We start from the raw sequence: 576,716 nt of genomic DNA, 5'->3' as shown, positions 1-576,716 counted from the left end.
ATTTCTATATCTATTTCACTTTATTTATATTTTTTATTTCACTTTATTTCTTTTTCTATATTTTCATTTTAGTCTTTTATTTTTAAATGATGTATTAGTGCTTTTCATTTTTCATTATAATGTTCAATAAAATTATTATTAAAAAAAAAGGATATCCAGTTAGGTTAAGACAGGTGCCCTGATCTGAAGTCCAAAAAGGAAAGTTAAAGGGAGGTCTAACTCTGTACCTGACAAGATTTATTTTACAGGGATCAAGGCTTCAATCTCAAAGGGGAATTAATGAGGAAGAAAAATCAGGTACACGGTGCAAAAGAAGTCATTACCACTTTGAAACTGACCAGAATTTAAACATAAAATAAAACAAAATCCATTGATGGAGTGATCACTTAAGAAAAGTTCTCATATTGTTATGTATTCATTAAGGAAGGGGGGGAAAAAAGAAGAAGGCAACAATTTTAAATCCACAGTAAAATTCTGCTTTGAACATTTGCACCTTTCAAAGCGAAGTCCTTTGATGTTGATGAAATATAGACTCAAAGCCGCAGTGCTTGAACACTGGGTTCTGCGTTGTGTGTTTTAATCTTTTAAAAAGAGATGCTTGTTAGCCTTTGCTGGGGCATGTGAAGTTCTATGAATTCATTACCAGGAGCAGTTTTATTAATCCTCTGACATGCAGGCTTGGGACTTATCAGCTTTCTTGCTTTTGTACATTCAGCAAACAGAGCTCCCCTTGAGAAATGGGCAAGGCAGAAGCAGCCTTTATACTAATAATTGTCTTCCCTTAAGAATCTTCCCACCATTTGGTCTTACAAAGTCAGCTGCTTTGTAACTGCGAAGGTGGACGCTCTCCGAAGGATGCTTCGTTATTTTCAAGGATGCTTTGCTTCCTAGGAAAAGTACTTATGGATTCCACTCATCTCATGCTGCTTCTTATTTAACTCTCGCCTTTTCCAATCTCATCCACTTAACAACCCTACAAGGTAGGCTAGGCTGAAAGACAAACTGCTCAACGTCAGATGACCAGTTTGTTCAGTGAATGAGGCTTTGGAACAAGAATGCACAAACACACACACACACAGAGAGAGATAGGGGGTTCTATAGAACTGGTAGTAAAACTGGTGGGAGGCTCCGCCCATCTACCCCGACGTCATCAGAACGCTTCTGCGCATGTGTGCGGCCCTGTTGCAAACCAGTAGTAAACGTAACTATATATATCTATCAGCTCCAATCCGGGAGCCCTCAAGCAGTCGCATTCACGACAAACCATTTTATACCATTATATAGCAAATATAAATTTTATATATATATGCATATTCTTTCTAGCCAGGTTTTACCTACGTAAACTAAGTTGTTCTACAGCCCTGGTTCTGTGAAATCTCATTCACAAGTTTCTGGGCCTTTTTTCTGCTGACAAACTGCAACTCTGTGTCAGCAGAAAAAACGCCCAGAAACATATATATATATATGTATGTAGGTCTTTGGTTATTCGGGTCTTCTCCCACGTAAAATTGGAAGTGTCTTGGCGACGTTTCGACGAAGTCTCATTCGTCATCTTCAGGCTGGTGTTCTCGGCTTCGTGCTTCCAGGAGCAATGTGAGATCGCAGCTGTCTCTTCCTTTTAACTGCTAGTGGGGGTGTGAGCTGATTGGGTGGGAACTTGGCTGTGTTCTGATTGGGTGGAGGTGTGTTCTGATTGGTTAGGGGCTTGGCTGTGCTCTGATTGGATGGGGGGTTGGTTGTGCTCTGATTGGTTGGGGGGGTGTTCTGTTTGGGTGGGGGCTTGGTTGTGCTCAGCTTAGTCTGAGTTGCAGGGGGATTTGAGCTGGTGAGCTGCGTTGTTGTTGTTTGGCTTCGTGTTTGTGGCCGTGTGAGCTCTTCATAGTGGGTGTCAGTCTGCTTCATGTATGGATTGGAGGGGTTTAAAGTGGCTAATGATGCAGCTGCGGTTTGGCTTCTGGTCCTTGGTCGTGGCTCATTAAGCTGAGCACAACCAAGCCCCCACCCAAACAGAACATATATGTAATTTGTAAAGCTTAGCTAACAACACTAATTTGTTTTGATATAAGCTTTTATTCATTTCGATCAAATTAAAAATACAATTGACATGATTGTCCCCTCTTACTTAATCATTTCCCTATTCTTTTACATTTTAAAACAATACAGTTTGGTGTACTGTACAGTCTGTAGAGATTCTCAATCATCCAGGCCATGGTTGTCCCAAAGGTGCTTTTTTCAGGGGGCAACTGGACTTGTTTTTTCTTTGAAGACATTTCGCTTCTCATCCAAGAGGCTTCTTCAGCTCTGACTGGATGGTGGGGAATGGAAGGATTTATATTCCTTGCAGACAGCTGGTCATTTGCATCCTTTTTGGGAGGAACGCCCTTTGAATGGTGTGGGAGTATGAACGGATTTCCAGAGGGATTCCAGACCACAGGAACCATTAGCACTACTCAGGTGACCCTGAGGACACAGATAAACCTCCAAGTGCTTCAACAACCCTCAAAAAGGATGCAAATGACTAGTTGTCTGCAAGGAATATAAATCCTTCCATTCGCCACCATACAGTGAGAGCTGAAGAAGCTTCTTGGATGATAAACGAAATGTCTTCAAAGAAAAAACAAGAAAGTCCAGTTGCCTCCTGGAAAAGCACCTTTGGGTAAGTTTAGTGGCAGGTTTGGGGGGAATTTTAAGGACCACAGTGTTAAGTTGGGCGATTGAGGAGGCAGAAGCAAGGTAGTGACAACAGCTCTTTAATGTATAGTGAGACTTCAGCAAAAGTTACAGGCAAACAGCCCTCCTTATATACCCGGTCACCCAGGCAGCTGACCAATCACAAGTGACCTATTGTTGTTTAAATCTCCTGCCAAAACTATATACATAACACACAGCTCCATCGCTAGAGGTTTCCAAGAAGAGATTGGGCAGCCATTAGTCTGAAATGGTACAGGACAGTGGTGGGTTGCCCCCGGTTCGCACCAGTAGTAAAACCAGCAGGAGGCTCCGCCCACCGACCCCGACATCATCAAAATGCTTCTGCGCTTGTGCAGAAGAGTGCTGTCAGCACTTCAAGCTGCATTTACTCTAGTGCTGACATAAGAAGGAGGAGCAGAGGCGTCTGGAAAGGGACGTTTGACTTTTCACCTACTTATTTTCCCTGGAGATAATATCCCCTAGGAGATGGGATGGGAGGGGGGGAAATTCCTTTGAGTTGGAGCAGTAGATAGGGGTAGAGTGACTTGGAAGATGGCCAATGAGTGCAGGGGAGTGGGGAACGGAAAGGGAGGGTTTTGGGTCTGGAAGTCAGTGTTGGCTACGATGAGTCGGGCTTTGGATGTCGTGCTTAATAAATGGGAATTTTCTTCAAAGACTTTGTTTGAAATGCAATTTATTTGAGACGACCTCGAAACTTGACAAGTGCGCATGCACGTGGGCCCATTGCGAACCGGTAGTAAAGGTAAGTAGAACCCACCCCTGGTACAAGGGCTTGGACTAGAAGATCTCCAAGGTCCCTTCCAACTCTCCTATCCTGTTATTCAAGCTATAGGTTCTACTTTTGACATGATTCGCAAGAGGGATAGAAGAACATTGGAAGTTTTGAAAAGTTGGCTCGCAAGCAGTAAATGCATAATGTTTGGTAGACCTTGGTGGCTGTAGATTTTGCACTAGGTTTGTGGGGGGAAAAAACCCCCAACCATTATCTACAGCAAAACACAAGTGGAAGGCTCTGATGGACTGAGTAAAATATCTTCTGTCGCTTTGTTCCCACAAAATATCAAAGATAGACATGGATATTAGTCGAATGGTCTCATCAAGAGACTTATTTAGAGCAGGTTCAACTGCACACTTTTGAGACCTTATGAGGGCATTTCCATCAGAAAAACAATTCCCCTTTGAAGAACCATAACCCCTCAAAGATTAGAGAAGGTACAGAAAATGGGAAAAGATTACATAACAATATATTTATGAACAAAAAGTGAAGTATTGGCCCTCTTCACTAAAGGGACAAGAAGGTGAATATTTTGGCTGATTTCATCTGCGCTGATTTTTTGGCTGGAATATAAAAGTGGTTGCCACTGTTTTTGTCAGGGATATTTGTTAACTTTTGATTCTAGTCTACAGTTCTGGGTATTTTCTAGGGCAGTGTTTCTCAACCTTGACAACTTTACATTATATGGACTTCATCTCCCAGAATTCTTCAGCCAGTGGACTGAAGAACCTTGGGAGTTGAAGTTCACATGTCTTAAAGTCTTGAAGAAATACTGCTGTAGTGGTTTCCAATTCACCTACTAAGGAGGTGTTTGAATTCTGAATCCAGATGTGTCAGCAAATGGGACATCTATGCCACACTCCAGTTCGGAGACGAGCAACTTAAACAATTCACCATGTTTAGATACAGCTATTCAGATGCTATGGTTTGCTCAAGCATTATTTTGCTCGCATCGTAGCTGTCCCAAAGGTGCTTTTTCAGGAGGCAACTGGACTTTCTTGTTTTTCTTTTGAAGATGTTTTGCTCCTCATCAAAGAAGCTTCTTCAGCTCTTACCGGATGGTGGGGGATGGAAGGATTTAGATTTCTTGCAGACAGCTGGTCATTTGCACCAGTGGTGAAATTTAAAATTTATTACTATGGGTTCTGTGCACGTGGCTTGGTGGTGGTGGGGTAATATGGCTGAGTGGGTGTGGCCAACTTTTCTTTTTCTTTTAAAACCATTTTTTCTACAACCTCTTCGGCTGAAGAGGTTGTAAAAAAAATGCTTTTAAAGCCTCTGACGATCCCAGCTGACTTGCCTGACCGGCAGAGGCTTTTTTTCCTTTTAAAAACATTTTTTCTATAACCTCTTCGGCTGAAGAGGTTGTAGAAAAAATGCTTTTAAAAGCCTCTGAAGATCCCAGATGAGCCATGCAATCATCGGAGGCTTTTTTTTAACTTTTAAAAGCATTTTTTTGACCAAAGAGGTTGTAGAAAAAAGGCTTTTAAAAATAATAAAAAAAGCCTCTGATGATTGCACGGCTCAGCTGGGCAATGGGGTGGGGGCAGGGATTTTTGCTACCGGTTCTCTGAACCACCCGCCTCCATCGCTACCGGATCGGGTGATCCGGTCCGAACCGGGAGCATTTCACCCCTGATTTGCACCCTTTTAGAGGGTCATTGAAGCACTAGAAGGTTTATCTGTGTCCTCAGGATCCCCTGAGTAGAGCTCCTGGTTCCTGTAGTCTCCAATGTTTCCTCTGGAAATCCGTTCCTACTCCAACACCATTCAAAGGGCATTCATCCCAAACTGTATAGCTAAATGTCTGTAGAGATTCTCAGTCATCCAGGGTCATGGTTGTCCCAAAGGTGCTTTTTCAAGAGCTGAAGAAGCTTCTTGGATGAAAAGCGAAACGTCTTCAAAAGAAAAACAAGAAAGTCCAGTTGCCCCCTGAAAAAAGCACCTTTGGGACAACCATGACTTGGATGACTGAGAATAGATAGAAAAAGTAAATAAGTCACTGTTTGTAGATTTGTATATATGTGTTTATATAATCATATGTACTTAGTTTGTTAGTGTAATTATGGATTGAAAAGGTAAATTTTAAGAGAGAGAAAATTTGTATATTATCTCTTTTCGTTTTTGTTTGTTAATATTTTTAAATTCAATAAAGTTTGTTTTTAAACTTAAAAAAAAAATCTCTACAGACTTTTCGCATGGTGGCTGTTGACCATCAGGTGGCAATTCTATCCTGCCCATTCAGGTGAGAGCAGAAGGGAAAGTGTTTAGAAAATTTAAATGCCAATAACAAAAGATCGACTGGTGGCCCCCAGGGGGAGAGCCTTCTCTATGGGGGCACCTACTATCTGGAATGAGCTCCCCCCGGAGATACGGAGGATCCCGGATCTACACACCTTCCGCCGTGCTCTCAAGACCTTTTTATTCCACCAGGCAGGCCTGGCCTAATCTTTTTCCCCTTTTTCTCTTTTAATATGTAAATTTTAATCTGTTTTTAAATGATTGGGGTGTTTTAAATCTGTCTGGGCCAAATTTGTTTAATTCGGTTTTATTCTGTTTTTTAAATTTTGAATTTATGTATTTTATTGTTTGGCTGTTCACCGCCCTGAGTCCTTTGGGAGTAGGGCGGTATATAAATCAAATAAAGACTAAAGACTAAGGCTAAAGATTTATAAAAAAAATTTGCACCTTGGTAATGGCATTTTATAAAATCAGTACACAAATTTCTCTGTGGCAATAAGGCACCTTAAACCTTGAATGTTTGGAAGATGGCTGTTCATGGACCTGGCTACGTGGCTACAGCAGGGCTGCATATTTTCCAAAAATGTTCATCTGCATTTAGGTTTGAATTGCTGTCTCCTGCTAACCATATGCATATTCGCTTATGGATTTATATACAAAAGACGGAGGCTGAAAATGGTGCTGGGGAGATTTAGAGATTTAGTTTATCCAACCTCCCACTGATTATTTGTCTTAAACCCTAATCCTTTCCATTCAACTTCCCAAATCTCTTCGTTTTTTTTTTTATAGAGCAATTATCACAGACGGTAGGATAATTGCGCAAAAATTAATCTCTAGGGAATGAGATCAATTTGGGCAGGAGAGGAGCTATAAGACAAAGGATTTGGCCTGCTCAGAGCCATGCTGTTATTCAAGCCTTCGTGGCCTTGTCCTGCTGCTGGAACGGACTGCTTCTGCTTAAGCACAATGTCCAAAATTTTGCTTTTTTTGGCTGGATCGGGTGTGTGTGTGTGTGTGTGTGTGTGGTGTGTAGAAGGGGGAACAGAGAGAAACAGAAAAACCATCCTTTCCATATGATTCCAAAGCAAGAGCCCACACTGCATATTGAACAGTGGTGAAATCCATTTTTTTTTACTACTGGTTCTGTGGGCGTGGCTTGGTGGGTGTGGCTTGGTGGGCATGGCAGGGGAAGGATACTGCAAAATCCCCATTCCCTCCCCACCCCTTGGGGAAGGATACTGCAAAATCTACATTCCCACCTCACTCTGGGGCCAGCCAGAGGTGGTGTTTGCCGGTTCTCCGAACAGCTCAAAATTTCTGCTACTGGTTCTCCAGAACCTGTCAGAACCTGCTGGATTTCACCCCTGATATTGGACATTAATACAATTGAATGAGTCCAGAGATATTTCATGAGAAGAGTCCTCCACTCCTCTGCTCGCAACAGAATACCTTATGCCACCAGGCTTGAAATTTTGGGTTTAGACAACTTAGAACTTCGCTGCCTTCAGTCCGACCTAAGCGTAGTACATAAAATTATCTGCTACAATGTCCTTCCCGTCAATGACTACTTCCGTTTCAGCCGCAATAATATACAAGCAAACAATAGATACAAACTTAAGGTAAACTGCTCCAAACTCGATTGCAGAAAATACGACTTCAGCAACAGAGTGGTCAATGCCTGGAATGCACTACCTGACTCTGTGGCTTCAAAACCCCCAAAACTTTAACCTTAGACTGTCTACTGTCAACCTCACCCCATTCCTAAGAGGCCTGTAAGGGGCGTGCATAAGCGCACCAACGTGCCTACTGTCCCTGTCCTAATGTTCCCTTTTATTCGTATTAATTTCATGTATTCATAATCATGTTTATACTTATATCTATTATCTAATACATGCTTGATGAAAATAAATTAAACAAACAAACAAACAAATAATAAATAAATTGGGAGATGTTGGAAGAAGTAGCATCTTGTGACAATCTACAAAGGGATGAAGAAAGTAGATCTAAGTCAGTCATTGTTATGACTTCAGTTTACCACATACATACAGCACAGGTTAGTCCTTGACTTACGACCGCAATTGAGCCCAAAATTTATGTTGCTAAGTGAGACAGTTGTTAAGTGAATTTTGTCCCATTATTTGACTTTTCTTGCCACGGTTGTTAAGTGAATCACTGCGGCTGTTAAGTTAGTAACATAGTTGTTAAGTAAATCTGGCTTCAGGTCGCAAAAAGTGATCACATCATCCCAGGACAATGCAACCGTCATAAATATGAACCAGTTGCCAAGCATCCAAATTTTGATCACATGACCATGGGGATACTGCAATGGTCATAAACGTGAAAGATCACTTTTGTCAGTGATGCTGTAACATCAAACAGTCATTAAATGGACTGTTGTAAGTTGAAGACTACATGTACATAATTTCTTATGTCTTCCCCATTGCACTCTAGGCACAACAAAGGGAATTTACAGCCAGGAACCTCTTATTCAAGTATTGACCAATTGCATAATGTTTAACTTCAGCCAGGCCCTGAAATGCTTTAGATGTTTATATAGAAGAACCTCTCATTTATTTTAAGAAGCTTAATCTCAAAAAGCTGTGTCTGTCTTGTACTGCAGATGGACCTATTGTAAGCTTTGCAGGCACAATTCTTATTCAGTCCCAGATACCCATCTGCAAGTTGGCTCTCTTTTTCCTGCTTCTTTTTGGTCTCCTAAAACTCTGGAAAACTGCCCACTAGTGGTGCAGTGGAAAGATGGCGGACTAGAACTGAGAAACTCAGATTTAAGTCCAGCCAGGAAAGTTCCCTGCAATGGTGTCTCCAAGATATGGTCAAAAAGATGTGATGTGGTTGCAAATGGTGTGATGGAAGATCTGCTCGTTTATAGTTGGGTCAACATTAAAAAAAAAATTGGTTCTTCACTGTTATGGCTGCCAATCTGATTTTTGGAGTCTGTCCAACATTCCTGGCCCTCAGGGTGACGTTATTTGGCCCACATAGGGTGATTGGTTGTGTGGAAAATTACAAGGCAAGTGTACATCACCTTGAACTCCTAGAGCAAAAGTGGGATGAAATTGAACGTATAAGTCTTTGAAAATATGGCTAAAGGCAAAGAAAGTGGGTGCCAAGCACAATTCCCAAAGGACAAGACTCCAGATATTGGATGGAAGAGAGGAATAATTGCTTTTCTACATGCCTGAGAAATGGATCTCTAATAGCAAAGGGGATATTTTTAGAACAGCATCTCTTGCGTGATTTAATATGCAAAGAAATTCTTCTACAAATCTCAAAATCCAAGCATGTTCTCCTACAGCTTTTAACTTCTAAAGAGGTTCTCCTCAGTGGTGAGCTTTAAATTTTTTTACTACCGGTTCTGTGGGTGTGACTTGGCGGGCATGGCATGGCATGGCTTGGTGGGCATGGCTTGGCTTGGCGGGCTTGGCAGGGGAAGACTACTGCAAAATCTCCATTCCCACCCCACTCCTGGGGAAAGGATATTTCAAAATCCCCATTCCTTCCCCACTCCAGGGGAAGGTTACTGCAAAATCCCCATTTCCTCCCAATCAGCTGGGACTTGGAAGGCAGAGAATAGACGGGGGTGGGGTCAGTCAGAGTTTTTACTACCTGTTCTCCCAACTACTCAAAATTTCAGCTACCGGTTCTCCAGAACTGGTCAGAACCTGCTGAAACCCACCTCTGGTTCTCCTGCAGGGTTTAGTATCTGCGCAGATTCTTCAGCAGATATTTATGTCTGGATTGATTAATTATGATTTCCGTACTCATGGTTCCTATACCAGGTGAGGTTCTTATGTACAAATTCAGAACCAGCATCAGACCTGCACAATAATACATTGTTGGCTAGTTTTGAGACATATATTTTTAAAGTTCTGCCAGTGATTATTTAAAATCAAAGGAAAGGTGGCATTTTCTTTGCTACTGCATAGCTCTTTTGTGCTTGTGGGCAGTTCATTTCATAGGAATTCCTGTTTTGCCCTGGGTTCTGGCTTCAGTGATCCTAACTGGGTCTTTCAAGGGGAAAGGTGACTTGACAGCTTAGCAGCTCCCTGTCAGAGGAATTTATGTGTGGTGGGAGAAAGAGAACGTAGGTTCAAATAATCAGACAAATATGTATTCTATGAAATAAGGAAATGGGTTGGGAGGGAGATGCAATGTCTTGTTAACTTCCTAATAATATGGAGCAGGAATATGGAAATATGTGTTCAACAAATTAGGAAGACATAATAGACACAACAGCCAGAATCCTCCAACCCCTAGGAATAATAATAATAATAATAATAATAATAATAATAATAATAATAATAATAATAATAATAATAATAATAATAATTTTATTTCTATACCGCCCTTCTCCCGAAGGACTCAGGGCGGTGTACAGCCTATTTAAAAACAGAATAGACATCAATTTAAAATAATTTAAAAGTATTAAATAAATTTGGCTTAATTTAAAACCCCAAAAATTTAAAACATCCAATTTAAAATTATGTTGCTAACCCAGCCTGGCGGAACAATAGGGTCTTATAACAATAGCCCACAAACCTACAGCCACACTCTGCCAGGATTTATCCAGAACCAAAGTCAAAATACAGACAGATGAAAGAAACAATGTCATCTAAAAAATCAACTGTAACCAGTGCAACCAATTCAACGTGGGACAAGCATCATGTCAATTAAAAACCAGGATCCATAAACACTGGCTGGCAGTCAAATGCCACGATCCCAAATCCTTAATCTCTACCCACACCAACACCAAACAGCACCAGTTTGATTGTGGCAACACAAAAACCATTGGCCACCCTACCACCCGCCAGTTCATCGAAGCCTGGCACTCCACAAGCAATTCCATCAACGGACCCATTTGCCTACAACCAGCCTGTCAACCCCTCAGAATCCAAATCAACCATAAAGCCAACCAGAGACAGACTGACCCTCAACCAACTCAATTCCCCCAACGCCAGCAGTTCACCTCCCAATGACCCGTTCTGGATGCAGGTAAATGCAGGGCACATGCAGAGGCTCAAGGAGGGTGAAAAACGGGCCTACTGGAAGTTTGGGAAGGCTGGAAACGGGCCTGTTTCCAGCCTCCAGAGGGCCTCCGGAGCCTGGGGAGGCTGTTTTTGCCCTCCTGGAGGCTCAAGGAAAGCCTCCGGAGCCCGGGGAGGGCAAAAATGTCCCCCCTGCCGTGGTGCAGGAGGCTGACTAGGCCACACCCACCATGGCCACGCTACCCAGCAACCGGGCAGAGTACCCCTTGCTAAAATTTTTGAAGTCCATCCCTGCCCTCATCCTATACCTGAGTTACAGATATTAACCACTATTGCAAAGACAAAATAGTGTTTGGACTCTGAGTACAGGTAGACATGACTTACACCCATTCACTTAGCAGCCATTTGAAATTACAACAAAACTGAAAGAGTGACTTATGACAGGTCCTCACCCTTATGACCATCACAGCATCCCTACAGTCACATGATCAAAAATGTTGGCACTTGGCAACTGGTGTGTATCTATAATAATTGTTGTAGCATCTTTGATTGCTCTTTCCAACCTTCCCAAAATCAATGAGGGAAGCTGGATTCAATTAATGACCATGTGATTTATTTAACAACCTTAGTGATTTGCTTAACAACCCTGGCCAAAAAAAAAAAAAGATCATAGGAACTAGATGCATCTCATTTAACAACGCCTTGCTTAGCAACGGAAATCCTGGTCTCAATTGTGGTTGTAAATCGAGGACTACTTTCTAAGGTAGGTTAAATGAGGACCCAGTTTGTGGGGGCAATAAGCTGACTTTGTATAAATATACAAAAGTATGAAGGCTACTGCTTAACGCATTGTAAGCCGCCCTGAGTCTCCGGAGAAGGGCGGCATATAAATCAAATAAAAATTAAAATAAATATATATATATATATATATATATATATTGTAATAAACTACACTGAAGGAAGAGATTGCAATTCTATGTTGTTTGTTCTCATTGTTGTGGAGTGGATGGCAGTGGAGACAAATGCAGATCGTTTTCAGATTGCTTCTTGGGGTTTGGGGAGTGACAACACATACAAAGTGGAAGCATGTTCACAATCGTTGGGAACGGTGTTTCCTTGGCATGTGGTTTGCTTTTTGAGAGGACCCCAAAGTGCCCACGTTCCCTCGTTATGAAGCATTTAATGGCCCAGTGCGTGGCATCAGGAAATAAATTCAATGTCTTCCACCAGCTACAGCTCAGTCAATTTCAACCACCAGGCCTCTAATTGGGCTAGGAGCGATTTCACCTCCATTCGCTTTGCCAATAAAATCATGTTCTTTATGGCAGGGAGTAGATAAACTGGGAAGATACAGGGCTACCTCTGTGGTTGCATATTATCAGCAGGGCCTCTTTTGCAAGGAGAAATTATTCCCATTCTCCCTACTCAGATAATTATCATGGGGCCCAACACAAAACTTTCGGAGGGCATCACGAATTCGGAAGCCAAACTTGAACAGCTTGTTAGGGAAGGAGATGGGGGGTGGGGGAAAGATATGAAATGAGGGGTTTAGAACAAAGCCAAGTGTCGTTCTTGCATTGCGCTAAACGCTGGGTATAATAATGCCATATTAAAAGTGCTCCTTCTGAGATTTCATTCTTTTTTCCACACAAAAGAGCTCCATCGTGGGAGGAAAGAAAGAGGAGGAAGGAGAGAGAGAGGTACAAAAGAGAAGCCCAAACGATGTAAACCGTCAGTCACTCCACCGAGGAGTCATTCTCACATTCATGCTGAGGATATTTGCCGGATGATTCCGGTAGATATTTAGGGAAGGAGGGAGGGAAGGAAGGAGAAATCAGCAGCTAGAAAGATAGCAGGGCCCTATGGCAGGAGAGGACAACTCAGGCAGTTGCTTAGCAACAAGTCAGCTGGAGAGTTATCTTTACTCCCTTTTTATTTCTGTTGTTTTCACCCTGCTCTAATGGATGATCAATCCTCTTCTGCCCCTCCTCCTGTCTTTACCCCCAAATGTTTGCTTCGCTCCGATAACAAAATGAAAAGCGGGGTTGGTTGGCTTGGCAACTTTCAGCTGCCTCTGCAGCCCACTTGCTACCGGAACTTCTAACATGCGTGGGAATCCTAAAGAACTCAGCAAAAATATTCCTAGTATCGCAAAGATATTAATGTCGATGGTGTTTGCAAGGACCTTTTTTTTTTCCCCAGAAGGAAAAGCAACAACAGCCCTGGCAAGAAAATAAAATGGTTTCGGATTTGCAGGAAAAAGGGGCAGTGGAAAGGCCAAAGAGAGCATGGGTGTCTGTGGATGCGGGGAAGTGATGTCACTTGCATCAAAATGACATAATTTATATCCTTAGCATGATGATGTCATGACAACAGATGCCTCTGAATGAATCTTTAAAAGATAAGTCCATTCTTACTGTCTTTTGTTCTATTTCATGTACAATATTCAGGGGTGGGCTGCTGGGAGTTTGCAGGGGTTTCGGAGAACCTCTAGCTAAGATTCTGTGCAGTTCAGAGAACCCCCAAATCCCACTCTTGGCTGGCCCCGCCCCGCCCCGCCCACCCCTAACCCTAACCCTCCCAGAGGTTCCCACGCAGCCTGTTTTGGATGCAGGTAAGTGCAGGGGGTGCGTGGAGGCTCACAGTGGGCGAAAAATGGGCCTACCAGAAGTTCGGGAAGGACCGTTTCCGGCCTCCAGACGGCCTACGGAGCCTGGGGAGGCTGTTTTCACCCTCCTGGAGGCTCGAGGAATGTCACCGGAGCCCGGGGAGGGCAAAAACAACTCCCCCTCCGTGGGGCAGGAGGCTGACTAGGCCACACCCACCATGGCCACGCCCACCCAGCAGCCGGGCAGAGAACCCCTTGCTAAAAATTTTGAAGCCCACCCCTGACAATATTACATACATTTATAGGAGAGCGTTACTGGATGCCAAAAGCAAATATTACGTCTGGATGAAAAGAAAACAGGCAGCCTTGCTGTTTAAAGGTACATGCATTTTTCTTTACATTTTTCTTCTTTCCTGCTTGGCATCTTCCAAACATGCCGGAAGATCCCATTCCATAAGGTACAGGTAGTCCTCAACGTATACCAGTTTGTTTAGTGACTGTTCCAAAATGAAATTCAGTGAAGTTACAAAGGCACGGAAGAAGGTGAGTTATGACCATTTTTCACCTGACCACCGCAGCATCCCCAATGGTCATCTCATCAAAATTCAGATGCTTAGCAATTGATTCATATTTAGGAGGGTTGCAATCAGGGGTGGGCTGCTGGGGGTTTGCAGGGGTTCGGGACACTGGTGGGTTGCCTCCGGTTTGCACCGGTTCTATTGAACTGGTAGTAAAACTGGCGGAAGGCTTCGCCCACCGACCCTGACATCATCAAAATGCTTCTGCGCTTGCGCAGAAGAGCACATGCACAGCCCCGTTGCAAACCGGTAGTAACTAGAACCCACCCCTGGTTCAAGAGAACCTCTAGCTAAGATTCTGTGCAGTTTGGAAAACCCCCAAATCCCACTCCTGGCTGGCCCCGCCTACCCCGCTCCTCCCAGGAGTCCCCACACGGCCTGTTTTGGATGCAGGTAAGTGCAGGGGGCATGGAGGCTCAGGGAGGATGAAAAACTGGCCTACCGGAAGTTTGGGGAGACCAGAAACAGGCCTGTTTCCGGTCTCCAGAGGGCCTCCGGAGCCTGGGGAGGGCAAAAACACCCCCCCCAGCATGGTGCAGAGGCCGACTAAGCTATGCCCATCATGGCCACGCCCACCCAGCAACCAGGCAGAGAACCCCTTGCTAAAATTTTTGAAGCCCACTCCTGGTTACAATCCCCTTTTGTGCCCTTCTGACAAGCAAAGTCAACGGGGAAGCCACATTTATGTATGTATGTATGTATGTATGTATGTATGTATGTATGTATGTATGTATTTATTTATTTATTTATTTATTTATTTTATTTGGTGTGTATACCACCCTTCTCCCGCAAGACTCAGGGCGGTGAACAGCTGAGATAAAAACAGAGCATACAAAATTAAAAAAAAACAATTTAAAAGGTAATTAAATAATTTCGGCCCACAATTTAAAACAACCCAATTAAAACCAATTTCAAATTAAAACCGAAATGGATGGGATCAAGCCAGCCCGGCTAGGTGAAATAAATGAGTTTTCAGGGCCTGGCGAAAAGTCCAGAGATCTGGTATCGTGCGTATCTCTAGGGGGAGGTCGTTCCAGAGGGCGGGTGCTGCCACAGAGAAGGCTCTCCCCCTGGGGGTCGCCAGCCGACATTGTCTGGTGGACGGCACCCTGAGGAGGCCTTCTCTGTACGAGCGTACTGGCCGGTGGGAGGCTATTTGTGGCAGAAGGCGGTCTCGTAGATACCCTAGCCCTAAGCCAAGAAGCGCTTTAAAGGTGGTCACCAACACCTTGAAGTACACCTGGAAGACATTCACTTAACAATCATGTTACTACCTTAACAGCTGCAATGATTCAGTTAACATCTGTGGCAAGAAAGGTCATAAAATGGAGCAAAACTCACTTAACTGTTTCACTTAGCAACAGACCTTTAGGGCTCAATTGTGGTTGTAAGTCAAGGAACACCTCTACTCCAACATCTCTGGAAGATGCTAGTTTAGGAAGACCTGTTTATGGGCAATTTAGCTGATAAGCAGGAGGGAGAACTGAAAAAAATCAGGCAGCTGGAGGAGGCATAAATAAGGCTGGTTGTGAATGAGATTGAATGATTAAGGCAGGAGCCCTCAAACTGTGGGGTCAAAATCCTCTGGGGGAGTTGCAAGAAAATTAGAGGAATCTCATTTTTAGAAATATCTGGCCAGGCTTGTGAAAATTCATCCTGGGCTTTTCTTCTTGCTTTGCCTGCTCATATCTGCAGTGGACTGCTGTGGTACTGCAAAGTTTGAGAACTCCTTGACAGATAATTTTTAAAATGTAATGATTAAAAGCAAGCAATATACTGTATTTCTTGTTCAGTGTTAGCCCAGTGAAACCATTTTATTCAGGGGACAGATTCATTTATCAGATATCTCATACTTTGAAAACCTGAACAGAGGCATAAGAAACCCAGATTCAAGGCAGGGGTAAAATGCTCCAGAATCGGACCGGATCGCCTGATCCGGTAGCGATGGCGGTGGATGGTTCGGAGAACCGGTAGCAAAAATCCCTGTCCCTCCCCCCCATGCTCAGCTGAGCCACACGATCATCAGAGGCTTTTTTTTTATTTTTAAAAGCCTTTTTTCTATAACCTCTTGGCTGAAAAAATGCTTTCAAAAGTAAAAAAAAAAGCCTCTGATGATCGCGCGGCTCAGCTGGGATCGTCAGAGGCTTTTAAAAGCATTTTTTCTACAACCTCTTCGGACGAAGAGGTTGTAGAAAAAAATGCTTTTAAAAGTAAAAAAAAAAAAGTTGGCCACGCCCACTCAATCACATTACCTCCCACCAAGCCACGCCCACAGAACCAGTAGTAACAAATTTTACGTTTCACCCCTGATTCAAGGCCATGTTCAACCACTGGGTGACTTTGAGCCAGTCATTGGTCAACCAAATTCATAGAATTGTTTTTAGGATGGAATGATGGGGAAAGCCTATAGCCTTTGCCTTGAACTCTTTAGTGGCAAAGGAGAATAGAATATAATTTTATTGGCCAAGTGTGATTGGACACACAAGGAATTTGTCTTGGTGCATATGCCCTCAGTGTACATAAAAAAAAAGATACCTTCATCAAGAATCATAAAGTACAACACTTAATGATCGTCATAGGATACAAATAAGCAATCAAATCATACTAGGAAACAGTCAATATAAACCATAAGGATATAGTAACAAGGTTACAGCCATACAGTCATAAATGGGAGGAGATAGGAACGATGACAAAATTAATAGTAGTGCAGATTTAGTGAATAGTTTGACAGTGTTGAGGGAATTAGTTGTTAAGCAGAGTGATGGCGTTCGGGAAAAAACTGTTCTTGTGTCTAGTTGTTCTGGTGTGCAGTGCTCTATAGCGTCGTTTTGAGGGTAGAAGTTGAAACAATTTATGTCCAGGATGTGAGGGGTCTGTAAATATTTTCACAGCCCTCTTTTTGACTTGTGCAGTATACAGGTCCTCAATGGAAGGCAGGTTGGTAGTAATTGTTTTTTCTGTTGGTAGGACCAGAATGTAAACATTAAAAACAAAACAAAACGCCAGTGCCAATTGCTAAAAGAATACAATAAAACCTTAGCTGGCAACATTTGAGGATATGTAGTCCTCGCAAAGTAGATTTGTTAATTGAATCTGGCAATCCAAAGTTTATTTTGAGCTATAAATGTAGTTCCTCCCAAATTACATTTTGAAACTTGAGTCTGAGAAATCATGTCCTAAAAACAGATTATGCAAAGTAATCTTTCTATCTGAAGAATGTGTTGTTTCTGAAAGAGAACGAAGTGTTGTTTTTGCACGATAAAAGGGAAATCGAGGAATTTGTCAAAAATAGGGGGGGAAAAACCCCCATTGCCTTAATAGCCAGGACATGTATGTCTACAATCAAAATAGAGTTAATGCTACTATCATAAAAATTACAGCAGCCTATTTCAAATTAGTATTACAACTAGGGTTTTTATTGTACCAGTTAGCGCTGTGATGGGATTAAAGCATTAATGGCAACAAGTCAAAGCAAACATTACTGTTCAAGGAACTTTGGAACTAAATCTCCTTATTGTTTCAACTGTCATTTGTTTTGGAGTAATTATTATAAATGTCTTTTATATGTAATCTATTATGGGCACAGCCTGGATATTTGCAAAGCCCACACGAAAAGAAAGCTACTTTTCTCCCCCAAGTCTTGATAATATTCAAGATTCCTATCCAAGATTAGAGATAAAGCAGTTATCACTTTACAAGTCTGATAAAAATTTACAACCTTATTAATGTGTCTTCGGGTTGGTTAGTAACATGAATATTTTCACCCAGTGTAATTGGGGAATACACCCAACTTTCTAGCTTTCACATTAAAAGTGGGGGGGGAGGGGAGTAAGTAAGTAAGTCCTGTTCATGTTGTAAAATGTAAGATGCCCATTCTACTAAGAGGCCTACTCTCATAACATCATGGTGTTGGAAGGGGTCACTTTTGTCCCTGAATCCAAATATCTACTTAGTTAAGGAATCCATATTCAAATATCAGATGGTGAATTTTGCTTCAGTAGATCCAGCAGGGTGGATTTGATTTAAATCACAATTTAAATCCTGATTTAAATCACTAGTAAAAAGGCTTGATTTAAATCAACTCGATTTAAATCATAATTTTTAAAGAGCAACTGTCATCTCTGCTACTCCTTTGACCCACTGTTGACTCACCGATAGTCCCAGTGTTGCAGAATATACAGCCTCATGCTACATAACTAAGCTCCATTTCATGCTGAATAAACTAAATCATTTATATATCTTAAATAGAAAACTATCTTACGATAGATTTTTACCCCAAAAGTTTTTTATTAAAATAAATTTGATAAAAATCAAAAAAATCCGATTTAAATAAAAAAAATCTGATTTTTTTGATTTTTTTGAAAAAATCATTGATTTTTATCCACCCTGAGATCCAGTCAAGGAGGTCCCATCATCTTCCTAGAGAATTTATTTATCGAATTATTCTTAGCGTTACAAAGGATTTTGCTTTTCAGTAATTCAGGGCCATTATTTCATATCATTCATCTGGGAGCAATGCTTATGGTTTTCTCTAAGGCAGGAGTCTCCTACCTTGGCAACTTTAAGCCTGGTGGACTTCAATTTCTAGAATTCCCCAGCCATTCTGGGAGTTGAAGTCTGCCAGGCTTAAAATTGCCAAGATTGGAGACCCCTGCTCTAAGGTACTCCTTTAGATACTTGAAGGATGATATCATATCCCCTCTTCTCTTTAGGGGAATGTCCAGTATATCCGGTTTAAAGAAATAAAACCATGAGAAAGAAAAAGATGTGAATATCTAAATCAGAGAAAGACTGTTTTTGGGCATGGTTTTTCCTTCATGGTGAAATATGACACATGTTTATCTTTTAGTGATGGATCCCAAATCTGCATTCATGCATATAAATTAGTGCATGCAAATTTTATGCAGATCTATGCCCTATTGTGCTGGCCACCTGTATGTAGTTAAATGTTATGTTTTCCATTTTCTGGGTACTACTATCTCCTCCCCCACACTTGCACAGGGGCATGGCTGAGAATGCTCTTTTTTCTTCCATGTTCTAGGATGCAGAATAACAGAGTTGGAAGGGACCTTGGAAGTCTTCTAGTCCAACCTCCTGCTCAAGCAGGAGACCCTATACCCGTGTTGGCGAACCTATGGCATGCGTGCTGGAAGTGGCACGCAGAGCCATGTCACCTGGCACGCATCGCATCACCCATTCCTCTTCCGGGTTTCCAGGGCACGCATGCGCACCAGCCAGCTAGTCTGTGGGTTACTGGTGCACATGCGTGCATGACAATCAGCTGGCTGGGTGGAAGGGGGTGGGGGTGGGAAGGATCCGCTGTCTGGGGCTTCCTTGTTTTCCCACCCGAGCAGGCTGTCCAGGGAAAGAGATTGAATCCCCCGGCCATTGGTTCTGGTAGTGCAAGAACTGCCGCTGCCGGGTGGAAGGGGGGGGGGAAAGGATCCGTTGTCTGGGGCTTCTCTGTCCGCACCAGAGCAGGCTGTCCAGAGTAAGAGATTGAAGCCCCCGGCCATTGCTTCTGGCAGCGCAAGAACAACCTCCTTCCACCCGGCAGCGGCAGTTCTTGCACTGCCAGAACCAATGGCTGGGGGATTCAATCTCTTTCCCTGGAGACGGGAAGCCCCAGACAACGGATCCTTCCCACCCCCACCCCCTTCCACCTGGCAGCGGCAGTTCTTGCGCTGCCAGAAGCAATGGCCGGGGGATTCAATATCTTTCCCTGGACAGCCTGCTCCGGTGCGGAGACAGGGAAGCCCCAGTCAGCAGATCCTTTCCACCACCCCCTTCCACCCAACAGCGGCAGTTCTTGCCGCTGCCAGAAGCAGCGGGCCAGGACTTCAATCCCTTCCCCCGAAAGCCCAGACTTCTCAGGCCCAAAACAGGCCACGGTGGGGGGGGGCACAAAGCGCATGTGGGGGACTGCATGCGCAATGCAGAACACATGCATGGGGGAGTGTGCGCAATAGGAGGCACATGTGTGGGGGTGTCATGTGTGCATGCGCATGGGTGGGGGGTCGCATTGCATTATGGATGCCGGCACACGCACGTGTTATCACGCACATACACACACACTTCCGGCACGCAATCGGAAAAAGGTTCACCATCACTGCCCTATACCATTTCAGATAAATGGCTGTCTAATCTCTTCTTAAAAAATGAAGAAGCATCAACAACTTACGGAGGCAAGCTGTTCCACTGATTAATTTCTCCTTTATCTCCTTTATCTCATCTTCAACTCATGCCTGGGGCAGCTTAAGTTAGTTCTTTAAGATGTTCCACTCACATCTCAATACCTTTGTGCAACTAAATGTATCTCCAACCTTCTGGTTATGACATGATCAGGATCAGCTCAGCTTCCACCGGCCAACTTAGACTACCTTTCCCATCAGATCTAATAGAAAGGATATGTTACAGATTCTGTTGTCTAGGGAGATACTATAGTGGTGTCTAATGGAGCAAAAATATGCAGAAAAATTATCCCCTACCACTTCTGATGGAGTTTGGTAGAGGAATCTGTTTTCAAAATTTCTTGCAAAGGAGAAGAGAATTTCAGTGAGGTTGTTGTTGTTAGTTGTGAAGTTGTGTTCAACCCATCGCGACCCCATGGACAAAGTTCCTCGAGGCCTTCCTGTCTTCTACCATCCTCTGGAGTCCATTTAAGCTCATGTTGACTGCTTCAGTGATTCCATCCAGCCACCTCATTCTCTGTCGTCCCCTTCTTCTTTTGCCCTCAATCTTTCCCAGCATTGAGCTCCTCTCCAGTGAGTCCTTCCTTCTCATTAAGTGGCCAAAGTATTTCAGTTTCATCTTCAGGATCTGGCCTTCTAAAGAGCAGTCAGGGTTGATCTCCCTAAGACTGACTTGTTTGTTTGCCTTGCAGTCCAAGGGACTCGCAGGAGTCTTCTCCAGCACCATAGTTCAAAGGCCTCAATTCTTTGGTGCTCAGCCTTCCTTATGGTCCAACTTTCACAACCTTACATTGCAACTGGGAAAACCATAGCCTTGATTATACGCACTTTAGAAAGCCAGATCCAGGAAAGTATTTGAGTATTTCCTGCCTTTCAGTGTACAGTCAACTTCTCAGTGATCTGTAGCTTCCTGGCCTCCTAAAGTTCATTAAATCGTCCCCAAAGATATCATCTGAAATGTGATTTTTGTAGAGGTATAGGCAACCAGAAAGGCTTCAGAGAGGGGAAAAGATACAGAACAGAAAACAGCTTTGACACTTTCCATTGCCTGCAAAAATGAAGTAAGTTCAAAACACCAGTATGAGAAATTGAAAAGAAATTCTTAAGTCTACTGAGAATAAAGCTGAAAAAGAGAACTTTATTGCATAGGTGAAATTCATATGTACAAACACACACACACACACACACAAACACACACACACACACACACACATATATACAAAAAGCACAAATAATTGTGAATGGGGAATCGATCAAGCCCAGTGAAATACAGAAAGGAACAAGGCCAGAGATATCCATTTTCTCTGTTGTTATTCATCCAGGTTCTTGACATATTAAATAGAACTATTTGGATAACATTTTAAATAACATGAATTTTATATCATGTTAAAAATAACTATGCTAAAATATGGAACGAAATTATAAGGATTTATCAAGATGGGGAAAACTACCATTGTCATTGTTGGCAAAAATTTCTGTTCTGTGAAAATGAACATGCTACCTAGAATGTTCATATTTCAGACAATACTTGTTTTGAGAACTGATGCACCATTTAAATAATGGCCAAAAGACATATTTAGATTTATATGGCAGAGGAAATAACCAAGGGGTAAATATAAGATCTTCCAAGGTGCAAAAAAATACATATTTTAAATTGTATTTTGCTGTCTGGAATACATGATCTTCTAAATCTAAAATTATCTTATTTCTAAATAACAGAAATAAGATAATTTTAGATTTAGAAGATCATGGTCTGAGGTGGCATGGTGGCTTATGGTATGAACACACTGAAGTAAATCTAGATTTAAAAAATCATTACACTGCTTTACTATGAATATGGAATAAATACAATCCCAGGCTATGCCTAATAGTACTTGGTTGGCATCAGCTGAAGAAGTGTTTTATAGAAAAGAAACGTCAGAAAAAGATAAATGGTTAACATATAAAAGACTTGCTCGGGAAATGGGGAGCTGAAAATGAAATCAAGAGAACAATTGACTAGAGCAGGATTTAGTTTTCAATGGTTTACATATACAAAATTAGGAGAAAGATTTAATATATATATAAAAAAAAGTACCAGGAATAGAATGTGATAAAATGGAATTTGAAAACAAATTATAAACAGAACAATGTTAGCATGTGATTGTGAGAATGTATAAACTTTTTGTTGAGATTTGAAATAGAGGAAGAGCAAGTTAAAGAATGCATAGTAAAATGGGCTAAGAAATTTGGGTACAATATTCAAAAGGATGCAATGGGATTAAAAGGCCTGACATTCACATTGTGGTAGAGTTTGAAAGGAAACAATTTTTAAATGAAGTACTATTTGGTATATGACACCAGAATAATTGTCTAAGATGTATAAGGGTACTCCTGATCACTGTTAGAAATGCGAAAAACGTTTTCATTTCATTTCATTCCATTTTATTTTGTAATGTTATTTTATATATGCAGATATTTTATCATGCATGATGGACTTGTGATAAAAGTGAGAAGATACTGGGTAGAAATACCTATCATGCTGACAATAGGAAAATGCTTCTTCAGTGATCTTTCTTTTTTTCTTTTTCCTTTTGCTAGTCTTCACTTTTTTCACCCTGTTATAATCTTTTCCCTTTTCTATTTCTTCTCCTAGGTTTTGTAGTTTTCAAAAAAAAAAAAGTTTGTAAAATTTTCATTTAATAAAAATTAATTAAAAAATAAAGCAGAAAAATAAGCTCATTTCCACATGAGTAATTCCCTTCGTCTCCCTCCCTCTCTCTCTGTCTCCCTCCCCCACTCTCTCTGTCTCTGTCTCTGTCTCTCTGTCTCTGTCTCTCTGTCTGTCTGAAATTATCTCCTCTGGTAGAAAACCCAAGACTGGAAAAAAGTGAGGAAAAGATTGTGGCATATAAATTTAATAAGCAAATAAATAAACAAATAAATAAAAGATACATACGATCCATAGAAGTGAGAAGGGAATGTTTTTTTATGTATATGCAATTACAAGACAGAGTTGCAGAACAAATAATATCAATTATTTCCTGGACTTTGTGGGTGATTGATAGGTATATCCAACACCATCAATACAGATCTCCATGTATGTTAGTTGAGTTCAACATTTTAAAGAAGCCTTTAATTGATGGAGAAGAAGGGATGTGTTGCTGTAACTATTGTTCAGCCATTGAGAGAGAGAATGCTTTATTAAACTACTGCTAACTGTCTAGCAGTACATCCTTATCTATACCCTTGCTAACTCTATTTTTGGTATCCCAAATGGATGCACTTTTAGATATTTGGCTGTCTTTATTTCTGTCCTCATTATCTGGATGGCAACTGAGGAACAATAAGGATGCTGGCAAAAATAACATGCCTTAATGACTGAGCATCTCTCCATCCTGCTGTGAAATAGGAGCCTGGACAATTGGAGGAATACAGAAGCAGTCTTCCTGTAATTGCAAATTGAATTGGGAGCCTCCCAAATACTGGTCTGGAAAGGAAGAAGAAGAAGAAGAAGAAGAAGAAGAAGAAGAAGAAGAAGAAGAAGAAGAAGAAGAAGAAGAAGAAGAAGAAGAAGAAGAAGAAGAAGAAGAAGAAGAAGAAGAAGAAGAAGAAGAAGAAGAAGAAGAAGAAGAAGAAGAAGAAGAAGAAGAAGAAGAAGAAGAAGAAGAAGAAGAAGAAGAAGAAGAAGAAGAAGAAGAAGAAGAAAAGAAACAACATGGGAAACAGATCTACTGTCTCAAAGGTGCTTTTTCAAAGCACCTATCAGAACTAATCATTGCAATAATTAATTAATTAGAACTAAAAATTACAGAAAAGATGGTGAGACTTTGGGAAAAGTGCAGAGAAGAACAACTAAGATGATTAAAGGCTTGGAGACTAAAACATACGAAAAACGGTTGCAGGAACTGGGTATGACTAGTCTAGAGAAAAGAAGGATTAGGAGTGACATGATAGCAGTATTCCAGTATTTGAGGGACTGCCACAAAGAAGAGGTGGTCAACTTGTTTTCCAAAGCACCAGAAGGCAGGACAAGAAACAATGGATGGAAACTAATCCAGGAGAGAAGCAACCTGGAATTAAGGAGAAACTTCCTAATAGTGAGGACAATTAACCAGTGGAAAAGCTTGCCTTTAGAAGTTGTGGGTGCTTCATCACTGGAAGCTTTTAAGAAGAGACTGGATAGTCACTTGTATAGGGTCTCCTGCTTGAGCAGGGGGTTGGACTAGAAGACCTCCAAGGTCCCTTTCAGCTCTATTCTTATTGGAAAAAATTGATTAATCCTTACATTCCCCTCCACCATCTGGTGAAGAACTGACAAAGCTTCTTGGATGAGAAGCAAAATGTCTTCTTCTTCCTCAAGGGGAAAAAGCATCCAGTTGCCTTTAGAAAAAGCACCTTTGAGACAACCATGGCCTGGATGACTGAGAATCTCTTTAGATATTGAAATCAGCTCCTTGTCTTTTAGGATCTGGTCGCTTCCATTAGACACTGTGTACACATAGTTCTCGACATACGACTGTAATGTAGCCGGTTCATGTCATGCATGATGACATTCATAAAATGGGTAAAATAAAATCTCCCCAAATTGTTGGAAGTATGGGGAGATAGGTACTTACTATCACGTATGGTGGACCTGCCCTAAGGTAATAGAATTTTGGAGATTTATACAGAGGTGGATATTAGAAATCACGGGATATAAATTACAATTGAAACCAGAATATTATCTATTAAATATTAGGCCAGATAAGATAGGCACGAATATATGGTGTCTGATTACATATATCACAACCGCAGCAAGAATATGTTTTGCTCAACATTGGAAGGGGAAAGACCTACCGGCTGAAGATTTGATTTTGGGAAAAATTATCGAATATGCGGAAGCTGACAGGTTAACAAAAATTTTGAGAGATCAAAAGGATTCCATATATTTTCAATGTTGGGAGCAATGGTATATCTGGTTGAATAATAGAATAAAAAAAGGATAAGGTTAGTGTAGATTTTGTTTTTTATTTGTATATCTTGACTGAAGTTAATATACTGTGTAAAGCTCCCGTCATGATCTGTGTGTGAATAAATATTTTGTTGTAAAGAAATAAATAAAAAATTTAAAAAAAAATGGGTTGGCCTTTTTGTGATGGTTAAGTGAACCAATAGTTTGCTATGATTGAGGTTTTTCCAAAAACCAGAAATAAGGGACAATTTTTAGCAAAAGCATTGTAAAACAGTCATGTCACTCTGGAGAGGGCCAGTCCAACTCTCCCCTTTTTCAGATCAGTCCTAACTTTGAAGGTTTGCTAAATGACCAGTCATAAATCAAGGACTAACTGTATTTCTATAGTTGTACAATTACAGATGTACCACTAGAACCAGCCTGGTGCAGTGATTAAGGCACCAAGCTAAAAACGGGACTGTGAGTTCCAGTCCCACCACAAGCAGAAAGCTACCTGGATGATTTTGGGCCAGTTGTTTTCTCTAAGCCCTTGAAAAGAGGTAATGGCAAGCCATTTCTGAAAACTTGCTCAGAGAACTGCAGGGATTAGTTCAGACAAAGTCAATGAGGAAACCAGATTCACTTAACAACCATGTTACTAACTTAACAGCTGCATTGATTCACTTAACAACTGTGGCAAGAAAGGTCATAAAGTGGGGCAAAACTCACTTAACAACCATCTCGCTTAGCGGTGGAAATTTGAGGCTCAATTTTGGTGATAAGTTGAGGACTACTTGTATTTTAGACTATTGTTTCAAGGTCTGCCTTCTGCTTGATGAAGCACCTCAAACATTAACAATATGTTAAAAAGGTAAAGCTTTCCCTGTCCAGTCGTAGTGCTCATATCCATTTCTTGGCCAAGGCAGCCAACATTGTCCAAGAAAATTTTCCGTGGTCATGTCACGAGCATGGCTAGATGCCAAAGGTACACAGATTTACCCTGTCCAGTTGTGGAGGCAGCGCTCACGTCCATTTCTTAGCTGAGAGCCAGTGTTATCCGAAGAATTTCCATGGTCATGTGTCCATTATAACTATATGCCAAGGCACACAGGATACTGTTGCCTTACCATCAAAGTGGCACCGGTTTCTCTACTCATATTTGCATGATTTTGAACTGCTAGATGGGCAGGAGCGGCAGCAAGTAACGGTGGCTCACCCTATTGTGTGGTGCTCGGGTCTCGAACCCAGGCTGTCGTCATGCCAAGGGAATAAATGCCTGAATTATCACAGGATCACTTCGCAGTGGAGTCCTAACAAGGAGTTAAAATCAAATACAATTAACTGAAGACGTATTACGCCTCCATACTTCTCTTAAAAGATTGAATGCATTTATTAAACCTTTGCCTTAATTCCATTGTGTTGCAGAATGCAAGACTCCAAGGTTGTAATCACTTTAATGTACTGCTGCTCCACAAGTTTGCGGAGGAGCTTCAGTGACTTAAAGATGTGTCGTTTGCCATTCCGTTTCAGTCTTGTCTTGTGGGACAATTGAATTCTCCGATGCAGTCCGTGTCACATCCTTTTTCCTCTCTCTGCTCCCTTTTCCTCATTTCTCTTCCTGATGGCGTGCTCATTTTTAAAGGCTCCATACTTTGCCAAGATTTAGCTTCTGTCGAAAAGAGAGAACCCACTGGAGAGCGAGGGGTTTGCCGTGCAGTATTTCTCTTATTTCAAAAAATATATGAGCAATGTATTAAGGGAAGCAAGCAGGTTTCCAGAGGCTAGGAGAAAAATCTATTAGCCTGCCATTAAGTATGCAGCACAATGATGCTTTCTGGGTTTTTTTTCCCAAGCCGTGGGACCAGTAAGGTGGCTTTGCCAGACTCTGCAGCATAGACATTTACCTAAAAGTAAGCACTTGAGCATGCCAGCTAAAGCTGTGTAGGTTGTGCTGTGTGCAGGAGGGTGGTGGTGGTGGAGTACGGAGAGCCACGTATGTTATTTTGAATCCCGAGATGATTTCAGATAGATGCTTCCAAATGCACTTGCATAAGATTAATGGTAGACTTCCAAGGACTTTTTGCTCTCCTTCAAATAGGGCAAAAATAAGCAAACAATAGCATCCATTGAACTCTATGGGGAATTCGCCGTGTCTAGGCAGCCCTTCATTGTCACTTTTTCACGAGAGGCTTGGCCATATCAGTTCGATGAATAAAGAAATAAAGAAATACATACACGCAAATTAAAAGGTTATATATGATTATTGGGGTAGAGAACACTCACACAACATCATTTAAGAACATCACCAAACTAATCCTATTATTTAGCTTCCGTCCCCCCCACCTAATTCAGTTTAGGAAAAAACATTTTTAATAGAACTTCTAGGGCAGTGATGGCGAACCTGTTTGGCACCGAGTGCCGAAAAGGGAGTGCATGCATGCGCGCGGGGCACTGAGTGCTGAAAAGGGAGCTCTTCACGCCCACGCAAAGGCCAGCTGATCATTGGGTGCGCATGCGTGTCAGAAACCTGGAAGAGGAACAGGCGACACTGCGCATGCCAGGCAACATGGCTCCCCGTGCCACTTCGGGCACACGTGCCATAGGGGTTTCTAGGGGTTTATATAAATGTGGGCATGTTGAAATATTTTTTTCTCCTACTTCCCATCTTTCAAAATAAATGTGATGGATATATGCATGCATTTGTGCAATAAAATCAGATTTTATATCCTGCTATAATCATGCTATAATATATGCACTGTATTCCCTCATTCTCTCTCTTCCTCCCTCTCTCTCTCACTCTCCCCCTCCCTCCATCTCCCTTTCCCTTCTCTCTCGCTTCTCTCTCCCTCTCCCTCCCTCTCCCTCCCTCTCCCTTCTCTCTCTCCCTCCCTCCCCCTCCCTCCCTTCTCTCCCTTCTCTCCCTCCCCCTCTCTCCCTTCTCTCTCCCTCCCTCCCTTCTCTCCCTCCCTCCCCCTCTCTCCCTTCTCTCTCCCTCCCCTCCCTCCCTCTCCCTTCTCTCCCTCCCTCCCTTCTCTCCCTCCCTCCCCCTCTCTCCCTTCTCTCTCCCTCCCCTCCCTCCCTCTCCCTTCTCTCCCTCCCTCCCTTCTCTCCCTCCCTCCCCCTCTCTCCCTTCTCTCTCCCTCCCCTCCCTCCCTCTCCCTTCTCTCTCCCTCCCTCCCTTCTCTCCCTCCCTCCCCCTCTCTCCCTTCTCTCTCCCTCCCCTCCCTCCCTCTCCCTTCTCTCTCCCTCCCTCCCTTCTCTCCCTCCCTCCCCCTCTCTCCCTTCTCTCTCCCTCCCCTCCCTCCCTCTCCCTTCTCTCCCTCCCTCCCACCCTCCCCCTCCCTCCCTCTCCCTTCTCTTTCTCTCCCTCCCCCTCTCCCTCCCTCCCCTCCCTCTCCCTCCCTCCTTTCTCCCTCTCCCTCCCTCTTCCTCTCTTCTCTCTCTTCCTCCCTTCTCTCTCCCTCCCTCCCTCCCCTACCTCCATCTCCCTTTCCCTTCTCTCTCGCTTCTCTTTCTCCCTCTCCCTCCCTCTCCCTTCTCTCTCTCTCCCACCCTCCCCCTCCCTCCCCCTCCCTCCCTTCTCTCTCCCTCCCCTCCCTCCCTCTCCCTTCTCTCCCTCCCTCCCCCTCCCTCCCCCTCCCTCCCTTCTCTCTCCCTCCCCTCCCTCTCCCTTCTCTCTCTCTCCCTCCCCCTCTCCCTCCCTCCCTCCCCTCCCTCTCTCTCTCCCTCCCTCCCTCCTTTCTCCCTCCTCCTCCCTCCCTCCCTTTTCTCCCTCCCTCACTCTCTCTCCCTCTTCTCTCTCTTCCTCCCTTCTCTCTCTTTCCCTCCTCTACCTCCATCTCCCTTTCCTTTCTCTCTCTCTCACTCCCACTCCCACTCCTTCCCTCCTTCTCTTTCTCTCCTCCCTCTCCCTTCTCTCTCTCTCTCTCTTTTACACACAGAAACATACACAAATTAACCAACCTCACCTTATAGCAGACACTAACAATAATAGCATTCAAAACTCACTGGATGACTTAGTTAACATAGTCGCAGTCTACTTCACAGGAGAAAGGACCATTATGCTTACTAACTTGAGCCCTTTGAAGAAAAGCAGGATATGCTTTTGCACCTAACGAATGATCAAATAAATACGTTCCAATCTCACAGCAAGTCTGCAAAGAAGGCTAAGAGCAATCCGATTTCATTTTCCTTTCTCGGAATGTTGGGATGCTCTAGCAAGGCATTCAGACCTAGTCAACCAAACTTAACTTTGCATAGTTTATCTTATGTCTTTAAGCAAAAATCAAAACCCATTTGGTTGCTCAACAACAACAAAAACTATGCCTTTTTAATGACATTTGTTAGCTGGAGAAGGTGTCTGGCCAACACAGCTCTTCTACAACGTCTCCTTCGTTTAGGGAAATCTTAGGTGAAGTGTTCACAAAGGGAACCAAAGGGTGATTTAAAAACAGCGTGGAATTACAGCTCCCCTGTCTCCCTTCTTTCCTCCAGCCCATCCAAAAAGGGCTGAAATTCCTTGGCTCAGTTTTTTATTTTCCTTTTTTTCTCATCAGGGGAAAAACAAAATTAAAGTCTCCGAGTGTTGTCTATATTCGTTGGAAGGGTAAGCTGAAGGTCAAAGTGTAAACTCTACTAGCTGGACCATGATTTTGTGAGAGGAATCGATACTTCCATGACAAGCAATATTCACGCTCCCTTCACAGCAGAAGAACTCGCTTGAGTGACAGAAGGCACCAGAGAAAGAGAGATAGAGAGAGAGAGAGAGAGATGAAAAGGAATGTGCAAGTAGCAATAGAAATGCATTTCCTGCAAATCCAGAGCAACCTTTTTTTCCCGGGGCTCAAAATGGGAAAACGTAATTGATCAAAATCTTCACCTGGTTGAAGTATTTTGCTTCCTGGTCCTGAAATGAGCAGGCTGAACCCCCAAACCTGGCAAATAGGCTGCATTGGATGAGAGAAAAGGTGCTTTACAAAAAAACAAAAAAGCTAAATTGAGCAATGATATCTGTGCTATCAGGACTGTGTCTATTAGATAGCAGATGCTTTCTTGAAAGGTGTCCTGTACCGGGCAAGATAAAGGGGATGTGGGAAGGACGGCATGGAAAAAGGGTAAAATGGTGTGAGTTATTATTATGCTTGAGATTCCTACCTTGAGAAGAAACTTGGTATTTCTAATTAGGTGAATTTTGTTGTTATTGTTTAATTGCTACCTCATTGGGCGCTATCTAACAAAATGAAACTCAATGGTGAAAAAAGGAAAGGTCTACATTTAGGCAAGAAAAACAAAATGCACAGGTACAGGATAGGTGGTACCTTGCTCAATAGTAGTAACTGTGAGAGGGATCTTGGAGTCCTAGTGGACAACCATTTAAATATGAGCCAGCAGTTTGCAGCAGCTGCCCAAAAAGCCAACACAGTTCTAGGCTGCAGAAACAGAGGGATAGAATCAGTGGTGAAATCCAATTTTTTTTTACTACAGGTTCTGTGGGCGTGGCTTGATGGGTGTGGCAGGGAAAGGATACTGCAAAATCCCCATTCCCACCCCACTCCAGGGGAAGGATAATGCAAAATCCCCATTCCCACCCCACTCCAGGGGAAGGATACTGCAAAATTCCCATTCCCTCCCCACTCCTGGGGGAAGGAATATTGCAAAATCTCCATTCTCACCCCACTCTGGGACCAGCCAGAGGTGGTATTTGCTGGTTCTCTGAACTATTCAAAATTTCCGCTACCGGTTCTCCAGAACCTGTCAGAAGCTGCTGGATTTCACCCTTGGATAGAATCAATATCACGTGAAGTGTTAATACCACTCTGTAATGCCTTGGTAAGGCCACACTTGGAATACTGCGTTCAGTTTTGGTCGCCAAGATGTCAAAAAGATGTTGAGACTCTAAGAAAGAGTGCAGAGAAGAGTAACAAAGATGATTAGGGGACTGGAGGCTAAAACATATGAAAAATGGTTGCAGGAACTGGGTGTGTCTAGTTTAATGAAAAAAGTGTCAGATTATTCATGAACTGGCAGAGACATGGTAACAAGGTCAGCCAATGAATAGGCATAGCAACTAAGTCAGCCAGTTGGGATCTGAGACAGACTGGAGCCAGGGTGTGTCTTAGTCTGCAGCTTCTGAGTCTGTGCAGAGAAACAAAACTGAAACCAGTCTGGACTTGTATCTCTGCTGTACTGCTGCCTGTGTGTTTTGCTTGTAACTGATCTCTCTACTTGCTACCACGTTGAAATGAAACTGTTCTCCGCTGTTGGTATTGTATATATATTCTTGTATATAAAGAAACTTCTTATTTAAATGAATCCTGCTGAATCAGTTATCTTTGTGTGCTTCTGGATTTGATTTTGCAAGAAACTCTGACAAGAAGGACTAGGGGAGACATGATAGCAGTGTTCCAATATCTCAGGGGCTGCCACAAAGAAGAGGGAGTCAAGTATGTCTGACTCTTCCCGACCATTGCATGCCAAGCCACCCTGTCCTCCACCATCTCTCTGAGTTTATCCAAATGCACGTTCATTGCGTCAATGACGCCATATAACCATCTCATCCTCTGCCATCTCTTTCTCCTTTTGCCTTCAGTCCTGCCCAACATCAGGATCTTTTCTTTTCCAGCGGCCCCTTGGGACATACATGCACACAGAATGATTTGCTGGTTGGAAATACTTCTGCCATCAATGTAGCCTGGCATTGGGCAAGAACTAAAGGAATTTTTGAATACGAAGAGTGTCATATTTTTATATAAAATATAAAATTTTATAAAAAATATATTTTTATTAAAGTTCTTAAGTTTTTAAAAATTTAAATTAATAAGTTTCCCCTTTCTAGTTCCTGTATTTCTGACATGAGACAAGACAAGGGTCTTTTCCAATGAGCCTTCTTAGGTGTATTTGCCCAATGGCATATAAGGAAGTTTATATGTCTGTTAGGATATGGTTTGAGCCTAACTAATTGTCCAGGCAATATATGTGTACTGTAACTTTAATCTGTAAATGTATTATGTTACTTTAAAGGTATTCATTGTAATGCTGAGTCATGCTGTAATTAGGTAATGACTGGTTGTGAGAGTATTTAAGCAAGGTACTGTAACGTATTCAGTTTGATGATGAAGCTGCTATGATATGCTGCCATTGTGTATGGAGCTGATATGATAAGCTGCCATAGTGTGAGGAGTTGCTAACCATTGTGCTATCATCGTTGGATGGATTTGCTACCATCGTGGTTTGTGAACCAGAGTGAGTTTGTTATTCTAACCAACTAATGTTTATTTGGTAATAAGATATCTTTAACTACTGGACTGATTTTACTGGCAAAGATTTGGAATTTGTTTAAAGACTATGAGATTGTTTTTCTACTATAAAGTAAGCTTTTGATAAACCAGTTTGCATATCTCTTATTTATTGCTCTCAGCAACGTTTCCTTGTGCATACACTCTGCTGGTTGGTAACACAACAACAATATCCTTAACAATGTCTATGGAGATTCTTAGTCATCCAGGTCAGTAGTGGGTTTCAAATTCCGTCGCTACCAGTTCGCTCATGGGCACCTGTGTGCTCACGCACGTGCGTGACACTTCTGCCTCCTGCTGCCACTGCTACCAGTTCGCCCAATCCGGAGCGAACCGGTAGCAACCCATCACTGATCCAGGTCATGGTTGTCCCAAAGATGTTTTTTTCAACTGGACTTTCTGGTTTTTCTTTGAAGATGTTTCACTTCTCATCCAAGAAGCTTCTTCAGCTCAGAGCCCAGAAAGTCCAGTTGCCTCTTGAAAAAGCACCTAAGGAAGTTTATAGTACTTCTGGTTACCTATGCAGAAGATTGGACATCAAAGGCCCGCAATGAACATTTTTTCAATCATGATTTCCAAGTTCCCCAAATAGACTGCCAACCCTAGTTTCTGTCCCATTGTTCCTGCGGTTCTTTGAATTCAATGCCCTGTTGTCTGAAGGTTTATCTTGCTCTGCAGATTACTTGATCTTTCTTAAACCATCAAGATCCTCCCTTTAGTCATGTTTCCTAGGGATGCTGGCAATTATTAAAAAATTGGCACGTCACAGGTTGCCTAACCCTGGTTTATAAATTCCTGTTCATTAGGGAGTAATCGATCAAAATTAGTGAAACAGAAGTTGGGAAGGTCCAATGATTATGACTCATTGCCCCTGAAATGCCCTTCTGTACTCAGTCAATATGATTTCCTTGACTCTTGAGATCGGGGATGGAAGCTGAGATCTTATACATTAGAAAGTGTGTCTTCTAGAAATGAGCTATGGCAGGGGTGTCAAACTCGATTTCATTGAGGGCTGCATCATGGTTGTGTTTGACCTCTGGGGCACTGGGGTGTGCATGGCCAGCTTGACGCCTGTGGCCGGAGTGCTCTGCTAGCGAAAACGGGCTCCCGAGCTCCATTTTCAGTTGGGACAGCCTCCTGCAACCCTCTGTCAGCAAAAACAGAGCTTGGGGGCAGTACGCGCGGCCCTCATGAACTCCGTTTTTGGCCAGGATGGCCTCCTGCAAACCTCTGCCAGTGGAAACGGAACTCAGGGGGTGCACGCAGCCCTCGTGAGCTCTGTTTTCGGCCAGGATAGCCTCCTGCAACCCACTGCCAGTGAAAACGGAGCTTGGGGGGGCTATGCGCAGCCCTCACAAGCTCCACTTTTGCTGGCAGAGGCTGGACCTTCACTGTTTGCAGGGTGGTCCTGTGGGCCAGATCTAAGCACCCCACAGGCCAAATCTGCCCCACAGGCCTTGAGTTTGCATCCCTGAGCCAAGGATGGGTTCTACTTACCTTTACTACCGGTTTGCAATGGGGCCGTGCGCGGTCGCTCGCTTGTGCGCATGCGCAGAAGCATTTTCATGACGTCAGGGTCAATGGGCAGGGCCTCCTGCCGGTTTTACTACTGGTTCTATAGTGCCCTGAGCTATGACACCTTATATTAAATTACTATTCCCATAATCAGATCACTTTAACAATCCTGTTCTAAGCCAGTATTCTCTGAGTTATGCCCTGCAATTTAGGGAGACTAACTGGTCTACATTTCAGAGTTGTACTAACATGTGTAACAAATCTAGTAGGAGATGAGATGAACAAGTCCAAAGTGCAATAAAACATTCAGGATGATTGACTGATCATGTGCAATGAAGTCAGTGTTGACTCTTAGTGACCACATAGATTTACTCCATGGTGATTTGTCCCTAATCTAGTCTTTGAAGAAGTACACTCACAACCACTCCCACTGAGTCTGTCCACTTTGTCTCTTCTCTTCATCCTCTTCTCTTCTCTTCTTTTCTTTCCTTTCACCTTTCCTAGCATTATAGTCTTTGCCAAGAAGGCAGGTCTTTGCATATTGTGCCTGAAATAAAATAATTTGAACCTGGTCATTTGTACTTCAAGTGACAACAATTGGTTGGTGTTATGTCCTTATAAGGACATCCGCCGGAGATTGGCTGATCCACTGGCGGGAAATTTGAAATGCTGTCTCTGGGTGGTGCGACTTGCCAGAGTGCATAAAAGGAGAGCTCCGGCAGCGCAGCCGCTAGTCTTGTTTTGTACTAAATAAAGTGCTGAATGGACCAAGCTGGTCACGTCTTCTTTCCCTGCGCCTGATCTAACACTGGTGACGAAGGACACAAAGAACCACAGCGACGAACCTCGTGGCACATCGCCAAGTGATCATCTGAGCTGAAGTCACTGAACAGAAGCCACCGAGAAGCATGGCAACGCCGCAAGCCCCGTTTGTGTCGCTTGCTGCCTTCAACCCCGGAAAGGAGAAATGGAGATCATATATGATCCGGTTTCAACAGTTCCTGAGGGGTAACAACTTTCAAGATCTCACAGATGACCGCAAATGAGCCCTCTTCCTGGCCCACTGCGGCGTTTGATGATCCATTTATTTTTTTCTTGTCTAGTGTTTAAGGTTTTAAGTGATAGATCCATAACAAGCAAAACTCCAACGCAGGTAATTCCTCAAAAAATAGCTTTATTGGAAATATCATATTGGCACAGATCTGCTGAAAACTGACTCAAGTCTCCCGCGATTTTCACCTAATTAAAAATAAAAGTTTTTCTGCTTTCTCAAAACAATCAGTCACATGGTCCAATCACAGTGTGGGCTGGCAACCGGGTAGCATCACTCCGCCTTCCTTCAACCAGGTGTAAGAATATCCTTGGTTCCCAAGAGAAGATATTTTGTTTTGGCTACTGAATCCCCTCTATCTCAAACCCCTCCTCCCTATCCCTCAGCTCCAGTGTGGCAACACTGAAGCGATTCAAAATGGCTTTGGTCAGATCAGCTTCAGGGTTGACATATAGTATTCTCGGAAGTCTTCTCCAACACCAAAGTTCAAAGATGTCAATACCCTTCCTATCTTGCTTTTTCAAAGTGCAAAGTTCAGTTCCAAAAAGTATCATAGGGACTATGCGCAATTCTGATCTTTTGTACGTATAGACACATCACAGCTTTGGGGCAATTTTTCCATGGCCTTCATGGCTGCTCTACTAACAACAGCTCTTCAGAATATATCTTGATCAGGATGATTAGATGAAGATTTCTTTTCATAGACCTTGGAGATGTGGTGGCTCAGTGGTTAGGATGATGGGTCTTATGCCATTAAAGGTCTACTGTTTGGCAGTTCAAGATCTGAGTGTTATGAGACAGCGTGAGCTCCTGTCACTTGTCCCAGCTCCTGCCAATCTAGCAGCTTGAAAGCATGCAAATATAAATAGATGAATAGGTACCATATAAAAGCATGTGGGAAGGTAGCAGTGTTCAGTGTTTCACCGTACACGCTGTGCTGTACTCTGATGTTGTGCTGGCCACATGACTGTGGAAACATCTTCCAACAGGCTTAAAAAATTGAGATGAGCGCCACCCTCTAAAGTCAGTCACAACTAGTGGTGTAAAACCTGTGAGGACACCTTTACTTTTTTACCTTTTTTACATAGACTTCCACTTTAAGATTCCAGCAGGGGTGAGCTGCTAGGGGTTCACAGGGGTCCAGGAGAACCTCTAGATAAGATTCTGTGCAGTTCAGAGAACCCCCAAATCCCACTCCTGCTGGCCCCACCCACCCCACCCTGTCCCTCCCAGGAGTCCCCACATGGCCTGTTTTGGATGCAGGTAAGTACAGGGCATGTGCGGAGGAAATTCATGAAGGCCAGAAACGGGCCTGTTTCCGGCCTCCGGAGCCTGGGGAGGCTGTTTTCGGCCTCCTGGAGGCTTGAGGAAAGACTCCAGAACCCAGGGAGGACAAAAACGCCTCCCCCTCACTGTGGTGCAGGAGGCCGACTAGGCCATACCCACCATGGCCATGCCCACCCAGCAACCGGGCAGAGAGCCCCTTGCTAAAATTTTTGAAGCCCACCCCTGGATTCCAGGTAGTGTGGCACACACAATTGTCACATTTCTCCACATTGCTAAGTCTTGAAATAATGAACGACTCTTCTGCTTGGAAGGATCCATGTGCTCTGTTCAAGGTCACTTTAGGTGGAAAGCAGGAAATTCTTTATTCCTCGCCTCCATTAATCTTGCTTTCATATTTTTTTGTTGTTGTTGTTGTTATTGATGTAGAGATTTTGCAAGGGGCTTGTTACCTGCACTTCAAATTTACACATTTGCTAAGTGTTTCCATTGGTGTTGCCTCTTTCAACCTAGGAAGGGGAATTGTTCCAAATATGGAATGGTTGCATCTGAAAACTCCCTTACACTGACCTCTAACCTTTATCCAGGAAGCTGCCCTCTCAAGGCCAGCCGTGTAATTCATTTCTTCTCTCCCTTGCTTTGATTTGAGTCTTTCCAGCTCATGCTGACAAGACCTGAAACAAGAGGCAACCTTTTTCCTCTGCAGCGCTGTTATAAATTCACAGCTTAGCAGATTTCAAGCTGATTGCCTTTGCTCCCGTTGTCTCTCTGTAAATGAGGGTTTTCACAGATGACAGATAGGGCCGCTCTCTCAAAACATAAATCTTCAACTAACTTCCACCGGTACCTGCCGCAAACTATTTAACAATTTTGCTTCCCAGCCAAGCAAAAGTTCAACTCCTTTGGATGACATTGTCCCCTCATGGATCATTTTTAATGAATTAGGATTGCTGCTAGGCCTGAAATCTTCCAGGATCATATTTTGCAATTCAAGCTATGAGCGAGAGCGTTGGGCCAATTCGTATCACCTTCCTTCTCTCACTTCTCCATTTATTTTTTTTAACACAATAGCTTATGACTTTTCTGATTTTCCTTGGAGCATTTTTAGCATCCTTTTTTGGGAAGTTTTTGTTGAGTTCCACAGAGATAATCAAGAACTTTCTTATCGTCTGTTATTTTTTAAAGGCAATGTTAACCTACATTATAACGTACTACAATCGTGTTGTGCGATCAGCTACACATTGTAATGAACTACAGTCATATTGTGGGCTACACATAAAGTTGATCAAGTAGAAAATCACCAGCTTTGAATGATTTTTTACTTCATAAACCATGGCTTTGGAAATGAAGAAGTTATAATTGTCACAGAATTAAACCAATGGTAAAGTTCAAATTTTTTTTATTACCGGTTCTGTGGGTGTGGCTTGGTGGGCATGGCTTGGTGGGCGTGACTTGGTGGGCGTGGCAGGGGAAGGACCCTGCAAAATCTCCATTTCCACCCCACTCCAGGGAAAGGATACTGCAAAATCTCCATTCCATCCCCATTCCTGGGGGAAGGATATTGCAAAAGCTCCATTCTCACCCCACTCTGGGACCAGCCAAAGGTGGTATTTGCCGGTTCTCCGAACTACTCAAAATTTCTGTTACCGGTTCTCCAGAACCTGTCAGAACCTGCTGGATTTTGCCCTTGAATTAAACCCCAGTTCTTCTGAGGGAAAAATATCTTAGGAACTGTTGATAATAAATAAATACCAGATTGCCTAAATGATAGCTATCAACTAATGGGTAGGCGAGTGTTTTAGGTTGCTTAGTTCATTAATTGGGTATATTTAATTTTATCAAATTCTGGAATGAGATATTCTCTTGGAACCTAATATTTTTTAAGTTCCATCCTGGAAAAAAGACAAGGCATGAAAACAGTAGATAAATTAAAGAGGCACGTGGAAATACGGTATCATCAAGAAAACATCTTTGAGACTGTACAGTTGAGTTTCCGAGTCTTGTTTCCCTGCAGAACACCCAGTGAGAATAATCTAATGCTACTTCAAATATGTACAATTTACAGTTTAGATTACAGACGCAAAGAGAACCCTGAGCCACACAAGTTTTCCTGAAAATATCAGATGTGGATTTCCAAATTTCACTAAAATGTTTCTTCTACCCAGCTGCATTTTTTAACATGACATAAAATAAAATAATTAAAGACAGGGAGAATAAAATGAACTCTATGTATTATATTATTTTTTGGTGTAAATTTAAATTACATTCATATAGCTTGGTTTCCCCTGACTCTTCCCACTTCTAACCATGGCTCCCAAACACCCCAAGTGTGTGGCATTTTGCCTAAAAAAGATCACAAATCTTGTTTCTGACTATTCCTGACATTTTTTTGCCTAATGATAGGCCTACCCAACCATTCATTTTCCCAATTCTTTACTACTAGATCCCCCTTAAATCGTGCCTGCAGCCAGGAAAAAAATAGTTGATTATAAGACAGTGATGATTTATTTATTTTACTTCCTCCCTCCCTCCCTCCCTCCCTCCCTCCCTCCCTCTCTCTCTCTCTCTCTCTTTCTCTCTCTCTCTCTCTCTTTCTTTCTTTCTTTCTTTCTTTCTTTCTTTCTTTCTTTCTTTCTTTCTTTCTTTCTTTCTTTCTTTCCTCCCCCCTCCCCCCCTCCCTCCCTTCCTTCCTTCCTTCTCTGGCTTTTATTGATTTTTTAGCAATAGCAATAGCACTTAGACTTGTATACTGCTTCACAGTGGTTTACAGCCCTCTCTAAGCAGTTTACAGAGTCAACATATTGCCCCAAACAATCTGGGTCCTCATTTTACTTGAAAGGATGGAAGGCTGAGTCATCTTTGAGCTGATCAGGATCGAACTGCTGGCAGTCGGCAGAGTTAGGCTGCAATACTGCATTCTAACCACTGTGCCACTTTTATGAATAACTGAAGGTGGCAATCATGCTTTATACTCCTTCCTTCTCCTATTTTCCCCACAACAACCATCCTGTGAGGGGAGCTGGGCTGAGAGAGAGTGACTGGTCCAAAGTTACCCAACCAGGTTTTCTGTCTGAAGCAGGATTAGAATTCACAATCTCCTGGTTTTTAGCCTGGAACCTTAACCACTAGACCAAACTGTGTGTCATACATTTTCAAGTATGGCACAATTTTGATTGTTGTGGATGAAATAAAATCAGAAGACCAATTTTCCTCACCCATCTGCTTGCCGACTTCCCATTCCTAACCCATCCCGTGTTTTTGTTCTCCCTAATTTGAACTATTTCCCCTCTCATGAAGACCTGTCAAATTTTTCATGAGAGCAGGGAGATTTTTCATCTTCCTTTATTTGGCTCCAAGGTTATCGTAAGTATAATTTATTCATATTTCTGACCTTTGGGGACACAGTATCCTCAGGGTCACATAGGTTTATTGGATGTCAGGAGGACTTGAAGCCTTCTCCTCAGAATTCCTTTTGTGATATGACATTTTATCAGGTCTCTATGCAGTGGTAGTTGAGACTGCTATAATTAATCCTGGAGGGTCACATCGCCCTATTAGTAATTACTCAACGCTTGTCCCCCTCTTAAACCCTTGTAAATGGGAAAAGAGCTTTAGCCTTAAGTCCACGCTGTGCTCCACTGGAGGACAGGCTGATCTCCCTGCCTCTCTTCCCCCTGCAAAAGGACCAGTTCCCCTGTGGTCTCTTAACATGGTTTCCCCGCCAGTTGAAAGCTCCATGTGAGAAGAGGACTGTGAAAACTGTCAGTCAAAGCTGAGAGATGTGACACTAGCTGCTGGTTCGCATTGCAAGTATCCCAAGGGAACAGCTAATTTTTTTTTCCAAAGAAAAAGGACAATAGCTTTCTTCTTTTCTACTAGGAGATGCTCCTAGATCTTGAATTGAGAGGGCTTTGGGGGGAAAAAAAACGTTTTTAAAAGATGGAGAATAAACAATAAAAACGGTGGGGTAAACATCATAATGTCCCTGCCAAAGTTTTGTCCTACATCTTCCATCAATTCTAGCTAACTGGTGCGAAGGGATTGTGATACATGTAAAAAGGGCAGGTCTTCAACCACATTCTTATGGCTACTGTTCTGATTTTATCTAAAAAGCACTAGATTCAGTGGTGGTATTGAGCCGGTAGTGGCAGGTCTCTCAGCCCCGGCGCTATGCCGTCCTATTTAGCCACGTTTTCTAAGCTGCGTGCGCGAGCAAAGCACATGCATGGAAGGCCGGGCGCATGTGTGGAAGGCGTGTGCGTGAGCGGAGCAAGCATACGCATGCACGCCAGGGGTGGGTTCTACTTACCTTTACTTCCGGTTCGCAATGGGATCGCGCATGCGCAGATCGCTGATGACGACATCCAGGGTGGTGGGCGGGGCCTCCCGCCTGTTTTACTACCAGTTCTTGTGAACTGGTCCGAATCGGGGGCAACCCACCACTGATGTGCGCGCTCACATTTTCAGGGCGTGGCGATCCGGTGGTAAAATTATGTGAAGCCCACCTCTGACTAGATTGCTTCTCTTGATGTAAAGAATATGACTTGCCAAGACATTAATTTTGCTGAGTCCTGAGCCCTTGCTTAGCTTTGAACCTGGGGAAGTGGATTTTGTATGCCTTTCTCTACTTGCGCATGCTTATTTTTCTAGAGGATTGGCACTTGAACGTGTGACCTGACTGGAATGCAAACCATATAAGGAACTTTTTTTCTTCTTCTCATGCTTATTTCCTTTGCAAGACTTTCTCCAGAATGATCATTTTTATCAATGCAATATCTTTGTGCCAAAGGTTTGCTTAGGTGTTATCAGTCCTTGCAGATAGTCCAGGGAGGAAACCAAAACCATGAATACGAATGCTACTTTTATTGTAAGGTTCTAGTAACGGAATCTTGCAAGCCTGAAAGCACTTCTCCCCTCCCTTGCTTTTATCTTCAAAAAAAGTAGGGAGGGTCTCTCCTAAGATGCTTTTTTCCTCTCCTTCTTCTTTCTCTGGGCTGAGATGTCTCTTACCTGGCATGGCCCTGTCTCCACCTGTAACTCTCTTAGTATTCAAAGAAAGGAGATTTAGGAAGAAAGCTCTCTCTCTCTCTCTCTCTCTCTCTCTCTCTCTCTCTCTCTCTCTCTCTCTCTCTCTCTCTCTCTCTCTCTCTCCCTACCTAACACCTATTGTCTGTCTGTCTGTCTGTCTGTCTGTCTGTCTCTATCATCTAGCTAGCTAGCTTTGTTTATCTAGCTCTATCTTTCTATCTCTATCTATCTATCTATCTATCTATCTATCTATCTATCTATCTATCTATCTATCTCTATCTTTCTTTCTTTCTTTCTTTCTTTCCAGCTCTCTCTCTCTCTATCATCTAGCTAGCTAGCTCTATTTATCTAGCTCTATTTTTCTATTTTTCTATCTTTCTATCTTTCTATCTATCTATCATCTATCTATCTAGCTCTATCTATCTATCTATCTATCTATATCTATCATCTCTCTCTCTCTCTCTCTCTATCATCTATCTATCATCTATCAATCATGTCTGCCTGTGTGTCCGTCCACCCACCCACCCACCCACCCACCCACCCACCCACCTATCTATCTATCTATCTATCTATCTATCTATCTATCTATCTATCATCTATCTATCTATCTATCTATCTATCTATCTATCTATCTATCTATCTACCATCTATCTATCATGTCTGTCTGTCTGTCTGTCTGTCTGTCTGTCTGTCTATCTTTCTATCTATCTATCTATCTATCTATCTATCTATCTATCTATCTATCTATCTATCTATCTATCTATCTATCTATCTATCATCCATCTATCTATCATCATTCTCTAATAACCCAAATAGTGTAAGTGGTATGGTGGAATGCAGACAGAAATAAATGAAGGAAAGAAAAGTCCTTGGAATTTATTTATTTTTTTAATAGTAGCAATGTTGTTTCAAGGCCAAAGGAATAGAATCAGGAGAGGAGATGCAGGCAAGGCTGTTCTTAAAAGGACTTCCATTAATTCAGTATATAGAAATTACTTCCTTTTGATGCACACTTAAAAAACTGAAATTGCTGCGTAGGAAAATTAAAAAAAAAACAACTCCCCCCCCCCCCATTAACGACTATTATCTTTCTGCAAGCAATGGATTGATTGCCTTGGAATATGCCGAAAAAGTTAAGCCTGGTCCATATCAATGTCATAATATTTTATACATTATTCTCAGTCCATCCAAAGCATTTTTGTCTTCAAAATACTGAAAATATGTGTTTGTTGTTGTATATAACTTTGCCTAATATTCACAATTTGGATCATGCATTTCTCTGAAATACATCATTTTTTGCAAAGCTTTCTTTAGGGCACAGTCCAAAAAAAGATGGATTCCCCCATACTTTCATGAAAAAGAAATTGCCAGTAACATGCACACACAACCAGTTACCCATAATGCCTACTTTTTGTTTTCTATACTACTTTCCCAAACATGGGCTATTTTGTGAGAATTAGACCTGTCCAATTCTCTACCTTGGACCTGTCTCTTGGTACATGTTTCTGGTGGAACTTTCCCAGTGCTAGGGAATTGCTCTTCTAATTCAGGGGCGTAAAACTCACAGCGTCACGTCATCAAGTGACATATCACAACTTTTCTCCCCTTCGCTAAACCGGGAGTGGGGGTGGCCAGCGCATGACACATCCATCCTAAAGACCGCGAGTTTGACACCCCTGTTCTAATCTGTCCTACTCCCATCTGTTCCGATATCTCAGGGGCTGCCACAAAAAAGAGGGAGTCAAGCTATTCTCCAAAGCACTGAAGGTAGGACAAGAAGCAATGGGTGGAAACCAATCAAGGAGAGAAGCAACCTAGAACTAAGGAGAAATTTCCTGACAGTTAAACAATTAATCAGTGGAATGTCTTGCCTTCAAAAGTTGTGGGTGCTCCAACATTGGAAGTTTTTAAGAAGAGATTGGACAACCATTTGTCTGAAATGGTATAGGGTTTCCTGCCTGAGCTGGGGATTGGATTAGAAGACCTTCAAGATCTCTTCCAATTATTCACCCTACTCTACTCTACTCTACTCTACTCTACTCTACTCTACTCTACTCTACTCTACTCTACTCTACCCTACCCTACCCTACCCTACCCTACCCTACCCTACCCTACCCTACTCTATTCTATTCCTCTGGAGGTTATGCCTGGTCTCTCGAGTCCAAGTTAAGTAAAGGCCAACGAGAACCTTATTAGGACTGGCAGAATTTCTATATGACTTGAGGCAGGAGTGAAATCTACTTACCTTCCTTACCAGTTTGGAGGCACATGCGCCACGCGTGTGCTTGCTTTGCTCGCGTGTGTCACATGCACGTGCACACCTGCGCATGCACAAAACCTAATGCGCATGCACAGAAGTTAAAAAACCATTACTTCCTGGTTAAAACCAGGAAGTAATGTCACCTGGCCAGCGATCGCTACCGGATCGCCGAACCACAGGGAAAAATCGCTACCGGAGCAGGCAATCCGGTCTGATCCGGGAGCATTTCACCCCTGGCTTGAGGATATCTTCAGGGCAGATAACTGCATTTTCAGTTTCATGTTTGCATCTCCATCAGGATGTCCTTTGTTATATGGCTCACCTGATTGCTTTCCTTCCATTTTAGAAAATAGCAAGAGTGATTTTAAAAAGCGTAATGGGTTTTCTTCCCAAAATAGACACCATTTCTCTGTTTAGATGCTGACTCTAGCATGTTGGGCTGTGACCTTCCTTTCAGACTGAGAGGACTGTTCCTTTAACAGAGGGTCAAAAAACCAACTTCTTTTTGTAGCCACCAGCATCACTTTTATTCAAGGGAGTCATTGCAGGGATGGGATTATATCATCAGAAGCAGGTGGGTCTAGCCTTTTAAAAAAAACCCTTTACCCTTATTTTAGGAGATTTAGAAAGTTTCAAATGTTAGTAGTTACATTCAGCTTAGCACACTGATTTTATTTGCTCTCTTGCTGGATATCCGCAGAAAATCATGGTGATGTAGGTATTTGCTGAATTCAGCCATGGAATTTAAGTGGCAGAAACTGCGCAAGGATATGTATGTCTATCCAGCAATAGCACGCAGCTATTTTTTTTTTTTTTTTGAGGGGAAGGATGCCTTTGAATCAGTTTTGACTCCCAGCAACTGCCTGGGACAAGTCCTTGCTGTTTTTTCTTGTCAATGGTTTTTTTTTTTTAAAAGCAGTTATCATCAGGGGTAAGCTGCTGGGGGTTCGCAGGGGTTCGGGAGAACCTCTAGCTAAGATTCTGTGCAGTTTGGAGAACCCCCAAATCCCACTCCTGGCTGGCCCCACCTACCCCACCCCGCCCCTCCCAGGAGTCCTCACACGGCCCATTTTGGATCCAGGTAAGTGCAGGGCGCACACGGAGGCTCAGGGAGGTAAAAAATAGGCCTACTGGAAGTTGGGGAAGGCCAGAAATGGACCCGTTTCTGGTCTCCAGATAGCCTCCAGAGCCTGGGGAGACCGTTTTTGCCTTCCCGGAGGCTCGAGGAAAGACTCTGGAGCCCGGGGAAGGCAAAACCACCACCCCCCGCCATGGTGGAGGATGCCAACTAGGCCACACCCACCATGGCCATGCCCACACAGCAATTGGGCAGAGAACCCCTTGCTAAAATTTTTGAAGCCCACCCCTTTTTATCATTGCTTCCCTAGGACTGAGAGACAGTAACTGGCCCAATGTCACCCAGCTAGCTTCATGCCTAAAGTGACATCATCCACCATTTCCTCGACCCAGTTCTGAATGGGCTGTGGCCCGGCACCAGACGGAGGCCCCGGAGATTGGGAGCAGACACAGAGTCACTCCTTGCTACCCATCACTTAAGAGAAAATGAACAAGCAAGTTCTTAATTATCAACATTTAAAAGATCCATATTTTTTCCTTGAAAGAAATAGCTTCCAATCAATCAGTTCCTGCCATTCTTTATATTTCCAGGTGATTCCTATCACAGGCAAATAGAAGTGTCCCATGTTACAACATGTAATTTTAAAATGGTCACGTTAGAATGAGTCCTCGTGACGCTTTCTTTCCCTCTGATTCATACATGTTTACAACACATGCACACAGAAAGAGATAGAGAAAGAGGGGGAGAGGGAGAGAAAGGAGGAGGGGGAGAGAGAGGGGGGAGAAGGAAAGGGAGAGGGAGGGAGGGGGAGGGAGGGGGAGAGGAGGAGTGGGAGAGATGGAGAGGGGGAGGGAAAGAGAGGGAAGAGAGGGATGGGGAGGGAGGGAGAGAGGGGGGAGAAGGAAAGGGAGAGAGAGAGGAAGAGAGAGGGACAGGGGGAGGGAGGCAGGGAGGGAGGGAGAGAGGGAGAGGAGGGGGAGGGAAAGAGAGGGAAGAGAGGGATGGGGAAGGAGGGAGAGAGGGGGGAGAAGGAAAGGGAGAGAGAGAGGAAGAGAGAGGGACAGGGGGAGGGAGGCAGGGAGGGAGGGAGAGAGGGAGAGGAGAGGGGGAGGGAGAGAGGGAGAGAGAAGGGGAGGGAGAGGTAGAAAGGGACAGGGGTGGGACAGGGAGAGGAGAGAGGGAGGGGAGGGGAGGGAAAGAGGGAGAGAGGGGGAGGGAGAGAGGGGGAGGGACATGGGGAGAGGGAGAGGGAAAGACTGAGACTTTTCAGGATTTTGCACAGGCATAAAAAGCATAATACCTTCATTTCCAGAGCATCTTCACAAAAAAAAGTTATGAGAAAAAGCCTTTTTTTCTTTTCTCTTTCTGAACAAAAGAGATTTCATGGTGGGAGTTTAAGAGACTGCAAATTTGATAAACTCTCTCATATTTTTAAGTGAAAAAACTATATTTCATCTCCCCTAAGGACAGAAAGCTTGAGGATTGTTTAGAGTAATATATGCCTTTTTAAACACACAACCTGAAATCCCAGCCCAGCAGCTATATGAAGAATAGAGTAGCCAGCAAAAGGTTAATAGAGTGTTGGTCCTGTTTAATTGAAAAAATGACGGAGGAATCACGTAGCAAGCTGAGCGGTATTATTATTACAGCTTGTAAGTGTTGCTCCAGAGATGTAATGTACAGTTGGGATGCAGTAATGTTGGTATCTCAGTTCCGACAAGAAAGTAAGCTATTCTTTTGAAATCAGCAACCACCTGCTTTTATTTGGTTTATTTTTAACTCCCCAGTAACTTACACCAACCTCTATAAATAACATCTCTCTTTTCATTTTTATTTTCATTTTCGCCAGCCAAACTTTCTAATCAGAGCTTCTGGGAACGTTAAAAAAAAGACATTTGTTTGTTTCTAACAAAAAAATATATATTTGTAGCTCAGGATTGAATTGTGTACTCCTTAGTGCTGTGAGCATAGTTGTTTGTTTGCAGACATTTCATTACCCTACTAGGTAGGGTATCAAGTGAGGTATTAATACCACTCTATAAAGCCTTAGTAAGACCACCTCTTGAGCTTAAATGATCTCCAGGGGATGGTAGATGACAAGAAGGCCTGAAGGAAAGTTGTCCATGGGGTCGCGATGGGTCAGACACGACTTCACAACTAACAACAAAGACCACACCTAGAATACTGCATCCAGTTTTGGTCACCACACTATAAAAAAAGATGTTGAGACTCTAGAAAAAGTGCAGAGAAGAGCAATCAGGATGATTAGGGGACTGGAGGCTAAAACATATGAAGAACGAACTGGGCATGGCTAGTCTAGTGAAGAGAAGGACCAGGGGAGACATGATAGCAGTCTTCCAATATTTGAGGGGCTGTCACAGAGAGGAGGGGGTCAAGCTATTTTCCAAAACACCCAAAGGCTGGACAAGGAATAATGGATGGAAACTGATCAAGGAGAGATTCAACCTAGAAATAAGGAGAAATTTTCTGACGAGAGCAAGCAATGGAACAGAAGTTGCCGTCAGAAGTTGTGGGAGCTTCATCACTGGAAGCTTTCAAGAAGAAACTGGACTGCCATCTGTCAGAAATGGTGTAGGCCGGGTCTCCTGCTTGGGTGGGTGGGGTGGGGGTTGGACTAGATGACCTACAAGGTCCCTTCCAAACCTGTTATTCTGTTAACTCACAGTTTCCTGGTTTCCATTACGCCAAACTAGCAATTTTGTTATTATGTGGACACAAACATGGTTGATTGACTCTGGCAAGTTCTGTAAGGGATGACTGAGGATAGTCTCTAAGTTTTCAGTAGCCCCTGCATGTATATGTCATATGACTTAAAGAACTGCCATGCAAAGCTTTGTCAATGAAACGAAAGGGCTTTGCGGATCAGGTTCTCTTCATTCTCAAGAGCTTCACATGGCAGGACAAAAAGCAATAGATGGAAACTAATCAAGGAGAGAAGCAACCTAGAAATAAGGAGAAATTTCCTGACAGTTAGAACAATGAATCAGTGGAACCACTTGCCTCCAGAAGTTGTGAATTCTCCAACACTTGAAGTTTTTAAGAAGATGTTGGATAGCCATTTGTCTGAAATGGTATAGGGTTTCCTGCCTGAGCAGGGGGTTGGACTAGAAGACCTCCAAGGTCCCTTCTGTTCTGTTCTGTTCTGTTCTGTTCTGTTCTGTTCTGTTCTGTTCCCTTCCCCTTCCCCTTCCCTTCCCTTCCCTTCCCTTCCCTCCCCTTCCCTTCTATTCTATGTCATGAGACAAAGCCAGTAGGACATAACATAGATGAATATAGTGGAGGAATGGAGAAACAACTAAAATTTTCCATCCTTCCATTTCCTGCCCCCCAGTGCAAAATGAACAGTTTAGAGACCAGGATGTTAATCTATTTTTCAATCGTAACAAAGCGAGATGTAATTGACTCCAAACAAGGAGAGAAAATCAACAGAAGAAAACACATTAATGTTTATGAAAAAGATTCTCCCACTCATATTGGGCTTTGAAGAAAGAGGGAACATATTTTACCGCTTGCTTTATAGGGCAGACTTCTACTCCTGTAGATTTATTTCTAGTTTTTAATAAAATACCTGGACATAAATTCCCTGATCCATTTAGGGGCAGAGAGGAATGGTATTTACTTCTGAAAATGTATGAGATGGATGTTGGGGCTTTTTTTCTTTCTTTTTACATTAGAAAGATCTGGTGGGCTTACTGTCAGGCTCCCTGCAAAGATTTTGACTTTTTTGCAGCACTTCCCGGACTGACCATAGAATCACAGAGTTGGAAGGGACTTGGAGGTCATCCATCCAGGAATCCTCATACAGGTAGTCTTTGACTTATGACCACAACTGAGTCCAAAATTTCTGTTGCTAAGCGCGACAGTTAACTAAGTTTGGCCCCATTTTACGATCTTCCTTGCCACAGCTGTTAAGTAAAGCACTGCAGTTATTAAGTTAGTAATACCAATAGCACTTAGCAATAGCAATAGCACTTAGACTTATATACCGTTTCGCAGTGCTTTACAGCTCCTCTCTAAGTGGTTTACAGAGTCAGCATATTGCCCCCAACAATTTGGGTCCTCATTTAAACCCACCTCGGAAGGATGGAATATTGAGTCATCTTTGAGCCTGGTGAGATTCGAACTGCCAAATTGCAGGCAGCCGGCAGTCAGCAGAAATAGCTTGCAATACTGCACTCTAACCACTGTGCCACCATGGCACTTAGACTTATATATGCTTTACAGCCCTCTCTAAGCGGTTTACAGAGTCAGCCTATTGCCCCCAACAATCTGGGTCCTCATTTTACCCACCTCGGAAGGACGGAAGTCTGATGAGACTCGAACCGCCGAACTGCAGGCAGCCAGCAGTCAGCAGAAGTAGCCTGCAGTGCTGCATTCTAACCACTGCGCCACCACGGCAGTTGTTCAGTGAATCTGCCTTCCCCATTGGCTTTGCTAGTCATAATATCGCAAGAGGTGGTCACATGACCCTGGGCACTGCAACTATCATAAATGTGAGTCAGTTGCCAAGCATCCAGATTTTGATCACTGACCATGGGCAATATTCCAAATGTTGTAAAATGGTGAAAAAAATGGTTGTAAGTCGCTTTTTTCAGTGCTGTTGTAACTTCAAATGGTCACTAAATGAATGGTTGTAAGTCAAGGACTACCTGTACCATCCCAGACAAAAGGCCTGTCCAATCTTTTCTAGAAAAAAAATAAACGATGGAGTACCTGTGACTTTGAGAGGCAGGCTGGTCCCTTGCTCTTAAGAGTCTTCACAACCAGTAATTTTCTCTTTTTGTAGCTTGTAAAGCCATTGGCTCTTATCCTTGGATGCTAAGGGTAAGAGCCAATGGCTTAAGATCATGTCCCTTCAAGTATTGGATGACTGCTATCATGTCTCAACTTAATCTTCTCCTTTTTTAGCTAAACATGTTGGTTCTAATATTTTATACAGCTTTTAAAAACTGTAATTGTTTTTATATTTATCATTTTACTGGTTTGTAAGATGCTCGGGGTCATCTTATTGATGAGATGGGTGACACATACATTTAATAAATGAATAAATATCCAGTTCTTTTAACTGTTCTTTGTAAGATTTAGTCTTGACATTCCACATTATCTTTTTTTCTTAAGTTTTTTGCTTTTCCCTGCATTCAGAAAAATTCTTCTTTTTGAGAATCTTTTTGTATTCTGGTGACCAGAACTGGACACAGTAATCCAGTTGTGGTGGACACTGTAGAGTGTCCACTGCAGATATTGATGTTATTTCTCTACTGGTACAGCTCAAAATCATATTGGTGTTCTGTCCCCGTACCACGCACACACCCAACCAGCCAGCCGAGGGTTAAATAAACTCTTCAAACACTCAACGTCAGTGATAAGGAACTTGGCAGCAACTCCATGGCTGCCTGCCAAGAACTTTTACTCCGATAACACAGACAAAAATACACACAGTTTGAATAGTCCAGTTTGTAATTAAATCCACAGCAAATAGGTGTTGTGTCCAAAGGTGCAAAGTGACTCGCCAGAGATTAGCTTTGTCCGTCACAGAGTGCGAATGGCCACCACACTCCCTTTTATAGCCTGTGGGGTGTGGTCCAGTGACTCAGCTTAATCTCTGGCATGCCTCCTTTTCTGCTGCGCACGCTTGTCTCTCCGACGCTGGCGTGGGTCCAACCACAATGTTTCTTCGTCACTATCCGACGGCTCGGAAACACTTGGCTCCTGGCCAATCTCTTCTCCTTCGGAAGACACCTGAGGCATTGCCAGAGAGGAGGGTCCTGGAGAGGGAGGCCTGGCCATCTCCTCTCCTTCATGTTCGGAGCCTTCTTCCTCCGATAAGATAGGCTCGGAGGACGGAGCCACAACAATTGGTTCTTTTTGTGACTGTGATACACATTTCCGACACATTGATAATCTGACACATTGATAATTTACCAAGATACCCAGATTCTTGTCACAAGTACTACTGCTAGGCCAGCTTGCTGCCTATCTTTTTTATTATTAAACTGCTCTGCCGCCCATTTTGCCGAGGTGACTCTGGTATCCTGTAGCTGTGCATCTGTTTTTTCCTGTCTAAATGCAGAACCTTACATTTCTGACCACTGATACAATCTAACATTGTATTAACAATAGCAATAGCATATAGATTTATATACCGCTTCACAGTGCTTTACAGCCCTCTCTAAGCGGTTTACAGAGTCAGCCTATTGCCCCCAACAATCTGGCTCCTCATTTTACCCACCTCAGAAAGATGGAAGGCTGAATCAAGCTTGAGCCTGGTGAGATTTGAACTGCCAAATTGCAGTCAGCTGGCAGTCAACAGAAGTAGCCTGGAGTACTGCATTCTAACCAATGCACCACTGTGGCTTGTAGATAAAATCCAGTGTTCAAGTCTACCAAGATTTTTGGGAACCTTGAGCCTGTCTTCTAGGTTCTTAGCAATCCTTCCCAAGATCATGTCATTTGCAAAAAACTTATTTATGGTGTTGTTAAAGAGTATTGGGCTCCTGAAGGACCCCATTATGCACTTACTTCCATACGGACATAAGACCTATTTTAAGAACCATGTGGTGGCCGCCTGTGAATTCATGTGATAGTGGGACCATCCATCTCACATTGTTCCTTGGGACTTCATGTGGTGTGGTCAAACTAGATAATGTTGGGAAGAAATGGGGAGGGGGGAAAGCCTACATAGTTGCTATGAATGTGTGAATATTTTTTTCCTGTATGAAGTGAGGGAGGGGAACCCTGCAAAATTTACCACTTTTTATATTTTCAAAACAATTGGTTTTTGTCTAGATAAAATGGATGCTACCTGGACTTAATTCCTGCTAGTGTCTATCTCACCCTTGAGAACTAAAATCTCAATTCTTTCATAGCAGAAACCAACATTTGTTTAAAATCCTAGCTGGAAAATTTCTGGATAAATCTTAGCTTTGCTTTGGATTCAGAGGATAGCTTCTCAGGTGGACCTTCTTTTACTAACATGGTCCCTATAGATGTTTTGGGGTTCTAGAATTTTGACCCAACATTATTTCCTAGCTGGGAATCCTGAAAAGAGACATTCCTGTACATCTCAAAGATACCAGACTGAGAAATACTAGGTTAGAATCAGCTCCCTTCCATTTAGCCTTGTTATTTTTAAAATATTTCTTCATATTTCTTATTTTCCTCCTTTTCGGGCAACCCTCTTTGCTAATATAGAAGGGAAGGAGCAGTGGTAAAATTCAATTTTTTTTAGTACCGCTTCTGTGGGCATGGCTTGGTGGGCGTGGCAGGGGAAGGATACTGCAAAAATCTCCATTCCCACCCACTCCAGGGGAAGGATATTGCAAAATATCCATTCCCACTCCATTCTGGGACCAGCCAGAGGTGGTATTTGCCAGTTCTCCAAACTACTCAAAATTTCCACTGCCGGTTCTCCAGAACCTGCTGGATTTCACCCCTGGGAAGGAGGGTCATTTTCTATGAGAACCAGATATCCTTTACCATCTGGAAATAAATTGGTATAGAATAGCTCTGAATCATGAAATCTTTGGTGGGGGAAAATATTTCAAATTGGCTTGGGCTCCAGAACTATCATGACACAAAGAAAGCAGTTGGACCTGCTGTAAACAGTCAATAATTATTATTAGCAACATATCAAGTTGTGGGGAGCTATCTGGTTTGATGCCATGGGGAATTCGGGCTGGATTCAGTGTTAATGATCAAGAAGCGAATGTGAACTGTAATACTGAATGGTCTGACAAGTTTCTATCACTGATTTCTCTCATTTAAGAAGTTTTATTGGCCATAGGAAAGGAAATTACACCTACAAAACATTGTTCAGGGACAATGTGAGATAGAGTTTCTCTTCCAGTATTTTTGAATGGATAGAAAACAAAAACATATGGAGAATTCTCTGGAAACATAGCAAAATGTAGCTGGTCTAGCATTTTGTTCCTTTAGCAGCCAACCAAATATCAATGGAAAACTCACAAACAGTACATGAATGGCTCTGCACCTTTCCATTTGTGTTCATAGAATCATAAAATTGCAAAATTGGAAGAAACTGATCGAGCCATTAAATCCAATTCTCTCTTTGTCCTTAGTAGTAACTCTACGTTGCAACCTCCAACTTGGTCTGAGATGAGAGAAATGCAATAATTCCTTTTTAAACTCACGAGTTCTTGCTAGTGAAGGACCCAATTATGGTTGAGATTGAAGGAGATTTTTCAATATTATATACATTTATTTTACTAAAGGTAACAGGTAACTTTAAAAGTTATTAGTATAAATTAAGGAAGCAGACATGGGATATGAATTTGAAGACCTGTTTTGGAACTCTTTATGGCATAACGTTCTCTCTCTGTTCTGGCGAGTCTTGAGGTCCACTGGGTGATTTTGAGTTATTTTCTCTTTGTCTCACATCAGAGGCATTTTGGGATTCCTTGCAGAAAGTTGGGAATCTCATTAAAACGTTGTTCAAAGGTTCAAGCCATTCAGAATTGGATTTAGTACGCTCCAAACTTCAGCCTATTTTCCAAACCTATCCTTAGAGATAATCCAGAAAAGGATCACCAACCATGAGTATTAACATTACCTTTTTGTAAGAGTACAGTAAGAGTAACTTGCAAGGCAAAAATATAAATCTCCCCCCTCACCTTTACTGTCCAAGAAACTAGGGAGGGTCCTTTAAAAAAAGATATTGAAGAGCAATACATAAAAGTATGTATTTTTATAGGCCTCTGTACTCTGGATTCCCTAAGTACAGGTTACATCTTATTATTACTAATTCTAAAATAGAGAGTAGAGTAGAGTAGAGTAGAGTTGAGTTAAAGGTAAAGGTTTCCCTAGCACATATGTGCTAGTCGTTCCCAATTCTAGGGGGCAGTGCTCATCTCCGTTTCAAAGCCAAAAAGCCAGCGCTGTCCAAAGACATCTCCATGGTCATGTGGCCAGCATGACTAAATACCAGGGGTGCACAGAACACTGTTACCTTCCCACCAAAGGTGATCCCTATTTTCCTACTTGCATGTCAACTGACATTGCATTTATTTCGTGCTTTCGAACTGCTAGATTGGCCGAAGCTGGGACAAGTAATGGGAGTTTACCCCATTATGTGGCACTAGGGATTAAAACCGCTGAACTGCTGACCTTTTGATCGACAAGCTTAGCGTCTTAGCCACTGAGCCACTGTGTCCCTTAGAGTAGAGTACAATAGAGTAAATTCACATGTGTGGTGGGTGTTAGCCTAGCCAATGATTTTTGTTCCTTCCCAATCAAATTGGTGTTGTTTATTATCAATGTGGTTTGAGATCAGGGATTTTTGGTTGTGTTGTTTACTGACAGGTAGATATCTATTCCAGCCTATAAAACAGGGAGGTAGCTACCTCTGCAACAGCCTCCTATCTTTATTTGTGGGAAAAAAACTCCTGAGGACTAGCATCAGCTGGCTCTTGAGAGCTGGGAGGGATTGATTGATTAATTACTTCAATTTATATGGCCACCTATCTCAAGTTCATGATTCTGGGCTAACAGTCTTAAAAATTTAAAGCATAAAAACAGAAAATGGCACACGTAGAACAGCAGCCAGGGTAAAAAACCAGACCCATCACTCACAATTAATATAATGAATACATGGCCTCAGGCCTATCTCCTGATTCTTAGGCCTAGTGATACACCAAGTCATTAAACCCTTAGGAAAGTCTTTAAATTGATACTAGATTGCTCTTTCAGATTGCTCATTGAAGGACTTCCTTGCTTTTACTTTGATTGTTGACAGGAAAGTGGGGCACCTGGAGTGGGCCCTGAGAGAGCTGGCAGCATCGTTTTTAAAATTCTTCTGCAGAAAATAGCTGGTTGATCAGAGGAATTAGGGATGGGATGACAGCTCAGCTAGGGTTATGGATACATCCTACTGATAAATGCATGCTAATCTCAAGCAGGGTAGTGAGATAGTTATGGGCTAGGGTTTTAATGTCTGTGATTAGTGAATTAGATCTGAGAACTTTTTTCTTTTACTTATAGATTGGTGTGTTGCCTAAATTGCCTTTGGGTTTTGTTCCTGCTCCCTAATTTGTACTACTCTATTGTAGCTTCAATAGGTTAAAGACGCTGAGCTTGTCAAGCTGGAGAGCTGACAGCCCAGGTTCGAGAACTGAGCTCCAAACAACGGGATGAGTTCCTCTTCTTGTCTCAGCTCCTGCCTACTTAGCAGTTTGAAAGCATGCAAATGTGAGTAGATAAATAGGTACCACTTTAGTACGAAGGTAACAGTGTTCCATGTGCCTTTGGTGTATGGCCATGTTGGCCACATCACCATGGAAATGTCTTCGGACCATGCTAGCTCCCTCGGCCATGAGCACTGTGCCCTAGGGTCGAACACAACTAGACAGGGAAATTTTTACCTTTTTGTTGTGACTTCAGAGATGGGCAATGTTTTGTATTCCCCCATTGATTTTGGTGCCTCTGCTTCAGCAATACAAAGCTTTTGATATCTCTGAGCCGTAAAAGGAGCACTGAATAAAGGAGAACAACCTTTAATTAAATGTGGACAAGAGTTCCACTAGGCTACAAATGAAGATAGTGGGCTTGAGTTGTTCTTGGAAGGTGCATTTCTGAATTCAAGAAGCACACTTATTCTGGAGAAAGCTGCACTTACCTTTAAGGTTAATTGCAATTTGGGGGGCCATACTAGATACAGTTTTGATGATGGATGACTGCAAGATCCTTTTACAGTTATATCTCTACCTGGACTGGTTTTGCTAACTCATTTATTGATAATCACAACATTGATTATTGTAATATAATCCTCATGGATTGGTCACTGAAGACAGTCTGAACGTTGAAATTAGTTCAGAAGGGGAAGGAATGCCAGTGAAATTTCAGTCAAACTGTTGATCAAGCATGTTAAAATAGCCTCACTAGTTGCCTCCTGAGCTTTATTCTAGGTAAGGACTACATGGTTTAGGCCAGGGGTATCAAACTCAAGGCCCGGGGCTGGATCTGGCCCACAGGGTGCTTAGATCTGGCCCGTGGGGCCTCCCTGGAAACAGGGAAGGACCGGCCCATGGTGCCTCTGCCAGTGAAAATTCTGTTTTCGCTGGCAGAGGGTTGCAGGAGGCCGTCACAGCTGAAAACGGAGCTCGGGAGCCGTTTTTGCTGGCAGAGCACTTGGGCCACCACAGGCGCCCCTAACACAAGTGACATTAAGCTGGCCACACTCACCCTGGCCACACCCACCACAGCTCCCCAAGGTCAAACACAACCCTAATGCGGCCCTCAATGAAATCGAGTTTGACACTCCTGGTTTAGGTCAAACTCCTAAGCCAAGCCTAAAAAATGCTAAACAGGGATGTCAAATTGGCGTCCCGCAGGCCAGATGTGTCATGTGCTGGCCACACCCACACCCAGATTAGCAAAGGGGGAAAACTCACGATACATCATGTGACGCCGCCATGACAACGCGAGTTTGACCCCCCTGCTATAAAGAGTTGGATGTGATTAAAATGTTGATAGCAGATGACCAGGAAAGCAGAGCTGTAGGCTAGACTGAGATGCAGAAAAACACCTCAGAAGTCAATGTCAAGCCACTTTTCTCTTTCTTTGCTCCCAAGAAAACTACAGGTAGTCCTCGAGTTACAACAGTTCATTTAGTAACCATTCGAAGTTAAAACATCACTGAGAAAAGTGATTTATGATCATTTTTCACACAACCGTTACAGCATCTCCATGGTCATGTGATCAAAATTCAGATTGTTAAGTCCAGACATGAACAGAGAGGCAGGACGATCGTAGTGAAGTAAAACAACCGTTTATTTCAGGCAACAGGAACAACAACAAAAATAACTATGAACTGAGAGCTGCCCAAGGCTGCAGCTCCTTTTACCGGGAGCTGTCCAGCCTGTCAGCCACTGATGCTTGTTCATTTTCCTGCTGGGGAAAATGAACCGATGAGTGAAGGTTGATGTAAGACTCACTCCTACTTGCATATTCAACACCCCTCCCAATGAGTGATGGCTGATGTAAGACTCACTCCTACTTGTATATTCAACGCAGATGCTTGGCAACTGACTCATATTTATGACAGTTACATCATCCTCAGGTCATGTAATCAGCTTTTGCAAACTTCTGACGAGCAAAGTCAGTGGGGAATCCAGATTCACTTTATGACAGTGTTACTCACTTAACAACTGCAGTGAGCCACTTAACAACTGTAGCAAGTAAAGTCATAAAATCGGGCAAAACTCACTTAACAAATGTCTCCCTTAGCAACAGATATTTTGGGCTCAATTATGGTCATAAGTCGAGGACTACCTGTACATGGCTGCTTCTGTACAACACTATAATTCTATGTAGTTAACAGAAGTTGAACTCAACTCAAGGGAGTAATTTCTTTTACTTACAGGACCACAAATTTGTTAGAATCCACCAAACACTCTTAAATCATCAGTGGGGCATCTCTTCCAGGATTTGATTCATTTAGCATTACATTTTTTTATTCACTCAGATTATTTCATGTTTAGTGTTTAATGTTTAGTTGCCAGTGTTTTATGCTTCTTGTTTTGATGTTTTTATTGTACTTTCTAAGTCGATCACAGCCATTAGGGAACTGAACAGCATACAAAAACTCACCTGGGAAGTATGAAAATTACAGTGCATATTTCCTTTGACCCAAAATACATTCTTAGGTGTATAATTTGGTTAAAGTGCTAGACTAGAAACTAGGAAATTGCGAGTTTTAGTCCTTGTTTAGGTAGGAATATTGGCTGGGTGACTTTGGGCTATTAACTCTCTCTTAGCCCAAACACCTCCTAAGGTTGTGGGGAAAACAGGAGGCAGGAACATTAGGTGTAGTATCTTGAGTTGTACAAATAAAGATGGGATATAATTGCAATAATACAGGCTGTCCTTGACTTATGACAAACATTGAGCCTGTAATCTTAATCATTGGGCCATGCAGTCATTAAGCAAGATTGCCCATGTGATTGTTTCAGTCAATGATCACAATCCTGGCACTTCTGGCTGTGGTTGTTAAACAATTGCACAAGTTGTTAAGTAGATGGAGTCCAGGTAAGGAGACCAGTGTGCCTTATTGGGAGGTGGGAAAAACCTGGGAGACGCCATTCAGGAGCTGAAAAACCTTGCTGCTGAAATCCAACCCAACTTTTCAACCTCTGGTGCAGAGATACTTAATCATGGCATGTGCCAGGCCTCAGAAGGCCTCCCCACCTGTCTGAGGCACCCCATATTCCTTTCTTTATCACATTCTCTGTTCGGATTTCTACTCACTGTCACTTCTAGGAGTTGGCTGAAAGCTGCTCACCCTCCATGCGTGGAAGAGAACCAGGGGTGGGCTGCTGGGGGTTTGCAGGGATTCGGGAGAACCTCTAGCTAAGATTCTGTGCAGTTTGGAGAACCCCCAAATCCCACTCCTGGCTGGCCTCGCCCACCCCACCCCGCCCCTCCCAGGAGTCCCCATGCAGCCCGTTTTGGATGCAGCTAAGTGCAGGGTGCACATGGAGGCTTGGGGAGGGGGAAAAATGGGCCTACCGGAGGTTCGGGAAGGCTGCAAATAGGCCCGTTTCCAGCCTCCAGAGGGCCTCCAGAGCCTGGGGAGGCTGTTTTCGCCCTCTTGGAGGCTCAAGGCAAGCCTCTGGAGCCCAAGGGGGGCAAAAACGCACCCCCCTGCCATGGTGCAGGAGGCCAACTAGGCCATGACCATCATGGCCACACCCACCCATCAACCAGGCAGAGAACCCCTTGCTAAAATTTTTGAAGCCCACCCCTGAAGAGAACTCCTTCCATGGGGATACAGAAATGGAGGACAAATCATCAGGACCGGCCCTCTGTTTCTCCACTCCACAGATGAATTCATCTCCCCTAAGCAGGCCATTGAGCCACTGACTTTCTGGGGAAGCTGGCTGAGAAGATTTCAAATGGTGATCACATGACTGCAGGACAACTAGCAAGCAGTGCTAAGTGTGAACAGGTTGACCCCCACTTCTTTGTGGCAGCCCCTCAAATACTGGAATACTGCTAATATGTTGTAGGAATTTAGCACCCACCCCTCTCCTAGGAAAATGAGATATTTTAGGGAATATTAAAAGGGCAGAATATTTCCCCTAAAAAGGAGGCAGAAACTCAGTCCCCCCCACACCTTTGTCAATGGGCCATTAAGGTCTGGGCCAGTCCATTCTACATAACAAAGATCTACCACCTTCAGGCAGAGCCATAGTAGGAATTGCCCAAAGCCCTTTCATTACATCATCACCCAGCAAGGCTCAACCAAGCCTTGGACTCAGGACAGCCTACAGAGTTGCCCCTGCCTGGCCCCATGGGAGTCTGACAACCAATCAGAATACAAGCTCAAATTCAAAAGCCCAACCGAGGGCATAAAAATTAGGCACTCTCAGCATCTCTCCCCTTTTCCCCCAGGACCTCAAACCATGTGGTCCTGTCCACCATTAAAAACCATCTTTCCAAGCAGTCTCCATGTTTCCAGTCTTTCTTCCCACTTGGAACTGAACCCAGATGGACATTTCTTCCAACAATGTTACCCTTAGTCCTTCTTTTCTCTAAACTGGCCATACCCAAATCCTGCAACTCTTCTTCATATGTTTTAATCTCCAGGACTTTAATCATCTTAGTTGCTCTTCTCTGCACCTTTTTCCAAAGTCTCAACATCTTTTTTTGTAATGTGGTGACCGAAACTGGATGTCGTATATATCCCAGCTGTGGCTTTACTAAAGCGGTACTAATACTTCATGTGATTTTGATTCTATGCCTCTGTTTATACAACTAAGGATTGTATGAGCTTTTTTAAAAAAAAAATGATTTATATGCCGCCCTTCTCCGAAGACTCAGGGCGTCTTACAATGCGCTAAGCAATAGCCTTCATACTTTTGTATATTTTATACAAAGTCAGCTTATGGCCCCCACAATCTGGGTCCTCATTTTACCTACCTTAGAAAGGATGGAAGGCTGAGTCAACCTTGAGCCTGGTGAGATTTGAACTTGCAGTAATTGCAGGCAGCTGATGTTAATAACGGTGCTTTAGTCTGCTGTTGAGTGCTTTTTTGGCTGCTGAGGCACGCGAGCGCACACACAAAAATATTGAAAAATCTGAATTTGGTCAAGGAAGCTACTCCTGCTTTTGAATTTTCCCCGTGATCTCCCTGGCAAAAAAATGATGCTGACTTGGGGCCTCAGCTTCCCCCGAGCACATTGTGAGTGAGGGGTGGGATGCTGCCACTTCAAATAATTTATATCCAAACCTTCATTGCAGCAGTGACCTACCTCATTTCAACGCTGCCTTGAAGCCAGGGCTGACGTCCATCCAATTAGCCAGACAACGGAGAAGCTGGAGGACAGAAGGCAATTTGCCAATTAGCCTAACCAAGGCAGGTCAAATTCTTCTTCTATTCCTCCCAGCCCTTCCTTTAACCCTGAAGAAATTTGCTAGGTAACCTAAAGGGGAAATCCATAAAAAGCTCATTTTTGTTGAAAACCTTTCAAGCAAATTAGATTTTTGATGTGTAAGTATTGTACACAGAAACCCAAAGATTTTTAAAATGGCACACACTGGCAATTTCCCCTATTTTCATTTAAAATTAAGCAGGGGAAGAAAGGTTGCAAAATAAGATAATATTTCTTTGAATGTTCATTAAAAGAACCCATCTATTCTGTAAATATTCACTGCACTGTTCAGATTTTAGTGTGGGATTTGGAGAAAGATTCTTACATGTTATGTTTTGGCCTATCCAGGATGCTTCTGTTATTTAAGTTTATTGTCAGGATGCTTAAAATGGTTTTTCCTAACTTCTTCTGGCAGTATTTTACTTTGTTGTTAAGAGATAGGGCCGGTGATGTTTTGTGTGACTTATCTTTTTATTCTGCTGGAGCGGTGTGTTTTTCAACTTTGGCAACTTGAAGATATGTAGACTTCAATTCCCACAATTTCCTAGCCAGCATGAGAAATGAAGTCCCCATGTTGAGTATACACATCTTCAGGTCCTCAAGTTTAAGAAACACTGCTCCAGAGTTTCTTGTTTCTCCAAAAAGCCCTCCCAATGCCTTCCCCTAGGATTTGTGGAAGCCTACTCTGGGTGGCTTACAACAGTAAAAATGGGGGAAAAAAGTAGCAGACCAAAAACTGATTTAGAGGGTACAACCCTTTTCCAAGATTAAGATGGTATTTCTCTAGAATCATCAGGCCCACAAACTTTCTCATAAAACATATATAAATGTACAATCTCTTTAACCGTTCTTATCACACATATTATCTTTTGGTTTCCATATTGGTTCATTCTTCATCCTAAAACTTTAAAATACATTCAGAGTTGCTCTTCTACCATCCCATATCTCCCTTCTTCCACAACAACCATTCCTCTCCTTCTCCCCACAAACTTAAAAGACATTTCATATTCAGTCTGAATCTGTTTCTTTCGACTAGACTCTGTTTGTCTCCAGATGCTGGATCAGACTTCTACCACATTTCTTATTCTGCTTGGGGCTGAGATGTTTAGCTTGCTATCTTTAATATGTTGATGATACTAGACTCTCTGCTAATGAATGATGTCACTCAGAAGTTTGTGTAGATGTTGAAAAGAAGTGGGACGGGATGATCATGAGGCACACCACGAAGTAGCCGTTTTCAGGAAGGAGGTTATTCAGTGTAAAATACTACTCCCACTCCTCTCTTGAAGACAGTCCAGAACAATTTCATAGTCAATGTTGTTGAGGTCAAGGAGAAGCAAAACAGTCTCTTTAAAGGTCATCCACAAGTACAACCAATATGATTTCCATGCTGTACCCTGACTTCATAACTGAGTGCTTCCTCTAGAGCAGTGCTTCTCAACTTTAGCAATTTTAAGATGGACTTAAACTTCCAGAATTCCCCAGCCTACATGGGGAAGTGCTCTAGACCAGGGGTCTCCAACTTTGGCAATTTTAAGACTTGTGGACTGCAATTCACAGAATTCCCCAGCGCTGGGGAATTCTGGGAATTGCAGTCCACAAGTCTCCAAGTTGCCAAGGTTGGAGACCCCTACTCTAGACCTCTCTGTATCTATAGAGGCACTATTTCCTCCACAAGTTGGTATGGTTGAAGATAGATCTCAAATTATCAAAAACTGTCAAAGTGGATAAAAGTTTCTTGAGCAAAAAATAAATAAATGTTGAGTTGTTTGAGCTCAACTTCTGTCTCATTTCAGAAGATCTTGTCCAGCTGTGAGGGACAGGGATCCAATTGAGAAGTGGCAGAACAAACACTGCAGTTTGTTTTGAGTCAGGGGACATTCCCATTTCTTCTGAGAGGGAGCTACTTCTCAAAAAATCTTGTGCTATTGATGCGGCAGTCTCGCTTCCTGAAAATCTTCAAATTCTGGTTGCATACATCTGAGGACACAGAAAGGTTCTTGGTATACACTGTTTTGCAAACTAAAAAGCCTTGCATGAGTGTGAAACATTTTCCTTAGTGTAAGGGACGCGGTGGCTAAGACGCTGAGCTTGTCGATCGAAAGATTGGCAGTACAGCGGTTCAAATCCCTAATGCCGCGTAACAGGGTGAGCTCCCATTACTTGTCCCAGCTTCTGTCAACCTAGCAGTTCGAAAGCATGTAAAAAATGCAAGTAGAAAAATAGGGACCACCTTTAGTGGGAAGGTAACAACGTTCCGTGCACCTTTGGCATTTAGTCATGCCGGCCACATGACCACGGAGACGTCTTCAGACATCGCTGGCTCTTCGGCTTTGAAACGGAGATGAGTACTGCCCCCTAGAGTCGGGAATGACTAGCACATATGTGCGAGGGAAATCTTTACCTTTACCTTTTAAGGGTTCCTTAGTTTTCCTCAGGTGTCAGAACAAATCCTGGTGAAGCTGTTGGTTTAACTAGCAAAAGGTCCTGAGCATGTTCAGGTCAATATCATATGCAGTTTTACAACACATCATTTCAGCATGGTAGTAATTTTTGATCATTTTTGGTCTTGCCCTCGTTTTCCACCCCCTGTCATTGCTATATAGTCCTCATAAAGCAGGAAGGCAATTGCTATCCTACTCTCTCCCAGCTTGTAGGGTCATAAATATTAGACAATCCACTCGACACACGCTGCATGTTCTGTAATAACCTTGATTATTGCTGGCTGATCAAGGTTCTGTGAGTCTCTCTCTGGTTTCCTTCTGGCCTCCAAGCTTTATGGCTCCCAGCTAGACCTCCATGTTTCTTTTCCAAATGTTGCTTGAACATTTTAGGCCAGTTCTGTGGTTTATAGAATCACAAGCAAACACATCGTTTTCTGGAGGATAGCATCCGAAATGGAGAACTGCCTATTCAAATGTTTTCCTTTTCTTATTTCTCTTTCTTCAACCTGTGAGAGGGGGGAAGACTTCAGCGAACGAATCCACTACCCCAGGGATGAAATATAAAATTTGTTACTACCGGTTCTGTGGGTGTGGCTTGGTGGTGGTGGGTAATGTGACTGGGTGGGTGTGGCCAACTTTTTTTTTAACTTTTCAAAGCATTTTTTCTAATGCTTTGAAAAGCCTCTGCTGATCAGGCAACTCAGCTGGGATGGTCAGAGAGGCTTTTTAAAAAATGCCACTCTGACAATCCCAGCTGAGTTGCCTGATCGGCAGAGAGGCATTTTTTTTACCACCTCTTCAGCATTTTTTTGTTGGAAGAGATTGTAGAATAAATGCTTTTAAAAGTAAAAAAAAAAGCCTCTGATGATCGTGCGGCTCAGCTGGGCATGGTGGGGGGGGGCATTTCACCCCTGCACTACTCTCGAAATGGAAAAGAGGGGTTCCTATTCTACATATTTCCAGTGTCATTCCGGCTGAATATTTGGAGATTTTAACTGCATGCTTTTTATTTCTATTGTTTTAAAAGAAAGCATATGGATATATTTTTTCTAGCCAACAACCATGGTTACCTGAAAAAAAAATCTATAGTTCTTAGTAATTGGATAGATATCAAATCATGGGAAGATAGCCAAGGAAACCTTATGCATCTTCAATAGATAGCCATTGATCTGTGGTCAAATTAACAATTCTGTTGATATAAACCTAGGAAGATAGGAAGTTGCCATCTACTGAAGTTGTCACCTATGCTAGAAATGTTCATGCTGACCAGCATCAAATCTTCAAGATTTCAAGCTGATCCCCCCTCCCTCCCCAGAAATCTCAGGAACGCTCCTTTTGAGCTCATCCTGATCCAACAAAATCATCTGATTTCTTTATATTCTTAATGTTGACTCTGGCTTGTGTCTGTTGTTATTAGTTGCGAAGTTGTGTCTGACCCATTGCGACCCTATGAACAACGTTCCTCCAGGCCTTCCTGTCCTCTACCATCCTCTGGAGTCCATTTAAGCTTACGCCTACTGCTTCAGTGACTCCATCCTGCCACCTCGTTCTCTGTCATCCCATTCTTCTTTTAACCTCAATCTTTCCCAGCATTAGGCTCTTCTCTAGTGAATCCTCCCTTCTCATTAGGTGGCCAAAGTATTTGAGTTTCATCTTCCAGGATCTGGCCTTCTAAAGAGCAGTCAGGGTTGATCTCCTCTAGGACTGACTGGTTTGATTGCCTTGCAGTCCAAGGGACTCGCAGGAGTCTTCTCCAGCACCACAGTTCAAAGGCCTCAATTCTTTGGCCCTCAGCCTTTCTTTTGGTCCAACTTTCACAGCCATACAGCTTGTGTCTAACTTCCCTAAATGCACAAAATAGTTTATGGAATTCTTTATGAAATTCTTTATGAAAAAGAATTCTTCCCAAGATACACTCAAAGCACAAAGTGAGCAATTTTGGTTTCTTCTACTTTAAGTCAACTCATGATAATGGCTTCAGAACTTGTAGGAGAGCCAGTGCAATCGCGTCCTTAAAGGATGGCATTTTTTTTTCCTTGAAGTGCTTCTGACCTATTTTCAGATATGAAAAATAAAAAATGGAAAATAGGTGCATCTTTCAAGTGTTTATTTCAGACTGCAATATTAAAAAAGATGGGAGGAGAGCTAGATGCTTACTGCTTTGGGCATTGGTTAAGAGCATCCTTCTCCAGCATGGTGCAAAGATGGTCTCAGGTGACATGATGGGTTGAGAATTCACTGAGTTGCAATCTCAACACATCTTGTGGCTTCCTTGGCTCTAGGAGATACATTTATTCAATTTTTTTTTTTACTTGAAAGAGCATTTCTGTGCTGTAGAAATATTTTAAGTATAAAATACTGCATAACAGTATATTATCCCCGTCTTGGATCTCTCCATCTCTTGAAATTTTATAATAATGTTTTACATTTTTAAATTTTTAATCTTAAATTGTTTTCTCTCTCTCTCTCCCTCTCCCTCCCTCTCTCTCTCCATAGATATACACACACATACTTACACACACATATACACACATATATACACACACACCAGGGGTGGGTTCTACTTACGTTTACTACCGGTTCGCAACAGGATCACGCTTCTGTATGAGCAGATCGCTGATGACGACATCCGGGGTGGTGGACGGGGCCTCCCACTGGTTTTACTACCGGTTCTTGCAAACCGGTCTGAACCGGGGGCAACCCACCACTGACACACACATACATGTATTGTACATATACATATACAACAGTGGTGGGATTCCAAATCTTTTCCTACCGGTTCTATGAGAGTGCACTTTGCACGTGCATGTGTGCTTCGTTCTCGAGCACAGCACTCAAAGACTGCCCTTGGTGTCAGCACTGGCGAGCTGAGCTGTTGTTTAGCTCAGCTGAGGTGGGGCAATCCGCTCTGCCGCATGAATCAGCTGAGCTAAAAAACAAGGGAATATAGCACAGGGAACGGTGGGGGAGGGAGGGTGGGGCCAGCCAGAGGTGGTTTTTGCTAGTTCTCCGATATACTCAAAATTTCCACTAACAGTTCGCTCTACTGGCTGAACACCATCTCTGATATACAACATTTGTCGTTACATTTTCATACAAAATGGCAGCAATTTGGAACAATTAATTATGGAGACAGGATCATCAGCTAAAATAATTTTTAAGAAACAGGTAAAATGGTTTTAAATAAAAGGCAGAAAACAGTGTGTTCATTGCTGCTACGTATAACTTAGTCTATCCATTTTGCTGATAGTTATTTTCTTCTTCTTTTTCCTTCCATTTTTTCCAGCATATTAGCATCTTCTCCAGAATGCTGGATCTTTGTATAAAGCGTACAAAGTAGGATAATTTGAGCCTGGTCATATGTACCTTGAATGAGAACCTTGGGTTCATTTGTTTGAAGATAGCAATAGCAACAGCACTTTTATACACCGCTTCACAGTGCTTTTACAGCCCTCTCTAAGCAGTTTACAGAGTCAGCATATTACCCCCAAGAATCTGGCTTCTCATTTTACCAACCATGTAAGGATAGAAGGCTGAGTCAACCTTGATCCATCAAGATCCATCAATACTCTCAGGAGTCTTCTCCAAAACTAAAGTTTTGTCGGAAGAGGTTGTAGAAAAAATGCTTGTATCCTTATGATTTATATTGATATTGTTCCTGATTGCTTATTTGTATCCTATGACTATCATTAAGTGTTGTACCTTATGATTCTTGATGAACATATCTTTTCTTTTATGTACACTGAGAGCGTATGCACCAAGACAAATGCCTTGTATGTCCAATCACACTTGGCCAATAAAGAATTCTATTCTATTCTATAACTTTCTAGTTCCTTATTTTCCCTTTTTACTATGCAAAAGCGAAAGCTATAATGAAACATTATTTTAGAAGCAATACTTCATATTTCGCAGCCATCCATCTCTTGAGCCTGGACACCCAGGACTAACGTTCTGCCCTAGCAAAGAGCTACACAAGAACAGGGCTGCTATTTCAGAGAAGCTTTCTTACAGGGATACACAGCCTATGAGGTAAAGGAAACCTCATATCTTTTCAATGTGCAGTGAAAAGCAAAAGTTTGTAGAGATTCTCAGTCATCCAGGTCATGGTTGTCGCAAAGGTGTTTTTTCAGGAGCAACTGGACTTTCTTGTTTTTTCTTTTGAAGATGTTCGCTTCTCATCCAAGAAGCTTCTTCAGCTCTGACTGGATAATGGGAAATGGAAGGATTTATATTCCTTGCAGACAGCTGGTAATTTGCATCCTTTTAGAGGGTTGCTAGGCCACTTGGAGGTTTATCTATGTCCTCAGGGTCACCTGAGTGGTGCTCCTGGTTCCTGTAGTCTGAAATTCTTTTTCTATTGAATTCCATTCCTACTCCTGCACCATTCAAAGGGTGTTACAAAATTGTATAGAAAAAAACAAGGAAGTCCAGTTGCCTCCTAAAAAAGCATCTCTGGAGCAGTGAAAAGCAATAGCACTTAGCACTTATTATACCCCGCTTCATAGTGCTTTTACAGCCCTCTCTAAGCAGTTTAAAGAATCAGCATATTGCCTCCAACAATCTGGATCCTCATTTTACTGACCTCGGAAGGATGGAAGGCTGAGTCCACCTTGAGCCTGGTGAGATTCGACCTGCCAAACTGCTGGCAGCCGATGATCAGCAGAAGTAGCCTGCAGTACTGCACTCTAACCACTGCGCCACTGCAGCTCATATGAAAAACAAATGACATGGATAAGAACCACGGTGGTGCAGTGGTTAGAATGCAGCACTGCAGGCTACTTCTGATGACTGCCGACTTCCAGCAGTTCAGCAGTTCGATTCTCACCAGCTCAAGGTTGACTCAGCCTTCCATCCTTTCTAAGGTAGGTAAATTGAGGACCTAGTTTGTGGGGGGCAATAAGCTGACTTTGTATAAAATATACAAAAGTATGAAGGCTATTGCTTAACGCACTGTAAGCCGCCCTGAGTCTCCGGAGAAGGGCGACATATAAATCAAATTAAAAAAAAAAAAATATGAGGACCCAAATTGTTGGGGGCAATAGGCTGACTCTGTAAACCATTTAGAGAGGGCTGTAAAAGCACTGTGAAGCGGTATATAAAGCTAAGTGCTATTGCTATAAGAGCTGTCTGGTTTCTAAATAAGCCCGGGTGTTTTCATTCAGTCTTTATAATTCGCAAATAAAAATGTATGATGTATTATTAGTTAGAAATAACGGTGGCCCAGTTTTTGGTTGTTGTTTTTTTTTTTTTTGAATGATCCCTTGGGTTTGGCAGCAGACAGCTCCTCTTCTTGGCACAGTCCCAGTTTATGCACGGGGTATTATTTTACTGGTTTTTGCATGTTCCAGTTGTGTCAATACATTCAAACTTCAAGCCTCATTGCGGTCCCTGGAATCTGATTCTCAACATCATCACCCCTTTTCCACTGTAGGGGCCTAAATACTTTTGCTTGCAAGGATACATGGCCCCACGCTACAGACAAAGAGATTTGCAATCACGAACCACTTCAGACTGATAACATATTATTCTTTTCAGCACAACACCCACATAGACAAGCTTGTTCACACCCCTTCCTCAGTTACTGGGCATTATTCCTGAACATAAAGACAGAGGCGTATGCATGGGGGAGGATTTGATAGGCTTATATGATTACGGTGGAATTTAGCGGCTGTTAAGCTTGCGGGACAAAAACACACAAAAGAAAAGAAACGCCGGTAATATCTACCCATTCAGGTTTTTTTGGGGGGGGGGAGTTCTGAACTCCTCAGTCTTGAAATGCTTGGGAAGGTGCCATATATTAGGCCTAATGCAAATGCAGCTGGCAAATGAGGTAGAAGGATTTACCTTTAGGGAGAAGATTTTACTTTGGCAGGTGTATAGACACCAGCAGTATCTCTACGTGCAGAAAGAAGAGAAGTCACAACATCTACCTGCTGTGCTATTTTCCGTTTTGTTGAGGATTTAATTGGCGAGGAACATGCAAAATTAGGGTATCTCAATTTGCATTCCAGCCTGGCAAGTATTCTTCTTCTCCCTCACTTTGTTCTGCTCCATTATGCAGGTAAATCAGCTGGCTTACCTACTTAAAAAGAGAGAGGAGGGCTGGGAAAGAAGCCTGTTAAAGATTTTCAACATCTGGATAGACACAGGCTAAGCCCATAAACACTTCTGGAATTGTGAAAATAGCCTTCCAGTGGGTTCTCTTGCTAAGGTTTCCTGCCTCTTGAAATTAGTTGATTTGCAAGACAGTTGTTCTGATGAACATAGGGGTGGGCTGCAGGGGTTTGAGAGAAACTCTAGCTAAGATTTTGTGCAGTTCGGAGAACCCCAAAATCCCACTCCTGGCTGGCCCCTCCCACCCTGCTCCGCTCCTCCCAGGAGTCCCCACACAGCCCGTTTTGGATGCAGGTAAGTGCAGTGTCAGGGTAGCAATTAATCCCATTCTGCTTTTGGGTAATTGCACCTTGATTTAGAGAAGTGGATCGAGACTTTTCCCTTGGAGTATACTTTAATAAAATAAACCCGAAGATATATTTTCTAAGAAAACTCATTTATTTGTTATAAAGAAAATAAAACATCTCACCAGCCTAATTAGTTACATCTTGGCAACGTTCCTGCCGGCCACCTCTCCTGGCCGGACCTCTCTCGGCAGGAGAACAAAGAAAGTTAGAAGAAAGTGAAAGAATGTAGACATGCGCAGTTAGCTTACTGATAAGAACTTGGCAAGCTACGGTAAGTCTGAAAGTTCAAAAATAAGAGCTCATCTGGTAAATACAAAAACGCAGTGACATGCAGGGCGCTTGCGGAGGCTAAGGGAGGGCAAAAAATAGGCCTACCGGAAGTTCAGGAAGGTCGGAAATGGGCCTGTTTCTGGCCTCCAGAGATCATCCGGAGCCTGGGGAGGCCGCTTTCGCCCTCCAGGAGGCTCGAGGAAAGCCTCTGGAGCCCAGGGAGGTCAAAAACACTCTCCCTCCACCATGGTGCAGGAGACCAACTAGGCCACGCCCACCATGTCCATGCCCACCCAGCAACTGGGCAGAGAACCCCTTGCTAAAATTTTTGAAGACCACCCCTGGATGAATATGAGCAATGGCTAAGCACTCATATACCCCAAAGGCAGTGATGAATGCTAGGAACATTCTAGAGTATTATATCTGATTGTGCAATCCAAAATGATACACTCCAATCCACTTTGTCATTTCAGGATTCTGTTGCATCAGTCTATCTTATCATGTTGAGGACCTTTGGGCCAGTAGTTTGATTCACGCTAAAAAAAAAAAAAAGCTTGACTCCTTATAACACTGTTTACACAGAATTAGGTACAAATGGCTTTTCAAGCCACTCTACCAAAATTGTGGGAAGGGAAATTGGACAGAAGATAGCTCTAAATTTCCCAGAGATAAGACAACAAATTGCCAGGTGTTATACTTTCCCTCTTACATTTGATGGTAATATTGCTACTGAAAATGGTCAATGTTTTCTCCTAGTGGGATTCAGCCGAAACATGGACACCAGGGAAGATTAAGAGTTGACCAATTTGGGACTAAATTAAATGTAAAATCACCCATAGAATTTCTTCAATATTCTTATGCTTGGGAAAAATGATGGATGAAGCAGTGTCTTTCATTAAACTGCATGAGGACTAGAAGGAAACAAATATATATATATATCAGTGGTGGGATTCAAACTTTTTTTACTACCAGTCCTGTGGGCGTGGCTTGGTGGGCGTGGCAGGGGAAGGATACTGTAAAATCTCCATTTCCTCCCCACTCCAGGGGAAGCAAAATCCCCATTTCCTCCCGATCAGCTGGAACATGGGAGGGAGAGAAAACAGATGAGGGCGGGGCCTGTCAGAGGTGGTATTTACCGGTTCTCCAAATTACTCAAAATTTCTGCTACTGGTTCTCCAGAACTGGTCAGAACCTGCTGAATACCACCTCTGATATATATGAACATTGGCTTGCATACTAAACTTCTGGCTTTCGAAGCAGCTGGAGGAAAATGCACCATTGCAACATCTTGCTCTAACCTGATCTTCTGAAGGACAAATGCAATTCAGAAAGTGCAGCCTTGCAAATGCACATGATTGGAGAAAGAATCTCTGTTCCCAGCTTAGACTAGCCTATCTTAGAATAGAATAGAATAACAGAGTTGGAAGGGACCTTGGAGGTCTTCTAGTCCAACCCCCTGCTTAGGCAGGAAACCCTACACCACTTCAGACAAATGGTTATCCAACATCTTTAAAACTTCTGGTGTTGGAGCATCCACAACTTCTGGAGGCAAGTTGTTCCACTGATTCATTGTTCTAACTGTCAGGAAATTTCTCCTTGGTTCTAAGTTGCTTCTCTCCTTGATTAGTTTCCATCCATTGCTTCTTGTCCTACCCTCAGGTGCTTTGGAGAAGCTTAGTCTAGCCTAGTTTGAAAGCATTGGGGATGCAGAGGGAAAGTAGGAGGGAAGGAAGGAGTTCATTCATCAAAGCCATCTGAAATTGCTGCAAAATTAAGAGCTCTGGTGGCTCAGCAGACTAAAGCACTGTTATTAACATCCACTTACATCTGCTGCCTGCAATTACTCACCAGGTTCAAGGTTGACTCAGCCTTCCATCCTTTCTAAGGTAGGTAAAATGAGGACCCAGATTATGGGGGCAATAAGATGACTTTGTATAAATATACAAAAGTATGAAGGCTATTTCTTAACACATTGTAAGCCGCCCTGAGTCTCTGGAGAAGGGCGGCATATAAATCAAATAATAATAATAATAATAATAATAATAATAATAATAATAATAATAATAATAATAATAATAATAATAATAATAATAATAATAATAATAATAATAATAATATACAAGGATGTCTGAATCACAAAACACACACACACACACACACACACACACAAACACACGCAATGGTTGGTCAGAAACATCAGGTGGCCAAAAGAAGGAAAAGGTTGTGATGCTTGGAAAGGATCTTACAGTACTATCTGAGCTCAAATTGACAACCAGACACCATTTTTACTGTACGGACCATTAAAACTGCATTCTGGCAGATAATCAATGTGAGCTTCTGGAAGAAAAAACCAAGTTAGCTTCAACAGCTGATTGACAAGGGTTGGGTTTCTATTATTCCTATTGTTTCTCCTGCCCACATTCCACTGCTGAGATACTTTTGATTTGTTTCCCCAGAACTGAACTCTGACAGTTGTGCCTCTATATACCAGTATACTGAGAATTAAAAACTATGACAGTGCTAACTTAAATGGCATTCAGATCCAGCGAACTAACTCTGAACAGAGCCCCTAGAGCCGTGATGGTGAACCTTTTCCAGACCGAGTGCTCAAAGCGCACCCAAAACCCCAAAATGCAATGTGTGCATGCCCCCCGTGCATGCGCTCCACCCCCTGTGCATGCGAGCATGCCCCCCACATACCCCCAGCCAGTGGTGGAATTCAGGTAATTTAACAACCGGTTATCTGCCCTAATGATTTCTTCCAACAACCAGTTTGCTAAACTGCTCAGAAAGTTAACAACCAGTTCTCCCGAAGTGGTGAGAACTAGCTGAATCCCACCACTGCCCCCACCCCCTGCACATGCGCACACACCCCTGAATGCGCTCTGCCCCTCCGCGCATGTGCTTGCGCTCTTCCACGTGCCACCCACCACACATGCATGTGTGCCCCACACACACCCCCTGCCCCCGCACATGTGCGGCATAGACCTGATGACCAGCTGGCTGGCGGGAGGTATGCGCGCATGTGTGGCGGAGCTGAACTGGGCGATGGCTCGCATGCCCACAGAGAGGGCGCTGCGTGCCACCTGTGGCATATGTGCCATAGGTTCGCCATCACGGCCCTAGAGACAATGAAGTGGTCTTCTCCTCACTTGTCCCTTGGTTTGGGGAGACCTGTTCACTTATTTATTTATTTATTTATTTTATTTAACCATCCTGCCAGGTACTGAACTGTTCAGTTACCGATCTGAATCCAATATCAAAGTTCTATGGCGACTACAGATCAGGGGTGAAATCCAGCAGGTTCTGGAGAACCGGTAGCGGAAATTATGAGTAGTTCGGAGAACCGGTAAATACTACCTATGGCTGGCCCCAGAGTGGGGTGGACATGGAGATTTTGCAATATCCTTCCCCCAGGAGTAGGGAGGAAATGGAGATTTTGCAGTATCCTTCCCCTGCCACACCCACCAAGCCACGCCCACCAAGCCACACCACGCCCACCAAGCCACACTCACAGAACCAGTAGTAAAAAAAAATGTGGATTTCACCACTTCTACATATCCTTGTGACAAATGGCAGGTGGGGAAGATAGTTGTGAGTTATCAGAAGATAGAAATTTAAACTTTATCGAATGGCTTCTAGAGCTATAAAAAAAAGTTTCCCCAAAGACTGGCAAACTAGAAGATTGGTTGGCATTAGCTAATATCCCTTTCAATTTTCTCCTGGAAGAAGTGGACAGATTTGTTGAAGTGATATCATCACAGAAAGATTAAACCAGATGACCTCCTAGAGTGCATAAATGGAAGCCTTAGATCAGTGGTCACCAACTGGTGGTCCGTGGACCACTGGTGGTCCACGAGAAAATTTTGGTGGTCCGTAGAAAAATTATTTGCATTTTTTATATTGCACTAAATCAGGAGTCCTCAAACAACGGCCCCTGGGCTGGATATGTGCTATGAAGGCTTGTGCTGCTTCAGAGAGTCTCCCCCTTTGGGGTCTTTTTGTGTGGGTTGGAGCGGGGCAGAAATTCCTACTTGGTGTCTACTTCAACCTCCTGGTGCAGGGCTTTGGGCGAAGGCTGGGGAGAAGCACCGCTGGTGGCGAAGAGCCGGAGGGCCTTGTTCTAGTGGGACTGCATTATGGCCTGGAACTGGCTGTCCATCTCAGCCTGCTGAGGCTTCAGGCACCAGTACCTGGCCTTGCACTCCCGCAGGTCTTCCCTCTGCTTGGAAAGCCTATGTGCATAGTCCTCAGTGAGGTGCTTCCTACTGAGCCTCCTTCTCGGTCAGATCCAATTTGAACTGAGCCAGCTGTTTTGCAGTGGTGGCTGCTTAGCTCCAACAACTGCTTCCTGTTGGGGCCCTAAGGAGCCCGGGCATGGAGGTGAGGAGTGGCTGGCAGGGGAGGGGTGAGTAGAGGCCGGTGAGGCATCCCTCGACATGAGTAACATCGAGTTGATCATCGAGTTGGCCACGCCCAACCAGTCACATGACCACCTAGCCACACCCACCCAGCTGGTCAGTAGGCAGATCATATTAGTGGTCCGTGGGTTTTAAAATTATGAATTTAGTGGTCCCTGAGGTCCAAAAGGTTGGGGACCCCTGCCTTAGATGGATATATGAAATAATTTCCCCCCTTCTTTCAGGGAGAAAAGAAAAAAGTCTGGTGGCTCAGCAGACTAAAAGCATTGTGATTAACACCAGCTGTCTGCAATTGCTGTAAGTTCAAATCTCACCAGGCTCAAGGTTGACTCAGCCTTCCATCCTTTCTAAGGTAGGTAAATTGAGGATCCAGTTTGTGGGGGCAATAAGCTGACTTTGTATAAATATACAAAAGTATGAAGGCTATTGCTTAACGCATTGTAAGCCGCCCTGAGTCTCCGGAGAAGGGCGGCCTATAAATCAAATTAAAAAAAAAAAAGTCACAGAAATGATCCCACCTACTCTATGAAGCTTTTAGCTCTAGCCTATTTTTTTGAATGTCAAAACATTAGGCCAAGGAGAATGGAACAACTGCACTTGTTGGTTAATATTTGGTCTGCCAATTAGTGATGAGCAGAAGAAACCTTAGAATCCAGGTCAATAGCCCCTGAAGGGACACTATGCTCATCCTCTTCCCTCCTGTCAGGAAGGAGGGGGGGTGGAATCTGATTATCTTTGTAACAGACTCTTGAGTTAACCCCTGGGTAGATAGAACCCCTTGTGTGTCTTGGCATTTGTTGGATGATTGAGGTATGTCTCTGTGTGTGAGAAAGAGTTTTCTCCATTTGGCATTAACTTGTGTGTAGCCAATTTTAACTGAAACATGTGGTTTTCTTTCCAGGAAAAAAATTCTACTTCCCCACCCCAAACCTGAACAAAGAGAGCTTCAACTTGATGTGCTAGCTAGCGAAAGCTGTTGTTGGTCCCAATTAGTGCAGCCAGCTTGCATCCCCTTAATAAGGATACTCTGGGCAAGTAATAAATGTTTAATACAGTCTCTCTTCATGCAACTGTTGGTTGCCTCCCCGTCATATCTTTATTCAGTTTTTCCCAGTGAACTTGAGACAGATTATCAAAACGTAATAGTGGATTCTGTGTGCTGCATGCCTTATCTTTCTTTCCAGAGATAAAGAATCCTTCCCTAGAATTGAGTTAAATAGTTATGAAGCTCTTTTTCCTGCAGGATTTGTTTCCCTCTAGATCTCTCTCTCTTAACTATCAGATGGCTTGCAGTGAAAATCAATGTGCCTCAAGGAAATTTTATTTATTCTTCCCGTGGTCTCCCCTCCCTTCCACCCTGAAATACAAAGGGACACTGTAGCCAATATCTTTTGCAATAAATTTGATTCAGCTTTTTTTTTTCCCCTCCAAGGGGCTGACAGCAAGCTGGAAGACAGGAGATGCCTGCGTGAGACCCAGAAGTCTTTTCTTCTCCTTTGGTCTGAGTTACAGCAGATTACACAGAGGTGAGTTATTTTACATCACAGCATGTTGGAAATTGGCGTGAAGCATGCCGGTGGGACCAAAGAGAACACAGGGAGATGTAGAACATACACCCCAATAAAAGAAAGCTTTGCTGGAACCACCATCTGTTCCACATTCTCTGGCATTTTGACTTTTTTTTTTAAAAAAAAAAATTCTGACCATCCCATCTGTGTAGAAGTACCACCTGGCTTTATTTATTTTTTTCTTCTTCAAAAGCAATGACCGCTGAAGAAATCCAGCCAAGTGGGGAGCCAAATTATTTCAATCCAAAGTACCAGGTGGATGTGTGTTTTTTGCTGGGCCATATAATTATTCTTGAAAAGTGGGCAGCAGAATGAATATGCGTGCGTAAATAAGAGAGCAAGCCATGCTTGCGTTTCAACAGTAAGCTGCAGACATGGTCTAAAAGTCAAAATTCTACTTGACCTTCTTTGCCACTGTTTTTTAAAAGTGGTTTTGAAAGTGATGGTGTCCTTTCCTCCCTGCTGCAAATTTTTATCAGTATATCATATTAAAGACAACCCTCTCTTCCAAGTTCACTTGGCAGTTATGTTAAGGACAAAAGAGCATGAAACACAAATGTTATACCTAGATAAATGCATAATGACTTCAGCTTAGTGGTATTAGTGTGAAAAAAAAAATCCTTCCACAAGGATCTTTGCTACTCACTGTTTCTATTAGCCTTTAAACAGTAAGAGAAGTCAGGTTGCTCTGATTAGCTTTTGTGGGATAAATAGACATTTCTTAAGTCCTTAATGAATGGTTATTTTATAATGTTCTTCTATAGTGTTCAATTATCAAGCTGTGTTATGAATGAGACTACTGGCTTATAAGATCTTTTCATGTCTCTGAACAGCATAAACTTTCTTAAATGTGAATCTAGTGTTAAGTTTTGAATATGGCACAGATGGTTTAGTCCATGAAACTAACAAATTAACTAACTGATCCACATAACAGCAGTAGGCTGACAGAATAATAGAGTTGGAAGGATCCTCGGAGGTCCTCTGGTCCAACCCCATGCTCAAGCAGAAGACCTTAATACTGACAAATGGTTGACCAATCTCTTCTTGGAAACCTCCAGTGATAAAGAACCCAGCAATTACTTGATTGGCAATCTGAGGACCCCAGTGATGGAGAAGTCAAGTACCGAAGAAGTACAGTGCAAGTATCAAATTTTACATAGCAAAAGAATTCCTAAATAATTTTAGTTCAGTCTATATATGAGTTAAGACTTTATTTAAAACATTTATATAGCCACTCATTTTATAGCAAACTCTGGGTGCGTCCCACTCAAAAATTAAACTTTGCCCATGCTTCAACAGCACCATGTTGTTTATTATGGTCAGGGCCGGATTTAGATGAAAAGAGGCCCTAGGTATTCCACTTATGAGGCCCTTTCACCTATAGTGAAAGTGTAATTTTAATTTTGCTAACAATTTGAATGTAGGCCCCTCTTGATCTTGAGGCCCCTCTTGATCTTGAGGCCCTAGGCTGAAGCCTAGTTAGCCTATAGGAAAATCCGGCCCTGATTATGACATTGGCTCCCCCAAAATGCACCATACATCAGCCCCCGGAGTTGCTTCATCCATGCTAAGCCAGGAGTTCTCTGTTTTGCCCTAGCACGATCCATCAAATTGACAAATAACCCTGAGTAACTCCATCCTGAATTAATAATTTCATTAGAATTAGGGTTAGCAAGAAACAGATATACCACAACGACAAACAACCAAAAAACTCCAAAGCAGTCAAATGAGTGCTGTAAATGTTAATTTATGTATCAGATAAAACAACGAGAGAACCCTGCAGCTTTATAAAATCAAACCTTTTCGTGGTAATGAATGATAATGATCTATACAACTATTGTTGTATGTACACTGAGAGCTTATGCACCCGAGACAAATTCTTTGTGTGCCTAATCACACTTGGCCAATAAAGGATTCTAAACAAACAATAAAACAATCATACCTAAAGCCATATGGTTAATGATAAGGATGAGCTGCTTTAGTTTTGCAAAACCCTGATATCTGGGTTTTAGTTCTGAAATACCCGCTCTCATTTCTTGCTCCATATTCATTTTGGTTCAATATTTGCTCTTTGCATATATTGTATACAAATATATGTTGAGTGGCCCTTGGTGCTCTCTGAGTGTGGTTTTTTCCTGGCAGACGTTTCATTACCCAAACTAGCTAACATCATCAGTGCTGGTTTGGGTTATGAAACCTCTGCAAGAAAACAGCTAAGTTCAGGAGCACCAAGGGCAGTGGTGAAATTCAGCCGGTTCTATCCGGATCGTGCGATCCGGTAACACCGGTGGCAGGAAGCTCCACCCATCTGCCCGGATGTCATCACATCCCATTTTTTTTATTTAAAAAGTTTTACAAATACATTTTCTCCCCAATTTCCCCCCCCAAAACCCCCCATACCCTCCCTAACCCTCCCCTTTCCCCCCAAGACTTCCACAGTATAAAATCCTAATTGAAAAATACATTTTATAAAACTTATAAAACTTAAACCCCTCCACCCCCTGTATACTGTGAATACCTTCATAAAACTCAATTAATTTAACCCTACATAATACATTCGTTCAACTAAAAGCTATCTGATATTTCTTAGTTTGGTATTTATTCTGCACATAATTTATCCACTTTTTCCATTCCCATGCATAAGTCTCTTGAGTTCGGTCTTTTAAGTACGCTGAAATCTTCACCATCCCATTTTTGACCCTCTGCTCATGCGTAGAAGGCTCTGTGCATGTGTCGAGGAGGCGCATGCACTCACATTTGCGAACCGTTAGCGAAGGTAAGTGAATACCACCCCTGACCAAGGGCCACTCATTTCAACCCTGAGCTACAAATATTCTCTTTAAATATATGTTGTATACTGTATATAGTAACAGCTATAGAAAACCTGGATTTTCTTACCCACTTTTTCAGACTAAGCAGGAGTGAGTTCTGACAGCAATATAGCTTTTGGTATGTGCATGCACACCAGTAGTGGGTTGCCCCCGGTTCGGACCGGTTCGCAAGAACCGGTAGTAAAACCGTCAGGAGGCCCTGCCCACTGCCCCGGATGTCATCATCAGTGATCTGCGCACGCGCAGAAGCTTCTGTGCGATCCCATTGCAAACTGGTAGTAAAGGTTAGTAGAACCCCTGATGCACACACACAAACACACTTACAACCTGAGGGTGTAAGCCCAAGTAACAGTTTCAAAGAGGTGGGTTGCAAAGGGCTAGCCAAATTAAATCCCCTTCCTTCAGTTTTCCTTTTCTCTAAGATCAAAAGATGATGCCCTTCACTGAGTTCATCCTAAAATTCAGATATGGCTAGAAGGATGAGATACACGATTTCTCAATAAATGATCTCTGTAACATTCAAATAATCTTATGGAAATCTTCTATTTCCGTAAAATAAATAGTTGGTGAAGATACTGGCATCTGGGCAGTGATTCAGGAGATAGTGAACAATTATTTCATCTATAACTCCTGCCTTTTTTCTGTTATGTTTGCATTGTATTTTTTTTTAATGCATGGTTTTGTATTGTGTTTTTAAGTTGCTGGGAGCTTCTGTTTACTCTACAAGGTGACTAGAATGACAGGATTTAATTTTCTCGTCGTACAAATAAATATGTCTTACTTCACCATCACTTCTTTCTGTTAACTCTCGTGTAAATACTGGGCTCCATTTTCCTTCTCTGATTTAGAGGTTCCATTCAGATTTTTTTCTGTTTCCTAGAACATTAGTTAGATTGATGGCAGCTTCCCTATTAACTACGTCCTTTTAATTACATCACCCGTTGAATCATTTCTGTAAATTAAAACACCTCTCTGTGCAGCTTGACTTTATGCCTGTAAGAAATGATAGCATTCAAGGTATTTTATAATGGTGTCACTCAAAAGAGTAATTAGAATATCTACTTAGATACAGACGGACCATTGGAAACGAGGCAAATATTTTTGAACTGGTTTGGCAACAGTCCTGCAGCATTTCCCCCCCCTCTCGAATCCTAGTGCAAAACCTCAAGTGATTCCTGCAATTTATAATTTGTATGTGTTCCTCCCTCTCTGGTCCATCCTGGTCATTGTTCTCCAGCTATTCTACATTACTTGATATTTCTCCTTAGGATTCTTTGGGCTTAGATTTATTATTCTACCGCAATTCTGTCGAATTACACTTGAAATCAATTAGCACAGGTGCGCAAAGATGAATGTTCAGCCTTGGCAAAAAGGTGATGAAAACATACCATTTAAATAGAAATCAATTTTTGTTTCATGTATTTCTTCCTAGCAGCTGCCCGCAAATCAGTAGTCTTAAGATATTTGTGTGTAAAAAGAAACTTCTTAAAGCATTTTTATGCTGCCTCGTCAGACGTATTTATTTGTATTTTTCTGTTTCTGTTCCATCTTTCAATCTGTAGCATACAGTATGTAAAATAATTTATATCTCATATTTCAATCTTTAGGATAAGTAAAATTATTTATATCCCACCTTTCAAACCATAGGATATGTAAAATAATTAGAAACAGACTTCCTTCTTTTCATCATGAAAACCTGAATGAGATTGCCCTCCCTGACCCAGGGAGTTAACTCCCATTCCCCTCCAACCAGATTTGTTATCAGAATAAAAACAATGTAAGAAATTTTTAAAAAAGAATTCTAATAGTTAACCTGCACTAGAAAAATACATTTTTGGACACAAATAAGATGTATAGATATTTAAAAATGTAGTAATTCTCTTTAGATTGTAAAGAAGGCTCTAAATTGAAAGATATCATAAAGAAATTATTTCTTTTCAATGCCTTCAGACGTTGTGGATGCTTAAGAAGAGACAGGACAACCATTTGTCTGAAAAGGTGGAGCAGAGAGTTGGACTAGAAGATCTCCGAGATCTCTTCAAACTCTGTTGGAAGGTCATCTATATTTTTGATTTATGTAGCAAAAGGGCCAGTCCAAAGTCTATGATGAGACTTTGCATCTAGAGATATTTTGCAGCTGACATTCAATAGTAGTGGTTTTCTTTTCTTTTTTTGTGAGTTGAAGGGAAAATTTATTTATTTATTTATTGGTTCGATTTATATGCCGCCCTTCTCCGGAGACTCAGGGCAGTTTACAATGCGTTAAGCAATAGCCTTCATACTTTTTGTATATACCTGCTTAGTAGGGCTTTCAGCCCCCCCAAGCGGTGTTCTTTTTTATACAAAGTCAGCTTATTGCCCCCACAATCCGGGTCCTCATTTTATCTACCTCGGAAGGATGGAAGGCTGAGTCAACCTTGAGCCTGGTGAGATTTGAACTCACAGTAATTGCAGGCAACTGGTGTTACTTAATAGCACTTTAGTCTGCTGCGCCACCAAGGCTCTTTTAAATGGTGATGTCATGCCTGCATTAAACGTTCACTTGATTTGCATTTTTCCTTGTCTGGGCTATATTATATCATCAACAATGAAACAGTGGATCCCCTTTATTCCATGGCTTCCGAACAATTTCATATTTGTAATCATAGTCTTTTTTCTGCTTCTTTCTTTCTCGTTGCCAGGGTGATAAAAAAAAAAAATCCAATAAGCAGCTGGAATACTTGCCATTCTTCTGTTGAGCAAAGATTCCTAACCCAGCCGCTCAGCTGGTCTTTGTCTCAAGTCTTCCCTTCCCTTTTGGGTTGTATTGTGGGTCTTCATCCTGTTGTTGTTGTCTAATCATTTCCTCCCTTTGTCATCTGATGAAATCCACCATTAGAACAACCACCTTAATAGACCCCAATGCCAGGTATGGGCATTGAATCAGTAAGTGCTAATAGCAGAGCAGACTGTAGGTTGACCTCTCTGTAACTGTTCAAACCCAGTAAATGTGAGTGTGGAAGATTGACGTTCTTAAGAACAGCGTGCAGCACTTTCCAAAGTGAAACACACGCAGAGAGATGTTCAACCATAGACACTCTTTCTTCTTTCAGCATAGCTTTATGCTGCTTTTTATTCCAGGATACACGTTGACGCTGACATTTTACATATGTGCATAAGGAGGACTGCTGAAAGCTTGCAACTCATATGACACCATGGGTTTGTGCCCTGAACTCCTCTTGCGGATGATTATATATGGCATTTACTTATTCCTATACTCCTTTGGTATCATATGATATGTATGTATGCCTACAGGTAGCAGAATGATGAAATAAGGGATCACCTAAAACAGATCCCCAATTTATCCAGGTTAGGGTTAGGGTTAGGGTTAGGGTTAGGGTTAGGGTTAGGGTTAGGGTTAGGGTTAGGGTTAAGGATGATGCGAGCATGAGTTGGGCTGCAAGGTTAGGGTTAGGGTTAGGATTAGGGTTACATTAGGATTAGGGCTAGGGCTAGGGCTAGGGCTAGGGCTAGGGCTAGGGCTAGGGCTGGGGTTGGGGTTGGGGTTGGGGTTGGGGTTGGGGTTGGGGCTAGGGCTAGGGCTGGGGCTAGGGCTAGGGCTAGGGCTGGGGTTGGGGTTGGGGTTGGGGTTGGGGTTGGGGTTGGGGTTGGGGTTGGGGTTGGGGTTAGGGTTAGGGTTAGGGTTAGGGTTGGGGTTAGGGTTAGGGTTAGGGTTACATTAGGATTAGGTCTAGGTCTAGGTCTAGGGCTAGGGCTAGGGCTAGGGCTAGGGCTAGGGCTGGGGCTGGGGCTGGGGTTGGGGTTGGGGTTGGGGTTGGGGTTGGGGTTGGGGTTAGGGTTAGGGTTAGGGTTAGGGTTAGGGTTAGGGTTAGGGTTAGGGTTAAGGATGATGCGAGCATGAGTGGGGCTGCAAGGTTAGGGTTAGGGTTAGGATTAGGGTTACATTAGGATTAGGGCTAGGGCTAGGGCTAGGGCTAGGGCTAGGGCTAGGGCTGGGGCTGGGGCTGGGGCTGGGGCTGGGGTTGGGCTGGGGTTGGGTTGGGGTTGGGGTTGGGGTTATGGTTACATTAGGATTAGGGCTAGGGCTAGGGCTAGGGCTAGGGCTAGGGCTAGGGCTAGGGCTAGGGCTAGGGCTAGGGCTAGGGCTAGGGCTAGGGCTAGGGCTAGGGCTAGGGCTAGGGCTGGGGCTAGGGTTAGGGTTAGGGTTAGGGTTAGGGTTAGGGTTAGGGTTAGGGTTAGGGATGAGGCGAGCATGAGTGGGGCTGCAAGCACCTGTGACGACCAAAGCATGCCCACTGCAGTGATGGGATTCAAAAACCTTTACTACCAGTTCTGTTTGCGTGGCTTGGTAGGCGTGGCATGGCATGGTTTGGTGCGCATGACAGGGGAATGATGCTGTAAAATTTCCATTCCCTCCCCACTCCAGCGGAGGGTTATTGCAAAATCCCCATTTCCTCCCAATCAGCTGGGATTTGGGAGACAGAGATTAGATGGGGCGGGGCCAGTCAGAGGTGGTATTTATCGGTTCGCTGAATAATCAAAATTTCCGCTACCCAGAAATGGACAGAACCTGTTGAATACCACCTCTGGCCCACTGGCCAGCCACTCATGCAGCCCAGTGATGATTAGCTCGCAGCCCAGTAGTGGACCACAGCCCACAGGTTGGGAACCCCTGACCTAAAAAACAGAACAAAGGAACAAGAGAAATGATGGAAAGAGATATGAAGGAATTCAGTTATACCTGCTCAAGGCTTAACTTTCATTTGGGATTAAAACTCCTTAAAGGTAAAGGTAAATGTTTCCCCTGTCCAATCATGTCTAATTCTAGGGGGCATTACTCATGTCCGTTTCTCAGCTGAGGGACCCAATGTTGTCCAAGGACACTTTCATTTCATTTTCATTTTCATTTTATTAGATTTCTATACCGCCCTACTCCCGAAAGACTCAGGGCGGTGCACAGCCAAACAATAAAAACACATACAATACAAAATTTAAAAAATAGAATAAAATCAAATTAAATAATTTTGGCCCCGACAAATTTAAAACCCCAAACTTCCCCAACCCCACTTCCGTGGTCATGTGGCTAGCATGATGCTGAGGCACATGGAACGCTATCACTTTCCCACCGAAGTGTACCTATTTAGCTACTTGCATTTGCATGCTTTCGAACTGCTAGTTTGGCAGGAGCTGGGGAAAGTAATGGGAGCTCACCCCATCGTGCAGAGTTTGGATCTCAAACCTGAGCTGTCTGCTTTCCAGATGACAAGCTCAAGCTCTTTAATCACTGAGCTATCGCCCCCTCCTCCCCCAAGAGTCCTTAATCCACAGTATTTATGACTGGTCCAAAATCAATCAAGATGGCCAAGGATGGGTTGGAACTTATATCTCCCTAACTGTAGTCCTTACCAGGGATGGTATTCACTTACTTTCCCTACTGGTTCGTTTCGCTCCCACGTGCCCCATCCACACATGTGCCTGGCCTTCCGTGCATGCGCTTTGCTGGTGCACACACCTTCCACACATACGCCCGGCCTCAAAAACGTGCCTAAACTAGATGTTGTAGCGCCGGGGCGGGTGGGCGGAGTCACCCATGATTTCCACTACCGGTTCAGATGAACTGGTCCGAACCGGCTGAATACCAACTCTGCTCCTTACCTACCACACACTACATTGGTGCTCTCCCATACTTTATCAAAACAGATTTGTGTGTCAGGGGGATTTGAAATAAAGGGAGAATAAGTGGGAACAGCCATCTTTTGTTCTCAAGGCTCTTCCAAGAACTGATGCTAAGTAGCATCTTTCCCATAAAACATTCTATCCCAAATCCCAAATTATTTATGATTTGAATGTTTATTGAATGTGTTTCAACCTGAAGGGACTGAATGATGCACAGGATAAAATAGTGTCATTTGTTCCCTAATTCAAGAACAATGTTTAATAGTAAAAAATAATATTAGCATGAATTTAGCATGAATAAATCATGCTAAATAGAAATAAAATATTTCTAATAATAATAAATAAATATCTCATCAAAATAAAGAACCCTTTTCCTTTATCTCCAGAATTCGCTGTTTTTTCTTTACTCCTTTGCTCTCTCTTAAATTTGTACTGCTTTTATTATTGTGTACAATTCTTCAATTAAAAATTAATAATAAAAAAAGGAGTACAGCAAGCAGCAGAGAAATCGGTAAAAATTCTAATCAAATCCTGTCAGCAAATCGGGAAATCAACACAGTGGCTAATAGATTAAAAAAAGGTCAGCCTGTACACCGACCCCAATGAAAAGTGAATGTATAACTGACTGGGCAAATATTCTATAATATCCTTAATTTCACATGCTAGTAAAATAATGTTTGGGATCATCCACATAGATTACTATTACATAGAAAGGGAGATGCCAGATGTTCAAACTGGCCTTAGAAAAGATCAAGGAATTACGAGGCATTCATTGCTGATTCACATTGGATAGTTGAGAAAGTCAAAGAATTGTCCCTGGCTGGGGGGGGGGGGGCAGAGGGGTTGGGGTAGGGGAAGGGCCAATATATGTACACTTTATTGATTATAGAGAGGCTTTCCACTATGTTGACCATGTCAGGCTGTGGAATGTTCTTAAGAAAACAGGAATCCCAAAACATTTCATTGTCCTCATGTGAAACCTATATACCAGTCAGGAATGCAGTCCAGACATAATATGGTGAAACAATCTGGCTACGGGTTGGCAAAACAGTGAGTCAAGACTATGTATTCTCTCTCTTGGTATTCAACATATCTACTAAATCTATAGGGACGTGGTGGCTCAGTGGCTAAGACACTGAGCTTGTTGATCGAAAGGTCGGCAGTTCAGCAGTTCAAATCCCTGGTGCCGCATAACAGGGTGAGCTCCCATTACTTGTCCCAGCTTCTGCCAACCTAGCAGTTCGAAAGCACGTAAAAAATGCAAGTAGAAAAGTAGGGACCACCTTTGGTGGGAAGGTAACAGCGTTCCGTGCGCCTTTGGCATTTAGTCATGCTGGCCACATGACCACAGAGACGTCTTTGGACAGTGCTGGCTCTTTGGCTTTGAAACGGAGATGAGCACTGCCCCCTAGAGTCAGGAACAACTAGCACATATGTGCGAGGGGAGCCTTTCCTTTTCCCTTTTACCAAATATATATTGAGGGAAACTAAATTAAAAAAACAATGATTGGAGGAGTGGGGAGGGGGAAAATGTCAATAGCCTAGGCTATGGTGATGACATTGATTGCTTGAAATGGAAATGATATACAAATTTTAGTAACGAAAGTCAAGGAACACAATGAAAAATGGGACTAAGATTAAATATAAGGGAGACCAACTTAATGACAAAAGGCACAGTACTGAGCCATAGAATGGATAATAAGAAATAGATGGACTTTTAGGATCAACTATCAGGGAATCTACAAGCAATGTGCCATAGATTAGCACTTGGTAAGTAGCAGTGAAGATCTTGGAAAAGATACTGTGCCATCTATAAAGATCAAAATTGTGCAGTTTATGGTTTTTCTATGGAAGCAAAAGTTGGGTTTCGAATTAGCAGGAAAGAAAGAGCGGAAACTTCTTAGAATATCCTGGACAATGAAGAAAAAAATGAATGGATTGGTGAACAAATCAACCCATAGTTCTCTCTCAAAGCACAAAGAACCAGACTCAAATTATCCAACTTTAAAGACGTTCTTTGAAGGCCTAACTCTTTGGAGATGTCTCTGATGCTAGGGAAAGTGAAAAGAAAGAGAAGAGAATGACTAGTGACAAGGTGGATGGACTCAATTCCAGGAGCAATGGACTGATGGAAGACCTGAAGGCCCAAGACCCATCTCATCCCACTTATGACTGCATGACTTTGTTGCTTGTATCCTTACGATTTATATTGATCTTGACTGTTTCCTAGTATGATTTGATTGCTTATTTGTACCCTATGACTATCATTAAGTGTTGTACCTTATGATTCTTGACGAATGTATCTTATCTTTCATGTACACTGAGAGCAAGCATATGCACCAAAGACACTTGGCCAATAAAGAATTCTTTCTTTCTTTCTTTCTTTCTTTCTTTCTTTCTTTCTTTCTTTCTTTCTTTCTTTCTTTCTATCTATCTATCTATCTATCTATCTATCTATCTATCTATCTATCTATCTATCTATGGAAAATCATCCTGGAGAATATTTATCTACAAAGTAACTAAGAGGTACATTGACTTCATGGCATGTAATCAATGAAATGTTTTGTATTTCAAATGAAACAATAGTAGAAATAGGTCTTAAGTCACTAGAGTAGTTACTTATACAAATGAAGGTTTCTTAAAGTGAGAGAGTAGGGAGTAGAAAACATTATTATTATTTAGATTTAGTTGATATGCTAATCAAACAAGAAGTCTTATTATTTTTTTGGTTAACACATCTACCCCATGAGGCAAATCACAATAAAAATGAATTCCTTACTTGCAATCTAATTTGCCTTATAAGTACCATAAATATGGACTCATAAGATACCCTAATACCGTGATGGCGAACCTATGGCACTTGCGCCACAGGTGGCACGTGGAGCCATATCTGTGGGCACGCGAGCATCGCCCTAGCTCAGCCAGCTGATTTTCGGGCCTTCCAGGCCCACTGGAAGTTGGGAAACAGGCCATTTCCGGCCTCCGGAGAACCTCTGGGGTGTGGGGAAGGCTGTTTTTGCCCTCCCCAGGCTCCAAGAAAGCCTCTGGAGCCTGGGGAGGGTGAAAAACGGCCCTACCAGGCCCACTGTGCCATCGTGTACCAAATGTGGGGGGAGCACGGGGGGGGGGAAGTCATGTGCGTATTGTGCAGGGGGTGGGGCGCATTGAATTATGGGTGTGGGCGCAGGCACGCGTGACCCCCTCCGCACGACCCCCACTTTTGGTACGTGACGGCAAAAAGGTTAGCCATCACTGCCCTAATACCTCCCCTAGGTTCTTTCAGCAATTTTAATCTCTTTCTTTCTTTTATTTATTTATTTATTGGTTCGATTTATATGCCGCCCTTTTCCAGAGATTCAGCGCGGCTTACAATGCGTTAAGCAATAGCCTTCATACTTTTTGTATATACCTGCTTAGTAGGGCTTTTGGGCCCCCCTAAGCGGTGTTCTTTTTTTATACAAAGTCATCTTATTGCCCCCACAAACCGGGTCCTCATTTTATCTACCTCGAAAGGATGGAAGGCTGAGTCAACCTTGAGCCTGGTGAACTTGCAGTAATTGCAGGCAGCTGGTGTTACTTAACAGTGCTTTAGTCTGCTGCGCCACCAAGGTTCTTGGTTGAAACTTGGTTTCCAAAGAATTGAAGGAGAGATGTAGAATGTAGAATGGAAATAAGGCAACAGGCATTCGCTCTGGGTAGAAAAATTCAAGGACAAGGCAGATCAAAAGCATACCAAATCATTGTGAGATTTCTTTCCTTCTGAAATATGCAAAGCAGGCCTGCCTATGTTTTTAGTCATTGTGTCTTGGAAAGAGCAGCACTTATTCATCTTCAAGCAGACAATGCATAGATTTGTAAAGCCCTGCAGTATTGCCATTCTTCTCTATTGTCTAACATGCCTTTAGAAGACGTCTGCAGAGCAGTTTAGCTTGGGTTTTTTTGGTTTCTGCTTTTGCTGAAGATTCCACATATCTGTAACATCAGCAGAAAACCAAAGGAGATTGGGATGATGATACTAAAGATGTTCAAAAGGCCCCAGCTGAATAAAAAATGAAACAGTGGCTGGCTATGCTGAGTAATTGTGGGCGCTAAATTAAAAATGGGCTGGGAGGCATTTCTTTTTTTCTTTTTCTTTTGTTGCTTTTTATTTATTTATTTTATTTAAAATATTTATGGCCAGGCCACTATCCTGAAACTCTCATGGCAAACTACAGTCCATAAAAAGCAAGATCAAGCTATAAGGGCTACGTTAACAGAAATAATAACTTACCTTAAACAAAGAATAGCAATAGCAGAAGACAGAGGCAGGCGCTTAAGGAGGAATGAGACGGGTGGGCCTGTGAATGCTAAAAGCAAGAGTAAAAAGTGAGGCTTTCACCTACAGCACCAAAAAATAGTTCATATTTATCCAGCCTGGCCTACAGAAGAAGGCATTCCCAGAGACACAGTGCCCCCCAATATTATTTATTTATTTATTTATTTATTTATTTATTTATTTATTTATTTATTTATTTATTTATTTATTTATTTATTTATTTATTGGTTCGATTTATATGCCGCCCTTCTCCGGAGACTCAGGGAAGCTTATAATGCGTTAAGCAATAGCCCTCATACTTTTGTATATACCTGCTTAGTAGGGCTTCCCCCCCCTCCCAAAGCGGTGTTCTTTTTTATACAAAGTCAGCTTATTGCCCCCACAATCTGGGTCCTCATTTTATCTACCTCGAAAGGATGGAAGGCTGAGTCAACCTTGAGCCTGGTGAGATTTGAACTTGCAGTAATTGCAGGCAGCTGGTGGATCCCACTACTGGATCCACTCTATAACATGATCAGGACCTTAACTGGATAACCTCCTAGCTGAAAAATCCAAAGCAGTCAGAAATACCCTTGGATTCCACCAAGCTCAGCAGTGCTGGGGAACCATCCCAAGGGAACATTTACCCCAAAACAGAGTGTCTTGGAGAAGCCTTGCCAATGTTTTGCAGTGCAAAACCCCATCCTTGTTCTCCCACTGTTGGTATTCCACTGAAGAAGGAGATTATTGTGGTCCACCAGCAGCCTGCGGAGCTGGCAGTGGAGTCGGGCAGTGAGGAGGCTGGGGAGGACCATGGGCCAGTCCTGGAGTCTGGGGAAGGCCCGGACGAGGGCTCTGCGTCAGAGGCAGAGATGGGGCCACGGCCATCTGGGAGTGATGCACAAATTCCTGAGCCTCCAGAGTCAGACAGCAGAGAGGCAGAGGAACAGGAGGAGCCTGTTCCTAGTGCACGCATGCGCAGAGCTGCCAGAAGGCAAGAGCAACTAAAGCAAAAGGGACGACTCGGGAGTAAGGCCAGGAGATGATTGGCCCCTCCCATAAGGCTTAAAAGAGCAGCAAAGGCTCGGGGGCTCTTTGTAGGAAAGCAACATTGCTAAATCTGTTTCCAGTCGGCGTCTCTTGTTTCTGAACTCCGTGGGGCTTTGCCAAGAAAGGCCTTTGGCAGGGTGCCAAAGAAGATAAAGGGTTGTGATAAGCCCGAAGGACTTTTTCTCAAGGACTTGTTTTGGAATTAATTTGGACTAAGCTGGGAATGAAGTAATTCTCAGCTGTTATAATAAAATAGGTTTGTTTGGGACTAATTGTGTCTTGTAATGACTAAGTGAGCCTAGGTCACAACAGAGACCAGCTTGGTTGCCATTTGCATACATATTTTCTTCCACTCCAATATGATTCTATTCTGACTGCTATCGACCACATCAAAGTAAGAACCAACTGGGGGTCCAGCTGTTTTTTTTTTAAAAAAAAACATTGACCAGAAGAGTCTGCCATCTTGTTCCTTGCCTCAACCAGAAAAGGATCCTGCATTTCCATTATCATTTACAAAAAGTGGTTCCCCAGCCCCCACCCCCACCCAGCCATCCGCACTCATTTTTTTTTTTCTTTGTCAGAAATTGACTGTGAGTACATTTCTGCAATTTCTCCTGGCCATGAAAGGTGAGCAATGAATTCTATTTGCAGCACCAAACTTTTAATGAGCGGTAAATTAATTTTATACTAGCTACTAACAAAACACGGTCTTTTCCTCCTGCTATGACCTACATTTTCTTTAGGTTGAAAACATCTTTGTGCTTCGCTCGTCTTGTAGCAGAAACTGCATGGATCAGGAGCAAAAATTGCCCTGTTGTCTTTCTTCAAATATTGATCATTCGCAGCCAACCCTCCCCATCTATTCTAGCCTCTATTTTCTCCTTCAGTCTGGTTTATTTTTGGCAAGACTTTACTTACAAACAGCTTTCCTTAAAACATGTTTTCAGTTGTCTATTAAAACCTCACCACAGTGAATGTAATAACTCTCTTAAAACAGCCTTTGTTTGTAGAAACCTCCCTGCCTTGTTCAGCCTTCCTGTTTCTCGCCATTTTGACCTATTCCCTAAAACTCTGCCAATTACCCTCAAACAATACAATTGCAGGCTGACCAACAATCCTCTTGACAATTGCCCAAGTCAATTCTCCCTATCTCAGCAAAGCAGAAAAACCTTTCTATGCACTATGTAGGTGTGTATTATAGAGAGAGAGACAGGGGAACAAAGAAAGAGAAAGAAAAAGAGAAAGAAGAAGAGAAGAGAGAAATAGAGTATTCTCTCTCTCTCTCTCTCTCTCTCTCTCTCTCTCTCTCTCTCTCTCTCTCTCTCTCTCTCTCTCTCATCTATCATCTGTTTAGTAGTATGTACATAGCACCAGTGGTGGGTTGCTCCCAGTTCTGTCCGGTTCTATAGAACCAGTAATAGAACTGGCGGGAGGCTCCGCCCACCTGCCACGACATCATCAGGGGTGATCTGCGCATGCGCAGAAGCTTCTATGCATGTGCAGAAGTGCGCGAGCGAACCGAGAGTAAAGGTAAGTAGAACCCACCCCTGCATAGCACACTTGTGCTTTCAAATATGTTTTCTCTTTGAAATGTCTTTTTTATAAAGGCATGAGTCATCTATCTTTTTTGCAAAGTTAAAAACTTGCACTGAATTGTTATTTCTCATCTTTCTGATACTATATGTGAGGAGGAAGAGGAGGAGGAAGAGGAAGAGGAGGAGTTACCCTTAGCTACCCTCGGCAGCAAAAATATATACATTGGCTTTTAGTGAGATGGATTTTATACAGTGGTGGGATCCTTCCGGCTTAACAACCGGTTCGGTGATCGTGTGTTTCGTGCGCACATGCATGCTTAGCGCACACCCGCACCAAATACATGCTGTGCGCACATGCGCACGTGCATAGTTTGAACAAATCTTCACTTCCAGGTGTCTTCGGAGGAGTAACACAGCTGATTCGCGTGGCAATCAGCTCTGCCGCACGAATCAGCTGAGGAGATGAAGGTAGGAAAATAGCTTGGGCGGGCGGGTGGCCCCATCTGATTGTCGGGGAGAACCGGTTCGCTCCCAGCTGATCGTTGGAGTTACCAGTTCTCCCGAACCGGTCTGAACCGGTAGAATCCCACCACTGATTTCATATGATAAAGAATCTGCAGAGTATCCATAAGAATTGGCCAAGAAGTCAAACTGCAACAGTGACAGCGCAACTGAAGCTCTGCTTGTCTTTTATGTGCATTATGGAGCTTCTATTGCACACTTGCACTCTTTTTAACCATTCTTGTGAATCCCTCTGCTGTAGAAAATTTGGCAGGTGGCGTTAAGATCACACGGTCTTGACTTTTCGATGATTCCTGTGCATACCCTTGCATCTAGGATAGGAGATTCAATATGCAGTAGAACCATACAGGAAATCTGAGTAGTCTGATTTAAAGTGGGCTGGAATTGGGAAGAGTCAGGACAAGGAAGTCAAAGTTTCCAAAGACAAGGAGTGAAGCAGTTGCACCTATAAAGTGTCAGTATATAAGGGTTCATGAATTGGAATAGACATGATAACAGGTCAGCCAATGAGGACTGTTTGGTGGCTCAGAGCCTGGGCGTGGCTTAGGTTCATTGATCTGTATATATATGAGTGCTTCTGTGATTCTATAGCTTCTGTGAGTATTGATTCTATGCTTCTGGATTCTGAGTTCTGGTTCTGGTTTCTGCTGTATGGTATTGTATATAAAGAAGTTTCTTATATAAATGAATCCTGCTGAATTATTTACTTGTGTGCTGGTTGGATTGCTGCAAACTCTCACATAAAGAAATGGTCGGTTATTGAATTAGGCTTTCCAGCACGATTTGGTCAGAAAGCTGTCATCAGGTTGGGCTCTTGAAAGGGCCTTTCATGTAGAGAAATCCATGAAAGGGTCTTTCATGTACAACAACTCACTGTAGAACCACTACACGGCAACAAAGAGCTAGAGCTGTGTACATTTCTCCTGCCATCTACCAGTTTTCTGAGATTTTGGAGCCCAGAGATAGTAACCCTACACCATTCTGGAAACAGCTGGATCGGGAAGACTTCTCTTACATTCTCTCTAGTTTAAATTCCAGTGGTGGCTTGTTAGAGATTCAATTATATTGTAAACAGAAAAGGACAGTATTTGGAGAGCAGCAGTGGGTTTCCAATATTCTTACCATTGGTTCACTCCCTGCACGTATGCTCATTTTGCGCGCACGAGCGCCATCCACACTTGCACCCGGCCTCGAAAACGTGGCTAAATAGGGCAACATTACATCCGGGTGGGTGGGCAAGCACACCGCAGTTGCCGCTACCGATTCACCTGAATCGGTACGAACCGGCTGAATACCATCTCTGTTGCAGAGGCTTCTCAACTCCTTCAGAAACCTGCAGTTATGAACTGTGGTCAAAGCAGGTATGGTCGATCATGGAGCCTTGGTGGCACAGCAGACTAAAGTGCTGTTAAGTAACACCAGCTGCCTGCAATTACTGCAAGTTCAAATCTCACCAGGCTCAAGGTTGACTCAACCTTCCATCCTTTCGAGGTAGGTAAAATGAGGACCTGGTTTGTGGGGGCAATAAGCTGACTTTGTATAAAAAAGAACACCGCTTGGGGGGGGGCGAAAGCCCTACTAAGCAGGTATATACAAAAGTATGAAGGCTATTGCTTAATGCATTGTAAGCCGCCCTGAGTTTCCGGAGAAGGGCAGCATATAAATTGAACAGATAGATAGATAGATAGATAGATAGATAGATAGATAGATAGATAGATAGATAGATAGATAGATAGATAGGTAGATCCTAGTGAGCAATATCTTCATCATGCCTGCTCAGGTCAGAAAGAAGAGCTACAAAATCTGGGTAGCAAATGGCATGTGACTAAAGAGTTAGAGACTATTTTAGCAGCTAACTACCACCTTGTGATTTCCAGAATTTTACATCTCAGCTCTGTAAGACAGGAATCTATTATCTTCTTTGGAAAACATTAGAGCCATGCTGGAACTCTGGAGATCAATGTTTGGTAGTCTGTGGTACAAAAGATTTAATAAAAAGTGCTTCTTTTATTGTTCCCTAGGCTGAGTTACGGTGGTTTACTGCATGATGGATCAATGCATAAGCCAAAAGGATTCCCAGTGATGTCCCAGTTGTTGCTAACCAGAGTGCCAATAAGTGATTGAGACTTCCAAGTTAAATATTACAACGGATTCACATGTGCATCTTTGTGTAAAACACGTCGATGCACCCTCCACATTAAGGACGTCAAAAATCACCATTGCTTCTTTGCTTCTCATTGCCCTGCATCTCCACAGTTAAAATATTGTGTTCGCATTGAGTGTGTTTGTGTAGGAGTGCGATTCAAGAACTATCTCTTGCTGCCAACATGGAAAGGCACCGTGCCTTCTATACAATTTTTAAAATCCCGTTTTCATCTGTGATCAATAGCGCTCTCTGTTAGGGTAGGGAGGTGGAAATGAACGGCAACATGTAACTTGAAAGACTGCATGCACACTATGTTGTGTCTCTGTTGTGTTCCTTTATGCATGACTTTTAATCATATTTCCAGCACGTGAATCATGCACATGCTTTCAGATATGGCGTCCACAAAGACACGAAAACTAAGGACGTCTCTAGCTGACATGCAAGAAAGCAAGAGCATGAAAGTTACAATTATTGCATACAAACAACTATTGCGCACCAACAATGAGATATAGATTTACACTCCTTAAAAGAAGTTTGCCTAGAAGGGGAGTACTGATTAGGGCTTGCTACGTCAATTACACTGTGTATGCCCATAGCCATCCTCACTTTTGCCCTATTAATGACTTCCTTTTTTTATGCATTTCCAACCACCCCTTCAAATGTTGGTGTTGCCTTGTGGCTCTGTTATTTGTTGTTATTTTGGGGTTATCGATGTGTTCCGGCTGGAATGGAGTATTCCACTTATATTCCCCTAAGAACACCCCTCGTCTGGAATTGCCACTTCCCCAACACGGTGTATGACAACACATAAATCACCCTGACTCCTTTTTCCTCTTTCTTTTTCTGTCAGTGTTCCATATTTCAAGCACATAACCCTGCTCCTGTTCACGCTCATCCCTGGGTTTCTTAGCATGTTGTTGCACTCTCCTTTACAACTCCCTGTGATTTATATCCCCAGGAACTGACACCGACGTACTTTTCTAATCCTCTCTCCTGTAATTTCTCTTTGATGCATTTTGTTAATTACCCTTGTTCTGACCTTCTCTTGGGCCTTCGTCTCCTCCCCCTTGCCTCCCTTTTGGGTTTTCTGTCCACTACTGCTACATTTAAATATATATATATATTTAGGGTGTTGCATATTAGAACATAGAACATAAAACATATAATAGGGTTGGAAGGGACCTGGAAGGTCTTCTATTCCAACCCTCTGCTCAAGGAAAAGATCCTATACCATTCTGGGCAAATGACTATCCAGACACTTCTTGAAAGTTCCAGTGATGGAGCCCCCACAACTTCCATTTCACTGATTAATTAACTACTGTAACGCTCTCTACATGGGGCTGCCCTTGAGGACCACTCGGAGGCTTCAGCTGGTACAAAATGCAGCCACGCGGGTTGTGATGGGAGAATCCCGATACTCCCATGTAACACCTCTCCTGCGCGACTTGCATTGGTTGCCGGTTGCCCTCCAGGTGAGATTCAAGGTGCTGGTGATGACCTATAAAGCCCTACATGGCTTAGGCCCAGGATATTTGGCGGACCACCTGCAGCCAGCAACAACTTCCCATTGCCCGGTTCGCGCCCATAGGGAGGGCCTGCTCAGGGTGCTGTCGGCTAGACAATGTCGGCTGGCGGCCCCCAGGGGTAGAGCCTTCTCTGTGGCCTGCCCACCCTCTGGAATCAACTCCCCTTGGGGCTCCGGCTGGCCCCTGACCTTCGCACTTTCCACCGCGAATTAAAAACTTGGTTATTCAAGTCCCCCAGCCTGGACTGATGGAGTTTTATATGGGTTTTTAACTTTTATCTGGTTTAATTAGGTATTTTAACTTTGTACTGTGGTTATTGTGGGTTTTATTGTTGTGAGCCGCCCTGAATCTGTTGGAGATAGGGCGGCATATAAGTTAAATAAAATAAATAAATAAATAAAATAAATAATTGTTCTCACTCTTAGGAAATTTCTCCTTAGTTCTAGGTTGGATTAATTTCCATCTGTTACTTGTCTTGCATTCAGGTAGTTTGGAGAACAGGTTGACCTCCTCCCCTCACTCGGGGAGGCGCACAACTTGCTCTCCGCCCCGAGACACTGGCCTGGCCCAGCTGCAGCTGACACTGCTGCTGTTGCCACTTCCATGGCCTGCCCGCTGCTCTTGCACCACCTTGTGCAGCACATTTAAATTTAATGCGCTTCACAATGGGGGAGACGGTGTCCTCTACTCCTCCTGGAGCCCGACACGGAGCATCGGCTGCAGCTAGGCCGGGCCAGTGTCTCAGGGTGGAGAGCAAGTCACACATCTCCCTGAGTGACTGAGGTGCGTACAGCACCAACAGGGGCCGGAAGGAGTGCCCGCGAGATGAGGCAAGTATTGGGGCGCCTCGCTCCCGCTTTGGAATATAGAGCAAGTGCCCATCCCCTGCCATTTCCCTTACCTTCTCAGGCTAGGCGAGGAGTGGCTGGGAGGGGAGGGTGAGGGACGAGGCCAGCCAGTGGTGGGTTCAGCCAACAGGGAGCCACAGCAGGGGGATGAAAGAGCTGCATGTGGCTCCGGAGCCACGGGTTGCCGACACCCAGGCTAGATATACCTAGTTCCCTCAATCATTCAACGTATGTTTTAGCCTCCAGATCCCTTATCATCTTTGTTGCTCTTCTCTGCATATTCTTTCTTCTTCTAGCCACCTCCACCCCTCCCTTTTCAGGCTTTGATTCAACAAGACACTTAAGTGTAAGTGCTAAACCAGATTCAGGTCCAAATGGCTCCATTTGCCGTCTCAGAAATGGACAGCTAAGTGGGAATTATCAAATATATATATAGATATAGACAGAGAGATACTCTTTATGAATAGCAAGCTCATTCTTCAAGTGTGGATCCTTATGTAACCAAAACAGCAATCATACATGCAGAAGAGAAGTACTCAGAAGGCTTGGTGGAACTCCAAGTACAAGATGGAGAAAGCAAAATATTAAGGAAGAGACGAGGGGGGGAGGGAATAACTCAAGTTAGACATTTAAGGGCAAGGACAAAGGGATGAAGGATCCTGACAGAAGATCCATCTCCTTGACTATGCCTATTTTCACACTGCAACATTTCATACCAAATCCCACCTGCATTCATCCAACATCAGACCTTACTGCTTTCTAGTACATGAAATCTGCCATTCCTACATGTCCTCCATATTTATTATTTATTTATTTATTTATTTATTGGTTCGATTTATATGCCGCCCTTCTCTGGAGACTCAGGGCGGCTTACAATGCATTAAGCAATAGCCTTCATACTTTTGTATATACCTGTTTAGTAGGGCTTTCGCCCCCCCCCCAAAGCGGTGTTCTTTTTTATACAAAGTCAGCTTATTGCCCCCACAATCCGGGTCCTCATTTTACCTACCTCGGAAGGATGGAAGGCTGAGTCAACCTTGAGCCTGGTGAGATTTGAACTTGCAATAATTGCAGGCAGCTGGTGCTACTTTAACAGCACTTAGTCAGCTGTGCCACCAAAGGCTCTTGATATATATATTTAATCTAACAGAATAACAATTACGAGAGTTGGCAAGGACCTTGGAAGTCTTCTAGTCCAACCCCCGGCACAAGCAGAAGATCTTATACTGTGCCAGACAAGGGGCTGTCCAATCTCTTTTTGGAAACCTCCTGTGATGGAGCACCCACAACTTCTGGAGGCAAGTTGTTCCACTGATTAATTGTTCTAACTGTCAGGAAATTTCTCCTTAGTTCCAGGTTGCTTCTCTCCTTGATTAGTTTCCATTCATTGCTTCTTGTCCTGCCTTCAAGTGCTTTGGAGAATAGGTTGACCCTCTCTTCTTTGTGGCAAATATTTTGTGACCCCCCCTCAAATTTTGGAACACCGCTATGATGTCTCTTCTAGTCCTTCTTGTCACTAGGCTAGAAAAACCCAATTCAGCAACTGTTCTTTATATGCCTCCATCCCTCTAATTATCTTTGTTGCTTTTTTCTGTACTCTTTCCAGAGTCTCTTAAAAAGAGACAGGGGACCCATAAAGCATAAAGCAACAAATAAAAGAATAAGAGCGCAAAAAATTAAAAACCATCAGACCACCCAGGTCCCTACAGTCCCATTAAAGGTAAAGGTTCCCCTCGCACATACGTGCTAGTCGTTCCCGACTCTAGGGGGAGGTGCTCATCTCCGTCTCTAAGCCGAAGAGCCAGCGCTGTCTGATGACAATTCCGTGGTGTCGTGTGGCCGGCATGACTAAACACCAAAGGCGTACGGAACGCTGTTACCTTCCCACCAAAGGTGGTCCCTATTTTCCTACTTGCATTTTTACGTGCTTTCAAACTGCTAGGTTGACAGAAGCTGGGGCAAGTAACGGGAGCTCACTTCGTTATGCGGCGCTAGGGATTCGAACCGCCGAACTGCCGACCTTTCTGATCAACAAGCTCAGCGTCTTAGCCACTGAGCCACCGCGTCCCCTAAAGAGCTACAAATGCTGGACTCTTCTCTGTTCCTGATCCAGCACCCTGGGGGGGGGGGGGAAAGCTTTTGGCCTTTTGAAAGGCAAATGGGTAAGGATCTTCCACACCTTAAGGTTGGTTCCACAAGGTAGGTGTAGCTGCAGACAATCCTGATAGATTTGGAAGACATCAGATAAGAATGAGAAAAGTTGAGGGACTTCAAGACTTAGAATACAAAGCATGGATCCATTCTCACATACTACAAGTTGCCATGTGGCAGGCTGAACTCTCCCGCCCCACTTGTCAGTTCCCCTTGAGAGATGCTTGTGCTCTCTCCCACTCCCTTGAAATGAATGTCTGACTTGAGTTTAATCTGAAGGAAACCTGAAATCCTCTATCCCTGATCCAAGATCATTAGGATTCCGTATCACTGCAGTGCTCTGAGAAAGATATCTGCAATATACTTTTCTCTCTATACAACCCTTTATGCAGCCCAAGGAGCAGCAAGAGACATTTTGCTAGGCAACCATAAATTATTTTATTTATTTTTATGATTTTTTTTATTCTGCCTTTCTGCCCATAGGGCACTCAGCCTAATCACATTCTTGTGTAACGTGACATGGACAGAGGAATCAATAAGTTATTTTCCACCAAATCTACTGCTCTAGATTTGACTAGTCACTCTGATGGAAGGGACTGCTTGACATTTGCAGTATTTTTTAACATTTGGAGTAATTCCTCCATTGAAATGGATGGAGACACCTGGTTGTGCAGGAACATAGGAATGCATTCACCGGCTTGAGGTATTTGTAAAAAAAAATTAAAATAAAGGCAGGATATAAATAAATAAATAAAAAAAATTGGGCAAAGACATTTGTTGTTTGTGGATGATGTTCTCGAGTCTCACATTTCTAACTGTATGAAAGACAGTGTTCCAACGGATATAGTATGCTATTTATTTATTTATTTATTTGCACAAATCAAACATACTATATGTGCTTCTCCCAGCACTAGACACATGTAGATTTTTAACTGCTAGATTGTGGCCATTCTAATTTGCTCCCTGTTTAATGCAGGTAAATATTTGCTTATAAAAATGGTAATATTTTTCCGCTGAACTGAGGCTGCATTGGCTAGCACGCAGGTAGACAGGCAGATTGGAGGGAAGGAGCTGCTCAAACTGCCTGGATGATTGCTCTGATTTGACCTTATGAAGTCCTCGTCAAATGAACATTTGATTGCTTCTGGGGTATATTTCCTACACTTACCCCCCTCCTAAATAGGATGGGGTTACCAGGAGGAGGAGGAGGAGGAGGAGGAGGAGGAGGAGGAGGAGGAGGAGGAGGAGGAGGACGAGAAGAAGAAGAAGAAGAAGAAGAAGAAGAAGAAGAAGAAGAAGAAGAAGAAGAAGAAGAAGAAGAAGAAGAAGAAGAAGAAGAAGAAGAAGAAGAAGAACTGATTTAGAAAAGGCAGAGACCCTACAAAGTGGAAAAATAATAATTGCAAACATAGGAAGGAAGGGGGGATTTTAATAATGCTGTTTTCATACGTAATTACCATAATCTACCACCCATTTTCCATGTTTGAAACTTTAGCTTTCGTACTTATCAATGAAGGTTTCTATAAAAAAAACAGACTGATCCGGCCACCAAGACTTGTTCAGATCTTTTCTACCTAGCTTTCCTGTTCTTCTGTAAGGCCATTACTATAGATTTGGTTTTCCGAGGTATTTGGTGGTATTTTGATAGAGAAGTAGACTTGTGTTTAGAAATAGATTGAGTGACAGTTTACCTAGAACAGAGCCTTGCTGCCCTTACTTAGATGGTCCTGCAGTAAATTTTTAAGAATTAGAGCATTCTGAAACTTCCTGAGGCATATTAAAATTGTCAGGTTCACTGTCAGGGAGATGCAAATTAGGCCAGCTGACTTTTCTATCAACTCAAAGAGTGGAGAAATGCACATTAATGCCCCAGTGAGGAAAAGCTAGAACAAATGTCTAGAAGTCTAGACAAAAGCTAGAGCAAAGGTCTAGAGCAAATATGCTAGGCCTCTCCACTTGCCTTTGATTAGCTGTATTTTCTTTCCTGATTTGGAGATGTCTGCCAGGCAAAATGGAGGCTTCTAAAGAACATGGGCAAAGCCTGGGTTGCAAAGCAACTGGGAACAATGTTGGGTGACTTTAATGAACAGCTGGCCAAGATACAGAGAAAAAAATACATTCCTAAGCACAGGCACTGCCTGATCAGCCACAAAAAGTGAATATCATTTGACATGGCAGAGAAGAGAAGTCAATTTTCCATTGCCTTAGGAAAATGGAAACAATGCTAAAGTCATGGAGAGTGCGTCATACAGATTTGCCTTACTCTGACCTAGGCAGAATTTATCTAGTCCAACTTCAGTTCTCTAAGGTCTCATGAGAACTTTCCAAGCCCTCAGACTTGAATTTCACAACTGGACATACTAATGATTAAACATGGGGTCTTACATATGTTTCCTTGCTTCCTCTTAGGCTTTATGTCCCATTCTCTTCTCAAAATATGCACTCTAATTGACACATGAAGCAGATTCTACTGTGGCATCTGCCCTTTGGAGTGAGATTACCCTGAGATAGCAATAGCACTTATATACTGCTTCACAGTGCTTTACAACCCTCTCTAAGCAGTTTACAGAGTCAGCATATTGCCCCCAATAATCTGGGTCCTCATTTTACCAACCTCGGAAGGATGGAAGGCTGAGTCAACTTTAAGCCAGTCAGGATTGAACTGCCAAACTTCAGGCAGCCAGCAATCAGCAGAAGTAGCCTGCAGTACTGCAATCTAACCACTGTGCCACCACAGGGTGAAAATCTGTATGAGTTTGCCCTAATGGTGTTTCCAAAGGCCTTAAAGACCTGGGTCTTCTCCCAAGTCTTGGAATAAGGTAGATGGAGTCACTTGCAGATTTTTTGTGTGTTGAGTAACCAGATTTTCATTTTGTTTATTCATTTTGTATTGAGTAATTTACTGTTTCTTTATTTGTTTTGTTATATTTTGAGCTGCCTAGAGTTGTTTTGGAATTGGGAGGTACCTCAATCAATCAGATAAATCAATACTGCATCCTCAGTAGCCATATTCTCTTGTTATCAAACAACCCTAAGATCTCTTTGCAATCTTAGGAGATGTAGTGTTTTGGAGCAGGGAGCAACTGGGGGCAAAGATTTGGATATTTATGCCTTTGAATGCATCTATAATATTATATAAACATTTTGTGTATTCACTCAGTAAATATCTAAGCTGCAAAACACAAGTTAACAAAGGCTTCTACTTTACCTTGACTGATTGGGAACTCCCGTACAACATCAAGACCACTGCAGAACCAGTGTGAAGTCTTTCATGGCAGGTGTTACAGAGAAAATATCTAATCTGCTTTTTTCAATTTTCATTTCTGGCTCAAAAGAATATCTTCATCTCCATTTGAAAGCTAACATTTCAGTACCTTGAACAGCTATGTTAAACACACCAGATCATCCAAGAATTTTCTCCAGAGAGAAAAAGACTGTTACTGCAATGTTTCTCATCTGAACTGAAAAAAGAGAAAACAAGTCATGCATATTTCCTAACTTTTCCAAATGAAGAAGTTTAGATACGGTTATTCTGGAGTTGGTGGGACTATGTGGGAAGAGTATATAGAAGCACAGAATCTTTTATGTACACTGAGAGCTTATGCACCAAAGACAAATTCCTCGTGTGTCCAATCACCCTTGGCCAATAAAGAATTCTGTTCTGTTCTGTTCTGTTCTACTCTACTCTACTCTACTCTACTCTACTCTACTCTACTCTACTCTACTCTACTCTACTCTACTCTATTCTATTATCTTGGGTTGAAGACGTCTGAGCCATGCTCCATGCAAGAATCCAAATTAACGCATTCCAAGTAGATGACACCTATTTGGACACAGTGAAGAAACCTACCAGATCTTTGGGTAATTGATTCCACTCTCGATCTACTCTTACTGTTAGAAAGATTTTCTAACATTCAGCCAGAATCTGCTTTCTCAGATCTTAAATCCACGATTCCATTTCCTGTCTGGAACAAGGAGGGATTGGTCTGACTTTCTGGATTACCTTCTTTCAGGGATTAAGGTAAAGGTAAAGGTTCCCTCGCACATGTGTCCTAGTCGTTTCCGGCTCTAGGAGCGGTGCTCATCTCCGTTTCTAAGCCAAGGAACCAGCGCTGTCTGAAGATGTCTCCGTGGTCATGTAGCCGGCATGACTAAAAGCCAAAGGCGCACGGAACACTGTTACCTTCCCACCAAAATGGTCCCTATGTTTCTACTTGCATTTTTATGTGCTTTTGAACTGCTAGATTGGCAGAAGCTTGGGACAAGTAACGGGAGCTCACTCTGTTACACGGCACTAGGGATTCGAACCGCTGAACTGCCGACCTTCTGATCGACAAACTCAGCATCTTTAGCCACTGAGCCACCATGTCCCCATTTTCAGGGATTAGAAGAATGCTATAATATTTCCAGTCTTCTCAAGCCAAAACATTCACATACATCCCTTCAAATACTCTCACGGGATTTACGTTTTAGTCCTCTGATCTTCCTTATTACGCATTTGACTCTGCTCCTTCATCTCCCAATCTTTCTCTGAGTGTGCTGCCCAGATTAAGCACAATATTTGAAGTTAGTGGCCTGACCACTACGGAATGAAGTAGAATTATAATTTCCTGTCATCCTCTCTATACAAAGGCCATTTCTGTAGCCACGTCGCGCTGCTAATTCATTTTCTGTTGGTAATGAGCAACATTGTTCGTGATCCTTTTCATAGATCTTGTTTCCAAGCCAAGAATCCTCCACCCTATATCTGTACTTCTGATTTCAGTTTCCTAAGTGAAGAACTTTGCATTTGTCTCTATTAAAATTGATTCAGCTATTTTTAATGTTCTATTAAGGACATTTTACTTCTACTTTATACAGTATTCCCAAAATCTATTAAGGAAGGTACTTCATCTAAAAATGAGATAAAGTTATCTGGTAGCAGTGGTGGGATTCAAAATCTTTTACTACTGGTTCTTTGGGTGTGGCTTGGTGGGTGTGGCTTGGTGGGTGTGGCTTGGTGGGTGTGGCAGGGGAAGGATACTGTAAAATCTCCATTCCTATCACACTCCAGGGGAAGGATAGTGCAAAATCCCCATTTCCTCCCTATCAGCTGGGACTCAGGAGGCAGAGAATAGATGGGGGCGGGACCAGACAGAGGTGGTATTTACCAGTTCTTCAAACTACTCAAAATTTCCGCTACCGGTTCTCCAGAACTGGTCAGAACCTGCTGAATACCACCTCTGTCTGGTAGGATGTTTTTTCCATGGTTCTTAAGATGTCAAACTGGTTGCTTCCTCAGATCTTTCATACTTTCCCCCGCTTTGGAAACGGAAACAAGAGTAATTTCTTGATCTTATCTCTATCCAGGAAGAATGAGCCAAAATAGGAATTAAGTTCTTTCATCACCTGCTAATTTTTTTTACAGTTTTCATTGAACAGCAGGTGCACTAATTCTTTTCATTTTATTTTGCATATCTTCAGACTCCTACTTTGGTATTGTGAACACTCCTTGCTTACCTCATTAGCCATCACAACTTGTAGCCACTGATAGTCTAATTATCTATGGAGGTGCCCTATACCCTTTTTTAAGGGTGCACTCCACTTTATTCCAAATGTGCTTTTTTCAAGGGGCAACTGGACTTTCTGGTTTTTCTTTTAAGACGTTTCGCTTCTCATCCAAGAAGCTTCATGACCTGGATGACTGAGAATCTCCATAGACACTCCACTTTAATTTTCTTATCCAAGAACTTCAGCATTTCTGGTGACTTTCTCCAAAGTTTCCACTATTACATCAAAGTCTTCCATAGTGATTAGTATCAGCTAATCTTTCTGTCCCTTCTCCACAAAGTGAAGCAGAATATGTGGCCTTCCAGATGTTAGGAATTACAACTACCTGCATCCTACATGATTGGCTACATATTGCTAGGACTCCAGTGTTGTCATCCGGCAACATCTGGGAGGCCACATGTTTCACTTTTAATTTTTGTCTCATTTTTTTACCTTCCCCTTAAGGCAGGGGTGTCAAACTGGATTTCATTGAGGGCCACATCAGGGTTGTGTTTGACCTCGAGGGGGAGGGGAGCTGGATGTATGTGGCCAGAGTGGGCATGGCCAGCTTGTCACTCATGTGTCACTCATGCCAGCTTGACATGACATCACTCATATCATGTCAAGTTGGCCATGTTGGCAGCGCCTATGGCAGCCCGAGCACTCTGCCAGTGAAAACGGGCTCCCAAGCTTCATTTTCAGCTGCGCTGAACTCCTGCAACCGTCTGCCAGCGAAAATGGAGCTCAGGAGGGCTGCCTTCCTGAGCTCTGTTTTTGCTGGCAGAGGCACTGCGGGCCGGCCCCTCACCATTTCCAGGGTGGCCCCATGGGCCAGATCTAAGCACCCAGTGAGCCAGATCTGGCCTGCGGGACTTGAGTTTGGTACCCCTGCCTGAAGGGGAATGCATTGAGAGAGTCTAATAAGGACTAATCCATGTATTACTTGAATTTTGGTAACATCATTAGTGCAAGCTTGTCCAGTGTCAGGAGTGTGTCTAGATGAGACCATCCTAAGGCTATAATTATACCGCCTTTTAAAAGTTGGTTTTCACTGATCTCGGAGGGTATATAGAGAACTGATGATCAGGATCCTAGCATGGACTGCTCAGAGTTCACAACAGCAGCCTGAGAAAGCACAGCCACACACCCAAAGGATGAAAAATGAAGGGGAAAGAATGAAATAAGGGGGAAAAAACATTTCAAAGCAACATCAATAGAGAGTAGGGGTCTTCCACTGAGATTTGATTGCCTTCAAATGGAATTGGCTACGAACAGTCCGAGAGAAAAACCTCAATATGCTGTAATAAATTTTTGAGGAGATGGATGACTCCAGTGCAAGTTATTGCAGAGAGAAGGGACTTGCTAATGATTTCCTGAGATTGCTGCAGCCGGCGCAGTCACACTGGAGAACGGAGAGATCGCCGAGAGCAGCTGAGCAGCAGGAAATCGCAACGCAACAATAACAACATGGAGATTTCGGTTCTACCCAGCTGAAATGTTGAGCTTCAAATGAGCTTCAGAAATTTGGGAGGGAAATAAATCAGGGTTAATTCAACCCAGTAATATAGGAAGGAAATATATTTGCCAGAACAGAGTGGAGAGGTGGTGGTGGGGGAGAGGAAGATCTTTCCTGCAGCAGATTTTTTTTTCTCTACCTCTGGAAAAAAAAAATCAATTTTCCTCATTCCCTTTTGTCCTGATCCTGCTAAGGGCTAGACGTGCACAGAATCAGGCTTCGGTGTGAGTACCCCTAACTGCTGGGGGTTGTATGTTCACACAAATTGCATCCCGTACTTAGGATCCCTCAGCCTATTTCAACAACAGGGCTTATCAACATCTACAATCTGCATGCATAGATGTTTAATTGAAGCTTATTTATTTATTGGTTCGATTTATATGCCGCCCTTCTCCGGAGACTCAGGGCGGCTTACAATACGTTAAGCAATAGCCTTCATACTTTTGTATATACCTGCTTAGTAGGGCTTTCGCCCCCTCCCCCAAAGCGGTGTTCTTTTTTTATATATACAAAGTCAGCTTATTGCCCCCACAATCCGGGTCCTCATTTTACCTACCTCGGAAGGATGGAAGGCTGAGTCAACCTTGAGCCTGGTGAGATTCGAACTTACAGTAATTGCAGGCAGCTGGCAGCTAAGTGCTACTTAACAGCACTTTAATCTGCTGCGCCACCAAGGCTCTTACGGATATTAATTGACTGTGTGGGATTTGTCCCTGCAACATGGACATGTGTCTAAGAATATATTTATAATGCCGAGGATGGCCAGGAAGTTCTGGCTGGTCCCAAGGCCTTAATGCATGCCCCCAAAGGTTTTGACTGCCTTGTAGCACTTAGTCTCTGTGCCAAGAGATGTGCAAATGGGAGTATGAAGTCTGGATGCTAGGGGGACTACAATTCCCAGAAATCTATCTCTTCCTTTTAGCCATGCTAGCTTGGAATTCTGGGAATTGTTGTCCCTATGAGTTCATCACTGAAGAAGATCCCATTACATTATGTAACAAGATTTCACCCATTTTTGCAACATAGAAAAGGGAAATATTGGATTTCCTCCGTCCCTTCTTCCTTCCTTCCCTTCCTTCCTTTTCCTTTTCTGGTTGGGTAGCTGCCTCCTAGTAATTCTTGGATAGAATAATCAGATGTCACATCCAAACCAACGGAGCTATCCAGTTTTCTTCCTGCTAATTTTCCACTTCATTGTATTTTTGGCTATTCTGCCACCTTTACTGTAAGAATTCAAGGCATCTTACATGAATGCTATCTTTACAACAACAACATTGGGAGTTACATTGTTCTGACTGAGACTGGCTGAAAGTCAAACAGTCAGTTTCTGTGCTGAAGATGGACTTTATCCTAGATCTTTTCGGTGCTAGTTCAACATCTTAATCACCTTTCCTATTAAAAAGTAGTTTCCGCATACTTTTGAGCCAATTCTTTTGTAGACTTTCCATGTTAGAACTGCCATCCTGCATTTCAGCCTTGCTTTGCTAGATGCCAGCCTGCCATGAACTGTGGGAGGAGGGAACTGTTGGGAAGAGGGAACAGAAACCATTCATTGTGATTTCCTGAGACATTGGCTCACCATCCCAAGGCCAGGGGTCTGGGAATGGAATGTAACAGCCCAACATCTAGCTCCCATCCCATTGCAAAGACTGTTACCAAAACAACTCATTCGAAAGTGACCGGAGAATGGGGAGATAATAGGGGGGAGGAATGAGCCTCCCTTGGTGGTGCAGCAGACTAATGCACTGTTAAGTAACACCAGCTGCCTGCAATTACTGCAAGTTCAAATCTCAGCAGGCTCAAGGTTGACTCAGCCTTCCATCCTTTCGAGGTAGGTAAAATGAGGACCTGGATTGTGGGGACAATAAACTGACTTTGTATAAAAAAGAACACTGCTTGGGGGGGGGCAAAAGCCCTACTAAGCAGGTATATACAAAAGTATGAAGTCTATTGCTTAACGCATTGTAAGCCGCCCTGAGTCTCCAGAGAAAGGGCGGCATATAAATCAAACCAATAAATAAATAAAGGAAAAAAGGAAAGTTAACTAGGGAAACTTCATGTGCAAACCTTTAGTTCTGGCTTTGCTATACTGTAACCACTTGGCTTTTAGTAAATGTATACCTTTCACACAAATGGAGTCGAGGGTCTTTCTTTTCTAAGAACCCGAGTTGGGACAGGTGTGACAGTCCAAATTCTGCATCAACCTTTTCTTTTAAACTCTTATCAATCCACTTTCCAAGACACCTCAAGATATTACATACCATATTAGATTTGTAGCATTTCCACATTGGCACAATTGAATCTAATTGGGGAGCTGCAATGTTTTCTGGATCTAAAGATCTTGTTGTGGTCCACCAGCAGCCTGCAAAGCTGGCAGCAGAGTCGGACAGTGAGAAGGCTGGGGAGGAACATAGGCCACTCCTGGAGTCTGGGGAAGGCTCGGACGAGGCCTCTGCATCGGAGGCAGAGAAAGGACCATCTGGGAAGTACATGCTGCTTCTGGAGCCTCTAGAGTCAGACCTCAGCGAGGCAGAGGAACAGGGGGAGCCTGTTCCCAGTGCGCGCATGCACAGAGCTGCCAAAAGGCAAGAACAGTTAAAACAAAAGGGATGACTCGGGAGTAGAGCTTGGAGATGATTGGCCCCTCCCATAAGACTTAAAAGAGGAGCAAAGGCACGTGGCCTTTGCAGGAAGCAACATTGTTAATTTTGTGCAGTTTAAAGTCTGAAGATCTATTTGATTCTGGACTCCATGTGCTTTGGCTTTGCCAATTAGGTCTTTGGCAGGGTGTCAAGGGAGATAAAGGTGGGTGATGATCAGCCTTATCCCGAAGGACTCTTTACAACTATCTGGGACTCATCTGTGAATGAACAGAATTCACAGCTCTTAAAATAAAACAGGTTTTTGGGACTACTCGTGTGTTTTATTTATTTATTTAATTTGTATACTGCCCTTCTCCCAGAAGCGACTCAGGGCGGTGAACAGCCAAAATTAAAAAACATACAAATACAAAAGTTAAGATAATTAAAAAGAATTAAATCACTGGCTTCCCCAATTTAAAACCCCCAAATCCATAAAATTTAAAATCCCAATTAAAAACCATTTAGGCTAGGCCGGCTTGATGGAATAAAAATGTCTTCAGGGCTTTACGGAAGGTCCGGAGGTCCGGGATCAATCGTATTCCAGGAGGCAGCTCGATCCAGAAAGGGGCGCAACTGGCGTATCAGGCGAACCTGATAAAAAGCCCCCCTGGCCATGGCCGTCATATGCTCTTCTAAAGACAGCCGTGTGTCCAGGAGGACGCCCAAGTTGCGAGCCCCCTCTGTGGGGGTCAGTGACTCGCCCCCAATAGCCAGCGATGGCACCAGCTGGCTATACCGGGACACCGGCATCCACAGCCTCTCGGTCTTGGAAGGGTTGAGCCGAAGCCTGTTCCTCCCCATCCAGACCCGCACGGCCTCCAGACACTGGGACATCACTTCGAGGGCATCATTGGGATGGTCTGGGGTGGAGATGGACAGCTGAGTGTCATCAGCATACAGATGGCATCGCACCCCAAAACCACGGATGATCCCACCCAGCGGCTTCACATAAATGTTGAACAGGAGCGGCGAGAGGACTGACCCTTGCGGTACCCCACAAGCAAGGTGCCTTGAGGTCGACCTCTGCCCCCCTGCCAACACAGACTGTGACCGGTCAGAGAGATAGGAGGAGAACCACCGCAACACGGTGCCTCCCACCCCCAATCCCTCCAGCCGGCGCAGCATGATACCATGGTCGATGGTATCAAAAGCCACTGAGAGGTCTAACAGGACCAGAACAGAGGAACAACCCCTGTCCCGAGCCCTCCAGAGATCATCCACCAATGCGACCAATGCCGTCTCCGTGCTGTACCCAGGCCTGAAGCCGGACTGGCACGGATCTAGATAGACGGTTTCATCCAGGTACTGTGGGAGCTGTCACGCAACCACACTCTCCACAACCTTTGCAACAAAGCGAAGGTTGGAGACCGGATGGTAGTTTGCCAAAACAGCCGGGTCCAGTGAAGGCTTCTTGAGGAGGGGCCTCACCACCACCTCTTTCAAGGCAGGAGGCAAGAAACCCTTTTACTGACTCAGGAAGCCTAGGTCATAAAAGATCTCATAAAATGGGATTAAAATGGGTGGAGCATTGGTGACTTTAGGGCTGTGTATGACTCTTCATTGAAATACGAAAGTCCACTGCAAACCATCATTTCAGATCACTAACAAGAGCGATTTGATTTGGTTAGGCAAATATAAAAATAAGAGAGGAAAAAATGTACGAGAAAATGAAGAGTGGGCCGAAGAGAGAAAAAGGGAGAAATAGGACTTTGGCCATAGCTACCCTCAAGAGAATGAGGAAACCTTGGTAGAAAAAAAGATAATTAAAATGTTACAAAGTATGTCTATTTCAGATAGGGAGATTAATCTTGGTGTCAGGAAAAGGGATTAGTTGTACAATTTCTAATCCGCATTACTCTGGGATAAAGCACAAGATACACAGTAAATATGCATAGGGTGGTGGCATTCTAGGATGCCCCAGAAAACCGTAACGATGTAATTCTTGTCTTTCAGGATCAGTATAATGACCGTTTAGTTCAGCATGCTGTGTCCAACAATGGCCAGCTCCAGTAATTGCATTGAGGAGCTCACAAACCTGGGTGTGGTACAGAAGAAAGAAATGAAACAAATGGATTTCTTTGATCAATCAAAGCAACTCCCCATTCATTACACTGTCACTGGGAGATATTGAAGCTTTGAGAGATATTTTCCCCATTATAGAATTCCCTGGCTTGCTACTTTTGAGTGATGGGCTTGCTATTTAGCACTGAAACCAGGGGATGAGCAAATTAGAAAGCTTTCTCCACGTATTCCCCCATTTATTCTTTTTTTATTTTCATAATCCCTCCAATCGTGTTCCAGAAAGTCAGTGAACAGTTTGGAAATTCAGCTGAGCTGCAACCTCCACCCAAAAGGAGATATTTCAGCAGATATGTTCACACGCAGTATGGATTTATTCCAAGCGAAGATACTCCTGAGCCAAAAAATATGTCTTGTTGCCAGCCTGTGCATTAATTGTGAACATGTTTTGCCACTCCCTGGATAACTAAAATGGTGTGATTCAGGTAGACAATAAGGAGTTTCTACGAAGCCCAGGAAGTACAAGCTGAATGATAACATTCAAGAGATACCATTTTAATGTTTTGTTTTGTTTTTAGAACAGAGACTCCTTGCTTTGTAAAACTCACATTCCACGAGGCAGATTTCACTTTCGATTTGTAACGGAAATGTTTCTCTCCCACCACTGAATTTTCTGAAAAATATCAAAGAATCAAGGGAAATGCAGAGGTGGTATTCAGCCGGTTCAGACCGGTTTACCCGAATCTGTAGCGGAAATTGTGGGTGTACTATCCTATTTAGGCACGTTTTTGAGGCCAGGCGCATGAGCGGAAGGCATGTGAGTGAGCAAAGTGCCTGCGCGGAAGGCCAGGTGCATGCACAGAAGGCAGGCATGTGCGTGAACCAGTAGTAACATAATGTGAAGCTCAGTGATGAAATCTGAACCGGTTTACTACCGAAATCTGAACCGGTTTACTACCGGTTTACTACATGCTGGCTGTGCATGTGCATGGGGCAAATAGAACAGCGCATGGGGGGGGGTGATCAGCTGTGGCACACAATTTTTAAAAATTTTTAAATGCATTTTTTACAAACTATTCAGCTGAATAGGTTGTTTAAAAAATGGTTTTAAAAGTAAAAAAAAAGGCTCTGACGATCGCGCGGCTTAGCTGGGATCATCAGAGCTTTTTTTTTTTTTAGCATTTTTTAAAAGAAGCAGCAAGCAGGCGACCGGGCGATTGGGTGGGCATGGGTGGGGGTGGCGGCAGAGATTTTTGCTACCGGTTCTCCGAACCACCTGCCGCCATCGCTACTGGATCGGCTGATCCCATCCGAACCGGGAGCCTTTCACCCCTGGTGAAACGCACCTCTGGGGAAATGATCTCTTGTGTTAGGCATTTGCTTGACTCTGCAAATTATAGTAGTATTTTGTAAAGTTAAGGAATGGATCTTGGCTGCAAAAAACTAGGTGACTACGAGATGGCATTAAAGAGATACAGAAAACCACCTACTTGTTACCAACTGCTGTCATGGTCATCAGATCTGGTAGTTGGAACAATGCTTTTGGAACAGTACCAGACAATTAACTTATCTCAGAGGTTATGCACATGCTTAACATGGTGAAAGATCCAGATGTAGTTCCGGACATCTCCTGGAATAGCTTCCTTGGGCCACAAGATCACTGGTGGCTCCTGATCCCTTTGTTGGTCCCTTGACTGTACAGCCAGATTGCTAATCAAATCCCCAAAAATCCCACTGGAATCTTTTAGACCCATAGGACACTTTGGGTCACAATTCTAAGAGTTCTTTTCATTGAAGGCTCTGGGTAATGACATCAGTCATCTGGATCAGGAACTGACTGACCACACATAGGACTTGGCCTATATATCCTCCATATTTGAATCATACACTAGGTGTCTGAGGCAAGAATAAGGCTCAACCAGAGGTGGGTTTCAACAGGTTCTGACCAGTTCTGGAGAACCGGTAGTGGAAATTTTGAGTAGTTCGGAGATCCGATAGTAAAAATTCTGACTTGGGGATTTTGCAGTATCCTTTCCCTGGAGTAGGGTGGGAATGGAGATTTTATAGTATCCTTCCCCTGCCATGCCCACCAAGCCACACCCACCAACCCATGCCACGCACACCAAGCCACACCCACAGAACCAGTAGTAAAAAATGTTGGAACTCACCACTGGGCTCACCTGTGCCCATCTGTTTGGGTCAGGCCAGAAATTACCTGAGACAATTCCTGGAGGCCATGAACTCTTGAACCTCCTCAAACCACTTCCATTCTTACAAGTTCTTACAAGTTCACCAGCGCCATCAAAAACAATACCACACCAAAAACTTTCTTCAAAATCCATAGGCTTCTATCTTGCACCACTTCTGTATCTCAGCCATCTCAAGTCTTTTTTGACTGCGGGCATGTGAGCCGTTGCCCAGCTTAGCTCCACCGCACAAATGCGTACACCTCCCGCTGGCCAGCTGATTTTGGGATGCTCCGGGGAGGCAGGGCACATGCGGGAGATGTGTGCGCATGTGGGGGGGTCGTGTGTGCATGCGTAGGGGGAGCAGGAGTCACGTGCACATGCTCAGGGGGTTGAGGAGCACGGGGAGTGTGGCGCGTCCCCCCCCCCGCAGCCCACTTTTGGGCCTAGGAGGCTGCAGGGAGGCCTACTAGGCCCAAAATGGGGGGCGGTGGGCAGGAGGAGCGTGGGGGTCACATGCACATTCACGGGGGAATGAGGGGAGCATGGGGGCGTTGTGCGCACATGCGCAGGGTCCCCTGCATTGCATTATGGGTGCCGGCACCCGCGTGCTTTCGGCACACGAAGAGAAAAAGGTTAGCCAAAGGTTGGTCTAAGTGGTATTGCTATGATTTGAAAAACTAAATTTATCTGATGTCAGCTGATTGGATGAGGATTTGTTGTGATGAAGATTTGACTTGTTGACACCATAAGGACTTTGGAATTGAAGGCCTTTCAATTCCGTTCAAACTTTTTGAAAAGTCCATCTGCATTCTTTCCTTCCAGATTCATCTGTGCCATAACAGAAATCTCTGGAGATGGAAAATCCATGCCAGTTACCCTGATTACCTTCCTCCACTAAAAATACAATTAATTCAAAAGTCATGCTGAATTCCCATTTGCAATTCTGAGCCTTCCATGAATCATTTTATCTTGTATCTTTCAGTTGGGGGGTCTCAGATAGCTTCGCTGTTACTATCCCTCTTGCAAATATCAGGCATCTTGTTTTGTTTGCATAATGCCAAACACTATATTTATCTTGGTGATCTGCAAAGGTGCCATCCCACTCCTGATGTACTTTTCCTCTGCTCTGAAATGTATTCATCAATATATAGCCTGCTTTTAAAATGCCATCCTCAAGGTGGCATTGTTCTTGATTAACCTGTCATTTTAATCTCAGCCAGGAAGGGAGAATGTCTGCCCATTGGCTTTAGATAAAGAAATAATAGCAATTGCTTTTGCATGAACTGTTATGAATATAATATTTAGCACTCATTAATGGTACCCATGGAGTAATGCAACTTGAAACCAATTCTGCATTACAGCATTTCTATTTGTAGCAGATCTCCCTTTTGACTCACTAGTTAACTATCAGGAGGGAGAAAAAGCTATCCGGATCCTTTCTTCCCAGGGGTCAGAAACATTGGATGTTGGGAAGCATCTATGAGGAACATACAGTAGAAGCAGATCTGAGAAGTTCTTAAGAGTGGGTCCCTTACAAGGTGACTAGGATGAAAAGGATTTCTGACTACCAGCCATAACTAAATGAGCTACAATACTAGGAGCCATTGTGAGTTCGGGGAGTTGGTAGGTTATAAATCAGAATTTTCTTTCTTTCTTTCTTTCTTTCTTTCTTTCTTTCTTTCTTTCTTTCTTTCTTTCTTTCTTTCTTTCTTTCTTTCTTTCTTTCTTCCTTCCTTCCTTCCTTCCTTCCTTTCTTCCTCCCTCCCTCCCTCTCTTTCTATTTCTTTCTTTCTTTCTTTCTTTCTTTCTTTTTCTTTTTCTTTTTCTTTCAAAAAATCCATTTTGATTTCAGCTTGCTTTCCTCATTAAAGCAATTATTGTGTTTGGGCTGTCAAAATATAGTCATTTACTGTTAGACTTCCAATCAAACAATGCTAAATCTTGGCTCTCTACAGCCGTGTTTTTCAAACTTGGCAACTTTAACATGTGTGGACTTCAATTCCTGGAATTCCTCAGCCAGCATGCTGTTCATCATCCACAGATGGATGGAAATATACAGTGGCTAAATGCCATCTGAAAACTGTGACTTTGTTGATATGTAAACTACAGGACAGTAGTTTTCTTCCAAACATGTAGCAGTTCCTCCACCATGTAGCAGTTCCTCCAACACCATCTTCTGAACATGGCACAATAGGAAGAACTAGAGCAGGGGTGGGCAACTGTGGCCCTTTCACAACCTGTGGACTTCAACTCCCAGAATTCCTGAGATAGCCATCTCAGGAATTCTGGGAGTTGAAGTCCACAGGTTGTAAAAGGGCCACAGTTGCCCACCCCTGAACTAGAGTAATTACTAAACCATGTTTCCAAATTCCACTTGATGCTGAGAAAGATAATGTTGGCCTTGTGTGGTGGACCAGATAGGAATCACAATCAGATGAGCTAATTCTACATGGTGGCGCAGTAGTTAGAATGCAGTATTGCAGGCTAACTCTGCCCACTGCCAGGAGTTCAGTTCTGACCGGCTCAAGGTTGTCTCAGCCTTCCATCCTTCAGTAAAATGAGGACCCAGATTGTTGGGGGCAATATGCTAACATTGTAAACCACTTAGAGTGTGTTGTAAAGCACTATGAAGCAGTATATAAGTCTAAGCGCTATTGATATTCTAATGCTAATCGACAGAGAGTTTTCTAGTAGCATCAGAACAGGCTTCCAGCTTCTTAATTTATATTTACAATTGTCACTCTCTCTCTCTTTCTGAACCCACATCCCTGAAATATTTTAAGATTGAAATGGGAATTGTTGTTGATTTTTAAAGCTACCCGGCAAAATAACTCAACGTCTAAATAAGTCAAATCAAGACGAATCATATCAAATGCCCATCCTGTTTCACACAGCAGCAAATTCAGAGATTTGGGAACAAGTTCTCCTGGCTTTTGCCTCCCAGCAGCTGGTATTTAGTGACAGATAGCCGCTACAAGCGGAGACTGCCCAGAGATATTATGATTAGCAGTCACTGATGGTTTCTACATAAATTCAGTCAGCAGCTACTTAGAATGATAGGAATATTTACCACATTAAGCTGCAAACACGCTGCCAATAAATATATTTTGTCCCAGGCTCTTGCCAAAGTAGGACACTAATAGCCTTTTGAAATTCTCCATCAAATGTGTGGGCAGAGAATTTGGGTAGATGATTTAGCCTCTTTTTCTTTTTTGAGGGGAAGAAGAACTTCTTAATTTCTCAAGGGAAGGACTTCTCTTTAGCAGTGACAGTAATTCCACTGCTAAAAAAAGCACAAAGGGAAAAGTTCTCATCTAATGCCTTCCTTCGAGATTTCATATGTTTCCATGATTGTTCAATAAAAATGGGACATTTGCCAGCATCTCTTGGAAATAAATACTTGCAGGAACATCATGGTGCGCTCATGAACATTACATTAAAATTCTCCGTGGAACAAATTATCAAACACAAATTATCTACTCCGGCTAATGATTATTGTCCCACCAGTCCTCTCAGCTGCCAGTTAGCAATAGCAATAACATTTAGGCTTATGTACTGCCACATTGCACTTTACAGCACTCTCTGGGCAGTTGACACTGTCAGCATTATTTGCATATCTTGTTCTGCCCCAGCTACGGACCCCAAAGAATGCAGCACACATAAAGTCTGTACAAACCTTAGTTTACTAAAATAAAATCAGTATTTTTTTTCAAACAAAGACTGTTAATTAATTTTCTTAACAGCCTGCAAGAATCCAAAGAATAAATAATCTTAATCTTACTATGGTTGGCAGAAAGCCCAGAAGCAATTTGCAAAGAACGAAGATCAAGGCACGAAGAAGAGTGAACGGTTGTTCCCTGCAAATTGCTTCAGTTGGCATTCCTCCTTAAATAGGCTAATGGAGTGGCCAATTAGCCCCAAGCCTTACTCTTGAAGAGACCTCCTCCTGAGGAGCCACTCCTGCCTTTTGGTAGCTCTGTGCGCCCATGCATTGAGAAGAGGCTCTTCCTCTTCGTCCTCTTCACTTAAGGGAGCTTCTGGAGGTTCTGAAGGCCCAGGCTGAATCCCCGCCTCTGGCACATCTTCTCCAGCCTCATTGTCCGACTCGAGTGCCAGGCTGCTGGCACAGCACCACACCAGCCTCCTCGCTGTCCAAATCAGCCACCAGCTGCACAGGCCGTGTATGGGCCACAACATATCTCCCCCCCAACACTCTGGATCCTCCTCGGAAGAATGGAAGGCTGAGTCCACCTTAAGCCGCATCAGGATTGAACTTCAGACTGTGGGCAGAGTTTGCCTGCAATACTGCACTTTAACCGCTGTGCCACCAGGGCTCCTTCTAAATTGGCGGCTGTTCAGCTTCCATTCAAAAAACACTCAAAATATATGGGGCGGGGAGGGGGTGGGAAGAAGGTACAATATAAAACCCAGAGTGATTTAAATGGTTATCAATAGAGTAAATGGCTTTCAACATGCATTTCACGATTCAATATCCATGAGCCACGGTGGCGCAATGGTTAGAGTGCAGTACTGCAGGCTACTTCTGCTGATTACCGGCTGCCTGCAATTTGGAAGTTCAAATCTCACCAGTCTCAAGGTTGATTCAGCCTTCCATCCTTCTGAAGTGGGTAAAATGAGGACCCAGATTGTTGGGGGGCAATATGGTAACTCTGTAAACTGCTTAGAGAGAGTTGTAAAATACTGTAAAGCGGTATATAAGTCTAAGTGCTGTTGCTATTTCCATCCTTCTCCAAACTGGTCCTAGGATAAGTGTTCCTGATTCAAATATAAGAAGTCCTATCAATGTAATGGTTCATCTAATTTAACACTATGAAGAGAGACTGGCAACCGCAATCCAGGATTTCATGCAAGAGTCTTTTCTACTTTGTGAGGCTCAAAGGACCTTTGGCATACAAAGCAGGTGGCACCAAAGCAAGTGGCACCAATGGGATTCAGAAGGAGGCATAGAGGCCTTGTGCACATAGACCTTTTCCTACACATCTACATAAGGTAAAGGTAAAGGTTTCCCCTCTCCAGTTGTGTCCAACTCTAGGGTGTGGTGCTTATCTCTATTTCCTAGCAGAGCATTGTCTGAAGATGCTTCCATGGTTATGTGGCCGGCATTACTATACACCGAGGCTCCCAAAATGTTGTTACCTTCCCACTGAAATGGTACCTATTTATCTACTTGCATTTGCATGCTTTTGAACTACTAGGTAGGCAAGAGCTGGGGCAAGTAAAGGGAGCTCGGGGTGAGCTATCTTCAACTGCTTTTGGTCAACAAGCTCAGCATCTTAACTGCTAGGCCTCCCCATACATATACACCTGTGTTTTCTAATTCAGGTTCCTCAGCTTGGTGGCCTCCAAATTCTGGGTTCCCAATTTTGCAGATTATTTAATTATTCTTTTTTATAAATGAAGGGGAAGTTTATTTTCTGCAAGATCCTTAGCTTCTTATATCTCTATTTTTAAAATCACAGGCATTCTTCCCAAATGAAATGCCTGAGCTCTATGGTCCAAGGTTTTCTTTGGCACACCAATCCAAAGAGATTGGCCATTCTTTCTGCAGTAGGATCTACTAGTGAATAGAATAGAACAGAACAGAACAGAATAACAGAGATGGAAGGGACCTTGGAGGTCTTCTAGTCCAACCCCCTGCTCAGGCAGGAAACCGTATACCATTTCAGACAACAGTTGTCCAATCTCTTTTTAAAAACTTCAAGTGTTGGAGAATTCACAACTTCTGGAGGCAAGCAGTTCCACCGGTTAATTGCTCTTACTGTCGGAAAATTTCTCCTTAGTTCTAGGTTGCTTCTCTCCTTGATTAGTTTCCATCCATTGGTACTTGTTCTGCCTTCAGGTGCTTTGGAGAACAGATTGACCCCCTCTTCTTCATGGCAGTCACTTAGATATCAGAACACTGCTATCATGTCACCCCTAGTCCTTCTTTTCATCAAATTAGACATACCCAATTCCAGCAGCCGTTCTTTATGTTTTAGCTTCCAGTCCCTTAATCATCTTTGTTGCTCTTTTCTGTACTCTTTCTAGAATCTCAACATCTTTTTTACATTGTGGTGACCAAAACTGAATGCAGTATTCCAAGCGTGGCCTTACCAATACATTATAAAGTGGTATTAACACTTCTCGTGATCTTGATTCCATCCCTCTGTTTATGCAGCCTAGAACTGTGTTGGCTTTTTTGGCAGCTGTAGCACACATGTCCATGATCGTCTTAATTCTTCATTTCCATTTTATGAGAGATAACTTTGAGCTCCTCCACCTGCAGCAAATCCCTACAAGAGTCTGAAATGTGGCTACACGCTCCAGTTTATTCAAAATGTTTTTATTTTGATTTCTATGGCCTTTTTGACACGGAAGCAGCCAAGGACCTGCTGTGAGCATGAAATTAGATATTTCGAGGGCTATTATAAACTGTGGAGTTTCTTGGTGACTCCGTTCAAAGTTGTGTAGCACAGGTGTTCCTGTAATTGTAATATACTTTGAAAATTAATCCCATTTTAAACCCAGGATCTCATACTGCTTCCTTCATGGCATGCTGGTTTAACATTAAACCATCCTAGCAAAACTCATCAAAATACTGGCTGCTTTCATGCAGGCTGTGAGATGTTTTTTCTCTAATGTTTTCTTGATGCTTCTTTGATTTCCATTTTAATTCAGTGAGTTTGTGGCACTCTGTCCTTCCACTTCTTCAAGCCACAGGCAGGTAACTGGTTTTGCAAAATTGAGGAAATAGGAAAAAGAAGGAAAAACTGAACAATCTATTTGGTTGTTGTTGTTTTTTTTAATCCATTAAGGTTGGGTCTTTTAAGATCTTCACTTTGGGAATAGGCAGCCAAAACCTGACATCAATAAAATTGTCTGTATAAGTTGTATGCGGGAAACATCCCATTTATTTGTAGGAGTGGAAGAATGAATAAAATCTTGTTTTTCTATTCAGCTTGAAAACAAAACAAGAGTCTAAAGCTTCAGGTCTTTTTTCACTTAATGTAACTCAGCGCTCAAAACCAGGCAAATAATAAAATGTTCTTTCCAGTTTAGAAGCCAGGAACATCCTACAAGGTCTGCCATTGCTCTCTTGACATGATTTAGATTTATATATCATGAAAGAAACTTGAGAAGCATATAATCAGGCTGAGAGGTAAGTCAAATTTCACCATCAACTTTAAAGAAAGAAGAGAGAGAGAGGCCACATATTCATGGCCCCAGAGAAAGTGAAATCGGTGAAGGACATTTGTATTTTACAGAATATAGAATACAAAAATACAGAGTTGGTAGGGGAGCAGGGGTGGGCTTCAAAAATTTTAGCAAGGGGTTCTCTGCCCGGTTGCTGGGTGGATGTGGCCATGGTGGGTGTGGCCTAGTCGGCTTCCTGCACCACAGTGAGGGGGAGGCCTCCTGCACCATGGGGGGTGGTGTTTTTGCCCTCTGGGGGCTCTGGAGGCTTTTCTTGAGCCTCTGGGATGGCAAAAACGGCCTCCCCAGGCTCCAGAGGCCCTCTGGAGGCTGGAAACGGGCCTGTTTTCAGCCTTTCTGAACTTATGGTAGGCCTTCCCCGAACCTCCGCATGCACCCTGCACTTATCTGCATCCAAAACGGGCCACGTGGGGACTCCTGGGAGGGGCAGGGTGGGGTGGGCAGGGCTGGCCAGGAGTGGGATTTGGGGGTTCTCCAAACTGCACAGAATTTTAGCTAGAGGTTCTCCTGAACCCCTACGAACCCCAGCACCCCACCCCTGCCTTGGAGGTCTTCTAATCCAACTTCCTGCTCAACAAAATGTCCTATATGATTCCAGACAAATGGCTATCCAATCTCTTCCTAAAACTCTCCATGATAGAGCACCCACAGCTTCTGAAGGCAACCGTTCCACTAATTAATTGTTCTCACTGTCAGGAAATTTCTCCTTAATTCTAGGTTCAATTTCTCTTTGATAAGCTTCCATCCATTACTTCTTGTTCTGCCCTCAGGTGCTTCGAAGATTATGTTGACTCCCTCTTCTCTGTAACAGCCCCTCAAATATTGTGAAACTGATATCATTGTCACCCCTATTCCTCATCTTCATTAATTAGATTTACCCAGTTTCTACAATTGTTCATCATATGATTTAGCCTCCAGTCCCTTAATCATCTTTGTTGCTCTTCTTTGCACTATTTCTGTAGTCTCAACTTCATTTCTGTATCACGGTGACCAGATTTGCTTGTTTTGTTCACTTGCTTCCGTAAGGCACATAAAGTGCAAATAAACTTGCATTACTATTTGCTCTTCCAAATAACTAAATTAGTATTTACCGTTTCCCCCCCAAAATAAGACATCCCCTGATAATAAGCCCAATCGGGCTTTTGAGCGCATGGCAATAAGGCCAAGCGCTTATTTCAGAGTTCAAAAAAATATAAGATAGGGTCTTATTTTTGGGGAAACACGGTAAGAGTAGATTGCCATAGATCAGGAGGTTCAATTTAGGAAGCTAGTTTAACAGGAACATAGATGTTCCCCAGCGCCATGCTCCTGGCTTTCAGCATTTGATGTCCAAAGCAGATAACTTTCTAGCCAACCTTTGGTACCCTACCAAAATCATACAAAAGGATATTTTTTATTTCTGAATCTATTTCAATCCATCATCTCCGCTACTTGGGACTACTAGGTCTTGATTTCAGAGGAAAAAAGGGAAAAAAAGCAAATCAACAGAAATAATTCTGGGTTCTGCTATCATGCAAAGCTTAAACACACCTATATACACCCATCCGTTCCCATAAGATCTTTCAGAAAGAAGATAGCAATAGCAGTTAGACTTATATACCGCTTCATAGTGTTTTTACAGCCCTCTCTAAGCGGTTTACAGAGTCAGCATATTGCCCCTCAAAATACAGATCCTCATTTTACCAACTTCGGAAGGATGGGAGGCTGAGTCAACCTTGAGCTTGGTGAGATTTGAACTGCAGCCAGCAGTCAGTTGAAGTAGCCTGCAGTGCTGCACTGTAACCACTACGCAACCAGATGCCACAGCCCTGGTTCTGTTTCTACTTCTGGTTCTTCCAGAGTGGTCAAATATTATTCCTAGAGTTTGCTACTATTAATATAGGGCAATAAACTATGTATTTTTTTTCCTACCAAGTTTCATTTAATTGGATGAAAGAATTTGTTTTGGAGGTTTTTTTCCAGTGGAGAAGAAGAAAAGGAGGCAATTCAGTGAAATTCTCATGGGATGAAGGCTTCAACATGATGGAAACAGAATGGAACACCAACAAATACACAACTATTTACCACCTCCAGCAATAAAGTTTACCCAAAAGAACCAAAAAGAAACGGAACATGAATACTTTAGCACTTTAACTGGAAGACAAAGAAATCACATAATAATATTCAGCCATTTAAATAAAACTCTTAAGGTCTTCCCTACATGTGTGTAGGAAAAGACATACTCTTAGTTTGAGTACGAGCAGTGGTGGGATTCAGCCGGTTCGGGCCGGTTTGGGTGAACCGGTAGTTAAATTGCTGACGGGCTCCACCCCTTCCTGCCCTGCCCCTTTCAGGAGTCCCCACGCGCCCCATTTTGGCTCCCAGGTAAGTGCAGGGAGGCTTCCTAGGCCCAAAACGGGGCACAGGGAGATGCAGCCCGCCCCCCGGTCTGTTTCTGATCCCAGGAGGCTGCAGGGAAGCTTCCTAGGCCCAAAACAGGGCACAGGGGGTGTGGTGTGCCTCCCCGTGGCCCATTTTTGCTCCCAGGAGGCTGCAGGGAGGCCTACTAGGCCCAAAACCGGGCACGGGGGGTGGAGGCGTGTCCCCCCCGCGCCCCGTTTTTGCTCCCAGGGGGGTGCAGGAGGCCAAGTGCTACCTGTCACACCTCTGGCCATGCCCTCCTGGCCACACCCACCCAGCAGGTCATTAGGGCAGAGAACTGATTGTTAAATTATTTGAATCCCACCACTGACCGAGGATTGAGAAGATGGGGCCTTGTAGGATCTGACCATGTTCAACTTATCCTGTCTTATGTACCTAACTATGCTCAGACAGGTGTCTCAAGCAACCAATAAGCAGCATAAGAAAGGAAGTTTTGTTTCCTTCCAGACAGGAACACTGGACACTAGAGATTCCAGATTGTTATCTGCAGAGAGTGAGGTGAAGTGAAAAGCAATCATCCACAGGCTAAAACAGAACCATTTTGTAAACATACATTTTTTTGCAAACCATCCAAGGTCAAAGTCACTGCTATTTCTTGAGAATCACATGTTCCTCGTCACGTCTTAATCCCATACAGTGCAAATCAATGATTTTCATAGTCCCAATCCTTATTGCGCTAAACAAACTAGATGAAGAGAACTCTATTTCTTCTATATAGTATCTGTTGTGGACTATTCTGACATGGTGAATAACTGACCTTCAAATAAAATTTGATATAATTTGCATATCAAAATTCTCAAGCAGGTTTTTGAGGGGGGAGGGAGGGAGAGAGGGAGGAAGGAAGGAGAGAGGGAGGGAAAAGAAGTTAAATGAAGAAAAGAGATAAGGAGAGAAGAAAATAGAAAGAAAAAAGAAAGAAAGAAAGAAAGAAAGAAAGAAATAATAATAATAATAATAATAATAATAATAATAATAATAATAATAATAATAGTAGTAGTAGTAGTAGTCGTCGTAGTAACTTAATTGTCATTGTACGTGTATACACAGTATACACATACAACGAAATTCACTTAACACCCAAAGACCAGGTCCAACAGACATAACAATCCTCAAACACCCCCCACCCACCACAAATTCCCCACCCAGAAAGAAAGAAAGAAAGAAAGAAAGAAAGAAAGAAAGAAAGAAAGAAAGAAAGAAAGAAAGAAAGAAAGAAAGAAAGAAAGAAAGAAAGAATCCACTTAAAAATCAATTAAAGTAGCATCACAATGAAATCACTTGCAGAAATAGCAGTGCCAGTTTTCCCTACAGGCACATGCGCAAGTCCCTCAGGAGGCCAGATCAGACTCTCTGAGAAGGGTATTTCACCCCTGGGATGAGTTTCCCACCTTAGTAGTCCCCTGCCTCACTTCATTTAGTAAAATCAAGTTTGGGGCCATTAGTGGGTACTCCCTCCTCAAACAGAGGGGCATCAGGAAGCCTCCTGTGCAGTTAGTCTCCCCTTATGACCAGGTTAGATTAAAAGGTCTCATTTCATATCCACACTGTATATTGGACATTAATACAATTGAGCGGGTCCAGAGGTGTTTCATGAGAAGAGTACTCCACTCCTCTGCTCACAATAGAATCCCTTATGCCACCAGGCTCGAAATTTTGGGCTTGGACAATCTGGAACTGCGCTGCCTGCGGTCTAATCTAAGCATAGTACTCAAAATTGTCTGCTACAACGTCTTACCTGTCAACGACTACTTCAGCTTCAACCGCAATAATACACGGGCAAACAATTGATACAAACTCAAGGTAAACTGCTCCAACCTTGATTGCAGAAAATACGACTTCAGCAACAGAGTGGTCAATGCCTGGAATGCTCTACCCGATTCCGTTGTTCCATCCTCAAACCCTCACAGCTTCAACCTTAAACTGTCTAACATGGACCTCATCCAATGGTGAAATCCAATTTTTTTTACTACCGGTTCTGTGGGTGTGGCTTGGTGGGCGTGGTGTGGCTTGGTGGGTGTGGCTTGGTGGGTGTGGCAGGGGAAGGATACTGCAAAATCTCCATTCCCACCCCACTCCTGGGGGAAGGATATTGCAAAATCTCCATTTCCACCCCACTCTGGGGCCAGCCATTTGTCGGTTCTCTGAACTACTCAAAATTTCCACTACCGGTTCTCCGAACTACTCAAAATTTCCGCTCCAGTTCTCCAGAACCTGTCAGAACCTGCTGGATTTCACCCCTGACCTCACCCCATTCCTAAGAGGTCCGTAAAAGGGGTGTGCATAAGCGCACCAGCGTGCCTACCGTCTCTGTCCTATGTCCACATTTATTTGCATTCATTTCCTTCATTCGTGTCCATGTTCATATTTATACCTGCTATCTTGTACATGTTTGACAAACTAATAAATAAATAAAAAAAATGTTCTTCTATTTGGAGCAGAATCCCTAGCTGCCAGCAGGCTTTGATTGAAAAGAGGCAACCCAGTAACTTTCGTAGGGACAACAGGCAGCTTCCTGTGTTGATGAATGCTTGCAGTTAACTGACCAATTAACTAATTAGCAAACTAATCAATGCAATATAGCATACTCTGGCAGGCATAATGAATTCATCCATTCTGAGAACATGGGGCGTTATTTCCATATGCAAATAATTGAGAATATTGGGTAGCAGAAGGATATACCCGCTGTACATTTTCCCTAGTAGTCAATTGGATTGCTTTTTTAAAAAAAAAAGGTTTCTATGCAGAACTCAAATTTAAAACAGCATATTTTTAATAGACCTCTTATAAATTACATACCGCCGCTTGCTTTAGCCTCGGAATGGAAGACACCAGCGGTTCCCCCAAACAAGGCCGAAGCCTTGAGGATTCTCAGAATAGTTAACTTACGGAAGGTCCGTGGAACGTCTTCTTCATAATTAATAAATGAAAAAACATTGCTGCAGCTAATCAATAAAGTTGTTAGAGAGAATTGATCGGATGAGGAAACTCTTTTTGTGGGTACAATTTTTCACCTCTTTAGAACAAAAGACTCCCACGGGTGCTATCAAAGAGATAGATACTTAGGCATCTGACCCAAACCAGGATAAAAATAGAAGTTCAATTCATTAACAGGCAGTGGGGGGAAAAAGAATAGCCCAGCTTGGACTTCTGGGTGAAGAGCTGACAGGCACGGAGAGGGTTAAAACCGCTCTGCGGTGAGTAGGCAGCATAAATGGGAAGTCTGGGAAAGAGACTCTACCATAACTATGTCAGAGAGGGACTTCCAACTGTGGCTTTTCCTTTCACTGAATTCTGCCTTTCAGAAGACAAAAGCCACAAGCTGGTGGCAATTTCCTAGGGTCCCAACGGGTGACACCGCAATCACTTTTCATGAAAGGTTTCGTGAAAAAAAAGGGAGCCCTCCTTTTCCACCACAGCACACTTTTTTTTACAGGAAACCGTTCATCTAAACTTAACTTCTCCTTCTTGCAAGTTGTGAGGTTCTAATTTGGGATCTTGCAGATTGCAGATCTCCAAGGTTGGGGAAACCTAGAGATCTCTTGCTACATTCAAATGACTCGAATTTTATCCAAGCTCTACCAGCCCGTTTTAAGTGACAGGAGGGGATTTCCTTGGTTGAATGCCTGCTCACACGCATAGAGAACAAGAACCAAAACAACAACAACAACAACAACAACAACTGTGTTGTCTCTATAAAGTCTCAAGTCCAAGAAAAGCTACTCAGTTTAACCATTCCTGCTTTATCTTCCTTGCTATGGAAATAGTATATATTTCTATTTGCACCTTTTAGTCTTTGTGAGCTGTTACCATTTCTATTTCCCTCAAAGTACTAAACCATTTCCAACCTTCCCAAGCAAAGTCAGTGTGTGGGAAGCCAGGTCCACTTAATCATTGCGTGATTCACTTACACAACCACGGAAAAAGTCATAAAACTGGACAGAACTCATTAATGACCAAGCTGTTTAGCGATGGAAATTCTGGCCCCAATTGTGGTTATAAATGGAGGATTACCTGTAATCCAAAATATCTAGAAGGTCCAGAAAATTATGGAATGTGCTGAAATGAGTAAATTGACATTTGAAATCAGAGAACAGGAAGATAAACAATATTATATGATATGGGATTTATTTTGTCAATGGCTAGATAATAAAGCATGGAAATGAAATATGAAATAAATGTAATAATATAATATATGAAAAGGTTTTTTTTATGGGATGAAAATGCCATTGTTAAATAAATAATAAATGAGAATAATAACATAAAAAAACATAAAATAAATTGATAAATATGATTAACTTGTAAAGTATGAATATGGGATTAAGCACAAAAGATTTGTAACTGATCGACACCGTTTCTGTAATTGTAATGGGTGATGGCTGTTTTATGTTTTGTTTAAAAATAATTTTTTCTTTAAAAATATCTAGAAGGTCCATTCAAGAAGGAATCTTGAAGACAACGCATGCAAATGATCAGGCCTTTAAATGCAAAGGAATGTTTTCTCTGCGTAGTTTACTACTAATAAAGTTAGGCTTGTGCAAAACTTCAGATTCCAACATAAAAAAATATTTTTGAGTGCGTGAAGGGCACATACGTAGACCTTCTCTGCAACTCCTTGTAATTGTAAGTCCAAATCCAAGCAGCTTCTCATGATCCCACTGGTCACAAGATATAGTTCATGTTGCAATATTGTCAGGATCAGACTCAATAATATTAGTAAGATTTAAAGGTTTAAATATATTTCCTTTTATTTACAATAGGCATTCTATATTCACTGAATATTCACAGATAGAAGCGAGGAAAAGGGTGTAGGTGGCTCCTTATATATACAATGGGTGGAGCTATAAGTGGGAGTGGTGAATTATGAATACATTAAGAAGTGAAGAATAAGTTAACCCCTGATACCCCGTTCATATATTATTTACACATTAGAGAATAAGGCATTTACATCTGACAAATCCCCCTCTAAATGCCGATTCGTTATACAACACCAATTACACTCAGATTCAGGACAATACAATACATACAACTTAGAAGTTAAATATTTGTGTTGCTTAGAAGGTAAAGGCTTTGTCAATATGTCAGCTAATTGTTCTGAGGTATCACAATGCACTGCTTTAATAAATCCATCCTGAGATAATTGTCTCACATGTTTAAATTTTATATCTATATGTCTGGACCTTTGTCCAATGGCATCAGATCTAGATATTTCAATGGCTGCTTTATTATCTTCATGCATAACAAAAGGCAAAACAGGTTTTTTCCAAACATCTGAAATTAAATCATTAAACCATACAAGGTTATTTGCAGCTTTGGATAAACAAACATATTCCGCTTCTGTCGTTGAAGTGGCCACTAGTTCTTGTTTACCAGTGTACCAGTAAACTGGACAGTCATTTAAGAGAAATATATAACCAGATGTACTTTTTCTACATGAGGTGTCTCCAGCCCAATCTGCATCTGCATAACATGTAAGCTTTGGTTCTTTATTGTCTTTAGGTTCTAATATTAAGCAAAAGTCTAGTGTACTTTTCAGATATCTTAAAATTCTTTTAACAGCTTCCCAGTGATACATTGTTGGTTTGCTGACATGTCTGGATAATAGATTGAGTGGTAAGGCGATATCTGGTCTAGTCCAATTAGATATATAAAGAAGTGAACCTATGATTGATCTATAAAATGTGTTATCCTTGAATTCGGGGGAAGATTCATCAGTATTTCTTAGAAAATCAGTTTGCATAGGAGTATCACAAGGTTTGGCATTGTTTAAATTGCATTTATTTAAAAGTTCTACAATCTTATCTCTCTGAGTAAGTTTGAATCCCCTTCTAGTCTTATTAATTTGGACACCAAGATATTTGTTTACTTTACCTAGAGATTTTAACGAGAAATGTTCATTTAGTTTGGTTACAAAGGTTTCTCTTCTCTCTTTATGTTTTCCTATGTATAAAATGTCATCCACATAAATCAATACAAATTCAATGTAATCATCATCCTTTTTGACAAAAAAGCAGTTATCAGCAGTAGTAGCGTTGAAGTCCATGGTTCTAAGTACTTTCACTAAACAATCATACCATCGTTTACCAGATTGTTTTAACCCGTATAAACTCTTGTTTAACAACCAAATTTCATTTTTGTTTGTGTATTGGCTGTGAGGTGCTCTTACGTATATTTCCTTATCTAGTTTAGCGTGTAGATAAGCAGTCTGTATGTCGTATTGAAATACATCAAGGTTGAGTGCTGATGCTACCACTAGAGCTGTTTTGACACTCTCTGTTCTTACTGTGGGGGAATACGTGTCAGTATAGTCCTCCGGATATTTCTGTGCATAACCTTGTGCAACTAGTCTAGCTTTGTATAGAGTATTGCCTCCCTCTAAGTTCTTAATTTTATATATCCACCTGGTACCAATAATTGTTTTATCCTTAGGTGCAATTGCAGGTGTAAATACATTTAATCCTTGTAAACTTTCCATCTCTTTTTTCATCGCTAATTCCCATTTTTCCTTTTCTTCACGAGGGAGTTTTAACACTTCCTCATATGTATTGGGTGTTGTTGGCTCACCATCCATATGCATTATGTAATCCTTGTATTTATTTGGCATTTGATTTCTGGTGTTTCTAATGGTTTTTTCAGGTTTACTATCATTATCATGCAAATATCTTGCTTCCTTTTTTGTTAATGTGTCTGTCTTAATTTTGTGTTGGCTATTTGTCCAAATTTTGGTTTTGTTCTTATTTTTGTTGATATTTTGCTTTTCTATGTTCCCTTCTTCATGAGATTTTGTACCTTTAAATTTATTTGGAAATATTTCATTAAGATGTAATTTAGACCAGTTAGCCTGTTCATGGAACACAGCTGTTCTGGAGACTATAAATTTGTTATTGTTATCAATGAATCTGTACCCTTTAGTACCGGTTTCATATCCCATAAATCTGAGTCTTCTGGATACGTTTTCTCCCTTTCTTCTTAATTGTTTAGGTATGTGTACGTCTGCAGTGACTCCAAATATATGCATGTGTGCTAATTTTGGTTTTCTATTATACATCACTTCATATGGTGTCTTATTTACAATGCTGGACCATGTTCTATTTTGTGTGTAATTTGAATAATGTAAGGCTTCTGACCAGAATTGTTTGCTTAAGCCAGCATCTTCCAATGTGCATCTAATCATGGTTTGTAATGTGGAATTTTTCCTCTCTACAATCCCGTTCTGGAACGCAGAAAATGGACTAGATGTGTAATGTAACATTCCTTTGTCTTTTAACCATTGGGAGAATTCTTTAGACATGAATTCGCATCCCCTATCTGTCATAATTTGTTTTATTTTGATGTTGTGTTGTGTTTCTATGCGTTTGTAAAATTCTTTAAATTTTTGAAATGTTTCATCTTTGTGTTTTAATGTATAAACAAACCCATAGCGGCTATAATCGTCCACTATTGTTAGGAAGTAACGTTTTCTATAAGTGATTGATGGAGTTAATGGACCAACTAAGTCCATGTGTACTAAATCAAAAATTTTGTTAGTTGATCTAGTAGATTTTCTTGGCCTGGGGCTAGTTTTTAGTTTTGTAGATTTACATACTGAGCATTCCAAATAGTTTTCACAATTTTTTATTTTAACACCTTCTGCGTGTTCAGTCATTTTTTGTACTACAGGAAAACTGGCATGTCCTAACTTCCTATGTAAGATGTGAGCACACTCATCATGAATTGGCTTACCTATTTTTGGTTTTTTTTCATTGTGTGCATCTTTGTGATCATGAGATGTTTTACACTCATCATTGTCACTATTGCTAATATTTTCATCATCTACTTCAATACAATCTTCCATATTTGAGTCAATGTTATGCAACCATTTTTCCTTAGTTATCAGATAAGGTAGGCCTCCTTTAATCATCACTGTGCCTATATTTATTTTATTCTTCTCCAAAATCGCTTTTCCTTTTGAAAAAACAATGTTAATGTCAGAATCTCTACTTAGTTTTATAGCACTTAGTATGTTATGAGGTATCTCAGGTATTAGCAATACCCCCTCTATTTTTCCTAGACCAGGCAAGGTTACATTCCCTCTACCTAATACTTGCACCTTTTCTTGGTTAGCTACCTTTATTACAAATTTATCTTCTGCAAATGAAGACAATATATTTTTGTTATTAGTGGTGTGATTAGTTGCTCCAGAATCAATAAGCCAATTATTGTTCTCATTTTGCTGTATGTTAGTGTTGTCTTGTTTATTTAGCCCGTTCAGTGAGCCAGATTTTCTATCCTTTGAATTATCTCTGCCCCCTCTATTCTCTTTGTAATTTGGTGGGCTCCTATATCTATGTCTATCTATGGAAGACTGTCTATAATTGTATTTGTTTCTATATTCTGACCTATGCCTTTCTCTTGAAATTTTGGGACAGTCTCTTCTATTGTGTTCCCTGGATCCACAATTGTGGCATTTAAATGTTTCATTATATTTTTCTTGGAAAGCTACTTTCCTATATGGTTTGTGTTCTGTGTGATTGCTAGAACGATTCCTTCTTGAATTGTCTTCTGCTATCAATTTATTGGATAGACTTTCTATGGATAAATATCCTAGATTGATAGTGTCTAAATGTGACATAAAATTGTCCCATGATGAATCAAGTGAGTTGATAATAACACTTTTCATTGTTTGGTCTGAAATCACCTCCCCCCTCAAATGCAGTTCAGCTCTTATTTTGTTTAAATATATTAAATGCTCACTTATGGAAACCCCTGGTTTTACCCTAGATGAAAAGAAATCTTTAGACATCCTTGTGGTGGTAGCTACACTGTCACTGTGAAACAAATTAAACATGCATTGAATGATTTCTGAAACAGTCAGATTTGGCTTAATGCTATGATACATTGCAGGAGACACACTAGATATTATTAAGAAAAATGCTCTATGGTGTAAACAATCTATTTTTAGAGTCCAAGGTCTTTTTGGGGGACTAGTGATAAAAAATAATAAGTTTTCCTTCATAAAGACAACCTGGAGCTGTTGATACCATTCTTGCAAATTAACGCCATCAACCCTTAGCTTTGGGAAGTCACTGGGTAAATTTCCGACATTATTGTGTCCATTACTTACAACCTGAGGTAGTCCGTGGTCTCGCAAGTGTAGAAAATTGCAAAACGGCATGGGGATGCTCGCAACGAGTCTGCATGGTCTCCTCGCCAGTTCATGTCTTCCCGGACCGTCTGCGTAGTTTTGCGCATGCGCGTTGTCCATTTCTTCTTTGGAGTCGTCGTGGAAGGTTCTCTCCATTGTGGCTCGCTCGTTCTGCTCCTCTTCAGATGAATCGGTCTCTGGTTCGATTTTGGGAGTCTTGACGACGGCGGCTGCTCTTCCTCTTCCCCTGAGGGCTTTGGTGCTTGCTTCGTTCTGTGGCGTAGGGCGGTACCGGCAGGGCTCTCTGGGTTCGGGCGTCGGCGTTCTCGTAGTCAGGATGGGAGCGGGCAGGTCTTGAGGCATCGGCTTGCTTGCTCGCTTCTTTGGTAGCTGTTTGTTAATTTTTAGTTTTGGCCCAAATGCAGCAAAAAGCGTTTTCATTGCTGATTTTATTTGGGAGTTTGTGGATTCGTTGATTATTTCTTGTTCTGTTTCCATTTCTTTGCTGTAGGCCCTGGTGTTGGGCCTATCTTTCTTAGACATTTTTAAGTTTTTTATTGAGTCAATTAACCATCCTCTGCTACCAGCTTGTTGCAATATTGTCAGGATCAGACTCAATAATATTAGTAAGATTTAAAGGTTTAAATATATTTCCTTTTATTTACAATAGGCATTCTATATTCACTGAATATTCACAGATAGAAGCGAGGAAAAGGGTGTAGGTGGCTCCTTATATATACAATGGGTGGAGCTATAAGTGGGAGTGGTGAATTATGAATACATTAAGAAGTGAAGAATAAGTTAACCCCTGATACCCCGTTCATATATTATTTACACATTAGAGAATAAGGCATTTACATCTGACAGTTCAGGAATCTCCAAACTGAACAACTTTAACACTTGTTGGCTTTAACTCCCAGAATTCTTCAGCCATCCGATGCTGGCTGGGGAATTCTGGGAGTTGAAGTCCACAACTGTTAAGGTTGCCAAATTTGGAGAACTCTGGTATAGGTTAAGAGCAGTGGTGGGTTGCTACCGGTTTGCCCCGGGCGAATCAGTAGCAGTGGCGGTGGGAAGCTCCGCCCACCCGCCCAGACATCATCAAATATGCTCTGCACATACGCAGAAGCGGTGTGCGCGTGAGCGAACCGGTAAGTGAAACCCACCACTGGTTAAGAGTTAAGGATTTAGTAGCTCTTTATGTATTTTCTCTTTGTATAAGAGACTGCTAATCTAAGATTCTTGCCTTTTGTCCCAGGCACATACTTAGATTTTAAACCTGAACTGTTTTTATTAGGGATGAGATCAGAAAAAAAATGATAAGAAAAATATGTATTTAGCATTACATGTTTTAGCAGCAGCGAGGATTGTCTTCGCACAATATTGGAAAGATGAAGAAACACCGCAAGATGAAGAGATAATTAAGAAGATACTAGACTGTGCAGAAATGGATAGATTTACATTGAAAATCAAGCAGAAAGAAGACACAGAATATTATCAAACATGGAACTTATTCTACCAGTGGTTGGAAAAAAGGGGTGGAGAGTAAGAATGGAATCTGTATTGTTAAGCAAATTAAATACCCAGACAACACAATGTTTATTAAGCACTAAGAAGGGTAATTAATAGAAAAATAATAAAAAAGACCCCTTACTCTTTGACGCTCCTCCTTCTTCTCCTCCTGCTGCTTCTTTCTTTGTGCTAGGATACATAGCACTTAGCTAGACACTGGGAATTGCTCACCCTACAAGATGATTCTTGTAAATAAATATTTATTTCCGAAACAGAATCTTACAGAAGAATGAAGCATTTTCTGGGTGTAGATGAGAGTTTCTACAGGAGGGTCTCTAACTTTTGCAAGGATAAGGTAAGGACTCTTAATCACTGTATTAAGGCCCCTTACCCAATCCTGGCAAGGGTTAGATACCTTAGGAATCCTCATCTACAGTATACCCAGAGAATGCGTCATCTTCCAGAACTTAAAGCAGCAGATCATGTCCTGCCATCGTGCTGCTGCCGGTACCAGGAAAATATGCTTCCAGGGGCTGCAGAGAGATGCTACATGCATGGGCACTCATGCACAGTCCAAAGCATCTTTTAGACTTCAGCTCTGATCAGTCCTAATTCCTGATATCTATCCTCATACCCTAAAACCCTAATGCTGATTCTAGGAGAAGTGGGAAATATATATTTGCATTTATATGCGTATTTGCATTGGAGAGAGAGAGAGAGAGAAAGAGAAGGAGGGAGGGAGGGAGGGAGGGAGGGAAGGAGGAAGGAAGGGAGAGGGAGGGAGGGAGAGAGAAGGAGGGAGAAAGGGAGGGAGGGAGAGGCTGGAAGAGAGGGGGAGGGAGGGAAAGAGGGAGGGAGGGAGGAAAAGAGAGAGGGCGGGAGAAAGAGGGAGGGAGAGAGAGGGGGAGGGAGGGGAGAGAGGGAGGGAGAGAGAAGGAGGGAGGGAGAAAGGGAGGGAGATAGAGAGGAGGGAGGGAGGGGAGAGAGATGGAGCGAGGGAGAAAAGGAAGGAGATAGGGAGGGGGAGGGAGAGGCAGGGAGAGAGGTTGGGAGAGAGCGGGAGGGAGGGAAAGAGAGGGAGGAAGGGAGGGAGGAAAAGTGAGAGGGCGGGAAAAAGAGGGAGGGAGAGAGGGGGAGGGAGGGGAGAGAGAGGGAGGAAGGGAGGGAGGAAAAGTGAGAGGGCGGGAAAAAGAGGGAGGGAGAGAGGGGGAGGGAGGGGAGAGAGAGGGAGGGAGAAAGAGGGAGGGAGGGAGAAAGGGAGGGAGATAGAGAGGGAGGGGAGAGACAGGGAGGGAGAGAAAGAGGGAGGGAGAGAGAGAGAGAAGGAGGGAGAAAGGGAGGGAGGGAGAGGCAGGGAGAGAGGCTAGGAGAGAGGGGGAGGGAGGGAAAGAGAGGGAGGGAGGGAGGGAAAGAGAGGGAGAGAGAAAAGGGAGGGAGGAGAAAGGGAGGGAGATAGAGGGGGAGGGAGGGAGGGGGAGAGGGAGAGGGAGGGAGGGAAAGTTTACTGGATTCAGCACAAACGTTAATTCAAGCTGTACAGGTAGTCCTCAATTTACACTACAATTAGGATCAGAAATATCTGTTGCTAAGCGAGGTGGTTGTTAAGAGAGTCATGCCCAATTTTGTGATTTTTTTTGGTGCAGTCCTTAAGCGAATCACATCTTTGTTAAGCAGATCTGGCTTAGCCATAGACTTTGTGTATCAGAAGCTGGCTGGGTCCTGGAATTGCTGATCATGTGGCCCTGTACAGGGACACTGTAGCCGTCATAAATACACGCCAGTGGCGAAGTGTCTGAGTTTTGATCAGGTAACCCTGGGGATGCCGCAATGGTCATAAGTGTGAGGACTGCTTGTAAGCCCCTTTTTCAGTGCTGTTGAATTTCAAACGGTCGCTAAATGAATGGTCCTAAAGTCAAGGAGTACCTGTAATGAATTATTTGAATAGCTGCTACTTCAGACATCACAATGAGATGTTATTTTCATATCAAAGCTTTTTTTTTTTAAAAAAAAAAAACACACCAGCCAATATTTTTCCAGATGGTTAACTAATCAGGCTATTTTTACAGCACACAGTACAAAATGAGGACTTTTAGTTCCTGAACTTAAAGCTGAGACAGGGTAATAGGCTGAGCCTATCAATCATTAATACTACAGCTGCTTTCATGGAAAATTAGCTCGCTCTAATCAGACGAGAAAAGTCATTTTAAATTATGAGAATTTTGCAAAGACAAGAGAGATGAAAACCGGTAATGCTTTTTACAGATCGACACCCTGACTTGGCTGTTTCTTTCTCCTTCTCTGATAGCACAAAGGTGGAGAGGGGCAAGCTGAGAAGCTAAAGCTGTGATAATGACAATCCTTCAACTTCTGAACTTACAAAGAACATCTTTCTTTGTAAGTAGCAAAAGAGTGTGGGAGGCTTCTGCTGGCTGAGACTATAAGGAGTTCTTCTCAGTTATGCTTAGCTCATATGAGGCTCAGAGATCGGGGGTGGGGGATTCAAATAATTTAACAACCGGGTCTCTGCCCTAATGACCGGCTGGGTGGGCGTGGCCATGGTGGGCGTGGCGAGGGGGTGTGACAGGCAGCACTCAGCCTCCTGCAACCCCCTGGAAGCAAAAACAGGCCATGGAGGGGCGCTCCCCATGTACCGTTTTGGGCCTAGTAGGCCTCCCTAAAGCCTCCTGGGAGCAAAAACGGGCTCCGGGGGGGGCATGCCGCACCCCCATGCCCCATTTTGAGCCTAATAAGAGCCACCCTGCACTTACTTGTGAGCCAAAATGGGGCACGTGGGGACTTCTGGAAGGGGAGGGGCCAGCCAGCAATTTAACAACCGTTTCGGCCAAAGTGGTGCAAACCGGTTGAATCTCATCAATCCCATCCTAGAGACTTTCCAATTGCTTCTGGGCATTTATTTATTTATTTGTATTCCTCCTTTATTATTTTTAAAAAGAATTCAAGGTAGAAAACATATAAGAATAGAATTCTTTATTGGCCAAGTGTGATCAGACACACTTGAATTTTGAGAGAGTCAAGCTATTCTTCAAAGCACCTGAGGGCAGGAAAGAAGCAATGGGTGGAAACTAATCAAGGAGAGAAGCAACTTAGAACTAAGGAGAAATTTCCTAACAGTTACAAGAATTAATCAGAGGAACAACTTGGTTGTTAAGTGAATCTGATTTCCCCATTGACTTTGCTTCTCAGAATGTGACAAAAGGTGATCACATGGCTCCAGGAGGACACAGCAAGGTCATAAATATGAGTCAGTTGCCAAGCGTCCAGATATTAATCACATGACCATGGGATGCCGCAATGGTTGTAAATCTGAAAAACGGTCGTAAGTCACTTTTTTCAGTGCTGTTGTAACTTTGAACAGTCATTAAATGAACTGTTGTAAGTCAAGGACTACCTGTAGTAATATGTGTCAATGCTTTCTAATGCCCAGATCATATAACTGTCTGGTTTGGTTCTGCAACCAAGCAAAACAGACACAGACTTCAGAGGATAATTAGAATTGCAGAAAAAACAATTGCTATCAACCTGCCTTCCATTGAGGACCTGTATACTGCACAAGTCAAAAAGAGGGCTGTGAAAATATTTACAGACCCCTCGCATCCTGGACCTAAACTGTTTCAACTCCTACCCTCAAAATGATGCTATAGAGCACTGCACACCAGAACAACTAGACACAAGGACAGTTTTTTCCTGAATGCCATCACTCTGCTAAACAAATAATTCCCTCAACATTGTCAAACTAGTTATTAAGTCTGCATTACTATTAATCTTCTCATCGTTCCTATCACCCATCTCCTCCCACTTATGACTGTATGATTGTAACCTTGATGCTGGTATCCTTAAGATTTATATTAACTGTTTTCTAATAGGATTTGATTCCTTATTTGTTCCCTATGACTATCATTAAGTGTTGTACCTTATGATTCTTGACGAATGTATCTTTTCTTTCATGTACACCAGGAGCGTATGCACCAAGACAAATTCCTTGTGTGTCCAATCACACATGGCCAATAAATTTCTATTCTATTCTATTCTATTCTATTCTATTCTATTCTATTCTGTTCTGTTCTGTTCTGTTCTGTTCTGTTCTGTTCTGTTCTATTCTATTCTATTCTATTCTATTCTATTCTATTCTATATAAGGGCATATTCAGCACTGGGACTTCAAGGCCAAATTGCTTTGTTTCATTCACTTATTGTGAGACTGGACTTTCCTATAAGTAAAGAGAAAGTTGTTTGCTCTACCTGGTCCTCTGTGCCTTATCACGGAGTGCTGATGTTTCTCAAAACTAACCATCGCAACATGAACTTATCTGAAGAGAGTCCAATTCTGCAAAATATCTAGGTAGCTGGATATCACTTGAGTGCCAGAGGATTTAAAGCTAACAAATAACAGATCACCCCATGAATGAACTAGCATAATTGATTGGATGAACGTGTTGGTGTGCTGACACAATGGTAAGACTTTTCTAGAGCTCATGTCAGGTACAAAGAACTAGGACCATGCATTAAGAGTTAATGGAATTCAAGAGGGGCAGGATTTGGACCATTTGTGAGAATATAAGAATTCCAGGCTGATTGCTCTCTTTAGTTTTAGTTTAGTTTAGTTTTATTTGATTTATATACCGCCCTACTCCCGAAGGACTCAGGGCGGTGAACAGCCACAAGATAAAACACATAAATACAAAATTTAAAAGCAAAATAAAACCGAATTAAACAATTTGGCCGAAGACAGATTTAAAACACCCCACTAATTAAAAACAAATTAAAATTTGCATTTTAAAAAGGGGGAAAAAAGGGAAAAGGGGAAAAATTAGGCCAGGCCCGCCTGATGGAATAAAAAGGTCTTGAGAACGCGGCGGAAGGTGCGTAGATCCGGGATCCTCCGTATCTCCGGTGGGAGCTCATTCCAGATAGTAGGTGCCCCCACAGAGAAGGCTCTCCCCCTGGGGGCCGCCAGTCGACATTGTTTGGCCGACAGCACCCAGAGGAGCCCCTCTCTATGAGAGCGTACCGGCCAGTGGGAGGCTACTGGTGGCAGCAGGCAGTCCCGTAGATAACCAGGTCCTAAACCATGGAGCGCTCTAAAGGTGGTAACCAAAACCTTGAAGCGCACACGGAAGACCACCGGGAGCCATTGCAGCTCGCGTAGGAGAGGTGTTACATGGGAACGCCATGTCGCTCCCATAACCACCCTCGCGGCCGCACTCTGTGCCAGTTGGAGCCTCTGGGTGCTCCTCAAGGGGAGCCCCATGTAGAGAGCATTGCAGTAGTCCAGGCGGGAAGTGACGAGGGCATGAGTGACCGTGCGTAAGGAGTTCCAATCCAGAAAGGGATGCAACTTGACTCCACCCTCCCCTCAGGCTCTGCCTCTCCTTCTCCTACAGCTATTCATAATCATAATCATAAGTTTATTTGTCAAGCATATATAAGATAACAGGTAAAAATATAAACATAATTTGAATACATGAAAAGAGTAAGTAAAAAGGAATATTAGGACAGGGACGGTAGGCACACTGGTGCACTTATACACGCCCCTTATAGACCTCTTAGGAATGGGGTGAGGTCAACAGTAGTCAGTTTAAGGTTAAAGTTATGGGGGTTTGGGGAAGAAACTACAGAGTCAGGTAGTGCATTCCAGGCATTGACCACTCTGTTACTGAAGTCATAGTTTCTGCAATCGAGTTTGGAATGGTTTACCTTGAGTTTGTATCTATTATTTGCTTGTGTATTGTTGTGGTTGAAGCTGAAGTAGTTATTGACAGGAAGGACATTGTGGCAGATAATTTTATGTACTATGCTTAGGTCAGACTGAAGTTGGCGTAGTTCTAAGTTGTCTAAGCCCAAAATTTGGAGTCTGGTGGCATCAGGTATTTTATTGCAGCTAGAAGAATGGAGGACTCTTCTCGTAAAATATCTCTGGATTCTCTCCATTGTATTTATGTCCGATATGCAGTGTGGGTTCCAGACAGATGAGCTGTATTCAAGAATTGGTCTAGCAAATGTTTTGTATGCTCTAGTTAGTAGTACAACATTACCAGAGAAGAAGCTATGCAAGATTATTCAATACAGATGAGTTTATATTCAATACAGATGAGTTTACTACATAGAGCATGATCTTTTCCACCAGCCATTTTCAGCCATCTTTGCATTTCATCAATCCTTCCTGGCTCAGATGTGTTACCATACAAACCACAAACACAGACAAATTCAAGCACCTGTCAAAATGCAAATGTTTGACCAGCATGCCTTATGTGTTAATGCATAGACTATGTTTCTCTGACAACACTTCAGAGTTGATGGCTAAAAGAGCTTTGGAGGACACAGGAGCATGTGTCCTTAGACCAAGGGCTGTTTTTCATGGGATTATGCTACAGTTGCAAAGGGCACATGCAACATACCCAGGACAAGGAACATCAGCATCTCCCAGGGCTGTAAACCACTTTTTGGCCTTCAAGTCTGCCAAAGCTTGAAAAAAAAAATATTAGTGCTGCACAACCTAATAACTGGCCACTTGTTTATTTATTACAATTGATCTTGAAATTCTAACCAGGGCTGTTAGATATTTGGGTGGCAGGCAGAGCTAAAGACTTGTTCTGCCCCAGCTCTGGATCCCAAGGAGTGCGACACACACCAAGCTCCAAAAACTCTGTTTATTACAAACAGACCCCTTTCAAAATGCAGGCTTTCAGTGTAAATGTCCTTATCAGCCTGCTATAAAGTACAAAGAATAAACAAAGTCCAACAAAGGTTGGCAACCAGCCCAGAAACCAAGATGTGATAAGAAACTCACTCTCCAAAATGCGCTGCATAATAATTAAACGTTGTTTCCAGCAACAATTGCTAACTGTGTGCGACTTAAATAGGCTAAGGGAGTGGCCAATTAGCCCCAAGCCTTACTCTCAAGGAGATCTCCTCCTCCTGAGTAGCCACTCCTGCCTTTTGCCAGCCCTGTGTGCTCAAGCATTGAGGAAAGGCTCCTCCACTTCACTCTCTGCACTTGAAGGAGCCTCTGGAGGTTCTGAAGGCCCTGGCTGAGTCTCTGCCTCTGACACCACATCCTCTTCAGCCTCCTCGCTGTCCGACGCGAGCGCCGGCTGCACAGGCTGCTGCCGCGACACCACACCAGCCTCCTCCTCATCGGGATCAGCCACAAGCCGCGTAGGCCGCTGGCGGGCCACAACAAGACTAGACTGAAAAACCTCTCCCCCAAAAACAGAAATTTTGGAAGAAAGCAACAGCTACAATGTCATTGTCAAGACAAATACACCAGCGTTTCCATTCAGTCACCAGGAGGTTGAGCTCAATTCAAAGGAAGCTTTGCCGACTTTATAGCACACTATGATTAAGCTGTACAAATGTTTAATATCAAAGACAGGGAATCTCTTAGCTCACAGGAAGACTTGAGTTTAGGAAACCTCCTCATTCAGCTCCCCCACACCAGGATGCCAAGCTGCTCCCCTCCTTTGAATTCCCAGCTGAAGAAAAGGAGAAGGTACCTACCAGGGTCTACACAACTTGACAATGGAGGAAGGAGATCCCACTCTGTCCTTCAGAGTTAGGTTGCTATTTTTCAAGAGGGTAGAGATCTGGAGAGCTGGGAGGAGATTTTACTTGGGGGATGATGTCATGTGGTTTGAACGAAATTCCTGGGAGAATATCTTGCCCTCTGGCAGGAATCAGCCATCAGAAATAGTTACCTCTGTTTAGAAATGCACATTTTCAAAGCCCTGGTGGAGTTAGTTTGCAGTCGACACACAGATTTTAAGACCCTGATTCCCAGATTCCTGTGTTATAACAGTAACTTTTCTCTAAGCAATCAATAAATTCCAGTCTCTATTGGGGAATGTTTTTGGTTTTTGCTTGAGGTTGGTTTTGGTTTGGTTTGGTTTTTTTTTTTTTTTTTTTGCTTTGGTGCTTTCTTTTCTGCAAAAGGAGGCTCTGAAGCACTGAAATCATGCTTTAATTGCAGAAGTGCAATAGCCAGCTGCAATTTTAACCAATTCAAAATACTGGATGTTTGGTTCATTGACTCTTTGGGGACTGATTTCTCTACAGTTGCAAACATAACTGAAGACAGAATTTATAATTGCATTTTCAGTTCGGATATTTGAAGCCTCCAAGAAACCATGCAAAGGCAAAAGGAAATGAGTGAATTTTTATTTGCTGCTCATTATCAGTTTTGCCCTTCCTTCCTTCCTTCCTTCCTTCCTTCCTTCCTTCCTTCCTTCCTTCCTTCCTTCCTTCCTTCCTTCCTTCCTTCCTTTCTTTCTTTCTTTCTGTCTTCCTTCCTTCCTTCCTTCCTTCCTTCCTTCCTTCCTTCCTTCCTTCCTTCCTTTCTTCCTTCCTTTCTTTCTTTCTTTCTTTCTTTCTTTCTTTAAAAAATCTTGCAATGTTAACTTTTTCTGGCTTTTGCCAAAGGACACCAACGCGTAGTCTTCCAAGTTTGCACATTATTAGGTTTACTTTTAAAAGTTCCAGCTTGTGCATTCAGGTCACAGCACAACTCTTTGTCAAACGTGACCTACATCCCACCACACTAAAAATTTTATCCACTGAACAAGAAAAGTCCATCAGAGATAAAGGCTACATAATGGATCCAAAAAAAGAAGTGGAAAACCCTCAGAGAGACCATTTTAAATTACAAAAAGATTTCCCCCTGCCATTGCAAACTCGTAGGTTTCTTCCTCCCTTCCTTTAAAAAAAAATAATAATAATACTGAAATGCTTTTAGCCACCAGGGAATGGCTGCAATATGGTTTCCTTGAACTCACTGGGCTACATCATTGGAGATTCATCTTTCTCTGGACTGATTCAGAGAAAAGAGCCTTCCTTCCACTGCGGTACAGATAGACTTGACCTATGACCGTCATTGGTGATTGAATTTTTTTACAATGGTTGTTAAGCAAACATGCTGGCCGTAAAATGAATGCACTGAAATAAGCGCTTGGCCTTATTTTCGAGGAGGTTTTATTATTTTGGGGAGCTCCTCTTGCCATCTTACCTGATTTTCAGCTCTGTCTCCCTAACCCTAACCAGAGGAAATGGGGACCAGCTGCACATGTGGTTAAATATTTTTGGGGAGGTCTTATTTTCAGGGGAGGGCTTATTTTCAGGAAAGGGGTTTTTTGGGGGGGAGGGCTTATTATCCGGGAAGGTCTTGTTTTTGGGGAAACCCGGTAATTCCCAGTTTTTGCCAAAACCATTGTAAATTTCAGTTATGCGGGACACTACAAATGGCCACGAGGGAGGGAATGTCAGAACTTTGGAACCAGGTCACAATTTCCTGTTTCCTTCTAGGTCTCAACTTTGCATGGTCACTAAGCAGCTAAATCATAAATCCAGGACTACCTGTATACCCCAGTTTCTAACAACAACATTTAAATGGAAAACTGTGCAGAACACTGGGTCCTACCATTAATTAGGCTAACGGGATTCAGATGGAACAATCCAGTGTGTCTCCTAATGTTGCCTGCTACTGCCCATATGAATATTGTCTTTCTGCTGGTACTGGACAAGGCTCAGATCAGTTTTTTCATCTTACTTGTCCTTCATCTTAATAGAAAGTATTTGAAGTGCATAGGATCCTTAAATGTCAATTTAGTCCTCACAGGAGGTGAAATATCTCAATGGGGCTGGTTTGGATGAAGTCCATACCACTGTTATTTGAATAAACTTGCATTGATTAAAAGGATCAGAGTTTGACACCCCTGGTACACATATTCATTTTATATATTAATTGGACTCAGGAAATTTTCCTTCTCTTTCTCCCTTAACCTCTACATGTGATAGTTTTCATTGCCAGCATCTGCACTTAGGCAACTACCTGGATCAGATTAATCATTGTGTACTTCAATAGTTTTACACAACAAAGAATCGTGTGTTTTATAAAAGTTGCTTGTTATGCACTTTGTCAGAAGCACATGACAAAAGTTGGGAAACCAGAAGGAGTATGGATTTGCTATGATTTTCTTGTCAGCTCCCACCTTTAAAGATGTTTAGTTTTCTGTACATTCCCAAACATTTCAGCAATTGCCCCTGCCTCTAACCTCCTTGACTGCCAAGCAGAAAGAAAATGACATCAGGATTGCTGAAAGTACAGCAATCACAGAAAATGGTTTAAGACTTCTTTTTTCGTGACTCCTATAACAATGCGCTCTGGCTACAACCTGGGTTTACATAGGCAGCACAACTCTTGTCTTTCAGCATTTCTTAGACGGGACCTAATTTAATTGCCCGTGCAGACCTAAAAGCAAGGTATAAAATTAATGTCGTGGGAAAGGACGCAGAATTTTAAGTCTCTCTCCCCCCCCCCTACACACACACAGTTATATTGGAATCCTCATCAACTCTTAATTTGATTCTGCTTTCTGCTGGTATCTTGGATTTAAGAGGCCAACTTGCAGTGGGGGAAAGAGAAGAAGGAAAGCAGAGTGGATGGTGGATGGGGAGGAAGGAGGTACTCATTTCCTATGACAAAGAAATGAAATCGGTAACTCTGACACTATCCCCACACCCGGTTCCACCTGATCTGGTAAAATACAATATTGCCTTAAGCAAATCTTGATGAAAAACTGAAATGACACCAAGATATTCTTGTGGGTAGTATCTCGGTGCATCAGCCTCCTTCTCTAACCTTCTTTGGAAACCGAAAGCAAAAGTTATAGCAAAAATTAAATGAAAGGATGGAACTGCGTTCATTCTAGCTTCGAACTACGAATTCCCATTGACACAAAACAGCAGTCTTTGGAAGGGACCCGAAGGCTACTGGTCAACCTCTCGATCCCCAAATGTCAGGAATGGCCACTGTCTATGGGACCTTGCAGTACAGTAGCTAGAATACTGCCTATAGATAAGGAAACCTCACAGGTACCCTGTTTCCCCGAAAATAAGACATCCCCTGATAATAAGCCCAATCGGGCTTTTGAGTGCATGCGCTAAAATAAGCCTCCCCCGAAAATAAGCCCTCCCCCTGAAAATAAGCCCTCCCCAAAAATATTTAAAAGCAGAGCTGGAAATCAGGTAAGACATCTTGCTCCACGTGCCCCAAAATAATCAGAGCCCCATCTTGCTCCACGTGCCCCAAAATAATAAGACCTCCCTGAAAATAAGGCCAAGCGCTTATTTCGGGGTTTAAAAAAATGTAAGACAGGGTCTTATTTTCGGGAAAACATGGTAGGTCACTCCTGAAATAGAGCTGCAGTGGAAGTCTTCTCCTTTCGTACTTAGATAAACCGATTTCTATAATTTCCACAATAGGGACAATAGTTGGAAGAAATGCCCATCAGGGTTCAGTTCCAAGTGGGGAAGAAAGACACTGGAAACATGGAGACTGCTTAGAAAGATGGTTTTTAATGGTGGACAGGACCACATGGTTTGAGGTCCTGGGGGAAAAAGCACATGGGTGAGAGAGATTTATACCCTCTGTTGGGCTTTGAATTTGAGGTCATGAAGGGGTAACTTTGTAGGTTGTCTTTTGAGTCCCGGACTTGGTTGACTCTTGCTGGGTGATGATATAATGAAAGGGCTTTGGGCAATTCCTACTATGGCTCCGCCTGAAGGAGATAGATCTTTGTTATGTAGAATAGACTGGCCCAGGCCTTAATGGCCCATTGACAAAGGTGGAGGGGCTGAGTTTCTGTTCCCTTTTAGGGGAAATATTCTGCCCTTTTAATATTTCCTAAAATATCTCATTTTCCTGGGCGAGGGGTGGGTGCTAACTTCCTACAGGACAAAAGATTATAATTTCCACAATAGGGACAAAAGACTATCCTCATCTTCAGAGATAATTTGGTTGCCCCAACAGTGGTGAGATCTAATCAGTTGGGCAAGCAAAGCAAAAACTTCCATGGTGGCTCTGTCTTTCCTATCCAAGAGAGGATGGTTTCATTCCCTCACTGATAATTTCTGGGAACATATGACAAGTTTCCTAATAGCAATAGCACTTAGACTTACATACTGCTTCACAGTGCTTGTCTGAGCGGTTTACAGAGACAGCCTATTGCCCCCAAAAATCTGGGTCCTCATTTTATAGACCTCAGAAAGATGGAACCTTGAGCTGGACAGGGTCGAACTCTGGTTATGCGCAGAGTTAGCCTGCAATACTTCATTCTAACCACTGTGCCACCATGGCTCCTTCCTAAGGAAGTTCAGAGCTGAGATGAACTTGGCTGATCTCAGAAGCTAAAAGGGTTTGGGCCTGGTTAGTATTTGGATGGGGGACCTACAAGGAAATACTAGGCCTGTAAGCAAACTGAGAAGTTGAAAAAAACGATCTGGAGGAAGGCAGAAGCAAATCCATTCTGCAATGCTGCCAAGAAAAATTCATGGAAGCCATCAGGAGGATTCAAGTTTCACTTGAGAGGGGTTTTTATCTTCATTAACTTTTTCCCAACAATGAATCATTCTTCTGCTTTTCCTCCTTGGAAAAACTTTGCTTTGCAAAAGTGCGATGCTCCATCATGTTGCAGTGAAGTACATTGCAAAAGAGGGATGATTCACCACCACCACGATAGAGGTGAGACCCCTTAAGACACATTGCTTTGATGAGAGGGTTTTCTCCACACGTCTGTATGTCACCCATGGGCATTCAGCAGGAGGTGTGAAAGATTGTGCTGAGGCCAAGAAAGAAAAAATATCTCTAAACACAATTGGAAGATCTCATTACAGGTGTATCAAACAAACCTCTAGTTTCTCATTGCAAACATTTTGGAGAAAAAAAAAGAGACTCAGAAAAGTTTCAAAGAGACCTTTGTTTAATGATCTCATGATTAAAGAATTGGATAATTAGTTTTTCAAGAAACTCAGAATTACCCAAATCAGCACAAGATTCTGTACCATAATTCCTAATTCTTGGCATTAAAACCCAGGTCTAAAAGTCCATGAGAGTCTTGCTTCCTTGATTATGGAAGAGCCATGGTGGCGCAGTGGTTAGAATGCAGTACTGCAGGCTACTTCTGCTGACTGCTGGCTGCCTGCAATTTGGCAGATCAAATCTCACCAGGCTCAAGGTTGACTCAGCCTCCCATCCTTCCTAACATGAGGTCCTGGTCTAGGACAACTCATTGTGACCATCTTGCCCTGGCTGATTCACCATGGTCCCTCTCTTGAGTTAGCCTGTTTTGAGTGAGTTGTCCCCTTTGGATCTGTAGATGGAGCTCCATTTTCAGCTGCTCCATAAAAAGCATCTGAACAGGGTATCAAAAAGTTGGTGTCTATGACTATGCCATCAAATCCTTAGTACTGAATGTTAAAAAAAGACAAAGAGATTGATCATATGGTTGAGGCCAGCACCTTGACATTTGATCCCTCTACAGACATGCCTGAAACTGAACATATTCTGGGGAAGAATGCTACATCAGCATGGACAAGAGGAGAATTCACATTTACAAGATCTAGAAGTTGTAAATGTATAGATCACAGTGAAGATTTCTGAATAACTAATGATAAGTCCTTTCAAATATGTCTACCTCGGCACTCTTACCTCCTGCAATAGCTAGGCAGATGTTTTACAAGAAATGTTATAAAAATTGTATAGGATGTTCTTTAAATAAGTTATCCAGTTATATTTGGGAGGCTCAGATACATGGACATGTGTCTTTGTATGCATCCTATTTGATGAATAGGATGTTTGAAAAATCTCACCCATCATGACATTTGGTTGTTAATAGCAACAAAACCAACTGAGTAGAATACCCACTAAGAAATATCATGTCTAGCTACAGTAATTGCTACCAGCTAAATAATTCAGCCCTGAAAAGCAGTTGAAGCAGAAAGGAGTATTTCCAGAATATGTTCAGGCATGAACTTTAATGCATCCTTCCATGCTCCTATGATGTTGCAATTCTCAGAACTATGGAAGACATCAGCTTAATTAATGCTAATTAATTCAATATTAATGTTAATGTTCATTCTGTCCTTCCTTCATCAGTGCCCTGATGTTTTGTTTGTTTAATACAGGGGTGTCAAACTCGATTGCGTTGAAGGCTGCATTAGGGTTGTGTTTGACCTCGGGGGGGAGGGAGGAGTGGGCGTGGCCAAAGTGGGCATGGCCAACTCAATGTCACTCGTGTCGGGGACGCCTGTAGTGGCCCGAGTACTCTTCCAGCGAAAACAGGCTCCCGGGCTTTGTTTCCAGCTGCAATGGCCTCCTGCAACCCTCTGCCAGCAAGAACGGAGCATGTGGCCCTCCCGAGCTCCGTTTTTGCTGGCAGAGGCACCATGGGCCAGTCTTTTGCTGTTTCCAGGACAGCCCCCCCCAGGTCATATCTAAGCACCCCGCAGGCCAGATCCAGTCCCCAGGCCTTGAGTTTCACACCCTTGGTTCAATACAAAAATAAATAAGAAAGAGGAGAGGGACAAATTAAAACCTATGAATTTTCCCAGCTTATTTTATTATCCAATCTTTGCAAGTGAGTGATCTAGACAAAGACCCTAACACAGGGGTCCCCAACCTGTGGGCTGAGGCCTATTCACAACTGGGCTGCATGAGTGGCAGGGCGGTGTGTGCATGCGGGTTCGCAGCAGGGGTGAAATCTACTTACCTTCCCAACCGGTTCAGAAGTGCACACGCCGCAGAATGGGTAAAAAACAGGTTACTTTTAATGGCGACTGGGCGGGTGGGCAGAGCCTCGCACCGCCATCGCTACCGGTTCTCTGAACCACCAGCCGCCATCGCTACCGGTTTAGTCGAACCGGTCCAAACTAGGAGCATTTCATCCCTGGTTCGCAGCCCCACTCACATGAGTGTCGCCCCAAAGGCTTCTGTCTTGTGTGAGTGGAGCTATGTGTGCAGCGCATGTGCACTGGCCCATTGCTCAGGCGGCCCAATTTCCCCTCTTCCCCCCCCCCCCCAGTGGGCCACCAAGCTGCCTGCTCCCGATGGTCCAAAATTGAAGTGGTGAATGCAGAGGCTGTGTGGGACGAGCGCACCCTGATCAGCTTCGTTGACTCATCGAGGCTGCCTATGCAAGACACCCAATCTGCTTTTGGAGCGCTGGTCAGCTTCCATGAGTCTGAAGGAACATGAGACTGTGCCCCCAAAGGCGTCTCTTCTTCACACCAAAAGCGTTTGCAAACGGACGAAAGGCTCCAGGGCACCAATCTTGCACTGCTTCAGGCTTTCTGTCACTTTGCAAAAGCTTTTGGCATGGAGAAGCCTGAAGGAGCCGAGATTGCACCCCAAAGATTTCTCTTCTCTCTTGCATGAATGGAGCTGCACATGTGCGTGCACTTGTGCACACAGCAGCCCGTCGCTTGTGGGGCCCGGTCCCCCTCTCCTACCCCAGATGGGCCATCAAACCACAAATGTTGGGGACTGCTGCCCTAACAGATGCTAGCATCTCAATTTGCTGGACTGCCTTCCTGTCTGTATTTTCATGATGATCTGTCTCCTTTTACATTTATTCTAAAATGCTGTTTCTCAAATCTCTTCTCCTCCCCCCCCTCACTTTGTCATTTATTTGAATAGTCGAATCGCACATGTCTAGTGCCATTTTAATTAATACTGCAGACCATTTTGGGAACGCTGTCAAAAAGTAGGTAGTCAATCTAAAAATACAAGAAAGAAAAGATTTTGTGCTCTACACTAATTACCAATGCCCTGTGTTTCCACTGTACAATTTTGAAGATGGCATGCAGCTCAACGTGTAACTATGTCAAGGTAAATCATAAAACTCAGTTTAAAAGGGAAGAGAAAGAGAGAGGAGAGTAATATAATTAGCAGCTTTTTGTTGATCAGTAGATCAGTAGATATAATAGATGATAGATGATGGTAGGTAGGTAGGTAGGTAGGGAGAGAGAGAGAGAGAGAGAGAGAGAGAGAGAGAGAGAGAGAGAGAGAGAGAGAGAGATGACAAATAGACAGAGATAGAAAGAGATAGAAAGAGATAAATGATTGATAGATGATAGATGACAGATGGATGGATGGATGGATGGATGGATGGATGGATGGATGGATGGATAGATAGATAGATAGATAGATAGATAGATAGGTAGGTAGGTAGGTAGGTAGGTAGACAGACAGACAAGAAAGAGAGACAAAAAGATAAAGAGAGAGAAAGAGAGAGAGAGAGAGAGAGAGACAGAAGGAGACAGAGACAGACAGAGAGAGAAGAGATAAAAATATAGATAGATAGAGATAGATGACAGATAGATAGATAGATAGATATAGATAGATAGATAGATAGATAGATAGATGATAGAAAGATACAGACAGACAAGAAAGAGAGACAGAAAGATAGAAAGAGACAGACAGACAGATATATACAGTACATATACATATACATATACATATACATATACATATACATATACATATACACATACACATACACATACACATATACATATACATATACATATATGATAGACTATTCATTATGTTGTTATTTGTTTATCAGTGTTTTAAAACAATTGTACTCCCAAATTTAATCTCACTGTAATAACCAGAGTTTGCTCTTCCAAATATCTGAAGCAAAGCCTGGAATAATGAAAAGAACTGCACTGCCAAAGTGGAAGGAGATTGTTTGTCACATGGTCCCTGACAATGCATTGTTCTCTCCGAGGGTCTCTTTTGATAGAAAGTACTCCAGGGACTGCCGCAGAATAGCAGAAGCAAAGGTTGTGCCCTTCGCTTTCAAGTTTGCTTAATGAACTGGAACATCCTGAAGAGACCAGGAGAATGAGGTCCATATTGGTGGCTTCAGCCAACTTTCTTTCTTATTATCCTTTTCTCTTCCATTTCAGCTGACATTTCAGCAGCCAGATAGGGTAGCGAGCTGAGCTAGTTGCTCTGTGAATGCCTGCTTGAAAATACTTGAGTCAAGAATACATGTCAAGTATTTAAGAGAAGAGACCATTATCAGGCAGCTCCACATGCTTTGTGTTATGACTCTGAAGCTGCCTGGTGGCCAATTCATGTGATCTTGGGCCTGAACAGCGACAATACAACCTTTGTCTGGGAGTCGCCCTTTCTGAGCATAGGTCCCCATATCTACAATCACATTTGTGATGTGAGTCTGATCTTACTTCAAAATGTCATGAAATAAAACCTTTAATTTTAAGCCTCCACTCTGTTTACTGCTACCCAACAAATGGTTTCCTACAGGAAAGGACTGGGAGGCCATTTGGTATACAGGTTCTGGTGGTTTCCATTAGCTTAAAAATCATGAGAATTGATCCTGGTTCTACTAATGTTAATATTCATGGCCAACTGAGTTAAAAAATCTCCAGATGTCCCACCAGAAGAAGCTCTACATTAACTCTTTAGTATTTTGAGTCTGATGATTTTCATTACAATTCTACTTGCATCCCAGATTGCTTGGTTTTACTATTAGCTTGTTTGGTACTAATACCACTCTATAAAGTCCTAGTAAGACCACATCAGTGGTGGGTTCCTCCCGGTTCGGCCCGGTTCAGCCGAGCCAGTAGCGGTGACAATATGATGTCACCGAACCGGTTCTCCCTCCCCGCCCTCCCCCCCCACGTTATTCTTACCTTTTATTTGGTCCCATCCCCAATCTATTGCTGCCTCCTGAGTCCCAGCTGATGACTAGAGGGAAAAAAACTGTTTAAACTCTTGCCACAGAGCTTCAAAGGGCCGTCCTACAGCTGATCAGTGTTAAAAGCAAACAAATGAGTCAGGTCGTAAGTGGGAGGACTGGTCGTAAGTGCGAGGACCTTCCAGAAATGACTCTGACCAGCTGGCCACGCCCACCTAGTCACATGACCTCCAAGCCACACCCACAAAATAAGCCACGCCCACAGAACCGATAGTAAAAAAAATTAGAACCCACCCCTGGACCACATCTAAAGTATAGCATCCAGTTTTGGTCACCACACTATAAAAATGATGTTGAGACTCTAGAAAAAGTGCAGAGGAAAGCAACCAGGATGATTAGGGGACTGGGGTCTAAAACATATGAAGAACGGTTACAGGAACTGGGCATGGCTAGTCTAGTGAAGAGAAGGACCAGGGGAGACATGATAGCCGTCTTCCAATACTTGAGGGGCTGCCACAGAGAGGAGGGGGTCAAGCTGTTTTCCAAAGCACCTGAAGGCCAGACAAGGAATAATGGATGGAAACTGACCAAGGAGAGATTCAACCTAGAAATGAGGAGGAACTTTCCGACAGTGAGAACAATCAACCAATGGAACAGAAGTTGCCTTTGGAAGTTGAGACTTTCAAGAAAAGATTGGACTGCCATTTGTCAGAAATGGTGTAGGGTCTCCTGCTTGGGTGGGGGGTTGGACTAGATGACCTATAGAGTCTCTTCCAACTTTCTCAAAGAAGCTAACAGTAAATATCCCAACCAAACAATCACCAAGACCACTTCCACCAACAGTGACAGGGCAAGCCACTAGAAGATAAAATGAGAGCAAACCTCACTTCTTACTAGCACTGATGATGCTATCTAGTTCAATCAATCAGAATAGATCTGGGAGGGACCTTGCAGGTCTTCTAGTCCAGAGTTACTCAACCTTTCCAGGAGTGGGGGGAGGGGAGGAAAGAAGAGATGATTTTGTGGGAGGAGCAGCTGCATGTGTGCGTGCATGTACGTGAGCACCCCCAACATTCACAGCATTGCTTGCACAAGTGGGGTCGCGACCGACCCTGACAAAGCTCATGCAATGGAGCCAAGAGTGTCCACATCGATGCTCGTGTGACCATGTGCATCAACCAGCCACTCACATGGCCCGATGGAGATTAGGCTGTGGGCTGGTAGTGGGCCACGGGCCACAGGCTAGGGACCCCTGCTCTAGTCCAGTCCCCTGCTCAAGCAGGAGACTCTATACCAGAGATGGTTAACCTTTTCGGCACCAAGTGCCACCTGTGGTACGCATGCCATAGGTTCGCCATCACGGCCCTATACCATTTCAGACAAGTGACTGTCCAGTCTCTTTTTAGAAACCTCTAATGATGAATCACCCACAACTTCTGACAGCAAGTCATTCTACTGATTAATTGTTCTCACTATTAGGAAGTTTCTCCTTAGTTCCAGGTTGCTTCTCTCCTTGATTAGTTTCCATCCATTGTTTCTTGTCCTGCCCTCTGGTGCTTTGGAAAATAAGTTGACCCCCCTTCTCTTTATGGCAGCCTCCCAAATACTGGAATACTGCTATCATGTTAGGTAATAAAACATCTGCAAGAAAACAACCAAGTTTAGAGAGTACCGAGGAACCCACAGTTCAACCCTGAGCTACAAATACTCCTCAACCCATTATCTATTTGTGGGCTACGTTGACTCTTATCTGACCATCCCAAAGGTACTTTTTCCAGAGGCAGCTGGACTTTCTTGCTTTTTCTTCGAAGACATTTCGCTCCTCATCCAAGAAACTTGGACTTCAGCTCTGACTGGATGGTTTTTTTCTTCAAAAAAAAAAAAACAACAACAAAGGAGCCTGAGTGGCGTAGGAGGCTAATGCCTCCTACTAAGGCAGCATTTAACATCCAGCTGCCTGCAATTACTGTGAGTTCAATTCTCACCAGGCTCAAGGTCGACTCAGCCTTCCATCCTTTCAAAGGTGGGTAAAATGAGGACCCGGTTTGTGGGGGCAATAAGCTGACTTTGTATAAAATATACAAAAGTATGAAGGCTATTGCTTAAAGCATTGTAAGCCACCCTGAGTCTCCGGAGAAGGGCGGCATATAAAAATATTTTTTTTTTTTTTAAAAAAAAGCACCTTTGTGTCAACCACAATCTGGGATGACTGAGACTCCCTATAGACCAGTGATGGCTAACCTTTTTGCTGTCGTGTACCAAAAGTGGGGGGAGAGTGGGGGGATCATGCGTGTGTGTGCCCACACCCATAATTCAATGCCCACCCGTGCCCCGCCCTCCTGCGCACGTGCGCGTGCTCCCCACATGCTCCCCCCACTTTTGGCATGTGATGGCACAGTGGGCCCATTTTTCATTCTCCCCAGACTCCAGAGGCTTTCTAAGAGCCTGGGGAGGGCAAAAGCGGCCTTCCTCAACCCCCCTGGAGGCCATCTGGAGGCCGGAAACAGTCCATTTCCCGACTTCCGGTGGACCCGGAAGGCCCGAAATTCAGCTGGCCGGTGATCTGTCCCCGTACCCACACACACACACACAGCCAGTCGAGGGTTAAGGAAACACTTTGGAACGCACCCAGTTCTTATCTCCGACTTGGCAGCGATAGACACACCGTCTGCCAAGGGACTTTATTTGCACAAACAGACAGATAAAATACGAACGTTCAAGAAAGTCCAAACAGAAATAATATTCCTCCCAGCAGTTCCGGACGAGGCTTTAGTGACTCCAAGGTTTTGCTTTGTTCGTCACAAAAGATCCTTGACCACCACTCTCTATTATATAGTCTCTGGGGTGTGGTCTCTGGGGTGTGGTCCAGTGACTCAGTGCTAATCCCTAGCACGCCTCCTAAACTGCTGCAAACGTTTATCACGCCTTCGGAGGCGTGCGTCCAGGAATGATGTCTCATTATCACTTTGACTGGAATCAGCTGTCTCCTCTCCCTCGACCGGCACTTGAGACAATGCCAGAGGGGAGGGGCCTGGAGAGGGAGGCCTGGCTGACTCCTCTTCCTCATGCTCGGAGCTTTCTTCCTCCGATGGGACAGGCTCAGAGGGCGGGGCCACAACACTATCCCCCACCGCAGGGCCCTTCCCCCGGGTCTGACGGTCGGGATGGGGTCGGGACGGGAACTGTTCGTGGAAAGCCCGCACCAGGTCAGGGGCCTGAACGGCAGACGCGTCCACCCAGGTGAAATCCTCGGGCCCGTACCCCTTCCAGGCGATGAGGTATTGGAAGCGCCCCTTCAGCCAACGGGAGTCCCGGATACTGTCCACCTCGTACGTCGAGGCGTCGTCCTCGTCGGCTGCGGCTGGGGGGGCAGGCGTCGGCGGGCGGCGGAGATGGCTCGCGGGGGCCTCAGGGACCAGGAGGGACCGATGAAAAACAGGGTGGAGCCGCATGGAGCGGGGTAGAGTCAACCGGTAGGCCACCGGATTGATGACCGCCTCGATAGGGAAGGGACCGATAAAGCGTTGGGCTAGTTTCCGTACCGGCCGGTCCGTGGGGAGGTGTTTCGTGGACAACCACACCCGATCTCCTACTTCCAGCGGTGGTGTCGCCCGGCGGGCGCGATCGGCGAACCGTTTATAATCCTCTTTCGCCCGGATCAGCTGCCGCCGCACCAGTTGCTGCACCGCCTGCAGCTCTGAGAGGAAGTCCCGGGTCTCGGGAACAGGGGAATCCATGATGGTCAACGGGAAAAGCCGTGGATGGTATCCGACATTGGCATGGAACGGGGTCATCTGGGTGGAGGTGTGTTGGGAGTTATTAAAAGCGAACTCCGCCAGGGGAAGGTACTCGGCCCAGTTGTCCTGCTGCTGGTTGACAAAACAGCGGAGGTACTGCTCCAGTATGCCGATGACCTTCTCCGTGCCCCCGTCAGTCTCCGGATGATGTGACGACGACAGGCACACCTGCACCTCCAGCGCAGCCATCAGGCTTTTCCAGAAGCGGGCCGTGAACTGGGCCCCGCGGTCCGAAACCACCCGGTCCGGCAGGCCGTGGAGGCGGAAGATATGTTGCAGGAACAAGCGAGCCGTGGTGCGGGCCGAGGGCAGGCCGCGGCACGGGATGAAATGTGCCATCTTCGTGAGCGCATCCACCACCACGAGGACGGTCGTGTACGTAGCGGACAGGGGCAGGTCTGTCAGGAAGTCCATGGAGATGGCTCCCCACGGTCTCTCCGGTGTCGGCAGCGGCTGGAGGAGTCCGGGAGGGGGACCGGACGCGGCTTTGGCCTGTCGGCACGTCACACAGGACGTCACGTAGGCGTGCACGTCGTGCCGTACCCGAGGCCACCAAAAAGTCCGCGTCACCAAGTTCAAAGTCTTAAAGAAGCCGAAGTGCCCCGCCGCGGGGTTGTCATGGCACTGGTTCATGACGAGGGCTCGGAGCGGACTCGTGGGCACGTACAGCCGACCCCGGTGTCTGAGCAAGCCCTCCTCCACGGTCCATGGGGACGCGGGACCGACGTCCGCTCTCCGCTGCTGCGACCAGTCATCCTGTCGCTGCGCTTCCAGCACCTGAGCCCGCAGGTCCACCGGTTCCTGGACCGCGGCCAAGGAGTCTGCTGGCAGCACCGTCCGGGGGGGAAGGGAGTCCTTGGGGCAAAAGTATTCCGGCTTACGGGATAGCGCGTCCGCCCTCTGGTTGAGGTTGCTCGGAATGTATGTGACGTGGAAGTTGAACCGGGCGAAAAACAACGACCACCGGATCTGCCGCTGGTTCAACTTCCTGGCCGTGGTGAGGTGCTCCAGGTTCCGATGGTCCGTCCGCACCTCCACCTGGTGTCGGGCCCCCTCGAGGTGATGTCGCCAACCATCGAACGCGGCCTTGATGGCCAGCAACTCCTTTTCCCAGATGGTGTAGTTGCGCTCGGAAGGGTTGAGTTTCCGGGAGTAGTATGCGCAGGGAAAAAGAGTGCCGCCATCCACCGGAGCCTGTAGTAGCACCGCCCCAATCGCCACGTTGGACGCGTCCGTCTCCACCACGAACGGACGGTGTGGATTGGGGTGCCTCAGGACTGGCTCCGTGAGGAAGGCCTGCTTGAGGACCTCGAAGGCCTGCTGCTGTGGGGGCCCCCACTGGAACGGGACCTTCTTCCGAAGGAGCTGGGTCAACGGCAAGGTCAGGGTGGCGAAGCCCGGGATGAAGGTCCGATAGTAGTTGGCGAATCCCAACAGACGCTGGACGTCCTTCACCCGACGCGGGGGTTCCCAACTGCGCAAGGCCTCCACCTTGCGCGGGTCCATCGCGATGCCCTCGGGGGTGATGATGTGCCCGAGGAACTCTATGGAAGTCTGGAAGAAGTAGCATTTCTCCAACTTCGCATAGAGCTGGTGCTCCCGCAGGCGTTGCAGGACCTGGCGGACATGCTGGAGGTGACTTTCCGGGGTCCGGGAATAGATCAAAATGTCATCCAAGTAGATCACCACGAACCGATCCAGCATGTCCCGGAACACATCGTTCATCAAGTGCTGGAAGACCGCGGGGGCGTTGGTCAATCCGAACGGCATGACGGTATACTCGAAGTGTCCGTACCGAGTGCCGAACGCCGTCTTCCACTCGTCCCCCTCTCTCACGCGCACCAGGTTGTAGGCCCCTCGGAGATCAAGCTTAGTGAAGATCGAGGCCTCCCGCAACCTCTCCATAAGCTCTGGGATCAGCGGTAGGGGGTAGCGATTTCGCACTGTGATGGCGTTCAAGCGCCGGTAGTCGCAACACAGGCGCAAGTCCCCCGTCTTCTTTTTAACGAAGAGGACCGGGGCCGAGAGCGGGGAGGTCGAAGGCCGGATGAACCCACGGGCCAGGTTCTTTTCCAGAAAGTCCCGTAAGGCGGCCAGCTCGGGCTCCGACATGGAGTACAGGCGTCCCGAGGGCAGGGGTGCATTGGGCATTAGGTCCACCGCACAGTCGTAGGGTCGGTGCGGGGGCAAGCGATCCGCCTCCTTCTCGCTGAACACGTCGGCGAAGGGCGTCAGCTCCGGAGGCAAGGAGGCGTTTGGGGCAGAGACGTCCTGGCCGGCGCAGGTGTGGCGAAGGTGGTCGACACACTGCAGGCTCGGGAACGAGATGGCGTTTCTTGACCACGCCACCTGAGGGTCGTGCGCCCGAAGCCAGGCCATCCCAGGACCAAGGGAAAGTGCAGATCCGCCGTTACGTAAAACTGGATCGCCTCCTCGTGGTTTCCAATGGCGAGGCGCAAGGGCTGGGTAGCGGTTTTGATGGGTCCCGCCACGAGTTCCCGCCCATCTATAGTTTCGACCCTCAACGGAGGGTCCACTGGAACCAAGGGGACTTTGTAATGGGCCACAAAGGCCTGGTCCATAAAGTTCGTGGTGGCCCCCGAGTCCACCAGCGCGTGCGCCTGGAGCCCCTCCGACCGGTTAGCCAACAACACCCGGGTGTTCAAAATCAGGTGCCGAGGGGGCTCACAGTCCACAGCCGCCAACTCCGGCGGGGCATGGTCACGTGCCTGACCCAGAGTTTCCCCTAGGCCAGGCCTGGCCCGTTTCCCGGCTGGTCGCGTCGAGACTCCGGAACAGGCTTGAGCGGTCCACTCCGCTTCCGGGGACACGAGGCGGCAAAATGTCCCGCCTCGCCGCAATAGAGGCACAACCCCCCTTGACGTCTCCGCATCCGCTCCTGGGCCGTCAGTTGAGGTCTGGCTGCTCCGAGCTCCATGGGCTCCTCAGCCGTCGCCACAAAACGCTGTGCGGTCCGGAGCGCTGTCGGTGCGAAACGCGGGGGTGCCGACGCTGTCGGTGCTTCCGGAAGAGCCCGACGGGGCCGTCGCCGTTGCAGGCGGGCGTCGATGCGCAGGCATTGGGTCACCAGCGCGTCGAGGGTCGGTGGCGCCTCCACACGAACCAGCTCGTCCTGCATCTCGTCGGAAAGGCCGTCCTGGAAAGCGTCCATCAGCGCCACCTCATTCCAAGCCGAATCCTGGCCTAGCAGTCGGAACTCTGCAATATAGTCCTGCAGGGGGTGCTTGCCTTGGCGGAGGTCCTTGATGCGCCTCGCTGCCGTCTGCACCCGGAGGGGGTCCTCAAACATGGTGCGCAGGTGTTGTAAAAAGCCCTGAAAGTCCAGGAGCAAGGGGCTATCTTGCAACAACAGGGGCGTAGCCCATCGGGCGGCAGTGCCAGAGAGGGAGCTGATAACAAATGCCACCCGAGCCCGGTCATCCGGAAAATCCTCCGGCCTCATCGCCATAAACAGTTGGCATTGTCCCAAGAAGGCCGGAAACATCTCCTGCTGCCCAGAAAACCTATCTGGCACGTTCACTGGGCATCTCGGACGGGGAGGGGGAGGAGGTGGAGCTGCAGGAGCATTTCCCAAAGCAAGTTGGGCAGTTAGCTGTGCTACTTGCTGTTGCAGAAGCTGATTGGCCTCCAGCATCTGCTGTATCTGCTGCTGCAGCTGTTGGTCCATCGTGGGTTAACGATGGAGTATGGGGTGATGAACAAGATGATCTGTCCCCGTACCCACACACACACACACAGCCAGTCGAGGGTTAAGGAAACACTTTGGAACGCACCCAGTTCTTATCTCCGACTTGGCAGCGATAGACACACCGTCTGCCAAGGGACTTTATTTGCACAAACAGACAGATAAAATACGAACGTTCAAGAAAGTCCAAACAGAAATAATATTCCTCCCAGCAGTTCCGGACGAGGCTTTAGTGACTCCAAGGTTTTGCTTTGTTCGTCACAAAAGATCCTTGACCACCACTCTCTATTATATAGTCTCTGGGGTGTGGTCTCTGGGGTGTGGTCCAGTGACTCAGTGCTAATCCCTAGCACGCCTCCTAAACTGCTGCAAACGTTTATCACGCCTTCGGAGGCGTGCGTCCAGGAATGATGTCTCATTATCACTTTGACTGGAATCAGCTGTCTCCTCTCCCTCGACCGGCACTTGAGACAATGCCAGAGGGGAGGGGCCTGGAGAGGGAGGCCTGGCTGACTCCTCTTCCTCATGCTCGGAGCTTTCTTCCTCCGATGGGACAGGCTCAGAGGGCGGGGCCACAACAGCCGGTGGGCACATGTGTGCTGGAGCTGAGCTAGGGCAACGCTCATGTGCCCTCAGATATGACTCCATGTGCCACCTGTGGCACCCGTGCCATAGGTTCGTCATCACAGCCATAGACTCTTAGCTGATTATTCACTTGGCAGTGCCTCTGCTCAGTCTTCCTGGCTCTTTCCCACATATCATTAAAGGCCCCAAGACTTTTTATCTATTTCTATTCAGAGCCTGGATAGCTCTGCAGACAAGGCACTGCAATTTAACACCAGCTGTCTGCAATTAAAGTAAGTTCGAATCTTGCCAGGCTCAAGGTTGACTCAGCCTTCCATCCTTTCTAAGGTAAGTAAATTGAGGACCCAGTTTGTGGGGGCAATAAGCTGACTTTGTATAAATATACAAAAGTATGAAGGCTATTGCTTAATGCACTGTAAGCCGCCCTGAGTCTCCAGAGAAGGGCGGCATATAAATCAAATTAAAAAAAAAATAATAATAAAAAAAACAATGTTCAATGAATATGTGCTGGAGTGGTATAAGCCGTGCCTTCTGCGTGCCCATTTCACTTTTTGCAAGGGAACAAGACTGACAATGTCACATGATCCTGGCATAGCACCATTGTCATAAATACATGCCAGTTGACAAACAACCAGATTTTGATCAAGTGACCATGGGAGATGCTGCAATGGTTATTAGTGTGAAAACAACACTTTTTACAGTGCTGTTATAACTTTGAAAAATCACTAAAAAAAATGGTTGTAAGTCAAGGATTACCAGTACCATCAACACTGGTGTAGAACTTCTCATTTTCCTTCTCTTTCCCATTTTGGGTGAGTGTAGTAACCTTACCGTTCATGTTAACCAGCCTCTATCCGCACGTATCCTCTATCTGCAAACACGAAAGGCATAAAGTAGGCAAGCGGGCTTCCCAGCAGCTGATGGGAATCAATGAACAATTAATTACTATCATTAAGTGGGACTCTACTCGGGGAAGACCGCTGGCTTACATTTATCAATTACTAATTAGCCGTTCTTGTCTGGCTGACAGTTGTCTGTCAGCTGGAAGAACAGCTACTGTGTGTGACTCTCCAAGCAGTTGGATCTTTGCCGTAATTAGTAGAGCTCTACTATGTCTCGGGGTGGGTGGGTGGGAGGGGTGGCTTTTGCTGTTTTCTTCTGGGCTACTAAATTGTTTCCAAACAAGACTGAGCTCTTTCAACATGGGAAAAAATATGGGTTCAGAATGTTAAATTTACACAGTCGCAGAATTTGAGGGAAAATTTTTATAAAATGTTTTATAGATGGCATTTAGATCCTAAGAAATTGTCGTGCATGTACCCTAATGTTCAACCAAAATGTTGGAGATGTGATTGTCTAGATGCTACATATTATCATGTGTGGTGGACTTGTAAGAAAGTGAAGGCTTTTTGGATAAAAATTTGGTGGGTTATGCAGAATGTTTTGAAGAAAAAAATTCAATTTTCTCCACAATTGTTTTTGTTGGGTATAGTTAAGGGTTTTACATTGGGTGAAACAAAGTTGATATTGTATATGATAACAGCAGCGAGATTACTGATTGGTCAATATTGGAAAAATGAAGCTATGCCTACTATTGAGGAATGGACTTTGAAGATGGCCAGCTTTGCAGAGATGGCGAAGATTTCAGCATATCTAAAAGATCGCTCACAAGAGACTTATGAATGGGAGTGGAAAAAGTGGATAGATTATGTGCAGAATAAATATCAAACTAGGAAATATCAGATAGCTTTTAACTGAAAGTATTATATAAAAATAGAATATTTGAATTTTGTGAAGATGTAAAAAATATACAAGGGGTGGAGGGGTTCAAGTTTTATAAAATGTGATTTTGATTTGGATTATATTCTGTGGAAGTCCCGGGGGGAGGGGAGGGCCAGGGCGGGTTAGGGAGGGTTAGGGGGGGTCAGGGAGGGTTGGGGGGGGAAATTGGGGTGAAAATGTATTTGTAAAACTATTCCAATAAAAAAAAAAAAGGACTGAGCTCTTTCAATAGGAAAAGTTCTCAGGGCCATCCATTATGTTGACTCGGTTCAAAGAGGGTGGAACATTTTTCCCCCCAAAAGTACTTTCCAGAACGAATTGATTATTTTGCTTGGGTGTCACAAAATAACAATAAGGATCACTCCTCCATCTGAAAATCCATGTTTGAATCGTGCAGGCCCCATCCTAGAGACTTCAGGTTTGTTTCTTTTGCTTGTTTGCAGGGAAATCGGATACAGCTAGTACTCAACTTATGACCACACTTGGGAAGAGGATTTCTGTTGCTAAGCAAGGTTAAATGAGTCATGCCCGATTTTACAAACTTTTTTTTTTTTTTTGCCACGGTTGTTAAACAAATCATCACCATTGTTAAGTAAATCGTGCAGTCATTAAGCAAATCCAGCTTTCATTATTGACTTTGCTTGTAGAAGCCGGTGGAGAAGATTGCAAAGGGCGATCACATGATCCCAGGATGCTAGAACTGTCCCAAGTAGAAGCCAGTTGCCAAGTGCTTGAATTTTGATCATGTGGCTGTGGGAAAGCTTCAAAGATATAAATGCAAGGACCAGTTGTAAGTTATGTTTTTCAGTGTCGTTGCAACTTCAACTGCTCACCTACGAACAGTTGTTAAGTCAAGGGCTACCTCTAGTTGTATTTGAATTTGTGGAACTAAAGATTGCTTTGAACTGAACTGGACTCCTAGTGATTTCATAGTCCCAGTCCTATACAATTCTTAGCAGGAAGAAATCTGTTTTTTTTCAGTTCCTGCTTTTCCTCTCCCAATGTACTTATAACTTTCTGGTGGCCTCTGATTTAAATATTAAAACATCTTGCCTGCTTAGCCTGAATTCTGTGTGAATTCAGATCTGAGCCTTCTGGTATCAAATGGCGCTTACTCCCAAATAAGTCAGTGGTGGGATTCAAATAATTTAACAACCGGTTCTCAGCCCTAATGACCGGCTAGGTGGGTGTGGCCTTGGTGGGCATGGCCAGGGGGTGTGACAGGCAGCATTCGGCCTCCTGCACCCCCCTGGGAGCAAAAACGAGTTGTGGGGGAGGCACCACCACCCGCACCCCGTTTTAGGCCAAGTAGGCCTCCCTGCAGCCTCCTGGGAGCAAAAACAGACCACGGCGGCCCGGTGCCACATCCTCTCATGGCCCGTTTTGGGCCTAGTAGGCCTCCCTGCACTTACCTGGGAGCCAAAATGGGGCGCGTGGGGACTCCTGGAAGTGGCGAGGAGGGGAGGGGCCAGCCAACAATTTAACAACTGGTTCACCCGAACTGGGCCAAACCGGCTGAATCCCACCACTGAAATAAGTGTACCAATTTGTAGCCTTGATTCCTTTGGCTGAAGAAATAGAGTGGTGTTTCATCCCATACTCCCATGTTTGGGCACTCTATGGGAACGAAAGTACTGTCAATTACTTAAAGATAAAGACCATTCAGGTATTTAGTGCTGAAGACTTGTGTTTATGCATTAGCACTTGAATGTCCTCAGAAAAGCAAGTGGTATAAGATGGAATTCCAGAAAACCCACTTAGTTCTATATGCTTACATCCAAGAGTTTGAAGGTTATCCACTGGATGATAAATGGATGAGAGGTTGGCTCTTTAAATTCCACGCCAAGCTTGTTACTCTGAATTGATTCTAAAGTAGTCACTTGTTTTATATTTGAGATTTCTCTTTTGCCATTTTTAGCAATATTGTATTATTTATTGCTTGGCTGTAGCAGGGGTGAAATCCAGCAGGTTCTGACAGGTTCTGGAGAACCGGTAGCAGAAATTTTGAATAGTTCGGAGAACCAGCAAATACCACCTCTGGCTGGCCCCAGGAGTGGGGAGGGAATGGAAATTTTGCAATATCCTTTCCCTGGAGTGGGGTGGGAATGGGGATTTTGCAATATACTTCTCCCAGGAGTGGGGAGGGAATGGAGATTTTGCAGTATCCTTCCCCTGCCATGACCACCAAGCCACACCACAGGCCACCAAGCCATGCCCACAGAACTGGTAGTAAAAAAATGTGGGTTTCACCACTGGGCTGTAGGCTAACTTTTTGAAAGAAAGTTTTAATATTTAACTAACTTTGCAAAGTGGTAAATAATTTTGATTAAAGAGTGGATCCTCACTGCTAATTAGTTCTGGGTATTATAGCAGCGGGAGAGATGGACTTTCTTGGAAAGGGAATCATTAGTGGTGATTCTCCTCCAGTGAGCATCAAACAGCTGCTATTATACAGATTCACAACATTTGAGTGTGACATAATCTCCCACCTGATCATAGTGGGAGCCTTCAGAGATGCCTGCCAGCCCTCATGGACTAGCTTGACACTCTTAATTGGGTTCAGTTAATAGCCTAGCAAACACATTCATACAGTATTCTGAGCTTAGTTGATATAAACTTGGGTTAGGTTTTTATAGCTCAATTCACACATACTTTATTTTATTTATTTATAAAACTTATTGGCCACCCATCTTATCACAGGGTGCCTCTGGGTGGCTTACAGTCATAAAAAAGTACATGTACAATAAAACATGAATAAATTAAAACCAAACATTAAAATCGAAGGGCACCCAGGGAGAGTGGGGGAAGAGTGGAGGGAGGTGGGATCTGTTGTTACACAACCACCTCCACTGCGCTGTTCCCTCATTGGGGCCCTGGGCCAACTGGCAGAACCAGGTTGTCAATTCACATAGCATCACTGGCCTGCTCTTGAATTGCCATAGGCCAGGGGGGATGGGAAACCAGCGAAACGACATGGCAGCCAAAGACAGATGCATATTCCAGACTTATCTCTCTCAAGGCTGTATCCCAGGCTTACCCACAGTGGCCAGAGGGGAGTGACCTCTACAACTCACGAAATTGCTCTGTTGGCGAATGTGATTAATGATCCACCCTGGGGAAGGGTGAAAACAGGGTCATGATTAGGGCATAAATTACATAAGGTCAGAGCTGGCTTCACTTGGGAACATGCCGACATGACGCTCCTAATAAATAACTGGATTTCTTTTGAAGCTTGGCTCGAGGTTCATGATTTAATTAAGGCATCCGTCGGAACCCTGACACAGGTCTTGAGGCCCTTACGAAAGGATAGGAGAGTTGGGACCAACCTCACATCGGAGGGCAAGATGTTCCAGGGGGCAGGAGCAACAGCAAAGAAGGCCCTCTTCCTGGGACTCTGCCAGCCAGAATTATTGGGCTGATGGGACCCACAGTATGCCTCCTCTGCCAGCACGAGTGGGACATTAGTTTATAGCTTAATGTTTGTACAGAGTGAAGGCAGGTTAATTCCATATATATCTTAGATCAGGGATATCAAATTCAAGGCCCACAGGCCAGATCTGGCCTGGGGTGCTTAGATCTGGCTCGCGGGGTGGCCCTGGAAACAGTGAAGGACTGGCCCGCGGTGCCTCTGTTATCGCTGGCAAAGGGTTGTAGGAGGCCATTGCAGCCAAAAACAGAGTTCGCAAGGGCCACACACAGCCCTCCCAGGCTCTGTTTTTTGCTGGCAGAGGGTTGCAGGAGGCAGTCTCAGCTGGATGGGAGCTCATTTTCACTACCACAGGCACCCCCGACACGAGTGACATCAAGATGGCAGTGGTGGGTTTCAAAAATTTTTACTACTGGTTTTGTGGGTGTGGCTTGGTGGGCATGGCTTGGCTTGGTGGGCGTGGCTTGGTGGGCATGGCATGGGAAGCATACTGTAAAATCTCCATTCCCACCCGACTCCAGGGGAAGGTTACTGCAAAATCCTCATTTCCTCCCAATCAGCTGGGACTCAGGAGGCAGAGAATAGATGGGGGCAGGCCCAGTCAGAATTTTTAATACTGCTTTTCCATATTACTCAAAATTTCCGCTACTGGTTCTCCAGAACTGGTCAGAACCTGCTGAAACCCACCTCTGCACCCTGGCCACACCCACCCTGGCCCCCCACGGTCAAACACAACCCTGATGCGGCCCTCAATGAAATCGAGTTTGATACCCCTGCCTTACATGAACTCAGACATCAATGCCTTGAAAAGGAGAGATACTACAACAGCATCAACAATAATGACCACTCATCAACTGTCCAAGACTGCTACCACTGCAGAAATTATGACTAGTAACAATAGAGTTGTGGGTCAGCTTCTCCAATGCAAAAATTTCCAAAGCTCTTGGTTTTCAACTTCCAGAATTCCCAGGCAGAAAGGTACCGGTAATTGTTGGGAATTAAATTTTTATACTGCCCATTTCCCTTATAAGGCAACTCTGGACAGCTTACAGGTTATAAAAAAAATAGAAAAATAATTATATTAAAAAAATTAAAACTATGCAGATTAAAATGTTAAAACTATACGAAAACCAAAATTAAGGTACAGGTGGCACAGTGATGAGGACTTCTTAATTTGTCAACCACCTCCCGTGGTGAGCATTTCTCACCTTCTCACTTCCTCACCTTGTACGGTAGTACCAATGGAATGATTACCCATTTATGGAATCACTATTGGCAGGGTTTTATGTTGGGAATTTCATTCAGCCATTACAATTCTCTGTAATATATATTTTTATTAGATAACTTCTTTGCATTGTTATGCACCACCACTTTGGATTGTGCAGAGGAGAAGTTGCACACAAAGATTTCAGTTAAATGTACTACGTCTTGTATCTTATATTATACTAAAGTTAGGGCTATCTGATTTGGTCTGGAGGGGAAAAAATCCAAGATGATCATTAGGTGGTAACAATGAGAAACTGACTTTGCTGCCATCTACGGTCATCGGAGTTTTTGCACCCCAACCAGGGGTGGGATCCTATCGGTTTAACAACCGGTTTGCTAAGCGTGCGCTTCGAAATTCGGAGCTAACGTTTCGCCCGAACTGGTAGAATCCCACCACTGACCCCAACTACCGGTAATACAAGTTGTCATTAGTTTCCTAGATTCTACATTTGGGCAATGCTAACTCTAGTTTTCTTAGGGAACTTTGCTTTTTATGTTACTCTTGTTATTAGTAGGAACACAATTATTATATTTCAGTTCCCTGAAGTGAAACAATGAGAAAATAACAGTTCGGTCTCAATGGAGAGTTAAAAGCTGACAGTGACTAAAAAAGCTTTTGCAGAGGTGTGAAACTAATGAAATTCACTGCAGGGTTTGGTCAGGCGGTGGATTATGTGTGTGGGTTTTTACTAGCAAGGAGCTTCATAATTTCTAAAGCACATCCACTGTTGATTCGCTTTGTGTTTTCTCCCCGAGGCCACATATTTGGAACCTCAGACATCTAATCAGTGTCTGAAGGCCACCGGCCAAACTTTGTGGCCCTTATGGGTTTCCTTTGCCTCCTCCCTTTGCAGTTTAAACATCAGTTTAAATATTAGACTTTCCCAGGAAGAGAAATCTTTCTTCCCACCTGACATACTAAAACCGCTGGCACCTTACTGAGTAGATTATTAATGGCAGTGACCGTTTAATCTCTTTAGGTATGGTATGCCAAAGAGTCCTACTGTTGATCTAGACACAAGTCAACATGTTATCGCCCTGATGACGTTATCAATGCCCCAAGCCATGAGCAGCCAGCCAGGCGGGGGCATGGCGGGGGGGGGGCAGAGAACCACTTACTCCCTGTTGCAAAGCGTACACCGTAAGTTATCATTTGTAATTAACCCGCTCAAACAAAACTCATATAAATCAATCATGCTTAGGATAATGAATAAATCTTTGCTTAATGTCTATCTGGTAAATGTGTAGACATGGGTCAGTACCTCAGATTTACATTTCCTTGCTGGGCTGTGGCATCAAAAAAAAAAATGAATTATTTTGTGGCTCAGTTGTTAGTAGATGAGCAGCCACAATCGTTCTCTCACAATGCCTTAGAAGAGTTTCATTTACTGCCCAGAACTATGGAAGGAAATAATAAAACAATAAAAATCTAATTTGACTCCTAATTTTTTTGCCTCATAGACTAATATAGCTCTCCTCTTGCAGTGATCTTCCTCTGAGGAGAATTAATTGATGCCTTCTATTTTATTTCTTGGCCTATAATTGGGTAGTTTTGAAGGATATTTGTGTCTAGTTCTAATGTTAATATTTCTGGGATCCTCTCATCTGTAGCTTAATTGCTTTCGCATTAGCCACTAAGCCAGGTGTGGGGAACTGTGGTCCTTTTATGACCTATGGACTTCAACTCCCAGAATTCCTCAGCCAGCTGGCTTAGGAATTCTGGGAATTGAAATCCACAAGTCGAAAGGGTCCATAGTTGCCCATCCCTGCATTAAATCATAACAAAGTTTGTTTATTTTTGACTTAAGGGTGTGAACTCATTCATGCGGCGAGGGGCCGCTCCCATGTGACACCTCTCCTGCGTGAGCTGCATTGGCTTCCAGTGGTCTTCCGGGTGCGCTTCAAGGTGTTGGTAACCACCTTTAAAGTGCTCCATGGCATGGGACCTGGGTATTTGCTGGACCGCCTTCTGCCGCTGATAGCCTCCCATCGACCAGTACGCTCCCACAGAGAGGGACTCCTCAGGATGCCATCAGCCAGGCAATGTCGGCTGACGACCCCCAGGGGGAGGGCCTTCTCTGTGGCAGCTCCTGCCCTCTGGAACGATTTGCCCCCGGAGATACGAAGGATATCAGATCTCCGGGTTTTTCGCTATGCCCTAAAAACTTTTCTTTTCCATCAAGCAGGGCTGGCGTGAACCCCCCCCCCTTTTTTTTTAGTTTTAGTTTTTTAAATTGTCAAAGGGGTTTTAGTTTTCAATGTTTTAAATTTTTGGGCCACAGTTATTTAATTCTTTTAATAATTTTAAATTTTGTATTGATATGTGTTTTAGTTCTGGCTGTGCACCGCCCTGAGTCCACTTGGAGAAGGGCGGGATATAAATTGAATAAAATAAATGAATAAATAAATGCCTTATGCATCATTATGATTTCAGAATAAGTATTAATCAGATCACTAGGCCTTTTTCAATAAACCAAGATTAATTGAAAGAGCTTAGTATGACAATTGAATAAGGGTGAACTGAGAGGGATGATTTAAGGCTTCATAAAAAAGAGTTGAATTATTCAGCATATACCTGGAAATGAATTAGAAGCCAAATGCAGGGAAACAAACTGAAAAAGAAGAATCCATGAAAATGAGGTCAAAATTTGCAAAATGGCAGACGGAGCTTTGTTTTGTATATCTCATTCCTTTTATATTTTCTTTACTTTATTAAAAGAATAGAATAGAATAGAATAGAATAGAATAGAATAGAATAGAATAGAATAGAATAGAATAGAATAGAATAGAATAGAATAGAATAATGGAGTTGGAAGGGACCTTGGAGGTCTTCTAGTCCAACCCCCTGCTTAGGCAGGAAACCCTACACCACTTCAGACAAATGGTTATCCAACATCTTCTTAAAAACTTCCAGTGTTGGAGCATTCACAACTTCTGGAGGCAAGTTGTTCCACTGATTAATTGTTCTAACTGTCAGGAAATTTCTCCTTAGTTCTAGGTTGCTTATTTCCTTGATTAGTTTCCACCCATTGCTTCTTGTCCTGCCCTCAGGTCAGTGGTGGGTTGCCCCCGGTTTGCATCGGTTCTATAGAACAGGTAATAAAACCAGCAGGAGGCTCCACCCACTGACCCCGACGTCATCCAAATGCTTCTGTGCATGCGCAGAAGCTTCTGCGCTTGTGCAGAAGAGCACGTGTGCACGCAAGCAAAGCAAGTAGTACTGCGAACCAGTAGTAAAGGTAAGTAGAACCCACCCCTGCCTCAGGTGCTTTGGAGAATATCTTGACTCCCTCTTCTTTGTGGCAGCCCCTGAGATATTGAAACACTGCTATCATGTCTCCCCAAATGTATATGGCCACTCATCTACTGGAAAGAACTCTGAACAAGAATTAAAAAACACACACAACATAATTAGGAAAATACATCTGAAATTTTAAAAAGCTGCATTGATGTCACACTCACATTGAAAAGAGGCAAAGTTCGTATCACATCTACCTCTTAAATGCCTTTGTGAACATCACTGATACATGATCAAAATCTGGAGATCAACACAGCCACCACAATATGGGCATCCTGAGCTCTCAAGGTTTTGAAGACTTTTATGGGCAGAGCAATCCATCCTGATCACACTGGCAGTTCCAGGATTACTGTGAAATATATGCTCAAGAATCCACGACATCCAGTCACTAATCCCTAGTTACTGTATGATGATGAATCAGTGATGGGATTCAGCCGGTTCAGCCCAGTTCGGGCCAACTGGTTTTTAAATTGCTGGCTGGCCCTGCCCCGCCTCTTTCAGGAATCCCCACACCCCCTGTTTTGGCTCCCAGGTAAATGCAGGGAGGCCTACTAGGCCCAAAATGGGGCACAGGGGGATGTGGTGCCCCCCCCCCGTGACCCATTTTTGCTCCCAGGAGGCCACAGGGAGGCCTACTAGGCCCAAAATGGGGTGCAGTGGGGTAGTGCCCCCCATGGCCTATTTTTGCTCCCAGGGGGGTGCAGGAGGCCGAGTGTTGCCTGTCACCCCCCCCCCAGCCACGCCCCCCCCAGCCAGTCATTAGGGTAGAGAACCAGTTGTTAATTTATTTGAATCCCACCACTGATGATGGCGTTATCTATTCAGTCTTGGTGAATCTGTGGGCCAGGTCTCTCCACATCTTCTGATCTTGAACAACTTCTTTGAGTTATTGTATGCTCGGGGTGGTGTCAGCTTTCATAGTGTCCAGCCATTGTGTTCTTTGTCAGTCCGGTTTCCTTTTACCGCTAACTCTTCCAAGTACAATTGCTTTCTCCAGGGAATTCCCCTGCATGACATGGCTAAAATAAGTGAGAGTCAGTTTTGTGATTTTTCCTTCTATTGATATGTCTGGTGTTATGCGCTCCAGTCCTTGCTTGTTAGTCACCTTTGCTGTCCAAGGAATACACAGGAGCCTTCTCCAGCACCACAGCTTTTCTTCCTGTCTTGCTTTTTAAAGGTCCAGCTTTCACAACCATAGATACAGAGGTGGTATTCAGCCAGTTCAGACCAGTTCACCCAAACTGGTAGCGGAAATCGCAGGTGGGCCCAACCCCCCCACCCCCACCCCGGCTCTATGCCACCTTATTTAGGCACGTTTTTGAGGCCGGGTGCATTCGTGGAAGGCGCGCACGAGAGCAAAGCACATGCACGAAAGGCTGGGAGTATGCATGAAAGGCAGGCGGTCACACAAACCGGGTACAAACCGGGTACGCACAAATTGACCATGCGCACGCGGGGCGAACCAGTAGTAACATAATGTGAAACCCACCACTGTATAGATAGTTATAGGTAACACAATAGGGCGGACTAACCTATGTTTGGTTGCTGGATTGATGTCCTCGCTTTTCCATATTCAGCTCATGTTCATCCTTGTTGTGCGATCCAGTGCAATCTGATGTTTTATTTCTGGGTTGCAATTACTGTTTTGCATTCTGCAATCCTAGGAAAGTGAATTTTTCCATGCATTCTGTCTCTTCACCATCCATTTCTAATTTGATGTTTTCATTCCTTCCATCCATTTGTCTTTAAGATGTGCAGAAAGAGGCCAAAATTCTCACTTTCTTCTTCGATTTTCTTGATCAGACATTCCATGCCTTCTTTTGGTTTCTGAGAGGAAAATTGTATCATCAAAGACAGTTGACGTGTTTTTCCCTCCAATCTTTGTCCTGACTTTTGATTCTTCAAGATCTTGTTGTTGTTAATTGCGAAGTCGTGTCCGACCCATTGCGACCCCATGGACAACGTTCCTCCAAGCTTTCCTGTCCTCTACCATCCTCTGGAGTTCATTTAAGCTCACGCCTGCTGCTTCAGTGACTCCATCCAGCTTGCCTTGATTCATGGATCTTACATTCTAGGTTCCTATGGAGAATAGATCTTTACAGCATTGGACTTTCCTTTCACCACCAGATGCATCCACAGCTGAGCATCCTTTTGGCTTTGGCCCAGTCACTTTACTCTTTCTGGCATTACTAGTACTAGCCCTCTGCTCTTCCCCAATAGCATATTGGACATCTTCCAACCTGAGGGGCTTATCTTCCAGCATCATATCTTTTTTTCTTTTGGTACTGTCCATGGGGTTTTCATGGCAAAGGTACTGGAGTGGATTGCCATTTCCTTCTCCAGTGGATCACATTTTGTCAGAGGTCTCTGCTATGACCTGTCTGTCTTGGGTGGCCTTGCACGGCATAGCTCATAGCTTCATTGAACTACACAAGCCCCTTCGCCACAACAAGGCAGTAATCCATGAAGGAGCTTCAAGATCTATCAGTTACTAAATTTCTATATCTACAAAGATGTTTATTGTCTTCCCTGCAGTCTATTCTGGAAGCATAGTTGAAAGGACAATGTGAGGTACGTTGGTATGAGAGTCTGCCAGGATGTTCTCTTCTCCCACTTTTTCATTTATTTTAATTAGAAGACTCTGAAAGCAGAGTTAGCACCGAAGGGAGCATCCATTAAGCACCTAAGTCCTACCCTTACTGTAATGTATGGCTGGAAGCCAAACGCATTAGCTACAAAGCAAGATGGATGGCAAAGTTGGTTTTTTACCAATCTGATGCACTTCAAGTTCTCCAAAGTTATATCCCCAGAATCCCTAACCGGCATGAAAGCATTCAGGTAAGTCCTTGATTTACAATGGTTCGTTTAGTGACTGTTCGAAGTTACAACGGCACTGAAAAAGTGACTTATGATCATTTTTCACACTTATGACCGCTGCAACATCCCCATGATTATGTGGTCAAAATTTGGACCCTTGGCAAATGTCTTGCTTAGTGTCAGAAATGTTGGGCTCAGCTGTGGCCATAAGTCGAGGACTATCTGTCCTGGCTGAGGATTCTGGGAGTTGTAGTTCCAGCTTAGCAGAGGATATCATGTTGAACCCCAAAACTCGGTTGGCAAATATGATCCACTTGTCTTACAAGAACAAATAGAACACCCCATCAGCAGTAAATCAGTATACTTTCTACTCACCTGGCAGTCTGGTCTTTTGCCCTTGAAAGAAAAATCTGTTTCTCATCATTAGGCCTTCTGCAAGACACAATCCTCTCCCATTTAAAAGCTTGCCTTGACATTAGAGTGCTCACAATTAATCCAAGCAATGCCATCCTCCTGTTTTAATGGCATGTAGACGCTTAGTCATTTCCTCTGCCTTGTTTTCTTTTGATCCCCTGGGGAGCCATTACTCTGATATTTTGTCCCTTACCTTGGCATCATTAGACATTTCTGCTAATTCCAGAACTGCATTTCTTAATCTAACTATTTCTAATTCCAGGAATCAACCCCGGGCTTTAATGGGCCTTTGCCATCAGAGATTTTCAAACACTTTCCGTTTGCATCAGATTGCCAGGCGCTGAAGTTCTAGTGCAACCGTGAAGCTAAATGGAAATGGCTAGAATAGAAAATTGCAAGAAAATATTTAGTATCCAATCAAATTATGTGGTGTCCTTTGGATGGTTCGGGAATTTAGGGAAAATAGATTTGTTCTCGAACAAGGACACACAGAGGAAGAGCAGGCAGTCTAAAAATGAAATAAGTTTTAACAAGAAACAACTTGAAATTGCCACCTAATCAAATACAATAGTGATGGAGAACCTATGAATCTGTGTCACAAGTGACATGCTGTATCATTTTTAATGAGATGGCTGAAACAAGGGTGTCCAACCTTGTCAACTTTAAGACTTGTGAATTTCAGCTCCCAGAATTCTCCCGACAACCTTTGCTGGCTGAAGAATTCTAGAAGCCGAAGTCTACAAGTCTTAAAGTTGACAAGGTTGGACCCTTCAAACCAGTAGTGGGTTTCAAATCCCGGCGCTACCAGTTCGCTATCGGGAGTGCGCGGGTGCGCTTGCTTGCTTCACGTGCTTGCTTTGAGGGCGCACAGCAGTTCTGCGCATGCACAGAAGGTTCTGCGCATGTGCAGAGTGTTTTTTGATGACATCTGGGTAAATGGGCGGAGCCTCCCACCACCGCCGCTACCATTTCGCCCGAACCTGGGCGAACCAGTAGCAACCCACCACTGCTTCCGACCTAGAGGCTGCACAAGAATGTGGTGTGCTCTCTCCCGACTTCTGGATATTTTGAAAATCTCACCAGAATGGATATACTTTCCCACTATTTTTTGGAGGCTGCAAGGCCCACACGCGAGCATTTTCTGAAGTTTCCGAGCCCTGAGCTGTCTCTCTAATAGGCTTTTTTACCCCCAAGGACAAATTGGAAAATATTTACAATGATGTAAATGGTTTGTTTGTTTAATTAATTTATGTGCTGCCACTATCCCAAGTGACTTTTTGTTATGAATTGTTTCTGTTTTCTCCGGTGTGTGTGTGTGATATTCCAGGAGAATAAAGTTAGGCATTTTCTGAATTTTTGACACAAGGAGCACAAAAGATTCACCATCGCTGAGATACAATGTGGTCAGAAATGGTGGGAATCTGAGAATGAACCCAGTAAATTGAGAAAAAAGTAATTCTGTAATCCTTATCCCTAGGTTGAATAGAATAGAATATCAGAGTTGGAAGGGACCTTGGAGGTCTTCTAGTCCAACCTCTTGCTCAGGCAGGAAACCCTACACCACTTCAGACAAATGTTTTTCCAACATCTTCTTAAAAACTTCCAGTGTTGGATCATTCACAACTTCTGGAGGCAAGTGGTTCCACTGATTAATTGTTCTAACTATCAGGAAATTTCTCCTTAGTTCTAAATTGCTTCTCTCCTTGATTAGTTTCCACTCATTGCTTCTTGTCCTGCCTTGGAGGGTGCTTTGGAGAATAGCTTGACTCCCTCTTCTTTGTGGCAGCCCCTGAGATATTAGAACGCTGCTATCATGTGGCCCCCAGTCCTTCTTTTCATCAAACTAGACATACCCAGTTCGTCCCCTTATGGAGATAGGATAAACCATCATTTTAAATTTCCAGGGATACCCTGAAGAGACTCATGCAGAATTCCTCAGGGCTTATAAGGTGCTAAGTGTGTTTACAAGGACTCAGTGCTGTATTGAAAGGTTGCTATTTTTATTTCCCCCCCCCCAATTTTGTTGCTTTTGTTTGCTTATTAGTATTTCTCTTAAAAAAAAAAAAGATGGACAGGCAAAAATAGGACTTTCCAAAAATAACAAAACAAAAATTTATGTCCAGTTTAATGAAAAGAAGGACTAGGGGTGATATGATAGCAGTGTTGCAATATCTAAAGGGCTTCCACAAAGAAGAGCAACCGAAGGCAGGACAAGAAGCAATGGATGGCAACAAGCCAAGGAGAAAACCAACATAGAACTAAGGAGAAACTTCCTGACAGTGAGAACAATTAATCAGCGGAACAACTTGCCTTTAGAAGTTAAACTGGAGATTTGTAAGAAGAGATTGGGCAATCATTTCTCTGAAATGGTATAGGGCCGTGATGGCGAACCTATGGCACGCATGCCACATGTGGCACACGGAGCCATATCTGTGGGCACGCGAGCGTTGCCCTAGCTCAGCTCCAGCACGCATCTGTGTGCTGGCCACCTGATTTTCCAGCCTTCCGGGCCCACCGGACGTTGGAAAATGGGTTGTTTCTGGCCTCCAGAGGGCCTCTGGGGAGTGGGGAAGGCCATTTTCGCCCTCCCCAGGCTCCTAGAAAGCCTCTGGAGCCTGGAGAGGGCAAAAAATGGGACTACCAGGCCCACCATGCCATCACGTACCAAAAGTGGGGAGAGCATGGGGGGTCACACACACATGCGCAGGGGGGTGGGGGGCATTGAATTATGGGTGTCGGCATGCACGTGTGCAACCCCTCCCCCCCCGCACTCCCCCCACTTTTGGCACGTGACAGCAAAAAGGTTAGCCATCACTGGTATAGGGTTTCCTGCTTGAATAGGCAGGGGGTTGGGGTAGAAGACCTCCAAGGCTCTTTCAACTCTGTTGCTCTGTTCTGATAAATTAATAAAATTTCTAGGGTCAACAACTAAACCAGGGATAGAAGAAATTAAAAAGTTCCAAGTAGAAAGTAGCTAAAGTTGCAGTACAATCATCAGTTCTCTATTGCCTGGGGAAAATGAAAAGCTAAGCTTCCAGTCCTTATGGCCAATTTGGAAGCTTCAAATTTTCTTTCAGCCAGAGAGGTTCATTTTTGCACACTCTGTTCCTTTCTTAACCTTAAAACCTGGATCCAGTAGAAGGAGGAGGAATAACGCTGATATTGAGAGATGTGAATGAAACATTAAATGGCTTTAGTACGAGGACAGCATTATTCAAAAAACTAGACAATAATATTGATCTAGTTGATGGGCTACAATCAGGATTACAGATATAATGGAGTAGAGGACCTGTGTCATCTTCTTCTGTCAAAAGCATTCCTTGTCAAGTGCCCCATATGCTTTCCTTAATGAGGAGAAGGACTAGGGCCGTGATGGCGAACCTATGCCACGGGTGCCACAGGTGGCACGCGGAGCCATATTGGTGGACACGGGAGTGTTGTCCTATCTGAGCTCCAGCGCACATGCGTGCTCTGGCCAACTGATTTTCAGGCCTTCCGGTCCCACCAGAAGTCGGGAAACTGGCTGTTTCCGGCCTCCGGAAGGCCTCCGGAGGGATGGGGAAGGCTGTTTTTGCCCTCCCCAGGCTCCTAGAAAGCCTCTGGAGCCTGGGGAGGGGGAAAAAACGGGCCTACCGGGCCCACTGTATCATTGTGTGCCAAAAGCAGGGGGAAGTGTGTGAGGGTCACGTGCACACATGCGGGAGGGTGGGGCACATTGAATTATGGATGGGGGCACACATACCCGTGACCTCCCATGCTCCCCCCGCTTTTGGCATGCGACGGCAAAAAGGTTAGCTATCACTGGACTAGGGCCATGATGGCGAACCTATGGCATCAGGGGTGGGTTCTACTTACCTTTACTACCGGTTCACAATGGGGCCGTACTTCGTTCGCATGCACGCTCTTCTGCGCATGCATTTTGATGACTTCAGGGTCGGTGGGCAGAGCTTCCCACCAGTTTTACTACCGGTTCTATAGAACCGGTGCAAATTAGGGGCAACCCACCACTGTATGGCATGTGTGCCAGAGGTAGCGTGCAGTGCCCTCTCTGATGGCACGCGAGCTGTTGCCCCAGTTCAGCTCTGCTGCGCATGTGTATGCGCCTCCCATTGGCCAGCTGGTCTTCAGGTCTCTGCCACGCATGCATGGGGCAGGGTGTGGGGAGGGCCTGCGTGCACATTCACGGGGGGTGGGGCACGTGCAGGGGCGAGGCGCATGCTCGGGGGCTGCACACACATTGCATTTTGGGGGTTTGGGTGCACTTTGGGTACTCAGTCTGGAAAAAGTTAGCCATCACTGGATTAGAGGGTGATATGATAGCAGTTATCCAGTACTTGAAGGGCTGTCACAGAGAAGAGGGGGTCATGAATGAAGGCAAATATACCTCTCCAGATAATGTTTTGCAAGATCCAATCTGGGTTGGTCACCAAGACCAAAAGTTCAGTCTTCCGAGGAACTTCTCTCTCTCCATGAGCCTGGCACACATTTTAGTGAGAGAGAGAGAATTCCTGAGGATGGGTCCAAAAGTTTGGAAGACTAGACCTCTGGTTCTGATGACCAATCTAGATGGGATCCTGCAAGAAAAGGGTCAACCTATTCGCCAAAACATGTGAGGGCAGGATGAAAAGTAGCAGGTGGAAGATCATTTAAGGGAAATAGAACCAAGGATCCATTTTCTGACAGTGAGAACAATTAACCACTGGAATGGCTTGTCTCCAGAAGTTGTAGGTGCTCAATTGCTGGTGATTTGTTAAACAGACTGGACAATCATTTGTCTGGAATAGCAGTAGCACTTAGACTTATATACCACTTTACAGTGCTTTACAGCCCTCTCTAAGCAGTTTACAGTGTCAGCCTATTGCCCCCAACAATCTGGGTTCTCAGTTTACCCACCTCGGAAAGATGGAAGGCTGAGTCAACCTTGAGCCTGGTGTGATCTGAACTGCCAAATTGCAGTCAGCCGGCAGTCAGCAGAAGTAGCCTGCAGTACTGCACTCTAACATTGTGCCACCGTGGCTCTGGAATGGTATAAGCTCTCCTGCCATGGGTAAGGGGTTGGATTAGAAGACCTCCAATGTCCCTTCCAATCCTATTATTCTGTGTTCTATGTTCTTGAACAGACTTTCCTAGGACATATTTGCAAAGAAAATACAGATAGTCCTCAACTTACAACCACAACTGAGCCCAAAATTTATGTTGCTAAGTGAGAAATTTGTTGACATGAAAAGTGAGACTTTTCATGTCACATTGGTTAAGTACATCACTGCAAATTGTCAAATTAGTAACATGATTGTTAAGTGAATCTGGTTTCTCCCTTGTTTTGCTTGTCAGAAGGTCACAAAACGTGACCCTGGGACACTGCAACCATCACAAATATGACACAGTTGTCAAGCATCTGAATATTATTATTAATAATAATAATTTTAGTGGGATTCAAATGCATTTTTGATGATGTCTGGGTGGGTGGGCGGAGCCTCCCACAGCCGTTGCTACCGGTTCGCCCAAACCGGGGTGAACTGGTAGCAACCCACCCCTGATCTGAATGTAAATTACATGACCATGGGAATGCCACAGTGGTCGTAAGTGTGGAAAACAAACATAAGCCAGTTTTTTCAGTGTCATTGTAACTTCAAATGATCACTAAGTGAACTGTTGTAAGGACTACCTGTACAATTGTGAGTGGAGGAACAGCAAGAATTTTGTTTTTGTTATTTTCTCAGCCAGCCGAAAACCAAAGAAATGCAGACTCCTACTTTTAAGAGAAAGACCATTGACCTTTTTTGATCCAAAGCTAGGAAAGACTGTGAAGAGGTGGGAAAATCCTCACAACATTTTCCTCAGCTTGTCTATGAGAGAAGACAATTTTCACAGGAAACCGGGATGCATTTAATTCAGTGCTTCATTTGATTACCATTTCCATAGACATTGTGGCTTCCTAAATGTTACTTAGTCATGTTTAGAGACGCCCCGCTATTCCCAACCAACAGCCCCCACTTTCTTTCACTTCTACTCATGTGTGACGACAAATCAAATCAAACGGGCTCATGTTTTCCTTTAAAAAAAAAAAAAAATACCGGTGCACAAATTAAATATCCGCATTCCCTTAGGTTTCATTAATACTTTTATTAGCCTTATCTGACTCGTTTCTATTAGCCCTTCTGCGTTGTCACCAAAACCCTGTGGGATGGTAAACACATCTCCATTCTTTATCTTTTAACCTCCGGGTCACCTTTGTCCTTGGACGCCTAGCAACTTTTAGGACTTAAAAGCATTACAAATGGGAAAGTACTTATAATGATTAATCTGGTAGGCCATTATGAATAGAGGCTTCCGCAGAAAGGCAGCAGAGGGATGAGCTGCTGAAATATGAAGAGAAATCTTCCCTCCCTTTTTTTGTCGATGTGCTCTTCCCAGTACACATCAGAAGGACCCCTCTGGATCAAATTTAGTGACCATGTAAGTTTCATGGTTAAGATGCTGGTCTAGAAACCAGTAGACTGGGAATTCTAGTCCTGCCTTAACCATGAAAGCCAGCTGGGTGACTTTGAGCCAGTCACTCTCTCTCAGCCCAACTCGCTTTACAGGGTTATTGTTGTGGGGAAAATAGGAGGAGGAAGGAGTGTTATGTATATTTGCTGACTTGAGTTATTTATGAAATAATAAAGGTGGGATCAAAATCTAATAAATAAGTAAAAATGAACATCCAGGGGTGAAATGTTCCTAGTTTGGACTAGATCGGGTGATCTGGTAGCAATCAGAGCCTTGGTAGTACAGGGGTTTAAGGCACCCTGTTATTAAGCTGGTTATTAAAACCAGCTGCCTGCAATTACTGCAGGGTTCGAATCTCGCCAAGGCTCAAGGTTGACTCAGCCTTCCATCCTTTCTAAGGTAAATTGAGGACCCAGTTGTGGGGGCAATAAGCTGACTTTGTATAAATATACAAAAGGATGAAGGCTATTGCTGAGCACATTGTAAGCCGCCCTGAGTCTTCGGAGAAGGGCGGCATATAAATCAAATTAAAAAAAAAAATCGTGGCGGGTGGTTCGGCGATCTGGTAGCGATGGTGGGGCAAAGCTCCGCCCACCCGCCTGGGCGTTGTTACTTCCTGGTTTTAACCAGGAAGTATTGTGTTCTTTACCTTCTGCACATGCACAGGTTTTGTGCATGCACAGAAGATTTGTGTGCGCATGTGATGCGCGCGCACGGCACGGGCACTTCCGAACTGGTAAGGAAGGTAAGTAGATTTCACCCCTCAACCAAATATTTTCATGAAAATTGCCCAGAGAGCATATAGACAAATAACCTTCCACAGATATTTATTCTCTCAGCAATTAGCACTTGGAGATATACTGCTCCTGTCACAGGAGGTCCGAGTTAGGATGCTAGTTTAAAGGGCCAGGGCAAGTCACACGACGCAGATCACCATGGCACAAACACCCAGCAACAACTTTTTCTGCCCCTGAATTGATATTTTCCCCAGCTCTTAAAATCATCCTGAAATGTTTTAGTGTTAAGGTAGGTTTTTTCCACTTTAGATAAGCCATTGGAAGCTTTCCTAGTATTGGGAGATGTTCAGGAACAGAAAGGGAAGTTACGGGAATGATGGTCATGAGCCGTTTTCTATAGTCACAGAAACTAGGACCAGAAAAAAGAGTATATGTTGCAGCTACCTCGATTTTATTGAAATATCAAGAAAAATGTCCAGGCAATAAGATCCGCACACCAGCGGAACAGTGGAAGTTGTGGGAACTTATATCTGGAACAGTGGTAGGTTTCAAAAATGTTTACTACCGGTTCTGTGGGTGTGGCTTGGTAGGCGTGGCATGGCTTGGTGGGCATGGCTTGGTGGGTGTGGCAGGGGAAGGTTACTGCAAAATCCCCATTTCCTCCCGATCAGCTGGGACTTGGGAGGCAGAGAATAGATGGGGGCGGGGCCAATCAGAATCTTTACTACTGGTTGTCCGAACTACTCAAAATTTCTACTATTGGTTCTCCAGAACCTGGTGAAACCCACCTTTGATCTGGAGGTTTTGAAGATGAAGCTGGACAGCCACTTCTCAGGGTTGTTTTCAATGGTTTTTCTGCGTATCGGAAAGTTGGATTCAATCAATGTGCTTCATACACCATATGAGCTGTGTGGCACAGTGGTTAAAGTGCAGTACTGCGGGCTACTTCTGCTGGCTGCCAGCTGCCTGCAATTTGGCAGTTTGAATCTCACCAGGCTCAAGGTTGACTCATCCTTTCATCCTTCTGAGGTGGGTAAAATGAGGGCCCAGATTGTTGGGGGCAATACTCTGTAAACTGCTTAGAGAGAGCTGGAAAGCACTGTGTAATGTTATATAAGTCTAAGTGCTATTGCTATTTGGTCAGTGACCTCTAGTCATCTCTAGAGTGGGTTGGGGTGACTGCAGATGTCTACTGACCACTTCAGACTGCTCTGAGCAGGCCATTTCATTTTCAGCCCCTGGAGACTGTCTTTAAGGACCCTTCTACTGTGGGCAGAAGACTGTTGTTGTTTTTCAATCTAGGCATTACCCTTTATCTACCATTCTCTGGGCCTCGATCAGACTTAGGTCAACCTGACCAGTGGAGATAGCATGTGTGAAACTGCACAGTGAATGGAAGAATAGGGGCTCCCTTTCTGCAGCTTCACAAGGCAGATCTCTTATCACCCGTCACCTGTTATCTGGGCTGGTTCTGAATAAGAATGTAGGACCCTTCTGAAGTATTGTTAAATTCCTATCCAAGAGGAGTTTGCTCGTCAACTCAGATTTGTCACAAATGTTTTGCATGACTACATTCCAAGGGAACTCAATGATCAGCTGCTGTTGACTGACCATTGGGCTCCCTCTGCAAAACATTTGTAGGAAACAGAGTGTGAGCCTGAGAACAGAAATGGACATTTCCAAACAATATTGGAGAGAGATGCTTTTGATATGGAAGTAAGTAATTTGCATTTTTCCCATTAAACCAAGATTCAAACAGAAGATCAAATGCAATAGAAAGGCCCCGTCTTAACATCCTTACAAGAAAGGAGGCCCAAGATACCTAGCAAGTTCCCAAATTTTAAAATTTTGTAACCTAACCCTTTTCTTCCTTGCAATAAATCTGCCTATATCTAGACTGCTTGTGAATCTGGCTTTCTTAGTAGTAAGCTGCTATAAGGAACTTGATCCAGAGTGAGTTTTAACAGACAGGTAACCTGCTAGTCTACCCCGCTATTAAAGATTACCTCTTTAGTGTTGGTTAAGGAGTGATTTATGGAGAAATGTCTATGAAAATTCTCAATCATTCAGGTCACTGTTGTCCCTAAGGTGCTTTTTTAAAAAGGCAATGGGACTTGTTTGTTTGTTTATTTGTTTGTTTGTTTTTAAAATTTCACTTCTCATCCAAGAAGCTTCTTCAGCTCTTCTGAAGCCAAAAGTTTTGTAAAAGTTTTAAAAGAAAAAAAAAACCCAAGAAAGTCCAGTTGCTTTTTAGAAAAAGCACTTTTGAGATGATTCGTGGAGAGATGGTGATGTTTGTGAGATGGGACCAGTGCTGAAGCATTTGTTAGATTTTTCTGGAAACTTAAAAGCTGGTTGAGAGTAGAGTTGAGCCGCTGTTCTTAGTGTAATGATCAGCTGTCGTGGGTCTAGTGGTGCAGCAGCAATGGAGCCTGTTCTTAAACATTTGCTAGAACATCATTGGGAGTGTCCACCAATTCTTGTCTTTAGCTTGTGTCAGGGTAATGATTTAAGAGCTGATCAGCTGCTATGATGATGTAATGCTGGGAATGAGTCAGCAAGGTTTTTGGGCTGATATCACTTTAAGAGCCTGTAATAAGTAGATGCCCTGTTGGGGCATATTTCTCTCTCCATGTGTGCTTCCATGCTGTAATTGCTGATTGCTGTTTGTTTGACGTCTGACTAAAGTATGTGTATGTATATATTCTTTGCAGATAAAACCACTATTTAAACACTGTACAGTAAACACTGTTTACTGTATTTGCTTCTGTGTTGTCTCACATAGTTACACTGTGTGCATTCTGACAGCTTGCACTGTATGTTTTAGGTAAGACAGCACCATTGGCAGGCACCATGCTTGGGGCCAGATTATAGAAATTTCTAGTGGATACAGCAACCTATATACCAGCATTTGCTGTCCCCACTTATAGCAGCATAGTTTTTTGCTAGAGAAAGGACCAATGTGTGCCTTTTAATTCAGCCACGAGGAAGATACCGTTGAGTTGTAATGCAATGTCCTGCAGGTGTTCCCTGGCTTATAGCACACCAAGAGTCCAAGACAGATAACTTATTTTGACTCACGGCAAGGCCATCCTTGGTTCTGCCCTACCAGACAAAGGCTGAGTTTTATTTCTGAACCAATTACAAACCACTGGCCAATATCACAGACTACAGGTTACTCAACTGTGTATTTCCTCCTTCATTCTCTAAAACAGGGATCCTCAGTCCGTGGGCCGGTTCCAGGCTGTAGCCCGTTTGAAACCGGGCTGCGGAAGTTGTAGGTGAGCACACATGTATAAAGCTTTGTTTGTGAAAGCAGCACATGAGAAACCATCCCCGCTCCCCACCCGCGACTGTTGCTGCCCCCCCCCCCCGGTCTGCCAAACCAGAAAGACTGAAGACCGCAGTCCTAAAACATTTCAGCCTCTGGAATGAATTTCAGCAATGGCAACAAAATGCCCATGAATATTTTGACTTCGCAAGAGAAGGTTGACCAATGAACACACCATTCAAACGATCATAAAGTAATTTGTGATCAGCATTACCTCTATCTGTGAAGCTTAATCATTGTTTTTGCACCCTGGTTCACATCAACGTATAACAATGAGACCAATAGTTTCCTGCAAATTATAGAACTGGGAACAATGATTCTTCATGTTTTGTCATACAATTGTTATAAAAATACTAAATATATTTTTTTTAAAAAAATCTGATCAGTGGGAAAGAAAGAGGATTTGAATAAAAATTCAAAAGGTTTGTGATAGTTTCGGTGACTTTTCAATGTCAGCATTAGTTTGAAACTTAAACATGCTCTCTCTTTCTCTTTCTCTTTCTCTTTCTCTCTCTCTCTGTCTCTCTCTCTCAAACACACACACACACTATCTATAACTGTCTGTCAGTCTGTCTGTCTATTATCTATCAATCATGTCTGTCTGTCTATCTATCTGTCTGTCTGTCTACCTATCTATCATCTATTACCTTTCTCTCTATTTTTCTCTTTTATCATCTTCCCTGGGGTGTACGTATGCATGTATGTATGTATGTGTGTGTGTGTGTGTGTGTGTGTGTGTGTGTGTGTGTGTGTGTGTGTGTATGTATATATATATATATATATATATATATATATATATATATATATATATATATATATATATATATATATATATATATGTCTTTTTTCCTTTTTTGTAGGCTTTTATGTGCATATTCTTTCTAGCCAGGTTTTACCTACGTAAACTAAGTTGTTCTACAGCCCTGGTTCTGTGAATGAGATTTCACAGTAGGTAAAACCTGGCTAGAAAGAATATGCATATATATATAAATTTTATTTATATGCCGTCCTTCTCCGGAGACTCAGGGTGGCTTACAATGCGTTAAGCAATAGCCTTCATACTTTTGTATATTTTTATACGAAGTCAGCTTATTGCTCCCACAAACTGGGTCCGCAATTTACCTACCTTACAAAGGATGGAAGGCTGAGTCAACCTTGAGCCTGGTGAGATTTGAACTTACAGTAATTGCAGACAGCTGGTGTTAATCTCAATGCTATTAGTCTGCTGAGCCACCAGGCCCTTTTTACAACCCATCCACTTTCAAACATTCTTTAAGAAACTGGGTTTTTTCCTCACGCTTTTACTTAAGATAGATGGACCAGCCCCGTTCAAATCAAAATATGTCTTTCTTCCTTTCACAGTTATTGTTTTATGGACGTTAGCTTATCATATACACTGATGACAAGGATTCCTTTTCAAACACACGGGCAACCATTTATGCCTATCTGAAAGAAAGAAAAAGGCCAGGTGTGTCAGTGTGTGTGTGTGTGTGTGTGTGTGTGTGTGTGTGTGTACACATGCCTGTGTATGTTGGAGCCAGATTAAAAACATAGATGCCTTTAATATTTGATGGAGGAAATTAAACATGAAATGGCAGGAAAGGCAATTTCATTGCTTTTTGCAAAATGACATTGGGAACACCAATGTCTAGATATGGCTAGATATGTAGCACTTCCCTCTACTGGAAGCTATCAGAAGTGCTCATTCCTATTCTTAGCCAGCTGGGAAATAGACGAGGGGGTGGAAGAGAGAATTTTTCCAAGTTCTGGTTAGCAGCTACAGAATCCCTTTCAAGCCAGCCCTACTTCTGACTTCGGAATGCTCAGCCGAAGGCCACCTCAAGCCTTGTGATCCTAAAGGCGGGCATGGATTTGGTTTTCAACCGTGGAAATCACACATTCACACCGAACCGGAAGACGCAGCAGCAGCAGCAGCAAAACCTCAGGCTGCATCAGGTCAGACCACAGACTGAGAATGTCCCTCCCTGCCTGCCAATCTTCACACCCGTAGAAACTGAGCGAGCGTGAAGCAGAACCTCAGCCAAGGTTTACTGGACCTCAGCCACACAGCCTCCCCTGGGCAAAGGTTATCCCTGCTATTGCTTCGGATGCGGAGCTGTCATCAAGGCAAGCTCCGGGCGGTCACCCATCCCCCCCCCTGAAATTCCTCATCCACTATTTATGAGGAAGAAGCTTGGGGTGCAAATAGGCTTCTAGGAAGGGCTGGTTTTGAAAAGCGCATCAATGCCCCGAGCAAACACTTGGCATCCTCACTGGGGTAAAAGCAAAAAGGCCCAACTTGGGATTTTCTCTTTCTCTTTCTGTCTCTCTGTCTCTGTCTCTCTTTTTCTATCTTTCTCTCTCTCTCTCTGTCTGTCTCTGTTTCTGTCTCTCTCTGTGTGTGTGTGTGTGTCTCTGTTTCTCTCTCTCTGTCTCTGTTTCTCTCTCTCTCTCTCTCTCTGTTTCTGTCTGTCTCTGTTTCTGTCTCTCTCTCTCTCTGCGTGTCTCTCTTTTTCTGTCTGTCTGTCTGTCTGTCTCTCTCTCTCTGTTTCTCTGTTTCTCTCTCTCTGTGTCTCTCTCTGTCTCTCTGTCTGTTTCTGTCTCTCTCTCTGTCTCTGTCTCTGTTTCTCTCTGTGTGTATGTCTCTCTGTCTCTGTTTCTGTCTCTCTCTCTGTCTCTGTCTCTCTTTTTCTGTCTGTCTCTCTCTCTCTCTCTCTCTCTCTGTCTCTGTTTCTCTTTCTGTCTCTCTCTGTCTCTCTGTCTCTCTGTCTGTCTGTCTCTCTCTCTGTCTCTGTTTCTGTGTGTGTGTGTGTCTGTGTCTCTCTCTCTTTTCATCCTCTACATGCCTCTCTTTGCTGCGCCTCATTCTGCCCCCGAGCAATGCAAGGCCAGCTTCATATTTTTTTCATTCCAACTGAGGGTCGGCAGCGCCAGCTGATGACCTTTTTCACACCCCACTGCATCCTTGGATGTAAATGCTGCCTGGTCTCGCTCCCGTGACCCACCTACCACACACACACCCCCCCGCACGCCTGCCTTTGCCCTGCCTGACCAGGAAAAAAGCTCCGGTGGTTCATTTTATATATTCCTGAAGCGGCTCTCTTTATTTGAAAGCCACCCTCGCTCCTAGAAGGGTGCTAAAGATAATGGTGACATCATATGCCACGAGCCTTTTGCCAAGAAGGGGGGAAAAACCTTAACCAGCCCAGGATTCAGAAGCCTCCGAGAGTCTGATAACATCTGTCTTAAAAGGGCTGCACTGCTGTGAAGAAAGCAGGGAAAGAAATGCCCACTTCCTTCTCTCTGGGAATATTGATTCCTTTTGAGGTTGGAGGGGAGTCACATTTAAATCTCTGTCACAAAAGAGCGGCAGCTTCTCCTTGACCCAGTGCCTTTTGACAGAGAACAAAGTTGTGAAGTGGAGAAGAAAGAAGGAGATTTGAGAGTTTGGGAAGTGCTGAAGAAAGAGGAGGGGAGGGAGAGAAGATTTTGTTACATCTGCCTACAAAGTCCAACAGATTGCTCTTTTCTGGAACATTCCCATCTAGATTTTACAATTGAGTTAGGCTACGACAGCCTAAACATCAGAAAGAGGCTGAGAACATCTTTTTAGATTAACCGAGTCGCACCTGATTTTGGGCTCTCATCACTCACAAAACCTCCTTTTGTTTCATAACATTTATAAGTTTGGGAACAGGATTTCACCTGGTTTGCAGTTAGAAGCCGAAGGAGTTGGAGATGTTTACAAACTTGGTACTTTGTTTGAAAATATTCCCCAAGCACTAATCCATAATGCAGTTTGTCTGGTCGGAGTTGAAGCATGAACTCAGCCAAGTGTGGCATATTCAGCTTGCCACAGTTAACCAAACCATGGCTTAATACATTGTGGTCCAAGTAGGTCAATGCAAGTAGCCTCCCCCACCCCTACCTCCCCACCCCGCAGCATTAATGGTATTGCTAAAGTAAAACATGAGGTAAACGGATGGATTTTTGCTCGAAGAAACCCTACATTCAGTGCAGTCCTGAAATGCGACCACAACAGCAGTCTAAAAATTGCTAGAATGTCTGCTGGGGGAGGAAAATGAGGAAAGCGGTGTTTACATGCCTGTAAACAGTGTCATCTCCTTTGTATGGCCAATGTGACCTTGCACACACTCATGGCAGAGTCTGCATTGCGGTGATACAATAGCACTTAGCAAGAGCACTTAGACTTATATACCACTTCACATTCTCTACAGCCCTCTCTAAGCGATTTTACAGAGCCAGCATATTGCCCCCAACAATCTGGGTCCTCATTTTATTCACCTCGGAAGGATGGAAGGCTGAGTCAACCTTGAGCCAGTGGGACTTGAATGGCCAAACTGCTGGCAATCGGCAGTCAGCAGAAGTAGCCTGCAGTACTGCACTCTAACCACTGCGCCACCATGACTCAATGCTTCTTTTGTCATTTGGATGGAAGTATCTAATCCTGCAGATGCCCGGAAGGTGCCCAGAATGTGGATGGGCATCAGAGGTGGGTTGCAACAGGTTCTGACCAGTTCTGGAGAACCGGTAGCGGAAATTTTGAGTAGCTGGAAGGGACCTTGGAGGTCTTCTAGTCCAAACTCCCTGCTCAGGCAGGAAACCCTATGCTATTTCAGAGGAGTCTTTGTCCAACCTCTTCTTAAAACTCCACAGTGTTGGGGCATTCATAACTTCTGGAGGCAAGTTGTTCCACTGATTAATTGTTCTAACTGTCATGAAATTTCTCCTTAGTTCTAGGCTGCTTCACTTCTTTATTATATACAGTATATTTTCTTGTATTTGGTTCAAGGTTGTTTGCAAATGCAAGAAAATATACTGTATATAAAAAAAAAGAGAGAGAGAGAGAGAGAAGCAGCCTGGAACTGAGGAGAAATGGGCAGTGTGCAAAAATGTATAATAAATACTTTATTAAAATAACAAGTTTAGGTCTACTGCATCATCAGCTATATAAACTGGGTCAGACCATAAGGATTTCTTCTGGACATCTTTGATCGTTGCTCACCTTGTGTATGTAGGATGCATAAAAGTTCAAATAAGAAACTAGCATTTTTTTTCCCCCATGAACCAGTCAGCAGTGTAACTCTTCCAAGTGGAATTAAACTGGTTTCATCTACAGTTAATTAATTCACATTACCTGGACCACATGAGAGGAAGAAGACAGGTAAATTGGATAGACAACAAGACAAACACACAATTGAATTGGGTTACATGGGAAGCTCCAGTGATCTGGAGAAAGTCTATGAGTTAAAGAAGATAACTGTATGTGACTGATGGGGTATATAGACAGTTAGCGAAGTGATGCTAATTTTCTGGCACTAATGGTTTGAATACGTCAATTTTCTGGAGTGGCTGCCTTAATGGGGAAAGTTAGAGTAATAAGAAGATGTGAATTTTGGCTGGGTAGAAAATGCAAAGGAGACATAGTGAATAATAATAATAATAATAATAATAATAATAATAATAATAATAATAATAATAATAATAATAATAATAATAATAATAATTTATTTTATTTTGATTCAAACATCATCTTCCATTAAACAGTGTGTCATCTGAGTATAAATATTTTGTGCAAATACTTTATACAGTAACAGTTACAGTTTACGGCCATATTTATTATTTTATCTATTCTTAACTTAATACTAATACTAATATATACCATACCTAATACTATAACAATCCTCTTCTTAACTTATTTAACTCTGTTAAAACATTTTCTCTATTTCACTCATCTGCTTTTTTCCACTTTTCCTATTTATTCTCTAACCATTGATAAAATAATTCCCATATGTTATAATAATTGGATGGTTCCTTTTCTTTAATTTCAAGTGTTAACCTATTCAGTTCTGCACATTCTAATATTTTCCTAATCACATTCTCATCCGTAGGAATTTCTTCATTTTTTCAATTTTGTGCAAATACAATCCTAGCTGCAGTTATTACGTGAATTATCAAATATACATAGTGAAGAATTATATAGGGTCAATTTTCAATTGAGCTGCTTGGAAACTTTGCTTCTCTCAAATCATTGCCACTCAGCAACATTCTGGAAAGGACCTGGACCTGAAAAAAATTCAAACACCCATCTTCAAAGGAGTCTTCTATTTTATTCTAAGCCTGAGGATTCATCCATTCCTCCTCCTAGACATAGACATAGACGTAGACGTAGACATAGACGTAGACGTAGACGTAGACGTAGACGTAGACATAGACATAGACATAGACATAGACATAGACATAGACAGATATGACCATGGTTGAGATTTGAAATTGCCAATTGTTTGACCATTCTGACAGATAGTTAAGGTCTTTTTGTAGGGTAGCAGTATTGTCAGTGGTGTTGAATAGTTTTACATCATCAGCAAAGAGAATGCTGTTGCTTATAATATGATCGCAAAGGTCGTTTATGTAAAGTATAAAGTATATAAAGTATAAACTCGAAAAGTGAACACCCTCCTAAGCTTCTTAGGCACAAATTTCCCTAACAGTATATATTTTGTCCTGCATCCTTTCTTACTAAATGCATTTTGGTGCTAAACTTTTGAGCCAGGCACTGTATTTCAATATTGGAAGAAATATTTGGGGGCCAATGCGTTCCCATCTTCACAGAAGGCTACAAAAAGAGCAAACAAAGGCAGTTAAAGCAGGAACCAAGCAAAAGTCTTCAACTTCTCTTGATACTCTTCCATTATCCTAAAACAGTGGGTTTTTTCTAAATACCTGGCAACTTTAAGATATATGGACTTCGACCTTCAGAATTCTCCAGGCAGAATGTTATCTGGGGAATTCTCGGAATTGAATTCCACACATCTTAAGGTTGCAAGTTTGAAAAACACTGTCCTAAAAGGTTGGATGATTTTGAAGGCAGAAGCTTAAAAGGCACTCATCCCTCAGTAAACAACTCTTTCTGTGTCTTTAAGAACAACACACCTATGATCAATATGAATTAATAATGTTATTTTGCTGTGCAGAGTAAATTTGGATCTCCAGTCTGCTTGTTTGGACTTTTTCTTTTTCCTTTTTCTTTTTCTTTTCCTGGAGCTGTTTTCATGCATCCCACTTTTGCATTTTATTTCAGCCTGCTCAGAGACTTGTATCCTGTTAGGCTTTTTCTAACAAATAATCCCAAGGCATTCCTAGGGGACAATAACTTGGATGTTGAATTTCCACAACTGATGTTATGAAATAAGTGCAGCAGGGCCCTCGCAGGCTGATTTTCATTTTGCTCTGCAGTCATGTTGCCTGGAGCTTTCTGCCTGCAAATATGAGGCTGTAGATAGCTTCCTTCCTTCCTTCCTTCCTTCCTTCCTTCCTTCCTTCCTTCCTTCCTTCCTTCCTTCCTATCATAGGATTGAATCGGAAATAACTCTAGGTAAAGGTAAAGGTTCCCCTCACACATATGTGCTAGTCGTTCCCGACTCTAGGGGGCGGTGCTCATCTCCGTTTCAAAGCTGAAGAGCCAGCGCTGTCCAAAAACGTCACTGTGGTCATGTGGCCAGCATGACTAAATGCCAAAGGCGCACAGAACGCTGTTACCTTCCCACCAAAGGTGGTCCCTATTTTTCTACTTGCATTTTTTATGTGCTTTCGAACTGCTAGGTTGGCAGAAGCTGGGACAAGTAATGGGAGCTCACCCCATTACGTGGCACTAGGGATTCGAACTGCTGAACCTTTTGATCGACAAGCACAGCGTCTTAGCCACTGAACCACTGCGTCCCCAGCATCCAAAGCATCCATAAGATCAGACCATTGGATCCAGCATCTGGTTGATGGGATGCTGTTTTCAATATTTGTACCCCTGTTTCCTCTCTCCCCTGGTCACTTCTGCATCTAACCCATATTTTATTGTTTTATTGAGGAGAACATCATGAGGTAGTCTATTGTGTTTCTTACGTATTTAACTAAACTAAAAATGGCAGGTGGAGATTGTTGTAGGAATTATAGAATTTCTAACAAGTAAAACACAATGGAGATCTCTCCCCTCCCCGCATCTGCCTCCTCTAAAGAAAATAAAATCCAATGATTCTCAGGGAGGCTTCCAGAGGGATGTAAGCACAGGGCAATCAATATTCTTGAAAAGAGGCTGCCATAATTGTGTGAAGTTCAGCAACTCCATCTATCTGCTGTGTGAATTTTTGACTGAGTTATGAGATCACAGGATTCCTGAACATTTATACTGGGGGGTGAGGTATGTGTGGGGGTGTCCTCAAGTCTTTCAGTCAAGCTAGAAATGCTTAAGAATTTCTTCCGCCAGGATCTAGAGGACAAAGTAAGTTACAACTCAAGGGCAGATGGTCCAATCTGCAAACAATTCTGCAGAAACCTAAAATAAGACTATTTTTCAGTTGGTTGAATCAGCTGTGCAAGTGTTTGAGGTGTTCCCCAATGCCTGGAATGGATCATTAATTATTCAACTTTCCATCTCACCTGAATCCAAACTTTGAGGCTAACTGGGTTTTATTAGTTAAACTTCATGGAACTGTCATAGCTAGTGACAGTTTTAACCCACTGCTTTTATCAGCAGCTTGCTACAAAGCCTCTTTGAAAGCACTCTGCTCAGACTACTTTTCCTTGAGATGGACTGTAAAATGGAGCTAACTCGTGGAAGGATGTGTGGCAGGCAATGTGGTGCGAGCCCACAAATCCAGAATCATGTTGTATTCCTCCAAATGAGAAAGGGGATTGGATTAGAAAACTTCCAAGGTCCCTCCCAATTCTGTTATTCGGTTCTTCTATAAAAGGGGACATTATAGTACCTTGCTGCTAATTTGGTGCATTAGTTGGGGTCTAGTAGTGTTGCAGAGGGATGCAGTGGCTCAATGGCTAAGATGCTGAGCTTGTCAATCGAAAGGTCGGCAGTTCAGAGGTTCGAATCCCTAGTGCCGCCTAACGGAGTGAGCTCCCATTACTTGTCCCAGCTTCTGCCAACCTAGCAGTTCGAAAGCACGTAAAAAATGCAAGTAAAAAAAATAGGGACCACCTTTGGTGGGAAGGTAACAGCGTTCCATGGGCATTTGGCATTTAGTCATGCCGGCCACATGATCACGGAGATGTCTTCGGACAACGCTGAGCTCTTTGGCTTAGAAACGGAGATGAGCACCGCCCCCTAGAGTCAGGAACGACTAGCACATATGTGCGAGGGGAACCTTTACCTTTACCTAGTAGTGTTGCAGAACTGCATTAAAAATCTCATGTCATATTCCTAAGGCTCATTATGTGCTCCGAGAAATCCAATGATGTAAGTTTTGAGAATATATTCTCTTCAATCATGGCCTTCTGCCTAACATCTTCAGATAATGTTTGGTTAAAGTATGAGTGATGTGTTTTGCTCTGGGAATACTAACCAAGATGATTGCACAGTATTATCTACTTTAAAACAGATTAGCAGGCGACATATGGGTCAGAAAATATGTGTCTCTGTGTTTATAGCAATGGATATTCCGTCCCTGTGAAAATGTGAGAAATAAGCTGAGAATCAGATATTCTCAGAGTAGAGAGGCCAACTGTTTGGCCTCAAGGGCATGAAGGAAAGCACAAAGTCTCCAGAGAAGGGCAGCATATAAATCGAACCAATAAATAAATAAATAAATAAATAAATAAATAAATAAATAAATAAATAAATAAATAAATAAATAAATAGTCGAAATGAGGAAAAGTGAGGAAGAAGAAGAAATGGATTTAAATAGTTTGGATGCAACAAGGCCCTCCACTCTTGTGCTGATAGAGGATAGTTGGATTTTCAGCAACATCTTATAATTAGCAAGAAAGATGACCATCTAGATTAAGGGTGTCAAACTTGATTTCATTGAAGGCCGCATGAGGGTTGTGTTTGACTTTGAGGGGCCTGAGTGGGCATGGCTGGGGTAGGTGTGGCCAGAATGGGCATGGCCGGGGTGGGCATAGCCAGCTTGATGTCACTTGTGTTGGGGGCACCTGTGGTGGCCAAGTGCTAAAGCAGGAATTCCCTCAGACCCTCCCACACTCATTATAATTTCCTTCCTTCCTTCCTTCCTTCTTTCCTTCCTTCCTTCCTTCCTTCCTTCCTTCCTTCCTTCCTTCCTTCCTTCCTTCCTCCCTCCCTCCCTCCCTCCCTCCCTCCCTCCCTTCCTTTTCTTCTTTTTCCTTCCCTCTTCATTCTCCTTTCTTCTTCCTTCCCCTCTTTCCTTATTTTTCCTTCCTTGCTCTCTTCCCATCTTCCCATCTTTTTCTTTGTCATTCCTCTATCCCTTTGTCCTTTCCTGTCCCTTCTTGCATGCTCAAATGCAAAAGGGGAAACATTTCTCCTTTTGTTTTGTTTTTAGTCTGTTTTGCTAGCCCTCTGCCAGTGAAAACAAAGCTTGTGGGGGCTGTGCACCGTTTTTGGCCACGATGGCCTCCTGCAGCCCTCTGGCAGCAAAAACAGAGCTTAGGGAGGAGGCGCACAGCTGGGCCCTGTTTTGGGCTGCAACGGCACCCCTGAGCTCCATTTTTGCTGGCAAAGGCACTGTGGGCCAATCCTTTGTTGTTTCCAGGGTAGCCCCTGGACAGATCTAAGTATCCCATGGACAGATCTAAGTATCCCACGGGCCAAATCCAGTTTGATCTAGATAAATGTTCCTCAACCTTAGCAACTTTAAGTGTGGACCTCAACTTCCAGATTCACCAGCCAGTGTACCAAGCAGCTAAAGTAAACCATAGGGTGTCAGGGGACTGATATTTACTGGCAAGACCTGATCTAGGAAGCTTGATGGGAAATGTAATTTACCCAACCCATTCAATGGGATATCTGGCTGACGGATCTCAGAAACTGATAACACCATGTGGTACAAGTCCATGAATAGCAGTTTTGCTAAGGAGAAAGCACTTATATGATACGTGATATTTCCCAACAAGGTGATATTTCCCTACATTTGGTGAAAAAAAGTGAAAGGGATTGGGTAGGAAATATTTGAGAATAATCATATTTGTAGCTGAGAATTTGCAAAATATAACACTATCTCCCTCTTTCTTTCTTTCTCTTTGCAGTACCTAAATAAAAGTGCTAACCCACATGGTGCCTGATGCAAGCAACCAGAACCGCTTGGGAAGAGTTTCAAGCTAGAAACCTTATTGTCAGCCACCTACTGTATTTTTCGGAGTATAAGACGCACTTACCTTTTTTTGGTGAGGAAAACAAGAAAAAGAAATCTGCCTCTGCCTCCCAGCAATTTTGCCTCGTTGCAGCAAACAGCAAACAGCCTTTCATTTATGTTTTCAGCATAGCTTGATTAACACAAGGAAAAAAAATCTGCTCCAGCAATTTACCTCCTTGCAGCAAGCAGCAGAGGCCACAGCAAAACAGCTGAGAGTCGGGAGGCCGATCTAATCAACTTGTGCTAAAGCTGAAAGCCTTGTGCTGAAGCTGAAAGGAGCTGTTCCTTCGTGCTGTTTGCTGCAAGAAGGTAAACTGCTGGGAGGCAGAGGCCAAAGAGTGGGGGCCAGTGGGTGGGCAGGGCTACATTTGGTGAATAAGATGCACCTAAATTTTCACCCCCTTTTAGGGGGGAAAAAGATGCGTCCTATACTCCAAAAAATACAGTATGTTACAAGACTTTTGCCAGATTGACTGCATTCCCCTAAATAGTCAGAACAGTCAGAAAAGACTTCAGGGATTGTGGGGAAGGTCAGGTCTGTGCTGCTTTTTTGCAGTGCAAAGATTTGAAATTTGCCCACCCCTCTTAACACTTCCCTTAAGGCTAACAGGAAATTCTATCACATCTATCATCCAAACAGCCTCACCTGTTGAAAAGACAGAGGCAAGGGGAGGCTGGGGGGGAAACCAAATGTTTATGGAAAAGCTATTTTCCAATATTCTTTTCTTTCTTTTATTAGCAAATGAGAGGAAGCCCCCCCAAATAGCAGTCCAATGAAAACTGAGAATGCTCTACAACAGGGGTGTTAAACTCAAGGCCTGCGTGCTGGATGCGGCCCATAGGGTGCTTAGATCTGGCCCGTGGGGCCACCCTGAAAACAGCGAAGGACCAGCCCGTGGTGCTTCTGCCAGCAAAAATGGAGCCTGGGGGTGGGCTTCCGGATGCCTCAGACATGAGTGACATTGAGCTGACCACGCCCACCCTGGCCATGCCTACTTGGCTACACACCCCATGATCTCCCCCCCCCCAAGATCAAACAAGACCCTGATGCGGCTTTCAATGAAATTGAGTTTGACACCCCTGGTCCATAACAAAAGAGACAGAATTGGAAAGGAAAGGGCAAAGAACATGGGGCTCCCCTTGGGGTGCACCTGGAGGCTGCAGTTAGTCCAGAATGCGTCCGCGCGGGGGATTATGGGAGCGACGGGGCGCTCACATATGACACCTCTCCTGCGCGAGCTGCACTGGCTTCCTGTGGTCTTCCGGGTGCGCTTCAAGGTGTTGGTGACCACCTTTAAAGCGCTCCATGGCTTAGGGCCGGGGTATCTGCGAGACCGCCTTCTGCTGCCAATAGCCTCCCACCGACCGGTTCGCTCGCACAGAGAGGGCCTTCTCAGGGTGCCGTCGGCCAGACAGTGCCGGCTGGCAACCCCCAAGGGGAGAGCCTTCTCTGTGGCAGCACCTGCCCTCTGGAATGACCTACCCCCTGAGATACGCACGATATCAGACTTCCAGACTTTTTGTCGGGCCCTGAAAACACACTTATTCCATCTAGCCGGGCTGGCTTGATCCCATCCTCTCAGTTTTAATTGAATTCGGTTTTAATTGGGTTGTTTTAAATTTTGGACTGAAATTATTTAATTGTTTTTTAAACTGTTTTTAAATTTTATATGCTATGTTTTATCTCGGCTGTACACCGCCCTGAGTCCCGCAGGAGAAGGGCGGTATAGAAATAAAATAAAATAAATAAAAATATATAATGAAATATACAGTATTTGTTTCAAACATTTATCTTTAGGATAATTGGAATGTTAGCTTCAAGGATACCTTTAGCCGCTTAGTCAATGGTAGCTACCGGAGTTGGTCGACCAATAAATTTAAATAAACAAATAAAGTCAGATTTGAATCACTGCAAGCCAGTGCTTGTTGTCCTACTTGCTCCCACAATACTCACTTGTGACTAGTCCCTCAGAACTTCCTCCAGCCATGCATGGCTGAACAGCCTTTTGAATTCTCTGAGATATACTTTCCATGCGAGAAGCAAAATGGCACAGCAGAGATTTCCTGCACACCAATAGGACGCCCGCATTTAATAATAAAGAAGCAGATTTATGACTTGGACCCTCGGCGTTACATCCATTCCCATCAGCTGAGATCTGCTACTCTATAAAAGTAAAATAGAAGGCACAGAGCAGCATTATTAGATCATTTAGAGCTAAATACATTACTGCATTGTTGTTTTCTTCTTGACAGATAGGAAAGGCTGGGTGGAAAGACCAGATCGGAGGCTCCTGTCTTCAGTAAGTTTATTTTATTTATTTAGAAAATGTATACGGCTGCCTAACTCACGAGGACTCCAATTACAAAACTCAATAAACCCTCACACACACACACCACCCCAGCAACAATAATAAAACTAACTGTTTGATGGGCTCTGTGTTACCCTAGGATTCCCAAGTCTGCTTGCAAAACCGTGTCTCTAGGGCCTTTCAGAAGAATATCCAAGCGGGGCCCAATCTTACTTCCACAGGGATGATGTTCCACAGGGAGAAAGGAAGTTACCACAGAGATGACCCTTCTTCTTGGTCCCATTAAATCAGAGGTCTTCAAACTTGGCAGCTTTAAGACTTGTGGACTTCAATTCCCAGAATTCTCCAGCCAGCTAGTTTGAAGACCTCAGCACTAAATGGACCTCATTAGCGGAGGGAACCCATAACATACCCTTACTTCCTACTCGAGAGGGGTGGGGATCAGGTAGATGTACCTGGGAAAAGACGGTCCTTCAAAAAGCCTGGTCCATGGCTGAGGTGGGCGTGGCCAGCATGGGCCTTATCCAACACATTGGCTGCCAGTAGGGTTTTATTTCTAACAAAATTCAAATGGTGAAAAAAGAAAGGTTCTACATTTAGGCAAGAAAAACAAAATGCACAGGTAAAGGATAGGTGGTACCTTGCTCAATAGTAGTAACTGTGAGAAGGATCTTGGAGTCCTAGTGGACAATCACTTAAATATGAGCCAGCAGTGTGCAGCAGCTGCCAAAAAAGCCAACACAGTTCTAAGCTGCATAAACAAAAGGATAGAATCAAGATCACATGAAGTATTAATGCCACTTTATAATGCCTTGGTAAGGCCACACTTGGAATACTGCATTCAGTTTTGGTCGCCACGATGTAAAAAAGATGTTGGGACTCTAGAAAGAGTGCAGAGCAGAGCAACAAAGATGATTAGGGGACTGGAGGCTAAAACATATGAAAAATGGTTGCTGGAATTGGGTATGTCTAGTTTATTGAAAAAAAGGACTAGGGGAGACATGATAGCAGTGTTCCGATATCTCCAGGGCTGCCACAAAGAAGAGGGAGTCAAGCTATTCTCCAAAGCACCTGAGGGCAGGACAAGAAGCAATGGGTGGAAACTAATCAAGGAGAGAAGCAACTTAGAACTAAGGAGAAATTTCCTGACAGTTAGAACAATTAATCAGTGGAACAACTTGCCTCCAGAAGTTGTGAATGCTCCAACACTGGAAGGTTTTAAGAAGAGGTTGGATAACCATTTTTTTAAAAAAATTGATTCATATGCCGCCCTTCTCCGGAGACTCAGGGTGGCTTACAAGGCATTAAGCAGTAGCCTTCATACTTTTGTATATATTTATACAAAGTCAGCTTATTGCCCCCACAATCTGGGTCCTCATTTTACCTACCTTAGAAAGGATGGAAGGCTGAGTCAACCTTGAGCCTGGTGAGTTTCGAACTTACAGTAATTGCAGACAGCTGGTGTTAATCACAATGCTTTTAGTCTGCTGAGCCACCAGGCCCTTGTCTGAAGTGGTGTAGGTTTCCTGCCTAAGCAGGGGGGTTGGACTAGAAGACCTCCAAGGTCCCTTCCAACTCTGCTATTCTAAATTCTAAAGGTGACAACCAGCACCTTCAATTGGATCTGGAAGCAAATCAGCAACCAACGCAAGAGATGTGGCATCAGAGGTGGGTTTCAGCAGGTTCTGACCAGTTCTGGAGAACTGGTAGTGGACATTTTGAATAGTTCTAAGAACCAGTAGTAAAAATTCAGACTGGCCCTGCCCCCATCTATTCTCTGCCTCCCGAGTCCCAGCTGATTCGGAGGAAATGGGGATTTTGCAGTAACCTTCCCCTGGATTGGGGAGGGAATGGAGATTTTACAGTATCCTTCCCCTGCCACGCCCACCAAGCCATGCCATGCCTACCAAGCCACACCCACAGAACTGGTAGTAAAAAATTTTGAAACCCAACACGGTGTGGCATGTGTGCAAATCTAAACTTGCACAAAACCATGTGGGCTGCTACATTCTGAACCAATTGAAATTCACCTGCACTTCAGGAAGCTCATTCTAAACCATGACTTGAAGTTTACTGAGAGAGCAAAACCATGGATCCAGGCCAAAAACTGAAGCATAGAGGAAGATGCTTTTGTAGTTATCCACTGAAGGATGTTGGCATTGTTAGGTTACAAAAAAAAGAAAAAGATGGCTTTTACCCCACTCAATTAAATGTAACTGGAGGCACTGGGAGAAAAGAAAATGGACTTCCATTTATAGAGGCAAGATGGCAAAAGAACACCACTTCATAACAAAAAATTGCAACTGGAGTCCATTACAGCAAGTTGAACCATTTATTTAGAGTATTGATTGACTCTTTTTTTTCTCTCCTTAAATGCAACTAATTAAGACACATTACTCAAGCCCAGCACTTAACTTGAAAATACTCCATTTTATAAAATAGTCCCAAGCTTGTCACAACGTTGAGACGATAATTCAGAGTAAGAAGATGAGAACAATCTTATCTCCAATGAAAAGGATGCTCGTTAAAGAACACAGAAGGGGAAGGAATTATACAAGCCTAAAAATTCTTTCCTGTTAGATAGAATTTTCCATACTTCCATTCCCCCCCCCTCAATGTGGGGGGGGGGAATGAAAGAGAAGCTTGAGAAATCACTCAGAAAAAGGAGAATGAGGTAGGAAAAGTGATATAGAGGATGACTTCTGGAATGATTCCAACTTTTTACCATCAGTAGGAGTGAAAGTAGCTTGAAAGTTTTTCTGGGCAGCAAAGTAAGGTTGCATAGGTGTGTGTGTGTGTGTGTGTTGTGTGTGTTTCTATCCTTCTCCACCTGTACAACTGTTTGTGCATGTGTACTTGAGAAGGACAGGCTGTACAGAACATACTTTGTTCTGGGTCATGTGATCAGGAGGAGGATGGGAAAGTGGGGAAGATAAGTTAGAATGGAAGATCAGGTGTCAATAGAAGAGAATATTCAAAGCAGAGGTGGAATTCAGCCAGTTCGGACCAATTCGGGCGAACTGATAACTCCGATGATCAGCTGGCCCCGCCCTATCCTGTCCTTTATTTCCTGCTTTCTAGCTCATCTCAATCGCACGGCACAGCTGATTCCCCCCCCCCACTGTTCCACTTACCGTTGCTGACATGGAAAGTAAGCAGCTGAGCTTCTAAATGCTCCATTTTCAGCGCGAAGCGCATGCTCACTGAACCGGTTATTAAACCAGCAGCATTCCACCACTGATTGAAAGCTCAACTGAATATGCAACCGTTCAACTGTAGGGTCTTTGGTGCTCTCTGAGATTGGCTGTTTTCTTGCAGACTTATTTTTTTACCCAACTAGGTAACATCATCAGTGCTAGCCCCTAGTTGGACAATGAAGCGTCTGCAAGAAAACAATTGAGCTCAGAGAGCACCAAGGCCTTGATAATATTAGCTATGTCGACTGCTGCCCAAATGCTCTCTGACAGAGATGCATTGGGGGAAGAGGTAGATTTATTTAAAAAAAAAAACATTTCGCCCCAACTGAATATGGTCCATTTTTGAACCTGATCTTTATTTCCTGTTCCCCGCCCCCCAAAACCCACAAATTAAGCCCCATTTTGCTTAGTTTCTAGAAGTATCCTAAGACAGAGATGGACAGAATCCAACCCCCTTTATATAATTTCTTTCCCACATTACGGTGGGCTGGAAAAAATAAAAACCTGGTTCCTTCCAACTCCAAGGTTCTATGATTCTATGAAAGAACAAACTTTCAAACTGAGCCAGGATGGCACCATGGTTAGAATGCCAGTATTGCAGGCTAATTGTGCCAACTGCTAGCAGTTCAATCCTGACCGGCTCAAGGTTGATTCAGGCTTCCATCCTTCCAAGGTTGGTAAAACGAAAACCCAGATTGTTGTGAGCAATATGCTGACTCTGTAAACCACTTAGACAGGGCTGTAGAGCACTATGATGTTTAAGTCTATTGCTATTGCTATTTGTTGTAGCCCGCCGGCAGACAGCAGAGCTGGCAGCAGAGTTGGACAGTGAGGAGGTTGGGAAGGAACATGGGCCAGTCCAGGGGGCTGGGGAAAGCTCGGACGAGGGCTCTGCGTTGGAGGCAGAGAGGGAGCCAAACAGCCGTGAGGCAGAGGAACAGCTGGAGCCTGTTCCCAGTGAGCTTATGCGCAGAGCTGCCAAAAGACAAGAACAACTCAGAAAGCAGGGTCAATTTGGGAATAAAGCCACACCTTGGAGGTGATTGGCCCCTCCCATAGGAAACAAAAGAGGAGTGAATGGGGGATAGGCTTTTTCAGGAAACAATTTGTTCGTTCCATGACTCTGAGAGACTCTGTGCCAAGTTTTGCCTTGTACTGTGTTTGGAAACTAGTTATCTGGCAGCTTTCCAAGCTAGATAAGGTCTGTGTTGATAAATATTCCTTTGAAAAACTATTTGGACAGGTCTTGCTGACTGTGAATGAAAGGAATTCACAGTTGTGTAAATAAAAGAGGTTTTGCCGGGACCAAGACTCTGCTTCCTGTTTTTTAAGGGAGTCTAGATCAGAACACTATTTTCCCATGTTGGCTGAGGAATTCTGGGAGTTGTAGTCCACATATTTAAAGATGCCAAGTTTGAAAACTACCAATATAGGTCAAAGATAGTTGCAAGTTTTACACCTTCTAAGAGTGGGATTCAGATCTCCAATATGCACTTTTATGCAGTGCCCTGCACATTCTGGACACAACAATATATTCTAAGTGATTTTAAGATATCTATCAAACCCTGCTATACTAAATTATCCTTTTTCGAACCAGAGAAGAAGGAAAGAAGGCAAACAATAATCAAAACAGGAAGAATAATTTTCCATCAGAGGTTTATAAACTAACTTTTCGTTGCCTGGAATCCCATCCTTTGTAAACAAGATCTTCAGCAAGCTAGTTTTCAACCTTTTAAAAATCTATTCCTGGGACTCATTTATATGCAGGCCAATTTTTCATTCATCTCAAATCTGCAGCCAGCATTTTAATGTATGAAGCTTCCCTGCTCCATCTCTTTCCCCTGAAGAAAAATAGCTTAATTTCTCCAGCTGATAGATTTTCCTGATCCTTCAAACAGGAGAAAAAGACTCTTGAAAATCGGTCGTTGAACTATCCACAGGCATTTTATAATGGCCGTAAATAGGACTATACTGAATAGCTCTCCAGGCCATCTTGAATGGTGTCCTTGACACTGTTATTATTATTATCCTCACTGCAAAAAAGAAAAGAAAAGAAAAATAATAAAATATATATATATAAGTACAAGTTCCTCCGCTTGGCAATTTGCCAACCGAACCTTCAAGAACGTTTGTTGTGCCCTCTTTCGATATTCATGTGCGTTTCCGAGGGTCACCTAAGAAAATCATAGTCCCGCTCTTCACTATTATTTATAGAGCCATGAAGCTGAACTGAAAACATTCACCATTTCTCTGGAAAGTTTTTAGCAGTGTTTTTTTAAAAAAAAATATGGCCCTTTTCTGCTGGTTTCTCACTTGGCTGCTAAAGTATTCAACTTTTCTTTCCCTTCTCTTGCTTTTGCTCATTTGACTTTGATCGGTGCTGGTTGTGATGTCACCATATGGCAGAATCTGATTTGACATGTAGCTGTCAGGCTCAAGAACCCAGGAGTCAGGATACAACTTTAAAACTACTACAAATGTATTTCATGTTACCTATACACAAGAATCTGAACTCTTGATTGTCAAGATAAATTGAGGCTAGATAAGAGAACGGAATTCACAGAGGGACTGAAAGCTTGTTCGCCCTAGCTCTAATACTAATTAAATAGCATAAACCAGGCAATGAATATAAGTCTGTTTTTTCCCCTTATATATCATTCTTCCATCCAGCCTATCATTATCTGCATAACTGGTACATGTAGATCGAACGGGGCAACATCCAAAGATAGAATAGAAAAGAATAACAAAATTGGAAGGGATCTTGGAGGTCTTCCAGTCCAACCCCCTGCTTAGGCAGGAAACCCTACACCACTACAGACAAATTGTTATCCAACATCTTCTTTAAAACTTCCAGTGTTGGAGCATTTACAACTTCTGGAGGCAAGTCGTTCCACTCATTAATTGCTTTGACTGTCAGGAAATTTCTCCTTAGTTCTAAGTTGCTTCTGTCCTTGATTAGTTTCCACCCATTGCTTCTTGTCCTGCCTTCAGGTGCTTTGGAGAATAGCTTGACTCCCTCTTCTTTGTGGCAGCCCCAGAGATATTGGAACATTGCTATCATGTCTCTCTTAGTCCTTCTCTTCATTAAACTAGATCTTAATAATCATTAAGCAAACTCTGCTCACAGCCTGAAGGGCTCATGGTTGACATAACCTTTTATCTTTCCAAGGTTGGTAAAATGGGGACAAGATGCTGGTTCTGTAAAACACTTAGAAAAACCACTGTAAAGCAGTATATAAGTCTAGGTGCAATTGCTATTGTTATTGGTAAATTACACCAGTGGTGGGATTCAAATAATTTAACAACCAGTTCTCTGCCCTAATGATGTCTTCCAACAACCAGTTCACCAAACTGCTCAGAAAGTTAACAATCGGTTCTCCCAAAGTGGTGCAAACTGGCTGAATCCCACCACTGAATTACACCTTCCTCCTCTTCCTCCTCCACCTTCCACAGGGCTTCACCTCCAAAGCTGGCCTTGAAGAGTTGCATCCTGAATCAGTAGCAATGCCCAAAGTTTCAAACTCTAGCACTCACGGCAGAGTTTGGCAATCTCAGTGATAGCGAGGGAGAGTAAGACCTCCTGAATGTGAATCATTTCAAAACAAACAAGGAAGCAATGCACAAATCACTTCAATTGTCCTAGGATGTGGCAGGCTGGCTTGCAGCCTGTCTCGTCTGGGCTGTGACAAGCCTTTGTGCATTCTATTAAAGCTGGTGTCTGCAGGCCCATTTGTACCAAGCTGTGGTTCCTTCGTCTGGCAGTTTCTTTGAATCATGCCTTTCCTCCCTCCGTACAGTTCACCGCAAACCCTTTCGTCAACTGACACTCAGACACAAGTGTCATCGTAAAAGAGTTTATCCTTCGGCCACAGCCACGCTGTGTCGTTTGCGCCCCACCTCCATTCGCACACCTACCCATTTCCACCCTGAAGCCCACTCTGCTTTTTGAAGAGCAACATTTCACAGTCGCAAGACAGTTTTTTTTTTTTAATTTGATTTATATGCCGCCCTTCTCCGGAGACTCAGGGCGGCTTACAGTGTGTTAAGCAATAGCCTTCATACTTTTGTACATATTATACAAAGTCAGCTTATTGCCCCCACAAACTGGGTCCTCAATTTACCTACCTTAGAAAGGATGGAAGGCTGAGTCAACCCTGAGCCTGGCAAGATTCGAACTTACTTTAATTGCAGACAGCTGGTGTTAAATTGCAGTGCCTTGTCTGCAGAGCTATCCAGGCTCTGCAGTTCATTGTTTTCCTGAAACCAGCTGCAGGGATCTGTGCCTTTTTCTTCATCCTCCTTTGCTCTGGTCCTTTGCTCCTTTGCAGGTAAATTTCAAGAGCTCTTGAGAAGGACATTAGTGCTAATTCTGACAAGCAGGCAATTATCTCTTAACCTTTCTCAGTCCAGTCATGGCTTTAAGTTTGACTCAGGGAAAATACTTGAAAGCAACTACGTTTCCATTGAGCCTGGTGGGAAATCATCATGATGAACCCATTGGAAAGAACATTCGGTATATAGATTTTAGAAAGAAGAATATTTGTAGCTCGGGGTTGAAATGAGGGGTCTTTGGTGCTCTCTGAGCTTGGCTGTTTTCTCGCAGACCTTTCATTACCCAAATTAGATATTTCATTACCTAGTCTGCAAGAAAACAACCAAGCTGCGAGAACACCAAGGAACTCTCAAATTTTGTAACGAAGGTGTGAAGAAGGCAAGCTGACATGCAGGCATCAAGGAAAAATCAGTTTGGTTCACAATGAAATGAATGCGGAATTTCATACTTTTGATTTTGGATCAATAGGCAAACAGGTAATTTTTCTCAGGTAATTTTTATTGAGAAAGGTGCTTTTTAAGGAAAAGTATACCCTGAAATTTATATAGATAGCTTTTCTAAAATATTTTTGAAAAGTATTTTTTTATAGAAAGGAAATGGACAAAACGAAAGGATGCATTGGGAAAATTGTGCTTAAAATGCATATGCTCATGAAAAAGCATTTATGAAAAAAAAATTTTTTTAAAAAGAAGAAATCTGAGAGCAGAAAAGGTGTGACTTATTTAAAGACTGGAATAATGAAATTGTTGGGAGAAAATGAAACTAAGTGAGCCACCCACGTCTTATACAATATGTTCTCTTCATTTCTGTTCTCCCTGCATTTGTTTTACAGATTGTTCCTGCTATGCCTTTGGTGTATCAAAACCAGTTCTTTCTTTGTAAGTATACATGTGATTCACAATATTTTTGTTTCTCTTTATTGCCTCCTTGGAATGTGTGTCATCTGTTAAATTAACAATACGTTTAAACAATACATTTGCAAATGTACAGAATGTAAAATGGTCTGGGGAAACAAGAAGAAGATTCTTTGTCACTCCAAGAAGCTGTTGGAAGGAAAATCCATCTAGTTCAGTTCCAAGCCGGGAGAAAGGCACTGGAGACAAAATGGAGGCTGGAGACTGATTGGAAAGAAAGGTTCTCTTTACTGATGAAGCAGAACCACCAACCACATGTGATTCTGGGACAGCTGACAAAACGGAGTTGAGAGTGGATGGGTTTGGGGCTTCTTTGGGTTTTGTATTTGAGCTTCCTGTTCCTGTGCAAGAACGTGTATTCTATTGGCTGTTGTCAGATTCCTATAGGGCAGGGGTGGGTTCTAAATTTTTTTACTACCGATTCTGTGGGTGTGGCTTATTTTGTCGGTGTGGCTTGGAGGTCATGTGACTAGGTGGGCATGGCTAACTGGTCAGAGTCATTTCTGGAAGGTCCTCGCACTTACGACCCGACTCATTTGTTTGCTTTTAACACTGATCAGCTGTAGGACGGCCCTTTGAAGCCCCAAGGCAAGAGTTTAAACAGGTTTTTTCCCTCTAGTCATCAGCTGGGACTCAGGAGGCAGCAATAGATTGGTGGTGGGACCAAATAAAAGGTAAGAATAACATGGGTGGGGGGGTGGGAGGGCGGGGGGGGAGAACCGGTTCGGTGACGTCATATCGTCACCGCTACTAGCTCAGCCGAACCGGACCGAACCGGGAGGAACCCACCACTGCTATGGAGTCATGGCTGGCTCTATAGGCAAAAGGGGAAATGCAAATCCTAGGTGCTTGTCTGAGCTAATGTTGTCAACCTTTTGTTTGTTGCTTATCTGAGTTTCTGTCTTGACCCAGTCTTTCTGAATGGATTACCAAATCTGCATTTCTAAAAGCTGGCCTCCTCAGTTTCTGCTTGGGGTAGGGAAACTGGGGCTGGTTTCTGCCTCCTTTAAGATTTTTTAAAATTTCTCCTTTAGGGGAAATATTTTATCCTGCCTTTTTAATATTTCCCAAAATATTTTATTCTTCTAGGAGCGGGTGGGGCTTCCTACAAAGCATAGTCCTCTTTGGTAGGTTTCTTCCTTAGGTTGCTTTCCGTATTTCTCAACATTTGTTCTGCCCTGTATGGCAGAGATCATGTTTCAGATTTAATCCCATTCCAACCCAACCTGTAAGTGAGTTAATTCAGAAAGAAATCTAAATTGCAGCAAATCTATTTCTAAGCCTTCTGGAAGTTTCAAATGACACTTCAGAAACCTGGAGAGACCCAGTTCTTTTGATAGCATGCCCGTAAATGTTAATACATTTCCTTCACAACATTAGGTGCTTAAGCAAGATGCACCTAAGTGGATTTTGCATTGCCTGACAAAGAAGAATAATGTCTTCAAATGGTTGCCTCTGTATATTACCAGTCTCCTTCTCCTTACTATTGTTTGAATTTCTGCTTTTCTATGGAAATGTTATCTATTATATCTAAAATTGTGGGTGTATATTTTAGTAGGGTTTTTTTTTAAGAAAAAAAATGTTTTTCTTGAACAAGCAGTCACTCTGAGAAGAATAATTAATTGTTGGATTATTAATTAATTGTTGAATTAATTAATTAATAATTCAAATAGTTGTGTGCAGTGGTGGGTTGCCCCCGGTTTGCACCGGTTCTATAGAACCGGTAGGAAAACTGGCAGGAGGCCCCGCCCACCGACTCCGATGTCACCAAAATGCTTCTGAGCATGTGCAGAAGAGCGCACATGCGTGCGAGCGAAGCAAGCGCACATGCGGCCCTGCTGCGAACTGGTAGTAAAGGTAAGTAGAACCCACCCCTGGTTGTGTGCCTACTTCGTTTTGGAGAACATATAAAATATCTGATTCTTTTGCTGTGTCCCTCATGCTGGCTGGAATATCTGGAATAGGGAAGGCATCAGTGGTGGGTTTCTACTGGTTTGCCCCGGTTCGGGCGAACCAATAGCGGCGGCGGCGGGAGGCTCCGCCCACCGACCCGGACATCATCACGGACACTTTGCACATGCGCAGAAGGTTCTGTGCATGCACAGAAATGCCACGCGTGAGCGAGCAAAGCAAGCGCAAGCACGCGCGCTCGCAGTTCCGAACCTGTAGCGAAGATAAGTGAAACCTACTACTGGAAGGCACCATGTTGGGGGAAATGCCTTAGCCTTGGAGTATCATTTATTGTAGCATCAGTATTTTCATAAAGGCACACACACACACACACACACACACACATACACACACACACACATCATCTTACTTCACCAAAGCATTGAGTTTAAGCCCTGATCTTCCAAGCCCTCTACGGCCCTGATCATTCTGTGAGGTGAGAGGTTGCCTTTAATCTTGTATCTCATCCAGCTGGATGAGAGCAGCTTGGATGTTTTCAAGGTCATTTGTAAGCATAAGATTTTCCCCGTTCAACAGCAGGGCATCCTACGTTTTTATGCTACACAAAGGCAGTAGTTATAAACTGCGGTTGATGCAGTTGACAACACATTAAATGTAATGGTGTACAATTTTGTTTTCCTAAAAGATTATCTTTGGCCGGGTAAGGGAGATTTTCAAGTGAGAATGGCCTCACTTTGGCCTCCCTCTGGTATGAGCAGTTAAAAGCAGGCCTATCATTAGGCAGAGGGAGGCAAATACCTCCGCAGGCGCAGAGAACAGCAGCTGTGGATCCCCAAGTGTCTGCCTTGAGTTCCTTCACCCATATATTCCTATCATTTGGGAGGAAGAGTATTCAGGCATGAGGGCAGGTGAAATGGGGAATGCTCTATGATAGCGGTCACCAACTGGTGGTCCGTGGACCACTGGTGGTCCGTGAGAAAATTTTGGTGATCCGCAGAAAAATTATTTGCATTTTTATATTGCACTAAATCAGGGGTCCTCAAACTACGGCCCCTGGGACAGATACATACAATGAACGTTTGTGTTTTTGCAGAGAGTCTCCCCCTTCGGGATTTTTTTGTGCAGGTCGGAGGAGGGCAGAAATTCCGACTTGTGGTCTGCTTCAGCCTCCTGGTGTGGGGCTTTGGGCAAAGGCTGGAGGGAAGTGAAATGGTACCTATTTATCTACTCACATTTGCATGCTTTCGAACTACTAGGTGGGCAGGAACTGAGGCAAGTAACGGGAACTCACCCTGTCACACGATGGTCAGGTCTCAAACTCGGGCGGTCAGCTTTCCATCTGACAAGCTCAGCATCTTTAACCACTGAGCCATCGCTCCCCCTATTATAGGTTGTCTCGTGTTCCCTGAAAATGTTGGCCAATCACACCCAATTGATACATGAGGCAAAACATTTCAGAAAAGGCCATTCCTGCACTCTCCTTGTTTCGCAGAGAAGCAAAACAGAATTATTAATGCACGTTTTATTTCTTTGAAAACCCTTCAAACTTCACGTTAGTCTTGCTATAAAGAAAGCTGATCTGCCAGAAGGCTAAAAAGCATCCTGGATCCATAATCTTTCATTTGGGCTGGAACTCTCCAGTTCAATCATCCCTCGCCTTTTACTTCTCCTTTAGGTTCACTCCGGTTCTGCTTTTATTTTCTCTGTAGTTGTGCGCTGTATCTCCATTTCTTCTGTCTGCTTAAATTACTTGATCTGACACGTCTCCTTTTGTTTTATTTTACACACTTGCACAGCTCTCTCTCTCTCTCCAGGACAGCTGCCTCTCATGCTTTCTCTCCTTGATAGTTGACATTGCTTTGGTAGGAGATCACAACACAGGAGAATTCTCCGAGCTTCACTTTGCCTTCGTATTCTTTTACAGGGCTCTATACCTGAAAAGAAGAGAAGCTTGAAGGGTCACTATTTAAAAGCTATGGATAATGGGCAAAATCCCCTGAAGCAGATTTTAAAGATGTGCAAATGGCCTGAAGGGATGTATTGTGCCCCTTTCCTTTCTGCAGATGAAAGCCACTCCATCAATGGAGTGGAATCATTTAAGGAAATGCCATGCTATGAAAGGTATATGCATGGTAATGAGTCTCTTCTTTTTTAAAAAAAAAATGTGCCTCCCAAAGTAAAAGCAAATTTATGAGAAAGAGAGAGAGAGAGAGAAGAAAGAGAAAGAAAGAAAGAAGAGAGAGAAAGAAAGAAAGAGAGAGAGAAACAAAGAAAGAAAGAGAAAGAAAAGAAAGAAAGAAAGAAAGAAAGAAAGAAAGAAAGAAAGAAAGAAAGAAAGAAAGAAAGAAAGAAAGGGAGGGAGGGAGGGAGGGAGGGAGGGAGGGAGGGAGGGAGGGAGGGAGGGAGGCAGGCAGGCAGGCAGGCAGGCAGGCAGGCAGGCAGGCAGGCAGGCAGGCAGGCAATGGTACTAACTTCCATCTTCTGTTTAAACAGCCTTGATTTTGTTAATACAGTGTATTTTAAACAATCAGCAACATTTCAGGATATAGCAAATCGTGTAGAAATTTTGACATTAAATCCATTCTGGGGGTACCTAGGAGATCATTGTTAGAGCAACCTGGGAATACTTCTGTTCAATGTCTGCAATGAATTTCTTTGGCTTTTTTACCCAGGTTACAAATAACAACAACAAATAGTTGATAAATTCAGCATCTCTAGACTAGCATGGATGAAGTCATTGTACAAGTGAGATGCTGTTAAAACAACCATCCAGATCAGTGAAGGCGCTGCATTGTGTGGGAAGAGAAGCAGGAGCTGGAAATGATGATGGGCCCGAGAATACCAATATTCTCCAATAGGAGAAGGTTTTAGCCAATAACAAAACTGCTATGTAGAGACAAGAAAAGGAAAAACTGTCTATGCAAGGGAAGGAGACAAAAGCACAGAGTTTCTCTGCTAGCTGTCACTATAGTCATTGTCATTAATGGCCAAAAAGTTTCTAAGCAAAATCCTTTCAAATGACTCAACCTGCATTATATTCCACATTTTTATTACTATGAATGCTCAGCCAGAAAGTGTTTATTTATTTATTTATTTATTTATTAAATTTCTATACCGCCCTTCTCCAAATAGGACTCAGGGCGGTGCACAGCCTAAGTAAAAACAGAGCATACAAAATTTAAAAAACAGTATTAAAATAATTAAATATTTTGGCCATAAATTAAAACAACCCAATTTAAAATCAATTTAAAATTTAGCTCAAGCCAGCCCAGCTAGTTGAAATAAATAGGTTTTCAGGGCCCAATGAAAAATCCGGAGGTCTGTTATTATACGTAACTCTGGGGGAAGGTTGTTCCAGAGGGCGGGTGCCGTCACAGAGAAGGCTCTCCCCCTGGGGGTCGCCAGCCGACATTGTCTGGCGGACGGCACCCTGAGGAGGCCCACTCTGTGCGAGCGTACTGGCCGGTGGGAGGCTATTTGTGGCAGAAGGCGGTCTTGTAAGTACCCCGGCCCTAAGCCATGGAGCGCTTTAAAGGTGGTCACCAACACCTTGAAGCGCACCCGGAAGACCACCGGGAGCCAGTGCAGCTCGCGCAGGAGAGGTGTCACATGGGAGCGCCTCGTCGCCCCCATAATCCCCCGTGCGGCCATGTTAACCCCTTTAACTCCTACCAAGAGACTGATGAACAAGAACATAAGTCAACAACCTGGGATCTTTGAACTCCATAGCCAGAGACTGGCTGGCTTAATATTCTGAAAAACACACAATTATGATGAACAGAATCTTTGGTTGAGCTCATACACCATGGTGTGAGGTGTTTGATTTGGATTTAGTATGATAGCTAAACTTAGCCATGGTGATTTATAAACCAAGGTTCATGGCTTAGCACAATGCATGACTCCAAAAAAAGTAGAGCTGATTTAATAAAACATGGTTAAAAATAGACTTAGTAAAGTTGGCTGACATTTGAATTCAGCCAATGTCAAGGCCAAATAAAAACAGGAAGTTCAAATCCTGGACATTTTAAATCCAAACTATTCATATTTATTTCAGTAACTAAGTGTCTACGGAGATTCTCAGTCATCCAGGTCATGGTTGTCCCAAAGGTGCTTTTTCAAGAAGCAACTGGACTTTCTGGGTTTTCTTTGAAGACGATTCACTTCTCATCCAAGAAGCTTCTTCAGAGATTCATATTTGAATTGTAACATTGCATCCAACATCTTGGATGAGAAGCCCAAGTCTTCAAACAAAAACCAGAAAGTCCAGTTGTCTCTTGAAAAAGTACCTTTGGGACTTATTTCAGTACTTTGCAGCAACTTGTATATAATTTTATGTGGCTGAAGTAGAAGTAATATAGTAGTTTTCTGGATGGATCTCTCATTATTGTGAGTCAGATTGTGTCTATCTTACCTGGAATAAAACCACTCAACCAGGAAGGGGTACATTAATCAGCTTCTTCCCAATATTTTTTTCCCAGATCAGCCAAATTTGTTTAGTTATCCAATTTATATATACCTATTCAGTACTTAATTGATTAATTTGCCTCACGTACCACCATTCAAACTCCCTAGACTTCACTATAGCATAGTTCATGACACATGGCTTGTCTAATCTTGATTTAATGAATAAATCAAAATCAGATGTGTTTATATTGCCAGTTAAGTCACAAACCATGTTTTGCAGCATACAACTATTGGTTTCTTATGTCTTACTGAGCACAAACCAAACTACAATACATTAGGGTTGAGCACTATGTATGAAGCGAGATGTTCTGGCTACAGATCAGTGGTGGGTTTCAAAAAATTTTACTACCAGTTCTGTGGGTGTGGTTTGGTGGGCGTGGCTTGGTGGGCGTGGGAGGGGAAGGTTACTGCAAAATCCCCATTTCCTCCCGATCAGCTGGGACTTGGGAGGCAGAGAATAGATGGGGGTGGGGCCAGTCAGAGGTGGTATTTACCGGTTCTCCGAACTACTCAAAATTTCCGCTACCGGTTCTCCAGAACTGGTCAGAACCTGCTGAATACCACCTCTGCTACAGATTCTGAACCTCATGATCAGGTAGGATAAAGCAAATTTGGATTCTGCTGGTGTGAAGCCAATATATATATATTCCTTTTATTTTAAATGCACTTAACAGCAGCACTAAAAAATAAAGTAACAGCTGACGTCATCAGCATCTGTTCTTAACCCTGATTGTGCCAAAATGAAGAAATATGCATTGCAATACCATGATACAACATCTGCTTTTTCGTACTTGAATTGTAACATTGCACAAGAGCCTATAAGGGGTAGCCTTTGTGTTGCTATGCCATGATGTGTATTTTGTGTTTTTCTCTTCTTTGAATTCCTGCAGGTGCCCCCTGCCAGTCTGGCTTCAGACTGTATATTGTTTGAGATTCAGTATACTCCTCTCAAAACCTTCCACCAAAATGCATGTCCTTAGGATTGAATATCAAAAATAGTGGCGAAAATTGCACAAAACATGTTTCAGAAATGTTTCCTTGCCAGATTCCTTAATGCTTCCCACAATAGCAAAGCTTCTACCATGTTTCCCCGAAAATAAGACTGGGTCTTATATTAATTTTTGCTCCAAAAGACGCATTAGGGCTTATTTTTTGGTTAAGTATTATCTTGGAGGAAATACGGTATTAAATGCATCCATATGGCTGACAAACTTAATTGGGGCTTATTTTGGGGGTAGGGCTTATATTACGAGGATCCTGAAAAATCATGCTAGGACTTATTTTCCCGTTGGGTCTTATTTTTGGAGAAACAGCGTAATGTATTGGAAAAGTTCTTTTAAAAAAAACCCAAAGAGGTATTCAGAGATATATCTGCCTTGAAAGTAAATTATGTTGAACTATATAATAACAGCAGCTGACCACAGGAAATGGTTTTTAACATTTTGTATTATGTCATAAAATGTTTTATAAAACTTGGCAAATTTCAATTCCATATGAGTCATGGGTCCTAGATTTTGGATGCATTCTGTAAGTTAAACCATTTTGAGGTACTACAGTTGAAAACATTTTGCCCTTCGAGCTGAAGAAGCTTCTTGGATGAGAAGTGAAACGTCTTCAAAGAAAAACAAGAAAGTCTAGTTGTCTATTGAAAAAAAAAAAGCACATTTGGGATTTTGCCCTATTATTTCACCCAGTTAATGGTTGTCAATGATTATATAGATGGCTTCTTATCTGTTCTACTATCTTTTCTTATTGGTATAATTATTATGATTATGATTATGTTGTTGTTTTGCATGTACACTGAGATCTTATGTACCAAAAAGAATTCCTTGTGTGACTAATCACACTTGGCCAATAAAGTTTTCTCTTCTCTTCTCTTCTCTTCTCTTCTCTTCTCTTCTCTTCTCTTCTCTTCTCTTCTCTTCTCTTCTCTTCTCTTCATGAAAGTTTTAGTAGTACATAGATGGTAAATGCCTGTTTTAGGCAGTTGCTGTAGATGTGTAGCTCTTATTGTTTGCAGACTGATGAAGAATTTGGACAGAATAAACGTCTGATTGAATGTATGTGAAATGATGCCAACCAGCCAAAAGGAATCCGTCCATTTCTCATTATAAGGGATTGTTTGAAACATGACATGTTCCCCAGATACTTCCTGTGATCGCTGAACACCATGTAACAAATGTGCATCAATGGATTGCCAATTGAAAAAGGAAATCTGGCTTAAACTGCAAATGCTCTTTGGCACATAAAACACTTCTGAATTTCACCTTCCCAGAAATATGTTACTTCTCCACTTTCCTGCATTGATAACTCAACCAAGAGCCAAGCCATTTCCTGCTGCCTCTTCAAACAGGCTACATGGGAATTGCTTTGAAGTGGGTTGCTTATGCTTACAGTTCCCCAATGTCTCTGCAGTAGCTTTACTTCCTGTGTGATATTCCTGTTATTTCTGCCAACAATGACATTTGCTGTTCCTAGACATATTGCTGTTGTGCAGTTGAGGAACAAAAGCTGGTTCTCTTTCAGTTGAGTGGAAGAGAATTTGCTTCGGATATACCGTATTTTTCGGAGTATAAGACGCACCTTAGTTTTGTGGGAAGGAAAATAAGAAAAAAGCTATTTGGCAGGTGGATCAGCATCCCAGAATACCCCCAATCAGCTGTTCCCAGAGGTGAATTTTAGCAACAGGTTCCTTGGTTGTGAGCTCTCTACCTTGCTTTTTTTTTTTTTTTTGCTTTTTTTTTCTGCCTCTGAAACTTCTGAAATTCCATTTCAGAAAAAACTTTTTCCTGCCTCTGAAAGCCTCTGAAAGAGAGCTTCAGAAAAAAAGCCTCTGAAGCTCTGTTTGGGGGCTTCTTTTCTGGCACTCTGTTTGGGAGCTTTTTTTCTGAAGCTTCGTTTCTGATGCTTTTTTCAGCCTCTGAAACCTCTGTTTGAGAAGTTGGGCAGGCTACATTCGGAGTATAAAATGTACCCATATTTTCACCCTCTTTTTTGGGGGGAAAAGGTGCGTCTTATACTCCGAAAAATACGGTATATTCCAATCAGGGGTGGGTTTCACTTATTTTTACCACTGGTTTGCTCCATGCGTGTCTGACCTGCGATGCGCTTTGCTCGCTCGCGTGCCTTCCGCGCATGCTCCCGGCCTCAAAAACATGCCTAAATAGCACCATTTGGAGCCAGGACAGGTGGGTGGGCCCACCTGCGATCACCATTACCGGTTCTCCTAAACCAGCAGAATACCACCTCTGATTCCAATGTAGAAGAACATTTCGTGTTGATTGTGTTGGTGCATAGTGTGGTGTCGTTGCATTTGGTCAAGGAAGCCAAAAGGCCATCGACAACTACTGGGGATGGGGTGGGATGGCTAAGACAAATTACTTCATCTGCAGGATGATAATTACAACCTGACACAATATTGTGACTTGTTATTTATTTATTTTTTGTATCAGGTGTCCTGATGCCAATATGTAACTTTATCAGTGATGTGCCAACATGTTTATATTATCACAATTCTTTTATGGACTCTGCTCTAACCTCCAGCAAGAAACCGTGCTCTGAACCATTACTGAGATGATGGAGAGATGATTTGCAAAGGGAGGAAGATTGTGTGACATTTCAAACCAAATTTCACGGTACCATTTCTGTAGTAATGAACACAGAAATGATTACATGTATGTAGGAAATGGAGTCGGCTGGCTAAAAGGGAAAGTGAATTTCTGCTACTAAGGAAATCAATGGAAAACTAACTTTTTTTTGCCAGGGCTATAATTAGCCACGATTACGTAAGCAATTATTTAAGAAGGACTCAGATGGTCAGTTGTCCTCAGGGAGCCCCTTCTTTTATCTACCTTGATCCTAACTTCAAAGAATGAATGAAACAGAACATAGGTGAAAGGAAAGGAAGAATGGGTGAGTGAAAATGGCGTCTCTATCTGGGCATCCTTAGCTACTGTAAGTAGTAATGTATGGTTCCATTGAATGCCTACGATCAAAGGAACAATAGTAGAAGAATAAGTTCCATAACCAGATGAAAGTTGCAGGAGACTGAAGGAAAAGAAAATCTAGGGGAAAGAATTAGAGTCATCGTTTTTTTTTCAGGGGACAGCTGGCGCTCTTCTCTCCCATATGACAGGGGGATACTCTCTGCCCCTTTCCTGAATGGCAGGGGAAAAAAGGGGGAGTTAAGAAACCTTGACCTGCTGACATCCCCTAAACCAGCTTTCTGCAATCGAACAACCTTCAGACAGGTTCAACGGCAAATCCCATCACACCTCGCCCTTCCTTTAAAAAAAATCTTGTGGCAGTTTCTTTATGTGTGAGAAAGATTGTATATGTGTGTCAAAGAGAACGAGTTTCTTGTAAGCTGCAACCTTGATTCTCGGCGAGGCTGCGGCTGAACAATGAATGACTTCTGGAGAGCAAATGCATGGGGTATGCCATTTTGTACATAAAAGAGCGTTCACCTTGAAGAAATACAAGGATGAGAGGCCCCCTTTTGAAGGCAATTCCTCTGGAGAGATGAGAAGCTATTTACTATCCTTTTTTTTTTTTTTTTTGCTACCAGGTTACTAAGTGTGTGTGCGTGTATGTGTGTTAAGCCTGACAGGCAAAGTTGAAAGCTCTGTTGAGTCTCTCTAGCCAAGAGAATGGAATACAGAGGAGGGTTTCGGTTAGAATTACTGCATTATTGTAGAGGCAGATGAGGGAACTCACCTCGAGAGCAAACGCAGGGCAGAAGGAGGGCAGAGCTGAGACGGTAGAGCAGCAAACCACTTTCATCATAAAAGAAGCCTGGAGCAATTTTCAAAATGGCACGATTGACCCTTGACTGACTGACCGCTTCAGATTGCCAGTAAACTCCTAAAGAGCCACTGTCAAGACCGTCCGTTTCTATACAGCAATTCAAACCCAATTGTGACTTTCTTTTGTTGTTGTTGTTGTGGCCACTCAAACCCAATCTAAAGAGCTCCTATTGCAAGGATAGTTTATTTTGCTCCAAAGCTTTCAAAGAAGAATGGCTGACGGCTGAGGAAAAAAAAAAATATCCTTCCAAAGCGGCTGTTTTTATCCTGGGAAATAAATGGAATATCAGGATGTGAGTTTGGCAGGCTAGTGGCCATGTCATCCATCATTCACTGCCATTATCACGCTTGGCTTTTCGTTGTTCTCAGTGGCCGCTTGATCGCTTGATCGGTGGCTACAGAAACAGAATGTCTACACTTTGTGGATAGTTGTAGGACGTAGGTGAGGTACAACACAAGAATCTGTGCAGAAATAAGGTCATTCTCCCCACCCCCTCCTCAAATCATATGAGACTGATGCAACCTGGAGGGAAAATATGACACTGTGGAAAGATTTTGTTAGCTTCTTTGACAGCTGCCTAAAACCCAGAAATGATTCTTTTCCAAACAAGATTTTCATGGTGATCTCTTCAGCAAGATTCATTCTGGTAAAAGGGACAGGTTAGAAAGAATCCCACCAATTGAACTACAGCTAGTCCTCGACTTACAACCACAACTAAGCCCAAAATCTCTGTTGCTAAACAAGACAGTTGTTAAATGGATAGACTAACACTATTAAGGATAAAGAAGAAACTGAATATTTTTTGATATGGGACATGTGTTATCAATGGCTAGACAACAGAAACAGAAGTTAGAAAGGAGGAGATATAAAAAGAGGAAATGTTTAAGTGGAGAGTTGTTAAATAAGATGATGTTAAGTATTATTGTTATTATATTATTACTATTATGGTGATGAATATCACAACAAAGATGTGTATTATGACTATTTAAGCATAACTGTACCCAGACCATACACTGTTTGATGAAAATTGAATGTTATATAAATAAAAACAAATAAAACATTTTTAAAAAGACAGTTGTTAAGGGAGTTTTACTCTATTTTATAACCTTTTTTTGCCACAATTGTTAACTGAATCATTGCAGTTGTTAATAACACAGTTCTTAAGAGAATCTGACTCAGAAAGTTGCAAAAGATAATCACGGGACTCCAGGACACGACAACCATACATGCCAGGTGCTCAAATTTTAATCAATGACCATGGAGATCCTCCAACAGCCCTAACAGGGGTAGGTTCTAAAAATGTTTACTACTGGTTCTGTGGGCATGGCTTATTTTGTGGGTGTGGCTTGGTGGGGGTAATGTGACTGGGTGGGCGTGGTCAACTTTTTTTAACTTTTAAAAGCATTTTTTTCTACAACCTTAAGAGGTTGCAGAAAAAAAAATGCTTTTAAAAGCCTCTGATGAAGAGGTTGCAGGAAAAATTGCTTTTAAAAGCCTCTGACGATCAGGCAACTCAGCTGGTATCGCCAGAGGCTTTTAAAGGCATTTTTTTTCCTACAACCTCTTCGGCTGAAGAGGTTGTAGAAAAATGCTTTTAAAAGCCTCTGATGATCCCAGCTGAGCCGCGCAATCATCAGAGGCTTTTTTTTTTAACTTTTAAAAGCATTTATTTGGCCAAAGAAAAAGAAAAAAATGCTTTTAAAAGTAAAAAAAAAAAAAGCCTCTGATGAGGTGGACAGGGTAAGTGAGCGGCGACCGGGACGGGGACCAGTTCAGGAGCGTGGCCAGCCAATGTTATTACCGGTTCTCTGAGCTACTACAAATTTTTACTACCAGTTCTTGCAAACTGGTGTGAACTGGGAGCAACCCACCACTGAGCCCTAAGTGTGAACAATGATTATAAGTCACTTTTTCAGTGCTGTTGTAACTTCGAACAGTCACTAAATGAATGGTTGTAAGCCAAGGAATACTTGTATTTTCATTCACAACCTATATATGTATATTCTCATATACATTTCTAAAAAGTTGCTCATCTTCTTTCTAACAGCTTTTCTGATTGTTATTGTTTCAATTAGCTGGAGGTTCCGAATACATGTTATACTGTACCTAACTTTCAAATATTAAAAAGGAATGTTTGAAATGAGATTGGTTGTGGATAATTGTACTGATGATTATATGGCAGCTGAGCTTCCCTGAAAAGCAAACTCATAACTGTAAAACTATGTGACATATTTTTATTTTATTTATTTTATTTATTTTATTTTATTAAATTTCTATACCGCCCTTCTCCCGAAGGTTCTCAGGACGGTGAACAGCCAGAAGATAAAACACAGAGATACAAAATTTAAAATAGATTAAAACGGATTAAATAATTTGGCTGAATTTTAAGATACCCCATAATTAAACAGATTAAAATTTGTGTTTAAAATTTAAATTTAAAAAAGGAGAAGATTTAGGCCAGGCCAGCTTGATGAAATAAAAACGTTTTAAGCGTGCGATGGAAGGTGCGAAGATCCGGGATCCTCCGTATCTCCGGGGGGAGCTCGTTCCAGATCATAGGTGCCCCCACAGAGAAGGCTCTCCCCCTAGGGGCCGCCAGTCAACATTGTTTGGCCAATGGCACCCGGAGGAGCCCTCTCTATGGGAGCATACTGGCCGGTGGGAGGCTATTGGTGGTAGCAGGCGGTCCCGTAGATAACCAGGTCCTAGGCCATATGGTTAAATGGCAGGTATTTATGGTCAGGTGATGAACTAACTCGATTGTTTTTAGTCACTGCCAGTTTGTAAAAAGTTCTGAAGATCTTGCATAATGTGTGTTCCAGGTGGAATCCATAGGGCTGAGATTCCCAACACTTTGTGGATTTCTCCTTTGATATTTTCTGGACTGTGTCCTCCTTAGGTTTTGTGGCTGACCAAGCTAACATGTCAGCTAGTTGGGAATAGACCAAATTCCTCTGCTGATCATGACTGGTTTATTGTGTGTCGCCCAGAGACATTTGGCTAAGATGAGTGGCGATATAAATTTGATAATAAAGTTTTTAAAAACTACTGAAAGAGAATGGTCAACATCTCAATATGCTTATCAAATTGCAAATACACTTGCTAATGAAATTTAGGAATCCGGCCAGAGGGAGTGTTAAGCAAAACTTCAAGCAGACTTCAGAACCATGGACAGCTCCAAGCACCTTTCAAAGAACCTCTGGATGGTTTACGGACACCACAGAAGAGCTGATTCGGGAGTTAAGAACTCTGGAGAGAATTGAATTCTGAGTATAGAGAGTTGGAATCTTATTGGACATTCTAGTATACATGTGAATGACACATAGACATCAGAAGTTAAGGTCCTGGATGTGATTTCTGACCAATTCTTGAAGCCCGGGCTGAAAACTTTCTAAGCAGCACTGAGGTAGTCACCAGTTTCCAAAAGCTTAACATATGGCAGGCCTGAAAGCCATCTTTGCATTGGGTCTTCAGGTCTGCCACATTTAGTGCTGTGAGAAACTGGGAGGGGGCATTGTATGGAGCAGGGGAGATATATAGTCAAAATAACATTCCTTTCTCAGAGAGTCAAGGACATCTTGCCCTGCACCTGGAGCGGTGTGACTGGGAGGCATCTCCAGTTGGGACAGTGCATTGATTGGGCCATGTGATGGACGTGTGGATGCTGGGCAGGGACGTGGACTTTCTTTTGGGTGGGGAAAACCTGGAAGCTTTCAGATTCGGGTTTTCCCATATGTGCCAATATGGCATCTCTAATAAAATTGAAGTTTGAGGAACTTCGAGCCTTGGAGTCATTGGGGGTGTTACTTGGAACTCTGACAACATATACATAAAATTGTCATGGGCTTGATAACAAAGCAGGAAACATTTATACAAATGTAAATTGCATGGGTGAAATTGGGAAATTTGTAGTAAAAAACTAGGTGCTCTAAAGTTTCTATTTTCCTGTTTATTTCCTGAAAATCAAGCACATTTGAAGTTTCAACAAAGAAGTCTGTGTGTGTGTGTGTGTGTGTGTATTGTGCATTTGTGTATGTGTGTATGTGTGGGTGGGTGTGTGAGACAGAGAGAGACAGAGAGCACTGTTGTGCACATGTATGAGAGAAAATCTGAAATAAACAACATAGTGAAAACTTTATTTTTTTAAAAAAAAGTACAATGTTAGAACATTGTTATATTGCATTATGGAATAATGAAAAATGGCTTGTCCTCAAGCTCTCCTCATCACGGTTATATGTGAGTCTGGCCTAGCAGACCCCAGAATTATTAGCTGGATACAGATGCTGAGGAAAGTTGACATCCTGGGTTCGAGACCCAAGCGCCACACAACAGGGTGAGCTCCCATTACCTGCCCCAGCTCCTGCCCATCTAGCAGTTAAAAAGCATGAAAATGTGAGTAGATAAATAGGTACCACTTCAGTGGGAAGGTAACAGCATTCCTTGTGCCTTGGCATATAGTCATACTGGCCACATGATCTCAGAAATGTCTTCGGACAATGTTAGCTTCCTCAGCTAATAAACAGAGATGAGCATTGCACCTTAGAGTAGGACACGACTGCACAGGAGAAAGCTTTACCTTTACTTTACCTGTATAGATTACAGATAGAAAACTAGTTTGGGAAAGTATCCTATATTGTAAAAACAGAGGGGTTTTATTAAAAAAAACTATTTTAAAAGTAGGTAAATTTTATGACCAAATTTAACATATTTTCCAGATATATTGGACTTCCCAACAACTGTTTAAAACGGTTACCAGCTTCCCTAGGTAAACGATTTAATAGATTTGGAGATACATTAACATGCATGCCATGATCATCTTCACTGGCCGTGTTTATTGGCCAACGGAAGATAATCACGGAATATATATTAATATACTTTCAAACCTATTGAATATTAGAATATTAATGATTAATCAGATTCCATCGTATAGGGTCTCCTGCTTAACCAGGGAGTTAGACTAGAAAACCTCCAAGGTCCCTTCTAACACCATTATTCTGTAAAATCTGTTTGCTCTGAACATTTGAGTAGGCTATATTGATGGATAAGAAAAATTGGACAATCAATCAATCATTGCAATCTGCATTGTCAAGACTCAATTTTTTGATCAACAGCTGAGTTTCTTGTCATTTGTATAATGATGTAATTACTCCTCTAATGTGGTGGCTAAACAGAAATGTTATTTTCACTTTTCTATTTTTTTTCTTTCTATTTATGTCAGCTATTTATGTCAGAGCCTTGGTGGCGTAGCAGACTAAAGTGCTGTTAATTAGCACCAGCTGCCTGCAATTACTGCGAGTTCAAATCTCACCAGGCTCAAGGTTGACTCAGCCTTCCATCCTTCCGAGGTAGGTAAAATGAGGACCCGGATTATGGGAGCAATACACTGACTTTGTATAAAAAACTGCTTGGGGGGGGCAAAAGCTCTACTAAGCAGGTATATACAAAAGTATGAAGGCTATTGCTTAAAAGCATTGTAAGCCGCTCTGAGTCTCCGGAGAAGGGCGGCATATAAATCGAACCAATAAATAAATAAAGCTTGCTTCATTTTTATTTTCTTTCTTTCATAGTTAGCTTGGCTCATTGGCTTGCTCTGTTTAGATTTTTGTAGTTTCGTTTTAATGGCTTCAATCGTTTACTTCCTACAAGGTTTGGGGTTTCATCTATTTTATTTGTGATCGTTTGGAAGATTAAAAACAATTGCTTTAAAAAATTGAGATGAGAAAGATGATCTTAAGTAGATGTTTCACTCTACTTACATGTGAAAGATATTGATCAGACGTCATCATTTCATTTATTATCTTTCCCAATATTTGTTTCCTTCCTAGTTTGCCACTTGACATCCACAAATATACAGACAGTCCTTGACTTATGACCACAATTGAGCCCAAAATTACTGTGGCTAAGTGAAACATTTGTTAAGTGAGTTTTGCCCCATTTCACAACCGTTCTTGCCACAGTTGTTAAACAAATCACTGCAATTGTATGTAACATAGCGCTCCCATATAACACCTCTCCTGCGCGAGCTGCACTGGCTCCCGGTGGTCTTCCAGGTGCGCTTCAAGGTGTTGGTTCTCAGCTTTAAAGCGCTCCATGGCTTAGGGCCAGGGTATTTATGAGACCACCTTCTGCTACCGATAACCTCCCACCGGCCAATACGCTCTCACAGAGAGGGCCTCCTCAGGGTGCCATCGGTCAAGCAATGTCGGCTGGTGGCCCCCAGGGGAAGAGCCTTCTCTGTGGGAGCTCCCACCCTCTGGAACGAGCTACCTCCCAGAATACAGCTGATTCCAGATCTCTGTACTTTCCATAAGGCCCTGAAGACGTTTTTATTTCAGCAAGCCGGCCTGGCCTGAATAGGTTTTATGGGTTTGTTTTTAATTGTATAGCTAGGGGTTTTAAATTGGGAGGCCGTTTAATTTAATTTATTTTTAATTATCTTAACTTTTATATTGTATGTTATTTTAATTCTTGGCTGTTCACCGCCCTGAGTCCCTTCGGGGAGAAGGGCGGGATATAAATTTAATAAATAAATAAATAAATAACATGGTTGTTAAGGGAATCTGGCTTCCCCATCGACTTTGCCTAAAAGGTGATCATGTGATGCTGGAATGCAGCAACCCTCATAAATATGAATCAGTTGCCAAGCTTCTGAATTTTGATCATGTGGCTCTGAAGATGCTGTAATGGTCATATGTATGAAAAATGGTCATAAGTCACTTTTTTCAGTGTCATCGTAACTTTGAGTGGCCACTAAATGAATTGTTGTAAGTTGAAGCCTACCTGTACTCAGGTAGGTACAGAAAGTTGCTTCTTCTTGCTCAAAAATGTAATGGGAAGGTATGGCACATATATATGGCACACAGAGGAGTTTTACAGCTTCTGGTTTCTCAACACAAAAATAGCCAAAACAGAGTTCAGTGTTCCAGTAGGTTGTTAGTCTTAGGTTAATTTAATGTAATGACAGTATGTAATGTTTTAGATTCTTATTTGAGGATTTGTTATTATTTGTATATCTCCGGCATGCCAGATAAATAAGATCAGGTGATCAAGATCACTTGAAGTGTTAATACCACTTTATAATGCCTTGGTAAGGCCACACTTGGAATATTGCATCCAGTTTTGGTCGCCATGATGTAAAAAAGATGTTGATACTCTGGAAAGAGTGCAGAGAAGAGCAACAAAGATGATTAGGGGACTAGAGGCTATAACATGAAGAATGGTTGCTGGAACTGGATATGTCTAGTCTTATGAAAAGAAGGACTAGGGGTAACATGATAGCAGTGTTCCGATATCTCAGGGGCTTCCACAAAGAAGAGGGAGTCACACTTCTCCAAAGCATCTGAGGACAGGACAAGAAGCAATGGGTGGAAACTAATCAAGGAGAGAAGCAACTTAGAACTAAGGAGAAATATCCTGACAGTTAGAACAATTAATCAATGGAATAACTTACATAAGTTGTGAATGCTCCAACACTGGAAGTTTTTAAGAAGAGATTGGATAACCATTTGTCTGAAGTGGTGTAGGGTTTCCTGCCTAAACAGGGGGTTGGACTAGAAGACCTCCAAGGTCCCTTCCAACTCTGTTATTCTACATTCTAAATAGCTCTCTGAATGCAAGGCATGTTCTGAAGAAGCCTTTCTGCAGGTCTTCATAAACAGTGAAGCTGTTCCTCTGATCTTTAGGCTTTAAGCCATTTATAGATTTACACAATACCTTAATTGGTTCCTAGAAAGCAATTGACAGCTAGCACATGATCCCTATGACTGGCACAGGTTAGAAATGTAGCTGCAATAGCTTGGGCCAATTGCAACTTCTGGACGTATTTCAAAGGCAGGACACATAACAATATTCTAGATTGGATGTAAACAAGGTGTGAAAACAAACAGTGGGATTCAGGTATTTTTAGAATGGAATGGAATGGAATGGAATGGAATGTTGTGGCCCGCCAGCGGCCTGCACGGATCATGGCTGATCCCGATGACAAGGAGGCTGGTGTGGTGTTGCGCCAGCAGCCTGCGCAGCCGGCGCTCACGTCGGACAGCGAGGAGGCTGAAGAGGATGTGATGCCAGAGGCAGAGACTCAGCCAGGACCTTCAGAACCTCCAGAGGCTCCTTCCAGTGGAGAGAGCGAAGTGGAGGAGCCTCTCCTCAATGCTCGAGCACGCAGGGCTTCCAAAAGGCAGGAGTGGCTACTCAGGAGGAGGAGGTCTACTCGAGAGTAGGGCTTGAGGATAATTGGCCACTCCCTTAGCCTATTTAAGTTGCACGCAGCTAGTGCTTTCTTGCTAGAAACAACGTCTCATTACTACAGAGCATCTTGGAGAGCGAGCGACTTCTCATATCTGGTTTTCTGGGCTGGTTGCCAACCTTTGTCGGACTTTGTTCTTAATAACTTTGATAAGGACCCTTTGCACGGGAAGCCTGCATTCTTGAAAGGGGTTTGTTTGGAATTAAACAGTGTTTGCGAAGCTTGGTGTGTATCACATTCTATGGGAATCCGAAGTTGAGGCAGAACATGGAATGGAATGGAATGGAATGGAATGGAATGGAATAGAATAGAATAGAATAGAATAGAATAGAATAGAATAGAATAGAATAGAATAGAATAGAATAGAATAGAATAGAATAGAATTCTTTATTGGACAAGTGTGATTGGACACACAAGGAATTTATCTTTGGTGTATATGCTCTCAGTGTACATAAGGAGAATAAAATACATTCATCAAGAATAAAAAGATGCAACACTTAGTGATAGTCAAGGTTACTAATAAGCTATCAAATCATGCTAGGAAACAAATAAAAACAATATAATTGAAAGATACAAGCAACATGGTTATAGTAATAAGTGGGAAGAGATAGATACTAGTAAGGAAGAGAAGAATAATAGTAATACAGTCTTAGTAAATTATTTGACAGTATTGTGGGAATTAATTGTTAAGCAGAGTGATGGCATTCAGGGAAAAACTGTCCTTGTGTCTAATTGTTTTGGTGTGCAGTGCCCTATAGCATCATTTTGAGGGTAGAAGTTGAAACAATTTATGTCCAGGATGTGAGGGGCCTGTAGATATTTTCACAGCCCTCTTTTTGACTTGTGCAGTATACAGGTCCTCAATGGAAGGCAGGTTGGTAGCAATTGTTTTTTCTGCGGTTCTAATTACCCGTTGAAGTCTGTGTCTGTCTTTTTTGGTTGCAGAGCCAAACCAGACAGTTATGGAGATGCAAATGACAGATTCAATAATTCCTCTTTGAATTTAAGTTATTTAAAAGAAGTAAGTCCATCCAAGGTGACATTGCACAGTTACTGGGAGCAAATGGATCACGTCAGATAAGCTTTCCACACCTAAACCTTCTTTTTATGGGCATCTCCCAGGGCCAACTCAGCATTCTAACCACTACACTGGTTGCTTATTGTCAACCCTTAGAGATAATCCAGACAAGAAGCACTAACCATGAGCACTAAACACTACTTAACTGTTGTGGCCCATCAGCGGCCTGTGCAGCAGCCGTTCTTTGGGGTCCGTAGCGGGGGCAGAACATAAGCATTACTTTTATTGTAAGGTTATAGAAGCTTGCAAGTCTAAGGCTACATCCTTTACTCCTCATATTTATGGTCCATGAAACTAGGAAGGGTCGCTTCTGAGATGTTTGCCGCACCCCATTTGTACTGGGGGCTCATCTGCCTCTTATCTGACCCATTGCTTAGTCTGGATCTTCATCCTGTCTGTAAAGGATATTCTCACATCTACCAATGAGCATCAGGTTAGGAAAGGCTGCATTACGTCTGATTTCATTCTTTCTCATTTTTAAATGGTTTGGGGTTTTTTTTAGAGAGATTGAAAGCATTGTTATTCAGATAGGAAATGATCAGGAAATCTGGGAAGTTGGAAAAAAAATCTAGGAAGAAGGCAGTATTTTTATTGTTGCCAACAATATGATAAGCATGTGAAGTCCAGTTCAACTCAAGGGCAATCTTTACATTTGATCTATTTTTATTGTACTGATTTTCTGTTAAGTGACACATTATTTGTGTTGACTTGCTAATGTGCCCTGATGAAAGTTCACGCATTTTTCATTCACAAATTAATCATGTCATTTTTATAGCATCAAGGCACACTGTTTGCACACTTCTGCCTTTTCTTTCTCTTGTGTTAGCTGTCATAGCAACTGACTGGGAGGAAAAAGTTGTTTTACATTGGTTAGTTACCTCTTCTTTTCTCTTTCCCCCTTCACTTTAAATCAGTGTTTCTCAATCTTGGCAACCTGAAGATATATGGACTTCAACTCAGAGGTGATATTCAGCCGGTTCGGACTGGTTCATCTGAACTGGTAGCGGAAATCGTCCCAGCTCTATGCCATCCTATTTAGGCACGTTTTGGAGGCCGGGTGCATACGCAAAAGGCGTGAGCAAAGCGCATACTGGGCACATGCGTGGAGAGCAGGCTCGCACAAACCAGGTGTGTGCACGCGTGAACCAGTAGTAACATAAAGTGAAACCCACCGCTGCCTCAACTCCCAGAATTCCCCAGCCAACCATGCTTTAGCAGTTGTCTTCTTAAAACAAAAGGGTGGGAATAGTCAAGAAACAGAGAAATGTTAGCACGAATCAATAAGGGAAATTCTTCGGCATGTTGGAAGTGCGAGGTGGCTCCGAGGAACTTCTATCATATGTGGTGGGAATGTTCAAAGGCAAAGAAATATTGGAATCTGATAAAGAGTTGGTTGGAAGAAATTTTATTAATAAACATAGAAGTCAAACTGGAATTTTTCCTTTTGGGAATGACAGAGGGCAAATACAAGAAAGACATAAATTATCTACTACTGCATATACTTACAGCAGCATGGATAGCCTTTGCGCAGAAGTGGAAAGAGAAAGATACCCCAACTGAAGAGGAAATGCTACTAAAAATCTTCAACAGCGCAGAAATGGATAGACTCACCTTGGAACTCAAGGATAAAAGCAAAACATTGTACTATAAAATCTGGGCAAAATTCTATGAATGGTTAGATAAAAGGAGGATAACCAAGACAAATGTGTAGTGTTAGACTAGAATTATATATGTTATTATAGATAATTATGTATATGAATTGTATAGATAGGTATATGTAGGTATAGATATGTATAATTGTATAAGAATAAGGTATAAATGACTACTTATACTATGTTTAAATAATGTATAAGGTGTAAGGAATATATTATTATATTATCATTAGTATATTATGTATTAACTTAAAGTGTTGGAAGATGCTTGAGACCAGTGATGTCATATCTATGTCCAATGTTTTTAATTTTGAACTACTAATAAAAATCTTTTAAAAAAAGAAAGAAAGAAACAGAGAAATGTTTGCTGTTTGTTGTTGTTCATTCACTAAGTCATGTCTGACTCTTCATCGCCCATGGGCCATAGCACACCAGTCCCTCTGTTCTTACTGTCTCCCTGGATTTGCCCAAATCCTTAAATACTGCTTTGATGACACTATCTAACCATCAAGAGTCATGGTGGTGCAGTGGTTAGAATGCAGTATTGCAAGCTAATTCTGGTGACTGCCGACTGCCAGCAGTTCAGCAGTTCGATTCTGACTGGTTTAAGGTTGACTCAGCCTTCCATCCTTCCAAGGTTGGTACAATGAGGACCCAGTTTGTTGGGGACAATATGCTGACTCTGTAAACTGCTTAGAGAGCACTGTGAAGCGATATATAAGTCTAAGTGCTATTGCTATCTCATCCTCTGCCATCCCCTTCTCCGTTTGCCTTCCGTCTTTCCCAACATCAGGGTCTTTTCCAATGACTCCTCTCTTCCCATTGGTTGCCCAAAGCATTTGAGCTTCAGCTTCAGTATCTGTCCTTCCAAAAAACAGTCATTGCTGATTTTCTTTCAATGGTAAAGGTTCCCCTTGCACATATGTGCTAGTCGTTCCCAACTCTAGGCGGCAATGGTCATCTCCGTTTCAAAGCCGAAGAGCCAACACTGTCCAAAGACATCTCCGTGGTCATGTGGCCGGCATGACTAAATGCCAAAGGTGCACGGAATGCTGTTACCTATATACCAGAAGCGTTCTAGGAGTGCGGGGTATAGAAAAGGTTGGGAACCCCTGTCATAGAAGATCTAATGGAGATCTAAGCAATGGTGTATTAAGAGAAGTGCTGGAGAGAGTTACGAGGGGGGTCGTCTTATCTCAAGTGTCAATGCACTATTGAAGCAATCTAGATTCCAGTTGGCTTGAGAAGATGAATCTGATTCTTTCTTTTTTCTGTAAATGAGGACAGTTCTTTTTCATATATATCACATTCCAGTGACTAATGAAAGATGGAGGACCCACATAGAAATTTTGCATATAGTTGTCTGTTTATTTCTCTTCTGTCATGAATGTGCTAAATAATAAAACCAAAGAATTACAGCTGTCCCAATGAAATAAATTACAAACTTAAAAGCAAAAAGTAAAACAATGGTATTTGTCACTTGAAAATATTTGAGCTAGTGTAATATCCACATTATTTATTATAATTAAATTGAATTGTAACAACAACAACAAAGAAAGAAAGATGGAGGACAGCAAGCTGCTGATTAAACAAACAAGAGTCTGATAACTTTTCTAGGACATCAGAGGTCTAAAGTAAAGGGGTCCCTATTTTCTATTTTTTTTTTCATTCATAGAAGCCTGACTTGTTGGAGTCAACTAAACCACACAGTTAGGCCCACCCAACCCCATTGGTTCCATTTCAGTGATCATATACCTAAAGAATTTCAAGGAATGAAAGAAGATTCATCAGATTGTATCAATAAAAGTTTTGACTCGTCCATTTCTGGCAATGGATTGGAAAGGTTCCCTTTGATATTTGACAATCTTCAGTTATTTGAGGGGCAGTTCCACAAAGCCACATGTGGTCCTCTTGGCTGCCGATGACTTATCCTTGATGAACACAATACAGTGTACTTTCCTAGCATCTGGTCTTCATGATGTCAAGTAGAAATCTTTACAAGCTCTTGTCTTCTGGTCTTCTGACTGGTGCCTTTGGAAACTGCGGCCCACAAAACAAGTTCTTACAGCTTTGCTAGAGTTTCCAGCTTCTCCCAGGTCAGAAGAAATCATGTCGGTTAAGGGTTTCCAAAAAAAATCATAGTTGTATTATGGGATCTTAGAAGTAGATGAGACTTCCTATCTCCTGTCATAGAGCATTGTTGGGGATAACATTCAGTACAGCAACAGTTAAGCAGGATTTAGTTTAATGCTGGATTTGAACAACCCAACATGGAAAGCCAGTTCCCCCCCCCTCTTTCTGTTAGATAATTCACACTCCAGGGATGCAGTCAAGTGTGAGTAAGCCTTGAAGGATGTGATTATCTCTTCAGAAATGCATTGCAGGAAGCCCATTTTTCTGACACACAAAATCTTTAGAACAACCACATTTGATGCAACAGACAAAAAGAAAAAAAAAGAAAGAAAGGAAACAAAAAGAAAACAAAGCCCACCAATTTCTACCACCTCCCCACCCCAACTCCATAATGTAAAACGGCTGACAAAAATTCAAATTTTATGGCTGACCATCCACAACTGAGTATCTCAGTGTTATAGTTAATTCTTTGGGTCAAATTTCAAACCTTCACACAAAGAACAAACGATTACAAATGAGATTCACAAAGAACTCAAGAGTGATAATATTTTTTTAAAGAAGGGTAAACGAGGAGATAATAAAAATACATGTTTGACTTATGATGGGAAATAAAGAAAGAGATTCCTAAAAAGGTGAGGTGGTAATTGGGCATTGCTTTTTGGAAGTGTGTAGAAGGAGATTATTGTTGGAGGTCAAGAGGAAAGGAGCTTCTTAGTGGTTTCTTTAAGCCACTTAATCCATTCCCAGAGAAGATGAGGCTCTTCCCAACACTAATGACATCAACATCAATGAAATTTAATAAAATTGAAATTTAATGATAAATAAACACAACTTCTAAAGGGGCAGAGTTAAACCTTGGTGCCACTCCTTTCTAGTCTTGCAGGTAGGATTTTGAATGGAGCATACTTTAGTTCTGTTGGAAAATATCACTACAACATTTTGGGATTTGGGTCTGGTGTTCTCAAATAAAGTGCTACATTTTGGGGTCTTTTATTACTAGGTTTCTGGGGCATGATGGCTCAACAGTAAAAGATGCTGAGCTTGTCAGTTGGAGAGCTGAAAGCCCATGTTTGAGATTCAAGCTCCACACAATGGGGTGAGCTCCCGTTCCTTGCTCCAGCTCCTGCCCACCTAGTAGTTCAAAAGCATGAAAATGTGAGTAAATAAATAGGTACCACTTTGGTGGGAAGGTAACAGCATTCTGTGAACCTTTAGAATATAACCATGCTGGTCACATGACCACAGAAATGTCTTTGGACTATGCTGGCTCCAGTGGTGAGATTCAATTTTTTTTACTACCAGTTCTGTGGCCATGGCTTGGTGGGCGTGGCATGACTTGGTGGGCATGGCAGGGGAGGGATACTGTAAAATCTCCATTCCCACCCCACTCCAGGGGAAGGATACTGTAAAATCTCCATTCCCTCCCCACTCCAGGGGAAGGTTACTGCAAAATTCCCATTTCCTCCTGATCAGCTGGGACTTGGAAGGCAGAGAATAGATGGGGGCGGGGCCAGTCAGAGGTGGTATTTACCAATTCTCCGAATTATTCAAAATTTCCGCTTCCGGTTCTCCAGAACTGGTCAGAACCTGCTGAATACCACCTCTGGCTGGCTCCCTCGGCTAAGAATCAGAAATGAGCATCGTGCCCTAGAATTGGATACAACTGACAGTAAAACCTTGACCTGATTACTGTGTTTACTTTGATTTTTATCTTTTTTTTTTTCAGTTACTGTGGACTAGGTTTGAAAAAAGATGAGGCCGAAATACTTTCAATAACTAAATAAAAACAACTTGTCTCTGCAAATTATGGCAGAATCACATAGTGAGCGCAGGAAGCAATCTGGAAGATCATCTAATCCTACCCTACCCAATGCAGAAATCCACTGCTACAGTTTCCCTGCTTGATGGTCTTCCAGTCTTTATTAAATATCTCCAGTGAAAGTTTTCCATCTTTCCACTGTTGAAGACCTCTTAGTATTTGATTTTTCTTTTGGATATTCACATGAAGTCTATTTTGTTGTTCAACACAATCATTGTTTCTTGTCTGCTCTTCTAACAAATATTGAAGCAGTTGAATAGTTGCTGAAGGAGCATTGAAAATAGAGTTGTCTCTTAGGGTTGGGAAGCTCTTTGTCTTCAAGCTCTTTGTCTTCCAAAAAGTGCTTCAGAAGGTGCAGATACTGTGATGTAGCTCTTGGCTGCAGCTCCTTAAAGCAACTGCATCTTTTATCTGAGATCACATAGTTACTTTAATGGGTTGCAGTTCCAGGGAGACACTACATCTCTAGTTCTACATGCTCCAAAACATCTTTTGCAGATGGTGGCTCAGCGGCTAAGATGCTGAGCTTGTTGATCAAAAGGTCGGCAGTTCAACGGTTCGAATCCCTAGTGCCGCATAATGGGGTGAGCTCTCGTTACTTGTCCCAGCTTCTGCCAATCTAGCAGTTCGAAAGCATGTAAAAAATGCAAGTAGAAAAATAGGGACCACCTTTGGTGGGAAGGTAACAGCATTCCGTGCGCCTTTGGCGTTTAGTCATGCCGGCCACATGACCACGGAGACATCTTCGGACAGTGCTGGCTCTTTGGCTTTGAAACGGAGATAAGCACCGCTCCCTAGAGTTGGGAATGACTAGCACATATGTACGAGGGGAACCTTTACCTTTACCTTCTGTAGCACTGCCCAGTCTTATTGTATCAAGCAAAAGGCGTGTTTTCTTTCCCTCTGGAAAGTTGGGTAATATTCAGATAAGTTTTATTGGAAACATTTCAAGTTATCAGTAATTTAGTCAATGTAGAAACACATAAAGATGATCAGATCCCTTCTAAATATCACCTAATCCATGAGAGCTTTTGCAGACAGTCCCACAATTCTTCTAGCTCAACATAGGGGTAGGGTGGGCAATATTTTGGACCCCAAAGGCCATACTAGATGCTACATCAGGGGCTCATAGACCACATCTATCAATTAACTATTTAGTTTTAGTTTTTTTAGTTTTTATTATATTTGTATACTGCCCTTCTCCCGAAGGACTCAGGGCGGTGAACAGCCATGATAAAACAACATACAAGACAAAATTTTAAAAACATATTAAAACAATTCAATCTTTGACCAAATTAAAACTTCCAATTAAAACCATTTTAAACCACTTTTAAAACCCAATTTAAAATCATTTATCCCGTCAGACCAGCTTGCTGGAATAATAGGGTCTTCAGAGCACGACACAAGGCGCAGAGGTCGGGGATCCTTTGTATGTCCGGGGGCAATTCATTCCATAGGGCAGGAGCCCCCACAGAGAAGGCTCTCCCCCTGGGCATCGCCAGTCAACATTGTTTGGCCGACGGCACCCTGAGGAGGCCCTCTCTGAGGGAGCGTGTTGGTCGGTGGGAGGAACACGGTGACAGAATGTGGTCCTGTAAGTAACTAGGTCCTAAGCCATGGAGCACTTTAAAGGTGGTAACCAACACCTTGAAGCGCACCCGGAAGACCACCGGGAGCAGTGCAGCTCGCGCAAGAGGGGTGTTACATGGGAGCGACGAGTCACCCCCATTATCACTCGCGCCACTGCATTTTGGACCAGTTGGAGCCTCTGGGTGCTCCTCAAGGGGAGCCCCATGTAGAGGGCATTACAATAGTCCAGACGGGAAATGACGAGGGCGTGAGTGACTGTGCACAAGGCGTCCCAATCCAGAAAGGGACGCAACTGGGAAATCAGGCGAACCTGATAAAAAGCCCCCCTGAACACGGCCGTCATATGATCATCCAAAGACAGCCGTGAGTCCAGGAGGACACCCAAGTTGTAAGCCCTCTCTGAGGGGGGTAAGATCTCATCCCCAATAGCCAACAATGGTGTTAGCTGGCTATATCGGGACATCGGAAACCACAGCCACTCAGTCTTGGAGGGGTTGAGTCTGAGCCTGTTCCTCCCCATCCAGATCCGCACGGCAATGGGACATCACGTCAAGGGCATCATTGGGGTGGCCTGGGGTTGAAATGTACACTGCATGTCATCGACATACAGTTGACACTTCACCCCAAAGCCACGGATGATCTCGCCCAGCAGCTTCACATAAATGTTAAATAGGAGGGGCGAGAGGACTGACTCTTGTGGCACCCCACAAGTGAGGAACCTCGGGGTCGACCTCTGCCCCCCCATCAACACAGACTGCATACGGTCAGAGAGGAAGGAGGAGAACCACCGTAACACGGTGCCCCCCACTCCCACCCCCTCTAGCTGATGCAGCATGATACCATGATCGATGGTATCAAAAGCCACTGAGAGATCTAGGAGGACCAGGACAGAGGAACAACCCCTGTCCCGGGCACTCCAGAGATCATCGACCAATGCGATCAATGCCGTTTCCGTGCTGTAACTGGCTCTGAAGCCCAACTGGCACGAATCTAGATAGACGGCTTCATCCAGGAACCGAGGAAGCTGTTTCGCCACCACACTCTCAACAACCTTCGCCGTGAAGCGGAGGTTGGAGACAGGACGATAATTAGCTAATACAGCCAGGTCCAAGGAAGGCTTCTTGAGGTGGGACCTCACCACCGCCTCTTTCAGGGTGGGTGGGAAGACGCCCTCACTCAACAAAGCATTGATAATCTCCTGAAACCAGCCTCGTGTAACCTCCCAGGAAGCCAGCACCAACCAGGAGGGACACGGGTCCAATAAACATGTGGTAGCATTAAGCCTCCCCAGAATCCTGTCCACGTCCTCAGGAGTCACAGGGTCAAACTCCTCCCAGATAACATTCTCAAGACTCACCTCCATCATCCCATCCGAGGCTACCCAGTTGGAGTCCAGGCCACCCCGAATCTGAGCGATTTTATCATGCAGATATTGCACAAAATCCTCAGCTCTACCCTGCAAGGGATCCTCCCTCGCTCCTACCTGCAGTAGGGAGCGGGTCACCCTAAACAGGGCGGCTGGGCGGTTCTCTGCAGATGCAATAAGAGTGGAAAAATAATTAAATTTCACCACTCTTATTGTATAGGTAGGTCTTGATATAAGACCTCACCAGTGTTCAGTCAGGTTCGGTGCGGCTGGCCCTCCAATCACTCTCTGGGCATCTTTTCTGGTGCTTCATCTCTCTCAGCTCCTCGAAGAACCAAGGAGCCAGTTGAGAATGGCACCTTGTCATCTGTCCATGACAAGGGCTTAATGACTAGGTCCCCTATTGTGAGATCATTCAACCACTGACCAGAGACAAAAATCAAGTCCAGCGTGTGTCCCCCGATGTGGGTGGGGTCATGAACTAACTGGGTCAGGTCCATGGCCATCATGGAAGCCATGAACTCCCGGGCTGCTTCTGACATTTCACCGACGGATGGCAGGTTGAAATCCCCCATGACCATAAGCCTGGGGATGTCCACCGCCACCCCGGCTATTACATTGAGCAGCTCAGACAGGGCTGCTGCTACGTGGCAGGGAGCCAGGTACGCAGTCAGCAAACCCATCTGCACCCCACGACCCCACTTCACAAAGAGGGACTCACAACCGGCTATCTGAGGAACAGTGGCCTCCCTCAGACTAAGACTTCCTTTAATAATCACCGCTACCCCTCCGCCCCTCCCCTGGGCCCTCGGCTGATGAAATGCATGGAAGCCTGGTGGACACATCTCCACGAGGGGAACGCCCCCTCGTGGCCCAACCAGGTCTCCGTGATCCCTGCCAGGTCCACACCCCCCTGAGACTCTGCACAACCTGGGATACAAGAAGCGCCTTGGGGGCCAGAGCACACCACTGCTCACAAACAGCGAGTGTGTACTCCCCAAACATGATACGCCCCCCTGCGCCCGCCATATCTGCCCGTCCCACCCACTATTTCGATGGAATGGCCCTTCACCTCGTCCCGCGGCTCCCTATATAGCCCCCCTCCCTCTCTCCTCCCACCATGACCCTCAGACCTACTCTGCTGCTGTGAGGTTCTATGGACCCCCCCCCAGGTCTTACCCACCCATTCCTAAAACCCTTTAAAAACTTTGCACAAGTCCTAATCAAGAAACCCCTCACTCTCCTTTTTGCTACATGCCACCTCTCAGGGTTCCAAAACCCGTCATCGAGGTAGGCCTTCGATAAAGTGGAGGGCCAGGCTTGCGAGAAGGGGGAGTCTCGCAATGCTAACAGGTCGGCTTTCTTGTACATCTTGTACATCCGAGTCCAAGGTGGAAGGGAGGGCAGTCCAGGGTTTATTGTCCAGAGAGACACTTTGGGGTACAAATAAATTCGTACAGCTGGACTCCACTGTCCTCTCAAAACAGGGAGAAGGTCCAATGTCCTTTCTTCTCCAATGGGGCAATGGCCAAGCCACCCTCTCACGCTGGCTGGTCCCACTGGAGATAGTCATACCAGGGGTGTTACTATAGCTCATCCGCTGGAGTATAAATGGATCCCTCAGCTCCCCCCATAGTCTCTCTATCCAGTTAAGGCGTAAGGTAAGGTGGAGAATAAAAAGGTCCCACATGATTGTTCTGGAAGCAGTCCTGCAGGGGAGGGCACGGGGAGGGGGGGAACATATCACCAGAGGAGGGTAACAACATCACCTCCTCCGCCATGTAGTAGATCCTGGCCACCATCACGCCATCACATCTCGGCTATGGTCATCGATGCAGCACCCTGCCGCAGACACCATCGACTGCACCACCAAAGCCCCACCGCTCCACACCCCAACAGTCTCAGCGACCCCCGGAAACTTCCAAGACAGCTAAGCCTGCAAGATGGGGGGGGTCTAACGTTGGCGCCGTCCATCAGCCTCCGCCACTGCCACTGCCTCGGGTCCGCCACCTCTGATGTGGGGGGGAGGGGGGCATCATCCTCCGCCACAGCCACCCACCCCCTCCTAGCTCCATCGTCTCCATCACTCCTTCTCCTTCACATGGGAGAAGCCTCCACAATCTGGTATCAAGGGGAGCAGGCCGAATATCAAGGGGAGCAGTTTCGGGCAAACCAAACTGCCATACTGCCACCGTCATCGCCGCCATTCTCCCTCGCCCGGCGCTTCCACGCACCTCTCCAAACGCCAGCCCCAGCTCCAACTGTGATGTTCCGGAGGGCATAAAAGCCCTCCCCAGGCTGGGCAGGAGCTCTTCTTGCCGGGGCTGGGGCCATAGGTGTTTTACCGGCCCTTAAACCCCTCGGCATGGCCCCAAACCACCCCGTCTCTCCCTGGAGCTACCCGGTCGCCGCCATCTTCGCGCATGCGCCTACATGTTACCTCGTATTTACTGTATTTACTATAAATGCATACATATATTTCGCCCTTAATGTATACATAGCACTGACATATTTTTATTCATTTTTATTTCAATTTAGACAATTCCTGCTGCAAGAGACTCAAGCCATGGATGTTTTCCTCCCAGTGAAAAAAGTAGGCATAGCTACATTTCATTCAAAACACAGCCCTTCTCAAGCCTGTTAGTGACTTCATGTCCTCCATTTGATGAAAGAGAGAAACCTCTGGATTTTTCTTTTATTTAGCCCAAAGTTGTGCCCTGCAGTTCACTGGTCTCTTGATTGACAGGTTACATGAAGTCAGTGGGATGTAGATGGCCCTCAGCAATCCGCAGTACTGTATTCTAGGTACCATATCTTCTCCATGGGATTCTGATTTCGTACCTCCTGAAACTCTGTGTTCAAGACTTTAGCTTTTACCGTGGAAACAAAAATACAATTGCTCCAATTTCCCATCCGTCTCTTGTTTCCCGTGTCAGATCTGTTAATAATAAGATCCTTGATATGTTTTCTTGTACCCTGTCAAATGCTGTGGTCATAGGTGATAGTGTTTAAATAAAGTATGCACATTTAAAGGCACAACGAAATGCCTTTATTTTTCTTCTCTTTTTTTTTCTCATCATTTTGCACTGTGGGTCATGTCATGTCATCCCTGAATTCATTTCACTTCATTTTCTCAACATTGAAATTGCATTGGGCTCTCAGCCATAAAATAAAGGAGAAGGAAAGAAGGAAAGAAGGGAGAGAGGGAGGGGAGGGGAGTGGGAAAGAAGAAAGGAAGGGGAGGGAGGATGGGAGGGGGAAGGAAGGAAGGAAGGAAGGAAGGAAGGAAGGAAGGAAGGAAGGAAGGAAGGAAGGAAGGAAGGAAGGAAGGAAGGAAGGAAGGGTAAAACTGGCAATGAGCAGCAAATAAAAATTAATTCATCTCCCTTTGCTTCTAGAAGTATCTTGGAGACTTCAAATAGCTGAACTGAAAATACAATTATTAATTCTGTCTTCAGTTATACTTACATCTGTACAGAAAACAGTCCCCCAAAGAGACAGCTAACCAAACTTCATCTTCTCAACATTGAAATCACATTGAGCTTTCATCCATTAAAAAAGGAGAAGGAAGGGAGGGAGGGAGGGAGGGAGGGAGGGAGGGAAGCGTTTTCGGATTTTCAATGCTCTTTCTCAAAGCATCGCAGCAAATTATATAGTACTGGGTTATTTCATTTATTTTTCTTTTGAAGAGCAAATGAGACAAAATGAAAGTGCCAGTAAATTGGCTAGGAAAAATGACCTTGTCATAGAAAGTAGCAGAATGGTCCAAGAAAGAGAATTAATTTACTCTGTGCTTTTATATCTATATTTGAATCCCACTGAAACATATATCACTTGGGACCTACTCAGGCTGTCCTGAAATTCCTTCACCTGTGCCACTATCAGTTCCTGTGGAAAGGTGGGATATATAAGTGTAACAATATAGGTTAGCAAGCTTATGTTGTGCCCCAATAAGTGATTGTGTGCAGAGAGAGGTTAGCCATATGCACACACATACACTATAGAGACAATGCTAGAAAATATGGTTTCTCCACAGCATTTGGGATTTAGGGCTCTTGTGAATTCTTTCCTGCTGGAGGAAACTTGTTTCCTCCTCCTCCTCCTCCTCCTCCTCCTCCTCCTCCTCCTCCTCCTCCTCCTCCTCCTCCTCCGTTGCTATAGCGATGGCTAAGGCACAGTTTCACCTTTTCCACCTCTATGTATTCTTGATGAAGGTCACGGCTGGGATATGCAACCTGAGGTCAAAGGTCTTGCTGAGAGTGATAACTCATCAGGAGATATTTGAGCTCAGAGTGGAGTTTTTACTTCCCTGGGAGATCTAATATTGCCAGGCTAGAAAGAAGATAATCAGAGCCTGAATTACTTGAGAACGTAGACCTAAATGTCTACTTCTGAATGGACTTCAGCCTCGATGTGATGCTCTGATCTTTTGACCATTATCCATGGCACATTATATAAACGCAGAGCATCTGCAAAGTAGATGTGAGGAGACTGGGGTACAACAGATGAAGTCTCCACACACGTTATCTCTGTAATCCTGCTGACAGTTTTTTTCCCCCCAAAGGTTAATTTTATTCCCATTGTGCAGATGGGGAAAAAAATCACATTTATATCACAGGAATAACAGCAGCCTCCAAGCCTTGCCAGTTGTTCATGGCAATGTAGAACTATTATTATTATTATGGACACATTTCCAAATCCCTTCTAAATTTATATTTAATTCTAAGGGCACACTAGATACTTTGCAACAAAGAGGGGGGAGGGAAAAAGAAGAAAGAGAAAGGGAAAAAAAGAGAAAGATTGGACTAGCAAATGAATTGCCACTAGCAGCATTTAGAGTTTCTTTTCACAGATCAGCACATTGCTCCGTCTGGCTCAGTATTGATTATGTCACTCTTTCCCCAAGCTTTCCTGGAATTTTCATTTATTATTAAATTTATACATTGCCTTTCTGTTTACTCCAACATTGAAGGTGGTATTGGAAGGAAAATCCATCTGGTTCAGTTCCAAGCTGGGAGAAAGTTGCTGGAAACAACATGGAGGCTGATTGGAAAGTTGGTGTCATGCCAGTGGTGAAATTCAAAAATTTTCCCTACCGATTCTGTGGGCATGGCTTGGTGGGTGTGGCTTGGTGGTCATGTGACTGGGTGGGTGTGGCTTGGTGGGCGTGGCTTGTGACTGGGAAAACCAACTATCACACTTTACACAAAAATAACACAAAAGCTACACAACTGACTCTCACACAATGCAAAAGCAGCTGGACTTCACACAAAATGGCCCCTACAACAAGCAGGAACCTCACAGAGTCAAAGAGAGCTCAAAAATAAACTATCACACTTTACACAAAAATACCTGTTTGGGAAATAGGTAGTAAAAAAATACTTTAAAAAGTAAAAAAAAATGTTCCAACCATCGCACAGCACAGCTGATTGTCATAGCTGATTGTCAGAACCTTTTCTTTTTACTTTTTAAAGCATTTTTTTACTATTGATTTGGGCAAACCAGTTGCATTTTCACTACCAGTTTGGGCGAACCGCCCCAAACCGGTAGCATTTCACCCCTGTGTCATGCCCCATTGGAGTCTAACTCTGCAGGCAAAGATGAGCTGGAACAAGAGCCAACAGAGAACGAGAGGGCGGCTCCGTTGGCCTTGGAGGAAACTGGGGAAGGGCAGAGTCAGTCTGGGCAAGGTTTTTCAGGATTAGAAAGTCTTGCAGACAAGGAGGAGCAGGAAAGACAGAGCTCAGGCAAAGAGCAAGGACCACCCCCTCCTGATGCTAGAGTACTGTTCTGTCCCCATCTCACACACGCACACAAACAGACAGCCGGGGATTAAATAAACTGGCAGACAACCAATTCTTCCGATAAGAAGCTTGGCAGCAACCCAGTAGCTGCTTGCCAAGGACTTTACTCATAAACAAAATACACAAGTCAAGAATTGTCCAGTTCGTAAAATAAATCCAAGGCCAATAATGTTGTTTCCAAAGATGCAATGTGACTTGATAGTAGTTAGTTTTGTCTGTCACAGAGTCTGAATGGCCACCTCACCCCCTTTTATACCCTGTGGGGTGTGGTCCAGTGACTCAGCTTAATCTCTGTCAGTTGGGATGATCATCCTCAAACACAAATAAGAAGGAGGATGTTACACATTGTTTTACCTGAAGCTAACCTTGGTCCTTTCGCCATGCCTCTGCTTAACCATTGGATAAAACCTTCTTTGTGGTCATCCCAATGATGGCATTAGTAATTTATCTTCCGTTCACCCTGGATACACTGTAGTGTACTTTTCCTAAAATAAACAGGCAGATATTTTTAAAAAAGGAAAAGAGGTATACAGGCACACATACTACAAGTGACATTGTAATAAGTAATCATACTGGTGGTGATTTGAAGGGGGAGGGAGTTGCTTTTAGCTTTTCGTATCAAGAAAGGATCCCCCTGGGATCACATATGCCTGACCCCAAACTTTCCCCATTTTCCAACTCAATGCACTTGATGGGAACTCATCAGGCCTCTCTCTCCTCTCTCTCTTTGATTACATACCTTTTAGATCTTCAGTTGTGGAACTGTTGCAATTTAGGGTTGGTTGAATTCATTGCATTTACTGAACTTTTAGAGCAGTGCGTCTCAACCTTGGCAACCACGAAGACGAGTGGACTTCAACTCCCAGAATTCCTCAGCCAGCATGCTATAGCTATGAGATTCTGGGAGTTGAAGTCCACCCATCTTAAAATTGTTAACATTTGAGGCACACTGTTTTTAGACAGCTGGTCTTTCTCTCTCCCACCAACCCCACCCCCTCATGTTTGTTAGTCAGATAGCTTGTGTGAATAATAAGGCTGTGTGGCACACTCTCCCAATGTGCAAAAGATATTGCCTTTCCTGAAAGCCAAGTTCTAGAAGACCAGAATTACTTCTTTGACAACAAAGCTCGCGTTCCAAGCTCTTCCTCCCCCACCTTCCATTTTTAGCAAGCTAGTAAAAAATCAATAGTGTTGTACTCCCATCTGTAAGCCACCTGACATTCTATGAATGATCAATGGAGCTTACAGAGGGACTCTCAAGAAAAGAGGCCAAGACATCACAATTACAGGTTTGGTTTTTTTTAATTTTCTGTTGATTCAGAAGAACTCTTTCTTGGTTCGTACGGCTTCTTCAGGGATGAAATCCAGCAGGTTCTGACAGGTTCTGGAGAACCAGTAGTGGACATTTTGAACAGTTCAGAGAATTGGCAAATGCCACCTCTGACTGGCCCCAGAGTGGGGAGAGAATCGAGATTTTGCAATATCCTCCCCCCAGGAGTGGAGAGGGAATGGGGATTTTGCAGTATCCTTCCCCTGGAGTGGGGTGGGAATGGAAATTTTGCAATATCCTCCCCCCAGGAGTGGAGAGGGAATGGGGATTTTGTAGTATCCTTCCCCCAGGAGTGGAGAGGGAATGGGGATTTTGCAGTATCCTTCCTCTGCCATGCCTACCAAGCCATGCCCACAGAACTAGTAGTAAAAAAAATTGGATTTCACCTCTGGCCTTCTTGTACATTTGGAGGACATTAAACACCAAGGTATTATTAAGAAGCTTTTGTTAGGAAGTAGGTCTTAAATTGGTCGAAGGAGTTGAGGGGAAAAAGAAGAAAATAAAAGAGGGTGAAAGTAGCTATGTCATGGAATCCAATCTCCTGAAATGGTCTTTTTTAGGGGGGGGGGCATAATTTCACTGAGATTTGCACTCCCGACAGAAGGGCTGTAGCTTAAACTGTAACTTCCCATTGCCACAACCGTTGTTTGGTCAACAGTCCCATTGTTAAGTGAGCAAAGAGGATGAATGTTAAATCATCCAGCAATTTATTCTCGCTTATTACAATGAAGTTTTTGGCAGCACTGAGTTTTTAAACAGAGGGAATCGTTTTCTTCCTCCAAGAGATAAATGGTAAAGCAATAGAGATTTGTTTTTGTTTTTTTAGTCCCTCCTTTTGGGAAACCCCACAGTGTTTCTTTTTTGAGCGGGGGGGTGGGGGTGTCTCCTTCTTGAATGGTGTCTTCCAATTTCAGTGTTGAACCTACCAAAAGAAAATCTTTTGAGGATATGTGGAAAAGCACCGGAGAAGCAATTTTGAGCAGTTAGCGCTGCCATCTGCCATGGAAATCCTCCGACCATAATCTCGGGGCCCGGCTGAGCTTCCTTTCGCAATGGATCCAGCTGTGCCTATTGGTGAATGAGTGCGAGGTTAGGGGGACACAAAGGTTTCCATGTCAAACAACTTCGCTGCCGCAGCCTTCGCTGATTTATTCCCTTTGACAATGTTAACTTGAATATTATCCTGTATCCATGAAGTGCTTAAATCCCTACAATTGCTTTTCATTGAGCTCGGCTCTTGGCCCCTCCAATCCGGTACAGGTCTATTCTGCAGATATATTTCCTCCTGTCAAAGCCCTCTCCAGAAGTTTTTAACGAAGGGCTGAGCTCCTTGGATAGATGTGACCTGCCAGCTCCGTTTTTATGGCCTCCAGAACGCCTTCATTGTACTGTTGATGCTTGGCAGCAAAGAGACAATTTGAGGCAACCTTGTTATTATTGTTTTACAGCTTAAGCTGTTGAAACAGAGACAGAAGAGACAGAGACAGAGAGGGAAATGCCCTTCCCCAGCTTTAAAACTTGAAAAGGACTAAATATTTCAGCCACTCCCACTTTGGTGATGCTGCCTCTACTGCAACCTCCCTGCAATTCCCAGATTGTAAATAATAAAGAAAGAAAAAGAGGTTGCCTAGACTACTGTAAAAAAGAAAAAAATGAGGGATAGGAGACATGCTAGAGACAAGGAGGTACTGGCCTTGGGAGTTGGGCATTTAAAAACGAACATAGAAACGTCGAATTTTTTTTTCTTAATCACAGAAAAAGACCCAACAGTCCATCTGCCAGTCTGCCCTTTGACTTTTCATTTTGTTTTTGTTTTGATTGGTTTTGCAATGTAATTATTTCTTATTAAAAAGTATATTAATGTTATTTATTTTATTAATTTTTATTTCTTTGTTTATTTATTTATTTTAATGTTTGTTGGATGAGAGATGTATATTGTATAAAATAATATATAGCCCAAAGTGCATGCAATAGAGACTGTACATCTACGTTCTACTACCTAGAAAAAACAAGACTCTGTTTGCATTAATTCTGGGGACGTTGCCTCCAAACACCATCATAACCAATGGTGGGAGTCAAATAATTTAACAACCGGTTCTCTGCCCTAATTACCGGCTGTGTGGGTGTGGGCGTGGGCATGGTGGGCATGGCCAGGGGCTGTGACAGGCAGCACTCGGCCTCCTGCACCCACCTGGGAGCAAAAATGGGCCATGGGGGGGGCTGCGCTGCACCCCATGTGCCCCGTTTTGGGCCTATTAGGCCTCCCTGCACCCTCCTGGGAGCCAAAACATGCCATGGGGGGCCGCACTGCACACCGCCATGCTCCGTTTTGGGCCTTATTAGGCCTCCCTGCACTTACCTGGGAGCCAAAACAGGGCGTGTGGGGACTCCAGGAAGGGGCGGGGCAGGAAGGGGCAGGGCCAGCCAGCAAATTAACAACCGGTTCACTTGAACTGGCCCGAAACGGCTGAATCCCACCACTGATCATGACCCTATATAATGGATCATTCTTTTTTGAGTTCGTTCATATTTGTTCTCCAGAAGATCTATTTGAGGTGATGGTAGCTTTTTGGTTTTGGTTTATCTAAGTTTCTTTTTGACGCAGGGAAAAGCATGATGCCTTCTGTATTCCCAGAAGCTGGACTCTTCGTTATTACTAGCTATGTAAGATAATGGCTGAGAAATCACACCTGCTCATAAGAAATAGAGATCTGCAGTTGAGTAAAGCAAGCTCTGTGCAATGAACCTTTAATTTGCTATATTCGCAGGAAGATGGCAACACGCCAAAACAGTAACGTTCAAACAATAAGCCGTACTCTGAGATCAGAAACATCTCCTTGGATCTTCACTGCAGATTTCCAAAATGGGCATTACTCATGCTTTTAAGATCCAAGGACATCTCAGACATCCAATTTCACTCACCACTATGGTGCTGTCGTGAATAATGGAAAAAGCACAAAAGCTATTGACTCCTATGGCACAGAGCCAATTTAGACTATCTGAAGATTTGACTCATAGCCTCACATCTCGGATGCATCTGAACATAGAAGCAATGTGAGGCGGAGAACAGCGGGGAGTAGATATATAAATTCAAGATAATTGTAAAGAAGAGTCTCATCTGTCAAAAACAGGCCAGATTTTAGGCGACTGTTCATTGCTAAAATAAGACTTCTGGTGTTCAGATGTAGATTGGCACTCTTCTTTATGTTATGCTCTATTGCTAAACAAATAATAAGAATCCCAAACAACTGGAGCACTACTTGAACACTACTGGCATTGACAAAATGACCATCAATCCATTGCAAAAGGCAGCCTCAAAGGTGCTTTTTTCAAGAGGCAACTGGACTTTCTTTTTTTTTTTTTTTGAAGACGTTTTGCTTCTCACCCAAGAAGCTTCTCAGCTCTGACTGGATGGTGGGGAAATGGAAGGATTTATACTCCTTGCAGACAACTGGTCATTTGCATCCTTTTAGAGAGTTGTTGAGGCCACTTGGAGGTTTATCTGTGACCTCAGGGTCATCTGAGTAATGCAAATGGGTGTGGACCCTTCTTGGAATTGCTCAAAGGAGTGTGTTGTCCTTTTCATCTATCTCTAGTCTACAACACAGTTCTTTCAGAGTTCCAAGAAGGCTCCACACTCATTGGGTAAAACGAGGACCCAGATTGTTGGGGGCAATATGCTGACTCTGTGAACTGCTCAGAGTGTCACGTAAAATGTCTAACCTATATATTCCCACTATTCCATGGTTCACCAAGGGTTAACATCACCACACAACCCATAACTTATTTACGAGATCACCTTCTGCCACCGATAACCTCCCACCGGCCAATACGCTCCCACAGAGAGGGTCTCCTCGGGGTGCCGTCGGTCAGGCAATGTTGGCTGGCAACCCCCCGGGGAAGAGCCTTCTCTGTGGGGGCACCTGCCCTCTGGAATGAGCTACCCCCAGGGATACGACTGATCCCGGACCTCCGGACCTTCCGCCGGGCTCTGAAGACTTTTTTATTTCAGCAAGCCGGGCTGGGTTTAAAATCTTTTAATTGCTGAATTTTATGGGTAAGGGGTTTTAAATTGGGGGAAGCCAATATAAATTTAATTTTGTTTTTATAGTATTTTAATGTTTATATTGTATGTTTTTTAATTTTGGCTGCTCACCGCCCCGAGTCCTTCGGGAGAGGGGGTGGTATAAAAATTTGAAAAATAAATAAAATAAATAAATAAAACTCCCACAATCCCACCTTACCTTAACTCCTCCCCCTGGGTACAAAAGCACCAGCCAGATGGGCATCGGACAGTTCCAGATACACACCTGAAAGGAAAGGACATAGATCAGTTACTTTATATGTTTAAGGCTGTGATATATTTAAGCTGTAAATAAATATATTTCAACAAATACTAATCTGCATCGAGAGTTATTGGGCTAGATCCTCCCTATTCAACATAGAGAGAGCTGTAAAGCACTGTGAAGTGGTATATAAGTCTAAATGCTTTTGCTACCAGTATCTTAATGATAACCACTGTTCTACCCCCACTTCGAATGTCTGGAGAAACTACTACCATGTATTTAGCCTATATACTATACTCTTGCTAGGAAATGAGTTCCGGCGACTTCCTGATTCAGCATGCACACAGGATTGCAGAAGGATTACTGTTTTAATTACTTTGTAAGCTGCCTAAAATAACAGGTGAAATGGAAGGTAAATAAATACTACCGTGTCTGCAAAAAGTCCTTCCTGAAAATGCAGGGAAAACACCACAGTGCAACATCAAAACCCACACAGATACTTATCTCCTCCTGGTCACATTCTGTACTTCTTAAAAAGCTCATTTTATTTATTGTATAGTGGGGGGACAGAAGGGGAGGGGTAGGAGAGGGGGAGAGAAAGAGGGGGAGGGGAAGAGAAGGGAGTGGGGGAAAGAGAAAGAGAGGGGAGGGGAGGGGAAGAGAAGGGAGTGGGGGGAAGAGAAAGAGAGGGGAGGGGAAGAGAAGGGAGAGGGGGAAGAGAGAGGGGAAGGGAAGAGAAGAGGGGGGAAGAGAAAGAGAGGGGAGGGGAAGAGAAGGGAGAGGGGGAAGAGAGAGGGGGAAGAGAGGGGGGGTTCTTTTGCGACTGTTCTTTGGAATGTCATCTTTCTAGAAATCAGATTGGCCTTGTCTCTGTTGGTCTTCTGTAAGTCCTTGAAGACTTATTTTTGGGCTCACACCTGGGACCTCAGGTGTGTGATGAAGCTTATTTCTTGGTTGTGCAAGCTAATTGTTGCTTTTGCAAATTTTCCAGGCTCCTGTTGTTTTATCTCTTTTGTATATGTTTTTTTTTTCTAAAATCATTTTTAACATTATAGTCTCTCAGAATCAGGCACCTGAGATCGGAGGGCCATATACATCTACTAAATAAATATTTCCCCACTCTCTTGGATACCTTCGTAGCTTTATCTATAATGAAAAATCAGCCCATCAAAGAGTTGGCTAAGAACCCTTCCTGAGTTATATGCGGCTTCCAGATCGTGTTTGTTCCATTCAGTAAGCAAAATTGCTCCCACAGTGAAAGTCCTTGGTGTTCTTTAGACTTGGGTGTTACTTGCAGTTGTTTCACAACTCACACTGATGATGATACTTAGCTGGGTAATGAAATGTCTGCAAGCTCAGAGAGCACCAAGGCCTCCACACTTCAGTTCAAGCCCGAGAGACAGATATTCTCTTCTTGTGAGATTTATTCTTGCATTTTATATTGGTTGTAGCCAGGGGTGAAATCCAGCAGGTTCTAACAGGTTCTGTAGAACTGGTAGCGGAAATTTTGAGTAGTTCGGAGAACCGGCAAATACCACCTCTGGCTGGCCCCAGAGTGGGGTAGGAATGGAGATTTTGCAACACCCTTCCCCCAGGAGTGGAGAGGGAATGGGGATTTTGCAGTATCCTTCCCCTGGAGTAGGGTGGGAATGGAGATTTTGCAGTATCCTTCCCCTGCCATGCCCATCAAGCCACGCCCACAGAACCAGTAGGGAAAAATTTTGAATTTCACCCCTGATTGTAGCTCTCTACTCCCCAAGCCTGTTCTAATAGAGGTAGCCCTCAACTTACAACAATTCATTTAGTGACCGTTCGAAATTACAACTCATGAGCATTTTTCACAGTTAGCGCTTCGCTTCACTCTTTCACATGGCACTGAAAAAAGGGACTTATGACAGTTTTTTTCACCTCGTTGTGGCATCCCCATGGTCATGTGATCAAATTTCAAAGGCTTGGCCACTAGCATGTATTTATGACTGTTTCAGTGTCCCGGGGTCATGTGATCATGTTTTGTGACCTTCTGATAAGCAAAGTGAATGGGGAACAACTGTGTTACTAACTACTGCAGTGATTCACTTAACAGTTGTGGCCAGAAAGGTCGTAAAATGGGGCAGAATTTGCTTAACAACTGTCTTGCTTAGCAACAGAAATTCTGGTCATAGGTCTAGGATTATCTATAGGTCAATACTTGAATACCTGAAGCAGAGGAAGATATACAGAGGAGCGCCATGAGGTAAAATCCATTGTACAAAGATTTTATTTGGATCTAAATAGCCCAACCTGGATCCAAGTTTATAAAATCTAATATGGATAAATACAGAAAGTTCAATAGGTGTCAGTCTCAAAGGCATATGTTATGTTATGATGTTGCATTCCTATTTTGAGGACAAATCTTCAGTTCCACCCAGGTGAATTATTCAAAGCCACAGAGAGAACCCATTAAGGGACAAAAGGCTACTATTGGTCTCTTAATGTCTTGGCTATCTACACACACACAAGACAGAAACTGCTTGAAACCATTCAGAGCATAAACCCACTCTTAAAAGTATAAAGATACTTTCCAATGGATCTGAATTATTGGTGTCTTTGTGCATGTACAGCAATCTCTTTGACAGCCTTATAAAAGTGACTTTAGAAAGTAATTGGGCCATAGTGTTTTGGATTTTGTATTAATTTGCGTTTTTAGTTTATATAGGGGTTTTTTTTTTTATGATTGCAAATCACCCAGAATTACCTTGAGGTAAGATGGGCAGCCTTTCAATTTTATAAATAAACTAACTGGATACCAATGCTCCACTACGAAATTATGTGATCGGGATTGATAAATCGACACTTACAGCTTGAAAATTAATGAGTAGTTACAGATCGGCCTCTCCTCTCCACTTCTCTACCTCAGGCTTGCCCCATTGATCCTCTCCTCTCCTCTCTCCTTCTCTTCCTCAGGCTGGCCCCATTGATCCTCTCCTATCCCCTTTTCTCCCTCAGACTTGCCCCACAGAGGCCTCTCCTATCTTATCCCCTTCTCTCCCTTTCAGGTGGGGAGTAGAATGTCTAAACTCCCAGCCCGCTGGCCGGATGAGTCACATGCTGGCCACACCCATGCCCAAGTGGCAGTTGGAACAGAGTTCTTTTCAGGTGGGGAGAGGGAGTAGAATGTCTAACTCCTTAGCATCAGAGTGTGTTAATAATGATATAAGAAATACTAATGAACTGACGGTCATTTCGAAAAATCCTTTCTTAGCGAGCACCTAGAAGCCAAGAGGAACATACATGCCAAATTTCAAGTTTGTAGGCTTTACGGTTTTGGAGATTTCATGATAATGTGTGAATGGTATTTCACTTTTATATATATATAGATAAACAAATAAATAAACAAATGTAATTTGTAACTGCCCTATGAAGAAGGATGCTCTTCAGTTTTCCAGTCCAGCCAATAATTCTGGTTCTTTTTAGCTGCCTCCCCCCATATAAGAAGGAAGTAGGGCCAACCTTGGTTAGTTTAAAAAAAACAACAACCAGCTGAGTTCAGCAAGGTGAAGTTTAAATGGATTCTTTCAATGCTCCAGCATTAAGGAATTGCTCTCAGCAGTGCATGGAATATCTGAAGCTCCAGCAAACAATGACCTCCCATTATTAGCATTGCTCCCAATGGCTTGTTAGCTTCTTCAGTTCCATGGAAGGGGAAATTTCTGTTCTGTGCAACATCCCTCATGGAATCATTGATGATACAAAGCATTTATTTCTAGCCTAGAATCCTCCATATCACAACACAGGTGATAAGAGTTGAAAATCCTGGAAGGCACACAGGCAGCACTTGACTTATGACTGTCCACTCTTCCCAATCTTATAAACCCTCATGAGAAGTATTATTTCAGGACATTCCTTGAGACTTAAATATGAGAAATTAGGGAGTAAAAAGGTGCCTATGGGAAGGAAAATAGAAAAACAACAACATGGTCATACCAGGCGATGTGCACTACGATGTAAATAAAGATGTGGAGGCTCTAGAAAGAGTGCAGAGAAGAGCAGCGAAGATGATTAGGGGACTGGAGGCTAAAACATATGAAGAAGAACGGTTGCAGGAACACGCTATATCTAGTTTAATGAAAAGAAGGACTAGGGGAAACATGATAGCAGCGTTCCAATATCTCAGGGGCTGCCACAAAGAAGAGGGAGTCAAGCTATTCTCCAAAGCACCTGAGGGCAGGAGAAGAAGCAATGGGTGGAAACTAATCAAGGAGAGAAGCAACCTAGAACTAAGGAGAAATTTCCTGACGGTTAGAACAATTAATCAGTGGAACAACTTGCCTCCAGAAGTGGTTCAACACTGGAAATTTTTAAGAAGATGTTGAATAACCATTTGTCTGAAGTGGTGTAGGGTTTCCTGCCTAGGCAGGGGGTTATTTATTATTTATTTATTTATTTATTTTATTTCTATACCGCCCTTCTCCTGAAGGACTCAGGGCGGTGTACAGCCTGATTAAAAGCACAAAGACAAACAAAATTTAAAAATAATTAAAATTATTAAATGATAGGCCCAATTATAAAACCCCAAATTTAAAATCCCATATTTAAAAACCAATTAAAATCTTTACATTGATAGCCCAGCCTGGCGGAATAACAAGGTTTTGAGGGCAAAGCGAAATACACGGAGATCAGAGATTTTATGAATTTCTGGGGGCAGTTCATTCCACAGGGCTGGGGCTCCCACAGAGAAGGCCCTCCCCCTGGGTGTCGCCAGCCAACATAATTTGGCCGATGGCACCCTGAGGAGACCCTCTCTGTGGGAGCGAACTGGCCGGTGGGAGGCTACTGGTGGCAGAAGACAGTCTCGAAGGTATCCAGGTTAGACTAGAAGACCTCCAAGGTCCCTTCTAACTCTGCTATTCTATTCTATTCAGGCCATTTTATAGCCAACTTCATAGAAGAACACCAGACTTCACCATGCAAATTATCTTAATTGTCTTTTCCTTGGAGCAAAATGGTCCCACGAATGAGCACAAGAAAGATGCAGAGTATTTTCTCAGCCCAGTCACTAGAGAGTACCTGGTGAAGAAAGTGAAGGGGGTCTCAAAAATGCCAACCTTGTTGTAGCATCTGTAGAGGATTTTTTTTTCACTCCTACATATGCTCAAGAGTGTTTCACTTGCTGACATTTTTCAAGCGATGACACACAGGAGCAAGGCTTAGCCCAACCTTTCAAAAGAGCATCAACTGTGAGTTTTACCTGTCCAGTAAAACACATTGTCCCTTGGAGACGTTCTCTGCTACCAACTGCTAGTGAAAACACACACACAAAAATGACACATCCCAATATCTATCTTGGTATTTATACCTCCCCGTTTTGTTGAAGGTGGCATTTCCCACGTCTCTGGGTAAAGCAGGATAGCAGATCAGACAGGATGAATGTGGACTTCAGGGATTGGCTCTTTTTAATTAGAATATTGTAGCTGGACCTTTGCATTCTAAAACGACACTGAACTCTTCTTCATAAGGAGGATATATACCAGGGGTGTCAAACTCGATTTCATTGAGGGCTGCATCAAGGTTGTGTTTGACCCTGAGGGGCCAGGGTGAGCGTGGCCAGAGTAGGCATGGCCAGCTCGATGTCTCTTGTATCGGCGGTGCCTGTGGAGGCCCAAGCACTCTGCCAGTGAAAACGGGCTCCCGAGCTCCGTTTTTGGCTGCAACCCTCTGCCAGCAAAAATGGAGCTCAGGAGGTCTGCCCGTGGCCATTGCAAACTCTGTTTTTGGCTGTGACAGCCTGCAACCCTCTGCCAGCGAAAACAGAGGTCAGGAGGGTCACCCGTGTCCTTCGCAAGCTCCATTTTCAGTTGCGACAGCCTCCTGCAGTCCTCTGTCAGTGAAAACTGAGGTCAGGAGGGTCACACATGGCCTTTGCAAGCTCCGTTTTTGGCTGCAACGGCCTCCTGCAACCCTCTTCTTTTTTGTTTTTGCTGGCAGAGGCACCATGGGCTGGTCCTTTGGTGTTTCCAGGGTGGCCCCACGGGCCAGATCTAAGCTCCCCTTGAGTTTGACAACTCAAACTGGTATATATTCAGTCTCTTTCTTTTTCATTTATGTATTTTGCCTTACGTAATTCAAGATAAATAAATACAAGTTTCAATTTCAGGACACTTCAAATGCCAGCATACCATAACCTGGCAGGGGAAGGATGCTGTAAAATCTCCATTCCCACCCCACTCCAGGGGAAGGTTACTGCAAAATCCCCATTTCCTCCCGATCAGCTGGGACTTGGGAATAGATGGGGGCGGGACCAGTCAGAATTTTTATTACCGGTTCTCCGAACTACTCAAACTTTCTGCTACCGGTTCTCCAGAACTGGTCAGAACCTGCTGAAACCCACCTCTGCTCTGTGTCTTTCCCCAACATTCTTGCTCTAAGTTGTTATCTCGTAAGCCTGCTTTTTTAAAAATGTACTGACTATGTCATACTTTTGTCTTGTCATGTCTCTGTTCTAGCCTTCATTTGGTCTGTTTTATAGGCAGTTTGGTCTCTCTTGCATTCAATAAGCCTTTCTCATGTCCTTGTGATTAGCATCTTCTTCACTTCTGATATTTTTCCAATGCTTTTTTTCCCCCTCCTATACTGGTCTGGTGTACTTGTGACATTCCATGCCCACCTACGTTCCTTGGTAAGTAGAGTCTGTCAATGTTGTAGCAAGGATGAAGGGCATGATTGTCATTATTTTTCTGGTCTTTCTATCCAGGGCATTTAGTTCTGTGTGAGTCCAGCTCACTATTCCAGCTGTGTATCTAATGATTGGCATTGAACAGGTGTTAATTGCCTTGATGGTATTTCCTCCACTGTATTTGGACTTTAACATATTCACTCTCATGATGTATTTACTTCTAACCTTCTTCTTGACTTCAGTATGCTTGATCTTGTCAGTTTGAAGGATGCCCAGGTATTTGTATTGATCTTCTTCATCCAGACTCTTGGTGTTATTTCCATAGGGCATCTTGATTTCCTCAGTATTCACTATTTTTCCTCTGTTGATAGGAAGGTGGCAGATTTGTTCAGTCCAAATTTCATTGCAATTTCAGATGGTGTTTCTCCATGCAGCTTCATATCATCCATGTACAGGAGGTGGGATAGACTGGCAGATGTTTTTGATGCTTGATAACCATGGCTTGACTTGTTTAGTATTGTTGACAGAGGAATCAATGCAATGACAAACAGAAGCGGTGACAGTGAGTCTTCTTGAAAGATTCCTCTCTTGATATTAACCTCTCCTAGTCTATTACCATTGACCAGGAATTGTGTCTCCCATTGTACCATTGATCTTTCCACAAGGTTTCTGATGTTTCTACTCTTATTTCCAGGCACATGATTATCCAATCATGTGTCAGGAAGTTGAATCCAAGCTACATTCAGGTTGGTCGTCCTTCTCTTGTAGTTTTCCAAAATCATCTTGTCAATTAGGACTGATCTTTTGTTCCTCTGCTGTTCGGGTGATTTCCTTTCTGCTCAGGTGAAAAGAGCTTGTTAGCAATTTGAAAGTTGCCCGCAAGCAGGTAATTGGCTTGTAGTTGTCTAGTGCTGCCCATTTGTTGGAGCCTTCATCATCAGATAGGTGTTGCCACATGTTAACTAGTCTTCAATTACACCTCCTTGTAGTATGCTGTTAAACTGCTTGGCAATGAATGGGTGCAGACCAGTCGGATGTTTCAATCAAAAACCATGCAGATCTTCTTCACCTGGTGCTAACCAATCTTTGATCTTTCTTGCCTTTTTCTCCACCACTTCTGTTGTTATTTCAAGTTTTTTATTTCATCTTCTTCTTCTTCTTCTTTCTCCATCTCCTTAGCCAAGCTGCAATATTGTTGTATTTTTTGGGGATAGCTATATCCATAATTTCACTGTTTCTTCTTCGTCAGGTGTTGATACTCTCTCAGTTGATGGATTGGTAGAAACATTTCTGATTCAACTGGAAATCTGGCCTTGGTTGCTGTAGACCACCTAATGTGGTCCTTGTTGACCCAGGTGATGACTGATCTGGTATGGATTTCTGAAAATTACATTGCACCATACTGTTTATTCTTTGTCTGGCTCTTCTGATGAGACCTGTTTGGTATGGTTGAACCTCTGTCTTAGCTCTCATTTTCCTCATACAAGTCCCACAAGACAAGATGGGGTCCCCACTGGGGGCTTATTATTGTTATTCTCTGCTCTTCTGCATTTTATTTGTGCATAGTATTTAAATTCCTCCAGATTTTTCCTAGAAAATACCCCGACAAACCCTGAATGCATCGCTTTCCTTGCTGATATGTGTTGTTTGCTTTACTTGTATCAATTTTATCTGTATGGCTAAAGCCTCTGTTACAGGGAGCTGAATGTCAGCTATCCTGCTGCTTGCTGCCATGGACAAGGGGAGAGGGATCAGTGGAGAATTCCTTGTTGCAGCTTTGCAACTACGGTCTGGGATTTGCTTATCTCTCCAAGGTCATTTATTCTAGCTTTGGTATGCAGCAGCCCTCTAGTTGCCTAGCTACAAGGGGGTTGGGCTCTATAGTTTGTTTCAATTTGCTGTTTCATGCGCTTTGCCTCAGATCTTGCCTGAAACTTGTTGCTTTCGGTTCGTTCCTAGTAAAAGTACTCGCCGTGGGACAAGAGTTACACTAATATCAAAGACATTGTTCAATTGTCCTTGGCGACTTGTCCTGTGGTGAGTTAGCCATGGCGAGTTGGCCTTGGTGTGTTGGCAGCCGCAAGTTGTCCCATTCGGTTTCTTTGATACTACTGTAACTCTTGTCCTATGGCAAGTTGTCCTGCAGCAATTTGTCCATGGCTAGTTGTCCTGCAGCGAGTTGGTCACAGCAAGTTGGCTGTGTTGAGTTGTCCATGGTGAGTTGTCCATGGTGAATTGTCATACACCCCTGAGAAGAGCTATATTAGCCCAAGTTTTCTCTGAATTGGCTTCTGATTATCTTCATCAAATTAGCAGCTCGGTTCCCTTTGTTGTTTTAACTCCTTTTTGTTGGTTTCAGTGGTGAAATGTAAAATTTGTTACTACCGGTTCTGTGGGCGTGGCTTGGTGGTGGTGGTGGTAATGTGACTGGGTGGGCGTGGCCAACTTTTTTTCTTTTTAACTTTTAAAAGCATTTTTTCTACAACCTCTTCAGCCAAAGAGGTTGTAAAAAAAAATGCTTTTAAAAGGCTCTGATGATCCCAGCTGAGTTGCCTGATCGTCAGAGGCTTTTTTTTCTTTTAAAAGCATTTTTTCTACAGCCTCTTTGGCAGAAGAGGTTGCGGGAAAAAGTGCTTTTATTTATTTATTTATTGGTTTGATTTATATGCCGCCCTTTTCCGGAGACTCAGGGAGGCTTACAATGCATTAAGCAATAGCCTTCATAGTTTTGTATATACCTGCTTAGTAGGGCTTTCGGGGCCCCCATAAGCGGTGTTCTTTTTATACAAAGTCAGCTTATTGTCCCCACAAACCGGGTCCTCATTTTACCTACCTCAAAAGGATGGAAGGCTGAGTCAACCTTGAGCCTGGTGAGATTTGAACTTGCAGTAATTGCAGGCAGCTGGTGTTACTTAACAGTGCTTTAGTCTGCTGCACCACCAAGGCTTTTTAAAAGCTTCTGACGATCAGGCAACTCAGCTGGGATCATCAGAGGCTTTTTAAAGCATTTTTTTCTACAATCTCTTCGGCCAAAGAGGTTGTAGAAAAAAATGCTTTTAAAAGCCTCTGAAGATCCCAGCTGAGCCACGCGATCATCAGAGGCTTTTTTTTTTTAACTTTTAAAAGCATTTTTTCGGCCGAAGGGGTTGTAGAAAAAATGTTTTTAAAAGTAAAAAAAAAAAGCCTCTGATGATCGTTCGGCTCAGCTGGGCATGCGGAGGGGGGGGCACAGGGATTTTTGCTACCGGATCCCCGAACCACCCTCCGCCATCACTACCGGATCAGGTGATCTGGTCCGAACCGGGAGCATTTCACCCCTGGTTCTGCACAGCTATTCAGTAAGGATTCCCATCAGGGGTGGGTTTCACATATTGTTGCCACCAGTTTGCCATGGGCGCTTTGCTCAAATAGGACGGCATTACATCCGGGTGGGTGGGCGGGCCCACCTGCAGTTGCCGCTACCGGTTTGCCCAAACTGGTCCGAACCGGCTGAATACCAATTCTGATTCCCATCTTCTCCACTCTGAAATATATCTTTTTGTGTTGCTGAGATACATGTTTGATTTCAGATCCCTCCATTCCCTACCAACCAGCTTCTTAGACTCTCTAACCTGAACATGTTAATCACTAGTTTTTTGAACCATTATAAAAAGCCATCATTCATAACTGAAAGAGACATGTCTAGGGGCCAACGTTATAATGAAATTGGTGTTAATGGTAAATGTAGGTGCTGTCTGAAGAGACCCAAAGTGCCCCGGAACTTTTGATCCTGGGATGAAACCTACATGCCAAATGACTCATTCACATTATCTTCTGCTGGGATTTATCAATGATCCCTTCCCTTCCCGTGTAATTACAGAGACTGTGGCTTTGGCCCTGGATGTTGAAATGATCTTAAAGTGCCCCCTGTTTAATTAGAGATGTAATATTTCAGCATGCACAGCGCAAGCCGGAAGAATATTCCCTCCAGGCTTCTTTGATCCCTCTTAGCCTTTGTATTAAAGTCTGGCACGAGCAAAGCAAGTTGGACAAAATAAAAGTTATGTCTTCATTTAGAGACAGGTATAAATTAGCAGTGGATGAGATCATTAATTTCATTGATTTGGGATTCAGTGCTTAAAGATTCATGCTGTAGATTTGGAGAAGGAGATTATATCAGAGACTCCACCAGGCCCCAATGGGACTGAACTCCTTCAGCCTGTTAAGGCAGCTTCATTTGCTGAACACAAATGCGAGGGAAGACTTAAGCTGCTCGCAGTATAAAAGTTCAGCCCGTGATTTTCACTGACCTTGGGTCGGCCGTGGGGCTGAAGAAGGAGGTGGGGGAAATGCAGAAAAGCTTTGAAAAAGAACTGGAATTATACCGTGATTTGGAGGTGAGGGGAGAGAGAAGAAAGTTATTCAGTATTGAACGGAAGGTGTTTTGGGAAGGGAATTTTCAAAGGTAATGTTCTCCCAAATTGGGATTCCGAGAAAAAGAAATTGGCACGTGGGAAAACAGAAACTTCAGCAACTTTTCTCTGGGGACGTGGGTAAATATTCATGGGCTTTTCCTCCCAAATCTCATTCAGGGCTAGCCAGCTGCCAAACCTGAGGAAAGTTTGCAGTTTTGAATTAAATATGGGGAAATCCCACCCTACAGTTGAGAAGCTTGAAGCATCAGGTGGCTTCCAACCTATCATTTAAAACCTGTTCCCATCTCTACTGGTGAAAATCAAACACCCAATTAGCTGTCATTTTGAAAGGGTAACAGATCAAAATTCTAGGAAAAGTCATAAAACAGGCTTAAGATAGAAACACCCACATAAAAATCCACTAGCTGGAAAAAAGAAAATCTTGCCTCCCACCAAAAGATTTTCCACCTTTGTGCATTTACATTCTCATGCATTGTTTAGAACATGTTTCATTTGCACTGTTAGTTAATACATAATTTTGTCTCCTTTAAAGCTGCAAAAATTCTGATTTTGGGGTCATTTTATGAAAGAGAGACAGGGACATGGTGGCTCAGTGGCTAAGACACTGAGCTTGTCGATCAAAAGGTCGGCAGTTCAGCGGTTCGAATCCCTAGTGCCATGTAATGGGGTGAGCTCCCGTTACTTACCCCAGCTTCTGCCAACCTAGCAGTTCGAAAGCATGTAAAAATGCAAGTAGAAAAATAGGGACCACCTTTGGTGGGAAGGTAACAGCGTTCCGTGCGCCTTTGGCATTTAGTCATGTTGGCCACATGACCACAGAGACGTCTTCGGACAGCGCTGGCTCTTCGGCTTTGAAACGGAGATGAGCACTGCCCCCTAGGGTTGGGAATGACTAGCACATATCTGTGAGGGGAACCTTTACCTTTACCTATGAAACAGAGAGTGAATAGTGTAGTAGCATTCCCTGTTGCATCTTATTTTGCTTTTTCACTTGCACAAGTCGGAAATACATCTTATGCTAGCAAATATTTAGAATACCTCCCACTTGAAATTTCCTGTTTATTTATTTATTTTTTTACATCTGAGGTCATCTGCTCAGTTCCTATTATTCATGATGCCTCCCATATTTCATTTTGTTTTTGTTTTTTTAAGTTAAGAGGCCTAGAAATAGCAACTAATAAATATCTACTGTTAACTTTTTAGAATCTTAGAAATGGACAATCTTCTCCCATCTTCAAAAGGCTGCAAGCACTTCAATCGCATTTTGACCATGGATTTGGTCTGTTCCCGAGTCTCATCTTTACATCTTCTTCCCTGAGGGACACAGTTTCCTTTAAAATATGGCCAGATCTGGATGTTTTTAACTCTTGCTCTTTGTCATTTTGATCTGACCCAAGACCCCTTTCAATCTTCAAGCCTTGACCTCTGAGGAATTGCAGATCCCAGTAATTGCCTGACCTCTGTATGGACTTGTGAAGTGCAATAGCTTCCACATTGTAGAAAGAGTAATCTTCAACTGCTGACATCCAGTTAGAAAGTTCTGGGGTCAGACTCAGGGGTGGGCTGCTAGGGGTTCGCAGGGGTTCGGGAGAACCTCTAGCTAAGATTCTGTGCAGTTCGGAGAACCCCCAAATCCCACTACTGGATGGCCCCGCCCACCCCTCCCCTCCCAGGAGTCCCCACATGGCCCATTTTGGATGCAGGTAAGTGCAAGGCACGTGTGAAGGCTTGGGGAGGGTGAAAAACGGGCCTACCGGAAGTTTGGGAAGGCCGGGAACCGGCCCGTTTCTGGCCTCCAGAGCCTGGGGAGGCCATTTTTGCCCTTCTGGAGGCTCGCCGAAAGCTTCCGGAGCCTGGGGTGGACAAAAATGCCCCCCTCCCCACTGTGGTGCAGGCCATGCCCACCCAGCAACCAGGCAGAAAACCCCTTGCTAAAATTTTTGAAGCCCTCCCCTGGTCAGACTCTTGGGAAGACATGTGATACATAATACATGCTTTTGGGGAAGACCCCAAAGATATTCCTGGGGTTCCTAAGGAACTGGTGATATCCTTCAATGGCTCCATGGCTGAGGTGGCCATTCTTATCCTCTTTTTGACTAGGATTTGTATAGAGTGGTACCTCGGTTCCTATCGCTAATTGGTTATGAAGGCATGATGAGTACTAAAAACAATGAGCACCAAACAAACCACATGGCTTATCATGTGACCTTTTGTTTCAGCTGGGAAGGAATTCCTGTCTGTCCCTTTTCCTACGTCGGTGACCTTCCCAGCATGGCTGACTTCCTGTCTACTTTCTGCAGCCGTCCCCTGCTTCCTTTTGCAGCAACCTTCCCACAGCATGATGTCTAAAGTTTGAACCACGGCAACTGGACAAAACTTTGTTAACCTGAGATGCTTTGTTGCTCATCCAAGCAACTTCATCAATCAGAGCAAAATTAGTTAGTCAGAGAGTGGTTGGAATGTATCAACTCTGGCCATACCAACTTCAGGGGTTTTCTCCCAAAATGCATTGCAATATGTCAATGAAGACTCAATCATTCAGGTGTTTAAAGGTTGAATAATTTGAATCATGGCAACTGGACCAAACTTTGTTAATCTGAGATCAGAGGTGGTATTCAGCCGGTTTGTACCAGTTCAGGCGAACCGGTAGCGGCGACTGTAGGTGGGCCCTCCCCCGCCCACCCACCCGGCCGGAGGTAATGCCGTCCTATTTAGACACATTTTCGAGGCTGGGCTCATGCATGGAAGGCGCACATGAGCAAAGCACATGCATGGGAGGTAGGCGCATACGCAGATGGTGCACACGCACACAAAGCAAGTGTGCACAGTGAACAGGTGGTAAGAATATTGGAAACCCACCACTGTCTGAGATGTTTTTTATTGCTCATCCAAGCAACTTCATCAGTCAGCGTAAAATTATTTGCCAGCATGGCTGAGTTTCTCTCCATTCTTCGCAGCTGTCCCTCTCTTACTATTGCAGTGCATAGAGTACCAAACAAACAATGAATAACTGGGACAACATTTTCACGTCAAAATGCATCAAGTGTTCTGTCCCCGTCTCACACATGCACACCAGCAGTCGACCAAGAGTTAAAATAAACCAGCAGACAAGAATTTCCTTTGATAACAGAATTGGCAGCAACCCAGTGGCTGCTTGCCAAAAGTTTTTACTTACAAAGGGAGGTTTATCTCCTCCGAAAACATCAAAGTAAGTCCACAAAAGCCAAAGAATTGTCAAGTCCAGTCCATAATAAATCCAAGGAAGGCATATAACGAAGTTCCAGAAACGCAGTATGACTTGCTAGCTTTTCAGTTTTGTCCGTCACAAAGCCTGAATGGCCACCACACCCCCTTTTATCCCCTGTGGGGTGTGGTCCAGTGACTCAGCTTAATCTCTGGCACGCCTCCTTCTCTGCTGTGTGCGCTTGTCTTTCCGACGTTGTTGGAGATCCAGCCAAGACTTATCTCCGTCATTGTCTAACTGCGGCTGCTCGGAAGTGCCTGGCTCCTGGCCTATCTCTTCTCCTTCGGAAGACACCTGAGGCATTGCCAGAGAGGAGGGTCCTGGAGAGGAAGGCCTTGCCAACTCCTCTCCTTCACTTTCGGAGTCTTCTCCCTCCGATAAGATGGGCTTGGGGGTCGGAGTCACAACATCAAGCACCAAACTCAATGAGTTTTGAAGCAATTGAGGTACCAATTGTATTTGTCTTTACAGTATTTATCTTTTTAATGTGAATTTTTATATCTTTGTCGCTTTGATATTTGTGCTTTTATTCGTTTGTTCTACGCCACTCAGAGTCATTTTTTGTGAGATGAGTGCAGTGGTGGAATTCAGCCAGTTTGGGCAGGTTTGGGTGAACCGGTAGTTAAATTGCTGATTGGCCCCACCCCACCTGACCCCGCCCCTTCCAGGAATCCCCACATGCCCCATTTTGGCTCCCAGGTAAGTGCAGGGAGGCCTACTAGGCCCAAAACAGGGCACGGGGGGTTGTGGCGTGCCCCCCTGGGTGGCCCATTTTTGCTCCCAGGAGGCTGCAGGGAGGCCTCTTAGGCCTAAAATGGGGCACGGGAGGGCGCATGCTGCCCTCTGTGGCCTGTTTTCACTCCCAGGAAGCTGCAGAGAGGCCTACTAAGCCCAAAACTGGGCATGGGGGGGGCAAAGTGCGCTCCCTATGGCCCATTTTTGCTCCCAGGGAGGGGCAGGAGGCCGAGTGCTGCTTCTCACACCCCCTGCGCATGCTCACCATGGCCACGTCTATCCAGCCGGTCATTAGGGCAGAGAACCGGTTGTTAAATTATTTGAAATCCCACCACTGGATGAGTGTCTTATAAATTTGATAAAGAAATACAAAGAAATAAATAACTTTGGTTCGCAATGAGAATACATAGCCTCCCAGATAATATCCTCCCTTAAAACAGCAAGACTTATGCTCTCTCTCTCTCTCACTTCAGATTAATTAATCTAGGGAGACACAGTTATCATGAAGATACGCCAGTTAAACGCAATTAGACTTACATGTAAGTAGACTTGCATATTCTGCATTGTAATGAGGTAGAATTGCAGTTTTTCAATGGAGTTTTTCTTTTTTTCTTTTTTTTTGGGGGGGTGAAGGAGCAATTAATCACACAGAGATACAACAATTGCGATCAATTCCTGTGGGGTTACATGAGTCTTACAGTTCTTCCTGCATCCAAAACATATCAGCACACCAATGCACCATTTTGAAATTTACACACTTACACGGTTGCAACCCTTCTTTTCTCCTCTCCTTTTTTTCTTTTCCAGACAATATTTTTAGTTGTTTAATTGGTAATGGATATTTAATATCCTGAGGTCCTCCAGTAAGTTCAACACAACCGTTTCTATTTTCTAATAGCCGCAGATCTCACATTTCAGAATTGGTTGACTCTATTTTCTGGACATTTTCATGCAGTAATTAGTTTTGCTCTTGTGTAATTATGAAGATAAGCATTTCTAAAGATAACTGCTTGCTGCATTAGCAAGAACATGGAGGGGGTCAGACACTGACTTTATCAATATATTGTTTTAATGTCATCCCATCACTCAGGTTTTACTGATTTGCTATTCCATGTGGAGGGATTTTTGGAGAGCTCATTCCCCAGCCCTGAGCTGAACTGCTTTAAGTTTCTGTACAGATTAAAACAGACATCAACGTTTAGAATATGTGCAGAATTTAATCAGGAAGTAAGTCCCATTGAATTCAATATGACAGACAGCAATGGTATCAAACTCGATTTCATTGAGACCCTGCATCAGGGTTGTGTTTGGTCAAAGGGCCGGTGTGTGTGTGTGTGTGACATGGCTGGGGATGGGCATGGCCATGGCCATGGTGGGCGTGACACGGGACTCATGTTGGACTCGTTACTTCTGGAGGTTCTGAAGGCCCTGGCTGAATCCCTGCCTCTGGCACCACATCTTCTCCAGCCTCCTCACTGTCCGACTCGAGCGCCAGCTGCACAGGCCACACCAGCCTCCTCATCGTTGGAATCAGCTACAATTCGTGCAGGTCGCTGGTGGGCCACAACACGTGTTGGGGGCACCTATGGTGGCCAAGTGTTAAGGCAGAACTTCCCTGAGACCCTCCCTCACTCTCATTTATAATCTCCCTTCCTTCCTTCCTTCCTTCCTTCCTTCCTTCCTTCCTTCCTTCCTTCCTTCCTTCCTTCCTTCCTTCTTTCCTCTTCCTTCTTCTTTCTTCTTCCTTCCCCTCTTCCCCTATTTTTCCTTCTTTGCTCTCTTCCCATCTTTTTCTTTCCTCTTTCCTTTTCTCCTTTCCTGTCCCTTCTTGGATGCTCAAATGCAAAAGGGGGAACATTTCTCCTTTTGTTTTGTTTTTAGTTTGTTTAGATAGCCCTCTGCCAGTGAAAATGGAGTTGGGGGGGGGAATGCCCCGTGCCCCATTTTTGGTTGCGGCTGCCTCCTGCAGCCCTCTGCCAGTGAAAATGGAGCATGGGGCTGCACGCGTACCCCCTGAGCTCCATTTTTTCTGGCAGAAGGCTGCAAGAGGCCGTCACGGCCAAAAACACGGCACATGAGGGGGGTGCACGCTGCCTTCCCAAGCTCCGTTTTTGCTGGCAGAGGCACCATGGGATGGTCCTTTGTGGTTTCCAGGCCAGCCCCATGGCTCTAAGCACCGTGTGAGGTGGATCCGGCCGGCGGGCTGGATCTGGCCCACAGGCCTTGAGTTTGACACTCCTGGCATACAGTTATTGATATCTAGCCCAGTTGCCTTTTTTTCTTCAGCTTTTTTCCCCTGACTTGATTCTTTGGTTCTGCCAAAGAAAAATTACAAATGAATTCCCCTCTCAATTTCCTTCAAAGGTTCATATCTCCTTCACCACAAATACTTCCAGGGTTCCTTTAAAATAGTAACTAAGTGAGGAAGTGAGGAATATAGCATTTGAAAAGCCTGTAGTTCTCCTTGGATTTGCAGAGAAAATTGGAAGCCCAACAATTTTAATGCAACAACACCCGATAAGTTGACATTACTGCATTGCCATGTTACTTGTGGAATATAACAACATGGATATTATACTTTGGACCTTTAATATCTTCTGGGCCAAGGAAGAGATAGAGATGTCTGGGAGCTGGAGGCTGGTTTATTGTTCCTGAGAGCGGGAGCTGACCAACCCTTTGCACTTGTCTTAGCTTGTGACTGTCAGATATGCAGCAGATGGAACAGACCTACCATAAGTAATTGCAAGATTGCTATAAGATTCATTGAGGAAAAGAAAAAAAAAAGAATTGCCTTATGATGCTGCAAATTTGTCAAAATGTGAGCCAGTTTTAGCTTTCTTAATACTGGTAAGGGAGAGAGCAAATATGTTATGTACAGGGGTGGGTTCTAATTTTTTTTACTACCAGTACTGTGGGCGTGGCTTATTTTGTGGGCGTGGCTTGATGGTCATGTGACAATTCTTTAGGATTTAGCAGAGGTACTGGTCTACCAGGCTTTTAACTGCTTGCAGAGCTGTACCAGTCTACTCATTTGTTTTTGGAGGCCCTGGTCTACCACCACACTGCCTTTTAACACTGATCAGCTGTAGGGCGGCCCTTTGAAGCCCCGCGGTAAGAGTTTAAACAGTTTTTTTTCCTTCTAGCCGATCAGCTGGGACTCGGGAGGCAGCAATAGATTGGGGGTAGGGCCAAATAAAAGGTAAGAATAACATGGGGGGGGGGGGCGGGCCCAGCCCCTGAACAAAGAGAACCGGTTCGGTGACATCATTTCGTCACCGCTACCAGCTCGGCCGAACTGGGAGGAACCCACCACTGGTTATGTATAAGGAGTGTTATCAATAGAAGAAAATATTTGTAGATCAGGGTTGAACTGTAAGGTCTTTGGTGCTCCCTGAGCTTGGTGGTTTTCTTGCAGACATTTCATTTCCAAACAAGGTGACGTCACCTAGCTTGGTAATGAAATGCAAGAAAACTACCAAGCTCACAGAGCACCAAGGACCTCACAAGGAGTGATTTCAGAGCCCACCATGCATTTAGACTACACCGCAGTAGCAGTCTTTGAAAAGTAGGTCAACATAAGACTGTCCAAAAGACCCTAATCAAAAGATTTTAAAAGTTATTGCTATCGTAGATCTCTGCCAAGCTAGAAGCCTTTGAGTGATGGCAGAAGAGAACGGGGATGGAGGTATGGGAGAAGGTGTTCCAGATGGTCCAGGTGGAGGCAGTGGTGGAATTCAAATAATTTAACAACCGGTTCTCTGCCCTAATGACCGGCTGGGTGGATGTGGCCATTGTGGGCATAGCCAGAGGGTGTGACAGACAGCACTTGGCCTCCTGCACTCCCCTGTGAGCAAAAATGGGTCATGGAGAGACGCGCCACCCCCCCCCCCCGCATCCCGCTTTGGGCCTAGTAGGCCTCCCTGCAGCCTCCTGGAAGCAAAAATGGGCTGTGAAGGGGCTGCACCACACACCCCTGTGCCCCATTTTCGGCCTAGGAGGCCTCCCTGCACTTACCTGGGAGCCAAAATGGGGTGCGTGGAGACTCCTGGAAAGAGTGGGGCGGGGCCAACCAGCAAATTAACTACTGGTTCACCTGAAGCGGCCCAAACTGGCTCAGGGGTGGGTTCTATTTACCTTTACTACTGGTTCGCAACGGGATCACGCACATGCACGAGCAAAGCTCGTACGCGTGCCTTGCTTCTGTGCAAGCGCAGATCGCTTCTGATGACGTCAGGGTCAGTGGGTGGAGCCTCCCACCGGTTTTACTACGGGTTCTATAGAACTGGTCCGAACCGGGGGCAACCCACCACTGAACCGGCTGAATCCCACCACTGGCTGGAGGTCCAGATGGACCTTGTGTTTCAGATGGAGGTATGGGAGAAGGAGAAGCAGCCATGTTCTTTGTCACTGAATGCTAGATGCAATCTAATATGGATAACATCTACTGACTATAGTTGACAATTTCCGAATTCAGTTTCATTTTGAAGAGATCTTGCGGCTGAAGACAAAGTCTCCTTTCAAACCTTTATGGACATTTCTTGGCAACAATATGGAAAGTAATGTGATTGCTTTTTTCTGAGCTGCTTTTTCATCATCTCATGTAGTCTCCAGCTCTGGTATTTCTGGTGGCCATCTAGCCCAATACTAAACAGGGACAAGCTCACCTAGCCTTTCTTTAGGAAGTCAACCAAGGTTGGCAAGATGATGCAATCTTTAGAACAGTGCCGGCTGTGTATGCTGTGTTTTGCTTCTGGGTTGTCTTATAATAGTAGTCACGCTGCAAACACTCTGACATCTTGCCTAAGTGTAAGACTTTCAATAATATCTTTCAGTGCCTGAATATGAATTCTGAGGGTTTGTTTCCACAGACTGATTTTGTGATGATTGCTTACTGTGCTTGTTCCTACTCAAGGGACACAGCGAAGGTTTTGTTGCTGTTTGTAAATTCATACCAGAGGAAAGATTGAAACTTGTGCATCCAAATTAAATCTCTCCAACCCCTTTAAATTTATAAATAAGCCCACCCACCCACCCACCTTCAAAGAACAGAGACATGTTTCTATCCAACCCTACAGATTCTCATTTGGCATTAAGGAAAATAAATTTCCATTTCTATACAAATCTGTATTTTCCCTGAGAGCAATTGGTTATCAGTTCCTGACTTCATATTCATATAAAATCAACCGGAGGGTGGGAGCGGTTGAGCCACTCCAGAGAAAACGGTCACCTTTTAATTTTTCATAGCTGATTAATTTTTAATTCTCCAACTTCAGGGACCAAGGAAGGCATCCTATGAAGACGAGGCTTCAAAGAACTTCCTTGAATGCCTTCCTCTTTAATTCTTTAGCCTTGAAGGTCCTGGGTGCAGCCAATGTAGTTCTCCAGCCGTATTCTTTTCATCTTCTCATTCCTTTTCTCTTTTCTTCTAGAAGTTCAGGGTTGCAAGGGGGGGAAAAATGGACATTTTTACTGGTGGACTATTATCCGTTGGCAAGAACACAAATGGCTGATTTGTCTCTGAATTGAATTGCTTCCTTCTGAGAACGCCAAGTGTGTTTACTGTATGCAGGGAGATAAATGAGACGCCTCTTTTAGGACAGGGACAAGCAGTATTTATTTTGAATGTTTGATAACTAGGGTCGTTCTATATGGAAGGGGGGGGGAGAAACTGGTTGCTGCTGAAAGATTTAGTCCACAAACTAAGATTAGCTTAAATTTTTAATACAGTGGCAGTGTAAACTCCAGCTGTGTTCAAACAGGCAGGATAAAGCACTAGACAGCTTTAAGCTGACATGCTGCTGAGAATGAGTGTGCACTGGTTTTATTTTTATTTTATTTATTTTATTATTTTATTTTATTTATTTTAATATTATATTGTATTGTATTATATTGTTATATTATATTATAATATAATATAATATAATATAATATAATAATATAATATAATATAATATAATATAATATAATATAATATAATATAATATAATATAATATAATATAATATAATATAATATTATATTATATTATATTATATTATATTATTATTATATATTGTATTGTATTGTATTATATTATATTAACAACTTTTGCTTAACAACCATGTGATTCACTTAACAACTGCAGTGATTCGCTCAATAACCATGACAAAAAGGTAGTCAAATTGGGCGTGATTCACTTAACAACCGCCTTGCTTAGCAACAGAAATTCAATTGTGGTTGTAATTTGAGAATCACTTCTACTGAATTCCTCTCTTTCCATCCGGGAAAGGACATTATGAACTGAGGGCCCACTTTCCTCTCAATTTGAACTCAGCTCCCAGTCAGATTTGCGGTATGGCAGCAAAAAAAAAAAATCTACCTGCTTTATGAGTGAAGCTTCATGCTTTATGCTAACTCAATGTTCATTTGATGTTCCGAATAAACTGCAGTTATCTGGATTTAGGTCAGCAAAGGATCAAAATGGGGTTCTCAAACCTTGCAGAAATTATTTCCTCCTTTTGATACTCTGAAAATAGGTGTCAAGATAGTAAGAGAAAAGTTAGAGATAGTAGAGAAAACAAGAGTGATATGGATTTCAAGAAGGTATGTGGAATGGCAGTCTGGAATAAATCCAGAATCTTGAAAATCGAAGGATTTTTCTTAGCATGAGTGACCACTTTGAAACACTTTTTATACACCTGTTAGTGACTGGACTGAGTTGTGTGTTCTAAAATAAATATTCAAACCCTTGATTCTCCCTTTCCCCCAGTGTCTCCCAATATGAATCCTAGGCTGCACCTCATTTCAGAGTGTGGCCCTTGAGATCATGCACAATCCTTGAGGTGATGGTTATGGGGCAGTCCTGGGCTAAACCAGAAGTGAACCCAATGTAACATGGCTTAGTATCATTTATTTTGCTGTTGGGGTAACCCTGAATGGTGGGAATACTGCCCATTGGACAACATTAGCACTTAGACTTGGGAATAAGAGCCTTGATAGTACAGTGGTTTAATGCACCTTGTTATTAACACAGCTGCCTGCAATTTCTGCTGGTTTGAATCTCTCCAAGGCTCAAGGTTGACTCAGCCTTCCATCCTTTCTAAGGTAGGTGAAATGAGGACCCAGTTTGTGGGGTCAATAAGCTGACTTTGTATAAATATACAAAAGTATGAAGGCTATTGCTTAACGCATTGTAAGCCGCCCTGAGTCTCCGGAGAAGGGCGGCATATAAATCAAATTAAAATAAATAAATAAATGATGTGATAAATGTGTAAAATATTATAAATGAATAAAACTAGAAATAAAGGGATGATAAAGACAATAAAGAATGAGAAAAATGGGGAATGTAGAAAGTAGAAAGTAAGAGGAACGAAACTGATATGTAAAAAGACACACATATGGTGTGTTGATGTTTTGTGTGTTGTGTTGTTGTTGTAAAATCAATACAAATATTTTTATTAAAAAAAACAATAGCACTTAGACTTATATACCACTTCAAAGTGCTTTACAGCCTTCTCTATGTGGTTTTACAGAGTCAGAATATTGCCCCCAACAATCTGGGTCCTCATTTTACTGAACTCGGAAAGTTGGAAGGCTGAGTCAACCTTGAGCCGGTCAGGATCAAACTCCTGACAATGGGCATGCAGAGTTAGCCTGCAGTACTGCATTATAACGGTGGCTCACTTGGTGGCAGGTGGCATACTGTAGATATTCAACAGCTCTAGATGTGACAGTGAACAACCTTTTAATGACCTCCTGATGCGGCTCTCAATGAAATTGAGCTTGACACCTCTGATCTATGGGATTGCCACAAGTCAGAGTAGGTCAACCTATTCTCCAAAGCTCCTGAAGGCAGGACAAGAAGCAATGGATGGAAACTAATCAAGGGGTGCTATTCAGCAGGTTCTGAAGAACCGGTAGCGGAAATTTTGAGTAGGGGTGCTATTCAGCAGGTTCTGAAGAACCGGTAGCGGAAATTTTGAGTAGTTTGGAGAACGGGCAAATACCACCTCTGGCTGGCCCCAGAGTGGGGTGGGAATGGGGATTTTGTAGTATCCTTCTCCTGGAGTGGGGTGGGAATGGATATTTTGCAGTATCCTTCCCCTGCCATGCCCACCAAGCTATGCCCACAGAACCGGTAGTAAAAATATTGGAATTCCACCTCTGAAAAGTAGAAATAAACAGAAACTTCCTTACAATAAGAACAATTAGCTGGAGGTTTTTTTTAGAAGAGATTGGACACCATTTGTCTGAAATGGTACAGTGTATGGCCTTCTGCTTGAGCAGAAGACCTCCAAGGTTCCTTCCAACTCTGTTACACTTTTATGTCTGAAACCATTGCAAGAAGCATTATAATGCTACCTGTATGTACCCATACTGGTGTCCCTACTCCCAGGATAGCTACTAAAAAAACCCTATGGTTGATACACTCAGCTGTAGGAGCCTCCATGCATGATGCATGCATGGGCTTGCTTAGATAAAATGAGAATTTCCCTCCCTATTCAAAACAATATGGCTCTTTCAAGCTCCAAGCAATGGGTCCAGAAAGGTAGATCATTCCCTTGGCTAAGCATCCTTCCGAATGCCTAGCTCTAGCAAACCGTCACATCAGTGCTGGGCCTAGAAATAAAATCTAGATGGCAGCCCGAGGGTAGAGATGGGCAAGCTGACAGCTATAATAGACAAAAAAAAAAAAAAAAAGCAGGCAGAAAATCCAAGGGCTTTAATTCAGTCACTTAGAGGGGATGACAAGGTGCAGCTGATCACACGATCCCTGCTGTTTTTCAGTGAGTCAAAAGCCTTGGGCTATAATGCATCCATGAAGCTTATCCTGGTTACCACATCAAGGTTTAGGTTCTGGCGGCAGTGGGGGAACCATGGTCGATTTTAGATGCTGGAAAAAGGTCCCCTCCCTATCTTTCTCTCCCTGTTTGCCGCTTGGAAAAAAAGATAAAAAACCAGATCTTTTTAACCCTTTTCCACCTGCGCAGTGGGAGTGTCAGGCTAAGATGAAGGGTAGCCGTGATTAAAGTTTGGATGGGATGGGAGCCTGAATATCTGGAGCCCAACAATGGAGAATGCCCTGACCACAGCACCACACTGGATGCTTCTCTTAAATCGAGGTGTGTATGTTTGTGTTTTGTTTCGAGAAAACCCTTTCCCATGACTTGAATAAAAACAAGAATCCATTTGTTCCGACTGAATTTCTCAGTGAACTTTAAGGAACATTTGCTGCTTCCAAACAATTGCTTCCAAACATTTTTTTTTTTAAAAAAATGGTAAGAACGGAAGTACAAATTCTACAACAATTTTAGATTACATTCAAACTTTCCACTCAGAGTAAAAAAAAAAAATCCTTCTGCAATATAAATCATAACACATGGCATTTATAACTCGGTGTATTATTTATTTCCTTCCTTCCTTCCTTCCTTCCTTCCTTCCTTCCTTCCTTCCTTCCTTCCTTCCTTCCTCCCTCCCTCTCCTGCTCCCATCAGCTTTTCTTTTCCTTTCCTTTCTCTCCTTTCCTTTCCTTTCCTTTCCTTTCCTTTCCTTTCCTCTCTCCTTTCCTTTCCTTTCCTTTCCTTTCCTTTCCTTTCCTTTCCTTTCCTTTCCTTTCCTTTCCTTTCCTTTCCACAAACCGAAACAACACCCCCTCCACAACCTGAAAGAAAGGTTACGTGCCATAGGTTAATGTCACAAAAGGCACCTGCGCTGACAGTCTGGGAAAGACATAATGTTGATGTTTAGAAACTCTGCCAACGCATCCCTAGGAACAGAAGCCAATCTTCTGGGACAAAAGAGCAGACAGTTGTAATTTCCTATAATACTATTTTTCCTATAGAGCTCAAGTGCTCCTCTCATTACAGGTATCTTCTCCAAGTGGAGTTTGTAGAGCTTACAACAGATGGATCATCCATGATATTGAAGTAATTAGCCAGTGGGGTTCCTGGCCATTAAGCAATTTGCCACCGATGGACGCAAAGCTGCAGTTCTGTTTTGAAGAGACCCTCTCCTGCACGGCTCCTCTTCGCCCCCTCTTTGTCTTCCACTGTCAGGGTTTCAGCAGACTTCCCTGGTGGCGTAACCAAAAATAAACATGAAAATCTCACTACTACTTTCGATGGAAGAAAAATAAAAAAGGAGCGGGGGAGGAAACAGGGTTTCAATAATCTTTGTTTTTCCTGTGATGGGTCTGGATTTCAATGCAACGGATTTTAAAAGGTTTTCGGAGCGCCAGAGCACAAAATGTCAATGCGATAAATTAAATATTGTAAAAATGCATGGGGTAGAAAAGTGCTTGCTTGGAAATATTGACGTGCAATATTTGCATTTTGCAAAGGATTTTGGATACTAAAGCACCAGTTATTACAATTTACATCCGTTAAACTCAACTTAGCCACAAAAGCTGCACACCAGTTAGACTAATGAGGGAATATAAATGAGCTTTCTCTCTAGGTAACTCAAGGCAGTTTGTGTGTGTGTTTGTGTGTTTGTCCATGTGTGTATATATAATCTAATAATAACACTATCAGCTAAAGAAATGGTGGCTGTGACTTCATATTGTTGAGCGTATAATAAAATGATAATTTCAGGGAACATATTATGGTGATTTCCTTGGGTCACACTCCTCCCCCCCCCCGCTTTAGGTGTTTCAGAGGCATTTTCAGTTTTAAAGCTGGAAATACAAATCTGTTTTTATTTTGTTTCCCTGGCATTTTCCTATCTCCCACGTTATTATCAGGAAGCAAAATTTAGGGGTTTTCCTGATTGGTTTGGTCACAGTGTTGAAACCGCAAGGTATACTTTTAAAAAAATAATATAGTTTTCATTAATTTATAATATGACATACGAAGAGAATACAAAAGTAAATATTAGGGAAATTAGGGAAGGAAAAAGGGAAGTGGATAGAGGGGGAAAGTAAGGGGGAAAAAAAGGCATTGACTTCCAACTCCTTTGGTGCAGTAAAATAAAGCATGAACATCTATCCTCAACTTTTTTACTTTTTCATAATAATATAAACCAGCCATTTCTATAACAACAAATCTATCTCATTGGTAAAACCTAAATCAAAGTTTCATTTTTTTCCCACCTCAAGCACAAAGTCCAGAAGTGGTTTCCAAGTAGAAATAAAGGTATTTGTGTTTTTTTTTCTTTAACCAAAAAAGTCAATTTAGCCATCTCTTCTAATTCCATCAGCTATAATTTTTGAATGCAGTTTTGCCATTCACAGGTACATTCTTAGAGAACATTAGTAGAACGTCAGAGTCTTACCTGGAATTAAATTCTCAAATGCCCTCCAGGAGCATTAGGAAAACTTAACCATGCTTAATAACTGCTGCCATCTCTGTTTATTCTCTGAATAAACATACTCTGAAGTTTATTCTCTTGGAAGAAGAGCATTCACTTGCAAAGATGCTGTTCTAGCAAGGCATACATGGAGTTGTCTTCCTTGTTGTAGTGAAGGTGGCAACTTGGTGACACATTAACTCACTCCAGCATTGATAGAAATGATGAACACTATATACAGCTGAAGGGGCGTGTTGGCTCAGTGGCTAAGACGCTGAGCTAGTCGATCAGAAAGGTCGGCAGTTCAGCGGTTCAAATCCCTAGTGCTGGGTAACGGGGTGAGCTTCCGTTACTTGTTCCAGCTTCTACCAACCTAGCAACCTTTGGCGTTGAGTCATTCTGGCCACATGACCACGGAGACATCTTTGGACAGCGCTGGCTCTTGGGCTTTGAAATGGAGATGAGCACCGCCCCCTAGAGTCGGGAACGACTAGCACATATGTGTGAGGGGAACCTTTACCTTTACCTTATATACAGCTGAGATTTGAGGCCTGCAATTCCACTCCCTTCCCTCCTTTTCTCCCTTCCTATTTTCTTCCATTTCTCTCTATTTATTTATTTTATACATTGTCAAAGAGAGGAGACAGAAAAAGCACTTTTGTTTAAGTGCTTTAACAAATATGTGAAAAAGCCCTCGATGTGATTTTTACCACAAAGAAAAAAAATAGTATGATGTATCATGATAACAGCAAACAATTTGCAATTCTATGTATACTTATCTAATGGGAATATTATTCAAGTATGTCTGTATTTTAATACATTTATGACAATCTTTTTTTTTGTCTACCATATTCTGTATAAACAAGTTCCATATTTCATTATATTTGTCCATACAATGTCTATGTCCATGATGGCGAACCTATGGCCATATCTGTGGGTATGCGAGCGTTGCCCTACCTCAGTTCAGCACGAATGTGCGCGTTGGCCAACTGATTTTCGGGCCTTCCAGGCCTACTGGAAGTCGGGAAACGGGCTGTTTCCGGGCCCCGGAGGGCCTCAAGGGGGTGGGGGTGGGGAAGGCTGTTTTCGCCCTCCCCAGGCTCCTAAAAGCCTCTGGAGCCTGGGGAGGGCAAAAAATGGGCCCACCGGGCCCACCATGCCATCGCGTGCCAAAAGAGGGGTGAGGGGGAGGTTATGCGCGCATGCAGGGGGGATGGGGCACATTGAATTATGGGTGCGGGCACGCGCGTGCGCAATCCCCCCCGCTCCCCCCACTTTTGGCACGCGACGGCAAAAGATTAGCCATCACTGGTCTATGTCTTTAAGCAATCTAGTCATAAGTAGCATGTGCAATGAGGTCTCAATCTCCAGAATAAAAGGAGCATTCATTTCTCTTTTCAATGCTGCAGTATCAGTCTTTTGGACATAGTAAGGGCATGTAGAATCCATTTATGTTGTCCTGTTATCAAATCCCATGTATTAGATTAGTTTCCCAACCTTGGTCGCTGAAGGATGCATGGACTTCCTCTTCATCTGGACTTCAGGCTGGCTAGATAATTCTGGGAGTTGGGGTCCATACATCCTTATGAGACCAAAGTTGGGTAACACTGTTCTAGATATATAATTCAAAAAAAGTTATTATCCTTTGAAAATTTTAGCCTTTGTTGCACAAGCGTGTTTCTAGAATCTACAACTTTCTACATCTTCTCACTTGCCATCCCTGCATGTTCCTCTGCTGGAGGGTCCATGTTCCATAATGATATTGGTTTTATATGTATGTAATATCTAGAAGGCATGAAAAATGCCTTTGTTCTTTGCATTTATGTCAGACCAAAGTTTATACGTATTAAAAATGCAAAGAGATCTATAATCCACCATAGTTCTACAGAACAGCAGATTGGCAAGAAGCAATAAGGGTAGGGGAAAGAGATGCGATAAAACACAGCCAGCACATCACCTATATGTCTTTCATCACTTGGGGTGGTACTTACGGCAGCAAAGCATTGGGGTGATACCTGTCTCCCTACTCAAATAAACTTGGGATGAATTGAGTCACATCTAAGGAAGTAGATCAAGGGCATCAAACTCAAGGCCTGCGCACTGGATCTGGCCTGCAGGGTGCTTAGATCTGGTTCGTGGGACTAGCCTGGAAACAGCAAAGGACCAATCTGTGGTGCCTCTGCCAGTGAAAACAGAGCTCAAGCTCCCTTTTCACTGGCAGAGGACTGCAGGATGCTCTCGCGGTTGAAAATGGGGCCCGGGGGGGCTGTGTGCAGCCCCCCAGGGCTCCAATTTCGCTGGCAGAGGGCTATTTAAACAAACTAAAAACAAAACAAAAGGAGAAATGTTTCCCCTTTTGCAATTGAGGATGCAAGAAGGGATACAAAAGGAGAAAGGGAAAGAGGAAAGACAAAGAAAAAGAAGGGAAGATGGGAATAGAGCAAGGAAGGAAAAATAAGGAAAGAGGGGAAGGAAGAAAGGAGAATGAAGAGGGAAGGAAAAAGAAGAAAAGGAAGGAAGGAAGGAAGGAAGGAAGGAAGGAAGGAAGGAAGGAAGGAAGGAAGGAAGGAAGGAAGGAAGGAAGATTATAATGAGAGGGAGGGAGGGTCTGAGGGAAGTCCTGCCTTAGCACTTGGCCACCACAGGTGCCTCCAACATGAGTGACTATGCCTCCCCCCCAGCCATGCCCCGCGGCACTCCGAGGTCAAACACAAACCTGATGTGACCCTCAACGAAATCGAGTTTGACACCCCTGAACTAGAACAAACTGAAGAAATCTAAGAAGTGGCTCACACGTTCATTGATGGTTGACTGTGTATCAAGTGATGACTTCTCTAGAAGAGTGTCAGAACCTAAACAGAACCTCTATAGACTGTCTCCATCATATCACACGGATCCATTGCATGAATTGCTTAGTTTCCGCCTCAAATGGTCTATGATTTTGATTAGCTATGGCGTGTCATAGAAACATAGCCAATTTTAGTTTTATCTGGAAGTTAGGGTTACAGTAGTGCAAATCATGGCTTTTTTTAAAAAAAATTTGATTTATATGCCGCCCTTCTCCGAAGACTCAGGGCGGCTTACAATGTGCTCAGCAATAGCCTTCATCCTTTTGTATATTTATACAAAGTCAGCTTATTGCCCCCACAAACTGGGTCCTCATTTCACCTACCTTAGAAAGGATGGAAGGCTGAGTCAACCTTGAGCCTTGGCGAGATTCGAACCCTGCAGTAATTGCAGGCAGCTGGTCTTAATAAGCTTAATAACAGGGTGCCTTAAACCCCTGTACTACCAAGGCTCAAGCCTAGGTAGTCCTCGACTTACGACCACAATTGAGCCCAAAATTTATTTTGTTAAGCGAGTTTTGCTCCGTTTTACGACCTTTCTTGCCACAGTTGTTAAGTGAATCACCGCAGTGGATAAGTTAGTAACATGGTTATTAAGTGAATCTGGCTTCCCCATTGATTTTGCTTGTCAAGGAAAGGTTGCACAAGGTGATCACATGACCTTGGGACACAGTGGTGGTCCTGAGTATGAACCAGTTGCTAAGCAACTGAATTTTGATCACATGATCACGGGGCTACTACAAAGGTCGTGAGAAAAACGATCATAAGTCACTTTTTTCAGTGCCGTTGTAACTTTGAACCGTCACTAAACAAATGGTTGTAAACAGACGACTACCGGTAGGAGATGCGCCTCCCTTGGAAAAGTGCAAACAACCTTTTGTTACATTATTACAATACCTTCGACCTATACCAGAGTTTCATTGCATTGATTTCAGTGGATTTTTAGGGGAGGCGTTGAAATTAAGATTTCACTAAAAGGAGATACGGTAGCAAAATGTTTTAAGAACTCCTGGTTTAGGATAATGAGTAAACTTAGCTAGCTTTATTTAATGTGATTTAGTCAAGCATGCAGGTCGTGCAATTTTTAGCATACAGGGAAGAGTGAAGGTGGTTAGGATTGGTTTCGTTTGAATTTGTGTGTGAAGTGTGTATGCGCATCTGTATACACACCAGTGGTGGGTTTCACTTACTTTTGCTACCGGTTCGCAACTGTGACCCCGCACACACAGCGCTTCTGCGCTTGCACAGACCATCCATGATGACGTCCGGGCGGATGGGCGAAGCCTCCCGCCACTGCCGCTACCGGTTTGTGGGAACCGGGGTGAACCAGCAGAAACCCACCAGTGATATACACACAGACAGACACACATACACAAAATTCTCCAAAGGGAATGATTAGTTCCTTACAAGCCATTTTTGCATGAAATCTCCTGGGCTATAATAACGACAGACATGCTAGACGATGGAAGGGCTTCAGGGTAGAATATGGGATTTCTGCATCACTCCCATATGCCCCCACCCCCCAGGTTTTCCTCCACCCCACCCCAACCCCAAAAAAGGAGAAGAAAGCTCCTTGCATTCATGGGCTTGCTTAATTCTTGAAAGTGGGAGTCTGCACACTTGCGTGTATGTTAATCACCGCTGGGCACACAATCTTATTTGGCAAAGTAAATAGGAGAGGGAGAGAGAGAGAGAGAGACAATGCATGCAATTTCTGAAATTCTCTGCTTTTCTTTTTGACCTTTGTTATTTATACGTTATCGATGCTTTCTCCAAACCATTGTACAAAAACACCTTGAAGTGTCAAGCTTTAAAAATGAGTCTTTTTTCCCCTCTTTCTCCTGTGCAGCTTGGATTATCTTGGCCTTGTCAAAATACATTCTCTAGTTAGAGCTTGGAAATATTTCCCTCCTGGCTCCTCCGTATTGATTTTTTCACACTCAGTCCTGTCTGTCAGCTGAAGAGGTGAAAGGTGAAAGTTCATTCGGCACTGCCTGGCTTTACCTTCCTGTTAATGTCGTGCCCTTTCTGCATTTGATCAGTTTATGTGATCGGCAATAGAACGGATCCTGAGCCAATTCTACCTATAGAGAAAATAATATTTCATCTACCAGCGATTTTAACACAGGAAAACACCTTAAGATTCAAGAGGCAATGGGGTGCCTCCTCTTTTCTTCTCTTCTTGGATGATTCTTCCTACCATACCATTCTGCCTTCTCTGGTGGAAAAATTCAAAGGAAAAAAAAAAAAAAGCTGAATTAGCTTCCTTTGGAAGAATAATTGATTGCTGATTTATGTCCAGTAAACTGTCCTTATCTAAATTCTTCATTGGATATTTTTTTTTAATGCAGGTGATAGGAGAAACAGAAGTGCACATATGTTTACAAGCAGAATACACAATGAGAGAAAGAGAGAGAGAGAGAGAGAGGGAGAGAGAGAGAGAGAAGGGGGGGAAGGAGAGAGAGGGAGAGAAAGAGACTGGTTAATATATAATTAATTTCCAGGATGGAATTGCACTTCTAAAAAAACATGTTCATTTTGTTCCAGTATGCACTTTTAAGTACTTTTTTCCCCTTCCAAGTCCAATTCTTTTATCTGCTGTAATGAAATGTCCTAAAGGGCTACATTTACAGTACAGTAGGTCAAGGTTCAAGTCACGGAAACTCACAGGGTGATGTACCTCAAAAGGTTGTTGTAGTGGGTTTTTAAATAAAACAGAGAAATGATGCTCCTGGAGAAAAGGCAAGATACATATCCAGCAAATAAATAAAATGAAGATCAACCTAGATAGCAGCCAAAACACGTGTGGTGTAGCTAATAGGGGAGCCCTTAGATTCGTAGCTACTATGGCTAGAGAGCAGAAACTATGACTAAGGGGTTTAAGTCAGTCTTTGCCCAGATTTATTTATATAATTTATTAAATTTATATACCGCCCATCTCACAATTTGGGACAACTTTGTGTGGCATGATGTCTCAGCTGTGGCCCTTCCTTGTAAAAGAAACACTGTCAACAATAAACTGTCTTCTCACCTGCCAGTTAGTACTGAAATGTTCTGCATGGGACTATTTAAAAAAAAAATATTAGGAATTTGCAATTGACCCCAAATGGAGCAACCTGCTTGTTGATGGGTGATATTTGCTATCGATATCTAATACAGGTTATGTGGCCTCTACATTGGCTACCAGTGGCTACCCAGTATAATTCAAAGGACTGTTTTTGATTCTCCACTTTTACTTTGCACATCTCAAATGTAGGCTTTAAGGATGCTCTCCACATAAAATCTTGGGTCATGTGAGAAACTTCCATTTTTTATCAGTAGCCCCCTTGCTGTGGAAAAACTCCCAACCAGCAGCCCGATGGATTTGAAACCACTGTACTGCTTCTTCTTCTTCTTCTTTTTTTTTTTAAAAAAAAGATTATTTTTGTGTTATTACAATATTGCCAGTGCCTTTATTCTACTTCATTGTCTCTTGCCATAAGTTTCCAGGGAGTGGTATAGTAAATAAATACATTTGATTCTTCTCCACCTTAACATCCAGTGAAATGGAGGAAAATCTAGCACTACTCAGGAATTAGAATAGAATAACAGAGTTGGAAGGGACCTTGGAGGTCTTCTAGTCCAACCCCCTGCCCAGGCAGGAAACCCTACATCACTTCAGATAAATGGTAATCCAACATCTTCTTAAGAATTTCCAGTGTTGGAGAATTCACAACTTCTGCAGGCAAGTGGCTCCACTTATTAATTGTTCTGTCAGGAAATTTCTCCTTAGTTCTAGGTTGCTTCTCTCCTTGATGAGTTCCCACCCATTGCTTCTTGTCCTACCCTCAGGGTGCTTTAGAGAATAGTTTGACTCCCTCTTCTTTGTGGCAACCCCTGAGATATTGGAACACTGCTATCATGTCATCTCTAGTCCTTCTTTTCATTAAACTAGACATACCCAGTTCCTGCAATTGCCACACTGCAATTACTAGCATTACTGCAGGAAAATACTAACCTAGAAAGCAGCAAACCTAGAAAGCAAGAATGTTTTGCTGTGCTCCCAATCTACTCAAATGAAGAATTCAAGCGTGGCAGTACTGCTAAATTCTCTGCCATTTGCCAATGTTGTGTACGTACAGTATATGTGGCACTATTATTCACATTAATGTACTCTAGGTATCATTGAGGTTCTGATGATTTCATGGGCAAGTGGCCCAGCTTTGTTGTAAGCTAGTTTGAGTAAAACTCGCTTTATAAATTTAGTAGTAACAGGTCTTTACCGTTTTGACCCATCTCTGGCAGAAACTTGTAGTTTTTCCAAAGGATGTTTCTGTGACCTGATTCCATCCATCCATTTCATTCTATTCACTGTCTTCATGCCAATCATCATCAATTTATGTAGTCCATCATCTGCTTGTAGACGTGAGTTTCTGTTTGCTGATCTTTGCCTCAAGGGAGCAGTCGGTCTGCATGTGGCCCAGGACTGATCGAGTGATTGGTTCTTCTTGTACTCCCTGGCACTCTTGGTAATGCCTGCAGATCCATAATTTGAAGAGGTCCATCTTTTGTCTCTTTTTTTACTCTATTTCCACGTCCGGCTTTCATAGCAATACATTATTATGGAACGTATTGGAAAGAGAGTGGCTTTAATTTGTTTCTGCATATGATCTTGTCATGACCTGTTTTCCTTCTAGGATTAATCTCTTTCAGTTCTTCAGCATGTTTCATCCGTTCTTGAAATCAAGCAAACAAAACCATTTACATTCATTTGCCATTAAGGGTTAAGTCCGTTCATGGAGAGCTGAAGATAGCCTTATTTACAATGGGGCTTATGCAAACAGACAGTGTTGCTAAGTAGGGCAGTGAACATTAGAATGCAAGAACAATTTAGTGTTATTTCAGAGAAATTATCCATTTAGGTCCTTTCTAGCTGGACAGCAAATAATAAGGGGAATCGTGCAGTTTCTTAGAGGCAGACATTTTAATCAGTTACCATACACTGCGACTTCAGTAGTGACAACATTTTCATACAGGTGTCTCATCATGTCATCTTTTGCTTGTAAACTGCCAATGAAGCCACGCACGTTGCTACATTTACAAGGACAAATCCAAATACAGTACTAAACAAATCAATAAAACACTAAAAGCTTACACTGGAATGACAATACAAATTTTACTGCAGTGCTGAAAGATCTAGGCTATGATGAAATTTACAGTGAGGGCTGAGTAAGTCTTTCCGATGCAGATTTGCATAAGGGGAATCTTGAGGGAATTAAGAAGCCTTGGCAAAAATCCACTCAGTGCTACTCTAGCATAGCACCGTTCGTTTCAGTGAAAGGAGTCATGCAAGGCTCCTGTGACGGGCCAAGTGGATTGTTCAAGTAACCAGTACATAAATATTGATTCTCCTGTTAAATTACTCCTTTGTATAGGCCAGATTTTCTATTGGTCTGATTTTGTTTGAACAGGCATAATGCATCACGTTACGCATCTGCCGAAGACACAGCTCCAAGAGTCCATCCCTCCCATGCCATTGTAATATTCAAAATAGGTTTAGATCCTTCACAACAGCAAATAATGTCTTGTGGGTAAAAGCAGGTGGATCTGTTTTCCCATCACATCTCAAAATGCTGGAAATTGTTTGGAAAAACAAGACACGGTAAAGTAAAAGGAACAGTTACAGGGCCGATCATAAAATTTGGGAACCGGACACCCTCCACTCAAAATAAAGATGGAACTCTCCTACAAGCCCTGCTGAAATAGTGCAGCATAACTGAAAAGATTTGCTCTCCTTTTGTATAGCACAGTGTAGTATGCTTGGAATATCTAAATTGGGCTTCCATGTTATAAATGCAGAGAACCTGCAGTATATCAAAATGGGAGTCACTTGCTGGTTCCCCCAAACTTGCTTCGTAATAGGTGGCATTGTTTGTCTAGATCCTGATGCATATTATTACATATTTATCATTTCTCCCTAGGTCACTAGTTGTTGTAGTATCACATTGTAGGTAACTTTTAGACCAGGAGTGTCAAATTGGTGGCCCACGGGCCAGATGCATCATGTGCAGGCCACACCCACCCCAGCTCTGTGAATGGGGAAAATGTTGCAAAACGTCACGTGACAGCAAAGTGACACCGCGAGTTTGACACCCATGTTTTAGACTGCGTTTACCTTCTCCATACTGGAGTGCGTTTTTTAACTGGCAATCCTGAGATTACCATAATGTAGGACTCTGTCCTGAGTAGGCCTACACTAATAATAGGCCCCAAGTGCCCTGCAAAACATTTTAGCTACGAACTCCCACAATCCTTTGCTTCTGGGTTGATGGCAGCTAGAAATCCAAGCATCCCAGGAGATTGGAGATTCTCTGCTGAGATGCAACAAGTACCATTATGCAAATAGCTTAGTAAATTTGGAAACCTGCCTCTCCAATTTGCCTTATTGCTCGGAAATGGTCTCTGCAGAGTCTTGTTTATTTCAGGAAATATTAGCCAACCTTGTAATAAGGAATCTGCTTTTTTCCTCTCATGCATCATTCCATACAAATAAATGGGACCCCATAGATTGCAGGAATCAATGTGGAAAAAGAACGTGTGGATAACATAAACAAATTATACATAATAAAAAAATAAACTTATCTGACAGGGAGTATCCCTAAATATCATTCACTGTACCATTTATGCCGTCATCGTAATAGAATTCAACAATGGTGTACATTTCTGTGTATTCCAGGGACAGTAGTCATAACCAGGTGCACACATGATATGTTTCTTTAACCACCTCCCCTCAAAAATCTGAAAATGTACAACTGAATTTATCTCCACCAAACCATAGATCAATAGCACAAAGTCACAGCGCTGTAAAACATTCTGAACAATTTCTTATTGTCTTTTAAATTTTCTCAAGGTAACTAATTATGGCTGATATGTTAGTTACATATACGGTATTAAACAGGTCACTAAACTGTTTGATGATAATCTCAATGTATGCAAAGCACCAGGAATGTTTCAGTGATATTCAGGAAGGCAAAGATGATGGACAACATTCATTTCTGGGGAGATGATGCAGATGCTGTGCTCAAAAAAATGCATCCAGTTGTCCTTCTGGATTCTTCATCCTTCAATTTTCACAATCAAATTTTCCACAGGCGGCCATTTTTGCTAAATTTATCAGCATGCACTAAGAGCATTTTCTCTGTATTCTCATATTCAAGTCTAGAAGTACATGTATACTATACATACAGTATGTTTAACACACCAGCATTTCAATAAAATATTTTCTACATTTCCCCCCCTCAGCTCTATAACGAAGGGTGGATGGGAGACAGACAATGTTTTTTCAGGAAGAAAATAAATATATAAGACAGAGGAGATATGTGAATGCTAATCAGCCTATTATGATTTTTTTTTTCTGATTAAGGATAACACTTGAAACTGACCCAAAGGTTAACTTTTCTTCGTATTTCTTGCAATAGTGATAAAGATATGTTTTATTAAATAATTCTCTTAAATCTCTTTCCTCTGATGAATCCAAATGATATAAGTTTGCTGTATCATAATTAGTGACATATTTATGTCACAATAGAGTTTGACGATGTAAATGCGAAGAGCCTTCATTTCTTTGCAAGAGGAAGCTGTGGAAGAGCTCATTTGTGGATACATAGTTATGATATTGATACATATAATAGCAGCAAAGAAAATATCAATATCCCCATTATCTCTTTCATATTATTGTGTAAATTTTCATTGAAGGAAAAAAAAAATAACTGGGGGTATTCTTTCTCTCCAACCTAAGAAACATAAAATCGCCTTTTTGTTAATGGGAATATGCCATTGTTTTCATCTTGATTAGAAATTACATAAAGAAAATGATTTCTTCTTTTCTATACATTTTCTTACAAAACCCCAAACCTGAAATATATAATGGGTCTTTAATGCCATTAACGAGTGACTTTAGTTAGCATCTCAGATTCTAGATATATAGGTGCCATATGACTCTCTCTCTTTTTTTTTTCCAGGTAAAAAATGCCAAAAGAGTGTATATGGGACTTGTGGATCTTTCCTGATCCTATCAGGATTTCAAAAATGAACAGAGCATTCTTACTCCAAGATCTTCCAAGAACTTGGAAGAATTTCCGTGTAAACACATAAGCTTTGGTAAACATGATATTTCAAAACACTTCGAAGGATTTTTTTTTTCCCATTTAGGCTCTGAGGATTTTAGCATTCTCAGAATGATGAGATTCAGACCAGTTTTAATGTTGTGAAGTGATTTTCTTTTTCAAAGTCACTAGAATCAAGATTCTTACCAATCTAGCCAGACCCAAGTTACATTCTCAAGCTCCTGTTTTGTTTTGTTTTTTTCTCATAGTGATAAAGAGAATAATCTTGCAAGATGTTCTAATTGCTGAAATGGGTCTGCATTTCTCTAAACTTAAAGTTCTCTTGGCAACTTTAATATGCGTGGACTTCAACTCCCGGAATTCTCTAGCCAGTTGGGAATTCTGGAAGTTGAAGCCCAGGCATCTTAAGGTTGAGAAATACTGCTCTAAAGGAGTGCTTAAGCAGTACTTCTGCTGTGCAGAAGCCAGCAGAATATATATTGTCTGGCCAATCCTGGTCCATAAATCTTTGGGTATTTAATACCTCCAATATTAAGATCATAAAGAGGGAGAATCAATTTACAAGAACTTTCAAAACACATTTGTATTTAGAATCGGAGGGGGGGGGGGCAGAAAGAAGCCTCTTTCACACACCCTAACTTTACACCACAAATCGATGTTCTTTGCCATCATGGGCCATAAGAATAAGATTGCGGTTCGAAGTCCAGATAAGCCTGACCAGTTTGAGGGCATTATGTGAACCTGGAGATGCAGGTTGGACAGGAGGCACCTGGTAGGTTTTAATACAACGGAGCTGCGGTGCAGAATTCAGCATCCCGATGCTTCCCAACAGAGAGGTGTTCATCTGGCATTGGGAGAAAGGGGAGAAAAGGAACAAGTCAATCAATATTGAAATCCATACATTTGCCTTATGAAGGAATACAGATAGTCCTCGAATTAAGACCATTCATCTGAGAACCGTATGAACTTACAACAGGGCTGGAAAAAGAACGGTTTATGACCTGTCTTCACATGTACGACTGTCACAAGGTCTCTGTGGTCACATAATCAAAATTCAAGCACTTGGCAACCAGTATGTATTTACAATAGCAACAGCACTTAGACTTATATACTGCTTCACAGTGCTTTACAGTCCTCTCTAAGCAGTTTACAGAATCAGCAGATTGCCCCCAACAATCTGGGTCCTCATTTTACCGACCTTGGAAGGATGGAAGGCTGAGTCAACCATGAGCCTGGTGAGATTTGATCTGCCAAACTGCTGGTAGCTGGTGATCAGCAGAAGTAGCCTGTAAGTATTGCACTCTAACCACTGCGCCACCGCGGCTCTGCAATGCTTGCAGGATCCTCTGATTATCATTTATGTCCTTTCCAAGAGTGGTTCTGACAAAGTTAATGGGGGAAGTCAGATTTGCTTGTCAAACATGGTGATTCACATCAACCATGGTAAAAAACCGGAAGCAATATGCTCTGTCCCATATTTGGGTAGACCAGGTTGCCCTTATAGACCTGACTCACCAGAAAAACACTTAATCTCTCCCCCTGGTATAGCCGACAAAGCGAGGGGAGCCCATGGCTTAGAGGTTAATACATCTGCCTAATATGCAAGCAGCCCGGGTTCGAATCCCAGAAGGGTATGGTGGCTAGCTGATGAGAGCTAAAAAGCTCTCCCTTTATTTCTTTGTCGGTAAATTTAACACAGAATAGTTTGTTGCGGAAGCGACTGCCTGCGAAGGCTCCTGGATTGGGGCTGAAAGGCGAAAGCGGAAGCAGTTATGCTCCATCCCATATCTGGGTACACCGGAAGAAACACTTAATGGCAAAAAAGGTTGTAAAATTGGACATGACTCACTTAACAATGGCCTCACTTATCAAAGGAAGTTCTGGTTCCAATTGTGGTCATAAGTCAAGGACTACCTGCAATACAGCACTGAATTTCCTAAGAAATTCCCTAAAAGGCTGAGGGAAAGTCCTTGAGTAAAACTTCATGCTGCTACCATCGTCACTTCTATCCTTCTGTAAAGATCAGCTATAGTTTGACTTAATTCATCTCAGGCCAATAAATGGAGTCTTAAGTCCTGAAACTCAGAAGCCTTTTCGCAAATATTCTTGATGAGGCTGCCATATCAACCTCATTTGCCCTCTTCAGCCAAGCTGTGTTTTTTTGTGAGGGGAATCCATAAAGACAATTTAATTACAGCTGCCCGAGATAGCTATAATTTCTAAGGCCATTTCACACTCTATTTAGAAGTTCAATTTTTACCTCATTCACCATGAAAAGTGATAGCACGCAAGCACGCACACACACACACACACACACACACACACACACACACACAAGACACACCATCAACAAAGGCAAAAGCTTTAGGCTTGTGTTAATTTCTTATCAGAGAAGATCTGACATTCACGGATGTCTTAATGGGAAAGGTGCCCGTTTCAGACTTTTTGTTCAAAGTTCACCATCACAAATCCACCAAACTCTCTCTCTCTGTGTGCGTATATGTGTGTGTGTATGTTTGTGTGTGTGTGTGTGAGAGAGAGAGACCTCTGCAATTGGGTCACGTGATTCTGGCTTTCCATTTTGCCTCCTTTAAGGTCAGCGAGTAGACAAATAGTTACTGACAAGTGAATACATCTCATCCCATCTTTCTAATCAAACTACTAATGTAACCTTCTGGCATTGCTCCAAATATGAGCTGATCAGTGGATAATAGGGGGTGAGGGTAATCTTTTTTGCACTTTCTATGGGTAGGCAGAACTTTTGTCACAATTTTTTTTTGAGGGGGTTATTTTGGTTGTGGGGAAAATGAAGACTGAGAAACTACAGCTGATAGTCAGAGGGGGAGTCTGTAGATAAGAGACTTTCTCTTGAGTTTTTGGAGAATATTAGACAACTTGTGACACACACACACACACACACACACACACACACACACACACACCTGGGCTCATCATTTCAGAGACATTTCCTTACCAGATTCCACAAAGACAGAGTTTCAAATGTACATGAAAAGTTCTTCAAAATTCAGACAGATATTCAGGGATGTATCTGCCTTGAAAGTAGCCCATATACAGAACTGTATATATAGCACAGTCAAACATCAGGAGCTGACCACAGAAAATATTTTATGACATTTTGCATTATGTCATGAAATGTTTTGTGATAATTTTTATACCATAAAATATTTTACAAAATTTGCCAAATTTCAATTCCTCAGGAGTTGCCTGTTTCATAGGGGAGAGAGAGAGAGAGAGAGGGAGGGAGGGAGGGAGAGGGAGGGAGGAAGGGAGGGAGGGAGAGAGAGAGAGAGGGAGACTGGCCCAAGATCTCCCAACTGGCTATGTGCCTAAAGCGGGAGTAGAATTCAGAAGCTCCTGGTTTATAGCCTGATGCCTTAATCACTACACCACACTGGCTGTCTTTGTAGCCCAATAGTCTCCTTTTAAAATCTTTGTTAACTTTATAACTTTATAACTCATTGGATCAGGAGTGGAGTAACTTTCTTTTGACCTGGCACTATTTATTGACTGCCTATTTTTTTGTTAAAGGAATCAAGAAACAAGCAAACAAAATTAGCACTGCTGAATCCTGGTATTTTGCCATTAAATTTCAGTGGTCCCATTTCTAGGATCTGTAATAGGATGTGGGTGAGTTTATGGCACGTGTGGCTTGGTCCCCACTTCTGTCCTAGGTGGTTATGAATACACATCTGCCCCAAAGGTGATTTTTCATGAGGCAACTGGGCTTTCTTGTTTTTTCTTCTGAAGACGTTTCGCTTCTCATCCTAGAAGCTTCTTCAGCTCTGACAGGATAGTGGGGCTGGGTAGTCAGAGCTGAAGAAGCTTCTTGGGTGAGAGGCGAAAAGTCTTCAGAAGAAAAAACAAGGAAGTCTAGTTGCCTCCTGAAAAAGCACCTTTGGGACAACCATGACCTGGATGACTGAAAATCTCTACAGACTTCTACATACACATCTGTGTTTTCTTGATAACTGTTTGCAAATTAAAACATTCTGATCTGACTTCACAGGCTTCCTGGTAAGCCTGCTGTGAGAGATCTATCGGAAGTGCTTCCAGTAATACAAATGGATTTATATAAACACTAGATATTATTATTGATACTCTCTTGTAGGGATGCTTTGCAATCTTAAGCATCGCCTGGACCTGTTCCTAAATTCTGCGAAGCAACTGCAATTTCTTGAAGCCTTGGTGCTGAGGATCTCCTAAGATTTTCTGGATATTTTATTTATTTTATTTTATTTTATTATTCATATTTCTATGCCGCCCACTCTCCGAGGACTCTGGGCAGCTTACACCAAAGACAGTATACTAAATAGCATATTGCCCCCAATAATCTGGGTCCTCATTTTACCCACCTCGGAAGGATGGAAGGCTGAGTCAACCTTGAGCCGGTGAGATTTGATCTGCTGATCTGGCAGTCAGCTGAGGTAGCTGCAGTACTGCACTCTAACTACTGCGCCACCTCGGCTCCTTTATGTTTATCTCCAGAAGAGACTTCCTACACTTGCATGAACATGGTCTTCTAGCTTACCGTTTTTTCCCCTTGCACCGTTCAAAGAGGAAAGTAGCAAAAGTAAAATAGGAATGCACTGATTTATGAACCGAACATTAATATTTTGCTGGAAAGCTGCATGCTTTAAAAAAAAAATAATAATCGGTGTCATGCAAATGTTATGCAACCCACTTCTTTTCTCTAGCCACCCGATATGTGTATGCATATTAAATGGTTGTAATTGCACCGTCCGGCAACAAGAACAGTTTTCTCTGTTTTTTGCTGCTTCGTGAATAAAGTTGGGTATTTAATTCATACATTATTTCAAAATAAATGCAGTATTTTGAAATGCAATGGGAATGGTGGAGAGGAAGCAGTTAAGAGGCAGCAGTTTTCTCCTCTCTGTGTCGGTTCCCTAAGCAAAACATCCAGGAAACAAGCTCTTAAATTCCAACTGGAGCTTCCAATTCACTTCATAACTGGCCTATTTAGATCACTTTGTTATGTAGGTGATGTGCCTGTGCAAAGAAATGAAGCGGTTGTCCTGAATGGTTCCTTTAATCAGCTAAACCCATTAGGAGGGGAAACCTTCCCAGAACAGATGGGGATGGCAGAGTCAGCTGCGTGCCTGAGATTTCGACACATGGAAACCTTGGCATATTCTGGGACGTTTTTAAGATGCGCTGCTGCTGATATCATGTTCTGAATCCTGATCAGCGCAACAGAGAAGCCATTACTTTCTTTCTCTCTCTCTCTCTCCCCCCCTTTTTCCTGGTCCTTCTGAACAACGAAATGGTGTCAGAGAATGTAAATCTCTAGCAGGGAGCATGCAAGCCCCACTGACATTTTCACAATTTAAATCATCTTGAGTAATAACCCTTTTAAGATGACTAATGTTACTGATTTTCTTGCATTAATAGCAGTGCTGAATAGACCCACTGGAGGGAGAGGAGGAATCACTAGTACATAAGACTACATTTTTAAATAAATGTAACATGCTGGCTATTGTTAACTCCTTCTGTTTAAGCTACCGTTTAAAAAAAAAAAATCAAGGGGGAAAATATTCACAGCTAGAACTAAGCTCAGCAGTTTATGGCATATGTTGAAGGATGGGTCTGCACTGAAGCAGGGTTGCTGCGGCCACTCCCCCTGGTAATCTTAGATGATCATGTAAAACATTGCAATCAATAAGCTTGATTGCTTTCTAGATCTTCCCACGTAACCGAACTAAATACATGCAAGTGATGGAAGAGCATTTTCGCAGTTCTTATTCATTGCTTCCTAAATAACACACTCTGCGATGACAGACGATAAATTCAATACTCTTTAATGACGCACAGTTATCATCAAATTAATGTAGAAAGTAATAGTAAATTAAAATTATGTACTAGCTGTTAGTTACAGGGATACTGAATCCAGGGTAGCAATAATTCTGCCGCTGCAGTTTTTTCCTTCATTGAGCCATCCGCCTACAAAGGCAGGCATTGCAAACAAAAGGCACAATTTCACTTAAGGGTGTCCCTCTTCAATTCCTGGGTTGTGTGTTGTATAATCAGGGGGCGCGATAGCTCAGTGGTTAAAGACACTGAGCTTGTCAACTGGATCGCTGACAGCCTGGGTTCGAGACCTGAGTGTCATACGATGGGGTGAGCTCCTGTTACTTGCCCCAGTTCCTGTCCACCTAGCAGTTCGAAAGCATGCAAATGCAAGTAGATAAATAGGTACCACTTTGGTGGGAAAATAATAGCATTCTGTGCACCTTTGGCGTATGGCTATACTGACCACATGAAATTGTCTTTGGATAACGCTGGCTCCCTTGGCCAACAAACGGAGATGAGCACCGTGCCCTAGAGCCAGATATGACAGATGGGGAAATCTTTACCTTTACCTAATCTCCATTGATTTAAGATGTTGTGTAGGGGAACATCCTGAGATATGGTGGGCTACATTTTTTAAAGTTTTCACCCGTCATTTTGTTTGGGAGTATGTTCTTCCATGATTCAGGTTTTAGTATTAAAAACAACAACAACAACAACTGAACACTACATTTATTCCATATCTGTAGTTAAATTGTACAGTCCATTGAATACTGACCCATGCTCTCGGCACAGCTCGAAGCAGAACTGCCCTCTGTGATTTAATAAAAATGCTTCATAAAGTATTTGAAAAGAGTTCATAGGGAACTAAGGGTAGTCCCTGACTTACAACCATTCAACCATTTAGTGACCAGAGTTTACAACGAAAAAAGTCCCATACAACCAGTCTTTGTGCTTATGACTGTCGGAACATCCCTACGGTTGTGTGATCAAAATTTAGGTGCTTGGCAACTGGCATGTATTTATAACTGTTGCAGTGTCCTGGGGTCATGTGTTTGCCATTTGCAACCTTCCCAGCTGGCTTCCGACAAGCGAAGTCAGTGGGGGGAAACTGGATGCCCTTAACGACGTGACGTTAAACGACGTTTAATGATTGTGGCAAAAAAGGCTGTAAAATTGGGCATGACTCACTTAACAACTGATTTGATGGCAATGGAAATTCTGGTCTCGACTGTGCTGGTAAATAAAGGACTACCCGTCATTTGAAATATTTTGCTGTTTGAAGTAGAAGAGCAAGTGATGCCCAGCTCAAAGCTATGATATATCTGCTGTTTATCTCTGGTTTCCAGCCAAAAGTGACCGTTGCAAACAATGGCCACCGCAAAAACTGTAAAATCAGGTCAGTCGTGTGATGACCCACAATGACCAGCAGGAAATACGACTATAAAAATAAATATATATAAATAATCCTGGCTCAATTACAGTCATAGGTTGAGGATTATCTATAGCAGGGGTCCCAACCCCCCGGTCCTGGATTGGGACCGGTCCATGGTATGTCAGAAACTGGGCTGTGCAAACAAGCAGAGCCCCATCCATGGGATGCAGGCAGCACACGAAACCATGCTCCCTCTGATCCACGGAAAAACTTCCACGGAACCGGTCCCTGGTGTCCAATACGTTGAGGGTCACTTACCTATAGTTTAGGGGACTGGCACAGAATAGACCCAGATTAAGGCTCAGTTTTACCTATAGTAATTCATGGAATGAATCTTGATCAGGCACTGTCTCTTAACCCAGTTTATCTCATAGCATTGTTGTGGGGAAAAAAAAGAGAGGACTTAATCTACTATAGGTATTCCTCAATTTACAATAGTTCATTTAGTGATCGTTTGAAGTTTCAACAGCACAGAAAAAAGTGACTTATGACCATTTTTCTGGTCACTTTTATCTGGTTTAATTAGGTATTTTAGCTTTGTACTGTGATTATTGTGGATTTTATTGTTGTGAGCAGCCTTGAGTCCGTTGGAGATAGGGCGGCATATAAGTTAAATAAAATAAATAAATAAAATTTTCACATTGACGACCACTGCATCATCCCCATGGTCCCGTGATCAAAATTCAAACGCTTGGCAACTGATTCACATTTATGACAGTTGCAGAGTCCCGGAGTCACGTGATCAACCCTTTGCGAACTTCTTGACAAGCAAAGTCAACGAGCAAGCCGAATTCACTTAACTGTGTTACTAATTTAACGCCTGCAGTCATTTATGTGACAAGAAAGGTCGTAAAATGGGGCAAAATTCACTTAACAACAGAAATTTTGGGCTCAATTGTGGTTGTAAATCGAGGACTACCTCTATAACAAACCAAAAATAAAATAAAATATCTGGGACTTACCTGCCAGAAGGAAATGTGACTATCAGTGTTGGAGTAAGTGGCAAGATACCGACCATCGGGTGCAAAAGCCACGGCTGTTATTGCCCCTTTATGGCCGTGAATTGTCTAAATAAGAAAGCAAGACAGAAAATGAGCATTTGATGTCATATAACATTATGCAATAGAATAGAATAGAATAGAATAGAATTCTCTCTTGGTCAAGTGTGATTGGACACACAAAGAATTTGTCTTTGGTGTATATGCTCTCAGTGTATATAAAGGAAAAGATACATTCATCAAGAATCATAAGGTACAACACTTAATGATAGTCATAGGGTACAAATAAGCAATCAGGAAACAATATCAATATAAATTGTAAGGATACAAGCAACAAAGTTACAGTCAGTCTTAGTTTAATATATAATTTCTAAATAAGGCTACTCTTCAAATGATTGAAAGCTGTGTTGGTTATTTCACAGAACGGACAGACGATGTCAACACAAAATGTATTGTCTATCTAACTCACTCTGATCCAACCTCACAGATGTAAAATTCTCAGACTTCTGAATATTAGCCGCTCTGTCAGCAAAGCCTATAATATTTCAGAAATGGGGGGCAGAGGAGAGAGGGAAGAAAAAAAAAACCCTATCCATAGTGATTTTCCCCATCCTCCATGAATGCTGAATAAAGTGCCGGAACAGCAGTTTATTGTGACCAGTTAGCTCTACCCTTTGATTAAATATATATAATCCAGACTGGAAATTAGCAAGACCAATCAAACGTTGCGGACTTCGGCACTCTTCATATCTTCCTCTCAATGATCGAAACTCACATTCCAAGCGAGGAACGTTGTTGCTGCTATTGGAAAATGTTTGTTTGATTCATGCTTTACTCAACGTAAGTTGCTTCGCGACAACTTCCTCATGGTAAGGCGCTGCAGCAGGACACGGGGAAGACTCAGCAGAAATGCCAGGAGGCCGTACACGCATGAGCGAGTCTGCCTTTAATGCACTGAACATTCTTTTTACGCATGCTGCAAGCTGACCTTTCTGTCAAATGGGTCAACCGGCTGCGGTGAGAATATCTGTGCAGGGCTTTTAGTAGACTGTGTGATTCAAAGAGCTAGTTGTAGTCCTAGAACAATCAGCTAACCACAATGAATACCTAATATTACCCATTTTGTAGAAAGCTAAGACAAAACAAAAATAGAAGTGAGTTATATTTCATGAAACATAGAACAGAGGGGACAAGAAAAGTGGATATACGGATTACTTTGCTTTGGCATATTCTGCAAAAACGTGGATATCACACCCCGTTTGACATTCTGCAGACAAAATCACCTTGGTATTAGTTTATTTATTCATCCATTTTATGCGGTTGCCCATTCACCAAGCAACTCAGGGTAGTTACCAAGTTGAAAACATTAAAAAAAAAATGCCAATCATAAAAAGAACCACATATGTAATCTTGGAATTAATCATTCAAGTAACACAGACTAGCACATACTAATGACTACTGTAACAACCTGACCAAATGCTTTACAGAAGAACCAGGATGTCAAGTGCTTTCTAAAGGCCTGGGGTAACCTGGGGACAGGTCTAGCAACAGAAAAGGCCTGGGTCACATTAAGTGGAACTTTTTAACAGAAGGGGCTGGAACATGTCAATCCGATCTGATCTTGTTGGGGAGGCAGCAATAATTAGAGATAGACAGACCATCTATCTATCAAATATCTTGATCTTACGTCATGAAGGATTTTATAGGTGTCAACAACATCTTGCACCCATGAGCCCATTGTTAACTAGTGCAGCTTATAAAATAATGGGGTTTATATGGGTTGGGTATACCATGGTTTCCTATAGCTATCCACTCTGCTGCATTAGTTGGATTTCTGGACTACGTTTGGCTTCTAAGAGGTTGCCAAGGTGTAAGTGATCATAAGCAGAGCCTCCCAATGCAGGAATGGGTGACACTAGTCAAAGGCCTTCCTAGCCATATGCCGCCATATACTCCTTGAGTTGAATTGTGCTCCAGTTTTGTCTGATGCAGCATGGATTCATTTAGTACTAGAGATGACAAGTCTTCAGAATAAGACTGATTCTGAGTCTGTTCTTCTCCTTCTAGATTCCCACAGAATTGAGACAGAACATTGAGGGCATTACTCTGGTATTTATTATAGAGAGAACATTCTTCTCTCTATTGTTGTATTAGGACTTCGACTAATTTCTAACAGCCATCGTTTTACCACTCCCAGTTGCAATGTATGCTGTGAAAGTTGGACCATAAGAAAGCTGAGCGTCAAAGGATTGAGGCCTTTGAACTTGAACTATGGTGCTGGAGAAGACTTCTGCGAGTCCCTTGGACTGCAAGGCAATCAAACTGGCCAGTCCTAGAGGAGATCAACCCTGACTGCTCTTTAGAAGGCCAGATCCTGAAGATGAAACTCAAATACTTTGGCTACCAAATGAGAAGGAAGGACTCACTAGAGAAGAGCCTAATGTGGGGAACAATTGAGGGCAAAAGAAGAAGGGGATGACAGAGAATGAGGTGGCTGGATGGAGCCACTGAAGCAGTCAGTGTGAGCTTAAATAGACTCCAGAGCAGGGGTGAAATCCAGCAGGTTCTGACAGGTTCTGGAGAACCGGTAACGGAAATGTTGAGTAGTTTGGAGAACCGGGAAATACCACTTCTAGCTGGCCCCCGAGTGGGGAGGGAATGGAGATTTTGCAGTATCCTTCCCCTGCCATGCCCACCAAGCCACAGCCACAGAACTGGTAGTAAAAAAAAAATGGATTTCACCACTGTTTCAGAGGATGGTAGAAGACAGAAAGGCCTGGAGGAACGTTGTCCATGAGGTCGCGATGAGTCGGACATGACTTTGCATCTAACAACAACAACAACAACAACAAAAAATCATTTTACCAAGTCTGGTTTGGCAGCTGTACTGCCAAATTCTGATTTAACTGGCAGAGATAATAATGAATCAAGGCTTATTTTTTACGATTGAATAAAAGTTTAGACAAAGGAAAGGAACATGCCTGCTTCAACAAAATTTACAAAGTAAGTGTCAAGATGCAAAATCTGTTAAATTAGATTTGTTTATGCCTAAGTGATAGATGCTTTTGAAACACTGGAGAGATGACAGACTGTAGAATTTATCTTTCGGTGGAGGTGGCGGCATTCTTTTTGCTGCCAAATATGTGTCTTACATGGTTTGTTAGTAGAGTTAGTTTCATAAAAGCTGAATCTTTATGTGCTGCTGTGACCACAGGAAAGCTCAAGGAATGCTATGGAGTTGCAGCATTTTTCATTCAGTTAGCAAATGAAAAGATAGTCCTTTTATGTTCATGGGACATAAATTGCAGATGTAAACAGAAAAAGAGGGGCTACTGCTATAAAGGAATTATGAGTCCCGCCTAACCAAGCTGCCTAACGCTAGCAGAAGTATAACTTCAGAATGAGAGCTTCAATAGGCATATTGCACAGTTGCAGAAATGTGACAGTTAACATTTGGGATTCCACATCACGACTGCAACTGAGGTCTGAGGAACAGTCATATTGTATTTTCATCAAATACATAAACCTTGACTTGTTATTGAATAGGTTTTCACTCATATGGCCACACAGAGGGAACCTGGATCTCTCAGTAGCTGAGAAAACTTCCACTTTGTGGCAGTCACCATTGTCTGTAAGCTCCTGTTTTACAGGATGTCCATCAAATAGTAAGATACCCTCATTACCCATTGCCAGAATAAGATCACAGCGTGCTGAGTGTTAAGATTAACAATTGCTTCCTAAAACAGACATAAATAAGACGATGAGAAGTTTGTTCACTTCTCCTCATGCGTGACATTTGTTGTTATGTAATTTCAATGGGTTAATGATGCTGTCAGCAAAAAAGTTGTAATTCTGTATTCACCCTTGAAAACATTATGTTTTCATAATGTCTGCTACTGAATATTATCACTTTCAAGTGGAACTCACTGTTCTTCAAAGGGACACTGAAAAAACGTGGGAAAAGTTTAGCGTTTGTTTCATTTATCTCATTTCAAAGCACTCCACATATGATTTTTGAAGGGCCAGTGGTGGGTTTCAAATTTTTTTTACTACCGGTTCTGTCGGTGTGGCTTGGTGGGTGTGGCATGGCTTGATGGGCGTGGCAGGGGAAGGATACTGTAAAATCTCCATTCCCACCCCACTCCAGGGGAAGGTTACTGCAAAATCCCCATTTCCTCCCGAACAGCTGGGACTCGGAGGCAGAGAATAGATGGGAGTGGGGCCAGTCAGAGGTGGTATTTACCGGTTCTCTGAACTACTCAAAATTTCTGCTACCAGTTCTCTGAACTACTCAAAATTTCCGCTACTGGTTCTCCAGAACTGGTCAGAACCTGCTGAAATCCACCTCTGGTATAGACCATCAATTCATTTAAAGTGATAACCACTTCATTGAACTATGTGGGCTATTTTAAGCCTATCCTGCCCTACATACTGTAAATTTCACAAAACTCTGGCTCCTTGATCACTATGAAGTTCTGACTACATAGATTTTTTTTGGAATATTATGCCTATGAGTCTGGAAAAGATGACAACAGCCTATCCAAAGCTCTGAGACTCCATTGCTCAAATTCAAAGGCAAAATATTGAAATAAGATTTAGGACAACAGTGAATCTTTCTAAGAATGGGTCTCTTATTAAAGAGTCACAAAGAACCCAGAACAATATCCAGAAATCTGCAGATCTTGTTGGCTTTGGCTGAAGTCAAGTATTCATGATTCCATTCCCACAAAAAAAAAAAAAAAACACTGAATAAAAATGGAATTCAAGAATAACAAGACATTTCTAACAAAAATGCTCACTATTGTTACACAATTCATTTTTATTTTTTATTTTAACCAGGCACTTCACAGACAATTAATGTTTGCCAATAAAGAATCTTGGATAATTAAATGGCAAGGATGAATACTGCTACTCTAGAAAGAGCGTTAGGGATGCGGTGGCTCAGTGGCTAAAACGCTGAGCTTGTTGATCAAAAGGTCAGCAGTTCAGCGGTTTGAATCCCTAGTGTTGTGTAACGGGGTGAGCTCCCGTTACTTGTCCCAGTTTCTGCCAACCTAGCAGTTCGAAAGCATGTAAAAAATGCAAGTAGAAAAATAGGGACCACCTTTGGTGGGAAGGTAACAGCGTTCTGTGCGCCTTTGGCGTTGAGTCATGCCAGCCACATGACCACAGAGACGTATTTGGACAGTGCTGGCTCTTCAGCTTTGAAATGGAGATGAGCTCCCTAAAGTCGGAAACAACTAGCACATATATCCGAGGGGAACCTTTACCTTTACCTTTAGAAAGAGTATACAGAAGAGCAACAGAGATGATTAGGAGACTGGAGGCTAAAACATGTGAGGAACAGTTGCAGGAATTGGGTATGTCTAGTTTAATGAAAAGAAGGATTAGGGTGACTTGATGGCAGTGTTCCAATTTTTGAGGGGCTGCCACAAAGAAGAAGGGGTCAACCTATTCTCCAAAGCATGTGAAGGTGGGACAAGAAGCAATGGATGGAAACTAATCAAGGAGAGAATTAACCTAGAAATTAAGGAGAAATTTCCTGACAATTAGAACAATTAATCAGTGGCATGACTCGCCTCTAGAGGCTGTAGGTGCTCCATCACTTGGAAGTTTTTAAGAAGAGATTGGACAACCATTTGTCCAGAATTATACAGGGTTTCCTGTCTGAGCAGGGGGTTGCCTGGAAGACCTCCAAAGTCCCTTCCAACTCTGTTATTCTGTTACTATCCTTGATGTAAACTGGTATTTTGACGAGTTCATTCTTAGTAATTTATTAAACAAATATGATTTTTTAAAATCTGCAACAAAAGTATTTCTATTTTCTTGAGAATTTTGTTGGCAATGGGCCCCATATTTCTAAAAGCTCAGCAGAAGAATGGATTGTGTGGCTGCTTGCATGTTAAATGCCCTATCACTGAAAATCTAAGCAAAGCAAAGCAAAATAAGGTAAAATTAAATACAGATCAGCAGTGAAAATAAGTCCCTTTGGTCTGCAGCAGCAAAAACCTGGGGCTCCATTTATATATCACAAAATATAAAAAATAAATTAACCAAAACATGACAATATATTAGAAACATTGAAAGCATTTATTCTTCAAACACAATCAAATAGACCTAAGAAAATAGACAGAAAATAACAATAGAGTTAAAATAAGATTAAAAACTATGCAGCTTGAAAAATTTAGGAAGATGACAAGCTTGATGATTGGCACCAAAAATTGTAGGTAGGTATTTTTCTAAAAAGGCTGGTTCTAAAAAGGCTGCTGTGATGTTAGTCTACATGTTAACAACAATCTATATATTAACAGGAGTCTAAATTTGTTATTGTTACATTATTAATAGGTAATGTCATTATTTTTAAGGAAATTTCACTGCAATACTTCTAAGATTCAATAAAAATAATCGGAATATACTGATATTTATATTTATTTGTTAATTATTTTTATAGCCTACTGTAATTCCCAACTGTAGGTAGTTTATAGAAAGAAATAATTAAAACAGCCAAGGTAGACTTAAACTAATAAAACATACAAAGTAAAGCATCTCATTGCATCATCACCCAAAAAAAGGAAAAAGATTATCCGGATCCATCACATTCAGGATTCAGGCCTAGGCCTGAGACAAAGGCAGCGGATATATATATATACATATACATATATATTCTCTCTCTCTCTCTCTCTCTCTCTCTCTCTCTCTCTCTCTCTCTCTCTCTCTCTTTCTCTCTCTCTCTGTGTGTGTGTGTGTGTGTGTGTGAGAGAGAGAGAGAGAGAGAGAGATTTTGTATTCACTACTGCCAATATGTAGAAACTAATTATTTTCATTCATAAATGTGTCAATTAAATGAAATTATCTATCTATCTATCTATCTATCTATCTATCTATCTATCTATCTATCTATCTATCTATCTATCTATCTATCTATCTATCTATCTATCTATCCATCCATCTATCCATCCATCCATCCATCCAAACTGACAGCTCTTGAATGAAATTAACCACTCTAATTCTAAGCGCATTTACAGAAGCAAAAATTGGTATCTGGTTTCACTGGAACCTCGTTTCCATTTGTCCTTAATATTACTACTTCAGTATTACACGTTCAAAAGAAAAACAGGGATCTATGGGTGGGATCACACCCTTATACTTTATCATTTATTATGTATCTGTTTCTCAGACTTCTGGAAAAGAATATTCTAGAATAAAAATAAATCCTTTTCAAAATGAATATATTTTGATTTTTTTTTTTAAAAAAATTGTTTACCAAAGGCTTATTATTTTGTATTAGCTATCAGAAGTTATTTTGTATTAAAATCTAAGTCTGCATGATTTGATGTCCAGCATACAAAGAGCACAGAAAGTGACCTTGAACAGCAGTGTATAAAAATACATTTATCACTGAAGTGGCATGCTGGCTGTCAGTCAATATATGCCTCTCATTTGTTCAGCGGTTCTCCTGCTGTGATTCCCTCATTACAATTTGCTTTTACTTCCTGGGCAAATGACAAGCTGAAAATGAGGCAGCATCTTTGTTGGCCAAATTTAATCCAGGGGAAAAAAAAAATTAGACAACAGCTGCAGCCATCCAAGTGGCTACGGAGCGTTTCACAAAATGTTATCTAAATTGTACAGTTTGTATACAACTCGGGTGTTACGTGATGCTAAATAGAAGAGGACCGAACGTGTCCTATATCCTCTAAACCCATCACATTTTATTAAGTTATTTACGTTGATCTCTTTAAAAAAAAAAATCAATGCAGCCTATTTTTCAAGCACAGCAGACATTTACAAAGATTTGATTTACATTCGCAGTTTAAGAGGCTGAGACATCTTTTCTGTTTCCAGATATTTCATGATGACACCACCAAAAATTAATATGGCAGTAAAGTCAATAACACATTTTGAACAGTTATTCCTAATTAGGAGCGTTCACCTCTAAGTGGATGGAGTTAAGGCCTGGTTCACAGATTAAACTGTGGAGCATAAAATACTGTTCTACAAAAGGATAGATGCTATCTCTATCTGTAAAAATGCTATGAATGTATGATTTGTGGTTGCATCTTTGTTTGTAAAAATCTTTATCCACCTTTTAAAAGCAAGCTGAAATATTAAGTGATCTTTATTTAGAGAAAAAAAAATACATAACTAGTAATTTAAAAAAAATATGCTGAGGGAAAACAACTTTTTGTGTTATCGACAAAGAAATAAGCCATGCTGGTTGATTCCTTACATTTTAAAAGTAAATAATATTTATTTATTTGGCGCATAAACTCCTGTGGCTTCCATGGCAATCTTTTATTTTCAGAAATATTAAATTTTAATTTTAAGAAAATCTGAACACTGGCAGTCTTTATTTTTTCCTATTTTCTATAGCTTATGTTTCTGAACGCTGGCAGTCTTTATTTATTTTTTTCCTGTTTTCTATAGCTTATGTTTCAGTGTTGGTATGATCAAAGTTAGAAACGGAACAAAAAGGCACTTCTATATAATTGACTTTTAAAGAAGCATTCTGTGAGCTGTAAAATGTAGTTCAGAGATTTTGTGCACAAACACAACCAACAATTAAATACTTACAAGATTAACTGTCAACATGCATCACTTTCACCTAATCAAGCAAGTAGTCTTCATGAGCTAGAGGTTATAAGTCTTTGTGGAATATTTTTTATTGAATTAGAGAATTTCACACAATTGTCATTCTAATAATTAATATGAATCTGAAAAAGCACTATAAAAAACAACACGGAACACAGGAATATCAATACAGTTTTGCACGTACCTCCATCATTCGAATATAGTATTTCAAGTGGCACAGAGGGAGAGAAAAGTTAAATCTGCCATATTGCTGATAAATAAATATGCTTTATACACTTTTATTATCAATGTCTGGAACATAATTTAATAATTTAAGACTTAAGCAGGATAAATTATTTACAGAAAAAAATATGGAGAGTTGTATAATAATATTCCCGTTCTTTAAATGTGAGGTGTTTCTGTAAAATCAATATATCTATAATAAAGCCCACCCAAAATAATTTAATTGATTGATTATATGCCGTCAGATTGGCATCAACTCTTAAGAGACCACATAGCGAAATTTTCTCTATGAAAATCTGTCCTTTACCAGGTAGTACTAAACAGTTTATATATATATATATTTTCATAACGGTCCCTTTGAAACTTCTATAATTTCCCATAAAGATCGGTACTACACAGGCTTCTTAAAATCCCACATTATCATTTATATTGTTTTAAGAAACTGTACCCAAGATTATTCTATTAAAGACGGCTACATCTGCCCTTTGGCTGTACATGCTTTTAAAACAGAGCAGCACCATTATCATTAAATATTTTTATATTTTATTTCTTAAAAGTAGATTTGTTTTCCAAGTTTAAAAATGTTTCAGAACAGATGCCACTTTTAGAAGAGACTTTAAAATCAGAACCAGAACTACAACAACTTGAACAGTGAATCCACACTTTCCAAAAACATGAAAAGAAAAGCTTCAGAGAAAAATATAAAATATGCATATGACCCAGAAAATGATGCAGCCCATTCCGCATTTTAAAAATGTTGGATGTAAGCTTTTTCAACAGTTAGTGACCAGGTTTGCATGGTAAACTGTTTTTCTTTTTAAAAAACCCAGACATTCAGAAGCAGAGAGTATCAAGCTTGTAACCTGGTATTAACTCAATCAGTGTTAATCATGAAGCTGGGCATGTGGACTTTTTTTAAGGAGAGAGGAGAAGGGCAATATTTTACTTTGGCACAAATCTGCAGTCTTACCTCCTTATAGAGCCCTGTGGTCAAGATCCAAATATTTAAATATTGAACATTTAAAAAACGGCAGTTGGAAAATATAGCTATTTGCAAACTTGAGTCATTATGCTGAAGGTAAAACTGTCTTTATACACAGTTTTCTATTTTATATTCAGGAATTGGGCCCAAAGTAAAAAGTTATGATTTCTTAAGAGGTGAGATGAATGAACAGACCTTAGATGAGCTGCCAACTCATCTTCTGGGTCAGAAGCGCATAACACATTTGAAAGGACATGTGTGAATATGTATTTCCTACTTTGGTATCTTATTCAAAGAATCCCTTGCAAATAACCTCTGTCTCAGGGATCAAGCTTGTAGGTTGTCATGTTTCACAAAGACATCAGTCACTGCAGAAGGGAAGAATATGTGTCCGTAAATGTTCAGCATCACTTAACCCATAAGGTCTGGTCAAGTGTTTTCCCATAAAGCAGAATGCCATTTTATTTACACAGCAATTCCAGCCGTTTGCAATTAATCTCTTGGAGCAAATCAGTTTTCAAAGAGATATTCCAATAAATTCCCTCCTTTAAAAAAAATCAATCTTATTTGTTTCTAACTCATCTTGGGGAAAGGAAGCATTTTAACTGAAGTCTCCTCTAAGCTCCAGAGGCACATACCAGCCTGGGGTATTAGAACGCGTCACCTGGATAAGCTGAGCAAGGAGGTGTTTCACACCAAATCTTTTTTTTTTTTTTTTTGGGTTGCTTGAATTAAGGTTTTCCCCATTTATAGCAATGCTGCACCAACTCGGCTAACATACTTATGTGTTTAAATTGGAAGCTGTTAATTGACAGAGTCATAAAATCCAGCATTTGAAAAAGGCATTCTATCCCAGAGGCTTCATTTTTTAAACAACTAAACTGCATTTACTGAACAACGTGAGACAGTGAGGAAAGCAGCCAGCAATGGTTTTTTTCAATTCAACACCCCCAACCCTTCCAAATTTCTTGTCTGGATCAGTGGTGAAATCCAAATTTTTTTACTACCGGTTCTGTGGGCGTGACTTGGTGGGTATGGTGTGGCTTGATGGGTGTGGCAGGGGAAGGATATTGCAAAATCCCCATTCCCTCCCCACTCTGGGGCCAGCCAGAGATGGTATTTGCCAGTTCTCCAAACTACTCAAAATTTCCGCTACCGGTTCTCCAGAACCTGTCAGAACCTGCTGGATTTCACCCCTGGTCTGGATGGTGCCTCTGGAGAAACTTTTTTTTTTTTTAAAAAAAGATTTTTTAATAAACAGTTCTACAGTTCTTTAGCAACACTAAGCTCTAATGCTTTCCTTGTACCCAGTTTAAGTAAATTATCATACCTGCTTCAGGCACGCTTTAATGAGGTGCGATGATGGAGGGTGGGGAGGGGAGGAAGCAGGACCAAGCATGATATCTATGGCTTTCTGGCATCTCATTGCCTCTGTGTGTAGATGATTATGGAAAACAGCCTTGGTAGTACAGTGGTTTAATGCACCCTGTTATTAACACAGCTGCCTGCAATTTCTGCAGGTTCGAATCTTACCAGGCTCAAGGTTGACTCAGCCTTCCATCCTTTCTAAGGTAGGTTAAATGAGGACCCACTTTGTGGGGGCAAAAAGCTGACTTTGTATAAATATACAAAAGTATGAAGGCTATTGCTTAACACATTGTAAGCCGCCCTGAGTCTCCGGAGAAGGGCAGCATATAAATCAAATTAAAAAAAAAAATATTAAGAGAGGGAGCAAAAATTGTAGGACTACCCTCTTCCTATCCTTAAACCTGGAGCTTACATGCTAGAAGAATGCCTGAAAGGCGCTTAGTTGAAATACATTTAATCTGGTGTCTGTTCTGTTTTCCGAGTCCCAAACTATATGGGTACTGATCAACACAATCAATGGTTTATCTGAATATACAGTATCTTTATTTTGTGGCAGGTGGAATTTAACCGCATTTGCAATCAGAGAAGAAAATTACCAGGGAACATCTGAAACTAAAAACCAAGTGGTTGAATTAAATGCTTACTATTTCAGAAGTGAAACTTAGCTATCTAAACCAGGGGTGTCAAACTCAATTTCGTTGAGGGCCACAACAGAGTTGTGTTTGACCTCAAAGGGCTGGGGGTGGGCGTGGTCATGGCCTGCAGAGTGCTGCTGGAGGCCATGGAGGCCGAAAACAGGCCATGCAGGGGCCGCACCCGGTCCCTTGCAGCCTGTTTTGGCTGGCAGAGGTACTGCAGGCTGGTCCTTTGATATTTGCAGGCTGGCATTGCGGGCCAGATTTAAGCACCCTGCAGGCTGAATCCGGCCCTCAGGCCTTGAATTTGACCCCCCCTGATCTAAACAAATTAGGCCAGAAAAGCTCCTAGGGTTGAAGATATCCAGAGACAAACTATAAAGAAATACAGCTTGCTGAGTGAAGATGGAAAATTTTGGATTGTTTATACCACCATAAGGGACGCAGTGGCTCAGTGGCTAAGACGCTGAGCTTGTTGAAAGGTCGGCAATTCAGCGGTTCCAATCCCTAGTGTCGCATAACGGGGTGAGCTCCCATTACTTGTCCCAGCTTCTGCCAACCTAACAGTTCGAAAGCACGTAAAAAATGCAAGTAGAAAAATAGGGCCACCTCTGGAGGGAAGGTAACAGCGTTCCATGCGCCTTTGGCGTTTAGTCATGCCGGCCACATGACCACGAAGACTTCTTCGGACAGTGCTGGCTCTTCGGCTTTGAAATGGAGATGAGCAACGCCCCCTGGAGTCGGGAACGACTAGCACATATGTGCGAGGGGAACCTTTACCTTTACCTTACACCACTATGCGTGTTTACATGAAGTTTTTAATCCAGTTCTTTATGCCAGAACAAGCAATGATGTTGGATCCAATAAAATGAGGTAACTGCAAATTATCTGTTTATTGTTGACTAAACAGGTCAAACCAAAATTTTCCCCCAACTATTTAATGTACATGTTTAGATCCATAGGTCACAAATCAAAGAGAAGAGAACTGGCTCTAAAATGCTATCTTTTGGATCCTACCTTCTATGAATGAGCTCAACACCATGTCTCCAATGGTCATTCCAATAAGTCATGTTAGAAGAACCATGAAATTGCACTATCCCTTCTTTTACCATTGTATTTGCACATGCATGATCATGACATGTCCATCAAAGAGTTTTAGGAACAGGATTCTAGATAAGATATTCCAATCTCTACATGTGAATAATAAGCATTCTTCTTTCCTTCTTTTTATTATATAGGCAACTTTCTGGGTTTGAGAATAAGGAACAGGGCTGCCACGATAGCCAATATTAAGAAAAATAACAATGATAGCAGAGACTCTCATGCACCAAATGATTGAATAATTTCTGGCATCACACTGTCATATTATGCAAATACACTTTTAAAATACTATTCGACCCAAAGAGTTTCTTGTCTAATGGCTGTTTCTTCCCCTAAAGCCATCAATTAGGGATTGCCACCCAATTACCATCAAACTTCTTGGAAAATATTAACTCCAGGATCTGCTCTTGGAAATAAATAAGGTACTTAACTCTCCATGCCTAACTTCAGTAAAGCTACCATTCCACTGATAAGATTGAAATTGGCACTTCCTAGCTTGCTATGCTGGTTGTGTAGCTTAGTTCCAACAGACACATCCTAGAAATAGCAGTCACATGAATAAGAAATTAGAAGTTCCACACCAGCCTTAACGAGTTAACTGAATAGCTAAGGTCTAGCACTGGGCCAAAGTTTACTTCCAAACCAAGTCAATATACCAGAACCTGTCCCTTGATTTCATTTTAAACATAGCAAGCAGAAGATTAAATATCTCACTTTTTCCTAGCATGGTCAAGGAAAAGCTTTTGTTGCACTTCAGTTATTCTTATGACTCAAGAATCTCCTATGGTTTCTACGGCACAACCTGAAAAAATATATATCAAATGTTGTTAATAAGCAAATGCTACCAGCTTTTAACACAACTGGGTATCAATTTGTTTTGCACACTAGAACAGCCAAGCATGTTGGAAGCAGAAGCCAAGGCTGTGCATGGGGTCTAACAGGAAGGTGCTCTGTACTATCTAATGATGTCCACAGGGACAACATGCCAGAGTATTGCTGAGAAAGAAGTACAGTAAATACTGACATTAAGTTTTAAACCTGGAATGATATTTGTATCTTGCTGTGGTCTCTCATTCTCTTGAAAACTCATTTTGTTTGAAGATTTTATTTCGAGACTGGTGACGGCTTAAACTTTGGAACACTTTTCAGAAAAGTTATGTAATTACTGGTTTTTCAATGCGCTGCCTGACAATATTCCAGTTTTTTTTTTAAAAAAATACTGAAAAGTAGATGTGGGTAATTATTAGCTTGCTTTTTGTGAGCTGCTTTTGATCTTCCAATTCAAAGGGACTTCTATTTGAAAAGCAGAAACGAGCTTGGCTCTTAAGCAAGCTAAAGCGGGAAAGCTAAGTTGCTCTCTATACTTTACAAAATCAGGCTGTCTCTAATCATCCCCAAATTGACGTGATCATACAACACCAATCTCAGCTTGTTTCTTCTGCTGGCCCCTACTACATCTGGCCAGTCAAGATTGTGAAATCTGTTTTCGGGTTGCACAGTTTAAGCACAGTACAGGGACATGTCCCAAGTTGTTTTACACAATCCATGCATGATAGTGCGGAAAGAATAATCCTTAAATGAAGTGGACAAAGAAAAAGAAGAGCAAAGGGAATTGGAAAAGGGGAATACTATTCAACCATTTCCAACTTTTTTTCTCCTTAAAGACTAAATTAAGCAATTTAGGAAGAAAGGTTATTCCTTTGGTCTGTATCCATGTTCTGCATTTTGAGAATTAATTTCCTCAAAATGATCACAGTAATATTTAACATGTGCGATTTACACACTGAAGGTAAGCAAAGAAGCATTTATACATGGTTGCCCTTGATGATTTCATTTTCAGCATGATTCAGATAGGTTTTGCTTTCAACTATGTTCATTAGCGTTTTGGATCAATTTCAAATATAACTTTTGATGCGCGGATTAAAATGTAATCTCACTGCAATCTCATAGCGTCACTTGAAAAACCAGTTTGGAAACTTTCCAATAAATATTCAAAAAGAATTCAAAAACAGATATTCAGATTCAGATGTGCATCCGTGTAATGAAGTTCTTGGTTTGCATTTTTGATGTAACAGAATGAATAACCAATTATTAAACCACAAAACACTGTTTTTTAAAGGTACATTTCCTCAACCATTTTCCATGTCCTCGCAAATTGCCTTATAATGAATATGACAGAATTTACATTCTAAACATCATTTCTAAATGACCAACAATTTTTAAAAAACCTTAGAATGTGATTTCTTTTTAATGAACATCAACTAACAATTTTTCTGTGTTTCAAACTAGGCCACTCAAAAATACACGATTAGCAGCTTTTTCTAGAGTGGTTTTTAAAAAAAATTCCTAGCATTTTCACACAAGTTCCGAATCCACTTTATTTTTCCAGGTCAAGTGGGTGTTGATCCTTAGAATGATAGAATAAGAAAATTCAAATTCAGCCTATAACAGTGGCTCCCCCAAGGGAGAAGATGCCTGTAGATTTATTGCATAGATCCACAGTATTTAATTTTTTTGGTTACAATTAAAAGAGCAATATCACTGCCACATTAAAGACAGATGAGTTTATTCTTCTCCAAAAAAAGACATCTACAGTTGTAACCAGTAGTCTCAGCAATACAGTTTTAGCTGGATGCTCTTTGTTGGCATAGCTAAGGATAAAAAAAAAAAAATCCAGAAAATTGTACTCTCAAATAGCAATAGCACTTAGACTTATATATCTCTTCACAGTGCTTTTACAGCCCTCTCTAAACGGTTTACAGAGTCAGCCTATTGCCCCCAACAATCTGGGTCCTCATTTTACTGACCTCGCAAGGATGGAAGGCTGAGTCAACCTTAAGCCTGGTGAGATTCGAACTGCCAAATTGCTGGCAGCCGGCAGTCAGCAGAAGTAGCCTGCAGTACTGCATTCTAACCATTGTGCCACCGCAGCTCTCTAATAGATGCATTTAAGCATGTCCAAGTTTGATAGGGCCTAAGTATTTGTATCAGAAAAATGTTGAACAAAGTTCTCAAAGCCAGCGGAGTGAAGTAAGAATCTGGAAAATAGATGCAAACAGCCTGGACAACACTACAATTAACATAAAACATAATAGAGAAGACCAGGGGCGGGCTTCAAAAATTTTAGCAACGGGTTCTCTGCCTAGTTGCTGGGTAGGTGTGGCCAGAGTAGGTGTGGCCTACTCGGCTTCCTGCACCATGGAGGGGTATGTTTTTGTCCTCCCTGGGCTCCGGAGGCTTTTCTTGAGCCTCTGGGAGGGCGAAAATGGCTTCCCAAAGCTCCGGAGGCCCTCTGGAGGCCAGAAACGTGCCCATTTCCAGCCTTTCCGAACTTCTGGTAGGTCCGTTTTTTGCCGTCCTCGAGCCTCTGCGCGTGCCCTGCACTTACTTGCATCAAAATGGGCTGTGTGGGGACTCCTGGGAGGGGCGGGGTGGGTGGGGCCAGCCAGAAGTGGGATTTGGGGGTTCTCCAAACTGCACAGAATCTTAGCTAGAGGTTCTCCCAAATCCCTGTGAACCCCCAGCAGCCCACCTCTGGAGAAGACCATTCTCATCCCCGTATGTAACAGGATAGCAAATATGATATGCTGCCCAGTTAGATTCAGCATCACTTTTTCAGTGTTTCCATCCATTTCCCTCCAGTTTCAACGTGGTGAAGGTTTGGAGTCAACAGAGCAAGCCAAACGTAGGTGTAAAAAGGGTGTGCATAGGAGAAATATTGTTATCAACCATTTATTGGGCTTGCATCTTAAATCCAATGTCTTTGAACCAGGAGAGGCAGATATAGATACTTAGAGGTATACATATATATATATATATATACACACACACCTAAAGTATTGGATATATATTCCAAAGACACACATGATATAATGGATCAGCTGGCCATCTAGCTCCTTTTACAACAGCTTTGCAAAAATATACCTTCTGAAGTTGAAAAGCAAAATAAGAGAATACAAGCACTTTCGTTCCCTTAAGGGAACCCAAAGCCCCTTGAAGGCAACCTTGTAACTTTCAAATGTCATGTCTAGAGAAATATCATAGGTCATCCATTAAAAGAATAGAAAATAAGCTTGTCATAATTTAAAAACGTAAACGCAGAGGGAAATCCAACAGAGGAAAGCATACATAAAACCAAACAGCATATAGAGATGAAGCCAGAACTATTTTTGTTAGGAATACTTCCAGGGACATATGACAAAAAAATACAATACTTAATCATACATATTTAAAGGTTTTTAAAGGTGATTGTATTGTTGTTGTTTTTTTTACTAAATTTTATGTGTTTTTTATCGTTGTGAGCCGCTCTGAGTCCTTTGGGAGAGAAGGCAGCATACAAGTTTAATAAAATAAATAAATAAATAAATATTACAAAAGCAGCAAGAATAATATATGCACAAAATTGGAAAAATAACAATATACCACCAGAAGAAAATTTGGTCAGAAAAGTTTTGGAGTGCGCAGAGACGGACAAACTCACAAAAGAAATACAAGAAAAGGAGGAAACAAAATACCATGTGGCATGGGAGAAATGGTATGAATGGTTAGAGGAGCGGTATAAAGGGCAAGGAAAGATTAAATGAGGAAGATACAAGAGTTGAAACGTAGTAACGAACAAGTGGAAATGGAACTGACACAGAATGTATGATCAAAATTTAGTACATTGTTATTTTTATATATATAAATCAATATTAGAATCATAAATTGAAGTAAGGGAGAAAAATGGATATATAAGAAATGATTACTAATACAGAAATGTTGTAAAGAAGAAAATTGTAAAAAAAAAATTTGTTTGTTTGTTTTAAAAAAAACAATTAACTCATCAGTGTCATACCAATTTCCTATAAATTTTCCACTGGGTGGTGAAGATATACTTGGAGAAGCTGCCTTTTTTAATAGACAGATAGTTAACTTACTGCTGACTAGGTTGAGTAGCAGTGGATTTCCAAGATTTGAGGGATAGGTTATTCCCAGTGTTTTACAAGGAATTCACATTTATTTGGAGGCATCTCATAGGTTTGGTAGTAAATGAAGCTCATGTGGATATGGGGGTACGGCTATTTTTACCATCAGACCTGCCTTACCAGGAAGGCTAATACGTTTTACAAACTGGGTTATTAGCACCCAGTGATATTTGAGTTTGAGAGTTCTGTTTAATGCCAATACTGGGGAAAATAGACATATTCAATTCAGTGGTGAAATCCAATTTTTTTTATTACCGGTTCTGTGGGCGTGGCTTGGAGGGCATGGTGTGGCTTGGTGGGTGTGGCTTGGTGGGCATGGCAGGGAAGGATACTGCAAAATCTCCATTCCCACCCCTCTCCAGGAGAAGGATACTACAAAATCCCCATTCCTGCCTCACTCCTGGGGGAAGGATATTGCAAAATCTCCATTCCCACACCACTCTGGGGCCAGACAGAGGTGGTATTTGCTGGTTCTCAGAACTACTCAAAATTTCTGCTACCGGTTCTCCAGAACCTGTCAGAACCTGATGGATTTCACCCCTGATTCAATTACATTTATGCCCCCGTTTTCACCAGATTACAAAATTTATTGAGTACCCAAGCCAGCTATTAATATTAAAAAAAAAAATATGATTCATTGACACGAAAACAAGAAGCATTTACTGCCAATGTAAGTAAAAAATAAAGGCACATATCAATGCAGTCCAGGTGTGTCAAACTGGTGGCCTGCGGATTGGATGCATCATGCGCAGGCCACGCCCACCCAAATTCCGTGAAGGCAAAAATGTCATGATACATCATGTGATATCAACATGACGCGGTGAGTTTGACACCAATGATGCAGTCAGTTCATTACAGCAATAGGATCTTTTTATTTAAACTAAATTTGGTTTTCTTTTATACTGAATGATGAAAGGTATGTCTTTTTCTCTCTGTGTGCAGACAAAGTGAAAGTCAAAGACATGAAGATAAGAGAAAAATATTAATGAGAACTGCAGAATTTATGTCAAAGTGTTTAGCAAAGAAAAAAATTACAGATAGATGACACAAACAAAGAAAAATGTTACTCAGAAATTTAAAAGTAAATTTACTTTACTTTTTATAAAATAAATTTACAAGTTTCAAAACACAAGATGGCTTTTCTTATTTGTCCAAAAAATATTTGTACAAAAGACACCGAAGCCTATAATAATTGATCTATTAACAGGTACCAAGGGGTGGGGGGGATAATAATAAAATAATACAGGAATTTTGCACTTCAGTCCTAAGCTGAAGTCCACAAGCATGTTGCAATAATATCAGTAGCTGTGATGCTGTATGTTTATCATGAGATAATCACACCCCTGGAGGATTAAAGGCACTCAGCTGAACCTTATGCCTCTGAACACACTTGGGGTGCCATTATCTGATGATAACCCTACTCTCTGTCAAACCTTATTGCTTAATTAGGGTTTATGAAGGTGATAACAAGAGTAAAAAAAAAAAAATCAGATGAACACCACCCAAGACGACTGATACCTTAATCAACTTAAATCTAGCAGCTGAAAATAGACATGACCAACAAAAAGCATATAATCACTTAGCAGTAATTATGTTCTATAGAAGAATGCATCAGCTGATAAGTGATGTGGAAATTCCCACACTTAATCATTTGTTCAGTCAATGGTTTTGCAAAAGGAAATTTAATGTGCACTTAGGAAAACATTAAGGCAGCCTCTATGGGCAAAAATGAATTCTCCTAATCCAAGATTGAAGCAAAAAGGGGTGCAAGAGAAGAAAATTCAAGAGCACAAATAGGCACACCTCCCATAAATCCTCAGCATCAAAAGTGCTAAAGCAAAAATGTTTTCTGAGCACAACAGAGCATTGTCTGTCGAAAATCTAGGCCTTTTGTTAATGTTCTGTAAATTCTTTTCTTATTTGCAGATGGAACACACTCGTGGATCTGGTACACTTGGAGCTGCTTTCCAATTCAGAGCGAAACATCAATTATCTTTATCAAACAACAATATCTCATCGCAGTCCATTATCAAGATGGAGTCTTATTTTAACTGGACTGCAGCCCTATCTGTATATCAAGGCAGGCCACGGTGGCAGAGAGTGAGTGAAAGCCTGTGAAATAATCAATAATAATAATCAAATTGTGGCCGACAGGTTGTGAGGATGGAAGTTTTTGATGAAACCTCAACCTTTCCGTCTCTGTGTGTGTGTGTTTGTGTATGTGTGTGCCTGTGTGTGCAGATGATAAGGTTTAACCTTTACAATACCTGATAACTATGACTCAGAAGCAGCAGCCCCCCATGCATATAAGAGAAGCCGGACGTTCAAGAATTGCATCATTTGACCAAACAGCATTCTCTGTGCATGCAGGACTAAGGAGAGCTGTATGAACATCATAATAAACCACAACGCAATGTATTTCAGTGTTAATGGAATTTGGGTGGGATTAATAACCCCCAAAGACAATGAAATAGTGTTTTAATACTATGAATTGATTCAGCAATATGCCTAAAAGTTAGAATCCAGGCAGTTATGATATTATTGAGGTTTCTCCGTGGTTTATAATAAGAAATAAAACCGAAGAAACTGAAAATAACCAAGAGTAGCAAAGAGCTATTTAAAATAACTAACCACCCAGAGTTCCTTCTAGAGATGGGTGGCACATTAATCTATTAAATAAATAAAAAATAAAAGCAAAGAAATGGATTTATCTTGATAGTGAGAGGGCCAGCTTATTAATTAATTAACCAAAGAAATGAATAAATAAAAGCGAGTTGGGGGGTGTTTTTTTAAAGACTACAGATGTGCTCAGACTGGTAGCAAATGAAGCCAAATTTTCACAATGAGGTCACTAAGAGGGAGAGTCATATAGAAAGAGGCGTTCCCTCAGAGGTTGCACTCCATTTTGTGACTTTAAAGATTTTTTTTTTTAAAAAAGGGCTAATTGTTTAGACAAAGTATGTATATTTTTGGCAGATGTACAACGTGACCACTTTAAGATTTATTTATTTATTTATTTATTTATTTATTTATTTATTTATTTATTTATTTATTTATTTATTTATTTATTTATTTATTTATTTATTTATTTATTTATTTATTAATTATTTGGACTTATATGCCGCCCTATCTCCGAAAGGACTCAGGGTGGCTCACAACAATAAAACACACAAAGTTCAATTTTTTAAAAAAATACCCAATATAACTATAAAAACCATTAAAATCCCCTCTAAAACCCCTTCAGTCCAAGCCGGCCAGGCGAAATAGACATGTTTTAAGGCCACAGTGGAAAGAGCGAAGGTCAGGGGCTACCCGGAGCCCCAGGGAGAGCTGATTCCACAGGGTAGGTGCATCCACAGAGAAGGCCCACTCCCTAGGGGCTGCCAGCCAACATTGTCTGGCCAATGGCACCCCAAGAGGCCCTCCCTGTGGGAACGCACCGGGCAATGGGGAGCTGTCGCTGGCTGCAGATGGTCCGCCAAATACCCCGGGCCTAAGCCATGTAGGGCTTTATAGGTGATTACCAGCACCTTGAATCTCAGAGACTAATGATCTAAGATCTTCCAGAGACTAATGTGCTGAGTCTATGCTCAGTTTATTGCCATTGAAATTTCTGGAATGAGACACATAGGAAACTAACTACAATTATAGTAATCAGATCTGGAGATTATCAGTTTGTGTTAGTATTATTTTTTTTCTTGTATACTAACTCAAGAAGCTTGGGAAAGTAAGTTCTTACACTGTCGCAAGAAGTCAGCTTGATACCAAATCAGTCTGTGAGCAAAACAAGAGATGGGTGGACGGTGACCTATAGTTCCATATGTTGCTTAAGTCGGAGAAGGACACACAAGAATTTGAACATCAGTTTCACTATAAATAGAGCTTGCATTGTGCTTGATACACCACAGTCAATGTAATATGTGATGGCCTTATTCATTTTGCCAGAATAAGCCTATTTATCAAAATCTTGTAGTTTTGCAATTTCTTGCCAAGGCTGACACTGTTAAAATTATTCCTGGCAAATGCCCCACCCAAGAAATCCAGATAGTAATGCTCTTTTGGGGACAATCCAAATCACTCCATCATTTGGAGATTTACTACCTCTCTGAATACAGATAATCTCTTATCTAATCCTTTATTAAGTAGGCAGAATTCAGACAAACACCATTCCCTAAAGATATGACAGAAATCAGATTTGGGTATCATCAGCATACTGACCACACCTTAGATAGGATTTCCTAAAATCTCGTTTTATCGGTTGCATGTATCAAAGCACTATCAAAAAATCCTGGAAATAGAATGGAGTCTGAGGGAGCCCATATAATTTCCTTCTGTTTTCTTCAATAATAGCCTCCAAGTGGCACAATTTGCATTCTACCTTTAAGAAAAACAAGGAATCACTTTGAATTACTTTATATTCCAAAGTCTCTCAAGCAATTGAAAAAAAACAACAACCAACAAAGTCCTAGTTAGATATGCTTGCTGCCTTGGGCTACTTATAAGGTAATAAAGGCAGGATAAAATTTTGAATTAAACAAAGAAACTTGATTTGAAGCCATTTTGAAACGGGCCAAAATCTACATATGTCACCTCTAATTCTCAGAACAGTTGATATTAAAGAATTCTTGATAAATAAAGTACTAAATCCCTGCAAACTATGATTTTGGTTTAAGACATTAAAAAAAAACTACCTGTGTCTGCACTCTATTTTCCTCTCTTAAAATTTTTTTTTTCATTTTACAACCTCCACCTGTGTCAAACCAAAATTTCAACTATGAACAGACACATACTAACTAGTACGTTTAATTGTTCATAACATAATACTATTTTGTTTGGTCAAAACTAATTACTCCCGAGAAAAAATTATCTATTTTCTATATTTCCAATACTGTCTAAAAACAGGTTTCTTTTTTTAATGCACAAGGTATCTGTTATTATTCATGTGAAACATTAACAAATATGTTTCTCATGGCCAGATTGCCACTAATAAATTATTCTTCTCTGCCGTAATGCAAACCTCAAGATTTAAAAACACGTTTAAGTGCCTATAAGAATATTTTGTTTTTAAAGAAGTACACACTTTTGTTATTTATTCTAGTAACTCAACAAATTTAATCCCTTAGCAATTAACTTGGAATTAATTTAAATTTATGTAATTCAATCCCTCCTTTTTTAAACTAAGAGATGGGAATAATGTCACCATCTCACTGTAAGGAACTGACTGAAACAATTTTTTTGCAGTAGCATACAAATACATCTGTACCAAACCTCTTGCTCCTAAACTATTTATAAAAACCTCTATGAATTAATCCAAGTTTACAGAGTGAACATTGCAAGTATGTGTGTACACCCACATCCACACACATCTCACTGCATAAATTGGAGGGCAAATTTAAAATAGCAACAACAATGAAGACTGTGATAGCTATTTAATGAAAGACGGTTCATTCAATGAAGCTAACAATTTTTTAAAAATGACTGCAGTGGGACATTGCTGCATCTCTCAGTTATGCTTACGGTCCTGTTCATTTTCAGTTGCACAATTTACCAATTCTTTAAAAAAATAACATTTTTGTTCTAAATTGTAGAAATCTGCTCAAGCCCTTCACAATGCACAAAACCTTAAAGCATATAGGTCTCTGTCCAACATATAATAAATGTTATCCAGAAATGCAGCAGTTGTACTAAAGCAACATCAGTTGCTTTCCAGAGCTGAGTAGCAATAAGATAGTATGTTTTATTATGAGTGTCATGGAGACGGTGTGAAAAATCAAGAGCCACAGGCAGTAAGCAGCAATGGGTCAATAATGTTCACAGAGACATTGTGTGGATAATCAACAACAAGGCTTTAGGTTCTCTATGCAAACAGCTGAAGGGCAAATCAATACAGCCATGGGAAGGACACTGCCTTGTTCTATTTCCCACAATACACTACCCACCACTATAAGAAAGAACCCTAAAAATGAAATGAATTCTAACTTCATCTACAGCAAGCACAAAGCAGTAGCAAAATAAAAATAGTTGCCATTAAGAGCACTGTACTGTATATAGCTGTTTTTAGAAGAAAAAGGAGCAAAAAAAGCCCTAAAGTACAGACCTTAATAATGAGTGATGGCTGTAAGACACAAAATAGTGTGTACTCTGAATACTTATTATGTGATATCAGTTTGCCTCTTGAAAGCGTTATAAGGAACTTCTCTTTTTGTCAGCTGCATCTTTCTGCCTCAATTCCAACCAAGTAATCAGGATCATTTAAGTCTTTGGAATTAAAGATTGAAAATGCATTCAAAAATCAATTGTTTTTGTAATTATGTTGGTCATAACAGCTTTACATTTGTGGACAAGTATGTACAGTATGCTACAAAACAAATGATTTCAGTTATTGGGATGCTATTGAAATGTATATTATTGTTGCCAAGGGGCAATATTTTGTGTGTGTGTGTGTGTGTGTATGAAGCTAATTATTTTTTCAGTAAAATAACATATTGGAAATAATGTTATTGTATTACATTTCAGAAAAAAGTTGGTTCTTTGTTCCATCAAAGTATTAATCATCATATGCAGTCTCTACGTTGCTACGTGGCCCCATCCTATTTAGAATTCAATTAAAGCATATAAAAACCAGCCTGTTTCATAAAATTTTGATAGAAAGTATCTATTTTCTTTTCTCATTCAAACAAATGAAGCTGGCTAACTACCTTGCTTCTTCATATGCTTGAAATACTGCTGCTTTTTTTGGGACACTGTATTTGGTATCTCATGAGAAAAATCAGAAACCAAACCAAAAGCAACGTGGCTAATTAAAACAACATTGTCAGCTTACCACCTGATATGATTTTGAGGACTGTATAGGAAAAATTAATATAGGAATTAATGCTTTCTGCACCATAGGAACATATGGAGAACTCTAAATGTTAACTAGAACTATGATTAATGCTCATTACCCTTCAGACTGCTTTTTAAAATTATGTCTTGTTAAATTATATTACTAAGTAAAACATAAACCAAAAATAGCCTTAATTCTTTCAGGCAAACATTTTCTTTCCTTTTGTAAGATCATTTTCAACAATTCTATTGCTTATATTTTTATGAGATGCTATATTCTTATGAAGTGAAAGAAGAAATATATAGGCGTGTGCATCCTGTTTAATGGAAGCTTGGACTTCTCATTCTCTCATCCCAAAACACTCTCATATCCTAAAACAAATACAAAAGATTCCATTATGAGAAGTAAAAACTTGTGAACAGGAGAGAAAAAGTTATAATCTAAAGTCACTCATATTTCTATATACTACTGCCTAATTTGTAAGATTTCTACCAGGCATAATAAACTAACTCTTGAATCTCACTTTTCTAGTTCAAGTGAAAGAAAACCAATACTTTCTGGTTTTTGATTTACCTTTGGAGTTTTGTAAGAAACCGTGTTGGACACTAGATTTAAATTGCAGAATTGAAAAATGATTGGCTGGAATTAGCAGCAGACCCTGGGAACTGGCTGAAGATGCTAGATATTGGCCTCAGCAATGGCCTTCGGTGTGAGAATCCAGCCCTTTCCTCACAGAAGATTCTGCAGACTGAAGTCCAGTTGAATTGGGATGCTGTATTCACTTCATAAATACATTTAAAAAATAATAAGTCTTATGGTTTCGACAGAACTGGGCTCAGTGAAAGGAATCTGGACCATTTTGTTTCAACATCCACCTGATCCTATCAGATTTTTTTTTTCCCCAAAAGAAAAGAAATGGGTTACACTGACTAAATTTATAAGTTTTCAGGTGACGCTTTCATCGGTGCTTGGCATTACTTAACAACTTTCTCTTTAAATATTACTTTGGTTTCTACCTGATGAACAATTTAACCAAGGGAAGAACAGGGAATCTCTTTTACAGAAATCAGTATTTGTTTTTTTTTTAGGCAAGATAAAATTACAACTCATTTGGCAACTTGCGCCATTGCTTGATAAGACAATTTTACAGAAGTGCATATTCTGAATGGAGAAAGGTGAAAATCTGTCCTTTAATTCATTCACAAACAAGGACCACAAGGAAGAAAAGGTGAACAACCCCCCCCCCCCCATATACACACACCCACACACACCTATTAGAGCAGGAAGAACTATAGTAGAGACTAAAACTGATAATGGTGCACATGGCAAGATCTTAAGCAGCTGGAGCAGATCAAAATATGCAGGAAGGCAATTCCAAGAAGTATAAGTGGTCATTTTAAAAGGAATAAATCACGCTTCCACATCTAGAGTTACAAATTGGGTCAAACTGATCTGTGCTGCCAACTAACAACAAAGTGCTGAGCAAGCCATTAAGGAAAAGCTTTCCCAAGTGTGTCACACCATTCATTTCAACACGTAGCATTGATTCATTGTCGGCTCAGGTTGGGAGTATGGGGACACTGAAGGAGGTCACGTCTGCACAATTTTTTTAAAAGTGTCATATATGATGTGTCCAGTGCATTCAATTTATTTGACACACAAATCTTTCACCTGGCTTGGTTTTTTCAGCATCAGTGGGCATCCAGGCAGAACTAGGATGGGATACAGACTGTATGAACTGACATGTTTGTTGCTGGACAATAGAAGTAGGATGGGGCTATTGTGCTTATAGCCTCCTTTAAAGGATTGTTATTGGCATCTTGGCCACCAGAGAACACATCCTTGATTGTATAGTCCTTATATTTATACAACATAAAAGGTCCATATAGGCTTCTACAACATCATATTCCCATTTTGTAAGACTCTATTCTAAATCAGAAGCAGCACGTGGTACTTGTAATGTGGGGTTCAGCGAATTAAATTTTCCTTTCAGAGCGGAGCTGCATATTTTCCAACAGGAACAGGTTAAAAAGTTAAATGACTGTGATAATTGCCATTTTCCCAATTATGAATGAGAAAAGAAAATGAGTAAGTATTTTTAATTTCCAGCATCGATGGCATAAAAATAAAGGAGTTTAGGTTACAAAGGGGGTTCGAAATGAAATGGAAAGAACTTTCCAAATGCAATGCTATGTTTCATTGTAGAGAATTCCAAATAAACTTATAGCAGGATCCATCCATTCCTGCTCTAATCAGTCAGATTAGGATCCTACTTTGAAATTCAGCAGAGAGAAGAGCGAGAATAGCGTTCTCCCCTGTTGATCTTTAGCATTTGTGACTCAGTGAAGTGTTCTTGAGTATGGCTCTTTCATTTAATTATTAGGCCAGTTATCATCCTGGATGAAGTTTAAGAGAGGAATTCATAAAGTCCAGTACAGCAGTATTCAGATTTTCCTCCATAAATGTGTCTATTCTGTTGTTAAAATTACAATTTACAATTAATTAATAAAATTAATTTACAATCACTATGATATTTTGTTGTGGTACATTTCTAAATTCTAAATTATCTTTAATGTTTGCTATATTGTTACTGGTTTTAAATTTTGTTTGCAATATTAAAGGTTCAGTAGAGCAAAGAAAATGTGATACAAATGAATAAAATTATTTTTACTATTACTACAACCACTACTAACATTTAACAATACATTTAATAAATCCTTGAAAATCCATCATTATGGATGGCTTCCATGACTACCTATTGTACAAGGTTTTCAAGCAAGTTGTTTGAAATGTGAGATAATTTTTTCTCTTTGTGCTATGTCTACTTACTTATTAGATAATATCTAGCCTCTTTTTCTAATTAACAGCTACAAACACTAAAGATAGTATTTATTGCCACATTCAGATAAGTTACTCATTTTTTAGACTCGGCAGTTTGCCTTCCTGTGAAATAGCATTTGGCTAAAGCAAAAAAAAAAAAAAAAGCTAAAATAGATGGATGTATATTTTGGGGCTCTAACCTCACTTTTGCCTTGTATTCTGTTGAAAAGTTATTTATCTGTGATTGGATCTCTACTGCTTTAGTAGCCAAATCAATCTTATTCTTCCACAGTGAGCTTCCTCAAAACCCAAATACAACTACTGACTTATAGAAATTTGCAGTTTAGTCTTTTAACTCTTGATTTTTTTCTTTTTAATAATGTGCCATTTCTATTACTATAAAACATGTGTCCCTCCTTTCTTCTTTTTAAGGTAGTTTTTCATGAGCAGTAGGAAAATCTCTCCAGGTTAAATTATACTTATGAATGATAGTTGGCAGGATATGATTCTGATCCTTTTACAGTACATCAGGTTGGCCTATATAGGCCCGAATATACCCATTTGTGAATATAATTGTCTGTATATTCCAGCAGCAAACTCAAAACCCTCAGTAGGTTACCAAGTAATTGCAACTAAACAAAATGCATAGTACTTTCCAAGAGGTTCTAATTTGTAATAAAAATACTGTATCTTCTTCCTCCCTTTTATCATTGAAATTTCTTCAGGAATATCTCCTCCCTTCTTTGTGTGGTACACTGTCTGTCCCTGCTACTAAAATCCATCATTGTAATTTGTTTCCCTGCTTCATTATAACTGTAATATCCTTTCAGTTTCTCATTCAGTGAGCAGCAATTCCTTACTTCCACCTTTGCTTGCTCTATCACTGTTACTCATGAAATCTGGAGCACAAGTGCTCAGGATAAACCTTTTGTTGGCATCACTAAAATGACCTCTTGGATCCTGGTTCATGTGGAAATTAATATTTTTATAGATTTGCCAACATTCATATGCTGTGTCCTCTTCCAGTTCTTCATGTTTTTCAAAATATGAGATAAAACACATTAGCAAAAACGTAACATCCATCCATAAAAAGAAAAAAAAGAAAAAAAGCCCATTAAGAATATTAAATAATTTTGTAAATGTATAAATAACTATGTATAAATAATTTATAAATAAATAAAGAACATTACATAACTGTAAATGTATAAATATCAAATGTCTCTGAACATTCCCTTAGAGAAGATTTAACCTTGAGGGTCAAGCATATCCAAAGAAGTGGATTGAACCTCTAGGTTGCAGTCCCTGAGATTTAAGAGCAGGTACTCAGAGCAAAATGTTGAATACAGAGTCTACAAGAAGAAGAAGAAACAAGGATGCAAGGAGCAAAAGATTTCATAGGTGATCATCAGCATCTGGAATTGGGCCCTTCCTAGTCTCCCTGCTTCTTGCAGTCAGCAAGTCAGCCATTATATTTTTTGCTGGCTGTAGGGTCTGACTTGCCTTCAAAGAAGCTTCACATATATCATACTCGGTTTCTATGGAGATTCTCAATCATCCAGATCATGAGAAGCAAAATGTTTTCAAGAAAAAAACAAGGAAGTCCAGTTGTCTTTTGGAAAAGCACCTTTGGGACATCAAACTCAGTTGTGTCACTGAGATGACAGTGTTTACTGGTTTAACAATGGGTGGCTCAGTGGCTAAACTTGTCGATCAAAAGGTCGGCAGTTCAGCGGTTCGAATCCCTAGTGCTGTGTAACGGGGTGAGCTCCCGTTACTTGTCCCAGCTTCTGCCAACCTAGCAGTATGAAAGCACGTAAAAAATGCAAGTAGAAAAATAGGGACCACCTTTGGTGGGAAGGTAACAGCATTCCGTGCGCCTTTGGCATTTAGTCATGCCGGCCACATGACCACAGAGACATCTTCGGACAGTGCTGGCTCTTTGGCTTTGAAATGGAGATAAGCACCACCCCCTAGAGTCAGGAACGGCTAGCACATATGTGCGAGGGGAACCTTTACCTTTACCTTACCATTGGCAAAGCAGCTAAAATTGGACAAAGTCTTTCCTTGTCATGAATTATATTTGCTGTTCTAGCAGTAGCCATCATTTTAGGAGAATTTCAGACTGGTACTACCACTTTTATAGGAAATGCGTAGCCCATCAAGAGTTATAGATGAAACATCCATCCAAAATACTTTTGAATCAATTCCATCTTGCTGGGATTCACTTACCCTTTGTTTTCCCCCATAAGTGAATCATGTCCCTCACAATCTTTAGGCATACACATTCAGTCATGAATATGCAATATGACAAACTTTCATGCAGAGGTGCATGTTCAACACATGAATGACGGCAATAACACATTCTAGGTTTTGGATCAAGCATTATTAGGAACCGTCTGCTATGGAGTTTTATGTTAGCAATAACTTTCTATTAGTGTTAGGATCAAATAAAAACCTCTCCCCTGAATTCTTCCATTAAATGGAGCATAAAATCAAAATCTTCACTGATGAACAAATGTACAAATAATTTCTATATCTGTTGGTTCATGAGAGTCATCTTTTCTGAATGAGGGCATCTGCCATAACAGACTATTGCTCTGTTGATGCCTTTTCCTCAAATTTCCACTTTTTCTACTTTATCATTGAGATTCTATGTGATTCCTTGTCCCTTTTATTCATTCATTAAAGCAGGGGTGTCAAACTCAAGGCCCAGAGGCTGGATCTGGCCCGTGGGGGTACTTAGATCTGGCCGATGGGGCCGCCCTGGAAACAGCGAAGGTCTGGCCCACGGTGCCCCTGCCAGCGAAAACCGAGCTTTGTTTTTGCTGGCAGAGGGTTGCAGGAGGCCATCACAGCCGAAAACGGAGCTCAGGAGCCTGTTGTCAGGTTTCAATATCGTCTCAAATAAATGCAGAGTAAATGCAGGTTGAAGTGCTGACATCCGTTTTCTCTGGCAGAGCGCTTGGCACACAACTGGCACCACCGACACGAGTGACGTCAAGCCTGCCATGCCCACTCCAGGCCCCCAAGGTCAAACACAACCCTGATATGGCTCTCAACGAAATCTAGTTTGACACCCCTGCATTAAAGTAAGAACTTGGTAGAACTTAGTATTTTTTTTCATCATTTTTTTTAAATAGATGAAGAGCTACTTTTATTGCAGGCCTTAGTTTACTGCACTCACCAACTCATATTATATTGGTGGTAATAAAAATATTATATAATTACTGCCTTATGCTTATTCTGTCCAGTAAAGTACATAAGACATATCTAAAGAAAACAAGGAACTCAGCAGTGCTTAGAAATAACTGTCTACACTGAAGTTTGTTTGAAAAAGGGGTATTTTTCTTTGCAACATATTCCTGTCACTGGAGAATCATCAACTACATCAAACTGAATTGTTCTCATAAATAGTATAACCACATCTTGGTTCAGTGGAACTAATTTAACAACAGATGCCATGAGAAACAAAATGTTGGTATTTTTAAACTAGCTGCAGTTAATCCACAGGATGCACACCAGAAGATTATTGGAAGAGGAGAAAGAACAGACATTCAAGCATGTCTATTAAACAAAAGGCAAAGCAAGCCAGAAAGAAGATTTTCTTGCTAGATTCAGCTCTTTTTTTTTCATTTATGTATGTAAGAATACACCTTTGACCTTTGTTACCCACTTTTAACTTTAGACAAATTTTGAAATCTATTATGTGGAGCCATATTTTCTAGCACTGATGGTCAAAGCAAGATTCTATATGTCTACCCCGTTACATTACATTAGCAAATAAATTATTAAAAAGAGGGAGAACAAATGTAGAATCAAAACCAAGAACCAATGAAGAATTAAATTTTGTTGGTAAGGAGAACAAAGCACAAACAACAAAAGATGTATAAAATGTGAATGGAAAATTCCCATGAAAATACATCAGGTTTCCCTTTGAACACCAGGTAATATTATGCACATTTTGAGAAACAGGAATTGAAACTTGCAGCAATGAAATTATATAATCTTTCAGTATGAGACTAAGGTTTGTTGTTTAATTTAGGAGTAAGGAAACTGCCAATATTAAGAAGACTTATGAAATTAGTTGACACGTGACAATTAATAACTAGAGATTAATGTTTCCTATATCTGAATATGAAACTGTATTTTGATATTTTACCAGTTCATCAATTGCATTTCTTTAATGAAATTGCACCATTCAAGAGATGTAATTAGTTAAACAGTGAATACACTTCTCTAGGCTGTCCAGATTAGGGTTGTTTTTTTTAAAAAAAACTATGGTTCTTTGGAGGATCAGAAATCTATATTCTAAAACAAATGGAGCATTTGTTCAGTTCATTAGTTAATTTAAGAAATTAGCAAAACAAAGAAAATGTACTGAAGAGTAAACCTGGAGTTTTAAACAAAAGCTGAGATTGAGGTTATGTACCATGCACCAAATATAATTAATAATTAGGCATTATTAACCATTGCAGCTGCAAGAGTCCAAACTTGGTTTAGATAGATACAGACACGTGAGGATTAAAATGCTTAGAAAACACTGGGAAAAATAAGACCCAGGACTTTCTTGAATCATGGTTCCTGGCAATGTGATAATGTCAGCACATGTCTCATAAGATTAGGTACCTTTTCTGTTGCTGCATTTGTGGAAAGCCCTAGAGAGTTTTGACCCAATTAACAATCTTTATAGCCCATTCGCAAATATGATTACTCAGAGGTTTTAGTAAATGTTTTCGCGACTGCACCTCATTTGACTTACTTTGGTGACAACTATCACTGATCTCTTTAGTGACTCTCAATGTTGAGAATGGAATTTTTATTTAAAAAAAAAAATCAAAAAAATCTCAGTAAATGATTTCCAGACAGCCATTCGCAGATAATGCGACACAAAAACTGATGTAGGGAAAACTGAGGCACTGTGTGAGAAGTTTGTGGTGTGTGTGTGTGTGTGAGCGTGTGTTGGACAGCTATTATTAACCCATCTGTGCTCACCATTCAGTTACAGCAAACAAAAACAGTGAGACTGTATATACATTGAGTCCTTCATTAAACTATTGATTCCCCTTAGCATTATCCATAACGTTCCAGCGACTCAGCATGTCAACTGGTGCAGAGCGAGTCTTTTTCCTTCTGCAGTTTACAGAGAGAGGATCGCTATGATTTATTTACCTGACATTTTCCAGTCCGGATGTCATAGAGGGCCACTGAACCATGGCGAGATCCAACTGCTATTCGATGACTCCGCTCGTAATAGCTGACCATGTAGAACCTGAATTGGACATCAGAACAAGGAAAAAGTGAGATCTGATTGGACTATGGGCAAGATATAAAATGGTGGGGTTGAAGTTTTTTGTTGTTGTTGTGTTTTACCACGTTTGGGTAGGTAAAGGCGATTTTAAAACCAACCTTTTATTTTACAACGCATCACACACAGCCATGGGGCCTCATTCGCCTTTCCCAGAATCCTTTGGGTCACAGCTTTGCCAAAAAAAAAAAAAAAAATCTGTTCAGCTTCTTGATAGCAACTCTAATACCTTAACCCGGTGTTTGAGTTCCTATCAAGTTCTTATCAAGAAGCTGAACAGATGTTCGACAAAGCTGTCCCCCAAAGGATTCTGGGAAAGGAGAAGGGGGCACCATGGCCGCGTGTGATGTGCTGTAAAATAAAAGTTTGATTTTAGAATAAATTATCCCGAAACCCAAATAAATTATTCTGAAAAACAGACCAGCTTCTCCGATCTTCCCTGAATTAAATGCAGCACGTCCAACAATTTTGAAAGACTCATGTTCTAGATTTTATCCATGTATATTTCCACCCCTTTGAGGTTCTCAAACGGCTTTCTTGATTTATTTGTAAGATTTGTAAGACTTCTTTTGGCATATAGGCCATGCAAGAAGGCAACAGTAAAGCAAAGATAAAATAGTTAAATTGGTAAGAAAAGAATTAAAATCTCTCTAATTTAAATCGTCCTTTTATTCAGTTGTTTTCCTGCCTAGGCAAATACTGCTATTTCTTTGCATGATATATGTATGTGCCATTTATTTTCTTGGCTTTGTTATGTACTGTACTCTTCATTGTAGTAGACAGCAGCTTCAGCAAGAAAATCTGCTCTCTTTCTTCCATTTTTCCAAGAGAAAATCTTTCTTGTCCCTTTCCTTTCCCCACTGCGTAACTCCACACTTTCAAGAAAATATAGCAGCTCTCCTAACCGGTCTACCTCCGATTTCTGCCACAGCCTCTTCATATAAGTTCAGATTAGTCCTTTCCTTTTTTCTTTTATTCATTCAGTGTTATATACATCCCAGACTGCAAGTAACATAAACCCTTCCGTCCTCCACCATTCAGTCAGAACTGAAGAAGCTTCTTGGATGAGAATTAAATTTCTTCAAGGAAAGACAAAGTCCAGTTGCCTTTTGAAAAAGCACCTTTGAGACAGTCATGACTTGGATGAGAAACTCCAGAGACATTCAGTGTCATTCAGTGCTTAGCTAGAAACTCTCTATTCCACAGATAACTTATGTCGATTACCAATTCAATATACGGACTGGTATTCCACTTCCCTTCTCCAACACACATTGGCCTCCTGATCTGAAGCAGAGGTCTCCAACCTTGGCAACTTTAAGACTTGTGGACTTCAACTCCCAGAATTCTTCAGCCAGCTGGAGTTGAAGTCCACAAGTCTTAAAGTTGCCAAGGTTGGAGACCCCTGATCTGAAACATCCATGCTCTCTTCTCTCATACACTGTAGACTAATAAATTCATCCCAAGCATGAGGCAAAAGTCTTGCCAACCCCACAGTGACTGAGTCTATGAAGTAGCACTTTGGGCCTAGAACTCTGCAAGCCCATCATGGCCCCTATGAATTCTCAAGCAGGGTACAGAGATAAATACAGGTAGTCCTCAACGTACGACCACAATTCGGCCCAAAATTTCTAAGTTGCTAAGTGAGATATTTGTCAAGGGCCCCATTTTATGACCTTTCTTGCCACGGTTGTTAAGTGAGTCACCGCACTTGTTAAATTAGTAACCCGGTTGTTAAGCGAGTCTGGTTTCCCCCATGGACTTGGCTTGTCAGAAGGTTGCCGAAGGAGATCACATGACCCCGGGGACTCTGCAACTGTCATAAATACAAGTCAAGCATCTGAATTTTGATCGTGTGACCAAGAGATGTAGTAAGAGTTGCAAATGTGAAAAATGGTCAATAAGTCACACTTTTCAGGGATGTAACGTTGAACGGTCACTAAACAAACTGTTGTAAATTGAGGACTACCTGTATTTTGGACCAGGGCTGTCGAGACTTAGATTCTAATCTGCCTTTTTAATCAGGGAAGTTCAGAGGGTAACTCTGGGCCTGGCAACTTCTGTCAGCCCATCCTCCTCACTGTGGCAGAGAAAAGAAAAAGAAATGAGACATGTGCCTCCTTGAGGTCCTTGAGGAAAGGGTGATATAAATCTAACTAACCAACCAGTAATTACATTAAATAAAATTACCGCTACAGCGAAGCAGACATTGTGCATTAATCAACGTATCAGTACCGTTACACGGAGACAGCTTTCAAATTAATGACATTAAATATGGTACATTTTCTGTGAATTTCTGCACAAACATTTTTATTGTTAATATAGTTACAGGAGGAAAACTGTCATGTAATACAATTTAAGAGGCAATTGAAAGCTTTTGACCTTCCCTTGTAGAGAAGAAAAGGATCTTCTTTAATTTGAAAACTGAGAGGGATTTCAAATAGGTCAACCATTAAGGATTACGATACTGGGCCAAATGGAAATCTTGGAACATGGGCATAGGAGAAGTATCATGCAGCAAATGAGCTAGATGAAGCCATATATAGAGGCAATAAAGATGGGGTAATATTTTTTTCTCTGTTGGATAGTGCTAGATCTTCAATTTAGTACCTGAATATATCTGGTTTAGCATCTGCTAGAGTTACACTGGATGGATATCACTTACCCAGGAAAAACTGCTCCCATTTATTGGGCCCTTATCCTTCTTCCAAAAAAAAAAAAAAAATCTGAGAAATGTTCAGTCTCATTAACTCTAATGAGTGAATAATACCCTTAAAACATTCTCTTAAGATCTGAAGAATGCTGAAAGTATCAGTTATCGAGGGTTGTTGTTGTTGTTGTGGGAAAATAGGAGGAGGAATGTGTGTTGGATATATTCACAGCCTTGAGTTATTTGTATGTATGTATGTATGTATGTATGTATGTATGTATGTATGTATGTATGAATAATAAACAAATAAACAAAATTTTTACTCAGGTTTTGGTGCTGAAATGTCCTAGTCCCCTCACAACCCAGTGTGAATTTATTTTTAATCTGTTGAGGGATTCTATTATAGAAGCACAACCGAAGCAAGCAGGATATATGGCCAGATGCAAAAATGAAAATCCTCATTTTTTCTTTAATATCTCCTTATTTTTTCCCTCTCTAATAAGTGGATGTTTAGAACACGTCTAGATGCTCTTATCATATTTCTCAAAAGTCAAGTTGTCCTTGCATGGGGCTTCAAGAAGGGCAACGCTGCATGAAAATAGCCCAGGGGCTACAAAATAATACTCTTGATCAAATTAACCTTGCTATCTATAATATTATCACATAGCATTTAATTTATCAGTTTAAGTATCTGAAAGTGTTAAAAACTACCTCAGAAATACCTTAATGCTTTTGTGATATTACAGACAGTCCAATTTGTGCTCCCAAAGGATCCGCAGACTATTTTGAAATTAGGATGCATTCATAATATAAGCTTTTCAAAAAGAAAATGGAGTCTGGATATTATGGAAAACCCCAAATCTTAAACATATTAAGACTGCTCCTAAGATACATTTGAGTTTTATTCAGCTCACTTTGTAGCATAATCATAAAATACTCTTCTGCGCTAAAGTGGTAGGCTTAATAATTAAAACTTCTGCTCTATTCTGCTGTATCCAAATTTCTGAAATTCTGAATCGAGAGACTGTAAATTTTTTTTTTTTAAAGAAACATAAATGACATCCTCACCGTGTGCCACTCACAAAATTAAAAAAGGGGATTAAACCCCAATTAGCAATTACTTGGAAGATATTATATATGATAGTTATATATATATATGATAGTTTCCTTTTTGCTGATGTTCTGGGATGTTGCAGTGCATTTGAATATTCATCTGAATATTTTTAGTACTGGCATGGTGTTTACTGGGATATAAGTTTTTTGGATATTATATATATTGTATTCTGTTCATGCTAACAGTGGTTCAGCCTTTGTCTGCTAAGTGGATGGTGATGGTTTGGTCCCCCTTTAGGTTTTTGGGGGTTGCTCTATTTGAGTTGGTTATGATTCTGTGTTCTTTTGGTCTGTGGTATGACTGTCCGTCTCATGTTTTCTTGGGTCTTGATTTTGATTTTGCTGAATTAAGGCTCATATAATTCTTAGGAGCTTCCACTATCTTTTAACATTTTCCAAATGTCAAAAACTACATTATTCTATGCCTAACCCAATTATTGCTTCTATTATTTCAGTGTTTCAGCTTGTAGGATTTCCGTCTGGCATTTTAATGAGCACCTACAATTGAGTGCAATATTAAACAGCAGAGGATAAAGCCTCACCGATACGCAAGCTAAGATCCATGCAAAATGGCTCAAGAAAGCCAAAAGGCATAGGAAGGTTTCTAAACTGGCCAACTGCAAATGTGTTGAAATGTACCGTATTTTTCAGAGTATAAGACGCACCGGAGTATAAGACGCACCTTAGTTTATGGGGAGGAAAATAAGAAAAAAGCTGATTGGCAGGTGGATTGGTCTCTTGGAATACCCCCAATCAGCTGTTCCCAGAAGTGAATTTTAGCAACAGGTTCCTTGGTTGTGAGCTCTGTCCCTTGCTTTTTTTTTTTTTTCTTCTGCCTCTGAAACTTCTGAAACTCTGTTTCAGAAAAAACTTTTTTTCCTGCCTCTGAAAACCTCCAAAACAGAGCTTCAGAAAAAAAAAGCCTCTGAAGCTCTGTTTGGGGGCTTCTTTTCTGAAGCTTCATTTCTGATGCTTTTTTCAGCCTCTGAAACCTCCATTTGCAAGGCTGGGTGGGGCTACATTTGGAGTATAAAACGCACCCAGATTTTCACCCTCTTTTTTGGGGGAAAAAGGTGCATCTTATACTCCGAAAAATACGGTAGTTCTCATAATCTATAAACTGCTGGTTGGCTGGTATGGTGACTATGGGAATTATGTGATTTGTAATCCTATGTCTTCATATAACATCTGTAGAACATCCCTATTATCTAATTTACTTATTTTGAATCTGCGAACAGCTAACGGTTAACCGAAACCGTTAAGTATGCATTCATATTCACAGAACATTGTTCTGTTTAATTTAACCGCACACAGAGGTTATGTCAGCTTCTGTTGATTCAGTGATCCCTTGAAATGTATTGCTTGACCAAGGATGCCTAACCTTTGTACAAATTTGGGATCTTTGGAAGGAAGGGGGAGATAGATGAAGAAGTAGTGGTGGCTTGAGGTTCTGAGTCCCACATTCTTTTATATCCGTTGGCAAAGTTGTAAAGCAAAATTCTGGAAAACGATTCACATCAGAACAAACCGAATGTTAAAAGTTGAATTATCATTTCAACTTGTAATATTTGTATTAAATTTAAATTGGGAGACAGTGTGCTTCTGGTCCTGCCTTAGGCATAAAGCCAATTGGATAATTCTGGACCAGCTGCTTTCTCTCAGCCCTAGGAGGAAGGCACAGGCAAACAAATTATGGAAATGTTGCCAAGAAAACTGCAGTAACTAGTCTAGGCAGTAGCCAGGAGTCAAGACTGATACAAAGGCACAAACAATAAAACAAAACAAACCCCTTAAAGTATACTGAATAAGCTTTCTGCATCCTAACTACCACAAGGAAGACATATACTTTTTTACTAGAACAGCTGTTTGATCTCCCCTCTGGAAGAATATGAGATTTTAAATTTGGGGGTTTTATATTTGAGCCAATTATTTAATAATTTTAATTATTTTTAAATCTGTCTTTGTGCTTTTAATCAGGCTGTACACCGCCCTGAGTCCTTCGGGAGAAGGGCGGTATAGAAATAAAATTAATAAATAAGAAATAAATAAGAAATAAATAAGAAAGGCTTACCAAGTTGTGGAGGTGTATGGTGGTATCTAGAATAATTTCGTATCTTAAAAGTAAATCTGATACAGAATTTAATTGAATTTGGAAACCATTCCTAGATTACAAATGAACATATGGATTTGTACCACACACAGGTCAAATTTAGTTTCTTTATCTTTAGAGTCTGGGCTTCAATTTTATAGGATTTTCAAATCAGAATGAACTTTTAGTCGTATGGACAGAATTTTCCAATCACAGGCAGTGAATTATACCAATTTGATCATGGTTACTGATATTCATGCTTTAATGCTTAAGAGTTTAATGCTGATTTTTTTCCCCAGTCTTTGAAATCATATAATATATTCAGTTACTCTTAATTAACTAATGATGTATTGGAAAACGAAACCCTCCATTATGTTTGTAAATCCCTTATGCATTTGTTTGTATATTGTTCATTTAATCTCTTTCCTCCTCCCTTTTCTTTATTTGTTTGGTAGAATTTTTTTATATTGTACCAGCCAGCTTGTGACCTATTGGCTCGTCTTTCTTCTTTCTACACGTAAATTTGCATTATCTTCCCTCCCTTCATGACTCTCAGGAAAGCCTCAATGAGCCACCTCCTCCTCCCCCTTGGCCAACCGACAGAACTGCCTGCTACTTTGCTGGAGGAAGGGGTAATGATGGGAAAAGCATACAAAACATTCCCTTACAGATGGAAGGAAACCTGGGACTTACCCCAATATGTCTGGCTATATCTTCTGGATATAGAGTAGAATAAAGAGTTGGAAGGGACCTTGGAGGTCTTCTAGTCCAACCCCCTGCTTAGGCAGGAAACCGTATGTTAAAATGCTTGGCAGCTGGTTCATATTTATGACGGTGGCAGTGTCCCAGGGTCATGTGATCACCTTTTGTGACTTTCTGACAAACAAAGTCAATGGGGAAACCAGATTCACTTAGCAACCAATAAAATAGAATAGAATAACAGAGTTGGAAGGGACCTTGGAGGTCTTCTAGTCCAACCCCTTACCCAGGCAGGAAATCCTACACCACTTCAGACAAATGATTATCCAACATCTTCTTAAAAACTTCTAGTGTTGGAGCATTCACAACTTCTGCAAGCAAGTTGTTCCACTTATTAATTATTCTAACTGTCAGGAAATTTCTCCTTAGTTCTAAGTTGTTTCTCTCCTTGATTATTTTCCACCCATTGCTTCTTGTCCTACCCTCAGGTGCTTTGGAAAATAGCTTGACTCCCTCTTCTTTGTGGCAGCCCCTGAGATATCGGAACACTGCTATGTCTCCCCTGGTCCTTCTCTTCACTAGACTAGCATGCCCAGTTCCTGTAACCGTTCTTCATATGTTTTAGCCTCCAGGCCCCTAATCATCTTTGTTGCTCTCTTCTGCACTTTTTCTAGAGTCTCAACATCTTTTTTACATTGTGGTGACCAAAACTGAATGCAGTATTCCAAGTGTGGAATATATCCTCAATATATCCTATCCTGACAACTCGTAACACTGAACATACTGTTGTCTGAGTTCTCTTCCCAGATCTGGGGATATTACAGATTCAACAAGCCTTATTCAACATGTTCACATTTCAGCTGAATTGGAGATGGCTCTCTTCATTTGCCATTGAAAATTCCTTTTGGTTCATGGGGTTTTTCCAAGCCATAAGTCTTTAGATCTCTTCACTGCCACCCAAGGGGGAAGCTTGCAGTAAAACTGCTGTTTCAGTCCTAACAATGCCTTGAAGGTAAAGGAATGCTGATAATAAGGGGTACCTGAAATGTTGAAAGCTATGGGAAGCAATGCCAAGGGAGTTTACACTTAGAAATAACAAAGTAAACAGTAATATTTATTCTAAAACACATACACTTTGTTTTCTCAAAACACCACTGCCTTTGAAATCCCATCTTTATTATCTCACTATCTTTGACCTCATGGAGAACATGTATAGTTTGACTTATATAAGTACTGAATGCTGCAACATCCAATACTGAAATTAGTACAAACAATGGGTATTCTGGTCCCTATAATTAAGCAAACAGGGACAATTCTTATACAAGTATTTCTGAGATCAGCTAGGCACTTATTATTATACTATTAATATAATAGAGCTGAAATGTATCCCCTCTTCAAGTTATGAAATTGGCTGGAATAGAACAGGGGAAATAAAATAATATCCAAATTTATTTATTGCAATTTTCACATTTTTGCTGTCACTGAGCACTGCTTTCTACAGTGCTTCAAACTCAGAAGAAACCAAATGTTGGGAAACACACAGTGCCTTCTGTTCTTATCCTCATATTTTTCTGAGCTGATGATGGGGAACATATGAAGGGATATAATAGGTGGGATTATACCAACTGACATCCCCCCACATGGATCATACAGTTTAATGTCCTTTAGGTAGCTTTTCTGGAGCAGAATATCAAGAGATGGCAACCTTGGTATAGGACAGTAATGGATAACTGTTGTAAAAACTGTTCACTACTAATTTTGATACTCACATGGTCCTATTATGTTCTTACCTGCAGATAGCTGGAAAGCACTCCTGCAGTCCCTTCTTCTTGACTAATGAGCCTTCAAGACAATACATGATGATGTCCATTACCTATGGATAACAACAACGAATTATTGTTAACAAATAATTAAATCCTTAGAACAGCCCATTTTGCAACCGTACTTTGAGGAGATATAATAAAACATAGGAAAGAAAACTTCATCTATCATTAGCATATATAGCAGGAATACTGCCACCTAAACAACAGTGGTAACATTATACCACTGTGTACCATTACGGTGGTATCATCGTACCACTATGGTGGTGCAGTGCAGTACTGCAGGCTACTTCTGCTGATCACCGGCTACCGGCAGTTTGGCAGATCGAATCTCATCAGGCTCAAGGTTGACTCAGCTTTCCATCCTTTTGAGGTTGGTAAAATTGAGGACCCAGATTGTTGGGGGCAATAGGCTGACTCTGTAAACCACTTAGAGAGGGCTGTAAAGCACTATAAAGTGATATATAAGTCTAAGTGCTATTGCTGTAATTCAAGTATCTTTTGTAAACTGTTCGAATTTCAGTTATTTCAGGATTGTTTAAAAAGGCAGCATTCAGAATCCCAATGGAAAGTACTTTCCAATGGAAGACAAAGTGAAGAGGCTTAACAGACTATATCCCATGCGTTATTCCAATCACATGCAGCAAAATTCATACATCAAAGAACTTTCAAGCAGCCTTTGTATCGCAAGGCTTAAAACATGCAACAGTCAGGATTTGGGGATTTCAGCTATTACATGTAAAAAGAATGCAAATGTCTTAAAACTGAGATACCAATAGCCTCCATGGATTAAACATACCATGCATAGGAAGAAAAAAAATATATTTTTGTGATTAGTACACTGCCTTATGCTAAGTCTGCACCTAGCTGTCTGTTCTGATTATTAGCAGCTCTCTGAGCTACCAATATAATTTTCAGTTGTAGACTGAAAAACCTGGATAGATTGGTATTCTTCATGCAAAGCAATACTTTAAATTAACCATGCAGATTGCTTCATATAGCACTTAAAAGTATAACTGGGAATGTGTCATTTAGACCAGGGCTCTCCAGCCTTGGCAAATTTAAGCCTGGCAGACTTCAACTCCCAGAATTCCCCAGCCAGCAAATCTGGCTAGGAAATTCTGGGAGTTGAAGTCCTCCAGGCTTAAACTTGCCAAGGCTGGAGACCCTTGATTTAGACTACAGTATCTGATTCACTGTCTAGTACAAGATTGCAAATGAAAAGATCCCCAACAGATGGCTATTCGTGTCCAACCTCTCTTTGAAGAGCTTCAGTGAAAGGGAGAATCTTTCTGGTAATTGATCCATTGTCAGATCTAGTCCTCCTTTTAGAAAGGTTTTCCTATCTTTCAGCCTGAATCTAACTTCCTATAACTTCACAAGCCTTCAGGTTCTTGAAGAGCGATAGCATATCCTCAGTCAGTTGACTTTTCTGAAACTAAACATACCCTGGTCCCTCAAGTTTCTTATCAGAAGACTTAGTTTCCAGGAGCCATTTCACTCATTTCCTTTTATGAGTTTGTTCCAAGTTTGCCTGAATCTTTCTCAAAATATGATGTCCAGATCAAAGTGTGGTCTGACTAATACAGAACACAAGGAAACTATTTCTATGATTTGAAAACGATTTCTACTGTGCCTTGTGAGGGACCATGTCACACTGCTGACTCATATTCAGCTTGTGATCAACTTCTGTATATTCTTTTCTTCTTCTTGTGCCCTATCCGTCATCGGATGTTGGCGATCATGTTGGCGATCCTATTTTTATCAGCAGTCGCATGAAAAAGTGCTGCTGAGTTTTGTCCAAACCAGTCCCTTAGATTTTGAAGCGGTGATGTTCTTCTGCCTGGACCTCGTTTGCCTTCAATCTTTTCAGGCAGGATTAAGTGAAGTATGCCATATTTTTCCTGGGTGTCACATCGCATATCTGAAATATTCTAACTTTCACTTTTTAATGGTTTTGATGATTTCCTTTGGCTTTCCCAGGTGGCTTATCACCTCCTCATTCTTTTCTTACATACTGTTTATCAAGCCAGGTATCTCTTTCCTTATTAATATGTACTGTATCTGACTTCTTTTTCCTAGATGATGGGCATTGCAGTTGTTGCTATCAAATTTCACTCTATTGCTTTTAGTTTTCTACTATAACTTAGAAATATCATTGTATGGTAGCTACCCAATCCCTTTAGTGCCATCAGCCAAGAATTCCAGTTTTTGCACAAATTTTCTGGTATTTCAAACCTCTACTCAGAGAAATGGCGAGTTAACCCTCTCCCCTACATAATTGTTTGACTAAATCAGTTACTTGGGCTAGAATGTTTACAGGAGATGCTAACTTCCTTTCCTTGACCCAGTTAAGAATGTTGTGGGAATGCCAGCTTTGAAAATAGTTTTACACCCACCTCTATTGAAATCTCCTTTGGCCCTCAATTAATTTGCTAAATGTTGTGTGGCACATTGCCAAATGCTCTAGTGAAATCAAAGTATAGTCTGTCTGCAACATTCCCACAATCTATTAAGAAAGTCATTCAATCAAATGTTTTAAAAACAATATTAGTCTGGTGAGACTTGCTGACCTTTCGTAAGCACTTAAATCATTTAATGCCTTTGAAATGATTTTGCAATGACAATGATCTGTTGTACCAACAGGTAGGCCAATGCAAAGGCTCTTATCTTCTTCAATACAGGATAAACTCAAACATAAATATCAACTGTTATTAACATGTAAGCATAATAAAATATTGACATACCTCTACAAGGAGATCCACAACATCTGTTGGCATTTTTTCAATAAGGATTTCAATAACCCTCAGAATTTCTCCCTTTGCTCGAGCCAAGGTGGTGGTATGGATATTTTGTTGAGATTGTGTATTAGCTTGAAGAGCAGTGTGCCTGTGTACCTACAAAAACAAAGGTATTTAAGAGTTAATTTGTAAGCTGCCCAGCATCTCCTTATAGAGGAGATGGGTGGGATAAATATTGAATAATAAACATATATATAGGGGTACTTGCAAATATTTTCTATTAAAATTTGATGGATTCACAATCATAAGTAGAACAAAGTGTTAAGGTTTTGTTTAATACTCTGCTTTTGGTATGTATACATGGCCCAGTTTGTTAACTTTATGGAATATTCAGTGCTTCAACCATACTTCTTAATAAGTTACTGTCACAAATGAGCCCAAATACATATTCATTTAGTGTAGTTCAGATTATTGTTCCACATGCTTTTATTAGAACATTTATGCTCAGAAGTACTGGTAATAAATTCATCATAATTTGTGGATTTTGAAGCTCTAATTTGCAATACAAATGTCAGGCTCAAAAAAATCAGGTCTACACATGAAGCAGGAGTAAAATGCTCCCGGTTCAGACCGGATCGCCCGATCCGGTAGCGATGGCAGAAGGTGATTTGGAGAACCGGTAGCAAAAATCCCTGCCCCCCCCCATGCCCAGCTGAGCCGTGCAATCATCAGAGGCTTTTTTTTAATTTTTAAAAGCATTTTTATACAGCCTCTTCGGCCGAAAAAATGCTTTTAAAAGTAAAAAAAAAGCCTCTGATGATCGCGAGGCTCAGCTGGGATCATCAGAGGCTTTTAAAAGCATTTTTTCTACAAAAATACTTTTAAAAGGCTCTGATGATCCCAGCTGAGTTGCCTGATCGTCAGAAACTTTTAAAAGCATTTTTTTTTCTACAATCTCTTTGGTCGACTCCACTCTAGATTTGTTGATCACTATAAAGTGACAAAAGAAATATTATGTTAAAAGCAGTATCCCATTTTCATCTATAGTCGGCAATCTGCCGACAATCTAGAGCCCCAGAGACTCTAATAAATATGCACATCCATTTGTTTTGGGGATATAAAGCCTGACTGAAGCATTATTTTTCTCCTCTTTCCTATTTCAAAAAAACTCCATGTTTTGTGTAAAGGCATTGCAACTGGTGAGACGTTGAAATATACAACCTCTTGTACGTGTAGATGATGCAAATTCAGATATACATGAAATCCAGCCATTTGGAAAGGAAGGGAAAAAAGCAAATAGATGCTCAAATGTTTCTTGTTGCTAAACAATGAAGGCATTGTTCCCTCCTGAAGGGAAGCACATGGCCAAAGGTCTTCTGCTTACCTCCTTGGCAATAGTGGTGATGAAAGCGGGTGGCCTGGCCGTGGCAATGAGGGAGAGAGCGTGTCGTGCAGAGCGGGCGGAGTCCGCTGCTGGACTCAGAGGCAGCCCCATTTTGATGCTAATCAGAGATCAGACAAAGAAGGAAGGGTGATGGTGGGGGGGGGAGGAAGAAAAGAAGCATTAGAAATATAGACTGAAAAGATTAGACACAGCTTATAATGTCAGTTCAAGGTCAACGGGAGCACTCAAACAGTTAGAATATAATGGACTCCCAACAATGAGCAGTGATTAGAAGTCAGGGTGTTCTAGCAACTAATACAAAATCAAATAATTAACCGTGAAGATTGAAAACAGTATGTGCATCTGTCCAAAGTGTTAAAAAGGCCTTGTTAACAAATTATCTAGCTGTAGTACTGAATACATATCAAGAACCAAGATCAACACAAATGTATACTGCCGTGCCAAAAAACACAACAACAACAGCATTTTATATCTTGGCTAAAGTTTAAGACGCAGTGTGTATATAATCCTGCTGTTAGTTATTGCTATATCAGTCAACCTATCATATTTTTGGAATAGCTGACATTGGAACTACAGATTTTAGCATGGCCACCCTCTTTCCAAGTACAGTTATTCTTTAAAAAAAAAAGAGGTGCCATTCATAGCAAATACAGTCGTTAGAACTGAAATCACTTACAGTACATTGCTAGGACAAATAAAAGACAGAATAACTGCTTCTTTCTCACATGTCCAATGAGTTTACTCTTACATACTAAGAAGCAGGAAACAGAAAATGTGCAAGTCTGATCAAATTCAAATACTTCAATAGTAACAGATCAGAACTCTTATTCTACTGACTATGCAGTCATTAGCACTGCATTTGACTCTGTGGATGTCCCAAAAGTGCTTTTTCGGGAGGCAACAGGACTTCCTTGTTTTTTCTTTTGAAGACATTTCGCTTCTCATCCAAGAAGCTTCTTCATTTCTGACAGGATAGTGGGGAATGGAAGGGCTGAAAAAAAAAAGCACTTTTGGGACAACTATGATCTGGATGACTGAGAATCTCTACAGACTTTGACCCTTTGGATGATTTTATGTAGGTCTTTCCAAGTGGGGCATAGCCTGAGAACCAAAAGCCAAATGGTAGGTGTAAAGAGCATTAAAAAACATTATAGTTTTCTCTCCATTGTCCCAAAGATGTTTTTTTTCAAGAGGCAAATGGACTTTCTGGGTTTTTTTTGAAGACGTTTCACTCCTAATCCAAGAAGCTTCTTCAGCTCTGGCTGGTTGGTGGGGAATGGGAATTCCCTACCATCCAGCCAAAGCTGAAGAAGCTTCTTGGATGAGAAGGGAAATGTCTTCAGAGAAAAACCAGAGTGTCTAGTTGCCTCTTGAAAAAAAGCACCATTGGGACAATCATGACCTAGATGACTGAGAATCTCAGTCAGACATTTTCCCTCCATTGTGATCTATCATTGTGATAGGTGTAAACCCATCCTCCCAATCTCCAGTGAGTTTGCTCAAGGTACTTTTTTTTCTTTTACTGTTTGATTTTTTCAAACAATAGAATGTTCCCCTTCTTCACACAGGAGGCCTGAGAATTGATCAGCTGTGCAGGAGGGGGAAAGGCTCTCCAGGCAGCAGCCACAATATACACAAATTGTGAGTTAGGGCCACATCTTAAAGACTTCCAGTTCCAACTCCAATGAATAATAATTGTTAGAGAACTTCAATCATGGGAACATTATTTGTTGCTGGAAGGAACCTCATATATAAGTCTCACTTAAAAAAAAATCAAACTAAGAAAATACTTAAAAAGAAAATGTAAGAGATCACCAGACTGAGCCCAAGGGAGGGGTCAAATGTGTCATCAGTCTCAAGTCTCAAGTCCCTTCGGGCCCAAAAGAGATCTAAGTCCAGCCCACCTTGAATTCTCTTATTTACCGCCTATTTGCTTTGACTGTTAGTAGTTCAGATTCTGTTGTGGCCCGCCAGTGGCCTGCGCAGATCGTGGCTGATTCCGACGACGAGGAGGCTGGTGTGGGGTCGCGCCGGCAGCCAGCGCTCGTGTCGGACAGAAAGGAGGCTGAAGAGGATGTGGTGCCAGAGGCAGAGACTCAGCCTGGGCCTTCAGAACTTCCAGAGGGTCCTTCAAGTGGAGAGAGCGAAGTGGAGGAGCCTCTCCTCAATGCTCGAGCATGCAGGGCTGCCAAAAGGCAGGAGTGGCTACTCAGGAGGAGGAGGTCTCGTCGAGAGTAAGGCTTGAGGATAATTGGCCACTCCCTTAGCCTATTTAAGTCACACACAGTTAGTAATTTCTTGCTGGAAACAACGTGTAATTATTACAGAGCATTTTTGAAGAGTGAGTGTCTTATCGTATCTTGTTTTCTGGGCTGGTTGCCAACCTTTGCCGGACTTTGTTTATTCTTGGTACGTTATAACTTTGATAAGGACCATTGGTGTGTGTCACAATCCTTGGGAATCCGGAGCTGGGGCAGAACAGATTCTTGTAGAGAGCTTTAGCATACAATAAACCTATATTCTTTTGAATATTCTTTTGAAATGCCTGGACTCCTGATTTTCTGCGCTTGACAGGAAAGACAAGTTAGATTGAAAGTGTTTTCACAAATGAGAATAACAGATATAATCTTTTTTTTTTTACTTGGATATTTCAGGATTTCAGATGACCATCACTGTCTAATTAATCAGTAATTCCTACAGGTAGTCCTCATTTAATGATTGTTTGTTCAGTGAACGAAGTTACCATGGCCTGAATAAGGAGACTTACTGCCAGTCCTCAAAGTTGCAGCTGTTGCAACATCCCTGCAGTCACACAGTTGTGATTCTGGCACTTGGCAACCAATGTGCAGTACATTTACAAACGATCACAGTGACCCTCTGTCACACAATCGACATGTACAACCTTTGCAGCAGCTCCTCAAAAGCCAAATCAATGGGGAAGCTGGCAGGAAGTCGCAAGTCACAATCATGCGACAATACGCTTAGCGACTTTGTGGTGATCCGCTTCACGACCACAGGCAGAACTGACAAAACGGCCGTCACAAGAATCAGTCTATTATTCCCAATAAAATGCACAAACTTTTGTAATGTTTAAAGAGGCGTGCGTTTTTTTTTTTACATTTCCTTTCCGAATTTGAGTCTATGCGAATATTTCCTCAACATTTTCTCCCCACCAATAGGATGATCTCTGTAACGTTAGATATGGACCAATTTGAAGAGGTAGAGCGGAGGTGGGTGGATGCTGGGCAGAAACACCAGAAAGAAGCCATTAATTTAAAATGCAATCTCCTTAATGTACCTTTCTCGTGTTTTATGACTTTCAGAGCTAAATAAATAAATAAATAAATCGGAATGTGTTCTTTTTCTTTCCTCCTCCTCCTCCCACTTCCTGATGGGAAGGCATAGATTTTTCTGAAAGCAACAGGCTCCTTATTAATTCATTAATGACACTCTCTAGTGTTAGTATGTGGCCAGAGATTAGCCCCCTCCTGTAGCTGAGCCAGCTGGTCTATCAGAGGCAAGAACTGTGCATGAAGGAGCAGGCACACTGCCCCGATACCCAGGGCCAAATTAAAAGCAGATGCAAAGCTAATATGAACAAGGGAGCGTTGAGTTGGTCCCTATAGTCGGATTTTTATTGAGGGATATATATATATTTTTTTACTCCTCTGCATGGTCAGTACAAAGAGCGCCTTCCGTGCCTGCAAGGTGCATGCTATGCAGGGAACCTGCTCATGGTAAAAGTAATAAATGTCACTGTAGCTTGTATGTATGGATTTGGGCAAGGATCACGGGGACAATAGTGGAACATCTGCTGTGCAGAGAGAGAATTCGGTTCTGTCAAAGGGATCAGACGGCAGCCGAGAAAGGCCTCCTCTGCGGAAGGGAAGCAAGACCAGAAGGCAAAACCAGAAGAGTCAGAAGAGAGGATTTGTGGGCTAGAGGTGAAAATAAATTGACCCGGGGCAAAGACAGTTTTCTTATATCCATCGGGTATTTGTTTGTTGTTTGTTTGTTTGTTTATTATAAATAATTCAAAACACACACGATACAAGCAGGCAGAGAATGGTTTCTGAACCCCCCCCCCCACAAACTCTTTACCAGACACAGCCATATGAGATACATGTACTCTCTTCTGTGATAAAGTGACATCTCATATTTATGTTTGGGTGGATGGGTGGGTGGGTGTTTGTGGGTGTATTTCTGTTCTCTCCTTGTACATTTAGGTGAGAATATGCACTGGGGAGCATGAATGAAGCCTAAGATGATTAGAAGGGAAGAAAGCTAAGAATGGATGAGTCAACAACACCGTGAACCGCTATCCAACTGACTGCTGCATAGGGATGTACTGGGGGGAGTTTTTCTACAGTATTTTCCCCAGCTGGCTTCAGATGAATCTGGTCCATTGTTTTTTCTTTCATTAGCTTTTCCCACCACAACACATTTTATCCATTCTGTTCAGTTTCTGGATAGGATTAGTGAACCTGGTAAACAGCAACAGAAGTATTGCAAGTATATGAGTCACCAGAAGTACCAGATTGCTTACCATTTCTTTAAAATATTGTCAATCTCTCAAAGCGAAGGGAGGGAGGCAGGGAGGGAGGGAGGCAGGAAGGATGGAAGAAGGGAAAGAAGGAAGGAGCAACGGAGAGAGAGAGAGAGAGAGGGAGGAGGAAGGGTGTGTGTGTGAGTGTGTAAGAGGAAGGAATGAAGGAAGGAGGGAGGAGGGAGGAAGGGAAGGGAAGGGAGGGAGGGAGGAAGGAAGGAAGTATATGAGTCACCAGAAGTACCAGATTGCTTACCATTTCTTTAAAATATTGTCAATCTCTCAAAGCGAAGGGAGGGAGGGAGGCAGGAAGGAAGGAAGAAGGGAAAGAAGGAAGGAGCAATAGAGAGAGAGAGAGAGGGAGGAGGAAGGGTGTGTGTGTGGGTGTGTAAGAGGAAGGAATGAAGGAAGGAGGAAGGAGGGAGGGAGGAAGGGAAGGGAAGGGAAGGGAAGGGAAGGGAAGGAAGGAAGGAAGGAAGGAAGGAAGGAAGGAAGGAAGGAAGGAAGGAAGGAAGGAAGGAAGGAAGGAAGTTCTTGAATTATGGACATAATTCTCAAATGGAAAGCTCAGTATGAATTGGTAAAATTCTAAAGTAATTCCACTAGAATTTGTAAAGTTTCCATGATAGCAAGTCAAACATACAGTACTGAAATTTGCATATATCATAGTGCTCTACTATTAACTCACTGAAGTTTCTATGAGAAAAATCATGGATTTTCCTCACAATTTTTTCATTCCCATTTGAAAATACTATAGCTTGACTAAAACACCAAATGACTAGTTTTTCTCTGGTTAGGCAATCCCAGAAGCATATAAATATTAGAATTCTACTTTTCTTAAATTTAGGCTTCCAGAGTTCTTCTCATATTCAGATACATTTTGGTACATTTCCATATTAAGGAGTCTTGCACACTCCTGGCTTTAACTGGTTATTTTAATGTGAAAACAGAAACATTTCTGTTTCATAAAGCTCTCTTGAAAGAAACAGAAGCAAAACAAGAAATAATACTGGCAAATTCCTTAGGTTAAACCAAATATCTAAATTAATAAATACATTTTGCTGCTTAATTACACAGTAGTGCATTGGACAAACTGCATCCAAGTAAGATGAATTAAACTGCATTCTTATAACTGGAAATTGTGGGTCAGGACGATTTCTATAATCTCTTTAAGCGTAGAATCAAAGCTGAATTAATACTAGTTAAATACTCTTAATTCTCTGGTGCAGTTAGCACGTTTTCCATAATTTAACCTTTCTGGGGAGGAAGTCGAGGTGGCGTGGAGGTGGAAATGGAGGAGATGGCAGGGAGAAAGAACTACCAAAGTGCAAAGAAGAAATTCAAAGATCTGCACACTACAGCTTAGCAATGTATTTTATTCAACCCTTGCGCGCGCACGCACGCACACACACACGCACACACCAAACACACAAAAAGATAAACACTGCATGTGTTTTCCTTTGTCAATAAATGTGAAGTGATTTTTTTCCCCCTCCGCCTCAGAACCACACGCTCGACATAAAAGCTCCTTTATAAACCATGCTTAACATCACAGACAGAAGTGAGGCAGCTGTGCGCTGTTATTGTGTGCACGGTAAATCAGGCACAAAAAAGGGGCAGCTCAGCAGGGCATCGGGAGGGTAAGATGGACACTTAACCCCCTGTACACATTGTTGCTCCATTTCTTTCCCTCTTAAGTCCCTCTGCAGTCAGTACAGTACCTGTCACGGATGTAACAGGCCATTTTCAATCTAAATCTTGTTATGGATTAATAAGCAAACACTTTCTCGCTTATTATGCAATTTATCATGATGAAAATTGCATTGGTCTCCTCAAGGCTACATGCTGATACATTCATTTATTCAGCAGCTCTGTATACAGAGAGCAATACTAATCTTTATGACAGCTAGAGGTATAGCAGGGAGCCTAAAATAGCATCTTGAAGAACTATACTTTGTCTTTATGGAAGCTCTGCTCAAAACAGACACCTACAAAATCTTACATGCACACAAGCCTAGCTCTTCCCTAAGGAGACAAAAATATTTTACTTTTGCAATACCCAGCTTGGTAGTAATAACATATACTTATTTCCCGTTTCACCAAAACCAGAAATTAAATAGTGATAGATGCCTTACGATTTATCCTTGCCCGATATCAGCATCCTTTGAGGATTTTCAGACAATGACCAAGTTTGCTTAAGGAAGGTAGCTGAAATGTTCAACACCACCACCACCACAAGAATAATGCAATATAAAGGAATACCATTGCTGAATTGGAGAAAATAATCTGCCCTCAATGTTTTGGGAACGGCACATATGTCCTCTATATAAAGTGGGTAATTTACTAAAAGGATCACATCTAGGAATCAAAATTTCTGCCAATCAAAATTTAAAACCTGCATTTTCATTTGAGTTCATATAGCTTCAACTTCATATAAAAACATATGTTGAGGCTATGACTCTTTGAGGAAAACAATTGGAAAACTTTGATTTGCCCTCAATTAACAGAGACTTAACAACTATCTTACAAACTTTAAAAATCTGATAGGAAAAAAGCATATCAAATGAGTCAGACGGAAAACAACTGAAGACATATTAATAAATCCTTTTTAAATCGTAACAAAATTACTTTACATGATGGGACATCATCATTATCAAAGAAGCTTTAGAATATGATTTTTAGGCAAATGTTACACAGATAAAAATGTAATTCTTGTGCTAGAGATGATGTTTTAGTTTCTTTTTTTCTAAGTAAGTAATATCAAATGATAACACTCTATGAGATCCAGGCAATAATCTTCAATTTTACATTAGTTTACTCAAAATGTTTATAATGACCTTAATGATTTCTACTTTCGTGACTCTTTTAAATTTATTTTTAATATTGCATTTTAATACATTATTTCCTTTTTTGTGATTCTGAGCATATGCTAAAAATCAGGGTAGAATGTTTAAATATAATTAATATTAATGAGCAGCATCATTGTACTATGTGTTAAATAATTCAGAAAAGGGACAAAGAATCAAATTAGATAAGCTATATTAGTTGTCTATGTTGGCAAAAACTTTAGCTGAATTGGAGAACTCTTAGATAAAGAAGCTTAACATTGAACATCAGGGCTTGAATACATTTTTGGAAGACAATGAAGAAAACCACAATAAAAAACCCGACTTACTCGAGGTTTTAAAACGTTTTCTGACATTTTAGAACAGATTGAAGAAATCTGGTAACAATCAAAACTGTGTTTTATTAGATACAAATATCTAAAGATAAGGCACACCTTAGTTGTGCAGGAATGAAAGGGAAAGAAATAAAACTCAGCATATGACTTTCTCCTCCCTAATTTCCTAGAGGGAAATATTAATTTTAAAATACAAAATACATTTCAATATTATATTTTATTATGTCTTTTATCTAGTATTGTAAAAATTGACAAAGATTTTTATGTTTTATTAGGCAAGAGTTAAGCACTCAGATAATTCAAATTACAGAGAATGATAATTTTAAAAGGCTTTTATTACCATCATCATGGAAAGGATTTTTTCATAGCTCAGAGATTGTGAGCAGAAGGACAATGATTAATTCTTCCTTCCTCCCTCCAGAAAGCAGGAAGATACTTAAGTAAAAATACATTTTTTTGCACAATTAGGCCGAAAACTCTTTGGAATGGCTTGGTACATCTAATCGCTGTGATAACTGCACAATATTTTTATATCTTTGTTTCTTTTGATTTCATAGTTTGATTGATTTTTCTTCTCAAAAATTTATCATTTTTTAGATTTGCCTATTTATCAGATACTTCATGTTTACATGTTTCATCATATCATCATAAGAGATGATACTGAAATAAGTTTATATACATGGGCCAGGATAATTTTTACTACTTTTAAAAATCCTCTGATTGGGTTCTAGCATTAGACATAATGCATATTTAATTTTATGGTTGCATTAGGCATATATTAAATGCGAAAAGAAGTTATCCAGGTATGATTTTACACTAGTAAAAAAACACACTAATACATGCAATTATGCCAGCATTATTGAAAAATCAAAACGTGTGAATTTTTTTCAACTGTTATTGCAAATAGATTCTTCTTATCGTACTTTTTCTGAATTAAAAAATATTGCTATAAGTTTTTTTTAAAAATAATCATCATTCATAATGGCATCTACCTTTAGCCTACACAAGAAGAATGTTACACCAAGTTAATAACATTATTGTTATTAAACAAGTTAATAACAATAACATTAACAAGTTTTTGGAAACAGACTCAGTTTCGATCCTGGTTTATGATTATATCCACTGTGCTATCACATTAATAAAGTAAAGGGTAATGATAGATCATGACCCTTTCCATACATCTGATATACTCTTCCATATATAAAATGGAATGTGTTTTAACTTTTCTGCAAATTGTACATAGATGGATCTTATCCACAGGTTTAATATCCTTGTTTCACATATCTCAAGTTGTAAACAAAGATCAGGTTTATATATCTGTATTGGTTTTTCTTATATTCACTGCTTTGTCCATACCTGCAGGGATTGCTTTACCACATGCATTAAACCTATTTTTAAGGATTGCAATTAAATAATCTCTGTTATGTTTCTCTGTTTGCTACTCCTTATTTGTTTGCAGTGAATATTGTTGGTTGCGACAGCTGGCCTTCTTTGGAGTGGCCAGCCAGACTGGTATGGAAAGAGCTGTTCTGCTTAAGCCCCATGGTTCATATTGGATTCTTTGCTCTACAGAAATTGCACAAGCAACTTGTAGGCAACACCAGCATCCAGTGACACAATCTTGGAGATGCCTCCAGTGAGATTGTCAAAGGACAAATCCTAACCCTAACCCTAACACATGCCCCCCCCCAAAAAAAACAATTCACAAGGAAGCTCTACAGAACCCCACAATTAATTTGACCCAGTGAAGCCTGCGACAAATAAGTAAGAAGGAATAATAAATAGAGATATTGTAACAGATAACCTCTACAGAAGGAAGAGGAAGGAGGTACTTGAGAGAGGGGTTGGGAGTGGGACAAACATAGGCCCCCAGAATCTAACCCATCCCCACTCCCAAAGTCTCATAGGCTCAATTATTTGTGGTTTTGTTATCCGTAGTTTCATGTTGGAATATAAATATGTAAAATTGCCGATTAAAAGGTCAAAACAATAGCTCTTTTAAGAATTTCAACACAGAGTGTCAACTGAAGTTTTTCTGAAAGAAGTCAGAAGCTCTCTGGATGTTTGAAAGCTTTCATTAATCTGATTTTTAAATTATATTTCCATGAAAGAGTAATCTAGAACAATGTTCTTGTTTTTAAAGAAAACATTTTTAGAAAATAACACATACCACAAAACTTATCTCTGTGGGTTTATTCATCCTCTGTAGAATGTTATGTTGCTTAACGCTAAAATTTAACTACTTCAAACAGATTTGAGTGTATTTTTAATAGAAAAAAAAAGGATGGACAGATTCTTATAAATTTCTCCTGACAGTAAATATGCATATTCATTGTCACCGAAGCACAGCCACAATGTATATATGAATTAATGGGCTTAACAGAGCAAGATCCAATTGCAGGTCATGAAACAAATATAAATATAAAACAACAGAGAGAGGCAGAGAAGTTTCTCTACTGCTATATTTAACAAAATAACAATGACATGCCATAAAAAACCAACAAGATGAAGCAAATTCTATTTTAAGTAAAATAGAAAAAGATACAGGGAATGTGCAGTTTAGACTCCCGGGGATATGAAAAGTTTATTCCCTACTTGTCTCAACTCACATGCAAAATTAAATGGATAAACCATTATTTATTTGTTTGAGATTAATGTATTCACATGGTCTCTCTTTGTTTCTGCCTTTTCTTTCTGATTTCATAAAGCTATCGTGGCTGATTTCATAAAGCTATCGTGGCTTCCTTATGAAGTCTAAAGTCTAAACCGGGGTCTCCAACCTTATGAAGTCTAAACCAGGCTGAGGTCTAAAACCAGGTCTAAACCAGCTGGCTGAGGAATTCTGGGAGTTGAAATCTACAAGTCTTAAAGTAGCCAAGGTTGGAGACCCCTGGTCTAAACCATAAATGTAGGATTGAACTGTTTCCTAGAAGCCAGGATAGCATGACTAAATTTTCTGTGGAAGGAAAGGAATGAATAAGACACATAACACTGGAATTCAATTGGAAAAGGGTATTTCAAATGAGTAACCAAGATTGTTTTCCTTTTGATTGTGTTTTTTAGTAGATGCCTACAATTACACTCTAAAAGGGTATAAATGCTTGTGCTTTACTGAAGTCACAATTTGTTCAACCAGCAATGGATTTGTATGTTGAATTTGCTAGACCTCAGGATTTATTGACTGTGGCCTAAAGAACAGATTTCTGGATGTGGCTGGCATACAGTGGATTTGTATTTTTTTTTACCTTTGGATATTATTATTAATGTCAAAGTAGCCCCTATCCATTTATCCTATTTTTCTGACAGGCAGAAATGGTTCAACCCATAAGGAGCATTTTCAGTCCTCCTCCTCTCCTTCTGTAACAGCAGGATTCTCATAGGTTACAATAAAAAGCAATAACACAATAAAATCCATGGTAGAAGATAAAAGGTCCTAAAATTCACCAATATAAAATGCAAAAAATATGGAATATAAAAACAAGCTACCATAGATCAGCATCTTCTCAACTACCAGAGGTTCTCCAGAACAAGCTTGGACTTTCCAGAATGCCAACAATGTGGGGACTAAACAGATGTGAACTGAAAGGGTGTCCCATAGCACAGATAAAGGTTTCAGGATTTCCCCTATCCAGTCATGACCGACTCAAGGGGATTGGGGTTCATCTCAGACTCAAGGGGGCCAGGGTAGCCTGTGTTGTCTGAGAGATACTTCTGTCAAAATGTGGTCAGCGTGAAAGTACAGAACACAGTAAGTTTCCCATCAAAGCAACACCTTTGGTGTTTAGGAAAGTTTATTTACTCGCAGATAAATTGATACCTCCACGTAAAATAATAGAGGGGTGCTTCAGCCACTTCAGCCTGTAATATGGGGACGATAAGGAGTTTCTTACAGGACAAATGAATTGAGTCAATTCTGGCTGCAGAGATAGTTCTGAAGGTAGCTTGGCACCACCAAGTCGTATGTGGCTTTGTAGGTTGAAATGACACTTTGAACTTTTTGTTGTTGTTGTTAGTTGCGAAGTCGTGTCCGACCCATCGCGACCCCATGGACAACATTCCTCCAGGCCTTCCTGTCCTCTACCATCCCTTGGAGACCATTTAAGCTCACGCCGACTACTTCAGTAACTCCATCCAGCAACTTCGTTCTCTGTCATCCCCTTCTTCTTTTGCCCTCAATCTTTCCCAGAATCATGCTCTTCTCCAGTGAGTCCTTCCTTCTCATTAGGTGGCCAAAGTATTTGAGCTTCATCTTCAGAATCTGGCCTTCTAAAGAGCAGTCAGGGTTGATCTCCTCTAGGACTGACCGGTTTGATCGCCTTGCAGTCCAAGGGACTCGCAGGAGTCTTCTCCAGTACCATAGTTCAAAGGCCTCAATTTGAACTTTACCCAGAAGCAAATGAGAAATCCGTGAAGAGTCTTGAAGCACCGGTGAAAAGTGCTCATGGAAGTGACAGTCAATCAGAAATTGGACTATTGGAAATATAATGCAAATGTCCCCATCAAAAACAAGGGAGGCCTATCATACATAAAACATTTTTCCTTTTTTAATCAAATAAGGGATAAATGCTTACTTTGAAAGTTGCTTTTCGGCATCTGCACAGAGTTCCAAAAGGCCCATCAGCACAGCAGACACGTCCATATAAGGCTCCCACACTGTAAACCCTCTTCCTATGAGGTCAATGGCAGTTCTTCGAATGGTGCTGTGAGGAGGAAGCTTTGGACTGGGAGGTTGCAGCAGAAGATAGGTCAAAGCTTTGCCTGCCAAACAAGACATGTTAGGAAGCGAGAGTTAGGAAAACAAGATCTAAATGTGGGATATTATGATTTGGGCAGATTGGAAGCTTATGGGGTTACTGGTTAAGAGTTCCTTTATCCAGTTTGCTAACTGGGGCCAAGAGTAAAAATGCAGCTCAGGTAAGAATGTTTGTATGTATATATTTATATATGTCTGTATCAATGGTGGGTTGCCCCTAGTTCAGTCCGGTTCTTGTGAACCGGTAGTAAAACCGGCGAGAGGCTCCGCCCACCCGCCCAGATGTCATCATAGACGATCTGCTCATGCACAGAAGCGTGCGCGTGCATGCGATCCCGTTGCGAACCGGTAGTAAAGGTAAGTCGAGTCCACCCCTGGTTTTTATGTATGTATAAAAATAATGGAAAGCAATTCCTTCTTATGCCCTATGTGCCATGTGTTGCAATAAGCTATATGTACAGTCATTTGCATTGTGGGAGATAGCGATGTTATCTATATATAGAATTCTTTATAGAATTCTATATAGAATATCCATATTGTCATGTCCTATTTTGGTGATTCTATGGGCCAGGTCTCTCCGCATATTCCGATTTTGCACTGCTTTGTTGATTTTTCTATGATCTGGCTGGTATCAGCTTTGATGATGTCTGGCCGTCGTGCTCTTTGATGGTCTGTTTTCCTTTTTACCGCTAACTCTTCCAAACATAATTGTAAGAGAGAAGGGATTCTAACTCACAGCATATTAATGCCTGTATAAAATTCAGCTCTACCTTTCCCCAACCCAGCAACCTTAGAATGTGCAGAATTAAAAATCACATAATCCATGATTTTAGGATGAGAATTCAAGGTATCTCTCAATCGAAATGAGTGGGGGAAAAAAAAAAGCTTAATTAGTCTTCATTTAAGAAGTGGGAGATAGAGAGATTGAAATAAAATGGGAAGCAGAAAGAGATTTCTTTTAACCTGACTTTTATTTGCTGTATGAAAATTGTTGGGAGTCAGAAAGTTTTGCTTACCTACTGAAAATAGCTCAAACGTATACCAACAACTCTGACCACTTCGGATTTAAAAATTATTTTTGTACGATTGGAAAATCTTTAGAGCAAATAATTAATAAAAATCTCAGGAGAATGTAAACAAGGGTGCCCTTATAGACATGGTTGTTCAATTTTCGTTAAAAGAATTAAATAAGGTAGGCCACAACTAATCCATTATCCACCTCTAACATCAATTTCCTTTCTCTGCTAATTTATCAAAAAAAAAAAAAGTTCACTTTTGGAAAGCAAAATTAGGCTTTTGGACTAGTGGGCACATTTATTTTACTTTTTTTTCTTTTACTGTTTTATGATGTCTGATTTTAGGTCAATGTTGTGAATTGCCCAGACTTGTGGTTTTAAGATATCCAGACAAACAAATCTTTTAAATAGATAAATAAATAAATAAAAATTCAAAATTTAATTTTGAAGCCTTGCCTAGTTATTAATAAAGGTAAAGGTAAAGGTTCCCCTCACACATATGTGCTGGTCATTCCTGATTCTAGGGGACAGTGCTCATCTCCTTTTCTAAGCCGAAGAACCAGCGCTGTCCGAAGACGTCTCCTTGGTCACGTGGCCATCATGACTAAACGCCAAAGGCGCAAGGAATGCTGTTACCTTCCCACCAAAGGTGGTCCCTATTTTTCTACTTGCATTTTTTACGTGCTATTGACTTTGCTTGTCAGAAGCTGGCTTGGAAGGTCGCAAAATGGTGACACATGATGCCAAGAGCCCAGATTTTTAACACGTGACCATGGGAGAGGCTGCAACAGTTGTAACTGCAAGGACAAACTTTTTTTCACTGTTGTTGTAATGGTCGCTAAACAAATGGTTCTAAGTCAAGGACTACCTGTATTATGAGGAACAGCAGGCTGAGAAGAATACAGAACAGGCCGTCCTCGAGTTACGATCACAATTGAGCCCAAAATTTCTGTTGTTAGGTGAGACATTTGTTAAGTGAATTTTGCCCCATTTTAAGATCTTTCTTGCCTGAGTTGTTCAGTGAATCACTGCAGTTGATAAGTTAGTAACCCAGTTGTTAAGTGAATCTGAATCATTGACTTTGGTTTTCAGAAGTTCTCAAAAAGTGATCACATGATCCCGGAACATAGCAACGGTCATAAATACGAGCCAGGTGCAAAGCGTCTGAATTTTGATCCCATGATCATGAGGATGCTGGAAAAGTCGTTAAGTGTGAAAAAGTCCTAAGTCACTTTTTTCAGTGTGGTTGTAACTTTGTTGTTGTCACTAAGTGAACTGTTGTAAGTCGAGGACTACCTGTGTTTGTTCTTTGACAAAAAAGAAAAACATTCATATTGTCCATTTTGAAGCAGCAACATCTCAGAAGCTAAAACCAACCCAGATTGGATCTTGCAATATAAAAAGCATGCCAATTATGAACAAAGAGGTTTTTAAAAAGTCCTTTCATTGCTTAGTCATGTTGCTTATTCTACCACTGACTGGTAATCTATAATTAATATAGATTAAACATTTAGGAGAACATTCTTGTACACCATACATTTTTTGGACCTCTTTTTGGAAGTAGGTTACAAGAACACCTTTAAGAACATAAATGATGGCGTGAATCTTCTTCACAGCACCGTTCAAATGTTGTTTTTACTGACCTCTAATTGCCCTTAAAGCTCCTGAGGCTTTGAGCATATTATCTAAGATAGAATTATATAGAAGGATTAGTATAAAAATTAGTGTCATTTTGAGTTTAGAATAGAATAACAGTTGGAAGGGACCTTGGAGGTCTTCTAGTCCAACCCCGTTTAGGCAGGAAACCCTACACCACTTCAGACAAATGGTTATCCAACAGCTTCTTAAAAACTTCCAGTGTTGGAGCATTCACAACTTCTGGAGGCAAGTGGTTCCACTGATTAGTTGTTCTGAAACTGTTAGAATGGTGAGATAGAACAGTCAGCATCATTGGCATCCTTCCCCCTTAGCTAAAGGGCTATGCTAATGTTTGATTTAAACAAACAAGAAGACAAACCAACAAACCAAGTATCTTTCAACATTGAAATTTCAACTCCCAGAAATCTCATCCAAGAAGTTTCTGACTGGATGGTGGGGAATGGAAGGATGTCTGCAAGAAGCATAAATCCTTCCATTCAGAGCTGAATAAGCTTCTTGGATGAAGTGAAATGTCTTCAAAGAAAAACCAGAAAATCCAATTGCCTCTTGAAAAAGCACCTTTGGGACTACTTGCAGTTGTCCACTTTCAAACTGCTGGGTCAGCAGGAGCTGAGTGTGTGACAGGAGCTCAAACCGCCCCACAGCAGAAATGGGTCTCGAACATGAGCTTGCTGATTGTCAACCCAGCGTTTTAACCTCATGAGTCTTTGCAATTTAAAGGATTGTTCTCTCCCTCTCCTACTGCTCTCCCCCAACCCCACAGAACAGAAATAAAAGATAATTACAATCCACTGCAAAATGTCCTCCAACATGAATTTCCTATCCATAGTAGAAGCTGAGCCACGGCCAAAGTCCAATTTCAAATTTCAGTCGCAGGAACACCTTTCTCTTTTGAAATAGTTTTAATCCCAGAGGCAAGAATAGCCTTATACCTATTAATATTCTGGGAGACTGTGAAGACCCAGCTTTGTAGGAGAATATAGGGCCATGATGGCGAACCTTTTCCGGACCGAGTACCCAAAACGTGCCCGAACCCCCCAAATGCAATGAGCCCTGTCCCCGCACATGCAAGCATACCCCCCACATGCCCCCCACCCCATGTGCATGTGCCCTGTCCCTCCACACATGCACGCCCCGCCCACCATGCATACGTGCGTGGCCCCCTGTATGCCCCCGCCCCATGTGCATGCGCGGCAGAGACATGATGACCAGCTGGCCGGTGGGAGGCACGCGCGGCAGAGCTGAACTGGGGTGACGGCTTGCATGTCCACAGAGAGGGCACTGTGTGCCACCTGTGTCACACATGCTATACGTTCACCATCATGGGTATAGGGGGAATGGAACAATTGTTCCAAAATAATGGCCTTCATTGAAACAAATGGCTGACACTGTTGTTAATTTTTCTTTGTTTGGGTTACACCATCCTTTTCTAACCTTAATTACCCAAACAAATTTTTATAAATTGCTCAGTGCCAGCAATCTGGAGTGGCATAAATGTTTGTGTAAGAAACAAATAATGAACCAAATGAGATTTGGTCCTATCTGCAATAATTTCTTCCATGTTTTACTCTTTCTTCCTTATTTTCTATAGTAACTATCAAAAATTACTGGGATCTAACTTTTTACGATTTGTTTTTTCAAATGTTTCTCTCCTGAACTATGAGAAAGACAAAGGTTCCACCCCCACCCCCCCGAGAAGTTGGAAATAAAGACTGGAAATAAAAATAAATAAAGATTGGTAGAACTGAATGAATGATGACATGATCCAACTTGATCAAACTGACTCACCTATCACTAGGGTTTGGCTGGATCTTTATCGTATCTGCAAACATTTCTTGCATTCTTAAACCATGTTCTTTCCAAATAAAGCTTTCATAAAAATATTGGATGCAATGGCCAGGTTTATTTATGGATTTAGAAAAAGGTCACAGCTACCTTAAAACCAACAAAATTGAGTGAGATGAATTTGGACTGCCATAATGATAAAATTGAAACACAGACCTGCTCATATCTTGATTCATGTCTTCACAATGTTCTTAGGGACCATTATACAAAAGAAAACTAAATAATAATAACCATGTTACAGTTGCAAAATCTGCTCTTAAGAGAATATTGCATCATACTGAGGATAGGAGAGATCCAGCCCAAGTCATCTTACTGGCCTACCCAAGACTAGGTGCATAACTATGGAAGCAGATAAAATCTTCATCATCATCACCATCACCATCCACCACCACTGCTCTCATTTACGAGAATAAGAAGACGATGGCTTAAAGAATTAATAATTTATTTTCTGCATCTAAGAACTGCTGTCTGAGTCAGCCAACAGTAAGATTGTGGAGATGCTGAGCTGAAGTTGGAATTGATTGCAGTCCCTTAAAACAAAAAAGATTTTACTAATGATGGTGGCATCAGAGAAAGTACTGAAGACGAGACTCATAAATGGTTGTGTGTTGATTGGTTTGTTTGCAGGAAAGAACAAGTAGAAACTTGCAGAATATTAGGGGATACATGAACTGTTAGGTCTTATAGAAGCATCATAAGGATATTCTATTTAGATCTGTCTTTGCAGATTATGCTAGCAGCTGTAATTGGAGGCAATTTTTAAAAGCATTTAGAATATAATAGGATAGGATAGGATAGGATAGGATAGGATAGGATAGGATAGGATAGGATAGGATAGAATAAATTCTTTATTGGCCAAGTGTGATTGGACACACAAGGAACTTGTCTTCAGTGCATAAGGTCTCAGCGTACATAAAAGATATAAGTGATAATCATGATCATAGTCATCATAAATACATTCATCATGAATTATAAGATACAACACTTAGTGATAGTCATAGGATATTAAGTAAGCAATCAAAATCATGCTAGGAAACTACTGTATTTTTTGGAGTATAAGACCCACCTTTTTCCCCCCAAAAAGAGGGTGAAAATCTGGGTGTGCCTCATACTCCGAATGTAGCCCGCCCAGCTTCTCAAACTGAGGTTTCAGAGGCCGAAAAAACCATCAGAAATGAAGCTTCAGAAAAGAAGCCCCCAAACAGAGCTTCAGGGGCTTTTTTTCCTGAAGCTTTGTTTCAGAGGCTTTCAGAGGCAGAAAAAAAAGCAGAAAAAAAAGCAAGGCACAGAGTTCACAACCAAGGAACCTGTTGCTAAAATTCACCTCTGGGAACAGCTGATTGGGGTTATTCCAGGAGGCCGATCCACCTGCCAATCAGCTTTTTTCTTATTTTCCTCCCCAAAAACTAAGGCACGTCTTATACTCTGGTGCATTTTATACTCCGAAAAATACAGTAAACAAAACAGTATGAATTGTAAAGATACAAGCAACAAGTTTATAATCATTTAGTTATGATTTAAAAAATCAATCCTTTATTCTCTACTTTCTCAGTATACCTATCTAGGTTTTACAAATGGGGCACTCTAGAAGCTCAAAGCTGACCTTTAATTTCTATCTGCTTCTGCCTTGTCCAGTTTTCCTAGAGACATCTACATTGGGCTTCCATTCTCTAACAGACATCATTGTCATCAAACTTGGTTGCTTCCACTGAGATTTCATGGATGCCAATTGTTTTTGCTCTATAGTTCTATGAAGACATGGGATGTATAAAGCACTTTTCTTACATTTGGTTTTCCACAGATAACAAAGCACAGCACACATTTTCATTTACTCCACCGGCATTAATAGCTATATTCGGTTAGGAGGAGTGACTGGGAATCTTCCAATCCTTACTGTGTTACTTCATCAGCTCTCAGCCTGTTAAATGCAAAATTAATTTGGTCTACTTTTTCACATCTCTTCCTCCCCCTCCCCCCACTCCTCTTTTAATCAGAGGGGTAACCTCTAGGTAACACAAGGCCTCTGCCATATTCATTTCCATCTCCAAATTATGGGTACTCAAATTGTGATAATGAATCTTGCCATGGATTACTTTCATTTTCAAATGAAGCCCATTGAAATAATGAACTGCAGCAATCATCCATTAGTAAAATGTGAATGTTGGGCTAAACAAGTAACTTTCCTAGATAAATGTAATTGATCATTACTGTGATTCTATTATACAGTATGCTTTTTAAAATATCATTCATTTAGCTACTTATTGCTGTGGTTGAGACAAAGTATTGATTTTTATGAGTCCCCCCCCCCCCACTTCTCTTACAGGCAGTTCTCAAAGCTCAGCTCCTTATTTTTTTTGTTTACTGAACAAATTGCCTGCCATTTATTTAGTAGCTGAGAGGGAAGCTGGCCAATCAGAAAAACTGCCCAAATTTAACCTATGGAAAACTTGGGCTGTTTTTCCAAAAGAACAAGAAACCGGGTCTTTGAATTCCATACTAAACCTGCATTTTAATTTATGAAATACTCCTCTTGCAAACGGCTACTCTGGAAGTAAAAGAAGCCCAGCTTTGAAACGTATGAACAAACACCAACTCCGTACCGGCACACTAAATATTTCTCCTTGTCAACATTTATCTTGTTTAAACTGAGCTGGGAGGGAAAGAAAAAAAAAAGGGTGAACTAAACAAAAGTCACTCTGCTGCCCACTTCTCAGCCTTGGACATCTTTGTTTAAGCTTTGACTTGGCTTAAATGAACGAATTAATATTGACAAAAACATCAACTAAGCTAATGAGTTGTTAGTTAAGGCAATAAACATGTCACATTAGAGTCAGCAGCAGTGAAGAGGTAATTAGCCCTAGAAAAGCTCCATTGCGATCCTTTGCTCTTAACCTTTGAGTCCATTATCTAGTGCTAAAATAGCAGCTTCCATGCCAGTACAATCCAGCAATACACACCAGCCTTGGTACAGTAGCCAAGGACTGCATTAGCACGCATCTACTGGGCCTGGCGCCTTTAGTTATTTACCCAGGGTTTATTAACAAGTTTATTATCGTAGCTTGATATAAATTGCAATAAGGCTGCGGACGTTGGCAGATCTGGAAAAGAGAAAACAATGGCAGAGAATGACAAGGGAAAAGTTCCTGCATCCGCGCACTCTGGGTAAACAGATGAGTAGGAATTTTGAAAAGATTCATTATTTTTCTGATTGGCGAAAGAGTCAGATTTTCTACGTGAAAGAAGGGTATCTTGGGTGGGTACAAATAGAAGTCAGAGCCATGTCGAAACTCTTACTGAAAGAGTATATAAAAGCAGCAAGTATAAAAGTATAAAGAAAAGCTAAGCAGAAATACAACATTTAAGGTAAAAAGTTTCCTAGGTTTCTTTTACACATAATATTTCAGTTTTTTTATAGATTAGTTAGAATTAGGGATTGAATATGAGTTTGCTAATTTTGATTACAACACAGTACTTTCATAATACGTCATTTCAATCCGGCTAGTTTTTTTTAGCAAGCCCTTTGCATTTTACATAAAAATATATGACTTTCACAGCAATACTGCTGAGAAGGTCAGACAATTTTAATATTTATATCTTGTTCGAACTCCGATAGATTTACCAAGATGTCACCCGGAGCCCTTAATGTCTTTGTCAATGAAATTAGTAAAATGGCAAGGCACATTTCACTACTTTAATTGTTTTATTAAAGAGGTCTAAGATCTTATTCTAATTTACCCGTCAGTTTTTATGCCACTGCCATAAAAAAGTGCAAAGGTTTTAAAGGTGGCTTCCTCATCTATGCTAACAAACATATTTTTGTGCTAGTTGAAAAATTTTTATTCCTATGTTCCAGAGGCAATAAGCAAAAGTTAAACGCTAGTGGAAAATAGACATGAAAACGAACAGAATGTGAGTATATTTTTCAAATTTTAATTTAATTTTAACCTTACAATTTAGGAAATTTTTATAATTAGAAAATTCTACTAATATTATTGAATACTGAATTACAATGATTTCTATAGTTAATTGGGCGCATAAGTAGTTATAGTTTTAGGAAAACAGGGTGGATTCTAAGAGGAGTAGTCCTCGACTTACAACAGTTCATTTAGTGACCATTCAAATTTACAACGGCACTGAAAAAAAGTGACTTATGACCGTTTTTCACACTTATGACCGTTGCAGCATCCCTGTGGTCACATGATCAAAATTCAGACACTTGTCAGCTGACTCATATTTATGACGGTTGCAGTCTCCTGGGGTCATGTAATCACCTTTTGCAACCTTCTGACAATAGAGAAGCCAGATTTACTTAACAACCATGTTGCTAACTTAACAATTGCAGTGATTCACTTAACAGCTATGGCAAGAAAGAGTTACCTGTATAAATGAATAGCTCAGATTTAGACAATTGAGAATAAGGTAAAGAACCAGTCTGCCAGCCAGCCTCCTTCTGCATTACTCTACCTTCAGAAAAGGAGTTAAGCTATTAACTTAGATCACCTAAGTTAATTAATGTCAGTTTCGGGACTTCATGTATTTTAAAAATAATATTGAACATCTTAATACAATGTGTTCATTTTTACCAGTAGCCTTGACTCCACCAGTGATGGAATGGCAAGCATATCAATTAAAAATAACAGACTGGTAAAATATCGAATTTCAACCGTTTTAAGGTCAAATCAATTACTGTAAAATGGCAATTTTGAACAGGATATACCAGAACACAAAGTTTGCAACATCCCGTTGTTTAAATTTGAAAGATTTGGCACATTGTATCAAAATGAATAAACATATAAAATAAGTAAGTCCAACAATGATCTGATCACTGCGCTGCTTGTGATCTGTTATCTCTACTTGAAAACCTGGGCAGAATGACAGCAACGCTTTAAATGTCCACAAGTTCTAACTTTTATCCAGAAAGTAGAAAATAAAAACCTTAACTGGACTTCAAAAATATAAAAGAGATCATTTGACACAGATATCAGAAATGTCATAAGTCTGACACCAAAACCAGAAGATTCACACCTGCCACTGTGTTTTGGGCTTCATGTGGATTGGCCATGTCAGCTAATTGCCAAATATGTCTATTCCTTACATTTCAGGCCCACAATTCCTTTGTTGACATGGTATTATTACAAATATGATTGGAAGCATTTGTTTCTCAATATATGGTACACTGGAAATCAACATTTAGGATTCCTTTTCTCCCATAAGACTAAGATGCCCAACACAACAGCATCATTAGCCTCAAAGGAGTGTTTTCATTAAATACAACATATCACTATACATTGATTGTTCTCAATAAACTCGTCAACTACATTTCTAGAATTTCTCCCACTATTCCCTGAAAGACATGTCATTACAATTCTCTAAATCCTAATCACTCCATCATTCTAAAGAGATGAGAGATTCAATGATGCAAAAAAACAGCCCAGGAATCACTATGCTATTAAGTGGCTGCATTGACTGACACCAGAATAAGATAATTTTCCCCAGCATTTGCTTAATGACTGGTAGAAGTGAGGAATGGATGACTAGACACTGATTTTTAGTTGAACATCTTGCTTTCAAGAAACCTGAAATAAATCAACGTTTACTGATCCTCATTCTTACTTTCAGGGTACCTGGATTTTTATATTTCTTTTTACATCTGACTATATGATGTAAGTATAAGTAAATATCAGAATTCATGTCGAAAATAAATATTATAAATATTGTTGATCCACAATATTACAATATGGGAATTATACATTAATTTTACCATATGATGGAATATTAGGTAGAAATAAATAAAATGCAATTGTACTTAATAAACTGCAATTATCCTGAAATGGAGATTATAGGGGACATAAACAGAAAAGCGACTGTCTTTAATTTGCACAAAAGTCAAAAGCAGAGCATGTGACTAAAACATATGCAGCCAAACTGCAGCTAATACAGTTAGTCCACCAATCATTCGGAGTTTTAAGAGCACTGAGAAAAGTGACTTATTATCGTTCCTCACACTTACAACTGTTGCAGCAACCCCGTGGTCAAAATTTGGACACTTGGCAACTGACATATATTTATGACTGTTGCAGTGTCCCGGGGTCATGTGATCACCTTTTGTGACCTGACAAGCAAAGTCAAAGCCAGGTTCACTTAACATCCGTGTTACTAATATAATAACTGCAGTGATTCACTTAACAACCATGGCAAGAAAGGTCATAAAATGGGGCAAAACTACTTAAATACCTTGCCTAGCAACAGAAAGTTTGGGGGTCAATTGTGGTCATAAGTCGAGGACTACCTGTAAATACTTTAGATCTCAGCACCTATTAAATGAATGTTAATTGTTAATTATGGGAAAGAAACATAGGAAATGTACTTGATGACTAGAAACTAAAACAGAAATGGGGCGTCCAATTCTGAATATGGAATTTCTCTTTCTACTGACTCAAATTATTATGTAAGTCACTGCTCAGTTATCATCATTAATGGGGATCAAGACATTGGCAGAGAAAAGCTGCAATTTTTCAGCAATGGCCCAGAGGCTTTGGAACAAGCTGTCAAACGAGCTATATTGTTATACTTGGCTGATTGGTAATCAGCATAGTCTGGCAGATGAGGAATTTTTAAATACCGTATCCGCCAACTTTTGCAACGTTAATTGAAATTAAAAAACAACAACAACAACCGGAATGAACCCTTATTTTTCACCATTGTCCAAATGCATATCAAAAGGCGAAATAACACTGTTTGAAATCCACAGCCATAGTTAGATTAAAAATGAGAATAATATCAATGAAAACCTCTTATCCTGAGTGTTTAATGAAATAACATCTGTGTACTTTTTTTTTTTTTATCATCGCAATTGATCTCAATAGATGAAAAATAAATCAAAAGGGGAAATTAAGGCTGGTAATAAAATGCTGTAATGTAATTTTGCTGACCTGGACTGAGTGAGAATAAACGCAGCTATTTCATCAATAGTTTCACACAAATGCAATGGAAGGGCTCAGAAACATGTAAGAAGGGAGCAATCAACCGTTGTATGTCATATTTTATAACGTAAGCTACACCTGGCTTTTTGGGACATTATTCTGGTATACTTCTAATCAACCCTACAAAGGTATAGAAAGCAGCAGCGTTATTTTCTGCTGACATTTTTTCATGGAAAAGCCCAAACGGATAAATTTTAAAACTGTACCTAAAATACATTCAAATGAGCCCAAAATTCTAATAAAATCGGCCTCAGAGACAGAAAAGGATTAAATCAGCCAATCCTTTCTCTCTAACTCTAGCCTAGTTAAACTGACTGAACAATGCCATTTTTCTTCCTCTCAAAATCTGCAGTGGGTGAATCAAATGTGAAAGCACGATCAATTCTGTTCCAAGACAGTAAATGAGCTTTAGCTCAGACTTGTTTCAATTTATAGAGAGAAATCCAGCTCCACCAGATTTTAAGTGGATTCTTAGTTCGACTATGATGGTATATTACAGCGCTATGGAAACAGTAAATAATTTTTGGGCCCAAATTTGTTTATTATCTAGAGGGCGAGAGAATCAATGTACTGTGCTTCTCAAGCAGGCACCTGATTCATTTAGACTATTAAAAAAAAAAAAAAGCTCGTGACCTCTAAATTTAAAGTATCATTTAACATGATCGTTGAAAAGTCAAAAGAGGAGTGCAGCCTAAAACATTATTTTGCCACAGGATGAATAATTTGACAGGGCATTAAACTATTTTATTGAGTCAAATTAAGATAAAACTCGTGTGTGCAAGTTATGGGCAAAAGTGAACGAGCACAATCCAATCCAATAATTCTATTATTAATATCAGCAGAAGGAAAAGGTATAATTTGTATTTATACTCATTTACACAGATCTTAAGCATCGCATCATGGCTAACTTCCCTGATGCTAAACCAGAATACCCATGAATAATGTAGTAGAGCAGGGGTGTCAAACTCGATTTAATTGAGGGCTGCATCAGGGTTGTGTTTACCTCGGGGGGCCAGGGTAGGATTGCCTGAGGTAGGCGTTTTCACTGGGGAGGGCTGAAGGAGGCCGTTGCAGCTGAAAATGGGGGCCTGGAGAATGCGGCCCTCCTGAGCTCCATTTTCACTGGCAGAGGCACTGCGGGCTACTTTGCTACTTCCAGAGTGACCCCGCGGGCCAAATCTAAGCACATCCAGCCCGTGGGTCTTGAGTTTGACACCCCTGCTGTAGAGTATGTAATAAATACTTAATACTGACTGTTGTTATCTGGTCACAAAAATGTGAGGTCACAAGCTGCCAGTTATTTAGCTGGTGTTGGTCTGTATATGAACTGAGTTCTTTCCAAGAACCTAACATCTCGTAATATATTGGGCAAAGTATATGTGAGGATCCAAGCGGTTGTGGCTTTTTGCCTTTGGCGACTGATGGAAATGTTGGCAATACATGGATTTCCTAAGTGCCGTTCAAGATTTTTTGGTACGTCATCCAGTATGCCAATAACCATGGGATCACTATGGCTGGTTTAGGTCATCATCTTTTAAATTCTACCTTCATTTCTTGATACTACTATTTTATTATTATAAATTAGTTCATCTTTAGAAAATGTTTGAAGTTTAAAGGCGCATTCCTAAAACTTCTGCTCTCTGGTATGCTTGCCTTCCCCTTCTGTAAGTTCATAACCATCAAACCCCATATTGCACTAAAGCTGAGTCTAACAAAGTTGATAAAATAACTGGAATCACACAGGGTTTGATTAATAGTTTATTTAATCAAAATATGATTTGTTTAGCCATGGTTTGTTTAAGTTACTGTATTTTTCGGAGTATAAGACACACCTTCCCCCCCCCCAAAAAAGGGTGAAAATCTGGGTGCGTCTTATACTCTGAATGTAGCCCCGCCCAGCCTCCCAAACGGAGATTTCAGAGGCTGAAAAAAGCCTCTGAAAGAAGCGTCAGAAAAAAAGCCTCAGAAACAAAGCTTCAGAAAAAAGCCTTCAAACAGAGCTTCAGAAAAAAAGCCTCAGAAAGGCTTTTATCTAAAATAATACGGCAAGCAACAAAAGAAGAATCAGTAAAGGTTCTAACCAAACTATGCTAACAAATCTGGAGTATGACACAATAACCAACAGATCGGAAGAGGTTAATCTATATACCAATACCAAAGAAAGGAGATTGAACAGAGTACAGGTAGTCCTTCAGAAAAAAAGCCTCTGAAAGAAACTTCAGAAAAAAAGTCTCCAAACAGAGCTTCAGAAAAAAAGCCTTTTTTTCTGAAGCTCAGTTTCTGAGGCTTTCAGAGACAGGAAAAAAAAGTTTTTTCTGAAACAGAGTTTCAGAGGCAGAAAAAAAAGCAAGGCACGGAGCTCACAACCAACGAATCTGTTGCTAAAATTCACCTCTGGGAACAGCTGATTGGAGGTATTCCGGGAGGCTGATCCACCCACCAATCAGGTTTTTTCTTATTTTCCTCCCCAAAAACTAAGGTGTGTCTTAAACTCCAGTGCGTCTTATACTATGAAAAATATAGAATTTAATTAATGGTCTTCGCTCATAAGGTATAACAGAATAACAGAGTGGAAGGGACCTTGGAGGTCTTCTAGTCCAACCCCTACTCAGGTAGGAAACCCTATACCATTTTAAAAGAGGAATGGGTAATGGTTTAAACTAAACAAACCAGTATTAGCACAATTAAGTTGAATAAAGAAAATAATGCTTATGTTTGATGCATTTGAAATTCTGTAAAGACTGAAATCCTGTTGGTTGGCATAATACTGGGCATATTCTACAACAAAATATACTTTACCCACTTCAAAGATCAGAACTGAATTAATATGGAATTAGTCATGATAATAGGCTATTGCTGAGCACATTGTAAGCCGCCCTGAGTCTCCGGAGAAGGGCGGCATATAAATCAAAATTAAAAAAAAAAATAGAGGGTTATTTATCTTGAGTTATCTATGAGTTGTAATCATGTGTATATGTGTGTTATGTATACATGTACACTTTTGAGAGCAGGCAACAGAATTTCATTTTTAATGTGTGCTAGCGTGCCCACAGTAAAAAATAACAATAAAGATTATCTATTTTTCTTTCTTTCTTTCTTTCTTTCTTTCTTTCTTTCTTTCTTTCTTTCTTTCTTTCTTTCTTTCTTTCTCTATCTATCTATCTATCTATCTATCTATCTATCTATCTATCTATCTATCTATCTATCATCTATCTAATCTATCCACCTACCTACCTACCTACTACCTATCTATCTGAAAATGGTAATCTCTCCCAGAATTTGTAGTTTTTATAGTCACAGTTCTCAAAAGTCAACATTATGATTATCCCTTGGAATTCCTATTCAATTTACTGTGCAGGGTGCTCTGTATGACATCAATAGCAGATTCTCTGCTCATCTAGGCTATTCTTTCATCATTCATCAGAACTGTAAAAAAGTAGCCTGATTACGTGGACATGCAAGAAAATCCTCACAAGTCCTTAAAAAAAAGTCTACTTTTTTTTTTTTGCATGCAGCTGCCAAAAAAGCAAAATAGCAAGTCTTAAGCTGCATCAACAAAAGTAAACAGTAGTGTCAAATGAAGGGAAGTCATTGTTCTGTCTATTCTGAATTGGTCAGATCACACCAAAAATGCTGAGAGTCCAGTTCTGGACATCACATTATAGGAAAAGCACTGACCAACTGGAATATGTCCTGTGGCAAACACAACCAAAATGACAAGGAACCTGGAAGAAAAAAAATGTATAAGGAACAATTGGTATGTTTAGTCTGGAGAAGTTTGTGGAAAGAGACATAAGCTTTCTTTGAGTAACTGACAGCCTGGGATGTGGAAGATGGAGCAGACGTGTTCAATATTGTTCCAGAAGGCCAAACAAGAAATAATGGATTTAAATTACAAGGTGGTAGATTACATCATTCAACAATGGAACCAACTACTTTGGGAGGTGGCAGACTCCACGGTTTAAACTGAAGCTGGAAGGCCATCTGTCATGGAAGCTGTTGCAATGAGAAGTTCTTAGGAGAAATATTACAATTTGCACTCAATTTATACTCAAGAATAAGTCTTTAATAAGACTTCCTTTATTTGGGATTTTTTAAAAATTTCTTCAATCACCAAAGCAAGTCTAGGTAAGTCTAAGTGACTTACAAGAAAATAAGACTTTTTTTTTAAAAAAAAAGTTATTTATTTTTCCTGCTTTTATTATTTTTTCTAAATAACTTAGGCAGCAAGCATATCTAAGATATACCTCTTCCCTCTTCCTCTTTTCCCCACAATAACAATCCTGTGAGGTTGGCTGGGGTGAGACAGAATGACTGTCTCACCTCAGCCGACTTTTCATGCCTAAAATGGGACTAGAACTCAGAGCCTCCTGATTTTTAGCCTGGTGCCTTAACCACTAGAAAAGGAGCTATTGGACAATGCAGGGGACAATTAATGCAATTTTAAAAACTCAAAATAGACACAGAATGAACTAATGACCACTTGGTGGCCTACCAGAAAATCTGTTTTTTTGTTCTTATGCTGTGAGGAACGCTGTGTTTATTGCATATCAGTCAAGATAGAAATAATCAGCAAAATAGATTTGAGTCTTAATTTGCTCAGAAGTAACTCCTGTCCCCCCACCCCAAGTGCTGGGAACAGAGGGATGTGTCTGGGATGTATGAGTAAAGGACTCAGGGAGTATGTGCCAATAGTATATAATCCCAGCAGATTCACTCAAGGTGTGAGGAACTGCCCAGATAAAACAAACAGACATGTACTATATAGCATATAACACTGCAGAAGTACAGGAAGGTCATGTACAACCTTCAAGATACCTTAGAAATATCTTTATTTACAAGACCCACCATTATTAGAAGATGAAGTTTAAATATAAAGGAGCTTGAGTGGTGTAGGAAGCTAATGCCTCCTACTAAGGCAGCATTTAATATCCAGCTGCCTGCAATTACTGCGAGTTCAATTCTCACCAGGCTCAAGGTCGTCTCAGCCTTCCATCCTTTCTAAGGTGGGTAAATGAGGACCCGGTTTGTGGGGGCAATAAGCTGACTTTGTATAAAAATATACAAAAGTATGAAGGCTATTGCTTAACACATTGTAAGCCACCCTGAGTCTCCGGAGAAGGGCAGCATATAAAAATAAATAAAAAAAATATATCACTCCAATAATTATCAATTAGAAGTACTTTAGGAATCAATGTAATGTCCACTGAAAAATCCAGCAAGATATGAAGACAGTAAAAACTCTAACCAAATTATGCTAGGAAATGTTCAAAATGACACAGTGACCAACAGTTTGGAAGAGATCAGCCTACTTATCATCACAAAAAAAAAGAGACTTATCAGACTGTGTAAACTATTGCACAATATCCTAATTTTATGTGCTGGTCAAAATAATTCTTAAGATCACCAATGCAGATTAGACCTCTGCATGTCAAGGGAGAGGCCAAATGTTCAAGCTAATTTTAGAAATGACTGAGGAACAAGACATACTATTGCTGATACACAATGGATAATTAAGAAAATTACCAAAAAGAAGTGAATATGTGCTTGATCAATTATAGAAAGGACTTCAGATGTGCTGCTGATCCATGTCAAGCTGTGGAATCTCCTTAAGAAAAAGTGAAACCTGTAATGCTAGCTAGAAAGCCAATTTTTGGATAGTGAAAGAGATCGGGACAAGTTTTGCAAGTGACAAGAAGCTGTATACTCTCTCCATACTTATTCAACTTGTGTGATGAATACCGTATATAGAGAGGAAGGCTAGATTGGGAGAAGATGAATTTGGTTTTCAAACTGGAGGAAGAAGCATCAAGAATTTGATGACACTATCCTGAATGGGGAAACCCCCAGATCTGGGTGGGTAAAGCACTTACAGCCACTCGTTCTTGGTAGGACTGAATCTGAGACAGTTCTTCCCGATCCAAATAAGAAGCATTGATGATGTGGGCTACATTTTTTTCCTTGAGACTCTGCAGATGCTTTCTAGATCATACTATTGGTCTAATTATATGGGTTTAATTTTTTCCTCTGGGCTTTACATTTTAGATGTAACCAAAGGTTTTCCTATAAAACTCACATAAAAGTTTATTTATTTATTTATTCAATTTATATGCCGCCTCTCTCCGAAGACCCAGGACAGTTTCCATGTCCTGTAAAGGGGATTTGTAGCCTAGTCAACTTCCTGATGTGACATGGAAGAATATTTCAACTCCCCAACAGGGTCTGTTAAATAATGATGATATAGCACCCAAATAATGATGATATAGCACCCAAACAACTTCAGAATCTTTTACTTCACTTGGTCATTAATTTAGTTCTCACTGCTGGATATATTTACCATATTTCCCTGAAAATAAGACCCTGTCTTATATTTTTTTGAACCCTGAAATAAGCGCTTGGCCTTATTGCCAGGCGCTCAAAAGCCCGATTGGGCTTATTATCAGGAGATGTCTTATTTTGGGGGAAACTGTGTATGTATGTATGTATGTATGTATGTATGTATGTATGTATGTATGTATGTATGTATTTATGTATATAAAAACAGTTGTTTCTATCAGGACTCATACATCAAGTCACCAGCCTAGTGAGCAAGTAAGCACAGAGAAATTGTGTGTGTGTATGTATATGTATATGTATATGTATATGTATATGTATATGTATATGTATATGTATATGTATATGTATATGTATATGTATATGTATATGTATATGTATATATAAAACAGTTGTTTCTATCAGGACTCATACATCAAGTCACCAACTGAGTTACCAGTAACTAGTTAATGAAGCCCACTGGCTTCAGAGGCTGAATGAAGAGAAGGGGGAGAGCTGTTTGTTTAATTATCAACTATTCATGCTGAAGTGATTAAGATATCGTCAATTAAAAAAACATACCTCTATTAGTTTGCAAACAATTCTGTGAACTGACTAAAAAAAGTGAACAAATCTATGTTTAATTGATAAATATTTTCTTTGGTCACTACACAATATATTAGTGGTTCATAAAAATCCGGACTTCCAGAATCCAGAACGATTCAGATATACAGTACATGCCAGTGGTTTATGAGGTAAAAAAATCCCTCATACATATCTACCTGGTCAAGCAAACAGGCAAATATGAAGCCAATTGTTATAGGTCATGAATGATCAAATGTGATAAATGTGGAATAAAATATGGTGAAAAACAATGGCTATTTGTTGTTCAGTTAGATATAAATCTCCGATTAGTGTTTTAATCACCTGTAAGTGTAAAATTTAATTGCAAGCATCTATTAGCTTCCCAATTTTTAGTAACCCTTTGCAATAAGATTGAGAAATTAAATATGCATGGAACCTGTCCATGGGATGAGTATGATCTAATATGAACATTATCCAGAATTCACTGGAGAAATAGGAGAGCCAATATTTTCAGTCCAAAAAAGATTTGTGACTAACACATCTTCCACTGTGTTTGAGAAAACCAATGTTCTGCCATATAAGGGAGCAGTAGCCCATGGGAAAGGATACAAAAGCTTGATCATAGACAGACAATATTTTGTATCTCGAAGAACTGCAATTAATGGTAAGAATATGATAATGATAATGAAAAGTGCCAAATTTCAATAAATTTAGTGGCATAACTCTGATTAAAGATCTGCCCTTATGAACAGAATTTTGAAAAGCAAAAGTATAAATTGGATCAAAGTGACTGAGTTTAAGTCTCTCAACTTTTTCTTTTAATAAGGTGTTATAAAGAAGCATAGCCGTTGTATTTCAATAATTATTTTTAAAATAGCCAAAAATCTCAGAAGTTCACTAAATCTTGTAAGTTTCTGACCTTCTTGCCTCAAATCTATTTCAATGATTTATAATAGTGCAATTATGGAAATCTCATGAGCCTTCAATTGCACTTTTACTGAATGTGGGGGACTGCTGGTATAAGCCAGAGATGGGGTGTACATGTTTCTCTGTTGCTATTATGGTCCAAATGAAGGCAAAGATTTGGAATTGAGGTTATTGAATATTCTCTGGAGTATGGTTCCAAGAAAATAGAGCTTCAATGATTTCAAGTCACAGATGTTGATGAGATTATTTTGAGATTTATTATTCAGGTGTGAAAGCTGGGAAGTTTTGGTTTTAAAAAATGTTTCCTGGTTTTCTCTCTCATATGTTTTTCATGATTCCAAATATCACTCTGAATGATAGACAGGTATCAAACATGAATGCAATATGTCTAGAATGTTAGTAATTAAATTGGTTATATGTAAACACTTCCCCCCCCCCAAACAATGACAACAATGAAACATCAGCAAGAGACTAATGAATCTTTCTGCCCTCAAAAAAAGGCATTTGTTCTTTTGCTTGAACTTTTTTTTTTTTTGCTCTATACCTGTGATGGAGAACCTGGCACATGCGTCACCTGTTCCTCTTCCGGGTTTCTGGCAAGCATGCATGCACAATGATCAGCTGGCTTTTTTGCGTGTGGCAGTTCTGGAAACTGGAAGAGCTGGTCTTCCATCTTCCTGCGTGAGCATGCGCGCTGGGCAGCTGATTGTCGCAAGCACATCTGTGCCAGAAACCGGGAAGACTACCTGGCTGGCGGGCATGCGAGCGCCGGAAACCGGAAGTTCATTTTTGGCACCTGCATGTGCCCTAGGCAGCTCCTCTTCTGGGTTGTGGCCCAGACGGGCACGCTCCCTTTTCGACACTCGGCCATCACTGATCTATACCCTCACAATGTCACTTCATAAACTGTTCTTAAATTGTAACATGTTTTTGTTAATCAGTTTTAATGTATGCAACAGGCATGTTTGAAATTTGTTCTGTACATTGATCCCTCTTCAATCTAACATTTCTTCTCCAGCCATAAAATCTCAAAAGTTCCTTAAAGACCAATATAGGTGTAATATTTGCCTTTCAGTAACAAAGATAATCTGTGACATTTAACAGTCCCATTAAGCTGTATCGATGATATCACCTAAATCTGAATATTTTATTCATATTGAATATTTTAAAAGGTAAAAAACATTTCTGGAATGCTTTTTTTGATTTGTCAGATCCTGATGTCAACTCGCGAAGCTTTCCATATATATACAATGGCATTGAAAAAAAGCGATCTGTTCTTGCACTTATGACCATCCTAGCATCCCCAGGATCATATTATCACAATTCAGGTGCTTAGCAACTAGCATGTATTTATGACTACTGTAGTATCGTGGGACCATGTCATCACCATCTGTGATTTTCCTAGTGGGTTTTTGACAAGCAAAGTCAAAAGTGGGGGGGAGGGGGAAGCTGGATTCGCTTAATGGCCGTGTGAGTCATTTATCAACAGCAGTGATTTGCTTAACAACTGTGGCAAAAAAGGTCATAAAATCGGGACTGACCCACTTAAAGAATGCCTTCCTTAGCAATGGAAATTCTGGTCCCAATTGTGGTTGTAAGTCAAGGACTATCCGTATTTGGAAAATAAAGGCCAAAAAGGTACCAGTGATGGCAGGAGCACTTATGGATGTGACCCCTAAGCTGGGAGAGGCTTTGACAGATCCCAGAAACGGTATCACAGCATTCTGTCCAGAAGAGTGCAGTGGTAGCTGCAGCTAAGATACTGTGCAGAACCCTCAAACTCCCAGGCCTCCGACACATGACCCAGATTGAGGAAGACACATATCACCCATTGGCATGAGAAGAGAATTCGTAGCATAGCATAGAGTAGCTTAGCGTAGCGTAGCATAGTGTGGCATAGCATAAGTAATAGTACAGTATTAATATAGTATTAATATAGTATTAGTATAGTTGAATTATTATACTAGTATAGTATAACTATACTATAGTATCAGTAGTATTAATATTAGTATAGTATTAGTAGTTAGAATATAGCATAGTATAGTATTAGTGTAGTATTAATAGATAGAATTAGTATAGTATTGGTATAGTATAAATATAGAATAGCATTAGTATAGTTGTATAGTTATAATTAGTATATTAGTATAACTATACTATAGTATCAGTAGTATTAATATTAGTATAGTTAGAATATAGTATAGTATAGTATTAGTGTAGTATAGTATTAGTAGTTAGAATTAGTATAGTATTAGTATAGTATATAGTATATAGTATATAGTATATAGTATTAGTATAGTATAGTATTAGTATAGCATAGCATAGCATAGCATTGCACTGCAATAAAATACAATGCACTGCACTGCACTGCAATGCAATGCAATGCACTGACTGCATTGCACTGACTGCACTGCACTGAATTATTGTATTATATTGCTTTCCTTTTTAGTTGAATTCGGCCATATTACATATATTATAAATATATGATTTAATGAACCTTTAGTGCAACAGTTACATTAAAAGTGGAGGAAAAGAAGAAAATAACTTACAGGTGTGCCTTGCCAAGGAATAGTTGGATCCGCCACTTGTTGCACCGAAACCTTCTGGAATTTGACTAGAACTGCGTGGTCTAATTAGCAACTTCGGAGGTTCAATTTCTGCTCCAAACTCGGCTCCAATTACTCCCAGCAGAACGATGGCGGTAGCTTGCTTCCTTCTCTCTTCATATGACATTGATATTTTTTTAATTTGTGGAAGTCCAGGCAGCGTACCTGTAATACAGATGCATAAGGACAATGATGATTAAACAGCTATCTGCTTCATTAGAAATGACACATAGTCCTTGACTTATGACCACAACCGAGCCCAACATTTCCATTGCTAAGCAAGATAATAGTTAAGTGAGTTTTGTCCCATTTTACGACCTTTCTTGCCACAGTTGTTCAGTGAATCAGTGCAGTGGATAAGTTAGTATCAAGGTTGTTAAGTGAATCTGGCTTCCCCATTGATTTTGCTGTCATCCAGATGAGCCAATTGCCAAGCGCCTGAATTTTGATCACATGACCATGGGGTCGTAAGTGTGAAAAATGGTCATAAATCCCTTTTTTCAGTGCCGCTGTAACTTTGAAAGGTCGCTAAATGAACATTTGCGAGTCGAGGACTACCTGTATATGTGAATGATATTACAACTTAAGCACAAATTACTTTCCAGTTACCCAAAGTAATCACCAAGGTATGTGTGGAGGGGAGAGTAAGGGATTGCTTCAGAAAGTAAAACCAGCAAAGGAGTGTAAAATTTAGACAATGGACAGTCTCTTGCTGGCTTAGAATCATACTCAAGATCGTGTGAAAATGAAGGCCCCTTGTTCTGCCCCAGCTACGGACCACAAAGAACGCAGCACACACAAACTCTTTACAAAGCTTATTTACTCAAAATAACTTAGTCTTTATCATTCAAAGGTTGTTAATGAACTGTCTTAACAGCCTATCGGAATTTTAAGATAAGGTAATCACAGTCTTACTAGAGTTGACAGAAAGCCCAGAAGCAATTTTGCAGACACGAAAGAGAGTGAACTAAAGTTGTTCTCTACAGCTTGTTGCAAGCGGCATTCCTTCTTAAATAGGCTAAGGGAGTGGCCAATTAGTCCCAAGCCTTACTCTCGAGGAGACCTCCTCCTGAGGAGCCACTCCTGCCTTTTGGCAGCTCTGTGCGCCCGTGCATCAAGAAGAGGCTCCTCCTCTTCGTCCTCTTCACTTAAAGGAGCTTCTGGAGGTTCTGAAGGTCCTGGCTGAATCCCTGCCTCTGACACCACATCTTCTCCAGCCTCCTCACTGTCCGACTTGAGCGCCAGCTGCACAGGCTGCTGGCACAGCACCACACCAGCTCCTCATTGTCAGAATCAGCTACAATCTGCACAGGCTGCTGACGGGCCACAACACCGCTGCAGTGGATAGTGTTGTATCTAATGTTTTATGATGAGTGTACTTTTAAAAATGACTATGTTAAAATGACTCTATTACTATTGTTGTATAGTTGGCCAATAAAGAATTCTAATTCTAAAAATAGCTAATGACCCCACGAAGGATTCTATAACCCCTTTGCTTTCCCTTTTTTTAAGGAAAAAAAAAACTATGCTAAGCCTAATTTCCAACATTTGTGATTTCTCTACCTAAAATTGGAAGGAAAGGATGCTTCTGATTTTCAGAATTTATGGTCAGAGGGGTTAGGGTGTATAAAAGAGGTTCGAAAGTTGCACATGCCCCAGGTTTGAAATAGCCCATGCTTCTTGTAGCAGAATAACTGTGTCAGTTCTTTGCTTCCATGGAAATGAGCTGGTCGTGGTGTATTGTGTTGGCTACAGAGACCCTGGTTTAAAATTTAACTTGAAAACTGTATTGAAGAGAAACTTATATTTCCATTCATTTGCCCAGAATCTATTTTTAGCATAGTGTGTGTGTGTGTGTGTGTGTGTGTGTGTGTGTGTGTGTGTGTTTATCGAGACACCTGGTCTACCCAACATGTGGGAGGGGGCATTCTGCTCCCTTTTACCTTTCAGCTCCAATCCAGGAGCCTTCAAGCAGTCGCATTCACGACAAACCATTTTATACTAAATTTATATTTTGCTGATAAAGAAATAAAGGGAGACTAGTATAGATCTACTTCAAGCTATTTAGCTCTCATCAGCTAGCCATATCCTTACTCGGATTCAAACTTGGGCTTCCTGCATGTTAGGCAGAAAAATACTTAGAAAAACACTTAATCTTTCCCTGGCTCAAACTGATGAAGGGAGGAGAACTTGTGGCTCAGAGGTTAATTCAACTGCCTAACATGCAGGAAGCCCAAGTTCGAATCCGAGTAAGGGTATGGCTAGCTGATGAGAGCTAAATAGCTTGAAGTAGATCTATACTAGTCTCCCTTTATTTCTTCATCAGCAAAATATAAATTTGATATATAAACAGCCCTCACTTCTATATATAAACAACCCTCACTTCTTCCTACTGCATTGTGATGTCAAATCTGAAGGAAGTCAGAAAACGGCCCTTGCTTCCTTGAAAGAACCGCCAACAGCAGAAGATTAAAAAAAAAAGTGAATTAACAGGAAAAACATCTGCTGTGGCATTATCAAGCTATGGCAACTCCCCCTCCCCCTTTCGGTTTCCCTTGAAAAGACTAACATTCAAATGTTGGTTTATAGGGGAAAAAAATCCTGGTTCCTAGTTTAGTTTCTAGCACTGGTAGTGTGAGTGCATTATACTCGGAGAAACGGATGGGAGGGTGATCTTTTAAGGAGGAAAGTGCTAAGAAAAATCAATAGTTACCTTCTACCAGAGAAGAATGAAGACGGGATCTACGCTAAGTGTTACATAACCATTTTAATCATCATCCATTTGTATATATGATCTCCACAGCAGAATGCAACCTATACTGCAAGGGGGGTGGGTGGATGGGTGGGAGGGAGGAAGGCTTTGCCTACATTAATTGTCTCTCTGGAAGAAAAGTCTGCTTCCCTCTCCCCTCCCTCACGCACCCCCTCCACCCACCCCAAGAAGCACGCTCCATAACAATAGTTCAAAGGAAAGCTCCATTCTGCAGTTGCAGTGATTGTTCTGTCAGCTGACCTCTGCAGAAGGGAATTGCTAACTGCTGCCAAGCTCCTTAGCTGACAAATGAATGATCACAGCTCCATCTATTTTCACTGTGGCTGCCTCCTAGCCCAGGTGCTCAGACACAGAGCCCCGGTGTGACATCTCAGATCAAGATGAATTGGCGCAAACTCCTGATCCAAGATTGTTTTATACCATTTAATTTAGTTTCTTCCCCTGCTCGGATGAGCACAGCTCTGGTTATGGATTTCTATTCTAATGTACTGAAGCAGGCACTGAAAGAAGCCAATGAAGCAGATGCTGGAACTGGAGACTGCAGGGATACTGATCAATAGAGGAGGCTTTGACCCCAGCCGCTCAGCCTCTGCAATGGTCACTGTGGAAAGAAAAGAAAAAGGGAGGGGGGGGAGCCCCACACTTGGGCTGCTTCCAGGAGGAAATTAAACAACGGGGGACTTTTGGCAAACTCCAACCCCCACTCACCCCCTCCAAAAAACAGAAAGCAAAACTCTGGCTGATCTTCCTTTTGTGTTTGACTCAAGCCAGTTAACCCTTAGGAGACAATATTGCCCAGATATTCCATTGTGTCCAGATATCAGACACCAAAATCAGCTTGCCTATCCTATTTCTTTCACCTAAGAAAGAAGGTGAATTGCTGCCTGCAATTTCTGCAGGTTCGAATCTTACCAGGCTCAAGGTTGACTCAGCCTTCCATCCTTTCTAAGGTAGGTTAAATGAGGACCCAGTTTGTGGGGGCAATAAGCTGACCTTGTATATAAAATATACAAAAGTATGAAGGCTATTGCTTAACGCATTGTAAGCCGCCCTGAGTCTCCGGAGAAGGGCGGCATATAAATCAAATTAAAAAAAAAAAAAAAAGTATTTTTTTTTAAAAAAAAATCAACTATGGATCTTTTTCCAAAGTATAAATCTGACAATCTCATTTATTTATTAGGTTTATATCACCGCCTGTCTTGCAAAATGGGACTCCGGGTGCTGTTCAAACCAGGGGTGAAATGCTCCCGGTTCGGACCGGATTGGACGATCCGGTAGCGATTGTGGCAGGTGGTTCGGTGATCCGGTAGCAATGTCGGAGCAAAGCTCCGCTTACCCGCCCCAGTGTCGTTACTTCCTGGTTTTAACCAGGAAGTAATGTGTTTTTTACGTTCTGCGCAGGCGCAGAAGGTCTGCGCGTGGATGTGAAGCGCGCACGGCGCATGCACTTCCAAACCGGTAAGGAGGGTAAGTAGATTTCACCCCTGGTTCAAACATATTAACAATTAAAACCGGGAAACAGATGAACGTAAATAGAGTGATTTATTTATGAAAATGATCACGTTGCAGTCAAAGGCTTGCAGTTTGTTTTAACGGTATATTTTCAGATTAGCACTAATCAAGCCCAACGCACTAACCGCCCTTTTTACAAGGCACTTTTTAGTTTATTTATTTAGATTTATATCCTTCCACCCTCGGGTTTTCAGGATGGTTTCCAAAATTAAAATAATATTAACGCATTAAATTATTACTGAAATATGAACATCCCGATGATTCTGGAAACATTTAAAATCAAATGTTAGTGAGTTACTCATGTTTTGGGGAATGCCAGGGTCTTTGGACTTTTTTTTTTTTAATTTGATTTATATGCCGCCCTTCTCCGGAGACTCAGGGCGGCTTACAAAGCGCTAAGCAATAGCCTTCATTCTTTTGTATATTTATACAAAGTCAGCTTACTGCTCCCAAACAATCTGGGTCCTCAATTTACCTACCTTAGAAAGGATGGAAGGCTGAGTCAACCTTGAGCCTTGACGAGATTCGAACCAGCAGTAATTGCAGGCATCTGGTTTTAATAACCAGCTTAATAACAGGGTGCCTTAGACCACTGTACTACCAAGGCTCTTTTTTAAACTTTTCTAAAAATCCAAGAGGAGGGGGCCTTTCTCACAGAAATTGGATTTTTTAAAAAATCTGCTATTGATGGATAGATAAACTTGTACAGCCAGGGCCATCCAGATGCCTTCCCCAGCTGCCATGTGCTTGTTACTGGGTCAGAAGTCCAGGTTTAAAGCTATGTAGGATTCTGTAGGAAGCAGCACCAGCACTTTAAGATGGGCTGGGTGTATCCTGAATGCAAACAGAGTAAAAGAGTTCTAGTAATGTTGCACCTCTTCCAATCCACAAACTATATTGTTTTTATTTTTATTGCTGTAATGTAAAAGAAAAAAAAGGAGAGGGGAATAAAAACATACAGCACACAGAAAATGATTTCTTCTTCCAAATAACCAAAGTAGAGAGAGAGAAAAAGAAACCCCTACGAAAACAGAATACAGATATAAATGACAAAAGATATGTAAAACTGGTTGAGTTCTTAAATGACAAATTACATCTTGCCCACATGGAATCATATTGATCAATCTCTCCATTAGAATGACAGACGGACAGTTCAAAGAGGGAGAGCAAATACTTTCTTGAAATCTAGGATTTTAAGTCTAGAGTAATCATTTCTGTCCTAAAAGCCCATACGCCACTGTGGCCATACTGTTCTGCACCAGTTGTTTTCTCCAAATGGTCTTCAAGGGCAGCCCCACACAGCATGCATTACAGTAATCCAATCAAAAGGTTACCGGAGCATGTAGTGCTGAGATCAGGCGATCTCTAGCTAAAAATGGTTTTAACAAAACCTTCTTAGGACTGCTCAGTGTTGTAAACAGGAGATAGGGGGTGTCATATCCCCTTTCTCTGTTGAGTGAGGGCTGTTCAATTTTAAGGCAGATGGTCTTTTTGACCCCTCTTTCAAACTAGTGGCCCTCTGTCCAGAACATGGACTTCTCTGTTCCAAGAAGATTCCACACCCATTTGCACTCTGACTCAGGTGACCCTGAGGGCACAGATAAACACCCAAGTGGCCTCAATGACTCTCAAAGTGCTAATGACCAGATTACTGTAAGGAATATAAATCCTTCTATTCCCTTCCATCATTCAGTTAGAATGGTCAGTCAGTTGGATGAGAAGTAGAACATCTTCAAGCATCTTCAAAAGTCCCATTGCCTTTTGAAAACCATCTTTGGGACAACTGATGTTATGCATAAGTGCTACTGGTCACTGAGGCACAAATATCACAGGCACCCAAGAACGGCTCCAATTCTGTATCTGGTCCGTAAGGAGAATACCACCCCATACGGCATTGGTTTAATCTCAGTTCCAGATAACACAGAGAATATCTTCTTAGGATTCAGTCTAAGCCCTCATCTAATATTGTGACAGGCTGTAAGCACTGATCCAGTAGTTCGATTGCTTCTTCTGATTTGGTGAAAAAGAGAAATAAGCTTGACTGTTGCCTGTACTTGATAACACATCACGCCAAACTTCCAGATGATGTCTACCAAGAGCTTCAAAAAGGTAGTCAACAGTATCAGAGACCACAGTGAACCTTGTGGAACTTCAAAGACTGCCATGGTGAATGAACAGAACTTTCCTAGTGATGTAGGTAGGTATAAAACCACTGTAACACAGGGCCACCATAAAGACAATCTAGTAACATGCCACAGTCCACAATATCAAAAACTGCTGAGAGATTAAGAAGGATCAATGCGTTAGCTTTCTTCTTAGAGTACACCTTCTCTGAACTGGTTGAGATTATCTTCTTTCTCTGCGTTTCAGATGCCAACTACACCATTTTCTTTGTAATTATAGGGAAAAAGTGATATCTCCCAGATCTGTTTTAATTTTGGCATCAAGAGTGATATGGGTTTGAGCAACTTTTCCTATAAAAGGCATCATAAACTCATTGCATTGCTTCTCTGAATTGGGACCCAAACTGTCTGTCACATCGACATCAGCCACATTCCTAACTATTCTGAAAAATTCTGATGCATGGTTCATTTTGGATGCAATAGTGAAGGGTCACTTTCATTTCAATAATTACAAAAAATTATCGAGTAGTTGTTATCTGAAACACAGAGAAAGTCCAGGATTGTCACAGGGTCCCCAGTATAACTACTGAAGTTCCCAAAAATCACAATCTTGGGATTCTCCACTATGAACAGGAGTTCATCTCAACCTGTTGTGGCCCGCTGGCGGTCTGTGGAGCTGGCAGCAGAGTCGGGCGTTGAGGAGGTTGGGGAGGAACATGGGCCTCCAGTCCTGGAGTCTGGGGAAGGTTCGGACGAGGGGTCTGCATCAGAGGCAGAGAGGGGGCCAGGGCCATCTGGGAGGTATGTGCCGTCTCTGGAGCCTCCAGAGTCGGACCTCAGCGAGGCAGAGGAACAGGGGGAGCCTGTTCCTAGTGCGCATATGCGCAGAGCTGCCAGAAGGCAAGAACAGTTAAGACAAAAGGGACAACTCAGGAGAAGGGCTTGGAGATGATTGGCCCCTCCCGTAAGACATAAAGGAGGAACAAAGGCACGTGAGCCTTTGCAGGAAGCAACTTTGTTCATTCTGGTCGGTTTAAATTCTGAAGCTCCATTTTGACTCTGTGCTCTGTGTGGCCTTGCAAAGCTACTTGCCAATTAGATCTTTGGCAGCATGTCAATGGAGATAAAGGTGGGTGCTTATCTCCTAAGTTGTTTGATGTGTCATTGGTACAAAGTCCAGGACTCATCCATATAGGAGAGAAGGGATAACCACAGTTCTGTAGTCTTTCAGCTTGTGGAAATATAGACTTTGCGATTACCTAGTGGTTAAGGTACTAGGCTAGAAATCGATAGCCTGCAAATCCAAGTCCTGCCTCAGCCAAAGAAATCCAACTGGGTGACTTTGGGCCAGTCACTCTCTCTCAACCCAACCCACCTCACAGGGTTGTTGTGGGAAAAATAGTTGAAAGGAGAAGCATTAAATATGTTCACTACCTTGAATTGTTTATAAAAAAAATAAAGGCAGGATCTAGATAGATAATAGATAGATCTAAAGATGATGTATCTCCTGTATATAGAAAGGATCTTATAACGTCTTTTTGCATACCTCCCCCGTTCTATTAACTCTGAAATAATTTCTATATTTAACCATTCTTCTCAAAGCCAGAAATATTTAGCTCTGTAAAGTCCAGCACGAAGAAACAACAGAATTAAGTCTAAATTTCAAAAATACTAATTAGCATCATGATTTCTATAAACAGAATTTTGTTCACATTGTTTTTGTGGATAAGAGAAATTTATGTGCGGAACTGTTTGAGTTATTAGCAGGAACATGCTATTAATGGCAATCCTTACCAACAAATAAACCAACAGCCAAATGGAACATTTTAAAATGAAATAATGTCTATAAAAGTTGTCCTCACTATAAGTTTCATTTGTCTCATGAAAATTTGGTATTTCCTCACCGTGACGTGCCTCCATTTAATCATGCTAAAGGGTGACACAGAGATCCATTTTCTTGACAAGACGGTTGATCACCCCATCACAGTGAGAAAATTAATAACCTCAAATAGCTGTATGTGAAAAATAGAGGCTACGCTAGGAAGTGGGAAGGTTCTTGCATTTAAGCTGCAGAGAAAGTACATTTTCTATGTGCAAAGTAAATGGAAGTGACAGAGCTCTTCATATATTTTTTTGCCTTTTTTGAAAAACAAAGTATATGTTTTGGTTCCATGGTTTTCAAAACATGCCTACTACTGAAAGAAAAGGATAATTTCTTAGAGAAATGGACTACAAAAGTAGATGTGTATCCTTTGTTCATAAACCGTTTTAAAATAAAATGGAAAATAAACAAGTCTGGAAACAATTTAAAGCTGTTTAAAAGGCTATAAAATATTGAATATTTCATGTGAAAAAGCAGAGGGAGGTGTGATCAAAGGATAAGGATAAATTTAACAGTTTAAAGCATTTTACTAAATAACTTTAAATATGTTAATTGGCTTTGCACAGTTGCAGTGTAAAATTAATTTTATCCTAGCTTACAATAAAATGATTAAAAGGCATATTAAGTTCTGCAGGCTTAACTGGAACAAAATCAATGCATCTGAACTGAGGCTAAAGGCTCTTTTTATGGGAGATGAACTGCTCCAGATATTTCACATCAGCTATTAGGATATATAATGAGGTGCTATCGTTTCATTAGATATTAAAAACACAAAGTTGTACATGCCAGGCCAGTTATTATAGAAATACATTTTGTGAGTCTAAGTAGATAAGGTGTTTGGTTTCAGACCACAAAGCTTACTAATCAGTCCTGAAGAAACCGGCTTCTCATAACTGCTTTTGTTGTGGTAACACCTCTGGAGGTGACAGGACACACCTGAGCCTTGTTATCTGGAAGGAGTTTGAGCCAGTCACTCTTGAGAAAGTGAACAGGGGCCGTAAGGTCAGCCACCAGATTTTGGACCCATGCCCCTCCTGACTGGTTAAGCCTTCAGGAGTCCAAGCAGTGATTAATATCTCTTTGCAGGAGGTTCCACCTGCCCCGAAAGATGCAGTGGTGCACCCACTTCTTATGAGGCCCAAGAATTTTAGACAACTTCCAGTTGTCTTTTAGGGAAGGCTGTTGGCACATAGCTATAAAGGGCCCCAGATGAAGAAAATTATCTGGATCTTTTCAGCCTGGGTGTAATCTGAAACACAGCTCTAGAACAGCATTGATTGGTTTTGAAGGGCTCGGGATGGTGCAATCATTCTGGTCATCCCGGTGTGAGGGACATGTGGGTGCTGGGCAGGGACTTGAACTTTCACTTGGTGGAGAAAACCTGGAAGCTTTCAGATGCGGGTTTTCCCAGATGTACCAATATGACATCTCTAATAAAATGGAACTTTGAGGAATCTCGAGCCTCGGAGTCTTCTTTCGTTGGGGTGTTACTTGGAACCCTGACATTAACCCGAATCTGGCCCAATCATACACCGCCCCAACTGGAGATGCCTCCCAGTCACCCGACTCCAGGTGCCAGGGCAAGATGTCCTTGACTCTCTAAGAAAGGAATGTTATTTTGACTATATATCTCCCATACTTCATATAATCCCCACTCCCATTTTCCCACAGTAGAAAATGTGGCAGGCCTGAAGGCCCAATGTAAAAGATGGCTTCCAGGCCTGACCCCCGGACTTCTTAATGGCTTTTGATACCACTGACCATGGTATCCTGGACCAGCTTCAAGGGTTGGGAATAGAAGGCACTGTGTTAAGGTGATTCCCCTCCTTTTAGTTGGTGTTGGTGGGAGGGAACAGGTCAAGCCCATGGCACCAGTGCCCCAGGGATCAAGCTTTTTGCCTCTCCCATTTAACATCTATGTGAAACTGTTGAGGGAGGTCATCCATTGGTATGGGGTGCAGAATAATCATACGCTGGTGATATCTAATTATATACCATTATCCCTATCTAGACAGGTGATGATGCTGTGATTGTGCTAGCTGAGTACCTGGAGGCTGTTGGGGTCTGGATGGGGAGGAATTAGCTTTGCCTCAACCTGGGCAAGACAGAATGGCTCTAGGTTTTTGTCCCCTTGGATCCAGATGATATTACATCTCTGACTCTGAATGGGGATTGGGTTTGTCCATAATTTGGGAGTCCTAGGCTCATGGCTCTTGTTCAAGGATCAGGTAACAGCCGTGGTTAGGTGGGTCTCTGCACAGATTTGTCTGCTGTACCAATTGTCCCCTTTCCTGCTGTAGTGGCACAGTGGTTAGAATGCAGTACCTCAGGGTACTTCTGCTGGCTGCTGGCTGCCAGCAGTTCGGCAGTTTGTGTGTCACTGGCTCAAGTTTGACTCAACCTTCCATCTTCCTGAGGTCAGTCAAATGAGGATCCAGATTATTGGGGGCAATAGGCTGACTCTGTAAACCACTTAGAGAGGACTGTGAAGAACTGGGAAGCACTGGGAAGTGGTATATAAGTCAAAGTGCTATTGCTAGTGCTATTGGGAGGCCTTGCTCATGGTCACTCATGCCTTGATACCTCTTATTTGGATTACTGCAATGAACTCTACATGGAGCTGCCCTTGAAGACTACCCAGAAGGTAGAACTGGTCCAGGATGTGGTAGTGTATGCAATAATGGGTACCCCTAGTTTTACCCATATAACAGCTCTGCTGTGTGAGCTGCATTGGCTCTCAGTTTCCTTCCAGGTGCAATTAAAGTGCAGGTTATTATCTTTAAAGTCCTATATGGCACACAGCCAGGTTACCTGTGGGACCATCTCTCTCTAAGGACAGCTACAAAAGAATGGCAAGTGTTATGGTTTCATTCTTCTTCTTCTTCTTCTCACCAAACACAAAACAAAGGCAAATGAAAAAAGCATGCAAAAATGAAAGCAGTAATGTAGAAAATGATACACTTCCTATCCCAATTCTGTGTATGCATTTTAATACGTTATAATGTCAAGATAGGATTTTAATGGTAAACAGATGTAAACTGAATTCGGTTCACATTTGATAGACATTTTATTGCAGTCATAACCTTACCTTGGGTCTGTAAGCCTATAAAAAAAAGCGCCCCCATCATTCATTGAGCATATCAATGAAAGGGAGAAATGAAGTAGACTGCAAAAATGAGGTAAGTTAGCCAGACTTTGAAAGATTTTATCAATACATGTAGAAAGAAACACGGACATCATAAAAGACGAAGCACTCTCTCCCAGGGTATTTTATAATGTTTTAAAATATTGTCTGCAATCCATTTCTATATGATCTATGTATATCATCTGTATCTGTTATCTATCCTCCACTTTCTAAGGACACTTTGGTAACTGAACAGAAGATTATTCATTACCTGAAGATTATTCATTATCTGAAAGCTATAAAGGCTAAATATTAAAGGTTTTGGTGATATTGCTAGATAAGATTTCTAAATGTAACTTTCAGTGCTGCAGAAAAGATTGCAGCTGATTCAACTCAGAAACAAGTAATGAAAGACAATATATAGACAATATATAGGCCTGGCTAGGTGGCTCAGTGGCTAAGACACTGAGCTTGTCAATCAGAAAGGTAGGCAGTTCAGTGGTTCGAATCCCTAGTACAGGTCTCCTGCGTGAGCAGGGGGTTGGACTAAATGACCTCCAAGGTCCCTTCCAACTCTGTTACTATTACATTCAACAAATCTCAATCATTTACATGTCTGTGGAATCATCCAGGTCATGGTTATCCCAAAGGTGCTTTTCCACAAGGCAAATAACACTTTCTTGGTTTTTGCTTGAAGATGTTTTGCTTCTCATCCAAGAAGCTTCTTCAGTTCTGACTGAATGATGGAAGGAATAGAAGGACATCTGGTCATTAGCACTCTTTCAGAGATATTCCACTTGGAGAGCCTCAACGACTTTCAGAAAGAGTGCTGACAGCCAGATGACTGCAAGGAATGTAAATCCTTCCACTCTCTATCATTCAGTCAGAACTGAAGAAGCTTCTTGGATGAGAAGCGAAACGTCTTCAAGCAAAAAACAAAGAAAGTCTTTTTGAAAAAGCACTTCCAGGACTCAATTATTTAGGTTGTCATTCTTATGATAATGAGTGATAAAAGAATCATATAGAAGCCTGCTGCACAAAGTTAGCTTTATCAAAATGTAAACTGTTTGTATCAGATTATTATGATTACATGTACAACTTCATCTATATATACTTACAATCAGGAAATAAGTATGTCTAAATGAAATAATTAAAGGAGATACGGAAATAATTAAAGGAGACATTTTTCCATGCTGTATAGTTTGAAATCTGTTTGATCTGTCTGTTCCCTATGCCTCGTAAAAGTGTAAGGTTTTGATCTTTCGGGGGGAAAAAGCACATTCAATTTCATTTTTAACACTGATGAACTGGGAATCCTAGATATTAGCTTATCAGAGATTCAATGCATTAAGTCTACATAAAGGCATTGCTATTTGCCTTTTAATTATTTATACAGATGTAACACTATCCACTGACCTGAAGTACTGGAAGTTTACTGTTTTGTCATCTGTGAAGTGCTAAGATTCCTGTAATGCTACTTTTCAGATAAAACTGCACTTCATCATTCACCGTGTGTACTTGATAAAGGACACCCGGCATAGTTACAAAAATGTAACATGTATATATCAGAATGTGTGAAATACATTATTTTGTGGACGCTTGTGTCTCCTTTCCTCTATTTTGCATCACCCAGTCAATAAAGTTAAAGAAAAAACAGCATAAATACACAAGATGTCCATTCTTATACATAAGATCACCCTTTCCAGAATGTTTAGATGATAATGATTTTATTTTAACATTTCATATTGGTTTAATATGCTCATGGTTCCGTACTTTGGTTTGGTTCACACTGCTATGCTCCTATTAGGAAACTTTCTCTGGAAGGAAATCGGATTATCAGTTCTTCATAGTTCTATTGATGGAATGCAGGAGAGATAATTTTGATTTTTGATTGATGGATTGCTTGATTGATTTAGATTTTTTTTATTCCTGCCTTTATTACTTTTATAAGTAACTCAAGGTGGTGAACAAAGTATTTTTTTCCTTCTCCTATTTTCCCCATAACAACAACCTTGTGATATGAGTTGGGCTGAGAGAGAGTGACTGGCCCAAAAATCAGCCAGACAGCTTTCGTGCCTGAGGCAGGACTAGAGCACAGTCTCCTGGTTTCCAGCCTGGTACTTTAACCACTAAACCATACCCTCATATCCTTTGATAAACCTAAATAGGAACTGGAGACTATAGGGATTGGCTAGACTACTGCTGCTTAGAGGGACCTATCTCTGGTGAAGCAAACTTAGGATTCAACCCATAATCCAACCATATATACCAATATAGAATATAATATAATGAATAGAATGGAATAGAATAGAATAGAATAGAATAGAATAGAGTAGGGATAGGATAGGATAGGATAGGATAGGATAGGATAGGATAGGATAGGATAGGATAGAATAACAGAGTTGGAAGGGACCTTGGAGGTCTTCTAGTCCAACCCCCTACTTAGGCAGGAAACCCTACACCACTTCAGACAAATGGTTAGCCAACATCATTTTAAAAACTTCCAGTGTCGGAGCATTCACAACTTCTGGAGGCAAGTTGTTCTACTGATTAATTGTTCTAACTGTCAGGAAATTTCTCCTCAGTTCTAAGTTGCTTCTCTCCTTGATTAGTTTCCACCCATTGCTTCTTGTTCTACCCTCAGGTGCTTTGGAGAATAGCTTGACTCCCTCTTCTTTGTGGCACCCCTGAGATATTGGAACACTGCTATCATGTCTCCCCTAGTCCTTCTCTTCATCAAACTAGACATACCCAGTTCCTGCAACCGTTCTTCCTATGTTTTAACCTCCAGTCCCCTAATCATCTTTGTTGTTCTTCTCTGCATTCTTTCTAGAGTCTCAACATCTTTTTTACATCATGGCGACCAAAACTGGATGCAGTATTCCAAGTGTGGCCTTACCAAAGCATTATAAAGTGGTATTAACACTTCACGTTTATCTTGATTCTATCCCTCTGTTTATGCAGCCCAGAACTGTGTTGTCTTTTTTGGCAGCTGCTGCACACTGCTGGCTCATATTTAAATGGTTGTCCACTAGGACTCCAAGATCCCTCTCACAGTTACTACTATTGAGCAAGGTACCACCTATCCTTTACCTGTGCATTTTGTTTTTCTTGCCTAAATGTAGAAATTTATTTTTATATACTTTTATAATATAGATTAGAAAGTTTTTCTAATGTAACCATAATTTTATTTTTATTTCATTCATTTTTGGCAAACAGTCAAACATGAGCTATGCTTTAAAGCAAGCACATTTTTATTTTCTTTTTCCAAACAGCTGGAGCCACAATGTTTTCACAATGGTTTGCAGTAACCCTATGTTTTAAAGGCACTGCTTTTCCTGCTGCAGAGTTGGTCCTATTTCTAAACCAATAGCATATTTAAATCCTCACCAATTAAATCAATACAGCAGCGTTCCCTTCAAGGTGAGACCAAATAAACCTGTCTGAAGCCCTGAGAAATAGACTTTGCAGTATATTTTGAGTGCTAAGTGCCTTTCAGTCCAGAGATCTGCCATTAAATAATCATTAGCCATCATTCATTCTTCCTAAAAAGCTTAACATCTCAACTTGTCCAGCATCCACTAAAGTATTAGTATAGACTACAAAGTATTCATTAGCTTGTAGGGATGTGAATACACTTTACTTAAAAAATGTACTGCACACAATGCTTTGCACACAATGTTCCTCACCTTATTGTTTTTCAGGTTTTTTTTTTTATTATTATTTGCTTCCCTTACATGGAAGGGTTAAAAGTGCTGGCAAGCTTTTATAAACAAAGTGTCCTTTACCAGCAGCTTTGTCAAGATCTAATACTGCAATTTTTTTTTTTTTGTTTGTTTGCCCATCCATTTATGGATTGCTGTTTGGTTCCAATCTTATGTAGCTGGAGGAATTTTGATCCTTTGCTAATTTTCAGTTAAATTTTCAGAAAACAAATGGATACTACAACTCAATAAAAGGTATCCATAGTATTTTTAATGAGAGTCACCTATGCCATATCTTTCTTGATACTGGAGCACACTTTTAAACCTCTTAAAATTTCACAAAAATAATCCAGGCATTTTCTATCACTAATTTCAATATACTGTACTGAGACATTATTATAAAAGTGTGTGTGAGAGTTTCTGTCTGTCTGTCTGTATGCATGCATGTATGAATAATACTATATTGATGCAGGCCTTAGCTTTTCTGTTCATCTTGCATAGTCATGCTGAATAATATTGTCACTTTCACAGGCTGACTTCTATGAATTATTTGCGGGTCAGAGGAAAAGAATTTTACTTGGTTTTTATGTGTGAATCGTAAGCTAATTACTGTAGTTTTGGATGTATAAGTGCAACCCACTTGTTAGGTAACAGCCTCTCAACAAAACGCACAATGACAATGAATGAAAACTGATCAATAGTAGTATATCAATACAAATAACGATAATTGAAACATGGTATTTTATGACCAGATATCTTCTTTAAAAATGGGAAAAGGAATAAACTGTTAACCAGTAAACACCGAGAGGCAGTGAAACTGTATGAAAAACAAAATGTAAGTCAGATGAAACATAAAAAAAAATAAATGCAATTCTATCTATCCTTTCCGCACGAGATTGCATGGTATCCATTTTATATGAACAATTTCACAGTGTTCTTATTGTATTTTAAGGAAATGGTTACCTTCAACCATTTTAGGTTTCTTCCTCTGCAGTACTACTGTACAGTGAAATACTTCCTGCATAGCAGAAGCAGGAAAAGCTGCTCTGGTCAAGAGAAGGGTGTGTATGAAATCCAATTAAGGATAAAGCTGTACATTATTAATACTGGTATTACATTTAAAGAAATAAGGACATCAGCAGCACAGTTAGGCAACAATAGAATTCTACCATTTGATTAACAACACAAGAGGCAGGATTTGAGCCAAATGAGTAGCCTTATAAGAAAAACTGAATTGCATGTTTTACAGTGAATCTGAATACAGTTAAAGGATGCATATTCATATCCTTAAGCCTGGCTTTTTATTTACTGTTCTGCTATATACGGGATACAGTTAATCTAGCAAAATAAAGTAATCAAAATTTTGAAAACCCTCTACATGTGAAAATATTATTTTCAAATGACATCTGCTCTTAAAGATATGCCAAATTACAAAAAAAAAAAAAAAAAGGGGGGGGGGGAAAGAAAGATCAATAAAAGCAATTCATCCTAGAGTATTAAACCGCAGTACACAGTGGTAAAACCTCAATAAAGCCAGTATTCTGGGTTTTACATTCTGAAGCATGATTACTATTTTATTGAAAAGTATAAGAGTAACAAACTATTTTAAATTGCAATCATTTTGAAACCGAGTTGCAACTTATCCTGATTCTTTATGAACAGACCAGATTCTTATTGAAAATCAATGAGAAGGCAGGTAAAATTAGATAGCCATGATTTGCCAGGAAATCAATAAGAGATTGAGCAATATCAAAAAATAAAAATGGAGCGTCTCACAGACACTGGGAAAAAAAAGAGTCAATAAAGAAAATGTTAATTTTTAACAAATGAAACTATTTTAAATACCGCAAAACATCAAAGTCCATGTAAAAATTAAGTTTAATTAGCATTTTGCTTGTACACACAAACGTACACACCCACATGTATATGGGTGTATGTATATGTGTACATGTATGTGTACACACACACACACATACAAACACACATAAAATGGCAGCAAATCATGTGTACAACAGAGAAACTCTCTCACATACACAATTTGAAGAGTTATTATTACAAAAGCTTTAAAACCAGAATACCAATCCAAACCAATAAATTAAATATGACTATTTCAATATATTTTCTGTAATAAGGAATTGAAAAAAAACCAGACAAGAAATCTATTTCATTTTAACCCTGAAAAGCTGTTGCTCTCCGAGTTAGAACTGCATACATCTATGCATGTAATTAATATTGCAGTAATAAAAATGTTGATATGCAATGTTGTATTATTTCTTCTGTAAAATTCAATTATATCACTTCCTGATCAATTAAGGTTCTCTTTTCAGAGTCTTTTTATGTATTTCTTCAGCCGTGACTATCAAGGTGAATTCTGACTATGTGATAGTATAGGCAGTGCACCAACCAAATTGTTCATTCTGCATAATTCTAAGAATTCAGCAGCAAGATGATATTGCTGCATCTCATTAAATAAATATTTAAAAAGAATCTTAAAACCACACTCCCAAAATAAAAGTCTAGTTTTGCTAGGGAGTGACAGCACTTTTGTTAGGCTGCATAAAAAAAATAAAAATAAAGGGGGAATGTTAAAAAAAATGGAAGATGAATTAAAGATTCCTTAGTGACAAATAAATGACATTGACAAAATAATCCTAAAAACTACTTTGCAAGGCAAAATAATGGATAGCATTTGATTTGTGGCTCGCTGAAAGTGTAAGGTTTTGTAAGTCACTGCAGTGTCAGTGATGCATTGCACACAGAAGGCTGGATCCGAGGATCTTTTCTTTGAACAGAATAAATTCTTTGTCAGAGGAATTTCCTTCAACAAAGAAATCTGGATCCACTCTGTTCTTTTTATTTATCCCATATTTTTAATTGGCTAAGAAGCAATCTTCAAGTTTAATTATTTATATTTTTATTATGTCACTCATTCTATACAAGAGAGATTTTAGGCATGAGATATCACATATCTAATAGAATACAGAGTAACCATCCACATAAAATTCAGCTGAATAGCTATAGTATAATATTTGCATACTTATAAAAATGACCAAAAAGCACTTGCTAAAGTTAAGTTTTCACTGTTATCCTGAAAAACAACATTAATATGTAAGATGAAATTGGGCGTGTTCCTTAGTTATCAAAAATAGCAAATCCTTTCTCCCAAATAAATTTAATACGCACAATCTCTCATTAAACTATGCATACGTACCCATCATGCTTTTCAAGGTAGTCTATGAAAATAGTAATTCAAATAAAGATATGAAAAAAGAAAAGAAATTATAGATAACTCTATACTGACAGTATTTTCTATACCTTTCCAACGCCTATTCTTTCAAACCATCCTTGCTTCTATCACTTCATATCCTATTTTTTGTTCTTCACAATTTTCATCTTTCTTTCTGTCCAACCACAACTTCTTTTACTTTGCTCCTCCTCTCAACCCATCCCCTCCTATTCCTATTTTAGGATTTGTAGTTAGGTTTTCATTTCTGTTCTTTATGTCAGGGGTTTAGTGGAGCTCAGGAACCATTAAATTCATAATTTTAAACCCCACGGACCTGCCTAATGACTGGGTGGGTGGGCGTGGCTAGGTGGTCATGTGACTGGATGGGCATGATCAACTCGATGTCACTCATGTTGAGGGGTGCCTTGCCAGCCTCTACTTGCTCCTCCCCTCCCAGCCCCTCCTTGCCTGCCCACCCAGGCTCCTTACTGCCCCAACAGGAAGCAATTATTGGAGCTAAGCAGCCACCATGAGAAAGAGTTGATAAAACAGTTCAGTTCAAATTGGATCTGACCGAGGAGGAGGCTCAGCAGAAGCACCTCACTGAGGAGCATAGGCTAGGTACCGGCGCATGGAGGCTCAGCGGGCTGAGATGGTCAGCCAGTTCCAGGCCATGATGCAATCCCACTAGAATGAGGCCCTCCGGCTCTTTGCCACCAACGGCACTTCCCTCCAGCCTTCGCCCAAAGCCCCACACCAGGAGGCTGAAGCAGACCGCAAGTTGGAATTTCTGCCCCCCCGACCCGCACAAGAAGACCCCAAAGGGGGAGAGTCTCTGCAGCAACACAAACGTTCATTGCACGTATCCGGCCCAGGAGGCATAGTTTGAGGACTCCTGATTTAGTGCAATATAAAAAGTGCAAATAATTTTTCTGCGGACCACCAAAATTTTCTCACAGACCACCAGTTGGTGACCGCTGCTTTATGTGACCTCAAAGTACTTAGTTTCTCATACTTAGTCAGTATGCATTCATTCTTGATTCTGTCTCTTCTTGGATTAACTCACATTGATTTTCAGATCCATACTCCTCTTAGCGTCATGTAATTTTTCAAACATTACAAATAATAATGCTATGTAATGTATAATAATATTCATGTTATATGCTTTCTGTAAATCAACTAATGATTTATTAAGAGAGCCAGTTTGGTGTGGCGGTTAGCATGCCGGCCTAGAAACCAAGAGACTGTGAGTTCTAATCCTGCCTTAAGCACGAAAGCCAGCTGGGTGACTTCGGGCCAATCACTCTCTCTCAGCCCACAACCAACCTCACAGGACTGTTGTTGTAGGTAAAAGAGGAGGAGGAAGGAGTATTAGCTATGTTTGCTGCCTTGAGAGACTTATAAAGTAATTAAAGTGGAATAAAAATCAATGGAAGAAAGGAAAGAAAGAAAGAAAGAAAGAAAGAAAGAAAGGAAGAAAGAAAGGCTCATATTTTAATATTCTCAATTTTATGTATTTATGTATTATTCTAATTTATAGAAACTGCACATCTCATACATATGACTCTGGGTAGTATACAAACAATTACAAATAGTCTTTGGTTAATGACATTAATAGGTTTAGTTCATAATACTGGGAAAGATAGAAGAAGAGAAGAGAACAGCTAGGAGCAAGATAGTTACACACTTAATTATAACAACAGGTGCACCATTGGAAGATCTAAAGAGTCAAGTTGGGGACAGGTCATCCAGAGAAAGTCCTTCTATGTGACTGTTGACGTATCACAATTATTCCAACCCATCTCTCTAAAATACTCTGCATTATTATTTTTAATTCTATTCATTTTGCTGTGAAGTTTTTTGTTTAGGCCCATTTACCCACTTCAAAAAGAGTATTTTTTATTGCCATCAACATTGCACCATATATATTTTTCTTTTAATCATAACTACTCCTTCATCTATTTGATTGCAGCCATTGCAACTATCTGCCCTCTATAAACATTATACACCATTTTTCTCTCATTTTTTTGCAACAATCATTCTTTGATGTGCATATTTCTTCCATAGCATTATTTACTTCAACATTTCAGAAAGGTTTATTTTTACATACTTTATATTAGCATAACTTCAAACATTTTGCTAGTCTGTAACATGATTTTTTCACTTCATTCTAAGCATCTCTCCTCAAGATCACCTTCCTTTATTCTGTTAAATAAATCCATCCATTTTCCAGGGTCGTCATCCCCGCAATACAGGACTCATACTTTCTTTTGCTGCAATTGTTCTACTTTCACTCTTACTTCTTTCATTTCTTTCCTTTTCTTCTATGTTCATTTTCCCCAAATCTGTTTCTGGTGCCCCAGATTCAGAATCTCTTGTTACATTTGTAGCTTTAACTTATTCCGTTAATTTTTTTTAATGATAAGCAATTACATCAATAATGCTTTTAGATATCTACTTACTCTTTTGCCTTGTGTATCAATCAGAATAGAGCTGAAAGGGACTTTAGAGGTCTTCTAGTCCAATCCCCTGCTCAAGCAGGAGACCCTATACAAGTGACTGTCCAATCTCTTTTTAAAAACCTCCAGTGATGAAGCACCTACAATTTCTGAAGGCAAAGCTGTTCCACTGGTTAATTGTCCTCATTGTTAGGAAGTTTCTCCTTAATTCCAGATTGCTTCTCGCCTTGATTAGTTTCCATCCATTGTTTCTTGTCTTGCCTTCTGGTGCTTGGGTTGACCGCCCCCCCCCAATACTGGAATACTGCCTATCATGTAACCCCTAGTCCTATGGATGTAATGAATGGACTTTAAACTGTTTCATAGTAAAAAAAGGGTCTTTTTCTAAGTGGTTTCTCTAGCATCGTAGCCATTCATGGATTCCTGAATGGCCAAATAACGTGTCTGTACTTTCTCATCTCTTCCCCACCTATTCACTCATGCCATCTTACAGGACAATTTCCCCCTGGACAGCACTCATTTAGGATCTCGTACAATATCCCCAAATCCATCTTTATTTCTTCCATTATCATCATTCACTAGAGAAATGCAACTATCCCTAATCTGTGGATTGCAATTTTCATGCAATCTAGAGGACAGCAATTCATACCTTTTGATATTACACTTTAATCTTTTTGTTCCTACTTAAGCTTCTACCAACATTCTGTGAATGTATTCCTCAGCAACAGTCCAGGAGCTCAGATCATCTTCACTTCCATCTATTACACTGTTTCTCTTACAGATACACAACCAACCTTCCTTCCTTCCTTCCTTCCTTCCTTCCTTCCTTCCTTCCTTCCTTCCTTCCTTCCTCTCTCCCTCCCTCCCTCCCTCCTTCCTTCCTTCCTTTCTTTTATATTCCTAACTGTAATCTTCTGATGGGTCCACAGATATTAATCTTTGACACCGATCAAAGCTTTGTTCAACTGAGGTTTTCACACAATATTCTCTAGTAATAGAGAGAAGATGTAAACTAGATTATCAGTCTGAGTTATATCTGCATTAAATGCAGCATTCCCTATTAGCAATAACCACAATATCAATCGGTTTTGGTAAGTTTCAGCCACTGTGCCACAAGAACAATCAAAGTCCAGGTTAGCCAGATAATGTTTATGTGGACCTATACAGCACAACTTCTGATCTAGACAATATCTTGAAAGCCAACTTATTATTGCCATATCCTACCAACATGGAGATACATGCAGTTACTAGACCTCTGAGCCAGAAACATTAACAATTAAACAATATAAACTGAGCCACGATAGATCTTCTGAATGATTTATTATTATGGGAACAGAGGCACAGCATTGATGCAGAATGTGAAAAAGCATCATATGGAGGTGCTACAGATGTGGAAGAAGTGGAGAAAGGCACAGCTGTGCAATGAAAGGGGAATGATCATACTGCATGACATTTAAGAATTAACAAAGATTAGGAGAATAGCAATAACACTTAGACTTATATACAGCTTCACAGTGCTTTACAGCCCTCTCTAAGCAGGTTTACAGAGTCAGCATATTGCCCCCAACAATCTGGATCCTCATTTGACCAGCCTCGAAAGGATGGAAGGCTGGGTCAACCTTGAGCCAGTGAGAATCGAACTGTTGGCAGTCAGCAGAATTAACCTGCAGTATTTCATTCTAATCACTGCATCACCATAGCTCTAGCATCCTTTTAGAGTGTACAATACAGTTATGTATTGTACTATTGTAGAATCCCAGCAGTTCTTGTAGAGTACAATACAACTATGGAAAGTATTAATTGAATGCAAACTATCAATTCTTCGAAGAAGGAGAGTACAAAAGCCCTGGTCGAGCAGTGGTTATAATGCAGTATTGTCAGTTAACTCTACCCACAGCCTGGAGTTCAATCCTGGCCGGCTCAAAGTAGACTCAGCCTTCCATCCTTCCAAGGTCAGTAAAATGAGAACTCGGATTGTTGGGGACAATACATTGACATTGTAAACTACCCAGAGAGGGCTAAAAAAGCACTATGGGGCAGTATATAAGTGGTATTGTTATTACTTGTAATAGCAATATATCAGATACTATACTCTCTGGATATCAACAGCACACATGAAGACCTGCCCAACTGATTCCGTAAGAACTGGACTAAGAAATAAAACAAACATGCACACAATATGGCACTGACATCAAATTCTGACAAGAGATTTTCTATCAATAAGCTGCTCTGCTGTAGAAACAGATTGTCCGGGTCCTCTCTTAATATTAGATGTGGCATCCCACTGCAGTCACATGAAACCTCACACAAAGAGAGCCCTAAAAGACCAATCAATATTTTCTACCATTTCCAATAGAAACATATACCACAGCGGGAACAAAGGAAAAGCTACCAGCTTACTGTCTCCCCACCCACCCCCACCCCCAGCTTCGGCAGATATGTAACTGTGATCCAGAAGCAGGAACTTCACCTCTGCTTTATATTATTCATTACCTTGAATTAGAGAAGCTCAGCTTCAGGGATCAACCTTCTAATTCACGTGATCAAAATCATTTCAATAATTTTGGAACAATTTACATCACATGGTCACTGCATACTAGGCTCTAAAGAGATAGGCTCCTATCAAGGGTGATGTGGAAGGCTGATTTTCTATTCAAGTAAGAAGCAGCGTGTGCGTGCGTGCTTGTGTGTGTGTGTGATACAAGCACAATCATGTGTCAATGTTGATTTAAATACAACCGGTTGCCATGACAGCACAAAACACCAATAGTACTCAATTGTGCTTCCTATAGTCTAAGAGTATATATGAATGTATCCTTAATTCACTACATTGTACTTAAGCTTTTATATAAAGTCCATTCAAGGAACTGATTTTGTTTTTAATATAAAGTGTCCTTATTAACTTGGTACTGAAATATTAGGAGCCTAACTTTAAGTATTTTTAGTTCTATATATAATCCCAAAGTATTCTCTTCTACAACCTATGTTTGCATTTTTTTTCCTTATCTTTATCTTATTTTTTTCCCTTTGGTAAAACAAAAAACAGAAGCCTAAAAAGAACCACAGAAGGAGAAATACAGGTAGACTTCGAGTTTTGACTATAACTGAGCTCAAAATTTATGTTGCTAAGTGAAACACTTGTTAAATGAGTTTGCACCATTTTACAACTTTTCTTGCTACAGTTGTTAAGTGAATCACTGCATCTGTTAAGTGAGTAACATGGTTGTGAAGTCCCAAAGGTGCTTTTTCAGGAGGCAACTGGACTTTCTTGTTTTTTCCTTGAAGACGAAAAAAGGATGAAAATGTCTGTATTTGCTGTCTGCAAGGAATATAAATCTTTCCATTCCCCACCATCCAGTCAGAGTTGAAGAAGCTTCTTGGATGAGAAGTGAAACGACTTCAAAGAAAAAACAAGAAAGTCCAGTTAACTCCTGAAAAAGCACCTTTGGGACGACCATGACAATGGATGACTGACTTGTCAAGCATTCAAATTTTGATTAGATGATCATGGGGATGCTGCAATGGTCGTAAGTGTGAAACATGGTTGTAAGTCACTTTTCTCAGTGCTGTTGTAACTTGATAAGGCTACACTTGGAATACTGCATCCAGTTTTGATCGCCCCAATGTAAAAAAGATGTGCAGAGAAGAGCAACAAAGATAATTAGGGGACTGGAGGCTAAAACATATGAAGAACGGTTGCAGGAACTAGGTATGTCTAGTTTAATGAAAAGAAGGACTAGGGGAGACATGATAGCAGTGTTCCAATATCTCAGGGGCTGCCACAAAGAAGAGGGAGTCAAGCTATTCTCCAAAGCACCTGAGGGTAGAACAAGAAGCAATGGGTGGAAACTAATCAAGGAGAGAAGCAACTTAGAACTAAGGAGAAATTTCCTGACAGTTAGAACAATTAATCAGTGGAACAACTTGCCTCCAGAAGATGTTGTGAATTCTCCAATATCGGAAGTTTTTAAGAAGAGATTGGACAACCATTTGTCTGAAATGGTATAGGTTTTTCTGCCTAAGCAGGAGGTTGGACTAGACTACCTCCAAGGTCCCTTCCAACTCTGTTATTCTACTGTATTCTATTCCAACTTTGAATGGTCACTACCTGTAGATCTAGGGATGAAACCTCTAAACAAGGCTTTCATCTCAGGCCAATATTCTAAGTGATGATCAACCTCTCTTCTCTTTAAGCTGTCTCTGTCTCCTCTACCTTTCCTACAAGATCTGTTCCTGGAGAGCAATGGACAGAGGGCTGAATGCTGCTTGGGTATAGTTTGTCTCTTCACAACTGATCCAAAGAACCACTTTTATTCTTATTTCTTTCATGTTGTGGCAAGAATAAATAGGATGCAGAATATGCCATCATGGGAAAAAAAGAAAAATATATGGAAAAGCCTATGAACTTAATGTAGGGACGTGATCAAAAGTGGTATTCAGCCGGTTCAGACCGATTCAGGTGAATCAGTAGCGGAAATTGCGGGGTGGGCCCGCCCCCGTCCCCCTGCCCAGTCCCCCTGCCCAGGCTCTATGCTGTCCTATTTAGGCATGTTTTTGAGACCGGGCGCATGGACGGAAGGCCCATGCGTGTGCAAACCAGACACACATATGCAAAATGAGCATGCGCGCGACGAACCGGTAGTACTAAAATGAGAAACCCACCACTGGACGTTATTAGGAATTTACAAACTAGTATCATATTTGAAGAATAACGACAAGACTCAATCTAATGCCAATGTTTCTTTTGAGGTAGGAAATCCAGAAGGTTAACCTGTGAAGGAAAAAAAAAAGACTTGACAATGCAATCCTGACTGTGCAGCAATGCATCGTTGTGGGTTAATTCAAGAACGGGGAGCCCAATGGCTGTCTTTCAACGCGCGCAATTTACACACGGCTTTATCAATAGTCCTAGTGTTGAATACAGAACATACTCTATTTGGCTTTCAGTGAATTAAGCTTTAAGCTGTCAGTAAACAAGACTTTTAAGTTAATTCTGAATCACCGCAAATCAAGTTGAAGGTTGTAAAAGGGCACACTCACATGCCGGCATGAAAAAAGGCAGTTTAATTGCTTCTGAATAGCTATTATATGCTGCAATTGGCCCATTGAATCTTAGATTATCTATTTATTTATCAAAGTACAACCAAAACAGGTAAAAGAATGAGCTGAATGGAGTAAGCTTTTATAACATGGCTTTAAAGGGATAACACAGTTGTTTATATGCAAATTTTGCAGCTGTCATATTGAAAGCATTTCTACATCATTAGCGTTTGGAAAATGGTTATGCTTTGAATAGAGGTGCTGATCTGAAATGTGTGCATCCAAAATATGAAGCCTATTAACACTTAAATTATGATTATAAGCATAAGTTAAACATTTTCTTCTGTATTTTCCCAGATTATTGATATGTCATTTAAAAGTTGGTGCAATTAATATTGTCTTTTGACTGAAGGGGGCCTTGGTTTAAGCAAGCTTATTATGAATCTCTTAAACATAATTTTTTTTATTTTACAGTTCAAGGAACAAAATCAAAACAACGTTTAACTTTCTCATTTACATTGGAACACAATTTCCTCCACTAACTTTTTTTAAAAAAAAGGAAATTGCAGAAGAACAGAGAGATGGAGCATAATTACTGTGGCCAAGACAAAAAAGTAGATACATTTTACATAAATGTTAAGACAACCATAGTGGCTCGAGAGCTGTAATTCATGAAATTTCAGGTGAAAAAAATGATAGGTTCCTATGTCTTTAAACTAATTCTAAGATATTTAATTTATTTTAGCCCATGCCAACCAACTCTAGGCAATGATATGGCAATGCAGAAACATTTTTAAAAACAGTGTATATAACATAATGGAACAAATGTCTTGTCAAGTGTTAAATCTTAAGCAATTGGAACTATTTCATTTTCCATAATTTAATATCCGTCTGTCCGTCTGCCTGCCTGCCTGCCTTCCTCTTTATCTATCTATCATGGATATGGATGGATATAATGTACCTATATGTGAATAGGGCACTTGCAAGGATTAAAATAACATCAATAGAATAGACCAATCAGCTACAGTATAGCAGTGGTGATTACAGAAGTACGAGTTATCACAATTACAAAGCAAAATCATATTCAATTCTGAAGTGGAAGATCAGACTGAAAACCAACATAAAGAAATTAAGATCTGATGTAAGTAATTTGAAGAACATGAAAGAGCAAAAATTGAAGAATGTAAGGATCAAGACAAGCCTAATAAAAAAATATTGGCTTAGCACCAGAAAAATTGAAGAAGCTCTGGAAATCATAAAGCAACAAATAACAGCAATAGCTGGGAAAATTGAACACTATGAGGCATGAATCATCCAATTTAAGCAAAATCAGCTATTTCAATCAAACCAGAGGCGATTCTACCAAAGTATACATGGCAATAGAAATTCTGGGGGAAAAAAAACTAACAAAAAAAGGAAATAATCCAGGTTTGGAAAGATCAATTGGAAACTCAAAAAGGCTATAATAAACACGCCGGATGGAATCTGAAGACAAAATTAATAAAAAATAAAATGGAAGAACCAAAAAGCAGCAGAAACATTTAAAAACTAAGTAAAAAGGATTAAAAACTGGACTTCTCTCAGAAATGATCAATTTCATGCTTTTGGCTCTAATATTTACAGACAACTGTAAATATGGGGGTCTGGACATAAACTGTTTCAACCCCTACCCTCAAAACGACACTATAGAACACTGCATACCAGAACAACTAGACACAAGAAGAAAATTTTCCCGAACGCCATCACTCTGCTAAACAAATAATACCCTCAACACTGTCAAGCTATTTACTAAGTCTGCACTACTATTAATCTTCTCATCGTTCCTATCACCCATCTCCTCCCACTTATGACTGTTATGACTGTAACCTTGTTGCTGGTAACCTTACGATTTATATTGTCTGTTTCCTAATGTGATTTAATTGCTTATTTGTACCCTATGACTATCATTAAGTGTTGTACCTTATGATTCTTGACGAACGTATCTTTTCTTTTATGTACACTGAGAGCATATGCACCAAGACAAATTCCTTGTGTGTCCAATCACACTTGGCTAATAAAGAATTGTACTGTACTGTACTGTACTGTACTGTACTGTACTGTACTGCATTGCATTGCATTGCATTGCATTGCACTCCTATTCTATTCTATTCTATTCTATTCTATTCTATTCTATTCTATTCTATTCTATTCTATTCTATTCTATTCTATTCTATTCTATTCTAATATCTGGCTAGTTTATAACCAATTGTAACTAAACAACTTAATGAAGTATTGCATAAAGGATACCATGTTTCCCCGAAAATAAGACCCTGTCTTATATTTTTTTGAACCCTGAAATAAGCGCTTGGCCTTACTGCCATGCGCTCAAAAGCCCAATTGGGCTTATTATCAGGGGATGTCTTATTTTGGGGAAAACAGGGTATATCAACAGCTGGTTTATAAGTGGAAAAACTTAGATTCATAAAGATCCAGCAAAAGGGACAACACCAGGAAACTATTGGCTGATAACATGCTTGCCTACAATGTTTAAACTGATCACAGACATAATAGCAGAAAACATCCAAGATATTTTGGAAAGAAATAACATCTTTCCAGCAGAACAGAAAGAAAATAAAAGGAAAAGCAGATGTATAAAAGATCAACTTCTGATTGATAAAATGATTCTGGAGAATTGCAGAAGCAAAAAAAAGCAATTTACAATCAGTCTGGACTGATTGTAAAAAGACATTTGATTCATTACCACATAATTGTTGGATCATCAAAAGTTTGGAAACAACTGGTATCAATGAAAACATTAGAAAGTTTATAGCAAAAATATCGAATTTGTGGTTGGAAATGGAAAAATATGGGGTTATCAATATTAGGAGAAGCATTTTCCAGGGTGACTCAATATCAGCCTTATTATTTGTCATTGCTATGATTCTAGTGATTTTGAAGCACACAAATTTTGACTATGAAACATCAAAACATGCTGCCGAAGTTTCGCATTTGCTTTATAGGGATGATCGGAAGCATTTTGTAAAATCAGAAATTGAAATCTAGACATTTGTAAGAAATCTAAGAATTTTTAACCCAGATATAGCAATAGAATTTGGCCCACAGAAATGTAGCAATAAATTGGAATAATATCATGAAAAATAATGAAATTGAAATTCTAAATGGCCAAACCATTAGGAGTCATCAGGATCTACAAATACCTGAGCATTTTACAGATGAATAACATAAAAAAAAAAACTTCTAAAGAAAAATTGAATGGTAGAAATAATTGAAACTATTGACCACACCTGTGATACAATGGAATTATTCATTGAACACATGCTGACCTGGACTGTATGGACTAAAAAACTATGCATAGCATCTCCATAGAGACACCGATAGATCAGACATGGAGGCAAAGGTTTACTGTAAGTCAAACAAACAACTGAAGAAGAAAAACATATATTGTCTGATTATGTAAAAGACAGTCAAGAATAAGCATTGGTACAAGTTAAAGATTAGAAGTTACTTAATATACAGAAAATAAAACATGAATATTTAAATAATATAATAAATACATGAAGAGAATTTTGGCAAGGAAAAATATAATATGGTCAATTTCTAAAGAAGATTGAGGAGAAAGTGGAAAAAGATAAAACTTGGCAACGACTTATAACTAGAACATTAAAAAAGAAACTGAAGGCTTGATTTTGCCAAGCTATTCAAACTAATGCAATCAAGGACAGAACTGAAAAATCATCAAATGATTCAAAGTGCAAGTTGTGCAAAGAAGCAGAAGCAACAATAGATCATATACTCAAGTTATGCAAAAAGATTGCACAAACTGATTAAAAACAATGACATAACTCAGTTGTCGGAATGGTTCACTGGTACATCTGTAAAAATTATATTCCATAATGAAAATGTGGGAACATACAGTTGAAAAAGAAGTGGAAAATAAGCCTGCCAAATTTTGTGGGACGTCCAAATACAAACTGATAAAGGTTTTCCCATAATACACCAGATTTAACTGTGGTGAAAAAAAGTGTGGAAATTAATGTGGCAATATCAGGGGATAGTATTATAGAAGAGAAGACAAAGAATTGGAGAAAATCACAAAGAATCAAGATCTGTAAATCAAGGTTAAAAGATTAAGGCACAATTTGCACTGACAAAATTTTTACCTGGAAATTGCAAAAGGCCACACTGCTTGGAACTGCATATGCTATACCAATTCATTTTGACATCCTAGATCAGGGGTGTCAAACTCAATTTCATTGTGGGCCGCATCAGGATTGTTTGACCTCAGGGGGCCGGGGGGAGGGCGTGGCCAGCTCAATGTCACTCATCGAGTCTCCGTTTTTGGCTGCAATGGCCTCCTGCAGAGGAGTCAGGTAGAGGGTTGCAGGAGGCCGACGCAGCTGAAAACGGAGTCCAGGAGGGCTGTGGGCCTGTCCTTTGCTGTTTCTAGGGTGGCCCCATGGGCCAGATGTAATCATCCCATGGTCTGGATGAAGCCCACGGGCCTTGAGTTTGAAACCCCATCCTAGATTCTTGGGAAGAACTTGATGGGTATGAAGTCAAGACCAGCTAAAAAATTATTATGAGGCAGTGGTGGAGGGATAATAATAATAATAATGAACCAAATTTTCCCCATATTCTTTGAGTGTCAGCCACGTTAGATTGTAAAATGCTCTAAAAGGACAACTGCAAACTTACATAATCACATTTTCACATTTGAAAGAACAAGTGTTCACATGTGAAAAAAATATTACTGGGCATCAACAAACTTCTATAATATTAAAAGCATTTCTCTTGCTTTTCTTTGATTTTATCTGCAATTAAAAAAAAAATCACAAGTGCAGAGGGAAGAACAAACCAAGCAGGCCATGTTCATTTACCATGAGGTCCAGAGGCCAGGCCATGATTAAATCAGAGATTAACAAGATAACCTCTAATAGCCTTTAGGTTTTGGCGGTGGCTTAAAACCGTGCAGCCACTTTCCTAGCAAAAGCACCCACTCTCCCATTCCTTCAGTCTACAGCATCCTGATTAATCAAAGAGAGAACAACAAATCTATAACAAGTCTATAGCCACTAACAAGTTACAGGGAGTGCAGGGTAAAATCCTCTGTTAAGAGGCAGGCGACACTGCTAGCTTCCCTTGGTATTTCATCACAAGATGCCATTTGCTGGTGTTCTTTAAAACTCAAAAATGTGTTAATGGTTCGTTCCTCAGGAGAAAAGAGGAGATTAAGAAATCTGAACCTTGAAGAATGAATATCACATAGCAACTAAAGATTCTGGCTATTATATTGTATTGAACTACTATTGATCTTGAATTTCACACAATGTCATGGGTACAAATACTGAGCATACTGAAATAAGTTTCTAACCCTCATGTTATGAGGGAATTTGAAAAATAGCATGCGCTTGCTTTCTGCAAGGGATCACTGGAAATACTTCTTTAGCCAAAATCTAGGTTTAGTACTGGGTTCAAACTACTTTGGGGGCAAGGCATTCTGACAGGAATGTAAACAAGCATCATTAAAAATAAAGGACTGAAAGTTAACACCCGAAGCTATTTCAAACTCCAGGGTGATCAAGGAGCTTTTTCTGGTGAATAAAATCCATTTTTTCCTGCTTTATCAGAGCTTTCTACGGTAATATATATACATATTTAGTCTGGTACCAAGATACCTTAGGGATCTTTCTTTTAAATCCATGATCTTCCACAACAGATGCCTTCTTCCAGCACAATGGAATTATCAGTCACAGTGATGGGGCTGGCAAGATCCCTTTAGCAGCAGCTGGCCTGCAGCTTTAGAACTCCTGCCACAATAGGTTGTTTTTAAGAGACCAGAAAAACATTGATTGTGAGTCACCAGTATCAGAGGTTTCACAACATTTTTGTAATTCTGCTTGTCCAATTAAACAAAAGGAGCAACAACATCAGGCAAGAGGCAAAGCTTAATTATATCTGCCCCTCTCCACCTCACCAGATATATCAGCAAGCTATTTAAGATCAAGGGAACTCTCCAAACTATGCAAACTGAACTAAACTACAAAAATAGGAGCTGGGTTGACTTTAGCAGAAATCTATGGGTCAATAGGTTGCATTGAAAAACAGAAAGTTGATCTCCCTAGAACTTTATCTCGGTTACAAAGAAGCTTTCCAAAATTAAGGATATTTGGAAGAAAAAGCAGTAGGAAAAAAGTGGTCTCTGTTGATTTGTGATTGCATTCAGTATCTAAAGCCAAATTCATTACATTTACCTCAAAAATAAACCACAGTTTTTAAAATATAAAATAGCCATATTGATACAATAGCTGGTTACAAACAAGTAGGTATCCCAGATAGGATTTTTCTTTTTTCTTCTTCCATTAGGATTTATTTATTGATTTAACAGTTGTTTGTTAGATGGTTAATGGATAGAAAACAGCAGGTTATGACCTTATAAATTTACTTGGACTTCAGTAAGGCATTTGATAAAGTAGATCATAACCTACTACCACATCTCCACCAGATACTGGAGATTCATAACTGGGCTGACCAACTGTACTCAACATGTAGTCCTTAATGGAACTACATCTACATGGAGGAAAGTATACAGTGGGGTATCCCAAGGCTCTGTCTTAGGCCCAGGAATATTCAGTATCTTTATCAATTTAGACTAGGGGATAGAAAGGGAATGCATCAAATTTGCATACACCATCAAGCTGGCAGCCAACATTCTAAAAGACAGGCTCAAGATCCATAAGGACCTTGACAGACTTGAATAGTGGGCCCAATCTAACAAAACAAAATTCAGTGGTGAGAAAAGTAAGGTTCTACATTTAGGCAAGAAGAATCAAATGCACAGGTATAGAATAGGTGGTACCTGGCTCAACAGTAGTATAACTGCGAGAGGGAACTTGGATTCCAGGTGGACAGTCACTTAAATATGAGCCAGCGGTGTGCTGCAGGTGCCAAAAAAGGCCAACTACTAGGCTACATTAACAGAGGGATAGATTCAAGATCACGTGAAGTGTTAATTAAGACCACATTTGGAATATTGCATCCAATATTGTCATCTCGCGCCCCTGCAGGTCTCCATCTCCTTCCCTCAAGGCTTTTGGTGCAGAGAATGGAGGCCCACAGGGGTGTGCGCGCCCCTGCAGACCTCAGTTCTCCACACCAAAAGCTTTTGGCGAAGAGGACAGAAGCCTTCAGGGATGTGATCTCGCGCCCCTGCAAGCCTCCGTCCCCTTTCCTCAAGGATTTGGAGGTGTGCCTCCATTCTGCATGGCAAAAGCTTTTTGCAAAGAGGACAGAAGGTTGTATAAGAAGATGACTTTTCTGCCATATGGCCCTGACTCTGCAGATCTTTGAAAGGTAAGTGAGCGATTGACTATGGGGGAATGGGGGGGGGGATGATAAGCAGCAGAAATGTTGAAGCATCTCTGAGGTCGGTCATAAGGGTGAATGACTGCCATGGTGCTGAATCATTTGTAACTTCGGGAGCTGTGTCATAAGTATTTTTGGGCGTGATGTCATAACTTTGAACCATTGCTAAGTGAACTGTCATAACTCAAGGATTATGTCTATATAGTTTGTTAATTTGTATTTTAATTTTGATGCTTCTGACATGAATAAATAACCTGTATAATTTTGGCTAGACCTATATCCTGACTTCTGTTCAGTCAGTCAGTCAGTCAGTCAGTCAGTCAGTCAATATCTATCTATCTATCTATCTATCTATCTATCTATCTATCTATCTATCTATCTATCTATCTATCTATCTATCTATCTATCTATCTCCCATCCTTCAATTATTACCACAATCACCTTATATACAGATTGGACTAACCAATAACAATGGGTACCAAGTCATTCAGCATGTTTCATAATATCATAACTAGTATACTCTATCATGAAGAGCAACTGTATTTGTCGTTGCATAAAAAGGACACAGCACTTAACATAATTTCCTCTTAATGCAAAGTATTAATACTCTCAATACTTTGCCTAACTTCAGAAGTGATAATATAAAAGTTATCATTTTCAATTGCCAGATGGTTAGCAGTGGCAACTTTTTTCAAACAATTAATTTGACCACACATTTTCAAAAACAATCTTATTCAACTACAATTAAGAATATTACAAAAATGTGCAATCCTCTGAAAGTATGCATTCATGTTCTAAATAAATACCCATGGAGATATCCATTGTCAGTTTCAGAGGCATCAGCATGGAATTGCAGAACTGCTCAAATAGGTTTACTCTTCGCAGATGCTCCAGATGTTTTATATATAACTCATACTATTTTGCCTACAAAATAATGTTTAGATGAATCAATCCAATTATTAAACAGATTACTTTTTTTAATGTAATCCGTCTCACAAAGAACCCCCCGATTTGCACAAAACATCTTAATTTTATTTGCCCAGCCACCTTTTACATCACGCTTAGAAATATTTATCGATTGAAGCTGCGAAAAAAACAACCTTTTCGAAATAAAATGCAGATGAATGCGACATATTGGAAACTATAAGGATTTCCTTATTTAGCATCTCAAAAGAGGCAACATTTGTTCCGGCTAAGAAAAAAAAATCACTACATCAAGTATTTGACATAATACCCTGGGCAGGTTATGGTAGATTTTTTCTTTTTTTTTTTGAGGAGTGGGAGAAGGAGTGATTAATAACAAATTAAAAGCCTCTTTGATCTGTCCAGGACAAGCTTCTGGAAGAGCCACTCCAAAATCCATGTTGACAGGATCCGTGGACGGTGCTCAGGTTTGGTCTAACCTATTTCAATGAAGCTCAGCAGGAACTTTGTCTAGGGGCAGCTTCTTTGGTCCCTATCATTGTTCTGAACAGTGGGGCTGTTGGCTTGTTTTCAGGGGGATGACAGATGGTTTCATTTGTTGCAAACTTCTATCCCTTGACAAATTTTAGGGAGTCGCCTTATGAGAGGGAGGTAAGACGGGGGTCGCACCTGCCGTGTTTTACTTGAAAAGAAGCCAAAAATAAAGGGAGTTTGGTGTGTGTGTGTGTGTGTGTGTGTGTGAGTTGGACAAACTTGTCAAGCTTTGGAGCCGATCAAACCAATAACTTTCTAATTTATTTATTTATCTATGTATAAAATTTATGGACCGCCCATCTTACCATAGGGCAACTCTGGGCGGCTTACAGTGACATGTTTCTTTGATTGTTTAAATACTATGTATTCTATCTAATCCAATAGTTGGAAAATAATCCAAGAGGGACACAACTTGGAATTAAGGAGAAACTTCCTAACAGTGAGGACAATTAACCAGTGGAACAGCTTTGCCTTCAGACATTAACAAGTTAACAGGAACAGAGTTGGAAGGGACCTTGGAGGTCATCTAGTCCAACCCCCTGCTCACACAGGAGACCTGTACTAGGGATTCGAACCGCCTGCCTTTCTGATCGACCAGCTCAGTGTCTTAGCCACTGAGCCACCTCGTGGGTGCTTCATCACTGGAGGTTTTTAAGAAGAGACTGGACAGCCACTTGTCTGAAATGGTATAGGGCTGTGATGGCGAACCTATGGCAAGTGTGCCAGAAGTGGCACGCAGAGCCCTCTTTGTGGGCACACGCACCATCGCCAGCTGGTCCTTGTGGGATCCGGAGCGCTGGAAAACGGCTCAGGAATTCTGGGAGTTGAAGTCCACAGGTCATAAAGGGGCCATATTTGCCCACCCCTGGTATAGGCAATAACACATTTTCCCCTTAAATCTTTCAGTTCACTTCTCTGTATGTTTAGTGACCATTCATTTTAGCAACGTTACAAAGCTACGGCACTAAAAAAAGTGACTTATGACCGTTTTTCAGGCTTACAACCATTGCAGCATCCCCATGGTCACGTGATCAAAATCTCGTTGCTTAGCAACTGGCATGTATTTATGATAGTTGCACCGTCCCGGGGTCGCCATTTATAATCTTCCTAGCTGGCTTCCAACAGGCAAAATTAATGGGAAAATCCAGGCTCACTTAAAGACCACGTGATTCACTTAAGAACCACAGTGATTTGCTTAACACCTGTGGCAGAAATGGTCATAAAATGGGGCAAAGGTCACTTAAGAACTGCCTTGCTTAGCCATGGAAATTTTGGGCTCAATTTTGGTCAAGAACTACCTGAAGTTGTTTTTTTAAATAAAGTTTTTTTCCCCACTTATGCCAAACTTTGCAAGTCAAGATTTTTTAAAAAATTAATTTAATTTATTTATTTTGTCATGCATACATAAGATAACAGGATTAAGTATAAACATGGATATGAATATAGGAAATGGAGATGAATAAATGGGGACAATAGGACAGGGATGGAAGGCACGCTGGTGCGTTTATGCACGCCCCTTACAGACCTCTTAGGAATGGGGTGAGGTCAACAGTAGACAGTCTAAGGTTAAAATTATGGGGGGTTTGGGGAAGTAACCACAGAGTCAGGTAGTGCATTCCAGGCATTGACCACTCTGTTGCTGAAGTCGTATTTTCTGCAATCGAGTTTGGAGCGGTTTACCTTGAGTTTGTATCTATTATTTGCTCGTGTATTGTTGCGGTTGAAGCTGGAGTAGTCATTGACAGGTAAGGACATTGTGGCAGATAATTTTATGTACTATGCTTAGGTCAAACTGATATTGGCGTTATTCTAAGTTGTCTAAGCCCAACATTTCAAGCCTGGTGCCATAAGGTATTTTATTTTATGAATGGAATGCGTTTAAAAATTGCTTTCATTCTGTTGACATTAGCTATTTGGAACGGTGCGATGTAAATTCAATAAGATTGTATAGGGCATGAAAGGAACAGGGAACAGCAAGATAGCAACCATCACTTACAAGCTATTCTATTATGCGGGCAGCTTCCTAAAAACTCATACAGCACCAGCCAAGGGTAGTAATCTCCCAGCAGCAAAGCAAGAAGCCAGATGAGATTCAGGGCAAGAAGGAGTGATTTAGCAATGTGACAGCTTACCCTACCCTTCACAGTCACACACAAACTACGGAGTCTGTCGGTCTGCCGTTCCCCGTCACAAGGACACAAGCCAACTGTAGTCTCATGCATATTTCCTACACACGGCAACCACCAACAGAGCACAGAGTGAAAGTCATGACGGCATCAAACACAAAAACGCCACCTATTAGCACAATGACCTGTATTCCTTTTTGTGTCAGATCTTTCAACAATGGCTACGTGGGATCAATAAAAATGCGAACTCTTAGTACTTTACTGCTGCTTTTTAGGCCAGAAAATACTATATAGAAACACATAAGTGAAAAGACTGAAAGACAGATAGAACAAACCGAGTCACAAAATCTGTACAACTTTAGTATGAACGCAATGTCACACCCAGAGGTGACAAATGTTTGGGACTGAAGAAGTCTGTGTGTGTGTGTGTGTGTGTGTGAGAGAGAGAGAGAGAGAGAGAGAGAGAGAGAGAGAGAGAGAGAGAGAGAGAGGGAGAGAGAGAGAGAGAGAGAGAAAGAAAGAAAGAAAGAAAGAAAGAAAGAAAGAAAGAAAGAAAGAAAGAAAGAAAGAAAGAAAGAAAGAAAGAAAGAAAGAAAAGTGCCATATTGGTAGTATTGTTATAGCACTCCAAAGACCCGGGAGAAAATTGTAGGACTTTGGTGGTAGGAGTCTATTTTTATTTAACTCTTGAAATTGAAATAAACTAAAGCCGACAATAAAAGTACAAGCTAGGCTATCTAATCAACATGCTTCAGCAACAGCCTCTGAAAAACATTCATGGCATGCTTAGTACTTTGGGTAATTTGCATTGTAAGTAAAGCTTCTTACCATTAAACAAAAATAAATGAACTAAATTGAAGTTGTTAAATGCCTGCCTTTTACAACAAAGCTCTTACTTCTACAGTTCTAATTGCTCAGAGCCTGTCCTTATTCAGGTTCTGAATTAATCCAATTAGAAGACATGGCAAAGCCACATTAAAACATCAGATTAACATTTCAGAGTCATACGCCTCCCCTAAAATCAATGAAGAACTGTAAACTAGACAATTAAAAACATCCCTACCTGTTCCATCAAAAATGTTTAAGTTTCAGGATTTGGCTTCTTTTTGTCTGTATATTACAAATGTAATTGGCCGATTACAAAAAATAGGGAAATAAAAAGTTGCACAAAGCATAAAAAACACCTTTATGAGCGTTATCATGAGCATTTAATCTTTGAAAGTTCAATAGATAAAAAATACAACAGTAAATAGCTAGCACTGGAAACTCAGACATTCAAACTTTTAAAATCTAAAATGAATAAGATCTAGCAGAAAAATATTGAAGTTTTAAAAAATTACCGATTGTACTTTTAATTGCTTATGTTTAGATATGAATGTCAATATAATACCAATCTATATGAAAATCACCATTGATGACAAGTTCTACAGGCAGGGAAACAAAATCAAATTTGAAATATAAGATATCTAAATAAATTTATCTTATTTTACTATTAATATCCACATTTTCAAAGACTTCAGGGGCAGAAAAAAAATCAAATTGAAGTTATTGGGAAATGTGGGCAGATGGATTTCAAGAGCCAAAATAGTCAGAATCTCAATTAAAGTAATTAAATAAATGGACAAAAGACTTCTGTAACTGCGACTATGTGTGTGAGGTTTTTTTATTGAATAATATGCATATCAAACTCCTTGATCAATAGTATATGCTTTTTAGATACTGCCAACATGTGATGAATAGAATGAATATGCTCATAGAATTTCTTTATTGACCCGGATTTAGAAGTAAAGGGAAGGTTTTCACAAAACTAAGTTCACAAAACTAGAAGGAAAAGTAAGTTTTTTAAAAGGCAGGAAAAAAATTAGCATATTTTGGAGAAATTAGATGAAAATAACAGAATGAAATTTGACAAAAATAAATGTAAAGTTCCTCATTTAGGAAAATCAAATGCCCAAGTACAGAATGGAAGATATTTTGGCAATGCTCTTTGTGAAAAAGAACTTAGTCAATTTCAAATCAAATATGAGCGAATACTACAATGTGACTTGAAAATAAAGTCAAATACAATGTTAGGTTATATAGGTAAAAGTAAAGGTTTCTCTGTCCAGTTGTGTCTGACACAATGCTCATCTCTGTTTCTTGGCAGAGGTGGGACCCAGCATTGTCTGAAGACATTTTCCGTGGTTATGTGGCCAAAAGCGTTGTTACCGTCCCACTGAAGTGGTACCTATCGATCTACTAGTATTTGCATGCTTTCAAATTGTCGGTTTGCAAGAGCTGGGGCAAGGAACAGGAGCTCACCCCTTTGCTCGGGTCTTGAACCTGGGCTGTCAGCTTTGCAGCTGACAAGCTCAGTGTCTTTAATCACTGAGCCATCGCACCCCTCTGCTATATAAGTAGTTTCTAAATAATTGGAAACGCCATTCCACTCTACTAAATATCTTAAAAGATGTTACACTGAAAACGGTCAAGATTATTCTTTTGCACTTCGGAACAACAGACAAAAAATCGTGACCATTTCTTATATGGCATCCTTTCAGTCATTAATGTTTCAGGAAAGTTGATTTTCAATGTTTAAAAAACTACTTACTATTAATAAAAAGCAGATTGAAAATGGAACTAATTATCCAGAGAGGTAGTGAACTCCCTTTATGAGATGTACCCCAGTTGCAACCAAGCGGCCACATATCCAAGATACTTTAAATTGAATTTCTGCAATGACTCTTTCTATGATCCTAGAAAGCCTTCTTCCACTGATATTCCCAGCAGATAGTATGGTGCCTGTGGTTCCACAGATAGTGTGTTGGAAAGCAGAACACTAACTGCTTGCTATCAATATCTATAGTGTCCTTTTAAAGCCATTAAAATTGAAGGTTATTATCTTGCCTGATGATCATATAATGCAATTATTCACTGAGTACAGCAATACTTGCTTTTATGCGGAATTTCACAGTACTAGATTTTATGAATGATTTTGAACTCTTAAAGCTAAAGAGAAAACCTCTGTCAACGTTTTCCATATGATCCATAATTTTTTGCAATCTCTAGCATGGCTCTCCTTTCCTCTAAGCTAAATTCCCAAATGCTGTATTATTGTTGTTGTTGTTATTGTTGTTGTTGTTATTGATCATGGCACATTCAGTCAGATGTTCAGACTGGGTTTGGCATTTTTGTCTACCTATCGAGTCCTTACCAAGGACCTGGGATAGGCAGATCTGGATGTTTGATGATGTTGAAGATATCGTCGCAGGATAGAAGCTGTTCTTAGTAAAGCCTCCTTCTGCAATTGACTGATTTTGTCAGGCGAATTTGTTGATGCCAATGATGTTCAAGTGGTGCTCCAGTTATTTTGGGATTGCAACCAAGGTGCCTATTACTATTGGTACTACCTTTGCTTCCCTTTGCCATAGTCGTTCTATTTCTATTTGTAGGTCTTTGTATTTTGTTATCTTCTCCAGTTCTTTCTCTTCTCTTCTGTTGTCTCCAGGCATTGCCAGAGGAATTTAACTTCTTCATTTTCTTTGATGATGATGACGACGACGATGATGGTTTTGTAGGACAGATGCTCAACCGCCCTATTCATTATGTCTGTTTTTTTGAGGGCACCACTTGCAGCCTCATTTTCTGAAGTAAAACATCTGGCCTTCAATAGCTTATCTTTGGGATTCTGTGGCATCTTTCCTGACCTGAAGTACACACCCAATTAAGCCTCAATTGTTATAATTTTGAGTGTCTTCTAGAGCCATTGTCCTGGAGTTGAGTGCTATGTGGTATGGGAATGGTCAGCTTGCAACCATGATGATTTTGCAAAACTCAACTTTAAAAGCAATAATGATAAAAGGGAGCTGATAATTAAATTAAAATTAAAGTACAGAATTGGCAGAACAACACCAAAAATAAGGAAGGAAAGGGGAGAAAGGTAGAACAGTAAAAAGGGAATGTGTAAGTTTAACCTTGCCACCAAATGTAAGAATTAAGGGTAACTATAAGTGACAAGCATTTTTGCTATAGAAATATACTAGTGACCAAAAATGTTGCTACTGATTGTGTTTTCCACCAATGATTGGTCAGCTTTCTTCAAAGTATAGAATTAGCCAAGGCTAAACTTCAAAAGAAGCCTCTGTAAAATGTACTCACAAACAGCTTGTGTGCTTTGCTCAGACAAAAAGAATGATCAGAAAAAGGGAGAGTTAGCCAGAAGCCTGATTTTTTTTTTTTTAAAAAAAATCCCTTTTCTCCCTTTTTTACCAGAGTTTGCACATGGATAGCCATAATTCACAGGTGTGATGTAAAACCTCTGAAATATGAGACATCGCTGTCATTACTGTTGTGAATTACAACATTTTTCATATGGGCTTGTGATCAATTATAAGGGCAATCTATGTAATATATAGAATATATATAATAGTGTGCCACAGTCTAATGTAATTTATTTCCATCAATGAGGTAATATCACCCAGCACACTAGAGGCCAAATCTGAAAGTTCATTCTGAAGGTTATTGCTTCACAAAGGGACTGCTTTGTCCCATGGTTATGACTTCCTGTCTTGCTCATACCTCTGGTGCTGAATCCTCAAATTCAGCATTATTAAAATTACAACCTATGTTTACCATGAATGCAAGCTAAAATCAAAGCTGTATGTACATAGCTGTACAACATCCAGATACTAGAGGCACAGCCCAGCAAATATTCAACAACCTCATCACATTGATCAGTTACTCTATATTTGAAATCAGACAAATGACAGAGATCTGCTTTTATTACCCTGTATGACCCTGCAGGATGGAGGCGCGATGGCTCAGCGGTTAAAGAGGATGATCATGTCAGCTCTGGGTTCGAGACCCAAGCGCTGCACAACAGGGTAAGCTCCCATTCCTTGCTGCAGGTCCTATTCATCTAGCAGTTCAAGACCATGTAAATGAGAATAGATTAATAGGTACCACTTCTGTGGGAATGTAATAGTGTTCTGTACGCCTTTGGCGTATGGCTATGCTGGCCACACGACCATGGAAATGTCTTCGGACAACGCTGGCTCCCTCAGCTAAGAAACAGAGATAAGCACCTGACATAACTGGAAAGGGAAACCTTTACCCTTTTTTTAAATGATCATTCAGTCTAGTTTACAGGTCTTGTTTCGATGGGCTCACATAAACCCAACAGAAACTCACTCAAAATGAAAGTGGGCCAGAGGTGGGTTTCACATAATTTTACCACTGGTTCGCCACACACCGAAAATTTGAGTGTGCACGCATAGTTGCTTTGCTCACGCATGCGCCTTCTGTGCATGACCCCGGCCTTCCACGTATGTGATTTGCTCACGCATGGGGCTTGCACACATACGTGTGGTTTAGAAAATGTGACTAGGCATAACGCCGGGGCGGGTGGGCCACCCACCCGCAGGTTGCTAATACCGGTTCGCCTGAACCAGTCCAAACCAGTTGAATACCATCACTGAAGGGGGCCATGGGCCAAGCTGTTGGGAATGGCTGTTGTTCTCTCAGTACTAGATGCTGCTTTATTAATGAAAAATATAAATCCCTAGAATTCCCATTTCTTTATTTCAGGAATGCCAATAAAGATCTAAGCGGATATTCATTCTCTCCCTCCCTCCCCCTCCCTCCCTCCCTCCCTCTCTCTCTCACATACACAGAGAGAGAGAGAGAGAGAGGGAGGGAGGGAGGAAGAGGCAGGCTATAGAAGATGGAAATCCTTTAGCTGCAATTAAAGAAATATTATACATTTGATCTAATTCTGACAATGAGAATAAATAATCAGTGAAATGGTTTGCCTTCAGAAGTTGTGGGTGCTCAATGCTGGAGGTTTTTAAGAAGACATTGGACGACCATTTGTCCAGAATGGTATAGAGCAGTGATGGCTAACCTTTTTGCCATTACGTGCCAGGAGACGGGGGGCGGGGGAGGTTCGCGCACGCATGTGCCCACACCCATAATTCTATGCGCCCTGTCCTGTGCTTGCAACCCCCCTCTCCCCCGCTTCTGGCACGCGATGGCCAGGTAGGCCTGTTTTTCTTTCTCACCTGGCTCCAGATCCTCTCTATGCATCTGGGAAGGGCGAAAACAGCCTTTCCCACTCCCTCAGAAGTCCTCCACAGGACTGAAACGGCTCATTTCCCAACTCCCAGTGGGACAGGAAATGACATTTTTTGCTGTCCCCAGCCTCCAGAGCCTCTCTAGGCATCATGTGACATATTGGGACTTCCCCCCCCCCCCTTCGCTAAACCTAAATCGCATCTGGCCCGCCGGCTGGGAGTTTGACAACCCTGGTCTGAGGGCTCCAATTATGATTGGTATAACAACATTTTTTTCCCCCATAGGCACAGGGATAGTTTTTTCCCTCCTGCCATCACTCTACTGAACACCTAATTCTCACAGTGCTGTCTTATGCCTGTATGTATTTATTCATGTAGTATGGATATATATTATCATTTATCCTTATTAACTTCTTTACTCCTTCCTCTTATTGGTATTATGATAATAATTATCATTATTCTGTTTCTTTGCATGTACACTAAGAACTTGTGCACCAGAAACAAATTGCTTGTGTGTCTAATCACACTTGGTGGAAAAAAAAATGAAATATTCAAGTATTCATTCAAGTTCAATCTAAAACTTATTATTATTATTATTATTATTATTATTATTATTATTATTATTATTATTATTAGTAGTAGTAGTAGTAGTAGTAGTAGTAGTAGTAGTAGTAGTAGTAGTAGTATTTGGCAAGCTGTTACAAATCTACCCATCTAGCTTGAGGTATGAATTCAGAACAAAGCAGATTATAGGACGGGGAATTATCCTAAAATATCCAGAATGTTATAGCCTTCTGAACCTCAATTCACTTGTTGTTATTGAGTGGCCAAACACAGATTAAGTTTTCCAAAACCCTTACATTTTACAACGACGTTGAAGGAAGTATGAAATCTTGTTTAAGGAAACGGTGATAGCAAACAAAGACCACCAAAAGCGGGCAACTATATCGAAGACAATGTCATTCAGTTTTCTTTCTTTGCAAACGGCCTTTATTCAGCAATGGAAGCTGTCAGACACAACGATAATGCTGATGAAAGAAAAAGCCTGTGGTTTCTGACAGCAGCAGTGAACTCTGACCCTGGAGGACCATAAAGAAGCCAACTTGGGCCATTTTACACGAATGGAGCAGAGTGATTTACGTGGAGTAGTTTAAGTTTCAAGAGACAGATAACATCTTACAAAAAGCCACAGAAATTATGGCAAGAGCCTTCTAAGCACAATTTTAAAGAAGGCAAGGCATTAGAGCACAGGGGGGTTTTCAAGGATGTGTAACTGGATGCTAATATACGTGCTAATCTACTGCTTCTCAGAGCATGGAGCTCACCTATTCCCAGGCCAAAATAATTTGGAAAAGCTGAATAATGCTTTAGGATATTAGCAAACACAGGTGTGAACACAAACGCTTAACGATTTAATTTGCGAGATAAATAATGTTGTAAGAAGCTCTGCAACTAATTCCTTCCCTAATCAAAAGCTAGCCAAACCGATTTGTGTCTTAATGTCACAACAGTCACCCTTTCCCCACTCAACGGGATGAGGCAGGGCTGGCAGCTAGGAGATGTAACATCAGAAATAGGGAGTGAACATTTTTAGTTGAAAATCTGATTTTTTAAATCGTATTTTTATCATATTAGGTATGATCATGTTGCATAGATGGTGGCGCAGTGGTTAGAATACAGTACTGCAGGGTGACTCTGCTGACTGCCAGCAGTACGATCCTCCTCTGCTCAAGATCGACTCAGCCTTCCATCCTTCTGAGGTCGGTAAAATGAGGAGCCAGATTGTTGGGGACAATAGGCTGACTCTGTAAACCGCTTTGAGAGGGTTGTAAAAACACTATGAAGTGGTATGTAAGTCTAAGTGCTATTGCTATTGCATGGCATACAGATGGTCCTCATCTTACAACTGGTTACTTAGTGACTGTTTGAAGTTACGACCTATCTGAAAAAGGGGACTTATGACCCAGACCTGAAGTTCTGACGTTCGCCTCCCCCTGTAGTCATGTGACCGCACTTTGGGTACTTGGTTTTTATTTCTGGTTTTCGGCAAAACAACACCTATCATTGAACAATGGATTCACACTGAGGACCGCTGCATTTGCTTAATATGTTTAGGAGTCCTGTAAAAATAAAAATATCGTGGACATCTAAAAAGAAAACAGTGTTTTCAATGACATTGGGAAAAGTTGGGAAAAATATAGGCAGTTGACATAGGCCCCTATAAAAATAAGGAATAGAATAGAAGGTAACCATATATGGTGCAAAGCTTTACAAGCCAACTTCATAGCTGCCAAAAACTATCACTCTGAACAGTATTCCCCACCAGAAGTTTACATTTGCAGTTAGTATGGAGAAGGGTTGATGCTTTGCTGTGTCTCTGACCTACTGAAGAGATGTAAACTTGAATTTGGGAGCTTAGTCAAGCTCATTGTTGGCTTTTGCTATTGATGCTACAGCTCTATTTCAGCTGTTTCATCTCCTCAAACAAAACAAAACAGTAAACAATGCTTAAGGATTGGTAACTGGGAAAATCCAAACTTAACCAGCACTTTGCTAACCTCCATATTCTAGAAATCTACCATGTGCAAAACAGAAATGCCTATCAAATTGTCAGGAAAATCCCCAACCACCTTCTAAGAACTCTCTGGATCTACCAAGTACATCTTACAAATGTAAAATATACATTTTAAAATAAAATGGAATGAATAAATGTAACTCTTATAGGTCAAATCAATTGATCATAAATACTTTAGCAAAAAGAAAACAGATAAAGAGAGAATATTGCAATAAGTTTCACATAGCCCGAGAAAATATTGGTAGCTGCAAAATAATACAAGGGCAGGACCACCATTATCAACTGGGGGTAAGCAAAAAGTTACTGTAAGTAATATCCACATAACAAATTTAAATAGGATACCAAAGTAAGTATGTCCAGTTGCCAACGCTTCTCTAATTCCTTTTTTCCTTTCAATAAATCTGATTACAGACAACTGTGAAAATTTGCTTTCTCTTGGTAACAGAATGGGCAAATATATTATTCCTCAGGCCTCAAGGAGGAAAGCAAGATATAAACAAACATGGTTCTTGGTTCAACTGCTGACCATGAATGAATTTGGAGAATAACTTAAGACAGGCTCACAACCTACCTTAGAAACAGCGTGGATTAAGCTCCTTAAGGCAGTGGTCACCAACCAGTGGTCCACGGACCACTTGGTGGTCTGAGAGAACATTTTGGTGATCCGCAGAGAAATCTTTGCATTTCTCTCGAGGAGCCCGGCTGAAGTTCATGCTTCAGCGCTTTGATTCCCAGGGACAGAATGGGGTCCTTCAGGCAGTTAGCTTGGCCGCCTGTTAGAGGAGAGAAGTACATGGGATCAACCTTAGCTTTGCTGTCCATTGCGGATGCTAGATTGGCCCCCTGCAAACTCTCGTCTCTCGAGGCAGGCTGGTGCACCCAGGTGAAAGAGATGCTCCGGGATGACCAAAGGACCAGTCCTGTGACTACTACAGCTCTGGAATATAGGACTGACTTTCCCACCAATGTCGGCAAGCCACCATCAGTCTGCCCGTCTTCGTTTTCCTGCACTCAGATTGACCAAGCTTCTTGAGAGAAGGAACACAAAAGAAGTTTCCAGGCTGTGTGCCTGGAACAGGCGCTTTCTCTCGGGCCTCCCACCTGGAGACCTCACAGAAGCAGACAGGTAGGCCCGAAAGGCGGCTGAGACCCCCCCCCCGTGGTCCACGGGATTTAAAGTTATGAATTTGGTGGTCCCTGAGGTCCAAAATGTTGGAGACCCCTGCCTTAAGGAATATGGAGTTCGCCAGGGAAAGCACTCTTTTTTTCGCTATCCAACATCACTACAAAATCAAAGTCAGTGCCCTTTTGTTTACCCCATTAACATTACATTACTTACGGGCTCCAAATGTCCATTTTTCAAACGTGCGACATTCTTGCACAGCCTTATTTCAATCAATACATGGACTGCTTTTTCATAAAAAACAAAACAAAACCTGTTCGTATGTTCAAAATTCACAGGGTGGAATGCAATGCAGTTCTAATGAGCCTTTGCTAACTCAAAAGGGTTGCTCTCCTTTGCAGGCCTCCCTGCAGGCCTTGAAACCTGCTTTAGAAAATTGAGGGATTTTCGAAGAGATATTGCGGTTTGTATGCAAGTGTGTGTATTTGTGTGTGCGCGCGCACATACACACACATTGTTTTAAGGGGATAAAGTGTGTGTGTGGGCGGGGGAAGTTGAGGAGTGAAAAAATCATCCTCTCCTATCTCATCAGTAAAAACTGCTTCTACTAACAAAAGCCTTGGTAGTACAGTGGTCTAAAACACCCTGTTATTAAGACCAGCTGCCTGCAATTACTGCAGGTTCGAATCTCGCCAGGCTCAAGGTTGACTCAGCCTTCCATCCTTTCTAAGGTAGGTAAATTGAGGACCCAGTTGTGGGGGCAATAAGCTGACTTTGTATAAATATACAAAAAGGATGAAGGCTATTGCTTAGCGCATTGTAAGCCGCCCTGAGTCTCCAGAGAAGGGCGGCATATAAATCAAATTTTTTTTAAAAAAAAAAGCATATCAGTGTGTTAGGATATGGTATAAGTCTAACAAGTTGTCCAGGCAATATATGTGTTCTATAACTTTAAATGTATTCTGTAACTCTAAGATGTAATGCTGAGTAATTGTACTGCTGAGTCATTGTAATGACTAATGACTGCTGACTGAATGCTGACTGCAATTATCATAATTGTACTGTTGAGTCATTGCACTGCTGACTTCACTTATCTTAAGTGGATAATTACTAGTGTAAACTGTATATAAGGAGAGAGCCGAGCTATAGTCATTGTTGCTTGACTTACTGCTTGACTTGTTGATTGGAACTGTTACCTTCGTGTGAAGAAGCTCTCATCGTGGATGGATATGCTACCATCGTGATTCGTTACCAGCGTTGAATTGCTGTTTGTATGGTAAGAAGATATCTGTAACTTCGGACTGATTTGAATGGCTAAAGACTTGGATTGACTAAAAGACTATGCAATTGTTTTACACTACAAAGTAAAAGCTTTGTTAAACCAGTTTGTATGTATTGTATTCATTGCTCTCAGTACCGTTTCTCTGTGCACTTACTCTCCTGGTTGGTAACACAACAATATCCTTAACACAGTGGATTATATCTCCTAATAATAATAACCTAAACATCAACCTAAATATCTATTTAGAGAAGAAGCGCTTTGCTTTCATGAAACATTTTAAATGGCCTTGCTTCTTCATCTGGCTAAATACTTTATATAAAACTCTCCCTCTTTTGTTCCCTAAAGCAAAGTAGAATATTGACTAGTCCTATTATGAATCTCTGAGCTGAGTTCAGAAACCCAGCAATTGCACCTAAATGGGATTAAGAGACCAATACCTAGGTCAGTCTTGACTAAATGCTCATCCGAACCTTTCTGGGGTGAAAGCGCATATTACATTATTAATGGACCTTTAGAAGCGTGCTTACACCGCTATGTTGTAGGAAACTGGCTACTTTTTTTGCTGACGTGATCATCTCTTCTACGCTACACTTAAATTGCGCCTACAATGCTACATAGTGATTAAAAGACAATTCTTGCCCCAGACACAACCTGAAAAAGAAATGTTGTAACGAGAAGAAGACAGAAAGGCTGGGGCAGCAGTATATATTCTGGCCTAAAGAGAGGGTTAGGATGGGTTCCCTTTGCCATAAACAGGGGTCTTCAATCCCTGGGCCATAGCCCGGTACTGGGCTGCGGCCTGTTCAGAATTGGTAGGCAAGCCGCAGCTCCATTTGTGTGAGCAGTGGGCACTCTTGCGCATGCACGAGTGTTCGCCACTCATGTGAGCACATGCATCTGCTGCTCGCATGAAACCATTTCCTCTCCCCTCCCTCAGTCTGCAAATCTGGAAAGGGTTGGGGACCACTGCCATAAAACCCTTTCTTTTCTTTTTTTTATAAATATTTTTTATTATTTTATATCATACAATTCCTTTCTATGTTGAGCAGTGTGCTCTCTAGGTGTCCAAGGTGTTAACATACAAACGCGCAAACATCATCATCATCATTATAATTGTATATGATATTCGGTAATATATAAACAAATATGCAATAACATCAATCACATTATAACAATATGTTATCTTCCGTTATAGTATCAATTATATGACCATCAACAAAAATTTACTCTTCTGTTTTTCTTTCTTGTGTAAATCATATTTCACCTAATTCCACTCTAACCTCATTTAACCATCTATAGAACAGTTCCCATGTTATGAAATAATCCAAATCTTCTTTTCCTTTAATTTTTAGGGTTAACCTATCCATCTCTGCACATTCCAGAATTTTTTTGATGATGATATCATCTGCAGGGGTTTCTGGGTTTTTCCAGAATTGTGCATAAGCTATCCTAGCAGCTGCTAGAATGTGTAAAACCAAATATGTGTTACCCTTATTGTAATTTCCTGAAAGCATGCTCAACAAAAATGTCTCGGGTTTCAGATCTATGTGTTGTCTTATTATATTTTCCAGCCATATGGGTATTTTCCTCCAGTATTTTTTTGCTTTAGTGCCGTGATGGCGAACCTATGGCACGCGTGCCACAGGTGGCACGTGGAGCCATATCGGTGGGCACGCGAGCTCAGCTGCAGCACGCATATGTGCGCTGGCCAGCTGATTTTCGGGCCTTCTGGGCCCACCAGAAGTCAGGAAACAGGCTGTTTCTGGCTTCCAGAGGGCCTCCGTGTGGGTGGGGAAGGCCCATTTTTCATTCTCCCCAGGCTCCAGAGGCTTTTTAGGAGCCTGGGGAGGGCGAAAACGGCCTTCCCCACCCCCACAGAGGCCCTCTGGAAGCTGGAAATGGTCCATTTGCTGACTTCTGGTCTGGGCCCACCGTGCCATCATGTGCCAAAAGGCAGAGGAGGGGGGGTTGCGTGCACATGCACTGGGGGTCAGGGCGCATAGAATTATGGGTGTGGGCATGTGCGCGTGCGACCCCCCCCGTGCTCCCCCTGCTTTTGGCATGCGATGGCAAAAAGGTTAGCCATCACTGCTTTAGTGCATGTCCACCACACATGGTAGTATGAGCCTGGTGTCTGATTGCACTTCCAACATTTAACTGATTTGTTTTTATACTTGTTTGCTAATCTTGCAGGTGAGTAATGCCATCTGTAAAACATTTTTGTAGAGGTTTTCTTTGTACGCTGTAGACATTGTAAGTTTATGATTTCTATTCCATAATTTCTCCCACCTGTCCAAATCTATCGTGTAGCCAAAATTCTTAGCCCATGCACAAGATCTTTTGGCTGTTGGGAGGGGTGGGGGAGAAACAAACCTAGAATACCTCCTTCAACTTTGTGGACCTGTGAGAAGTTTGACAGGGCCTAAAACAACACTGCTGTTTTATGTTCATGTGAAATTGGACATCCAGAAGTTTGATCAAATTTGATATGTAGAAGGGGGCAGGCAGTTTGTAGTATATATCCGTTTATCGTCTACAGCAGGACTTCTCCTGTGATACCACAAGCTCTTAAAATGACAAATGAATTTCTCCAACCGCCCCATGAACCCAAACTCAACAATAAATAATAAATACGTGATAAATAAAACTGCTATGACGGGGAGACGGTTTTGATAGATGGATAGATCCAAGGTTTAGCTATCATTCAAAGTTTGCTTTGGGCTTTTCTACTTGCTTTGCCCTCACAAGCCTGCTCTGGAAATTGTTCAAAGTGGTAGCCAATTTTGACAGCACTCCTAACCCTATAAAGATTAATGAAATTGTAAAAGGATTTTAAAACACATCCCCACACCCCAGTTATCCGACGGTCTGTCTACCTCCAACTGTTTCTGCCCATCTTGTAAGATGTAGATCTCTGGGTCCCTTTGATAAATATCATTTGGGGAACCTAAGAAGTGTGTGTTGCATTACCTGCCTTCTGGAATCACCTGCCCCCCCCCGAGATTCATGTGGATCCCACTTTTTGGATGTTTATGAAACTGTTGAAAACCTAGTAAATCTCTCAGGCCTTGGGAAAAGGGGGCTGTGGAGCCCTCTTTATCTATGTTTAGTTATGTTGGCTTATGGTTGGATATATTGTTCTTCTGGTTATCCACGATCTTTTTATTCATTTTTATATATTTTGCTTTTGTTTTTTATCTATAAGCCACTCAGAGCTGGTCATGAATTGGGCCACCCTTGAAATTGGATAAAATAAATGAATCAGTAGCTTATGACGCATCTATTTTAAGAAAGAACCTTTGCTTTACAGTATAGGGTGATATTTTTTTCATATATTACATTATATATTTCATATATAAAAACAAATGTCATGTGGAATTTTTTTAGAAAGTATTATGGTCTGCCAGGTCAAATCAATTATAAGGAACCATTATTTACAAATCATGAGATCTTTTTATCTTTTTATTTCTAGACTCCAAAATACTGATCAGGAAACATCCTACCACAACTGAATCTTTAAAAAAAACAAACATGTTCATCCTAGGTCTTCATAAGAACAGAAGTTGACCAAGTGATAACAATTAAAATGGGAGATATGACACCCATGGTATGAATGGTCACCATAAAGTATCTAATGAGTGGCACAATTCTGATAGGTCTTTTATCATAAATTAGAACCTCGAGGATATTGACTTTCCAGTAGATCTTGGCCAGAAGCTTCAAGGTCATCAATCATGGGAGCTCCTCCCTGTCACTTAAGACTCTAAATTACATGCACACACCTTATCTTTCCAGAAAGTGAGAGGTGGAACTGAGAAGGTTAAAAAAGAGAGATGATGCTATTATAGCTTTTTTTAGCTTCTCCTTGGAGAAGTGAAATCTGAAGTTTGCCAGAGACTATGAAAGTGCTGCCCATCAAGAGGAAAAAGCACTGTGGTGAATCTAGGTGACAGAAGACAGAAAGGTTCAAAGCTGGAAATAAAGTCTCAAAGACCTCGAGAAAGAGGTCTGCTGAAGGTCCAAGAGAGAAGAGCAAGGCTGAGAATAACAGAAGAAAAAAACATCTGCAAGTGTTTGTCTCTATAAAACTCTCTGAGAAAGATGGAGTATGTAAATAACCCCAAAGTCCACATAACTAACTGAAAATTACAAGAACCTGGTTTGTGGGGGCAATAATCTGACTTTATATAAAAAAGAACACTGCTTTGGGGGGGAGGGGGGGCAAAAGCCCTACTAAGCAGGTATATACAAAAGTATGAAAGCTATTGCTTAACGCATTGTAAGCCGCCCTGAGTCTCCGGAAAAGGGCGGCATATTAAATGAACCAATAAAATAAAAATAAAATGAATAAGAACCCTGCCTATGCAAAACAAACAACTGTAAACCAAATAAGCACATTAATTGAGAGGGGAAACCAAAGCAAGAAAAAAAGATAAACATAAACAGTGAAAGAAACACATTAGTAAAAGTACTGTAGAGCAGAGTTCCTCAACCTTTCCAGTTTTGCGGATCAGCGGGGGGGATCCCTTCTGTAGAGTTTTTAAAGAAACAGAATATAGAATTTTGTAATACAAACTTCCTTTACATAATAACTTACACTGGGGTGTCAAATTGGCAGCCCGTGGGCCGGATGTGCAAGCCACGCCCACCCCAGCTCCGCGAATGTGAAAAACGTTGTGAAACATCACATGATGGCAACGTGATGCAGAGAGTTTGACATACGTGGCTTACACAGTAAGTCTTATTTCATAAGTAAGCCAATTTTGTGAATAAATTATTATTCCACCGAGTTGATTTGTATGCATTCTCTGGTTTGCTGCTACTCCAAAAACATTTAAAACCATAACAAGATCCTATTTATCTCCAATCTGCCATCACAGGAATTAAGACTGCAGAAAGTAAGAAGCTTTAGAGAGTTTTCCTAAACTTTCTGTTAACGGAGACAAGGAGAATACTTCATTTCTTACACTAAGTATGAAGGGAGAGAGATGTATTTTCACAATGGCTTCTACTTTTGCATTCTAGACTTGGTTCACTTTTCAATATGGTACAAAATTACCTCAACTCTGCCAGCCAGAAGGGATATACAGATGCTTTATTAGCAAGGAATTTCAGAAACTATCAAGAAGCCTAGATCAATACACAGTCTTGCACTAAATCCTCTTTCAACTATATTCTTGAACACTGGAAATGGATATTTTTTCACCATTAGATGCATTCAAAAATAATTCATTTCTATTATATTTAGATTTCTGAACTTATAGTGATAATGTTATTTTGCCAAATATATAAAAGGCATTACTGAAAGTATAGGGTAAATATGGATGGAGGAAATATCATGATGGTGATACTGAAGTAGATTATTTTTTAAAAAGGAACAATGGCCTTCAGTGAGCAGGGATTTTAAGATGCATTTATATCACTCTCCACATGATCTGTGTGACACTAAAAGATCAGAATACAAAGCGTGGCAAAGACAGATGTTCAAATTAGATTTCTGCTCATTGACAGAACTACAAACTATTTCAAGAATACCATAATGTACATTTTATACTGCTGATTGGAATTGCTGAAAAGTAGCCAAACCTTAGCATGAGGTAAATATAATACACATCTAAAAAACCCACTGCTTTTTTCTGCTGATTGCACATGGGAAATAATGAATCTTTAGTAAATGAATGGAAGTAATTATGCAAAATCAAGGTATTTTATTTATATAAAAATAAAACAGACATTTCTTTCATTTTACAGATGCAAAGAATCCAACGGAATACAGTTAGGTTCAAAATTCAAATAACTTTATTGTGGTCGTTAACCAGCAGAACAGTCTTGCATTTCAGAGTTAGAAATGCGAGACCAGCTGCTCTTATGCAGCTCAATCTTCTGGAAGACCATCCTTCCAGAAATATGGATGGGGCCTTCTCTCCTGGGCATTTGGAAAGCCCTTGAGATCTGAATTAAAGGTTATTGTTGTTGTGGGTCCTTTGTGGTAGTGTTCTCTTATAGCTGCCAGGGTTGCTTTGTTTTTAATTTGTACCATTTGCCAATATTGTAAAGAAGGAATGGACCTTCATGAAGCACAGACTCGCTAAGATTTTATATTGTCTGGAAATAAGTTAGGCAAAAACTCCAAGATATTTCAGCGAAACTATGACAACGGAGGTTACAAAAATAATTATGCAAATATAATAGGACCAAAAGAAAAAAGATAGATAGATAGATAGATAGATAGATAGATAGATAGATAGGCAACGATCTCCACCCAAATAAGGTAGATTTGTTTGTCAAGATTTTATTTTCAATTATTTAACAACTATGATTTATTTATTTATAAGTTTATATACTTTATGTATAAATTTTATACACTGCTCAATTCCAACACAGAGGACAGGGGTAGATGATGAGCCCAGTTCAGTTCTGATAGTCAGAAGTTTTGAATTTTATCTTTTTTTTTTCTATTTTCATATCTGGTTCTGGCTGGCTGACTTAGCAAAATATACCAATATACAGATCCTACAAATCTGAGATCTGTCCTCCCATATTTTAGAGCACAGAATATTTTAATCTATGACCATACTGCTTCTTTAAGTTGAGGTCATTAAATCTGTCAACAAGAAGTAGTGATATAGTATTATAATCTCAGATTTTGACAATGTCAGTGACTTTTGACCTTTTCTTTTATTATGTGGTCAGCTGTGCTGACCAAAGAAAGCTGAAACTAATCTTTCCAGCACAAAAGCTGCAAATAGTGCTTTTCTATTTCATGAGAAATGTAATTCAAATGCAGAACTCTCCTATATGCATTAAAAAATTTAAAGCATATAAACAGTAGATTAAGAGACACATTGCTGCTTACTAGAATCATACTATTTCTTTATCTTATTTCAGGTAAGTTCATTCTAGGTGATATATTTCCTGTGTGCATTATCTAAGGTAGAGCATATGACAGCTATTACAACTACTGGATTATTAACTAGTTAATTTGTTTTAGTTATTGATAATGCTGCACTTCATTTTTTCACATTTAAAACAACATTTTTTTTAAAAAAATGTATTTTATCAGGCTTTATAATTGGAGGCTCTAAGTTATATATCATGCATCAGATACACTTGTCCATATAACTTGAATGCTAGTCTCTTTCTACGGACAAAAGAATTTTCAAGGAATGGAAGTGGAACTCATTTGCTTTTATTTTAGTGATAAAAAAAATGTTGACTGATTTGGTAAAAACTATGACACATTCTCAATGGGAAATGAATCAATAGTTATTAGCGTTTAAAATATATAAATTTTAAAATAAATAAAATAAAAAATAAAATATAGATATATAAATATAAATATAGAGAAATGGAATGAAAACACACATTTCAATAGGATTATATTTATCAATGCAATTATATTTGAAATAGTCTTTTGCTACTAATAGCCTGATCCTGAGAGAAACATTAGTAATCTATTAATAGTCCAATCCTGAGGCCAACATTATAAACATCTAACCAACACTGAACATCTTACACTCTTTTTTTAAAACAATAATGCAGTTATCAGTAAAAAGTAAGAATGTTCAGCACAGTGGCCATATTCTAAAAAATAATACACATAGATCAGAAATTACTATAGACTTATTAATTTATAATTTGGTTTCATAAATTTATATCTGGCTTCATCCATATCAGGCAGTTCTCAATAAACATATAAAATATAGAAAGCTGTCAAATCCAAAGCATAAACTTGCACAGTAATTATATAGCAGTACTGCTTTGAATGAATAGGAACCATCACTCAGCGATCACAAAATGTGGGAAATCATCAAAACACCAATGGATTTATTGCCCCATGTTTTGTGGCGCAAATACTCAGTCTAACTACTAACTAAATCTTATTTCTTTTCAAGTGCCACCAAAATAAGATTTATAGTGATAATGGTTTCAATGTATATGCCTACATGATTTTTGTACTGTAATTTATATAGGCATCTAGTCAACAGAAATACAGTTGCCTTTGAAAATTTGCACAAAAATCTATATATAGCTCAATCAAGTAACAAGGTCCAAGAGAGAGCATATACAATCTCTAGCCTATCGTTTTATTAGTTTTTAAAGAAATCTTGTAGTCATGTAAATTGGGAAGTAAATAACCTTTTATTTCAGTACATCTGCTACTGATAGCTTAAGCGAGAGGAAAATCAATTAGTGAAAGAAATGAGACATTTGACATATTCCTTTATAAATGCCATTGTGCAGATTCTCTCCCTTTGGATAAAAAGGGAAAAAGTCATTAAGTTGCTTAAGAGTCAGAATCAGAATAGAGCTGGAAGGGATCTTGGAGGTCTTCTAGTCCAGCCCCCTGCTGAAGAAGGAGAACCTATACCATTTCTTTCTTATTCCTTCAGAGTGCATCCCTAACCAAAGTGAAGCTTTAACTGAATAAAACTTGATTTGCTCACAAATACTTTGCCTTTCCCTTTGTTAACTTTTCCATTGTGCAATAAGTACTTATTTTTCTCCACAAAACAGTAGATGGGATCAACCTATTCTGGAAGCTAATCAAGGAGAGAACCAACCTAGAATTAAGGAGAAATTTCCTGACACTGAGAACAATTAATCAGTGGGCTGACTTATGGGTGCTCCAGCACTGGAGGTTTTTAAAAAGAGATTGGACAACCATTTGTCTGAAATGGTTAGATTAGAAGAGCTCCAGGTTCCTTCCAATTCTGTTAAACACCATGTACATTGCTTACAGAACCCCAATTAATTAATTGCAGTAACTATTCTCAAGAATTATTGTTTGAAATATCATCAACATGAATATTCTCCTTTTGCCCAACATATACTGTAATCCTTGACCTATGCCAAACTGCCTCTAATTAATTTATTCATTAATCTACCTTTCATATTTATATTTATATTTATATACTCTCATCTTCTGAATCTGATTCTGGGCAGCAGACAGTTAAAACTGATAAAAAAAAACAAGCACTAAAAATTATACCATAATAAAAATCATAATAAATTATAACATAATAAATTTATTAATATTATTAATAAAACTGGGTAAAAGTATCTTTAATACAGTGCAGCCATCTCACCAGTTCTCCATTTTCCCAGGATGGCTTTCACAAAAGCAACTACTATGACTAAGGCTATGACCCTTTGAGGAAATAAAACACTGTAAAAATAAACTGAACATACATCCATAATTAATATTTATTATTTCAATAAATTCAGTAAGTTGTCTTATTGGATGAATATTTATACTTGGCAATTTTAATGTTTCTTACGCTGTAAGCTGTCAGGGGTTGCTCGAAATACGATGGGTGGCAAAGAAATTTAATGAACAAATAAACAAATTTTGCATATTATAATAATTTTTGGAAATCTACAAGATTGCTCATGCCATATTTGAGCAAAAAGAAAGCAGAGCCTAAGCAATAAAATTAACAGAATACAACTGAAACTTTGCAGTGACAAAGGTTTATAAAATGAAATACATCTAGATATATTACTTCCTGGAATAACTTCACAATGAAATTTCAGATGCAAATGCTTTATTGTAAAACATTGCTCAAAATGGAGGGATGTTGACTGCAAGTTGTGAAATACCACATCAAGAGCAGAGTATCAGTGGGATTATACAGACGATGACACTTACCTGCTGAGATGTCCTCGTCAACCAGATCATGTTCTTCTTCTTGAATTTTGGCTTCAGGTCCTGATTGTTCGGGGGTAACATTAATGGTCTGAATAGTTTCTGTCGTCACTCCAGCTGAAACATCAAGACACAAAACACTAAACCCATTTGTAATTTTCTCTGAATTAGAGAAAACATATTTAAACTTCATATTATGCATTTATCACATTAAATAATCTGACGTATTGAGATGAGATTGGATATCCTACAAAAATTAGTGAATTGATATCTCTTTGTCCAGGCTTTTCAGACTTTGACCAGAGTTCAAGATTTCTTGGGCTTCTGAACCTTGTCAAGTTCTAATTAATAAATTTAGGAGTAATATAGTGCTAATGGCAAACAAAAATGGTACTTCCTGCATAGGAAGCAATGTTCTCACAATCTGGATGGATAAAGTTGTACCTTAAAACGAGCCGTTTAAGAACAAGAAACTTTGTAATTGAAAATTGCTTCATGCCTAGTGAAAATCAGACAAGATATAAAAGTACATTCGTCCTGTTGGTAACTTTGCTTCCCATCTGTTTGTTGTTCCTAACTTTTCCTTCTGTCCATCTGTTCCCTCCCTCTCTGCAGAAAAAGGCATATGGTATGCTTATAAGGGCAGAGATCTTCAATTAAGGCAAGGACATGCAAACTGCCCTGCATACATAGGACACTGTATGGTTAGTACAATAAAGGCACTCCAAAATAGCACAACTATGCTTGTTGTTTATATTTTACTCCATTAGTGATTTAGTAGCATCAAAGGGGTGAGGTTCCTTTTTTAAGAGTTTATTTTAAAGAAAAGAGAGGCTGTATAGAGAATGCATATCTTCTAGATTCAGCACCGAGGCAGACTGTCATATTTCCACTGTGAGAGCTAGAACTGAACCTTCCTGGCTGTGGCGCCTGTTTGTGAGGTGGCTCCAGAGAGGGAGGAAGCCATGGATGATGCTGCAGGAAGAGACACTTGTCTTTTTCTCTGGTGTGAAATTAATTTACCCTCCTGTGCTGCATCTTGGGAAGCACATGGGCATTTCCTACAACAGAGCTGGTACCTTGGCAGCCAAACTACTACTGTACAATAGCATTGTGGTCTCCTGGCTAATGTAACAACACCATATGCTAACAACAACAAAAACAACAACAATAGTACTCCCTTATAATTCTTTCCTATGTTGGTCAAAAGATTCTCCCAAAGGAAAGGAATTCTACTATTAGGAATCCAAGTATTTCACTTTCACCTGACCTTTGCTCATTGGATAAACTCAAAATCCTATTCCAGGCTATGGAGGAGGAGGAGGAGGAGGAGGGGGAGGAAACATTCTTGAAAAAGGTATGCAGGAACCAATTAAGATGCCATCATATGGATGAATTCCTCCCAAACCTCCCCAGCACAATTTATTATTATTATAAAACAGATTTATATCCTGCTTTTCCTCTAGGAGCTCAAGGCAATGTGAAGACCATTCCTTCTACCATTTTGCCCTTACAGTAAGTTGGGCAGAGAAATAGTGACTTATCCAGAAGAAACCATTGATCTATACTAATCAAAGCTACCAATTGGATAGCAGAACATGCAATAATGTTACTGAGAGAGCATTATCAACTTCCACAGAAAGCAGTGCTTACACTAGTTTATATTTAACACTGAAAAGCCAAGGCATATTATTTATTATTCATAAAGCAAATCTGTCAGATTTCTTCTGAACCTCCATGAGGGGGAAAAAATCATAAATAATAAAAAATAAATAAACCCAACCACAGCAATGGAGACAGAAGGGAGGAGGTGAAAGGTAAAAAGAAGAGAGAAATGTGAAAAACAGAAATAAATCAGATGAAGACAGACTGTGAAATACAGGTCCTTTTTTTGAAATAAAGTCAATGAGCAAAAGCATGCATTACCCAGCCTTACCTCCCTAGTCTTCAGTGCTTTTTTAGATAACTAGTTAAGAAAAATTAACTATAAGAAACATTTTGCCCAGTTACAGGATTTTACATGGGACTACTACAAAATATTTACCTATTTGCAGATTAACAACAATGCAGAAGGACTGCCAAAACCATAGTTTTGCTATTTAGAAGTAGCAATACTTTTTGTCAATGGTGCGGTCATAATATTTATTCATTTAATTCAATGTAGGCTCCTCCCTACTCCAAACTGACTTGGGCAGCCTGAAATATAAATAAACCACAAAAAAACCCCACACAACACCAGACAAGATGGGATCTGATTGCTCTATCTAAACATAAGCAAAAGCACATCCATCTCAAATCAAAGCTCATCAGTTTAGCAACAAATGAAAATAATACTTTTTTCCATTCAGAAAATAACAGAAACTTATTTTCAGTAATCATCTGAGTAAATGGCTTGAATACTAAAACAGTGCAGATGTTTTAAAACTCTTCTAAACATCTGTAGCTGAATTCTATTTTATCAAAGCAACACAGGTCAACTTCAAGAATCCTTTGAAGTCATCAGGTTGTTGCCAGCAATAGAAAGTATTTAGACAGTGCCTCAATATTTAGTTCTGAGGGATAAACGAAAAATCACAACACTGCATGTAAACTGTGTTCAACAATGTACCTTCAAGTGCCAAAATGTGCAATCAAATGCTGCACATTTGTGACTCTAAACATCCAGAGAAAGGGAGCAGTTCAGATCTGGAGCATCAGGGAGAATGATATTAATTAGACAAGTGTTAATTACATCATTGTCACAAAAGGCTAACCACTCTGTAAGAAAGGAAGCTGCGGGACAGAGAACTTGGCAGTTCTCTAGCTGGAAAGAACTAACATGTCAATGTCAATCAGGGTTTTTTTGAAGCCCTCAAGATAACGGCTATATATTTATTGACTTGGAAAAGCAGAAGAAAAAGGCCTAGAGTTTAAACCTTGGAGCACAGGCTTCTACAGACTTGGTTTCCATGTATGGCCGTGGAACATCTGTGCGTATATAGACGTCATGTCTGGTTGCAAGAGAATAATCCATAATCCACACTATGTCTGAGAACCCTCTGCTAAGAAATCTAATTCCTAAATAAAGGGTAAGGGTCTGGAGTGCTGAGATTTAGCAGTACTGCCTGATGTGCAGCCTGAGTAATCTACCAGATTTGCCGTTTCATGCCAGCAATCCAACATCTAAAAAATTTAGACCACAATCCCAGAGAGCAAATCTCTCGATCTGAAATACTCTTTCACTTTCTAGTTCTCTTACATGGACTGGAAGGATTCTTAAGCTTCCTCCCTTCCTCGATTTTCAAAGTTCAGAGCTGCTCATTGTGGTATCATCTGCCCCCACACAGATTATAAGAAAAGGATAATTGTCAGAAGACTTGACAAGCTTTCAAAGTTGCTCTGTCACATCCCTGATGCTTATGCTTGACAGGAAGCTGATTTTATAAGTTTATGGGTAAAATCTGCAGATATTTTTTAGCTCTTCATAGCAGTGAGCCACTAAGTACTAAGTACTTTTTTCTTTTTCTACAAATTTCTTCAGACCTTTAGGGATTCCTTCCTTCCTTCCTTCCTTCCTTCCTTCCTTCCTTCCTTCCTTCCTTCCTTCCTTCCTTCCTTCCTTCCTTCCTGTCTGTTGTGGTCCGCCAGCAGCCTGTGGAGCTGGCAGCTGAGTCAGACAGTGAGGAGGCTGGGGAGGACAATGGGCCAATCCAATGGGCCAGGGGAAGGCCCGGAAGAGGGCTCTGGGTCGGAGGCAGAGATGGGGTCATCTGGAAGCGATGCATTGGACTCTGGAGCCTCCAGAGGTGGATAGCAGAGAGACAGAGGAACAAGAGGAGCCTGTTCCTAGTGCACGCATGCGAAGAGCTGCCAGAAGGCAAGAGCAGTAAAGCAAAAAGGACAACTCGGGAGTAAGGCCAGGAGATGATTGGCCCCTCCCATAAGGCTTAAATGAGCAGCAACAGCTCTTGGGATCTTTGTAGGAAAGCAACATTGCTACAATTCTCTCTTGTCTTGCTACATTTGTTTTGTGTTCCAGTCTCTTGCTTCTGAACTTTTGCCAAGAAAAGCCTTTGGCAGGGTGCCAAAGAAGTCAAGGTTGGTGATAAGGCTGAAGAACTGTTTATGAAGAATTTGTTTTGAACTTAATTTGGACTTAATTTGGACTAAGCTGAGAATGAAGTAATTCTCAGCTGTTCTAATAAAATATGTTTGTTTAGGACTGATTGTATCTGGTAATAACTACTTGGGCCTAGGTCACAACACTTCCTTCCCTTCCCTTCCCCCCAGATTTTTGACATTCAAAGCTGCTCTTTTTCATATCATCTGCCCCCACATGATTTATAACAAAAGGAGAATTGTCAGAAGCTTGACAAGCTTTTGAAGTTGTTCTGTGACACCCCTGATCCTTGTCCCTGATTTTTACAAGTTTGTAGGTATAATCTGCAATTTTTTGTAGTGTAGGCTCACAGTAGTGAGCCAATACGTATCAGAACATACACACACATTCTCTCTCATTCACTCTCTCCCCCTCCCCCTCCCCTCTCTCTCTGAATGCTAAGAACTATGGTATGCTATGTCTTCTGCTAAGAACCTAGGGCCGTGATGGCGAACTTATGGCATGCGTGCCACAGGTGGCACGCGGAACGATATCTGTGGGCACGCGAGTGTTGCCCAAGCTCAGCTCCAGCGTGCATGTGTGCAACGGCCAGCTGATTTTTGGGCCTTCTGGGCCCACTAGAAGTCAGGAAACGGGGCATTTCCTGCCTCCAGAAAGTCTCTAGGGGGATGGGGAAAGCTGTTTTCGGTCTCCCCAAGCTCCAAGAAAACCTCTGGAGCCTGGGGAGGGTGAAAAATGGTCCTACCTGGCCCACAGTGGCAAAAGTGGGGGGAGCGCAGTGGGGCACATTGAATTATAGGTGTGGGCACACACGTTCACGACACACACACCCCGCTCCCCATGCTTTTGGCACATGACAGCAAAAAGGTTAGCCATCACTGACCTAGGGCCTATTTCTGTAGGAGAGCCTGAAAGTTGTTTCTCCATTCCAATGGAATAGAATTCTCAATAAGCAGAGGACAAATAGATTGAGACATAGGTAACTAACTTTCTCTAGCAGAAATGAACATAACTTTATTTATTTATTAAATTCGTTTGCTACCCATCACGCAGCAAGGAGACTCTGAATAGCTTGCAAAACCATAACATCTATACACCCCATATATATTTTAAAGCCATCCATGTTTCTTAAATGTAAACGTACTCAGGAACTTTGCAAGAGATGAACATCTTCTGTAGGACTCAGCAAGTAACAGAGTTTAAAAACATCTGGGTGAAGACTGGCCATGCCTGATACAGAAACAGAGAGCTTAGTTTCAATTATTACTTTTTTATCATTTACATTTCTGCATTATTAAATCTAAATCTCTGAAACTGAAGCCTTGTCATATGTATTTTATCCAGTTGAATGTTCATGTACAGATTCAAAAATTCACCTAAAAAGCACTTAAGGATTTTAAAGACAGGAAGTTGAAATCCCCTGACTTTTACGGAGAGGCAAATGCGAAGGTGAAGAATCGTTAACTGAAAACCAATGTGCATACCGTACTCAAAAGTCATCATTTCTGCACATCTACCGGTAACTGTGCACAGGACTGGAGTTTCCATTCAAATACAAATGGGCAGAAGCATAATTGGAATAAATAGATAATAATTTAAATCTTCCAGATGTTGTTGAAGAAAAACAAATTTGGATCGATGAATTCATCAAGAGGTGTGTGTGTGTGTGTGTTTGTACGTGATGGTGGAAGCAATTGGCACACGTATCTGAATAAATAAGAATGTGCTAATATTGAAAGATGCAAGACTTTCTGTGGTTTATTTTCAGACAGAAGGTTTGTATTTATTGGAAACAGATTTCTGCAGTGACTGACCAGTGCTGCCCCACACTCCATGACAGACAGACTGCCTGCTTCACATTAATTCACTTCACACTATTTCTATCGATCCACAGTCAGTTCCCCAGTCTCTCTGCACACATTGCCTGTCTGGCTGCCTACATCCACATCAGCACATATACACAAAGGCCACAGAAAGATAACCTTTTGCTTTCCATTAAAGACACAGTAGCCATTTTTTTTTTCTATCTGCAGCAACATCAGACATATAAATATACCGGAGTTTCTATTACCTGCTGGACAAATCGAGTACTCAAAGATTTCAAATACATTCCAATGTTGCTGTCTTTAAAAAAAAAACAAAAAACAAAAAAACCCAGCGTTTTTCACATTTTAAGAAAAGATGTTTCTTTGGCCAAAAAAAAGAGAGCGAGAAGTATCAGTGAATATTGTGCAGCTTGGATGGAAGGGAAAAAGTGGAACAATAGATGCACAGAAAAGAAATTGTCATGATATATAGTATTGCAGTCTGAAGCATTAACCTGAACACAGATGAATCTGGATTGTCTGTTTCGGTAAGAGATTTTTCTAAGATTCGGGTGAATTTAAATGCATAGCCAAATCCAAAGCATGCTTTTAGCTGAAATATAATCATGCAGTAATTGTAAGAATTGGACATACAAAAAAACATATAAATGCACTGCTTGAATGTAAACACTGACATTAGAAGATCTTTTGGTAATGCTAGTGGCATTTCTTCCCAAAGAAATAAGCAGAAAAATCGTAACAATCTAACAACTATAATCAAGTACTGATATGCATATATTCACCAACCAAAACGTTGATGACACTAATGCTGGGTTTTAGGGGTCCCAATAAATAGATTTGATATTCAAATTCGGTTTAGAACACATTGTTTGTACTCGCATATCCACAGATTGGTCAATTAACACTGTCTTTCTGAGCTTGCACACTAATCCATTACAGGTAGTCCTTGATTTACAACCAATGGTGGGATTCAGCCAGTTCGTACCACTTCGAGAGAACCGGTTGTTAACTTTCTGAGCAGTTTGGTGAACTGGTTGTTGGAAGAAATCATTAGGGCAGAGAACCAGTTGTTGAATTATTTGAATCCTACCACTGCTTACAACCATTCATTTAATTTTTTTTTTATTTTATTTTTTATTTTAATTTGATTTATATGCCGCCCTTCTCCGGAGACTCAGGGCGGCTTACAATGCGCTAAGCAATAGCCTTCATCCTTTTGTATATTTATACAAAGTCAGCTTATTGCCCCCACAAACTGGGTTCTCATTTAACCTACCTTAGAAAGGATGGAAGGCTGAGTCAACCTGGAGCCTGGTGAGATTCGAACCTGCAGTAATTGCAGGCAGCTGGTCTTAATAACAGGGTGCTTTAGACCACTGTACTACCAAGGCTCCATTTAATTAACATTTGAAGCTACAATGGTACTGGAAAAAGTGACTAATCACTGTTTTTCACACTTATGACCGCTGCAGCAACTCCAGGTTCACATGATCAAAATCCGGACGCTGGCTCATATTTGTGACGGTTGCAGTATCCCAACCAACCTTATGACAAGCCAAGTCAATGGGGAAGCAGATTCACTTAACAACCATGTTACTAATTTATCAAATGCAGCGATTCACTTAACAACCGTGGCAAGAAAGGTTATAAAATGGCATGAAACTTGCTTAACAACTGATTTTCTTAGGATCAATTGTGGCCGTAAATCAAGAACTACTTGTATTATGGCTAACTTTGCGTAACTTGCTAGGCCAAGCTTCCCAATCCTGGATGTTCTAGGGAAGTATGAAAGCAGGAATTCTCAGCAATACCCTTTCTATGTGGGAAATTTGAAGAGCTAAAGTGTTTGTTATCTACAGGATATGTAAGGTGGGAAAGGCTAGGGTGAGTTAAAATCTGTCTGGCCTGTTTGTGGACTGTTGCATTCCTAATTCCAGGTGCTATGAAACTAGGGCATATTTTAAAATACTGTTCCCAATCCTTGATGAAGGTAAATCTAATAAATCAATACTTGACTTAGAATTAAGGTTCACTGAAATATTTCGGCCAAATGACCCAATCAGTCAGAGTCTTTGCTAGGTTAACTGCCAAATGAGAGAAAATCCCCGTGCTTCTGAGGCTGTCAACAATTTGTTTATTGTCAATTCATTTGTGAACTGAACAGCAGTAAAAAGCACCATAAAAATAAATATATCATAGATTAAGCATGCAATTTTAAGGATGCAAATACTAGCTCTATCAATGTATACTATAGAGCAGGGTTGTCAAACTGGATTTTTTTGAGGGCCGGATTAGCCTTGTAGTTCTCCTCTGTGGGCCGGCCGAGGGGGGATGAAAGGGGGGGGAGATGGGACAGACGCCTCCTGCAGCACTTTGCAGACCAAAATAAGGCGCGGGGGACATGCAAGACCTCCCGCACCCTGTTTTGGCCAGCAAAGTGCTGCAGGAAGCCATCCAGGCTGAAAATGAGACACAGGGGGCCTTGACGGGGTGCACCCCCCCACACTCCATTTTGGTCAGCAGAGTGCTTCAGGAGGCCATCCAGGCTGAAAATGGGGTGTGGGCGGGCCTCAGGTGGCCCTCCCACGCCCCGTCATGGCTTCCAGAAGCAATGCTATTTCCAGGCCGGCCCTGCAGGCCAAATTTAAGCACCCTGCGGGCCCGATGTGGCCTGTGGGCCTTGATTTGGACACCCCTGCCATAGAGGATGCTGTCACAAATATGACTGCAATGTTAAGGCCAGAAAGGATAATGAAAAGGACAAACCCTAGCATCAGAAAGCTGAGGAAGCCTTTATACTGTGTTTCCCTGAAAATAAGCCTTCCCCCAAAATAAGCCCTCCCTGAAAATATTTAAACGCATGCGCAGTTGGTCCCCGCCATTTCCTCTGGTTAGGGTTAGGGAGACAGAACTGGAAATCAGGTAAGATGGCAAGAGGAGCCCCATCTTGCTCCACACACCCCAAAATAATAAGACCTCCCTGAAAATAAGACCAAGTGCTTATTTCGGGGTTCAAAAAAATATAAGACAGGGTCTTATTTTCGGGGAAACACAGTATTAAAACTTTACAGTATGCATAACCCGATCTGAAATCCAGATTGCCAATTTTTCTTTTGTAAAAAGATGAACAACTATCAAAAACCACAACGGAAACAAAGAGCTTTCATCTCTCGGACAAAACAAGATTATGCTATATGGAAATCTTGAAGGTGGGGAGTTTAAACAAAAATCAATCATCAAGACACTAAAAGCTACATAGAACTTCACTGAAGAAAGCTATAAAATTACTAGGTATTTGAACTGTTTACTCTGGAGTGCACTTTCATTTTAGTACATGATGTAGCATGGAGATGTATACATTCAGACGTAGCAATGAGTTTGATGAGGACTGTTCCCATAATTACAGCATCCACAATACTGGTATTTAATAGTTTTGATTACCAATTAATATCTTGCATTTAATAACCCAAAGGTGCTTTTTCAAGAGGCAACTGGACTTTCTGGTTTTTCTTTGAAGACGTTTCACTTCTCATCCAAGAAGCTTCGTCAGCTCTGACTGGATGGTGGGGAATGGAAGGATTTATACCTCAAGAAGTTTCTTGGACGAAAAGTGAAACATCTTCAAAGAAAAACCAGAAAGTCCAGTTCAGGGGTGGATTCTAAATTTTTTTACTACCAGTTCTGTGGGTGTGGCTTATTTTGTGGGTGTGGCTTGGAGGTCATGTGACTAGGTGGGCATGGCTAGCTGGTCAGAGTCATTTCTGGAAGGTCCTTGCACTTACGACCAGTCCTCGCACTTACGACCCGACTCATTTGTTTGCTTTTAACACTGATCAGCTGTAGGACGGCCCTTTGAAGCCCCGCGGCAAGAGTTTAAACAGTTTTTTTCCCTCTAGTCATCAGCTGGGACTCAGGAGGCAGCAAGAGATTGGGGGTGGGACCAAATAAAAGGTAAGAATAATGTGGGGGGGTGGGAGGGAGAACCGGTTCGGTGACGTCATATCATCACCGCTACCGGCTCGGCCGAACCGGACCGAACCGGGAGGAACCCACCACTGGTCCAGTTGCCTCCTGAAAAAAGCACCTTTGGGACAACCATGACCTGGATGACTGAGAATCTCCATAGACATCTTGCATTTAAGTTATGGCATTGGTATGCTCACTGGACCAACAAAGGCGGGTGAGGATGTGGGGAGAGGGGAGTCTCATGTTTTGTTGTTTTTTTTAAACAAAAGGTCTGTTCGTTTTAAGAAGTATCAAAACCTTGGCAGATTTTTCTAAGGCAACAAAGGATTTTGTGCAATCTCATTTCTTGGCAGTCTTTTGTTTCTGCTTTTCCAATGTCAAAGCTGGAAAATATTGCTGACCCATGAACTAGTGATTGCGGTGTTCATTTCTTTTCATTTTTCCTGTTTAAGTGTGACTTTTCATTTTTTTTAAAAAATATACATTTTATTTTTAATCTTTAAAAATCCATTATGGCAAGAGAGTACATATGATGCTGCCACAAGTAAACATACACAGGAAGAAAGTGCAATGACCACACTTAGGAAATACACTTATAATCTAAATTTAATTTGGTTAGCCTGGAGGCATCTCATATTGGTTCATCTGGCTACATAACTAATCGTACCCAAAGGTTGCAAATGTATTTATTTGCTGTTTTTTTTTTAAATACAAAAAAAATAAAGACATGCTTCAGTTCCCTGAAGTTCAAGATAATTTTACAGAAACCACTTTACCCAATCAATGTGAATATTAATGAGGAGGCAAGAGTAGAGCAGCTCTTCTTAAAAAAAAGAAAGAAATCAAAAGAATTTTGTAAGAGATCCTCAATGCACAGCACAAAGGCAACAAATAGCCAAGGAAAATAATGGAGGGAAAAGCCTCCCAATAAAAGCTCAAAGATAAAGATGAATCGGAATTCTATGTAATACATTTTATGTATTACATTTAATTCTACTGGAATACATTTTATAAATGGGTAGAGAAAAGGAGGAATGTAGGGATAGAGAATTAGAAACAAAGTGAAAAAAAGAGGAGAAAAATAAATAAAATAATATAAGAAATATTAGATAGGAATAAATTGGATTTGAATAGATACGAAGGGAATATGTATGTAACTGGAGTGTGACTGAATGTGCAAAATGTATATATGGAATATGCATGATGTTATATTGTAATATACACGAAAGAAAAAGTGTTAGAAAAATATGTACCAGACAAGTCGTACCAAGTCTAATGTTTTTAAATTGTATATTTAATAAAATTTAAAAAAATAATAAAAAAAACCCCTCCCAATAAAGATGAAATGTCCATCCTTCAACCCACATCAGTTGTGCTAAAAAAAGAAAAAGAAAAGAAAGAATTATGTAGAAACTCAATGCAATCTGCATTTGGCAAATTATACAACAGGGGAAACTGTAAATATTTTCTTCCATAGATTTGCATAGATTGAGAAAACAAAAGCAAACCCACAATAACTCTCAAAAATATTAAAAGTACATCAGCAGGTGGACCAGGTATTGTTCCCGAGATATTACATTTACATAGTTGCTGATACCTTTCAAATGTTCTGATGGGTCCAGTTGTTTTTCTGATAAAAACCACCATCCCAAAGGCTGTTGAATGAATGGCATGTAGGCCAAGAAAAAAATTTAAGGCAAATTTAAAGCTGTTGATTTTCAGCCACAAGACTTCAAACATAATATATTTTGAGCACTAAACTCCACAACACCTCAGGTAGAGTTTGGAATAAGATGGGAGGCTATATACATGTTTGTTTGTTTTTAAAAAAAATTGAAGGATGAAAATTTCAGGTTGTAACTACAATGGACATACCATCACAAATTGTTTTAAGGCTCAGGTCTGCGTAAAATAACCATAGTAAACAAAATAGCAAACAAAAGCTTAATAATAACAATAACAACAACAACGACAATAGCAGGAGCCTGTAGAACCATCTGATGTGTATCTTTTCCTTTATCTTTTGCTTATTATAAGAACACGGGAAATGCATTTTGAATGTGTATTTCTAGGACAGCCCATCTGGTTCTACCATTCATCTTTCATTCAAGTTATAATCCTCTCAATGCTTCATCACAGCAGGATATATAAAAAGTTAAAAAGAAAGTCTACAATTAGACAGAGTTTTAACTTCAACGTTCAGGAGTTAATTTGATTGCAAATAGAGCTTTAACCATCTGCTGAGCAATGTATTTCAGAGGTCTAATAGAGCGTGAATAGTCCCAAATAGAAAGGAAAAATATTCAAGTGACTGGAAACGAAAGTTTAAAAATGAGATGTCAGTACCACACAAATAGTAAACAACAAACAAACAAACAAACAAACATGGAAATAGGATTAAATGAAGAGTTAATTTGGGATATTTGCCTTCCTAGCACTATTGAATTGTTTAAAACAATTTAAGCTAAAGGATAGAGCGATGGCCTACAAGGTTCTTCTGATTTAGTGTGGCGCGATTGGTAGGCTATAGACTAGCAGTCCGAGTTCTAGTTTTCCCTTAAACATGGAAGGCAAGTGGATGATTTTATAGCAATTATTTTAGGTCAGCACAACGTATCTCGTCATGTTACTTTTGTGGGCAAATAGGAGGAGGGAACACTATGCATGCCACCTTGAATTCTAGAAAACAAATGAAACATACACATCCTGACTGCCGTGCCCGACTACAGGAGAAGTGAGCGGTATTGCTGAATCACAACAGTGAAAGGAGCAGCCAAAACTAAACTTGGAACCTGGAACTTTCAAATGGAAAAATCAAAGTTATAAACAAGGGCTGTAGCTCACTCGTTTCTTAACTAAGTGTTTCAAAAATATTTTGCAATTATAGACCACTTCATCAAAAATTGGAAAGTACTGTATGAAGACCACTCAATTATTTCTTTCCCTACTTTTTATCTTTAGAGCATGGGAGTTCAACTTTTTTGGAGAGTAAGATTAATGATTATAATTGTATTTGGGTAATTGCCAGTGGTGGGATTCAGCCAGTTTGCATCGGTTCGAGCAAACCGGTTGTTAAATTACTCCTCCGCTATCAAAGTGGATCTTGGGCACTGCGCTGCAAGGGAGAAATGGGCAACGGAGTGGCTGGTGTGAGGGAAGGAGAAGGCCGCTTTCCCTCTTTCTTCTCCCTGCTCCTCCTCCTTCCCTTGTGCCAGCCGCTCATTTCTCTTTCCCATTTCTCCATTGCAGTGCAGCGCCCAGGATCCACTTTGATAGCGGGGGTGGGTGGTGGGTGGAGGTAATTTAACAACAGATTCTCCCAGGGTCAGGTTGGCTATTGTGGAAGGCTCATCCCGCATGTGCGGCAGAGCTGGAGGATGGGAATGGGCCATGCTTCCCATGACAGCCAACCTGACCCTGGGTGAACCAGTTGTTAAATTATTTGAATCCCACCACTAGTAATTACCCATCCTCTCCATTTTTAAGTCTTGTCAGCCTACAATTTGCACCAAAAAATCTAATTCAAAATTATGTGATATCAAAGGAACCGATTGACAGTGAATATAGAAGAACAGAATTGCGAGTGGCAAGTAGACTCTGGACGGATCATCTAATTGATGATGAATGTGGACAGGCAGGGGCTGAGATGATGAAGAGGTCTTGAGTGGTGAGGTTAAGGTGACTGTAGACTACTAGTGCCCAGGTGTATGTGAAACAGATAACTTCTTTCATCATTAGCCATGCTGCTCAAGCCAGCTAGATGTTCATTGAAACAAACATCTGAATGGTCATAGGATCCACTTTCTTGTTCTATATAAAATAATTAGCATATATGCACATCACTGTTATTTGGTTTCAAATTTACACAATGCTAGCGACTTTCTCAGCGATGCCAGTTGTAATTTCCTCTGATTGCATCTTGAACTTTCTGGATTTACATCTTGCTCCCCTTCTCTTTATATATTAGTAGAGTTACATCCTTTCTACAGTGTTAGAACATACATTCAAAAGAGTTCCATGACTGATTCCAGAGAGACTATATTCTTAGAAGGGCACAGCAGAGATGGCTGATAGAGGACAAGTTGCTCATGGCTATACCATGGACAAAATGGGATGCCTTTCCGGTCTCATTGTCATACGTTGAGTCTTCAGTTGAGAACCCAACTGAGTCCCTTTATAGCCTTTTTGCACCATATTGTAACATGTTTCAATACACATGCTGTGGTGCGCCAAGCTATTACAGGAGGCTCTTTAGCAGGCAGGATCATGTGGGGGGAACCTCCGAAAATCAATCAAAATCAAGACTTTCTAAAAAGAATCATAAACTGCTTGTTCAGGAATGAAAAGATGACAAACTGCTATGAAACACAGAAATTATTGTGTGTGACGTCATGCATCTTTACCCATATATTACATCAATAACAGTTGATGTATAATTTTTTTTCATACATTTATGGTTTAAGAAAAGAGAGTTTTGAATTAATTAAGGAAGTAATCAAGGGACTAATCATCATATATAATAGTGTTTTTAGGACATTAATGTGTCAAAGAAAATATGGAGACATTTGAACGAGGAGACTATATAATTACCACAATAAATGTGAAATAGCCTTGGTAGTACAGGGGTTTAAGGCACCCTGTTATTAAGCTGGTTATTAAGACCAGCTGCCTGCAATTACTGCAGGGTTCGAATCTCGCCAAGGCTCAAGGTTGACTCAGCCTTCTATCCTTTCTAAGGTAGGTGAAATGAGGACCCAGTTTGTGGGGGCAATAAGCTGACTTTGTATAAATATACAAAAGGATGAAGGCTATTGCTGAGCACATTGTAAGCCGCCCTGAGTCTTCAGAGAAGGGCGGCATATAAATCAAATTAAAAAAAAAAAAAATAGGGAAGGGGGGAAGGAAGGAAGGAAGGAAGGAAGGAAGGAAGGAAGGAAGGAAGGAAGGAAGGAAACAGGAACATATTCAAAATGGCAATAAATAAATAAAAATAAAAAACTCAAATACAATCTCTATTCCTGCATTCAAATGTCCAGGATCTATGCATCAATAGGCTGTATGCTGCAACAGAGATATTTACTTAGTTCTTAAGAACATAAATTAAATGTTTTCAACTAATATCCAGTGAAGTCAAGACGAACTATGCTAAAAGTTTTTTACAAGATAAAAAAGAGGGATAAATAAAAATAATAACAAAAATGTTTGCAAGACAAACATGAGCTTGAATTAATGATTATGTATGGTATTTTATACTTAGATAATGTTCATTTCTTGGGTGACTGTAAATGCCACATTCACGGCTCTATGAATGAATAATAACCCAACCCACAGCCATTTTGTGAGGTTTCCACAGCCCATTTTATGGAAAGTTCTAAAATTAAAAAGTTAGACAGAGACAGTTCACATTATCACTAGAACATTAGAATATTTGTGATACAATCCACACAATAAAAGGTAACATGTACCACAATCACATAACTACTAAAATAACATTTGTACAATACTTAGTGATGATATATATCTACAAGGTCACCTGTTCCAAGCGTCCATCTATTAAGAACCAACAGAAAAGGCATGTTACAGGTTCCTTCTATCAGGAGCTACCCTGAGACAATTTCTTATTCTCTCTCTATCAGTGTTTCTTAACCTTGGCAACTTTTAAGTCATGTGGACTTCAACATGCTAACTGGGGAATTCTGTCGGCTCAAGGTTCTTGAGAATACTTGGCTTAAAGTTACCAAGGTTGGGAAACACTGCTCTATATATACATGCATGAGGTGGCGAGGAGAAGTGAGTTGCATACAAAGAAAGGTACCAAACATTCTGACCTCAAAATGGGTTTGAGTTCTGGCAGTTATCTGCTGTCTCAAAAAGCATTCAGAAAATATTCCTGGACATCTAGAATTGACCTATTTCATGGTTGGCCCATTTCTGAAACACCTCTTTTGGGGTCAGAATATTCCCTCTAGTCTGTAGTCCAAACTGCAGGTATTCTATGAAGGAAGATTTAATACAGATACTGTAATGTGAATCCTTGTTTAACAGTATCCTTATTTCTATAATTTAAACACTAGATGGTCATTTTAAACAGTCCAAATGACAGAATGGGAAGGATGCTATTTATAAACTTCAATTAAAATTCTGTGCAGCATTTATTAAATCTGTAACCTTGAGTTCTAAACCAGCTATAAAACATATTTTGGAAAACTGAAACTTACTGACAAGGGATACTCCTAGAAGAATTTAATTAAACTGGTTTCTGGATTAAGCAACACTGAAATTGTTGATGGCACCTTAGGGCTAATGATATTAGTGAGCATTATAGTAATAAATGGGTGATATTAGTTGTTCTGAATGGTATGGTATTGATTTGTGCCATTCATCTTCTTCTGATTTGCTGAAGAACGGAGCTTTTTATAATGCTAATGGAAATTAAGAGCTTTACAAACACAGCACATGAATACATGGACATATCTTAGCAACCAAGCACTTAGGAAGGACTGAAATATAAATATACATGTATTCATTCCTAGATTAGTTTGGTGGCAGGCTATGTGAAGGCTTGTACATCTCTCTCTCCCTCCCTCCCTCCCTCCCTCCCCCCCTCTGTATTTATATATGTTGATCCTATAATTAAACTCTTTAGGCTGCTAACACAATTAAAGCAGTTTAAAAATGTCAAAAATAAAATAAGTAACATAAATCTGCTACAGTGCTCTAATACTCCAGATCAAAACAATCTGTAAAAGTGGATAATACAATTGGAAAATTATATGAGTAGGTTAAGTCCTTAAAAAATAATATTAAAATCTTAGCATGGCATGAAAGTACTATAGCATACAGGTATTACGTGATCCTCCTTAGGGCAAAGTCTGTCCATAGATAAGGTGCCATCATGGAAAAACTTCGTTACTTATAAATTACATGTTATTCTTTATGTCTAATCTCAGTTAGCACAGGCATAGTCTATATCAGTTGCTGTTTCAGAAATAACGTATTGTAATAATCTTTGTTTTATTTTTGTAAGCTCCCCAGAGTCACTGAGATTGACTTGGGAGGCCGTGTAAATATTCTTAAATAAAATAAATAAACAATCCATGAGAGTGACCTCAGCAGCCATATAAATTTTCTTAAATAAAATAACTAAATAATCCAAACGGGAGGTATCAGGTTGTAAATAATTAAAATAAGCCTAAAGATAAAGGTTTTCCTGTCTCTGACTTTAGGGGGAAGTGCTCATCTCCATTTCTTGGTCAAAGGGGCCAGCGTTGCCTGAAGACATTTTCCATGATCATGTGGCCATCATGGTTATATACCAAAGGCGCTCGGAATGCTGTTACTTTCCCACCAAATGGTACCTATAAATCTACTCGCATTTGCATGCTTTCAAACTGCTAGGTAGGCAGCTGGGGCAAGAATGGGAGATCACTCCATCGCACCCTCCCAAAAAAATAAGACTACTTTTGTTGTTCTCTGTGGGGGCACCTACGATTTGGAACGAGCTCCCCCCGGAGATACGTAGGATCCCGGATCTGCGCACCTTCCGCCGCGCGCTTAAGACTTTTCTATTTTATCAAGCTGGCCTGGCCTAAATCTTCCCCCTTTTTAAATGTGGAAATTTTAAATTTTTAAATTTTAAATTCGTCTTTTTATAGGGGTATGGGTAAGGCATTTTAAATTGGGGAGCCACTTTAGATTTAATTCTGTTTTAAACGTATTTTAATTGTTTATATTGTATGTTTTTAACTTTGGCTGTTCACCGCCCCGAGTCCTTCGGGAGAGGGGGCGGTATAAAAATCTAATAAATAAATAAATAAAATAGAGTCATAATTTTGCTCACTGGCAAGAGATTTTTTTCTCTCTGCCTACAACTATCCTCATCTCTCCTGCTCATGTGTTCTACTGTATAGACAGTATAAAAGAACTATATGAACTATTTTTATAGGTGTGACAGGCACTTCCATTTCAATAACTCTAGATATAACATTTGAACATATCAAGGGCTATAAATATAGATTTGCTAACTCTCTAGAACAGAGGTGTCCAATCATGGCTGGCTGAGGAATTCTGGGAACTGAAGTCCACAAGTCTTAAAGTTACCAAGGTTTGACATCCCTGCTCTGGAAGCCAATAACTTGGCACCCGCAGAAGAAGAAATCTTGTAATGGTTAAGAAGTTTCTGCCTATATAGGAATTTAGTAGGATAAACATTTAAATATTTTCTACAAGAAATCTGAACCTAGATAAAGACTTATTTTAATGAGTAATGGTTTTTTCTTTTCTTAAACAAAAGCTTGTTTACAGTTGCCTTTCAATTAAAAATTAAAAATTAAAAATAACAATAAAATACAATATAGCATTATCTTGTTCCTATCTATATTGCATATTTTTATTCTGTTTTCCAGGCCTGAGAGGGGAACACTGATAAAATAAAAATAATCACAGGTATGAAGGGATACCTGGTGTACTGATTGGTTGGTGTCTAGCAGAGCAGAAGCATTGCCGGAACTGGCAGTGGCAGTGAGATCTGGTAGCATTGGAGGTATTCAATTGAATATCTTTCTGTGGTGAATTTATGACTTTAAAAAAACCCATTGGTCAGCTGCACAATACTGGTAGGCCACATACAGCCCATAGGCCATATCTTGTTCAGGCCTGCTTTCTGCTATGTTGTGAACCGCTTATAGTCATTCTGGAGTCAGGCGGGGCCAAATCAAATAACTCAGTTAGTAAATCCCAAAACCTAATATATAAACAGTAAGAAATACAAATAAAAAATATATGTTGCTTCAACTTTCAAATATTTTTCCAAAACAGATCTTGGCCTGTGTTGTGTATAAATCTTGATATTTATTCATTTATTTTTTTTTTGGAACATGTGTTTTATGGTTTATGATTTCCTATCATCCTAGTTTTTATTGTTATTATGAACTGCCCAGAGTAGCGTTTTAAGAAGGACAGTCATACATAACTTATAAATCAACAAACATATAAGGTTTGTGTGTGTCTGTGTATACGCAAGAGGAGAGAAACCAAAACACTAATGTGCTCTAATCTGTAAGTACATTAATTAATCTTCCCTTACGTTGGGTATCGTTTAGTTGGACGGATGTCAACTCCCAAAATTCTAAACAATAGTCATGCTAGCTGAGTAAATCTGTGAATTGAAACTCCTATATCTGAAGTCATGTACATTCTGGAGAAGGTTGCTTGAGGCCACCATTCCATGACCTGCATGCATGAAGTTCTGCTGGAAGGAAATCTCTCATCTTCCTTCTCTATGTGCTACAAGAAGCACTTTAAGAAACAGTGGTTTCTTAACATGGAATCTGCTTTCTGTTCTTTTACTTTATTTCACTAAAGTGTTACAGGGATCATTCAACAATTGATGCTGATACTGCAATTAATGTAATGCCTGGAAATGGCAGCTGATCTTAACTAAATTGGAAAAATGCAACGAGACTATCCTTGTTTCCGGAGACAAGCTGTTGGAGAGAAGGAACATAATCTTCACGTGGTAAAAAAAGTAATGATTATGAATTCTGAAATATGGACACAAATGGGGACACAACAGGATGAATTTACACAATTCTTCCCACAAAACTGTCATATTGCAACCCTACATTCTCCACCACAAATGCTCGTGACGTTGCATTCTACCTTCATCTGGAGTGTTCAACTTAATATGGCTCGAAAGCAAAACATTGCAATTTAAGAATTTATCAAATTAAATCCTGCCCCTCAATGTTGTTATTATTATTTGGGAAGTGTGAGGAAATAAAGTTGTCTATTTCCAAGTAAATGATCTTGTAAAAAGATCATCTCCAAAACACATTCGTTTCATAAAAAAACACCCATTTCAAAAAGATAGTCTAGACATGTGAAAGGATTATCTAGCCTAATTACTAAAATGGCTGTTTTAGGCTTCATGAAACGACAATTAATTTGTTATAAAGAGTTTTCTTCCATTTTTATTAATGATATCTTGTGGCTAATAATGTAGGGTTAGTCTTAAACTGTTTTGTGGGTTAAGAAGCTGATTTTATTCACAGCATAGTTAAGATCAGCTACCATTTTCAGACATAAATTGTAAAACCAAATGGAAATTACAGCTTTTACTCTCCCATCTTCTAACTGCATCAGAGAAGGGCAAAACATATGCCAGAAGCTCAAGGTGACTCCTTCCTATTACGGACAGGTTATCATGGTAGCTGATGCAGCCAGCCTTTGCATTAAACCGAATACCAAGGAATATTGAGGGTTATTTTGAGAACAGCTCAGAATGATGTTATATAAATCTAAATTATGTAAGTCATTTAGACTTAACAAGATCATGATACATCTTTCAAAGAAAATCAATTCAAATTTAAACACATAAAGCAGTCTGGACAAGAAGGAAATTAAACAAATTCCAACCCAGCAAAAAAAAGGGACAAGATAAATTAACTGAAACGGTCTCGTAGAAGGATTACTTCACAAGTTTTAAGGTGTGAGGCAGATGAAAGGTTTCGTGCCCAAGGTTAATTCACAAAGTTGACTTAATTCAGAATAAATGACGGGACGTAGCCATGGAATTGCCATTGGGTTACTAGTCAATTTGATCTCAACTTGCAATCTTTTCCGGCTCTAAACTGACAGACAGCGAAGGAAAAAATGATCTTATCTATAAAAAAAGAACCCTTCATGTTTAAAAGGACAATTGAGATAGGAAGCTCCAAGAACATAGCATATTCTTACAAAGCAAGACAAGACTGCAAAGGTTTATTAGAAAAGCAGCGTCACAAACACAAGCCTATATTTGCATGTACTGTATTCTTCAATTAGGACCAATAAATAAAATGTCTGTTAGATACATATTAAAAACCACAGAACATTACACTTCTCTGACTGGTTTCAGTGCACTCACCGAAGACATAGTATGGAAATGAGAATGGGCAGTTTTGAAAGCTGCTAGAATATTCTTAAAAAGAGATTCTGAAATATGCTATGTAAAACCTTGGTCATTGAGTGGAAATACTGTTGAATGTGAAAGTCCATGAAATCCAAATATACATAATTCATATAAATGATAGTCAACATGAGTTGCATCCGTTTACATCTTTTGTACAATTATGTAATTATGCAGACAACATGAATTAATATGTCAGTTGTTTGGATGGTTTCCAAAAAGGAAGGGGGAGCTTTGTCTATTGTTTTGGGAACAAAAATCCAAAATACATTTTTGTTCATTGCGTCTGTGGTTTCCTGAATTGAAGTTTTAATATATAGAGTTTTAGGATACTAACTAAGTTTCAACTGGTATTATTGCTTTCTTCAAATATTGCTGAATTTTACATGATGCATAACCTAAGAGATGCATAACCTAAGAGACACAATGATTATTTTTAAATGTACACATTTAAAGAGATTTTTAATGGTTTTTTAAGAGGATGCTGAACCATAAGAATTATCTGTATTTTAAACTATTGTTTTGACTATACACACATACACATGTTATTTCCCAAAGAAATATTTTTTTTTAAATTTGATTTATATACCGCCCTTCTCCGGAGACTCAGGGCGGCTTACAATGCGCTAAGCAATAGCCTTCATCCTTTTGTATATTTATACAAAGTCAGCTTATTGCCCCCACAACTGGGTCCTCAATTTACCTACCTTAGAAAGGATGGAAGGCTGAGTCAACCTTGAGCCTGGCGAGATTCGAACCTGCAGTAATTGCAGGCAGCTGGTCTTAATAACAGGGTGCTTTAGACCACTGTACTACCAACAGTTTTGTTTTAAAACAAAACTGTTTTAAAAGGTAGTCTGGAATTGCTCTGTTTAAACCAGGGGTCTCCAATCTTGGCAACTTTAAGCCTGGTGGACTTCAACTCCCAGAATTCCCCAGCCAGCTTTGCTTTAGAATTCTGGGAGTTGAAGTCCACCAGGCTTAAAGTTGCCAAGGTTGGAGACCCCTGGTTTAAAACATTCCTGACCTCTCCTCACCTTTTTGCATTATCGTGATCTATTAATTCTGAAGTTCAATGAAATTGCATATATTCTCAAATGGATCTTTTTTTTTTTTGTTCCGTATTAGTTCATGTCACACAGCAACTAACAAGCAAATGCAGAAAATGCTCACGTGATATAACACTGTCCATATACTGAGGTAAATAAGGAGCCCAGGTATCAATGGCTTCCTTCCTGCCCGCCTGCTCAATTCTCCTCAGCTCTGCTAACAGTAAGGCTTGTGCTGCTTCTCTTACCTGAAAATCCAAACAGAATAGGCATTGGTTCAGTTAAAGCACTGAAAGAATGGTAGAAAAAAGGGGCAACACAGGGAGGCACTTCAAAAAAAAACATTAATAGTAACTAACCAGATGGAGTAGGGACACAATGGCTCAGTGGCTAAGATGCTGAGCTTATTGGTTGAAAAGTCGGCAGTTCAGCGGTTCGAATCCCTAGTGCCACATAATGGGATGAGCTCCCGTTACTTGTCCCAGCTTCTGCCAACCTAGCAGTTCGAAAGCACGTAAAAAAATGCAAGTAGAAAAATAAGGACCACCTTTGGTGGGAAGTTAACAGCGTTCCGTGCGTCTTTGGCGTTTAATCATGCCGGCCACATGACCATGGAGATGTCTTTGGACAGTGCTGGCTCTTTGGCTTTGAAATGGAGATGAGCACCACCCCCTAGAGTCGGGAACAACTAGCAGATATGTGCGAGGGGAACCTTTACCGTTACCTTTAACCAGAGGGAGTCTAGTAGCGCTTTTTCCTACGTATAAAGTATAAGCTTTTATGAGCTGTTCATGGCTTTTAAGGACATTGGTGGGGTGAAAAAAGGTGTTGCCAGACTCCTGTTTTTGTTTGTTTGTTTGTTTGATTTTTGTAGACAAAGCTCTTCACCAATAGCAGTAGCACTTGGACTTATACAGTATACCCCTCCATACTGCTTTACAGCCCTCTCTAAGCAGATCCATTAAGGACATTTCGCCACGGCCAACTCGCCATGGCCAGCTCACCATGGCCAACTCACCACAGCCAAGTTGCTGTGGCCAACTCGCTCCACAGGACAATTCGTCACGGCCAACTAGCCATGGGACAACTTACTGCAGAAATGGTGGGATAAAATCATTAAAGAAATGAAGCAAAAGGAGGGACAGACCGTAATGTGAATGACAAAAATTAAAATATTTTTTTAATTTATTTTAAATAATTAAATTGAATTGTTAAATTGTCCTGCAGCAAGTTGGTCATAGTGACTTGGCTGCTGTGAGTTGGCTGTGGCGAGTTGTCCCATTCTGTCTCTAAGACATTTACAGCAGGGGTGTCAAACTCGATTTCATTGAGGGCCAAATCAGGCCCTCAATCAGGCGCGGCCAGGATGGGCATGGCCAGCTCAACATCACTCGTTTTAGGGGCGCCTGTGGTGACCCGAGTGCGCTGCCAGTGAAAACAGGTTCCTGAGCTCCGTTTTTGGCTGCTACTGCCTCCTGCAACCCACTGCCAGCGAAAACGGAGCTTGAGAGGGCCACATGCAGCCCTCCCGAGCTCCGTTTTCACTGGCAGATGCACTGTGGGCCAGTCCTTTGCTGTTTCCAGGGTGGCCCCGCAGGCCAGATCGGAGCAACCCGGGGCCCGGATCTGGCCCCCGGGCCTTGAGTTTGACACCCCTGGTTTACAGAGTCAGCATATTGCCCCAACAATCTGGGTCCTCATTTTACTGACCTCAGAAAGATGGAAGACTGAGTCAACTTTGAGCCGGTCAGGACTGAACTGCTGGCAGTTGGCAGAGTTAACCTGCAATACTGTATTCTAAGCACTGCGCCACCACGGCTCTTACTAACAACTAACTAGCAACTAATCTGACAGCAAAGCTGTGCTGTATTTGATAAGATACATAAAATAAAAAGATTCTTCATAAAATTGAGCACTGGAGGAATAGGACATTTTGCTACTTCCCCAATATGGTTGAGATGCTGGGGGAAGAACCTCATGGCCACAGAACACCAACACTTTTTTAAATAACAAAAATACTTCCCATTATTATGCTGCCATTTTACCCATGGGACATGATGGCAGGAGTAACCAAAAGGTTTTGGGGTTCTTGCTTTTTGAATAATCAGGACTACTTATTTATGTTGAGATCAGCTTTTGCTGAAGGATTCCCAAAGATTCCAACGGTTACTCTCCCAAGCCAGTTTCTCTGATAAGATGAGACGGAGAGACAAATTTCCTACTCCACACAGACCTGGATTCCACCATCACTATACAACGTCAGCAATAGTTTTTCAATTAAGCTGAGACGCCAACTCAACCCCCTACTGCAAATGTCACAGATTGGCTCCTCATATATTTCTTTTAAAGCTGCACAATCAACATTTTTCCCCCTTTCTTCTTTTTGCCATAACAGCACAGATGTAATGTCAAGGCCAGATAGTCATTGATCAAAAATAGGGGACGCCAACTCCATTTGCCAGCTAGAGAAGTTACTCAGCACTTTCACCTTAGAAACTGGCCTAAAATAGAATGTCTTTTCTTTTGTTAAAATCACATCTAGCATTTGAAAACAGCCAAATCCTTCTTACAAACATGAATCATATGTATGTATGTATGTATGTATATGTTGTATATGTATATATATATGTATATATATATGTATATATATATATATATATATATATATATATATATATGCATATGTGTGTGTATATATATAATATATATGTATGTATATGTATGCATATGTGTGTGTGTATAAAATGTGTGTGTGTGTGTGTATGATTTCTCTCTGTCACCATTAGGTGCTTAAATATTTTAAAATATTTCTGAGAAGTGGGGGGGGGGGATCGGAATTAAAAGCAAAATAGACGAGAATATTTTTAGCCAGGGTTGAAATGAGGGCTCCTTGGTACTCTTCTGAGTTTGATGTTTTCTTGCAAACGTTTCATTACCAAACTAGGTAACGTCATCAGTTCACTGATGAGGCTACCCAATTTGGATAATGAAACGTCTGCAAGAAAACAATCAAACTCAGAGAGCATCAATGACCCTTAAATGCAACATTTCATGGATGTACAATCAGCCCAGTTTCCTGCACAGTGATATTAAGTGTTCCGTTCTCTACAGCTGCTCTTCCTGCCATCTTGCTTTTAAAATTAAGCAAAGTATCGAAAAGTATTAAAAAATAAATTTGCAGCAGTTATTGAACTGCTGATGCATGAACAGTAAACTAGCTGTGCCTTAATTCAAATACTGGAAGCTGTGTGTAGTTTATGGAAACAGGACAGTTCAGTTTTGAGTAAAACTTCCACATATTTGGATGGAACAATGGTGACATCCAGTGGCTGAAAAAAAAAATCTACTGTGCCTTCCTGTTCCCTGAAGTCTATCTTCCCATTTAACCAGAATATACTGTTGTCACACAGGGATGTTAACTCTCCATTTTACAAAACTGACCCGCAAATTGAATTGCATATACCTATATATATAAATCCAACCTTTAAACCAGAATTATAGTACACTTTTCTTGGAACAATATATCCAGTGTAAAAATAGTATTCCCTGTGCTGGCCAAGAGATTCATTTTTCCCTAACTGCCATCTCCAATAAAAAACTGTACCTCCAAGCATCGATCTTGCCATCTACGAGCCAACATTTCAAGGAGAGGTGGTCTAAATTGATCCAGGCCCAACAGGTCAGGGAGCATAACACAATGCATAGCAGCAAGCTGACTCCATCCTGTTAAGACAGGCAAAAAACACAACAATCACAATAGCAGAGGTAGTGGAAAACTGCTATGTTTACTAGCAGCCATAAGAACATTTCTCTATCCAGAACTTGCAACGGGTAAACAAGAAATACTTTTTCAGAATAAATAAGACTGAAGTTACACTAAGTGAAAAAGCTAAAAGCAATATATTGCTGTAAGTGAATACATAGTAATCTTTATAATCATTTTAGGCAATCAGTTAGTTGAACTATAATGCACTGTTATTCACATTTATTAGGGTATCTTTGCTTCCTTCCTTACCTGATACGAATAACTGTTACTTACCTCAACTGAATTTTAGATTAAAAACCTTTTGAAAAGGGCAACTTCCAATTTCACTCAAAAAACCCCCAAATTATTCTAATAATCATCTTTCCAAAATTGTACATTTGCATTTTTTTTAACCTACTGCTTATCTTATTGTTGAGATAAAGCGATGCGTAAAAATGATCAACAGAATACTGCTTTACTTTTCCCATTCTCCTTACCTCATTCCTACTGGAGATCAGGATCTGTAGCCCTGTCAAAATCTAATCTCATATGCCACTGCTATAAAAAGATTCAACCTAGATCCAAAGATGCACTTCCATCTGAGAAAAGCTTTTGCAGCTCAAAGAGACCATGAATACAAATGTTAAAAAAATGAAAACTATAACCATCACATTCTCCCCCCCCCCTCTCTCTCTATGATCATTTGCTGAGAAATAAACAAATAATGTTAAAACACTTTTTGTTTAGTGGAGATTTTGAAGAAGGGTTGACACAGAACCTCATTATAAGAGTAATCACCAGTTATACCGGTAATTCCTAATTCATTTTGAGATCTTATAAACCAATGCAGTCCACTTTCTCTTCCCCTCACACAAAAGACACCAACTGTTAACGCTATTGGGCAGGAGTGTCCAACCTTGGCAACTTTTAGACATCAACTCTCAAAATGCCCATCTAGCATAGCTGGTTGAGCAATTCTGGGAGTTGAAGTCCAGAGGTCTTAAACTTGCCAAGGTTGGGCACCCCTGGTATAAGGTATAGGGACAGGGTATCTAAATCTATGAACTGGGTTTGCTGCTTAAAAATAAGAAGGGATTGTATGGCAACAACTATAAATGGGGACACGGAGAGAACATTCATAACTGTTTCTTTCCATTGGTAATTCTCCACTGTCTACAGGATTATAAAGTGAATCAATAAGAAAAGAAGAAAAAGAAGAACAATGACAAACTGTCCCAAATCTGACTCTGAGATTGACCAAATAATATGTATTCACAATGAAGTATTGCCATTGTTGAAAATTACAAGATGTCTCCACTGAGTAGCACAAGAGACTCATTTTGAAACAAGAGGTCTTCATTTCCCATCAAAAAAATCAGGAGTTCAATCAATGAATTACTTTTCCATCTACAGATGCTACTTGATTACCAAGGCAATACACAAACACAATGACTGCAATCCTATCCTGCACCTGCCCAGCTTACCTGCACAGTTATCTGGAAATGAAATATTTTGTATAGGGTGTTGAGGATTAATGTCAGGGGCAGAAAGAGAAGAGGTTCCATTAGAGGGAAAGATAAGAGTTTTATAGATAAATGCCCTCTAATTTTCTTCCTGATACATACATTCTACATCTTAGGGAAAGGTAGCTTTCTCATGGTTTTAAATCCCTAGTTCTATGAACCCATCTTTCTAGTTGAAGAATATGCTAGATCACTTTACATACTCATACCTTTAACCTTCAATAATTGGGCTAAAACAGGGATGTCAAACTCGATTTCACTGAGGACTGCATCAGGGTTGTGCTTGACTTTGGGAGGCTGGGTGGGTGTGGCCATGGTGTGCGTGACCAGCTTGACGTCACTCATGTCGAGGGCGCCTGTGGTGGTCCGAGCGCTCTACCAGCAAAACCAGGCTCCTGAGCTCCGTTTTCAGCCATGACAGCCTCCTGCAGCCCTTTGCCAGCAAAAATAGAGCTTGGGGGGTGCATATGGGCCCCCAGGCCCCGTTTTTGCTGGCAGAGGGTTGCAGGAGGCCATCATGGCCAAAAAGGGAGCCTAGGAGGGCTGCATGCAGCCCTCCCAAACTCCGTTTGTGCTGCAGAAGCACCAAGGGCTGGTCCTTCACTGTTTCCAGGGTGGCCCCGCGGGCCAGATCTAAGCACCCCGTGGGCTAAAAGATACTTCCAAATATTTTCTAAGTCACTTTTTCTTCCCTCTCTAAAATTCTGAAATATGAAAGTCTGAAATATAATAAAAGATAAGACAGCAGCCTTTTCAGTATCTTGAAAAGGATTGCTGTTGTGGTGAAATCAGAGGGCAGGAATATTAGGCATGTACCTGCCTTAACTTATGTAGATAAGAAAGAAGGTATAAAATAATAATTAATATTTGGATAAAAATGCAAAACCCAGTCTAAACATCTGCCTGACTGTGCGATGAACCATAATAACACACCGTAATAACAAATATACTAGTCCGTAATATAAATCTATTTAGTGGAAATTTATGAGCAGATCAGGGGAAATGTGTAATAGAAATTAAACAATACACAGCTACCCAAAGTATAACTGTACACTAGCTATTAAATCTATAAGATAAAGACATATACTGCTACAATGTTTAAATAAACCATTAAAAGTGTAAGTTCAGTGCTGGTTATCATAGACACCAATCCATTATTTTTTAAAAGGAATTGATTTCACAATAAATTTATTGCTGTGCCAATATACAAGAGTCTAGATGTTGTACTTTCTATTTTTATTCATAATTTTAAAAAAACTGAAACTCCAGCAACTTTTCAGTCCAAGAAAAGATAGGATCAGGTTGACAAGGAATATAAACACGATCCAATTTCTCCACCTCAGCTAAGAGAAAGCAGCAGGGGAAGCCAACTTTAGAAGATATCTGAAGGGTGAGTTGAACAGTCTAGCTTCCGTGGCTGGAGTCCTGATGGGGTGCCCCATCTGCAGAAGGTCTGGATGGCAAAGGAAGGAAAGAGACTTCCAAAGGGGCTTTCTTAAAAGGCAACTGGATTTTCTTGGTTTTTTTTTTCCCTTGAAAATGTTTCGCTTCTCATCTAAGAAGCTTCCTCAGTTTGGAACAATCATGATCTGGATCAGGGGTCTCCAACCTTGGCAACTTTAAGACTTGTGGACTTCAACTGGGAGTTGAAGTCCACAAGTCTTAAAGTTGCCAAGGTTGGAGACCCCTGACCTGGATGGTTTGAGAATCTCCATTGAAGGAGAAGGAAACAGTCACCACTGCCATCCTTCTGCTTTCAGGAGCTGCAGTTATCACCAGCAGGTCGACTACTCAGAAGAAGCGGAAGCAACCCAGCAGTTTTCACCACAAGGGGAGGTGCAAGGTGAAGCCATGTTGTGGCATTGTCTCAGGGACTTGGTGGCTAGTGGTGTGTTCCTATGTCTGTGAGTCATGAGGCACTTGCATTACATGCATATGTTTAGTTAACCTCTACCTACTCCTCTAAGAGAAGTCAAGAGAAGAAGCAAAGGTTTTTTTTCCCCCCTTTACTTGTTCACAACTTGGGTTTGAGGGAAGGGGGCATTTGTGAAAGAATGAAAAGATTGAAAAGAGAGAAAAGAAAGACTGAGAAAGGAGGAAGGAAGGAAGGAAGGGAGGGAGGGAGGGAGGGAGGGAGGAGAGAAGGAAGGAAGGAAGGAAGGAAGGAAGGAAGGAAGGAAGGAAGGAAGGAAGGAAGGAAGGAAGGAAGGAAGGAAGTCAAGCAACCTTTTCTCAGCCTTGACCCATGTCATTGTTAAAGGGGTCCTGATGTATAACTTGGCGATTTTCTGTGGAAGAGGGCAATAAGGTTCCTTTGAGGAAGAACCTTGGGATAGTTTCTTTGGGGTCATCAGAGCTAAGGAGAGACAAGGAATGAGCTGCATCAACCCTAGCTGTGAAAGGACACAGGGGGGGGGGGAGAGAGAGAGAGAGAGAGAGAGAGAGAGAGAGAGAGAGAGGGAGGGAGGGAGGGAGAGAGAGAGAGAGAGAGAGAGAGAGGGAGAGAGAGAGAAATTCTGTGATTGTTCTGAAAAAAAAAACCCTGAAGCTTCTGTTTGAAAAACTTCTGTCTATAGTAGACCATCTGCTCTTCTGATGGTGTTTCACTTGGCCAGACTTGGGCTGTTGGGAGTTACAACTGTGCAACATTTGTAGGGTTACAGATTATAGATTGACATCTGATTGTTAAGTGAAATGCACTACTCTTCATGTAGTACTTGTAATCATCTAAATCTGGGACCCTTGCTTAGAATCAAAACGTTTCAAAGAAAACTCTCTTATCCTAATAAAACTGAGAGATGTTACCCCCCAAACTGTAAGGGTGTCCCATTTAACTCTACTGCATGGCTGATTCTGCAATTACTCCGGAGGGAAATTTGACTACTGCCGATTAGAGGAAAGCTTGAATCAAACAGTAACTTAATTAAATTGTTCTTGGCATGACAAGAACATGGTAAGAAATAATATGGTATTAAGTTGTAAAACCCATCTTTATTATTTGTTAAAAGGATTATATTCTGAATATTTGACATAAATAATTGAAAGTCAGTCAATACATTATAAGGCGGTGTGTCTCAACCTTATCAATCTTAAGATGTATGGACTTCAACAACCAGAATTCCCCAGGCAGCATGAATTCAGGGTGTTGAAGTCTACACATCTTAAGATTGCTAAGGTTGAGACACGCGGTTATAGGGTGACATATAGCATCCTGTTTCTTTATTTCAATTTCAGTCTTCCAAATCTCTTCCGGGAGGTACTCCTTGAAATCCATTCCATTGGAGACAGACACAATTGGAAGCAATCGACATGCCAATACACACACACACACAACATACACACATACACAGAGTGTGTGTTTTACAAATCATTTAAAACCAATACATCTACTTTTAGAATCCATTTCATTCCACTGATCCTGACAAAGTGAAGTTTTTTATCTGTTGGAACACCACACGTTTAATCAGTATATACTGGTTAAACATAATTCTGAAACAGACTTGCAAAATGCAAAGTTTTTCTAAAACCATTCATGCATACCTGCTTCTCGGTTTACAATGCCGTATCATCAACCAACCCTAGAAATTTTCTTTGAAAATATTATTTGAATTTAAAAGATTAAAAACATCATCAATCAGGATGTTAACTAAATTGCATTTGTCGTCTTCTGACCTTTCACTTCACTACATGAAAGAGAATTAACAAATTTTAAAATGTTTGGGCCTGGGTACTCTCTGAAATTCGGTTGTTTTCTTGCAAATGTTTCATTACCCTACTAGGCAGTGTCATCAGTGCCATAGTCACCTAGTTGGATAATGAAATATCTGCAAGAAAACAACCAAGCTCAGAAAGTACCAAAACCCCCACAGTTCAACACTTATCTACAATATCCCCTTCTATTGAAACTTTAAAATCTCTGCAATCTTATAGTCTAATAACTAATGTTGCATATGGTTGTCATTTTAAAAAGACATGATCAGCCTGCGAATGCAGAGAAAATGAATTAATTTGAACGAACTAAATGAAGTATTGGTTATAAATAAAGACTGCTAAGTGAATGCATTTATTAGTTTTAAATAAAAGTTGCTAAGTGAGTTTAAATAGTTTGGAGAATGGATTGAGAGAGGCATATAACACAACCAGAGAGCAAGTCAGACAAAAGAAAGAGAGAGAGAAAAAAGGCAAAGTAGAAAGAACAGTGGTGAAAATACCTTCATTTACTAAGAAACAGGAATGTAAAGGAGGAGCAGGGCCAGAGCCAGAGTGATCAGCTTCAGTACTAGCAGAAACAGCAGGAGCAACTTGAGCAGGAAAAGAAGAAATAAAAGAGGAAAATGAAGAGAGACATTTCCAGAAATGAAAACAAAATTGGTTAGTATTATTAAAGAACTTAGTAAAACCAAAATCTCTATATAAAGTGAAACACTATAAAAGAACCTTTTAAGAAATGTATCCAAGAGAGAAAAAAATAAGTCAGTTATAAATTAGCTGGTTACTCGGGTGCCCCAGAATATAGAATAGAATAGAATAACAGAGTTGGAAGGGACCTTGGAGGTCTTCTAGTCCAACCTCCTGCTTAGGCAGGAAACCCTACATCACTTCAGACAAATGGTTATCCAATATGATTCACAGACACCCTCTGCCAGATCTGAATTCAGAGGTACCAAGTGCATTTGTGTCCCTAGAGTGATCTAAGCTGTGGTTTGTTTAACAGTGACTTATTGAGTGAACAATTGTATGGCTTAACCTTAGCCAGCCGTTGGGACAGGCACAAGGAAGTTCCATGGTATTTTGAGAATTCCAACCTGGGTTTTTTGGGGGGGTGGATGGTGAATAGGTTGCAGGGAACCCTTTCATCCAAAATGGACAGTTGCCTGTTTGCCAACTATTCAAGGGGTTTGAATAAAAAAAAAAACACCAATAGATGTAGAACAAATCCTAAAACAGGCTTAAAACTACCAAAGACAGGCAAATGGAGAGAGTAAAGACCCTTTGACCTCAAAAAGAAAAAGGAAAAAAAAAACTGTTTCTGTTGATGGTATGCTACCTTGTTTCCCCAAAAATAAGATTCTGTCTTATATTTTTTTTGAACCCCGAAATAAGCGCTTGGCCTTATTTTCAGGGTGGTCTTATTATTTTGGGGCACATGGAGCAAGATGGGGCTCCTCTTGCCATCTTACCTGATTTCCAGCTCTGTTTCTCTAAACCTAACCAGAGGAAATGGCAGGAAATGGTTGCGCGTGCGTTTAAATATTTTTGGAGAGGGCTTATTTTGGGGGGGAGGCATGCGCTCAAAAGCCTGATTGGGCTTATTATCAGGGGATGTCTTATTTTCGGGGAAACAGGGTATGTTTTCTCAAACTCTGAAAAACCAATCCTTTCTGGTACTTCCTTAACTATCCCCTCCCCAATATGTAGCCTCTGTTATAAGTATAACTGACAAATCATGCTGGTAAATTCACCCAATGCACACAGCCATCCAAAGCACATTATGGCTTAGTGCAATGGGTGAACCCATGGCACACTGATGGAAAATACATCTCAGTATGACCAGTGTTATGTCCTTCATACAGAATTATTATTTTAATAAACCAGATGTAAGTAGTGTATTCATATTATGATCACTTCATAAAAAATAACAACAGCATAGCCTCTGAACAAGTGGCTTTTCAGAATTGGTTGGAGAGTAAGGCAAACTCAACGTTTTGAAAACTAATTCTCTTCAGCCCATCCGCGTCTTTAAAAACCGATGATTAAAAAAATAGCGTTGGTTGAATTAAATCTTCTTTCATTTTATGAATCGTGGAGGGGGTTCTTAATTTTTTTTTTTAAAGGAGAAGGCAGTCCAAAGGCAGCCATAAACTTTATGGCTTCACTAATGCTTCATGAATCAAATTATCATATAAAAGGGCAGGCAGACCTTATGGCACACATCATTCTACAACCAGAGGTCAATGTTAAGATTTAGAGGTCACTCGCTGACACTTCCTTCTTGCAGAGAATTACCATATGTCATGCACAAGCATCTTCAAATTAATCCCTCTCCTTTATTCCATTGCAGGATGACAATAGGCTCAGGCTCCAGAACAGATTACGTATTGTTTCCTGTATTGTATGTTTGGTTTTCATGCAGTGAACTACTTTTGTTACTCTAAGACATCTGCATCAAAATTACTGCTTGTATGATTTCGACACAAATGCATCACGGTGGCATGCGCAAACCGGCTTGATGCACTTCATGTAAAGCGGGAAGGAGGGGAAGAAAGAGCTCACTAGAACTGGTCAAGGATTCAGACTGATAAATGCAAAGATCTTCCCCAAATATGCAGGTGAATTCCAGACTGAAAGTTTACTGTGCAATATTGAGGTTTGGGCTCTTTTGTGATCCGACTGTGGGGGGGAAAGAGACCAGCCTCTCTGGCTGTCACTGTTTATACCAATCAATGCAACTGAAAACAACAACAGCTGGCTTTGTGTATAGCAGGGCAGAAGCACTGGACTCGCCGGCAACCTGAAAATAATCACTGCATGAATCGATTACATGCAGGCTCTGTTCGCCGTGTTTTAAATGTGCTACAAGTAACCAAGTTAAAGCCAGCAAAATTCTTGTTTAGAGAAATATATGCAATGCTATTAAGTTGTTTTTTTTTTTTACCAAAAATAGTATTAATTTCCTTGATATTTATTATTAGATTGGAGAAGAAGTAATAAACTACCCTGTTTCCCTGAAAATAAGACCTCCCTATATAATAAGCCCAAGCGGGCTTTTGAGTGCATGCACTAAAATATTGCTTAACGCATTGCTTAACGCGTTGTAAGCCGCCCTGAGTCTCCGGAGAAGGGCGGCATATAAATCAAATAAAAAAAATAAAAAAAAATAAGCCCTCCCCCCAAAAATAAGCTCTCCCTGAAAATATTTAAACGCATGTGCAGCCAATCCCCACCATTCCTCTGGTTAGGGTTAGGGAGACAGAGCTGGAAATCAGGTAAGACAGCAAGAGGAACCCCGTCTTGCTCCACGTGCCCCAAAATAATAAGATCTCCTCGAAAATAAGGCCAAGTGCTTATTTCAGGGTTCAAAAAAATATAAGACAGGGTCTTATTTTCGGGGAAACACGGTAGAAGCTTAATAAGTGAATTCCCTAGAAATGATGTTAGAGATTATATATCTGTATCTTTCTATCTATCTATCTATCTATCTATCTATCTATCTATCTATCTATCATCTATCTATCTATCTATCTATCTATCTATCTATCTATCTATCTATCATCTATCTATCTATCTATCTACACTCTAATCAAGACAGACAGACAGACAGATAGAGAAAGATAGAGAAAGAAAGATAAAGATAGAGATAGAGATATATAAAAACACCACTCTAATTGCTTCATTTAAAATATACCCCATTGTGGGCAAAATCACAAAAAAAATGCTACCGAAATTATGTGTCTGTTTTTCAGGGACTTGCATCACATCACCATATCAAAATATTTACTCTACGCTGAATTCTTCTATCCACTAAAAGCAAAATAAGAAAAATAAAGCTTTCAATTGATCCAGCTTTTAAACTGACAGTAGGATAAAACTATTTCAGGAGGCTTTAATATATCTCAGGAAGAAAAAAAAAAAGGAAATAGAAAATCACGGATCACTAGTTTGCTTCCCTTGTACTGTTCAGCATTTCAAATTGAGGAAGCACAACGAAAAAAGAAAGGTCAAAAATGCCAGCAGAAGTCCCTCTGTCTAGAGCACATGCTATTTATTATTATACAGATACGCAAAGAATGATAAACTTTTTATTAACTAGTCACGTGTAATTTATCCACCTCCCTAGCATGCAAACACAATTGCCTCTGAGTAAAAGGCAGTTGGATTACAAATTTTAACAAATACAAGTAAAATTGCTGGTTTTTCTATTTATTTATTTCTTCATTAAATTTATTTGCCACCTGTTTCGCCTTGAGGATATTCTAGGCAGCTTACAACAATAAAAATGAAGAAATGAAAAGATGTGTAAACATAACCATAGCAAAGTAATGGTAACTGATTTTTAAGTAACGGATTTTTCTATATTCTGCGCATCAGGATTAGTACTAACATTACTTGCAAAATCATTAAATAACCAATTTCTCATTTTGGAGAAATAGACACCTGCCAACTGAAGGGGTTAACCTTGGTTAGAAAAAAAAAGTCATGGTAATGGGGATATAGATTCTATAGGAGAAAAAAAAAGCAAAATTAGTTGCACGCATACTTTTTTCCCCTCACATGGCACAGAATGCAATCTTTTAGAATATCTCAGTTGTGAAACTGATCATCATTCCTTGTATAGGAATGATGAACAAACACAATCACTTGTACTTTACTTGCTTTACTTGTACTTGTACCGAGAGCTTCCAGAGACAAATTCTTTGTGTGTCCAATCACAACTGGCCAAAAAAGAATACCGTATTTTTCAGCCCTAAAAGTGGCTGAAAAGCTAGGTGCGTCTTATAGACCAAATATGGGCGTTTTTGGCTTCCCGAACCATCCTCACGTCGCATTTTCGCCCTTCCCGGCCCCCAGAAGCACTCTGCAGTGCTCCGCATGGCCCGTTTTTGCCAAAACCTGGCCCATTTTTGGGCCCCCAAGCCCTCCTTGCGTCATGTTTTCACCCTCCCTGCCCCCCAGAAGCACTCTGCAGGCCAAAAATGGGTGCGGAGAGTGCTTCTGCAGGCTGGGGAGGGTTAAAACGCAATGTGCAGAGGGCTTGGGAGCCCAAAAAGGGCCCATTTTTGGTGAAAATGGGCCGTGCAGAGCACTGCAGAGTGCTTCTGGGGGCCTGGGAGGGCGAAAATCCGATGTGCAGAGGCCAAAAACTATTTTTTTCTTGTTTTCCTCCTGTAAATTTAGGTGCATCTTATAGTCCGGTGTGTCTTATAGTCCAAAAAATACGGTAATTCTGTTCTGTTCTGTTCTGTTCTGTTCTGTTCTGTTCTGTTCTATTCTATTCTATTCTATTCTATTCTATTCTACTCTACTCTACTCTACTCTACTCTACTCTACTCTACTCTACTCTACGCTACTCATTTTATTTTACTCTACTCTACTCTACTCTTTTGTATGTTTGTTGGGGAAAATGAGAGCAATGAAACTGAAAGTCATGAGGCCAAAAAAACCCCTAGCCTCCTAGCTGTAGATCTGCTTAGTGAAGACTGAATGGGAGCTAGAAACACAATGGCAATGGTTATGAAGACATCTACGCTAGCCCATGCCACTACTCATGGATCCCCTAAATAATAAACAACAACCACAGAGCAATAGAAGAAATGGTTAAATCATGCAAGATCTTGCCAAGAAAGTCAAAACCACAAAACACTTAACATAATACCAAGGGCATGAGACTGCTAAAATCATGTGAGATTCCATGAGATTTTGGGGTGGTGGTAGTGGTGGAGGAATTATTAAAAAAAAGTAGATGGGGATGTACTTGGCCCATTGCAGCTGCTTGCATGATGGTGCTATAGACTAAACTCTGAACAATTCCTGACATTTAGCTGGCATTATTATAATCCATAATGTATAACGTATAATATAACAAGTACTTTGTATGGCATATTTTTTTTAAAAAAAACATCAATGAAACAGGTTTTATAAAAAATAGTGAGCTAACTTTTTTGGTCAATATATTAATGAACTTTCATTTCATTTTTGGAGAAGCGCATACAATATCAGAAAACAGCTACCTTTCTGTCCATCTAGCAAAGCAGCTGAGTAGGTGGCCACAAATCAACAAGACCTTTTCGCTGATGTTTCTGTTTGTAGAAATTTCATTCGGTGAAACTTCAAACTGTCCTAAAGGTTTCCTTTATTATTAACTTGGCCTTTAACTGGTTTAGAACTTTCTATAATTAAGGATATTGTTATGTCCTTACTTGTTAGGTTTATGTATTGTTTAGCAGTGCTTTTTTATTTTTTTAATGGATTTAATTTTGCTGAGGATTGCATTTGTAATGTTTACTATAAATTATAAATCATTTTACATGCAGGCAAATAAATATTTAAGCTTTATTTTCTGCAAACGCTGTAAAATCCTTCACTTTTTTAACTACTTTAAAAAATGAGGGCAGGACAATTTACAGCTTACAGGTGCTAAACACTAGAGAAAGTTCATCTACAGCATCAATAATAGAAAAGGTGAAAGGGAAGAGAACATTTTGAACCTAACATTTTCCCCCTTAAGGTTACTACTGGATTAAAAGGAGCTTTAAGTACTTCAATAAACATAAAAAATTGAATAAAAATCTGACCAAGGTAGTTGCTATTTTCCACCAGATGGATCAAATGTCAATTGAATTGCAATCTATAAGAAATTAAGCTGTCACCTGCCAGTTTCACCCCAAAACAAGCTGACCTTGAATCACTTCTAAAATGCAACAGAAAATATTTCCAAATTCATAGTTCCTATTAAGCATTGAAAGAGAATAATGGATGAATGCAATATAAAGTTGGATAGGAAGTAAAATTCCTAAGAGTGAGCATGGTGGGTTTTTCAAAAAAAAATATTTATGGTTTCAAATATTGTACGTAGAAAGAAGACTTTCACTTTCATGGATATTAGTAATTTCTTACCATTATCAAAAATTATTTCAACTCCGTCTCATTGCCAAAGACAATATGTTTTTCATTTCAAGTTTGCAAAAGCAGTCTAAATCACTGTAGTTTTGACTACAATTCACAAATTCTGAAAAGCCTGAGGTTCATTACCTTGTTTAATCAGTCCTTGTGCTGTTGGACTAGCAAGTGGAGTAGAAGTCTTCACTCTTCCAAGGTCAGGAGTCCCTGGTCTAGGTGGCCTACAAATAAAACACTTGTGAATTTATAATTAAGCACATAAAGGAGATTGTTTATACTTTCATATTTGAGCCTGGTGTCTTAAGAAAACATATTAGAAACTCCCACCTTATCTACACCGATCTGCAGTACTTTTTTCCCCCTGATCTTCTTTTTAGCCCATTTGTTTTCTCCAAATCTTCATAATCTTCTAGAAAAGATTTACCCTCTTCCAGAATTTCTTTTGCTTTTCTTTGTGGGACAGGCAGATGAAGATTCTTGCCATGGTTCTCATGAAGGCACTCATTAATGACTGTTTAACATTGTAGTGGCTTTGGGTGCATGGAATTTCCAGCTGTGGGACTTTAGTATCTTTAGTTCTCGATGGGGCTGCACTACCCCAGACAGACCTGGTACGCAATCTGTAGGTTCTCCTAGACTCATGACTCCTGTTCAATGAGCAGGTGGCAATTGTGGCTAGGAGAGCCTTTGTACAACTATGTGCTGTGTGCCAATTGCGCCCCTTCCTGGATTGGGAGTTCCTATTCTCAGTCACTCAAGTCCTGGTCATCTTATGCATGGACTATTGCAATATGTTCTACATCGGGCTTGAAGAATATCCAGAAGCTTCAGCTGGTGCAAAGTAACAATAGCAATATTTATTTATTTATTTATTTATTTATTTATTTATTTATTTATTTATTTATTTATTTATTTATTTATTTATTTATTTATTTATTTATTTATTTATTTATTTATTTATTTATTTATTTATTTATTTATTTATTTATTTATTTATTTATTTATTTATTTATTTATTTATTTATTTATTTATTTATTTATTTATTTATTTATTTATTTATTTATTTATTTATTTATTTATTTATTTATTTATTTATCAAATTTCTATACCGGCCTACTCCCGAAGGACTCAGGGCGGTGAACAGCCAAGATAAAATACAGATAATACAAATATTAAAAATCCCTTAAAATTATTAAATATTTCGGCCGAAACACAGATTAAAACACCCAATTTGTAAAATCACGAATTAAAAAATTTAAAAATTTAAAAGATGGGAGTTAGGCCAGGCCAGCTTGCTGAAATAGAAAAGTTTAAGTGCAATAGCACTTAAGACTTATATACCCCTTTACAGTGCTTTTACAGCCCTCTCTAAGTGGTTTACAGAGTCGGCCTATTGCCCCCAACAATCTGGGTCCTCATTTTACCCACCTCGGAAGGATGGAAGGCTGAGTCAACCTTCAGCCTGGCGAAATTCAAACTGCCAAATTGCAGGCAGCCGGCAGTCAGCAGAAAGTAGCTTGCAGTATGCCACTGCGCAACCACGGCTCAAAAGGCAGCAGAATGGGCAGTTCTTGGGGCTGCTAAGGTGGCCCATGTTACACTACTGTTCACATGTTGCACTGACTTTGCTCCTGGATTCAATTCAAGGTGTTTTCAAGGGTGTTATAACTTTTAAAGCCCTTCAGGCTATCTGAGGAACCAGCTCAGCCAGATGGGACTAGCTCACCCTACCCTCAATGGCAGAAGGGACATACTCCGGACTCTGTCGGTCAAGGAATTCTCCCAGGCAGGGCCAAGAAGAAGAGCTGGTGGAAGCAGAATGCAGAACCCAAGAGTCCCAGAAAGCAGCAGCTCTGAGAGCAAGACAAAGCGCTACAAAGGACACCTGAGAGCAGCAAGCTGATTGTACAGACAAATGACTTTGAACAGGGTTGGCTGGGAAGGGCAGGATGAAATTGTGTGAATAAGATCAAAGACAGAATATAGTCAAGATAGGGCATATGAGGTAAGACAACAGCATAATATAAAATATAGGGTAAGATAGGAAATGAGTTAACAAATACTACACGAAATAAATAAGATTTACCTGAACAAAAGAGCTTTGGACCTCTGAATTTACCATTATTTTGGGTAAAGCATTTTGTAATGACCCCCCCCCCCCATGACAATTGCTATCCCTTCCTGCCCAAGTCTGGTATCACTTAAATCCAAACCTTACTTGCTAGTTCTGCGTTCACAATTTAGTTTCAATTCAACAAATAATTGAACAAATTAAATACCACTTATTGTATATATTTATATTTGCCGGATTATGATCTCCGGCAAATACAAATAGCAATATGACTTAGACTTATATATCGTTTCACAGTGCTTTACAGCCCTCTCTAAACAGTTTTACAGAGTCAGTATATTGCCCCCAACAACCTGGGTCCTCATTTTACCCACCTCAGAAGGATGGAAGGCTGAGTCGGACTTCCATGAGCCGGTGAGACTCTTAACTGCAGGCAGTCAGCAGTCAGCAGAAGTAGCCTGCAGTACTGCATTCTAAACACTGCACCACCACGGCTTATATACATATATATATATACATATACATATACATATACATATACATATACATATACATATATACATACATACATACATACATACATACATATATATATATATATACAATGTAACCTCAATTTAGTGGACAGACCTAGGAGAGGGAGGCGTCCATTACTCCTGATTGGTCAATCAGACACCTTGATACCTACAGCAATATCGTTACAAAAATGATGCCACCATTGCATCATTATACAAACAAAGGGCATGGCAATATTGGCATTATTTTACACTCATTCATGCAGAGAGATGGGAATTTGGTCCGTGGCATCATGGACTGCTAAATCAAGTTTGCAATGTAGTATGGAATTCTGGAAGGGAGAAGGGAGCGAAAACAAAGAGATGAACCACTAATAAATGAAATTGTTAAAGGTACCTGGCTGGCCCCTTTTTCATATGCTCTCCAATAAAAGTTGCATTGGTCATGCTCATCAAGGTGTTTGCCAGGGAGATGATGGAAAGGAGGTGCTGGGTTGTTACTGCACGTGAAATGCCATACGTCCCCCTGATGTGTCGCTCTGTCAGAGAGTCAGGCTTTACTATGTCTTTTCTATCACTAGAGGGTACCTGGTCTACAGGCTTATGATACCCTGGGAGCATCAAAGACATGTGGCCGCCTCTTGAAAGCAAGCCAAAAGAGACAGAACAGTGAGGCCTCAACATCCCTAGACGCTCGCTGCAAAGTTCATCCAGAACACTGTTCAAGCCCCAAGCATGAAGACACGACATAAACAGCTTGGCTGTGTCCATGGTTAGGTTATATTCTAAAAGAGTTAAGGGCTTTGATTTGCTAGACCGGTATTCAGGGTCACCGTCCTCTCTTCTCTGTCTGGCTTCCTCATCCTCATCATCTTCGTCAAAAAGACGTTCTTTTATGTTTTCTTTGATTGTTTCTTTGACAGTTTCTTTGACCTGCTGAAGCAGGACTGCGGCTCGTTTGCCAGCCAGGAAGGGACTTCCTTTGTCAGAGCTGCCAGATGCTTTCTGTAAATTCTCAGGGGAAATAAGGGCTGTGTTAGGCCTGGAGGCTTCCTCAGTTAGTAACTGAATAATCAGAGCTTCCACATCAAAGAAGAGAATATGGACATCTGGGTCTGTTAAGTTGGTCTTCAGGGCTTGAACCATCAGAGAGTTGTGCGAATATTTTGGCAAGTTTCCCTTTAACAAAACACAGAATACAATTATCTCTGGTATGTTTTTCTGTTTATGGATTTGTACATTATACAGTGTAAATATCTTGGACAGGAGCACCCAATACAGTTTCCATCCACTAAATAAATAAATAACCCAATACAGTTGTAATGTTTGAAAACCACAAAATTAATAGTATGAATCTATTTTAAACATAGGTATCACTAAGTGCTCGATACTGAGAATGTTTTGAAACAGTATGTATATATTACGTTTTTAAACAAAGCTTGGGCATTACTTTCTGAGTGGATGTGACTCCACTGAGCTAGGGCTGCAGAAAAACCTTGGTTACATAGGAAAAACTTGGCTAAAAGAAAAAAAACACACACACACACATATATATATTATATGTATGTATGTATGTATGTATGTATGTATGTATGTATGTATGTATGTATACATATAACAACTAGAAGGCCAGTTTTGTTAGCTTTTAAAGTAATAATAAATATTCTACTGAAAATAAGTGTCCTGCAGATCTTTATCTATTTTTTGTGCTCTCTAAGCTTGGTTGTTTGCTTGCAGATGTCTCATTACAGGCTAGATAACATCATCAGTGCTGGTGAGTGTGTGGGGTTTGCTGCCTGTTTATATACTGTACTTTGCCCTACCAATGTTGTTGGGGGTGTGTGCTCTAGTCCTGCCTTAAGTGCAAAGCCAGTTGGGTGACTTTGGACTAGTCACTCTTTCTCAGCCCTAAAAAAGAAGCAAGGACAAACCACTTCTAAAATCTTGCAAAGAAAAGGGCAGGGAATTATTAGGAGGTAAGAAAGGATGAAAAAAAAAAATAACTTAACTGAAAGGTCAGATGTCCCAAAGATGCTTTTTGAAAAGTCAGCTGGACTTCCTTTGTTTTTGGTTTTTTCTTAAAAATCTTTCACTTCTCATCCAAGAAGTTTCTTCAGTTCTGGCTGAATGGTGGGAATGGAAGGATTTATACTCCTTGCAGACAGCTCCTCATCTGCATTCTTTTAGAGAGTCACTGAGGCCACCTGGAGGTTTATCTGTGTCCTGATATAAATCTGTCTGCAAGGAATATAAATCCTTCCATTCCCCACCATCCAGTCAGAGCTGAAGAAGCTTCTTGGATGAGAAGTGAAACGTCTTCAAACAAAAACAAGAAAGTCCAGCTGCCTCTTGAAAAAGCACCTTTGGGACAAACATGATCTGGATGCCTGAAAATCTCCATAGACAATATCATACATCCATATTTGCCCATACCACTGCATTTTGGACTAACTGAAATTCCAGATGTTCTCCAGAGGCAAGTATCATTAGAGAGCACTGCAGTAATCCATTTGGGATGGGACTGAACCATGAACAGTTATGTGTAATGTCTTCTGATCCAGGAAGGGACACAATTGGTACAACAACCTCCAGTCACAGCTGCCCTCCCCACCACTCATTCTTCTGTCAAGTGCTGTGCCCACATTCTGTCTGGAATACTACAACCCCATCCAGCGTTAAGGGTGGAAAAATCATCAAATCCAGGATGCCCTAATACTCAAAGCCATTCCATCTGGCTAGGGTTGAGTTGAAACCTGTTCATTCTTATCTAGCTTGCCACAGCTCCAGGCACCGAGATAAAAATCAATTTTAGTGCTAATATTTATTATGTTAATGTTGCATTTGGATAGTAAGCCCCCTAGGGTCTCCTCTAGGTGGGATGGGTAATATAATAACTAACTAACTAACTAACTAACTAACTAACTAACTAACTAAATAAATAAATAAATAAATAAATAAATAAACGAACAAACAAACAATTTTTTTTGACACAGGCAGCATAGACCCACTAGATGGGTACCATATTAAACAAACAAACAAATAAACAAGAATTTTTAGACACAGGCAGCAGAGAGCCACTAGATGGGTAGCGTATTAAAGAAACAAACAAACAAGAATTTTTAGACACAGGCAGCATAGACCCACTAGATGGGTAGCATATTAAACAAACAAACAAACAAACAAGAATTTTTAGACACAGGCAGCAAAGAGCCACTAGATGGGTAGCATATTAAATAAACAAACAAACAAACAAACAAACAAGACTTTTTAGACAAAGGCAGCAGAAACCCACTAGATGGGTAGAGTATTAAAGAAACAAACAAACATAAGAATTTTTTAGACACGGGCAGCAGAGACCCACTAGATGGGTAGCATATTAAATAAATAAATAAATAAATAAATAAATAAATAAATAAATAAATAAATAAATAAATAAATAAATAAATAAGAAAAAAAGACTTTTTAGACAAAGGCAGCATAGACCCACTAGATAGGTAGCATATTAAACAAACAAACAAACAAACAAACAAGAATTTTTAGACACAGGCAGCAGAGAGCCACTAGATGGGTAGCATATTAAACAAACAAATTTTTTTTACACACAGGCAGCAGAGACCCACTAAATGGGCAGCATATTAAATAAATAAATAAATAAATAAATAAATAAATAAATAAATAAATAAATAAATAAATTCAAAGCATATTAAACAAACAAACAAACAAACAAATAAAATAAATCCAACTTTTTAGACATAGACAGCGGAGATCTACTTCCCTGGTGGGATACACACCTTCCTACTATGCCTGGATTGTCTCAGTCTGTTCCAGAATATTTGGAATCACTCCAAGAGCAGAACTGAGGATGCCTCTGATACCCCACCTCCAATTCCCTGTGAAAGCAGCTTCACCAATGAAACTTTAATGGTAAATTGAAATAACTGAATGCATAAAAACCAAAGGAAAGGAAAGGTTAAAAAAGAAAGAAAGAAAGAAAGAAAGAAAGAAAGAAAGAAAGAAAGAAAGAAAGAAAGAAAGAAAGAAAGAAAGAAAGAAAGAAAGAAAGAAAGAAAGAAAATTAAAAATGATAGCCATGAATCGTATATAGGATTTTACTTCCTTAATGGTGATTTACATGAATAATTTCTTAACCACCTATATAATATTAACTATTGCACCCCACGCAAATTCGGCTTCCTTTTAGTATTTTACATTATTAGAAAGGTATAAGAAGTTGATTTTTTTGGCTTTATTCTGACATTTCAGGGGGTTTTTTTTAGTTTTAAGCTTGTGGGGGAAATGATCCGAAGATATATAATAGAAAAATAGTCATGTTAGAGCTTACTAGTAATCCTGTTTCCCAGCTTTACACATGTGGGTTTCATCGATTTTAAACCTGGCTAAAATCTATATAGTCAGGTGTGTGGAGGGGTTGCAAATAAAAAAATCTATATAAAATGTCTAAAATCTCTAGAACTATGAATCTAACAAGAAGTAGATCTCTAATGCCCTCTACTGTCCTGCTGTTAAAAAGCAAAGTAACTCTTTGTTCTGAAGAACACAGAACTTCTACCGTAATTATGTTTGATATCTGATCATCTCAGATATCAAGCCTCCTGTCAAAGTAATAATCAAAACACCATCATATTATACTATGTAAACATGAAATACTTGTTCATTGAAATTTATATAATATATAATGGGGAACTGCGGATTCCTTGATAATTATGTCTTCAAATATCTATGGTACGATCATCAATAGTGAATCATTGTCATCCAAGGAGAATGGGTCAAAACAGAATTCTTTTTTTTTTTTTTAAAACAAAACATAAAACAAATCCATCATCCATTACAAATGCACACAGTGTGTCAGTCGGTTACAAATCTCAGTGCGGTTAACAAACCGCATTACTGGTTTGGTGATAGCAATGCCTCAGATAGAAAGTCCATACAGAGAGTGGTAAGGACAGCCGAGAAGATTATAGGAAGCTGACTTCCCGTTAATTCAGGATACTGCTCATAAGCGCTATGTGCTTAGAGCTCAAAGCATAGAGACCCTGCACACCCACTTCAGGGTCTGTTTCTACTGCTTCTTCTGGGAGGAGGTTTCAAAGTATTTCTAGCAGGACTACCAGATTCTGTCATAGCTTTGTTCCCTATGCCATCCGTCTGGTAAACTCGGAAGATTCATTTTTCTCACCATGTACCTGTATACATCCGATCTAGAATGTGTTGTTTCTCCATGTCATATAATATATGTGGGCATATGCATAATTTTGAATTTATTTATTTATTTTGTCATGTTTATGCAGTGTATATTGGAGGTGGTGACCCTTTGAGAGCTGTATGCAATGAAATTTCATTTTAATGTATGCCGATTAGTATACATTCAAAGTGACAATGAAGTTAGTCTAAGTCTAAATCTAAGCTCAGTTTCTTAATGAAGGGTCTGCTACTTTTGATCACATGTCTCTAGTTCTGGACTACACCCCTCTTTTAACATCTGATTGTATGTAAAACTCCACCTTTGGCTATAAGCATCCATCTGTTGTTCAAGCAGAACCTATGAGTTTAAGAGGGCTCCCAAGTATATTACAACGTTACCAGAAACTCAAGCACTTATGCAGACTTGGAAGGAGATTCTCAGTCATCCATAGTTGTCTCAAAGGTGCTTTTTCAAAAGGCAACTGGGCTGGGTTTTTTTTTTTCCTTGAAGAAGACATTTTGCTTCTCTTCTAGGAAGCTTCATCGGTTCCGATCAAGCTTCTTGGATGAGACGTGAAACAGCTTCCTCAAGGAAAAAACAGTCCAGTTGCCTTTTGAAAAAGTACCTTTTTCAAAAAAAAAATAAAAAATGTATCTTTTCTTTTTATGTACACTGAGAGCATATGCACCAAGACAAATTCCTTGTGTGTCCAATCACACTTGGCCAATAAAAAATTCTATTCTATTCTATTCTATTCTATTCTATTCTATTCTGTTCTGTTCTGTTCTGTTCTGTTCTGTTCTGTTCTGTTCTGTTCTGTTCTGTTCTGTTCTATTCTATTCTATTCTATTCTTTGAGACACCTTCAGTTTAATCCTACTAAGACTGGCTATAGTTATTAGGGCTACCTAGATTTGGGGAGATTCCAACTTGGATTTTGGATGGTTGTACTTTCCCCCCTCAAGGAGACACACAAGTTAGGGGTCTTCTTGGATTGACAGCTCCTGCTTGATGAGCAGGTGGTAGCTATGGCCAAGAATACTTTTGCACAGCTTCGTCTGATGTTCTGGGAGGGGGTGCCCTTTCCTGGATTGTAAGGCCTCTTAGATAGTTACTGATGATGTAGTAGCTATCACAACTCAACTACTGTCATGTGGTCTACATAGGGCTGACTTTGAACACCTCTCAGAAGTTTCAACTGGTCCAGAATGCAGCAGTGTGGGCAATGATGGGTGTGTTTTTCTTAATCCATGTGACACCTTTGTTCCACAAGGTCAGAGGTGGTATTTAGCAGGTTCTGACCAGTTCTGGAGAACTGGTAGCGGAAATTTTGAGTAGTTGGGAGAACCGGTAAATACCACCTCTGACTAGCCCCGCACCCATCTATTCTCTGCCTCCCGAGTCCCAGCTGATCGGGAGGAAATGGGGATTTTGCAGTAACCTTCCCCTGGATTGGAGAGGGAATAGAGATTTTACAGTATCCTTCCCCTGGAGTGGGGTGGGAATGGAGATTTTACAGTATCCTTCCCCTGCCACCAAGCCATGCCACACCCACAGAACCGCTAGTAAAAAAAATTGAACCCCACCACTGCACAAGGTGTACGCTTCCAGCTGTGATTCAAGGTGCTGTTTATGACCTATAAAGGCCTATATAGGCCATGCATACTATGTCATGGTTATTTGAGGAACCATAATGACTGTCCGCCAATATGAACTGACAGGATTGATATGCTTGAGGTCCCTTCAATTATACAGAATCATATTTCGAGATTCAGGAGATGCGACTTCTGTTTTAGTGCCCATCTTCTGAAATGAAGATTTCCCCACTGCAGTTTGAGTGGCTTTCATCCTGATAATGTATTGGAGGGCCTTGAAGACTTGGCAGTTCTTACAAGCCCTGGGTTAGAGTGGCTGGGAAAAAAAACCTTTATGAGTTTTTTTTTTTTTTTTTAAATTTGATTTATATGCCGCCCTTCTCCGGAGACTCAGGGCGGCTTACAGTGCGTTAAGCAATAGCCTTCATACTTTTGTATATTTATACAAAGTCAGCTTATTGCCCCCACAAACTGGGTCCTCATTTAACCTACCTTACAAAGGATGGAAGGCTGAGTCAACCTTGAGCCTTGGAGAGATTCGAACCAGCAGTAAATTGCAGGCAGCTGTGTTAATAACAGGGTGCTTTAAACCACTGTAGTACCAAGGCTCTTTTGATTGGTACTACAGTGGTTTAAAGCACCCTGTTTTGATGTTGCTTGGAATCACCATCTTGTTTGTTATCTGCTTATTTGTTTTGCTGATTTTTTTTAAAAAATACATTGCTCAAAAAAATAAAGGGAACACAAGCAGAAGACATCTGAGATCTGAATGAATGAAATAGCCTTATTAAATACTTTGTTCGTTACAAACAGTAGTTTTGTGTTCCCTTTAGTTGTTTGAGCAATATATAAACTACTGTATGTAAAGAACAAAGTATTTAATAAGGCTATTTCATTCATTCAGATCTCGGATGTCTTCTGCTTGTGTTCCCTTTATTTTTTTGAGCAGTATATATATTTTGTTACACTGTGGGCCACTCAGTCCAAACTGAACAAATTAATTGAATTAATGTAATGAGAAAAAAAAATCTGCTGAAAGTAACCTACTCCTTATACAGAAGCCTAACAATACCAAAATGGAAAACCTGAAAGGAAAAGGTATTCTCAGTGAGATTGAGACTGCTTAAAGATTTCTACTGGAACACAAAAGATTCCCTTTACTGCATCCAAAGAAAGGAAGAATCAGCTGCAATGGAATAATTACATTTTAATTCAATATTGTGATAAGCAGCTTAGGTCAAACCAACTGCTGAACCGAGTCAATCATTTAAGATGCTAGTAATTTAATGATGCTCTTAAGTTTGAGTAATGCTTAACACCCACTGCTACAACACAGTCTCAGCCCCTGCAGGCAAAGCAATTAAATATTTGAAAAGGATCAGAATGGTGTTATGTCTCCAGAATCAGGTGCTTAGAAAGTTCCTGGACAAAACGTTGAATATGATGAACTCCAGACTACATTTCAACAAATCAGGGGTTAAGATCTTTGGTCTGTCAAGCTCAAGACAGTCTTTTTCGAGGGTTTCAGATAGAGTTTATCCCAGCCTAAGCTAAAATGCTGTGGACATAACCTGCAACCTTTTTTATTCAAAGCTATAGCTCAGGGGTGTCAAACTCGATTTCATTGAGGACCGCATCAGGGTTGTGTTTGACCTTGGGGAGCTGGGGTGGGTGTAGCCAGCTCAACGTCAATTGTGTTGGGGGGGGGCCTGTGGTGCCCCAAGCACTCTGCCAGCAAAAACGGGCTCTCGAGTTCTATTTTCCGCTGCAACGGCCTCCTGCAACCCTCTGCCAGTGAAAACGGAGCTCGGGAGGGCCACGTAAAGCCTTCCTGAGTTCCGTTTTTACTGGCAGAGGCACTGCAGGCGGGTCCTTTGCTGTTTCCAGGGCAGCCCCATGGGCCAGATCTGAGTACCCCGTGGGCCGGATCGATCCCCCGGGCCTTGAATTTGACATCCCTGCTATAGCTTATGCATTTGCTTATGTTTCAGACACTCCACACATCCTTCCTTAGAATTCCATCTCTCTAGAGCCAAGTTACAACATGCACCTGCAAACAGAGGCTGAATCCCACAGAGTTGGTCTCCTCCGGGTCCCGTCAGCTAAACAATGCCGGCTGGCGGGCCCGCAGGGGAGGGCCTTCTCTGTGGCTGCCCCAGCTCTCTGGAACCAGTTACCTCCTGAGGTCTGGACCATCCCCACTCTATTGGCCTTCCGAAAAGCGGTGAAGACCTGGCTTTTCCGGCAGGCCTAGGGCTGTTGATCTCACTCTTGCGATCCAGCGAGATCCGGCCATGAATGGTGTGAATGAGTTTTAATGTTTTTAATGTTTTTAATTCTTAAATGTTTTTTATAATGATTTTAAAAGCATTGTGAGCTGCCCTGAGGGGTGGCATACAAATTGATTGATTGATTGAATGAATGAATGAATGAATGAATGAATGAATGAATGAATGAATGAATGAATAAATGAATAAATAAATAAATAAATAAATGCAGAAGTACTATCAGCTCAGCAGGGTGGAAGGACTGACCATAAAGGTTATTTCTAGGAAGACTTTGAAATTCAAAAGATCAGTCAACTATTGTCCTCGGTGCTCTCTCTTCTGCTATCCAACCTGAGGATATTACCCTTCCTCATTATCCAATAGCCCCAATTCTGAGGATAAGCCACCATAGACTAGGGAGGCCCTCAATGACACAGCAGACTGAAACTTCAGAAAAGGCTCTTTAAGCCTATGAAAGGACAAAACTAGGGGATTATATAAGTTTTTTTTTTTTTTACACAATGTGTCATTAAACTTTGGAATCTGCCATCATGACGTGTAGTGAGGGATACTAGCTTGGCTGGCTTCAAAAAAAAGGACTGGACCAATTCATGGAAGTCATGGGGATCAATGACTCTTTGTCTTCATGGCAATGTGACTGCCTCTGAAAGCTGTCTTCTGAGAGGCTACTTGGCTTCCTTGTGCATTTAATTGGCCACTGTAAAACAGAGTGTTGGACTAGATGGCCAATCCAGCAGGGCACTGCTTATGCTTATGTTTTCATTAGTGGATCATAGCCTTCTTAATAGGGACATGGTGGATCAGTGGCTAAGATGCTGAACTTGTTGATTGAAAGGTCAGCAGTTCAGCAGTTCAAATCCCTAGTGCCGCGTAACAGGGTGAGCTCCCGTTACTTGTCCCAGCTTCTGCCAACCTAGCAGTTCAAAAGCACGTAAAGATGCAAGTAGAAAAATAGGGACCACCTTTGGTGGGAAGGGAACAGTGTTCCGTGAGCCTTTAGTGTTTAGTCATGCCAGCCACATGACCACGGAGATGTCTTTGGACAGCGCTGGCTCTTCGGCTTTGAAACGGAGAGGAGCACTGCCCCCTAGAGTCAGGAACGACTAGCACATATGTGCATGTGGAACCTTTACCTTTACCTTTACCCTTCTTAAAGTCTCAGCTGGCAGCTACTGTTCTAAGAATGAATCCATCCTGTCATCTTTCACAGGGAGCTCTCCATGGTACTGACAGTGCCTTATTCTGCCTGAAGCCAAGCCTTATTTAGGATTCTTTCCAATCCCTCAGAACCATCTGATTTATAGCCACCAGTTTCTTCACTATCCTTAGTCAGGCCAGGACAGCCAGAAGCTGGGACTCCTGAACGCCAAAGGTTTGAACCATGTAAAATACAAAAAAAAACAAAAACAAAACAAAAACAAAAAAAAACCATACTGCTATGTAGTTCCATTGTCTGGACAACTGAAAAACTAGAAAAGTAAATAAGGGGTATTTTTCTCTAAAAATATGAATACTCAAAGTGTATTTATATCTCAATATTTATATTTTCTTGCACTCATTAACTGATTTTCAATACTGCAAAGTTGAAGGGACAAGACGGTAAAATGGAAGTAAAAGGAAAAGAAACGTGAATTTATTTTAGATTTTTATCAAACCTCTTATGTACCTCTTCTAAGACCAGTATCTTCATTTTAAAAAAGAAAAGTGAATGGCATCATAACACATTAGCTCAGGATCTTAAATGTCATCCTCTATATTTCTGAATTTCCCACACTGATCTGATTGTAGCAAAATGTTAAAAGCTAGATATAAAGCTTTGCAAAGTTAAATTTTGCCCAAATTTGTTTACACACAAATTTGTTTAAGAGAAACATATTTACATTTTCTTCTGGATAATCTATAGCCTGTAATCTATAGGCAAAATTTAAAACTGTTAAATGGATCAATTTCTTTCCAAGGTGATTAATGTGCAACCAGCCTGCCTTCATAGTACTATAGAATGTTAATTCCTTTCTTAATTTCAGAAAGAGAACATCCTGAGCGTGACATGATTTTGCTCCCATAAACTGCAAGACATCAGCCGTCTCTTGTGAAATGAGAAAAGGCTTTGCCTTTGAACTATCTGGAAATGAAAGAACAAAGAAAAAGGGCAAGAAAAACAGAAGATACTGATTGCATCTTCTAAATATAGCCTGTTCTAGAAAAACAGGAATATAAGTTAGCTAAGGACGGTGTAAAGTTTATTTCTGTTAAAGTGTGTGTTTTGAAGGCCAGTTTGGTACAGTGCTACAGAGAATAGTCTGAGTTCTAATCCTGCCTTAGGAACACGTTGGGCCAGATGGTCTCACTAGCCCTAGGAAGAAAGCAATGGCAAGCTACTTCAGAATTTGGCGCCAGAAGACTACATGGATTTTGTAACTTGAGGGAGTGCATGGACACAAGTATACGAGTCTGGAAACATACACAGAGTGTATTTTTAAATCTACTTGATTGTGTTTGGTAATAATGGCCTATAAAGGAGTTTAAAATGATTTCAGACTATAGAAAATGGAACCTGATTGTAAAAAAATATAACCCCTGGAATTCTAGATCAAAGGGCAAAGCTCTAGAAATGGAAAATTGCCTGTGCTGGACTGAAGGGGAAAGGAAGGATGAATTTTTCATCTCCTCGTTTTGCAACCTTCACCAAGACTGTCCTTTCACCAGCACAGAGAAGAGGCATTTCTATACTGTATTGAGATGCAGCCAGAAATTATTTGAAAGAACAATTTAAGACCTTACTTTATCGGAGGAATCAGATGCCAACAGATTCGTAGCGAGTGTCTGAAGCTTCTGGTGAGCCACGTTTTTTAGTGCAGCGAGGCTACGTCTGGTCATGGCCTGCTTTAAGTTGACAGCTGGATGGCTGAGAGAATCAACTGCGGCCGGTACAGCTTCATCACAAGCATTCAGGATCTCAACTGCTGTTATTCCCATTACACATCGGTCCAGTGCACCTGAAGAAAAAGGCAAAAAAAAAAAAAAGATTTAAAAAACCCAGCTTAGCTGTAGGCAGGCTGCACTGCATACTTTACAATGCGAGCAAAACAACTTCCTTAGGTCCAGAAACAATTTGCTTTACAGAACTCCATTCAATAAAAGCATTCAAAGGAAGGGGGCTTATAGATGGAAGACTGGAATTTAGTTTCTTGGTGAATTCTAAAACTTAATTTGTTCTGTTTATAAGGCCACCCATCTCGCAAATGCAACGGTGGTAGGCAGCCACCAAAATAAAAACAATTTTTAAAAAAACAAATTAACAAGCAAGAAAAAAAATCTATAGTGATTGTTGAGGGTAAACAAAATCAACAACAACAAAAAAACAACCCTCTCAGTTGGTCATTTAACTTCCTGATTCTCAGCCAATCTGATTTAGGAGATTTAGGTGTTCCAGAACAGGGGTCTCCAACCTTGGAAACTTTACGACTTGTGGACTTTAACTCCCAGAATTCCTCAGCCAGCGCATGCTGGCTGAGGAATTCTGGGAGTTGAAGTCCCCACAGGTCTTAAAGTTGCCAAGATTGGAGATCCCTGTTCCAGAAGATAGGCACTGTGACAGAAAAGGCATGTTTCTACAAGTCCTATGAGGAAAACTCAGTCTCCTGGATTCTAATCTAGTATCTTAATCACTACATCAAGCGGGTGTCTATAGTTCTTCAGTGAATACAGGTAGTCCTTGGTTAATGGTCATAATTGGGACCAGAATTTCTGCCGCTAAGTGACAATTGTGGGTCATTAAGCTGATGGGGGTACCCGAGAGTGTGTGGGTGGCCAGTGAGGCACAGTAGGAAGGTAGAGGGGTTGAATGTGCTGAAAGTACACAGATGGCTGGCAAGATGGGGCACAAGCACCATGGGGCTGGGTAAGGTTGCACAAGAGTGCATTGGTGACCAGTGAGGAGTGGGGGATCTGGGGGTGGTTATTGCTGAGTAGGAGTGGGGATGTGAAGCTGGAAGCAGTCCCAGAGCCACCGTGTGGTAAAAAGCACCAGAGCCTCAGAGCGTCTCCTCACAGAAGGCCAAGAACTTGGAAGCAGACAAAAACTATGAAGATCAACTGGGGAGGGGGGGAGGGGCAGAGGGAGGTCGTAATTGGCTTGAACTTCATGATGTAACCACAGTGCAACAGTTATAAGTTCGAAGGCCGGTTGCAACTCCAGTTTTTCATCAAGCTCATAACTTTAAAGGGTCAATGAATGAATGGATGATAAGCGAGGAATAGATTTTATTTCTATTCCAGTTATGAAGGGAGGAGTGTCAGAGTATAACTGGAATAGGGCATAGCAACGGGTCAGCCAATGAGGGCTGTTTGGTAACTGAAACATAGCATTTGTTGTATGGGACCATAAGAGACAGTTTGGAGCCTGGGTGTGGCTTAACTTTTATATATATAAGCTTGAGGGCACTAGCTTCTCTCGTCTCCATTTTGCTCCTCCATTTTGTGCTTTCATTTTGTGCTGTGTTTGTACTTGCTATTTCTCTTCTCTACAACGTGGAAAAACCTACAAGGGTATTTGTATGCCTTATGTGTTTTGTATATAAAGACATTTTGAATTCTCCTTAATAGTCTGCTTGTGTGTGCTGCAACAAACTCTGACAGGCTTATGGGCATTGTTTAAAAGAAAAATGTTATTAAAGTTTAGGAACAAACTTCTTTGCCTTGTTAGACTTAGCAAGACAAAGAAAGAAATATATGTCTCAAGTCAAAGAAAAAGATATTTCTGACTTCTTCCTCTTATTTTGTATTAGAAAGGCATTGCTAGTTTGTGTCAACCCTGAAGCTGGCCTGGCTGAAGCCATCTTGGAGCTTCAGTGCTGCCATACTGGAGCTGAGGGATAGGGAGGGGGGGATTAGAGATAGCTGGGGTTGTGTAGTCAAAATAAAATACTTTCTGGACCATGTGACTGATTGTTTTGGGGTTGAGAGAAAAAAACTTTTAACTAGGTAAAAACCGTGGGAACCTTCAGAGTCAGTTTGCACCAGATTCGTGCCAATATGATATTTCCAGTAAAGCTATTCTTTGAGGAATTCATCTGCCTCAAAGTTTTGCTTGGTATGGGTCTATTACTTGGAATCCTGACAGTTTGCAGGGATATTTCTGAAAAGAGATTTCTTTCAAAAAAATAAACATAGAAACGACACTCCTTTGTTAATATAAGATTGAATAGTAGCATTGAATCACTCTCTACATCAGGGGCCCCCAACCCCTGGGCCGCGACCCAGTGCCGAGCGGCCGCCCGTTTGGAACCGGGCCACGGAAATGGTGGGCGAGTGTGTGACCAAAGCTGCATCTGTGAAAGTGGTACACACACACACACACACACTCGTGCAAAACCATTCCCTCTCCCTCGCCACTGCCGGTTTGCCAAGGTGAAAAGGTTGGAGACCGCGCTGTCCTACATCATTAAAAAAAAGTCCTTTGCCAAGTCCTTTGCACGTAGATAACTTACCAGTATCCATTTGCCATACATATACGGAACCATCTGTACAACCAACCACGAGGTAGTCATCTGAAGGTCTCCACTTGATGTTTTGAATAGGAAAGAGATGCCGGGAGGCTAACATGATGCACTTTTTTTCACGTAAACTTAGAAGTCCTACTGAGTGGTCACTGGCCACAGAACACACGCAGTGCTGCACCCTTGACTGAAAATGAGAAAACGGTATCTTTGATCATCTTTTTCTTAGTGGTAGATCTTTTATATTTTCAATCTTTTATGTTGAAATAAATGTTCTTTCCTTATGGAATAAATTAGGGCAAATTGTGTGGTGAGCAAAAAAAAAAAAAAGGAGGTTAACAGCTTGAATTCTACCTACCATAGTGTGAACTTTTTTAAAACACAATTTTTATTGAAGAAGTTTTTCAACAGAAATAAAAACAGTAATAACTTTGAATTAAAGAAGAATAAAGAGAAGCAATAATGAAGTGAAAAGAAAATATGGAAAATAGATGGGAGGGCAGTGGAGGAGAGGAGAGGGGAGGGCAGGGGAGGAGAGGGGAGGGGAGGGGAAGAGAAGAGAGGGGAGGGGAGGGGAAGAGAAGAGAGGGGAGGGGAGGGGAAGAGAGGAGAGGAGAAGAGAGGACAGGACAAGACAGGACAGGACAGGACAGGAGAGGCACTTTTAAAGAAACGGCTTCTAGTATTCTTGAGAACGCTTATAGATATATATTTTATTTTATGTATTTCCTCTCTATGGTTACATCCTACTTTCCATCAACTACCCTATCTAATTTTAAAACCCATAAATCACAAGTTACCACAGTATGAACACTTAACCCTAAATCACCTCACTTTAAGTATAACATTTACTCTCTACATCAGATGTGTTTTGCAAGTTACTCTGGACATAATGCAAAAGTGCTATCAGTTCAGCTCTGTTGAAGGGCTGACCATGATGGCAATTTCTAGAAAGACTTTGAAATTCAAAAGATCAGTCAAAAGATAGATATCCTCGAATCAAAGAAAGATACTTTTGTTGCCTTCTCTTTTTGAGGCAATACAGCCAATACCATTATTGCTTACATTATTAAACAATAGTTACATCGCTATGCAAGCCAGACAAGCTTTTGTCAGTGATTTACTACAATGGGAATTTTCTTAATTGTCACATACGTACCATTGGGATTTGGCCTTCTAAGGATACATATTATAAAAGGTCACAGTTATGATAGGGCATGGTTTTAGGGAAAGTAAGTTTAGAAAGAATATGGGAGCAGGGGTACTATTCAGCAGGTTCTGGAGAACCAGTAGTAAAAATTTTGAGTAGTTCAAAGAACCGGCAAATACCACCCCTGGCTGGCCCCAGAGTGGTGTGGGAATGGAGATTTTGCAATATCCTTCCCCCAGGACTGGGGAGGGAATGGGGATTTTGCAGAATCCTTCTCCTGCCACACCCACAGAACCGGTAGTAAAAAAATTTGAATTCCACCACTGTATGGGAGTCAACCATTGCAAAAGGTGCCTTGATACAGTTCTCTGCTAACTAAGATTCAAAAGTAGCACATATAAAATGTTCAGAGCTAATCATATTCCTCAGGAAGAAAGGAAAGCCTGAATATGGAAACTTTTCAGTACAAAAATGTGTTAATTAAAAAGGCTGGGATGATCAGATGTATGATTTCTAAAATATTACACAACAGCTCCCATTAATTCTTAGCTACCACAGCCAGCAACTGGGAATTACAGAAATCACAATCCATTACATTGGGAGGGTAACACACTGGGAAAGGCTAGAACAAGATATTGTTATTTATATGGTTTGGCATTTATGTAAGGTATTTAAACACAATAAAATAACTCTTTGTATAGTGAGCCGAAAGCTATATGGGACTTTAATTCCTGCCAAACAAGTTGGCTTATTGCAGTCTAGAATCTAGAGCATAAAAATGATTGGGTCTGGCAGCCAATTCACATCTTACCTAGACCATCTATTAACTGTGGTGTTTGCTCCCCTTTTCCCGTTATTTTTCCTCTATATAACTTCCAGGAATTTCTAAGCAGGAATCCTCTAAGGCAGGGGTTCCCAATCTTGACAACTTTAAGATATGTGGACTTCAACTCTTAGAATTTCCCTGGCTGGGGAATTCTGGAAGTTGAAATCCACATGTCTTAAAAATTGCCAAGATTGGGAATCTCTGCTTTAAGGACTATATATTTTGAGGGGTCCTTGGTGCTCTCTTAAAAGTTCCAAAATGCCAGGGAATTTCTAGAAGCCTGGCACTCTGACAAATCAGCCATCAATACACACATAGCAATAGCACTTAAGACTTATATACCGCTTCATAGTGCTTTTACAGCCCTCTCTAAGAGGTTTACAGGGTCTGCCTATTGCCCCCAACAATCTGGGTCCTCATTTTACCCACCTCGGAAGGATGGAAGGCTGAGTCAACCTTGAACCGATGAGATTTGAATTACTGAACTGCAACTGGCAGTCAGCTGAAGTAGCCTGCAGTAGTGCACTCTAACCATTGTGCCATCTCGGCTCACATAGACATTAACAACATCTATAGACTATACAAAAGAGAAAATCAAACAGCCCAAAAGAGAAAAAGACTCCATCACCTCTCCATTAGTAATCAGCACTCAGATCAGCATAGATTAACTCCAAGGTTAACTTCAGACCAACAATCAAGTAAGCAATACTCCAATCAAGAAACTGCCAAAGAGCTATTAGTAAACAGCCCATCCAAAGACTCTCTAAGACTGCCCCACCCACACAGACAGGTAAAACACCAGAATATAAACTGACAACAGCACTCCTTACTAGCACTGATGTTACCTAGAGTAATGAACTGCCTGCAAGAAAACAAGCAAGCTCAGAGACTACCAAGGACCGCTCATTTCATCCCTGAGCTACAAATAATTCTCCTTTATTGGTACTATATATTTTTATAAACCATTTCCCAAATATACAGTTCTGTGTAAAATGTTCTAAACCGTATCATAATTTTATTTATTATTTTCCACTAATAGATATTTGTGTGCATCTATTCCCATTAGTCCCTTTGTTACTACTGCAACATCTCCTAAATTGCAAATATCAAAGTACTTGTTCACAATTTAAACATTGAATTAAGCAGGAATTAAGTTTGCAATAACCTCACAAATTGGACAAATTATTCTGTCACTTCTGAAGGCATGAGCGAGTGTATGCATAATAAAGTATTTGTATTTAAATGGTACTTTGGATATTCTGCTTTACTGTTTTGTTTCGTTTATTTTATTTAAAACATTTATATAGCTGCCCATTTTTCAGCCAACTCTGTTGTATACTGTCCTTTACATTACCTTTCAAAATGATATTCCAATTTTTGAAAATAAAATAAAAGGTTATAAACACAAGTTAGACTAATAATACAAAAAGATTTTCATCAAAACAATTTCAAGTCTTGAAATATTATTCTTTATATTAGTCTTAAGAGAGGCAGGAGCCAAGGAGATGTTCATTAACTTACACTGCAATTTTCTGGAGGAACCAAAAGCTGAGTGATTTCTCCACCATGCACACAGAAGATGTGCTTCATTTCTCCAGAAAAGATGTCCCATATAATGACCGAAAAATCTACACCACCCGAGACCAGGTATCTTTGATCGTAACGAGAGGAGACCTGGTGAGGATACAGCAAACAGGTGACTTTGTTTCGATGACCCCGCAGAGTTCTGTGAGGTGGCCAACCTAAAACATTAAAGCAGAAGAAAACACAAAATGTCATATATTTTGGGTCTGTAGGCATTCTTGGTCATTTCAAGATAAGAAGAAAATGAAACAGGAGCGCATATGTGTTTGTGTAATAAAGATATGCAAATAACACTGTACAGTAGGAAAAGATTTTGGTGATAAGTCTCGGTATTCCATTTCTAATTTAGTTCATTTTCAATCCAATTTCTTTTGACGAGGTTACTCCCATTTAATTTGCTACTTGTTAATAAAATTGGCATTTAGCATGTAGCATACCCAACCTCACATTAAGTGAAGCTACAAGAAGATGGGAGATCAATTCCCTATGACAAAATGGTACATGCATTGCTACATATTTGATGGCCAATGCATGAAATATGTACAAAAAAGCGGCTAGGTATGTTTCACCTTCTAGGGCCAAAGATATATCTCTTTCTAACACCCACTTTAACCAACAGAGTCTTGGCAGAGTCCCAACAGAGTCCCCCAGGCCCCAGTGATGGCGAGTCCCAGCTGGGGCTCGACACAGAGACAATTCCATTTGAAGTGATAGTTAATAACTTGAGGCTTCCAATGATAAACCAACAAATAAACAAAAGCTTGAAAGAAAAACTGTCTTCCTTCAGGAAAATGGAAAATATATTCGCAAAAGTAAGACGTATCCAAATCAGAAACCTTTGTAACAGAATGAAAAACTCGAGAGTAGGAAGATTGAAAATCACACTTATTGAAGATGGCTACCATTTAAAAGGTCTTATTTATTTAATTCATTCAATTGTTTAATTCTGTTGCCAACAACTTGTCTATGACTCTGGACAGCTTACATCCAGTTAAAAGCAACCAAAATCACCCAAATAAAAGACACCTTGCCTGTTATATCTGCACAAGTAACACCCCCAAAAAAAAAAAAAAAGAGGTCATCTAACATTGTGGCACTGTGCTAATAGGAAAACTATTGTTTTCAGCGATAAAATCCTCTGAAGTCTGCTACCAGTTCTGTGAGACTGCTACCGAGTGTGTGCTTCGCGCATGCATGTGCACCTGAGGTGCGCCCACCCAGCACTAAAAAAAGGAACATTTTGAAGCCTTCTGAGTCTGCAAAGGTAAGTAGAACAGTGTGTGTGTGGGGGGGGAATCAGATGTGCCACGCGATTTAGATTAGCTAGAAAGCAGGAAATCCGACGATTCTAGCTAATATAAATCGCACATCACAGCTGATCGTTGCCCAGCTGATCATCGGAAATACCGATTCAACCAAACTGGTAGCATTTTTTACTACCGGTTCAGGAGAACCGGTCCAAACCGGTAGCATTTCACCCCGATTGTCTTCCATAAGGAAGATAGGATTAAGGCCACCTGAATCTTAGGAGTATGTTGTTCCACAGGGTAGGCAGACTGACAAGAGAACATATACCTCTTATTAGGCAAAAATAACTGCAGCCTACATACAACTCAGCCTTACGCTCTGAAAGGCTTTGCACATGACAACCAGCATCTTAAATTGCACACAAAAACACTAGTGGGAGCTATTGTAGCTTGTCATGCAGTCATATTATGTGAACCTACTGAAGTGTACACGGACAGCCCCTCGTACAGCATGTTTCACTACTTCTCTAAATGGGATTCAGAAGAAGTCACCGCAGATACTTTAAAACAGGTATCCTGTTTTCAGTACAAATCATAGTTTCTGATGAATGGTACCTGTCGTCTGACATTCTTCTGTTAAGTGAAACATATGAACCAGTTATTCAAAGTAACCTTCCATTCTAATAAATTTATTCAAGGTGATTCACTCACTACCTGACAGCCGTTCAATTGTGAGTTTATTTTTACTTCATTATGCACGTGAAGCAACTGATTCAAGTGTCCTATTATTTATTCCTGGGATGATGAAGATGAAGATGATGAAGATCATCGTCATCATCATCACCAAATTCATTGACAGACCACATATCCTTTTGCTACCACAAAGATATTATCATCAATATATTCCCATCTTTGATCTTTGCAGTAACTTTAAAAGCAACAATAATAATTGACTGGTCCTACAACAGATTTATTAGAGTCTACAGCAGTGATGCCTAACCTTCTTGCCATCGCGTGCCCGGGGGGGGGGGCACGAGTGTGCGTGCCCACACCCATAATTCTATGCGTCCCGCCCCCACACATGCGACCCCCCCCGCTCCCTCCACTCCTGGCACGCGATGGCCTGGTAGGCCCGTTCTTCTTTCTCACCTGGCTCCAGGGCCTCTCTAGGAGTCTGGGGAAGGCGAAAACGCCCCCCCCCCCCGAGGTCCTCCGGAGGCTGAAAACGGCCCATTTAACAACTTCCGGTGGGACCGGAAGGCCCGTTTTTTGCTGTCCCCAGCCTCCAGGGCCTCTCTATGAGTCTGGGGAGAGCAAAAAACAGCCTCCCCCCCCCCGGAGGTCCTCCAGAGGCCAAAAATGGCCCATTTGATAACTTTGATAACACCGGTCCTACCGGAAGTTGTTAAACAGGCCATTTTCGGCCTCCGGAGAACCTTGGGGATGGGGGAGAGGCCGTTTTCGCCCTCCCCAGACTCCTAGAGAGGCCCTAGAGCCAGGTGAGAAAGAAAAATGGGCCTTCCCCACCTCCTATCCCCATGCCCTCTGGAGGCAGGAAACAGCCTGTTTCCCTACTTCTGGTGGGCCCAGAAGAGCTGAGCTCACATGCCCACTGATATGGCTACGTATACCACCTGTGGCACGCATGCCATAGGTTCACCATCATGGGTCTACAGTATTCATGGGTATTCTGATCCTATTATCCCGTTCGGGTTACAAATGCAAGGCACTGGAACAAAATAAATGATGCCAATTAAAATTTATTTTTATGAAATGCTTTGAACTCTTTGAAATATTGCCGTATCATTCAGAAATAAACTCAAAGTACTTTCAGCATAATTCATAAATTAAAAAATAATAATTTAACGATTATAACAATTTCAGGCAATAATTATTCCATGCATAAATGGAACAACCTCTTCTATATCAGTTAAATATGAATACATATAGTCCTCGACTTACAACACTTCATTTAGTGACAGTTCAAGGTTACAACGGCACTGAAAAAAGTTATTAACTGTATTTCACACTTACGACCATTGCAGCATCCCCAAATTCAGTGATCAAAATTCAGATGCTTGGCAACTGACTCATATTTATGACCGTTGTTTGTGTCCCAAGGTCACGTGATCTCCTTTTGCGACCATCTGACAAGCAAAGTCAATGGGGAAGCCAGATTCACTTAAGAATCATGTCACCAACTTAACAACTCCAGGGATTCCCTTAATAACTATGGCAAGAAAGGTCGTAAAATAGGGCAAAATTCACTTAAGGAAAGTCTCAGCAGCAGAAAAATGGGGCTCAATTGTGGTCGTAATCGAGGACTACCTGTACAGATAACCAATTTAAAGCCCACGATTTAATAAATCATCCCGGAGCCCTTGTTATTTCACACACCTCTTCTGCACATATGTTCATCTTGCAAAAGCTGAACTATGGCAGTCTGAGTGGCTGGAACAATCACAATACTTCCATCTTCACGACCACAAACCAGTCGCCCATGTGCTGGGATGTAGACACTTGCTGTCACCTTCAAAGGATCGTCACTATTTGGGATGAAACTCAACTGATCTATAATACCAGCTGGGTGAAGTTTGCTAAACGCTTCTTGTAGAGAAGTAGAAGTAGTAACCGGCAATCCTGTTTTTTTAAAAAAACAAAATACATTTAAAATATTAAATAAATGAAAGGCTCAGAAAAAGCAATGCCACAGATAATTTTCACTAAACCAAAATCTTTTTTTAAAAAATTAAGCTTGTGCCTGGCCTTGCATAGCAGTTTAGAATTTGCTTGTGTGAATCATAAATGAAGCAGTAAGGAGGGAATTTACTAGGGGGTGGGAACTGGCTAGTAGGGAGTAGGGTAGTAAACCATGGTGAATAATTCTAAAGGATTGGGCAGAAGAGTAGGAAGGATAAGATAAACCTATCTGCTAATTCCTGTAATTAAATATAAAATGCATATAATGCTTCCCTCAAGTGGGGCCTGACTCTCGATGGCAGCAACAGAGAAGCGGCTTGTCCCTGGGGATATGTTTTCATCTTACCAGTCTAATTTACAGCTTGGGTATTTTCTGATACTTAATAGAAGAGAATATTTGTAATTTTGGGTTGAATTGTGGAGTTCTTGGTGCCCTCTGAACTTGGTTGTTTGCTTGCAGACATTTTCATTATCCAACTAAGTTATAATATCAGTGTGACGGTTACCTAGTTCAGAGTTCCCCAAACTTTTGGGTTTTGCGGACCGGCAAGGGGGGGGGAGAGAGGGGATGGTTCCGTGCAAGCGGCCAGCAAGCACGCACCCACGCAGCTCCATTTGCGTCAGCGGTGGGTGTGCTCGCCTGCCCACCACTCACGCAAATGGAGCGTGCGTGCATGCACGCGCCTGCTGCTCACACCAGTGGGGATGCATGTGTGCCCGGATTCACCCACTGTTTCCGCGGCCCATCTGCCAACAGCTGACGGCACACTAGTGAGCCATAGCCCAAAGGTTGGGGACCCCTGACAATAGAATAGAATAGAATAGAATAGAATAGAATAGAATAGAATAGAATAGAATAGAATAGAATAGAATAGAATAGAATAGAATAGAATAGAATAGAATAGAATAGAATAGAATAGAATAGAACAGAACAGAACAGAACAGAACAGACTAGAATTCTTTATTGGCCAAGTGTGATTGGATACACAAGGAATTTGTCTTGGTGCATACGCTCTCGGTGAACAATGAAGCATTTGCAAGCAAACAACCAAGCTCAGAGAGCACCAAGAACTCCCCGTCTCCTGATTCCTCATCTAAATAGAAACCAAGGCTGGTCCTTCTTGAAAGTTACAGTACTAGGTGCTACTACCTTCTGTGACAACAATTACCTTCAGTCATAGTTTCCTTGTCAAGTGAATCTGGAATACTCCAAATTGTGAGCCTCCCTGAAGAGTCTCCCTGGATTAGTAATTTATGGAAACACTCCCTACGTCCATAGAAGAATTGAGTGACAGGAGGGCAGATTAATAACTGTAAAACAAACAAGATATGAAACAGCATTTTAGACAAGTTAACAAGTAGAGTAAATCCCAATTCTATCATGTCTGTGTCATGCTATGTTGCCTATCTGAGATCTTAATTTCAGGACTGCTAACTGAACAATGTCAGGAAACATAGTCTTATAAAAGGAATAACTAACAATGTATATCTAACCTTACACAATAAACAGTATATGTGCAAGATATATAGTATATATGTGCAATATATAGCATGTGTGCAAAACAGAAGTTATTCAATAGCAGCAATTGTTAGCACTCTTTTAACCAATCAATACACAATATAATTTCAAGATGGTGTGCAGAAAAGGCACATTAAAGAAATACAAATCAAAGCTAACATTGTTTATTTGATTTTCAATCTCCCCCAGATCTGGAATCTTTGGGGCAAACTAAAAGCTACAAAAACAGCAACACCCTGTAATACAGCCCAAAAGAATGTGTTAATAAACTACACCGTGAAAATAAAAATGATGTAAAAAGTAAGCATCCCAATGAAATTATACAGTATAAGAAAATGGCTATTAAAAACATCTGGAAGAATAGGAATTTTTGGGATACCAAAAGGACATGTGCAAAACTGCTGGATATATCTCCCTGTAGAAAGCGCTCTTATATTAAGTGAAAAAAATGAAATCAGTACCAAAATATAAGTAAGCAGCAACGTATCCATGATCTCAAAAGTGTTTCAAATTATTAGCTTCTAATCCAGTGGTGAAATCCAAATTTTTTTACTACCGGTTCTGTGGGCGTGGCTTGGTGGGTGTGGTGTGGCTTGGTGGGTGTGGTTTGGTGGGCATGGCAGGGGAAGGATTATGCAAAATCCCCATTCCCTCCCCATTCTGGGGCCAGCCAGAGGTGGTATTTGCTGGTTCTCAAAATTTCCACTACTGGTTCTCCAGAACCTGTCAGAACTTGCTGGATTTCACCCGTGTTCTAACCAAATAAAGCTTCTAAACAAGAAAGCAGGTCAAATCTTACCTGTTTGTCTGCTTTCTGCTCTCCTTGGTCTACAGTACAGTAGAGCTGAGGAGGACTGAGGTTTTCAATCACTTTTCCAACATCACTTCGAAATGACTTGCTAGCTGGTAAGCAACTGGAAACCAGAATGTTTATATCTACCAGCTCATATAACAATTAAAAAACATATCTCAAATTGCAGCTTTAACATCCACATTATAATAATGGAATAGATCTATTAGCGCAGTATTTCTTAACTTCAGCAACTTTAAGAATTCCTGGATGGGGAATTCTGGGAGTTATTCCACGCATTTTAAAGTGCGAGGCTGAGAAACACTGAGTTAAAATGGGAAGGGGTTATATTTAATATTTTAAATATAAATGTAGAAATAATGTAGAAATCCACATGAAAAGCAACAGAAGAAAAATAGTTCTAAAATGCGAGATCAATTTGTACAATACGATCTAACATAAGGGTAAAAGCCATTATCCAAACTTAAGAATAGTTCAGGAGCTGGTTTGCCTAATTAAGTTGACAAAATTAGCATAGAGGTAGAAATAATACATTTCTGCAGATCTAAATTTAACTACTCACAGGGAAATTTAAAAAGCTAATCACCTACACACTGACAATATCAACTTTATCCTTCATTCAGCTTCACAAACTGCATAATAAAGCCAGTTCAAACATATTTATTAATCTCTGTCACAGTCCCTCTCTCTTCTTTTCTTGCACATCAAAAGAAATTCTATCCTGCACATAGAAAGAAATAAAGCTGATACCAGTTTCCTATGATGCCCAAGTTCATAGTACTGGGATGTATTCTATTTTGTTGTTGTTGTTGTTCTTCCAATCAAACATGTCCAAGGAGCCGTAGTGGCACAATGGTTAGAGTGCAGTATTGCAGGCTAATTCTACCAACTGCCTGCAGTTTGATTCTGACCGACTCAAGGTTGACTCAGTCTTCCATCCTTCCGAGGTCGGTAAAATGAGGATCCAGATTCTTGGGGGCAACATGCTGACTTTGTAAACCGCTTAGAGAGGGCTACAAAGCACTATAAAGCAGTATTTAAGTCTAAGTGCTATTGCTACTCTCAGAGACTGTCTGGAGTAGTCTCTGTAGCTTTCTTGACAAGGTTTTCAAGGAGTGGTTTGCCATTGCCTCCTTCCTAGGGCTGAGAGAAAGTGAATGGCTCAAGTTTGCTGTCTAAAGCAGGACTAAATTCATGACTCCTGGTTTCTAGCCTGATGCCTTAACCATATCACCAAATTTGCTCTCTGTTCTAATGACAGATCAGTAAAAAATGTATGGTTTGATAAACTAATTTATTAGTATCACTATCCCTCATTCTGTCTGAACACACAGAACTCTAGATAGTAATCTTTATTTATTTATGCCCTATTAATATCACATACCTGGCTGGCAGTTTATATATAAAACTTTGTCCATCTTCAGTCCATATTATCACTTTGTCTGCTGACACAAAATCACCTCCTGTCCATGTCTGTCCATTTTCACTTGGGACTGAGAATAACAAGGAATAATCTCCAGCATCAAAAACCTAAAGAAAAGTAATTGCATAACATAAATTAATTGTAAATTAAGATACATACATAATACAAATAGCCTTTCTTATAGTGGCAGCAATTAGTGTTTTATAAAAAATGCATTTATTAAACCCTTTCAATTAAAAAAAAAAAAAGCAAAAGACACCCAATGGAATTTACATCTTTAGGATACCTAAAGAACATTTTTAGAAATGTACAACAAAAATATAAACCATCGATAAAACTTTTCAATTCAGAAAATCAAAAACCTGCAGAAAATATATATATATATCGATCTCATGTATGAGAGGCCATACAAGGAGGCAAGATGCAAAAATACCGCAAAAAGTATATATTCAGTATCAGAAATAATTCTCTCTAAAAAAAAATAAAGGAAAAAGTTTGAAAGCAAAAGCATTGTGAGTATTTTATTAAATATTATTTTAACGTCTGGCTAAATGGTTGTAGTTTTCCATAAAGGTAGCAGTCCAGCAACTATGTATGTGAGTTCATGTACCCTGAGGCAATTAGCTATGCAGAGAAATCACCACAGACGAATCAATTTACAGTCCTGCCGTCTGGAGACTTTTTTTTTTTTTTTGCATGTTTGCCTCATGCACAATTTAAGTACATCAGACTGAACAACAAAGAAATGCCAGCTTTCACTTAACTGGTTATCCTTACCCTCCAGTATTTAGAACAAACTACCAAAAGTGATCGTTGGGTAAATGCACAGAAGGAAATGCTCTGGCAGTTCTGACAATAAATTGGTTTAGATTCCTCTTCAAAGATCGGTTCCGTATCCTTGGAAGAGATTAAAAGGAAGGAGAAATGTTAAGTCTTTTATGCAATAATCTACAATACAAATTTTTATTTCTCTACTCCGCCTTTCTAAATTTCTCTTTTCTATTTCTCTTTGTCCCGTTCCTTTTCTAGCCTTGAATCCTATCTAGAACGATTGATTTCAAAATACAAATATTTTTGACAGTATGTATTTCTTATTTTTAAATTCAGTGTATCGTTTTAAAATTCCTTTTTTGGGTAATTTTTTTTCTTCCATTTAGCATTTTATTGAGTTATAAAATAAAATAAGATACAAAATATGAAATTAAATAGGAAAGCTGTTGGGGGAAGGGGGGAGGAAGAAGCGAGGAAGAGTTAAGAAAAAGAAAAAGAAGGTTGATTTCCGAATCCGTGTTGCAGTAAAATAAAACATTAACATCAAACCACAACTATTTGTTTTTTCGTAATAATATAAACTAGCCATTTTTATAAGGATCTATCAATCTAATTGGTAAAACCCAAAATCAAAGTTTCATTCTTTTCCACTTCAATCACAAAGTTCAGAGGTGGTCTCCATGTGGAAACAAAAGTATTTCTATTCTTTTCTTTAATCAAAATAGTCAATTTTATATCGTTTTAAAATTCCATTACAGTATACAATCGTATTTAGAATTCAACTGTTGTTGGGGAAAAACTGAGCCCTAGAAACATGATAAGAACGAATTCTCCTTTCTTGAAACAGGTAAAATATTCAGGACAAGAACTGAAGAACTAAAACTGAAACTGAAAAGTGAATCCACATTTAATCCACAGTTTACAATATCAAATCTTCTCTGTCTGCATAAATCCCGAGTGTCAAACTTGCGGCGTCACGTTGCCGTCACGTGATATATCAAGACATTTTTCTCATTCGCGAAGCTAGGTATGGGCATGGCCTGCGGGTGACACATCTGGCCTGCAAGCTGCCAGTTTGACACACCCCTGGCATAAATGAATGTATTCTAATCATTTTATTTATTTATTTTATTTGATTTCTATACCGCCCTACTCCCGAAGGACTCAGGGCGGCGCACAGCCAAACAATAAAATACATACATACAAAATTTAAAAGTAGAATTAAAATCAAATTAAATAGTTTTGGCCCAGACAAATTAAAACCCCAAACAATTTAAAACCAATTTTAAAATTTGAATATATAAAATACTAAAAGATATTAAAAAATTAAAAATCTTTTATGAAAGAGGGAGAAAATTAGGCCAGGCCCGCCTGGTGAAATAATAAGGTCTTTAGAGCGCGGCGGAAGGTGCGCAGATCCGGGATCCTCCGTTATCTCCGGGGGGAGCTCGTTCCAGATAATAGGTGCCCCCACACAGAAGGCTCTCCCCCTGGGGGCCGCCAGTCAGCATTGTTTGGCCGACGGCACCTGGAGGAGCCCCTCTCTATGGGAGCGTACCAGCTGGTGGGAGGCTATTGGTGGTAGTAGGTGGTCCCGCAAATACCCAGGTCCTGAGCCATGGAGCGCTTTAAAGGTGGTAACCAAAACCTTGAAGCGCACCCGGAAGACCACCAGGAGCCAGTGCAGCTCGCGCAGGAGGGTTGTTACATGGGAACACCATGTCGCTCCCATTACCACCCGCACGGCCGCACTCTGCGCCAGTTGGAGCCTCCTGGTGCTCCTCAAGGGGAGCCCCATGTAGAGCGTTACAATAGTCCAGGTGGGAGATTTCCTAATCATAGCTTAGGAAAAACAAACAAACCTTCCACTCAACAAATTTTAAATAACCGCCAGGCATCAGGGATAGCATATCTCAGCAGAAATAGAAATATTGCTAAAAATCTTTCAAGGGTAACACAGCAGTGAAAAAATAAGTCAGTCAGACTGGCAATACTGGAAAAAAGAAGTTTATCATCATAAAACTATATTTGTTTTTCCTTACCTGTATGTGACTCACTTCAGAAGTTACAATCCATACTTTAAGAATGCCAGCCACAGATACTGCTACCACAGTGTCCTCTAGAGAAGAAAAAAATAATCATTGTTCCACAAGAGACACAGAATTGGAATTATTTCATAAATTCAGTAGCATTTAACTGACCCACACACTGTTCTTGACCTAGGCTTCCTTAGAAATTAAACAGAACAAACTTAGTCCTGGCAAACTTCTTTAATTCATACTGCTGTAAATTACTTTCATTTACAATCCGCAAGGCTTGATAAACAGTCTTTCAGAGGAAGGTTATCAACATCCACCTATCTCACGTGGAACGCTGCCAAAGAGCTAATTTCCAGACACAGGGCAAGATCAAACTTGGCACAGAGTCACAAACAGAATTTTCAAATCTTGAATCGGCCAGATAAACTAATTGCTTCCTGCAAAAGCTCACATCCCATTCACTTCTCTTTTATGTTTTATGGGAGGGGCCAATCATCTCCAAGCCTTACTCCCAAATCGGCCCTGTTTCCTTAATTGTTCCTGTCTCCTGGAAGCTCTGTGCATGTGCACACTGGGAACAGGCTCACACTGTTCTTCTGCCTCGCTGACGTCAGACTCCGGAGACTCTGAAGGCAGCAAAAAACTACCAGATGGCCTTGGCCCCCTCTCTGCCTCTGACTCAGAGCCATCGTCCGAGCCTTCCCCAGACTCCAGGACTGGCCCATGTTCCTCCCCAACCTCCTCACTGTTCAAATCTGCTGCCAGGTCTGCTGGCTATTGGCAGGCCACAACACACAATGAGAAGAAGATGCTGAGGATAAAATCTAAGAAATACATTTACTATAGGTCACATTCATGAGCTGAGAAGCTCAAGGGAATAGATATGATGTTGGTAAGTAGAAAACCAATTTCTTGACATACAAAGGATTTCAGATCCAGTCTCTACTCTCAGAAGCAAAATATTCTGTTCAGTCTATGATGAGCAGCTACCTGAGCCAAATGAAACTGAACAAAGATCTGATTTGATGAAAGGCAACTTCCTTTACTCTTGATATTTTCTCATTCTACATTAAGTATATGGTGCAATGACTAAGCTACCTAATCCAAAAAGGCTGAAGATTTTATGAAGGTACATGAAATCTTCAGCCTTTTGTGGGCTGTTCTTATGCTATGGAATTGCTTATGGCCCAGAATTCCTCTGACAGCTCCTCTTTCAAATTGTGGGTTGAAGATGGAGATTGGGTTTTTGTTGATTGATGTCCTCATTGGTTCTCACAGATTTAGTTTTTAAGCATATGCAAAGCATTCCTTAATCTTGGCTTTAAACATCCTAACATTGTTTTAAATGAATTTATTACCAATACCATGTTTCCCCTAAAATAAGACCCTCTCTTATATTTTTTGAACCCCGAAATAAGCACTTGGGCTTATTTTCGGGGAGGTCTTATTATCCACATGGGGCATGTGGAGCAAGACAGGGCACCCCTTGCCGTCTTACCTGATTTCCAGTTCTGTCTCCCTAACTAACCAGAGGAAATGGCAGGGACTGGCTGCACGTGTTTAAATATTTTCAGGGAGGGCTTATTTTTGGGGGAGGGCTTATTTTCAGGGGAGAGATTTTCAGGGGAGGTCTTATTTTCGGGAAAACACGGTAGTTGTATCCTAACTATTTAGTGTACCCTAAGTGGCTTACAATACACAATCTAAATACAATAATAAAACAATATAAAATGAAGTAAACGAAATAACATATGAAATAGAAAATAGTCATGGCATCAGCAAGAATTGTGCAAAGCCAAATTCAGGCGTGACTGAACTGATTCATGCCTTGCTTTTTTAATGATTTATTAATTTGTTTCTTTATTATTGTTCCACCCAGGACTTTGAAAAGGGATCATGAGGCCCCTCACTTCGTTCCATCTTTTATCATTTATTGATTTCACTGTAAGGTCTTGGATTCTTGTGAGGCAGTGTTGTTTGAAGTCAGGTGGCATATAAGTTTCATATGTTATTATTATTATTTATGATTGCCAAGACAATTCCTGAAAAATAAGAACCTGGACTATGGTTATTTATTTATTTTTATTTTATTTATTTTATTTTATTAAATTTCTATACCGCCCTTCTCCCGAAGGACTCAGGGCGGTGAACAGCCAGAAGATAAAACACAGAAATACAAAATTTAAAATAAATTAAAACGAATTAAATAATTTAGGCTGAATTTTAAAATACCCCATAATTAAACAGATTAAAATTTATGTTTAAAATTTAAATTTAAAAGAGGAGATGATTTAGGCCAGGCCAGCTTGATGAAATAAAAACGTTTTAAGCGCGCGACGGAAGGTGCGAAGATCCAGGATCCTCCGTATCTCCGGGGGGAGCTCGTTTCAGATCGTAGGTGCCCCCACAGAGAAGGCTCTCCCCCTAGGGGCCGCCAGTCGACATTGTTTGGCCGACGGCACCCGGAGGAGCCCCTCTCTATGGGAGCGTACTGGCCGGTGGGAGGCTATTGGTGGTAGCAGGCGGTCCCGTAGATAACCAGGTCCTAAGCCATTGGCTCACCTTGTGTTCTGTGAGATCGAATAATGCTCATAGAACTGATCCAGTCCTTGGAAATCTTCGACACCAAGGAATAAAGAACTTCAAGGCTGGTAGCATCCATAACAAGAATTTCTGGATAATGGCCATGACACAACAATCTCCCTTCACGCTGAGTCCCAGCTGTGAATTGATAGAACTAAAAGAAGAATGAAAGAAGGAGATCAGAGCCAGTCTAATATGCGGTACCCCAAATGCCAAATCATCAGATTTTCTTTATAAGTATCATGCATGCTCATAACTGCTTAGTCATTTTGTTAACACAGCATCGCAGCAATCAATCCAGGGGAGTAAAAACAAATGATTTTTAAAAGATGAATTAATTGAAGTCATTTTTTAGAATTTGCATTAGATCTGCAAGTTTTTCTTTAAATGTTTTGTTAAAAATGTAACAGTAACAATGTTGGAAGGGACTTTGGAGGTCATCTAGTCCCAACCCCTGCTCACGCAGGAGACCTGTACTAGGTCTACCACCGAACTGCCAACCTTTCTAATCGACAAGCTCAGTGTCTTAGCCACTGAGCCACTTAGTCAGGCTATCAACCTACCTAGCTCAGAAAGTATTGACCACTGAAAATACAAAAGATAGATGACAGTAAGCGTTCAAAAAGGTATTGAACAAAACCCCCAGGACTACCTCTTTTTGAACAATTAAAAGCAGCCACCTTTTTTGCAAAGCTCATACAACTGTTTAGAACAATAATTATGGTAAACATTCCTGATTAATTCAACTGGAGTTGTTTCATATTCTAATCATTCACATGCGCATACCCACTTGGATACTAAATAAAATGATCAAACCATCAATCCTGTTAATGAATTTAATGAAAATTAATGTAAAAATGTTGCTTTATAATAAAGGTGAGTGCCTACCACCCAAAATTGAAAGCTACTTCTTTTTCTGAGTATATAATAAGGTTGTATCAAATATTTTGAGAAGAAAATAATGATTAATGGAATCTTCCTGATCCAATAAATAATTAAACTGAATTTTCCTGACTAGTGATATAAATCATTATTTAAATCAATTTTATTTAAATCAGATTTACCCTATAACAAATTACCTGACTTTCACTATTTCTGCATTCCAGCTGGCTCCTAAAAGACAGCAAAAACAGGTGCCTTTAACTGTCTCAAAATAGCCATAATTTTATTTCATTTTTTGTGGTTGTTTTGCCAATTCTCCAAAAGATTATTAATAGTTTTAATTTTCAAATATTTCATCACATAAAAATACAGATATACTTGTATTGTGTATTTGAGTCACTTGAAAACCATATCAGATTAAAGCAAAGCTCAAAAGCAGTTTAATACACTGAAGCCTACAAATTTGTTTATATTTATATTTATACACAGCTACAGGTAGTCCTCGACTTACGATCACAGTGGAGCCCAAAATTTCAGTTGTTAAGTGAGCCATTCGTTAAGTGAGTTTTGCCCCATTTCATGACTTTTCTTCCCACAGTTGTTAAGTGAATCACTGCAGTTGGTAAGTTAGTAACACGGTTGTTAAGTGAATATGGCTTCCCCATTGACTTTGCTTGTCAGAAGGTCATAAAAGGGAATCACTGAACTTTGGGACACAGCAAAGTATGACCCAATTGCCAACTGTCTGAATTTTGATCACATGATTATGGGGATGCCACAATGGTCATAACTGTGAAAAATGGTCGTAAGTCACTTTTTTAAGTGCCACTGTAACTTTGAACGGTCATTAAATGAACTGCTGTAAGTCGAGGACTACCTGTAGTTTAATCCATACTTAAAAGTGTTTTACCTGTATGGCAGTATGAGTGCAGGCTAGTTTTGTAAATTCAATGCACCTTCCATCATTCACATCCCAAAGGCACATTTCTCTACAGGAAGAAAAAGAAGCAATGTAGGTATTTATTTATTTATTTATTTATTTATTTATTTATTTATTCATATTTGTATACCGCCCTACTCCCGAAGGACTCAGGGCGGTGAACAGCCATAATAAATACAAATACATATAGAAGTTAAAAACTATTAAGAAACAGATTAAGTAATTTAGGCTCAAAGATTAAAAACATCCAAATTTATCTAAAGAGGTTTAAAACCCAATTTAAAAGCCAATTAAAAAGGGAGAGTTAGGCCAGACCAGCTTGTTGGAATAGAAATGTTTTCAGGGCACGGCGGAATATGCGTAAGTCTTGAAGTATGAATGTTAAGCAATGATTATTTGGTACTCTCCCTGCCCCACAATTGTTTATTGATTGGTCATTTTAGGAAGGGGAGATGTAGAAGGATGATGCAAAAATTATACCTGGACTGCCTCTGAAGGCAAAAAAAATATTGCCCAAGCAGATTTTAAGGTAATATTTAATACTGTATTTATAAGAGACCTAAAATAATTCAGTCATCAACAGAAAACTTGGCTCAAAAAGAAAATCCTTACCCGCTTTCAGATGCACTCACTATATACTGTTTTTCACTTGAAGAACTGGCTTTGGATAAACAAGTGATTGATGCTGTATGACCAAACAAGAGAGCTCTAGGATTTATCTAGAGTCAGGGAGAAAAAAACCACACAAATAACCCCATTATTCAATTTCAAATACTACTAAAAAAAAATAAAAAGCATTGTCAAAGGCATGAGAATAGCAGAGACGTTTGTAAACTTTTCATACCTGTCGACCCTGAAAATGGCATATGCGTAGCCATATTTGATTGTAGTCTTTGTATGTTTTTTTTAATTAGCTTTTAAGTTTGCAAATAAATGAATTTAATAATACTTCAGGCTTATCACTTGCTAACTGTTGAAAGGGGGGTTATAAATATAAAGGGGGAATGTTGTGTCTAGGTGGCATTCCTTTCCTGTGGGAACAGAGAAGAAGCCTGCAGCTGGACGAAGGTGGAATCTGGAGTCACTGGACTGTTGGACTGAGGACTGATTGAAGATTGTGACTCGGGGGAAGTCTCATACTTTTGCTTTTATTGGGTGTAATTCTGGATCCTGTCCAGAGTCGGAATTACACCAAGCCCTTGCCAATTTAACGTGTACCTAATAAATAGACTTTGAAAATAGAATAGAATAGAATAGAATAGAATTCTTTATTGGCCAAGTGTGATTGGACACACAAGGAATTTGTCTTGGTGCATATGTTCTCAGTGTACATAAAAGAAAAGATATATTAGTCAAGAATCATAAGGTACAACACTTAATGATAGTCATAGGATACAAGTAAGCAATCAAATCATATTAGGAAACAGTCAATATAAATCGTAAGGATAGCAACAAGGTTACAGTCATACAGTCATAAATGGGAGGAGATGGGTGATGGGAACGATGAGAAGATTAATAGTAATGCAGTCTTAATAACTAGTTTGACAGTGTTGAGGGAATTATTTGTTTAGCAGAGTGATGGTGTTCAGGGAAAAACCTGTTCTTGTGTCTAGTTGTTCTGGTGTGCAGTGCTCTATAGCGTTGTTTTGAGGGTAGGAGTTGAAACAATTTATGTCCAGGATGTGAGGGGTCTGTAAATATTTTCACAGCCCTCTTTTTGACTTGTGCAGTATACAGGTCCTCAATGGAAGGCAGGTTGGTAGTAACTGTTTTTTCTGCAGTTCTAATTATCCTCTGAAGTCTGTGTCTGTCTTGTTGGGTTGCAGAACCAAAAAGAAGATGGATACCTTGGACTTTATTATTTGGGACACGTTACTTGGAGGTTTCACATTACCTTTATTTCCCCAATTATGAGTAAATAATTACTATCTCAAGGGATTTGGAAAAACAAAGTATGAAAAGTTGAGAAAACATTCTTCATAATTTTGAAAAGTAGGTTGCACAAGTCATTCAAGCATGAAGACTGTCAATTTGGCAACAGCTATTCCAAACATGTGATCTACCATTAAGAGTGTTTATAACTGGTTTCCGAAATTATAATTGACTGTATAGGAAATGATCCAATCCTCAAGGTCTTTAGTCTGATGGCAACACTATGGAAGGTGAATAATTTGCTGCAACAAAGGGCTTTGATATGGCTTTAATTAATTCCAAATAAAAGGCATGCATCACACAAATCCTCTGCCAGATAAGTATCATTCATCTTGCTCTTTCAAAAATTATTTTAAAGGTAATGAATATTTCTTTGGAAGATGATTCCACAGGTTGATTTATTTACAATTCATGAAAACTGAAGACTGGTCCAATATGTGAAAGATGGTCAAGGTAGTCCCTTGGAGCTGTATTTGATACTGTGTTTTGCATTCCAAAAGAGCATCCAATTAGGCACTATTCTTTGTGTGGGAAACAAAAGAATCCAGTGCAATCGCACTGTTAGGAGGTACTTGCTAAGAAAGATTTTACAGCTTTTTCTTCTAAATGGATCACAAATTAAAACTGGGGAATCATCTTCTTCTTCTTGTGCCATATCCGTCATCGGACATTGGCTATCATGTTGGCAATCCTATTTTTATCAACAGTCACACAAAAAAGTGCTGTTGAATTTTATCCAAACCAGTCCCTTAGATTTTGAAGCCATGATGTTCTTCTTCTGCCTGCACCTCATTTGCCTTCAATCTTTCCCTGAAGGATTAAGTGAAGTATGGCGTATTTTCCTGGGTGTCGTATCACATTTATTTATTTATTTATTTATTTATTTATTTATTTATTTATTTATTTATTTATTTATTTATTAGTTCGATTTATATGCCGCCCTTCTCCGGAGACTCAGGGCGGCTTACAATGCGTTAAGCAATAGCCTTCATACTTTTGTATATACCTGCTTAGTAGGGCTTTCGGGGGGCCCCAAGTGATGTTCTTTTTTATACAAAGTCAGCTTATTGTCCCCACAATCTGGGTCCTCATTTTACCCACCTCTAAAGGATGGAAGGCTGAGTCAACCTTGAGCCTGGTGAGATTTGAACTTGCAGTAATTGCAGGCAGCTGGCAACTAAGTGCTACTTTAACAGCACTTAGTCCACTGCGCCACCAGGCTCCAAAATATTCTAACTTTCGGTTTTTAATGGTTTTGATGATTTCCCTTTGCTTTCCCAGGCGGCTTATCACCTCCTCATTTCTGATTTTGTCAACCCAGTTTATACGTAACAGCCGTCTGTAAATCCACATTTCAAATGCTTCTAGTCTCTTCAAGTGGCTTTCTGTTAGATACCAACTCTCCACTCCGTAGAGCAAGCCTGATTTTCAAATCGTAGGCTTATGTTGTGACTGCAGAAGACCATTTTTTTAATCCGCTAGAAGCATGATAAAGCCAAAACTACGAAAATTGGGGAATAGCCTACTCAAAATTTGTATGGGATTAGCCACCTTTTTCTTTCTTATCTAATGTTACAAGCAGAAAACAGAAAATATATTCTTGAAAGTTACTTCCCTTTACCAGAACAGATATCACTAATACATTTAATATTAATATAATATTAATAATATTAATATTAAGGCAGTACGTTAAGTTTCTTCATGAATATGCTGCAAATGCAACTGAATGTAATATCTGACCATATGAATTGAACAAAAAGGGATATAAAAGTATTCAATAATGATTTCAGACTCTAGGTTATTTGTTTGGATATCAAAATTGCTCAAAGGTTCGGTCCGAATTACGAGCGCTCTGCATGCCTTGGAAATAAATAAATCAATAGTGCATTTTTAGAAGCAGGATTGGAGAAACAGAAACGGTGCATTCCAAAATCAGTATTTGAATTAGTTGTTCTTTTTAAATTAATCTAAGCATGTTGACCTCCAAAGGGTCATGGGAGAAAGGAAGCCCTGCAGAGCCACTTTTCAAAAGAGTTCATTGATTTTCCATGATTTAATGATTTTTTTTAAAAAAAACCAGCAGCCCCACAAAAGCAAGCCTATAAATATCAATAACATATATTGACTGTTCTTGTTTAGGAAGCAAGGATTTTCCCAGGAAACACAAAGATACTGTTAGCAATGCCTTTTCAAGAAATTACAAAACATGCACCCAGTTCAAAGTGAACTGTATAGAAATGTACTTAAACTATACTTTTAAAACATTTCAAATATAACTTATGTACTTAGACTATATTTCTAAAACATTTCAAATAAAATTTGTGTATCATTCTGAAAAATTTCCTAATTCCACAAATTAAACTTACTTCTAAATCTGAAGAGAGGTCCCATAGACATATCTGCCCGTCGTGACATCCTGTGACAATCATTGAAACATCATCTATTAATAGCGTAGCGGATACACAGTGAGTAGGAGCTTTGCGTCCCCACAGCACAACTGGCAGGACCAAACTGTTGCCCGCCATTATGGATTCACGCCTGAAAATGCAATTAATATGGTTTCAACTGCAAAAGTTTAATAAAAACATAAAAACTCATTTTGTTTAGTAGGATTTTAGAAATATGATCTTGTGAACGTACAGCAAGTACATCTAAGTAGTGGTAGTAAGTGGAGTGATGCCATCCCATGCTTCACAACTACAGATAACACAACATTGAAGGCATTTTAATTCTTCCAGATGAACTAAGGTTAGCAAGAGAAGAAGAGCAGACTACTAACAAAACATTTTTTCCCATAATAATTTGAATCGGGTCATTTATAAATTTAGCTGCTGCTTTCATACATGATAATCTCAGTGTTTAATGAGTAATATTAGAAGTAATTCTCTCCTAAAAATATCTGCTCCGAACTCTGCATGACCTCAGAAAGGGCATCCAGCTAGTAAACGCTCAGCTCCATCCAAAACATGTTAAGTATTTTGACCATACAGGGAAACTGGGAGAATTCAGTGGCAAATGCTATACATATCTTGTATAGGTAGTTCTCGATTTACGATCACAATTGAGCCCAAAATTTCCGTTGCTAAGCGGGACATTTAAGTGAATTTTGCCCCATTTTACAACCTTTCTTGTCACACTTGTTAAGTAAATCATTGCAATCTGAAATTAGTAACACGGTTGTTAAGTGAATCTGACTCCCCCATTGACTTTGCTTGCCAGAAAGTTGCAAAAGGTGATCACAAGGCCCGGGGTCACTGCAACCGTCATAAATATGAGTCAGTTGCCAAGCATCTGAATTTTGATCATGTGACCATAGGGATGCTGCAATGGTCGGTCATAAGTGTGAAAAACGGTCACTTTTTTCAGCATCGTTGTTTTTTTATTTTTTTATTTATTTATTTTTGATTTGTATACCACCCTACTCCCGAAGGACTCAGGGCGGTGAACAGCCAAGCAATAAAATACATAAATACACAAAATTTAAAACCAGATAAAATCAAATTAAATCATTTTGGCCCAGACAGATTAAAACACCCCAATAATTTAAAAACAGATTAAAATTTACATATTAAAAGAGGGAGGAGATTAGGCCAAGCCCGCTTGATGGAATAAAAAAGTCTTCACAGCGCGGCGGAAGGTGCGCAGATCCGGAATCCTCCGTATCTCTGGGGGGAGCTCATTCCAGACGGTAGGTGCCCCCACAGAGAAGGCTCTCCCCCTAGGGGTCGCCAGCCGACACTGTTTGAGAGCGTACTGGCCGGTGGGAGGCTATTGGTGGTAGTAGGCGGTCCCGCAGATAACCAGGTCCTAAGCCATGGAGCGCTTTGAAGGTGGTAACCAAAACCTTGAAGCGCACCCGGAAGACCACCGGGAGCCAGTGCAGCTCGCGCAGGAGAGGTGTCACATGGGAGCGTCATGACGCTCCCATTACCACCCGCACGGCTGCACTCTGCACCAGTTGGAGCCTCCGGGTGCTCCTCAAGGGGAGCCCCATGTAGAGAGCATTACAATAGTCCAGGCGGGAGGTGACGAGGGCATGAGTGACTGTGCATAACGAGTCCCGATCCAGAAAGGGACGCAACTGGCGAATCAGGCGAACCTGATAAAAAATCCTCCCGGTCACGGCCGTCAGGTGCTCTTCTAAAGACAGCCGTGAATCCAGGAGGACGCCCAAGTTGCGAGCCCTCTCCGTGGGGGCCAGTGATTCGCCCCCAATAGTCAGTGATGGCGTCAACTGACTATATCGGGACGTCAGAAACCACAGCCACTCGGTCTTGGATGGGTTGAGCCTGAGCCTGTTCCTCCTCATCCAGATCCGTACGGCCTCCAGGCACCGGGACATCACTTCAAGGGCATCATTGGGGTGATCCGGGGTGGAGATGTACAGCTGGGTGTCGTCAGCGTACTGATGGTACTCCGTTGTAACTTTGAAAAGTCACCAAATAGTTTCAGGTTAAAAATTAACTGTACTCTATAATTGCTCTTTATATACCTGAACTTGTCACACCATCCTATTTGAATCTAATACAGTAATTGTCATAGAGGGGTTTATACTGCTTCCTCACATTCTCAGATACAACTATACAACATACCAAGTGCATGTTGGATATCATATCCTAAGAATATCACTAACACTTGGCTGACTTTGTCTAAGCTTGCAAGATAAGAGACTTGGGGCTAGCCAAAACTAATCCCATCACTTTAATCTAGACCCATGGTGGCAAACCTATGGCATGTGTGCCGGAAGTGGCATGCAGAGCCATCGCTTCAGGCACGCCAGCCGTCGGCCGTGGCTCTTCCGGGTTCTGGCGTGCATGTTCCAGCTGGTCTTCGCATGCGCGCCAGAAACTGGAAGACCAGGGAACCAGAGCCCCAGGGAACTGCTCTTCTGGTTTCCAGCGCTCCCATGCGTGCGTGCCAGGGAGCTGCTCTTCCGGTTTCTGGCACTCCCCCCGCGTATGTGCCGAAAAGGTTCCCCAACACTGATCAAGACTGAGAGATTGAGGTATATCCCTCAAGCGGTGTAACATTCCCATATTGTTGCCAGGAAAACAATTGTTATGTTTGAGTTCAGCATCAATGATTGAATTAAGGCCTAGATCAGAGGTAGGTTTCAGCAGGTTCTGACCAGTTCTGGAGAATCGGTAGCGGAAATTCTGAGTAGTTCGGAGAACCGGTAAATACCACCTCTGACTGGCCCCGCCCCCATCTATTCTCTGCCTCCAGAGTCCCAGATGATTGGGAGGAAATGAGGATTTTGCAGTATCCTTCCCCTGGAATAGGGTGGGAATGGAGATTTTACAGTATCCTTCCCCTGCCACGCCCACCAAGCCACACCCACAGAACAGGCAGTAAAAAAATTTGAAACCCACCACTGGCCTAGATCCAGTCTAGCTTTAAAATGAACAGAAGTTTGAGGGATAAGATATAAGGATATATATGGAGCTAATCCTTGCACTTTGGGAATATAATTTTTCTCAAAATTCCTTTCTTCAGTTTTTATTGGTGGATTATCATTACAAGCAGCAGCATGGCTAACTTCCCAGTCAGATCAATCTTTGCTCACAACCCACTTAACTCCAGGCAATAATTATTGCTTCACTGATGCTATGGATTGTTCTTCATAATAATGAGACTAGAACTGCCCCTTTGATTTTCTAAAAGCCCTGAGACAACTAAGCTCACATGAATGGCTTATAGGTTTCATTATGGCATTTCTCCAACAACCGTTTTTTAACATTAATTAAATAAATCAGCCAAGTTCACACAACCACCTGAAGTCAGATCCAAACGTATACACTCATGGAGAGTATGTCCACACAATACAGTAACACAGAATTTTATATCAACATGAACAAGGTATTTTTGCGACTGGTATTCCTAGCTAAGCAAACCTTGGGCTCTGTAATGCATATAAACTCAAAACTCGTGATAAATATTCTAACCAAAGCTGGAAATCATGGTTAATTCTTGCCTTCTGATTGCTAGCTAGTTTGAGAGGAACAAACCAGAAATTCTAATTAACATCTATCACTATCACTTCTATAAACAGTCCAAAGGTTTATTCACAGAAAGCCAGAATTTAGTCCATATATTCCTACAAGCAAAAGATTATACTTTGTTCATGGTAGAAAACACAAATAAAAGCTAATATTTTTCCCCTTGCATTTTATAGTTTATATAGGACAGAAAAATACACACAAACATGTAAAAAATGTATGTGTCTGTCCATGTTCAGAAGAAACAATACTGAATTAGGCAACATGAATCCTAAAGCTTATTTTTTTAAAAAACATGATGTATATCAATGTACCAAAGAAGGATCTGTTATCCTGGGAATGAGTTAATCAAAAATATATTAATGGAAATTCAATATATATTGAATATAATTTCTTATGCTCAAAGAATGTCGAAAGAAGTTAAGCAAGAAAGGTTGAGGAAAAAAGTTTGGAGATTTTTCAGCATACCTGAAAGACAAAACGCACCAAATTATATCAATAAGGCCTAAACGGGAACTTAATTACAGTATACATATTGTACTGGAAATAAAATATTCATTGAATTACATAAAGCAAAGATGTTGGGAGCAAGATGAAAATTCTAATCTATCACTAGCCTCATACAAAAATTGGTTGCAACAGTAAGCATATTATTATTTTTGCTTTTAGAATGCCCATGGTAAATAATTCTAACTCAACAAATCAATATTTATTCATTTTTATTCTTAACAATATGATACTGAGTCAAAAGTAATCAAGACATTCAATTTTTAGGTAACATGGTTATGTAACACAGAGATCTAGACCCCGTTAGCTTTTTGTAAGCCATTAAACACCTGGCTATTCCCTTAGGTATTTGAGCCAGGAGGCTAAGCAAACTCTTTAGGTTAGTCATTTTCTTATAAAATTGGAATTACTGTGACTTCAGATGCTGGATGGTTAAATTTTGTATGTTCCCCAGAGTTAATTCTCCATCACTGGAGGTTTTTAAGAAGAGATTGTTAATTAGATCTGGGGGACAAATACATACAAAAGAAAGATTTGATGAATTGTCTGATTTTGAGGCTATAATATTTTTAATATTTTTAAGACTCTGAACTACAGATTTCTTAATATGAGATATTCCAACTTTTTATTCCAGAATTCTTGCAAATAATTAATATCCTTAGTGATGCTTTGTTGATTTTAAAAATACTCTAGAATTTAATAACCTAAACTCATTTCAATACAGGCAATAATTTGAGTATTTTAGATGCTGTGGATGCATATGATTAAATTGTAGTACCGTGGTTCCTCGGAAATAAGACCTTGTCTTATATTTTTTTGAACCCTGAAATAAGCACTTGCCCTTATTGCCATCCGCTCAAAAGCCCGATTGGGCTTATTATTAGGGGATGTCTTATTTTGGGGGAAACAGGGTACCAAAAGATGTTTTAACTGAAATGAATTAAAATTAATTGCTATTCTGCAGTTCTAATACGTTAAAGTTCCTCTTATAATAACTAAGATTATTTTAAATTTCAATAGTCTAGTGCCAGCGAAAAGTATTAATAGCCTGATTTAAAAAACAAATACTATCAAAACTGGAATTTTCATAAAGTGAATATTTATAACATGTATAATGGCTGAAATGATACTTCCGCCACAAAGATTGCAGCAGTCCATCCAAGAAATACGGTAGAATTTAGTAATTCCATTACTAAAAATGCAACCAAGTCCTTGCTGTGATATTAGAAAGCCATGTGCCTGTATTAACTTTTTCATTGTGCCTGTAGTTTTTCCCTTCAGTGTCCCACAGTGAGATTTTTGTGCATCTATCACAATTTCACTCCAGGGGAAGTTTAAGTCATAATATTATGATACAGGTTTTATCATTCTGATGAAGCCACTAGATTCTACAGATATCTGCGTTGACCATACATACCAGGGGTGAAATACAGCAGGTTCTAGAGAACCGGTAGCAGAAATTTTGAGCAGTTTGGAGAACCCGTAGCGGAAATTTTGAGCAGTTTGGAGAACCGGTAGCGGAAATTTTGAGTAGTTCGGAGAACCGGCAAATATCACCTCTGGCTGGCCTCAGAGTGGGGAGGGAATGGGGATTTTGCAGTATCCTTCCCCTGGAGTGGGGTGGGAATGGATATTTTGCGGTATCCTTCCCCTGGAGTGGGGTGGGAATGGAGATATTGCATTATCCTTCCCCTGGAGTGGGGTGGGAATGGAGGTTTTGCAGTATCCTTCCCCTGCCATGCCCACCAAGCCATGCCCATCAAGCCACACCATGCCACGCCCACAGAACTGGTTGTAAAAAAAATTTGGATTTCACCACTGGTACATAGTGTTTGGTCTTGCACTCCTTTGAAACAAAGCTAATTCAAAGGCTGGAGCACAACCATTCTTTCAGGACTCCACAGAGGAAATATTTAATCATAGGAAATCTTCACAACTGTCCTATTCTCTTTTAATAATGGAAGGTTTCTTAATCTGTGTTATAAAATTCAATACAGTTTAAAGATACGTATCTGCATTTGAATTATATATTAAAAATCAGAAATGTTTCATATGGGGAGAATTACAGAGTTACTAAACATAAGGTACAACATCATGGATGTTTTTCTAATGTTGGAAAATGTGTACAATCAGAGACTGGATTGATAGGTATTTTTGGGAACTAGTTTCCTATCCATTTTATTCTGTGTGGTCAAAGTTCAATACGACATTAAAATATATATAATATACTTTGTTGCTTTCTATTCACTTCAGTGTTTTTTTCTTTCTCTCTCTCTCTCTCCCGTTCCCTCTCTCCCTCTGAACACTAAATAAGAAAATTGGTTTAAACAAGAAAAAAACAGAGAAAGGCTTATTTCTTGTCTCAAATATAATAATTAACTATAGGGAAATTGACATGAGGGGGAAACAGACAGGTATACACAGCTAAGCCTCCCCGTAAGGTCTTTGTTGCCTGCTTCTGGCCCACTTGCTTACTGGAAGGCTTCAGCTGTTGTGAGGATGAAAATGAACTGGTAGTGCCAAATATAAATACAGAACATAAACATTTGTATTACTATTTTTAACCAGTCCTTTTTAAGTCTTCCCTGCCATGGAAACTCGCCAACTGCTCCTTGTATACACAACGCTTATATGCATTTGCAATGCATGCATCTGCAATAGGGACAAGAATGCATCCAGATAAATAAAAGAAAATATACAAATACTGGGGATAGATTAATTTCTAGAGATACTATTGAAATTCATCTTCCATTTCCTCTGCCCCATTCATCTCTCTCCATCAATGCAAAAAACAAAACAAAACTGTGCAGCATCCTTACTACTCAAAAGTATTACTGAATTCAGCGAGGCTTCATCACAGAAAGGGAAAGGTCTATAACAGCGATGGCTAACCTTTTTGCTGTTGGGTGCCAAAAGTGGGGGGAGATTGGGGGGGGTCGCATGCGTGCCCACACCCATAATTCAATGCCCCCACCCCCACCCTCCCCCGCACATGCATGTGCAGCGTGACAGCAAAAAGGTGAGCCCGGTAGGCCCGTTTTTCGCTCTCCGCAGGCTCCAGATGCTTTCTTGGAGCCTGGGGAGGGCAAAAACAGCCTTACACACACACACACACACATGATGCCCTCTGGAGGCCGGAAATGGCCCGCTTCCCAACTTCTGGTGGGCCCAGAAGGCCTGAAAATCAGCTGGCCGGCCCGCACATGCACGCTGGAGCTGAGTTAGGGCAATGCTTGCATGCCCACAGATATGGCTCCGCGTGCCACCTGTGGCACACGTGCCATAGGTTCGCCATCACGGTCTATAAGCTTACAATATACACTTCTATAAAAAATTATTTTTAAGAAAGTTAATTAGATTCAAGAACACTTAACCTGGGTTCATGCAGCACACTAAATCATAATTTTATGGTAAATCCATTATTGCAAATCCATAATTCTATTGTAACTCCCCAGCCATTTAGGTAAGATATTGTACATGGTGTAGAAGTGTAATTAATTAATAATGGAGACCTTGTAGCGCAGTAGTTAAAGTGTAGTATTGTAGGCAAATTCTGCCCACAGCCTGGAGTTTGATCCTGATGGGGCTCAAGATTGACCCTTCCATTTTTCCGAGGTCATTAAAATGAGGACCCAGATTGTTGGGGGCAATATGCAAATAATGCTTACATTGTAAATTGCCTAGAGTGCGCTCTATATAAGCCTAAATGCTATTGCTATTTCTATAATGTACACTTCTGGTTTGGGTTTTCTATATGAATACAGCTCTTGAAGCCTACAAACCCTGGTTCATAGGCTTAACTTGTTGTGGGAACCTAGCTAAATGCTACCTCTTTAACAAACCATGGCCTAAAATACAGCATGAAAATTTAGCATTGCTCTTAGGTAACAAGAAGAGTTCTTATGTTTTAACTCCTGAGGACTTCATGGATATATCCATGGAAAAATTTCACACTTGGAATTAACTTTTTCCAGTTAAAAACTGTGCACATATTATTCCACACACAAAAATACCACAAAAGCCTACACAAATTATTCTGTTAACTGTAAATGTTGGCAAATACTTTAACCTGGTGTGCCTTGCCCAAATAGGATACAAGCCGGAAATGTAGATTAAAATCTCTTTATGTATACAAGTAAAGAGAGAAATCTCACCCAAGAGATGAGAAAAGCAACATATGTGCCATAAATTCAACACGTTTACAAAGCTACCCTGTTTTCCCCAAAATAAGACATCCCCTAATAAGCCCAATCAGGCTTTTGAGCGCATGGCAATAAAGCCAAGCACGTATTTCAGGGTTCAAAAAAATATAAGACAGTGTCTTATTTTTGGGAAAACATGGTAGTTCTTAAGCTTCCTTGTAAAATAGCAGTTAAGGCATTTAACTGCTAAAAGATCTAATCTCAACTCAGCTCACTGGGTGAGCTGAGGTACAGCTAATCCTCAATTTACAACCATTATGTTTAGTTACTGTTCAAAATTAAACGGCACTGGAAAAAATGACTTATGACCATATTTCACACTTACGACCATTGCATCATCCCCATGGTCACATGATCAAAATTCAGACGCTTGGCAATTGGCTCATATTTATGATGCCAATGGTGGTGTCCTGGGGTCATGTGATCACCTTTTGTGACCTTCTGATAAGCAAAGTCAATGGGAATGCCAGGTTCACTTAACAACCACATTAATAAGAACTCCAAGGATTCACTTAATCACTGTGGCAAGAAAGGTCATAAAAAGGGCCAAAATGCACGTAACAACTGTCTTGCTTAGCAACTGAAAATTTGGGTTCAATTGTGGTGATATGTCGAGGACTACCTGTTTCACTTTTTCTCAGTTCAGTCTGCCTGACAGGCAGGATTAAATTAGGAGAGGTCCATAATCGTTTTTAAATTCTCAAAGGAAAGATAGGGTATAAATACAGTAATTGATATACTTTCATCACACTGGTTTCAACAACTTGATGAACCAAAATGCTTGCTTGTTTATAGTTAGCCTAATATAGGCCAGGATATGTAAACCATGGTTTAAAAGCATCAAAAGTGTTCTGACCCAGTTCCGCAAATATGACAAACCCTCTGAAGTTAAATCAATGATTCCTTTATTAGGAGCGCCAGCAGCCCCTGCAAAAAGTTTCTGTTTCAATGCAGGCTAACAGATCCGACCGGCAGGGAGATGAATAGTTGTCTGCCACATCTATTCATCTCCACCCCCTGCCTTTTATTCCCATAGTAGGGGGGGGCTCTTCCTTCCCAAGGATCAGCCCATGGATCTCCACTGCTCTCCTCTCCTCTGCATTCTGCGTATCCACGCACCAGGCACTGGACCCAGCTGTTCCTCCTCTTCTTCCTCAACCACTTCCAGACCTGGCGGCTGTTGACTATCTGAGGGCTGACGGATGGCACAGGCTCCACCTCTGTCTCTCTCTCTCTGACAGCTCCATTCCCTCTTCCCCCTCGGAGCTCTCCGGTTGTCTTGATGCTGACCCTGATTCCCACGCCTCTTCATCTGATTCAACTGCTGCCGGCAGCCAGCAGACCACAACAAAAAGTGCACCACACCAAGCCTTATTTATTCAACAATCTTGATTAAACAACCAAAGTTTAAGCACATTGGATGAATACAACCATTCATAATCAACAGAACGGTTAAAGGCACTCCAACTTCCTACAAATATTTATGGTGACAGTACTGTGCCCAAGTCAAATCTTGTATTTGGAAAAGTACCAGTATATAATAATAGAAAATAGAATTTCTCCAGATATAAATTACTTTTCAATTGTTCAGTTAAGGTTATGTTCCTTAAACTGATGATACTTAAAATAAATTCACTCATTTGCGTGTACACTTATTGGAAGTATGTGCTGTTGAGCCATATTTATATTTCAGAGCTCTAGACATAAAAAAAAATCTCCTAAAGTAATTACATTAACTTCATATTGGATACTAATCAGCATGACAGAGAAAAAAAGAGTATTATGGAAAACTTTGCAACCCTTCAATTTAATTCTGCTTCAACACAGCAATTCTGTGTGCAGTTATTTGGCAATAAACCAATATAGTAATCATAATTAGAAATGAAATTCATTTAAGATATGACCTCAAAAGCTTAAGATTTTGGCTAGAAAGTACAGTTGTTACACCAAAAAAATTCAGCACTTTGATTGTTTTGAAAAGCTGGACTTCTGTTTTGTGAAAAACAAAGTCCAGTTGCCTTTTGAAAAAGCACTTTTGGGACAACCATAACCTGGATGTCTGAGAATCTCCACAGACATTAAGCAGTTCTTATTTCCCAAAACAGTAGCCATTGGAAAAGAACATGTGCTAAGAAGATAATCTGAAAGAGGGATGAGGGAAAAAAAGAAGCAATCAGCAACCAGAGCAAACTAGCGCATAATTGGATTTATTTGGTTTCAATTGATAACACTATATGATTTCAATTACTGTTTGTAAAACATGATTTATGATAATGGTCCATGCTATTATGGTTTCCTCAACTGATCTTAGTGAAAACAAATCATAAACTGTAGTAGTTTATTAATGCCATTCCTAAACCAACCTAATTTTTCTTTAGAATATGCTAATGCCTAACAGTTTCCACAGGTAAAACTTCCAAACCACAAGCAATCCAATCAGTTCCAGGCATAAGGAGCCAAACAAAACAGGCCCAACCAGCCCCCACAATTTCCCAACAGCATGATATGGAAGGAAACAGACTGCTCTAGATCAGTGGTTCTCAACCTTTACTTCACAATGGACTCCCTTTAAATACCTTTTGTGGCCACAGACCCCCAAGTCTTAACTCAAGATTTAAATCATAACATTTCTTCAAGCATTCATGGACCCCCTGTGGTGACATTGCACCCCCCCCCCCCGGCCCAGGGTCTAGGGACTATAGGTTGAGAACCTCTACTCTGGATGTCTATGAAGATTCTCACTCTTCCAAGTCACGGTTCTCCCAAAGGCGATTTTTTAAAAGGCAAATGGACTTTTCTTTGTTTTTCCTTAAAGGCATTTTGCTTCTCATCCAAGAAGCTTCTTCGATTCTGAATGGCAGTGGGAGGAATGGAAGGATTTATATTCCTTGCGGTCATCTGGTGCTTAGCATAAATAACCTCCCAAGTGGCCTCAATGAAGTGCTATCTACCAATGACTGCAAGAAATATAAATCCTTCCATTTCCCCAACTCCCCCTCTCCCCCGTCCTCATTCAGAGTTGAAGAAGCTTCTTGGATGAGAAGCAAAATGCCTTCACGGGAAAAAAAATACAAAGAAAAGTCCACGGTTCATAAAGTACACATAACAAAACTAGTCTAATGAGACTAATGTTATGCAAGAAATAAAAGCTGGAAAGGAGAAGAGTAACCCAGTACTGTACATGAAGGAAAATCAAGGCCGAAAGAAATATTAGCCATCCAAATCCAGTATGTGCAGAAAAGAGATATTTCCCTCTCACATCAAATGGAAGAAAAAGAGGGTGTCTCTTATTATATGGTTCCAATAAGGAATCTGCCATTATATGGTTCCAATATGGTTCCAATAAGGAATCTGCCATTGAAATCAGAAAACTACCTCTGACACGGATAACGCCTCCATCCGCAAAGCAGTGGTTTTACTACAACAACAAGATGCTAAATATTCATCTGTGGACTAACAGCAAATGCATCTCTGGGACCACCAGAGTGCTTCCTTCCATATGAAGCAATCAATACAAACCAGTAAGTAACTATTTTAAAAAAAAAAATAGGAAAAGAAAGAATTTTTTGTTTTCCTAGAATTCTCACGCTCATCTCTTGATTTGCCCAAGCTCATCTCTTGATTTGAGTGCAGAGTTTTAAGAGAACTATAATATGTGCACGGATCCATGTGCACATTTCAGTTTCATGGGTGCAAAAATAGATCATCTTACTGAAACACAATGGAACAACGGATTCTCATTTCGGGGCTGAGGAAAACCTGCCAAAATAAGTATGAGTTAATGATAAGTAGACAAAAGGGGGATCTCTTGCCAGGAAAACAAGGTTGCATATGACACAGGCAGAAATGAATAGATTTTATCGAAAAAGATGACATTCAAACGGGGTAAAGAATATCAGAGAGAGGGAGAGGCACACTTGGTACAAATTGGGTAGTAATGGTATCCCCATCTAGAGGAGAGGAGGGGAGAAGAGAAGAGAGGAAAGGAGGAGAGGGGGGGGAGGATTGTTTCCCCGAAAATAAGACCCTGTTTTATATTCTTTGAACCCTGAAATAAGTGCTTGGCCTTATTGCCATGCACTCAAAAGCCCAATTGGACTTATTATCAGGGGATGTCTTATTTTGGGGGAAACAGGGTGTGTGTATGTGTATATGTGTGTGTGTGTGTGTGTGTGTGTGTGTGTGTGTGTGTATAGATAGATAGATAGATAGATAGATAGATAGATAGATAGATAGATAGATATAGATATAGATATAGATATATAGATATAGATATAGATATATAGATATATATATAGAATAATCTTTTTTATATATATAATCCTCTTCTCTTCAGGATAGTACGAAACAACCCAGAGTTCTCATTCATGGCACAAATGAGCAAGCTCACATTATCCCCATTTCAGACACATTATGCAAAGACCCAGCTCTCTGGAAAAAAATCTAAATAATGCTGGAAAAGGTTGAAAGGAAAAAGCAGCAGCAGAGCTTGAATGAACCCGAATTACAGCAGTTTCATGGGTGCAATGCTGGAAGACCAGCTTAGGGGACAAATCCTCATGAAGAAAAAAAAAATGTATCTCTGTGGTCGCTGGGAGGTGATACTGACTTGATGGCACATAATCGATGGATCGATCGATCGATTGATCAAAGGGGGCGGTAGGAAACCTGCTTCAAGAGATCCACAGAGAGAGAAAGAGGAGGGGGGGGGAAGGCTGTCTTGTAGCACCCTGGGAGGCTAATTGAGTGAATTTCTCCAAAAAAATAAATAAATAAATGTGACATCTTGCTTCTCAGATAAGGCAACTTGCATGAACTCACCCTGAAAATAACCCTATTTATATATAAAAAAAAAAACATTAAGCATTAAGCCCAAAACGACACTTGAGAGAGGAGATAGAAGGGGAAAATAAAGGATTCTATTTTATTCTATTCTAAAAGGGGGAGAGGGAGGGGTTGAAGTGGGTGCTTATAAATCCCTCCAGGTTGTCAAGGCAGACACACAAACACACACAGACACACAAACACACACGAATTCACTCTTCAGAAATGTGGGGGGAAGGAAAGAGTCAAATGAGGGGGTGAAGGAGAAGAGGAAGCCAGAGGATCCTGCTGTCAGCAATGCATAGGAAAAGATGGAGAGGGGGGGGGAAGGAAACCATAAGGCAGAGGGGGAGCCTGACGGTCATCTTCTACCCGAATGGCAACCTTAGCTCAGCCTTAAAACAGGCGTCGTGCTGCCCCCTCACTCTCCCACCCCCGACTGACTACTACCTGCTCCCGCGTCTCCTCCTGCTGGAAGAAGGGCGCCTTCTCAGCCCCCGCGACCGCCCTCGCCGGCTCCGCTTCCTGCTCGCCCCTCAGCCGGGGCTCAACGCAAACCGCTGGATATCAGCTGACGGACTGGCAGCGGCCGCCACGGCTGCCGCAAGTGTCGCAAAAGAAACCCCCCCCACCCGCGTGTGCTTGGCGGCAGGCCGCCTCTGGCCGCGAGAGGCTGGTAGCCATGGAGACGGAGAGGCGGGGAGGAAGGTGTGTGGGGGTGGGGTTCCGTGATGACGCGCCATTGCTTCGATGCCCCGCCTTCCGCGGGGAGTGGGGGGGGGGAAAGCGGGCGCGGGTTGAAGGAGAAAGCAGAGTGAAATGTTTATTTTGTTTGTTTGTTTTTGTCAAGCGTATATAAGATTACAGATAAAAGTATAAACATGATTATGAATACACCACTAAAGGAGGCTATTTGTAGCTCAGGGTTGACGTGAGGGGTCCTTGGTGCTCTCTGAGCTTGGGGTTTGTTTTTGTTTTTTTTGGCAGACGTTTCATTACCCAACTAGGTAGCATCATCAGTGTTAGAGCGAAATGTCAATGGGGCAGGAGATGTAAGGGAGCGCGTCTGGGAGGAATTCCTGAAGGTGTAATTTGGACGCCGGCAACTTAATGCTTGCTGATATCAAGCCGATTCTCGGCTTCCACCAATGGGGTTTAGGGTGCAAAAGAGATGGAGACAAAGATAGGTGTCTATGGAGATTCTCAGTCATCCAGGTCATGGTTGTCCCAAAGGTGCTTTTTTTCCCCAAGAGGCAACTGGACTTTCTGGTTTTTTTTTGAAGACGTTTCACTTCTCATCCAAGAAGCTTCTTCAGCTCTGACTGGATGGTGGGGAATGGAAGGATTTATACTCCTTGCAGACAGCTGGTCATTTATACTCTGCAAGGAGTATAAATCTTTCCATTCCTCACCATCCAGTCAGAGCTGAAGAAGCTTCTTGGATGAGAAGTGAAACGTCTTCAAAGAAAAACCAGAAAGTCCAGTTGCCTTTGAGACAAAGATAGGGTTTTGTTTGTTTTAGCATGGCTGCATTGATTATGCTGTAATCGTTTTAACTGTTGCTATCTGCTCAAAGCCATGGTTTCAAGCCGGATAGCCATACACATTTAATTAAATTCAGTGGTGAAATCCAATTTTTTTTACTACTGGTTCTGTGGGTGTGGCTTGGTGGGCGTGGCATGGTGTGGCTTGGTGAGCATGGCAGGGGAAGGATACTGCAAAATCTCCATTCCCACCCCACTCCTGGGGGAAGGATATTGCAAAATCCCCATTCCCACCCCACTCTGGGGCCAGCCAGAGGTGGTATTTGCCGGTTCTCTGAAACTGCTCAAAATTTCCGCTACCGGTTCACCAGAACCTGTCAAAACCTGGATTTCACCCCTGATTAAATTACCACTATTTCACTGAAGCTGAGATTCAAGTAATCAATGCCATAATTATTACAGTATTTCTTTAATGGTTCTGCATTTTACATTTTGAGTGTTGATATGGCCTAAGAGCAAATCAAAGTATCAAGTAATAAATTACATAAAACATATACAGTAGTATCTTTGCTGGTGCTATTTAATTTTCTCTGGGAAATGTACCCAGTTTTGAAGGTATCCTAGTAAAAGCACATTTTCAAAAAAAGCGTACCACAAAGGTTTAAGCCACTCTCTCTTTATATATATATATATATAAAAATCCTACAATAATCCAAATGTTTACAGCAAAAAATTGTTGGATACACATAAAGACATACACACTTAAGACAGTTTCCAAAAAATCTATAATTGTGTAGAAATGGATAAATTAACATTCGAATTGAAAGATAAGGTAGACTCAAAGTATTATATAACATGGAATGGTATGATTGGATAAATTGGAGAAATGAAGGCAAATGTAAAATTCTGAATGATAATAATTTTTTTTTAAAAAATGCACCGTCAATAAGACAATGGATATGTGACTAAAGTCACTTTTTCTTTTTATGAAATGTTTATATGGATATATATGTATTTAGTGTATATATATGTAGCATTTCGTTTTTAAATGTTTAATAAAGTTTGTTTTTTAAAACCAAAAATAGACAGTTTCTAAAGCTTCCCTATCTCCAAAAGAGTGTTTCTCAACTTTAGCAACTTTAAAAAGTTTGGACCAGTTGGCTGGCTGGGGAATTCTGGGAATTAAAGTCCACACGTCTTAAAACTGCCACGGTTGAGAAAAACTGCTCCGCAATCTCACCAAAATGACCTGCATTTCTAAATTCACAAATCTCATGCCCACAACCAAGATGGCAACCTTGCTTCCTTTCCAGAACCTTAAAAAAAACCCTTGCTGAAGTTGACTTCCGCCTGAAAACGAGGAGGCCTTCCGCTCTCCAATTTCCCCACTTCTTTACAGCGGCTCACCATAGAGAGAGAGGCAACACGCTTAGACCGGCGCCTCTGCGCCCAATCGCCTCCGTTCTTTTTTTTTTTTTTTCCCTTCACGCTTACCGGAAGTTGGCTCTGCCCAACCTTTCTCCCCCTTCACCACTCTATCCCTCGAGCCTGAATGACTCGCTCAGGGAAAGGTTCATTGAGGAAGGAGCGGGAAAAAGGGCTGAGCTGCCCGCGCCTGCGCAAAAGATGCTGTGGTGCATGCTGGGCGGGCGTCTTCTTCTTCCTCCTCCTCCTCCTCCTTCCCGCCGTGACTGTGCAGATACCGGGCGACGAATTGCCGCTTCTGCCGGCGCTTTCCTGCCGTTTAGCCCCCCCGACGCCCCGTGAGTCGCTGCCGGGATGGTCGGGGTGAAGGTGATCGCTAACGACGCCGACTTCCAGAGCGAACTGAGCGCCGCCGGCTGCCGGCTGGCGGTGGCCAAGTTCACCATGAGAGGGTGAGCCGCCCTTTCGGGTTCCCCGCGTGGGTTTTCCTCCCTGTAGGGAGCAGACGCGCGTCAAAGGGTTCACACGAGCGGCCTTGCAAGCGTCGCGGGTCGCATTAGAAGGAGGTGGCTTTTGGGGGGTGGGTGGCATGGGGGTGTTGAGGCGGTGGCTTATGGGTTGTGGAATCCCCTTTCCTCTCTGGGGGAGCGAGGAACCATCGATGAATAGCCGGAGTATCATTTTTGAGGGGGGGACCATTCGCCCCAAAATGTGTGACTCTAGTGTGAATATGTTAAAAGTCAAAATTGAATCAGAATCGAAATAGATTCTGGAAGGGACCTTGGAGCTCTTCTATGTTAATAATAATAATAACAACAACAGTAACAGAGTTGGAAGGGACCTTGGAGGTCATCTAGTCCAACCCCCTCCTCACGCAGGAGACCTGTACTAGGGATTCGAACCGCCTGCCTCTCTGATCGACAAGCTCAGCATCTTGGCCACTGAGCCACCTATCCAGGAATGTTGTTTCTCTGTGTCATATAATATATGCGGGTATATACATGATTTTGTATTTTATTTATTTGTCTTGTCATGTTTATGTAGTGTATATTGGAGGTGGTGACCATTTAAGAGCTGTATGCAACGAAATTTCATTTTTAATGTATGCTAATTAGTCTACATTCAAAGTGACAATAAAGTTTTCTTTATTGTCCAAACCTCCCCTCCCAAGCAGGAAGACCCTATACAATTTGAGACAACAATTCAATTCAAACCTTTATCGTCAGTGCACAACATATATACAATGAGATTGGTTGAGCTCCCTCAGTGCACCCCCCCACACACAATACAACTCACAAGGAAGACCGAAAATCCCTAACCCAATAGATCATATTAACAAACACCCAGTCCTATTGCACCAGTGTGAACATGTTACACTTTGCCCCGGCCCTGCAAGTTCATCGTACTACGTAGTTATATGTTATTTCGCATTCGGGAGTCTGACAGCCCGTGGATAAAAACTGTTCTTCAGCCTGTTTGTGCGGCTGGTTATGCTTCTATATCTTCTTCCCGATGGTAAGAGGGTAAAGGAAGTGCTGACCAGGGTGTGAGTCGTCCCTGAGGATTTTCCTCACTCTTCTAAGTCTCTTCTTAAATTGATTAGCATCCAAACCGAGACTGCAGTCGTAATAGCCAGTGTGTGGCAAAGATCAATAATATCAGATATGCAAAACTTTGAAAGAATGTAAAATGAAAATGGGTGAGGTGGACATACACACCTCTGCAACTTTTCCTTGGAAAGCAAGGCTTAAGCCGGTGTTTCTCAAACTTGGCACCTTGAAGATACATGGACTTCACTTCCCAGAATTCTCCAGCCAGCTACATCTTCAAATTGTCAGGGTTGAGAAACATTGGCTTAAGCTTTCCTCCTGACCAAGAACAACATCCCCTCCTTTTCTGTTTTGCTTTCTAGAGATAGAAATGGTTTTTGTTTGCTCCTAGAGATAGGAGCTTTTAGAGATAGAAATGGTTTTGTCTGCATCTTTGGAGCTCTGAGTGAAAGAGAAGGAGGTAATAATAGCTAGTACTCCCCATTCTGAGGGAAAGGGTCTCCTGTCAGCCATATACCCACTGATCAATGTCCTTGAAGGAGGCAGTATCTCAATGCAGGAAAACAATCAAGGAGATGGGGGAAGAACCCAAATTGGGCTTTCATGTGTGGAAGAATAGAGCATGGAGGCTTTCAGCCTTTCCACAGTATAGCAGTGTTGAAAACTTCCCTTCTCAGCAGGCTAGGCTTCAAGTGACAGCAACTTTTTAGCAGATGCAAAGAACGCTCTCCCAAAATCTTGGGGAATATGAGGACAAGGAGATAAAGCCAGGTCAACTAGCTAGACAATAGCAGCCAGTTATGAATTGGTCACTACCAAAGCAAGTAGGTAACTTGGCAGAAAAGATTCCAAGAGAGAAAGACCAGAAAGAGTGCTCTGACAGCCTCAGGAAAAGTAAACTAAATCTCCTTTTCCCCCCACCAAGAGAATGATGGTAGAGGAACCCAAAGACTGCTGAATATGGAGCTGTGTTAGAGAAAAACAGCTGCTAGAAATGTCCTAGATTGGTGTGAGTTGACATAGTGGCCCAGGCCTGGGTTGATTTGACTGGTCCTGATTTCTATGCAGGGCATAAGATTTCCATTATGCTTTTCCCAGCGCTAAATGATAATATGGCAAGAGGAGATCAAAACTCTTCATAAGAGAATTTGCCAGTCACTTCCAAAAGCTCATCCAGGGGCTCTGACTGACTTCCATTATCTACTTATTTAGAGGCAGGAATTAAAAGAGTGGGAAAAAGACAGCAGGTTTCTTTGGAGGAACCAAAGGGGAGTGAAAAAACACTGCAATTTCATTTTTATTTTCAGTCCTGCAATGGAGAAGGTTCTCTATTTCTATGATCTGTCCACAGGCTAGGAATGCTTGGGAAATATTTTCCAGCTATCCTCCTCTTCTGATAAAGAGACTAATTTTTTTAAGAGAGGTAATCAGACTTACCTATAGCACCCAGGAAGAAGGAAAGAAGGCATTGGGAAAACAGTGACTCATCTTTTAATAACAAAGGGAAGTGTACATTGGGGCTCCCAAGCTCAATAGCTGAAACACCCTGCCAGTAACCAGACAGAGGAGGCAAGACCTGAAGTAAATTTCCCTCAGAATGACCTCTATCAGACCTGCAGCGGTAGACATTTTGCCACACTGGAAAATAGGCAGGTGGGATGTGTTGAAGCTCAGGACGGTTGCCCAGCACCTCAGTGCTGATCATGTGACTGCATGGGCAATTGCAATAACTCAGGATCAACTACCTCTAATGACCATTTGTTCAGCATTGTCATAAATTTGAACAGTCACTGAACAAATGGTCATTAAATGGGGACTATTTGTACAGTCATATATTCTATTGCCACATTAGCTTACTAATTGAAAGTTGGTTGTTTCTGAATGATGAAAGAGGAGCTAATAATAACATTTAGCTAAGATCAGTACATAAAATTGAATGGAGCAGAATTTCTCCTTGGGAAGAAATCTTAAACTGTGCCTTCTAGCGTTTGAAAGCATTTAAAATGCTCTTAAATGCTAGAAGAGCATTTAAGTACCAAATCCATCTTCTGATGACTAGAAATATAAATCTCTTCCCAACGGTGATTTTTCTGATGGGAAGGTGAAGCATTCAAACAAGAGTTTTATATAATAGCACAATTAGTGAGATTACATCATTCCACTTGGAATGTAGATGTTATTCTTAATGACATGCCTGTTCATAACCAGCTGCCATTTTGTTTTTATATAACGTCCCGGAGTGGAAGACTTCCAAGAGATTCCATATTTCGCTCTGCAGTTTATGGGCACTGAGAAGTTGTGGACATACAGATTGAATTTAATATAAAAAGAAAAGGGGGAAAGTCACCACTACTTTACAATTCTGGAAAGAGACATTAGCCTAAATGTTATCAATGAACACATCTGGGCCATGCCCCTTTTTTTCTGGTGTTATTGGGCACTGCCGGGGTTTTCTCACAAACTTGGTGAACCACCAATGAATGCTTTGGCTGCAATTCAATTGAACTTAGAGATAACTTAATATCTTATATTTCCAGCATCACTGATTAATAACAATCTGCTGTCATCGTTTAAAAGTGTAGTGTTGATTGCTGGATGAAAGCATTTTGGAAGAGATTTGGATACTTTCGTGTTGGAGGAAATTGTGCTGATGGATTTTGGCCACAGCATCTCAGTAAATTTCTGTTATGGATGGTGGATTCTTTGAAAAACAGTTGCTGAAAATAAGCAGCGGGTAAGAGGCTAGTAACATTATTGCAATTCTTTTTTTTTTTTTTTTTGTGGCCTGCCTAAGAAACCTGATAGCTCCTTCTTTAAATTTCATGGATGACAGCAAGATATAGATAGCACAAGTTAAAATGCAATTGGCTGCTGTTGGATACAGAATCATAGACTAGGGATGGGATGGCAAACATGGCACACATGCCACAGGGGGTATGCAGAGTCCTCTCTGCGGGCACGCCAGCCATCGCCCTAGCTGACCTCCACCGTGCATGTGTGCGGTCCTCCCGCCAGCCAGCTAGGCTTTAGGTCTCTTGCGTATGTGGGGGATGCGTGTCGTGCATGCGTGGGGGGCGCTTGCATTGCATTTTGGGGGTTCACATGTGTGCCCCACCCCCACCCCGTTTTGGGCCTGGAAGGTCTCCTGCACCAACCTGGAAGCCAAAATGGGGCACCACGCGAAGCCCCTCTCGCCCCATTTGGGCCTGGAAAGCCTCCTGCACCAGCCTGGAAGTCAAAACGGGGCGCAGGGGAGCATGCGCGCATGCACAGGGGTGGCAGGACACATACACCAGCGAAGTGCGCACGGATGGGGCGCTCACATTGCATTTTGGGGGTTCGGGCATGTGCGCTTGTATTCGAGCGTGCGAGTGTGCTTTGGGTAGTCGGCACCCAAAAGGTTAATCATCACTGAGATAGAGAATCCAAGTAAACAAATGAGCCAAAACACCATACTATACTCATTTATTTATTTATTGAGAAAAGTGACCACCACTCTTAAGTAGGGATGCTGTGACGGTTATAAGTATGAAAACCAGACATAAGTCATTTTTTTCAATGCCATTATAACTTTGAACAGTGGCTAAAAAGGAGCCTTGGTGGCACAGCGGACTAAAGTGCTGTTAAAGTAGCACTTAGCTGCCAGCTGCTTGTAATTACTGCGAGTACAAATCTCACCAGGTTCAAGGTTGACTCAGCCTTCCATCCTTCCGAGGTAGGTAAAATGAGGACCCGGATTGTGGGGGCAATAAACTGACTTTGTATAAAAAAAGAACACCGCTTGGGGGGGCCAAAAGCCCTACTAAGCAGGTATATACAAAAGTATGAAGGCTCTTGCTTAACACATTGTAAGCCGCCCTGAGTCTCTGGAGAAGGGCGGCATGTAAATCGAACCAATAAATAAATAAATAAATAAATAAAAAATAGTTGTAAATCGAGGACTACCTGTATTCTTTATTCATTTAAGTATTTGTTATAGCCTTTGAACTATTCTGTTACAGACTAGATTGAGCAATTGCAGTAGGAGAAGATAATTGTTGTATCTGAAGGGTTGACTTTTCTTGTGGTCTGTTAAAGAGTAGAGACTAGACTTGTCAAACTTGCTGTTCTGCATTATTTGGAGTGAGAAACTGCTCCCTGTTCTACAATGGAACCGTATTTAAAACTAATCTTTGTTTTTGTGTTTTGGTGTCGTTGTGCACTGTACAGATTCTATTAATTTAAAATCTTGCTTCGTTTTTTCCTTCAGTTGTTCAAATACAGGTAGTCCTCATCTTACGACCATCGTTGAGCCCAAAATTTCTCTTTAAGTGAGACATTGGTTAAGTGATTTTTGCCCCATCTTACCACCTTTCTTGCCTCATTTGTTAAGTGAATCCCTGCAGTTGTTAGCCAGTTATTAAATGAATCTGGCTTCCTTATTGACTTTGCTTGTAAGAAGGTCACAAAAGAGGATCACGTGACCTTGGGACATAGCAATGGTCATAAGTATAAACCAGTTGCCAGACATCTGAATTTTGGTCAAATGATCTTGGAGATGCTGGAAAGGTCGTAGCTATGAAAAGTGGTCATAATCCTAATTAGTAGGATTCACTGGGCTGGGGATTTTCATTTTGTCTTACACTGTAAGTTGTGTTGGGGGTGTGTGCACGAAGGGAGGCTCAGCCAATCTCGTACACATCTGGTACTCTGACAATAAATGTTCGAATTTGAATTGAATTCAGTTTTTTTCAGTGCCGTTGTAACTTTGAACAATCATTAAATGAACTGTTGTAAATCGAGGACTATCTGTGCTTACAGTAAATTACTAAATACATTATCATTATTGAGCTAGGCGTACAATTTAGCGTTGTTTCCTTTTTAAATGACTAGTTCTTAACTGAAATTTGCCATCTTATTTTTCACTGCCAGTTTCATTCTGATAAAAATAAGTAAATAGCTATAAATATACAGATGGTCCTCTACTTACGACAACAATTGCACACATCATTTCTTTTGTATGCATGGCAGATGTTAAGTGTCTTTTGCCCCATTTTACAAACCTTTTTTTGCCACAGTTGTGAAGTAAATTACTGCAGTTGTTAAGTGTTGTAACCTTCCCAGTTGGCTTCCCCCGTTGATTTTGCTTATCGGAAGCCGGCTGGGAAGGTTACATGATCCCAGGACAGTCATGAGTACATGCCAGTTGCCAAGCACCTAGATCAGTGGTTCTCAACCTTCCTAATGCCGCGACCCTTTAATACAGTTCCTCATGTTGTGGTGACCCCCAACCAGGGGTGGGTTCTAAATTTTTTTACTACCGGTTCTGTGAGCGTGGCTTATTTTGTGGGCGTGGCTTGGAGGTCATGTGACTGGGTGGGTGTGGCTAGCTGGTCATGTGACCGGGTGGCCATGGCTATGTGTATAGGGACTACTCAGAGGGCTGAAAAAAGTCATTTCTGACAGGTCCTCGCACTTTTGACTGGTCCTCACACTTATGACCATCCTCACATTTATGCCCGTGCAGCATTCTTAACAACCATGTCACTCATTTCACAACTGCTTCTCTTCACCATGGTGACAAGATAGGGCAAAAACGTAAAATGTGAGGACAGTCATAAGTTCGAGCACTGGTCAAAAGTGCGAGGACCAGTCAAAAATAACTTTTTCAGTCCTCTGAGTAGTCCATATGCACAAAAGGACTACCCAGAGGGCTGAAAAAAGTGATTTCTGACAGGTCCTCGCACTTTTGACCGATCTTCGCACTTATGACTGGTCATCATTTATGCCCATTGTAGCATTCTTAACAATGTGTCACTCATTTCACAACTGCTTCTCTTCACCATGGTGACAAGATAGGGCAAAAACGTAAAATGTGAGGACAGTCATAAGTTCGAAGACTGGTCAAAAGTGCGAGGACCAGTCAGAAATAACTTTTTCAGCCCTCTGAGTAGTCCATATGCATAAAAGGATACAGCAATAGAGAGGGATGAAGGAAGGGAAGTGAAATTAGAGTAGGAGTGAGGGTAAGAGAGGGAGGAAGAGAGGAGGGGAAGGAGAAAGGAAGAGGAAGTAGGGAGGAGAAGAAGAGGGTGAGGAAGAGAAAGTAAGAAGGAAAGAAAAGAGAGAGGTGGTAGGTTTGAGGAGAAAGATTGCTGTACAATAAAAAAGATGAAAGGGAAGAAAGCCAACCCCAAACAAATATAAAGAATGAATTGTTAAACTTTAAAGAATAAAAGAGAACAAATATGAATAAATAACAATAATTAGAAACACACATACAAACATACAATGTATTTTCTTTGAACAGAGTATTTGGCCGGTTCATAAATTTAAACAGTGTTTAGTCATTTCAATTAAATTTACAATTTCTATATTTCCTTTTTGCCATATTTATTCCTCATCTATTTTTGTAAAAAACCAATATTACCCTTCATCCTCATCTCTAATCTTAATCAAATTCAATTTTTCCCTTCTATTCTATATTATACCCCTTCCCATTGTCATCTATTTTTATATCCATCCTCACATTGGTTAATTATGTAATATTACAGTTGTTTAATATAAATTCAACATTTTAATATAAATCAATTAGTTATATAACTACCTTTTTTGTATATTAATCAATATGAACATGAATATTCCAATTATTTCCATGCAATCCAATTTCTTAAAATCAATTAATTATATTTACCAATAATAATAAACCAAATAATTTCCCCCATATATTCCTCCAAACCACAACTTAACCATTTCTGCTTTCAACACAATATACAATTAATAGTATCTCAATTATTACAATTCCCTAGTTAAATAGAGCTTTTTTTCTTTTGTGTTTTAAAATCTCCTCTTTTTCCCTAAATTTCCCGTTGTTTGCACCTACCTTTTTTGGTGAGGAAAAAGAAATCTGCCTGCCTAATTTTCCAACGTGCAAAGCCAACAGCCTGCTTTACTTTCTCTTTCGTTTTTCAGTATAGCTAGGGGGAAAAAAATCTGCACTCTTTCCAAGCAAGCAGCAGAGCTCTGAGCAAAACAGCTGAGAGCAAATCAGCTGGGGGTCGGGAGCCGATCTAAACAAGGGCTAATTAGCCTCTGCTGAAGCTCCCGGGGCCAATAAAATTACAAAAAACACCGAACCGTTTGTTAAATTGCTGGCTCGCCCGCCCCTCGCCCACCACTATTTATTGGCAATAAATAGTGGTGCGGAGGGGCGGGGCAAGCCAGCAATTTAACAAAGGGTTCGGCTGCACCACTGGCTCTCGGGCGGCCCTTTGAAGCCCCGCGGCAAGAATTTAAACAGTTTTTTTCCTCTAGCCATCAGAGGCAGCAATAGATTGGGAGTGGGCGGGGTAAACGAACGGCCGGCGATCCAACAGAGCAGAGAGTGAGGGTGAGTGAAGGCGTGGGGGGGGGAGAGAGGGCTTTGGCGACCCCTGTGAAATGGCCGTTCGACCCCCAAAGGGGTCGCGACCCCCAGGTTGAGAACCGCTGACCTAGATTCTGATCATGGGGATGCTGCAACGGTCATAAGTATGAAAGCCAATCATAAATCCGTTTTTTTCAGTGCTGTTATAACTTTGAATTGTCACTAAATAAATGGCTGTAAGTCAAGGACTACCTTCATTGCAATTTGTTGTCGTAATTTGCTTTTGTGCATTTGTTTTATGAAAGTCATAGAATGAGGTCAAAAGAGCGGTGCAGCGGTCTAGAGGTGGAGCTCTCGCCTCACTATCAGGAGGCTGTGAGTTCGATCCTAGGTAGCGGCAGATATTTCTCTCTCTGGGCACAATGAGAATATATCTGCTGAATGTAGCTCCGCATTGGCGTCAGGAAGGGCATCCGGCCAGTAAACACTCTGCTCCATTTAGTTGCCCCGACTCCACCCCAATGTAAGGGATTATGGGACCATTAACAGACCAAAAAAAAAAAAAAATAGAATGAAGTCAAAAATTCTCGTTCTGTCAACAAGTTGTGAGATATTTATGGACGTGGGGTATCTTTTCTAGATCAATTGTATTTGCATGGTTTTTTAGTAGAGGCCTTTAGTTGCCTATTCTCTCAGTGTGCTTGGTTGAAATGACCTTTAAACCAGGGTGGATAAATCAATGATTTTTTAAAAAAAAAATTTAAAAATCAGATTTTTTTGATTTAAATCGGATTTTTTTTATTTAAATCGGATTTTTTTGATTTTTATCGAATTTATTTTAATAAAAAACTTTTGGGGTAAAAATCTATCGTAAGATAATTTTCTATTTAAGATACATAAATAATTTCACCGCCCTGAGTCCTATTTGGAGAAAGGCAGTATAGAAATTGAAACAAATAAATAAATAAATAAATTTAGTTTATTCAGCATGAAATGGAGCTTAGTTATGTAGCATGAGGCTGTATATTCTGCAACACTGGGACTATCGGTGAGTCAACAGTGGGTCAAAGGAGTAGCAGAGATAACAGTTGCTCTTTAAAAATTATGATTTAAATTGAGTTGATTTAAATCAAGCCTTTTTACTAGTGATTTAAATCATGATTTAAATGGTGATTTAAATCAAATCCACCCTGCTTTAAACATTGCCTGAGATATATTTCTGAAAATTGAGAGAGTATTTATGGGATTATAGTGAAACAGAATTTAATTCAGAATCGGGCTGAATCTTATCCAAAAAAAGATATAAGTGTTTAAAGTGTTAGGGGCATTTGACACTGGAGCGCACCTATAAAATGATGGCAAATAATATTGTCTGGATACAATAAATAATGTAGTCTGGATTCTTGGGTGATAGAGAGGTCATTCCAGAGGAGTAAAAGACAGTGAAGTATAGATAGTTTGTGTGGGAGAAAGAGAATGAAGATGACTCCTCCCTGTTGGTTCCCAGAGTATATGTTTATGGTGCAAATTCCTTTTTGGAAATCTCTAGCAAAAAATGAAGGGTTTAGCACAGGATTGCATTGCCTAGCTCAGGAATTCTGGGAGTTAATCTCCACAGGTTGTAAAGGAGGCATCAACTGCAGGATGGATTTGATCTAAATCACTAGTAAAAAGGCTTGATTTAAATCAACTCGATTTAAATCATAATTTTTAAAAAGCAACTGTCATCTCTGTCCTGCAGCGGCTCCTCCTCTGACCCGCTGTTGACTCACCAACAGCCTCAATATTGCAAAATATATAGCCTCATGCTACATAACTAAGCTCCATTTCATGCCGAATAAACTAAATGATTAATGTATCTTAAATAGAAAACTATCTTTAGATAGATTTTTACTCCAAAATTATTTTATTAAAATAAATTTGATAAAAATCAAAAAATCCAATTTAATTTTTTTTTAAATCTGATTTTTTTTTATCCACCCTTATCAACTGTAATAAAATGGTAGTCAGAGAAGGTAGGAAACTGTTGGTATATTCTATTTTTCTTCAACTGAGGTTGGTGATGCCTCTATATTTTTTTTCAGCTTTATATACATTGTGGAGGACAGGGCAGAGAAGAAATGCTTTTTCCAGTACCAATCTTCATCTTCATTTATTCTTTGTTCCAGTTTGTATTATTAACTGAATCTCTAGGGTGACTGTAGCTACCCAAATGACAAATAGTGTTGTTCATTTGTGTGTTTTCCTTTTTTTTTCCCCTTGGCAGATGTGGTCCTTGTTTGAGGGTAGCTCCTGCTTTCAATGCTCTGAGCAATAAATATCCCCAAGCAACATTTTTGGAAGTTGACGTACATCAGTGCCAGGTATGTAGTATTATGTATGTATATTTGGCTGATTATGAACGAACGACTGTCACAGATTTAGAAATGGCAAATAAATTTCATTTAGGAACCCACTTACTTCAATAAACGTAATTACCATAATGGAAGACTATAGATTTGTATATCAGGAAGTCAATCATGGCTTATTATTGATAGAACTCTTAAAAATATATTAACTATCCAACCGTCCATTTATTCTTCGGTACTAATAAATTGTCTAAGTCATCCTTGCTGCCACAATAAGCTTGCAAGCTTATTGTGCTCTTTTTCTACTTTTACTGTACATTGAGTATCAGTCTAAGGAAAAATTTGAATTTTTTTTTTCTTTAGCTACTTCATTAACTGTGGTGTGGAATCTCTTAGTTATGTTTAAATAGGCCAACTTGACAAAACCTAGTTAAGAGTAATCCATTAATCACATTTAAGAAGCACAATAGTTTGCAGTCAGAAATCAATGTATCCAGTCTTTTAACTTCTGTAGTAGAGTACTGTGCCGAAATAATGGAATTACTTTCCAGAAAGAAGCAATTTCCTAATATGGATACTGCAGGCACAAAATTTTGCTGGTGATCCTAAACCACCCCATCTTTCTGGGGACCATCAACAGATGCTGGTAGTATGTGCACAGGACAAGTTAGGCAAGTCTGTCCATGTGGAGAAGGTGATTCTGTTAAGTTCCTGTTAGGAGCCCTGGTGGCTCAACAGTTAAAATGCAGCATTGCAGGCTAACTCTGCCCCCTGCAAGGAGTTCGATCCTGACTTAGGTTGACACAGCCCTTCCATCCTTCCTAGGTTGCTAATTGATGGAATATGATGGTCCTTGATGAATACGCTGGCATTTGTAAACCGCTCAGAATGTTGTAAAGCAATATGGGGCGGTATATAAATCTAAGGACTATTGCTAAGTTCCTCAGTTGGGCTTTATCGATTACAGTCAGCACTTCGAACTGTATCTGGAAACATGGAAAGTAATTGGTAACCAGTGCAGCAACTGTGAGTTAAGTGCTATAAGAAGCCACTTTGGTCTAGTACTTAAGCACCAGGCTAGAAACCAGGAGACTTGAGTTCTAGTCCCACCGTAGGTATGAAAATTGGCTGGGTAACCTTGGGCTAGTCTCTCACTCTCTCAGCTTGTTTTGTGGGGAAAATAAGAAGAAGGAAGAATATTAGATATCTTTGCCATCTTGATAACTTATAAAAAAATAAATACACTTTGAATTGCTAATGTGCCAGCCAGTTTATTTTGTACCAATTACCGTTTCCAAGCACTCTTCAAAGTCGGTCCTTGTAGAGCACATTGCACTGATCCAAGAGAGTAATAAGTGTGCAAATGAGTGTGGCAAGGGCCTCCCGCTGCAGGTAGGGTCACAATTGGTACACCAGCTGCAGCTGAGCCAAGCTGCCCCCCCCCTCCCCCAGCCTCCAGCTGCCTTTTAAAATGTTTCTATGCCATGCTAATTACTGGTTTTTTTCAATGTTAGGGTACAGCTGCTACTAACAATATATCAGCAACTCCGACATTTCTTTTCTTCCGGAACAAAGTGCGAATTGATCAGTATCAAGGTGCGGATGCAGCGGGATTAGAAGATAAAATCAAACAGCACCTAGAAAACGATCCTGGAATCAATGAGGATGCCGATATTCCAAAGGGATACGTATGTGGATCTTATTTGAACATTATTGTAATCGGCTAATATGGTGCACTGCGAAACAAGAATGTTTTTTTGGGGTGCAGCGTTTGTATAGAAACAAGAGCTGTTTTCCCAGCTTCAGAGATTTCTGAGGTTTTTCTCTCCATTGCTAGAAACAATTTCAGAATATTAGAACATTTTCAAAGCTGTTCCCAATCTCAGTCACAAATACAGTTTGTGTGTGTCTATATCGGGGTGTCAAATTGGCGGCCCAAAGGCCGGATGCGTCATGCACAGGCCATGCCCACCCCAGCTCCGTGAAGGGGAAAAACATCACGATACATCACGTGACAGCAACATGATGCCGCAAGTTTGACATCCGTGGTCTCTATCTACCTACCTACCTACCTACCTACCTACCTACCTACCTACCTACCATATCTCATCCATCCATCTATCCCTCTATCTAAAAGCCTGATCTGTATGCCATTCCTTGTTAGTTAGTTCTTTCTTTTGAGGGTTTTTCTGTAAAAGGAAAGAGCCATTATAGCTTGGCAGAAACGTTAGTGCAGATACAATCCTGATCAGGGAGAGGGGCAGCATCTCTACCGTGCTTGAAGAAATCCTTACTCCATTGTAATTCTTACCCATCAGTCCCATGGATCCAGAAATGAAGAATTTATACAGGATTTTTATATTTTGTTTTGTCAAACTCCATCTTTAGACTTGGCTCCAGGGCTGAGAGGTAATTGCTCTCAGCAAACACTTATCATGTTTTCCTTATTCAAGTCTTACCTCTGGGTGCCTGAATGTTGCAAATCACGATCTTGTTTGACAGCAAGAATGACACACGTGTGTAAATGAGAACCTTAATGTGACAAAACACTCAACTAGAGCTGTCACTTTCATTGCAATTTCTAAGCAGCATTTGATATTCTGCTCAGTCTTTGCCTCTCAATCCAAATACTAATAGAGTTACTGACTGGGCAGGAGGTCAGTAGGTGGGCTCTTTGGAATTGCAGTGCCTTGTGAGTTTGTTTTTCCGTATTAGCAAATGCAATCCATTACACTTTGCTGAAGGCTGGTATTTGCAGAAACCTAGAATTACATTAAATGCAAAAAAAAAAAAAAAAACTTGCATCACTTTTGAGATGTTAAGTACTTGAAATTCACAGCTAAATGGAGACAAATCCTGTAATGTAAATATATCCCAGATTACCTTTCCAAATGAATCTTTCTTATGTAAATAACCCCCATGGATATAGGCCACTTGAATTTGCACCAGTTCAATTTGCAAATCTTGCCTATACCACACCAGACTCCCTTGCATCTAGTGTGAATGGAAATTTATTTATTTATTTATTTATTTGATTTGTATGCCGCCCTATCTCCATAGGATTCAGGGCGGCTCACAACAATTAAAATCAAACCAGATAAAACATGTTAAAATACATATTAAACATATTAAAATAATCCAAACCCCGTCAGTCCAGGCTGGGCAATTTGAACAGCCATGTTTTTAATTTGCGGCAGAAGGTGCGAAGGTCAGGGGCCAACCGGAGACCCAGGGGGAGTTGATTCCAAAGGGTGGGAGCCCCCACAGAGAAAACTCTACTTCTGGGGGCCACCAGCCGACATTGTCTAGCCAACGGCACCCTGAGTAGGCCCTCCCTGTGAGAACGCACCGGGCAATGGGGAGCTTTGCTGGTTGCAGATGGTCCGACAGATATCCTGGGCCTAAGCCATGAAGGGTTTTATAGGTAATCACCAGCACCTTGAATCTCACCCGGCGGGCAACCGGCAACCAATGCAAATAAGCAGGGGTGAAATGTTCCTGGTTCGGACCGGATCGCCCAATCCAGTAGCGATGATGGGTGGTTCAGAGAACCGGTAGCAAAAATCCCTGCGCCCCCCCCCCCCATGCCCAGCTGAGCCGCATGATCATCAGAGGCTTTTTTTTTTTTTTTACTTTTAAAAGCATTTTTTCTACAACCTCTTCCGACGAAAAAATGCTTTTAAAAGTAAAAAAAAAGTCTCTGATAATCGTGTGGCTCGGGCTGGGATCGTCAGAGGCTTTTCAAAGTATTTTTCTCTGCAACCTCTTAGCTGAAGAGGTGGTAAAAAAAATGCTTTGAAAAGTCTCTGACGATCCCAGCTGAGTTGCCTGATCGGCAGAGGCTTTTCAAAGCATTAGAAAAAATGCTTTGAAAAGTTAAAAAAAAAAAAAGCTGGCCATGCCCACCCAATCACATTACCACCATCCCATCAAGCCACGCCCACAGAACCGGTAGTAACAAATTTTACATTTCACCCCTGGAAATAAATCATGCTAATAGTTTACAGAATGTACTGTTTAGCAGCTTTGACTTTGACACCAGGCAACTACTTCCACCTGTTAACAAGATACCTGTAGTTGGTTTTAAAACTGCCTGCCACAAATGGACAGCTCCAGAATAGCAAAAGTTTGTGTGTTCAGCTAAATAAATAGGGTTCCCCTCTGTTGCCCCTTATTTTGCATTTGGCAAAAATTCAAATTTATTTACAATTTTATTAACCTGTTATTGTTTTAAGAATATCTAGGTCTCTTTTTCTCAACCTTCGCCCCTTGAAGATGTGTGGACTTCAACTCCCAGAATATGCTGGCTAGGGAATTCTGGGAGTTGAAGTCCACACATCTTCAAGAGGCTACAGTTGAGAAACACTGCTCTAGGTAGTACCTTATGCAGAACAGCCAAGTAATGAAAGCTGCTATCTTTTCCTTCCAGATGGACTTGATGCCATTTGTTAATAAAGCTGGATGTGAGTGTCTTAATGAAAGTGATGAACACGGATTTGATAATTGTTTACGTAAAGACTCTACCTTCTTGGAATCAGACTGTGATGAACAGGTATTACAACTTTCAAAAATTTGTCTGGACAATAATTGTTTATTTTTCAATAGAGCAAGTGTTTTCGTCTGTGTATTTATTCAAATCACCTGCTCTCATTTGGATGTAGCTACAACCCAAAATTTGTGCAGTGATGTGTTGTCTACCATACATTTGGACCTTCTGTTCTAATCTTTTTTTTTTTCCTCTTTCCCCCACAGCTGCTTATAACAGTAGCTTTTAATCAACCAGTCAAGCTTTATTCTATGAAATGTCAAGGGCCTGATAATGGTAAGTAAAAAAAAACCAAAACAGATTATTCCTCAAAGAAAAGTTCCATTGGTATTGTTTTTAATTCCATGTTGATTTTAATAATACAAAGATAAGCTACAGTTTTCTGCTTTTTGTTCTCTGTTCTCCACATTGCAGGACAAAGTTAGAACTAATTAATTGAAAATACAATCAATGCATGCAGAACTTGGCAAAACAAACTATCCAGCCCTGTTTAAAACAATCGCATTCTAAAGTCACATAGATAAATTTGTCTTGTAATGGAACCATGTTGTTTTTCATGTTACTTTGCCTTTGAGTACACAACATACATAATGTAATAATACGTAATTATTCTCATTAAATAATTGAACCATAAGCGTAGTCATGTAAATAAAACCAGATTTTGCCTTGATAGTGGCATTTGCCTTTCATGTTGAGCTTAATGGTTTGTCAGTAGAGTCTAGGTTTCTGAAAAGGATTGATCATGTTTTTATTATAGGTCAAGGTCCGAAATATGTAAAAATATTTATCAATCTTCCTCGATCAATGGATTTTGAAGAGGCAGAAAGAAGTGAACCCACTCAGGCTTTGGAACTAACACCAGATGATATTAAAGAAGACAGCATAATTCAGCTTCGCTATGTAAAATTTCAGAACGTTAACAGTGTAACTGTGAGTACAAAGTCTTGACTCCCTTCTCAGTAATGCAACTGTGCCAATTTGAACAAAACTGTAGTTTGAAATATGTACCGGCATCCTAGAATTCATGTTCAAAGTTAGCTGCAAGCAAGCTTGAGTCTCACCAATTATATTCCGCGGACTTAAAATTGAGTTTATTTTATTATCCCATGGTTTTAACTCGTATTTTTTTTTTTAATGTGGATCTTTCATGGATTGTTGACACTTTTACATATAATAATTCAGTGCTTGTCTCTTCCCTTTTAGTTATTTGTCCAGTCTAATCAAGGTGATGAAGAAACAACAAGAATTGCATATTTTACATTTATTGGAACACCAGTTCAAGCAACAAACATGAATGATTTCAAGCGGGTAAGTTCAAACTTGGCTTCAAAACAAGAAACAATTATATCTTGAATATGGTGTGAATCTTATACATATATTCAAAAATAACTGGCAATGTTTTCAAAAAGAATAAGTTGAATTTGTTTCTTTGGAGTCTTTATTCTGTAAAGAGCCAAAGACTGCATGGTTGCTCTAAAAAACATATAAGAACTGCTTAAGCCAGAGATTTCCATGAGTGGCCACTTACCCCTAAAAGGCCAGACTGAATTTGAGGAAAGAATGTAAGAAGCCAGGAAAACCATTGAAGAAGTAATATAATATGAGCATATTCTTTATTCACAATGATTCTTTGCTCCTGCTTAACCACTCTTAATTTCTCAGCCTTCAATGCATACTTTTTAAATTCTCTTTTCAGAAGAGAAAGAAATTTTAAATTCTTTTACTTCAAAAGTAAAAAATTACTTCTGTAAAATGAATAAAATGAACCTGATCTTTTTGGGACAGCAAAACTGGCGTTGATACTGGATTCTTAGTTGTACAGTGAAGCCACCATTTGTTTGTTTATTTAAACAATTTGTTAAGGCCTCCCCTTTTCCGAAAGTGACTTTGGGCCAAATACAGAGGTCAAAACCACAAAAATAATAATTAAGAAAACTAAATACCCAAGACTCTAAACGCAATCCAACTCCTGGATAACCATATTAACCAGCAGAACTCACCTAACCGCATGGCCCAAGTTTTAGAAGGAATCAGCAAAATCATCATCTAGCAATAAGCCTGCTTTTTTTAAAATAATAATAATTCTGGATTAACACAGTACAGAAGAAATCGGTGTTTGTTGATTATGTAATTAAAGTGCCTTAAACAATAAGTTTCTGAAGTTGAAAGCAGAAAACGGGAGTAGTCAATCATTCTTTTGGGAATCCTGACTTAAGGAATGCATTTAAACCTTACAAATATGCATGGTGTGTGATGACGTTATTCTGAAATGTTTGAGGCTTATATAAACATTGTTTCTTATTCCAAAGGTTAAGTTTTATTGTACATGTTTATCTACAAATGTTAGAGGAGTTATGACAATGATTTTTCTCTTGAAATGTTTCCTTCTCCAGTCAATACTTTTTAGCCTCCCCCTTTTTAAAAAAAAAACCCAGGTAGCTCTCTTTGATCATCATTTAATGACCCCATAATCCCTTGCAGAGAGGAGTCTGGGCAACTATGGAGCTAGCAGGGTGTTTACTGCCCAGATGCCCTTCCTGTCGACAATGAGGAGCTTTGTTCAGCAGATATATATTCTCATTGTGCCAAGAGAGAGAGAGAGAGAGAGAAATATCTGCCTCTACGAAGGATCGAACTCCTGATTGTGAGACGAGAGCTCCACCTCTAGGCCACCGCACCACTCCAGGAAGCTCTCTTTGATCCACATTAGAAAGGTAGAGAGACTAGAAGTGATAGGATGCTTCCTTTGTCGAAAGTTCCTTGCTTAGAATTGCTTTTCTTGGTGAATAACAGCAACCGCAGTTGACTCTGCTACCTGGAGTGATCATTACATAGCCTGTAGGCCTATCCTTAGCAGAGGCAGCTCTGGAGCTGAAGCTTTAGGGCTATTGCTTTGAAAAAGAAAGGTAAAAGTAGCTGAGAATTCTACCAAATCCCCTTTAATGATGTGAAGGAGGGTATAATTAAAGATGCCTCTTAATTTGTGGTACATAATAAACAGCAGGAAAGACGCTTGGAAACAAAGAGTAATTGAGAAATTCCTGGGGCTAAACTGGATCCTCAACTTAGCTTTGTCCTCCTTTAATTCTGAGGTATAGAATACTAAGTAGAGCTAACATGAATGCAAGATGAGGATTGCATTCATAGTTGCAGTTCAAAATATCTTGGCTACGTGGCAACATGCCATTCATTTATTTTGATCTGTTAGTTCCAGTCTTCTATGAGATCTCAGGATGAGAGGCCTTAGAAAATACCCTATCACTGAGTCATTAATTCTGGGGTTGTAGGAAGGAGATTCCTAGATTTTAGAAGGGGAGAAAAAGTGTCCAGCTTTCATTTCCCTTTTGCTTTTTCAATCCCTCTTAGTAAATTCTTCATCTACTCCTTTTCAGGACTATTAACTTGCCAGAATAACTTCACTTATTAAACTCTAAGAATGAGCAAAACTCCACAATCTGGAAATGTACCACTCAGGGGGACTTGTGAATCTTCCATTTCCCTTTGGACCAGGGCAAACTACCTCAGGGACAATGGGGAGAGGGGTTTCCTTGAAATAAATCTTCTGAAATGTTTTAAAGGTATTCTAACCCTGAAACAATTTTGTTTTGTCCAGAACATTATGTGTATAACATCTCACACTGCACCTCCAGAACTGCATGTTTCAGAGATGGGTTTGGCAAGGTCCAAGAGGGAAACAGAACATTCTGGAATATTTTGAAATACAGTAGTTGATTCTGTGATCAACTAATTTGTACATTTCTACTACCTGTAATACTTATGCTTCTAGGGGCTTCCTGTCTTAATCTGAAATGCTAGCTTTAAACCCCAAGCTATCATATAATAAAATTCTGCATGGAAAATATAACTGTGGCTTTTTGAGGTGATTATATTAATTCAACAGTTTCTGGATCTACTTTTAAATACCCCTTTTCTTACTGGAATATGTGACTTGAAAAGCTGATAGGAAAAAGTTGTCTGTGTATCACAGTCACCTTTTCCTGAGAATCTAAATATATGGAGATTCTTCTTACTCTTTGCTGGGTTACTAGTTGATGAAAAGTTAATCCAAAATCTCTCCAGTAAATTGGGCCTCATTTTAAAGACTTGCAGCATGAATGGGTCCATATCCAAGGAAGATTTCCACCATTCTCTCTAACCCTGGGCATTGGTGGATCAATTACTACAATCTATAGTACTTGTTGTGAATGTAATGGAAAAGACCAAAGTGCTCTGGAAACATTTGGCAGACAAATCAGATATCAATATCTTGAGATTTAACTCGCTCCTCATCTCTTGCATCCAGAGTTAGGAATTGTGGTTCGCTGCATGTTTATTTTTACTCATTGTATGCAAGTTTAAATTTGGGCAGGGAGGGGGGGGCAGAGAGATTTTCTCACTTATGCTAAGTAAGATATGGCATGCCCTGCCTCCCTTTTGGCTACTTTCTTTTAGCTTTGGCTTTTTAAATTAATAAGTATTAAAAAATTAAAATGAATTACCGTATTTTTAGGAGTATAAGATGCACCTTTTCCCCCCCAAAAAGAGAGAGAAAATCTGGGTGCGTCTTATACTCCGAATGTAGCTCTGCCCAGCCTCGCAAACGGAGATTTCAGAGGCTGAAAGAAGCTTCAGAAAAAAAGCCTCTGAAAGGCTTTTATCTTAAATAAGATGGCAAGCAACAAAAAAAGAATCAGTAAAGGTTCCAACCAAACTATGTTAATAAATCCGGAGAATGACACAATAACCAACAGATCGGAAGAGGTTAATCTACATACTAATACCAAAGAAAGGAGATTGAACAGAGTACAGATAGTCCTTCATAAAAAAAGCCTCTGAAAGGAAAAAAGCCTTTTTTTCTGAAGCTCTTTCAGAGGCTTTCAGAGGCAGGAAAAAAAAGTATTTTCTGAAACAGAGTTTCAGAAGTTTCAGAGGCAGGAAAAAAAGCAAGGCACAGAGCTCACAACCAATGAACCTGTTGCTAAAATTCACCTCTGGGAACAGCTGATTGGGGGTATTCCGGGAGACCCATCCATCCACCAATCAGCTTTTTTCTTATTTTCCTTCCCAAAAACTAAGGTGCATCTTATACTCCAGTGCGTCTTATACTTTGAAAAATACAGTAGTTAAATAAATATTAATACTGTTTTAATTTTTAAATTAATTAAATTTAATCATGAATTTAATAATTAAGATATTAAAATAATTTAATTAATAATCTCCATACGAGGAAGAATTATCCTGCCTCTCTGGGATGAAAGGTGTTTGAGGGGGCTAATGCATGTGAAATTCATGTAGCTCTCCTTGGCATGGCATTCCCATTTTCCCCTGTTCATTGGCTACTTATTTTCTCTGCTTCATTGTTAACACTCTATTTTATTATTTTTCAGCATTTCCCTGGCCCAAAGAAATAAAAATGCAGAAGATTTTTGTTCTTAAATGAGCTTTCTTTCCACCGCCCCTTTCTGCCTGCTCCCTCTGCTCCTCATTTGCACAGTTCCACTGCTTTTGGTACCATCAATTCCTGCTCACCATCTTCTGGGACAGCTTTCCTTCCTCATTCTTTCCTCATGGACTTGTCTTTGTTTTTACCATGCGGTTTTTAAATTCTTCTTTTAATGAGCTGTTTTGGTTTTGAAATGCCTTCCTCTTCTTTTAAATGCTTCAACATTTCACCACATTGGCCTTTTTTTTGTGCCAGTCCTCACAGGAAATTGAAGGGTGCAACCATGTTCTCTCTGAATTATCTCTAGCTAATCCTTTCCTGACAGGATTTCCAAGTTCTTACAGAGCCCCTCAGGGCAGGGATCTTTCAATGGGTTAAACTGATATAATAGCATTTTGCTGGTCCAGAACATATATCAGGCTGCCTTAAATTGAGCTAGATTATCCAGTTTTGTTAGATCTGGCTGGTCAATTCTCTGAGCTACTTTGGAGAACGAGACACTGAAATTGAGAGTGTCTTGGGCTGTGACTTTGAGTTATGGGCCCTTCAAGGCGTTGTCTGTAAGTGAGACCCTGTAACTCCAACTGTAATTTTCTCTGACAAATCAATTTACTTTTATCCGTATTGTTACTTTCTGTGGAAAAATATTTCTTATGGTGTTTTAACTTACAATACAGCATGATGGTTCTTTCAGAAGGTAGGAAGCCACCAGATATGTTTTCCATCGGATATGCCATCAGATATGTTTTCTGTTTTCATATATGATTGGGACCATACCTATCAAATTGCAGTCTGATGGCCTTGCCAGCTAGATATTCTGAGAATTGTAATCCTAAAATGTCTGGAAATTTGGGAGAGCTTTCCATCTTAGTAGATAGATTCAAACAAGATAATTATTTTTTTTAAAAAATGTACTTCAGCAATTGCTGCCTAAATAAGGAACCTTCTTTCTTCCTTCCCCAGCATAATGAATATCACTTGGGTGTTTCCACTCACATCAATATTCATTATTCATTTAGAAATCCAGCCTGCTCTGTGGTGCTTTTAATCACAATGTACCATCACTGAATGGAGTCTGTCAAAAAAAAAAACTTGGGCAGCAGGTTGAGAGCAAGTTTCAATTCCTAAAAACGATCAGATTAGGAATTTCCCACCCAGAACTTTAAACGTGGGGGTTTTTTTGAATGATTAATTCATACATGTTGCATGGGATGTGCCCAATTCATAAACAAAATGTGCCCAAATAATGAGGCATTAGAAATAAAAAATAACACACTGTTATTTTTCCTTTATCGTTATAGATATGAGATATTGTCGTTAAGAATTCTTCAGATAGACCTAACTGTGTTGATAAACATCAATGCTGAAATGTTTAATTTTTCAGATAATACACATGGGCCACCTGAGCATTTCCCCTTCTGAATGGTATAGATTATTTTTATGCGGGGGAGGGGTGATTGATGCACCTCTGCTAACATCATAATTGTCTAATTTGTGGTTGTAACTGTCTAATCTAAACCAGAGTACCGTGCTTTAATCAAAGCCAAGGAATAAATGTTTGTTTCACATTTCTGTCTAGTTTAATTTGGCTTTTTATATAACATGCTTAATTAAATCTTAACTTGTTTATTGTTTTCCTTCTGTACTGTTACATGACATTTTAATTCTTTGTTAGCCTGAGTATTTTTGAGCACCAATGTCTGCATGCCATTATATCTATTCTAAAGATTAGCCTTTTCTTTTCTTTTTTTAATGGCTTATATAGTGAATGATGATTGATTATTTTTATGTATGCTGGTTCCAATTAGCAGATACCTCACTTCAGCACTTACCAGTTATTATTTTGAGAATTCAGTATTGTGTTATACAAAGTTGAGGTGTTCGAAACTGCCTCATTAAATCGAGCGTTTGTCTAGGGCAGGGGAGTCAAACTCAAGGCCCAGGGGCAAGATCCGGCCTGCAAGGTGCTTATATCTGGCCCACGGGGCCGTCCTGGAAACAGTGAAGGACCGGCCAGCGTTGCCTCTGCCAGCAAAAGTGGAGCTCGGTAGAGGATTGCAGGAGACTGTCACAGCCGAAAAACAGACCTCGTGCAGGCCACTTATGGCTCTCCTGAGCTCCTTTTTTGCTGACAGAGGGTTGCAGGAGGCCATCACAGCTGAAAACGGAGCTCAGGAGCCTGTTTTCTCTGGCAGAGCGCTCAGGTCACCGTAGGTGCCCCCGACACAACATCGAGCTGGCTATGCCCATCCTGGACCCCCGAGGTCAAACACAACCCTAATGTGGCCCTCAATGAAATGGAGTTTGACACCCCTTGTCTAGGGAGATTATTCCCGTACATTAATGTTTGGAGCGCACTGTATCAATTTCTGTTCTCCCAGTGAACATGATGGAAAGTAGACAGAATAGTAGACCAGGAGAAGACCAATACAGTTCCTCAGTGTCATCTCCAATGACCACATAAGGACAAATGGCAGAACAAGAGAAACCTGAATGGGATTCAGTTATCTTCCCCACTTCTACATCCCACATCCATGAAAGTGTATTTAAGAGTTTATGTGCCAGAAAGCTTCTGACAAGCCAAGTCAATGGGGGAAGCCAAATTGGCTTAACAACCGCATGATTCACTTCAATGATTCGCTTAATAACTCTGGAAAAGTTGTAAAATGGGGCAAAACTCATTTAACTGCCTTGCTTTGCCATGCAAACATTCAGTTGAATTATGGTCATAAGTCGACTACCTGTAGAGGCCCTAGAAGTATTGCTGCTACTCAAAATGGGGAGGGTAAGTCTTGGGGAATGGCCTAGCACTCCCTAGGATTTGCCACACACTTCAGGTGGGCAATACTCTCTTTCTGTTGAAGGCCTCAACGGCCTACCTGAGGCTGCTCCCGATTGCACCAGGCCTCCATTCGTGAAACAGTTTCAGGGGAATGCTCTTTTGTGGCCTGACAAGCTTCTGAAAACTGATAAAGGAGAGTATTTGTAGCTCAAGGTTGATCTGAGAGGTCCTTGGTGCTCTCTGAGCTTGGTTTTGTTCTTGCCAACGTTTCATGACCTAAGCTTGGTAACATCATCAGTGCTGCTGATGTTACCTAGTTTGTTGATGTCACTGATGATGTTACCTAATTTGGGTAATGAAATGTTTCCAAGAAAACAACCAAGCTCGGAGACCACCAAGGACCCCTCTGAAAACACCCAGTTCTTTATTATTATTAGTAGTAGTAGTAGTATTAGTATTAGTATTATTTATTGAATTTATATACCGCCCTACTCCCGAAGGACTCAGGGCGGTGAACAGCCAAAAGATAAAATACATATAATACAAATGTTAAAAAACCATTAAAATACAATTAAATAATTTGGCCCAGAAAACAAAATTTAAAAACCCCAATTTTATAAGACAAATTTAAAATTTAAAAAATTTAAAAACAGTTTAAAAAAGAGGTTAGGCCAGGCCAGCCTGCTGGAATAGGAATGTTTTGAGGGCACGGCGGAAAGCGCGCAGATCAGTGATCCTCCGTATCTCCGGGGGGAGCTCGTTCCAGATGGCAGGTGCTCCCACAGAAAAGGCTCTCCCCGTGGGTGCCACCAATCGACATTGTTTGACCAACGGCACCCTAAGAAGCCCCTCTCTATGGGAGCGTACTGGTCGGTGAGAGGCTACTGGTGGCAGAAGGCGGTCTTGTAGATACCCTGGTCGTAGGCCATGGAGCGCTCTAAAGGTGGTAACCAAAACCTTGAAGCGCATCCGGAAGACCACCGGGAGCCAGTGCAGCTCACGCAGGGGGGGGGGGTCACATGGGAGTGCCACGTCGTTCTCAGACAGATTTTGGAGACTTTTGAGGCCATGTGAGAGCACACCCCATTTTAATGCAGCCTCCATAAATCAAGAACGAGGTTGCTCTCAAGAATAGTTCTTAGGTATTGATGAATGCCAATGTGTCACCCAAAGCTTTACGATGTCACTGACGTAGATACATTACAAACTAACATTTTATTGAATGCACACTGACCTACCAAAGTTTTAAGATACCTCTGTCCTCGTGAGCATATCGTATTTTATTGAATGCACACTGACCTACCAAAGTTTTAAGATACCTCTGTCCTCGTGAGCATATCGTAGAAGTTGCAGATCCCCACTGTAGAATTTAACCTTAATATGAAACATTGTGGAGCCATTGGAGAAAAATAGTTACGCTGTGTTACAAGTTTCTGTGCTGTTTCATAGTAATAAATTAGGTGATGCACATTGAGCTGTATCTCATACCAAGCTCAGGAAGACAATGTTTTGATCTGATTGTCATCCCTGTCATCATTTGAATAGAGCCGTGCTTTCTTAGCTAAAAATTAAAAAGCTCTTCCATTTAATCCTCGCTCTCATCTCTTATTAATATGCCTGTTGGAAAGAAATCGCAGTTCCTTCTCGGGTAGTCTCTTTTGAATGAGAGGATCTATTTTATCCGCCTTTTCTTCAAGAGGTAACTTTCTCTTTTCTATTTCATAGGTGGTAGGAAAAAAAGGAGAAAGCCACTAAGATGCAACCAAGATGCTGGAAGGGCCTTATCACACACTCAGCGTGGGATTTCACATTAGCTTCAACTCATGGAAGGTCACTCAGCCATAACCAGAGACTGTCAGTCTGTTCCATTTTACTGCCATTACAAATAAATCAGTGGATTTTGTTAATATGAGATTTCACTAAACGTGTTTTCTGTTGTAATCTTGGAGCAAAAAAAAAAAAAAATTGTAAATAAAATCCATTAATTTTGTCAAAACTGTAGAGTGGAAGAATTACTATGTCACTTCAGTGATGAAAACCGGAATCGTACCTCATATAAGCTGTGTGTGTATGAATGTTTGATAATATACCGTATTTTCCACTCCATAAGATGCACTTTTTTGTCTCCCAAAAGTGGATGGAAATGTCTGTGCGTCTTATGGAGCAAATATTGCTGAAGCGCCACCCACCCGCCAGCCCCCACCCACCAGCTGTTTTTGGCCTCCATGTGTCTATTTTCGCCCTCTGCATGACCCATTTTCGGCCTCTGCTCATCCCATTTTTGGCCTCTGCTCATCCTGTTTTCGGCCTCCATGTGTCCCGCTTTCAGCCTCTGCGCCCCGTTTTCGGCCTTCACGCACATCCAGTTTTCTGCCTCCGTGTGTCCTGTTTTCAGCTTCTGTGTGCGTTGTTTTCGGCCTCCGCGCATCCCACTTTTGGCCTCCGAAAATGGAACGCATGGAGGCCAAAAAGCAGGAGTGCATCCTAAACTAAACTAAATACAATATGATCCAAAGGTGTACTGCTGCTTAAAAGAAAAACTAAATACATTTTTTATTTCTGCTTTATTCATTCTAAATCAGAATGAAGAGAGGGTTATTATCCAGTTGTGAACAGTAATGTTATCTATGTCGAGCTATATTTGAGGACACTATCATGTCAACTAAACGAGGATGATGGTAGGGTCTGAATAACAAGCTTCTGTGAAGAACAATTCAAAGGATCTAGGTTTATTTCAGGTGGACCATAAGGAAGGCTGAGCGTCAAAAGAATTGAGACCTTTGAACTATGGTGCTGGAGAAGACTCCTGCGAGTCCCTTGGACTGCCAAGGCGATCAAACCGGTCAGTCCTAGAGGAGATCAACCCTCACTGCTCTTTAGAAGGCCAGATCCTGAAGATGAAACGCAAAATACTTTGGCCACCTAATGAGAAGGAAGGATTCACTGGAGAAGAGCCTAATTCTGGGAACGATTGAGGGCAAAAGAAGGGGATGACAGAACGAGGTGGCTGGATGGAGTCACTGAAGCAGTCTGCGTGAGATTAAATGGTCTCCGGGGGATAGTAGAGGACAGGAAGACATGGAGGAAAGTTGTCCATGGGGTCGTGATGGGTCGGACACGACTTCACAACTAACAAGAAGGTTTATTTCACTTGGGAATAGAGAAGATCAAGAGACACATTGAATGAATGAATAAATACACATGACTTTTAGTAAACTTCAGGAGCTGTTTCTTAAGCGTCGAACAGACTGTTGCTAAAATAGTTAAACTGCCATCTTTTCACAGATGCTTGTCTAATGAGATGCTAAAGCACCACTGAGCATTTGAGCTAAATAAACACCATGGTCCTTCCGCCTCTGCTCCTCTTTTATCATTAAGGGTTTGGTGGATTAACCATTTCTTTGTGCGGTTTCTTTATATAGATAGGTATCTAAAGGATGAGTTTCCTAAGCATTAGTCTTTTAAGCCTCTTCTGTAAATCTTCTTGGCATTGTGCCCTACAAAGAATTTTTATAAATTGTCCGTTAACCAGCACTATGTCTAAATGAGGCTGCCTTTTAAATCACTGTACATTTTTACAAAAGAGGTTTTAATTGGAATAATTAGTTTTCTGGCTTAAATTTGTTCTGTTTCTAAGTATAATAAATCCTAGAATTTAAATCCTAGCTCAATTAGTATTGTTGTTGTCTTGGGGTTTTGTTTTGCTTTTTGTTTTTGCTTTCCTCCTCTTATAAAATACTGCAGGCATTTTTGTCCCACTTTGGCAGATTTAGGCATTAATACGAAACAATTGTGGTACAGAAAGAGTTGGACATAATCCACCAGAACGGTTTTCAGCATTGGCCTTCTTGAAAAGTGGATGGAAGAGGACTATTTTTAATTAGTTCCAGTTCATTTCAACAAATGATGGGTCAAAAATATTGCAACGTAGAATGCTTCTGTTTAGGATTCAAGCCAGCCATGGATTGTTGTTGTTGTTGTTGTTTTCAAAAAAAAAAGAAAGAAAGAAAGAAAGAAAGAAATGAATATTTTGGTAGCCCCAGTAGAAGCCTAAAATTGGAAAGGGATTTTTAAGGATATGGCCCTTCTTAGTGCAAAAGTCCATTATTTATATCCGTATCAACATTTATGCCCATCATATCCGCTCCTCCCTAGGCTTTGTTTTATGGGAAAAGGAAATCGTATTAAGAGTATTAAATAGTAAATCTAGGTATCTTTTCCCCTGTAACTCTGCAAATGCTCTATTTTTCAGTGTTTCCAAATTGAGCCTTCACACGTCACTTGTGCAATTTGGTTTCTATGGATAATCAAGAGTTCATGCATCACTCACTTTATTGGTACTTCTAGTAAAGAGACCTTGGGTCCCACTCCTTGGAAGATAATTTAATATTAAACTTAGAGTAGAGTAGAGTAGAGTAGAGTAGAGTAGAGTAGAGTAGAGTAGAGTAGAATAGAATAGAATAGAATAGAATAGAATAGAATAGAATAGAATAGAATAGAATAGAATAGAATAGAATAGAATAGAATAGAATAGAATTTTTTATTGGTCAAGTGTGATTAGACACACAAGGAATTTGTCTTGGTGCATATGCTCTCATGTACATCAAAGAAAAGATATGTTCATCAAGAATCATAAGGTACAACACTTAATGATAGTCATAGGTACAAATAAGCAATCAGGAATAATATCAATATAAATTGTAAGGATACAAGCAACAAAGTTACAGTCATAAGTGGGAGGAGATGGGTGATAGGAACGATGAGAAGATTAATAGTAGTGCAGATTTAGTGAATAATTTGACAGTGTTGAGGGAATTATTTGTTTAGCAGAGTGATGGTGTTCGGGGAAAAACTGTTCTTGTGTCTAGTTTTTCTGGTGTGCAGTGCTCTACAGTATAGCATCGTTTTGAGGGTAGGAGTTGAAACAGTTTATGTCCAGGATGCGAGGTGTCTAAATATTTTCACAGCCCTCTTTTTGAGAGGTGCAGTATACAGGTCCTCAATGGAAGGCAGATTGGTAGCCATTGTTTTTTCTGCAGTTCTAATTATCCTCTAAAGTCTGTGTCTGTCTTGTAGGGTTGCAGAACCAAACCAGACCACTGAACCATGGACTACTAAGAAAACTACTCAAGACTCAGTGCTGATAAAAAGTCTTTTAAGTCCAAGCACTCGAAATGCAAAATAAAATTGCAAAGCTGGTTTTGACGCCTCTACTATTGAACATATTGGACACTACTGTGGCTCTTTCAATCCCAACAACTGCTCTCTCTCTCTCTCTTTTTTTTTTTAACTTGTTTCTATCTATTACTGAGAAGCATAGCCCTATGTTCTGTTTTCCTGGGTATCCAGCCTATTTGGACTAAATATTTTAACCCTTTTTTTCAGTTTCTGCTGAATCATGGAGATCTCTTTTAGGTCCTCAGAAGATCTTCTCTAAGTCCTCATTCTGTCAAGGACCTTCGAGTGCTCATTTCAAATGATCTAAGTGACAGAGCTCACTGTAACAGCGTTGCCAAAAAGGTATTAAGAGTTGTTAACTTAATCTTGCAAAGCTTCTTCTCCGGTAACATTGTGCTGCAAACTAGGGCATACAAAACCTTTGCTAGACCAATTCTTGAATACAGCTCATCTGCCTGGAACCCGCACTGTATATCGGACATTAATACAATTGAGCGAGTCCAGAGGTATTTCACGAGAAGAGTCCTCCACGCCTCTGCTCACAACAGAATATCTTATACTACTAGGCTTAAAATTTTGGGCTTAGACAATTTAGAACTATGTCGCCTTCGGTCTGACCTAAGCGTAGTACACGAAATTATCTGCTACAATGTCCTACCTGTCAATGACTACTTCAGCTTCAACCGCAATATTACACGAGCGCACAATAGATACAAACTTAAGGTAAACCGCTCCAAACTCGATTGCAGAAAATACTACTTCAGCAGTCAATGCCTAGAATGCACTACCTGGCTCTGTGGTTACCTCTTCAAACCCTCACAGTTTCAACCTTGGACTGTTTACTGTCAACCTCACCCCATTCTTAAGAGGCCTGTAAGGGGCGTGTATAAGCGCACCAACGTGCCTACCATCCCTGTCCTACTGTTCCCCATTTATTCATAAGCATATCCTGTATTCATAATCATGTTTATACTTATATCTGTTATACATGTTTGACAAATAAATAAATAAAAATAAATAAATAAATCTTTCTCTGATGCAACTCAGCAGAGGTCTGTAAAAGAACCCTTGTTGCCATGCACCAGAGACAAATTCTTTGTGTTTCTAATCAGACTTGACCAAATAAAGTATTCTACTTAGAGCAAGAAAGCCACCATAGGATCTTCCAACCTTACCTGCCGTGAGTGTTTCAATGTTGTTGGTACTTCGGGATTTCCGAATCTTACCATAGCAGCTTCATCTCTCAGGATGTCACTTAAGCAAATATAAGTCCTCAGAAACCGAAGCTGGAAACATATCTGTTTCCTATCATTTCCCTGCAGCTTGTACCTAGTGATACGCTGCTCCCGGCAAAGAGGTAACAATAATATCTTCAAAATTGATAGTCCTGGCCTCCGTGAGGTTATCTAGACCCCTTTCATAGGTTGTTGGGATATATTCTATTCCCTTTGATGGTCTTGGGAACTGAGAGAATTGGCAGGAGCTCCACCTTTACATAATTCATATTAAGAAAAAGGGCTGACATTCTCCAAAAATTCTAAAACACAATGCTCCAAATCAATATTGCTTAAGTATCAATCTCATATTCCTGAAGTCACAGAGGACCACTCAAAGAACTATTACAAAAATCAATCAGCATCTAGTTCATTTAAGATATTTCTACTCTGTTTCTTCCTATTATTACTTTTAATTCAGTGGTGGAATTCAATTTTTTTTACTACCGGTTCGGTGGGAGTGGCTTGGTGGGCATGGCAGGGAAGGATACTGCAAAATCCCCATTTCCACCCCACTCCACCCCACTCTGGGGCCAGCCAGGGGTGGTATTTGCCGGTTCTCCGAACTACTCAAATTTTTTACTACCGGTTCTCCAGAACCTGTTAGAACCTGCTGAATAGCACCCCTGCTTTTAATTTTTAAAAAAAGTTTCTCACCATATAAAATATAGAGGTTTTAATCTTCTTTTATTCTAATTTAATTGTTTTTAGCACTTTTTAACTTGTTATTGAACTTTTTAACTTGTTATTGAACAATTGAACGAAAAAGAAGAAGGGGACAGCAGAGAATGAAATGGCTGGATGGAGTCACTGAAGCAGCAGGCGTGAGCTTAAATGGACTCCAGAGGATGGTAGAGGACAGGAAGGCCTGGAGGAAAGTTGTCCATGGGGTTGCAATGGGTCGGACACAACTTTCCAACTAACAACAACAAACTTGTTATTTTATTGTAAGCTGCCCAGAGTTTTAGTAGAAGTGTATTAGTAGCTAATACACTTAAGCTAGCTGGCCTAGCTTAAAATGGTTTTAATGGGGTTTTTAAATTTTCGATTTTATTGATTCTGGGTTTTAAATTGGGAACTTTTTGATTTTGTAGATCTGGGATTTTAAATTGGAAATGCCGATGATTTAATTTATTTTTAGTTTTTTCTTAACTTTTGTATTATATGTGTTTTAAGTTTGGCTGTTCACCGCCCTGAGTCCCCTTGGGGAGAAGGGCGGTATACAAGTTGAATTAATAAAAATAATAATAAATAGCAACATTACTAATTACTAATTATTATTATAATTACTGTGTTAGTGAGAGGGACAGCATAGAAACTTAATAAATAAATAAAACGAAATGAAACACGCACCCCCAAATTATAACATCAAATAAAGTAAAAGAATAAAACAAATCAAAAGATGATATTTATCCCTTAGCTGTGAGATGTTCAGTCTACCCAAATGTGGTAAATATTGTGGAGGCAAAATATGGACATAGGGAAGTGGTAGGAGATGTGTGCCCAGCAGGACACTGTTGATTACAGTTGACATCTTTTCAGATCACAAGTCTTTAAACCCATTGATATATTTTCTGAAAAGTTAGCCAGACAGAAACTAGGTTTAAAGCAGTGGTAGGATTCAAATAATTTAACAACTGCCCTAATGACTAGCTGGGTGGACGTGGCCTTGGTGGGCATGGCCAGGGGGTGTGACAGGCAGCACTCGGCCTCCTGTCCCCCCCGGGAGCAAAAAGGGGCTGTGGGGGGGCACCACCTCCCCTGCGCTCCATTTTGGGCCTAGTAGGCCTCCATGCAGCCTCTTGGAAGCAAAAACAGGCCACGGGGGGAGGGGGAGGGCACACCCCACATCCCTGTGCCCCATTTTGGGCCTAGTAGGCCTCCCTGCACTTACCTGGGAGCCAAAACAGGGCAAGTGGGGACTCCTGGAAGGAGCAGAGTGGGAAGGGGCCAGCCAGCAATTTAACAAACAGTTCACCCAAACTGGCCCGAAGCGGCTTAATCCCACCACTAACTAGTTCAAAGGGCAAAATATGATTTGAATTTGCATAGGTTTACACATAGCACCTTAAACTGTATATGTCACTGCTTGCAATTCTTGTGTGTGCCAGATGCAGAAAGCAGCTGCACAACCCCAGGAAAAGATCCAGTTGGTTTCAGGTGTTTCTCACATATACTAGAGCCATGCTATCTGAACCATATTTTGCTTTTTGAGTTCAGAGTTCTGCAGGACTCTAAACTGGTGGTTTTGTGTAGCCTTTAACCTGCCCTTTCTCTGACATATGGCAGAACATAGACTCATAGGCATAATTAGACAATATGCCTAACACACCAACCGACATTTTGGTGTCACACCAATTATAGAGAAGATGAGAAAAGGCTGGCTCCGCTGGTATGGACATGTCCTGAGAGCAGCACCTTCCACTGTGGCCAAGACTGCCTACCAACTAGAAGTCAATGGCCAGTGACCTCGCAAGCGTCCAAAACAGAGATGGCAAGACACCAACAAAACAAAGATATGCAAGCCCACAGGCCTGCGCCCTAGAGACACAGCTGACTGGGCAAAGTGGTGTTCTATGATCCAAAAAGCGGACACTGCACTTGCGGGAATATGCTAGGAAGAAGAAGAAGAAGATTAGACAATATGCCATTGAAGTACTGCCTATTTTATGTGCACCACTGGTCATACTCCTTAAACAACCCTATTACTGGCCATTGTATGGAGTCATATACAGATATCAGGGGCCTGAAAAGTACAGGTTGTCCTTGACTTGCAACAGTTCATTTAGTGCAGGGATGTAAAACTCGATTTCATTGAGGGACACATCAGGGCTGTGTTTGACCTCGGGGCCTGAGTGGCCATGTCCAGGGTGGGCGTGTCCAGCTCGACATCACTCGTGCAGCACCTGTGGTGGCCCGAGCACTCTGCCAGTGAAAATGGAGCTCCGTTTTCACTGACAGAGGGTTGCACGAGGCTGTTGCGGCCAAAAACGGAGCACGCAACCCTCCCAAACTCCATTTTCACTGGCAGAGGCACCACGGGCCAGTCCTTCGCTGTTTCCAGGGCGGCCCTGCAGGCCAGATCTAAGCACCCTGTGGGCCGGATCTGGCCCACGGACCTTGAGTTTGACAAAACTGTTGTGACCTAGGCTTACTGAGTCATTACAATACACAATTATTCCCAAACAAACCTATTTTATTTATCAACTGAGAATTACACTCATTCCCAGCTGAGTCCCAATTAGTTGCAAAAAAAAGTCCTTCGGAAGAAGTCCTTTGGGATGATCACCAACCTTTATCTTCTTTGACACCCTGTCAAAGGCCTTACTTGGCAAAGCCCCACGAAGTTCAGAAACAAACAGGAGATACCGTCTGGAAACAGAGTTAGCAATGTTGTTTTCCTGCAAAAGGCCTAAGTGCCTTTGTTTCTCTTTTAAGCCTTATGGGAGGGGCCAATCATCTCCTGGCCTTACTCTCGAGTCATCCCTTTTGCTTTAGCTACTCTTGCCTTCTGGCAGCTCTGCACATGCATAGACTAGGAACAGGGTCATCCTGTTCCTCTGCCTCTCTGCTTTTCGACTCTGGGGGCTCCAGAGTCCGCACATCACTCCCAGATGGCCCTGGCCCCATCTCTGCCTCCGACGCAGAGCCCTCGTCCGGGCCTTCCCCAGACTTCAGGACTGGCCCATGTTCCTCCCCAGCCTCCTCACTGTCCGACTCCACTACCAGCTCTGCAGGCTGCTGGTGGACCACAACAAAAAATTAGCTACCAAAGTTACAAGGGCATTGGGAAAAAAAGTGACTTATGACCGTTTTTCACAGTTACGACCTTTCCCCATGATCATGACCATTGTCCAACAGTTGGACCCATCACCATTGTAACAGAGTCCCTTCCCCAAGCTGAGGGTCATTGTCTTCTTCTCTTTCCATCCACATTTCCCAGACTTCTCAAGAGAGCTACCGTGTTTTCCCAAAAATAAGACCCTGTCTTATATTTTTTTGAACCCTGAAATAAGCGCTTGGCCTTATTGCCATGCACTCAAAAGCCCGATTGGGCTTAATATCAGGGGATGTCTTATTTGGGTGGAAACAGGGTAGGTTTTTCTATAATGCATCCAGAGAATCATATTCCGTACTGCTGAATTTCAAGGAACATCTTGCAATACCATTTTTAATAACGAAAGTCTGAATACTCATCTTTTAAATTAACAAGCAAGCTGTTACATAATTTCTAATCAATGCAAAACTGAAAATCCCCGGCTTTCCGTACCCCTGAGTATCTTTCTGCCTACCGAAAAGAATTTCTTTGCTGTTTCAAAAGAGCTGGGATCCAGTCTATCAACACTTAGATCACAATCTGCTAATCTCCTTGTTTAAGGGGTCTCAAGACTATTGCTGATGTTAAAAGAGGCACACAGACGAACAGGCCGCCATAAAGAAGCAGCACTTTAATCCACTCTGATTAAGGAAAATGTTATTTTTCTAGTTTTCAGAACCTCTATTCAGCTTTTATTTATTTATTTTTGAAAGGTTAGATGTTTACTTTTACGTTGGACGTTTGGGCTTATGTTTCTGTATATATTTCTGTACTGTGTTTTTCATGCTTCTTATAAAGTTTATTTAACATCGTAATTAATTCTTTATTTCACCACTAGATGTCACTAAGTGCACAGAGCATTTGGGAAGTTGCTCTCTTTCCAACAGTACCTATTTCTTTTTGTTCATTTCCTTACTACCGCAGCCAAAATAAAAATAAAATAAAAATTGGGCATTCCAGTACTATACTGGAATAAAAATTTGGAGACTATAATATCTTTAACAGGGAGTCACATTTGGGTCTGAAGCGGAGACTAAGAAAAATTGAACTTCCAATTGCCTCTATACTTGATATTGTTATATTTTCCCCCCCTGAAATCTGGGTCCAAAAATTAAAGTCTATGTTATCTAAAAGCTTCTGAAGACGTTTTTTTTTTAATAGAAGCAGCTGTCAGAGCCCCAAAGTGCAACTCAGGTTATAACTTTACTACTCCAAATGGCTACAGAAAGAAAGAACAGATTCTGCCACCTAGTTTATAAATCATCTAATTTTATGCACAGTGAAAACAGTAGCCCTCTTTAAGCAGCAAACCAGTGCAAGAATATAAATGACAGGGTGTAAATCTGTTATATATGTATAAAATAGAAAGAAGGAGTCTGTATGCTCGGTCAACAAAGATTTGGTGGTCAAATCTTTGGAACCAGAAGAAAATTTGTATGTGCACTGTTTCTTCCCACTTAGGTTATACATTTTACAGATAGTTAATATGGTTTAGAATAGAATAGAATTTTTTATTGGCCAAGTGTGATTGGACACACAATGAATTTGTCTTAGGGGTATAAGCTCTCAGTATACATAAGGAGAATAAAATACATTCATCAAGAATAAAAAGATACAACACTTAGTGATAGTCAAGGTTACTAATAAGCTATCAAATCGTACTAGGAAACAAATAAAAACAATATAATTGAAAAATACAAGCAAAATGGTTATAGTAAGAAGTGGGAAGAGACAGATACTAGTAAGGAAGAGAAGAATAATACCAATACAGTCTTAGTAAATTATTTGACCGTGTTGAGGGAATTAGTTGTTAAGCAGAGTGATGGCATTCAGGAAAAAACTGTCCTTTTGTCTAGTTGTTTTGGTGTGCAGTGCCCTATAACATCTTTTTGAGGGTAGAAGTTGAAACAATTTATGTCCAGGATGTGAGGGGTCTGTAGATATTTTCACAGCCCTCTTTTTGACTCGTGCAGTATACAGATCCTCAATGGAAAACAGGTTGGTAGCAATTGTTTATGAACCCATGTATTTTATTCTGTACACCTGATCAATTTTCAAAGGGCAGGGCAGGCTCTGCCAAATTCAGTCTTATTTCCACTTCTACCTGCCCGTCCAACTTGTCATCTCCTTTCTCCTCAATTGATTGAATGTTCAAAGAATTTCCTTTGAACAAGCCTGATTCTCCCCCCGCTTTTTTTTTTTTGAGGGGGGGGAAATAACATCCTTGCAGGAGAACAAAAGAAAATAGGAAAAGTGGTAAGAAATTGGGTCAAGAGGAAAAGAATAGAATAGAATAGAATAGAATAGAATAGAATAGAATAGAATAGAATAGAATAGAATAGAATAGAATAGAATAGAATAGAATAACAGAGTCGGAAGGGACCTTGGAGGTCTTCTAGTCCAACCCCCTGCTTAGGCAGGAAACCCTACACCACTTCAGACAAATGGTTATCCAACATCTTCTTAAAAACTTCCAGTGTTGGAGCATTCACAACTTCTGGAGGCAAGTTGTTCCACTGATTAATTGTTCTAACTGTCAGGAAATTTCTCCTTAGATCTAAGTTGGTTCTCTCCATGATTATTTTCCACTCATTGCTTCTTGTTCTACCCTCAGGTGCTAGAAAGAAAGAAAGAAAGAAAGAAAGAAAGAAAGAAAGAAAGAAAGAAAGAAAGAAAGAAAGGAAGGAAGGAAGGAAGGAAGGAAGGAAGGAAGGAAGGAAGGAAGGAAGGAAGGAAGGAAAAGAGAAAGAAAGAAAGAAAGAAAGAAAGAAAGAAAGAAAGAAAGAAAGAAAGAAAGAAAGAAAGAAAGAAAGGAGGGAGGGAGGGAGGGAGGGAGGGAAGGGAAGGGAAGGGAAGGGAAGGGAAGGGAAGGGAAGGGAAGGGAAGGGAAGGGAAGGAAAGGAAAGGAAAGGAAAGGAAAGGAAAGGAAAGGAAAGGAAAGGAAAGGAAAGGAAAGGAAAGGAAAGGAAAGGAACCTAGTTCATCATTCTGTTCCAAAGACCAGAATCAGAATCTGAGGTCTAGAGCGCTGTTCATCTATAATCAAATTTAAAATAATTCTTTGCTGAAACCTTCCTCCATTTTCTCTCTCTTTGTGTCTCTCTGTCTCTTTCTCTTCTCCTGCAAACCCGGTTCTCCCCCCCCCCCACTTTATTATTAGAAGACTTGAGAATGTCTTTAGAATTTCTCTTGTTTGCATTTTGGACATTATTATGGAGTTGGTGGATAGAATTTCAGCTGGGATTGTTTTTCTGTGTCATGCTTCCCAGCCATCTGAAATTTTCCTGGCTGCCTGTATTTTTCACAATAGGAAAAAATGATAACATCGACTCTGATCCTGCAGGACACACATGGAGACATTACTGTGTCCATTTCTAAAAAGCATATTTTAAGAAACCAGAAACAATAACCCAGAGAAGAATGCCAGGATCTCTTAGTTCTTCCAGCACAATGCAAAAAACTTACTGACATTGGCTGCTCTTAAAAGACTAAATCAATCTGGTTGGCATTCAGATGGGAGGCCATTAAAACATCCATCTATAGGCTAGCCCAGGGCTCTCTCAACTTGGCAACTGTAAGACTTGTATCTATGGAGATTCTCAATCATCCAAGTCACAGTTGTCCCAAAGGTGCTTTTTCAAGAGGCAACTGGATTTTCTTAAAGTGAACTCAAGAAAGTCCAGTTGCCTCCTGAAAAAGCACCTTTCGGACATTTAAGACTTGTGGACTTCAACTCAAGGGTGAAATCCAAAATTTTCCCCTACCAGTTCTGTGGGCATGGCTTGGTGGGTGTGGCAGGGGAAGGATATTGCAAAATCTCCATTCCCTCCCCTCCTGGGGGAAGGATATTGCAAAATCTCCATTCCCACCCCACTCTGGGACCAACCACAGGTGGTATTTTCTGGTTCTCCGAACTACTCAAAATTTCTGCTATCGGTTCTCCAGAACCTGTTAGAACCTGCTGGATTTCACCCCTGCTTCAACTCCCAGAATTTCCAGCTTACATGGATGGTTGAGGAATTCTGAGAGTTGAAATCCACAATCTGAAAGTAGCCAAGTTTGGAGTCCCTTGGGCTAAGCTACCAATTTAAAAGAAAGTAAGCTGGTAGAAGGCAATAGCAAGTTACTTTCATTGGACATAAACATATCCATTAAATCACTAGAACTGAACGTGACCTGAAGAAGAAGAAGAAGTTACTTTTAGATTCTATTTAAATGTTGGGAACCAGTTTGGTCTAGTGGTTAAGGCACCAGGCTAGAAATAAAAAGATTGTGGTTTCTAGTCCCAGTTTAAGCATGAAAGCCAGCTGAGTGACTTTGGCCAGTCCCTCTCTCTCTGCCCAATTCACCTCACGGGATTATTGTTGAAGGGAAAATAGGAGAAGGAAATTGTATGGATATGATCAATATCTTGAGTTATTTGAAAAAGGAAGGAAGGAAGGAAGGAAGGAAGGAAGGAAGGAAGGAAGGAAGGAAGGAAGGAAGAAAGAAAGAAAGAAAGAAAGAAAGAAAGAAAGAAAGAAAGAAAGAAAGAAAGAAAGAAAGAAAGAAGCTTAACAATAAAACTAATTGTTGAGGGAGATAATGAATTCTCCTTCTCTTGATATCCAGACCTGGATGCCTTAATTTGGACTCCTACACTACAATTTGGACATGTAGTCTAATGACCCCTAGAAACTCTATAATTCTAATGTGATGAGTAGCCATGGATAGCCTTAGGCGGTGTCCTCAGTTGTTTGAACTTCCTCTTCCAAATACAGAATTGGTGGCCATTAGTGCAACTAGCGATAGTAGCAAACTATGCGGTTTAAATAGATCGTGTGAAGAACTCCATTCTCCTTCTGTTCAGTTTGAGTGGTTGAACCTAGATTTGCTATTGTGAGGCACCGAGGAAAGAAAAAAATAATCTTTCAATCTCTTTCTTCACATTGCGTATAGTTTTATAGGATGATTGTGGCTGACTTTTATTCCTAAACAAACAAACTCCAAAGCCACAAATGCTGTGGCTAGGACCAAATTGAAATAATTTCCGTGGCCAATCTTTGTCTGCTTATTTAGCTGTATCATGTTCAAAATTGTACGCAGTATTCCAAAAATGGATGACTCATAGATTTGTGGGGTGGGGGTGGGGGTGGGGAAGACTTTAGGATATTGATTCTTATATTTTCCCTTTCCTAACGATTTCCCTTGCATCGAATTTATCTTTCTCACAACAACTGCACACAGGATCAATATTTTTATTGACCTATCCAGAAAGAGAAGATAGTAGTACACAAATGGAAGCTCTTTTTCTATTTTATTTTTGTTTTTAGCTCAAAAATAAAGATGGATAGTGTGTGCTGGGGAAAATAAATCAATGACATAGACAAGATCATGAAGGATAAAGATAATTCTATGATAATAAAAGTCAGCATAATTAAAGCAACGGTCTTTCCGGTATCGAGGTGAACGATGGACTTTGAGAAAGACTGAGGCAAAGAAGAACGCTCCTTTTGAATAATGGATCAGGAGATGGTTACTAAGAGCATTGTGGATTAAAAGAAGAGCCAATCAATCAATCCTACACTAAATAAAGACTGGCTAGTCCCTTGTGGTGATGATCAGCAAGCAGAAACTCATGTATTTTGGGTATGTGATAAGAGTGAATGAAAAATGATTATGCCTAGCAAGCTTTATTTCGTTATGTCCAGGGCTTGTAAGCCAGTTTAATTGAAGTGACTCTGAGTGGCGTACAATTCCCCAAATTCATAAAACAGAATTTTGCAGAATGTCTGAATTAAACACAGGCAAAGATAAATATCAGTAGCGTAATCAGAACCAAACAATGTAAGTTACAATATAAATCTATATATATTTTTTTAAAAAGCCTCCCTTTTTATGACCCTGCAATCCATTAATTTGGGGTAGAGTCAGGGTGACTCGATGGAGCTGAATATTAAAATATAATATATACAGTGTTCACTGGGCATCTAAATATTGAAAATCTAAGAATGTAAAACCTAAATATTATTATGAAGAATTGTCAACTACCTTGCTTCCCAGATTAAGGGAAGAAAGGAAAGACAGTGATAAAGCAGATGGGATCAAAGACAACTCAAGGCTATATGACACCCCCAGACCACATTCACTCATAGTGCCCCCCCATTTCTGGAATGTTTTGGAAGGACGGATGGCAAATGTTGGCATTTTACGTCAACTCATCCTTAGCCTGAAGCCAGCCCTGATCAAAAAGATTGCAGAATTCTCAATGGATGATGTATGAGTTATTTCTGGAGATAGGTCACGATGGAGAATATTTGTCATTGCTGTCATGAGAAGTTGAGCCTGGCTTAGTGATACCAAACAAACTTCCCCAAGAATACATGGTGGCATGATGTTACATTCAGGATAGAAGTAGCTAATTTCTTGAATCGATGAATATGTGGGGCATGATGTATTGTGAAATTTAGAAGTAAAATTAAAATAAATTTGTATTACCGTCAAATAATCTCTTCTAGAAGCCTGGGAATATAAAGATTCTATAGATTTAGAGTGAGGAAGTTATGGCTCATTAGAAGTTATAAGACTTCACATTTCATCGGGGCCAACCAATGCAATCTGATGGGTGTTACCTTACTACAACATATCTATCTATCTATCTATCTATCTATCTATCTATCTATCTATCTATCTATCTATCTATCTATCTATCTATCTATCTTCTATCTTTCTATTCTTCTCATTGAGTTTATGTTAATAGCACCAATAGGCTGTGTCTAATCTTGAAAAGCTACCTCAAACAGAGCTGAATATGAAGGGACACCATCTGGAAATTTGAGGGATGTAGGCTAAACTGGGAAATCAAACAAATATCCCAGAAGATAATCAATGGAAAATCCCTTCTGACCAGTTGCCAATAAAACTTCATGGCTGTGTCCATGAAGCCATCCGCAAATAAACCCAACCAGAGTAAATCTTCACATCATTCCCGAAGGCAGCACTTAACTCCGTTGAAAAACTGAGCAGAGTTAGTTATAATTAGTGTTTGGATGAACAATTTCCAAAAAACCCTGCATTGTTTAATCATTCATCTGTTCTTCTTCTTTGAGTTAACCTTGGAACAACATAGTCAAAATTAGCTGACCTTGAAAAGCTAAACAGGTTCAGATCTGAAGTTTATCTTAGACTGGGATTTAAAAAAAAAAACCAAAAACCTGAAGAAGATAGCTAGAAATCTTTTTCCACATTGCTGCCAAGAAACATACATGTTGTATGAAGTCACAAGGTATCAAACTCAACTTGAGGGAATTTATTTTTATTTCATTGCCTCCCTTAAACAAATGAGATTTCTAGTCCTGTCAGAATCCTCCAGAATTCTCCCATCACTAAAGTCCTTAAGACAGATTTAGGGGAAACCATCACAGCTACAATGATGCAAACATAGGGATGCATTTTAGTAATGAAATAACAAACAAATTCTAGTGAGTGATTAATCATAAAAGTTCGAATCCATTTGTTTATTCTAAATATCTTTCCGGATTGAAGATTCTCAAAAACAGCTCCATAGATGACAGTTTGTGAATATAGTTCAGTGGTGGGTTGCCCCCGGTTCGGACTGGTTCTATAGAACCGGTAGTAAAACTGGCAGGAGGCTCCTCACACCGACCCCGATGTCACCAGGAAGCTTCTGCGCATGCACGCTCGCGGCCCCATTGCGAACCGGTAGTAAAGGTAAGTAGAACCCACCCTGATAGAGTTACTATAGAACAACTGAGAAAAACCTACTTTTGGTCTAGTGTTGGCTTTATTTTTTTTATGTTGATTAAGATATACATCAGGTTATTGAACAGACCAGCAAAACTCCAGCTTGGAGACCATGATTTTAATAATAAAGGTGTTGTTACCTTTAAAGCCCTTCATGGCTTGGGACCAGGTTATCTGAAGGACCGTCTCTTGCTGGTCACATCTACCCAACCCACTAGAGTGGGGAGACAAGGAATGTTGCAGGTCCCATTCCCTAGGAAGATATACTGTATTTTTCGGAGTATAAGATGCATTTTTCCCCTCTAAAAGAAGGTGGAAATGTTGGTGCATCTTATACACCGAATACACCCTGCCCCGCACATCCCGTTTTCACCAAATACAGACCTGTTTTTCACAAAATTGGGATACGCAGAGGGTTTGGGAAGCCTGCAGAGTGCTCCTGGGGGCTGGGGAGAGCAAAAACATGACACATGGAAGGGGGTTAAGAGGCCAAAAATGGGCCTGTTTTTCACAAAAATGGGCCTGTTCTTAGTGAAAACGAGGGCATTTTTGCTGTCCCCAGCAGCACTCTGCAGGCCTCCCAAACATTCTGCGTGCCCTGTTTTTGTGAAAAACAAGCCCATTTTTGGCCTATGCATCACGTTTTTGCCCTCCCCAGCTCCCAGGAGCACTCTGCAGGCCTCCCAAACCCTCTGCGTATCCCATTTTTCTGAAAAATGGGCCCATTTTTTGCAAAAACAGGACACACAGAGGGTTTGCAGAGTGATCCTGGGGGCCGGGGTGGGCAAAAACTTTTTTTTCTTCTTTACCTCTTCAAAATGTTGGTGCGTCTTACAGTTGGAAAAATACGGTACCTGGTGGGACTCAAAAGAAGGGCCTTCTCTGTGGTGGCTCCCTCTCTCTGGAACATCATTCCCCTAGAAATTAGAATGGCCCCCACTCTAACACTCTTCCGGAAGGTGAAGAGCTGGTTCTGTCAGCGGGCCTGGGGAACCCAAAGCAGGATGGAGCCCATTAAATGGCTTGTGTGAGGTGTTGTTACCAGGGTAAGGGGCTATTATATTATTTTATTATTTTCTTCTATTTTATTTTTTATATATGCTGTTTTTATATTCGTGTAAGCCGCCTTGAGTCACCATGTGCGAATAAGCAGCAATATAAATTTTCTAAATAAAATAAGTAAATAAAATATTGAAAGTCCTGACAATGTTTCCAGCCTTTAGCCCATGGCTTTTATAATATTGCACTATTTTTATTTTTTTTTTACTATGACAATGGAGCTAAAAGGAAAAAAGAAAAAATAATAATAATGGGTTCATTTGTTTATACGTTTCCATTTGTTGACAAAACATTACTTTTTAATTTACTCACCAAAAATAGTTCCGCAGAACTCTTCCTGTACATGTTCCAATTGCTAGTCTATGTAATTAATCAGGGCAATTTTTAGGTGATTAATTTTTTTATTGATCTTCAATTAATAAGTCTGGTCTTAAAAAACAAAAATAAGCAGTGTTAGGCGATCATTCGTAACAGTTCCTCTGTCATAGTCTTTTAATATAATGATGCACAAACAACATGATAAGAGCCTTGGTGGCACAGCAGACTAAAGTGCTGTTAAATAGCACCAGCTGCCTGCAATTACTGCAAGTTCAAATCTCACCAGGCTCAAGGTTGACTTAGCCTTCCATCCTTTCAAGGTAGGTAAAATGAGGACCCAGTTTGTGGGGGCAATAAGCTGACTTTGTATAAAAAAGAACACCGCTTGGGGGGGGGGCTGAAAGCCCTACTAAGCAGGTAAATACAAAAGTATGAAGGCTATTGCTTAACGCATTGTAAGCCGCCCTGAGTCTCTGGAAAAGGGCGGCATATAAATCGAACCAATAAATAAATAATAAATAAATAAAACAATTATTTTTTGTTTGGTATTTTATTTAAATCCTACAGAAGTTAAAGTAGTATTTTATTGTGATATTTTATTTAAATGTATTAAAATGAAGAATTGGCAAAGAGTAATATATATTCACATACATTTAATTCTTTATTAACCACTACATAAATTAGATAGGAACAATATGTGAGATAAAAAAATACAAGAATAGAATAGAATAGAATAGAATAGAATAGAATAGAATAGAATAGAATAGAATAGAATAGAATAGAATAGAATAGAATAGAATAGAATAGAATAGAATTCTTTATTGGCCAAGTGTGATTGGACACACAAGGAATCTGTCTTTGGTGCATACACTCTCTGTGTAGATAAAAGACAAGATACATTCGTCAAGAATCATAAGGTACAACACTTAATGATAGTCATAGGTACAAATAAGCAATCAAATAATATTAGGAAACAGTCAATATAAATCTTAAGGATACCAGAACAAGGTTACAGTCATACAGTCATAATCTGTTTCATTCATGAATACAATCTATTTTCTCTTATAATTTATAATTTTCCCTATAAGTATGTGTCCATATCTGTGTGACTCTCCTAGAACTGAGGTTTCCCTAGACAGATAATATGACTATTGTAATATAATCATATATTGTATATAGTCAAATATATTGCCACATATTTGTTGTTTTTTGTTTGGCATCTCCAAATAGCAAAGTAGCACAACTTCAAAACAGGGAAAAGATCTTTGTGAAATTTGATATGAAGAAGAGTCATATAAAAAAGTGACGGTAAGACATAAACAGTCCTGGCAGTGGTGGGATTCAAATAATTTAAAAACCAGTTCGCCTAGGATCAGTTTGGCCATCGTGGGAGGTGTGGCCCATTCCTGTCCTCCAAGTCCATCACACATGCGGGACGAGCCTCCCAGCAAATCCTCAGCAAACCAGTTGTTAAATTACATCCCCTCTATCAAAGTGGATTTTGGGCATTGTGCTGCAATGGAGAAGCAGAGCCTACCCCACCCACCACCGCCCAGATGCCCTCGCTTCCCCCAAGAAAGGTGGTCAAAGAAAGAGGATTCCATCACGTGTTGAATGCCGTAATTAAACCATGGCTTCCTAAGATGCCATCTCTGTCACTGGATAAAGCAAGGAGGACAACTCAAGGCAGCGAGCACCTCCAGCCCCAACAAAGTGAAAGAAGAAGAAGAAACATGAGAGCAGTGCCCGCCCGTGTCTCTTTTCCACCACCCAAACAGTGCGCTTCTCCTAAAGGTCTCTGGTTTGAAGTACAAGAAGGAAAAACCAAGGATTCATGCTTGGATGGAAGATAAGAAAGGAGGAAATGTGGTAGGGATGGCAGGAGAGGTTCTGGTGGAAAAATCATCATGGGGGAAATAGCAATCTCATCAAAGTTGAGAAATGTTTGTTTTTTATTGAGGTTCTGGTCTCTTCTGCAGTCAAAGGAGAAAAACCATGAAGCAGTGGTGAAATTCAGTCAGCTCTATTCAGATTGCGTGATCCGGTACCGCCGGCATCAGGAGGCTCCACCCACCCACCCAGATGTCATCACGTCCCATTTTTGACCCTCTGTGCATGTGTGGAGGAGGCACATGTGTGCATAGCGTGCGTGCGCTCACATTTGCGAACCGGTAGCGAAGGTAAGTGAATACCACTCCTGTCATTAAGGCACAGGAACTCCGCCAGATAGTATGGAAGTCCTGCAAAGGACTAGTTGGAGATTTTTTTTCCATGAAATATAAAATAGCAGTAGCAGTAGCCCTTACATTTATATGCTAGAAGAGAATAAAGAGTTGGAAGGGACCTTGGAGGTCTTCTAGTCCAATCCCCTGCTCAGGCAGGAGACCCTATACTATTTCAGACAAATTGTTGTCCAATCTCTTCTTTAAAACTCCCATAGTGCTTTATAACACTCTGTGGGCAGTTCACAATGTCAGTATATTATCCCCAACGATTTAGGTCCACATTTTACCAACCTTGAAAGGACAGAAAGCTGAGTCAAATTTGAGCCCCATCAGGCATGAACTTCAGACTGTGGGCAGCAGTGGTGGGTTCCTCCCGGTTTGGTCCGGTTCGGCCGAGCCGATAGCGGTGACGATATGACGTCACCAAACCAGTTCTCCCCCCTGCCCTCCCACCCCCACCCCCCACTTTATTCTTACCTTTTATTTGGTCCCACCCCCAATCTATTGCTGCCTCCTGAGTCCCAGCTGATGACTAGAGGGAAAAAAACTGTTTAAACTCTTGCCGCAGGGCTTCAAAGGGCCGTCCTACAGCTGATCAGTGTTAAAAGCAAACAAATGAGTCGGGTCGTAAGTGCGAGGACTGGTTGTAAGTGCAAGGACCTTCCAGAAATGACTCTGACCAGCTAGCCCGCCCACCTAGTCACATGACCTTCAGGCCACACCCACAAAATAAGCCACGCCCACAGAACCGGTAGTAAAAAAAATTAGAACCCACCCCTGGTGGGCAGAGTTTGCTTGCAATACTGCATGCTCACCATTGCATTACCAGGGTTCCTCTAAGCTTGCATACATGAAAATTTGATCCATTTTCCAATGGTTTAAACTAGTTTTCTACCAAGTGATCTTGATATGGTCCTGAGCTATAGGCTTCATCATGAGGATAGATATTCAACAAATACTAAGAAGTTCAGGTGGGTGCCAAAGCAAGAAGAGTGTGTGAATGAGCCAATCGGTCCTTCTCCCAGGTAGCAGAGATTCCTTTATTTCATGAATATAGTCACCATCTCTATGAATTTCTGAGGCTAGGAAGATAAAAGTCTGTTAGTGATACAATTTCGTCTCCAGCTGCTTACTTCCAGGAGGCGTTACCTGTTGAAATAATCTTAATTTTGTTTGCTGGCTTGTTTGTTTTTAATATTGAGCAGCAGAACACATCTGCATTATTTCTGACCTTTGACTGGGTATCCTTCTTCATTTCTTGCCATGAAAGTGTTTGTCAATCTCAGTGATGCTGACTGGGAATTCCACCCATCTTGAAGTTGACAGACACTGTTCTGTACCATCAAATATAATTAATAAAGTAAAAATATGCTTTTTCGGAATTTCCTTGCCTTTTCCATTCTTCACTAAATGTTAGGAATAGGATCCCTGGTGCTTCTTCCTCTTCAAAGTTCAGTTTTATATCTGGCTTTTCTCATTCATGCAATTGCTGAAGTCAGAACTACTAAACATCAAACATTACTTTACTATATACGCAATGTTTACGGTACATTACGTATATAATACAGCAGTGACTCTTGGTGAATTTAGAGTTTAAAAATGTACTATGTAGATGTTGAAAATGATAAAATTTAACATCTTGAATAATAGCAGTGTAAAACAGCACATTAAAGCTTGTTCAGTCGCTAAATTGTGTCTGTGTTTGAGCCATGGTGGTGCAGTGGTTAGAATGAAGTATTGCAGACTAACTCTGTTGATTGCCAAGAGTTCGATCCTGACCGGTTCAAGGTTGACTCAGCCTTTTATACTTTCGAGGTTGGTCAAATGAGGACCCAGATTGTTGGGAGCAATATACTGACTCTGTAAACTGCTTAGAGAGGGCTATAAACAGTGGTGGGATTCAGCCGATTCAGGATGGTTCAGGCGAACCGGTAGTTAAATTGCTGGCTGCCCCCCCCCACCTCTCCTCTCCTTGCAGGAGTCCCTATGCAGCCCATTTTGGCTCCCAGGTAAGTGCAGGGAGACCTACTAGGCCCAATACAGTTTGCAGGGTGGCACGTTCCCCCTGCATCCCGTTTTTGCTCCCAGGGGGTGCAGGAGACTGAGTGCTGCCTGTCACACCCCCTGGCCATGCCCACCATGGCCACACCCACCCAGCCTGTCATTAGGGCAGAGAATCGGTTGTTAAATTATTTGAGTCCCACCACTGGCTATAAAGCACTGTCAAGTAGTATATAAGTCTAAGTGCTATTGCTATTTGATTTCCTTGCAGTCCAAGGGACTCTCAAAAGTCTTCTCCAAGACCACAATTTGAAAGCATCAATTCTTTGGCACTCAGTCTTCCTCATGGTCCAACTCTCACAGCCATACCTTACAAATGGGACATTAAAGTTACCAGTTGTCAAATTAAAAATAAAATAAAAGTCTTCGTATTTCACTTAACATTTAGTAATGATAGAGCTATATGCACAACTCGCAACAGGATATTTCAAAGATGTGGGGGCACCAAAGAAAAAATCCTGGAACTCAGGAGGCTACTTGAACATTTGAAGTCATTGCCATGTGGGAAATGCTTGCGATGTCTCCTGTTTGGGAGTCAGTACTTGTCAGGGAATTGCGTAGCTGGTGTCCAAATGGAGCCAGAGACACAAACTTGCAATTTTATATAAATACATTTATTTACAGTAAATAAGATAGGCAAACAGGAGCATTGTCAGGTAAATCAACACAGCTGGAACATCAGGAGGTTAATCATACAGTACACATAGGACACAGAGGAAAAAGGCGGGAAACAAGGAAACTCCCCCTTTTCACTCAAAGCAACCAATCACAGCTCAGATTCCTTCATGCAGCGGCCACCTATCTTCAACCAATTAGCTATAACTGTGTGTTCTTACTCATTGTCCAATCGTTCACTACTCCAGCTATTAAATTTTAAATATCTTAACAATGTTGCTATACGGTATCATGAAACATGGACAGTGCTGAGGCAGGAATGGCAAATGCATTGTAGGCCAGCCTTTCAAGGAGAGTAGACCAGGAAATAATCACCACAAGAAAAATGACAACTCTACCTTATTGAAATAGGGTATAATAACAGTATTTTGACAAGAGTTTTCATTCCCTCCCTCTTATACCAAATATGGTCAAGATGGAGCAACCTTGAGCTTCTTTCTCATGCTTTCCTCCGTTCTCAGGAGAAATTCATGTTGTGTTGATCTCTCTTAGCACACTAGTCCCTCCATCTCTTTTCCAAGGTCCTCTATACGCCCTTTTAAAAGAAGGTATGTTTTGCAGAAACTTCCATGTGAGCAAGATGATACTTAACTATCTTTTGGATACTATAGAAGCAAAAGTACTCTGAGCCCCAAAGAGAAAAAGAGGGATACAAAGGAAATGATTTGATGCTAGGGACTGATATCTTATAAAACGAAAATCACAGAAGAAGGAAACAATAGGAATTTTTAGCATTCTGGAGATTGTCCTACATCAAGGAATTTGTGTTGAAAAGTTCTACAGCTGTTTGTACTGAATGTGAGTAAAAGTGGACCTTAGAGACTGAGAAATGGCAATTGCTGCCTCCTGCTTTTGTTATCGGTATGATTATCCCATTAATCATATGTGTGTCCCAGAGAACCTTCAGTTCTAGTGTTTCAAGTTCTTTTCATAGGAATGTCCCCTGCAGAACTTCATGGCTCCAAGTAAGGGGGGGGAAAATCCCCTCAGAGGCAAAATTGAGATGCTCTTATATATCCTTTGTGGCATATAAAAATAGCAAGACTTTCTGCGTTCTTAAAAATGAAACAAAGACATTTTGTTTGTAGAATGTTGCTCATTTTGGAATCGAGGTAGAGAAAGTCGTGCTGGCTAGATATTATGACATTGGTCCAAAACATCTGGAAGACCCCAGCTGGGAAGCCTGGCATTAGTTTTCAAACTGTATCCACAGGAATGCTGGAGTTTGTCAGAAGATTATTAGAGTTTCCACACAGAGAAGACTGATAATGTCAGATCTGCTGCCCCAGAAATGGGATGTATCTCCTAAGTTGGTGAAAGAACATATTTTGTTTACAAATGTCACATAAATGTTTGATCTGCATACTGAATGTATCTCTTAACAGGAGGAGGAGGAGGAGGAGGAGGAGGAGGTAGAACAGCATTAAGTGTTTGGGCCTTTCTCATATATGCATTCAGCAAGACATGCCTTGAACATATTTATATATACAGTAGTAGCCAAAATTGTGGAAACCTTTTGGGAAAAGTGTATTTTCTAAAACTAATTAATAACACCACTTTTTTATTTGGAGTAGTACCATAAAATTATATATCAATGGAAAGATAATTTAATCAAGAATGTAATGCAATAACTTTTATGAACGATTTGCTATTAGAATAGCAGTTACATTATAAAGAAGAAAAGTGAAACACGTAGAAAAACTGAGATATACAAAAATTATCACGTGAGTTAATTCTTAGTTGGGTAACCTTTAGCATGAATGACGGCCTTACAATGTCTTCCCATGGAGTGAACCAAATCCTTTAGTTCTCGCAGCTGTTATAATGTGAAACCACTCCTCACTATGGAAGAATGAGATTGTAGAAATAATCAGGAACGCACCAGGTTGCTCCCTATTGTGCCATCTCTCCACTGAAAGCAGGCCTTCAGTCAAGAAGATTCTTCCATCAGCAGAGCAGAGAAAGAGTCAAGTTCCCTATTCTGTGACAACTTCCACATGGTTCCAAGAGTTCTCCCAAGACTTGAGGGCAATAAATCCCCTGAGTTACAGAGGACAGGGGAAATCACTTTTAGATACTTCATTCTGTCAATAGAAGCAATTAAATGCCCAGAAAGTCATGTCCAGGCTAGTGACATCAATTGTAGATCATTCACACATTCTACTCTAAAGAGGCCCCAGATTGTCGGGGGCAATATATAAATAATGTTTCCATTGTAAACCACCCAGAGAATCAGGGGTGGGATTCAGCTGGTTTGGACCAGTTTGGACGAACCGGATACTAATTTTACATCTGGTTCGTTGAACCTGTAGTTGCAAGGACTGGCTGGCCACGTCCACCCCTCCCCTCCCCTCCCTTCCCCGGAGTCTCCACGCAGCCCGTTTTGGATGCCAGGCAAATGCAGGGCCCGCACGGGGGCTCTGGGAAGGTGAAAAATGGGCCTCCCAGAAGATCTGGAATTCTGGAAACGGGCCTGTTTCCAGCCTCTGGAGGGCCTCCAAAGCTTGGGGAAGGCCGTTTTCATCTTCCCGGAGGCTTGAGGAAAGCCTCCGGAGGCTGGGGAGGGCGAAAAAACAGGCCTCCCAGAAGTCCTGGAAGTCTGGAAACGGGCCCATTTCCAGGCTCTGGAGGGCCTCTGGAGTCCCGGGAGGCCATTTTCACCCTCCTGGAGGCTCGAAGAAAGCCTCTGGAGCTTGGGGAGTGCAAAAATGCCCCCCCCACTATGGTGCAGAAGGCCGAGTAGGCCACGTCCACCATGGCCATGCCCACCCATCAACCAGGCAGAGAACCGGTTCTAAAATTTTTGAATCCCACCCCTTTAGAGAGTGCTATAAAGACATAGGAAAGAACCCTTGAGTAGACTTCTTTGGATTATTGGTTAATGTATGTGCATGCGATGTACACAAAGGGATAATGTATGCACAGCTATGTGCTTGACCCTCTTTGCCATTGGTTTGTGCATACTGTAACTTGTGAAAAAATGTACATCCTACATGATATCCCCAAAATGCTCTGTAATGGACAAGAGGCTCTCTAGCAGACATATGGCATATGAGATGTTCCTCTGCCTGGAAAGCATTGCCTAAGAGGATCATTTCTTTTTCTTTCTTTCTTTTTTTTTAAAAAGTAGAACATTACCGCAGAAGGAAAATATGACTGAATAAAAAGTGCAGTAAGTCGGGCACGCCAAGGGTTTGAAAAGTGGATTTGAACATTCATTTAATCCCATAGCCTGGATGCCTTTCAGATGAATGAACTTCTATTTGCTAAATATGCAGCCAGTAAAAGGCAGTTGCTGGGAATAGAAGCCAACAGATCTCACGAACATCGTGGTTGGAGAAAGGGACTCAAGGGTTTGGACAATGCTCCTGATGCATTAAAAACACATATGGGGGTTAAGCTGCCTTGACCTCTCCCTTCACAGGGGCAATTGGCTAATCTCCCTTCTCGTTGCATTGGCCTCCATGTGACAGAGCCTCATACATCTGCATGTAGGATTGCTTCTCCAGCTGTGAAAGAGATAACTGGCAGAGAGCATGTTCAGAATAACCAAACAGCCCCTTGCTGTGAGTTTAGCACATCAGAGAATTTGTGTATACCTCTTTACTCACAGCTGCTTTTTAGATGGGTATATAGAACAAGGAAAACATGCATATAGTGTGGTACTACCTCAACACCATGCAGCTCAGAAGAACAGAGTTGGAAGGGACCTTGGAGGTCTTCTACTCCAACTCCCTGCGCAGGCAGGAAACCCTACACCACTTCAGACAAATGGCTGTGCAATCTCTTCTTTAAAAACTTCCAGTGTTGGAGCATCCACAACTTCTGGAGGCAAGTTGTTCCACTAATTAGTTGTTCTCACTGTGAGGAAATTTCTCCTTACTTCTAGGTTGCTTCTCTCCTTGATTAGTTTCCATCCTTTGCTTCTTGTCCTGCCCTCAGGTGCTTTGGAGAATAGTTTGACTCTCTCTTCTTTGTGGTAGCTGCTTAGATATCGGAACACTGCAATCGTGTCACCCCCTAATCCTTCTTTTCATTAAACTAGACATACTCAGTTCCTGCAACCGATCTTCATATATTTTAGGCTCCAGCAGTCATTAAACGATCCTGTTTTTCCCAATGGCCATTTTTGCTAGAAGCCAGAAGCAAATGCCAGAAACCAGCAAAAAAAGCCCCCCAGAATAACAGAATAGCAGAAACCTTGAAAGTTGTGGGATGCTGCAAACTTCCATATCTGCAAACTGAAAATATGATCATGTGATCACCCCATTCCAAGTGAGGCCCAAAAGCTTTTACCTAACTCTGAATGGGCTTTAGGATTTCATGCCGCCTTTGAGTACAGCTGTCACAACAGGGAGTCCTCGATTTACAATGGTTCATTTAGTGACCAATTAAAATTACAACGGGATTGAAAAAAATGATTTATGACCATTTTTCACATTTATGACCGTTGCAGGATCCCTGTGGTCATGTGATCAAAATTTGGATACTTGGCAACTGGTTCATATTTATGACGGTTGCAGTGTCCCAGGGTCACGTGATCACCTTCTGTGACCTTCTCAAAACAAAGTCAACAGGGAAGCCAGATTTTTCTGCCCCAGCTACAGACCCCAAAGAATGCAGCACACACAAAGTCTGTACAAACCTTAGTTTACTAGATTAAATCAGTCTTTTTCAAACAAAGGCTGTTAATTAACTTTCTTTTTTTTTTATTAAAAAGTTTAAAAAATTTTTTACAAATGTTTTCCCATCCCACCTCCCACCTCCCTCCCCAACCCTCCCCCCCCTGACTTCCCAGAACAAAATACAGGCTATAGCATTTAACAATCATATACTAACATATGCTAACTATCTATAGACTCCTATCTCTCTCTTGTACTTTAACTCCAATTAACTTTCTTAACAGCCTACAAGAATCCAAAGAATAAATAATCGTAATCTTACTATGGTTGGCAGAAAGCCCAGAAGCAATTTGCAGGAAGCTGATAAGAGAACTGAGATCAAGAGGAAGGAGAGTGAATGAAGTTGTTCCCTGCAAATTGCCTCAGTCATCGTCCTTCCTTAAATAGGCTAAGGGAGTGGCCAATTAGCCCCAAGCCTTACTCTCGAGGAGATGTCCTCCTGAGGAGCCACTTTAGGGAACCCGGGGGGACAGCAACAGACCTGAAGACACTGCACAGGGGGCACGGGTGATGATGCTGGCAGCAACGGTGGTGATGGTAGCACTAAGTGGTAGGGATCATGCCGGGGCTGACGTTCGAGCGCTGCCAGATGACGTAGCAAGGAGAGATGGGAGGGCGTCTTGTTAATCTATGCTGCTGAACAGCTGAGCTGAGTAGATGAGAGCCTGTGTGATTTGAGAGGCATGGCTATGCTTTGAAAACGGGCACTGAGAGTCAGAAGCTATCAGCGCTGACTTTAAACATGTAAAGCTCAGTTTGCCTTGTAGCCGGCTTGTAGCTAGAATGAATTCACATTCAACAAGCCTCCAGCATTCTTTGAGTTGTTTGTGTGAGCTCAGGTGTGGCCAAGCAAGCTGAGATGAGCCTGAAGTCACACATTTATCTTCATCACATCAGGGATGGGTTCTAAAATTTTTTAATACCGGTTCTGTGGGCGTGGTGTATTTTATGGGTGTGGCTTGATGGTCATGTGACAATTCTTTAGGATTTAGCAGAGGTACTGGTCTACCAGGCTTTTAACTGCTTGCAGAGCTGTACCAGTCTACTCATTTATTTTTGCAGGAACCGGTCTACTCATTGTTTTTGGAGGCACTGGTCTACCACCAAACTGCCTTTTACCACTGATCAGCTGTAGGGCGGCCCTTTGAAGCTCCACGGCAAGAGTTTAAACAGATTTTTTCCTTCTAGCCGATCAGCTGAGACTCAGGAGGCAGCAATAGATTGGGGGTGGGGCCAAATAAAAGGTAAGAATAATGTGGGGGGGGCAGGGGGGGCAGAACCGGTTCGGTGACATCATATCGTCACTGCTACCAGCTCAGTGGAACCGGGCCGAACCGGAAGGAACCCACCACTGCATCACATGATAAACAACCAGCAGTGTTTCTCAGCCTCGGTATCTTATAGATAAGTGGATTTCAGTTCCCAGAATTCCCCAGCAAGCATGCTGGTGGGAGAATTCTGGGAATTGAAGTTTCCACACAAAACATTGACATTATATGATTTAAAAAAAATTCAAAAGGGAGAATTTTAACTGAGATGGTCCCTCCTTTATTATTATATAGTAATATACTATTATATATGATATAATATATTCTGTAATGTATAATTATCATAACAAAAAAGATGAGAAATTATAATATAGGTAATATATAACAACAGTACATATAATAATGTACTATTACTAATTGTTAGTGATATTAGATGGGGTACTGGGTCTGCATTAAACTGGATCACTACCTTTAAATGAAGCAATAAAAACCCAAGCCACCTCCCTATTTTTCTCTGCTATCTTTGAGAAAATATATCTGCACTGCAGCCATACCCACAAGCCATCTTTTCCAAAGTGGCTTCATCATCAAAGAGGATTCCTACAGCTGCCCTACAGCTGATCAGTGGTAAAAGGGCTGCCACAAAGAAGAGGGAGTCAAGCTATTCTCCAAAGCACCTGAAGCAGGCTGCTATTCAGCAGGTTCTGAAGAACCAGTAGCGGAAATTTTGAGCAGTTCGGAGAACTGGTAGCGGAAATTTTGAGTAGTTTGGAGAACCGGCGCATACCATCTCTGGCTGGCCCCAGAGTGGGGTGGGAATGGAGATTTTGCAATATCCTTCCCCCAGGAGTGGAGAGGGAATGGGGATTTTGCAGTATCCTTCCCCTGGAGTGGGGAGGGAATGGGGATTTTACAGTATCCTTCCCTTGGAGTGGGGAGGGAATGGGGATTTTGCAGTATCCTTCCCCTGCCATGCCCACCAAGTCACACCCACCAAGCCACACCCACAGAACCAGTAGTAAAAAAAAAATTGAATTCCACCACTGACCTGAGGGTAGGACAAGAAGCCATGGATGGAGATGAATCAAGGAGAGAAGCAACCTAGAACTAAGGAGAAATTTCCTGACAGTGAGAACAATTAACCAGTGGAACAACTTGCCTCCAGAAGTTGTGAATACTCCAACACTGGAAGTTTTTAAGAAGAGATTGGACAACCATTTGTCTGAAATAGTACAGAGTTTCCTGATTGAGCAGGGGGTTGGACGAGAGGACCTCCAAACCCCCTTCCAACTCTTTTTTCTCTTATTGTTATCAAAGAACACTTTTTTTGAAAGTGAGGGTCATTAATACCTTATTACCCATCTAGGAGAAAGGGAAAGGCTGAAATACATTGAATGCAAGAAAGGGGGAGGCAGTGAAGGTTCACGCATGTTGTAGCACTTTCCTCAGTCATATGAATCACATGCAAATGCCTTAGCATTTCATGCTAAGCAGATCAGTGACATTCTTTGATCACACAGACTGTGACAAGCTGACGAAAAAGCAAGGAGCGGTAGGAAACCGCAAATCTTACGCTGATGTGTTGAGTCATCAGACACCTAGCCCTTGGGTGTTGACGTGTTGATCCTTAGGAGGTTTTACAGTTTGTTTCCTGTAGAAGTATGTTCAAGGTGGTGCAACCCAGCTTTCCTTCACGGGATGCCTGTCGCTGATGCTCACGTCTCCAAGGTGAAGCACAGGGATGTAAAAACAGCATTTCTAATGGGTGAACCCTACAAGGGTGAGGGATGGTACTTTCCAGCTTTCTTCATTTGCTGCCCTTTGCATGCAGACACACAGACATACAAACACATAGAGACAGATACACACACACACATACATGTACACAAAAGCTGGGAAGGAGGTGTTTCTAGCAGCAAGAAAAAAGAATTATTGTGAACCTCAAAGCAAACCTGTATGGGGAAAAAAAAAATTGCAGACCAATTTTCTGGTTTTCGGTAACATTTCCTGTAAAGCAAATTGCACTTGAACGAATGGTGCATAAATTTCAGAAAATGAGTTTTACTTCTACCCCATCCTTTTTCTTCCCTTTCCTTATCCCCACCCACCCCTTTTTTTTTGTAATGGCAAAGCACAAGCATCTCAAGTCCTGATAATGGGCAACATATTGATAGTATTTGGGTGAAGCTGAAGAACTATTGTGATTAAATCAATGACCAGACTAGGTATCTAAAAGGTATCTAAAATCTTTTTTGATACTTGGGGTTACACTACAACTTTTATGTGCTTCATGCCCCAAATATGTTGTGTTATGTTGTGTTGTGCTGTGTTATGTTGTGTTATGCTGTGTTATGCTGTGTTCTCTTCTCTTCTCTTCTCTTCTCTTCTCTTCTCTTCTCTTCTCTTCTCTTCTTCTCTTATCATTTTATTTATTTATAAAATGCAATGGTTGCCCTTCTTACCACAGGGTAACTCTGGGCTTACAAATGGTAGGAA

General features: G+C 41.0%; 2 protein-coding genes across 5 annotated transcripts; one reads left to right on the top strand and one right to left on the bottom strand.

Annotated features, from left to right (window-relative positions):
- Positions 1-277,488: 277,488 nt before the first annotated feature.
- Positions 277,489-517,679, bottom strand: WDR7 (WD repeat domain 7). Of its 2 annotated transcripts, XM_034442484.2 has the most exons (28): positions 517,448-517,679; positions 503,832-504,003; positions 500,146-500,252; positions 499,504-499,582; positions 497,691-497,865; positions 495,132-495,208; positions 493,096-493,215; positions 492,280-492,425; positions 490,884-490,998; positions 489,735-489,876; positions 488,263-488,505; positions 484,556-484,776; positions 481,050-481,245; positions 478,342-478,556; positions 466,873-467,654; positions 464,021-464,109; positions 457,483-457,572; positions 451,608-451,726; positions 448,128-448,251; positions 426,119-426,232; positions 368,591-368,812; positions 346,536-346,722; positions 334,217-334,334; positions 332,839-332,988; positions 330,062-330,144; positions 321,588-321,687; positions 288,873-288,977; positions 277,489-281,493 (listed from the first exon to the last, which is right to left on the bottom strand). In XM_034442484.2, the coding sequence occupies exons 2-28, from the start codon at positions 503,988-503,990 to the stop codon at positions 281,290-281,292; spliced, it is 4,482 nt and encodes a 1,493-aa protein (XP_034298375.2). In that variant the 5' UTR covers positions 503,991-504,003; positions 517,448-517,679; the 3' UTR covers positions 277,489-281,289. The 2 variants fall into 2 exon arrangements, with proteins under 2 accessions (XP_034298375.2, XP_034298376.2); XM_034442485.2 differs by lacking the exon at positions 457,483-457,572.
- Positions 517,680-519,876: 2,197 nt separating this feature from the next.
- Positions 519,877-545,916, top strand: TXNL1 (thioredoxin like 1). 3 transcript variants are annotated; one of them, XM_034442486.3, is made up of 9 exons: positions 520,002-520,358; positions 531,068-531,164; positions 532,664-532,837; positions 535,579-535,701; positions 535,902-535,971; positions 536,453-536,625; positions 536,899-537,003; positions 542,523-542,563; positions 545,646-545,832. In XM_034442486.3, exons 1-9 carry the CDS (start codon positions 520,261-520,263, stop codon positions 545,650-545,652), a joined length of 888 nt encoding a protein of 295 aa, XP_034298377.1. In that variant the 5' UTR covers positions 520,002-520,260; the 3' UTR covers positions 545,653-545,832. The 3 variants fall into 3 exon arrangements, with proteins under 3 accessions (XP_034298378.1, XP_087741714.1, XP_034298377.1); XM_034442487.3 differs by lacking the exon at positions 542,523-542,563 and having other exon boundaries at positions 519,877-520,358; positions 545,646-545,916; XM_087885588.1 differs by lacking the exon at positions 545,646-545,832 and having other exon boundaries at positions 519,994-520,358; positions 541,083-542,563.
- The last annotated feature ends 30,800 nt before the right edge of the window (positions 545,917-576,716 follow it).

The sequence above is a fragment of the Pantherophis guttatus genome, chromosome 2, assembly GCF_059756535.1.
Source record: "Pantherophis guttatus breed Tessera chromosome 2, ASM5975653v1, whole genome shotgun sequence".
NCBI lineage: Eukaryota > Metazoa > Chordata > Lepidosauria > Squamata > Colubridae > Pantherophis > Pantherophis guttatus.
This window is presented reverse-complemented; position numbering and strand designations above follow the sequence as displayed.

What these genes read in the sequence shown, in the direction of transcription:
- WDR7 (XM_034442484.2), bottom strand. Translation starts at nt 503,990, where the DNA reads ATGGCGGGCAACAGTTTGGTCCTGCCAGTTGTGCTGTGGGGACGCAAA. An exon ending in CTGAAGTGAGTCACATACAG is followed by an intron (nt 493,216 to 495,131) that starts GTAAGGAAAAAC and finishes ATCTCTTCCAAG; the next exon opens with GATACGGAACCGATCTTTGA. An exon ending in ACAAGGACTGATTAAACAAG is followed by an intron (nt 457,573 to 464,020) that starts GTAATGAACCTC and finishes TTCCTGCTCAAG; the next exon opens with TTGCTCCTGCTGTTTCTGCT.
- TXNL1 (XM_034442486.3), top strand. Translation starts at nt 520,261, where the DNA reads ATGGTCGGGGTGAAGGTGATCGCTAACGACGCCGACTTCCAGAGCGAA. An exon ending in GCCAAGTTCACCATGAGAGG is followed by an intron (nt 520,359 to 531,067) that starts GTGAGCCGCCCT and finishes TCCCCTTGGCAG; the next exon opens with ATGTGGTCCTTGTTTGAGGG. An exon ending in AATCAGACTGTGATGAACAG is followed by an intron (nt 535,702 to 535,901) that starts GTATTACAACTT and finishes TTTCCCCCACAG; the next exon opens with CTGCTTATAACAGTAGCTTT.